This window comes from Hyperoodon ampullatus (assembly GCF_949752795.1).
Source record: "Hyperoodon ampullatus genome assembly, chromosome: 19".
NCBI classification, from domain to species: Eukaryota; Metazoa; Chordata; class Mammalia; order Artiodactyla; family Ziphiidae; genus Hyperoodon; species Hyperoodon ampullatus.
The window spans coordinates 606,889-1,175,763 of NC_136932.1; the positions used below are offsets into that span (position 1 = coordinate 606,889).

The window sequence follows — 568,875 nt, forward strand, 5'->3', positions numbered from 1 at the left end:
CCCGGAACGGAAACCCACGGGCAGCCCCACACCTTAGCCTCCGCCGTACCCTCATCCTAATCCGTACGCGGACACTGACCCGCGCGTCCGCACGTGCCCCGACCCTAGCACGTGTCCGCACCCTCACCTGTGCCCTCAGCCTTGCAATTCCCTAACCCTAACCCGAGCCTGGAACGGAAACCCACCGGCAGCCTCACACCTTAGCCTCCGACGTACCCTGATCCTAATCCGTACGCGGACACTGACCCGCGCTTCCGCACGTGCCCCGACCCTAGCACGTGTCCGCACCCTCACCTGTGCCCTCAGCCTTGCCGTTCCCTAACCCTAACCCTAGCCCGGAACGGAAACCCACCGGCAGCCCCACACCTTAGCCTCCGCCGTACCCTCATCCTAATCCGTACGCGGACACTGACCCGCGCGTCCGCACGTGCCCCGACCCTAGCACGTGTCCGCACCCTCACCTGTGCCCTCAGCCTTGCCGTTCCCTAACCCTAACCCTAGCCCGGAAGGGAAACCCACCGGCAGCCCCACACCTTAGCCTCCGCCGTACCTTCATCCTAATCCGTACGCGGACACTGACCCGCGCGTCCGCACGTGCCCCGACCCTAGCACGTGTCCGCACCCTCACCTGTGCCCTCAGCCTTGCCGTTCCCTAACCCTAACCCTAGCCCGGAACGGAAACCCACCGGCAGACCCACACCTTAGCCTCCGCCGTACCCTCATCCTCATCCGTACGCGGACACTGACCCGCGCGTCCGCACGTGCCCCGACTCTAGCACGTGTCCGCACCCTCACCTGTGCCCTCAGCCTTGCCGTTCCCTAACCCTAACCCTAGCCCGGAACGGAAACCCACCGGCAGCCCCACACCTTACCCTCCGCCGTACCCTCATCCTCATCTGTACGCGGACACTGACCCGCACGTACGCACGTGCCCCGACCCTAGCACGTGTCCGCACCCTCACCTGTGCCCTCAGCCTTGCCGTTCCCTAACCCTAACCCTAGCCCGGATTGGAAACCCACCGGCAGCCCCACACCTTAGCCTCCGCCGTACCCTCATCCTAATCCGTACGCGGACACTGACCCGCGCGTCCGCACGTGCCCCGACCCTAGCACGTGTCCGCACCCTCACCTGTGCCCTCAGCCTTGCCGTTCCCTAACCCTAACCCTAGCCCGGAACGGAAACCCACCGGCAGCCCCACACCTTAGCCTCCGCCGTACCCTCATCCTAATCCGTACGCGGACACTGACCCGCGCGTCCGCACGTGCCCCGACCCTAGCACGTGTCCGCACCCTCCCCTGTGCCCTCAGCCTTGCCGTTCCCTAACCCTAACCCTAGCCCGGAAGGGAAACCCACCGGCAGCCCCACACCTTAGCCTCCGCCGTACCCTCATCTTAATCCGTACGCGGACACTGACCCGCGCGTCCGCACGTGCCCCGACCCTAGCACGTGTCCGCACCCTCACCTGTTCCCTCAGCCTTGCCGTTCCCTAACCCTAACCCTAGCCCGGAACGGAAACCCACCGGCAGCCCCACACCTTAGCCTCCGCCATACCCTCATCCTAATCCGTACGCGGACACTGACCCGCGCGTTCGCACGTGCCCCGACCCTAGCACGTGTCCGCAACCTCACCTGTGCCCTCAGCCTTGCCGTTCCCTAACCCTAACCCTAGCCCGGAACGGAAACCCACCGGCAGCCCCACACCTTAGCCTCCGCCGTACCTTCATCCTAATCCGTACGCGGACACTGACCCGCGCGTCCGCACCTGCCCCGACCCTAGCACGTGTCCCCACCCTCACCTGTGCCCTCAGCCTTGCCGTTCCCTAACCCTAACCCTAGCCCGGAACGGAAACCCACCGGCAGCCCCATACCTTAGCCTCCGCCGTACCCTCATCCTAATCCGTACGCGGACACTGACCCGCGCGTCCGCACGTGCCCCGACCCTAGCACGTGTCCGCACCCTCACCTGTGCCCTCAGCCTTGCCGTTCCCTAACCCTAACCCTAGCCCGGAACGGAAACCCACCGGCAGCCCCACACCTTAGCCTCCGCCGTACCCTCATCCTAATCCGTACGCGGACACTGACCCGCGCGTCCGCACGTGCCCCGACCCTAGCACGTGTCCGCACCCTCACCTGTGCCCTCAGCCTTGCCGTTCCCTAACCCTAAACCTAGCCCGGACGGGAAACCCACCGGCAGCCCCACACCTTAGCCTCCGCCGTACCCTCATCCTAATCCGTACGCGGACACTGACCCACGCGTCCGCACGTGCCCCGACCCTAGCACATGTCCACACCCTCACCTGTGCCCTCAGCCTTGCCGTTCCCTAACCCTAACCCTAGCCCGGAACGGAAACCCACGGGCAGCCCCACACCTTAGCCTCCGCCGTACCCTCATCCTAATCCGTACGCGGACACTGACCCGCGCGTCCGCACGTGCCCCGACCCTAGCACGTGTCCGCACCCTCACCTGTGCCCTCAGCCTTGCAATTCCCTAACCCTAACCCGAGCCCGGAACGGAAACCCACCGGCAGCCTCACACCTTAGCATCCGACGTACCCTGATCCTAATCCGTACGCGGACACTGACCCGCGCTTCCGCACGTGCCCCGACCCTAGCACGTGTCCGCACCCTCACCTGTGCCCTCAGCCTTGCCGTTCCCTAACCCTAACCCTAGCCCGGAACGGAAACCCACCGGCAGCCCCACACCTTAGCCTCCGCCGTACCCTCATCCTAATCCGTACGCGGACACTGACCCGCGCGTCCGCACGTGCCCCGACCCTAGCACGTGTCCGCACCCTCACCTGTGCCCTCAGCCTTGCCGTTCCCTAACCCTAACCCTAGCCCGGAAGGGAAACCCACCGGCAGCCCCACACCTTAGCCTCCGCCGTACCTTCATCCTAATCCATACGCGGACACTGACCCGCGCGTCCGCACGTGCCCCGACCCTAGCACGTGTCCGCACCCTCACCTGTGCCCTCAGCCTTGCCGTTCCCTAACCCTAACCCTAGCCCGGAACGGAAACCCACCGGCAGACCCACACCTTAGACTCCGCCGTACCCTCATCCTCATCCGTACGCGGACACTGACCCGCGCGTCCGCACGTGCCCCGACTCTAGCACGTGTCCGCACCCTCACCTGTGCCCTCAGCCTTGCCGTTCCCTAACCCTAACCCTAGCCCGGAACGGAAACCCACCGGCAGCCCCACACCTTACCCTCCGCCGTACCCTCATCCTCATCTGTACGCGGACACTGACCCGCACGTACGCACGTGCCCCGACCCTAGCACGTGTCCGCACCCTCACCTGTGCCCTCAGCCTTGCCGTTCCCTAACCCTAACCCTAGCCCGGATTGGAAACCCACCGGCAGCCCCACACCTTAGCCTCCGCCGTACCCTCATCCTAATCCGTACGCGGACACTGACCCGCGCGTCCGCACGTGCCCCGACCCTAGCACGTGTCCGCACCCTCACCTGTGCCCTCAGCCTTGCCGTTCCCTAACCCTAACCCTAGCCCGGAACGGAAACCCACCGGCAGCCCCACACCTTAGCCTCCGCCGTACCCTCATCCTAATCCGTACGCGGACACTGACCCGCGCGTCCGCACGTGCCCCGACCCTAGCACGTATCTGCACCCTCCCCTGTGCCCTCAGCCTTGCCGTTCCCTAACCCTAACCCTAGCCCGGAAGGGAAACCCACCGGCAGCCCCACACCTTAGCCTCCGCCGTACCCTCATCCTAATCCGTACGCGGACACTGACCCGCGCTTCCGCACGTGCCCCGACCCTAGCACGTGTCCGCACCCTCACCTGTGCCCTCAGCCTTGCCGTTCCCTAACCCTAACCCTAGCCCGGAACGGAAACCCACCGGCAGCCCCACACCTTAGCCTCCGCCGTACCCTCATCCTAATCCGTACGCGGACACTGACCCGCGCGTCCGCACGTGCCCCGACCCTAGCACGTGTCCGCACCCTCACCTGTGCCCTCAGCCTTGCCGTTCCCTAACCCTAACCCTAGCCCGGAACGGAAACCCACCGGCAGCCCCACACCTTAGCCTCCGCCGTACCCTCATCTTAATCCGTACGCGGACACTGACCCGCGCGTCCGCACGTGCCCCGACCCTAGCACGTGTCCGCACCCTCACCTGTTCCCTCAGCCTTGCCGTTCCCTAACCCTAACCCTAGCCCGGAACGGAAACCCACCGGCAGCCCCACACCTTAGCCTCCGCCATACCCTCATCCTAATCCGTACGCGGACACTGACCCGCGCGTTCGCACGTGCCCCGACCCTAGCACGTGTCCGCAACCTCACCTGTGCCCTCAGCCTTGCCGTTCCCTAACCCTAACCCTAGCCCGGAACGGAAACCCACCGGCAGCCCCACACCTTAGCCTCCGCCGTACCTTCATCCTAATCCGTACGCGGACACTGACCCGCGAGTCTGCACGTGCCCCGAACCTAGCACGTGTCCGCACCCTCACCTGTGCCCTCAGCCTTGCCGTTCCCTAACCCTAACCCTAGCCCGGAAGGGAAACCCACCGGCAGCCCCACACCTTAGCCTCCGCCGTACGCTCATCCTAATCCGTACGCGGACACTGACCCGCGCGTCCGCACGTGCCCCGACCCTAGCACGTGTCCGCACCCTCACCTGTGCCCTCAGCCTTGCCGTTCCCTAACCCTAACCCTAGCCCGGAACGGAAACCCACCGGCAGCCCCACACCTTAGCCTCCGCCGTACCCTCATCCTAATCCGTACGCGGACACTGACCCGCGCGTCCGCACGTGCCCCGACCCTAGCACGTGTCCGCACCCTCACCTGTGCCCTCAGCCTTGCCGTTCCCTAACCCTAACCCTAGCCCGGAACGGAAACCCACCGGCAGCCCCACACCTTAGCCTCCGCCGTACCCTCATCCTAATCCGTACGCGGACACTGACCCGCGCGTCCGCACGTGCCCCGACCCTAGCACGTGTCCGCACCCTCACCTGTGCCCTCAGCCTTGCCGTTCCCTAACCCTAACCCTAGCCCGGAACAGAAACCCACCGGCAGCCCCACACCTTAGCCTCCGCCGTACCCTCATCCTAATCCGTACGCGGACACTGACCCGCGCGTCCGCACGTGCCCCGACCCTAGCACGTGTCCGCACCCTCACCTGTGCCCTCAGCTTTGCCGTTCCCTAACCCTAACCCTAGCCCGGAACGGAAACCCACCGGCAGCCCCACACCTTAGTCTCCGCCGTACCCTCATCCTAATCCGTACGCGGACACTGACCCGCGCGTCCGCACGTGCCACGACCCTAGCACGTGTCCGCACCCTCACCTGTGCCCTTAGCATTGCAATTCCCTAACCCTAACCCTAGCCCGGAACGGAAACCCACCGGCAGCCTCACACCTTAGCCTCCGACGTACCCTGATCCTACTCCGTACGCGGACACTGACCCGCGCTTCCGCACTTGCCCCGACCCTAGCACGTGTCCGCACCCTCACCTGTGCCCTCAGCCTTGCCGTTCCCTAACCCTAACCCTAGCCCGGAACGGAAACCCACCGGCAGCCCCACACCTTAGCCTCCGCCGTACCCTCATCCTAATCCGTACGCGGACACTGACCCGCGCGTCCGCACGTGCCACGACCCTAGCACGTGTCCGCACCCTCACCCGTGCCCTCAGCCTTGCCGTTCCCTAACCCTAACCCTAGCCCGGAACGGAAACCCACCGGCAGCCCCACACCTTAGCCTCCGCCGTACCTTCATCCTAATCCGTACGCGGACACTGACCCGCGCGTCCGCACGTGCCCCGACCCTAGCACGTGTCCGCACCCTCACCTGTGCCCTCAGCCTTGCCGTTCCCTAACCCTAACCCTAGCCCGGAAGGGAAACCCACCGGCAGCCCCACACCTTAGCCTCCGCCGTACCCTCATCCTAATCCGTACGCGGACACTGACCCGCGTGTCCGCACGTGCCCCGACCCTAGCACGTGTCCGCACCCTCACCTGTGCCCTCAGCCTTGCCGTTCCCTAACCCTAACCCTAGCCCGGAACGGAAACCCACCGGCAGCCCCACACCTTAGCCTCCGCCGTACCCTCATCCTAATCCGTACGCGGACACTGACCCGCGCGTCCGCACGTGCCCCGACCCTAGCACGTGTCCGCACCCTCACCTGTGCCCTTAGCCTTGCCGTTCCCTAACCCTAACCCTAGCCCGGAACGGAAACCCACCGGCAGCCCCACACCTTAGCCTCCGCCGTACCCTCATCCTAATCCGTACGCGGACACTGACCCGCGAGTCCGCACGTGCCCCGAACCTAGCACGTGTCCGCACCCTCACCTGTGCCCTCAGCCTTGTCGTTCCCTAACCCTAACCCTAGCCCGGAACGGAAACCCACCGGCAGCCCCACACCTTAGCCTCCGCCGTACCCTCATCCTAATCCGTACGCGGACACTGACCCGCGCGTCCGCACGTGCCCCGACCCTAGCACGTGTCCCCACCCTCACCTGTGCCCTCAGCCTTGCCGTTCCCTAACCCTAACCCTAGCCCGGAACGGAAACCCACCGGCAGCCCCACACCTTAGCCTCCACCGTACCCTCATCCTAATCCGTACGCGGACACTGACCCGCGCGTCCGCACGTGCCCCGACCCTAGCACGTGTCCGCACCCTCACCTGTGCCCTCAGCCTTGCCGTTCCCTAACCCTAACCCTAGCCCGGAACGGAAACCCACCGGCAGCCCCACACCTTAGCCTCCGCCGTACCCTCATCCTAATCCGTACGCGGACACTGACCCACGCGTCCGCACGTGCCCCGACCCTAGCACGTGTCCGCACCCTCACCTGTGCCCTCAGCCTTGCCGTTCCCTAACCCTAAACCTAGCCCGGACGGGAAACCCACCGGCAGCCCCACGCCTTAGCCTCCGCCGTACGCTCATCCTAATCCGTACGCGGACACTGACCCGCGCGTCCGCACGTGCCCCGACCCTAGCACGTGTCCGCACCCTCACCTGTGCCCTCAGCCTTGCCGTTCCCTAACCCTAACCCTAGCCCGGAACGGAAACCCACCGGCAGCCCCACACCTTAGCCTCTGCCGTACCCTCATCCTAATCCGTACGCGGACACTGACCCGCGCGTCCGCACATGCCCCGACCCTAGCACGTGTCCGCACCCTCACCTGTGCCCTCAGCCTTGCCGTTCCCTAACCCTAAACCTAGCCCGGAAGGGAAACCCACCGGCAGCCCCACACCTTAGCCTCCGCCGTACCCTCATCCTAATCCGTACGCGGACACTGACCCGCGCGTCCGCACGTGCCCCGACCCTAGCACGTGTCCGCACCCTCACCTGTGCCCTCAGCCTTGCCGTTCCCTAACCCTAACCCTAGCCCGGAACGGAAACCCACCGGCAGCCCCACACCTTAGCCTCCGCCGTACCCTCATCCTAATCCGTACGCGGACACTGACCCACGCGTCCGCACGTGCCCCGACCCTAGCACGTGTCCGCACCCTCACCTGTGCCCTCAGCCTTGCCGTTCCCTAACCCTAACCCTAGCCCGGAACGGAAACCCACCGGCAGCCCCACACCTTAGCCTCCGCCGTACCCTCATCCTAATCCGTACGCGGACACTGACCCGCGCGTCCGCACGTGCCCCGACCCTAGCACGTGTCCGCACCCTCACCTGTGCCCTCAGCCTTGCCGTTCCCTAACCCTAACCCTAGCCCGGAACGGAAACCCACCGGCAGCCCCACACCTTAGCCTCCGCCGTACCCTCATCCTAATCCGTACGCGGACACTGACCCGCGCGTCCGCACGTGCCCCGACCCTAGCACGTGTCCGCACCCTCACCTGTGCCCTCAGCCTTGCCGTTCCCTAACCCTAACCCTAGCCCGGAACGGAAACCCACCGGCAGCCCCTCACCTTAGCCTCCGCCGTACCCTCATCCTAATCCGTACGCGGACACTGACCCGCGCGTCCGCACGTGCCCCGACCCTAGCACGTGTCCGCACCCTCACCTGTGCCCTCAGCCTTGCCGTTCCCTAACCCTAACCCTAGCCCGGACGGGAAACCCACCGGCAGCCCCACACCTTAGCCTCCGCCGTACCCTGATCCTAATCCGTACGCAGACACTGACCCGCGCGTCCGCACGTGCCCCGACCCTAGCACGTGTCCGCACCCTCACCTGTGCCCTCAGCCTTGCCGTTCCCTAACCCTAACCCTAGCCCGGAACGGAAACCCACCGGCAGCCCCACAACTTAGCCTCCGCCGTACCCTCATCCTAATCCGTACGCGGACACTGACCCGCGCGTCCGCACGTGCCCCGACCCTAGCACGTGTCCGCACCCTCACCTGTGCCCTTAGCCTTGCAATTCCCTAACCCTAACCCTAGCCCGGAACGGAAACCCACCGGCAGCCTCACACCTTAGCCTCCGACGTACCCTGATCCTAATCCGTACGCAGACACTGACCCGCGCTTCCGCACTTGCCCCGACCCTAGCACGTGTCCGCACCCTCACCTGTGCCCTCAGCCTTGCCGTTCCCTAACCCTAACCCTAACCGGAACGGAAACACACCGGCAGCCCCACACCTTAGCCTCCGCCGTACCCTCATCCTAATCCGTACGCGGACACTGACCCGCGCGTCCGCACGTGCCAAAACCCTAGCACGTGTCCGCACCCTCACCTGTGCCCTCAGCCTTGCCGTTCCCTAACCCTAACCCTAGCCCGGAACGGAAACCCACCGGCAGCCCCACACCTTAGCCTCCGCCGTACCCTCATCCTAATCCGTACGCGGACACTGACCCGCGCGTCCGCACGTGCCCCGACCCTAGCACGTGTCCGCACCCTCACCTGTGCCCTCAGCCTTGCCGTTCCCTAACCCTAACCCTAGCCCGGAACAGAAACCCACCGGCAGCCCCACACCTTAGCCTCCGCCGTACCCTCATCCTAATCCGTACGCGGACACTGACCCGCGCGTCCGCACGTGCCCCGAACCTAGCACGTGTCCGCACCCTCACCTGTGCCCTCAGCCTTGTCGTTCCCTAACCCTAACCCTAGCCCGGAACGGAAACCCACCGGCAGCCCCACACCTTAGCCTCCGCCGTACCCTCATCCTAATCCGTACGCGGACACTGACCCGCGCGTCCGCACGTGCCCCGACCCTAGCACGTGTCCGCACCCTCACCTGTGCCCTCAGCCTTGCCGTTCCCTAACCCTAAACCTAGCCCGGACGGGAAACCCACCGGCAGCCCCACACCTTAGCCTCCGCCGTACCCGCATCCTAATCCGTACGCGGACACTGACCCGCGCGTCCGCACGTGCCCCGACCCTAGCACGTGTCCGCACCCTCACCTGTGCCCTCAGCCTTGCCGTTCCCTAACCCTAACCCTAGCCCGGAACGGAAACCCACGGGCATCCCCACACCTTAGCCTCCGCCGTACCCTCATCCTAATCCGTACGCGGACACTGACCCGCGCGTCCGCACGTGCCCCGACCCTAGCACGTGTCCGCACCCTCACCTGTGCCCTCAGCCTTGCAATTCCCTAACCCTAACCCTAGCCCGGAACGGAAACCCACCGGCAGCCTCAAACCTTAGCCTCCGACGTACCCTGATCCTAATCCGTACGCGGACACTGACCCGCGCTTCCGCACGTGCCCCGACCCTAGCACGTGTCCGCACCCTCACCTGTGCCCTCAGCCTTGCCGTTCCCTAACCCTAACCCTAGCCCGGAACGGAAACCCACCGGCAGCCCCACACCTTAGCCTCTGCCGTACCCTCATCCTAATCCGTACGCGGACACTGACCCGCGCGTCCGCACATGCCCCGACCCTAGCACGTGTCCGCACCCTCACCTGTGCCCTCAGCCTTGCCGTTTCCTAACCCTAACCCTAGCCCGGAACGGAAACCCACCGGCAGCCCCACACCTTAGCCTCCGCCGTACCTTCATCCTAATCCGTACGCGGACACTGACCCGCGCGTCCGCACGTGCCCCGACCCTAGCACGTGTCCGCACCCTCTCCTGTGCCCTCAGCCTTGCCGTTCCCTAACCCTAACCCTAGACCGGATCGGAAACCCACCGGCAGCCCCACACCTTACCCTCCGCCGTACCCTCATCCTAATCCGTACGCGGACACTGACCCGCGCGTCCGCACGTGCCCCGACCCTAGCACGTGTCCGCACCCTCACCTGTGCCCTCAGCCTTGCCGTTCCCTAACCCTAAACCTAGCCCGGAACGGAAACCCACCGGCAGCCCCACACCTTAGCCTCCGCCGTACCCTCATCCTAATCCGTACGCGGACACTGACCCGCGCGTCCGCACGTGCCCCGACCCTAGCACGTGTCCGCACCCTCACCTGTGCCCTCAGCCTTGCCGTTCCCTAACCCTAACCCTAGCCCGGAACGGAAACCAACCGGCAGCCTCACACCTTAGCCTCTGACGTACCCTCATCCTAATCCGTACGCGCACACTGACCCGCGCGTCCGCACGTGCCCCGACCCTAGCACGTGTCCGCACCCTCACCTGTGCCCTCAGCCTTGCCGTTCCCTAACCCTAACCCTAGCCCGGAACGGAAACCCACCGGCAGCCCCACACCTTAGCCTCCGCCGTACCCTCATCCTAATCCGTACGCGGACACTGACCCGCGCGTCCGCACGTGCCCCGACCCTAGCACGTGTCCGCACCCTCACCTGTGCCCTCAGCCTTGCAATTCCCTAACCCTAACCCTAGCCCGGAACGGAAACCCACCGGCAGCCTCACACCTTAGCTTCCGACGTACCCTGATCCTAATCCGTACGCGGACACTGACCCGCGCTTCCGCACGTGCCCCGACCCTAGCACGTGTCCGCACCCTCACCTGTGCCCTCAGCCTTGCCGTTCCCTAACCCTAACCCTAGCCCGGAACGGAAACCCACCGGCAGCCCCACACCTTAGCCTCCGCCGTACCCTCATCCTAATCCGTACGCGGACACTGACCCGCGCGTCCGCACGTGCCCCGAACCTAGCACGTGTCCGCACCCTCACCTGTGCCCTCAGCCTTGCCGTTCCCTAACCCTAACCCTAGCCCGGAACGGAAACCCACCGGCAGCCCCACACCTTAGCCTCCGCCGTACCTTCATCCTAATCCGTACGCGGACACTGACCCACGCGTCCGCACGTGCCCCGACCCTAGCACGTGTCCGCACCCTCACCTGTGCCCTCAGCCTTGCCGTTCCCTAACCCTAACCCTAGCCCGGAACGGAAACCCACCGGCAGCCCCACACCTTAGCCTCCGCTGTACCCTCATCCTCATCCGTACGCGGACACTGACCCTCGCGTCCACACGTGCCCCGACCCTAGCACGTGTCCGCACCCTCACCTGTGCCCTCAGCCTTGCCGTTCCCTAACCCTAACCCTAGCCCGGAACGGAAACCCACCGGCAGCCCCACACCTTACCCTCCGCCGCTCCCTCATCCTCATCCATACGCGGACACTGACCCGCGCGTCCGCACGTGCCCCGACCCTAGCACGTGTCCGCACCCTCTCCTGTGCCCTCAGCCTTGCCGTTCCCTAACCCTAACCCTAGACCGGAACGGAAACCCACCGGCAACCCCACACCTTACCCTCCGCCGTACCCTCATCCTAATCCGTACGCGGACACTGACCCGCGCGTCCGCACGTGCCCCGACCCTAGCACGTGTCCGCACCCTCACCTGTGCCCTCAGCCTTGCCGTTCCCTAACCCTAAACCTAGCCCGGAACGGAAACCCACCGGCAGCCCCACACCTTAGCCTCCGCCGTACCTTCATCCTAATCCGTACGCGGACACTGACCCGCGCGTCCGCACGTGCCCCGACCCTAGCACGTGTCCGCACCCTCTCCTGTGCCCTCAGCCTTGCCGTTCCCTAACCCTAACCCTAGACCGGATCGGAAACCCACCGGCAGCCCCACACCTTACCCTCCGCCGTACCCTCATCCTAATCCGTACGCGGACACTGACCCGCGCGTCCGCACGTGCCCCGACCCTAGCACGTGTCCGCACCCTCACCTGTGCCCTCAGCCTTGCCGTTCCCTAACCCTAAACCTAGCCCGGAACGGAAACCCACCGGCAGCCCCACACCTTAGCCTCCGCCGTACCCTCATCCTAATCCGTACGCGGACACTGACCCGCGCGTCCGCACGTGCCCCGACCCTAGCACGTGTCCGCACCCTCACCTGTGCCCTCAGCCTTGCCGTTCCCTAACCCTAACCCTAGCCCGGAACGGAAACCAACCGGCAGCCTCACACCTTAGCCTCTGACGTACCCTCATCCTAATCCGTACGCGGACACTGACCCGCGCGTCCGCACGTGCCCCGACCCTAGCACGTGTCCGCACCCTCACCTGTGCCCTCAGCCTTGCCGTTCCCTAACCCTAACCCTAGCCCGGAACGGAAACCCACCGGCAGCCCCACACCTTAGCCTCCGCCGTACCCTCATCCTAATCCGTACGCGGACACTGACCCGCGCGTCCGCACGTGCCCCGACCCTAGCACGTGTCCGCACCCTCACCTGTGCCCTCAGCCTTGCAATTCCCTAACCCTAACCCTAGCCCGGAACGGAAACCCACCGGCAGCCTCACACCTTAGCTTCCGACGTACCCTGATCCTAATCCGTACGCGGACACTGACCCGCGCTTCCGCACGTGCCCCGACCCTAGCACGTGTCCGCAACCTCACCTGTGCCCTCAGCCTTGCCGTTCCCTAACCCTAACCCTAGCCCGGAACGGAAACCCACCGGCAGCCCCACACCTTAGCCTCCGCCGTACCCTCATCCTAATCCGTACGCGGACACTGACCCGCGCGTCCGCACGTGCCCCGACCCTAGCACGTGTCCGCACCCTCACCTGTGCCCTCAGCCTTGCCGTTCCCTAACCCTAACCCTAGCCCGGAACGGAAACCCACCGGCAGCCCCACACCTTAGCCTCCGCCGTACCTTCATCCTAATCCGTACGCGGACACTGACCCACGCGTCCGCACGTGCCCCGACCCTAGCACGTGTCCGCACCCTCACCTGTGCCCTCAGCCTTGCCGTTCCCTAACCCTAACCCTAGCCCGGAACGGAAACCCACCGGCAGCCCCACACCTTAGCCTCCGCTGTACCCTCATCCTCATCCGTACGCGGACACTGACCCTCGCGTCCACACGTGCCCCGACCCTAGCACGTGTCCGCACCCTCACCTGTGCCCTCAGCCTTGCCGTTCCCTAACCCTAACCCTAGCCCGGAACGGAAACCCACCGGCAGCCCCACACCTTACCCTCCGCCGCTCCCTCATCCTCATCCATACGCGGACACTGACCCGCGCGTCCGCACGTGCCCCGACCCTAGCACGTGTCCGCACCCTCTCCTGTGCCCTCAGCCTTGCCGTTCCCTAACCCTAACCCTAGACCGGAACGGAAACCCACCGGCAGCCCCACACCTTACCCTCCGCCGTACCCTCATCCTAATCCGTACGCGGACACTGACCCGCGCGTCCGCACGTGCCCCGACCCTAGCACGTGTCCGCACCCTCACCTGTGCCCTCAGCCTTGCCGTTCCCTAACCCTAAACCTAGCCCGGAACGGAAACCCACCGGCAGCCCCACACCTTAGCCTCCGCCGTACCCTCATCCTAATCCGTATGCGGACACTGACCCGCGTGTCCGCACGTGCCCAGACCCTAGCACGTGTCCGCACCCTCACCTGTGCCCTCAGCCTTGCCGTTCCCTAACCCTAACCCTAGCCGGGAACGGAAACCCACCGGCAGCCTCACACCTTAGCCTCTGACGTACCCTCATCCTAATCCGTACGCGGACACTGACCCGCGCGTCCGCACGTGCCCCGACCCTAGCACGTGTCCGCACCCTCACCTGTGCCCTCAGCCTTGCCGTTCCCTAACCCTAACCCTAGCCCGGAACGGAAACCCACCGGCAGCCCCACACCTTAGCCTCCGCCGTACCCTCATCCTCATCCGTACGCGGACACTGACCCGCGCGTCCGCACGTGCCCCGACCCTAGCACGTGTCCGCACCCTCTCCTGTGCCCTCAGCCTTGCCGTTCCCTAACCCTAACCCTAGCCCGGAACGGAAACCCACTGGCAGCCCCACACCTTAGCCTCCACCGTACCCTCATCCTAATCCGTACTCGGACACTGACCCGCGCGTCCGCACGTGCCCCGACCCTAGCACGTGTCCGCACCCTCACCTGTGCCCTCAGCCTTGCCGTTCCCTAACCCTAGCCCTAGCCCAGAACGGAAACCCACCGGCAGCCCCACACCTTAGCCTCCGCCGTACCCTCATCCTAATCCGTACGCGGACACTGACCCGCGCGTCCGCACGTGCCCCGACCCTAGCACGTGTCCGCAACATCGCCTGTGCCCTCAGCCTTGCCGTTCCCTAACCCTAACCCTAGCCCGGAACGGAAACCCCCCGGCAGCCCCACACCTTAGCCTCCGCCGTACCCTCATCCTAATCCGTACGCGGACACTGACCCGCGCGTCCGCACGTGCCCTGACCCTAGCACGTGTCCGCACCCTCACCTGTGCCCTCATCCTTGCCGTTCCCTAACCCTAACCCTACCCCGGAAGGGAAACCCACTGGCAGCCCCACACCTTAGCCCCCGCCGTACCCTCATCCTTATCCGTACGCGGACACTGACCCGCGCATCCGCACGTGCCCCGACCCTAGCACGTGTCCGCCCCCTCACCTGTGCCCTCAGCCTTGCCGTTCCCTAACCCTAACCCTAGCCCGGAACGGAAACCCACCAGCAGCCCCACACCTTAGCCTCCGCCGTACGCTAATCCTAATCCGTACGCGGACACTGACCCACACGTCCGCACGTGCCCCGACCCTAGCACGTGTCCGCACCCTCACCTGTGCCCTCAGCCTTGCCGTTCCCTAACCCTAACCCTAGCCCGGAACGGAAACCCACCGGCAGCCCCACACCTTAGCCCCCGCCGTACCCTCATCCTAATCCGTACGCGGACACTGACCCGCGCGTCCGCACGTGCCCCGACCCTAGCACGTGTCCGCACCCTCACCTGTGCCCTCAGCCTTGCCGTTCCCTAACCCTAACCCTAGCCCGGAAGGGAAACCCACTGGCAGCCCCACACCTTAGCCCCCGCCGTACCCTCATCCTAATCCGTACGCGGACACTGACCCGCGCGTCCGCACGTGCACCAACCCTAGCACGTGTCCGCACCCTCACCTGTGCCCTCAGCCTTGCCGTTCCCTAACCCTAACCCTAGCCCGGAACGGAAACCCACCGGCAGCCCCACACCTTAGCCTCCGCCGTACCTTCATCCTAATCCGTACGCGGACACTGACCCGCGAGTCTGCACGTGCCCCGAACCTAGCACGTGTCCGCACCCTCACCTGTGCCCTCAGCCTTGCCGTTCCCTAACCCTAACCCTAGCCCGGAAGGGAAACCCACCGGTAGCCCCACACCTTAGCCTCCGCCGTACCCTCATCCTAATCCGTACGCGGACACTGACCCGCGCGTCCGCACGTGCCCCGACCCTAGCACGTGTCCGCACCCTCACCTGTGCCCTCAGCCTTGCCGTTCCCTAACCCTAACCCTAGCCCGGAACGGAAACCCACCGGCAGCCCCACACCTTAGCCTCCGCCGTACCCTCATCCTAATCCGTACGCGGACACTGACCCGCGCGTCCGCACGTGCCCCGACCCTAGCACGTGTCCGCACCCTCACCTGTGCCCTCAGCCTTGCCGTTCCCTAACCCTAACCCTAGCCCGGAACGGAAACCCACCGGCAGCCCCACACCTTAGCCTCCGCCGTACCCTCATCCTAATCCGTACGCGGACACTGACCCGCGCGTCCGCACGTGCCCCGACCCTAGCACGTGTCCGCACCCTCACCTGTGCCCTCAGCCTTGCCGTTCCCTAACCCTAACCCTAGCGCGGAACAGAAACCCACCGGCAGCCCCACACCTTAGCCTCCGCCGTACCCTCATCCTAATCCGTACGCGGACACTGACCCGCGCGTCCGCACGTGCCCCGACCCTAGCACGTGTCCGCACCCTCACCTGTGCCCTCAGCTTTGCCGTTCCCTAACCCTAACCCTAGCCCGGAACGGAAACCCACCGGCAGCCCCACACCTTAGTCTCCGCCGTACCCTCATCCTAATCCGTACGCGGACACTGACCCGCGCGTCCGCACGTGCCCCGACCCTAGCACGTGTCCGCACCCTCACCTGTGCCCTTAGCATTGCAATTCCCTAACCCTAACCCTAGCCCGGAACGGAAACCCACCGGCAGCCTCACACCTTAGCCTCCGACGTACCCTGATCCTACTCCGTACGCGGACACTGACCCGCGCTTCCGCACTTGCCCCGACCCTAGCACGTGTTCGCACCCTCACCTGTGCCCTCAGCCTTGCCGTTCCCTAACCCTAACCCTAGCCCGGAACGGAAACCCACCGGCAGCCCCACACCTTAGCCTCCGCCGTACCCTCATCCTAATCCGTACGCGGACACTGACCCGCGCGTCCGCACGTGCCACGACCCTAGCACGTGTCCGCACCCTCACCCGTGCCCTCAGCCTTGCCGTTCCCTAACCCTAACCCTAGCCCGGAACGGAAACCCACCGGCAGCCCCACACCTTAGCCTCCGCCGTACCTTCATCCTAATCCGTACGCGGACACTGACCCGCGCGTCCGCACGTGCCCCGACCCTAGCACGTGTCCGCACCCTCACCTGTGCCCTCAGCCTTGCCGTTCCCTAACCCTAACCCTAGCCCGGAAGGGAAACCCACCGGCAGCCCCACACCTTAGCCTCCGCCGTACCCTCATCCTAATCCGTACGCGGACACTGACCCGCGTGTCCGCACGTGCCCCGACCCTAGCACGTGTCCGCACCCTCACCTGTGCCCTCAGCCTTGCCGTTCCCTAACCCTAATCCTAGCCCGGAACGGAAACCCACCGGCAGCCCCACACCTTAGCCTCCGCCGTACCCTCATCCTAATCCGTACGCGGACACTGACCCACGCGTCCGCACGTGCCCCGAACCTAGCACGTGTCCGCACCCTCACCTGTGCCCTCAGCCTTGCCGTTCCCTAACCCTAACCCTAGCCCGGAACGGAAACCCACCGGCAGCCCCACACCTTAGCCTCCGCCGTACCCTCATCCTAATCCGTACGCGGACACTGACCCGCGTGTCCGCACGTGCCCCGACCCTAGCACGTGTCCGCACCCTCACCTGTGCCCTCAGCCTTGCCGTTCCCTAACCCTAACCCTAGCCCGGAACGGAAACCCACCGGCAGCCCCACACCTTAGCCTCCGCCGTACCCTCATCCTAATCCGTACGCGGACACTGACCCGCGAGTCCGCACGTGCCCCGAACCTAGCACGTGTCCGCACCCTCACCTGTGCCCTCAGCCTTGTCGTTCCCTAACCCTAACCCTAGCCCGGAACGGAAACCCACCGGCAGCCCCACACCTTAGCCTCCGCCGTACCCTCATCCTAATCCGTACGCGGACACTGACCCACGCGTCCGCACGTGCCCCGACCCTAGCACGTGTCCCCACCCTCACCTGTGCCCTCAGCCTTGCCGTTCCCTAACCCTAACCCTAGCCCGGAACGGAAACCCACCGGCAGCCCCACACCTTAGCCTCCACCGTACCCTCATCCTAATCCGTACGCGGACACTGACCCGCGCGTCCGCACGTGCCCCGACCCTAGCACGTGTCCGCACCCTCACCTGTGCCCTCAGCCTTGCTGTTCCCTAACCCTAACCCTAGCCCGGAACGGAAACCCACCGGCAGCCCCACACCTTAGCCTCCGCCGTACCCTCATCCTAATCCGTACGCGGACACTGACCCACGCGTCCGCACGTGCCCCGACCCTAGCACGTGTCCGCACCCTCACCTGTGCCCTCAGCCTTGCCGTTCCCTAACCCTAAACCTAGCCCGGACGGGAAACCCACCGGCAGCCCCACACCTTAGCCTCCGCCGTACGCTCATCCTAATCCGTACGCGGACACTGACCCGCGCGTCCGGACGTGCCCCGACCCTAGCACGTGTCCGCACCCTCACCTGTGCCCTCAGCCTTGCCGTTCCCTAACCCTAACCCTAGCCCGGAACGGAAACCCACCGGCAGCCCCACACCTTAGCCTCTGCCGTACCCTCATCCTAATCCGTACGCGGACACTGACCCGCGCGTCCGCACATGCCCCGACCCTAGCACGTGTCCGCACCCTCACCTGTGCCCTCAGCCTTGCCGTTCCCTAACCCTAAACCTAGCCCGGAAGGGAAACCCACCGGCAGCCCCACACCTTAGCCTCCGCCGTACCCTCATCCTAATCCGTACGCGGACACTGACCCGCGCGTCCGCACGTGCCCCGACCCTAGCACGTGTCCGCACCCTCACCTGTGCCCTCAGCCTTGCCGTTCCCTAACCCTAACCCTAGCCCGGAACGGAAACCCACCGGCAGCCCCACACCTTAGCCTCCGCCGTACCCTCATCCTAATCCGTACGCGGACACTGACCCGCGCGTCCGCACGTGCCACGACCCTAGCACGTGTCCGCACCCTCACCCGTGCCCTCAGCCTTGCCGTTCCCTAACCCTAACCCTAGCCCGGAACGGAAACCCACCGGCAGCCCCACACCTTAGCCTCCGCCGTACCTTCATCCTAATCCGTACGCGGACACTGAACCGCGCGTCCGCACGTGCCCCGACCCTAGCACGTGTCCGCACCCTCACCTGTGCCCTCAGCCTTGCCGTTCCCTAACCCTAACCCTAGCCCGGAAGGGAAACCCACCGGCAGCCCCACACCTTAGCCTCCGCCGTACCCTCATCCTAATCCGTACGCGGACACTGACCCGCGTGTCCGCACGTGCCCCGAACCTAGCACGTGTCCGCACCCTCACCTGTGCCCTCAGCCTTGCCGTTCCCTAACCCTAACCCTAGCCCGGAACGGAAACCCACCGGCAGCCCCACACCTTAGCCTCCGCCGTACCCTCATCCTAATCCGTACGCGGACACTGACCCGCGCGTCCGCACGTGCCCCGACCCTAGCACGTGTCCGCACCCTCACCTGTGCCCTTAGCCTTGCCGTTCCCTAACCCTAACCCTAGCCCGGAACGGAAACCCACCGGCAGCCCCACACCTTAGCCTCCGCCGTACCCTCATCCTAATCCGTACGCGGACACTGACCCGCGAGTCCGCACGTGCCCCGAACCTAGCACGTGTCCGCACCCTCACCTGTGCCCTCAGCCTTGTCGTTCCCTAACCCTAACCCTAGCCCGGAACGGAAACCCACCGGCAGCCCCACACCTTAGCCTCCGCCGTACCCTCATCCTAATCCGTACGCGGACACTGACCCGCGCGTCCGCACGTGCCCCGACCCTAGCACGTGTCCCCACCCTCACCTGTGCCCTCAGCCTTGCCGTTCCCTAACCCTAACCCTAGCCCGGAACGGAAACCCACCGGCAGCCCCACACCTTAGCCTCCACCGTACCCTCATCCTAATCCGTACGCGGACACTGACCCGCGCGTCCGCACGTGCCCCGACCCTAGCACGTGTCCGCACCCTCACCTGTGCCCTCAGCCTTGCCGTTCCCTAACCCTAACCCTAGCCCGGAACGGAAACCCACCGGCAGCCCCACACCTTAGCCTCCGCCGTACCCTCATCCTAATCCGTACGCGGACACTGACCCACGCGTCCGCACGTGCCCCGACCCTAGCACGTGTCCGCACCCTCACCTGTGCCCTCAGCCTTGCCGTTCCCTAACCCTAAACCTAGCCCGGACGGGAAACCCACCGGCAGCCCCACGCCTTAGCCTCCGCCGTACGCTCATCCTAATCCGTACGCGGACACTGACCCGCGCGTCCGCACGTGCCCCGACCCTAGCACGTGTCCGCACCCTCACCTGTGCCCTCAGCCTTGCCGTTCCCTAACCCTAACCCTAGCCCGGAACGGAAACCCACCGGCAGCCCCACACCTTAGCCTCTGCCGTACCCTCATCCTAATCCGTACGCGGACACTGACCCGCGCGTCCGCACATGCCCCGACCCTAGCACGTGTCCGCACCCTCACCTGTGCCCTCAGCCTTGCCGTTCCCTAACCCTAAACCTAGCCCGGAAGGGAAACCCACCGGCAGCCCCACACCTTAGCCTCCGCCGTACCCTCATCCTAATCCGTACGCGGACACTGACCCGCGCGTCCGCACGTGCCCCGACCCTAGCACGTGTCCGCACCCTCACCTGTGCCCTCAGCCTTGCCGTTCCCTAACCCTAACCCTAGCCCGGAACGGAAACCCACCGGCAGCCCCACACCTTAGCCTCCGCCGTACCCTCATCCTAATCCGTACGCGGACACTGACCCACGCGTCCGCACGTGCCCCGACCCTAGCACGTGTCCGCACCCTCACCTGTGCCCTCAGCCTTGCCGTTCCCTAACCCTAACCCTAGCCCGGAACGGAAACCCACCGGCAGCCCCACACCTTAGCCTCCGCCGTACCCTCATCCTAATCCGTACGCGGACACTGACCCGCGCGTCCGCACGTGCCCCGACCCTAGCACGTGTCCGCACCCTCACCTGTGCCCTCAGCCTTGCCGTTCCCTAACCCTAACCCTAGCCCGGAACGGAAACCCACCGGCAGCCCCACACCTTAGCCTCCGCCGTACCCTCATCCTAATCCGTACGCGGACACTGACCCGCGCGTCCGCACGTGCCCCGACCCTAGCACGTGTCCGCACCCTCACCTGTGCCCTCAGCCTTGCCGTTCCCTAACCCTAACCCTAGCCCGGAACGGAAACCCACCGGCAGCCCCTCACCTTAGCCTCCGCCGTACCCTCATCCTAATCCGTACGCGGACACTGACCCGCGCGTCCGCACGTGCCCCGACCCTAGCACGTGTCCGCACCCTCACCTGTGCCCTCAGCCTTGCCGTTCCCTAACCCTAACCCTAGCCCGGACGGGAAACCCACCGGCAGCCCCACACCTTAGCCTCCGCCGTACCCTGATCCTAATCCGTACGCAGACACTGACCAGCGCGTCCGCACGTGCCCCGACCCTAGCACGTGTCCGCACCCTCACCTGTGCCCTCAGCCTTGCCGTTCCCTAACCCTAACCCTAGCCCGGAACGGAAACCCACCGGCAGCCCCACACCTTAGCCTCCGCCGTACCCTCATCCTAATCCGTACGCGGACACTGACCCGCGCGTCAGCACGTGCCCCGACCCTAGCACGTGTCCGCACCCTCACCTGTGCCCTTAGCCTTGCAATTCCCTAACCCTAACCCTAGCCCGGAACGGAAACCCACCGGCAGCCTCACACCTTAGCCTCCGACGTACCCTGATCCTAATCCGTACGCAGACACTGACCCGCGCTTCCGCACTTGCCCCGACCCTAGCACGTGTCCGCACCCTCACCTGTGCCCTCAGCCTTGCCGTTCCCTAACCCTAACCCTAACCGGAACGGAAACACACCGGCAGCCCCACACCTTAGCCTCCGCCGTACCCTCATCCTAATCCGTACGCGGACACTGACCCGCGCGTCCGCACGTGCCACAACCCTAGCACGTGTCCGCACCCTCACCTGTGCCCTCAGCCTTGCCGTTCCCTAACCCTAACCCTAGCCCGGAACGGAAACCCACCGGCAGCCCCACACCTTAGCCTCCGCCGTACCCTCATCCTAATCCGTACGCGAACACTGACCCGCGCGTCCGCACGTGCCCCGACCCTAGCACGTGTCCGCACCCTCACCTGTGCCCTCAGCCTTGCCGTTCCCTAACCCTAACCCTAGCCCGGAAGGGAAAGCCACCGGCAGCCCCACACCTTAGCCTCCGCCGTACCCTCATCCTAATCCGTACGCGGACACTGACACGCGTGTCCGCACGTGCCCCGACCCTAGCACGTGTCCGCACCCTCACCTGTGCCCTCAGCCTTGCCGTTCCCTAACCCTAACCCTAGCCCGGAACGGAAACCCACCGGCAGCCCCACACCTTAGCCTCCGCCGTACCCTCATCCTAATCCGTACGCGGACACTGACCCGCGCGTCCGCACGTGCCCCGACCCTAGCACGTGTCCGCACCCTCACCTGTGCCCTCAGCCTTGCCGTTCCCTAACCCTAACCCTAGCCCGGAACAGAAACCCACCGGCAGCCCCACACCTTAGCCTCCGCCGTACCCTCATCCTAATCCGTACGCGGACACTGACCCGCGCGTCCGCACGTGCCCCGAACCTAGCACGTGTCCGCACCCTCACCTGTGCCCTCAGCCTTGTCGTTCCCTAACCCTAACCCTAGCCCGGAACGGAAACCCACCGGCAGCCCCACACCTTAGCCTCCGCCGTACCCTCATCCTAATCCGTACGCGGACACTGACCCGCGCGTCCGCACGTGCCCCGACCCTAGCACGTGTCCGCACCCTCACCTGTGCCCTCAGCCTTGCCGTTCCCTAACCCTAAACCTAGCCCGGACGGGAAACCCACCGGCAGCCCCACACCTTAGCCTCCGCCGTACCCGCATCCTAATCCGTACGCGGACACTGACCCGCGCGTCCGCACGTGCCCCGACCCTAGCACGTGTCCGCACCCTCACCTGTGCCCTCAGCCTTGCCGTTCCCTAACCCTAACCCTAGCCCGGAACGGAAACCCACGGGCATCCCCACACCTTAGCCTCCGCTGTACCCTCATCCTAATCCGTACGCGGACACTGACCCGCGCGTCCGCACGTGCCCCGACCCTAGCACGTGTCCGCACCCTCACCTGTGCCCTCAGCCTTGCAATTCCCTAACCCTAACCCTAGCCCGGAACGGAAACCCACCGGCAGCCTCAAACCTTAGCCTCCGACGTACCCTGATCCTAATCCGTACGCGGACACTGACCCGCGCTTCCGCACGTGCCCCGACCCTAGCACGTGTCCGCACCCTCACCTGTGCCCTCAGCCTTGCCGTTCCCTAACCCTAACCCTAGCCCGGAACGGAAACCCACCGGCAGCCCCACACCTTAGCCTCTGCCGTACCCTCATCCTAATCCGTACGCGGACACTGACCCGCGCGTCCGCACATGCCCCGACCCTAGCACGTGTCCGCACCCTCACCTGTGCCCTCAGCCTTGCCGTTTCCTAACCCTAACCCTAGCCCGGAACGGAAACCCACCGGCAGCCCCACACCTTAGCCTCCGCCGTACCTTCATCCTAATCCGTACGCGGACACTGACCCGCGCGTCCGCACGTGCCCCGACCCTAGCACGTGTCCGCACCCTCTCCTGTGCCCTCAGCCTTGCCGTTCCCTAACCCTAACCCTAGACCGGATCGGAAACCCACCGGCAGCCCCACACCTTACCCTCCGCCGTACCCTCATCCTAAACCGTACGCGGACACTGACCCGCGCGTCCGCACGTGCCCCGACCCTAGCACGTGTCCGCACCCTCACCTGTGCCCTCAGCCTTGCCGTTCCCTAACCCTAAACCTAGCCCGGAACGGAAACCCACCGGCAGCCCCACACCTTAGCCTCCGCCGTACCCTCATCCTAATCCGTACGCGGACACTGACCCGCGCGTCCGCACGTGCCCCGACCCTAGCACGTGTCCGCACCCTCACCTGTGCCCTCAGCCTTGCCGTTCCCTAACCCTAACCCTAGCCCGGAACGGAAACCAACCGGCAGCCTCACACCTTAGCCTCTGACGTACCCTCATCCTAATCCGTACGCGCACACTGACCCGCGCGTCCGCACGTGCCCCGACCCTAGCACGTGTCCGCACCCTCACCTGTGCCCTCAGCCTTGCCGTTCCCTAACCCTAACCCTAGCCCGGAACGGAAACCCACCGGCAGCCCCACACCTTAGCCTCCGCCGTACCCTCATCCTAATCCGTACGCGGACACTGACCCGCGCGTCCGCACGTGCCCCGACCCTAGCACGTGTCCGCACCCTCACCTGTGCCCTCAGCCTTGCAATTCCCTAACCCTAACCCTAGCCCGGAACGGAAACCCACCGGCAGCCTCACACCTTAGCTTCCGACGTACCCTGATCCTAATCCGTACGCGGACACTGACCCGCGCTTCCGCACGTGCCCCGACCCTAGCACGTGTCCGCACCCTCACCTGTGCCCTCAGCCTTGCCGTTCCCTAACCCTAACCCTAGCCCGGAACGGAAACCCACCGGCAGCCCCACACCTTAGCCTCCGCCGTACCCTCATCCTAATCCGTACGCGGACACTGACCCGCGCGTCCGCACGTGCCCCGAACCTAGCACGTGTCCGCACCCTCACCTGTGCCCTCAGCCTTGCCGTTCCCTAACCCTAACCCTAGCCCGGAACGGAAACCCACCGGCAGCCCCACACCTTAGCCTCCGCCGTACCTTCATCCTAATCCGTACGCGGACACTGACCCACGCGTCCGCACGTGCCCCGACCCTAGCACGTGTCCGCACCCTCACCTGTGCCCTCAGCCTTGCCGTTCCCTAACCCTAACCCTAGCCCGGAACGGAAACCCACCGGCAGCCCCACACCTTAGCCTCCGCTGTACCCTCATCCTCATCCGTACGCGGACACTGACCCTCGCGTCCACACGTGCCCCGACCCTAGCACGTGTCCGCACCCTCACCTGTGCCCTCAGCCTTGCCGTTCCCTAACCCTAACCCTAGCCCGGAACGGAAACCCACCGGCAGCCCCACACCTTACCCTCCGCCGCTCCCTCATCCTCATCCATACGCGGACACTGACCCGCGCGTCCGCACGTGCCCCGACCCTAGCACGTGTCCGCACCCTCTCCTGTGCCCTCAGCCTTGCCGTTCCCTAACCCTAACCCTAGACCGGAACGGAAACCCACCGGCAACCCCACACCTTACCCTCCGCCGTACCCTCATCCTAATCCGTACGCGGACACTGACCCGCGCGTCCGCACGTGCCCCGACCCTAGCACGTGTCCGCACCCTCACCTGTGCCCTCAGCCTTGCCGTTCCCTAACCCTAAACCTAGCCCGGAACGGAAACCCACCGGCAGCCCCACACCTTAGCCTCCGCCGTACCTTCATCCTAATCCGTACGCGGACACTGACCCGCGCGTCCGCACGTGCCCCGACCCTAGCACGTGTCCGCACCCTCTCCTGTGCCCTCAGCCTTGCCGTTCCCTAACCCTAACCCTAGACCGGATCGGAAACCCACCGGCAGCCCCACACCTTACCCTCCGCCGTACCCTCATCCTAATCCGTACGCGGACACTGACCCGCGCGTCCGCACGTGCCCCGACCCTAGCACGTGTCCGCACCCTCACCTGTGCCCTCAGCCTTGCCGTTCCCTAACCCTAAACCTAGCCCGGAACGGAAACCCACCGGCAGCCCCACACCTTAGCCTCCGCCGTACCCTCATCCTAATCCGTACGCGGACACTGACCCGCGCGTCCGCACGTGCCCCGACCCTAGCACGTGTCCGCACCCTCACCTGTGCCCTCAGCCTTGCCGTTCCCTAACCCTAACCCTAGCCCGGAACGGAAACCAACCGGCAGCCTCACACCTTAGCCTCTGACGTACCCTCATCCTAATCCGTACGCGGACACTGACCCGCGCGTCCGCACGTGCCCCGACCCTAGCACGTGTCCGCACCCTCACCTGTGCCCTCAGCCTTGCCGTTCCCTAACCCTAACCCTAGCCCGGAACGGAAACCCACCGGCAGCCCCACACCTTAGCCTCCGCCGTACCCTCATCCTAATCCGTACGCGGACACTGACCCGCGCGTCCGCACGTGCCCCGACCCTAGCACGTGTCCGCACCCTCACCTGTGCCCTCAGCCTTGCAATTCCCTAACCCTAACCCTAGCCCGGAACGGAAACCCACCGGCAGCCTCACACCTTAGCTTCCGACGTACCCTGATCCTAATCCGTACGCGGACACTGACCCGCGCTTCCGCACGTGCCCCGACCCTAGCACGTGTCCGCAACCTCACCTGTGCCCTCAGCCTTGCCGTTCCCTAACCCTAACCCTAGCCCGGAACGGAAACCCACCGGCAGCCCCACACCTTAGCCTCCGCCGTACCCTCATCCTAATCCGTACGCGGACACTGACCCGCGCGTCCGCACGTGCCCCGACCCTAGCACGTGTCCGCACCCTCACCTGTGCCCTCAGCCTTGCCATTCCCTAACCCTAACCCTAGCCCGGAACGGAAACCCACCGGCAGCCCCACACCTTAGCCTCCGCCGGACCTTCATCCTAATCCGTACGCGGACACTGACCCACGCGTCCGCACGTGCCCCGACCCTAGCACGTGTCCGCACCCTCACCTGTGCCCTCAGCCTTGCCGTTCCCTAACCCTAACCCTAGCCCGGAACGGAAACCCACCGGCAGCCCCACACCTTAGCCTCCGCTGTACCCTCATCCTCATCCGTACGCGGACACTGACCCTCGCGTCCACACGTGCCCCGACCCTAGCACGTGTCCGCACCCTCACCTGTGCCCTCAGCCTTGCCGTTCCCTAACCCTAACCCTAGCCCGGAACGGAAACCCACCGGCAGCCCCACACCTTACCCTCCGCCGCTCCCTCATCCTCATCCATACGCGGACACTGACCCGCGCGTCCGCACGTGCCCCGACCCTAGCACGTGTCCGCACCCTCTCCTGTGCCCTCAGCCTTGCCGTTCCCTAACCCTAACCCTAGACCGGAACGGAAACCCACCGGCAGCCCCACACCTTACCCTCCGCCGTACCCTCATCCTAATCCGTACGCGGACACTGACCCGCGCGTCCGCACGTGCCCCGACCCTAGCACGTGTCCGCACCCTCACCTGTGCCCTCAGCCTTGCCGTTCCCTAACCCTAAACCTAGCCCGGAACGGAAACCCACCGGCAGCCCCACACCTTAGCCTCCGCCGTACCCTCATCCTAATCCGTACGCGGACACTGACCCGCGTGTCCGCACGTGCCCCGACCCTAGCACGTGTCCGCACCCTCACCTGTGCCCTCAGCCTTGCCGTTCCCTAACCCTAACCCTAGCCGGGAACGGAAACCCACCGGCAGCCTCACACCTTAGCCTCTGACGTACCCTCATCCTAATCCGTACGCGGACACTGACCCGCGCGTCCGCACGTGCCCCGACCCTAGCACGTGTCCGCACCCTCACCTGTGCCCTCAGCCTTGCCGTTCCCTAACCCTAACCCTAGCCCGGAACGGAAACCCACCGGCAGCCCCACACCTTAGCCTCCGCCGTACCCTCATCCTCATCCGTACGCGGACACTGACCCGCGCGTCCGCACGTGCCCCGACCCTAGCACGTGTCCGCACCCTCTCCTGTGCCCTCAGCCTTGCCGTTCCCTAACCCTAACCCTAGCCCGGAACGGAAACCCACTGGCAGCCCCACACCTTAGCCTCCACCGTACCCTCATCCTAATCCGTACTCGGACACTGACCCGCGCGTCCGCACGTGCCCCGACCCTAGCACGTGTCCGCACCCTCACCTGTGCCCTCAGCCTTGCCGTTCCCTAACCCTAGCCCTAGCCCAGAACGGAAACCCACCGGCAGCCCCACACCTTAGCCTCCGCCGTACCCTCATCCTAATCCGTACGCGGACACTGACCCGCGCGTCCGCACGTGCCCCGACCCTAGCACGTGTCCGCAACATCGCCTGTGCCCTCAGCCTTGCCGTTCCCTAACCCTAACCCTAGCCCGGAACGGAAACCCCCCGGCAGCCCCACACCTTAGCCTCCGCCGTACCCTCATCCTAATCCGTACGCGGACACTGACCCGCGCGTCCGCACGTGCCCTGACCCTAGCACGTGTCCGCACCCTCACCTGTGCCCTCATCCTTGCCGTTCCCTAACCCTAACCCTACCCCGGAAGGGAAACCCACTGGCAGCCCCACACCTTAGCCCCCGCCGTACCCTCATCCTTATCCGTACGCGGACACTGACCCGCGCATCCGCACGTGCCCCGACCCTAGCACGTGTCCGCCCCCTCACCTGTGCCCTCAGCCTTGCCGTTCCCTAACCCTAACCCTAGCCCGGAACGGAAACCCACCAGCAGCCCCACACCTTAGCCTCCGCCGTACGCTAATCCTAATCCGTACGCGGACACTGACCCACACGTCCGCACGTGCCCCGACCCTAGCACGTGTCCGCACCCTCACCTGTGCCCTCAGCCTTGTCGTTCCCTAACCCTAACCCTAGCCCGGAACGGAAACCCACCGGCAGCCCCACACCTTAGCCCCCGCCGTACCCTCATCCTAATCCGTACGCGGACACTGACCCGCGCGTCCGCACGTGCCCCGACCCTAGCACGTGTCCGCACCCTCACCTGTGCCCTCAGCCTTGCCGTTCCCTAACCCTAACCCTAGCCCGGAAGGGAAACCCACTGGCAGCCCCACACCTTAGCCCCCGCCGTACCCTCATCCTAATCCGTACGCGGACACTGACCCGCGCGTCCGCACGTGCACCGACCCTAGCACGTGTCCGCACCCTCACCTGTGCCCTCAGCCTTGCCGTTCCCTAACCCTAACCCTAGCCCGGAACGGAAACCCACCGGCAGCCCCACACCTTAGCCTCCGCCGTACCTTCATCCTAATCCGTACGCGGACACTGACCCGCGAGTCTGCACGTGCCCCGAACCTAGCACGTGTCCGCACCCTCACCTGTGCCCTCAGCCTTGCCGTTCCCTAACCCTAACCCTAGCCCGGAAGGGAAACCCACCGGTAGCCCCACACCTTAGCCTCCGCCGTACCCTCATCCTAATCCGTACGCGGACACTGACCCGCGCGTCCGCACGTGCCCCGACCCTAGCACGTGTCCGCACCCTCACCTGTGCCCTCAGCCTTGCCGTTCCCTAACCCTAACCCTAGCCCGGAACGGAAACCCACCGGCAGCCCCACACCTTAGCCTCCGCCGTACCCTCATCCTAATCCGTACGCGGACACTGACCCGCGCGTCCGCACGTGCCCCGACCCTAGCACGTGTCCGCACCCTCACCTGTGCCCTCAGCCTTGCCGTTCCCTAACCCTAACCCTAGCCCGGAACGGAAACCCACCGGCAGCCCCACACCTTAGCCTCCGCCGTACCCTCATCCTAATCCGTACGCGGACACTGACCCGCGCGTCCGCACGTGCCCCGACCCTAGCACGTGTCCGCACCCTCACCTGTGCCCTCAGCCTTGCCGTTCCCTAACCCTAACCCTAGCGCGGAACAGAAACCCACCGGCAGCCCCACACCTTAGCCTCCGCCGTACCCTCATCCTAATCCGTACGCGGACACTGACCCGCGCGTCCGCACGTGCCCCGACCCTAGCACGTGTCCGCACCCTCACCTGTGCCCTCAGCTTTGCCGTTCCCTAACCCTAACCCTAGCCCGGAATGGAAACCCACCGGCAGCCCCACACCTTAGTCTCCGCCGTACCCTCATCCTAATCCGTACGCGGACACTGACCCGCGCGTCCGCACGTGCCCCGACCCTAGCACGTGTCCGCACCCTCACCTGTGCCCTTAGCATTGCAATTCCCTAACCCTAACCCTAGCCCGGAACGGAAACCCACCGGCAGCCTCACACCTTAGCCTCCGACGTACCCTGATCCTACTCCGTACGCGGACACTGACCCGCGCTTCCGCACTTGCCCCGACCCTAGCACGTGTTCGCACCCTCACCTGTGCCCTCAGCCTTGCCGTTCCCTAACCCTAACCCTAGCCCGGAACGGAAACCCACCGGCAGCCCCACACCTTAGCCTCCGCCGTACCCTCATCCTAATCCGTACGCGGACACTGACCCGCGCGTCCGCACGTGCCACGACCCTAGCACGTGTCCGCACCCTCACCCGTGCCCTCAGCCTTGCCGTTCCCTAACCCTAACCCTAGCCCGGAACGGAAACCCACCGGCAGCCCCACACCTTAGCCTCCGCCGTACCTTCATCCTAATCCGTACGCGGACACTGACCCGCGCGTCCGCACGTGCCCCGACCCTAGCACGTGTCCGCACCCTCACCTGTGCCCTCAGCCTTGCCGTTCCCTAACCCTAACCCTAGCCCGGAAGGGAAACCCACCGGCAGCCCCACACCTTAGCCTCCGCCGTACCCTCATCCTAATCCGTACGCGGACACTGACCCGCGTGTCCGCACGTGCCCCGACCCTAGCACGTGTCCGCACCCTCACCTGTGCCCTCAGCCTTGCCGTTCCCTAACCCTAATCCTAGCCCGGAACGGAAACCCACCGGCAGCCCCACACCTTAGCCTCCGCCGTACCCTCATCCTAATCCGTACGCGGACACTGACCCACGCGTCCGCACGTGCCCCGAACCTAGCACGTGTCCGCACCCTCACCTGTGCCCTCAGCCTTGCCGTTCCCTAACCCTAACCCTAGCCCGGAACGGAAACCCACCGGCAGCCCCACACCTTAGCCTCCGCCGTACCCTCATCCTAATCCGTACGCGGACACTGACCCGCGCGTCCGCACGTGCCCCGACCCTAGCACGTGTCCGCACCCTCACCTGTGCCCTCAGCCTTGCCGTTCCCTAACCCTAACCCTAGCCCGGAACGGAAACCCACCGGCAGCCCCACACCTTAGCCTCCGCCGTACCCTCATCCTAATCCGTACGCGGACACTGACCCGCGAGTCCGCACGTGCCCCGAACCTAGCACGTGTCCGCACCCTCACCTGTGCCCTCAGCCTTGTCGTTCCCTAACCCTAACCCTAGCCCGGAACGGAAACCCACCGGCAGCCCCACACCTTAGCCTCCGCCGTACCCTCATCCTAATCCGTACGCGGACACTGACCCACGCGTCCGCACGTGCCCCGACCCTAGCACGTGTCCCCACCCTCACCTGTGCCCTCAGCCTTGCCGTTCCCTAACCCTAACCCTAGCCCGGAACGGAAACCCACCGGCAGCCCCACACCTTAGCCTCCACCGTACCCTCATCCTAATCCGTACGCGGACACTGACCCGCGCGTCCGCACGTGCCCCGACCCTAGCACGTGTCCGCACCCTCACCTGTGCCCTCAGCCTTGCCGTTCCCTAACCCTAACCCTAGCCCGGAACGGAAACCCACCGGCAGCCCCACACCTTAGCCTCCGCCGTACCCTCATCCTAATCCGTACGCGGACACTGACCCACGCGTCCGCACGTGCCCCGACCCTAGCACGTGTCCGCACCCTCACCTGTGCCCTCAGCCTTGCCGTTCCCTAACCCTAAACCTAGCCCGGACGGGAAACCCACCGGCAGCCCCACACCTTAGCCTCCGCCGTACGCTCATCCTAATCCGTACGCGGACACTGACCCGCGCGTCCGGACGTGCCCCGACCCTAGCACGTGTCCGCACCCTCACCTGTGCCCTCAGCCTTGCCGTTCCCTAACCCTAACCCTAGCCCGGAACGGAAACCCACCGGCAGCCCCACACCTTAGCCTCTGCCGTACCCTCATCCTAATCCGTACGCGGACACTGACCCGCGCGTCCGCACATGCCCCGACCCTAGCACGTGTCCGCACCCTCACCTGTGCCCTCAGCCTTGCCGTTCCCTAACCCTAAACCTAGCCCGGAAGGGAAACCCACCGGCAGCCCCACACCTTAGCCTCCGCCGTACCCTCATCCTAATCCGTACGCGGACACTGACCCGCGCGTCCGCACGTGCCCCGACCCTAGCACGTGTCCGCACCCTCACCTGTGCCCTCAGCCTTGCCGTTCCCTAACCCTAACCCTAGCCCGGAACGGAAACCCACCGGCAGCCCCACACCTTAGCCTCCGCCGTACCCTCATCCTAATCCGTACGCGGACACTGACCCACGCGTCCGCACGTGCCCCGACCCTAGCACGTGTCCGCACCCTCACCTGTGCCCTCAGCCTTGCCGTTCCCTAACCCTAACCCTAGCCCGGAACGGAAACCCACCGGCAGCCCCACACCTTAGCCTCCGCCGTACCCTCATCCTAATCCGTACGCGGACACTGACCCGCGCGTCCGCACGTGCCCCGACCCTAGCACGTGTCCGCACCCTCACCTGTGCCCTCAGCCTTGCCGTTCCCTAACCCTAACCCTAGCCCGGAACGGAAACCCACCGGGAGCCCCACACCTTAGCCTCCGCCGTACCCTCATCCTAATCCGTACGCGGACACTGACCCGCGCGTCCGCACGTGCCCCGACCCTAGCACGTGTCCGCACCCTCACCTGTGCCCTCAGCCTTGCCGTTCCCTAACCCTAACCCTAGCCCGGAACGGAAACCCACCGGCAGCCCCTCACCTTAGCCTCCGCCGTACCCTCATCCTAATCCGTACGCGGACACTGACCCGCGCGTCCGCACGTGCCCCGACCCTAGCACGTGTCCGCACCCTCACCTGTGCCCTCAGCCTTGCCGTTCCCTAACCCTAACCCTAGCCCGGACGGGAAACCCACCGGCAGCCCCACACCTTAGCCTCCGCCGTACCCTGATCCTAATCCGTACGCAGACACTGACCCGCGCGTCCGCACGTGCCCCGACCCTAGCACGTGTCCGCACCCTCACCTGTGCCCTCAGCCTTGCCGTTCCCTAACCCTAACCCTAGCCCGGAACGGAAACCCACCGGCAGCCCCACACCTTAGCCTCCGCCGTACCCTCATCCTAATCCGTACGCGGACACTGACCCGCGCGTCCGCACGTGCCCCGACCCTAGCACGTGTCCGCACCCTCACCTGTGCCCTTAGCCTTGCAATTCCCTAACCCTAACCCTAGCCCGGAACGGAAACCCACCGGCAGCCTCACACCTTAGCCTCCGACGTACCCTGATCCTAATCCGTACGCAGACACTGACCCGCGCTTCCGCAGTTGCCCCGACCCTAGCACGTGTCCGCACCCTCACCTGTGCCCTCAGCCTTGCCGTTCCCTAACCCTAACCCTAACCGGAACGGAAACACACCGGCAGCCCCACACCTTAGCCTCCGCCGTACCCTCATCCTAATCCGTACGCGGACACTGACCCGCGCGTCCGCACGTGCCACAACCCTAGCACGTGTCCGCACCCTCACCTGTGCCCTCAGCCTTGCCGTTCCCTAACCCTAACCCTAGCCCGGAACGGAAACCCACCGGCAGCCCCACACCTTAGCCTCCGCCGTACCCTCATCCTAATCCGTACGCGGACACTGACCCGCGCGTCCGCACGTGCCCCGACCCTAGCACGTGTCCGCACCCTCACCTGTGCCCTCAGCCTTGCCGTTCCCTAACCCTAACCCTAGCCCGGAAGGGAAAGCCACCGGCAGCCCCACACCTTAGCCTCCGCCGTACCCTCATCCTAATCCGTACGCGGACACTGACCCGCGTGTCCGCACGTGCCCCGACCCTAGCACGTGTTCGCACCCTCACCTGTGCCCTCAGCCTTGCCGTTCCCTAACCCTAACCCTAGCCCGGAACGGAAACCCACCGGCAGCCCCACACCTTAGCCTCCGCCGTACCCTCATCCTAATCCGTACGCGGACACTGACCCGCGCGTCCGCACGTGCCCCGACCCTAGCACGTGTCCGCACCCTCACCTGTGCCCTCAGCCTTGCCGTTCCCTAACCCTAACCCTAGCCCGGAACAGAAACCCACCGGCAGCCCCACACCTTAGCCTCCGCCGTACCCTCATCCTAATCCGCACGCGGACACTGACCCGCGCGTCCGCACGTGCCCCGAACCTAGCACGTGTCCGCACCCTCACCTGTGCCCTCAGCCTTGTCGTTCCCTAACCCTAACCCTAGCCCGGAACGGAAACCCACCGGCAGCCCCACACCTTAGCCTCCGCCGTACCCTCATCCTAATCCGTACGCGGACACTGACCCGCGCGTCCGCACGTGCCCCGACCCTAGCACGTGTCCGCACCCTCACCTGTGCCCTCAGCCTTGCCGTTCCCTAACCCTAAACCTAGCCCGGACGGGAAACCCACCGGCAGCCCCACACCTTAGCCTCCGCCGTACCCTCATCCTAATCCGTACGCGGACACTGACCCGCGCGTCCGCACGTGCCCCGACCCTAGCACGTGTCCGCACCCTCACCTGTGCCCTCAGCCTTGCCGTTCCCTAACCCTAACCCTAGCCCGGAACGGAAACCCACGGGCATCCCCACACCTTAGCCTCCGCCATACCCTCATCCTAATCCGTACGCGGACACTGACCCGCGCGTTCGCACGTGCCCCGACCCTAGCACGTGTCCGCACCCTCACCTGTGCCCTCAGCCTTGCAATTCCCTAACCCTAACCCTAGCCCGGAACGGAAACCCACCGGCAGCCTCACACCTTAGCCTCCGACGTACCCTGATCCTAATCCGTACGCGGACACTGACCCGCGCTTCCGCACGTGCCCCGACCCTAGCACGTGTCCGCACCCTCACCTGTGCCCTCAGCCTTGCCGTTCCCTAACCCTAACCCTAGCCCGGAACGGAAACCCACCGGCAGCCCCACACCTTAGCCTCTGCCGTACCCTCATCCTAATCCGTACGCGGACACTGACCCGCGCGTCCGCACATGCCCCGACCCTAGCACGTGTCCGCACCCTCACCTGTGCCCTCAGCCTTGCCGTTTCCTAACCCTAACCCTAGCCCGGAACGGAAACCCACCGGCAGCCCCACACCTTAGCCTCCGCCGTACCTTCATCCTAATCCGTACGCGGACACTGACCCGCGCGTCCGCACGTGCCCCGACCCTAGCACGTGTCCGCACCCTCTCCTGTGCCCTCAGCCTTGCCGTTCCCTAACCCTAACCCTAGACCGGATCGGAAACCCACCGGCAGCCCCACACCTTACCCTCCGCCGTACCCTCATCCTAATCCGTACGCGGACACTGACCCGCGCGTCCGCACGTGCCCCGACCCTAGCACGTGTCCGCACCCTCACCTGTGCCCTCAGCCTTGCCGTTCCCTAACCCTAAACCTAGCCCGGAACGGAAACCCACCGGCAGCCCCACACCTTAGCCTCCGCCGTACCCTCATCCTAATCCGTACGCGGACACTGACCCGCGCGTCCGCACGTGCCCCGACCCTAGCACGTGTCCGCACCCTCACCTGTGCCCTCAGCCTTGCCGTTCCCTAACCCTAACCCTAGCCCGGAACGGAAACCAACCGGCAGCCTCACACCTTAGCCTCTGACGTACCCTCATCCTAATCCGTACGCGGACACTGACCCGCGCGTCCGCACGTGCCCCGACCCTAGCACGTGTCCGCACCCTCACCTGTGCCCTCAGCCTTGCCGTTCCCTAACCCTAACCCTAGCCCGGAACGGAAACCCACCGGCAGCCCCACACCTTAGCCTCCGCCGTACCCTCATCCTAATCCGTACGCGGACACTGACCCGCGCGTCCGCATGTGCCCCGACCCTAGCACGTGTCCGCACCCTCACCTGTGCCCTCAGCCTTGCAATTCCCTAACCCTAACCCTAGCCCGGAACGGAAACCCACCGGCAGCCTCACACCTTAGCTTCCGACGTACCCTGATCCTAATCCGTACGCGGACACTGACCCGCGCTTCCGCACGTGCCCCGACCCTAGCACGTGTCCGCACCCTCACCTGTGCCCTCAGCCTTGCCGTTCCCTAACCCTAACCCTAGCCCGGAATGGAAACCCACCGGCAGCCCCACACCTTAGCCTCCGCCGTACCCTCATCCTAATCCGTACGCGGACACTGACCCGCGCGTCCGCACGTGCCCCGACCCTAGCACGTGTCCGCACCCTCACCTGTGCCCTCAGCCTTGCCGTTCCCTAACCCTAACCCTAGCCCGGAACGGAAACCCACCGGCAGCCCCACACCTTAGCCTCCGCCGTACCTTCATCCTAATCCGTACGCGGACACTGACCCACGCGTCCGCACGTGCCCCGACCCTAGCACGTGTCCGCACCCTCACCTGTGCCCTCAGCCTTGCCGTTCCCTAACCCTAACCCTAGCCCGGAACGGAAACCCACCGGCAGCCCCACACCTTAGCCTCCGCTGTACCCTCATCCTCATCCGTACGCGGACACTGACCCTCGCGTCCACACGTGCCCCGACCCTAGCACGTGTCCGCACCCTCACCTGTGCCCTCAGCCTTGCCGTTCCCTAACCCTAACCCTAGCCCGGAACGGAAACCCACCGGCAGCCCCACACCTTACCCTCCGCCGCTCCCTCATCCTCATCCATACGCGGACACTGACCCGCGCGTCCGCACGTGCCCCGACCCTAGCACGTGTCCGCACCCTCTCCTGTGCCCTCAGCCTTGCCGTTCCCTAACCCTAACCCTAGACCGGAACGGAAACCCACCGGCAGCCCCACACCTTACCCTCCGCCGTACCCTCATCCTAATCCGTACGCGGACACTGACCCGCGCGTCCGCACGTGCCCCGACCCTAGCACGTGTCCGCACCCTCACCTGTGCCCTCAGCCTTGCCGTTCCCTAACCCTAAACCTAGCCCGGAACGGAAACCCACCGGCAGCCCCACACCTTAGCCTCCGCCGTACCCTCATCCTAATCCGTACGCGGACACTGACCCGCGTGTCCGCACGTGCCCCGACCCTAGCACGTGTCCGCACCCTCACCTGTGCCCTCAGCCTTGCCGTTCCCTAACCCTAACCCTAGCCGGGAACGGAAACCCACCGGCAGCCTCACACCTTAGCCTCTGACGTACCCTCATCCTAATCCGTACGCGGACACTGACCCGCGCGTCCGCACGTGCCCCGACCCTAGCACGTGTCCGCACCCTCATCTGTGCCCTCAGCCTTGCCGTTCCCTAACCCTAACCCTAGCCCGGAACGGAAACCCACCGGCAGCCCCACACCTTAGCCTCCGCCGTACCCTCATCCTCATCCGTACGCGGACACTGACCCGCGCGTCCGCACGTGCCCCGACCCTAGCACGTGTCCGCACCCTCTCCTGTGCCCTCAGCCTTGCCGTTCCCTAACCCTAACCCTAGCCCGGAACGGAAACCCACTGGCAGCCCCACACCTTAGCCTCCACCGTACCCTCATCCTAATCCGTACTCGGACACTGACCCGCGCGTCCGCACGTGCCCCGACCCTAGCACGTGTCCGCACCCTCACCTGTGCCCTCAGCCTTGCCGTTCCCTAACCCTAGCCCTAGCCCAGAACGGAAACCCACCGGCAGCCCCACACCTTAGCCTCCGCCGTACCCTCATCCTAATCCGTACGCGGACACTGACCCGCGCGTCCGCACGTGCCCCGACCCTAGCACGTGTCCGCAACATCGCCTGTGCCCTCAGCCTTGCCGTTCCCTAACCCTAACCCTAGCCCGGAACGGAAACCCCCCGGCAGCCCCACACCTTAGCCTCCGCCGTACCCTCATCCTAATCCGTACGCGGACACTGACCCGCGCGTCCGCACGTGCCCTGACCCTAGCACGTGTCCGCACCCTCACCTGTGCCCTCATCCTTGCCGTTCCCTAACCCTAACCCTACCCCGGAAGGGAAACCCACTGGCAGCCCCACACCTTAGCCCCCGCCGTACCCTCATCCTTATCCGTACGCGGACACTGACCCGCGCATCCGCACGTGCCCCGACCCTAGCACGTGTCCGCCCCCTCACCTGTGCCCTCAGCCTTGCCGTTCCCTAACCCTAACCCTAGCCCGGAACGGAAACCCACCGGCAGCCCCACACCTTAGCCTCCGCCGTACGCTCATCCTAATCCGTACGCGGACACTGACCCACACGTCCGCACGTGCCCCGACCCTAGCACGTGTCCGCACCCTCACCTGTGCCCTCAGCCTTGCCGTTCCCTAACCCTAACCCTAGCCCGGAATGGAAACCCACCGGCAGCCCCACACCTTAGCCCCCGCCGTACCCTCATCCTAATCCGTACGCGGACACTGACCCGCGCGTCCGCACGTGCCCCGACCCTAGCACGTGTCCGCACCCTCACCTGTGCCCTCAGCCTTGCCGTTCCCTAACCCTAACCCTAGCCCGGAAGGGAAACCCACCGGCAGCCCCACACCTTAGCCCCCGCCGTACCCTCATCCTAATCCGTACGCGGACACTGACCCGCGCGTCCGCACGTGCACCGACCCTAGCACGTGTCCGCACCCTCACCTGTGCCCTCAGCCTTGCCGTTCCCTAACCCTAACCCTAGCCCGGAACGGAAACCCACTGGCAGCCCCACACCTTAGCCTCCGCCGTACCCTCATCCTAATCTGTACGCGGACACTGACCCGCGCGTCCGCACGTGCCCCGACCCTAGCACGTGTCCGCACCCTCACCTGTGCCCTCAGCCTTGCCGTTCCCTAACCCTAACCCTAGCCCGGAACGGAAACCCACCGGCAGCCCCACACCTTAGCCTCCGCCGTACCCTCATCCTCATCCGTACGCGGACACTGACCCGCGCGTCCGCACGTGCCGCGACCCTAGCACGTGTCCGCACCCTCACCAGTGCCCTCAGCCTTGCCGTTCCCTAACCCTAACCCTAGCACGGAAGGGAAACCCACCGGCAGCCCCACACCTTAGCCTCCGCCGTACCCTCATCCTAATCCGTACGCGGACACTGACCCGCGCGTCCGCACGTGCCCCGACCGTAGCACGTGTCCGCACCCTCACCTGTGCCCTCAGCCTTGCCGTTCCCTAACCCTAACCCTAGCCCGGAACGGAAACCCACCGGCAGCCCCACACCTTAGCCTCCGCCGTACCCTCATCCTAATCCGTACGCGGACACTGACCCGCGCGTCCGCACGTGCCCCAACCCTAGCACATGTCCGCACCCTCACCTGTGCCCTCAGCCTTGCCGTTCCCTAACCCTAACCCTAGCCCGGAAAGGAAACCCACCGGCAGCCCCACACCTTAGCCTCCGCCGTACCCTCATCCTAATCCGTACGCGGACACTGACCCGCGCGTCCGCACGTGCCCCGACCCTAGCACGTGTCCGCACCCTCACCTGTGCCCTCAGCCTTGCCGTTCCCTAACCCTAACCCTAGCCCGGAACGGAAACCCACCGGCAGCCCCACACCTTAGCCTCCGCCGTACCCTCATCCTAATCTGTACGCGGACACTGACCCGCGCGTCCGCACGTGCCCCGACCCTAGCACGTGTCCGCACCCTCACCTGTGCCCTCAGCCTTGCCGTTCCCTAACCCTAACCCTAGCCCGGAACGGAAACCCACCGGAAGCCCCACACCTTAGCCTCCGCCGTACCCTCATCCTAATCCGTACGCGGACACTGACCCGCACATCCGCACGTGCCCCGACCCTAGCACGTGTCCGCACCCTCACCTGTGCCCTCAGCCTTGCCGTTCCCTAACCCTAACCCTAGCCCGGAACGGAAACCCACCGGCAGCCCCACACCTTAGCCCCCGCCGTACCCTCATCTTAATCCGTACGCGGACACTGACCCGCGCGTCCGCACGTGCCCCGACCCTAGCACGTGTCCGCCCCCTCACCTGTGCCCTCAGCCTTGCCGTTCCCTAACCCTAACCCTAGCCCGGAACGGAAACCCACCGGCAGCCCCACACCTTAGCCTCCGCCGTACCCTCATCCTAATCCGTACGCGGACACTGACCCGCGCGTCCGCACGTGCCCCGACCCTAGCACGTGTCCGCACCCTCACCTGTGCCCTCAGCCTTGCCGTTCCCTAACCCTAACCCTAGCCCGGAACGGAAACCCACCGGCAGCCCCACAGCTTAGCCTCCGCCGTACCCTCATCCTAATCCGTACGCGGACACTGACCCGCGCGTCCGCACGTGCCCCGACCCTAGCACGTGTCCGCACCCTCACCTGTGCCCTCAGCCTTGCCGTTCCCTAACCCTAACCCTAGCCCGGAACGGAAACCCACCGGCAGCCCCACACCTTAGCCTCCGCCGTACCCTCATCCTAATCCGTACGCGGACACTGACCCGCGCGTCCGCACGTGCCCCGACCCTAGCACGTGTCCGCACCCTCACCCGTGCCCTCAGCCTTGCCGTTCCCTAACCCTAACCCTAGCCCGGAACGGAAACCCACCGGCAGCCCCACAGCTTAGCCTCCACCGTACCCTCATCCTAATCCGTACGCGGACACTGACCCGCGCGTCCGCACGTGCCCCGACCCTAGCACGTGTCCGCACCCTCGCCTGTGCCCTCAGCCTTGCCGTTCCCTAACCCTAACCCTAGCCCGGAACGGAAACCCACCAGCAGCCCCACACCTTAGCCTCCGCCGTACCCTCATCCTAATCCGTACGCGGACACTGACCCACGCGTCCGCACGTGCCCCGACCCTAGCACGTGTCCGCACCCTCACCTGTGCCCTCAGCCTTGCCGTTCCCTAACCCTAACCCTAGCCCGGAACGGAAACCCACCGGCAGCCCCACACCTTAGCCTCCGCCGTACCCTCATCCTAATCTGTACACGGACACTGACCCGCGCGTCCGCACGTGCCCCGACTCTAGCACGTGTCCGCACCCTCGCCTGTGCCCTCAGCCTTGCCGTTCCCTAACCCTAACCCTAGCCCGGACGGGAAACCCACCGGCAGCCCCACACCTTAGCCTCCGCCGTACCCTCATCCTAATCCGTAAGCGGACACTGACCCGCGTGTCCGCACGTGCCCCGACCCTAGAACGTGTCCGCACCCTCGCCTGTGCCCTCAGCCTTCCCGGTCCCTAACCCTAACCCTAGCCCGGAACGGAAACACACCGGCAGCCCCACACCTTAGCCTCCGCCGTACCCTCATCCTAATCCGTACGCGGACACTAACCCGCGCGTCCGCACGTGCCCGGAACCTAGCACGTGTCTGCACCCTCGCCTGTGCCCTCAGCCTTGCCGTTCCCTAACCCTAACCCTAGCCCGGAAGGGAAACCCACCGGCAGCCCCACACCTTAGCCTCCGCCGTACCCTCATCCTAATCCGTACGTGGACACTGACCCGTGCGTCCGCACGTGCCCCGACCCTAGCACGTGTCCGCACCGTCACCTGTGCCATCAGCCTTGCCGTTCCCTAACCCTAACCCTAGCCCGGAAGGGAAACCCACCGGGAGCCCCACACCTTAGCCTCCGCCGTACCCTCATCCTAATCCATACGCGGACACTGACCCGCGCGTCCGCACGTGCCCCGACCCTAGCACGTGTCCACACCCGCACCTGTGCCCTCAGCCTTGCCGTTCCCTAACCCTAACCCTAGCCCGGAAGGGAAACCCACCGGCAGCCCCACACCTTAGCCTCCGCCGTACCCTCATCCTAATCCGTACGCGGACACTGACCCACGCGTCCGCACGTGCCCCGACCCTAGCACGTGTCCGCACCCTCACCTGTGCCCTCAGCCTTGCCTTTCCCTAACCCTAACCCTAGCCCGGAAGGGAAACCCACCGGCAGCCCCACACCTTAGCCTCCGCCGTACCCTCATCCTAATCCGTACGCGGACACTGACTCGCGCGTCCGCACGTGCCCCGACCGTAGCACGTGTCCGCACCCTCACCTGTGCCCTCAGCCTTGCCGTTCCCTAACCCTAACCCTAGCCCGGAACGGAAACCCACCGGCAGCCCCACACCTTAGCCTCCGCCGTACGCTCATCCTAATCCGTACGCGGACACTGACCCGCGCGTCCGCACGTGCCCCGACCCTAGCACGTCTCCGCACCCTCACCTGTGCCCTCAGCCTTGCCGTTCCCTAACCCTAACCCTAGCCCGGAACGGAAACCCACCGGCAGCCCCACACCTTAGCCTCCGCCGTACCCTCATCCTAATCCATTCGTCAACACATACCCTGACACTAACACGTTTCTGTACCCTCACCTGTACCCTAAACTTTACCGCTCCCTAACCCTGACCCTAGCACGGAATGTCAACCTACCACCAACCCTACACCTTACCCTAAGCCCTACCCTAATCCTAAACCGTACGCTAACAGTGCTTCATACATTAACATGTACCCTGACACTAACACGTTTCTGCATCCTCACCTGTACCCTAAACCTTACCGTTCCGTTAACCTAGCCTTAGCCCTAGACCTAGCCCTAATGCTAACCCTAAACCCTAGCCCTAACCCTAAGCGTAAACCCTAAAGCCTAACCCTAAGCCCTAAACTCTAATCCTAACCCGATCCCTAACCGTAACCCATACCCAATCCAAAACCTAACCTTAAACTCTGACCCTAACACTAACCCTACCCTAACCCCTAACCCTAAGCCTAGCCCTAACCCTTAACCCTAACCCTAACCCTAAACCCTAACCCTAACCCTAACCCTAACACCTAACCCTAAGCGCCAACGCCAATGCTAACCCCAACCCCCAACCCGAACCCCAACCCCTAACCCCAACCCCTAACCCTAACCCGTAACCTAACCCCTAACCCCTAACCCCAGCCCCGATCCCCAACCCCCGACCCCTGACCCTGACCTGTAAAAGCAAAGTCATCTGACTATAATTCATTCCAGGAACACAACCCTATTGAGCGAGAGAGGAAATAGCTACTCTAAGCTCTGGATAGACCAGAAACCTGATTTAAAGAAAACTATGTCATTGCTGTTTTCCACTCCAACAGACAGGTATAATGAAGCAAGGAATCCCCCTGGCCCTCCAGGATCTGCCTAATCTGAGAAATTCTTGATGTAAGGCCAACTGGCCCGAGACAGGGGAACGCAATCAGATTCACAGGTTGCATCGGATCGAAACTCTCCGGACCACCCAGTTCCAGGAACTGACCTGGGGGCTTTCCACCCAGCCCAGCCTTCCTGCCTTTCGAGGGACGGGACTAGCGGTTCCAAGACTGATGTAACCGGCACCAGACAGTGCCACGACACCCGAAGAGACCACCAGATAAGGAATACCCTGCGCCCTCCCAGATTCACCACACTCCTTTCCCTTCTTCCCCTATAAAATTTTGCCCAACCCTCGCCCCGGTGCGAATTTTCTGGCCCCTTTCTCTCGGACCAGTGAACGTCGCCCGGGAGCGCCCCCTAATAAAGCTCACTTGAAGCTTTCCTCTGTTTTGCGATGCCATTTGTTAAGATCCGACTTTACATTTGGTGCCGAAACCCGGGAGGGGTACCAAGCCCCGCGAGTTACCACACGGGCCGCTCCTCCCCTCCCCCAGGAGACAACTAGGGAACCTCTACTCATCCACCCGATCCGGCAGAAAACGGGGTAAGTCCCCCTAACTTGTTCCCTCCGAACCACAGAGTCCCTACCCGCCGGACTCCCTGTCCCTAATAGCGGCCACGCCACGGACTCCTCCGTCCACTCTCCGGGCCTCGGGCAACTGTGGAGACGTCCCAATTGCCTCACCGCCCTATGATCTGCCGGGCCTCAGGTGACTGTGGAGACGTCCCAATTGCCTGACCGCCCTCCGACGTGCCGTGAATTGGAGACTGAGACCAGGGACGCCTCTCTCCCTCTCCATTCACTCAAGAACCGACTGGGGGTCATGGGAAACTCGCAATCGAAACCAGATTCTCAGATGCCCCTGGGGTGTCTCCTAGCCAATTTTACAGCCCTCGGATTCTCCCAAGATCTCCGTCACTGACGGCTTATTTTCTATTCCACTGTGGCCAGGCCACAATATCCTCTAGACAATCAATCCAAAATGGCCTCCTGAAGGGACTTTCGATTTTAACATCCTCCGTGATCTAGATAATTACTGCCGCAGGACAGACAAATGGTCCGAGGTCCCCTAGGTTCAGGCCTTCTGGTATTTACGCTCCCGCCCCTCCCTCTGCATTGATGGTTCCACTTCCCAGATCCTTCTTGCCCCTAATTTCCTTTGACGATGACCCCTCTCCACTAGCCGACCCACCCAAATCTCTCGCCTCTCCCCCCTCCAGAGCTCCTCTCCAGCCTCCACCCTACCCTGAAGCGGTCCGTCCTCCTGAACCCGCTCCGGCCCATCCAACAGCTCCCCCGCCTCCCTCAACGGTTTCTCCTCCCACGGCCCTTGCTTCGCCAATTAGTGCACATACACACTCTCACGACTCCCAAGATCCAAATCTCCTCTGCCCTCTGAGGGAGGTAGCAGGAGCGGAAGGATTAGTTAGAGTTCATGGTCCCTTTTCCCTCCAAGATCTCTCTCAAATAGAAAAGGGATTAGGCTCCTTTTCTGCCGACTCTTCCCGCTACATCAAAGAATTTTGCTACCTCTCTCAAGCTTATGATCTAACCTGGCAGGTTATCTTTGTGATCCTATCTTCTACTCTGACACCTGAGGAGAGGGAAAGAATTCAAACTGCTGCCCGAAACCATGCAGATCAGGTTCACCTTACTGACAACTCCATGGCTGTAGGAGCGACTGCCGTACCTGGCACCGATCCAGGCTGGACTTCTTCAGGATAGCCAAGATGGCCATCGTAAACGCGACCTCATGATCCAATGCCTCCTGGCTGGCATGCAGGCTGCCGCTCATAAGGTAGTCAATTTTGAAAAACTAAGAGATAACCCAAGAACCTAACGAAAATCCAGCTATCTTTCTCAATCGACTTACAGAGGCCTTAACTCTCTACACCCGGCTGGATCCCAACACCCCGGCAGGGGCAGCGATCCTAGCCACCCATTTTATCACCCAATCAGCCCCGGACATCCGAAAGAAATTAAAACGGGCAGAAGACGGCCCTCAAACCCCTATTCGAGATCTGGTAAAGATGGCCTTTAAAGTCTACAATGGCCGTGAGGATTTGGCAGAATATGGCCGACAGGCTCGGATGCACCAGAAGGTGGCCCTCCAAACCCAAGCTCTTGTAGCCGCACTAAGGCCGGCCATCTCCCATGGATCACAGCATCCACGGGGTCTGCAAAAGGCAACCCCACCAGGGGCCTGCTACAAATGCGGAAAAGAAGGCCACTGGGCTCACCAATGTCCCAATCCCCGACCTCCTTCTAAGCCCTGTCCCAGCTGTGGGCTAACGGGCCACTGGAAGAGTGACTGCCTTACGACTGGCCCTCCCTCAGCGTCTCCACGCAGGGGGTGGGCCGACCCAACGGCATTACCACTCGAACTGCTGGGATTGGCTGACTGACGGCACCCAGACTCGAAGGCCCCCATCACCATCGCCAAGCCCAGGGTAACACTACAGGTAGCGGGTAAGTCCATCTCATTTCTGGTGGACACGGGGGCTACCTATTCGGTCCTGCCTACTTATTCCGAGCCAGTTTCTCCTTCCCAGATCTCGGTCATGCATATTGATGACAAACCACCCTTCCCACTCCAGACCGGTCCACTCCCATGTCATATCGAAGGACTCCCTTTTACTCATTCCTTCTTAGTCATACCAACCTGCCCAGTTCCCTTGCTAGGCCGAGATGTCCTTTTCCACTTAGGGGCCTCCCTCCAGCTGGTTAGACTTGACCCTAAGGTCCCCTCTTCCCAACTCCTGCTTCCTCTTCTCGGCCTGTCTCTAGAACCCTCCCTTTCTTATCCCCCTCTTCCAACCACACCGAACCCAATGAATCCCCAAGTCTGGGATACTTCTAAGCCCATAACAGCAACACACCATTCCCCCGTCCTCATCCGCCTAAAGGACCCCTCCAAATTTCCATCAAGGCCCCAATTTCCCATCTCTGAGACTCACCTTAGGGGCCTACTACCTATTATCACCAGACTCCTAAACCAGGGATTCCTTATCCCCACTGACTCTCACTGCAACACCCCCATCCTGCCTGTCCGCAAGGCCTCTGAGGATTATCGCCTGGTCCAGGACCTCCGACTAATCAGTGAGGCCATAATTCCTCTCCACCCACTAGTACCAAACCCATACACCTTGCTCTCCCATATCCCCCCATCCACAACCCACTTTACGGTTCTGGATCTCAAAGATGCCTTTTTCACTATCCACCTACATCCCGACTCCTATTTCCTCTTCGCCTTTACCTGAACGGATCCGGATACTCATACTCCCAGTCAGCTCACCTGGACAGTTCTTCCCCAGGGCTTCCACGACAGTCCTCACCTCTTTGGTCAGGCGCTGGAACGGGACCTCACTTCCTGCTCCCGAACCCCCAGCACACTCCTTCAATATGTAGATGACCTCATCCTTTGTAGCCCATCTCTCAGCCTCTCAAAACAACATACTGCAAATCTCCTCAATTACCTTGGCTCTCGCGGTTATCGGGTCTCCCAAGGCAAGGCTCAGTTATCTGTATCTTCTGGAACCTACCTGGGGCTCCACCTTACCCCTACCACAAAAGATCTAACAGCCGATCACACCCGGATTATCCGTGAACTCCAGCCTCCGGAAACAGCGGAACAAATTCTCTCCTTTTTGGGCCTTATAGGATTTTTCCGACACTGGATCCCCAACTTTGCTCTCCTTGCTAAACCCTTGTATCTAGCCGCTAAAGAAACCCCTCAAGGACCCCTCACCTCTCCTTCCGCCGTTCAACAGGCCTTTGTCACCCTCTGTAATGCTCTGATATCTTTTCCTCCCCTTTCTCTGCCCAACCCAAACCGACCTTTTCACCTTTTTGTGGATGAATGGGCCGGAATAGCCACTGGACTCCTTGCCCAGCCTGTAGGGCCTTCCTACCACCCCGTGGCTTACCTCTCCAAACAGCTAGACCCAACCATTTGGGGATGGCAACAATGCCTTTGAGCCCTAGCAGCAGCAGCCAAACTGACCAAACAAACACTACAGATACTAAACCACACAGGAATAGGTAACATCTCTGACTGCTTTCTATGTGCCTCGCTTGGCCGGCCACCCTTGGCTGCTGTCCCACTCGACCAGCCCTTCAATTCTACTTCCTACACATCCCCAAATCCACCTTTTTCCCCGTTAAAAGTCCCCATATTCCCTGATTCAAAAAAATCTCACCATCTGTTACAGCAGCCGCCCAAATCTAGCTGATACTGGGTTTCTTTGCAACATATCCCTCATGGTAAACACACCAATTGAAGCACCACCAGGCATGTTTTTGTGGTGCCATGGTTCCTTCACAAAAGAGATCAATTCTTCCTCCCCCTTCCCATGTATCCCCATTACTCTCGTCCCACAACTCACACTGTATACCCAAGCCGAATTTTCCTCTCTAATCACGCCGCCCTTTACCCGACAGAAAAGAGCTATCTTTCTTCCTCTGGTCGCAGGCATCTCTCTCGCCTCCTCCCTGGTCGCTGCAGGCCTCGGGAGGAGGGGGGAGCTCTAACACATAGTGTTTCAACATCCCCCGACTTAGAACATAAACTCCAGCTAGCCATTGAAGGCTCCGCCGCCTCCATCTCCTCTCTCCAGCGCCAAATCACCTCCATAGCCTGAGTCGCTCTCCAGAATCGATGAGCCGTGGATCTCCTGACAGCCAACAAAGGAGGTACTTGCCTCTTCCTATGGGAGAAATGCTGCTGTAAACGCCCTCCATCGCTTAAGAGAAGAACTCCAACGCAAACACCAACAGTCCGCCTCCCCAATTCCCGATTGGTGGCGATCTACCCTCTATACCTGGCTAACACCAATCTTAGGCCCCTTAATCCTCATCTGTATCTTGCTCATGTTTACCCCGTTTTCTTACGTTCCTTTGACGGCGCATGGAAGAAGTCTCTCAGGTGGCCACAAACCAAATGTTCCTCGGTCCTTACACCTTGCTTCCTACAGAACCTCCCACTGGTCTCCCCTAAGCCTCGGACCTCTGGTCGCCCGACTCCCCTTTCGACGCCCCCATTCAGCATGAAGTAGCCAGAGATCAGAACGCCGCCCCATTACACCAAAGATGTCGGCCCAACCAACTGGCCCGAGGCAGGGGAACGCAATCAGATTCACAGGTTGCATCGGACCGAAACTCTCCGGACCACCCAGTTCCAGGAACTGACCTGGGGGCTTTCCACCCAGCCCAGCCTTCCTGCCTTTCGAGGGACAGGACTAGCAGTCCCAAGACTGGTGTAACCGGCACCAGATAGTGCCACGACACCCGAAGAGACCACCAGATAAGGAATACCCTGCACCCTCCCAGATTCACCACACTCCTTTCCCTTCTTCCCCTATAAAATTTTGCCCAACCCTCGCCTGGGTGCGACTTCTCTGGCCCCTTTCTCTCGGACCAGTGAACGTCACCCAGGAGCGCACCCTAATAAAGCTCACTTGAAGCTTTCCTCTGTTTCGCGACGCCGTTTGTTAAGATCCGACCTTACACTTACACATCAAGGATGGCTCTGAGCTGAATTTCTGCAAAACAAGACTATCCTGTGTGAAGAACCCAGTAGAGCTTTGTATCCCATCAGCTACAGGAAGAGAATGGCTGCAGGCTACTGAAAGCCAGCAGCATTTACAACTTAACTCCCATGGCCTCTGCAGTGCTACGTCTGAGTTTTCTGTTTCTGCCCCTGTACCAAACAGCTCTGGTGTAATTCCTCGTTCCTTCCTCCACCCACCCCCACCAACCCGTCCCCTTACCTGTGGTCCGTAGCCCTCTGCTCCGCGCTCGGATGCTGCTGGGGTGCCAAGGACCCACGGGATGGGTCGTTCCCAGCCGCCGGGCGCTGGCTTCCTAGAACCCCGCCAGCTCACGTGGCGCTAACAGCTAGGAGCCCCAAGGATGCCCCGCACCAGGTGTGCTCTGGCTGGGACGCCCACTTCCGGGACACGCTCCTCCGGGAGAGGCACGCAGACCACTGCCACGCTCAGGTGACCTGCAGCCAATGCCGAGCAAGACCCACACAGGCGGTGCCGCGTCCGCACGGTGCAGCACAATCTCGGCGCTCCAGGCACGGGCGCCAGGGGTCGGGCGTCTCCTCTCCTGAGAGGCCGCTAACGATGCCCCGGGGCATGGGCCCCTGTGGCACGGAGACCACTCCAGGCTGGACTCACCGCCAACGCCACCAGGAGGAGCGTTTGGTGGGACTCAGCAAACAACCCAATGTTTTAAATGGAAAAAGGACTTGAAAGATCCTTCTCCAGATAAGACATATAAATGGTCAGCAAGCACATGAAGAGATGTTAATCATCATCAGTCGTGATGAAATGCAAGTTAACACCACAACGCCGACCCCTCCACACACTAGAAGGCCTACAATCAAGAAAGCTAAAAATAACAAATGTTGGCAAAAATTTAGAGAAACTGATACAAAATTTCCCACAGGGAAAATGAGTAAGTTCCGGAAGTGGATGCTGAGAATATTTGTACAACATGAATGTAGTTAATGCCATAGAACTGTATGCTCAAAATGATTTAAATGGTAAATGTTATGTTATGTGGGGGGGTTTAACATAATTTAGCCCCTGCTTTATACCAGACCCCAGAGTCAAAGCTTCTCATCCATTTTCTCACTTTTACTTAACCTCCTAGGATCTTCACACTCCCATTTAACAGACGAAGCTGAACCTGAGAGGTTAAACTAAGTGACTTGCCCAAGGCTCACTCGGCGAAGTCTACACTATTCAATGTTACTGTATTTACTGAACACCTGCTAGAGCACCTACTGAGCAATACCTCCAGCACCTGCCAGAGACATTGTGGGAAGACCAGGATGAACGGGGGCTGAAAGCAGATTACAAAACATGGGTAGATCCTGGGGCCCTGCTCTCAAACACTGAAGTTTCTTGGAGTGGAGGGGATGGCCTGTGCCACCCTTGTGGAGCCTTTTATTCCACGCCACCGCACCCCCACAGAGGAGGGAAGCAGCTGGCCTGATACTGAATATTAGCTCAGCTGGGAGGAGTCCTGGGGCTTTGAAGAAGGCATCTCCTGCCCCACTCCCCACATTGCCCCCTAGAGTCCAGTATGTGGGCACAAGCATCCCTATGGCGGGGCAGGAGGCACATCTCATGGCACCCCTCTCCTCCCGCCCTGCAGTAATGACACTGTACCCATACACCCGCCAGAAGGACAATGAACTCTCCTTCTCTGAGGGCACCATTATCTGCATCACCCGCCACTACTCCGATGGCTGCTGTGAGGGCATCGGCTCAGAGGGGTTTGGATTCTTCCCCGGGAACTATGTGCAGCCCAGCTGCTGACAGCCTGGGACCTCTGGGATGCTGACCCAAGCACCGCCTTGAGTGAGCCTCTTGAGTCCCACACCAAAGCCTGCTCCAGTCAACACTGGACCAGTCCGGCACGCCTCCTGGGCTGTGAGCTGTGTCTGTTCCTTCCCCCCATTGCAGTGGGATGGCGTCCTGGTAAAGACAGAGGAGGTACCCAGAGGCCTGCTGGAGACAGGAAAAAACTGGAAGCCAAGGAGTTTCGTGACCTTACCCACAGGGAACCCTTACGCCATGCAAGACAGGGTCTCAGCTGCAAGTGCCAACTTTGAATAAAATTCTGATGACCCCCTGATGAGGGCCCTGCAGGGCTAGCGGGCCGAGGGACTGAAACGCAACCCACTTGTAAGGCTCCCACTCATTGAGCCTCCTCTGCCTGCCCTAAGCAGCAGTATCTCCCATCTCCTCGGTGCTCACTGAGCCCTCCACACTAGACCCGTGCCCCTCTGCGAAGGTGGGCCGCACCCTGCTCTTTTGCCTGTTGCCTGCTTTGTTATGTATTCAGTCTTGGTTCCCCAGGCTGGGCACTCCTCCAAGAGTGGGGACCAGCTCCCTCACTTAGGTGGGGCTCTCTGAGAGCAGAGATCACCTCGCCCTCATCCCCCCAGACGGCAGCGTGAGACACCTCGCTCACCTCCGCCCCTTCACCTCCTTCACAGCTCTGAAACCACAAGAGGGAGGTGGGCCTTGGGTTTCCACTGGCTCTGCTTTAAAGCATCATGGCTTTCTGTTCCATACGGGAGGAGAGGGACTCAAAAGGCCCAGTCAGTGGGGCGACTTTGGTTAAGTCCCTGGTTTCTTGCTGCATAGACGAGGCTGGGGTGCAAGGAGACATTTTCGGGCTCTGTGAGGTCCCTGGCTGGCCAGAACCGAGCCCCGGAACAGTGTGCTACCTCTTTCCACCAACATGAGGTGACTATTCCCTCTAGCTTTTTATCCTGTGGGGATGCTAACAGGGTGGGGGGGCGGGGGGCAAGGAGTGTAGTGTAGAGTCACAGTAGGTAAAGCAAGATCTAGGCCTGGGACCGTCGGCAAGGAGCGCCACCTCTCTTTGCGAGGAGTCCGGTGCGGGGGAGGTCGGGGTGGTGCATTTCGGGGCCTGGGTCCCCTGGACAGAAAACTGGAGGAGGGAGGCCATGCAGCCCAAGGCAACAGTTAACTGCACCGCGGCGGGACATGTTCCTTCTTGACCCTGACAGGGAACCCTGTCCTCCCAGCTGGGAGGACAAGGTTTGTGGAAACACTGCTGCCTGCTCAGATATGCGCGCCACCCTGGTGCGGCCAGACTCTGGAATTCGCTTGCAGTGGGAATGGGGGAGGCAGCCAAGCTGGGTTAACTGCACAGATGGGGACAGCTCCCAACTCCCTCCTCCAGTCCCCAAATGGACCAACCTGGGATTCCGGGAAATCCCGGAGGGATATACCAAAACGAAAGGGAAAGGGAGTAATAAAACTAGCTTTCTCTTTCCCGACCCCCACCGCCCCACCCCCTCCCCGCCCAGGTGGCCCCTGCAGGCCACGTCCTCAGCACCTGATGCAGGTGTAGGCGCACTTCAGTGGAGATTTCCCAGGGCACCACCCTGGCGAGGAAGGAGCTGGGCTCGGCCTTCTGCGCCTCCTGCATAAGGCGGTGCATGGGGTAGTGGTGGCGCAGGAAGGCCACTTCACTGCCTGCCAGCAGCCCCGTGGGGCAGAAGTCGTTGGCGCCGTCGCTCACGTACAAAAGGCACTCGAAGGGCACGCCGTCGTGGGCCTGCTCGTGCAGATAGTCGCTGAGCACCTTGTGCTGGCACATGTTGGCGGGGCAGCGAGCGCAGCTGTGCGTGTGGAAGGGCTGCAGCGCCAGCAGCCCCCAAGGGTCGGGCCCCAACGGGTTGCTGAAGATGTGGCGGAACAGGCTGTGGTGACCGGCGGCGCACAGCACACTCTCCACGCCAAAGGTGTTGGCGTCTGAGATGAGAATAACCTCAAAGCAGGCGCCCTGCTTGGCCACAAACTGCAGCAGCTCGCCCGTGCCGGGCGACAGGGGGATGGCCTCGTAGATGGCGCGCAAGTCCCGCGGCCGCACGCCCTGCTCGCCCAGGTACTGGAAGACGCGCTGCATGTACTCGTTGTAGAAGCCCTCGCGCTAGGTGGCACACAGGCTCTCAGGCAGCTGCTGGCCCGCCACGGCACGCGCACGATGGAGCCGTCGCTGGTTTCGTCCACGATAGTCTCCTCCAAATCGAAGGTCAGGAGGAAGCGTGGCGCGCCGGGCGCAGCCATCCCGCTCTCCTCTACCAGCTTTGTCCTGAGCGACCAAATCCTTTTGTGGTCACCAAAGAGTCCCTCAGAGGAAAGCGGGACAGGACCTCTGAGCTCCTCCTGCAGGGCGGGGAGCGGCGGCTGCGGAGGTCTGTCCCGGCTGAGTCTGGAGTGTCGAGAGTGGGGAGAGGGCCGAGCTGAGGTATTTGGGCGCAGGATGGAGCAAGGGGTGCTCACGGGAATTGGAGGGGACGCTGCGTCTTATCCATCCCCGGATTTCTGGGCTCCGGCTCTCACGAGTCCTTCCAGTCCAGAGGGTCCGTGAATGCTGTGCATCTGGGCCGTTCCCTCCACTTGCCCCCCATCCCCATGTTATGTATTTTTAACCACAATAAAAAAATGAATGAAACACTGATAATACGTTACAACATGGATAAACATTGAAAACATTCTAAGTCAAAGAAGTCATACTGAAAAGGCCACTCATATCACAACCATCTTGTGTGCTTTAAATCCATAGCAGTTTTGAAAGTGAGGGGAAGGGACTTTCCTGGTGGTCCAGTGGTTAAGACTCTGTGCTCCCAATGTAGGGGGCACAGGTTCGATCCTTGGTCAGGGAACTAAAATCCTGCGTGCACAGCATGGCCAAAAATTAAAATAAAATAAACGTCATTGGCCTGGTTTTGGGTCATAGCATCATCCTTGAACCCATCAGAGCACCCACAGGATGGAACATGGGATTGGCTAGATGTGGATCATATGCCCATCTTCAAGGTGGGTAGCATCAGCCCTCTGGAACTGTTTGGACTGGAAACAGATAAGAAGTTCCCAAAGGAAAGCTGAGGTTCTGGACTTTGGCATGAGAACAGATGCTGGCTTGGGGAAAGCGGCAGATTCCACACCACTGACGGCCCACTGCACAGCTGTGGGATCTGAAGGCCAAGGAAGGAAGGGGCTGATTTAGGGTCAGGGGCTGCAGCCACCCATCCAGTGCTCTTGCTGTCCGCCCACAACAGCAAGAACCTCTTCCTCTTGCAAAAGGCACAGCCCTCCTTGATGTCTCTGGTGGCGGGAGCCCAGGAGTCACACCTGCCCCATGGCCACATGACTCAACCATCCCCCAAGAACAATACTGCTCATTTATCCAGTCTCCTCCCTCCTTTACAAAGAGCAGAGACTAAATGCTATGGTGGTTAGGAAATTCTTGCTCAATGAAGCAGTGAGAGGCTCAAGGATTATGCCGTATCATGGAATCCATCATTGGCAGCTTTCAGAGACCACATGGGTGCACGTGGCTCTCCAAGATCATGCAGCCTCAGTGTGAAACTGTCCATTGGGTGGCCCAGTTGCTCCCGTATCTTTGACTCTTAATGAGTATGAATATGAAAAGTTTGTTACAGCTGGAAGCCCAAAGGACTGCAAGGCCATGGTCTGCTGTATGGTTGTTGTGTCAGGGACACACTCAAATGTTTAGACGGTTATCACCTCGCTTGGCAGGCTATAAGCCTGTGAGGGGGGAGGCCCTTTTCTCAACCACAAGGATGTTAGTAACTGAAACATCCCAAAGGGCTGTCTGTGCTGCCCAGGTAGCTGTTCAATTGCCCAGCAGCAAGGTCAGCTCAGTAACTGGCCACAGGGGCTTGACAGGGACCAGACTGGCCTGAGCTGGAGGACCACAGATGACTGCCTGGATGGTCAGAGGTCAAGGGCTGTCCTGAGACTTGATGTCTATTGATGCCCACTCAGATGGGACAAAGGATGCCTGCAGTCCCAGGAGGGCCCCACCAGCCCTCAGGAGGCAGCACCTGGGGGCTGGTAGGTCACTGCACCAAGTTCTGTATAAATTCATAACATGACCATGGAGTGAGCTCAGTCAGGCCTGTGCTGGACCCAGGCTGCCCAGGCCAAGTGGGGCCAGCACTACTCTCTCCAGTTCAGATGGTAGGAGGAAACCCTGTGGGCTTCTGAGGCCCTAACAGCCGTTGACTGAGGTTGAGTTGGATTTGAAACAGTCAGTGACCAGAGCAGACATTTCATTCTTCTGCCATCAGGTTCCAGGACGGGGGTAGATAACCAGCGGTCCAGGTGAGCCCCACACTCGTGAGTGACCCCAGGCAAGTCCTGTCCACCCTACAGGACTCAGAGGTGTGGGGTTAGGGGGGCCGTGAGCCAGCTGTGCTTAACACTAACCCACTAACCCTAACACCCAAATCTCTACTGTTCACTCCCCAACCCTAACCTCCTCATCTCTAATCCTAAACCCTAAGGCTCCTAACCCCTAGCCCCTAGATACTCGACCTTGACCTGTAAACCTCCCAACCCTTACCCTGACCCTGACTCAGACCGTCTGACCTGACCCTCTAACCCTGACCCTCTAGCCTGCATCCTTTAACTCTAATCCCTCAAAACCTGGGCTCAGCTGAGTGGCTCCATCCAGAGGTGAAGCAGGACCTGTCTTTGGGCCCCCACTGCCTCTGCCCTCTCCTCCCCCCAGGAACCAGAAAGCCCTGGGTTGTTGGACTCTCCTGACCAGATGGGCAGCTGCTCCTGGTCTACCTGCGCCCACACCCCCCTCCTCTGGGGCCCTTGGCCTCTGGACTGTCTGACCTTCAGTCCACCTTCAGGAGCCCGGAGACAAATCCAGGTGAGACGCCTGCTTCATTGGCACAGGTGGGACCTGGTCCCCATCCTCACAGCCCGGCCAGAAAGCTTTGTGCACACTGTCTCAGGAGGCTGCCTGTCCCCAACTAGCTGGAGGGGTCAGGAGTCAGATGTGGAACTGAAGTGTCCTTGAGATTGGAGTGCAGGCAGGAGACGGCAGGAGGGGTGAGAGGTGAGGTGTCATCATTCCCAAATCAGGCAGGGAGTGTGTGCTGTGTTTGCATTTCAGGCAGGGAAGAGTATGTCAGATGGAAGCTCTGAAGTAGCACACCTTGCAGGCCAACCTACTAGGGCAGTTCTTCCCTAAGTCAACGGGTGGTGCAAGACAATGCAAGAAACTGTAAATATATCCTTACAATGAATCTGGCAACTGGAAAGGAAACGTTACAGGTCATGGCAACCAAGGCACGAGGAGCCCGTCCCGCCTGCCCAGGCTTGCGCAGTCTGGAGGTGGAGCCAGGGTAGGCTGGACAGGCAGCTCCTGGCTAGGGCCTGGGCCGGAGAGCCCCAGAAGGCGTGGCAACCCGCAGACAATTTCCAGAGCCCACTGCAGCCGGGAGACGTTCCCTACAGAACAGCCTCGGGCCCTGTGTGTCCACCCTGTACACAGCACGACCCCGTCGACCCCTGGGCCTCATTCACGGCTGTCTGGCCACCCCTCCCCTCACTTCCTGAGTGTCTGAGCCCCCAGGGCCCCCTTGGCCGAGCCTTCTCTGCACACCTGGCTTTCCTGACTATCCCTGCCTCTCTGAGCACACTGTGTCCTTCCCCAGGGTCTGCGGGTCTGGCTAAGGGTCCCCCTTGTCTCCGGGTGGGCACCCCAGCCAACGCTGATGCTTGCCTTTCCTGAAAGATGGCCCCCTCAGTCTCACCAACTCCAAACTGTGTTGTGTTTACTTCTGGCAAAGAGGGAATGAAGAGGAAGCCCCATTCCGGCCTCACGCAAGGTGCGTGCTAACCTTGTGGACCCAAGGGACCACAAAAAAGAGGCTGGAAGCCTGGTGGAGGCACAGCCCCTACCGTCACCCCTGTTCCTCGGCCCAGCTTCTCTCTTCTACCATCAAACCCCTCAGCCGCCACCAGAGGAAATGTGTGGGCCTGATCCTGTCACTCTGGTTCCAAAACTGTTCTGTCTATAAAACGAAGTCAAAGCTAGCTGTCTGGCCACCCTTGCAGCCCCTCTGCGATGCGTCCTCCCCACGAGCCAGGCACCCAGCCCCTTCCCCTGCCCCCTGCCCCCACCCTCCTCTAGAGCGAGCTCTGTCCACCCCGCTCCTTCGGTTCAGCTCAGCTGCCACCTCCGCTGACCCACCAGCCAGAGGTAACCTCTCCCTCCACAGACACACCTGGCCTGCAGCTCCTCTGTCCCACGCCCGGCTGGGCTGAGCACAGCTGAGAGCATGCGCCTGCTTCACTGTGGACCCCAGGCCCCAGCACATGGCACAGGCTCAGGGGTGTTTACTGGACAGATGGATGACCGTGAGGATGAGCAGGCATATCACTCACGGTAGCGGGTAGTGGTCCTCCTTTTGAGTCTCTACACTTCACCACAAAGTGCTGAGGCAACAGCAAAAGGGAGGGTGGGGGAAGGCGGCACCAGAAAGCAACAACTCCATGCCTTCCTCATCCCCCCACAGCACGCACGTGTACACACATATGTGCACGTACACGCCCGAGCATACCTGCATTCACACACATGTACACACACACATGAAAAGATGGACTGCAGTCACACACATGCACACAATCACATGTGCTGCACATGCAAAAACACGTGCATACACACATATGTGCCTGCCTGCACATAAACACACTCACATGCACTCGGGTGTACACAGACCTGTGCACAGACAGCACACACATGCACGTGCTTGTGCACACTCACGTAATACACACACATACATACAAAAGCTCAGGAAATTTCATAAAGTTTGTTTTTGTTTCACCCTCCCCAAGAACGAGGAGACAGCAGATGGTCCCTGGGAAATAAAGATGGTCACGGCCCTGCATCTGTCACAGAGGCTAGTTGAAGGCTCAAGCACGCTCTGCCCTGCCCAGTCGTGGGGTACAGACCCAGCCTGCTCAGCTTCCTCAGCTGAGCCTTCCGCTGCCCCAGCCCCTCGTGGGAGAAGCAAGTCTGAGTGTCAGTTGCAGGTCATGTCTGTGCTACTTCTGGACTGGGGGTCTTGTGTTATCTTGCATGGTATCTTGCTGTGGGCTGAGGCTTACATTTTGCTAACTACTCTTCCATAAGCACTTCACCATATTCCTGAATGCCTATGCCTTCCAGAGGCTCCAGTTCTAGAACCCTGGAGTTGGGAAACAGTCAGCCGTCTCTGTGCACAATCACAAAGCTGCAGTCTGACCCAAGTCCACTTCTTGTATGTCTTAATGCTGCTCCACCTGGGGCTGATTGGGGAGGTGCTGGGTCTACAGTCCATGAAGATCAGGGAGACATGATCCCCTCTCGCAGGCCTGCACAGACTTACCTTTGTCTGTTAGTCCAAGTCATGCTCTATACAACATCTCTGTTTTTCTCCTCTAGAAAAAAATATTCCCAAAAGCAGCAGCATCTCTTTAGACCACAGTCAGGATGACCCTCCTGGAATGAGCCTCAATCCTGCCTCAACTGGACTCTCTCCTGCCCTCTGCCTGACAAGGACCAGGCCTTGGGTGTGGTCAGTCTCCCCTCAGTCTGACTGGGCCTTCCTGACCAGAGAGCCCAGGATACCCCCTGAGCCTGGGGACTCAAGCATGTGTTGTGGGCAAATGTGCTGATGCATCAAAAAATGATAGGACTCTCCAAGACCATGAAAAATCACATACAACACGAACCATAAATAACAGCCAGGCTTGTTCTACACTGTGTGAAAACTGTCAATTTTTCACTGCACTGGAACACACACACAGATGCTCTGGGCCTGGAAGAGCCCCAGGGCCCTGGTGCTGCCCAGACTGGAAAGGGCCTCACACAGCACCTTCTGGATCCTCACTGTGATGGGATGGGGGATCCAGAAAGAATGCATAAGAAGTGGATACAGGAGCCCAGCCAAGCTCCCAGGCTTTTGGGGCCTGGAGGGTCAGAAAGCTCCAGAGTATTCCCCTTGCTGAACTTGGATTCAGAGTCCCAGATGCTCTGTGGGCAGCAGGATCCTCCCATGAGGACACTGACCATCTCCTCCAGGCCTCTACCACACAAAGGGTGACCAATCACAGAGCTGCGCCACAGGGATGAGGGCAGGCCAGGGAGCCTGAGGGAGAGGAGGCGGGAAGCGGCAGCACCCCAGTTCCATGGTCTTCTCGTCCCCCTGGAGCCCCCGCCCTGGTGCACAGTTCACTCCCGGGCTCACCGTGAGTGATGCGCTGAGCAGGCCTGAGTCTTACCGACGGCCAGATCTCTTGGGCCCTCTGCGTCCTGTGTTTTGCTGCAGACAGTACACCCTTAGTAACTGCTCAAGTCGCGGATCGAGAGGGTCAATGAACGAATGAGCAAGGGAATGAGTGAGCGATGAAGGAACAGAGAAATGGGCAGATGGTGGATCCGCGCTGCCATGCTGACCCCGAGAACGAAATGTCACAGGCGTGCAAGACTCTCCCACGAAACAGTCTACACTGCCTCCTGACCCCAAGCCACTCCCTTCAGGACACCCTTGCTCCACACCATAAAATGTACCCTAACCCTAGCCCGTACCCTAACCCATACCCTAACCTGTACCCTAACCCCTACCCTAACCCTAACCTGTAGCCATACCCTAACCCCTAACCCTAAACTTAACCCTAACCCAACACTAACCCTAACCCTAACCCTAACTCAGGCCCTGATCATGTTTTTAACTAAGACCCTAATACTGATCCTACAAAGGCCCTGATGCTCCTCCGAAGTCATGACCTGACAGTGTCCTCAGCTAAGGGCATGACACTAGGCCTCACTCGGGCCCTGTCACTCTCCCTAAGTCAGGCTATCACGCTGTCCCTACCTGAAGCCCTGACATTGGTTCTAAAAATGGCCCTGGTACTCTCAGTAACTAACGTCGTGACACGATCCCTAGATGTTAACCTGACCCTGTCACTAGCTAATGTCCTCCCTCTGATGATAACTAAAGCCCTGATGCTGCGCCTAACTCAGGCCCTGAATTTAGTCCCAAGTCCGTGACACTGTCCTTAATTAAGGCCTAGATGCTTCTCCTAGGTCAGGGCTTGATACTGTTCCTAACTAAGGCCCTAACACTATTCCTAACTCAGGTTCTGACACTGTACGTAACAGAAGGCCCTGGCGCTAGTCCTAAGGCCCTGACACTACTCCTAACTCAGGCTCTGACGCTAGTCCTAACTAAGGCCCTGACACTGTCCCTAACTAAGGCCCTGACACTACACCTAACTCAGGCCCTGACACTGGCCCAAACTAAAGCACTGACACTACTCCTAACACAGGCCCTCACACGATTCCTTTGAAGGCTCTGATGCTAGTCGCAAGGCCCTGACACTGACCCTAAGGCCCTGCTGCCGTCAATATCTAAAGTCCTGACACTATCCTGACAATATATTCTAACGAATGTCTTAATAACGTCCTAGAACTCTCCTGATGTAAGCCTTGACGCTGTCCCTAAGTGAGGCCCCGAGGCTGTCCCTAACATAGGCCCTGAGAATGTCTTTAACAAAGACCCTGATGCTCATCCTACAGAGGCAATTGTGCTGCTCCTAAGCCTGGCCTGACACTTTCCCTAGATAAGGCCCTGACGCTGGTCCTAAATAAGGCCCTGATGCTCTGAATAACTAAGGCCTTCAAACTATCCCTCGCTCATTTCCTAACATTTTCCCTAGCCCATAACCTGACTCGATCTGTAGATAATGTCCTGCCTCTTATCCTACCTGAAGCCCTAATGCTTTCCCTAACTAAGTCACTGACTACTCCTAACTCAGGCCCTGACACTGGCCCTAACCAAAGCCTTCAAACTACTCCTAACTCAGGTCCTGACACTGTCCCTTACAAAGACCCTGACACTACACATAACACAGGCCCTGACATGATGCCTAACAAAGGCTCTGATGCTAGTCTTAACTAAGGCCCTGACACTCTCCCTACCTAAGGCCCTGAACGTACTCCTAACTCAGGCCCTGATCATGTCTTTAACTAAGACCCTACTGCTCATCCTACAAAGGCCCTAATGCTGCTCCTAAGTCATGCCCTGAGAGTGTCCCTAGCTAAGGGCCTGATGCTAGGCCTCACTCAGGCCGTCGCTCTCCTTACGTCAGGCTCTGACGCTGTCCCTACCTGAAGCCCTAACACTGTTTCTAAACAAGGCCCCTGGTACTCTCAGTAACTATGGTATTGACACTATCTCCAGGTCATTTCCTGACACTATACCTAGATATTGACCTAACTCTATCTTTAGCTAAAGTTGAGCCTCTTATGGCAACTAAAGCCCTGATGCTGTGCCTGAATCAGGCCGTGAATTTAGCCCCAAGGCCATGACACTGTCCCTAACTAAGGCCTAGATGCTGGTCCAACGTCAGGGCCTGATACTGTCCCTAACAAAGGCCCTAACACTATTCCTAACTCAGGCCCTGACACTGTACCTAACAGAAGGCTCTGATGCTACTCCTAACCAAGGCCCTGACACTGTCCCAAACTAAGGCCTAGATGCTGGTCCAAAGTCAGGACCTCATACTGTCCCCATCTAAGGACCTAGCACTATGGCTAACTCAGTCCCTGACAGTACCTAACAGAAGGCCCTGACCCCAGTCCTAACTAAGACCCTGACACTGTCCCTAACAAAGGCTCTGATGCTAGTCCTAACCAAGGCAATGACACTGTCCCTAAGTAAGGCCTGAGATTACTAATAACTCAGGCCATGACACGATACCTAAAAAAGGCTCTGATGCTGTTCCTAACTAAGGCACTGACACTGTCCCTAACTAAGGCCCTGACACTACTCCTAACTCAGGCCCTCAAACGATTCCTAACAAAGGCTCTGATGCTAGTCCTAAGGCCCTGACACTGTTCCTAACAAAGGCACTGATGCCACTCCTAACTCAGGCCCTAACACTGTCCCCAATGAAGGGCCTTGTGTGACTCCTAATTCAGGCCCTAACACGATACCTAACAAAGGCTCTGATGCTAATCGTACCTAAGGCTCTGACACTGTCCTTAACTAAGGCCTGGACACTACCACTAACTCAGGCCCTGATACTGTCTCTACCTAAGGCCCTGACACTACACCTACCTCAGGCCATGACAGTGTCCCTAACTAAGGCCCTGACACTACACCTACCTCAGGCCATGACAGTGTCCCTAACTAAGGCCCTGACACTACTCCTAAATCTGCCCTGACATTATAACTAACAAAGGCTCTGACGCTAGTTCTAACCAAGGCCCTGACACTGTCCGAAACAAAGGCACTGACACTACTCCTAACTCAGGCCCTGACACGGTACCTAACGAAGGCTCTGATGCTAATCCTAACTAAGGCCCTGACACTGACCCTAACTAAGCCCTTGACACTACTCCTAACTAAGGCCCTGATGCTACACATAGCTCAGGCCCTGACACTGTCCTTAACGAAGGCCTTGACACTACTAATGACTCAGGCCCTGACACTGTCCCTGAGGCCCTGACACTACTACTAACTCAGGCCCTGACACGATACCTAACGAAGGCACTGATGGTAACCCTAACTAAGGCCTTGACACTATTCCTAACTAAGGCCCTGATGCTACACTTAACTCAGGCCCTGACACTGTCCCTAAATAAGGCCTTGATACTACACCTACAACAGGCCCTGACACTGTTCCTAACAGAGGCACTGATGCTAGTCCTAAATCAGGCCCTGACACTGTCCCTAATAAAGGCCCTGCTGCTGTCAATATCTAAAGTCCTGACACTATCCTAAGCTTATATCCTGACCAATCTCTTACTAAGTTCCTGAAACTGTCCCTAAGAGAGGCCCTGAGGCTGTCCCTAACAGAGGTCCTGATAATGTCTTTAACAAAGACCCTGATGCTGATCTTACAGAAGTACTGGTGCTACTCCTAAGCCTTGCGTGGACACTGCCCCTAGATAAGACCCTGACGCAGGTCCTAAATAAGGCCCTGATGATCTGAATAACTAAGGCATTGAAACTATCCCTCGCTCATTTCCTGACGTTATGCCTAGCCTGTAACCTGACTCAGTCCGCAGCTAATGTCCTGCCTCTTATCCTACCTGAAGCCCTAATGCTGTCCCTAACTAAGGCCCTGACTACTGCTAAATCAGGCCCTGAAACTAGCCCTAACTAAAGCCTTCACACTACTCCTATCTCAGGTCCTGACACTGTCCCTAACTAAGGCCCTGACACTACTCATAACTCAGGCCCTGAGACGATACCTAACAAAGGCTCTGATGCTAGTCTTAACTAAGGCCCTGACACTCTCCCTACCTAAGGCCCTGAACGTACTCCTAACTCAGGCCCTGATCATGTCTTTAACTAAGACCCTACTGCTCATCCTACAAAGGCCTTAATGCTGCTCCTAAGTCATGCCCTGAGAGTGTCCCTAGCTAAGGGCCTGATGCTAGGCCTCACTCAGGCCCTGTCGCTCTCCCTAAGACAGGCTCCCAGGCGATCCCTACCTGAACCCCTGAAACTGGTTCTAAACAAGGACCTGATACTCTCAGTAACTGTGGTATTCACACTATCCCCAGGTCATTTCCTGACACTATACCTATACCTTAATGTAACCCTGTCTTTATCTAAAGTCGAGCCTCTTATGCCAACTAAAGGCCTGATGCTGTGCATAACTCAGGCCCTGACTTAGTCCCAAGGCCTTGACACTGTCCCTAACTAAGGCCTAGATGCTGGTCGAATGTCAGGGCCTGATACTGTCCCTAACAAAGGCCCTAACACTAATCCTAACTCAGGCCCTGACAGTGTACCTAACAGAAGGTCCTGACGTTAGTCCTAAGACCCTGACACTGTCCCTAACAAAGGCTCAGATGCTAGTCCTAACCAAGGCCCTCACACTGTCCCTAACTAAGACCCTGACAGTACTCCTAACTTAGGCCCTGACCCGATACCTAACAAGGCTTACTTATTAAGTAATAATTAGCCTACCTGAAGCCCTAACTCTGTCCCTAACTAAGGACCTGAATAGTCCTAACTAAGGCCCTGACACTGTCCTCACCAAGGCCTTCACCGTACTCCTAACTCAGCCCCTGACACTGTACCTAACTAAGGCCCTGACAGTACTCCTAACTTAGGCCCTGACACGATACCTAACAAAGGTTCTGATGCTATTCCTAACTAAGGTGCTGAAACAGGACCTAACTAAGGCCCTTGACTTAGGAGTAGTGTCAAGGCTTTAGTTAGGGACACTGTTGGGCCTTAGTTCGGACTAGCATCACAGCCTTTGTTAGGTATCATGTCAAGGCCTGACTTAGGAGTAGTGTCAGGGCCTTAGTTGGGGACAGTGTCAGGTCCTTAGTTAGGACTAGCAACAGAGCCTTTGTTAGTAATCGTGTGAGGGCCTGAGTTAGGAGCAATGTCGAGGCCTTAGATAGGGACAGTGTGTGTCAGGGCCTTGGTTAGGACTAGCATCAGAGTCTTTGTTAGGTATCATATCAGGGCCTGAGTTAAGAGTAGTATCAGAGCCTTAGTTAGGAACAATGTCATGGCCTGAGTTAGGAGTAGTATCAGGGCGTTATTTAGGGACACTGTCAGGGCCTGAGTTAGCAGTAGTGTCAAGGACTTTGTTAGGGATTGTGTCAGGGCCTCAGTTAGGAATAGTGTCAGTGCCCTAGGTAGGGACAGTATGAGGCCCTGACTTAGGATGAGCATCTAGGCCTTAGTTAGGGACAGTGTCACGGCCTTGGGACTAAATTCAGGGCCTCAGTTAGGCACAGCATCAGGGCTTTAGTTGGCATAAGAAGCTCAACTTTAGCTAAAGAAACGGTTAGGTTAAGGTCTAGGTATAGTATCAGGAAATAACCTAGGGATAGTGTCAAACTTTAGTTACTGAGAGTATCAGGGCCTTGTTCAGAACGAGTGTCAGGGATTCAGGTAGGGACAGCATCAGAGCCTGACAGAGACACGGTCAGAGCATGACTGAGGCCTAGCGTCAGGCCCTTAGCTAGGGACACTGTCAGGGCATGACTCAGGAGCAGCATCAGGGCCTCTGTAGAATCAGCATTACGGTCTTAAGACATGATCAGAGACTGAGTTAGGGAGAGCGTCAGGGCCTCAGTTACGGGTAGCTTCAGGGCCTATGTTAGCGACAACCTCACGGCTTTATTTGGGGACAGCGTCAGGGCTGACTTAGGAATAGTGTCAGGCCTTTAGTTATTACTATCAGCAGGGCCTACATTAGGGACAGCTTCCGGGCCTTACTTTAAGACAGTGTCAGGGCCTTAACAGGACTATTCAGGGCCTTAGTTAGGGACAGCATTAGGGCTTTATGTAGGATGAGAGGCAGGATATTAACTATGGACTGAGTCAGGTTACGGGCTAGGGATAAGGTCAGGAAAGGACAGAGGGACAGTTTGAAGGCCTTAGTTACTGAGAGAACCTGGGCCTTCTTTACGACCAGCGTCATGGCCTTCGGTAGGGACAGTGCCAGGGCAAGGCCTCGGAGGAGCATAAGGGCCTCTGTAGGATCAGCATCAGGGTCTTGGTTAAAGACATTCTCAGGGTCTCACTCAGGGACAAGCTCAGGGCCTCACTTAGGGACAGCGTCAAGGCTCACGTAGGGACAGTTTCACGACCTTAGTAAGAGATGTGACAGGATATATGCTCAGGATAGTGTCAAAACTTTAGATATTGATGGCAGCAGGGCCTTTGATAGGGACAGTGTCAGGGCCTGAGTTAGGGACAGTGTCAGGGACTGAGCTAGGGTCAATGTCAGGGCCTTAGTTAGGATTAGCATCAGAGCCTTCATTAGGTATCGTGTCTGGGCCTGAGTTAGTAGTGTCAGGTCCTTAGTTATGGACAGTGTCAGGGCCTGAGGTAGGTGTAGTGTCAGGGCCTTAGTTCAGACAGTGTCAGGACCTTAGTTAGGACTAGCATCAGAGCCTTTGTTAGGTATCGTGGCAGGGCCTATATTAGGAGTACAAGGGCCTTAGTTGGGGACACATTCACGGGTTGAGCTAGGAGTAATGTCAGGGCGTTATTTAGGGAGAGTGTCAGGGCGTGAGTTAGGAGTAGTCTCAGGGCCTTAGTTAGGAGTAGCACCAGAGCCTTTCTTAGGAATAGTGTGAGGGCCTGAGTTAGGACCAGCATCAGAACCTCTGTTCGGTATCGTGTCACGGCCTGAGTTAGCCGTAATCTCAGGCTCTACTTAGGGACAGTGTCCGGGCATTGGTTAGGAGCAACAGAGCCTTTGTTACGGACACTGTCAGGACCTTGGTTGGGACTAGTGTCAGAGCCTTCTGTTAGGTACACTGTCAGGGCTTGAGTTAGGAATAGTATTATGGCCTTAGTTAAGGACAGTATCAGGAGCTGACTTAGAGCATCAAGGCCTTAGTTAGGGACAGTGTCACAGCCTTGGGGCTGAATTCAGAGCCTGAGTTAGGGACAGCATCAGTGCTTTAGTTGCCATAAGAGGCCTGACTTTACCTAAAGACAGGGTTAAATTATGATCTAGGTATAGTGTCAGGAAATGACCCAGGTATAGTGTCAACACCTTAGTTACTGAGAGTATCAGGGCCTTGGTTAGAACCAGTGTCAGGGCTTCAGGTAGGGACAGCATCAGAGCCTGACGTAGGGAGAGTGACAGGGCCTGAGTGAGGCCTAGCATCAGTCCCTTAGCTCGGGACACTGTCAGGTCATGACTCAGGAGAAGCATCAGGGCCTCTGTAGGATCAGCATTATGGTCTTAGTTAAAGACATGGGGGCTTCCCTGGTGGTGCAGTGGTTTAGAGGCCGCCTGCCGATGCAGGGGACACGGGTTCGTGCCCTGGTCCGGGAAGATCCCACATGCCATGGAGCTGCTGGGCCCGTGAGCCATGGCTGCTGAGCCTGTGCGTCCGGAGCCTGTGCTCCACAACGGAAGAGGCCACAACAGTGAGAGGCTGGTGTATCGCAAAAAAAAAAAAAAAAAAAGACATGGTCAGGGCCTGAGTTAGGCGGAGCGTCAAGGCCTCAGTTAGGGATAGCTTCAGGGCCTGTCTTAGGGACAGCCTCAGGGATTTAGGGCCAGCAACAGGGCTGACTTATGGATAGTGTCAGGACCTTGGTTAGAGATGGGTCAGTATATTAGCTCAGGATAGTGTCAGGCCTTTAGTTATTGCCGGCAGCAGGGCCTGCATTAGGGACAGCTTCCGGGCCTTACTTACAAACAGTGTCAGGGCCTTACTGATGACTAGTCAGGAACTTAGTTAGGGACAGCATTAGGGCTTCAGGTAGGGTAAGAGGCAGGACATTAACTACGGACTGAGTCAGGTTACGGGCTAGGGATTAAGACAGGAACGTAGCGAGGGACAGTTTGAAGGCCTTAGTTACTGAGAGCACCTGGGCCTTCTTTAGGACCAGCATCACAGCCTTCGGTAGGGACAGTGTCAGGGCAAGGCCTAGGAGGAGTAAGAGGGCCTCTGTAGGATCAGCATCACGGTCTTGGTTAAAGACATTCTCAGGGCCTCACTTAGGGACAGGCTCAGGGTCTTACTTAGGGACAGTGTCAAGGCTCACTTAGGGAAAGTTTCAGGACCTTAGTAAGAGATGGGACAGGATATATGCTAAGGGAACTGTCAAAACTTTAGATATTGACAGGAGCAGGGCGTTTGTTACGGACACTCTCAGGGCCTGAGTTAGGACTAGCATCAGTGCCTCTGTTAGGAACAGGGTCAGGGCCTGTTGTAGGTGTAGTATCAGGGCCTTATTTAGGGACAGTGTCAGGGCCTGAGTTAAGTGTAGCTTCAGGGCCTAGTTAGGAATAGTGTCAAGGCCTTACTCAGGGTCACTGTCACGGCCTTAGTTAGGGTTAGCATCAGAGCCTTCGTTAGGTATAATGTCAGGGCCTGAGGTAGAAGTCATTTCAGGGCCTTGGTTAGGAAGAGTGTCACAGCCTTTGTTATGTATAATGGCAGGGCCAGAGTTAGGAGAAGAGTCAGGTCCTTAGTTAGGGACACTGTCAGGGCCTTATTTAGGGACAGTATCACGGCCTGAGTTGGTAGTAGTGTCAAGGCCTTAGTTAAGGACACTGTCAGGGCAAGGCCTAGGAGGAGCATATGGGCCTATGTAGGATCAGCATCAGGGGCTGGGGCTGGGGCTGGGGCTGGCGCTGGGGCGAGGGCTAGGGCCTTAGTTAGGAATAGTGTCATGGCCTTAGTTAGTGTCACTGTCAGGGCCTCTGTTAGGGTTAGCGTCAGAGCCTTCATTAGGTATGATGTCAGGGCCTGAGTTAGAAGTAGTGTCAGGGCCTTAGTGAGGGACAGTGTAAGGTATTTGGTAGGATGAGTGTCAGAGCCTTTCTTATGTATAATGGCAGGGCCAGAGTTAGGAGAAGAGTCAGGCCCTTAGTTAGGGACACTGTCAGGGCCTTAGTTAGGGATACTATCACAGCCTGAGTTAGTAGTAGTGTCAAGCCTTAGTTAAGGACAGTGTCAGGGCCTTACTTACAACTAGTATCAGAGCCTTTGTTCGGTATCTTGTCAGGGTCTGATTTAGGAGTAGTGTCAGGGCCTTAGTTAGGGACAGTGTCAGGGCCTGAGTTATGAGTGGAATCAGTGCCTCTCTTAGGAACACTGTCAGAGTCTGTGTTAGGTGTAGTGTCAGGGCATAAGTTGGGACAGTGTCCGGGCCTTGGTTAGGACTACCATCACAGCCTTTTTTAGGGATAGTGTCAGTGCCTTGGTTAGGACGAGCGTCAGAGACTTTGTTATGTATAATGGCAGGGCCAGAGGTAGGAGGAGAGGCAGGCCCTTAGTTAGGGACACTGTCAGGGCCTTAGTTAGGGACAGTATCATGGCCTGAGTTAGTAGTAGTGTCAAGCCCTCAGTTAAAAACAGTGTCACGGCCTTACTTACAACTAGCATCAAGCCTTTGTTCGGTATCGTGTCATGGCCTGAGTTAGCTGTAGTCTCAGGCCCTACTTAGGGACAGTGTCAGTGCCTTGGTTAGGACTACCATCAGAGCCTTTGTTAGGGCCAGTGGCAGGGTCTTGGTTAGGACTGGCGTCAGGGCCTTCTGTTAGGTACACTGTCAGGGCTTGAGTCAGGCATAGTGTCAGGGACTTTGTTAGGGACAGTATCAGGCCCTGACGTTGGACCAGCATCTAGGCCTTAGTTAGGGACAGTGGCATGGCCTTGGGGCTGAATTCAGGGCCTGAGTTAAGCACAGCATCAGGGCTTCAGTTGCCATAAGAGGCTCGACTTTAGCTAAAGACAGGGATAAGTTATGATCTAGGTATACTGTCAGGACATGACCCAGGTATAGTGTCAACACGTTAGTTACTGAGAATATCGGGGCCTTGTTTAGAACAAGTGTCAGGGCTTCAGGTAGGGACAGCGTCACAGCCTGATGTAGGGAGAGCGACAGGGCCCGAGTGAGGCCTAGCATCAGGCCCTTAGCTGGGGACACTGTCAGGGCATGACTCAGGAGCAGCATCAGGGCCTCTGTAGGATCACAATTACGGTCTTAGTTAAAGACATGATCAGGGCCTAAGTTAGGCAGACCGTCAAGGCCTCAGTTAGGGATAGCTTCAGGGCCTGTGTTAGGGACAGTCTCAGGGCTTGATTTAGGGCCAGCATCAGGGCTGACTTAGGGATAGTGTCAGGACCTTGGTTAGAGGTGGGTCAGTATATTAGCTCAGGATAGTGTCAGGCCTTTAGTTATTGCCGGCAGCAGGGCCCTGCATTAGAGACAGCTTCCGGGCCTTACTTACAAACAGTGTCAGGGCCTTAGTGATGACTAGTCAGGGCCTTAGTTAGGGACAGCATTAGGGCTTCAGGTAGGGTAAGAGGCAGGACATTAACTACGGACTAGGGATAAAGTCAGGAACGGAGCGAGGGACACTTTGAAGGCCTTAGTTATCGAGAGCACCTGGTCCTTCTTTAGGACCAGTATCATGGCCTTCGGTAGGGACACTGTCAGGGCAAGGCCTAGGAGGAGCATAAGGGGCTCTGTACAATCAGGGGCAGGGGATGGGGCTGGGGATGGGGATGGGGCTAGGAGAGGGCTGGGGCTAGGGTTAGGGATAGGGCCTTAGGAATAGTGTCAAGGCCTTAGTTAGGGTCACTGTCAGGGCCTTAGTTAGGGTTAGCATCAGAGCCTTCATTAGGTATAATGTCAGGGCCTTAGTTAGAAGTAGTGTCAGGGCCTTAGTGAGGGACAGTGTCATGTCCTTGGTAAGGACGAGCGTTAGAGCCTTTGTTATGTATAATGGCAGAGCCAGAGTTACGAGGAGAGTCAGGCCCTTAGTCAGGGACACTGTCAGGGCCTTAGTTAGGGACAGTATCACAGCCTGAGTTAGTAGTAGTGTCAAGGCCTTAGTTAAGGACAGTGCCAGGGACTTACTTACAACTAGCATCAGAGTCTTTGTTTGGTATTGTGTCAGGGCCTGATTTAGGAGTAGTGTGAGGGCCTTATTTACGGACAGTGTCAGGGCCTGAGTTAGGAGTGGAATCAGTGCCTCTCTTAGGAACAGTGTCAGAGTCTGTGTTAGGGGTAGTGTCAGGGCATTAAGTTAGGACAGTCTCAGGGCCTTGGTTAGGAATACCATCAGAGCCTTTGTTAGGCAGAGTGTCAGGGCCTTGGTTACGAGGAGCGTCAGAGACTTTGTTATGTATAATGGCAGGGCCAGAGTTAGGAGGAGAGTCAGGCCGCTAGTTAGGGACACTGTCAAGGCCTTAGTTAGGGACAGTATCATGGCCTGAGTTAGTAGTAGTGTCAAGTCCTTAGTTAAGGACAGTGTCACGGCAAGGCCTAGGAGGAGCATAAGGGCCTCTGTAGGATCAGGGGCTGGGGCTGGGGCTAGTGTCAAGGACTTAGTTAGGGTCACTGTCAAGGCCTAAGTTAGGGACAGTATCACGGCCTGAGTTAGTAGTAGTGTCAAGGCCTTAGTTAAGGACTGTGTCACTGCAAGGGCTAAGTGTAGCATACTGGCCTCTGTAGGATCAGGGGCTGGTGCTGGGGCTGGGGATAAGGCTGGGGCAAGGGCTAGGGCTAGGGATACGGCTAGGGCTAGGGCCTTAGTTAGGAAGAGTGTCAAGGCCTTAGTTAGGGTCACTGTCAGGGCCTTAGTTACGGTTAGCATCAGAGCCTTCCTTAGGTATAATGTCAGGGCCTGAGGTAGAAGTCATGTCAGAGCCTTGGTTAGGACGAGCGTCACAGTCTTTGTTCTGTAAAATGGCAGGGCCAGAGTTAGGAGATTCAGGCCCTTAATCAAGGACACTGTCAGGGCCTTAGTTAGGGACAGTATCACGGCCTGAGTTAGTAGTAGTGTCAAGGCCTTAGTTAAAAACAGTGTCAGGGCCTTACTTACAACTAGCATCAGAGCCTTCATTCAGTATCGTGTCAGGGCCTGATTTAGGAGTAGTGTCAAGGCCTTAGTTAGGGTCAGTGTCAGGGGATTAGTTAGGAGTACTGTCAAGGCCTTACTTAGGATTAGTGTCAGAGACTTAGGATTAGCATCAGAGCCTTCATTAGGTATCGTGTCAGGGCCTGAGCTAGGAGTAGTGTCAGGGCCCTAGTTAGGGACAGTGACAGGGCCTGAGTTAGGAGTGGAATCAGTGCCTATCTTAGGAACAGTGTCAAGGGCCTGTGTTAGGTGTAGTGTCAGGACAGTGTCAGGGCCTTAGTTAGGACTAGCATCAGAGCCTTGCTTAGGTATCGTATCACGGCCTGAGTTAGCCGTAGTCTCAGGCCCTACTTAGGGACAGTGTCAGTGCCTTGGTTAGGACTACCATCAGAGCCTTTGTTAGGGCTAGCGGCAGGGTCTTGGTTAGGACTGGCGTCAGGGCCTTCTGTTAGGTACACTGTCAGGGCTTGAGTCAGGCATAGTGTCAGGGACTTTGTTAGGGACAGTATCAGGCCCTGACGTTGGGCCAGCATCTAGGCCTTAGTTAGGGACAGTGGCACGGCCTTCGGGCTAAATTCAGGGCGTGAGTTAAGCACAGCATCAGAGCTTTACTTGCCATAAGAGGCTCGACTTTAGCTAAAGACAGGGATAAGTTATGATCTAGGTATACTGTCAGGACACGACCCAGGTATAGTGTCAACACCTTAGTTACTGAGAATATCGGGGCCTTATTTAGAACAAGTGTCAGGGCTTCAGGTAGGGACAGCGTCACAGCCTGATGTAGGGAGAGCGACAGGGCCCGAGTGAGGCCTAGCATCAGGCCCTTAGCTGGGGACACTGTCAGGGCATGACTCAGGAGCAGCATCAGGGCCTCTGTAGGATCACAATTACGGTCTTAGTTAAAGACATGATCAGGACCTGAGTTAGGCGCACCATCAAGGCCTCAGTTAGGGATAGCTTCAGGGCCTGTGTTAGGGACAGCATCAGGGCTTGATTTAGGGCCAGCATCAGGGCTGACTTAGGGATAGTGTCAGGATCTTGGTTCGAGGTGGGTCAGTATATTAGCTCAGGATAGTGTCAGGCCTTTAGTTATTGCTGGCAGCAGGGCCTGCATTAGGGACAGCTTCTGGGCCTTACTTACAAACAGTGTCAGGGTCTTAGTGATGACTACTCAGGGCCTTAGTTAGGGACATCATTAGGGCATCAGGTAGGATAAGAGGCAGGACATTAACTACGGACTAGGGATAAAGTCAGGAACGGAGCGAGGGACACTTTGAAGGCCTTAGTTATCGAGAGCACCTGGTCCTTCTTTAGGACAAGTATCACGGCCTTCGGTAGGGACAGTGTCAGGGCAAGGCCTAGGAGGAGCATAAGGGCCTCTGTAGTATCAGCATCAGGGGATGGGGATGGGGATGGGGATGGAGATGGGGCTAGGGGAGGGCTAGGGCTAGGTTTAGGGCTGGGCCTTAGTTTGGAATAGTGTCAAGGCCTTAGTTAGGGTCACTGTCAGGGCCTTAGTTAGGGTTAGCATCAGAGCCTTTGTTAGATATAATGTCACGGCCTGAGTTAGAAGTAGTGTCAGGGCCTTGGTGACGGACAGTGTCAAGGCCTTGGTTAGGATGAGTGTCAGAGCCTTTGTTATTATAATGGCAGGGCCAGAGTTAGGAGGAGAGTCAGGCAATTAGTCAGGGTCACTGTCAGGGCCTTAGTTAGGGTTGGCATCATAGCCTTCGTTAGGTATAATGTCAGGGCTTGAGTTAGAAGTAGTGTCAGGGCCTTAGTTAAGGACAGTGTCAGGGCCTTACTTACAACTAGCATCAGAGTCTTTGTTCGGTATTGTGTCAGGGCCTGATTTAGGAGTAGTGTGAGGGCCTTATTTACGAACATTCTCAGGGCCTGAGTTAGGAGTGGAATCAGTGCCTCTCTTAGGGACAATGTCAGAGCCTGTTTTAGGAATAGTGTCAGGGCGTAAGTTAGGACAGTGTCAGGGCTTTGGTTTGGACTACCTTCAGAGCCTTTGTTAGGGAGAGCGTCAGGGCCTTGGTTAGGACGAGTGTTAGAGACTTTCTTATGATAATGGCAGGGCCAGAGTTAGGAGAAGAGTCAGACGGTTAGTTAGGGACACTGTCAGGGCCTTAGTTAGGAACAGTATGACGGACAGAGCTAGTAGTAATGTACAGTCTTTAGTTAAGGACAGTGTCAGGGCATGGCCTAGGAGGACCATAAAGTCCTCTGTAGGATCAGGGGCTGGGGCTGGGGCTGGGGCTGGGTGTGGAGCTGGGGATGGGGCTGGGGTTGGGGATGGGGCTGGTGCTAGGACTAGGGCTAGGACTAGGCCCTTAGTTAAGAATAGTCTCAAGGCCTTAGTTAGGGTCACTTTCAGGGCGTTAATTAGGGTAAGCATCAGACCCTTCGTTAGGTATAATGTCAGGGCCTGAGTTCGAAGTAGTGTCATGGCCTTGGTGACGGACAGTGTGAGGGCCTTGTTAGGAGGAGCGTCAGAGCCTTTTTTATGTAAAATGGCAGAGCCACAGTTAGGAGGAGAGTCAGGCCCTTAGTTAGGGACACTGTCAGGTCCTTAGTTAGGGACAGTATCACAGCCTGAGTTAGTAGTAATGTCAAGGCCTTACTTAAGGACAGTGTCAGGGCGAGGCCTAGGAGGAGCATAAGGGCCTCTGTAGGATCAGGGGCTGGGGCTGGGTATAGGGCTAGGGCTACGGCTACGGCCTTAGTTAGGAATAGTGACAAGGCCTTAGTTAAGGACAGTGTCAGGGCAAGACCTAGGAGGAACATAAAGGCCTCTGTAGGATCAGCATCAGGGCCTGGGGCTGGGGATGGGGCAGGGGCTGTGGTTAGGGCTGGGGCTACGGCTGAGGCTGGGGCTGAGGCTGGGGCTGGGGCTAAGGCTAAGCCCTTAGTTAGGAATAGAGTCAAGGCCTTACTTAGGGTCACTGTCAGGGCGTTAGTTAGGCTTAGCATCAGAGCCTTCGTTAGGTATAATGTCAGGCCTGAGTTAGAAGTAGTGTCAGGGCCTTAGTGAGGGACAGTGTCTGGGCCTTGGTTAGGACGAGCGTCAGAGCCTTTGTTATGTATAATGGCAGGTCCAGAGTTAGGAGGAGAGACAGGCCCTTAGTTAGGGACACTGTCAGGGCCTTAGTTACGGACAGGATCACAGTCTGAGTTAGTAGTAGTGTCAAGGCCTTAGTTAAGGACATTGTCAGGGCAAGGCCTAGGAGGAGCATAAGGGCCTCTGTAGGATCAAGGGCTGGGGCTGGGGCTCGGGCTCGGGCTAGGGCTGTGGCGGGACTGGGCCTGGGGCTAAGGCTAGGCCCTTAGTTAGGAATAGTGTCAAGGCCTTAGTTAGGGTCACTGTCACGGCCTTAATTAGGGTTAGCATCACAGCCTTCGTTTGGTATAATGTCAGGGCCTGAGTTAGAAGTAGTGTGAGGGCCTTAGTGAGGGACAGTGTCTGGGCCTTGGTTAGGATGAGGGTCAGAGCCTTTTTTATGTAAAATGGCAGAGCCAGAGATAGGAGGAGAGTCAGGCCCTTAGCCAGGGACACTGTTAGCGCCTTAGTTAGGGACAATATTACGGCCTGAGTTAGTAGTTGTGTCAAGGCCTTAGTTAAGCACACTGACAGGGAAAGGCCTAGGAGGAGCAAACAGGCCTCTGTAAGATCAGCATCAGGGGCTGGGGCTGTGGATGGGTCTGGGTCTGGGTTTCGGGCTGGGGCTGACGCTGGGGCTGGGGCTGGCGTTAGGGCTAGGACTAGGACTAGGGCTAGGACTAGGCCCTTAGTTAGGAATAGTGGAAAGGCCTTACTTAGGGTCACTGTCAGGGCCTTAGTTAGGGTTCTCATCAGAGCTTTCATTAGGTATAATGTCAGGGCCTGAGTTAGAAGTAGTGAAAGGCACTTAGTGAGGGACAGTGTCAGGGCCTTTTTTAGGACTAGTGTCAGAGCTTTCTTTTGTATAATGGCAGGGCCAGAGTTAGGAAAAGAGTGGGGACCTTAGTTAAGGACACTGCCTGAGCCTTAGTTAGGGACAGTATCACAGCCTGAGTTAGTAGTAGTGTCAAGGCCATAGTTAAGGACAGAGTCAGGGCAAGGCCTAGGAGGAGCATAAGGGCCTCTGTTGGATTAGCACCTGGGGTACGGGCAGGGCCTGCCTCTGGGGCTGCGGCTGGGGCTGGGGATAGGGCAGGGGCAGGGGCTAGGGATGGGGCTAGGGCTGGGGCTGGGGCTGGGGCTAGGGATGGGGCTGGGGCTGCGGCTGGTGCTAGGGATGGGGATGGAGCTGGGGCTGGGGCTAGGGCTAGGGCTAGGGCTAGGGCCATATTTAGGAATAGTGTCAAGGCCTTAGTTAGGGTCACTGTCAGGGCCTTAGTTAGGGTTGGCATCATAGCCTTCGTTAGGTATAATGTCAGGGCTTGAGTTAGAAGTAGTGTCAGGGCCTTAGTGAGGGACAGTGTCAGGGCCTTGGTTAGGACGAGCGTCACAGCCTTTTTTATGTATAATGGCAGGGAAAGTGTTAGGAGGAGAGTCAGGCCCTTAGTTAAGGACACTTTCAGGGTCTTAGTTAGGGACAGTATCACAGCCTGAGTTAGTAGTAGTGTCAAGGCCTTAGTTAAGGACAGGGTCAGGGCAAGGCCTAGGAGGACCATATAGGCCTCTGTAGGATCAGCATCAGTGGCTGGGGCTAGGGCTGGGGCTGGGGCAGGGGCTGGAGCTTGGGCTAGGGCTAGAGCCATAGTTACAAATAGTGTCAAGGCCTTAGTTAGTGTCACTGTCAGGGCCTTAGTTAGTGTTGGCATCAGTGCCTTCGTTACGCATAATGTCAGGGCCTGAGTTAGATGTAGTGTCGGGGCCTTGGTGATGGACAGTGTGAGGGCCTTGTTAGGAGGAGCGTCAGAGCCTTTTTTATGTAAAATTGCAGAGCCACAGTTAGGAGGAGAGTCAGGCCCTTAGTTAGGGACACTGTCAGGGCCTTAGTTAGGAACAGTATCACGGCCTGAGTTAGTAGTAGTGTCAGGGCCTTAGTTAAGGACAGTGTCACGGCAAGACCTAGGAGGAGCATAAGGGCCTCTGTAGGATTAGCATCAGTGGCAGGGGCTGGCTCTGGGGCTGCGGCTCGGGCTGGGGCTACGGCTGAGGCTGGGGATAGTGATGCGGTTATGCCTGGGGCTGGGCCTGGGGCTGGGGCTGGAGCTGGGGCTGGGGCTGGAGCTGGGGCTGGGGCTGAAGCTGGGGCCGGGGCTGGAGCTGGGGCTGGGGCTAGGGCTAGGGCTAGGACTAGGCCCTTAGTTTGGAATAGTGTCAAGGCCTTATTTAAGAACAGCGTCAGGGCAAGACCTAGGAGGAGCATAAAGGCCTCTGTAGGATGAGCATCAGGGCCTGGGGCTGGGGATGGGGCATGGGCTGAGGCTAGGGATGGGGATAGGGCTGAGGCTGGGGCTGAGGCTGGGGCCGGGGCTGGGGCTGGGGATATAGATGGGGCTAAGGCTGGGGCTGGGGCTGGGGCTGGGGCTGGGGCTGGGGCTAGGGCGGGGGCTGGGGCTGGGGCAGGGGCTGGGGCTAGGGCCTTAGTTAGGAATAGTGTCAAGGCCTTAGTTAGAGTCACTGTCACAGCCTTACTTAGGGTAAGCATCAGACCCTTCGTTAGGTATAATGTCAGGGCCTGAGTTAGAAGTAGTGTCAGGGCCTTAGTGAGGGACAGTGTCAGGGCCTTGGTTAGGAGGAGCGTCAGAGCCTTTTTTATGTATAATGGCAGGGCCAGAGTTAGGAGGACAGTCAGGCCCTTAGTTAGGGACACTCTCAGGGCCTTAGTTACGGACAGTATCACAGCCTGACTTAGTAGTAATGTCAAGGCCTTACTCAAGGGCAGTGTCAGGGCGAGGCCTAGAGGAGCATAAGGGCCTCTATAGGATCAGGGTCTGGGGCTGGGGATAGGGCTAGGGCTAGGGCTACGGCCTTCGTTAGGAATAGTGACAAGGCCTTATTTAAGAACAGTGTCAGGGCAAGACCTAGGAGGAGCATAAAGGCCTCTGTAGGATGAGCATCAGGGCCTGGGGCTGGGGATGGGGCATGGGCTGAGGTTGGGGATGGGGATAGGGCTGAGGCTGGGGCTGAGGCTGGAGCCGGGGCTGGGGCTGGGGATATTGATGGGGCTAAGGCTGGGGCTGGGGCTGGGGCTAGGGCTGGGGCTGGGGCTGGGGCTGGGGCTAGGGCGGGGGCTGGGGCTGGGCCTTGGGCTAGGGCTAGGGCTAGGGCTGGGGCTAGGGCCATACTTAGGAATAGTGTCAAGGACTTATTAGCGTCACTGTCAGGGCCTTAGTTAGGGTTGGCATCACAGCCTTCGTTAGGTATAATGTCAGGGCTTGATTTAGAAGTAGTGTCAGGGCCTTAGTGAGGGACAGTGTCAGGGCATTGGTTAGGATGAGCGTCAGAGCCTTTTTTATGTATAATGGCAGGGAAAGTGTTAGGAGGAGAGTCAGGCCCTTAGTTAGGGACACTTTCAGGTTCTTAGTTAGGGACAGTATGACACCCTGAGTTAGTAGTGTCAAGGCCTTAGTTAAAGACACTGTCAGGGCAAGTCCTAGGACGAACATAAGGGCCTCTTTAGGATCAGCATCAGGGGCTGGGGCTGTGGCGGGGTCTGGGGCTGCGTCTGGGTCTGGGGCTGGGTCTGGGTCTGGGACTGAGGCTAGGACTAGGGCTAGGACTAGGCCCTTAGTTAGGAATAGTCTCAAGGCCTTGGTTAGGGTCACTTTCAGGGCATTAATTAGGGTTAGCATCAGAGCCTTCGTTAGGTATAATGTCAGGGCCTGAGTTAGAAGTACTGTGATGCCCTTGGTGACGGACAGTGTGAGGGCCTTGTTAGGAGGAGCGTCAGAGCCTTTTTTATGTATAATGGCAGGCCCAGAGTTAGGAGGACAGTCAGGCCCTTAGTTAGGGACACTGTCAGGGCCTTAGTTAGGGACAGTATCACAGCCTGAGATAGTAGTAATGTCAAGGCCTTACTTAAGGACAGTGTCAGGGCGAGGCCTAGGAGGAGCATAAGGGCCTCTGTAGGATCAGGGGCCGGGACTGGGGCTAGGGCTAGGGCTAGGGCTACGGCCTTAGTTAGGAATAGTAACAAGGCCTTAGTTAAGTACAGTGTCAGGGCAAGACCTAGGAGGAGCATAAAGGCCTCTGTAGGATCAGGGGCTGGGGCTGGGGCTGGGACTGGGGCAGGGGCTGAGGTTAGGGCTGGGGCTACGGCTGAGGCTGGGGCTGAGGCTGGGGCTGGGGCTAAGGCTAGGCCCTTAGTTAGGAATAGTGTCAAGGCCTTACTTAGGGTCACTGTCAGAGCCCTAGTTAGGGTTAGCATCAGACCCTTCGTTAGGTATAATGTCAGGGCCTGAGTTAGAAGTAGTGTCAGGGCCTTAGTGAGGGACAGTGTCAGGGCCTTAGTTAGAACGAGTGCCAGAGCCTTTTTCATGTATAATGGCAGGGCCAGAGTTAGGAGACAGTCAGGTCCTTAGTTAGGGACACTGTCAGGGCCTTAGTTACGGACAGTATCACAGCCTGACTTAGCAATAATGTCATAGCCTTACTTAAGGACAGTGTCAGGGCGAGGCCTATGAGGAGCATAAGGGCCTCTGTAGGATCAGGGGCTAGGGCTGGGGCTAGGGCTGGGGCTGGGGATAGTGATGGGGCTAGGGCTGGGGCTGGGGCTGGGGCTGGGGCTAGGGCTAGGGCTGAGCCTGAGGCTAGGGCTCGGGGTGGGGCTGGGGCTAGGGCTGGGGCTCGGCCCTTAGTTAGGAATAGTGTCAAGGCCTTAGTTAGGGTCACTGTCAGAGCCATAGTTAGGGTTAGCATCAGAGCCTTCGTTAGGTATAAGGTGGCCCTGAGTTAGAAGTAGTGTCAGGGCCTTACTGAGGGACAGTCTCAGGGCCTCGGTTAGGACGAGCGTCAGAGCTATTTTTATGTATAATGGCAGGGCCACAGTTAGGAGGACATTCATTCCCTTATACAGGGACACTGTCAGGGCCTTAGTTAGGGACAGTATCACGGCCTGAGTTAGAAGTAGTGTCAAGGCCTGAGTTGAGGACAGTGTCAGGGCAAGGCCTAGGAGGAGCATAAGGGCCTCTGTAGGATCAGCATCAGGTGCTGGGGTTGGGCCTTGGGCTGAGGCTAGGACTGGGGCTGTGGCTGGGGCTAGGGGTTGGGCTACGGCTGGGGCCTTAGTTAGGAATAGTGTCAAGGCCTTAGTTAGTGTCACTGTCAGGGCCTTAGTTAGGGTTAGCATCAGAGCTTTCCTTAGGTATAATAACAGGGCCTGAGTTAGAAGTAGTGTCAGGGCCTTAGTGAGGGACAGTCTCAGGGCCTCAGTTAGGACGAGCATCAGAGCTTTTTATATGTATAATGGCAGGGCCAGAGTTAGGAGGACATTCAGTCCCTTATTCAGGGACACTGTCAGGGCCTTAGGGACAGTATCACGGCCTGAGTTAGTAGTAGTGTCAAGGCCTGAGTTAAGGACAGTGTCAGGGCAAGGCCTAGGAGGAGCATAAGGGTCTCTGTAGGATCAGCATCAGGGGCTGGGGTTGGGCCTGGGGCTGGGGCTAGGGCTGGGGCTGGGGCTGGGGCCAGGGCTAGGGCTGTGGCTGTGGCTGGGGCTAGGGCTGGGGCTGGGGCTGGAGCTGAGGCTGAGGCTAAGGCTAGGGCTGTGTCTGGGGCTAGGGCTAGGGCTGGGGCTCGGCCCTTAGTTAGGAATAGTGTCAAGGCCTTAGTTAGGGTCACTGTCAGAGCCATAGTTAGGGTTAGCATCAGAGCCTTCGTTAGGTATAATGTGGCCCTGAGTTAGAAGTAGTGTCAGGGCCTTAGTGAGGGACAGTGTCAGGCCCTCGATTAGGACGAGCGTCAGAGCCTTTTTTATGTATAATGGCAGGGCCACAGTTAGGAGGAGAGTCAGGCCCTTAGTTAGGGACACTGTCAGGGCCGTAGTGAGGGACAGTATCACGGCCTGAGTTAGTAGTAGTGTCAAGGCCTGAGTTAAGGACAGTGTCACGGAAAGGCATAGGAGTAGCATAAGGGCCTTTGTAGGATAAGCAACAGAGGCTGGGGCTGGGGCGGGGGCTGGGGCTAGGGCTGGGGCTGGGACTGAGGCTAGGGCTGGGGCTAGGGCTGGGCCTGGGCCTGGGCCTGGGACTGGGGCTGCGTGGGGCTGGCGCTGGGGCTGGGGCCTTAGTTAGAAATAGTGACAATGCCTTAGTTAAGGACAGTGTCAGGGAAAGGCCTAGGAGGAGCATAAGGGCCTCTGTAGGATTAGGGGTGGGGGCTGGGGCTGGGGTTGGGGCTGGGGCTGGGGCTAGGGCTGGGGCTGGGACTGGGGCTAGGGCTGGGGCTGGGACTGGAGCTAGGGCTGGGGCTAGGGCTAGGGCTAGGCCCTTAGTTAGGAAGAGTGTCAAGGCCTTAGTTAGTGTCACTGTCACGGCCTTAGTGAGGGTTACCATAAGAGCTTTCGTTAGGTATAATGACAGGGCCTGAGTTACAAGTAGTGTTAGGGCCTTAGAGAAGGACAGTCTCAGGGCCTCGCGAAGGACGGGCGTCAGAACTTTTTTTCTGTATAATGGCAGGGCCAGAGTTAGGAGGACATTCAGTCCCTTAGACAGGGACACTGTCAGGGCCTTAGTTAGGGACAGTATCACAGCCTGAGTTAGTAGTAGTGTCAAGGCCTGAGTTAAGGACAGTGTCAGGGCAAGGCCTAGGAGGAGCATAAGGGCCTCTGTAGGATCAGCATCAGGACCTGGGGTTGGGCCTGGGGCTGGGGCTAGGGCAGGGGCTGGGGCTGGGGCTAGGGCTAGGCCTGGGGCTGGGGCTGGGGCTAGGGCTGGAGCTGGGGCTGGAGCTGGGACTGAGGCTGAGGCTAGGGATGGGGCTGGGGCTGGGGCTGGGGCTGGGGCTGGGGCTGCGGCTGGGACTGGGGCTAGGGCTGGGGCTAGGGCTGGGGCTAGGGCTGGGGCTAGGTTTAGGTCTAGGCCCTTATTTAGGAATAGTGTCAAGGCCTTAGTTAGGGACACTGTCAGGGCCATAGTTAGGGTTAGCATCACAGCCTTCGTTAGGTATAATGTGGCCCTGAGTTAGAAGTAGTGTCAGGGCCTTAGTGAGGGACAGTGTCAGGCCCTCGATTAGGACGAGCGTCAGAGCCTTTTTTATGTATAATGGCAGGGCCAGAGTTAGGTGGAGAGTCAAACCCTTAGTTAGGGACACTGACAGGGCCAGAGTTAGGAGGAGAGTCAGACCCTTAGTTAGGGACACTGTCAGGGCCTTAGTTAGGGACAGTATCACGGCCTGAGTTAGTAGTAGTGTCAAGACCTGAGTTAAGGACAGTGTCAGGGCAAGGCCTAGGAGGACCATAAGGGCCTCTGTAGGATCAGCGTCAGGGGTTGGGTTTGGGCCTGGGGCTGGGGCTAGGACTGGGGCTGTGCCTGGAGCTAGGGCTAGGGCTGGGCCTGGGGCTTGGGCTGGAGCTGGGGCTGGGGCTAGGCCCTTAGTTAGGAATAGTGTCAAGGCCTTACTTAGGGTCACTGTCAGGGCCATAGTTAGGGTTACAATCAGAGCCTTCGTTAGGTATAATGTGTCCCTGAGTTAGAAGTAGTGTCAGGGCCTTAGTGAGGGACAGTGTCAGGCCCTCGATTAGGATGAGCGTCAGAGCCATTTTTATGTATAATGGCAGGGACACAGTTAGGAGGGGAGTCAGGCCCTTAGTTAGGGACACTGTCTGGGCCGTATTTAGGGACAGTATCACGGCCTGAGTTAGTAGTAGTGTCAAGGCCTGAGTTAAGGACAGTGTCACGGAAAGGCCTAAGAGTAGCATAAGGGCCTTTAGAGGATAAGCATAAGAGGCTGGGGCTGGGGCTGGCTTTGGGGCTGGGGCTGGGACTAGGGCTAGGGCTAGGCCCTTAGTTAGGAATAGTGTCAAGGCCTTAGTTAGTGTCACTGTCAGGGCCTTAGTTACGGTTAGCATCAGAGCTTTCGTTAGGTATAATGACAGGGCCTGAGTTAGAAGTAGTGTTAGGGCCTTAGTGAAGGACAGTCTCAGGGCCTCGGTTAGGACGAGCATCAGAGCTTTTTTTATGTATAATGGCAGGGCCAGAGTTAGGAGGACATTCAGTCCCTTAGACAGGGACACTGTCAGGGCCTTAGTTAGGGTCAGTATCACGGCCTGAGTTAGTAGTAGTGTCAAGGCCTGAGTTAAGGACAGTGTCAGGGCAAGGCCTAGGCGGAGCATAAGGGCCTCTGTAGGATCAGCATCAGGGGCTGGGGTTGGGCCTGGGGCTGGGGCTAGGGCTGGGGCTAAGTCTGGGGCTAGGGCTAGGGCTAGGGTTGTGGCTGGGGCTGGGGCTGGAGCTGGGGCTGAGGCTAAGGCTAGGGCTGGGTCTGGGGCTAGGGCTAGGGCTGGGGCTGGGGCTGGGACTGGGGCTATGGCTTGGGCTAGGGCTGGGGCTGGGCCTGGGGCTAGGTTTAGGGCTAGGCCCTTAGTTAGGAATAGGGTCAAGGCCTTCCTTAAGGACAGTGTCAGGGCAAGGCCTAGGAGGAGCATAAAGGGCTCTATAGGATCAGCATCAGGGGCTGGGGCTGCGGCTGGGGCTGGACCTGGGGCCTTAGTTAGAAATAGTGTCAAGGCCTTAGTTACCACATTGTCAGGGGAAGGCCTAGGAGGATCATAAGGGCCTCTATAGGATCAGCATCAGGGGCTAGGGCTAGGGCTGGGGCTGGGGCTTGGGTTGGGTTTGGGGCTAGGGCTGGGGCTGCGGCTGAGGCTAGGGCTGGGGCTGGGGCTTGGGCTAGGGCTGGAGCTGGGGCTAGGGCTGGAGCTTGGGCTAGGGGTCGGGCTAGGGCTGGGGCCTTAGTTACCAATAGTGTCAAGGCCTTACTTAGTGTCACTGTCAGGGCCTTAGTTAGGTTTAGCATCAGAGCTTTCCTTAGGTATAATCACAGGGCCTGAGTTAGTAGTAGTGTCAAGGCCTGAGTTAAAGACAGTGTCAGGGCAAGGCCTAGGCGGAGCATAAGGGCCTCTGTAGGATCAGCATCAGGGGCTGCGGTTGGGCCTGGGGCTGTGGGTGGGGCTAGGGCTGGGCCTGGGGCTAGGGCTGAGGATGGGGTTTGGGCTGGGGCTAGGGCTAGGGCTCAGCCCTCAGTTAGGAATAGGGTCAAGGCCTTAGTTAGGGTCACTGTCAGGGCCATAGTTAGGGTTAGCATCAGAGCCTTCGTTAGGTATAAGGTGGCCCTGAGTTAGAAGTAGGGTCAGGGCCTTAGTGAGGGACAGTGTCAGGCCCTCGATTAGAACGAGCGTCAGAGCCCTTTTTATGTATAATCGCAGGGACACAGTTAGGAGGAGAGTCACACCCTTAGTTAGGGACACTGTCAGGGCCGTAGTGAGGGACAGTATCACAGCCTGAGTTAGTAGTAGTGTCAAGGCCTGAGTTAAGGACAGTGTCACGGCAAGGCCTAGGAGGAGCATAAGGGTCTCTGTAGGATCAGCATCAGGGGCTGGGGTTGGGCCTGGGGCTGGGGCTGGGGCTGGGGCTGGGGCCGGGGCTAGGGCTGGGGCTGGGGCTGGGGCTAGGGCTGGGGCTGGGGCTGGAGCTGAGGCTGAGGCTAAGGCTAGGGCTGTGTCTGGGGCTGGGGCTAGGGCTGGGGCTGGGACTGGGGCTAGGGCTGGGGCTGGGACTGGGGCTAGGGCTGGGGCTAGGGCTGGGGCTGGGCCTGGGGCTAGGTTTAGGGCTAGGCCCTTAGTTAGGAATAGGGTCAAGGCCTTAATTAAGGACAGTGTCAGGGCAAGGCCTAGGAGGAGCATAAAGGCCTCTATAGGATCAGCATCAGGGGCTGGGGCTCGGGCTAGGGGTGGGGTTGGGGCTAGGGCTGGGACTGTGGCTGCCACTGGGGCTAGGGCTGGGGCTAGGGCTGGGGCTGGGGCTGGGGCTTGGGCTAGGGCTGGAGCTGGGGCTAGGGGTCGGGCTAGGGCTGGGGCCTTAGTTAGCAATAGTATCAAGGCCTTAGTTAGTGTCACTGTCAGGGCCTTAGTTAGGTTTAGCATCAGAGCTTTCGTTAGGTATAATGACAGGGCCTAAGTTAGTAGTAGTGTCAAGGCCTGAGTTAAGGACAGTGTGAGGGCAAGGCCTAGGAGGAGCATAAGGGCCTCTGTAGGATCAGCATCAGGGGCTGGGGTTGGCCCTGCGGCTGGGGCTAGTACTGGGGCTGAGGCTGGGGCTACGGCTAGGGCTGAACCTGAGGATAGGGCTCGGGCTGGGGCTGGGGCTAGGGCTAGGGCTAGGGCTCAGCCCTTAGTTAGGAATAGTGTCAAGGCCTTAGTTAGGGTCACTGTCAGGGCCATAGTTAGGGTTAGCATCAGAGCCTTCGTTAGGTATAATGTGGCCCTGAGTTACAATTAGTGTCAGGGCCTTAGTGAGGGACAGTGTCAGGCCCTCGATTAGGACGAGCGTCAGAGCCTTTTTTATGTATAATGGCAGGGACACAGTTAGGAGGAGAGTCAGACCCTTAGTTAGGGACACTGTCAGGGCCGTAGTTAGGGACAGTATCACGGCCTCAGTTAGTCGTAGTGTCAAGGCCTGAGTTAAGGACAGTGTCAGGGCAAGGCCTAGGAGTAGCATAAGGGCCTTTGTAGGATAAGCACCAAAGGCTGGGGCTCGGGCTGGGGATGGGGCTGGGGCTGGGGCTGGGACTGGGCCTAGGGCTGGGGCTGGGGCTGGGGCTGGGGCTAGTGCTAGGGCTAGGCCCTTAGTTAGGAATACTGTCAAGGCCTTAGTTAGTATCACTGTCAGGGCCTTATTTCGGGTTAGCATCAGAGCTTTCGTCAGGTATAATGACAGGGCCTGAGTTAGAAATAGTGTTAGGGCCTTAGTGAGGGACAGTCTCAGGGCCTCGGTTAGGACGAGCTTCAGAGCTTTTTTTATGTATAATGGCAGGGCCAGAGTTAGGAGGACATGCAGTCCCTTATACAGGGACACTGTCAGGGCCTTAGTTAGGGACAGTATCACGGCCTGAGTTAGTAGTAGTGTCAAGGCCTGAGTTGAGGACAGTGTCAGGGCAAGGCCTAGGAGGAGCATAAGGGCCTCTGTAGGATCAGCATCAGGGGCTGGGGTTGGGCCTTGGGCTGGGGCTAGGACTGGGGCTGTGGCTGGGGTTAGGGCTAGGGCTCGGCCCTTAGTTAGGAATAGTGTCAAGGCCTTAGTTAGGGTCACTGTCAGGGCCATAGTTAGGGTTGGCATCAGAGCCTTCGTTAGGTATAATGTGGCCCTGAGTTAGAAGTAGTGTCAGGGCATTAGTGAGGGACAGTGTCAGGCCCTCGATTAGGACGAGCGTCAGAGCCTTTTTTATGTATAATGGCAGGGTCACAGTTAGGAGGAGAGTCAGGCCCTTAGTTAGGGACACTGTCAGGGCCGTAGTGAGGGACAGTATCACGGCCTGAGTTAGTAGTAGTGTCAAGGCCTGAGTTAAGGACAGTGTCAGGGCAAGGCCTAGGAGTAGCATAAGGGCCTTTGTAGGATAAGCATCAGAGGCTGGGGCTCGGGCTGGGATTGGGGCTGGGGCTGCGGCTGGGGCTGGGCCTGGGCCTGGAGCTAGGGCTGGGGCTCGGGCTAGGCCCTTAGTTAGGAATACTGTCAAGGCTTTAGTTAGTATCACTGTCAGGGCCTTATTTCGGGTTAGCATCAGAGCTTTCGTCAGGTATAATGACAGGGCCTGAGTTAGAAGTAGTGTCATGGCCTTAGTGAGGGAGTCTCAGGGCCTCAGTTAGGACGAGCTTCAGAGCTTTTTTTATGTATAATGGCAGGGCCACAGTTAGGAGGACATTCATTCCCTTATACAGGGACAATGTCAGGGCCTTAGGGACAGTATCACGGCCTGATTTAGTAGTAGTGTCAAGGCCTGAGTTGAGGACAGTGTCAGGGCAAGGCCTAGGAGGAGCATAAGGGCCTCTGTAGGATCAGCATCAGGTGCTGGGGTTGGGCCTTGGGCTGGGGCTAGGACTGGGGCTGTGGCTGGGGCTAGGGGTTGGGCTACGGCTGGGGCCTTAGTTAGGAATAGTGTCAAGGCCTTAGTGTCACTGTCAGGGCCTTAGTTAGGGTTAGCATCAGAGCTTTCGTTAGGTATAATAACAGGGCCTGAGTTAGAAGTAGTGTCAGGGCCTTAGTGAGGGACAGTCTCAGGGCCTCAGTTAGGACGACCGTCAGAGCTTTTTATATGTATAATGGCAGGGCCAGAGTTAGGAGGACATTCAGTCCCTTATTCAGGGACACTGTCAGGGCCTTAGGGACAGTATCACGGCCTGAGTTAGTAGTAGTGTCAAGGCCTGAGTTAAGGACAGTGTCAGGGCAAGGCCTAGGAGGAGCATAAGGGTCTCTGTGGGATCAGCATCAGGGGCTGGGGTTGGGCCTGGGGCTGGGGCTGGGGCTGGGGCTGGGGCTGGGGCCAGGGCTAGGGCTGGGGCTGGGGCTGGGGCTAGGGCTGGGGCTGGGGCTGGAGCTGAGGCTGAGGCTAAGGCTAGGGCTGTGTCTGGGGCTAGGGCTAGGGCTGGGGCTGGGACTGGGGCTAGGGCTGGGGCTGGGACTAGGGATAGGGCTGGGGCTAGGGTTGGGGCTGGGCCTGGGGCTAGGTTTAGGGCTAGGCCCTTAGTTAGGAATAGGGTCAAGGCCTTACTTAAGGACAGTGTCAGGGCAAGGCCTAGGAGGAGCATAAAGGGCTCTATAGGATCAGCATCAGGGGCTGGGGCTGCGGCTGGGGCTGGACCTGGGGCCTTAGTTAGAAATAGTGTCAAGGCCTTAGTTACCACATTGTCAGGCGAACGCCTAGAAGGATCATAAGGGCCTCTATAGGATCAGCATCAGGGGCTGGGGCTTGGGCTGGGGGTGGGGTTGGGGCTAGGGCTGGGACTGCGGCTGCCGCTGGGGCTAGGGCTGGGGCTGGGGCTGGGGCTTGGGCTAGGGCTGGAGCTGGGGCTAGGGGTCGGGCTAGGGCTGGGGCCTTAGTTAGCAATAGTATCAAGGCCTTAGTTAGTGTCACTGTCAGGGCCTTAGTTAGGTTTAGCATCAGAGCTTTCGTTAGGTATAATGACAGGGCCTAAGTTAGTAGTAGTGTCAAGGACTGAGTTAAGGACAGTGTGAGGGCAAGGCCTAGGAGGAGCATAAGGGCCTCTGTAGGATCAGCATCAGGGGCTGGGGTTGGGCCTGTGGCTGGGGCTAGTACGGGGGCTGAGGCTGGGGCTAGGGCTAGGGCTGAGCCTGAGGCTAGGGCTCGGGGTGGGGCTGGGGCTAGGGCTAGGGCTAGGGCTCAGCCCTTAGTTAGAAATAGTGTCAAGGCCTTAGTTAGGGTCACTGTCAGGGCCATAGTTAGGGTTAGCATCAGAGCCTTCGTTAGGTATAATGTGGCCCTGAGTTAGAAGTAGTGTCAGGGCCTTAGTGAGGGACAGTGTCAGGCCCTCGATTAGGACGAGCGTCAGAGCCTTTTTTATGTATAATGGCAGGGAAAGTGTTACGAGGAGAGTCAGGCCCTTAGTTAGGGACACTTTCAGGGTCTTAGTTAGGGACAGTATCACACCCTGAGTTAGTATTAGTGTCAAGGCCTTAGTTAAAGACACTGTCAGGGCAAGTTCTAGGAGGAACATAAGGGCCTCTTTAGGATCAGCATCAGGGGCTAGGGCTGTGACTAGGTCTGGGGCTGGGGCTGGGGCTGGGGCTGGGGCTAGGACTAGGGCTAGGACTAGGCCCTTAGTTAGGAATAGTCTCAAGGCCTTGGTTAGGGTCACTTTCAGGGCGTTAATTAGGGTTAGCATCACAGCCTTCGTTAGGTATAATGTCAGGGCTTGAGTTAGAAGTAGTGTCAGGGACTTAGTGAGGGACAGTGTGAGGGCCTTCTTAGGACGAGCGTCAGAGCCTTTTTTATGTAAAATGGCAGAGCCAGAGTTAGGAGGAGAGTCAGGCCCTTAGTTAGGGACACTGTCAGGGCCTTAGTTAGGGACAATATTACATCCTCAGTTTGTAGTAGTGTCAAGGCCTTAGTTAAGGACAGTGTCAGGGCAAGGCCTAGGAGGAGCATAAGGGTCTCTGTAGGATCAGCATCAGGGGCTGGGGCTGGGGCCGGGGCTGGGGCCGGGGCTTGGGCTGGGGCTGCGGCTGGGGCTCGGGTTGGGTCAGGGGCTGGGCCTCGGGTTGGGGCTAGGGCTAGGGCTGGGGCTGGGGCTAGGGCCTTAGTTAGGAATAGTGTCAAGGCCTTAGTTAAAGTCACTGTCACAGCCTTACTTAGGGTTAGCATCAGACCTTTCGTTAGGTATAACGTCAGGGCCTGAGTTAGAAGTAGTGTCAGGGCCTTAGTGAGGGACAGTGTCAGGGCTTTGGCTAGGACGAGCGCCAGAGCCTTGTTTATGTATAATGGCAGGGCCAGAGTTAGGAGGACAGTCAGGCCCTTAGTTAGGGACACTCTCAGGGCCTTAGTTACGGACAGTATCACAGCCTGACTTAGTAGTAATGTCAAGGCCTTACTCAAGGACAGTGTCAGGGCGAGGCCTAGAGGAGCATAAGGGCCTCTATAGGATCAGGGTCTGGGGCTGGGGATAGGGCTAGGGCTAGGGCTACGGCCTTCGTTAGGAATAGTGACAAGGCCTTATTTAAGAACAGTGTCAGGGAAAGACCTAGGAGGAGCATAAAGTCCTCTGTAGGATCAGCATCAGGGCCTGGGGCTAGGGCTGAGGCTGGGCCTGAGGCTGGGGCCGGGGCTAAGGCTAGGCCCTTAGTTAGGAATAGTGTCAAGGCCTTATTTAGGGTCACTGTCAGGGCGTTCGTTAGGGTTAGCATCAGAGCCTTCGTTAGGTATAATGTCAGGCCTGAGTTAGAAGTAGTGTCAGGGCCTTAGTGAGGGACAGTGTCTGGGCCTTGGTTAGGACGAGCGTCAGAGCCTTTGTTATGTATAACGGCAGGTCCAGAGTTAGGAGGAGAATCAGGCCCTTAGTTAGGGACACTGTCAGGGCCTTAGTTACAGAGAGTATCATGGCCTGAGTTAGTAGTAGTCTCAAGGCCTTAGTTAAGGACAGTGTCATGGCAAGACCTAGGAGGAGCATAAGGGCCTCGGTAGGATCAGCATCTGGGGTAGGGGCAGGGGCTGGCTCTGGGGCTGCGGCTGGGGCTAGGGCTGGGGCTGGGGATATTGATGGGGCTAAGGCTGGGGCTGGGGCTGGGGCTGGGGCTGGGGCTAGGGCTAGGACTAGGGCTAGGGCCATACTTAGGAATAGTGTCAAGGACTTAGTTAGCATCACTGTCAGGGCCTTAGTTAGGGTTGGCATCACAGCCTTCGTTACGTATAATGTCAGGGCTTGATTTAGAAGTAGTGTCAGGGCCTTAGTGAGGGACAGTGTCAGGGCCTTGGTTAGGATGAGCGTCACAGCCTTTTTTATGTATAATGGCAGGGAAAGTGTTAGGAGGAGAGTCAGGCCCTTAGTTAAGGACACTTTCAGGGTCTTAGTTAGGGACAGTATCACAGCCTGAGTTAGTAGTAGTGTCAAGGCCTTAGTTAAGGACAGGGTCAGGGCAAGGCCTAGGAGGACCATACGGGCCTCTGTAGGATCAGCATCAGTGGCTGGGGCTAGGGCTGGGGCTGGCGCAGGGGCTGGAGATTGGGCTAGGGCTAGAGCCATAGTTAGGAATGGTGTCAAGGCCTTAGTTAGTGTCACTGTCAGGGCCTTAGTTAGTGTTGGCATCAGACCCTTCGTTACGTATAATGTCAGGGCCTGAGTTAGAAGTAGTGTCAGGGCCTTAGTGAGGGACAGTGTCAGGGCCTTGGTTAGGAGGAGCGTCAGAGCCTTTTTTATGTATAATGGCAGGGCCAGAGTTAGGGGGACAGTCAGGCCCTTAGTTAGGGACACTCTCAGGGCCTTAGTTACGGACAGTATCACAGCCTGACTTAGTAGTAATGTCAAGGCCTTACTCAAGGACAGTGTCAGGGCGAGGCCTAGAGGAGCATAAGGGCCTCTATAGGATCAGGGTCTGGGGCTGGGGATAGGGCTAGGGCTAGGGCTACGGCCTTCGTTAGGAATAGTGACAAGGCCTTATTTAAGAACAGTGTCAGGGAAAGACCTAGGAGGAGCATAAAGTCCTCTGTAGGATCAGCATCAGGGCCTGGGGCTAGGGCTGAGGCTGGGCCTGAGGCTGGGGCCGGGGCTAAGGCTAGGCCCTTAGTTAGGAATAGTGTCAAGGCCTTATTTAGGGTCACTGTCAGGGCGTTCGTTAGGGTTAGCATCAGAGCCTTCGTTAGGTATAATGTCAGGCCTGAGTTAGAAGTAGTGTCAGGGCCTTAGTGAGGGACAGTGTCTGGGCCTTGGTTAGGACGAGCATCAGAGCCTTTGTTATGTATAACGGCAGGTCCAGAGTTAGGAGGAGAATCAGGCCCTTAGTTAGGGACACTGTCAGGGCCTTAGTTACAGAGAGTATCATGGCCTGAGTTAGTAGTAGTGTCAAGGCCTTAGTTAAGGACAGTGTCACGGCAAGACCTAGGAGGAGCATAAGGGCCTCGGTAGGATCAGCATCTGGGGTAGGGGCAGGGGCTGGCTCTGGGGCTGCGGCTGGGGCTAGGGCTGGGGCTGGGGATATTGATGGGGCTAAGGCTGGGGCTGGGGCTGGGGCTGGGGCTGGGGCTGGGGCTAGGGCTAGGGCTAGGGCTAGGGCCATACTTAGGAATAGTGTCAAGGACTTAGTTAGCATCACTGTCAGGGCCTTAGTTAGGGTTGGCATCACAGCCTTCGTTACGTATAATGTCAGGGCTTGATTTAGAAGTAGTGTCAGGGCCTTAGTGAGGGACAGTGTCAGGGCCTTGGTTAGGATGAGCGTCAGAGCCTTTTTTATGTATAATGGCAGGGAAAGTGTTACGAGGAGAGTCAGGCCCTTAGTTAGGGACACTTTCAGGGTCTTAGTTAGGGACAGTATCACACCCTGAGTTAGTATTAGCGTCAAGGCCTTAGTTAAAGACACTGTCAGGGCAAGTTCTAGGAGGAACATAAGGGCCTCTTTAGGATCAGCATCAGGGGCTAGGGCTGTGACTAGGTCTGGGGCTGGAGCTGGGGCTAGGGCTAGGCCCTTAGTTAGGAATAGTGTCAAGGCCTTACTTAGGGTCACTGTCAGAGCCTTAGTTAGGGTTAGCATCAGACCCTTCGTTAGGTATAATGTCAGGGCCTGAGTTAGAAGTAGTGTCAGGGCCTTAGTGAGGGACAGTGTCAGGGCCTTAGTTAGGACGAGTGCCAGAGCCTTTTTCATGTATAATGGCAGGGCCAGAGTTAGGAGACAGTCAGGCCCTTACTTAGGGACACTGTCAGGTCCTTAGTTACGGACAGTATCACAGCCTGACTTAGTAATAATGTCATAGCCTTACTTAAGGACAGTGTCAGGACGAGGCCTAGGAGGAGCATAAGGGCCTCTGTAGGATCAGGGGCTGGGGCTGGGGCTAGGGCTGGGGCTGGGGATAGTGATGGGGCTAGGGCTGGGGTTGAGGCTGGGGCTGGGGCTACAGATGGGGCTAGGGCTGGGGCTGGGGCTGGGGCTGGGGCTAGGGCTAGGGCTGAGCCTGAGGCTAGGGCTCGGGGTGGGGCTGGGGCTAGGGCTGGGGCTCGGCCCTTAGTTAGGAATAGTGTCAAGGCCTTAGTTAGGGTCACTGTCAGAGCCATAGTTAGGGTTAGCATCAGAGCCTTCGTTAGGTATAATGTGGCCCTGAGTTAGAAGTAGTGTCAGGGCCTTACTGAGGGACAGTCTCAGGGCCTCGGTTAGGACGAGCGTCAGAGCTATTTTTATGTATAATGGCAGGGCCACAGTTAGGAGGACATTCATTCCCTTATACAGGGACACTGTCAGGGCCTTAGTTAGGGACAGTATCACGGCCTGAGTTAGAAGTAGTGTCAAGGCCTGAGTTGAGGACAGTGTCAGGGCAAGGCCTAGGAGGAGCATAAGGGCCTCTGTAGGATCAGCATCAGGTGCTGGGGTTGGGCCTTGGGCTGGGGCTAGGACTGGGGCTGTGGCTGGGGCTAGGGGTTGGGCTACGGCTGGGGCCTTAGTTAGGAATAGTGTCAAGGCCTTAGTTAGTGTCACTGTCAGGGCCTTAGTTAGGGTTAGCATCAGAGCTTTCCTTAGGTATAATAACAGGGCCTGAGTTAGAAGTAGTGTCAGGGCCTTAGTGAGGGACAGTCTCAGGGCCTCAGTTAGGACGAGCATCAGAGCTTTTTATATGTATAATGGCAGGGCCAGAGTTAGGAGGACATTCAGTCCCTTATTCAGGGACACTGTCAGGGCCTTAGGGACAGTATCACGGCCTGAGTTAGTAGTAGTGTCAAGGCCTGAGTTAAGGACAGTGTCAGGGCAAGGCCTAGGAGGAGCATAAGGGTCTCTGTAGGATCAGCATCAGGGGCTGGGGTTGGGCCTGGGGCTGGGGCTAGGGCTGGGGCTGGGGCTGGGGCCAGGGCTAGGGCTGTGGCTGTGGCTGGGGCTAGGGCTGGGGCTGGGGCTGGAGCTGAGGCTGAGGCTAAGGCTAGGGCTGTGTCTGGGGCTAGGGCTAGGGCTGGGGCTCGGCCCTTAGTTAGGAATAGTGTCAAGGCCTTAGTTAGGGTCACTGTCAGAGCCATAGTTAGGGTTAGCATCAGAGCCTTCGTTAGGTATAATGTGGCCCTGAGTTAGAAGTAGTGTCAGGGCCTTAGTGAGGGACACTCTCTGGGCCTCGATTAGGACGAGCGTCAGAGCCTTTTTTATGTATAATGGCAGGGCCACAGTTAGGAGGACATTCATTCCCTTATACAGGGACACTGTCAGGGCCTTAGTTAGGGACAGTATCACGGCCTGAGTTAGTAGTAGTGTCAAGGCCTGAGTTGAGGACAGTGTCAGGGCAAGGCCTAGGAGGAGCATAAGGGCCTCTGTAGGATCAGCATCAGGTGCTGGGGTTGGGCCTTGGGCTGGGGCTAGGACTGGGGCTGGGGCTGGGGCTAGGGCTAGGGCTGGGCCTTGGGCTAGGGCTGGAGCTGGGGCTAGGGGTCGGGCTACGGCTGGGGCCTTAGTTAGGAATAGTGTGAAGGCCTTAGTTAGGGTCACTGTCAGGGCCATAGTTAGGGTTGGCATCAGAGCCTTCGTTAGGTATAATGTGGCCCTGAGTTAGAAGTAGTGTCAGGGCCTTAGTGAGGGACAGTGTCAGGCCCTCGATTAGGACGAGCGTCAGAGCCTTTTTTATGTATAATGGCAGGGCCAGAGTTAGGAGGAGAGTCAGGCCCTTAGTTAGGGACACTGTCAGGGCCGTAGTGAGGGACAGTATCACGGCCTGAGTTAGTAGTAGTGTCAAGGCCTGAGTTAAGGACAGTGTCATGGAAAGGCATAGGAGTAGCATAAGGGCCTTTGTAGGATAAGCAACAGAGGCTGGGGCTGGGGCGGGGGCTGGGGCTAGGGCTGGGGCTGGGACTGAGGCTAGGGCTGGGGCTAGGGCTGGGCCTGGGCCTGGGCCTGGGACTGGGGCTGCGTGGGGCTGGCGCTGGGGTTGGGGCCTTAGTTAGAAATAGTGACAATGCCTTAGTTAAGGACAGTGTCAGGGAAAGGCCTAGGAGGAGCATAAGGGCCTCTGTAGGATTAGGGGTGGGGGCTGGGGCTGGGGTTGGGGCTGGGGCTGGGGCTAGGGCTGGGGATGGGGCTGGGACTGGGGCTAGGGCTGGGGCTGGGACTGGAGCTAGGGCTGGGGCTAGGGCTAGGGCTAGGCCCTTAGTTAGGAAGAGTGTCAAGGCCTTAGTTAGTGTCACTGTCACGGCCTTAGTGAGGGTTACCATAAGAGCTTTCGTTAGGTATAATGACAGGGCCTGAGTTACAAGTAGTGTTAGGGCCTTAGAGAAGGACAGTCTCAGGGCCTCGCGTAGGACGAGCGTCAGAGCTTTTTTTGTGTATAATGGCAGGGCCAGAGTTAGGAGGACATTCAGTCCCTTAGACAGGGACACTGTCAGGGCCTTAGTTAGGGACAGTATCACGGCCTGAGTTAGTAGTAGTGTCAAGGCCTGAGTTAAGGACAGTGTCAGGGCAAGGCCTAGGAGGAGCATAAGGGCCTCTGTAGGATCAGCATCAGGACCTGGGGTTGGGCCTGGGGCTGGGGCTAGGGCAGGGGCTGGGGCTGGGGCTAGGGCTAGGCCTGGGGCTGGGGCTGGGGCTAGGGCTGGAGCTGGGGCTGGAGCTGGGGCTGAGGCTGAGGCTAGGGCTGGGGCTGGGGCTGGGGCTGGGGCTGGGGCTGGGACTGGGACTGGGGCTAGGACTGGGGCTAGGGCTGGGGCTAGGGCTGGGGCTGGGGCTGGAGCTGGGGCTGAGGCTGAGGCTAAGGATGGGGCTGGGGCTGGGGCTGGGGCTCGGGCTCGGGCTGGGGCTGGGACTGGGGCTAGGGCTGGGGCTAGGGCTGGGGCTAGGGCTGGGGCTAGGTTTAGGTCTAGGCCCTTATTTAGGAATAGTGTCAAGGCCTTAGTTAGGGACACTGTCAGGGCCATAGTTAGGGTTAGCATCACAGCCTTCGTTAGGTATAATGTGGCCCTGAGTTAGAAGTAGTGTCAGGGCCTTAGTGAGGGACAGTGTCAGGCCCTCGATTAGGACGAGCGTCAGAGCCTTTTTTATGTATAATGGCAGGGCCAGAGTTAGGTGGAGAGTCAAACCCTTAGTTAGGGACACTGACAGGGCCAGAGTTAGGAGGAGAGTCAGACCCTTAGTTAGGGACACTGTCAGGGCCTTAGTTAGGGACAGTATCACGGCCTGAGTTAGTAGTAGTGTCAAGACCTGAGTTAAGGACAGTGTCAGGGCAAGGCCTAGGAGGACCATAAGGGCCTCTGTAGGATCAGCGTCAGGGGTTGGGTTTGGGCCTGGGGCTGGGGCTAGGACTGGGGCTGTGCCTGGAGCTAGGGCTAGGGCTGGGCCTGGGGCTTGGGCTGGAGCTGGGGCTGGGGCTAGGCCCTTAGTTAGGAATAGTGTCAAGGCCTTACTTAGGGTCACTGTCAGGGCCATAGTTAGGGTTACAATCAGAGCCTTCGTTAGGTATAATGTGTCCCTGAGTTAGAAGTAGTGTCAGGGCCTTAGTGAGGGACAGTGTCAGGCCCTCGATTAGGATGAGCGTCAGAGCCATTTTTATGTATAATGGCAGGGACACAGTTAGGAGGGGAGTCAGGCCCTTAGTTAGGGACACTGTCTGGGCCGTATTTAGGGACAGTATCACGGCCTGAGTTAGTAGTAGTGTCAAGGCCTGAGTTAAGGACAGTGTCACGGAAAGGCCTAAGAGTAGCATAAGGGCCTTTAGAGGATAAGCATAAGAGGCTGGGGCTGGGGCTGGCTTTGGGGCTGGGGCTGGGACTAGGGCTAGGGCTAGGCCCTTAGTTAGGAATAGTGTCAAGGCCTTAGTTAGTGTCACTGTCAGGGCCTTAGTTACGGTTAGCATCAGAGCTTTCGTTAGGTATAATGACAGGGCCTGAGTTAGAAGTAGTGTTAGGGCCTTAGTGAAGGACAGTCTCAGGGCCTCGGTTAGGACGAGCATCAGAGCTTTTTTTATGTATAATGGCAGGGCCAGAGTTAGGAGGACATTCAGTCCCTTAGACAGGGACACTGTCAGGGCCTTAGTTAGGGTCAGTATCACGGCCTGAGTTAGTAGTAGTGTCAAGGCCTGAGTTAAGGACAGTGTCAGGGCAAGGCCTAGGCGGAGCATAAGGGCCTCTGTAGGATCAGCATCAGGGGCTGGGGTTGGGCCTGGGGCTGGGGCTAGGGCTGGGGCTAAGTCTGGGGCTAGGGCTAGGGCTAGGGTTGTGGCTGGGGCTGGGGCTGGAGCTGGGGCTGAGGCTAAGGCTAGGGCTGGGTCTGGGGCTAGGGCTAGGGCTGGGGCTGGGGCTGGGACTGGGGCTATGGCTTGGGCTAGGGCTGGGGCTGGGCCTGGGGCTAGGTTTAGGGCTAGGCCCTTAGTTAGGAATAGGGTCAAGGCCTTCCTTAAGGACAGTGTCAGGGCAAGGCCTAGGAGGAGCATAAAGGGCTCTATAGGATCAGCATCAGGGGCTGGGGCTGCGGCTGGGGCTGGACCTGGGGCCTTAGTTAGAAATAGTGTCAAGGCCTTAGTTACCACATTGTCAGGGGAAGGCCTAGGAGGATCATAAGGGCCTCTATAGGATCAGCATCAGGGGCTAGGGCTAGGGCTGGGGCTGGGGCTTGGGTTGGGTTTGGGGCTAGGGCTGGGGCTGCGGCTGAGGCTAGGGCTGGGGCTGGGGCTTGGGCTAGGGCTGGAGCTGGGGCTAGGGCTGGAGCTTGGGCTAGGGGTCGGGCTAGGGCTGGGGCCTTAGTTACCAATAGTGTCAAGGCCTTACTTAGTGTCACTGTCAGGGCCTTAGTTAGGTTTAGCATCAGAGCTTTCCTTAGGTATAATCACAGGGCCTGAGTTAGTAGTAGTGTCAAGGCCTGAGTTAAAGACAGTGTCAGGGCAAGGCCTAGGCGGAGCATAAGGGCCTCTGTAGGATCAGCATCAGGGGCTGCGGTTGGGCCTGGGGCTGTGGGTGGGGCTAGGGCTGGGCCTGGGGCTAGGGCTGAGGATGGGGTTTGGGCTGGGGCTAGGGCTAGGGCTCGGCCCTCAGTTAGGAATAGGGTCAAGGCCTTAGTTAGGGTCACTGTCAGGGCCATAGTTAGGGTTAGCATCAGAGCCTTCGTTAGGTATAAGGTGGCCCTGAGTTAGAAGTAGGGTCAGGGCCTTAGTGAGGGACAGTGTCAGGCCCTCGATTAGAACGAGCGTCAGAGCCCTTTTTATGTATAATCGCAGGGACACAGTTAGGAGGAGAGTCACACCCTTAGTTAGGGACACTGTCAGGGCCGTAGTGAGGGACAGTATCACAGCCTGAGTTAGTAGAAGTGTCAAGGCCTGAGTTAAGGACAGTGTCAGGGCAAGGCCTAGGAGTAGCATAAGGGCCTTTGTAGGATAAGCATAAGAGGCTGGGGCTCGGACTGGGGTTGGGGCTGGGGCTAGGTTTAGGGCTAGGCCCTTAGTTAGGAATAGGGTCAAGGCCTTACTTAATGACACTGTCAGGGCAAGGCCTAGGAGGAGGATAAGGGCCTCTATAGGATCAGCATCAGGGGCTGGGGCTGCGGCTGCGGCTGGACCTGGGGCCTTAGTTAGAAATAGTGTCAAGGCCTTAGTTACCACATTGTCAGGGGAAGCCCTAGGAGGATCATAAGGGCCTCTATAGGATCAGCATCAGGGGCTAGGGCTGAAGCTGGGGCTGGGCCTGGGGCTGGGGCTAGGGCTGGGACTGCGGCTGCGGCTGGGGCTAGGGGTCGGGCTAGGGCTGGGCCTTAGTTACGAATAGTGTCAAGGCCTTAGTTAGCGTCACTGTCAGGGCCTTAGTTAGGTTTAGCAACAGAGCTTTCGTTAGGTATAATGACAGGGCCTGAGTTAGTAGTAGTGTCAGGGCCTTAGTGAGGGACACTCTCTGGGCCTCGGTTAGGACGAGCGTCAGAGCTTTTTTTATGTATAATGGCAGGGCCAGAGTTAGGAGGACATTCAGTCCCTTATTCAGGGACACTATCAGGGCCTTAGGGACAGTATCACGGCCTGAGTTAGTAGTAGTGTCAAGGCCTGAGTTAAGGACAGTGTCACGGCAAGGCCTAGGAGGAGCATAAGGGTCTCTGTAGGATCAGCATCAGGGGCTGGGGTTGGGCCTGGGGCTGGGGCTGGGGCTGGGGCTGGGGCCGGGGCTAGGGCTGGGGCTGGGGCCGGGGCTAGGGCTGGGGCTGGGGCTGGGGCTAGGGCTGGGGCTGGGGCTGGGGCTGGAGCTGAGGCTGAGGCTAAGGCTAGGGCTGTGTCTGGGGCTGGGGCTAGGGCTGGGGCTGGGACTGGGGCTAGGGCTGGGGCTAGGGCTGGGGCTGGGCCTGGGGCTAGGTTTAGGGCTAGGCCCTTAGTTAGGAATAGGGTCAAGGCCTTAATTAAGGACAGTGTCAGGGCAAGGCCTAGGAGGAGCATAAAGGCCTCTATAGGATCAGCATCAGGGGCTGGGGCTCGGGCTAGGGGTGGGGTTGGGGCTAGGGCTGGGACTGTGGCTGCCACTGGGGCTAGGGCTGGGGCTAGGGCTGGGGCTGGGGCTGGGGCTTGGGCTAGGGCTGGAGCTGGGGCTAGGGGTCGGGCTAGGGCTGGGGCCTTAGTTAGCAATAGTATCAAGGCCTTAGTTAGTGTCACTGTCAGGGCCTTAGTTAGGTTTAGCATCAGAGCTTTCGTTAGGTATAATGACAGGGCCTAAGTTAGTAGTAGTGTCAAGGCCTGAGTTAAGGACAGTGTGAGGGCAAGGCCTAGGAGGAGCATAAGGGCCTCTGTAGGATCAGCATCAGGGGCTGGGGTTGGCCCTGCGGCTGGGGCTAGTACTGGGGCTGAGGCTGGGGCTACGGCTAGGGCTGAACCTGAGGATAGGGCTCGGGCTGGGGCTGGGGCTAGGGCTAGGGCTAGGGCTCAGCCCTTAGTTAGGAATAGTGTCAAGGCCTTAGTTAGGGTCACTGTCAGGGCCATAGTTAGGGTTAGCATCAGAGCCTTCGTTAGGTATAATGTGGCCCTGAGTTACAATTAGTGTCAGGGCCTTAGTGAGGGACAGTGTCAGGCCCTCGATTAGGACGAGCGTCAGAGCCTTTTTTATGTATAATGGCAGGGACACAGTTAGGAGGAGAGTCAGACCCTTAGTTAGGGACACTGTCAGGGCCGTAGTTAGGGACAGTATCACGGCCTCAGTTAGTCGTAGTGTCAAGGCCTGAGTTAAGGACAGTGTCAGGGCAAGGCCTAGGAGTAGCATAAGGGCCTTTGTAGGATAAGCACCAAAGGCTGGGGCTCGGGCTGGGGATGGGGCTGGGGCTGGGGCTGGGACTGGGCCTAGGGCTGGGGCTGGGGCTGGGGCTGGGGCTAGTGCTAGGGCTAGGCCCTTAGTTAGGAATACTGTCAAGGCCTTAGTTAGTATCACTGTCAGGGCCTTATTTCGGGTTAGCATCAGAGCTTTCGTCAGGTATAATGACAGGGCCTGAGTTAGAAATAGTGTTAGGGCCTTAGTGAGGGACAGTCTCAGGGCCTCGGTTAGGACGAGCTTCAGAGCTTTTTTTATGTATAATGGCAGGGCCAGAGTTAGGAGGACATGCAGTCCCTTATACAGGGACACTGTCAGGGCCTTAGTTAGGGACAGTATCACGGCCTGAGTTAGTAGTAGTGTCAAGGCCTGAGTTGAGGACAGTGTCAGGGCAAGGCCTAGGAGGAGCATAAGGGCCTCTGTAGGATCAGCATCAGGGGCTGGGGTTGGGCCTTGGGCTGGGGCTAGGACTGGGGCTGTGGCTGGGGTTAGGGCTAGGGCTCGGCCCTTAGTTAGGAATAGTGTCAAGGCCTTAGTTAGGGTCACTGTCAGGGCCATAGTTAGGGTTGGCATCAGAGCCTTCGTTAGGTATAATGTGGCCCTGAGTTAGAAGTAGTGTCAGGGCATTAGTGAGGGACAGTGTCAGGCCCTCGATTAGGACGAGCGTCAGAGCCTTTTTTATGTATAATGGCAGGGCCACAGTTAGGAGGAGAGTCAGGCCCTTAGTTAGGGACACTGTCAGGGCCGTAGTGAGGGACAGTATCACGGCCTGAGTTAGTAGTAGTGTCAAGGCCTGAGTTAAGGACAGTGTCAGGGCAAGGCCTAGGAGTAGCATAAGGGCCTTTGTAGGATAAGCATCAGAGGCTGGGGCTCGGGCTGGGATTGGGGCTGGGGCTGCGGCTGGGGCTGGGCCTGGGCCTGGAGCTAGGGCTGGGGCTCGGGCTAGGCCCTTAGTTAGGAATACTGTCAAGGCTTTAGTTAGTATCACTGTCAGGGCCTTATTTCGGGTTAGCATCAGAGCTTTCGTCAGGTATAATGACAGGGCCTGAGTTAGAAGTAGTGTCATGGCCTTAGTGAGGGAGTCTCAGGGCCTCAGTTAGGACGAGCTTCAGAGCTTTTTTTATGTATAATGGCAGGGCCACAGTTAGGAGGACATTCATTCCCTTATACAGGGACAATGTCAGGGCCTTAGGGACAGTATCACGGCCTGATTTAGTAGTAGTGTCAAGGCCTGAGTTGAGGACAGTGTCAGGGCAAGGCCTAGGAGGAGCATAAGGGCCTCTGTAGGATCAGCATCAGGTGCTGGGGTTGGGCCTTGGGCTGGGGCTAGGACTGGGGCTGTGGCTGGGGCTAGGGGTTGGGCTACGGCTGGGGCCTTAGTTAGGAATAGTGTCAAGGCCTTAGTGTCACTGTCAGGGCCTTAGTTAGGGTTAGCATCAGAGCTTTCGTTAGGTATAATAACAGGGCCTGAGTTAGAAGTAGTGTCAGGGCCTTAGTGAGGGACAGTCTCAGGGCCTCAGTTAGGACGACCGTCAGAGCTTTTTATATGTATAATGGCAGGGCCAGAGTTAGGAGGACATTCAGTCCCTTATTCAGGGACACTGTCAGGGCCTTAGGGACAGTATCATGGCCTGAGTTAGTAGTAGTGTCAAGGCCTGAGTTAAGGACAGTGTCAGGGCAAGGCCTAGGAGGAGCATAAGGGTCTCTGTGGGATCAGCATCAGGGGCTGGGGTTGGGCCTGGGGCTGGGGCTGGGGCTGGGGCTGGGGCTGGGGCCAGGGCTAGGGCTGGGGCTGGGGCTGGGGCTAGGGCTGGGGCTGGGGCTGGAGCTGAGGCTGAGGCTAAGGCTAGGGCTGTGTCTGGGGCTAGGGCTAGGGCTGGGGCTGGGACTGGGGCTAGGGCTGGGGCTGGGACTAGGGATAGGGCTGGGGCTAGGGCTGGGGCTGGGCCTGGGGCTAGGTTTAGGGCTAGGCCCTTAGTTAGGAATAGGGTCAAGGCCTTACTTAAGGACAGTGTCAGGGCAAGGCCTAGGAGGAGCATAAAGGCCTCTATAGGATCAGCATCAGGGGCTGGGGCTGAGGCTGGGGCTGGACCTGGGGCCTTAGTTAGAAATAGTGTCAAGGCCTTAGTTACCACATTGTCAGGCGAACGCCTAGAAGGATCATAAGGGCCTCTATAGGATCAGCATCAGGGGCTGGGGCTTGGGCTGGGGGTGGGGTTGGGGCTAGGGCTGGGACTGCGGCTGCCGCTGGGGCTAGGGCTGGGGCTGGGGCTGGGGTTTGGGCTAGGGCTGGAGCTGGGGCTAGGGGTCGGGCTAGGGCTGGGGCCTTAGTTAGCAATAGTATCAAGGCCTTAGTTAGTGTCACTGTCAGGGCCTTAGTTAGGTTTAGCATCAGAGCTTTCGTTAGGTATAATGACAGGGCCTAAGTTAGTAGTAGTGTCAAGGACTGAGTTAAGGACAGTGTGAGGGCAAGGCCTAGGAGGAGCATAAGGGCCTCTGTAGGATCAGCATCAGGGGCTGGGGTTGGGCCTGTGGCTGGGGCTAGTACGGGGGCTGAGGCTGGGGCTAGGGCTAGGGCTGAGCCTGAGGCTAGGGCTCGGGGTGGGGCTGGGGCTAGGGCTGGGGCTCGGCCCTTAGTTAGGAATAGTGTCAAGGCCTTAGTTAGGGTCACTGTCAGAGCCATAGTTAGGGTTAGCATCAGAGCCTTCGTTAGGTATAATGTGGCCCTGAGTTAGAAGTAGTGTCAGGGCCTTACTGAGGGACAGTCTCAGGGCCTCAGTTAGGACGAGCGTCACAGCTATTTTTATGTATAATGGCAGGGCCACAGTTAGGAGGACATTCATTCCCTTATACAGGGACACTGTCAGGGCCTTAGTTAGGGACAGTATCACGGCCTGAGTTAGAAGTAGTGTCAAGGCCTGAGTTGAGGACAGTGTCAGGGCAAGGCCTAGGAGGAGCATAAGGGCCTCTGTAGGATCAGCATCAGGTGCTGGGGTTGGGCCTTGGGCTGGGGCTAGGACTGGGGCTGTGGCTGGGGCTAGGGGTTGGGCTACGGCTGGGGCCTTAGTTAGGAATAGTGTCAAGGCCTTAGTTAGTGTCACTGTCAGGGCCTTAGTTAGGGTTAGCATCAGAGCTTTCCTTAGGTATAATAACAGGGCCTGAGTTAGAAGTAGTGTCAGGGCCTTAGTGAGGGACAGTCTCAGGGCCTCAGTTAGGACGAGCATCAGAGATTTTTATATGTATAATGGCAGGGCCAGAGTTAGGAGGACATTCAGTCCCTTATTCAGGCACACTGTCAGGGCCTTAAGGACAGTATCACGGCCTGAGTTAGTAGTAGTGTCAAGGCCTGAGTTAAGGACAGTGTCATGGAAAGGCATAGGAGTAGCATAAGGGCCTTTGTAGGATAAGCAACAGAGGCTGGGGCTAGGGCGGGGGCTGGGGCTAGGGCTGGGGCTAGGACTGAGGCTAGGGCTGGGGCTAGGGCTGGGCCTGGGCCTGGGCCTGGGACTGGGGCTGCGTGGGGCTGGCGCTGGGGCTGGGGCCTTAGTTAGAAATAGTGACAATGCCTTAGTTAAGGACAGTGTCAGGGAAAGGCCTAGGAGGAGCATAAGGGCCTCTGTAGGATTAGGGGTGGGGGCTGGGGCTGGGGTTGGGGCTGGGGCTGGGACTGGGGCTAGGGCTGGGGCTGGGACTGGAGCTAGGGCTGGGGCTAGGGCTAGGGCTAGGCCCTTAGTTAGGAAGAGTGTCAAGGCCTTAGTTAGTGTCACTGTCACAGCCTTAGTGAGGGTTACCATAAGAGCTTTCGTTAGGTATAATGACAGGGCCTGAGTTACAAGTAGTGTTAGGGCCTTAGAGGACAGTCTCAGGGCCTCGCGAAGGACGGGCGTCAGAGCTTTTTTTGTGTATAATGGCAGGGCCAGAGTTAGGAGGACATTCAGTTCCTTAGACAGGGACACTGTCAGGGCCTTAGTTAGGGACAGTATCACGGCCTGAGTTAGTAGTAGTGTCAAGGCCTGAGTTAAGGACAGTGTCAGGGCAAGGCCTAGGAGGAGCATAAGGGCCTCTGTAGGATCAGCATCAGGACCTGGGGTTGGGCCTGGGGCTGGGGCTAGGGCAGGGGCTGGGGCTGGGGCTAGGGCTAGGCTTGGGGCTGGGGCTGGGGCTAGGGCTGGAGCTGGGGCTGGAGCTGGGGCTGAGGCTGAGGCTAGGGATGGGGCTGGGGCTGGGGCTGGGCCTGGGGCTGGGGCTGGGGCTGGGGCTGGGGCTGGGCCTGGAGCTGCGGCTGGGACTGGGGCTAGGGCTGGGGCTAGGGCTGGGGCTAGGGCTGGGGCTAGGTTTAGGTCTAGGCCCTTATTTAGGAATAGTGTCAAGGCCTTAGTTAGGGACACTGTCAGGGCCATAGTTAGGGTTAGCATCACAGCCTTCGTTAGGTATAATGTGGCCCTGAGTTAGAAGTAGTGTCAGGGCCTTAGTGAGGGACAGTGTCAGGCCCTCGATTAGGACGAGCGTCAGAGCCTTTTTTATGTATAATGGCAGGGCCAGAGTTAGGTGGAGAGTCAAACCCTTAGTTAGGGACACTGACAGGGCCAGAGTTAGGAGGAGAGTCAGACCCTTAGTTAGGGACACTGTCAGGGCCTTAGTTAGGGACAGTATCACGGCCTGAGTTAGTAGTAGTGTCAAGACCTGAGTTAAGGACAGTGTCAGGGCAAGGCCTAGGAGGACCATAAGGGCCTCTGTAGGATCAGCGTCAGGGGTTGGGTTTGGGCCTGGGGCTGGGGCTAGGACTGGGGCTGTGCCTGGAGCTAGGGCTAGGGCTGGGCCTGGGGCTTGGGCTGGAGCTGGGGCTGGGGCTAGGCCCTTAGTTAGGAATAGTGTCAAGGCCTTACTTAGGGTCACTGTCAGGGCCATAGTTAGGGTTACAATCAGAGCCTTCGTTAGGTATAATGTGTCCCTGAGTTAGAAGTAGTGTCAGGGCCTTAGTGAGGGACAGTGTCAGGCCCTCGATTAGGATGAGCGTCAGAGCCATTTTTATGTATAATGGCAGGGACACAGTTAGGAGGGGAGTCAGGCCCTTAGTTAGGGACACTGTCTGGGCCGTATTTAGGGACAGTATCACGGCCTGAGTTAGTAGTAGTGTCAAGGCCTGAGTTAAGGACAGTGTCACGGAAAGGCCTAAGAGTAGCATAAGGGCCTTTAGAGGATAAGCATAAGAGGCTGGGGCTGGGGCTGGCTTTGGGGCTGGGGCTGGGACTAGGGCTAGGGCTAGGCCCTTAGTTAGGAATAGTGTCAAGGCCTTAGTTAGTGTCACTGTCAGGGCCTTAGTTACGGTTAGCATCAGAGCTTTCGTTAGGTATAATGACAGGGCCTGAGTTAGAAGTAGTGTTAGGGCCTTAGTGAAGGACAGTCTCAGGGCCTCGGTTAGGACGAGCATCAGAGCTTTTTTTATGTATAATGGCAGGGCCAGAGTTAGGAGGACATTCAGTCCCTTAGACAGGGACACTGTCAGGGCCTTAGTTAGGGTCAGTATCACGGCCTGAGTTAGTAGTAGTGTCAAGGCCTGAGTTAAGGACAGTGTCAGGGCAAGGCCTAGGCGGAGCATAAGGGCCTCTGTAGGATCAGCATCAGGGGCTGGGGTTGGGCCTGGGGCTGGGGCTAGGGCTGGGGCTAAGTCTGGGGCTAGGGCTAGGGCTAGGGTTGTGGCTGGGGCTGGGGCTGGAGCTGGGGCTGAGGCTAAGGCTAGGGCTGGGACTGGGGCTAGGGCTAGGGCTGGGGCTGGGGCTGGGACTGGGGCTATGGCTTGGGCTAGGGCTGGGGCTGGGCCTGGGGCTAGGTTTAGGGCTAGGCCCTTAGTTAGGAATAGGGTCAAGGCCTTCCTTAAGGACAGTGTCAGGGCAAGGCCTAGGAGGAGCATAAAGGGCTCTATAGGATCAGCATCAGGGGCTGGGGCTGCGGCTGGGGCTGGACCTGGGGCCTTAGTTAGAAATAGTGTCAAGGCCTTAGTTACCACATTGTCAGGGGAAGGCCTAGGAGGATCATAAGGGCCTCTATAGGATCAGCATCAGGGGCTAGGGCTAGGGCTGGGGCTGGGGCTTGGGTTGGGTTTGGGGCTAGGGCTGGGGCTGCGGCTGAGGCTAGGGCTGGGGCTGGGGCTTGGGCTAGGGCTGGAGCTGGGGCTAGGGCTGGAGCTTGGGCTAGGGGTCGGGCTAGGGCTGGGGCCTTAGTTACCAATAGTGTCAAGGCCTTACTTAGTGTCACTGTCAGGGCCTTAGTTAGGTTTAGCATCAGAGCTTTCCTTAGGTATAATCACAGGGCCTGAGTTAGTAGTAGTGTCAAGGCCTGAGTTAAAGACAGTGTCAGGGCAAGGCCTAGGCGGAGCATAAGGGCCTCTGTAGGATCAGCATCAGGGGCTGCGGTTGGGCCTGGGGCTGTGGGTGGGGCTAGGGCTGGGCCTGGGGCTAGGGCTGAGGATGGGGTTTGGGCTGGGGCTAGGGCTAGGGCTCGGCCCTCAGTTAGGAATAGGGTCAAGGCCTTAGTTAGGGTCACTGTCAGGGCCATAGTTAGGGTTAGCATCAGAGCCTTCGTTAGGTATAAGGTGGCCCTGAGTTAGAAGTAGGGTCAGGGCCTTAGTGAGGGACAGTGTCAGGCCCTCGATTAGAACGAGCGTCAGAGCCCTTTTTATGTATAATCGCAGGGACACAGTTAGGAGGAGAGTCACACCCTTAGTTAGGGACACTGTCAGGGCCGTAGTGAGGGACAGTATCACAGCCTGAGTTAGTAGAAGTGTCAAGGCCTGAGTTAAGGACAGTGTCAGGGCAAGGCCTAGGAGTAGCATAAGGGCCTTTGTAGGATAAGCATAAGAGGCTGGGGCTCGGACTGGGGTTGGGGCTGGGGCTAGGTTTAGGGCTAGGCCCTTAGTTAGGAATAGGGTCAAGGCCTTACTTAATGACACTGTCAGGGCAAGGCCTAGGAGGAGGATAAGGGCCTCTATAGGATCAGCATCAGGGGCTGGGGCTGCGGCTGCGGCTGGACCTGGGGCCTTAGTTAGAAATAGTGTCAAGGCCTTAGTTACCACATTGTCAGGGGAAGCCCTAGGAGGATCATAAGGGCCTCTATAGGATCAGCATCAGGGGCTAGGGCTGAAGCTGGGGCTGGGCCTGGGGCTGGGGCTAGGGCTGGGACTGCGGCTGCGGCTGGGGCTAGGGGTCGGGCTAGGGCTGGGCCTTAGTTAGGAATAGTGTCAAGGCCTTAGTTAGCGTCACTGTCAGGGCCTTAGTTAGGTTTAGCAACAGAGCTTTCGTTAGGTATAATGACAGGGCCTGAGTTAGTAGTAGTGTCAGGGCCTTAGTGAGGGACACTCTCTGGGCCTCGGTTAGGACGAGCGTCAGAGCTTTTTTTATGTATAATGGCAGGGCCAGAGTTAGGAGGACATTCAGTCCCTTATTCAGGGACACTATCAGGGCCTTAGGGACAGTATCACGGCCTGAGTTAGTAGTAGTGTCAAGGCCTGAGTTAAGGACAGTGTCACGGCAAGGCCTAGGAGGAGCATAAGGGTCTCTGTAGGATCAGCATCAGGGGCTGGGGTTGGGCCTGGGGCTGGGGCTGGGGCTGGGGCTGGGGCCGGGGCTAGGGCTGGGGCTGGGGCTGGGGCTAGGGCTGGGGCTGGGGCTGGAGCTGAGGCTGAGGCTAAGGCTAGGGCTGTGTCTGGGGCTGGGGCTAGGGCTGGGGCTGGGACTGGGGCTAGGGCTGGGGCTAGGGCTGGGGCTGGGCCTGGGGCTAGGTTTAGGGCTAGGCCCTTAGTTAGGAATAGGGTCAAGGCCTTAATTAAGGACAGTGTCAGGGCAAGGCCTAGGAGGAGCATAAAGGCCTCTATAGGATCAGCATCAGGGGCTGGGGCTCGGGCTAGGGGTGGGGTTGGGGCTAGGGCTGGGACTGTGGCTGCCACTGGGGCTAGGGCTGGGGCTAGGGCTGGGGCTGGGGCTGGGGCTGGGGCTTGGGCTAGGGCTGGAGCTGGGGCTAGGGGTCGGGCTAGGGCTGGGGCCTTAGTTAGCAATAGTATCAAGGCCTTAGTTAGTGTCACTGTCAGGGCCTTAGTTAGGTTTAGCATCAGAGCTTTCGTTAGGTATAATGACAGGGCCTAAGTTAGTAGTAGTGTCAAGGCCTGAGTTAAGGACAGTGTGAGGGCAAGGCCTAGGAGGAGCATAAGGGCCTCTGTAGGATCAGCATCAGGGGCTGGGGTTGGCCCTGCGGCTGGGGCTAGTACTGGGGCTGAGGCTGGGGCTACGGCTAGGGCTGAACCTGAGGATAGGGCTCGGGCTGGGGCTGGGGCTAGGGCTAGGGCTACGGCTCAGCCCTTAGTTAGGAATAGTGTCAAGGCCTTAGTTAGGGTCACTGTCAGGGCCATAGTTAGGGTTAGCATCAGAGCCTTCGTTAGGTATAATGTGGCCCTGAGTTACAATTAGTGTCAGGGCCTTAGTGAGGGACAGTGTCAGGCCCTCGATTAGGACGAGCGTCAGAGCCTTTTTTATGTATAATGGCAGGGACACAGTTAGGAGGAGAGTCAGACCCTTAGTTAGGGACACTGTCAGGGCCGTAGTTAGGGACAGTATCACGGCCTCAGTTAGTCGTAGTGTCAAGGCCTGAGTTAAGGACAGTGTCAGGGCAAGGCCTAGGAGTAGCATAAGGGCCTTTGTAGGATAAGCACCAAAGGCTGGGGCTCGGGCTGGGGATGGGGCTGGGGCTGGGGCTGGGACTGGGCCTAGGGCTGGGGCTGGGGCTGGGGCTGGGGCTAGTGCTAGGGCTAGGCCCTTAGTTAGGAATACTGTCAAGGCCTTAGTTAGTATCACTGTCAGGGCCTTATTTCGGGTTAGCATCAGAGCTTTCGTCAGGTATAATGACAGGGCCTGAGTTAGAAATAGTGTTAGGGCCTTAGTGAGGGACAGTCTCAGGGCCTCGGTTAGGACGAGCTTCAGAGCTTTTTTTATGTATAATGGCAGGGCCAGAGTTAGGAGGACATGCAGTCCCTTATACAGGGACACTGTCAGGGCCTTAGTTAGGGACAGTATCACGGCCTGAGTTAGTAGTAGTGTCAAGGCCTGAGTTGAGGACAGTGTCAGGGCAAGGCCTAGGAGGAGCATAAGGGCCTCTGTAGGATCAGCATCAGGGGCTGGGGTTGGGCCTTGGGCTGGGGCTAGGACTGGGGCTGTGGCTGGGGTTAGGGCTAGGGCTCGGCCCTTAGTTAGGAATAGTGTCAAGGCCTTAGTTAGGGTCACTGTCAGGGCCATAGTTAGGGTTGGCATCAGAGCCTTCGTTAGGTATAATGTGGCCCTGAGTTAGAAGTAGTGTCAGGGCATTAGTGAGGGACAGTGTCAGGCCCTCGATTAGGACGAGCGTCAGAGCCTTTTTTATGTATAATGGCAGGGTCACAGTTAGGAGGAGAGTCAGGCCCTTAGTTAGGGACACTGTCAGGGCCGTAGTGAGGGACAGTATCACGGCCTGAGTTAGTAGTAGTGTCAAGGCCTGAGTTAAGGACAGTGTCAGGGCAAGGCCTAGGAGTAGCATAAGGGCCTTTGTAGGATAAGCATCAGAGGCTGGGGCTCGGGCTGGGATTGGGGCTGGGGCTGCGGCTGGGGCTGGGCCTGGGCCTGGAGCTAGGGCTGGGGCTCGGGCTAGGCCCTTAGTTAGGAATACTGTCAAGGCTTTAGTTAGTATCACTGTCAGGGCCTTATTTCGGGTTAGCATCAGAGCTTTCGTCAGGTATAATGACAGGGCCTGAGTTAGAAGTAGTGTCATGGCCTTAGTGAGGGAGTCTCAGGGCCTCAGTTAGGACGAGCTTCAGAGCTTTTTTTATGTATAATGGCAGGGCCACAGTTAGAAGGACATTCATTCCCTTATACAGGGACAATGTCAGGGCCTTAGGGACAGTATCACGGCCTGATTTAGTAGTAGTGTCAAGGCCTGAGTTGAGGACAGTGTCAGGGCAAGGCCTAGGAGGAGCATAAGGGCCTCTGTAGGATCAATATCAGGTGCTGGGGTTGGGCCTTGGGCTGGGGCTAGGACTGGGGCTGTGGCTGGGGCTAGGGGTTGGGCTACGGCTGGGGCCTTAGTTAGGAATAGTGTCAAGGCCTTAGTGTCACTGTCAGGGCCTTAGTTAGGGTTAGCATCAGAGCTTTCGTTAGGTATAATAACAGGGCCTGAGTTAGAAGTAGTATCAGGGCCTTAGTGAGGGACAGTCTCAGGGCCTCAGTTAGGACGACCGTCAGAGCTTTTTATATGTATAATGGCAGGGCCAGAGTTAGGAGGACATTCAGTCCCTTATTCAGGGACACTGTCAGGGCCTTAGGGACAGTATCACGGCCTGAGTTAGTAGTAGTGTCAAGGCCTGAGTTAAGGACAGTGTCAGGGCAAGGCCTAGGAGGAGCATAAGGGTCTCTGTGGGATCAGCATCAGGGGCTGGGGTTGGGCCTGGGGCTGGGGCTGGGGCTGGGGCTGGGGCTGGGGCCAGGGCTAGGGCTGGGGCTGGGGCTGGGGCTAGGGCTGGGGCTGGGGCTGGAGCTGAGGCTGAGGCTAAGGCTAGGGCTGTGTCTGGGACTAGGGCTAGGGCTGGGGCTGGGGCTGGGGCCGGGGCTGGGGCCGGGGCCAGGGCTAGGGCTGGGGCCGGGGCTGGGGCTAGGGCTGGGGCTGGGGCTGGAGCTGAGGCTGAGGCTAAGGCTAGGGCTGTGTCTGGGGCTAGGGCTAGGGCTGGGGCTGGGACTGGGGCTAGGGCTGGGGCTGGGACTAGGGCTAGGGCTGGGGCTAGGGCTGGGGCTGGGCCTGGGGCTAGGTTTAGGGCTAGGCCCTTAGTTAGGAATAGGGTCAAGGCCTTACTTAAGGACAGTGTCAGGGCAAGGCCTAGGAGGAGCATAAAGGCCTCTATAGGATCAGCATCAGGGGCTGGGGCTGAGGCTGGGGCTGGACCTGGGGCCTTAGTTAGAAATAGTGTCAAGGCCTTAGTTACCACATTGTCAGGGGAAGGCCTAGGAGGATCGTAAGGGCCTCTATAGGATCAGCATCAGGGGCTGGGGCTGGGGCTGGGGTTCGGGCTAGGGCTGGGACTGCGGCTGCGGCTGGGGCTAGGGCTGGGGCCTTAGTTACGAATAGTGTCAAGGCCTTAGTTAGTGTCACTGTCAGGGCCTTAGTTAGGTTTAGCATCAGAGCTTTCGTTAGGTATAATGACAGGGCCTGAGTTAGAAGTAGTGTCAGGGCCTGAGTTAAGGACAGTGTCAGGGCAAGGCCTAGGAGGAGCATAAAGGCCTCTATAGGATCAGCATCAGGGGCTGGGGCTGCGGCTGGGGCTGGACCTGGGGCCTTAGTTAGAAATAGTGTCAAGGCCTTAGTTACCACATTGTCAGGCGAACGCCTAGAAGGATCATAAGGGCCTCTATAGGATCAGCATCAGGGGCTGGGGCTTGGGCTGGGGGTGGGGTTGGGGCTAGGGCTGGGACTGCGGCTGCCGCTGGGGCTAGGGCTGGGGCTGGGGCTGGGGCTTGGGCTAGGGCTGGAGCTGGGGCTAGGGGTCGGGCTAGGGCTGGGGCCTTAGTTAGCAATAGTATCAAGGCCTTAGTTAGTGTCACTGTCAGGGCCTTAGTTAGGTTTAGCATCAGAGCTTTCGTTAGGTATAATGACAGGGCCTAAGTTAGTAGTAGTGTCAAGGACTGAGTTAAGGACAGTGTGAGGGCAAGGCCTAGGAGGAGCATAAGGGCCTCTGTAGGATCAGCATCAGGGGCTGGGGTTGGGCCTGTGGCTGGGGCTAGTACGGGGGCTGAGGCTGTGGCTAGGGCTAGGGCTGAGCCTGAGGCTAGGGCTCGGGGTGGGGCTGGGGCTAGGGCTGGGGCTCGGCCCTTAGTTAGGAATAGTGTCAAGGCCTTAGTTAGGGTCACTGTCAGAGCCATAGTTAGGGTTAGCATCAGAGCCTTCGTTAGGTATAATGTGGCCCTGAGTTAGAAGTAGTGTCAGGGCCTTAGTGAGGGACACTCTCTGGGCCTCGATTAGGACGAGCGTCAGAGCCTTTTTTATGTATAATGGCAGGGCCACAGTTAGGAGGACATTCATTCCCTTATACAGGGACACTGTCAGGGCCTTAGTTAGGGACAGTATTACGGCCTCAGTTAGTAGTAGTGTCAAGGCCTGAGTTGAGGACAGTGTCAGGGCAAGGCCTAGGAGGAGCATAAGGGCCTCTGTAGGATCAGCATCAGGTGCTGGGGTTGGGCCTTGGGCTGGGGCTAGGACTGGGGCTGGGGCTGGGGCTAGGGCTAGGGCTGGGCCTTGGGCTAGGGCTGGAGCTGGGGCTAGGGGTCGGGCTACGGCTGGGGCCTTAGTTAGGAATAGTGTGAAGGCCTTAGTTAGGGTCACTGTCAGGGCCATAGTTAGGGTTGGCATCAGAGCCTTCGTTAGGTATAATGTGGCCCTGAGTTAGAAGTAGTGTCAGGGCCTTAGTGAGGGACAGTGTCAGGCCCTCGATTAGGACGAGCGTCAGAGCCTTTTTTATGTATAATGGCAGGGCCAGAGTTAGGAGGAGAGTCAGGCCCTTAGTTAGGGACACTGTCAGGGCCGTAGTGAGGGACAGTATCACGGCCTGAGTTAGTAGTAGTGTCAAGGCCTGAGTTAAGGACAGTGTCACGGAAAGGCATAGGAGTAGCATAAGGGCCTTTGTAGGATAAGCAACAGAGGCTGGGGCTGGGGCGGGGGCTGGGGCTAGGGCTGGGGCTGGGACTGAGGCTAGGGCTGGGGCTAGGGCTGGGCCTGGGCCTGGGCCTGGGACTGGGGCTGCGTGGGGCTGGCGCTGGGGCTGGGGCCTTAGTTAGAAATAGTGACAATGCCTTAGTTAAGGACAGTGTCAGGGAAAGGCCTAGGAGGAGCATAAGGGCCTCTGTAGGATTAGGGGTGGGGGCTGGGGCTGGGGTTGGGGCTGGGGCTGGGGCTAGGGCTGGGGATGGGGCTGGGACTGGGGCTAGGGCTGGGGCTGGGACTGGAGCTAGGGCTGGGGCTAGGGCTAGGGCTAGGCCCTTAGTTAGGAAGAGTGTCAAGGCCTTAGTTAGTGTCACTGTCACGGCCTTAGTGAGGGTTACCATAAGAGCTTTCGTTAGGTATAATGACAGGGCCTGAGTTACAAGTAGTGTTAGGGCCTTAGAGAAGGACAGTCTCAGGGCCTCGCGTAGGACGAGCGTCAGAGCTTTTTTTGTGTATAATGGCAGGGCCAGAGTTAGGAGGACATTCAGTCCCTTATTCAGGGACACTGTCAGGGCCTTAGGGACAGTATCACAGCCTGAGTTAGTAGTAGTGTCAAGGCCTGAGTTAAGGACAGTGTCAGGGCAAGGCCTAGGAGGAGCATAAGGGTCTCTGTGGGATCAGCATCAGGGGCTGGGGTTGGGCCTGGGGCTGGGGCTGGGGCTGGGGCTGGGGCCAGGGTTAGGGCTGGGGCTGGGGCTGGGGCTAGGGCTGGGGCTGGGGCTGGAGCTGAGGCTGAGGCTAAGGCTAGGGCTGTGTCTGGGACTAGGGCTAGGGCTGGGGCTGGGGCTGGGGCCGGGGCTGGGGCTAGGGCCAGGGCTAGGGCTGGGGCCGGGGCTGGGGCTAGGGCTGGGGCTGGGGCTGGAGCTGAGGCTGAGGCTAAGGCTAGGGCTGTGTCTGGGGCTAGGGCTAGGGCTGGGGCTGGGACTGGGGCTAGGGCTGGGGCTGGGACTAGGGATAGGGCTGGGGCTAGGGCTGGGGCTGGGCCTGGGGCTAGGTTTAGGGCTAGGCCCTTAGTTAGGAATAGGGTCAAGGCCTTACTTAAGGACAGTGTCAGGGCAAGGCCTAGGAGGAGCATAAAGGCCTCTATAGGATCAGCATCAGGGGCTGGGGCTGAGGCTGGGGCTGGACCTGGGGCCTTAGTTAGAAATAGTGTCAAGGCCTTAGTTACCACATTGTCAGGGGAAGGCCTAGGAGGATCGTAAGGGCCTCTATAGGATCAGCATCAGGGGCTGGGGCTGGGGCTGGGGTTCGGGCTAGGGCTGGGACTGCGGCTGCGGCTGGGGCTGGGGCCTTAGTTACGAATAGTGTCAAGGCCTTAGTTAGTGTCACTGTCAGGGCCTTAGTTAGGTTTAGCATCAGAGCTTTCGTTAGGTATAATGACAGGGCCTGAGTTAGAAGTAGTGTCAGGGCCTGAGTTAAGGACAGTGTCAGGGCAAGGCCTAGGAGGAGCATAAAGGCCTCTATAGGATCAGCATCAGGGGCTGGGGCTGCGGCTGGGGCTGGACCTGGGGCCTTAGTTAGAAATAGTGTCAAGGCCTTAGTTACCACATTGTCAGGCGAACGCCTAGAAGGATCATAAGGGCCTCTATAGGATCAGCATCAGGGGCTGGGGCTTGGGCTGGGGGTGGGGTTGGGGCTAGGGCTGGGACTGCGGCTGCCGCTGGGGCTAGGGCTGGGGCTGGGGCTGGGGCTTGGGCTAGGGCTGGAGCTGGGGCTAGGGGTCGGGCTAGGGCTGGGGCCTTAGTTAGCAATAGTATCAAGGCCTTAGTTAGTGTCACTGTCAGGGCCTTAGTTAGGTTTAGCATCAGAGCTTTCGTTAGGTATAATGACAGGGCCTAAGTTAGTAGTAGTGTCAAGGACTGAGTTAAGGACAGTGTGAGGGCAAGGCCTAGGAGGAGCATAAGGGCCTCTGTAGGATCAGCATCAGGGGCTGGGGTTGGGCCTGTGGCTGGGGCTAGTACGGGGGCTGAGGCTGTGGCTAGGGCTAGGGCTGAGCCTGAGGCTAGGGCTCGGGGTGGGGCTGGGGCTAGGGCTGGGGCTCGGCCCTTAGTTAGGAATAGTGTCAAGGCCTTAGTTAGGGTCACTGTCAGAGCCATAGTTAGGGTTAGCATCAGAGCCTTCGTTAGGTATAATGTGGCCCTGAGTTAGAAGTAGTGTCAGGGCCTTAGTGAGGGACACTCTCTGGGCCTCGATTAGGACGAGCGTCAGAGCCTTTTTTATGTATAATGGCAGGGCCACAGTTAGGAGGACATTCATTCCCTTATACAGGGACACTGTCAGGGCCTTAGTTAGGGACAGTATCACGGCCTGAGTTAGTAGTAGTGTCAAGGCCTGAGTTGAGGACAGTGTCAGGGCAAGGCCTAGGAGGAGCATAAGGGCCTCTGTAGGATCAGCATCAGGTGCTGGGGTTGGGCCTTGGGCTGGGGCTAGGACTGGGGCTGGGGCTGGGGCTAGGGCTAGGGCTGGGCCTTGGGCTAGGGCTGGAGCTGGGGCTAGGGGTCGGGCTACGGCTGGGGTCTTAGTTAGGAATAGTGTGAAGGCCTTAGTTAGGGTCACTGTCAGGGCCATAGTTAGGGTTGGCATCAGAGCCTTCGTTAGGTATAATGTGGCCCTGAGTTAGAAGTAGTGTCAGGGCCTTAGTGAGGGACAGTGTCAGGCCCTCGATTAGGACGAGCGTCAGAGCCTTTTTTATGTATAATGGCAGGGCCAGAGTTAGGAGGAGAGTCAGGCCCTTAGTTAGGGACACTGTCAGGGCCGTAGTGAGGGACAGTATCACGGCCTGAGTTAATAGTAGTGTCAAGGCCTGAGTTAAGGACAGTGTCACGGAAAGGCATAGGAGTAGCATAAGGGCCTTTGTAGGATAAGCAACAGAGGCTGGGGCTGGGGCGGGGGCTGGGGCTAGGGCTGGGGCTGGGACTGAGGCTAGGGCTGGGGCTAGGGCTGGGCCTGGGCCTGGGCCTGGGACTGGGGCTGCGTGGGGCTGGCGCTGGGGTTGGGGCCTTAGTTAGAAATAGTGACAATGCCTTAGTTAAGGACAGTGTCAGGGAAAGGCCTAGGAGGAGCATAAGGGCCTCTGTAGGATTAGGGGTGGGGGCTGGGGCTGGGGTTGGGGCTGGGGCTGGGGCTAGGGCTGGGGATGGGGCTGGGACTGGGGCTAGGGCTGGGGCTGGGACTGGAGCTAGGGCTGGGGCTAGGGCTAGGGCTAGGCCCTTAGTTAGGAAGAGTGTCAAGGCCTTAGTTAGTGTCACTGTCACGGCCTTAGTGAGGGTTACCATAAGAGCTTTCGTTAGGTATAATGACAGGGCCTGAGTTACAAGTAGTGTTAGGGCCTTAGAGAAGGACAGTCTCAGGGCCTCGCGTAGGACGAGCGTCAGAGCTTTTTTTGTGTATAATGGCAGGGCCAGAGTTAGGAGGACATTCAGTCCCTTAGACAGGGACACTGTCAGGGCCTTAGTTAGGGACAGTATCACGGCCTGAGTTAGTAGTAGTGTCAAGGCCTGAGTTAAGGACAGTGTCAGGGCAAGGCCTAGGAGGAGCATAAGGGCCTCTGTAGGATCAGCATCAGGACCTGGGGTTGGGCCTGGGGCTGGGGCTAGGGCAGGGGCTGGGGCTGGGGCTAGGGCTAGGCCTGGGGCTGGGGCTGGGGCTAGGGCTGGAGCTGGGGCTGGAGCTGGGGCTGAGGCTGAGGCTAGGGCTGGGGCTGGGGCTGGGGCTGGGGCTGGGGCTGGGACTGGGACTGGGGCTAGGACTGGGGCTAGGGCTGGGGCTAGGGCTGGGGCTGGGGCTGGAGCTGGGGCTGAGGCTGAGGCTAAGGATGGGGCTGGGGCTGGGGCTGGGGCTCGGGCTCGGGCTGGGGCTGGGACTGGGGCTAGGGCTGGGGCTAGGGCTGGGGCTAGGGCTGGGGCTAGGTTTAGGTCTAGGCCCTTATTTAGGAATAGTGTCAAGGCCTTAGTTAGGGACACTGTCAGGGCCATAGTTAGGGTTAGCATCACAGCCTTCGTTAGGTATAATGTGGCCCTGAGTTAGAAGTAGTGTCAGGGCCTTAGTGAGGGACAGTGTCAGGCCCTCGATTAGGACGAGCGTCAGAGCCTTTTTTATGTATAATGGCAGGGCCAGAGTTAGGTGGAGAGTCAAACCCTTAGTTAGGGACACTGACAGGGCCAGAGTTAGGAGGAGAGTCAGACCCTTAGTTAGGGACACTGTCAGGGCCTTAGTTAGGGACAGTATCACGGCCTGAGTTAGTAGTAGTGTCAAGACCTGAGTTAAGGACAGTGTCAGGGCAAGGCCTAGGAGGACCATAAGGGCCTCTGTAGGATCAGCGTCAGGGGTTGGGTTTGGGCCTGGGGCTGGGGCTAGGACTGGGGCTGTGCCTGGAGCTAGGGCTAGGGCTGGGCCTGGGGCTTGGGCTGGAGCTGGGGCTGGGGCTAGGCCCTTAGTTAGGAATAGTGTCAAGGCCTTACTTAGGGTCACTGTCAGGGCCATAGTTAGGGTTACAATCAGAGCCTTCGTTAGGTATAATGTGTCCCTGAGTTAGAAGTAGTGTCAGGGCCTTAGTGAGGGACAGTGTCAGGCCCTCGATTAGGATGAGCGTCAGAGCCATTTTTATGTATAATGGCAGGGACACAGTTAGGAGGGGAGTCAGGCCCTTAGTTAGGGACACTGTCTGGGCCGTATTTAGGGACAGTATCACGGCCTGAGTTAGTAGTAGTGTCAAGGCCTGAGTTAAGGACAGTGTCACGGAAAGGCCTAAGAGTAGCATAAGGGCCTTTAGAGGATAAGCATAAGAGGCTGGGGCTGGGGCTGGCTTTGGGGCTGGGGCTGGGACTAGGGCTAGGGCTAGGCCCTTAGTTAGGAATAGTGTCAAGGCCTTAGTTAGTGTCACTGTCAGGGCCTTAGTTACGGTTAGCATCAGAGCTTTCGTTAGGTATAATGACAGGGCCTGAGTTAGAAGTAGTGTTAGGGCCTTAGTGAAGGACAGTCTCAGGGCCTCGGTTAGGACGAGCATCAGAGCTTTTTTTATGTATAATGGCAGGGCCAGAGTTAGGAGGACATTCAGTCCCTTAGACAGGGACACTGTCAGGGCCTTAGTTAGGGTCAGTATCACGGCCTGAGTTAGTAGTAGTGTCAAGGCCTGAGTTAAGGACAGTGTCAGGGCAAGGCCTAGGCGGAGCATAAGGGCCTCTGTAGGATCAGCATCAGGGGCTGGGGTTGGGCCTGGGGCTGGGGCTAGGGCTGGGGCTAAGTCTGGGGCTAGGGCTAGGGCTAGGGTTGTGGCTGGGGCTGGGGCTGGAGCTGGGGCTGAGGCTAAGGCTAGGGCTGGGTCTGGGGCTAGGGCTAGGGCTGGGGCTGGGGCTGGGACTGGGGCTATGGCTTGGGCTAGGGCTGGGGCTGGGCCTGGGGCTAGGTTTAGGGCTAGGCCCTTAGTTAGGAATAGGGTCAAGGCCTTCCTTAAGGACAGTGTCAGGGCAAGGCCTAGGAGGAGCATAAAGGGCTCTATAGGATCAGCATCAGGGGCTGGGGCTGCGGCTGGGGCTGGACCTGGGGCCTTAGTTAGAAATAGTGTCAAGGCCTTAGTTACCACATTGTCAGGGGAAGGCCTAGGAGGATCATAAGGGCCTCTATAGGATCAGCATCAGGGGCTAGGGCTAGGGCTGGGGCTGGGGCTTGGGTTGGGTTTGGGGCTAGGGCTGGGGCTGCGGCTGAGGCTAGGGCTGGGGCTGGGGCTTGGGCTAGGGCTGGAGCTGGGGCTAGGGCTGGAGCTTGGGCTAGGGGTCGGGCTAGGGCTGGGGCCTTAGTTACCAATAGTGTCAAGGCCTTACTTAGTGTCACTGTCAGGGCCTTAGTTAGGTTTAGCATCAGAGCTTTCCTTAGGTATAATCACAGGGCCTGAGTTAGTAGTAGTGTCAAGGCCTGAGTTAAAGACAGTGTCAGGGCAAGGCCTAGGCGGAGCATAAGGGCCTCTGTAGGATCAGCATCAGGGGCTGCGGTTGGGCCTGGGGCTGTGGGTGGGGCTAGGGCTGGGCCTGGGGCTAGGGCTGAGGATGGGGTTTGGGCTGGGGCTAGGGCTAGGGCTCGGCCCTCAGTTAGGAATAGGGTCAAGGCCTTAGTTAGGGTCACTGTCAGGGCCATAGTTAGGGTTAGCATCAGAGCCTTCGTTAGGTATAAGGTGGCCCTGAGTTAGAAGTAGGGTCAGGGCCTTAGTGAGGGACAGTGTCAGGCCCTCGATTAGAACGAGCGTCAGAGCCCTTTTTATGTATAATCGCAGGGACACAGTTAGGAGGAGAGTCACACCCTTAGTTAGGGACACTGTCAGGGCCGTAGTGAGGGACAGTATCACAGCCTGAGTTAGTAGAAGTGTCAAGGCCTGAGTTAAGGACAGTGTCAGGGCAAGGCCTAGGAGTAGCATAAGGGCCTTTGTAGGATAAGCATAAGAGGCTGGGGCTCGGACTGGGGTTGGGGCTGGGGCTAGGTTTAGGGCTAGGCCCTTAGTTAGGAATAGGGTCAAGGCCTTACTTAATGACACTGTCAGGGCAAGGCCTAGGAGGAGGATAAGGGCCTCTATAGGATCAGCATCAGGGGCTGGGGCTGCGGCTGCGGCTGGACCTGGGGCCTTAGTTAGAAATAGTGTCAAGGCCTTAGTTACCACATTGTCAGGGGAAGCCCTAGGAGGATCATAAGGGCCTCTATAGGATCAGCATCAGGGGCTAGGGCTGAAGCTGGGGCTGGGCCTGGGGCTGGGGCTAGGGCTGGGACTGCGGCTGCGGCTGGGGCTAGGGGTCGGGCTAGGGCTGGGCCTTAGTTACGAATAGTGTCAAGGCCTTAGTTAGCGTCACTGTCAGGGCCTTAGTTAGGTTTAGCAACAGAGCTTTCGTTAGGTATAATGACAGGGCCTGAGTTAGTAGTAGTGTCAGGGCCTTAGTGAGGGACACTCTCTGGGCCTCGGTTAGGACGAGCGTCAGAGCTTTTTTTATGTATAATGGCAGGGCCAGAGTTAGGAGGACATTCAGTCCCTTATTCAGGGACACTATCAGGGCCTTAGGGACAGTATCACGGCCTGAGTTAGTAGTAGTGTCAAGGCCTGAGTTAAGGACAGTGTCACGGCAAGGCCTAGGAGGAGCATAAGGGTCTCTGTAGGATCAGCATCAGGGGCTGGGGTTGGGCCTGGGGCTGGGGCTGGGGCTGGGGCTGGGGCCGGGGCTAGGGCTGGGGCTGGGGCTGGGGCTAGGGCTGGGGCTGGGGCTGGAGCTGAGGCTGAGGCTAAGGCTAGGGCTGTGTCTGGGGCTGGGGCTAGGGCTGGGGCTGGGACTGGGGCTAGGGCTGGGGCTAGGGCTGGGGCTGGGCCTGGGGCTAGGTTTAGGGCTAGGCCCTTAGTTAGGAATAGGGTCAAGGCCTTAATTAAGGACAGTGTCAGGGCAAGGCCTAGGAGGAGCATAAAGGCCTCTATAGGATCAGCATCAGGGGCTGGGGCTCGGGCTAGGGGTGGGGTTGGGGCTAGGGCTGGGACTGTGGCTGCCACTGGGGCTAGGGCTGGGGCTAGGGCTGGGGCTGGGGCTGGGGCTGGGGCTTGGGCTAGGGCTGGAGCTGGGGCTAGGGGTCGGGCTAGGGCTGGGGCCTTAGTTAGCAATAGTATCAAGGCCTTAGTTAGTGTCACTGTCAGGGCCTTAGTTAGGTTTAGCATCAGAGCTTTCGTTAGGTATAATGACAGGGCCTAAGTTAGTAGTAGTGTCAAGGCCTGAGTTAAGGACAGTGTGAGGGCAAGGCCTAGGAGGAGCATAAGGGCCTCTGTAGGATCAGCATCAGGGGCTGGGGTTGGCCCTGCGGCTGGGGCTAGTACTGGGGCTGAGGCTGGGGCTACGGCTAGGGCTGAACCTGAGGATAGGGCTCGGGCTGGGGCTGGGGCTAGGGCTAGGGCTACGGCTCAGCCCTTAGTTAGGAATAGTGTCAAGGCCTTAGTTAGGGTCACTGTCAGGGCCATAGTTAGGGTTAGCATCAGAGCCTTCGTTAGGTATAATGTGGCCCTGAGTTACAATTAGTGTCAGGGCCTTAGTGAGGGACAGTGTCAGGCCCTCGATTAGGACGAGCGTCAGAGCCTTTTTTATGTATAATGGCAGGGACACAGTTAGGAGGAGAGTCAGACCCTTAGTTAGGGACACTGTCAGGGCCGTAGTTAGGGACAGTATCACGGCCTCAGTTAGTCGTAGTGTCAAGGCCTGAGTTAAGGACAGTGTCAGGGCAAGGCCTAGGAGTAGCATAAGGGCCTTTGTAGGATAAGCACCAAAGGCTGGGGCTCGGGCTGGGGATGGGGCTGGGGCTGGGGCTGGGACTGGGCCTAGGGCTGGGGCTGGGGCTGGGGCTGGGGCTAGTGCTAGGGCTAGGCCCTTAGTTAGGAATACTGTCAAGGCCTTAGTTAGTATCACTGTCAGGGCCTTATTTCGGGTTAGCATCAGAGCTTTCGTCAGGTATAATGACAGGGCCTGAGTTAGAAATAGTGTTAGGGCCTTAGTGAGGGACAGTCTCAGGGCCTCGGTTAGGACAAGCTTCAGAGCTTTTTTTATGTATAATGGCAGGGCCAGAGTTAGGAGGACATGCAGTCCCTTATACAGGGACACTGTCAGGGCCTTAGTTAGGGACAGTATCACGGCCTGAGTTAGTAGTAGTGTCAAGGCCTGAGTTGAGGACAGTGTCAGGGCAAGGCCTAGGAGGAGCATAAGGGCCTCTGTAGGATCAGCATCAGGGGCTGGGGTTGGGCCTTGGGCTGGGGCTAGGACTGGGGCTGTGGCTGGGGTTAGGGCTAGGGCTCGGCCCTTAGTTAGGAATAGTGTCAAGGCCTTAGTTAGGGTCACTGTCAGGGCCATAGTTAGGGTTGGCATCAGAGCCTTCGTTAGGTATAATGTGGCCCTGAGTTAGAAGTAGTGTCAGGGCATTAGTGAGGGACAGTGTCAGGCCCTCGATTAGGACGAGCGTCAGAGCCTTTTTTATGTATAATGGCAGGGTCACAGTTAGGAGGAGAGTCAGGCCCTTAGTTAGGGACACTGTCAGGGCCGTAGTGAGGGACAGTATCACGGCCTGAGTTAGTAGTAGTGTCAAGGCCTGAGTTAAGGACAGTGTCAGGGCAAGGCCTAGGAGTAGCATAAGGGCCTTTGTAGGATAAGCATCAGAGGCTGGGGCTCGGGCTGGGATTGGGGCTGGGGCTGCGGCTGGGGCTGGGCCTGGGCCTGGAGCTAGGGCTGGGGCTCGGGCTAGGCCCTTAGTTAGGAATACTGTCAAGGCTTTAGTTAGTATCACTGTCAGGGCCTTATTTCGGGTTAGCATCAGAGCTTTCGTCAGGTATAATGACAGGGCCTGAGTTAGAAGTAGTGTCATGGCCTTAGTGAGGGAGTCTCAGGGCCTCAGTTAGGACGAGCTTCAGAGCTTTTTTTATGTATAATGGCAGGGCCACAGTTAGAAGGACATTCATTCCCTTATACAGGGACAATGTCAGGGCCTTAGGGACAGTATCACGGCCTGATTTAGTAGTAGTGTCAAGGCCTGAGTTGAGGACAGTGTCAGGGCAAGGCCTAGGAGGAGCATAAGGGCCTCTGTAGGATCAATATCAGGTGCTGGGGTTGGGCCTTGGGCTGGGGCTAGGACTGGGGCTGTGGCTGGGGCTAGGGGTTGGGCTACGGCTGGGGCCTTAGTTAGGAATAGTGTCAAGGCCTTAGTGTCACTGTCAGGGCCTTAGTTAGGGTTAGCATCAGAGCTTTCGTTAGGTATAATAACAGGGCCTGAGTTAGAAGTAGTATCAGGGCCTTAGTGAGGGACAGTCTCAGGGCCTCAGTTAGGACGACCGTCAGAGCTTTTTATATGTATAATGGCAGGGCCAGAGTTAGGAGGACATTCAGTCCCTTATTCAGGGACACTGTCAGGGCCTTAGGGACAGTATCACGGCCTGAGTTAGTAGTAGTGTCAAGGCCTGAGTTAAGGACAGTGTCAGGGCAAGGCCTAGGAGGAGCATAAGGGTCTCTGTGGGATCAGCATCAGGGGCTGGGGTTGGGCCTGGGGCTGGGGCTGGGGCTGGGGCTGGGGCTGGGGCTAGGGCTGGGGCTGGGGCTGGAGCTGAGGCTGAGGCTAAGGCTAGGGCTGTGTCTGGGACTAGGGCTAGGGCTGGGGCTGGGGCTGGGGCCGGGGCTGGGGCCGGGGCCAGGGCTAGGGCTGGGGCCGGGGCTGGGGCTAGGGCTGGGGCTGGGGCTGGAGCTGAGGCTGAGGCTAAGGCTAGGGCTGTGTCTGGGGCTAGGGCTAGGGCTGGGGCTGGGACTGGGGCTAGGGCTGGGGCTGGGACTAGGGCTAGGGCTGGGGCTAGGGCTGGGGCTGGGCCTGGGGCTAGGTTTAGGGCTAGGCCCTTAGTTAGGAATAGGGTCAAGGCCTTACTTAAGGACAGTGTCAGGGCAAGGCCTAGGAGGAGCATAAAGGCCTCTATAGGATCAGCATCAGGGGCTGGGGCTGAGGCTGGGGCTGGACCTGGGGCCTTAGTTAGAAATAGTGTCAAGGCCTTAGTTACCACATTGTCAGGGGAAGGCCTAGGAGGATCGTAAGGGCCTCTATAGGATCAGCATCAGGGGCTGGGGCTGGGGCTGGGGTTCGGGCTAGGGCTGGGACTGCGGCTGCGGCTGGGGCTAGGGCTGGGGCCTTAGTTACGAATAGTGTCAAGGCCTTAGTTAGTGTCACTGTCAGGGCCTTAGTTAGGTTTAGCATCAGAGCTTTCGTTAGGTATAATGACAGGGCCTGAGTTAGAAGTAGTGTCAGGGCCTGAGTTAAGGACAGTGTCAGGGCAAGGCCTAGGAGGAGCATAAAGGCCTCTATAGGATCAGCATCAGGGGCTGGGGCTGCGGCTGGGGCTGGACCTGGGGCCTTAGTTAGAAATAGTGTCAAGGCCTTAGTTACCACATTGTCAGGCGAACGCCTAGAAGGATCATAAGGGCCTCTATAGGATCAGCATCAGGGGCTGGGGCTTGGGCTGGGGGTGGGGTTGGGGCTAGGGCTGGGACTGCGGCTGCCGCTGGGGCTAGGGCTGGGGCTGGGGCTGGGGCTTGGGCTAGGGCTGGAGCTGGGGCTAGGGGTCGGGCTAGGGCTGGGGCCTTAGTTAGCAATAGTATCAAGGCCTTAGTTAGTGTCACTGTCAGGGCCTTAGTTAGGTTTAGCATCAGAGCTTTCGTTAGGTATAATGACAGGGCCTAAGTTAGTAGTAGTGTCAAGGACTGAGTTAAGGACAGTGTGAGGGCAAGGCCTAGGAGGAGCATAAGGGCCTCTGTAGGATCAGCATCAGGGGCTGGGGTTGGGCCTGTGGCTGGGGCTAGTACGGGGGCTGAGGCTGTGGCTAGGGCTAGGGCTGAGCCTGAGGCTAGGGCTCGGGGTGGGGCTGGGGCTAGGGCTGGGGCTCGGCCCTTAGTTAGGAATAGTGTCAAGGCCTTAGTTAGGGTCACTGTCAGAGCCATAGTTAGGGTTAGCATCAGAGCCTTCGTTAGGTATAATGTGGCCCTGAGTTAGAAGTAGTGTCAGGGCCTTAGTGAGGGACACTCTCTGGGCCTCGATTAGGACGAGCGTCAGAGCCTTTTTTATGTATAATGGCAGGGCCACAGTTAGGAGGACATTCATTCCCTTATACAGGGACACTGTCAGGGCCTTAGTTAGGGACAGTATTACGGCCTCAGTTAGTAGTAGTGTCAAGGCCTGAGTTGAGGACAGTGTCAGGGCAAGGCCTAGGAGGAGCATAAGGGCCTCTGTAGGATCAGCATCAGATGCTGGGGTTGGGCCTTGGGCTGGGGCTAGCACTGGGGCTGGGGCTGGGGCTAGGGCTAGGGCTGGGCCTTGGGCTAGGGCTGGAGCTGGGGCTAGGGGTCGGGCTACGGCTGGGGCCTTAGTTAGGAATAGTGTGAAGGCCTTAGTTAGGGTCACTGTCAGGGCCATAGTTAGGGTTGGCATCAGAGCCTTCGTTAGGTATAATGTGGCCCTGAGTTAGAAGTAGTGTCAGGGCCTTAGTGAGGGACAGTGTCAGGCCCTCGATTAGGACGAGCGTCAGAGCCTTTTTTATGTATAATGGCAGGGCCAGAGTTAGGAGGAGAGTCAGGCCCTTAGTTAGGGACACTGTCAGGGCCGTAGTGAGGGACAGTATCACGGCCTGAGTTAGTAGTAGTGTCAAGGCCTGAGTTAAGGACAGTGTCACGGAAAGGCATAGGAGTAGCATAAGGGCCTTTGTAGGATAAGCAACAGAGGCTGGGGCTGGGGCGGGGGCTGGGGCTAGGGCTGGGGCTGGGACTGAGGCTAGGGCTGGGGCTAGGGCTGGGCCTGGGCCTGGGCCTGGGACTGGGGCTGCGTGGGGCTGGCGCTGGGGCTGGGGCCTTAGTTAGAAATAGTGACAATGCCTTAGTTAAGGACAGTGTCAGGGAAAGGCCTAGGAGGAGCATAAGGGCCTCTGTAGGATTAGGGGTGGGGGCTGGGGCTGGGGTTGGGGCTGGGGCTGGGGCTAGGGCTGGGGATGGGGCTGGGACTGGGGCTAGGGCTGGGGCTGGGACTGGAGCTAGGGCTGGGGCTAGGGCTAGGGCTAGGCCCTTAGTTAGGAAGAGTGTCAAGGCCTTAGTTAGTGTCACTGTCACGGCCTTAGTGAGGGTTACCATAAGAGCTTTCGTTAGGTATAATGACAGGGCCTGAGTTACAAGTAGTGTTAGGGCCTTAGAGAAGGACAGTCTCAGGGCCTCGCGTAGGACGAGCGTCAGAGCTTTTTTTGTGTATAATGGCAGGGCCAGAGTTAGGAGGACATTCAGTCCCTTATTCAGGGACACTGTCAGGGCCTTAGGGACAGTATCACAGCCTGAGTTAGTAGTAGTGTCAAGGCCTGAGTTAAGGACAGTGTCAGGGCAAGGCCTAGGAGGAGCATAAGGGTCTCTGTGGGATCAGCATCAGGGGCTGGGGTTGGGCCTGGGGCTGGGGCTGGGGCTGGGGCTGGGGCCAGGGTTAGGGCTGGGGCTGGGGCTGGGGCTAGGGCTGGGGCTGGGGCTGGAGCTGAGGCTGAGGCTAAGGCTAGGGCTGTGTCTGGGACTAGGGCTAGGGCTGGGGCTGGGGCTGGGGCCGGGGCTGGGGCTAGGGCCAGGGCTAGGGCTGGGGCCGGGGCTGGGGCTAGGGCTGGGGCTGGGGCTGGAGCTGAGGCTGAGGCTAAGGCTAGGGCTGTGTCTGGGGCTAGGGCTAGGGCTGGGGCTGGGACTGGGGCTAGGGCTGGGGCTGGGACTAGGGATAGGGCTGGGGCTAGGGCTGGGGCTGGGCCTGGGGCTAGGTTTAGGGCTAGGCCCTTAGTTAGGAATAGGGTCAAGGCCTTACTTAAGGACAGTGTCAGGGCAAGGCCTAGGAGGAGCATAAAGGCCTCTATAGGATCAGCATCAGGGGCTGGGGCTGAGGCTGGGGCTGGACCTGGGGCCTTAGTTAGAAATAGTGTCAAGGCCTTAGTTACCACATTGTCAGGGGAAGGCCTAGGAGGATCGTAAGGGCCTCTATAGGATCAGCATCAGGGGCTGGGGCTGGGGCTGGGGTTCGGGCTAGGGCTGGGACTGCGGCTGCGGCTGGGGCTGGGGCCTTAGTTACGAATAGTGTCAAGGCCTTAGTTAGTGTCACTGTCAGGGCCTTAGTTAGGTTTAGCATCAGAGCTTTCGTTAGGTATAATGACAGGGCCTGAGTTAGAAGTAGTGTCAGGGCCTGAGTTAAGGACAGTGTCAGGGCAAGGCCTAGGAGGAGCATAAAGGCCTCTATAGGATCAGCATCAGGGGCTGGGGCTGCGGCTGGGGCTGGACCTGGGGCCTTAGTTAGAAATAGTGTCAAGGCCTTAGTTACCACATTGTCAGGCGAACGCCTAGAAGGATCATAAGGGCCTCTATAGGATCAGCATCAGGGGCTGGGGCTTGGGCTGGGGGTGGGGTTGGGGCTAGGGCTGGGACTGCGGCTGCCGCTGGGGCTAGGGCTGGGGCTGGGGCTGGGGCTTGGGCTAGGGCTGGAGCTGGGGCTAGGGGTCGGGCTAGGGCTGGGGCCTTAGTTAGCAATAGTATCAAGGCCTTAGTTAGTGTCACTGTCAGGGCCTTAGTTAGGTTTAGCATCAGAGCTTTCGTTAGGTATAATGACAGGGCCTAAGTTAGTAGTAGTGTCAAGGACTGAGTTAAGGACAGTGTGAGGGCAAGGCCTAGGAGGAGCATAAGGGCCTCTGTAGGATCAGCATCAGGGGCTGGGGTTGGGCCTGTGGCTGGGGCTAGTACGGGGGCTGAGGCTGTGGCTAGGGCTAGGGCTGAGCCTGAGGCTAGGGCTCGGGGTGGGGCTGGGGCTAGGGCTGGGGCTCGGCCCTTAGTTAGGAATAGTGTCAAGGCCTTAGTTAGGGTCACTGTCAGAGCCATAGTTAGGGTTAGCATCAGAGCCTTCGTTAGGTATAATGTGGCCCTGAGTTAGAAGTAGTGTCAGGGCCTTAGTGAGGGACACTCTCTGGGCCTCGATTAGGACGAGCGTCAGAGCCTTTTTTATGTATAATGGCAGGGCCACAGTTAGGAGGACATTCATTCCCTTATACAGGGACACTGTCAGGGCCTTAGTTAGGGACAGTATCACGGCCTGAGTTAGTAGTAGTGTCAAGGCCTGAGTTGAGGACAGTGTCAGGGCAAGGCCTAGGAGGAGCATAAGGGCCTCTGTAGGATCAGCATCAGGTGCTGGGGTTGGGCCTTGGGCTGGGGCTAGGACTGGGGCTGGGGCTGGGGCTAGGGCTAGGGCTGGGCCTTGGGCTAGGGCTGGAGCTGGGGCTAGGGGTCGGGCTACGGCTGGGGTCTTAGTTAGGAATAGTGTGAAGGCCTTAGTTAGGGTCACTGTCAGGGCCATAGTTAGGGTTGGCATCAGAGCCTTCGTTAGGTATAATGTGGCCCTGAGTTAGAAGTAGTGTCAGGGCCTTAGTGAGGGACAGTGTCAGGCCCTCGATTAGGGACGAGCGTCAGAGCCTTTTTTATGTATAATGGCAGGGCCAGAGTTAGGAGGAGAGTCAGGCCCTTAGTTAGGGACACTGTCAGGGCCGTAGTGAGGGACAGTATCACGGCCTGAGTTAATAGTAGTGTCAAGGCCTGAGTTAAGGACAGTGTCACGGAAAGGCATAGGAGTAGCATAAGGGCCTTTGTAGGATAAGCAACAGAGGCTGGGGCTGGGGCGGGGGCTGGGGCTAGGGCTGGGGCTGGGACTGAGGCTAGGGCTGGGGCTAGGGCTGGGCCTGGGCCTGGGCCTGGGACTGGGGCTGCGTGGGGCTGGCGCTGGGGTTGGGGCCTTAGTTAGAAATAGTGACAATGCCTTAGTTAAGGACAGTGTCAGGGAAAGGCCTAGGAGGAGCATAAGGGCCTCTGTAGGATTAGGGGTGGGGGCTGGGGCTGGGGTTGGGGCTGGGGCTGGGGCTAGGGCTGGGGATGGGGCTGGGACTGGGGCTAGGGCTGGGGCTGGGACTGGAGCTAGGGCTGGGGCTAGGGCTAGGGCTAGGCCCTTAGTTAGGAAGAGTGTCAAGGCCTTAGTTAGTGTCACTGTCACGGCCTTAGTGAGGGTTACCATAAGAGCTTTCGTTAGGTATAATGACAGGGCCTGAGTTACAAGTAGTGTTAGGGCCTTAGAGAAGGACAGTCTCAGGGCCTCGCGTAGGACGAGCGTCAGAGCTTTTTTTGTGTATAATGGCAGGGCCAGAGTTAGGAGGACATTCAGTCCCTTAGACAGGGACACTGTCAGGGCCTTAGTTAGGGACAGTATCACGGCCTGAGTTAGTAGTAGTGTCAAGGCCTGAGTTAAGGACAGTGTCAGGGCAAGGCCTAGGAGGAGCATAAGGGCCTCTGTAGGATCAGCATCAGGACCTGGGGTTGGGCCTGGGGCTGGGGCTAGGGCAGGGGCTGGGGCTGGGGCTAGGGCTAGGCCTGGGGCTGGGGCTGGGGCTAGGGCTGGAGCTGGGGCTGGAGCTGGGGCTGAGGCTGAGGCTAGGGCTGGGGCTGGGGCTGGGGCTGGGGCTGGGGCTGGGACTGGGACTGGGGCTAGGACTGGGGCTAGGGCTGGGGCTAGGGCTGGGGCTGGGGCTGGAGCTGGGGCTGAGGCTGAGGCTAAGGATGGGGCTGGGGCTGGGGCTGGGGCTCGGGCTCGGGCTGGGGCTGGGACTGGGGCTAGGGCTGGGGCTAGGGCTGGGGCTAGGGCTGGGGCTAGGTTTAGGTCTAGGCCCTTATTTAGGAATAGTGTCAAGGCCTTAGTTAGGGACACTGTCAGGGCCATAGTTAGGGTTAGCATCACAGCCTTCGTTAGGTATAATGTGGCCCTGAGTTAGAAGTAGTGTCAGGGCCTTAGTGAGGGACAGTGTCAGGCCCTCGATTAGGACGAGCGTCAGAGCCTTTTTTATGTATAATGGCAGGGCCAGAGTTAGGTGGAGAGTCAAACCCTTAGTTAGGGACACTGACAGGGCCAGAGTTAGGAGGAGAGTCAGACCCTTAGTTAGGGACACTGTCAGGGCCTTAGTTAGGGACAGTATCACGGCCTGAGTTAGTAGTAGTGTCAAGACCTGAGTTAAGGACAGTGTCAGGGCAAGGCCTAGGAGGACCATAAGGGCCTCTGTAGGATCAGCGTCAGGGGTTGGGTTTGGGCCTGGGGCTGGGGCTAGGACTGGGGCTGTGCCTGGAGCTAGGGCTAGGGCTGGGCCTGGGGCTTGGGCTGGAGCTGGGGCTGGGGCTAGGCCCTTAGTTAGGAATAGTGTCAAGGCCTTACTTAGGGTCACTGTCAGGGCCATAGTTAGGGTTACAATCAGAGCCTTCGTTAGGTATAATGTGTCCCTGAGTTAGAAGTAGTGTCAGGGCCTTAGTGAGGGACAGTGTCAGGCCCTCGATTAGGATGAGCGTCAGAGCCATTTTTATGTATAATGGCAGGGACACAGTTAGGAGGGGAGTCAGGCCCTTAGTTAGGGACACTGTCTGGGCCGTATTTAGGGACAGTATCACGGCCTGAGTTAGTAGTAGTGTCAAGGCCTGAGTTAAGGACAGTGTCACGGAAAGGCCTAAGAGTAGCATAAGGGCCTTTAGAGGATAAGCATAAGAGGCTGGGGCTGGGGCTGGCTTTGGGGCTGGGGCTGGGACTAGGGCTAGGGCTAGGCCCTTAGTTAGGAATAGTGTCAAGGCCTTAGTTAGTGTCACTGTCAGGGCCTTAGTTACGGTTAGCATCAGAGCTTTCGTTAGGTATAATGACAGGGCCTGAGTTAGAAGTAGTGTTAGGGCCTTAGTGAAGGACAGTCTCAGGGCCTCGGTTAGGACGAGCATCAGAGCTTTTTTTATGTATAATGGCAGGGCCAGAGTTAGGAGGACATTCAGTCCCTTAGACAGGGACACTGTCAGGGCCTTAGTTAGGGTCAGTATCACGGCCTGAGTTAGTAGTAGTGTCAAGGCCTGAGTTAAGGACAGTGTCAGGGCAAGGCCTAGGCGGAGCATAAGGGCCTCTGTAGGATCAGCATCAGGGGCTGGGGTTGGGCCTGGGGCTGGGGCTAGGGCTGGGGCTAAGTCTGGGGCTAGGGCTAGGGCTAGGGTTGTGGCTGGGGCTGGGGCTGGAGCTGGGGCTGAGGCTAAGGCTAGGGCTGGGTCTGGGGCTAGGGCTAGGGCTGGGGCTGGGGCTGGGACTGGGGCTATGGCTTGGGCTAGGGCTGGGGCTGGGCCTGGGGCTAGGTTTAGGGCTAGGCCCTTAGTTAGGAATAGGGTCAAGGCCTTCCTTAAGGACAGTGTCAGGGCAAGGCCTAGGAGGAGCATAAAGGGCTCTATAGGATCAGCATCAGGGGCTGGGGCTGCGGCTGGGGCTGGACCTGGGGCCTTAGTTAGAAATAGTGTCAAGGCCTTAGTTACCACATTGTCAGGGGAAGGCCTAGGAGGATCATAAGGGCCTCTATAGGATCAGCATCAGGGGCTAGGGCTAGGGCTGGGGCTGGGGCTTGGGTTGGGTTTGGGGCTAGGGCTGGGGCTGCGGCTGAGGCTAGGGCTGGGGCTGGGGCTTGGGCTAGGGCTGGAGCTGGGGCTAGGGCTGGAGCTTGGGCTAGGGGTCGGGCTAGGGCTGGGGCCTTAGTTACCAATAGTGTCAAGGCCTTACTTAGTGTCACTGTCAGGGCCTTAGTTAGGTTTAGCATCAGAGCTTTCCTTAGGTATAATCACAGGGCCTGAGTTAGTAGTAGTGTCAAGGCCTGAGTTAAAGACAGTGTCAGGGCAAGGCCTAGGCGGAGCATAAGGGCCTCTGTAGGATCAGCATCAGGGGCTGCGGTTGGGCCTGGGGCTGTGGGTGGGGCTAGGGCTGGGCCTGGGGCTAGGGCTGAGGATGGGGTTTGGGCTGGGGCTAGGGCTAGGGCTCGGCCCTCAGTTAGGAATAGGGTCAAGGCCTTAGTTAGGGTCACTGTCAGGGCCATAGTTAGGGTTAGCATCAGAGCCTTCGTTAGGTATAAGGTGGCCCTGAGTTAGAAGTAGGGTCAGGGCCTTAGTGAGGGACACTCTCTGGGCCTCGATTAGGACGAGCGTCAGAGCCTTTTTTATGTATAATGGCAGGGCCACAGTTAGGAGGACATTCATTCCCTTATACAGGGACACTGTCAGGGCCTTAGTTAGGGACAGTATCACGGCCTGAGTTAGTAGTAGTGTCAAGGCCTGAGTTGAGGACAGTGTCAGGGCAAGGCCTAGGAGGAGCATAAGGGCCTCTGTAGGATCAGCATCAGGTGCTGGGGTTGGGCCTTGGGCTGGGGCTAGGACTGGGGCTGGGGCTGGGGCTAGGGCTAGGGCTGGGCCTTGGGCTAGGGCTGGAGCTGGGGCTAGGGGTCGGGCTACGGCTGGGGTCTTAGTTAGGAATAGTGTGAAGGCCTTAGTTAGGGTCACTGTCAGGGCCATAGTTAGGGTTGGCATCAGAGCCTTCGTTAGGTATAATGTGGCCCTGAGTTAGAAGTAGTGTCAGGGCCTTAGTGAGGGACAGTGTCAGGCCCTCGATTAGGACGAGCGTCAGAGCCTTTTTTATGTATAATGGCAGGGCCAGAGTTAGGAGGAGAGTCAGGCCCTTAGTTAGGGACACTGTCAGGGCCGTAGTGAGGGACAGTATCACGGCCTGAGTTAATAGTAGTGTCAAGGCCTGAGTTAAGGACAGTGTCACGGAAAGGCATAGGAGTAGCATAAGGGCCTTTGTAGGATAAGCAACAGAGGCTGGGGCTGGGGCGGGGGCTGGGGCTAGGGCTGGGGCTGGGACTGAGGCTAGGGCTGGGGCTAGGGCTGGGCCTGGGCCTGGGCCTGGGACTGGGGCTGCGTGGGGCTGGCGCTGGGGTTGGGGCCTTAGTTAGAAATAGTGACAATGCCTTAGTTAAGGACAGTGTCAGGGAAAGGCCTAGGAGGAGCATAAGGGCCTCTGTAGGATTAGGGGTGGGGGCTGGGGCTGGGGTTGGGGCTGGGGCTGGGGCTAGGGCTGGGGATGGGGCTGGGACTGGGGCTAGGGCTGGGGCTGGGACTGGAGCTAGGGCTGGGGCTAGGGCTAGGGCTAGGCCCTTAGTTAGGAAGAGTGTCAAGGCCTTAGTTAGTGTCACTGTCACGGCCTTAGTGAGGGTTACCATAAGAGCTTTCGTTAGGTATAATGACAGGGCCTGAGTTACAAGTAGTGTTAGGGCCTTAGAGAAGGACAGTCTCAGGGCCTCGCGTAGGACGAGCGTCAGAGCTTTTTTTGTGTATAATGGCAGGGCCAGAGTTAGGAGGACATTCAGTCCCTTAGACAGGGACACTGTCAGGGCCTTAGTTAGGGACAGTATCACGGCCTGAGTTAGTAGTAGTGTCAAGGCCTGAGTTAAGGACAGTGTCAGGGCAAGGCCTAGGAGGAGCATAAGGGCCTCTGTAGGATCAGCATCAGGACCTGGGGTTGGGCCTGGGGCTGGGGCTAGGGCAGGGGCTGGGGCTGGGGCTAGGGCTAGGCCTGGGGCTGGGGCTGGGGCTAGGGCTGGAGCTGGGGCTGGAGCTGGGGCTGAGGCTGAGGCTAGGGCTGGGGCTGGGGCTGGGGCTGGGGCTGGGGCTGGGACTGGGACTGGGGCTAGGACTGGGGCTAGGGCTGGGGCTAGGGCTGGGGCTGGGGCTGGAGCTGGGGCTGAGGCTGAGGCTAAGGATGGGGCTGGGGCTGGGGCTGGGGCTCGGGCTCGGGCTGGGGCTGGGACTGGGGCTAGGGCTGGGGCTAGGGCTGGGGCTAGGGCTGGGGCTAGGTTTAGGTCTAGGCCCTTATTTAGGAATAGTGTCAAGGCCTTAGTTAGGGACACTGTCAGGGCCATAGTTAGGGTTAGCATCACAGCCTTCGTTAGGTATAATGTGGCCCTGAGTTAGAAGTAGTGTCAGGGCCTTAGTGAGGGACAGTGTCAGGCCCTCGATTAGGACGAGCGTCAGAGCCTTTTTTATGTATAATGGCAGGGCCAGAGTTAGGTGGAGAGTCAAACCCTTAGTTAGGGACACTGACAGGGCCAGAGTTAGGAGGAGAGTCAGACCCTTAGTTAGGGACACTGTCAGGGCCTTAGTTAGGGACAGTATCACGGCCTGAGTTAGTAGTAGTGTCAAGACCTGAGTTAAGGACAGTGTCAGGGCAAGGCCTAGGAGGACCATAAGGGCCTCTGTAGGATCAGCGTCAGGGGTTGGGTTTGGGCCTGGGGCTGGGGCTAGGACTGGGGCTGTGCCTGGAGCTAGGGCTAGGGCTGGGCCTGGGGCTTGGGCTGGAGCTGGGGCTGGGGCTAGGCCCTTAGTTAGGAATAGTGTCAAGGCCTTACTTAGGGTCACTGTCAGGGCCATAGTTAGGGTTACAATCAGAGCCTTCGTTAGGTATAATGTGTCCCTGAGTTAGAAGTAGTGTCAGGGCCTTAGTGAGGGACAGTGTCAGGCCCTCGATTAGGATGAGCGTCAGAGCCATTTTTATGTATAATGGCAGGGACACAGTTAGGAGGGGAGTCAGGCCCTTAGTTAGGGACACTGTCTGGGCCGTATTTAGGGACAGTATCACGGCCTGAGTTAGTAGTAGTGTCAAGGCCTGAGTTAAGGACAGTGTCACGGAAAGGCCTAAGAGTAGCATAAGGGCCTTTAGAGGATAAGCATAAGAGGCTGGGGCTGGGGCTGGCTTTGGGGCTGGGGCTGGGACTAGGGCTAGGGCTAGGCCCTTAGTTAGGAATAGTGTCAAGGCCTTAGTTAGTGTCACTGTCAGGGCCTTAGTTACGGTTAGCATCAGAGCTTTCGTTAGGTATAATGACAGGGCCTGAGTTAGAAGTAGTGTTAGGGCCTTAGTGAAGGACAGTCTCAGGGCCTCGGTTAGGACGAGCATCAGAGCTTTTTTTATGTATAATGGCAGGGCCAGAGTTAGGAGGACATTCAGTCCCTTAGACAGGGACACTGTCAGGGCCTTAGTTAGGGTCAGTATCACGGCCTGAGTTAGTAGTAGTGTCAAGGCCTGAGTTAAGGACAGTGTCAGGGCAAGGCCTAGGCGGAGCATAAGGGCCTCTGTAGGATCAGCATCAGGGGCTGGGGTTGGGCCTGGGGCTGGGGCTAGGGCTGGGGCTAAGTCTGGGGCTAGGGCTAGGGCTAGGGTTGTGGCTGGGGCTGGGGCTGGAGCTGGGGCTGAGGCTAAGGCTAGGGCTGGGTCTGGGGCTAGGGCTAGGGCTGGGGCTGGGGCTGGGACTGGGGCTATGGCTTGGGCTAGGGCTGGGGCTGGGCCTGGGGCTAGGTTTAGGGCTAGGCCCTTAGTTAGGAATAGGGTCAAGGCCTTCCTTAAGGACAGTGTCAGGGCAAGGCCTAGGAGGAGCATAAAGGGCTCTATAGGATCAGCATCAGGGGCTGGGGCTGCGGCTGGGGCTGGACCTGGGGCCTTAGTTAGAAATAGTGTCAAGGCCTTAGTTACCACATTGTCAGGGGAAGGCCTAGGAGGATCATAAGGGCCTCTATAGGATCAGCATCAGGGGCTAGGGCTAGGGCTGGGGCTGGGGCTTGGGTTGGGTTTGGGGCTAGGGCTGGGGCTGCGGCTGAGGCTAGGGCTGGGGCTGGGGCTTGGGCTAGGGCTGGAGCTGGGGCTAGGGCTGGAGCTTGGGCTAGGGGTCGGGCTAGGGCTGGGGCCTTAGTTACCAATAGTGTCAAGGCCTTACTTAGTGTCACTGTCAGGGCCTTAGTTAGGTTTAGCATCAGAGCTTTCCTTAGGTATAATCACAGGGCCTGAGTTAGTAGTAGTGTCAAGGCCTGAGTTAAAGACAGTGTCAGGGCAAGGCCTAGGCGGAGCATAAGGGCCTCTGTAGGATCAGCATCAGGGGCTGCGGTTGGGCCTGGGGCTGTGGGTGGGGCTAGGGCTGGGCCTGGGGCTAGGGCTGAGGATGGGGTTTGGGCTGGGGCTAGGGCTAGGGCTCGGCCCTCAGTTAGGAATAGGGTCAAGGCCTTAGTTAGGGTCACTGTCAGGGCCATAGTTAGGGTTAGCATCAGAGCCTTCGTTAGGTATAAGGTGGCCCTGAGTTAGAAGTAGGGTCAGGGCCTTAGTGAGGGACAGTGTCAGGCCCTCGATTAGAACGAGCGTCAGAGCCCTTTTTATGTATAATCGCAGGGACACAGTTAGGAGGAGAGTCACACCCTTAGTTAGGGACACTGTCAGGGCCGTAGTGAGGGACAGTATCACAGCCTGAGTTAGTAGAAGTGTCAAGGCCTGAGTTAAGGACAGTGTCAGGGCAAGGCCTAGGAGTAGCATAAGGGCCTTTGTAGGATAAGCATAAGAGGCTGGGGCTCGGACTGGGGTTGGGGCTGGGGCTAGGTTTAGGGCTAGGCCCTTAGTTAGGAATAGGGTCAAGGCCTTACTTAATGACACTGTCAGGGCAAGGCCTAGGAGGAGGATAAGGGCCTCTATAGGATCAGCATCAGGGGCTGGGGCTGCGGCTGCGGCTGGACCTGGGGCCTTAGTTAGAAATAGTGTCAAGGCCTTAGTTACCACATTGTCAGGGGAAGCCCTAGGAGGATCATAAGGGCCTCTATAGGATCAGCATCAGGGGCTAGGGCTGAAGCTGGGGCTGGGCCTGGGGCTGGGGCTAGGGCTGGGACTGCGGCTGCGGCTGGGGCTAGGGGTCGGGCTAGGGCTGGGCCTTAGTTAGGAATAGTGTCAAGGCCTTAGTTAGCGTCACTGTCAGGGCCTTAGTTAGGTTTAGCAACAGAGCTTTCGTTAGGTATAATGACAGGGCCTGAGTTAGTAGTAGTGTCAGGGCCTTAGTGAGGGACACTCTCTGGGCCTCGGTTAGGACGAGCGTCAGAGCTTTTTTTATGTATAATGGCAGGGCCAGAGTTAGGAGGACATTCAGTCCCTTATTCAGGGACACTATCAGGGCCTTAGGGACAGTATCACGGCCTGAGTTAGTAGTAGTGTCAAGGCCTGAGTTAAGGACAGTGTCACGGCAAGGCCTAGGAGGAGCATAAGGGTCTCTGTAGGATCAGCATCAGGGGCTGGGGTTGGGCCTGGGGCTGGGGCTGGGGCTGGGGCTGGGGCCGGGGCTAGGGCTGGGGCTGGGGCTGGGGCTAGGGCTGGGGCTGGGGCTGGAGCTGAGGCTGAGGCTAAGGCTAGGGCTGTGTCTGGGGCTGGGGCTAGGGCTGGGGCTGGGACTGGGGCTAGGGCTGGGGCTGGGACTGGGGCTAGGGCTGGGGCTAGGGCTGGGGCTGGGCCTGGGGCTAGGTTTAGGGCTAGGCCCTTAGTTAGGAATAGGGTCAAGGCCTTAATTAAGGACAGTGTCAGGGCAAGGCCTAGGAGGAGCATAAAGGCCTCTATAGGATCAGCATCAGGGGCTGGGGCTCGGGCTAGGGGTGGGGTTGGGGCTAGGGCTGGGACTGTGGCTGCCACTGGGGCTAGGGCTGGGGCTAGGGCTGGGGCTGGGGCTGGGGCTTGGGCTAGGGCTGGAGCTGGGGCTAGGGGTCGGGCTAGGGCTGGGGCCTTAGTTAGCAATAGTATCAAGGCCTTAGTTAGTGTCACTGTCAGGGCCTTAGTTAGGTTTAGCATCAGAGCTTTCGTTAGGTATAATGACAGGGCCTAAGTTAGTAGTAGTGTCAAGGCCTGAGTTAAGGACAGTGTGAGGGCAAGGCCTAGGAGGAGCATAAGGGCCTCTGTAGGATCAGCATCAGGGGCTGGGGTTGGCCCTGCGGCTGGGGCTAGTACTGGGGCTGAGGCTGGGGCTACGGCTAGGGCTGAACCTGAGGATAGGGCTCGGGCTGGGGCTGGGGCTAGGGCTAGGGCTAGGGCTCAGCCCTTAGTTAGGAATAGTGTCAAGGCCTTAGTTAGGGTCACTGTCAGGGCCATAGTTAGGGTTAGCATCAGAGCCTTCGTTAGGTATAATGTGGCCCTGAGTTACAATTAGTGTCAGGGCCTTAGTGAGGGACAGTGTCAGGCCCTCGATTAGGACGAGCGTCAGAGCCTTTTTTATGTATAATGGCAGGGACACAGTTAGGAGGAGAGTCAGACCCTTAGTTAGGGACACTGTCAGGGCCGTAGTTAGGGACAGTATCACGGCCTCAGTTAGTCGTAGTGTCAAGGCCTGAGTTAAGGACAGTGTCAGGGCAAGGCCTAGGAGTAGCATAAGGGCCTTTGTAGGATAAGCACCAAAGGCTGGGGCTCGGGCTGGGGATGGGGCTGGGGCTGGGACTGGGCCTAGGGCTGGGGCTGGGGCTGGGGCTGGGGCTAGTGCTAGGGCTAGGCCCTTAGTTAGGAATACTGTCAAGGCCTTAGTTAGTATCACTGTCAGGGCCTTATTTCGGGTTAGCATCAGAGCTTTCGTCAGGTATAATGACAGGGCCTGAGTTAGAAATAGTGTTAGGGCCTTAGTGAGGGACAGTCTCAGGGCCTCGGTTAGGACGAGCTTCAGAGCTTTTTTTATGTATAATGGCAGGGCCAGAGTTAGGAGGACATGCAGTCCCTTATACAGGGACACTGTCAGGGCCTTAGTTAGGGACAGTATCACGGCCTGAGTTAGTAGTAGTGTCAAGGCCTGAGTTGAGGACAGTGTCAGGGCAAGGCCTAGGAGGAGCATAAGGGCCTCTGTAGGATCAGCATCAGGGGCTGGGGTTGGGCCTTGGGCTGGGGCTAGGACTGGGGCTGTGGCTGGGGTTAGGGCTAGGGCTCGGCCCTTAGTTAGGAATAGTGTCAAGGCCTTAGTTAGGGTCACTGTCAGGGCCATAGTTAGGGTTGGCATCAGAGCCTTCGTTAGGTATAATGTGGCCCTGAGTTACAATTAGTGTCAGGGCCTTAGTGAGGGACAGTGTCAGGCCCTCGATTAGGACGAGCGTCAGAGCCTTTTTTATGTATAATGGCAGGGTCACAGTTAGGAGGAGAGTCAGGCCCTTAGTTAGGGACACTGTCAGGGCCGTAGTGAGGGACAGTATCACGGCCTGAGTTAGTAGTAGTGTCAAGGCCTGAGTTAAGGACAGTGTCAGGGCAAGGCCTAGGAGTAGCATAAGGGCCTTTGTAGGATAAGCATCAGAGGCTGGGGCTCGGGCTGGGATTGGGGCTGGGGCTGCGGCTGGGGCTGGGCCTGGGCCTGGAGCTAGGGCTGGGGCTCGGGCTAGGCCCTTAGTTAGGAATACTGTCAAGGCTTTAGTTAGTATCACTGTCAGGGCCTTATTTCGGGTTAGCATCAGAGCTTTCGTCAGGTATAATGACAGGGCCTGAGTTAGAAGTAGTGTCATGGCCTTAGTGAGGGAGTCTCAGGGCCTCAGTTAGGACGAGCTTCAGAGCTTTTTTTATGTATAATGGCAGGGCCACAGTTAGGAGGACATTCATTCCCTTATACAGGGACAATGTCAGGGCCTTAGGGACAGTATCACGGCCTGATTTAGTAGTAGTGTCAAGGCCTGAGTTGAGGACAGTGTCAGGGCAAGGCCTAGGAGGAGCATAAGGGCCTCTGTAGGATCAGCATCAGGTGCTGGGGTTGGGCCTTGGGCTGGGGCTAGGACTGGGGCTGTGGCTGGGGCTAGGGGTTGGGCTACGGCTGGGGCCTTAGTTAGGAATAGTGTCAAGGCCTTAGTGTCACTGTCAGGGCCTTAGTTAGGGTTAGCATCAGAGCTTTCGTTAGGTATAATAACAGGGCCTGAGTTAGAAGTAGTGTCAGGGCCTTAGTGAGGGACAGTCTCAGGGCCTCAGTTAGGACGACCGTCAGAGCTTTTTATATGTATAATGGCAGGGCCAGAGTTAGGAGGACATTCAGTCCCTTATTCAGGGACACTGTCAGGGCCTTAGGGACAGTATCACGGCCTGAGTTAGTAGTAGTGTCAAGGCCTGAGTTAAGGACAGTGTCAGGGCAAGGCCTAGGAGGAGCATAAGGGTCTCTGTAGGATCAGCATCAGGGGCTGGGGTTGGGCCTGGGGCTGGGGCTGGGGCTGGGGCTGGGGCTGGGGCCAGGGCTAGGGCTGGGGCTGGGGCTGGGGCTAGGGCTGGGGCTGGGGCTGGAGCTGAGGCTGAGGCTAAGGCTAGGGCTGTGTCTGGGGCTAGGGCTAGGGCTGGGGCTGGGGCTGGGGCTAGGGCTGGGGCTGGGACTAGGGATAGGGCTGGGGCTAGGGCTGGGGCTGGGCCTGGGGCTAGGTTTAGGGCTAGGCCCTTAGTTAGGAATAGGGTCAAGGCCTTACTTAAGGACAGTGTCAGGGCAAGGCCTAGGAGGAGCATAAAGGCCTCTATAGGATCAGCATCAGGGGCTGGGGCTGAGGCTGGGGCTGGACCTGGGGCCTTAGTTAGAAATAGTGTCAAGGCCTTAGTTACCACATTGTCAGGGGAAGGCCTAGGAGGATCGTAAGGGCCTCTATAGGATCAGCATCAGGGGCTGGGGCTGGGGCTGGGGTTCGGGCTAGGGCTGGGACTGCGGCTGCGGCTGGGGCTAGGGCTGGGGCCTTAGTTACGAATAGTGTCAAGGCCTTAGTTAGAGTCACTGTCAGGGCCTTAGTTAGGTTTAGCATCAGAGCTTTCGTTAGGTATAATGACAGGGCCTGAGTTAGAAGTAGTGTCAGGGCCTGAGTTAAGGACAGTGTCAGGGCAAGGCCTAGGAGGAGCATAAAGGCCTCTATAGGATCAGCATCAGGGGCTGGGGCTGCGGCTGGGGCTGGACCTGGGGCCTTAGTTAGAAATAGTGTCAAGGCCTTAGTTACCACATTGTCAGGCGAACGCCTAGAAGGATCATAAGGGCCTCTATAGGATCAGCATCAGGGGCTGGGGCTTGGGCTGGGGGTGGGGTTGGGGCTAGGGCTGGGACTGCGGCTGCCGCTGGGGCTAGGGCTGGGGCTGGGGCTGGGGCTTGGGCTAGGGCTGGAGCTGGGGCTAGGGGTCGGGCTAGGGCTGGGGCCTTAGTTAGCAATAGTATCAAGGCCTTAGTTAGTGTCACTGTCAGGGCCTTAGTTAGGTTTAGCATCAGAGCTTTCGTTAGGTATAATGACAGGGCCTAAGTTAGTAGTAGTGTCAAGGACTGAGTTAAGGACAGTGTGAGGGCAAGGCCTAGGAGGAGCATAAGGGCCTCTGTAGGATCAGCATCAGGGGCTGGGGTTGGGCCTGTGGCTGGGGCTAGTACGGGGGCTGAGGCTGTGGCTAGGGCTAGGGCTGAGCCTGAGGCTAGGGCTCGGGGTGGGGCTGGGGCTAGGGCTGGGGCTCGGCCCTTAGTTAGGAATAGTGTCAAGGCCTTAGTTAGGGTCACTGTCAGAGCCATAGTTAGGGTTAGCATCAGAGCCTTCGTTAGGTATAATGTGGCCCTGAGTTAGAAGTAGTGTCAGGGCCTTAGTGAGGGACACTCTCTGGGCCTCGATTAGGACGAGCGTCAGAGCCTTTTTTATGTATAATGGCAGGGCCACAGTTAGGAGGACATTCATTCCCTTATACAGGGACACTGTCAGGGCCTTAGTTAGGGACAGTATCACGGCCTCAGTTAGTAGTAGTGTCAAGGCCTGAGTTGAGGACAGTGTCAGGGCAAGGCCTAGGAGGAGCATAAGGGCCTCTGTAGGATCAGCATCAGGTGCTGGGGTTGGGCCTTGGGCTGGGGCTAGGACTGGGGCTGGGGCTGGGGCTAGGGCTAGGGCTGGGCCTTGGGCTAGGGCTGGAGCTGGGGCTAGGGGTCGGGCTACGGCTGGGGCCTTAGTTAGGAATAGTGTGAAGGCCTTAGTTAGGGTCACTGTCAGGGCCATAGTTAGGGTTGGCATCAGAGCCTTCGTTAGGTATAATGTGGCCCTGAGTTAGAAGTAGTGTCAGGGCCTTAGTGAGGGACAGTGTCAGGCCCTCGATTAGGACGAGCGTCAGAGCCTTTTTTATGTATAATGGCAGGGCCAGAGTTAGGAGGAGAGTCAGGCCCTTAGTTAGGGACACTGTCAGGGCCGTAGTGAGGGACAGTATCACGGCCTGAGTTAGTAGTAGTGTCAAGGCCTGAGTTAAGGACAGTGTCACGGAAAGGCATAGGAGTAGCATAAGGGCCTTTGTAGGATAAGCAACAGAGGCTGGGGCTGGGGCGGGGGCTGGGGCTAGGGCTGGGGCTGGGACTGAGGCTAGGGCTGGGGCTAGGGCTGGGCCTGGGCCTGGGCCTGGGACTGGGGCTGCGTGGGGCTGGCGCTGGGGCTGGGGCCTTAGTTAGAAATAGTGACAATGCCTTAGTTAAGGACAGTGTCAGGGAAAGGCCTAGGAGGAGCATAAGGGCCTCTGTAGGATTAGGGGTGGGGGCTGGGGCTGGGGTTGGGGATGGGGCTGGGGCTAGGGCTGGGGATGGGGCTGGGACTGGGGCTAGGGCTGGGGCTGGGACTGGAGCTAGGGCTGGGGCTAGGGCTAGGGCTAGGCCCTTAGTTAGGAAGAGTGTCAAGGCCTTAGTTAGTGTCACTGTCACGGCCTTAGTGAGGGTTACCATAAGAGCTTTCGTTAGGTATAATGAGAGGGCCTGAGTTACAAGTAGTGTTAGGGCCTTAGAGAAGGACAGTCTCAGGGCCTCGCGTAGGACGAGCGTCAGAGCTTTTTTTGTGTATAATGGCAGGGCCAGAGTTAGGAGGACATTCAGTCCCTTAGACAGGGACACTGTCAGGGCCTTAGTTAGGGACAGTATCACGGCCTGAGTTAGTAGTAGTGTCAAGGCCTGAGTTAAGGACAGTGTCAGGGCAAGGCCTAGGAGGAGCATAAGGGCCTCTGTAGGATCAGCATCAGGACCTGGGGTTGGGCCTGGGGCTGGGGCTAGGGCAGGGGCTGGGGCTGGGGCTAGGGCTAGGCCTGGGGCTGGGGCTGGGGCTAGGGCTGGAGCTGGGGCTGGAGCTGGGGCTGAGGCTGAGGCTAGGGCTGGGGCTGGGGCTGGGGCTGGGGCTGGGGCTGGGGCTGGGGCTGGGGCTGGGACTGGGGCTAGGGCTGGGGCTAGGCCTGGGGCTGGGGCTGGAGCTGGGGCTGAGGCTGAGGCTAAGGATGGGGCTGGGGCTGGGGCTGGGGCTGGGGCTGGGGCTGGGGCTCGGGCTGGGGCTGGGACTGGGGCTAGGGCTGGGGCTAGGGCTGGGCTAGGGCTGGGGCTAGGTTTAGGTCTAGGCCCTTATTTAGGAATAGTGTCAAGGCCTTAGTTAGGGACACTGTCAGGGCCATAGTTAGGGTTAGCATCACAGCCTTCGTTAGGTATAATGTGGCCCTGAGTTAGAAGTAGTGTCAGGGCCTTAGTGAGGGACAGTGTCAGGCCCTCGATTAGGACGAGCGTCAGAGCCTTTTTTATGTATAATGGCAGGGCCAGAGTTAGGTGGAGAGTCAAACCCTTAGTTAGGGACACTGACAGGGCCAGAGTTAGGAGGAGAGTCAGACCCTTAGTTAGGGACACTGTCAGGGCCTTAGTTAGGGACAGTATCACGGCCTGAGTTAGTAGTAGTGTCAAGACCTGAGTTAAGGACAGTGTCAGGGCAAGGCCTAGGAGGACCATAAGGGCCTCTGTAGGATCAGCGTCAGGGGTTGGGTTTGGGCCTGGGGCTGGGGCTAGGACTGGGGCTGTGCCTGGAGCTAGGGCTAGGGCTGGGCCTGGGGCTTGGGCTGGAGCTGGGGCTGGGGCTAGGCCCTTAGTTAGGAATAGTGTCAAGGCCTTACTTAGGGTCACTGTCAGGGCCATAGTTAGGGTTACAATCAGAGCCTTCGTTAGGTATAATGTGTCCCTGAGTTAGAAGTAGTGTCAGGGCCTTAGTGAGGGACAGTGTCAGGCCCTCGATTAGGATGAGCGTCAGAGCCATTTTTATGTATAATGGCAGGGACACAGTTAGGAGGGGAGTCAGGCCCTTAGTTAGGGACACTGTCTGGGCCGTATTTAGGGACAGTATCACGGCCTGAGTTAGTAGTAGTGTCAAGGCCTGAGTTAAGGACAGTGTCACGGAAAGGCCTAAGAGTAGCATAAGGGCCTTTAGAGGATAAGCATAAGAGGCTGGGGCTGGGGCTGGCTTTGGGGCTGGGGCTGGGACTAGGGCTAGGGCTAGGCCCTTAGTTAGGAATAGTGTCAAGGCCTTAGTTAGTGTCACTGTCAGGGCCTTAGTTACGGTTAGCATCAGAGCTTTTGTTAGGTATAATGACAGGGCCTGAGTTAGAAGTAGTGTTAGGGCCTTAGTGAAGGACAGTCTCAGGGCCTCGGTTAGGACGAGCATCAGAGCTTTTTTTATGTATAATGGCAGGGCCAGAGTTAGGAGGACATTCAGTCCCTTAGACAGGGACACTGTCAGGGCCTTAGTTAGGGTCAGTATCACGGCCTGAGTTAGTAGTAGTGTCAAGGCCTGAGTTAAGGACAGTGTCAGGGCAAGGCCTAGGCGGAGCATAAGGGCCTCTGTAGGATCAGCATCAGGGGCTGGGGTTGGGCCTGGGGCTGGGGCTAGGGCTGGGGCTAAGTCTGGGGCTAGGGCTAGGGCTAGGGTTGTGGCTGGGGCTGGGGCTGGAGCTGGGGCTGAGGCTAAGGCTAGGGCTGGGTCTGGGGCTAGGGCTAGGGCTGGGGCTGGGGCTGGGACTGGGGCTATGGCTTGGGCTAGGGCTGGGGCTGGGCCTGGGGCTAGGTTTAGGGCTAGGCCCTTAGTTAGGAATAGGGTCAAGGCCTTCCTTAAGGACAGTGTCAGGGCAAGGCCTAGGAGGAGCATAAAGGGCTCTATAGGATCAGCATCAGGGGCTGGGGCTGCGGCTGGGGCTGGACCTGGGGCCTTAGTTAGAAATAGTGTCAAGGCCTTAGTTACCACATTGTCAGGGGAAGGCCTAGGAGGATCATAAGGGCCTCTATAGGATCAGCATCAGGGGCTAGGGCTAGGGCTGGGGCTGGGGCTTGGGTTGGGTTTGGGGCTAGGGCTGGGGCTGCGGCTGAGGCTAGGGCTGGGGCTGGGGCTTGGGCTAGGGCTGGAGCTGGGGCTAGGGCTGGAGCTTGGGCTAGGGGTCGGGCTAGGGCTGGGGCCTTAGTTACCAATAGTGTCAAGGCCTTACTTAGTGTCACTGTCAGGGCCTTAGTTAGGTTTAGCATCAGAGCTTTCCTTAGGTATAATCACAGGGCCTGAGTTAGTAGTAGTGTCAAGGCCTGAGTTAAAGACAGTGTCAGGGCAAGGCCTAGGCGGAGCATAAGGGCCTCTGTAGGATCAGCATCAGGGGCTGCGGTTGGGCCTGGGGCTGTGGGTGGGGCTAGGGCTGGGCCTGGGGCTAGGGCTGAGGATGGGGTTTGGGCTGGGGCTAGGGCTAGGGCTCGGCCCTCAGTTAGGAATAGGGTCAAGGCCTTAGTTAGGGTCACTGTCAGGGCCATAGTTAGGGTTAGCATCAGAGCCTTCGTTAGGTATAAGGTGGCCCTGAGTTAGAAGTAGGGTCAGGGCCTTAGTGAGGGACAGTGTCAGGCCCTCGATTAGAACGAGCGTCAGAGCCCTTTTTATGTATAATCGCAGGGACACAGTTAGGAGGAGAGTCACACCCTTAGTTAGGGACACTGTCAGGGCCGTAGTGAGGGACAGTATCACAGCCTGAGTTAGTAGAAGTGTCAAGGCCTGAGTTAAGGACAGTGTCAGGGCAAGGCCTAGGAGTAGCATAAGGGCCTTTGTAGGATAAGCATAAGAGGCTGGGGCTCGGACTGGGGTTGGGGCTGGGGCTAGGTTTAGGGCTAGGCCCTTAGTTAGGAATAGGGTCAAGGCCTTACTTAATGACACTGTCAGGGCAAGGCCTAGGAGGAGGATAAGGGCCTCTATAGGATCAGCATCAGGGGCTGGGGCTGCGGCTGCGGCTGGACCTGGGGCCTTAGTTAGAAATAGTGTCAAGGCCTTAGTTACCACATTGTCAGGGGAAGCCCTAGGAGGATCATAAGGGCCTCTATAGGATCAGCATCAGGGGCTAGGGCTGAAGCTGGGGCTGGGCCTGGGGCTGGGGCTAGGGCTGGGACTGCGGCTGCGGCTGGGGCTAGGGGTCGGGCTAGGGCTGGGCCTTAGTTAGGAATAGTGTCAAGGCCTTAGTTAGCGTCACTGTCAGGGCCTTAGTTAGGTTTAGCAACAGAGCTTTCGTTAGGTATAATGACAGGGCCTGAGTTAGTAGTAGTGTCAGGGCCTTAGTGAGGGACAGTGTCAGGCCCTCGATTAGAACGAGCGTCAGAGCCCTTTTTATGTATAATCGCAGGGACACAGTTAGGAGGAGAGTCACACCCTTAGTTAGGGACACTGTCAGGGCCGTAGTGAGGGACAGTATCACAGCCTGAGTTAGTAGTAGTGTCAAGGCCTGAGTTAAGGACAGTGTCACGGCAAGGCCTAGGAGGAGCATAAGGGTCTCTGTAGGATCAGCATCAGGGGCTGGGGTTGGGCCTGGGGCTGGGGCTGGGGCTGGGGCTGGGGCCGGGGCTAGGGCTGGGGCTGGGGCTGGGGCTAGGGCTGGGGCTGGGGCTGGAGCTGAGGCTGAGGCTAAGGCTAGGGCTGTGTCTGGGGCTGGGGCTAGGGCTGGGGCTGGGACTGGGGCTAGGGCTGGGGCTGGGACTGGGGCTAGGGCTGGGGCTAGGGCTGGGGCTGGGCCTGGGGCTAGGTTTAGGGCTAGGCCCTTAGTTAGGAATAGGGTCAAGGCCTTAATTAAGGACAGTGTCAGGGCAAGGCCTAGGAGGAGCATAAAGGCCTCTATAGGATCAGCATCAGGGGCTGGGGCTCGGGCTAGGGGTGGGGTTGGGGCTAGGGCTGGGACTGTGGCTGCCACTGGGGCTAGGGCTGGGGCTAGGGCTGGGGCTGGGGCTGGGGCTTGGGCTAGGGCTGGAGCTGGGGCTAGGGGTCGGGCTAGGGCTGGGGCCTTAGTTAGCAATAGTATCAAGGCCTTAGTTAGTGTCACTGTCAGGGCCTTAGTTAGGTTTAGCATCAGAGCTTTCGTTAGGTATAATGACAGGGCCTAAGTTAGTAGTAGTGTCAAGGCCTGAGTTAAGGACAGTGTGAGGGCAAGGCCTAGGAGGAGCATAAGGGCCTCTGTAGGATCAGCATCAGGGGCTGGGGTTGGCCCTGCGGCTGGGGCTAGTACTGGGGCTGAGGCTGGGGCTACGGCTAGGGCTGAACCTGAGGATAGGGCTCGGGCTGGGGCTGGGGCTAGGGCTAGGGCTAGGGCTCAGCCCTTAGTTAGGAATAGTGTCAAGGCCTTAGTTAGGGTCACTGTCAGGGCCATAGTTAGGGTTAGCATCAGAGCCTTCGTTAGGTATAATGTGGCCCTGAGTTACAATTAGTGTCAGGGCCTTAGTGAGGGACAGTGTCAGGCCCTCGATTAGGACGAGCGTCAGAGCCTTTTTTATGTATAATGGCAGGGACACAGTTAGGAGGAGAGTCAGACCCTTAGTTAGGGACACTGTCAGGGCCGTAGTTAGGGACAGTATCACGGCCTCAGTTAGTCGTAGTGTCAAGGCCTGAGTTAAGGACAGTGTCAGGGCAAGGCCTAGGAGTAGCATAAGGGCCTTTGTAGGATAAGCACCAAAGGCTGGGGCTCGGGCTGGGGATGGGGCTGGGGCTGGGACTGGGCCTAGGGCTGGGGCTGGGGCTGGGGCTGGGGCTAGTGCTAGGGCTAGGCCCTTAGTTAGGAATACTGTCAAGGCCTTAGTTAGTATCACTGTCAGGGCCTTATTTCGGGTTAGCATCAGAGCTTTCGTCAGGTATAATGACAGGGCCTGAGTTAGAAATAGTGTTAGGGCCTTAGTGAGGGACAGTCTCAGGGCCTCGGTTAGGACGAGCTTCAGAGCTTTTTTTATGTATAATGGCAGGGCCAGAGTTAGGAGGACATGCAGTCCCTTATACAGGGACACTGTCAGGGCCTTAGTTAGGGACAGTATCACGGCCTGAGTTAGTAGTAGTGTCAAGGCCTGAGTTGAGGACAGTGTCAGGGCAAGGCCTAGGAGGAGCATAAGGGCCTCTGTAGGATCAGCATCAGGGGCTGGGGTTGGGCCTTGGGCTGGGGCTAGGACTGGGGCTGTGGCTGGGGTTAGGGCTAGGGCTCGGCCCTTAGTTAGGAATAGTGTCAAGGCCTTAGTTAGGGTCACTGTCAGGGCCATAGTTAGGGTTGGCATCAGAGCCTTCGTTAGGTATAATGTGGCCCTGAGTTAGAAGTAGTGTCAGGGCATTAGTGAGGGACAGTGTCAGGCCCTCGATTAGGACGAGCGTCAGAGCCTTTTTTATGTATAATGGCAGGGCCACAGTTAGGAGGAGAGTCAGGCCCTTAGTTAGGGACACTGTCAGGGCCGTAGTGAGGGACAGTATCACGGCCTGAGTTAGTAGTAGTGTCAAGGCCTGAGTTAAGGACAGTGTCAGGGCAAGGCCTAGGAGTAGCATAAGGGCCTTTGTAGGATAAGCATCAGAGGCTGGGGCTCGGGCTGGGATTGGGGCTGGGGCTGCGGCTGGGGCTGGGCCTGGGCCTGGAGCTAGGGCTGGGGCTCGGGCTAGGCCCTTAGTTAGGAATACTGTCAAGGCTTTAGTTAGTATCACTGTCAGGGCCTTATTTCGGGTTAGCATCAGAGCTTTCGTCAGGTATAATGACAGGGCCTGAGTTAGAAGTAGTGTCATGGCCTTAGTGAGGGAGTCTCAGGGCCTCAGTTAGGACGAGCTTCAGAGCTTTTTTTATGTATAATGGCAGGGCCACAGTTAGGAGGACATTCATTCCCTTATACAGGGACAATGTCAGGGCCTTAGGGACAGTATCACGGCCTGATTTAGTAGTAGTGTCAAGGCCTGAGTTGAGGACAGTGTCAGGGCAAGGCCTAGGAGGAGCATAAGGGCCTCTGTAGGATCAGCATCAGGTGCTGGGGTTGGGCCTTGGGCTGGGGCTAGGACTGGGGCTGTGGCTGGGGCTAGGGGTTGGGCTACGGCTGGGGCCTTAGTTAGGAATAGTGTCAAGGCCTTAGTGTCACTGTCAGGGCCTTAGTTAGGGTTAGCATCAGAGCTTTCGTTAGGTATAATAACAGGGCCTGAGTTAGAAGTAGTGTCAGGGCCTTAGTGAGGGACAGTCTCAGGGCCTCAGTTAGGACGAGCGTCAGAGCTTTTTATATGTATAATGGCAGGGCCAGAGTTAGGAGGACATTCAGTCCCTTATTCAGGGACACTGTCAGGGCCTTAGGGACAGTATCACGGCCTGAGTTAGTAGTAGTGTCAAGGCCTGAGTTAAGGACAGTGTCAGGGCAAGGCCTAGGAGGAGCATAAGGGTCTCTGTAGGATCAGCATCAGGGGCTGGGGTTGGGCCTGGGGCTGGGGCTGGGGCTGGGGCTGGGGCTGGGGCTGGGGCTGGGGCCAGGGCTAGGGCTGTGGCTGGGGCTGGGGCTAGGGCTGGGGCTGGAGCTGAGGCTGAGGCTAAGGCTAGGGCTGTGTCTGGGGCTAGGGCTAGGGCTGGGGCTGGGACTGGGGCTAGGCCTGGGGCTGGGACTGGGGCTAGGGCTGGGGCTAGGGCTGGGGCTGGGCCTGGGGCTAGGTTTAGGGCTAGGCCCTTAGTTAGGAATAGGGTCAAGGCCTTACTTAAGGACAGTGTCAGGGCAAGGCCTAGGAGGAGCATAAAGGCCTCTATAGGATCAGCATCAGGGGCTGGGGCTGCGGCTGGGGCTGGACCTGGGGCCTTAGTTAGAAATAGTGTCAAGGCCTTAGTTACCACATTGTCAGGGGAAGGCCTAGGAGGATCGTAAGGGCCTCTATAGGATCAGCATCAGGGGCTGGGGCTGGGGCTGGGGTTCGGGCTAGGGCTGGGACTGCGGCTGCGGCTGGGGCTAGGGCTGGGGCCTTAGTTACGAATAGTGTCAAGGCCTTAGTTAGAGTCACTGTCAGGGCCTTAGTTAGGTTTAGCATCAGAGCTTTCGTTAGGTATAATGACAGGGCCTGAGTTAGAAGTAGTGTCAGGGCCTGAGTTAAGGACAGTGTCAGGGCAAGGCCTAGGAGGAGCATAAAGGCCTCTATAGGATCAGCATCAGGGGCTGGGGCTGCGGCTGGGGCTGGACCTGGGGCCTTAGTTAGAAATAGTGTCAAGGCCTTAGTTACCACATTGTCAGGCGAACGCCTAGAAGGATCATAAGGGCCTCTATAGGATCAGCATCAGGGGCTGGGGCTTGGGCTGGGGGTGGGGTTGGGGCTAGGGCTGGGACTGCGGCTGCCGCTGGGGCTAGGGCTGGGGCTGGGGCTGGGGCTTGGGCTAGGGCTGGAGCTGGGGCTAGGGGTCGGGCTAGGGCTGGGGCCTTAGTTAGCAATAGTATCAAGGCCTTAGTTAGTGTCACTGTCAGGGCCTTAGTTAGGTTTAGCATCAGAGCTTTCGTTAGGTATAATGACAGGGCCTAAGTTAGTAGTAGTGTCAAGGACTGAGTTAAGGACAGTGTGAGGGCAAGGCCTAGGAGGAGCATAAGGGCCTCTGTAGGATCAGCATCAGGGGCTGGGGTTGGGCCTGTGGCTGGGGCTAGTACGGGGGCTGAGGCTGGGGCTAGGGCTAGGGCTGAGCCTGAGGCTAGGGCTCGGGGTGGGGCTGGGGCTAGGGCTAGGGCTAGGGCTCAGCCCTTAGTTAGAAATAGTGTCAAGGCCTTAGTTAGGGTCACTGTCAGGGCCATAGTTAGGGTTAGCATCAGAGCCTTCATTAGGTATAATGTGGCCCTGAGTTAGAATTAGTGTCAGGGCCTTAGTGAGGGACAGTGTCAGGCCCTCGATTAGGACGAGCGTCAGAGCCTTTTTTATGTATAATGGCAGGGACACAGTTAGGAGGAGAGTCAGACCCTTAGTTAGGGACACTGTCAGGGCCGTAGTTAGGGACAGTATCACGGCCTCAGTTAGTCGTAGTGTCAAGGCCTGAGTTAAGGACAGTGTCAGGGCAAGGCCTAGGAGTAGCATAAGGGCCTTTGTAGGATAAGCACCAAAGGCTGGGGCTCGGGCTGGGGATGGGGCTGGGGCTGGGACTGGGCCTAGGGCTGGGGCTGGGGCTGGGGCTGGGGCTGGGGCTAGTGCTAGGGCTAGGCCCTTAGTTAGGAATACTGTCAAGGCCTTAGTTAGTATCACTGTCAGGGCCTTATTTCGGGTTAGCATCAGAGCTTTCGTCAGGTATAATGACAGGGCCTGAGTTAGAAGTAGTGTCAGGGCCTTACTGAGGGACAGTCTCAGGGCCTCGGTTAGGACGAGCGTCAGAGCTATTTTTATCTATAATGGCAGGGCCACAGTTAGGAGGACATTCATTCCCTTATACAGGGACACTGTCAGGGCCTTAGTTAGGGACAGTATCACGGCCTGAGTTAGTAGTAGTGTCAAGGCCTGAGTTGAGGACAGTGTCAGGGCAAGGCCTAGGAGGAGCATAAGGGCCTCTGTAGGATCAGCATCAGGTGCTGGGGTTGGGCCTTGGGCTGGGGCTAGGACTGGGGCTGTGGCTGGGGCTAGGGGTTGGGCTACGGCTGGGGCCTTAGTTAGGAATAGTGTCAAGGCCTTAGTTAGTGTCACTGTCAGGGCCTTAGTTAGGGTTAGCATCAGAGCTTTCCTTAGGTATAATAACAGGGCCTGAGTTAGAAGTAGTGTCAGGGCCTTAGTGAGGGACAGTCTCAGGGCCTCAGTTAGGACGAGCGTCAGAGCTTTTTATATGTATAATGGCAGGGCCAGAGTTAGGAGGACATTCAGTCCCTTATTCAGGGACACTGTCAGGGCCTTAGGGACAGTATCACGGCCTGAGTTAGTAGTAGTGTCAAGGCCTGAGTTAAGGACAGTGTCAGGGCAAGGCCTAGGAGGAGCATAAGGGTCTCTGTAGGATCAGCATCAGGGGCTGGGGTTGGGCCTGGGGCTGGGGCTGGGGCTGGGGCTGGGGCCAGGGCTAGGGCTGGGGCTGGGGCTGGGGCTAGGGCTGGGGCTGGGGCTGGAGCTGAGGCTGAGGCTAAGGCTAGGGCTGTGTCTGGGGCTAGGGCTAGGGCTGGGGCTGGGACTGGGGCTAGGCCTGGGGCTGGGACTGGGGCTAGGGCTGGGGCTAGGGCTGGGGCTGGGCCTGGGGCTAGGTTTAGGGCTAGGCCCTTAGTTAGGAATAGGGTCAAGGCCTTACTTAAGGACAGTGTCAGGGCAAGGCCTAGGAGGAGCATAAAGGCCTCTATAGGATCAGCATCAGGGGCTGGGGCTGCGGCTGGGGCTGGACCTGGGGCCTTAGTTAGAAATAGTGTCAAGGCCTTAGTTACCACATTGTCAGGGGAAGGCCTAGGAGGATCGTAAGGGCCTCTATAGGATCAGCATCAGGGGCTGGGGCTGGGGCTGGGGTTCGGGCTAGGGCTGGGACTGCGGCTGCGGCTGGGGCTAGGGCTGGGGCCTTAGTTACGAATAGTGTCAAGGCCTTAGTTAGAGTCACTGTCAGGGCCTTAGTTAGGTTTAGCATCAGAGCTTTCGTTAGGTATAATGACAGGGCCTGAGTTAGAAGTAGTGTCAGGGCCTGAGTTAAGGACAGTGTCAGGGCAAGGCCTAGGAGGAGCATAAAGGCCTCTATAGGATCAGCATCAGGGGCTGGGGCTGCGGCTGGGGCTGGACCTGGGGCCTTAGTTAGAAATAGTGTCAAGGCCTTAGTTACCACATTGTCAGGCGAACGCCTAGAAGGATCATAAGGGCCTCTATAGGATCAGCATCAGGGGCTGGGGCTTGGGCTGGGGGTGGGGTTGGGGCTAGGGCTGGGACTGCGGCTGCCGCTGGGGCTAGGGCTGGGGCTGGGGCTGGGGCTTGGGCTAGGGCTGGAGCTGGGGCTAGGGGTCGGGCTAGGGCTGGGGCCTTAGTTAGCAATAGTATCAAGGCCTTAGTTAGTGTCACTGTCAGGGCCTTAGTTAGGTTTAGCATCAGAGCTTTCGTTAGGTATAATGACAGGGCCTAAGTTAGTAGTAGTGTCAAGGACTGAGTTAAGGACAGTGTGAGGGCAAGGCCTAGGAGGAGCATAAGGGCCTCTGTAGGATCAGCATCAGGGGCTGGGGTTGGGCCTGTGGCTGGGGCTAGTACGGGGGCTGAGGCTGGGGCTAGGGCTAGGGCTGAGCCTGAGGCTAGGGCTCGGGGTGGGGCTGGGGCTAGGGCTAGGGCTAGGGCTCAGCCCTTAGTTAGAAATAGTGTCAAGGCCTTAGTTAGGGTCACTGTCAGGGCCATAGTTAGGGTTAGCATCAGAGCCTTCATTAGGTATAATGTGGCCCTGAGTTAGAATTAGTGTCAGGGCCTTAGTGAGGGACAGTGTCAGGCCCTCGATTAGGACGAGCGTCAGAGCCTTTTTTATGTATAATGGCAGGGACACAGTTAGGAGGAGAGTCAGACCCTTAGTTAGGGACACTGTCAGGGCCGTAGTTAGGGACAGTATCACGGCCTCAGTTAGTCGTAGTGTCAAGGCCTGAGTTAAGGACAGTGTCAGGGCAAGGCCTAGGAGTAGCATAAGGGCCTTTGTAGGATAAGCACCAAAGGCTGGGGCTCGGGCTGGGGATGGGGCTGGGGCTGGGACTGGGCCTAGGGCTGGGGCTGGGGCTGGGGCTGGGGCTGGGGCTAGTGCTAGGGCTAGGCCCTTAGTTAGGAATACTGTCAAGGCCTTAGTTAGTATCACTGTCAGGGCCTTATTTCGGGTTAGCATCAGAGCTTTCGTCAGGTATAATGACAGGGCCTGAGTTAGAAGTAGTGTCAGGGCCTTACTGAGGGACAGTCTCAGGGCCTCGGTTAGGACGAGCGTCAGAGCTATTTTTATCTATAATGGCAGGGCCACAGTTAGGAGGACATTCATTCCCTTATACAGGGACACTGTCAGGGCCTTAGTTAGGGACAGTATCACGGCCTGAGTTAGTAGTAGTGTCAAGGCCTGAGTTGAGGACAGTGTCAGGGCAAGGCCTAGGAGGAGCATAAGGGCCTCTGTAGGATCAGCATCAGGTGCTGGGGTTGGGCCTTGGGCTGGGGCTAGGACTGGGGCTGTGGCTGGGGCTAGGGGTTGGGCTACGGCTGGGGCCTTAGTTAGGAATAGTGTCAAGGCCTTAGTTAGTGTCACTGTCAGGGCCTTAGTTAGGGTTAGCATCAGAGCTTTCCTTAGGTATAATAACAGGGCCTGAGTTAGAAGTAGTGTCAGGGCCTTAGTGAGGGACAGTCTCAGGGCCTCAGTTAGGACGAGCGTCAGAGCTTTTTATATGTATAATGGCAGGGCCAGAGTTAGGAGGACATTCAGTCCCTTATTCAGGGACACTGTCAGGGCCTTAGGGACAGTATCACGGCCTGAGTTAGTAGTAGTGTCAAGGCCTGAGTTAAGGACAGTGTCAGGGCAAGGCCTAGGAGGAGCATAAGGGTCTCTGTAGGATCAGCATCAGGGGCTGGGGTTGGGCCTGGGGCTGGGGCTGGGGCTGGGGCTGGGGCCAGGGCTAGGGCTGTGGCTGGGGCTGGGGCTAGGGCTGGGGCTGGGGCTGGAGCTGAGGCTGAGGCTAAGGCTAGGGCTGTGTCTGGGGCTAGGGCTAGGGCTGGGGCTGGGACTGGGGCTAGGCCTGGGGCTGGGACTGGGGCTAGGGCTGGGGCTAGGGCTGGGGCTGGGCCTGGGGCTAGGTTTAGGGCTAGGCCCTTAGTTAGGAATAGGGTCAAGGCCTTACTTAAGGACAGTGTCAGGGCAAGGCCTAGGAGGAGCATAAAGGCCTCTATAGGATCAGCATCAGGGGCTGGGGCTGCGGCTGGGGCTGGACCTGGGGCCTTAGTTAGAAATAGTGTCAAGGCCTTAGTTACCACATTGTCAGGGGAAGGCCTAGGAGGATCGTAAGGGCCTCTATAGGATCAGCATCAGGGGCTGGGGCTGGGGCTGGGGTTCGGGCTAGGGCTGGGACTGCGGCTGCGGCTGGGGCTAGGGCTGGGGCCTTAGTTACGAATAGTGTCAAGGCCTTAGTTAGAGTCACTGTCAGGGCCTTAGTTAGGTTTAGCATCAGAGCTTTCGTTAGGTATAATGACAGGGCCTGAGTTAGAAGTAGTGTCAGGGCCTGAGTTAAGGACAGTGTCAGGGCAAGGCCTAGGAGGAGCATAAAGGCCTCTATAGGATCAGCATCAGGGGCTGGGGCTGCGGCTGGGGCTGGACCTGGGGCCTTAGTTAGAAATAGTGTCAAGGCCTTAGTTACCACATTGTCAGGCGAACGCCTAGAAGGATCATAAGGGCCTCTATAGGATCAGCATCAGGGGCTGGGGCTTGGGCTGGGGGTGGGGTTGGGGCTAGGGCTGGGACTGCGGCTGCCGCTGGGGCTAGGGCTGGGGCTGGGGCTGGGGCTTGGGCTAGGGCTGGAGCTGGGGCTAGGGGTCGGGCTAGGGCTGGGGCCTTAGTTAGCAATAGTATCAAGGCCTTAGTTAGTGTCACTGTCAGGGCCTTAGTTAGGTTTAGCATCAGAGCTTTCGTTAGGTATAATGACAGGGCCTAAGTTAGTAGTAGTGTCAAGGACTGAGTTAAGGACAGTGTGAGGGCAAGGCCTAGGAGGAGCATAAGGGCCTCTGTAGGATCAGCATCAGGGGCTGGGGTTGGGCCTGTGGCTGGGGCTAGTACGGGGGCTGAGGCTGGGGCTAGGGCTAGGGCTGAGCCTGAGGCTAGGGCTCGGGGTGGGGCTGGGGCTAGGGCTAGGGCTAGGGCTCAGCCCTTAGTTAGAAATAGTGTCAAGGCCTTAGTTAGGGTCACTGTCAGGGCCATAGTTAGGGTTAGCATCAGAGCCTTCATTAGGTATAATGTGGCCCTGAGTTAGAATTAGTGTCAGGGCCTTAGTGAGGGACAGTGTCAGGCCCTCGATTAGGACGAGCGTCAGAGCCTTTTTTATGTATAATGGCAGGGACACAGTTAGGAGGAGAGTCAGACCCTTAGTTAGGGACACTGTCAGGGCCGTAGTTAGGGACAGTATCACGGCCTCAGTTAGTCGTAGTGTCAAGGCCTGAGTTAAGGACAGTGTCAGGGCAAGGCCTAGGAGTAGCATAAGGGCCTTTGTAGGATAAGCACCAAAGGCTGGGGCTCGGGCTGGGGATGGGGCTGGGGCTGGGACTGGGCCTAGGCCTGGGGCTGGGGCTGGGGCTGGGGCTAGTGCTAGGGCTAGGCCCTTAGTTAGGAATACTGTCAAGGCCTTAGTTAGTATCACTGTCAGGGCCTTATTTCGGGTTAGCATCAGAGCTTTCGTCAGGTATAATGACAGGGCCTGAGTTAGAAGTAGTGTCAGGGCCTTAGTGAGGGACAGTCTCAGGGCCTCGGTTAGGACGAGCGTCAGAGCTTTTTTTATGTATAATGGCAGGGCCACAGTTAGGAGGACATTCATTCCCTTATACAGGGACACTGTCAGGGCCTTAGTTAGGGACAGTATCACGGCCTGAGTTAGTAGTAGTGTCAAGGCCTGAGTTGAGGACAGTGTCAGGGCAAGGCCTAGGAGGAGCATAAGGGCCTCTGTAGGATCAGCATCAGGTGCTGGGGTTGGGCCTTGGGCTGGGGCTAGGACTGGGGCTGTGGCTGGGGCTAGGGGTTGGGCTACGGCTGGGGCCTTAGTTAGGAATAGTGTCAAGGCCTTAGTTAGTGTCACTGTCAGGGCCTTAGTTAGGGTTAGCATCAGAGCTTTCCTTAGGTATAATAACAGGGCCTGAGTTAGAAGTAGTGTCAGGGCCTTAGTGAGGGACAGTCTCAGGGCCTCAGTTAGGACGAGCGTCAGAGCTTTTTATATGTATAATGGCAGGGCCAGAGTTAGGAGGACATTCAGTCCCTTATTCAGGGACACTGTCAGGGCCTTAGGGACAGTATCACGGCCTGAGTTAGTAGTAGTGTCAAGGCCTGAGTTAAGGACAGTGTCAGGGCAAGGCCTAGGAGGAGCATAAGGGTCTCTGTAGGATCAGCATCAGGGGCTGGGGTTGGGCCTGGGGCTGGGGCTGGGGCTGGGGCTGGGGCCAGGGCTAGGGCTGTGGCTGGGGCTGGGGCTAGGGCTGGGGCTGGGGCTGGAGCTGAGGCTGAGGCTAAGGCTAGGGCTGTGTCTGGGGCTAGGGCTAGGGCTGGGGCTGGGACTGGGGCTAGGCCTGGGGCTGGGACTGGGGCTAGGGCTGGGGCTAGGGCTGGGGCTGGGCCTGGGGCTAGGTTTAGGGCTAGGCCCTTAGTTAGGAATAGGGTCAAGGCCTTACTTAAGGACAGTGTCAGGGCAAGGCCTAGGAGGAGCATAAAGGCCTCTATAGGATCAGCATCAGGGGCTGGGGCTGCGGCTGGGGCTGGACCTGGGGCCTTAGTTAGAAATAGTGTCAAGGCCTTAGTTACCACATTGTCAGGGGAAGGCCTAGGAGGATCGTAAGGGCCTCTATAGGATCAGCATCAGGGGCTGGGGCTGGGGCTGGGGTTCGGGCTAGGGCTGGGACTGCGGCTGCGGCTGGGGCTAGGGCTGGGGCCTTAGTTACGAATAGTGTCAAGGCCTTAGTTAGTGTCACTGTCAGGGCCTTAGTTAGGTTTAGCATCAGAGCTTTCGTTAGGTATAATGACAGGGCCTGAGTTAGAAGTAGTGTCAGGGCCTGAGTTAAGGACAGTGTCAGGGCAAGGCCTAGGAGGAGCATAAAGGCCTCTATAGGATCAGCATCAGGGGCTGGGGCTGCGGCTGGGGCTGGACCTGGGGCCTTAGTTAGAAATAGTGTCAAGGCCTTAGTTACCACATTGTCAGGCGAACGCCTAGAAGGATCATAAGGGCCTCTATAGGATCAGCATCAGGGGCTGGGGCTTGGGCTGGGGGTGGGGTTGGGGCTAGGGCTGGGACTGCGGCTGCCGCTGGGGCTAGGGCTGGGGCTGGGGCTGGGGCTTGGGCTAGGGCTGGAGCTGGGGCTAGGGGTCGGGCTAGGGCTGGGGCCTTAGTTAGCAATAGTATCAAGGCCTTAGTTAGTGTCACTGTCAGGGCCTTAGTTAGGTTTAGCATCAGAGCTTTCGTTAGGTATAATGACAGGGCCTAAGTTAGTAGTAGTGTCAAGGACTGAGTTAAGGACAGTGTGAGGGCAAGGCCTAGGAGGAGCATAAGGGCCTCTGTAGGATCAGCATCAGGGGCTGGGGTTGGGCCTGTGGCTGGGGCTAGTACGGGGGCTGAGGCTGGGGCTAGGGCTAGGGCTGAGCCTGAGGCTAGGGCTCGGGGTGGGGCTGGGGCTAGGGCTAGGGCTACGGCTCAGCCCTTAGTTAGGAATAGTGTCAAGGCCTTAGTTAGGGTCACTGTCAGGGCCATAGTTAGGGTTAGCATCAGAGCCTTCGTTAGGTATAATGTGGCCCTGAGTTACAATTAGTGTCAGGGCCTTAGTGAGGGACAGTGTCAGGCCCTCGATTAGGACGAGCGTCAGAGCCTTTTTTATGTATAATGGCAGGGACACAGTTAGGAGGAGAGTCAGACCCTTAGTTAGGGACACTGTCAGGGCCGTAGTTAGGGACAGTATCACGGCCTCAGTTAGTCGTAGTGTCAAGGCCTGAGTTAAGGACAGTGTCAGGGCAAGGCCTAGGAGTAGCATAAGGGCCTTTGTAGGATAAGCACCAAAGGCTGGGGCTCAGGCTGGGGATGGGGCTGGGGCTGGGACTGGGCCTAGGCCTGGGGCTGGGGCTGGGGCTGGGGCTAGTGCTAGGGCTAGGCCCTTAGTTAGGAATACTGTCAAGGCCTTAGTTAGTATCACTGTCAGGGCCTTATTTCGGGTTAGCATCAGAGCTTTCGTCAGGTATAATGACAGGGCCTGAGTTAGAAGTAGTGTCAGGGCCTTACTGAGGGACAGTCTCAGGGCCTCGGTTAGGACGAGCGTCAGAGCTTTTTTTATGTATAATGGCAGGGCCACAGTTAGGAGGACATTCATTCCCTTATACAGGGACACTGTCAGGGCCTTAGTTAGGGACAGTATCACGGCCTGAGTTAGTAGTAGTGTCAAGGCCTGAGTTGAGGACAGTGTCAGGGCAAGGCCTAGGAGGAGCATAAGGGCCTCTGTAGGATCAGCATCAGGTGCTGGGGTTGGGCCTTGGGCTGGGGCTAGGACTGGGGCTGTGGCTGGGGCTAGGGGTTGGGCTACGGCTGGGGCCTTAGTTAGGAATAGTGTCAAGGCCTTAGTTAGTGTCACTGTCAGGGCCTTAGTTAGGGTTAGCATCAGAGCTTTCCTTAGGTATAATAACAGGGCCTGAGTTAGAAGTAGTGTCAGGGCCTTAGTGAGGGACAGTCTCAGGGCCTCAGTTAGGACGAGCGTCAGAGCTTTTTATATGTATAATGGCAGGGCCAGAGTTAGGAGGACATTCAGTCCCTTATTCAGGGACACTGTCAGGGCCTTAGGGACAGTATCACGGCCTGAGTTAGTAGTAGTGTCAAGGCCTGAGTTAAGGACAGTGTCAGGGCAAGGCCTAGGAGGAGCATAAGGGTCTCTGTAGGATCAGCATCAGGGGCTGGGGTTGGGCCTGGGGCTGGGGCTGGGGCTGGGGCTGGGGCCAGGGCTAGGGCTGTGGCTGGGGCTGGGGCTAGGGCTGGGGCTGGGGCTGGAGCTGAGGCTGAGGCTAAGGCTAGGGCTGTGTCTGGGGCTAGGGCTAGGGCTGGGGCTGGGACTGGGGCTAGGCCTGGGGCTGGGACTGGGGCTAGGGCTGGGGCTAGGGCTGGGGCTGGGCCTGGGGCTAGGTTTAGGGCTAGGCCCTTAGTTAGGAATAGGGTCAAGGCCTTACTTAAGGACAGTGTCAGGGCAAGGCCTAGGAGGAGCATAAAGGCCTCTATAGGATCAGCATCAGGGGCTGGGGCTGCGGCTGGGGCTGGACCTGGGGCCTTAGTTAGAAATAGTGTCAAGGCCTTAGTTACCACATTGTCAGGGGAAGGCCTAGGAGGATCGTAAGGGCCTCTATAGGATCAGCATCAGGGGCTGGGGCTGGGGCTGGGGTTCGGGCTAGGGCTGGGACTGCGGCTGCGGCTGGGGCTAGGGCTGGGGCCTTAGTTACGAATAGTGTCAAGGCCTTAGTTAGAGTCACTGTCAGGGCCTTAGTTAGGTTTAGCATCAGAGCTTTCGTTAGGTATAATGACAGGGCCTGAGTTAGAAGTAGTGTCAGGGCCTGAGTTAAGGACAGTGTCAGGGCAAGGCCTAGGAGGAGCATAAAGGCCTCTATAGGATCAGCATCAGGGGCTGGGGCTGCGGCTGGGGCTGGACCTGGGGCCTTAGTTAGAAATAGTGTCAAGGCCTTAGTTACCACATTGTCAGGCGAACGCCTAGAAGGATCATAAGGGCCTCTATAGGATCAGCATCAGGGGCTGGGGCTTGGGCTGGGGGTGGGGTTGGGGCTAGGGCTGGGACTGCGGCTGCCGCTGGGGCTAGGGCTGGGGCTGGGGCTGGGGCTTGGGCTAGGGCTGGAGCTGGGGCTAGGGGTCGGGCTAGGGCTGGGGCCTTAGTTAGCAATAGTATCAAGGCCTTAGTTAGTGTCACTGTCAGGGCCTTAGTTAGGTTTAGCATCAGAGCTTTCGTTAGGTATAATGACAGGGCCTAAGTTAGTAGTAGTGTCAAGGACTGAGTTAAGGACAGTGTGAGGGCAAGGCCTAGGAGGAGCATAAGGGCCTCTGTAGGATCAGCATCAGGGGCTGGGGTTGGGCCTGTGGCTGGGGCTAGTACGGGGGCTGAGGCTGGGGCTAGGGCTAGGGCTGAGCCTGAGGCTAGGGCTCGGGGTGGGGCTGGGGCTAGGGCTGGGGCTCGGCCCTTAGTTAGGAATAGTGTCAAGGCCTTAGTTAGGGTCACTGTCAGAGCCATAGTTAGGGTTAGCATCAGAGCCTTCGTTAGGTATAATGTGGCCCTGAGTTAGAAGTAGTGTCAGGGCCTTACTGAGGGACAGTCTCAGGGCCTCAGTTAGGACAAGCGTCACAGCTATTTTTATGTATAATGGCAGGGCCACAGTTAGGAGGACATTCATTCCCTTATACAGGGACACTGTCAGGGCCTTAGTTAGGGACAGTATCACGGCCTCAGTTAGTCGTAGTGTCAAGGCCTGAGTTAAGGACAGTGTCAGGGCAAGGCCTAGGAGTAGCATAAGGGCCTTTGTAGGATAAGCACCAAAGCCTGGGGCTCAGGCTGGGGATGGGGCTGGGGCTGGGACTGGGCCTAGGCCTGGGGCTGGGGCTGGGGCTGGGGCTAGTGCTAGGGCTAGGCCCTTAGTTAGGAATACTGTCAAGGCCTTAGTTAGTATCACTGTCAGGGCCTTATTTCGGGTTAGCATCAGAGCTTTCGTCAGGTATAATGACAGGGCCTGAGTTAGAAGTAGTGTCAGGGCCTTAGTGAGGGACAGTCTCAGGGCCTCGGTTAGGACGAGCGTCAGAGCTTTTTTTATGTATAATGGCAGGGCCACAGTTAGGAGGACATTCATTCCCTTATACAGGGACACTGTCAGGGCCTTAGTTAGGGACAGTATCACGGCCTCAGTTAGTAGTAGTGTCAAGGCCTGAGTTGAGGACAGTGTCAGGGCAAGGCCTAGGAGGAGCATAAGGGCCTCTGTAGGATCAGCATCAGGTGCTGGGGTTGGGCCTTGGGCTGGGGCTAAGACTGGGGCTGTGGCTGGGGCTAGGGCTAGGGCTGGGCCTTGGGCTAGGGCTGGAGCTGGGGCTAGGGGTCGGGCTATGGCTGGGGCCTTAGGTAGGAATAGTGTGAAAGCCTTAGTTAGGGTCACTGTCAGGGCCATAGTTAGGGTTGGCATCAGAGCCTTCGTTAGGTATAATATGGCCCTGAGATAAAAGTAGTGTCAGGGCCTTAGTGAGGGACAGTGTCAGGCCCTCGATTAGGACGAGCGTCAGAGCCTTTTTTATGTATAATGGCAGGGACACAGTTAGGAGGAGAGTCAGGCCCTTAGTTAGGGACACTGTCAGGGCCGTAGTGAGGGACAGTATCACGGCCTGAGTTAGTAGTAGTGTCAAGGCCTGAGTTAAGGACAGTGTCACGGAAAGGCATAGGAGTAGCATAAGGGCCTTTGTAGGATAAGCAACAGAGGCTGGGGCTGGGGCGGGGGTTGGGGCTGGGGCTGGGGCTAGGGCTGGGGCTGGGACTGGGGCTAGGGCTGGGGCTGGGGCTAGGGCTGGGTCTAGGGCTGGGGCTGGGCATGGGACTGGGGCTGCGTGGGGCTGGCGCTGGGGCTGGGGCCTTAGTTAGATATAGTGACAATGCCTTAGTTAAGGACAGTGTCAGGGAAAGGCCTAGGAGGAGCATAAGGGCCTCTGTAGGATTAGGGGTGGGGGCTGGGGTTGGGGTGGGGGCTGGGGCTGGGGTTGGGGCTGGGGCTGGGGCTAGGGCTGGGGCTGGGACTGGAGCTAGGGCTGGGGCTAGGGCTAGGGCTAGACCCTTAGTTAGGAAGAGTGTCAAGGCCTTAGTTAGTGTCACTGTCACGGCCTTAGTTAGGGTTACCATAAGAGCTTTCGTTAGGTATAATGACAGGGCCTGAGTTACAAGTAGTGTTAGGGCCTTAGAGAAGGACACTCTCAGGGCCTCGGGTAGGATGAGCGTCAGAGCTTTTTTTATGTATAATGGCAGGGCCACAGTTAGGAGGACATTCAGTCCCTTAGACAGGGACACTGTCAGGGCTTTAGTTAGGGACAGTATCACGGCCTGAGTTAGTAGTAGTGTCAAGGCCTGAGTTAAGGACAGTGTCAGGGCAAGGCCTAGGAGGAGCATAAGGGCCTCTGTAGGATCAGCATCAGGGGCTGGGGTTGGGCCTGCGGCTGGGGCTAGGGCAGGGGCTGGGGCTGGGGCTGGGGCTAGGGCTAGGCCTGGGGCTGGGGCTGGGGCTAGGGCTGGAGCTGGGGCTGGAGCTGAGGCTGAGGCTGAGTCTAGGGATGGGGCTGGGGCTGGGGCTGGGGCTCGGGCTGGGGCTGCGGCTGGGACTGGGGCTAGGGCTGGGGCTAGGTTTACGGCTAGGCCCTTAATTAGGATTAGTGTCATGGCCTTAGTTAGGGTCACTGTCAGGGGCATAGTTAGGGTTAGCATCAGAGCCTTCGTTATGTATAATGTGGCCCTGAGTTAGAATTAGTGTCAGGGCCTTAGTGAGGGACAGTGTCAGGCCCTCGATTAGGATGAGCGTCAGAGCCTTTTTTATGTATAATGGCAGGGCCAGAGTTAGGTGGAGAGTCAAACCCTTAGTTAGGGACACTGACAGGGCCACAGTTAGTTGGAGAGTCAGACCCTTAGTTAGGGACACTGTCAGGGCCTTAGTTAGGGACAGTATCATTTCCTGAGTTAGTAGTAGTGTCAAGACCTGAGTTAAGGACAGTGTCAGGGCAAGGCCTAGGAGGACCATAAGGGCCTCTGTAGGATCAGCATCAGGGGCTGGGTTTGGGCCTGGGGCTTGGGCTGGAGCTGGGGCTGGGGCTAGGCCCTTAGTTAGGAATAGTGTCAAGGCTTTACTTAGGTTCACTGTCAGGGCCATAGTTAGGGTTAGCATCAGAGCCTTCGTTAGGTATAATGTGTCCCTGAGTTAGAAGTAGTGTCAGGGCCTTAGTGAGGGACAGTGTCAGGCCCTCGATTAGGACGAGCGTCAGAGCCATTTTTACGTATAATGGCAGGGACACAGTTAGGAGGAGAGTCAGGCCCTTACTTAGGGACACTGTCTGGGCCGTATTTAGGGACAGTATCATGGCCTGAGTTAGTAGTAGTGTCAAGGCCTGAGTTAAGGACAGTGTCACGGAAAGGCCTAAGAGTAGCATAAGGGCCTTTAGAGGATAAGCATAAGAGGCTGGGGCTGGGGCTGGCTTTGGGGCTGGGGCTGGGGCTAGGGCTAGGGCTAGGCCCTTAGTTAGGAATACTGTCAAGGCCTTAGTTAGTGTCACTGTCAGGGCCTTAGTTACGGTTAGCATCAGAGCTTTCGATAGGTATAATGACAGGGCCTGAGTTACAAGTAGTGTTAGGGCCTTAGTGAAGGACAGTCTCAGGGCCTCGGTTAGGACGAGCGTCAGAGCTTTTTTTATGTATAATGGCAGGGCCACAGTTAGGAGGACATTCATTCCCCTAGACAGGGACACTGTCACGGCCTTAGTTAGGGTCAGTATCACAGCCTGAGTTAGTAGTAGTGTCAAGGCCTGAGTTGAGGACAGTGTCAGGGCAAGGCCTAGGCGGAGCGTAAGGGCCTCTGTAGGATCAGCATCAGGGGCTGGGGTTGGGCCTGGGGCTGGGGCTAGGGCTGGGGCTAGGGCTAGGGCTAGGGTTGTGGCTGGGGCTGGGGCTCGGGCTAGGGCTGGGGCTAGGGCTGGGGCTAGGGCTGGGGCTGGGGCTGGGGCTAGGTTTAGGGCTAGGCACTTAGTTAGGAATAGTATCAAGGCCTTAGTTAGTGTCACTGTCAGGGCCTTAGTTAGGTTTAGCATCAGAGCTTTCGTAAGGTATAATGACAGGGCCTAAGTTAGTAGTAGTGTCAAGGCCTGAGTTAAGGACAGTGTGAGGGCAAGGCCTAGGAGGAGCATAAGGACCTCTGTAGGATCAGCATCAGGGGCTGGGGTTGGGCCTGCGGCTGGGGCTAGTACTGGGGCTGGGGCTGGGGCTAGGGCTAGGGGTACGGCTCAGCCCTTAGTTAGGAATAGTGTCAAGGCCTTAGTTAGGGTCACTGTCAGGGCCGTAGTTAGGGTTAGCATCAGAGCCTTCGTTAGGTATAATGTGGCCCTGAGTTACAATTAGTGTCAGGGCCTTAGTGAGGGACAGTGTCAGGCCCTCGATTAGGACGAGCGTCAGAGCCTTTTTTACGTATAATGGCAGGGACACAGTTAGGAGGAGAGTCAGACCCTTAGTTAGGGACAGTGTCAGGGCCGTAGTTAGGGACAGTATCACGGCCTCAGTTAGTCGTAGTGTCAAGGCCTGAGTTAAGGACAGTGTCAGGGCAAGGCCTAGGAGTAGCATAAGGGCCTTTGTAGGATAAGCACCAAAGGCTGGGGCTCGGGCTGGGGATGGGGCTGCGGCTGGGACTGGGCCTAGGCCTGGGGCTGGGGCTGGGGCTGGGGCTAGTGCTAGGGCTAGGCCCTTAGTTAGGAATACTGTCAAGGCCTTAGTTAGTATCACTGTCAGGGCCTTATTTCGGGTTAGCATCAGAGCTTTCGTCAGGTATAATGACAGGGCCTGAGTTAGAAGTAGTGTCAGGGCCTTAGTGAGGGACAGTCTCAGGGCCTCGGTTAGGACGAGCGTCAGAGCTTTTTTTATGTATAATGGCAGGGCCACAGTTAGGAGGACATTCATTCCCTTATACAGGGACACTGTCAGGGCCTTAGTTAGGGACAGTATCACGGCCTCAGTTAGTAGTAGTGTCAAGGCCTGAGTTGAGGACAGTGTCAGGGCAAGGCCTAGGAGGAGCATAAGGGCCTCTGTAGGATCAGCATCAGGTGCTGGGGTTGGGCCTTGGGCTGGGGCTAGGACTGGGGCTGTGGCTGGGGCTAGGGCTAGGGCTGGGCCTTGGGCTAGGGCTGGAGCTGGGGCTAGGGGTCGGGCTACGGCTGGGGCCTTAGGTAGGAATAGTGTGAAAGCCTTAGTTAGGGTCACTGTCAGGGCCATAGTTAGGGTTGGCATCAGAGCCTTCGTTAGGTATAATATGGCCCTGAGTTAAAAGTAGTGTCAGGGCCTTAGTGAGGGACAGTGTCAGGCCCTCGATTAGGACGAGCGTCAGAGCCTTTTTTATGTATAATGGCAGGGACACAGTTAGGAGGAGAGTCAGGCCCTTAGTTAGGGACACTGTCAGGGCCGTAGTGAGGGACAGTATCACGGCCTGAGTTAGTAGTAGTGTCAAGGCCTGAGTTAAGGACAGTGTCACGGAAAGGCATAGGAGTAGCATGAGGGCCTTTGTAGGATAAGCAACAGAGGCTGGGGCTGGGGCGGGGGTTGGGGCTGGGGCTGGGGCTAGGGCTGGGGCTGGGACTGGGGCTAGGGCTGGGGCTGGGGCTAGGGCTGGGTCTAGGGCTGGGGCTGGGCATGGGACTGGGGCTGCGTGGGGCTGGCGCTGGGGCTGGGGCCTTAGTTAGATATAGTGACAATGCCTTAGTTAAGGACAGTGTCAGGGAAAGGCCTAGGAGGAGCATAAGGGCCTCTGTAGGATTAGGGGTGGGGGCTGGGGTTGGGGTGGGGGCTGGGGCTGGGGTTGGGGCTGGGGCTGGGGTTGGGGCTGGGGCTGGGCCTAGGGCTGGGGCTGGGACTGGAGCTAGGGCTGGGGCTAGGGCTAGGGCTAGGCCCTTAGTTAGGAAGAGTGTCAAGGCCTTAGTTAGTGTCACTGTCACGGCCTTAGTTAGGGTTACCATAAGAGCTTTCGTTAGGTATAATGACAGGGCCTGAGTTACAAGTAGTGTTAGGGCCTTAGAGAAGGACAGTCTCAGGGCCTCGCGTAGGACGAGCGTCAGAGCTTTTTTTGTGTATAATGGCAGGGCCAGAGTTAGGAGGACATTCAGTTCCTTAGACAGGGACACTGTCAGGGCCTTAGTTAGGGACAGTATCACGGCCTGAGTTAGTAGTAGTGTCAAGGCCTGAGTTAAGGACAGTGTCAGGGCAAGGCCTAGGAGGAGCATAAGGGCCTCTGTAGGATCAGCATCAGGAGCTGGGGTTGGGCGTGGGGCTGGGGCTAGGGCTAGGCCTGGGGCTGGGGCTGGGGCTAGGGCTGGAGCTGGGGCTGGAGCTGGGGCTGAGGCTGAGGCTAGGGATGGGGCTGGGGCTGGGGCTGGGGCTCGGGCTGGGGCTGGGGCTGGGACTGGGGCTAGGGCTTGGGTAGGTTTAGGGCTAGGCCCTTAATTAGGAATAGTGTCAAGGCCTTAGTTAGGGACACTGTCAGGGCCATAGTTAGGGTTAGCATCACAGCCTTCGTTAGGTATAATGTGGCCCTGAGTTAGAATTAGTGTCAGGGCCTTAGTGAGGGACAGTGTCAGGCCCTCGATTAGAATGAGCATCAGAGCCTTTTTTATGTATAATGGCAGGGCCAGAGTTAGGTGGAGAGTCAAACCCTTAGTTAGGGACACTGACAGGGCCAGAGTTAGGAGGAGAGTCAGACCCTTAGTTAGGGACACTGTCAGGGCCTTAGTTAGGGACAGTATCACGGCCTGAGTTAGTAGTAGTGTCAAGGCCTGAGTTAAGGACAGTGTCAGGGCAAGGCCTAGGAGGACCATAAGGGCCTCTGTAGGATCAGCATCAGGGGCTGAGTTTGGGCCTGCGGCTGGGGCTAGGACTGGGGCTGTGTCTGGGGCTAGGGCTAGGGCTGGGCCTGGGGCTTGGGCTGGAGCTGGGGCTGGGGCTAGGCCCTTAGTTAGGAATAGTGTCAAGGCCTTACTTAGGGTCACTGTCAGGGCCATAGTTAGGGTTAGCATCAGAGCCTTCGTTAGGTATAATGTGTCCCTGAGTTAGAAGTAGTGTCAGGGCCTTAGTGAGGGACAGTGTCAGGCCCTCGATTAGGACGAGCGTCAGAGCCATTTTTATGTATAATGGCAGGGACACAGTTAGGAGGAGAGTCAGGCCCTTAGTTAGGGACACTGTCTGGGCCGTATTTAGGGACAGTATCACGGCCTGAGTTAGTAGTAGTGTCAAGGCCTGAGTTAAGGACAGTGTCACGGAAAGGCCTAAGAGTAGCATAAGGGCCTTTAGAGGATAAGCATAAGAGGCTGGGGCTGGGGCTGGCTTTGGGGCTGGGGCTGGGACTAGGGCTAGGGCTAGGCCCTTAGTTAGGAATAGTGTCAAGGCCTTAGTTAGTGTCACTGTCAGGGCCTTAGTTACGGTTAGCATCAGAGCTTTCGTTAGGTATAATGACAGGGCCTGAGTTAGAAGTAGTGTCAGGGCCTTATTGAGGGACAGTCTCAGGGCCTCAGTTAGGACGAGCGTCAGAGCTTTTTATATGTATAATGGCAGGGCCAGAGTTAGGAGGACATTCAGTCCCTTATTCAGGGACACTGTCAGGGCCTTAGTTAGGGACAGTATCACGGCCTGAGTTAGTAGTAGTGTCAAGGCCTGAGTTAAGGACAGTGTCAGGGCAAGGCCTAGGAGGAGCATAAGGGTCTCTGTAGGATCAGCATCAGGGGCTGGGGTTGGGCCTGGGGCTGGGGCTACGGCTGGGGCTGGTGCTGGGGCTAGGGCTGGGGCTGGGGCTGGGGCCAGGGCTAGGGCTGGGGCTGGGGCTGGGGCTAGGGCTGTGGCTGGGACTGGGACTAGGTTTAGGGCTAGGCCCTTAGTTAGGAATAGGGTCAAGGCCTTACTTAAGGACAGTGTCAGGGCAAGGCCTAGGAGGAGCATAAATGCCTCTATAGGATCAGCATCAGGGGCTGGGGCTGCGGCTGCGGCTGGACCTGGGGCCTTAGTTAGAAATAGTGTCAAGGCCTTAGTTACCACATTGTCAGGGGAAGGCCTAAGAGGAGCATAAGGGCCTCTGTAGGATCAGCATCAGGGGCTGGGGTTGGGCCTGGGGCTGGGGCTAGGGCTAGGGTTGTGTCTGGAGCTGGGGCTAAGGCTGGGGCTGGGGCTGGGGCTAGGGCTAGGGCTGGGTCTGGGGCTGTGGCTAGGGCTGGGGCTGGGGCTGGGGCTAGGGCGGGGCCTGGAGCTGGAGCTGGGGCTGAGGCTAAGGCTAGGGCTGTGTCTGGTGCTAGAGCTAGGGCTTTGGCTTGGGCTGGGGCTGGGGCTGGGGCTGGGGCTGGGGCTAGGCCTGAGCTAGGGCTGTGTCTGGGGCTAGGGCTGGGGCTGGGACTGGGGCTAGGGCTGGGGCTAGGGCTGGGGCTGGGCCTGGGGCTAGGTTTAGGGCTAGGCCCTTAGTTAGGAATAGGGTCAAGGCCTTACTTAAGGACAGTGTCAGGGCAAGGCCTAGGAGGAGCATAAAGGCCTCTATAGGATCAGCATCAGGGGCTGGGGCTGCGGCTGGGGCTGGACCTGGGGCCTTAGTTAGAAATAGTGTCAAGGCCTTAGTTACCACATTGTCAGGGGAAGGCCTAGGAGGATCATAAGGGCCTCTATAGGATCAGCATCTGGGGCTGGGGCTGGGGCTGCGGTTCGGGCTAGGGCTGGGACTGCGGCTGCGGCTGGGGCTAGGGCTGGGGCCTTAGTTACGAATAGTGTCAAGGCCTTAGTTAGTGTCACTGTCAGGGCCTTAGTTAGGGTTAGCATCAGAGCTTTCGTTAGGTATAATGACAGGGCCTGAGTTAGAAGTAGTGTCAGGGTCTGAGTTAAGGACAGTGTGAGGGCAAGGCCTAGGAGGAGCATAAGGGCCTCTGTAGGATCAGCATCAGGGGCTGGAGCTGGGTCTGGGGCAGTGTCTGGGGCTGGGGCTGGGGCTAGGCGTGGGGCTGCGGCTGGGGCTAGGCCTGGGGCTGCGGCTGAGGGTAGGGCTAGGGCTGCGTTTGGGGCTAGGGCTGGGACTCGGGTTAGGGCTAGGGCTGGGGCTGTGGCTAGGGCTGGGTCTGGGGCTGGGGTTAGGGCTAGGGCTATGGCCTTAGTTAGGAATACTATCAAGGTCTTAGTTAGGGTCACTGTCAGGGCCTTAGTTTCGGTTAGCATCAGAGCCTTTATTACGTAAAATGTCAGGGCCTGAGCTAGAAGTAGTGTCAGGGCCTTAGTGAGGGACAGTGTCAGGGCCTTGGTTAGGATGAGCTTCAGAGCCTTTGTTATGTATAATGGCAGGGACAGAGTTATGAGGAGAGTCAGGCCCTTAGTTACAGACAGTATCACAGCCTGAATTAGTAGTAGTGTCAACGCCTTAGTTAGTACGAGAGTCAGAGCCTTTCTTATGTATAATTGCAGGGCCAGAGTTGGGACGAGAGCCAGGCCCTTAGATAGGGACACTGTCAGAGACTTAGTTAGGGACAGTATCACAGCCTGAGTTAGTAGTAGTGTCAAGGCCTTAGTTACGGACAGTGTCAGGACCTTACTTTCAAAGAGCATCAGAGCCTTTCTTCGTTATCGTGTCAGGGCCTGATTTAGGAGTAGTGTCAAGGCCTTAGTTAGGGTCAGTGTCAGGGGCTTAGTTAGGAGTACTGTCAAGGCCTTATTTAGGATTAATGTCAGAGACTTAGCTAGGATTAGCATCAGAGCCTTCATTAGGTATCGTGTCAGGGCCTGAGCTTGGAGTAGTGTCAGGGACTGAGTTAGGAATAGAATCATTGCCACTCTTAGGAACAGTGTCAGGTTCTGTGTTCAGTGTAATATCAGGGCATAAATTAGGACAGTGTCACGGCCTTAGTTAGGACTAGCATCAGAGCCTTGGTTAGGATTAGGATCAGAGCCTTCATTAGGTATCGTGTCAGGGCCTGAGCTTGGAGTAGTGTCACGGCCTTAGTTAGGGACAGTGTCAGGGCCTGAGTTAGGACTAGCATCAGAGCCTTGGTTAGGTATCGTGTCATGGCCTGAGTTAGCCGTAGTCTCAGGCCCTACTTAGGGACTGTGTCAGGGCCTTGGTTAGCACTACCATCAGAGCCTTTTTTAGGCACAGTGTCAGGGTCTTGGTTAGGACTGGCGTCCGGGCCTTCTGTTAGGTACACTGTCACGGGCGGAGTCACGCTTAGGGACTTTCTTAGGGACAGTATCAGGCCCTGATGGTGTCCCCTATAGTCTCAGCTGTCACTAAATAATGCCCTGATCCTGTCCATAACCAAGGCCCTGAATATGTCCCTAAGTGCATCTCTGACGATGTCCTTAACAGCCTGAACTCTCTTCAGGTTATCTCTGAGGCTCTGACACTGGCCCTTCCTAAGGCCTCACCCCGGGGTTGTCCCAGGCTGCTGGGCAGTTTTCTCTTGTCCGCATCTCTGGCCAGCTGCCTGCCATTGGCCACTCGAAGATTCTGCGATGCAGTGGTCCCACGTGGGATGTGCCTGTGTAGGCTCACCTGTGGGAGGAGAGTCATGGCCACTCCGCCCTCCAGGGGACTGCGGCTCAGGGTAGGAATCTCTCAGCCAGTGTCTGGAGAACGGGTTCTGTGTCCTTGTTTGTTGTAAATCCCTTGGAGTTACCTCTAACATTTTTTAAATGGATCTCCCCCTCAGGATAATTTGATCATAATTTGATTATATCAATAATCAAATTACTGATAAATAATATAAATTACTTACCACATAAAAATTCAGGAATGACATTACTAGAATGAGCAGGAAAACACTGGATGCCCCCCACCCCCAATGATCTATTACTTGCAGGATTTAAAATTCTAACGAGAAAACACTCACTCTCCTCACCCTCTTGGGCGTCAGCACAAGGCGGGAAGCAGCTGCATCCTTTATTTATCCCTCTGATTTTCCAGAACCTTTCCTTCAAGGAGAAATCTCTGGGCTCTGCGGGAGCTGTGAGTGGTGACCATCAGGTAAATCTGAGACTGACAAGCAAGAGGAAAAGAGATAGAGGAGGAGATGAGAATCGGTGATGGGGAGAAGCAGGGGCATCCCCGTTCAATCGCAGGCCGAGAGTCTGGGTTCATCTCCAACGAAGCTAAGGACCACCAGGATCTGGCCCCACTGGCCTTGTCACCTGGTGTGGGGACTGGGGACAGCCAAACCACCATGGCCACTCTCAGAGAAATAAAGAAGGTGGGAGGGCACCCCGAGAGCCAGATTGAAAATGGTCATGCTGTGAGATAGTAAGATGCCCTTTTCAGAAAAGTGAAGACTGTTCTCTTGGCTCTCAAAGACTTGCAAATACTCTGTGTCCTTCTGGAGGCATGCTGAAGGCTTCAGCCTTTGAGGGCAGTAATGGGAGTGCATCGGGGCTCAAAACCATCCAGCACTCACTCACTCCTTGAGGGTGCCGAGGATGACCAGTGACCACCCCTCGGGTGCCGTGGGGCCTGAAATTCCCTGATCACCGAGGACGGGAGGGGCCGCACAGACACTCCACTGGACCACCGGGGGCTTGGCCGGTGGGCTACATACATACATGGCTTGCAAACATCCTGTGCCATTTTGGATGGTGGATTATCTTATTCCTTGCTCCTTTTATACACAACTCTTTCTCATTTTGAGGAAGTCTAATTCATCTATTTTGTCTTTTGTTGCTTGTGCTTTTGGTAGATCTAAGATATCATGACCAAATCCAAGGTCATGAAGATTTACTCGCATGTTTTCTTCTACGAGTTTTATAATTTTGGCTCTTGCACCTAGGCCTTTGGTCCATTTTGTGTTGATTTTGTATATGGGGTGGGGGGAGGTAAGGGTCCAACTTTACTCTTCTGCCTGTGGGTATCCAGTTGTTCCACCACCTGTGCTAACTGTTTGGGAGAAAATACCTGCAAATGATGCGACCAACAAGGTCTTAATTCTAAAATATACAAACGGCTCATACAGCTCAAAAAAGAAAAAAAAATAAAAAAATAAGCAGAAGGTCTAAACAGACATTTCTCCAAAGACATACAGATAGCCAATAGGCACATGAAAAGATGCTCCACATCGCTAATTATTAGAGAACGCAAATCAAAACTACAGTGAGTTATCACCTCATAGTGGTCAGAATGGCCATCATTAAAATGTCTAGAAAGAAATGCTGGAAGGGGTGTGGAGAAAAGGGAACCCTACTACACTACTGGTGGGAATGTAAATTGATGCAGCCACTATGGAAAACAGTATGGAGGTTCCTCAAAAACTAAAACTAGAATTACCATATGACCCAGCAATCCCACTCCTGGGCACATATCCAGACAAAACTATAATTCGAAAAGATACATGCACCCCAGCATTCACAGCAGCACTATTCACAATAGCCAAGACATGGAAGCAACCTGAATGTCCCCCAGCAGATGAATGGATATAGAAGATGTGGTACATATATACAACGGAATATTACTCAGCCATAAAACAGAATGAAATAATGCCATTTGCAGCTACATGGATGGACCTAGAGATTATCATACAAAGTGAAGTCAGTCAGACAGAGAACAACAAATACCATATGATATCACTTATATGTGGATTATAAAATGAGACCCAAATGAACCTATCTACAGAACAAAAACAGACTCACAAATAGAGAAAACAGACTTGTGGTTGTCAAGGGGAAGACAGGGGAGAGGGATGGATTGGGAGTTTGGTATTAGTAGATGCAAATTATTAGATATAGGATGGATACATAAGGTCTTCCTGTACAGCACAGGGAACTGTATTCAATACCCTGTAATGAACCATAATGGAAAAGAATATGAAAAATATGTATATACGTATGTACCTATATATGAATCACTTTGCTGTGCAGCAGAAATTAACACAACATTGTAGGTTAACTATACTTCAGTATCAATTAGTTTGAAGGCACTTTTATAAATTAGGTCTTAGTTCTCTTGTCCTTTCATCCTGGGACAAATGTATAACAGAAACTAACCTGGATTACTCCAGGATGAACTCATATCACACAGAACTTTAATTGTTGAACAAACCGTGAATACCAGTTACACCATGGCATGGCCTGACCCAATATGAAGTTTGTAAACCTTATAACAAGCCTGCAGAATCCACTAAATTTGGAAATTCAAACTGAAATGAAGCCACCTATCCCATGACTTCTCCACAACTAGTTATACAACATCAATTGGAAACCATATACGATCAAATGAATGTAGACAGAAACAACTATAGCCTTCCTTTTTTTCCCTTTTAGATGAATACGGTATTTAAGGTGATGTCTTGGGCCGTTTCAGGGTGTTACTCAACTTCCTGGGTATCTGCCATGCACACAGGAGGTACACATGTTAGTTAACTTGTTTGTGCAACTAAATGAAGGTAGTTAATACCACAACACTGTATACATAAAATGAATTAAATGCGAAAGTCGTGTTTTGTATTTTTAATGACAATGAAAAAAAAAGTGTAGCGCTGGTATTTGTTACAAAAAATGAACGTTAAAAACATTCTTAGTGAAAAAAGCCATACAGAAAAGGCCCCCTAGATCCCATACTCATCTTGTCTGCTTCAAATCCATCAAGGTTGTCCAAATGAGGGAGAAACTCAGTCATGGTTCCAGAAAAAGAAAACTGGATCAGGATGGAAAAAGACATTTTCATACCGTTCGGACAGTAGGTGAAGGTTGAAGTGGGGCTGAGTATTAAATTATAATGTGGACATCAGGATTTCTTCATTTAGGGGTTATGTGCTGGTGTCTTGGGCAAAACACACTGAGCATTTTGTGTCAAGTGGCAAATGTGAGTACTTTTTGACATTATTGCAACTTTTCTGTACATTTTAAATTACTGGAAAGTAAATTACTTTTCTAGACAACCATGTCAGGATCATGCCAGAAAATCAGGTAAGACAGACATCAAATTTTTCTTACAGAGGCCAAGACTTACCCAGACCACGTTCAACCAAAGTTGTGATACTTATTTCCCTTGTAGGAGTCCGCATGGTATTAAGAGGCACCGTGGGAAGAGTATAGTAGTAGCTACCATGTCGTGGGTCCTGTGGATCACCTGGGGGGCAGTAGAAACGGTGAGATTTTAGTATTGCAATTTTTCACATTACTTCAAAAAATATGTTAAAAAATAAATTCAGTAAAGTTGCAAAATATGCAGTCAATATACACAAATCAGTTTCGTTTCTATACACTAATAATGAACCACCAGCAAGAAACATTCAGAAAACAATCCCATTTACAATTCCATCCAAAAGAACGAACTATTTAGCAATAAAGTTAACCAAGGACACGAAAGACCTATACTCAGAAAACTATAAAGCACTGGTAAAGAAACTGAAGACACAATAGAAAACAGTATTCCACGCTCATGCGTCAGAAAAATTACTATTATTAAAATGTCTGGGAGAGCGGGAAGATGGCGGAAGAGTAAGACACGCACATCACCTTCCTCTCCACAGATACATCCGAAATACAGCTACACGGGGAACCACCCCTACAGAACACCTACTGAACGCTGGCACAAGACCTCAGACCTCCCAAAAGGAAAGAAACTCCCCACGGGGCTTCCCTGGTGGCGCAGTGGTTGAGAGTCCGCCTGCTGATGCAGGGGACACGGGTTCGTGCCCCGGTCCAGGAAGATCCCACATGCCGCGGAACGGCTAGGCCCGTGAGCCATGGCCGCCGAGCCTGCGCGTCCGGAGCCTGTGCTCCGCAACGGGAGAGGCCACAACAGTGAGAGGCCCGTGTACCGACAAAAAAAAAAAAAGAAAGAAAGAAAGAAACTCCCCACGTACCTGGGTAGGGCAAAAGAAAACAGAATAAACAGAGACAAAAGGATAGGGCCGGGACCTGCACCAGTGGGAGGGAGCCGTGAAGGAGAAACGGTTTCCACACACTAGGAGCCCCTTCGCGGGCGGAGACTGCGGGTGGCGGAGGGGGAAAGCTTCGGAGCCGCGGAGGAGACCGCAGCCACAGGGGTGCGGAGGGCAAAGCAGAGAGATTCCCGCACAGAGGACCGGTGCCGACCGCCACTCACCAGCCCGAGAGGCTTGTCTCCTCAGCCGACGGGGCGGGCGGGGCTGGGAGCTGAGGCTCGGGCTTCAGTCAGAGCGCGTTGGCGGCGTGAACACAGCCTGAAGGGAGTTAGTGCGCCACGGCTGGCCGGGAGGGAGTCCGGGGAAAAGTCTGGAGCTGCCGAAGAGGCAAGAGGCTTTTCCTTCCCTCTTTGTTTCCTGGTGCGTGAGGAGAGGGGATTCGGAGCGCTGCTGAAAGGAGGCTCCAGAGACGGGCGCGAGGCGCGGCTGAAAGCACGGACCCCAGAGACGGGCGTGGGACGCTGGGGCTGCTGCTGCCGCTGCCGCCACCAAGAAGCCCGTGTGCGAGCGCAGGTCACTCTCCACACCTCCCCTCCCGGGAGCCTGTGCTGCCCGCCACTGCCACGGTCCCGGGCTCCACAGACAACATCCCCGGGAGAACGCACGGGCGCGCCTCGTGCGGACGCAACGTCACGCCGGCCTCCGACGACGCACGCTCGCCCCGCCTCCGTGCCCCTCCCTCCCCCGCGGCCTGAGGGAGCCAGAGCCCCCGAATCAGCGGCTCCTTTAACCCCGTCCTGTCTGAGCGAAGAACACACGTCCTCCGGCGACCTACACGCAGAGGCGGGGCCGAGTCCAAAGCTGAGCCCCGGGAGCTGTGCGAACAAAGAAGAGAAAGGGGAATCTCTCCCAGCAGCCTCAGAAGCAGCAGATTAAAGCTCCGCAATCAACTTGATGTACCCTGCGTCTGTGGAATACCTGAAGAGACGACGAATCATCCCAAATTGAGGAGGTGGACTTTGAGAGCAAGATTTATGATGTTTTTCCCCTTTTCCTCTTTTTGTGAGTGTGTACGTGTATGCTTCTGTGTGAGATTTTGTCTGTATACCTTTGCTTTCACCATTTGTCCTAGGGTTCCATCCGTCCGTTTTTTTTTTGTTTTTTTTTTACTTAAAAAAATTTTTTTTTTAGTAATTCTTTATTTTAATAACTTTATTTTATTTGACCTTACTTTATTTTCTTTTATCCTCTTTCTTTCTTTCTTTCTTTCTACTTTTTCTCCCTTTTATTCTGAGCCGTGTGGATGAAAGGCTCTTGGTGCTGCAGCCAGGAGTCAGTGCTGTGCCTCTGAGGTGGGAGAGCCAACTTCAGGACACTGGTCCAAAAGAGACCTCCGAGCTCCACGTAATATCCAACGGCGAAAATCTCCCAGAGATCTCCATCTCAACACCAGCACCCAGCTTATCTCAATGACCAGCAAGCTACAGTGCTGGACTCCCTATGCCAAACAACTAGCAAGACAGGAACACAACCCCACCCATTAGCAGAGAGGCTGCCTAAAATCATAATAAGTCCACAGACACCCCAAAACACACCACCAGACGTGGACCTGCCCACCAGAAAGACAAGATCCAGCCTCATCCACCAGAACACAGGCACCCTCCACCAGGAAGCCTACACAACCCACTGAACCAACTTTAGCCACTGGGGACGGACACCAAAAACGACGGGAACTACGAACCTGCAGCCTGCAAAAAGGAGACCCCCAAACACAGTAAGATAAGCAAAATGAGAAGACAGAAAAACACACAGCAGATGAAGGAGCAAGATGAAAACCCACCAGACCTAACAAATGAAGAGGAAATAGGCAGTGTCCCTGAAAAAGAATTCAGAATAATGATAGTAAAGATGATCCAAAATCTTGGAAATAGAATAGAGAAAATGCAAGAAACATTTAACAAGGACCTAGAAGAACTAAAGATGAAACAAGCAACGATGAACACCACAATAAATGAAATTAAAAATACTCTAGAAGGGATCAATAGCAGAATAACTGAGGCAGAAGAACGGATAAGTGACCTGGAAGATAAAATAGTGGAAATAACTACTGCAGAGCAGAATAGAGAAAGAAGAATGAAAAGAACTGAGGACAGTCTCACGAGACCTCTGGGACAACATTAAACGCACCAACATTCGAATTATAGGGGTTCCAGAAGAAGAAGAGAAAAAGAAAGGGACTGAGAAAATATTTGAAGAGATTATAGATGAAAACTTCCCTAATATGGGAAAGGAAATAGTTAATCAAGTCCAGGAAGCACAGAGAGTCCCATACAGGATAAATCCAAGGAGAAACATGCCAAGACACATATTAATCAAACTGTCAAAAATTAAATGCAAAGAAAACATATTAAAAACAGCAAGGGAAAAACAACAAATAACACACAAGGGAATCCCCATAAGGTTAACAGCTGATCTTTCAGCAGAAACTCTGCAAGCCAGAAGGGACTGGCAGGACATATTTAAAGTGATGAAGGAGAAAAACCTACAACCAAGATTACTCTACCCAGCAAGGATCTCATTCAGATTGGATGGAGAAATTAAAACCTTCACAGACAAGCAAAAGCTGAGAGAGTTCAGCACCACCAAACCAGCTTTACAACAAATGCTAAAGGATCTTCTCTAGGCAAGAAACACGAGAGAAGGGAAAGACCTATAATAACAAACCCACGCACATATGGTCACCTTATCTTTGATAAAGTGGCAGGAATGTACAGTGGAGAAAGGACAGCCTCTTCAATAAGTGGTGCTGGGAAAACTGGACAGGTACATGTAAAAGTAGGAGATTAGATCACTCCCTAACACCATACACAAAAATAAGCTCAAAATGGACTAAAGGGGCTTCCCTGGTGGTGCAGTGGTTGAGAATCTGCCTACCAATGCAGGGGACAGGGGTTCGAGCCCTGGTCTGGGAAGATCCCACATGCCGCAGAGCAGCTGGGCCCGTGAGCCACAACTACTGAGCCTGCGCATCTGGAGCCTGTGCTCCGCAACAGGAGAGGCCGCAACAGTGAGAGGCCCGCGCACCGCGATGAAGAGTGGCCCCTGCTCGCCGCAACCAGAGAAAGCCCTCGCACAGAAACGAAGACCCAATGCAGCCAAATAAATAAATAAAATGAATTTATTTTTATTTTAAAAAAAAAATGGACTAAAGACCTAAATGTAAGGCCAGAAACTATCAAACTCTTAGGGGAAAAACATAGGCAGAACACTTTCTGACCCACCGCCTAGAGAAATGGAAATAAAAACAAAAACAAACAAATGGGACCTAATGAAACTTCAAAGCTTTTGCACGCACAGCAAAGGAAACCATAAACAAGATGACAAGACAACCCTCAGAATGGGAGAAAATATTTGCAAATGAAGCAACTGACAAAGGATTAATCTCCAAAATTTACAAGCAGCTCATGCAGCTCAATAACAAAAAAACAAACAACCCAATCCAAAAATGGGCAGAAGACCTAAATAGACATTTCTCCCAAGAAGATATACAGACTGCCAACAAACACATGAAAGAATGCTCAACATCATTAATCATTAGAGAAATGCAAATCAAAACGACAATGAGATATCACCTCACACCAGTCAGAATGGCCATCATCAAAAAGTCTACAAACAGTAAATGCTGCAGAGGACGTGGAGAAAAGGGAACACTCTTGCACTGCTGGTGGGAATGTGAATTGGCACAGCCACTATGGCGAACAGTATGGAGGTTCCTTAAAAAACTACAAATAGAACTACCATATGACCCAGCAATCCAACTACTGGGCATATACCCTGAGAAAACCATAATTCAAAAAGAGTCATGTACCAAAATGTTCACTGCAGCTCTATTTACAATAGCCAGGAGATGGAAACAACCTAAGTGTCCATCATCGGATGAATGGATAAAGAAGATGTGGCACATATATACAATGGAATATTACTCAGCCACAAAAAGAAACGAAATTGAGCTATTTGTAAGGAGGTGGATGGAGCTAGAGTCTGTCATACAGAGTGAAGTAAGTCAGAAAGAGAAAGACAAATACCGTATGCTGACACATACATATGGAATTTAAGAAAAAAAAATGTCATGAAGAACCTAGGGTTAAGACAGGAATAAAGACACAGACCTACTAGAGAATGGACTTGAGGATATGGGGAGGGGGAAGGGTAAGCTGTGACAAAGTGAGAGAGTGGCTTGGACATATATATACTACCAAACGTAAACTAGATAGCTAGTGGGAAGCAGCCGCATAGCACAGGGAGATCAGCTTGGTGCTTTGTGACCACCTAGAGGGGTGGGATAGGGAGGGTGGGAGGGAGGGAGACGCAAGAGGGAAGAGATATGGGGACATATGTATATGTATATGTATAACTGATTCACTTTGTTATAAAGCAGAAACTAACACACCATTGTAAAGCAATTACACTCCAATAAAGATGTTAACAAAAATGATTCTTTGGCAAAATCCTGCACCTTGTTGTTCATTCCTCATTGCTTTCAAATCCTAGAAAGCACCTTTGCAAGGCAACATGGACATTCACACCTGTATGACGCTGTTTCTACAGAAGGCCCTGACACTGCCCCTAAATAACGGCCTGACACTGGTCCCAAGTATGGACCTGATCCTGTCCGTAACTAAGGCCCTGAAGATGTCCCTCATGAAGTCTCTGACACTGCCCTTAATAAGCCCCTGACACTGTCCCTAGCTAATGGCCTAAGCTATAACTTACAAAGTCCCTAACACTATCCCCAGGACGCTGACACCCTCCCTGAGGCTTTGATGCTGTCCCTTAGTGCCTAAGCGGTGACAAAATAACACCCTGATTCTATTACTAAGGCCCTGAATATATCCCCAAGAAAGTCTCTGAAGTGTCCCTAACTAACGGCCTGGACTGTCTCTTACGAAGGCCCTCAAGTGATCTCTGAGGGCCTGACAACACTGTCCCTAACTAAGGCCCCGTTGCTGGCCCTAACTAACGTCCTGATGCTGAACCTAACTGAGGCCCTGATGCTCTTCCTAACTAAGGCCTTGATGCCCATTCTACCTGAGGCCCTAAAACTGTCTGTAACTAATGACCTGACTCTTTTCCTAACTAACACCCTAATTTTGTCCCTCATTAATGCCCTGACACTGGTCGACACCACAGCCCTGAGGCTGGCCCAATCTAAGGCCTTGACGATGTCCCTAATAGTCTTAGATGTCCCTCACCGTTGTCCTGACCCTGTCCCTCACCAAGGCCCTGACCCTCTTCCTAACTAAGGCCCGGATGCTGTCTCTACGTCAGAATCTGAAATTCTAATGTCCCGACTCTCCCTAACATCCTGACGCTGCCCCTAAGTGAGGCCCTGACACTCTTCTTAACTAAGGACTTGCCGCTGTCCCTACCTAAAACCCTGACACTGTCTGTAACTAATGACCTCTTTCCCTAACTAACACCACAGTTTTGGCCCTACCTAACGCCCTCACACTGGTTCTAATTATGGCCACGATGCTGGCTCTAAAGCCCTGAAGAGATCCCTAAGTAACAGCCCGAACTGTGTCTAGCTAAGGCTCTCACGTTCTCTCTAACTGAAGCACTGACACTGTCCCTAACTTAGGCCCTGATGCTGTCCCCTATAGTCTAAGCTGTCACTAAATAATGCCCTGATCCTGTCCATAACCAAGGCCCTGAATATGTCCCTAAGTGCATCTCTGACGATGTCCTTAACAGCCTGAACTCTCTTCAAGTTATCTCTGAGGCTCTGACACTGGCCCTTCCTAAGGCCTCACCCCGGGGTTGTCCCAGGCTGCTGGGCAGTTTTCTCTTGTCCGCATCTCTGGCCAGCTGCCTGCCATTGGCCACTCGAAGATTCTGCGATGCAGTGGTCCCACGTGGGATGTGCCTGTGTAGGCTCACCTGTGGGAGGAGAGTCATGGCCACTCCGCCCTCCAGGGGACTGCGGCTCAGGGTAGGAATCTCTCAGCCAGTGTCTGGAGAACGGGTTCTGTGTCCTTGTTTGTTGTAAATCCCTTGGAGTTACCTCTAACATTTTTTAAATGGATCTCCCCCTCAGGATAATTTGATCATAATTTGATTATATCAATAATCAAATTACTGATAAATAATATAAATTACTTACCACATAAAAATTCAGGAATGACATTACTAGAATGAGCAGGAAAACACTGGATGCCCCCCACCCCCAATGATCTATTACTTGCAGGATTTAAAATTCTAACGAGAAAACACTCACTCTCCTCACCCTCTTGGGCGTCAGCACAAGGCGGGAAGCAGCTGCATCCTTTATTTATCCCTCTGATTTTCCAGAACCTTTCCTTCAAGGAGAAATCTCTGGGCTCTGCGGGAGCTGTGAGTGGTGACCATCAGGTAAATCTGAGACTGGCAAGCAAGAGGAAAAGAGATAGAGGAGGAGATGAGAATCGGTGATGGGGAGAAGCAGGGGCATCCCCGTTCAATCGCAGGCCGAGAGTCTGGGTTCATCTCCAACGAAGCTAAGGACCACCAGGATCTGGCCCCACTGGCCTTGTCACCTGGTGTGGGGACTGGGGACAGCCAAACCACCATGGCCACTCTCAGAGAAATAAAGAAGGTGGGAGGGCACCCCGAGAGCCAGATTGAAAATGGTCATGCTGTGAGATAGTAAGATGCCCTTTTCAGAAAAGTGAAGACTGTTCTCTTGGCTCTCAAAGACTTGCAAATACTCTGTGTCCTTCTGGAGGCATGCTGAAGGCTTCAGCCTTTGAGGGCAGTAATGGGAGTGCATCGGGGCTCAAAACCATCCAGCACTCACTCACTCCTTGAGGGTGCCGAGGATGACCAGTGACCACCCCTCAGGTGCCGTGGGGCCTGAAATTCCCTGATCACCGAGGACGGGAGGGGCCGCACAGACACTCCACTGGACCACCGGGGGCTTGGCCGGTGGGCTACATACATACATGGCTTGCAAACATCCTGTGCCATTTTGGATGGTGGATTATCTTATTCCTTGCTCCTTTTATACACAACTCTTTCTCATTTTGAGGAAGTCTAATTCATCTATTTTGTCTTTTGTTGCTTGTGCTTTTGGTAGATCTAAGATATCATGACCAAATCCAAGGTCATGAAGATTTACTCGCATGTTTTCTTCTACGAGTTTTATAATTTTGGCTCTTGCACCTAGGCCTTTGGTCCATTTTGTGTTGATTTTGTATGTGGGGTGGGGGGAGGTAAGGGTCCAACTTTACTCTTCTGCATGTGGGTATCCAGTTGTTCCACTACCTGTGCTAACTGTTTGGGAGAAAATACCTGCAAATGATGCGACCAACAAGGTCTTAACTCTAAAATATACAAACGGCTCATACAGCTCAAAAAAGAAAAAAAAATCAAAAAATAAGCAGAAGGTCTAAACAGACGTTTCTCCAAAGACATACAGATAGCCAATAGGCACATGAAAAGATGCTCCACATCGCTAATTATTAGAGAACGCAAATCAAAACTACAGTGAGTTATCACCTCATAGTGGTCAGAATGGCCATCATTAAAATGTCTAGAAAGAAATGCTGGAAGGGGTGTGGAGAAAAGGGAACCCTACTACACTACTGGTGGGAATGTAAATTGATGCAGCCACTATGGAAAACAGTATGGAGGTTCCTCAAAAACTAAAACGAGAATTACCATATGACCCAGCAATCCCACTCCTGGGCACATATCCAGACAGAACTATAATTCGAAAAGATACATGCACCCCAGCATTCACAGCAGCACTATTCACAATAGCCAAGACATGGAAGCAACCTGAATGTCCCTCAGCAGATGAATGGATATAGAAGATGTGGTACATATATATACAACGGAATATTACTCAGCCATAAAACAGAATGAAATAATGCCATTTGCAGCTACATGGATGGACCTAGAGATTATCATACAAAGTGAAGTCAGTCAGACAGAGAACAACAAATACCATATGATATCACTTATATGTGGATTATAAAATGAGACCCAAATGAACCTATCTACAGAACAAAAACAGACTCACAAATAGAGAAAACAGACTTGTGGTTGTCAAGGGGAAGACAGGGGAGTTGGATGGACTGGGAGTTTGGAATTAGTAGATGCAAATTATTATATATAGGATGGATACATAAGGTCTTCCTGTACAGCACAGGGAACTGTATTCAATACCCTGTAATGAACCATAATGGGAAAGAATATGAAAAATATGTATATATGTATGTACATATGTATAAATCACTTTGCTGTGCAGCAAAAATTAACACAACATTGTAGGTTAACTATACTTCAGTATCAATTAGTTTGAAGGCACTTTTATAAATTAGGTCTTAGTTCGCTTGTCCTTTCATCCTGGGACAAATGTATAACAGAAACTAACCTGGATTACTCCAGGATGAACTCATATCACACAGAACTTTAACTGTTGAACAAACCGTGAATACCAGTTACACCAGGGGATGTCCTGATCCAATATGAAGTTTGTAAACCTTATAACAAGCCTGCAGAATCCACTAAATTTGGAAATTCAAACTGAAATGAAGCCACCTATCCCATGACTTCTCCACAACTAGTTATACAACATCAATTGGAAACCATATACGATCAAATGAATGTAGACAGAAACAACTATAGCCTTCCTTTTTTTCCCTTTTAGATGAATACGGTATTTAAGGTGATGTCTTGGGCCGTTTCAGGGTGTTACTCAATTTCCTGGGTATGTGCCATGCACACAGGAGGTACACATGTTAGTTAACTTGTTTGTGCAACTAAATGAAGGTAGTTAATACCACAACACTGTATACATAAAGTGAATTAAATGCTAAAGTCGTGTTTTGTATTTTTAATGACAATGAAAACAAAAGTGTAGCACTGATATTTGTTACAAAAATGAACGTTAAAAACATTCTTAGTGAAAAAACCCATACAGAAAAGGCCCCCTAGATCCCATACTCATCTCAACTGCTTCAAATCCATCAAGGTTGTCCAAATGAGGGAGAAACTCAGTCATGGTTCCAGAAAAAAACTGGATCAGGATGGAAAAAGACATTTTCATACCGTTCGGACAGTAGGTGAAGGTTGAAGTGGGGCTGAGTATTAAATTATAATGTGGACATCAGGATTTCTTCATTTAGGGGTTATGTGCTGGTGCCTTGGGCAAAACACACTGAGCATTTTGTGTCAAGTGGCAAATGTGAGTACTTTTTGACACTATTGCAACTTTTCTGTACATTGTAAATTACTGGAAAGTAAATTACTTTTCTAGACAACCATGTCAGTATCATGCCAGAAAATCAGAGAAGACAGACATCAAATTTTTCTTATAGAGGCCAAGACTTACCCAGACCACATTCAACCAAAGTTGTGATACTTATTTCCCTTGTAGGAGTCCGCACGGTATTAAGAGGCACCGTGGGAAGAGTATATTAGTAGCTACCATGTCGTGGGTCCTGTGGATCACCTGGGGGGCAGTAGAAACGGTGAGATTTTAGTATTGCAATTTTTCACATTACTTCAAAAAATATGTTAAAAAATAAATTCAGTAAAGTTGCAAAATATGCAGTCAATATACACAAATCAGTTTCGTTTCTATACACTAATAATGAACCACCAGCAAGAAACACTAAGAAAACAATCCCATTTACAATTCCATCCAAAAGAACGAACTATTTAGCAATAAATTTAACCAAGGACACGAAAGACCTATACTCAGAAAACTATAAAGCACTGGTAAAGAAACTGAAGACACAACAGAAAACAATATGCCACGCTCACGCGTCAGAAAAATTACTATTATTAAAACGTTTGGGAGAGCGGGAAGATGGCGGAAGAGTACGACACGCACATCACCTTCCCCTCCACAGATACATCCGAAATACAGCTACACGGGGAACCACCCCCACAGAACACCTACTGAACGCTGGCACAAGACCTCAGACCTCCCAAAAGGCAAGAAACCCCCCACGGGGCTTCCCTGGTGGCGCAGTGGCTGAGAGTCCGCCTGCCGATGCAGGGAACACGGGTTCGTGCCCCGGTCCGGGAGGATCCCACATGCCGCGGAGCGGCTGGGCCCGTGAGCCATGGCCGCTGAGCCTGCGCGTCCGGAGCCTGTGCTCCGCAACGGGAGAGGCCATAACAGTGAGAGGCCCGTGTACCGAACAAGAAAAAAAAAAGAAAAGAAACTCCCCACGTACCTGGGTAGGGCAAAAGAAAACAGAATAAACAGAGACAAAAGGATAGGGCCGGGACCTGCACCAGTGGGAGGGAGCCGTGAAGGAGAAACGGTTTCCACACACTAGGAGCCCCTTCGCGGGCGGAGACTGCGGGTGGCGGAGGGGGAAAGCTTCGGAGCCGCGGAGGAGACCGCAGCCACAGGGGTACGGAGGGCAAAGCAGAGAGATTCCCGCACAGAGGACCGGTGCCGAACGCCACTCACCAGCCCGAGAGGCTTGTCTCCTCAGCCGACGGGGCGGGCGGGGCTGGGAGCTGAGGCTCGGGCTTCAGTCAGAGCGCGCTGGCGGCGTGAACACAGCCTGAAGGGAGTTAGTGCGCCACGGCTGGCCGGGAGGGAGTCCGGGGAAAAGTCTGGAGCTGCCGAAGAGGCAAGAGACTTTTCCTCCCCTCTTTGTTTCCTGGTGCGTGAGGAGAGGGGATTCAGAGCGCCGCTTCAAGGAGCTCCAGAGACGGGCGCGAGGCGCGGCTGAAAGCGCGGACCCCAGAGACGGGCGTGGGACGCTGGGGCTGCTGCTGCTGCCACCAAGAAGCCTGGGTGCGAGCGCAGGTCACTCTCCACACCTCCCCTCCCGGGAGCCTGTGCTGCCCGCCACTGCCACGGTCCCGGGCTCCACAGACAACATCCCCGGGAGAACGCACGGGCGCGCCTCGTGCGGACGCAACGTCACGCCGGCCTCCGACGACGCACGCTCGCCCCGCCTCTGTGCCCCTCCCTCCCCTGCGGCATGAGGGAGCCAGAGCCCCCGAATCAGCGGCTCCTTTAACCCCGTCCTGTCTGAGCGAAGAACACACGTCCTCCGGCGACCTACACGCAGAGGCGGGGCCGAGTCCAAAGCTGAGCCCCGGGAGCTGTGCGAACAAAGAAGAGAAAGGGGAATCTCTCCCAGCAGCCTCAGAAGCAGCAGATTAAAGCTCCGCAATCAACTTGATGTACCCTGCATCTGAATAGGAATACCTGAAGAGACGACGAATCATCCCAAATTGAGGAGGTGGACTTTGAGAGCAAGATTTATGATGTTTTTCCCCTTTTCCTCTTTTTGTGAGTGTGTACGTGTATGCTTCTGTGTGAGATTTTGTCTGTATACCTTTGCTTTCACCATTTGTCCTAGGGTTCTATCCGTCCGTTTTTTTTTTTTTTTTTTTTTTTTTTTGGTTTTTGTTTTTTTACTGAAAAAATCTTTTTCTTAATAATTCTTTATTTTAATAACTTTATTTTATTTGACCTTACTTTATTTTCTTTTATCCTCTTTCTTTCTTTCTTTCTTTCTTTCTACTTTTTCTCCCTTTTATTCTGAGCCGTGTACATGAAAGGCTCTTGGTGCTGCAGCCAGGAGTCAGTGCTGTGCCTCTGAGATGGGAGAGCCAACTTCAGGACACTGGTCCAAAAGAGACCTCCCAGCTCCACGTAATATCCAACGGCGAAAATCTCCCAGAGATCTCCATCTCAACACCAACACTCAGCTTATCTCAATGACCAGCAAGCTACAGTGCTGGACTCCCTATGCCAAACAACCAGCAAGACAGGAACACAACCCCACCCATTAGCAGAGAGGCTGCCTAAAATCGTAATAAGTCCACAGACACCCCCAAAACACACCACCAGACGTGGACCTGCCCACCAGAAAGACAAGATCCAGCCTCATCCACCAGAACACAGGCACCCTCCACCAAGAAGCCTACACAACCCACTGAACCAACTTTAGCCACTGGGGACGGAGACCAAAAACGACGGGAACTACGAACCTGCAGCCTGCAAAAAGTAGACCCCCAAACACAATAAGGTAAGCAAAATGAGAAGACAGAGAAACAGACAGCAGATGAAGGAGCAAGATGAAAACCCACCAGACCTAACAAATGAAGAGGAAATAGGCAGTGTCCCTGAAAAAGAATTCAGAATAATGATAGTAAAGATGATCCAAAATCTTGGAAATAGAATAGAGAAAATGCAAGAAACATTTAACAAGGACCTAGAAGAACTAAAGATGAAACAAACAACGATGAACAACACAATAAATGAAATTAAAAATACTCTAGAAGGGATCAATAGCAGAATAACTGAGGCAGAAGAACAGATAAGTGACCTGGAAGATAAAATAGTGGAAATAACTACTGCAGAGCAGAATAGAGAAAAAAGAATGAAAAGAACTGAGGACAGTCTCAAAGACCTCTGGGACAACATTAAACGCACCAACATTCGAATTATAGGGGTTCCAGAAGAAGAAGAGAAAAAGAAAGGGACTGAGAAAATATTTGAAGAGATTATAGTTGAAAACTTCCCTAATATGGGAAAGGAAATAGTTAATCAAGTCCAGGAAGCACAGAGAGTCCCATACAGGATAAATCCAAGGAGAAACATGCCAAGACACATATTAATCAAACTGTCAAAAATTAAATGCAAAGAAAACATATTAAAAGCAGCAAGGGAAAAACAACAAATAACACACGAGGGAATCTCCATAAGGTTAACAGCTGATCTTTCAGCAGAAACTCTGCAAGCCAGAAGGGACTGGCAGGACATATTTAAAGTGATGAAGGAGAACAACGTACAACCAAGATTACTCTACCCCGCAAGGATCTCATTCAGATTGGATGGAGAAATTAAAACCTTCACAGACAAGCAAAAGCTGAGAGAGTTCAGCACCACCAAACCAGCTTTACAACAAATGCTAAAGGATCTTCTCTAGGCAAGAAACACGAGAGAAGGAAAAGACCTATAAGAACAAACCCACGCACTTATGGTTACCTTATCTTTGATAAAGTGGCAGGAATGTACAGTGGAGAAAGGACAGCCTCTTCAATAAGTGGTGCTGGGAAAACTGGACAGGTACATGTAAAAGTAGGAGATTAGATCACTCCCTAACACCATACACAAAAATAAGCTCAAAATGGACTAAAGACCTAAATGTAAGGCCAGAAACTATCAAACTCTTAGGGGAAAAACATAGGCAGAACACGCTATGACATAAATCACATCAAGATCCTTTCTGACCCACCGCCTAGAGAAATGGAAATAAAAACAAAAACAAACAAATGGGACCTAATTAAACTTCAAAGCTTTTGCACAGCAAAGGAAACCATAAACAAGATGAAAAGACAACCCTCAGAATGGGAGAAAATATTTGCAAATGAAGCAACTGGCAAAGGATTAATCTCCAAAATTTACAAGTAGCTCATGCAGCTGAATAACAAAAAAAGAAACAACCCAATCCAAAAATGGGCAGAAGACCTAGACATTTCACCAAAGAAGATATACAGACTGCCAGCAAACACATGAAAAAATGCTCAGTATCATTAATCATTAGAGAAATGCAAATCAAAACTACAATGAGATATCACCTCACACCAGTCAGAATGGCCATCATCAAAAAATCTAGAAACAATAAATGCTGGAGAGGATGTGGAGAAAAATGATCACTCTTGCACTGCTGATGGGAAGGTGAATTGGTACAGCCACTAAGGCGAGCAGTGGAGGTTCCTTAAAAAACTACAAATAGAACTACCATATGACCCAGCAATCCAACTACTGGCATATACCCTGAGAAAACCGTAATTCAAAAAGAGTCATGTACCAAAATGTTCGTTGCAGCTCTATTTACAATAGCCAGGAGATGGAATCAACCTAAGTGTCCATCATCAGATGAATGCATAAAGAAGATGTGGCTCATATATACAATGGAATATTACTCAGCCCCCAAATGAAACGAAATTGAGCTATTCGTAATGAGGTGGATGGACCTAGAGTCTGTCATACAGAGTGAAGTAAGTCAGAAAGGGAAAGACAAATACCATATGCTGACACATATATATGGAATTTAAGGGAAAAAATGTAATGAAGAGCCTAGGGTTAAGACGGGAATAAAGACACAGACCTACTAGAGAATGGACTTGAGGATATGGGGAGGGGGAAGGGTAAGCTGTGACAAAGTGAGAGAGTGGCTTGGACATATATACACTACCAAACGTAAACTAGATAGCTAGTGGGAAGCAGCCGCGTAGCACAGGGAGATCAGCTTGGTGCTTTGTGACCACCTAGAGGGGTGGGATAGGGAGAGTGGGAGGGAGGGAGACGCAAGAGGGAAGAGATATTGGAACATATGTATATGTTTTACCGATTCACTTTGTTATAAAGCAGAAACTAACACACCATTGTAAAGCAATTATACTCCAATAAAGTTGTAAAAAAATGTTTATTCTACCTAAAACATCAACAACCAGTGCCTGGAAAACTAGACACCGGACTCCAAAGAACGACAGTGGTCACCATCTACGCTGCATATAAAGCTAACTAAAAGCACACAGTATTCCACATTAAACTCTTTCTCTCCTGAGTCCCCTGAAGATGCACCCACCCAGCCAACAGTCAGTTGCACAGGAAGATTCTCCACACTTGCTCATTTTTTCCTCTTGCGGAGTCTCCTCACCAGTGGCTCCTGAGAAAACCCGGCTCCTGAGAAACCCCAGCTCCTGTCAGTGTGGACAATGCCCCATGTTCCAGAAACCTAAGCCCTGACAGGAGACAAAGCTCCCGTCTGCTTGTCACAGAGCAAAGTCTGTGGGCAGGGTGCACCTGTGCCCCCAGGGTCAGACAGGTGGGTTTGGCGCCCCCTGTGGGACGTGAGAAAAGTGCCGGGAGTGCCGCACTCACAAACCCAGAGGCCTCATCCGGAAGGCAGTTCTGCTATATATACTAAGTTTGGAAATCCAAACTGAAATGGAGCCAAGTGTCTCACTGTATCTTCTCCAAAATTGGTTAAGGAGCAATTAATTACAAACCATATGTAATGAAATGAATGTAGACACAAACATTACAACTTAAACCAAAATTCACTCAAAATTGCCAATAGACAAATTTAAATTACCAAACTATAAAAATCCTAGACAAAAAAAGATAATCTACATGACTTTGGGTCTGGTGACCTTATTCAGAAAACAGGAAGACAAACCACAAACTGCAAGAAACTATTTCCAAAACACATATCTGATAAAGGATTTGTACTCAAATTATGCCAACAACGCCATTAAAATTTAGTAAAGATTGAAACACACACCTAGCCCAGGAAGATAAACAGGCAGTAAATAAGCATACAAGAATATACTCAAGATGCTGGTGGAATGCATGTACAACCAACTTTGGAAGACAGTTTGGCAGTTTTTTCCAAATCTAAAAAGTCTCACCTTATGATCCAAGAAGTGTACCTCTTGTATTTAGACAACTGCTTTGAAAAACTGTGTTCAAACCAAAACTAGCATCAAGTAATGCACAGCAGCTCTATTCATAATGGCTAAAAACTTAAGATATCAGGATGTCCTTCTGTAGATGAACTCATAAGCAAATTAGGGCACATACATGTCAAGGGGAGCAGAATACACCACCCCAAAATATGCCCATTTGACAAAAGGATTATTTTGGACTGATTAATTTAAGAAACAGCAGACCCAGGAGAATCTTTCAAAACCAAGTAGATGGCTTCCCTGGTGGCACAGTGGTTGAGAGTCTGCCTGCCGATGCAGGGGACACGGGTTCGTGCCCTGGTGTGGGAAGATCCCACATGCCGCGGAGTGGTTGGGCCCATGAGCCATGGCCGCTGAGCCTGCGCATCCAGAGCCTGTGCTCCGCAACGGGAGACGCCACAACAGTGAGAGGCCCGAATACCGCAAAAAAAAAATAAATAAATAAAGTAGAAAATGCCCTTTTAGGAGGTAAATTTCCATTTATTAAGGATATCTCGGAGGTGATAGAAGATGGCGGAAGAGTAAGACGCGGAGATCACCTTCCTCCCCACAGATACATCAGAAATTCATCTACACGTGGAACAACTCCAACAGAACACCTACTGAACGCTGACAGAAGACCTCAGACCCCCCAAAAGGCAAGAAACTCCCCACATACCTGGGTAGGTCAAAAGAAAAAAAGAATAAACAGAGACAATAGGATATGGACGGGACCTGCACCAGTGGGAGGGAGCCGTGAAGGAGGGAAGGTTTCTACACACTACAAGCCCCTTCACGGGCGGAGACTGCAGGTGGCGGAGGGGGAAAGCTTCGGAGTAGCGGAGGAGAGCACAGCAACAGGGGTGCGGAGGGCAAAGCGGAGAGATTTTGGCACAGAGGATCGGTGCCCTTAGGCACACACCAGCCCGAGAGGCTTGTCTGCTCGGCCCACGGGGCGGGCGGGGCTGGGAGCTGAGGCTCGGGTATCGGCTTTCAGTCGGAGCGCAGGGAGAGGACTGGGGCTGGCGGCAGGAAGAGAGCCTGAAGGGGTTAGTGCTAGCCCGGAGGGAGTCCGGGGAAAGGGTCTGGAGCTACCGGAGAGGCAAGAGACTTTTTTCCCTTTTGTTGCCTGGTGCGCGAGGAGAGGGCATTCCCCTCCCTCCCCTCTGCCTGAGTGAGCCAGAGCCCCCAAATCAGCAGCTCCTTTAAACCCGTCCTGTCTGAGCGAAGAACGGACGCCCTCCGGCGACCTACGCGCAGAGGCGGGGCCAGGTCCAAGGCTGAGACGGGAGTTGTGAGAGCAGAGACAGGGAAATCTCTCTGTGCAGCCTCGGAGGCAGTGGATTAAAGCTCCACGGTCCATTTGGTGTGCCCTGCGTCTGTGGAGTGTATGAATGGACAGCGAATCATCCCAAATTGAGGAAGTGGACTTTGAGGACAAGATTTAAGACTTTCCCCCCTTTTTACAACGAATTATCCCAAATTAAGGAGGTGGACTTAGCAAGATTTCAGACTTCTCGCCCTTTTCCTCTTTTTACAACGAATTATCCCAAATCGAGGAGGTGGACTTGGAGAGCAAGATTTTTTATTTTTCCCCCTGCTCTCTTTTTGTGAATGTGTATGTGTAATCTTCTGTGTAAGATTCTCTCTGTATAGCTTTGTTTCCACCATATGTCCCAGGGTTCTATCGGTCCGTGTTTTTTTTTTCAATAATTACTTTTTAATTTTAATAACGCTACTATATTTCATACTTTATTCTATTTTACTTTACCTGCTCTTTCTTTTTTTCCTACCTTCCCTTCCTCCCTCCCTCCCTCCGCTCCTCCTTTCCTTCTTTCTTTTTCTTTCCTCCCTCCCTCCCTCCCACCCTTCTTCTTTCCACTTTCTTTTTCTTTCCTTCCTCCCTCCCTCCCTCCTGTCTTTCTTTCTTTCTTCCCTTCCTCCCTCCCTCCCTCCCTTCTTCCATTCACTCTTCCTTTTGCTTTCATTCCTCCCTCCCTCCCTCCTTTCTTTCCTTCTTTCCATCCTCCCTCCCTCCCTCCCTCCTTTCTTTCTTTCTTCCTTCCTTCCTTCCTTTCTTCCCTTCTTCCTTTCTTTCCCTCTCTCTTTCTTTCTTCTACTAATTCTTTCTTTCTACTTTTTCTCACTGTTATTCTGAGCCGGGTGGATGAAAGGCTCGTGGTGCTGCAGCCAGGAGTCAGTGCTGTGCCTCTGAAGTGGGAGAGCCAACCTCAGGACACGGGTCCACAAGAGACCTCCCAGCTCCACATAATATCAAGCAGCGAAAATCTCCCAGGGATCTCCATCTCAACACCAGCACCCAGCTTCAGTCAACGACCAGCAAGCTACAGTGCTGGTCACCCTATGCCAAGCAACTAGCAAGGCAGGAACACAACCCTACCCATTAGCAGAGAGGCTACCTAAAAACATAATAAGGCCACAGGCACCCCAAAACACACCACCAGACGTGGACCTGTCCACCAGAAAGACAAGATCGAGCCTCAACCACCAGAACACAGGCATTAGTGCCCCCCACCAGGAAGCCTACACAACCTACTGAAACAACCTTAGCCACGGGGGACAGATACCAAAAACAACGGGAACTACGAATCTGCAGCCTGCAAAAAGGAGACCCCAAACACAGTAACATAAGCAAAATGAGAAAGCAGAAAAACACACAGCAGGTGAAGGAGCAAGATAAAAACCTACCAGACCTAACAAATGAAGAGGTAATAGGCAGTCTACCTGAAAAAGAATTCAGAATAATGATAGTAAAGATGATCCAAAATCTTGGAAATAGGATAGACAAAATGCAAGAAACAGTTAAAAAGGACCTAGAAGAACTAAAGATGAATCAAGCATCGATTAAAAACACAATAAATGAAATGAAAAATACTCTAGTTGGGATCAATAGCAGAATAACTGAGGCAGAAGAACGGATAAGTGAGGTGGAAGATAAAATAGTGGAAATAACTGATGCAGAGCAAAATAAAGAAAAAAGAATGAAAAGAATAGAGGACAGTCTCAGAGACCTCTGGGACAACATTAAACGCACCAACATTAGAATTATAGGGGTTCCAGAAGAAGAAGAGAAAAAGAAAGGGACTGAGAAAATATTTGAAGAGATTATAGTTGAAAACTTCCCTAATATGGGAAAGGAAATAGTTAATCAAGTCCAGGAGGCACAGAGATTCCCATACAGAATAAATCCAAGGAGAAATATGCCAAGACACATATTAATCAAACTGTCAAAAATTAAACACAAAGAAATCATATTAAAAGCAGCAAGGGAAAAACAACAAATAACACACAAGGGAATCCCCATCAGGTTAACAGCTGATCTCTCAGCAGAAACTCTACAAGCCAGAAGGGAGTGGCAGGACGTAATTAAAGTGATGAAGGAGAGAAAACTGCAACCAAGGTTACTCTACCCAGCAAGGATCTCATTCAGATTTGATGGAGAAATTAAAACGTTTACAGACAAGCAAAAGCTGAGAGAGTTCAGCACCACCAAACCAGCTTTACAACAAATGCTAAAGGAACTTCTCTAGGCAAGAAACACAACAGAAGGAATATACCTACAATAACGAACCCAAAGCAATTAAGAAAATGGGAATAGAAACATACATATCAATAATTACCTTAAATGTAAATGGACTAAATGCTCCCACCAAAAGACACAGAGTGGCTGAATGGATACAAAAACAAGACCCATATATATGCTGTCTACAAGAGACCCACTTCAGACCTAGAGACACATACAGATTGAAAGTAAGGGGATGGAAAAAGATATTCCATGCAAATGGAAATCAAAAGAAAGCTGGAGTAGCAATTCTTATATCAGACAAAATAGACTTTAAAATAAAGACTATTAGAAGAGACAAAGAAGGACACTACATAACGATAAAGGGATCGATCCAAGAAGAAGATATAACAATTGTAAATATTTATGCACCCAACATAGGAGCACCTCAATACATAAGGCAAATACTAACAGCCATAAAAGGGGAAATCGACAGTAACACAATCATAGTAGGGGACTTTAACACCCCACTTTCACCAATGGACAGATCATCCAAAATGAAAATAAATAAGGAAACACAAGCTTTAAATGATACATTAAACAAGATGGACTTAGTTGATATTTATAGGACATTCCATCCAAAAACAACAGAATACACATTTTTCTCAAGTGCTCATGGAACATTCTCCAGGATAGATCATATCTTGGGTCACAAATCAAGCCTTGGTAAATTTAAGAAAATTGAAATTGTATCAAGTATCTATTCCGACCACAATGCTATGAGACTAGACATCAATTACAGGAAAAGATCTGTAAAAAATACAAACACATGGAGGCTAAACAATACACTACTCAATAACGAAGTGATCACTGAAGAAATCAAAGAGGAAATTAAAAAATACCTAGAAACAAATGACAATGGAGACACGACGACCCAAAACCTATGGGACGCAGCAAAAGCAGTTCTAAGGGGGAAGTTTATAGCAATACAATCCCACCTTAAGAAACAGGAAACATTTCGAGTAAACAACCTGACCCTGCACCTAAAGCAATTAGAGAAAGAAGAACAAAAAACCCCCAAAGTTAGCAGAAGGAAAGAAATCATAAAGATCAGATCAGAAATAAATGAAAAAGAAATGAAGGAAACGATAGCAAAGATCAACCAAACTAAAAGCTGGTTCTTTGAGAAGATAAACAAAATTGACAAACCATTAGCCAGACTCATCAAGAAAAGAAGGGAGAAGACTCAAATCAATAGAATTAGAAATGAAAAAGGAGAAGTAACAACTGACACTGCAGAAATACAAAAGATCATGAGAGATTACTATAAGCAACTCTATGCCAATAAAATGGACAACCTGGAAGAAATGGACAAATTCTTAGAAATGCACAACCTACCAAGACTGACTCAGGAAGAAATAGAAAATATGAATAGACCAATCACAAGCACTGAAATTGAAACTGTGATTAAAAATCTTCCATCAAACAAAAGCCCAGGACCAGATGGCTTCACAGGCGAATTCTATCAAACATTTAGAGAAGAGCTAACACCCATCCTTCTCAAACTCTTCCAAACAATATCAGAGGAAGGAACACTCCCAAACTAATTCTAGGAGGCCACCATCACCTTGATACCAAAACCAGGCAAGGATGTCACAAAGAAAGAAAACTACAGGCCAATATCACTGATGAACATAGATGCAAAAATCCTCAACAAAATACTAGCAAACAGAATCCAACAGCATATTAAAAGGATCATACACCATGATCAAGTGGGGTTTATTCCAGGAATGCAAGGATTCTTCAATATACGCAAATCAATCAATGTGATACACCATATTAACAAGTTGAAGGAGAAAAACCATATGATCATCTCAATAGATGCAGAGAAAGCTTTCGACAAAATTCAACACCCATTTATGATAAAAACCCTGCAGAAAGTAGGCATAGAGGGAACTTTCCTCAACATAATAAAGGCCATATATGACAAACCCACAGCCAACATTGTCCTCAATGGTGAAAAACTGAAACCATTTCCACTAAGATCAGGAACAAGACAAGGCTGCCCACTCTCACCACTCTTATTCAACATAGTTTTGGAAGTTTTAGCCACAGCAATCAGAGAAGAAAAGGAAATAAAAGGAATCCAAATTGGAAAAGAAGAAGTAAAGCTGTCACTGTTTGCAGATGACATGATACTATACATAGAGAATCCTAAAGATGCTACCGAAAAACTACTAGAGCTAATCAATGAATTTGGTAAAGTAGCAGGATACAAAATTAATGCACAGAAATCTCTGGCATTCCTGTACACTAATGATGAAAAATCTGAAAATGAAATCAAGAAAACACTCCCATTTACCATTGCAACAAAAAGAATAAAATATCTAGGAATAAACCTACCTAAGGAGACAAAAGACCTGTATGCAGAAAATTATAAGACACTGATGAAAGAAATTAAAGAGGATACAAATAGATGGAGAGATATACCATGCTCCTGGATTGGAAGAATCAATATTGTGAAAATGACTCTACTACCCAAAGCAATCTACAGATTCAATGCAATCCCTATCAAACTACCACTGGCATTTTTCACAGAACTAGAACAAAAAATTTCAAAATTTGTTTGGAAAAACAAAAGACCCCGAATAGCCAAAGCAATCTTGAGAACGAAAAACGGAGCTGGAGGAATCAGGCTCCCTGACTTCAGACTATACTACAAAGCTACAGTAATTAAGACAGTGTGATACTGGCATAAAAACAGAAAGATAGATCAGTGGATCAGGATAGAAAGCCCAGAGATAAACCCACGCACATATGGCCAACTTATCTTTGATAAAGGAGGCAGGAATGTACAGTGGAGAAAGGACAGCCTCTTCAATAAGTGGTGCTGGGAAAACTGGACAGGGACATGTAAAAGTATGAGATTAGATCATTCCCTAACACCATACACAAAAATAAGCTCAAAATGGATTAAAGACCTAAATGTAAGGCCAGAAACTATCAAACTCTTAGAGGAAAACATAGGTAGAACACTCTATGACATAAATCACAGCAAGATCCTTTTGGACCCACCTCCTAGAGAAATGGAATTAAAAACAAAGATAAACAAATGGGACCTAATGAAACTTCGAAGCTTTTGCACAGCAAAGGAAACCACATACAAGATGAAAAGACAACCCTCAGAATGAGAGAAAATATTTGCAAATGAAGCAACTGACAAAGGATTAATCTCCAAAATTTATAAACAGCTCATGCAGCTCAATAGCAAAAAAACAAACAACCCAATCCAAAAATGGGCAGAAGACTTAAATAGGCATTTCTCCAAAGAAGATATACCGACTGCCAACAAACACATGAAAGAATGCTCAACATCATTAATCATTAGAGAAATGCAAATCAAAACTACAATGAGATATCATCTCACACCAGTCAGAATGGCCATCATCAAGAAATCTAGAAACAATAAATGCTGGAGAGGGTGTGGAGAAAAGGGAACACTTGCACTGCTGGTGGGAATGTGAATTGGTACAGCCACTATGGAGAACAATATGGAGGTTCCTTAAAAAACTAAAAATAGAACTACCATATGACCCAGCAATCCCACTACTAGGCATATACCCTGAGAAAACCATAATTCAAAAAGAGACATGTACCAAAATGTTCATTGCAGCTCTATTCACAATAGCCCGGAGCTGGAAACAACCTAAGTGTCCATCATCGGATGAATGGATAAAGAAGATGTGGCACATATATACAATGGAATATTACTCAGCCATAAAAAGGAACGAAACTGAGCTATTTGTAATGAGGTGGATAGACCTAGAGTCTGTCCTACAGAGTGAAGTAAGTCAGAAAGAGAAAGACAAATACCGTATGCTAACACATATATATGGAATTAAAAAAAAAATGTCATGAAGAACCTAGGGGTAAAACGGGAATAAAGACACAGACCTACTTGAGAACGGACTTGAGGATATGGGGAGGGTGAAGGGTAAGCTGTGACAAAGCGAAAGAGAGGCATGGACATATATACACTACCAAACGTAAGGTAGATAGATAGTGGGAAGCAGCCGCAGAGCACAGGGAGATCAGCTCGGTGCTTTGTGACCGCCTGGAGGGGTGGGATGGGGAGGGTGGGAGGGAGGGAGACGCAATAGGGAAGGGATGTGGGAACAGATGTGTATGTATGACTGATTCACTTTGTTATAAAGCAGAAACTAATAAAAAATAAAAAAAAATAAAAAAATAAAAATAATAAATAAAAAAAATAAAAAGGATATCTCCATTTGTAAGGGTATGTCCCTTTTTGGACCAGGAATTGAAAGATGACTAAATATCAAGAAAAGTTTGTTGGGACTTCCCTGCTGGTCCAGTGGTTAAGACTCCACACTCCCAATGCAGGGGACCAGGGTTCAATCCCTGGTCAGGGAACTAGATCCCACATGCTGCAATTAAGGGCCTGCATACCGCCACTAAAGATTACACAAGCTGCAACTAAGACCCAGTGCAGCCAAATAAATAAATGTTTAAAAAAAAAAAAAAAAACAAAGCTTGTCAATGAAATAGGCCTGGATGTAAATCTGTGTAACAACCATACCCTTGTTTACTGGGCTTTGACTAATAACATCCCTTAAATGGCTTCCTCCATTCCCTAACATCTTTCTTTTGTTCTCAGCAGAAGATAGCATTTAAGGTAATGGCTTGGGCCATTTCAGGGAGTGACTCAGTTTTCCTGGGTATCTTTCAAGTATACAGGAGGTACGCATGGTATATATTAAACTTCTGATTGTTTTCTCCAGTTCGTCTCTTTTTCATTACAAGGGAGATCTCAATAAAGAACATAGAAGTGTAGAGGGAAAATTATTTTTCCTCTCATATACATGCAGTGCAATAGTATTCAGAGATATAAAGGAATGGATCATCAACCCATGCCAATATATATAGATAGATATAGATGCAACTAACACTTACATTGCTAAGTAAAAGAATCCAGTCTGAAGTGCTACACACTGTATGACCTCATTTATATGACATTCTAGAAAAGGTAAAACTGACACTGGTAAACAGTTTAAGGAATATGTGGTTGAAATAGTCCATATGATACTTTAGTGATGAATACCTGTCCCTATGCATTTGTCTACACCCACAGATTTTTACAACACAACAAGTAATTTACAATCTATTCAAACTTAGCTACTTAGGATATGGGAGTGTCAAAGACTGGAATACAGAATGTAACAAAGAATCTAACTGTTTCAGAAATGTATGGAAAAACTCACTGTTGGTAGTGGGACAAATGGGCTGACCTAAGTTAACTTTGGAAATGTACAGAATCTGTAGGCCAAAGACAAAATGTGCCATACACACACAGTGGACTCTAAGTTCTTTCCCATGAGGGGTAGTAGCTAACAGTACTGAAACTACTATATCAGTAATCGAATGGAACAAGCACTGAATTTAATAAATGACAAATGGTGGAAGCCAGGTTTCTTACCACTGGAGTGGGATGTTACAGTCAAACAAAGGGAAAAGGTTACGATATCCATGTCATAACAGATCCGGTTGGAGACATCGGTATAAACTATCTTTAGCCTACACATAGTTCCACATGGAAATCTTTATAATTATGTGTATATGCATAGGCTGGGATACATGCATGTATTTCTATGTACTGTCAGCTGAGCATATTTAGCTCCCACATGTAAGTTTTTAATACTATTCTTTAATAAAAGGAACAAGGGCTCTTTGAAGAAAGGGCTGATGCTAGGACTGAGACAGTAAATATATGAAGCAGCATAATCTTAAAATATCAGAAAGTAAAGAAGTACCCAAAATTTTAAAAACCCGCAAAAGAAAAATTATGTAAAATGAAAAGAGGAGCAAATGGAAAAAGCTCTCAACAGCCAAAGCAAGAATGAACTAAGCAGTCTAATAATGTAGTGCTGGATTATAACCAAAAGTTTACAATAATCATTCACGTGTCCAAACTGGTAAAAATAAATTACATAGTTTTCGATGAATGGTGTTAAATAGAAATCTCCTATGCACAAAGCTTCTAAACAATTCATATAGACACTCAGCTGTCCATCAAGGATGCGAAGCTAACCCCTCTCTCCTCAAGTGTGGCTTCTGCATTATGACTTCCTCCTAAATAAGACACACAGGATGGACATGGGAAAAAAATTAACCTGTGGGAAAACTTGACAAACACTACTTCAGCTAGGTGACCAAAGTTAAGAATATAAGTGAGAAGTTTCCTTAAGAGCCTGTCCTCTTGATATGTAGTGAAGAGGAAGCACTTCACCTCTGTGATCTGCTTTTTCAAAGCCAAGTCTAACCACGACAAAAACACCAAGCAAATCCCAGTGCCCAGCAGTCTATAAAATACCTGACCAGTCCTCCTCCACACTGTCAAGGTCATGGAAACAAAGAGAGTCTGAGCAACTGTCAGAGCCCAGAAGAGACTAAACAGACATGATGACCCCATGTCCTTTGAGACCCTGGAACAAAGAAAGGTATAACAAAGGAACGTGAATAAGGACTTCAGTTAATAGTAAAGTATCAGTATTTGTTCATTATTTGTCATGATTCTGTAGCAAATTAGACAGGAAAAAGTAAACATCAAATAAGAGAAACCTACTGTAACAAACTGGAAACCTAGAGGAAAAGGGGGATTTCTTTGTAAAACACATTACCAAAATGGTCCCTAAATTAAGGAAAACACAAAAAGGCCAATTAATCACTGAGGAACCTCTTCCTCTACTGGTTATCCTATCACTCTTCCAGGGTTTCCCTCTCCTGGGACAGGGAAGGAGCAGGGACAGAGATGTCTGGCAGCTCCCCTAGTACATGACCCCACCCAGTGTCTTCACCTCCCAAAGCCACGCCTACCCAGTGAGGACACCTGAGGAAGGATCAGGGATTATTGACTCAGATGTATCAACCAGGACTTTTTCTTTTCCCAGCGACTGGACACACTTACGGAAGTAAAATAAATTACTAGTTATTGTAAGGGTAGAAATACGTTAATACTTGCAAGTGACAAGTTGAAGAATGGGTTTGGACCTGGCAGGTCCAGCGGCTCACACTGTCTCAGTGTGATGTTTCTTCTCTCCAAATCTTTGTCCCGCTCAGTGCCTTTGGGGGACCCCATTCACAGGCACAGGCTCTCTCACTGCCCTTGGGCCAACAGCAGTTCTAGGCTGACAACAACTCACCATCCATTTTCCGAGAGTTTCTCCTTTTCTTGGATTCCCAAAAGTCATGGTTTTAAATGCCTTTGATCTGGCTTGGGTTGCAGTCTCATCCTTGACCCAACAACAGAAGATGGAAAATGGGACTGGCTAGATGTGGGTTGTAAACCCTTCTTCGAGCTGGGTGGACCATGGGGTCATCCTTCTGCAACTGTTTGGACTGGAAGCAGGTGAGATGTAATTCCCAAAGGAAAACTGAGGCACTCGGGCCTGAGAACAGATGTTGGCTGGGAGAAAGCAACAGATTCTAAGTCAATGACAGCTCACTGCACAGCACAGAGTCTGACACAAAAGGAAGAAAGGGGTTCACTTAGGGGCAGGGGCTGCAGCTACTCATCCAGTGCTCTTACTCTCCCTCCCAAGACTGCAAGAAGTTCTTTCACTTGCTGAAAAGTCAGGATCATTGGTGGTGGTAAACTCAAGTCTCTCTCCTTGGGCATCAGGCCCTCACATCTCAGAGGCTGGCCCAGAACAGCCCATGTGCCCTCAGAACACACACAGACCTCATTCCTGCCCCTGAGAGGTGGGAGCCCGTGAGTTATGCCACCTCCCTGGCCATATTAACTACCCATCCCTGAAAAACAATACTGCTCCTTTTCCAGTTTCTTCTCTCTCCTTTTCTAAGGGAAGAAACCAAATGCTAGGGTGGTAAGGAAACTCTTGTGCAATGAAGTAACCGGAGGCTCAAGAGTTATTCCATGCCATGGAACCCATAATTGGCAGGCTTCCAGAGGCCACATGGATGCATATGGCTCTCCAAGACAATGGCAGTGTCAGTGTAAACCTCCCACTGGGAGGTCCAGGTGCTCCCATATCTTTGATTCTTAATGAATATGCATGTCAAAAGTTTCTAACGACTGAAAGGACAAAGGATTGCAGGGCCATGGTCTGCTGTATGGGTGTTGTGTCAGGGACACACTCCAATGTTTAGAGGATTATTACTTCTCTTGGCAGCCTATGAGGCTGTGAGCGGGAGGCCTTATTCTCAGCCACATGCATGTTGGTAGTTGAAACTTCTCAAAGGAATGTCTACACTGCCCAGGTAGCTCTTGAATTTCCCAGCATCATAGTCAGCTCCGTAACTGTACATGGGGGCCTGACAATGCCCAGGCTGGACTGAGCTAGAGGACCACAGATGCCTGCCTGGATAGTCAGAGGTCAAAGGCTGTCCTGCCTGAGACTTGATCATCTATTCATGCCCACTCAGATGGAACAAAGGATGCCTCCAGGGCCAGGAGGGCCCCACCAGCCCTTAAGAAGGCGGCATCTGGGGGCTGGCAGGTCACTGCACCCAGTCCTGTATAAATCCACACGTGTCCGCTGAGTGCCCTCCTGTCTTGGCTGTGCTGGAACCTGGGGCTGCCCAGACAGCGTAGGGCCAGCATCACCCTTCCCAGGTAGGAGGGCAGAAGGAAACCATGCATGACTTCTGACACCCTCCCCAATCCTTGACAGAGGTTGAGTTGGATAAGAAACAGTCCGAGACAAGAACAGACATTTCATTCTTCTCTCAGAGCCCAGGACTGGGGGAAGGGAGGCCAGAAAAACAGTTATTGACCTCAGCTCCCTGACTCCTGTTTGACCCTGGGCAAGTCCTATCCATTCTGGAAGCTTCAGGGAGAAGGAGAGGGGAGGGCAATGAGGGCCAATTGTGCTTAAACCTAACTCTAACCTTTACCCTAAGAACCCTAACCTCTAACCATAACCCCCTAACAACCCTAGCCCCAGACCCCTAGACCCTTGCCCCTGACCCCTAAACTCTAACCCCCGACCCTTTAGCCACAGCCCTCTACCAGGACGCTCCAACAATGACCCCTAACCCTAAACCGTGACCCCTGAACCCTCACACTGACTCAAACCTAGGCCTAAAGCCTGGCCTAGTGGGTACCAAGGGATGACTGTATGAACTCTCAAATAAACCAAGGAATTAAATCTTCCTGACCATGAATTTAGCAATGGTTTCTTAGATTTGACAGTAAAGCATAAGAAATGAAAGAAAAAAATAGATAAATTGGATTTCCTCAAAATTACAAACCTTTGTGCATCAAAAGAGGCTATCCAGAAAGGAAGAAGACAGCCCACAGAATGGAAGACAATATTGTCACATTCTATATCTGATAAGACTCTTAACCTGGAATATACCCAGGACTTTTCCAACTCATCAACAAAAAGACAATAACATTTTTGAAACAGACAAATGGCTGCATGGACTGCTCTCCAGGCAAGACATACAAATGGTCAACAAGGACATGGAAAGATGTCAAACGTCAGTAGTCATGATGAAAATGCAAATGAAAACCACAGTGTGATGCCCCTTCACACACACTAGAATAAAAATAAACTTTAAAATCAATATTAAAATATATAAATAAAAATAACAAATGTTGGCAGCAATGCAGAGAAATTGGAACCCTTAAAAGTTACTTGTGGAGATGCACAATGGTGCAGTCTATGCGTACAAACCTTTACCATTTACTTAAAAATATAAAATATAATTACCATGTGGTTCAACAACTCCACTCCTAGATATATACCAAAAAAAATGGAAAACAGGCATTCAAACAAAAACTTGTACACCAATTATTCATAGCAGCACTGTTCACAATAGCCCAGGGTAGAAAAGATTTAAATGTCCATCAGCAGGTAAACGGATAAGCAAAATAAGGTAGATTCATAAGCTACATTATTCTGTCATATAAAGGAATAAAGTAAAATTATACAGCCGCTGTGGAAAACTGTATGGTGGCTCCTAAAAAACATGGATGTGATCCCTTGATTCCACTCCAGGGTGTACACCCAGAATATTAGAAAGCAAGGGCTGGAACAGACATTTGTAGCCCATATTCATAGCAACATTATTCACAATAGCCAAAAGGTGGAAGCAACACAACACATCCTTCAACAGATGAATGGATAAGTACAGTGTAGTATATACACAATGGAATATGATTCAACCTTTAAAACTAAGGTAATTCTCACACATGCTACAATGTGGATGAACCTTGAAGTCATTATGCTAAGTGAAACCAGCCAGACACAAAAAGGACAAACGTTCTATGATTCCACTAGTATGAGGTATCCAGATAAGTCAAACTCAAAGACAAAGTAGAATAAGGTTGCCAGGGGTTGAGATGAGTTCGTGTTTAATGGTTACGGTTTCACATGGGGAAAATAAAGCTCTGGAGATGGATGGTGAGGATATTTTTACAACAATGTGAAGGTAGTTAATGCCACAGAACTGTGTACTTACAAATGGTTTAAATGGGGCTTTCCCCATGGCACAGTGGTTAAGAATCTGCCTGCCAATGCAGGGGACACGAGTTCAAGCGCTGGTCCTGGAAGATCCCACATGCCGCAGAGCAACTAAGCCCGTGAGCCACAGCTACTGAGCCCTCGTGCCACAACTACTGAAACCTGTGCGCCTAGAGCCCGTGCTCCGTAACAAGAGAAGCCACCGCAATGAGAAGCCTGCACACAGCAACGAAGAGTAGCCCCGCTCGCCGCAGCTAGAGGAAGCCTACGTGCAGCAACAAAGACCCAACACAGCCAAAAAATAGAAAATAAAATAAAATAATTTTTTAAAAAGCTTTTAAAAAATGATTTAAATGGTAAATGTTATGTGTTTTTACTCACAATGGAAAAAATGAATGAAATAATGATCAATGTTACAATGTGGATAAACACTGAAAACATCCTAAGTGAAAGAAGCCATACAGAAAAACCACCCAGATCATGCTCATGTTGTACACTTTAAACCCAGCACGGTTTTTTAAGTGAGGAAAAGCCCCAGTGATGGTTCCAAGAAAAGAAAACTGGATTCGAATAGAAAAATACATTTCCACAAAGCTGGGGCAGCTGGTGAAAGTTGAAGCAGGTCTGTAGATAGGATTATAATGTGGAAACCATAATTATTCCTCATTTTGGGGTTATGTGCTCGTTCCCTGGGAGAGTGGCCCTCCCACTCTCACAGGGTAAACAAACTGGAGTATTTTGTGAATGTGGAAAACTTTATACTGCTATTTAAAGTTTTTTATACACTTGAAATTTACTAGAAAATAAAGTACTTATCAAAACAGCCATGTCATACCATGCCAGAAATAGAGACAGAGCTATAGGGACTTGCCTGGTGGCGTGGTGGTTAAGAATCCAACTGCCAATGCAGAGGACATGGGTTCGAGCCCTGGTCCAGAAAGATAACACATGCTGCGGAGCAGCTAAGCCTGTGCACCACAACTACTGAGCCTGTGTTCTAGAGCCCATGAGCCACAACTACTGAAGCCCGAAGCCTAGAGCCCATGCTCTGCAAGAAGAGAAGCCACTGAAATGAGAAGCGCATGCACTTCAACAAAGAGTAGCCCCAACTTGCTGCAGCTACAGAAAGCCCACGTGCAATAACAAAGACCCAACACAGGCCAAAAAAATTAATTAATTAAAAAAATAGAGCTACAGAACATACAGCACTTCCACTCCTGGGTGTATATCTCGGGATAACCATAAATCCATAAGACACAGGCACTTCAACTATTAGTGCAGCCCTTTTGCAGGAGCCTCGACTTAGAAACAATCTAAATGTTCTTGGAAGGAAAAAATGGATAAAGAAGATATGGTACTTATGTACAATGGAATATTACTCAGCCTTGAGATCAATGAAATAAGGCCAGTTGCAGCAACTCAGGTGAACTTAGGTACAATCATTCTAAGTGACATAAGTCAGACACAAAAAGACACTTAGCATAAGATATCACTTATAGGTGGAATCTAAAAATGGCTACACATGAACTAAATTACAAAAGAGAGTCACACATTTAGAAAACAAACTTAAGGCTGCTAAAGGGGAAAGGTGGGGGTGGGGTGAGGCATAAACCAGAGGGTTGAAATTAGCACAGATAGGGTTCCAAAGACCAAATAGGTAATTGACAAGACCTACTCTATAGCTCAAAAAACTAGACTGGGCACACTCTAGTCACCATAAAAGAATATATACGACTGGTAAGAATCTGAAAAAGAATTTATGGATGTCTCTCTGTAAGTGAATCAAGTGGATGTGCAGCAGCAAGAAAGACAGCATTGAAAATCAGCTATACCTCATTATAAAAATAAATTACAAAAAAAAAAAAACCAAGGAGAAACTGTTACAAAATTCGTTCAGGGGCTGTGATGAACCCTACATTGACCCCATCTAGATCCACAGTGAAACGGGACAAGAGCAGAGGGCTCAATCTCTGTCTTTATGTTTACAGTCTAATGCGAGCTCAAGTCATTTTACCTCTGGTCATACACTGCTGATTATTTTCAACAAATCACAAAGATATCGGTGTTTTATATTTACTATTTGGTGCTTGAGTTGGAGTAGCAGGCAGCGCCTTGAGTCTATTAATCCTGGCTGAGCTATGCTAACCTGGAGCGCTACTTGGAGATGCCCAAATCTGTAAGGTAGTCATAACAGTCCCTGCACTTGTAATAATTTTCTTTATAGTTGTACCCATTATACTGCAGGGTTCAGAAACTGACTTGGGCCACTAATAACTGGGACACCTGAGGTGGCATTTCCCCAAATAAATCATGTAAACTTTTGACTACTTCCCCCATCATTCTTACTCCTACTCATATTACCAATAGTAGAAGCTGGTTCTGGTAAAAGTGGAACTGTATATTCAGCTCTAGCCTGCAATCTGGCCCACGCAGGAGCCTCTGTCGACCTAACCATTTCCTCCTTACCTTTAGCAGGTGTCTCTTCAATTCTTCGTGCTATTTCTTGTATTACTATAGTCTTTAATCCAAAACCAGCAGTCAAATCCCATTACCAAACACCATTATTTGTTTACTCTTCCCTAACTATAGCCATATTACTATAATTACTACTCTCAGTCCAAGCAGCCAGAATTGCCACACTGTTAAGAGATAGAAATCTCAACACTACATTCTTTGACCCTGCAGGAGGAAACCGAATCCTATAGCAACACCTAGTTTGATTCTTTGGTCACCCTGAAGTGTGTATTCATGGCCTACCAGGGTTTGTTATAATTTCACATATCATTACGTATGATTTAGGACAAAAACTGCCTTTCAGCTATTTGGGAATATTATGAGTCATGTCCACTGGCCTTTTAGGATTTCTCTTGTGGGCCCATCTTATATTTACCATAAGGATAGCTGTCGACTCAGTAGCATACTTTGCATCAGCTACCATAATTACTTCTATCCCTACAGGAGTAAAAGTATCTAGCCGATTAGAAACTCTTTATTTATTATTATTATTATTTTTTTATTTTTGGCTGCGTTGGGTCTTCGTTGCTGCGCACCGGCTTTCTCTCGTTGTGGTGAGCGGGAGCTACTCTTCGTCGCCATGAGCAGGCTTCTCATGGCGGTGGCTTCTCTTGTAGCAGAGCACAGGCTCTAGGCATGTGGCCTTCAGTAGTTGTGGCTCACGGGCTCTAGAGGGCAGGCTCAGTAGTTGTGGCGCACGGGCTTTTTGCTCCGCGGCATGTGGGATCTTCCTGGACCGGGGATCAAACCCGTTTCACCTATATTGGCAGGCCAATTCTTTACCACTGCATCACCAGGGAAGTCCCTGATTAGCAACTCTTCATGGAGGTAATATTTTATGAGATCCCACTCTATTATGAGTTTTAGGCTTTATTTTCCTTTTTACAGTAGGTGGTTTGACAGGAATCATCTTAGCCAACTCATCCCCAGACATTGTCCTCCAGGATACATACTATGTAGTAGCACACTTCCATGATGTAATGTCCATGGGAGCAGTCTTCACTATTATAGGAGGCTTCCTACACTGATTCCCACTATTCTCAGGTTACACAGTTAACTCAGCAGTAGCAAAACTCACTTCACAGGTATATTTGTAGTAGTAAATATGACTTCCTGAAGCACTTTCTTGGCCTCTCAGGGAGGTTACTACATTCCTCTGAGGCACACACAACATGAAATATTTTGTCTTTAGGCTCATTCGTCTCAGTAGCAGCAGTAATGCTAATAATCTTCATACTGTGAAAACCATTTGTGTCCAAACGAGAAGTCTCAGCAGTGGAAACTGCTGCTCCTAACCTAGAATGGTTGCACGGATGCCCTCCACCATATCCGATATTTGAAGTCTTACCTATGTAAATGTAAAATAAGGTAGGACTCAAGTCCTTTTCAAGCAGTTTGAAGCCAACAACATAACAATTATGCCTTTCTCAATAAATGAGATAAAAGTAAAAAGTGATGTAAAATTTTCAAAGTTAAATCATAGGCTAAAATAGTGTATATCACGAAGGCATATCAATTTCATCTAGGCTCTCAAGATACAACATCACCGATTATGGAAGAACTTTTACATTTTCATCACATACATTAATAGTGATTTTTAAAAGAAGTTCTCTAGTCCTCTATAGTATTTCACTAATATTGACAATTAAACTAACTCATATATGTACGATAGATGCACAGGTAGAGAAAATTTGAACATTTTACCAGCCATAATTGTAATCTTAGTTGCTCTATCATCATTGTGAATCCTTTACATGATACATGAAATCAATTACTCTTCCCAAAGCATAAAAACTATGGGTCAGTAATGATACTGATGCTACAAATACACAGATTATGAAGATTTAAATGTTGACTGCTCTGTAATCCCCACATCAGAGCTAAAACCAGGAGAATAGTGATTAATAGGAGTCAACAACCTAGCACTATAGAGATAGTCATTGAATATTAGTTTCATCTGAAATTGTTGTACACTCCTGAGCTGTTCCTTCTCAGGCCTAAAAAAGAGCTGCTATCCCAGGACGCCTAAATTAAAATCCTAATACTGACAGGACCAGGCCTATGTTGTGGACAATGATCAGTAGAGGTCGTTTTCCTGAGGTCAAAGACAGGACAGAGGGACATGGCTGAGATATGGGGTGAATCTGGAGCCCATGGGGATGCACCCTCCAAGCTCCAGGATAGGAATGGGGCCTCTGGGGTCCCAGGCCACCCACCACACCCTCCCGAGCAGGATCTTGGCAACATTCCCTGTCAGTGATGAGGCAGCCCTAGCACTTGTCACGCCCCAATGCTGTGTCCTATGTGGGTCCCATGCTCTTGGGGCCACACCCACACTCTGCAGGTCCACGCTGCAGGGTTCTTCCTGCCTCAGGAGTAGAGACCCCACAGCAAGCAGTTTCCTCCCCAACCAGCAGGAGGAGGGGAGGAGAGCAGGGGCACCAGTGGAATCTCACTCAGACAACACCCCAGGGGTGCCAGCGGGAACAGTGATGATGCAGATGAGGCACAGACCAAGAGATGGATCCAGAGGACCCAAAAGGCAGCTGGTCAGGTCCTGGCTCATCTGTACCCCAGACACCTTTGTCCCTCATACAGCCCCTTCCTCATACACCCTCTCCTTAAATGCAGATTCTTCAGATGCAAGCAGGCAGAGCTTCAGACTGAAAGTCAGCTCTTCCAAAGTGACCCCTCAGCAAACACTGCAGGATTCCACTCCAGTGGGTGCCCTGGAGTCCACAACTCAGGGACTGAAGTGGATATCGGTGCCAGGGGCAGTGGGAGAGAATGGGGAGTGAGACGTTCGTGGTTGTGGAATTTTGGTTTTGCAAGATGAAAAGTTCTAGGAATGGTGGTGATGGCTCCACAAGAAAGTGAATAGATCTGATGCCTCAGAAACGTGCACTTAAAATGGTGAAGATGGTAAAGGGTATGTGACATGTGTTTTATTACACTTAAAATAAATTCTTAAAATAATGTCTTGTTCACTGTGATTCCATTTCGACTCCCCTTCATCACAGATGTCGGAGGCCCAGACACAGTCCCCTACCTTAGGGGCCATCATGGTACCCACACATGTCACATGGGAGACTATTCTTAGGGGGGGCTAGTCTGTGCTCACCTGACCTCTGTCCAGGGGGACTCAGGCAGTGGTGACCCCCATAGATTAGACATATGATATGATATGTTATTAATATGATACCACCAAGCATTGTCACTCACCAGAACACAGAGCAGCAACCCACTCAAACATGCCTGACCTCACATGAATGTGAGAAGACTAAGAGAAGAAAAGGTACCACAGGTTAATCAGGTCAACACCCTTAATGCAGAGGTTGGAAATCTCAAAGGGGAAAAGACACACTGCAGGCAAAGAGCACATATGGGCTCTCCCCGTACTAGTGATCCTGACCCATGCAGATGTGGTGAGAGCCACAGTCCCCACACCTTTTTCCTGGGGTCACACGTCCACACTCACCACGGTGACCCCACCTCCCTAGACCCTGCACCTAAAGTCACACGTTCTCTCTCAACAGGTGACCCCTCCTACCCAGACCTCTCCACCTGAGTCACATGTCCACAGTCCCAGGGTGAACCGCCCTCCCCAGACTCCCCCAACTGGGGTCACACATGCACAGTCTCCAGGGTGACCTCACCTCCCCAGACCCTGCACCTGGGGTGACATGTCCCCTTGGTCAGGACACCATGGCTCTGCTGGTGGATCCCCTCATGTGGAAACAAGCTGTGTTCCTGGGGCCTCCTGGGATGGGAAAATGTGGCAGGTGGGTCTCCTCTCCCCACACTTGTACCAGAGAAGTCCTTCTCTTTTCAGTTTGATTCTGTTGATTTTACTTGTTTTTAAAGCTTTCATGCTGAAGTTGAACACACTACTTGGTTCTGGCAGGCTCAGTCCTTTCTTGTCTCACATGCTTGTTGAGATAACTCACAGGACAGCAGGGCTGAAAGCAGAGGGGTAGCTCTGGACGCTTCTGAGTAGGGACGGTAGAATGGAAGGAGAGCTCAGCAGCAGCCTCAGCTGTTACCCATCGGGCTTTTGCCCGATCTGCGTGCCCTGCAATCAATTCACCAGCTAAACCTGCCTCCCTACGCACCACGCACGTGCTGGTGAATTGGAATTATTGCCAGGTAGCCCTCCTGTGGATTCTCCACGAGCCCCAGGGAAGGTGAACCTTACAGGGATTAAGACTAAGGCCCCGACCACAGCACTGACCCTTGGGAGGACCAAGTAACCACACTCAGAAGAGAGGCTGTTACTTAGAGAAGCCCACCTCAGTTCCAGATCCCAGACATTTAAGCACTCACCTTCAGATGCAGGCACGGAGCTTCCCAGTCCTGAGGCCAGGCCGGGTTTCTACCCAGGTTCCCATAGTCCTAGCGTACACGGAACATGGTCAGGCCTAAATCTTCTTCTTATAGACAACACATGGTCAGCTCTGAACATAATCAGTAGAAAGGACATGCAGAGGTCTAAATCTACCGTGTAGACAGAACTTGACCATGTTTAAACCAGCTTAGGGCTGATCTCATAGGAGGTACAGATCACACACATGGGTCTCTCATCTTTGGACACCCACATCAGGAAACTGAACAAAATCTTTGTCATTAAACATTTCAACAGGCAAAACCGAAATGTTACCAATATCTCTGGCCACCTGATGGTCAGGATCCACGGGTGAGCCACGAACTTCTGAGAGTGCAGCCCCGTCTGCTGCCAGGACAGACAAGAAGTGGCCTGATTCCACCTCCCAGGCTTCCAGAAGGAGGTGGCCGCACTGGAAGCCCAGGCAGGACAGTCCTGCATGGTCCAGGCCGGGAGATCCGGTCTGTCCATTCCACTGGCCTATTCCGGGCGGGGCGCTCAGGGCCGCTGAGAGCCCTGCACTCAGGTCCTGCTTCCCTGCAGCGTGTGCATGTGCATGTGCGTGTGCGTGTGTGTGTGCGTGTGCGTGTGGGTGTGTGTAGAGGGGGCGGTGGCTGACGGCTCCCATGGCTCCCGTCCCGGGCACCGCACTGTCTTTGAGGGGAGTCACGGGGAGAGGTAGGGGCACAGAAGCTGTTGGAGAGGAGAACCCACCGCGGAGCTCCTTGCACACTGGCTCGCCCCACCTGGTGACCCGCCTGCCCATCGTGGGCCGCATGTCACCCCCCCCCCGCCCCCACCCCCGAGGGCAGGGCGCCTGCTCTTTCAAAAGGACAAGGTCTCACATGAAGGAGACCCAGTGGGGACTGTCACGCCCCCACTCCTGATGCTGACTTTGGGAGAATGAACCCCCTTGGCTGGGCAATGGGACACTATGAGGAAAGAGATGGCAGCCCCATCCAAGTCGGAGCCTGGCTGAGAGATGGGAACACAGGAGCCAAGTGCAGGGCCTGGAGGCCAGGCCAACAGTAGGGGCATCCCCAGCCTTGGCCGGGCTCTCCAACTGTGACATTGTAGCTTTAGGGGACCTGGGGCAGGTGACTGAATGTAATGGGGGTCTAAACTGCACCCTGAATGGGGCTTAAAGAAGATGTGAAGGATGTTACTGAGACCGTGACAGTCATTAGAAGACAGACTCTGTGTCAGGACATCCTGCTCCATCCATTTAAATCCCTGAGATCTGTGACATTTACGTGGCTACGCAGGATTGTTAGAGCAGCTGCGTGTGGATATATCTGCAAGTGGTTCCAGCAAACACACAGTTGTGCACACAGGCGGGCACAGCACACACACAAACATATGTAGGTGCACAGCACAAATATATTCACACACTAGCATATGAACACACATGCACACATATGCCCATGCACACACTAACGTGAGCAAGTGCACACTAACTAACGTGTGCAAGTGCACATACCTATGCACATGCACAGCATAGGTATGCAAACAGGCACATGCACACGCGTGTACATAGCACACACACAGGGAATAAACTGAATCCATAAAGTGAGTCCGTAAAGCATTAAGTCCTGAACACAAGTGAAGCTGACATGTATTTTTCCCTTTTCTTAGCTTTGATGTTTTTCACAATAAAAAGTTTAAGGAAAAAGTTAATGGCAAATGACTTTTGATTCATAGGACTTTCTGACGTTATTCCACAAATATTATGACAGGAGAAATGAATGTAGATAGTACATGTGTCCACTAATGGATGAATGGAGAAGAAAAACATGGTCCATCAATACAAGGGAATGTTATTCAGCCTAAAAGGGAAGGCAATTCTGACACAGGCTGCAGCAGGGATGAACCTTGAGGGCATTAATGCTCAGTGATGTAAGCTAGACACAAACAAACAAACAGTGCTTGATCCATTCATACAAGGCCCCTAGAGCAGTCGGAAACATAGAGACAGAAAGTAGGATGGTGAGTGCCAGGGGCTGAGGGAGGGACAATGGTGACTGAGTGTTTAATGGGGACTGTTTCAATTTTGCAGGATGAAAAAATTCTGGAGGACGATGGCGGTCAGGTTTGCACAACAGTGCGAATTACTTCTGGACCCTGAAATGTGCACTTAAAAACGGTTAAGATAATAAAGTTTATGTTTTGTGTATTGGACCACAATTTTTAAAACTTAAAAAAAAAAAACAACAGGAAGTAGTCCGTGAATAACACAAGATGCACAACTTCACTAACAACCGAGGGATTAAAACCGTAAGAAAACTACTGTGCACACACCTACCAGAATGGCAGATATGAAGACACAGTATCAAATATCAGCAGGATGTGGAGCAATGGAAAGCCTGGTGCGCAGCGGGGGGTGCAACCACTTCTGAAACAATCGGGCCTCAGAGAGCGAAGTCCGTGCACACAGGCCCACAGTGTTCCTCCCAGCTGAACACAATCCCCCCAGCCCTGCACCAGGACACACGGACATGGACTCTGCAGCCACAGGAGCCAAACCTGAAAGAACCTGAAGACCATCACAAGCAGATGCAGAAATGAACCATGCACGCTCCTATGAAGGAATATTCCACAGCAATGGAGTACATTTTGTTTAAAGGCAGTAAAACTATAAAAAATTATTTTTTAAAAAAAACTATATTCACAAGATGAAAGAATCTATAATTCCGGCACCTAAGGATTGTCGAATGCTCCTAAAAATAGATTGTTGTGGAAACGTTTATTATAAGGAAATTAACATATTCTCTAGGAAGGACGGGGTGAATGGGCCTGCTACATTTTCTACATTGAAGACATATACAGGTTTTGATTCTACTTCTGTTAAATCAAGTGGGGCTTCATTGGATTTCTGCTACCGCGGAGATAATCAAATTCTGGGTAGGGGTCAGGAGAAAACTAGTCATAGGCGTTCTCGTGTAATAATTACTGTTGAAAGTGTAAATGATCCATTTATCAGTAAGACTGATAATAGAATAACTGCTACATTACTTCATATGAGATTGTGTGTGCTACTGTCCCTAGGGCTCCAGTGAGTGAGTATTTTGAATGTGAAGCTCATCCAGATCTGAGAATGGAATAAATGGCTAGGTGTGATATGGCTAATATAAATAATATGCCAACATTTATATTAATTGGTGGGTAAGATATGGGAAGAGGAATTCATGTTTTGAGAGCCAGGGTTAAGGTTAGCATTGGGGCAATAATATATAAATTGATGATGTTGATGGACATAGTGGTTCTTTAATAAGTAATTTGTATGCCTCAGCAATGGTTTGTAATCATCCATGGGGGCTGAGGATTGTTGGCCCTTTCTGGATTTTTATATAGCCTAGGATTTTCCATTTAATTAATATGAGGAATGCTATGGTGAATTAAATTGGGTAATTTGTGAAATAATGTTGATTATAAACATATTCTTAGGAAGAGGACTTGAACTAGTGCAGATAAAGGTTTCAGTTTTACATAATTACCGGGCTCTGCCACCTTAACAAACATGGCTCTACAGTAGGGTATGTATAAATTAATTGAATGTAGATTATATCATCATTTAGTTTCCAGACATTTTGTAAAGTAAGCCGTAATGCTCTTGTCCTTTCCTACTGGAAGGAATCTGCAATAGACAGAAAGCAACCAGGATGACTCCAGCCTGAACTCAGATCACGTGAGACTTTAATCGTTGAACAATTAAAAGCAGTTATACCATTGAAATGTCGTGATCCAGTATCAAGGTCATAAACCATATTGCTGCTATGAACTCCAGAATACAATTACACTGTTATCCCTAGTAAAACTTGTTCTGTTGATCAGTGTTTTAGAACAGGTGATAAAGCATTTTGACTAGTTGGTCTAAATTTTGATCACTCAGAGGTGGTTGCTTCTCCAAAAAATAAATGGCACACGGGCCCAAGGCGCACCAGCTTCAGTAGTTGTGGCACACAGGCTCAGTAGTTGTAGCCCACTGGCTTAGTTGCTCTGTGGCAAGTGGGATCTTCCCAGACCAGGGATCGAACCCGTGTCCCCTGCACTGGCAGGCGAATTCTTAACCACTTCATCACCAGGGAAGTCCCAGAATCGCAGTCTCCCTTTTAGTATACCTTAAGCCCAAAGAATCCATGGAGAATTGTTACAGAAAATAAGACAATAAAATATTGTAAGGACTGTAACAGAAACATATAGTACACAGTTCATATAGACACAGCCCAAGCAGTTACAAAGTATATTAAAAGGGAGGCTGCAATTTTATTTTATTATTTTTATTATTTTTTAACATCTTTATTGGAGTATAATTCCTTTACAATGATGTGTTATTTTCTGCTTTATAACAAAGTGGGTCAGTTATACATAAGCATATGTTCCCATATTTCTTCCCTCTTGCATCTCCCTCCCTCCCACCCTCCCTATCCCACCCCTCTAGGTGGTCACAAAGCACTGAGCTGGTCTCCCTGTGCTATGCGGCTGAGGGAGGCTGTAATGTTAAAAGAATAAGATAAATTATACCCACAAACTCCCAATCTTTCCTGAAACGTTGCAATCTGGAACCCTATTGTAGGAAGCAGAAGATTCCAGGAGACATTCTACAAATGAAGGACTCTAAACCCTGTGGTTGGATAAGGAATTCTGGAAGGAAGGTATCCTCACCCGAGGAGAGCAGGTTCCTATACTTGTCTAACATCACATACCTGGACAGTTCCCACTGATCTTGGTCCAGGCATTGCCTGTCCTCTTGAGAGAAAACTATGGCCATATCCTGGAATGTCAGCAGTCCCTGAAATTAAAAGTACACATACCGTGTGGCCACGGGAAGAGTTCATAATGTGACCCAAGAAGAAAAGAACAAGTTAAGAGAACTGGTTTTAATTTAGAAGAGTGTCTTCAATTACCCACTAATATAAATATATATATATATATATATATATATTTTTTACAAAGTAAGTTTCTCTATCTTATTTCTAACTACAAGAAAAGAGTGTGGCATGTGATCCACAAAACCAGTATAGAGACTATACTTATCTGGAAAAGAAATGATAAAATGATGGTTTCAACACAGGCATATGCATTTTTGAGTGTTTTATTTATATCAAATTGGATAAAATGTGTGTATTTCTCAGACAGAAAAGACGTGTCGAGGTAGAAATGTACCTTTCAACTATTCATGTGTACACAAGTACACTGGGGAGATTGTAAAAGTTCAGATTGTGATTCAGTAGGTCCGGTGGGCCTGAGTTCTATTTTTTTTAACAAGCTCACTTTTAACTAGTGATGCCACAGTCTCTGATTCATTAACGACAATTGTGAATAGCAGAGACATAATTAGAAAGGTAAAAATTCATATTTAATTTTGAACTTAAAGTGTTTTATGGATTTTACACCTTTAATAGGATAGTAAGCACAGCAGCAACAATCATTTGTGAATATTTACTATAGACCGTGTATCTTTCTAACTTTGTAGTGTAGGACTCCAGGAAAAATGCCTGGGCTGCGGTCACAGTGGGCGGGGCCCTCAGGCCGGGCCGCCCCTCCAGGACCCCCGACGGGGCCCTGCGCTCCTGGCGGCTCCCTCCCCCGGCGTCTCCGTCCCTCCCAGAAGGCCTCGGGGCAGAGCGGTCCCACCCGCTGCGCCCAGAACGGAGCTCGCGTTTCCGCAGAGCTGGAGCTCCCGGCTCGGGGTCTCTTCCCTCCGCCTTCACGGAACTGCCCCGGAGCCCGCGGCGTGGGCGGCCTCACTGACGCTGCCGGCTCTGGAGGGGCCCCGGAGGCCGAAGCCGCGACAGTCGTGCGGACGGCGGGCCGGGTAAGTGGGCGCCGACCCTCCGCCTGGTACGGTGCCCTGGCGGCAGGGCAAGACCAGCTTCTGAGGGGCAGGGGTTCGCTGCCACCCGCCGCTGCTGTGCAGAAAGGGCGGCCCCCAGCGTCTGGTCCCGGGAACTTCGGTCCCTCCTCTCGGCCCTGCCCTCGGCCTGGCTCGCGGGGCCTGGGGGACGTGGGGAGGGGGTCGGCCTGAGTGTCCTGAGGGGAAACGGGGCAAGGGAGGCGCAGGGCCCGGCTGCAGCGTCAGCGCGCCTCCCCCCGACTGCGGGGAAAGCGTCTAAAAACTCCTCCCGAGGCTCGCAGGCCCCTTATTCAGCGGAGTCCCTCTGCCCTCCTTCCTCCCTGAGCTAAAGTACCGGGGGAGGGGATAGGGCAGGGCACTGGCGCAGGTAATGTGGACCATCAGCAGGTGATTGTTAACTAAGGAAAAACGGCTCTCCCAACGTGAGGAATGCAGCGCTTTTCTTTGTTTGCGGAGATGCCAGAGTCTGGGCTCCCTGAATTCCTTCCTTTCATATGCACCTCAGCGCTCTGGGGCCTGCATTCTGTATTTGCATATCCTGAGATCCTCAGGGCTCGCGGCTCACACTGGAGGGCTGCAAGGGCTGATGACTGTGATACCCTTTGTTTACTGAGATGGCAAGAAATATTCCGTTTCTCACAGGCTTGAGGGGCACAGAGTGAAAAGGGTAGGAGACTCTCACTCGGCATGTACTTTGGTTTACATATAGATAATATTTACACTTAACTGTGCTACTAGAGGTTCTCAAGTGTGATCAACTTGTACTACTGCCCTCTATGTATTAATTTCATGAATATCATAAGATAAATGCCTATAGAATTGACTTAATCCATTTAAATAGGATAATGGTTTTTAAAGGAAACATAATAGAAATATAACAACAAATCCCTTACCACTAAAGGCAGGATCTGGAGCAACCTAAATAAATGTTCCATTGTTAAAATATTGAAAGATGTATTCAATAGAAATATCAACAAAAATGACAAATAATGATGGCAGCAGAATGTTGAAATGTTCTATCTTTATCGTTAAAGTGGCAGAACATCATGTATTAGTAGGCACTGGGGGCAGAAGATGCCTGATTTTATACCTTTGTCATATTTGTACAGTTGTTTCAACAAGTAACTTAAAGACCAAATGGAAAAAAAGGAGGTTTGTGCCTGAGATCATGTTGACGTGAAACCAGGGATGGCCACCTTGTCCCAGGTGAGTTAAGTTTACCTGGCAGGTAGACCACAGAGCTCCTGAGAAGCAAGGGTTGGAATTTTTCTGCTGGGTGCCCCTTAGGTTCTGTGACCTGACTGATTGTGAGTCATGTTTCGGGAAAGACGTGATCACAGGAAAAGGGTGGGGAAGAGTGATTTGGGGAGCAGCTAACAACATGCATCACGGCTCATGGCTTGAATGAATTTTAAAGAAACAAGAAAACAAATGCTTCTTATGGAATCAGAGAATGTCCAGCCGGACAATCCCAGAAAATGAGGAACACCCATCCCATTTTCCAGATGAGAAAACAGGCCCAGCAAGGTGAAATCCCTCACCCAAGTTGCACCCGTCTCTCCTCCCCACTACATGGTTCATGAAAGCACGACTTTTCCTGTCGTGATCACTGCTGAACCCCAAAAAGGACCAGGCATCTAGCCGCTGCTCCAAAAATTTTGGTTGACTGTAGGAACAATGCTATTTCTTTCTTTCTCACTCTTATTCAGGATTGTGCCAAGAACTCCCCAGGCTGCAATGTAATTCGATAAATGTAAATATTAATTGAGTTTTGTTGTGATGAGGACTTAGGCTTTGGAGGTAACAGACTTGGTTCAGATCTTGGTTCTGCCACTCAATAGCTGTTTGGCTTTGGGAAAATTACTAAACCTCTCTGAGCTTATTTCCTCCTTTGTAAAGTGGGGATAAATGTATCTGAGCCAGCAGAGCACCTGCATGAGAGATGTGCACTAAATATTGGTCTTTCTCACTCTCCCACGCCATCTCTGTTCTTCCCAGAGAAGTTGTACAGAAGGATATAGTCCTTTTTAAAAATAATTAATTAATTAATTAATTTTTGGCTGTGTTGGGTCTTCGTTGCTGTGCGCGGGCTTTCTCCAGTTGCGGCGAGCGGGGGCTACTCTTTGTTGTGGTGCGCGGGCTTCTCATTGCAGTGGCTTCTCTTGCTGCGCTTGTTGTGGAACACCGGCTCTAGGCACACGGGCTTCAGTAGTTGTGGCCTGCAGGTTCACTAGTTGTGGCGCATGGGCATAGCTGCTCCGCAGCATGTGAGATCTTCCCTGACCAGGGCTCGAACCCATGTCCCCTGCGTTGGCAGGCATATTCTTAACCACTGCGCCACCAGGGAAGTCCAATATAGTACTTTATAAAGAGGGGTTTTAATTGATTTCAGATAGTGTACATGTTTCTTGTAGAAAAGATTTTTCCACTATAGAAACATTAACATGCAATACCACTACAAATGCAGTATTCTATGGGTTAGATATTATCAGTAAATTTTATAAGTAATTGGGCAATGGCCAAAGCACTAGGTACTGGGGAGTAAGAAGTCTCAAGTCTGGGGTGCCCCCCACCCCAATTTCAAGAGCAGGGTGTGTTTTTCAAGCCCATATTTCATCTGGTCTTTGTTTCTCATCCATCCTCTGTGTCTGCCTTTCACAAAAGGCTCAGATCCTCCACTTTCACACCCTCCTGGCTGGCTGTGCCCCAGCTCCCGTCCTGGAACCTCTGCACGCATGGGTGTGCCTGCTCTTCCTGGGCCTCACCAGCTTTGCCAGGGAGCTGCTGTATCGTGCACTGCTAGCTGTACCCCAGAGTGCCTAGACCCTTCTGGTACATGAAGTACACCCTCATCACCATGAGTGCACGCCCATCCCCTTACCTTATATCCTGCCTCTAAGCCAGGCTTGGGGGTGACTAGTGTGCATTCAGCTGTGTGAGGTGCTGGGATCAAAGTGAAGTTCCCAACTTTTGAAGTTGCAGGCTTGAGGGGCACACAGTGATTTAAAGTCGGGTCACCTGACCTGAAGGGGGGGCTGATTGCTTTAAAACCAGGGCAGCTGACTTAAACCCTGCGTCCCTCCGCTGCAGGACGAGACTAACTTTGGCGGTGCTCGAGTTTGCTCCAAGCCAGCACTGCTGTGCAGGTAGAGCTTCCAGTAGTGCCTTAGTGCGGGGGGACTTGGTCCGTTGTCTTGCCGCTGCCCTCAGAGCGGGACCACCTGCTCTTCTGGAGGAGAATCAGGGAGGGGGAAGTGCAGAGTCCCGGCTGGAGTTGCGGCACCCCTTGTCTGATGGCAGGGAAGGGGGGGCGGGGCTGTGTGGTGTCCTGGGGCTGGACTCACCAGGTCGACTCAGCCTCTCAGCCTCCTGACCTCACCCCACACACCCCACAAGAGTCTCCAATAATATGTAATTGCGCCTTAGGTTCTCGGTCTTCAAACTCATACCCAGGCTCCCAGGTCCCTTGATTTAGCCAATTCCTCTGTGCTCTTTCTTCTATTAGATACAGTCCCAGAGGGAGGGGCTGGGGGATGGGACTGGAGGGACCCCGGCAGCACTGGCCTAGGCTGACTATAGAGATCCAGGGCCTGCGCTGTCACACATGTGCGAGGACCCTTAAGGCGCAATCGAGGGGACCAGTTAGAGGCAGTCCTTGTTGCCTCAAGTGAGTATGGATCACCGTCGGGTGGGGAGCATGCTGACCCCTGAGAAGTACTGTTAGAAGGATGTGTTCCTCCCTCGGCTTCAAGGACGTGGGTGGGCTTCAGGGCTCCATTTCCCCTCCAGACCTCCAGGGCTGACTGCACCCCAGCGGCCTTGCAGACCTGGCTTCCTGTCCCAGAACTTGCCAGGCTCCAGGAAGAATCCAGACTGCAGAGATGGTGCTTGAGCGCTCCAGCTTAAGAAGTGCTGTCCCTGGGGACCCAACAGTGGAGGGAGGAAGGGTGAAGGGAGTAGGGGGGTGGGGTTGGGAGGGGTGGCTGCCCTGGGAGACGTTGAGAGAGAAATATCGCCCCCCACACCCCCTGCCCCCTGCAACTGACTGACCCACTGATGCCACAGGATCTCAGGCCCTTTTAGTCAGAGATGCCTCGGTTTCTTTACTCCTGCGTTCAAAACTATGCAAAACCAACCCTTCATCCTCTTGCTGCCTGGCCAGGACTTGTAAAGCACTGTTCTTTTGGAGCACTCGTTCCCTAAACTGCAGTTTGGAGCTGTCCCAGCTATTTAAAGGTGTTCTCCTTAAACTGAGACTAAATCCTACTCTTTTGGAAAAACACCCTGCATTTCCGAGGAGATCATGTTTTCTGCCCATTCCTTCCTTCTACTTCCCTCTTAAGAAGCCCTGTGCTCAAAGGGCTTGGTGACTTATTTTTTGCTTGATGTCAAAAAGAAACCTTCCCCATGCACCGCAAAAATCTTTCCTGGAGCATAGGTGTTTCAAAACCATGACCGTGTTTTGCAGTCAGTATACACTGGGTAGACTTCCTAGCAGTCCCTCCAAGAGCCAGAGGTGAGCGTAATCAACTTATCTGATTGGATGCCCTTCAAGTTTAGGAAGGTCCCATTCTTATGCCCCAGCAGATAAGACAGGGCCCTGGATGGCTGTGGCTGTGATTAGATAACTTCTGATGATTTTATTTCCCTTACTGAGCTGCTGCTTCTAGGTTAAATTCATTTTATTACCTGTCCTTTTTTTTTTTTTTTTTTTTTGCAGTACTTGGGCCGCTCACTGTTGTGGTTTCTCCCGTCGTGGAGCACAGGCTCCGGACGCACAGGCTCAGCGGCCATGGCTTCTGGGCCTAGCCGCTCCGCGGCATGTGGGATCCTCCCGTACTGGGGCATGAACCTGTGTCCCCCGCATTGCAGGCGGACTCTCAACCACTGCGCCACCAGAGAAGCCCTACCTGTACATTTTTAAAGAAAGACTGAAAAAGTCACTGTAATAGGTCAGGAGTCTGAGCTCAGGGTTAGTCAAAGGTACTCACAGGGAGGAAGGTGGATAAACATAGGTGCGTAAAATAGGAGGGTTGGCAAGTACAGCCAGGACGACCGGGTTCACCGTGCGCACTAATAAAGGCCAGAATCTCCTCATTTATCTCTGGTGGGAAGTTCTGATGGTTTCTCAGGATCAAACTCAAATCATATTCAAACTAGGGGGCTTCCCAGAAGGTGCTGAAGCACCGGCAGAACCCACCTGCGCTCCCACCTTGGCACTCCAGGATCAGAGTTGGGTTTGGAGATGGGGTTGCTGTAACCCCAAGGAGGTGAGCAGAGAGGAGGAGTTGATTACCGGTCTCCTCTGACTCTCTGGCCCAAATTGCCTGGCTTCACGGGGGGGCAGAGTTTTGCTTTGAGCAACTTATGGGGCACTTCCAGACTGGTGGGGTTGCCCAGTGGCCCGACAGTCTGACAGGCTGGCTGCTGTGTGACCGCCCTTTGTTTCTTCAGAATCTGTTCATCAGGAGGTGCATGGTTGCGGAAGCCCGTTCACCGCCCCCCGCGAGGGTGATGGCACCTTCCCTGGCTGTACCCTATGATCACCAGGTACTTGAAATGAATGCAAGGTTTTTGACTTCAAGGAAGAGCTCACATAACCCCTTCTGCCTCATAATGTGTGGGATTTACTGTAATGGAAGGACATTATAAAGAACAGGTAGAAAACTCACCTGTTGGTCTCCATGTAGGGGCTTATTTTGCATGAATCTCTCCTACACGAGTAGATAGCAGAGGTTTATTTTTGTTCCCCTGTGTGTAGTTGTGGCAGAGGACATAGGTATGGTGGTTTGAAGCCCTCAAAGAAATATTCTCAGAATTCTCAAGACTTCTCTTGATTGGAACCGAAAGAGACCTGGAAAAGGAGGAAAAGCAAAGGAGGAGGGAGAACGAATGGCTGTTTCTCAGTAAATTCACCTTCCTGGTTGATTTTTCTGTCTTCTCATTTCTTTTAACTTCTATGTATGTCTAATGGAATGATGTAGAAAGGCTGATTTTTATGCTTTAAAAGATTTTACATCACAAAGAAACTAGAAGTGGCTAACAGAACTTATTCACATCGATGTTACATAGAGACTTTGATATTCAATTTGTATACTAAAATGGGTTAATCCAAATTTTCTCTTTCTTTTTGAGTGAATATTTGTAACATATTTTTGTAGATAATAATTTATCCTAGATATACAAAATTGTGAGAATGGGTACCATTTTTCACCACTTAAATGATTTCTTTTAAATGAATAGATCGTACACTTTAAAGGCCAATGTTGTCTTACATGTTGTTTTTTAATTCCTTGATTTCCAAAACTTGTGTTTATTTAATTGATTTCTATCTAATAATCTGTCTCTCCTTTATTGTTTCTTACTTTATATTTTATTGATCTATAGTTAATTTACATTATTATATTAGTTTCAGAGGTACAACATAGTGACTCATAAATGTTTAGGTTCTTCTCCATTTATACTTATTATAAAAGAGTGGCTCTATTCCCCATGCTATACAGAACGTCACTGTAGATTATTGATTTTATACATAGTGGATTCTTCCTCAGAATCTCCTACCACTATTTTGCTCCTCCACCCTGTCTCTCCCTGCTGGTAACCACTAGTCTGTTCTTTAATCTGTGAGTCTGTTTCATTGTTGTTGTTGTTGTATTCAATGTTTTAGATGCCACGTGTAAGTGATAACCTACCAGGCTTGTTTTCTCTGCGGCTTATTTTACTAAGCATAATACCCTCCAAGTCCATCCATGTTCTTGCAAATAGCAAAATTTCATTTTTTGCTGAAGTCATCATAAATATCATTTTTTATCCCCTAACCTATTGATGAACACTTAGTTTGACTCTATATCTTGGCTATGGCAAATAACACTGTTATGAACATTGGTGTGCAGTTAATTTTTTTTTTAAATAGTGTTTTTGTTTTCTTCTGATATACCCAAGAGGGAAATTGCTGGATATTATGGTAGTTCTATTTTTAGTTTTTTGTGGAACCTCCATTCTTCTTTCCACAGTAGCTGCACTACTTCACATTCACATCAAGAGTTTACAAGAGTTTCCCTTTCTCCACATCCTCACTAACCTTTGTTATTTGTGACCTTTTTGATGACAGCCATTCTGACAAGACTGAGGTGATATATCTCATAGTTTTGATTTGCATTTTATTGCCGATTAGCTATGTTTAGCATCTTTGTGCATTCTGGCTGTCTATCTGTATTTTTTCCTTGGAAAAATGTCTATTTAGGTCTTCTCATTTTTTAAAAAAATATTTTGGGTGCAGTTCTGATATTGAGTTGTATGTGCTGTTTCTGTAGTTTAGATATGAACCCTTGGTTGGTCATCTTTTTGGTGTTAACCTCTTATCATGTGCAAATATTGTCTCTCCTTCAGCAGGTTGTCTTTTCATTTTGTCTTTGGTTTCCTTTGCTGTGCAAAATCTTTTAAGTTTAGTGAAGTCCCATTTGTTTATTTTTGCTTTTGTTTCATTTGCCTTAGTAGACTGAACGCAAAACTGTTGCTATCATTTATGTTGAAGAATGTTCTGTATTTTCCTCTCGGGGTTTTATGGTCCTACATTTAGGTCTTTATTCAGTTTTGTGTTAATTTTATATACAGTGTGCTAAAATACTCTAATTTTATTCTTTTCCATGTAGCTGACCAGTTTTCCTAGTACCACTTATTGAAGAGACAGTTCTTTCTCCATATTGCCTGCTTTGTCATAAATCAATTAAATATACGTGTTTGGGCTTATTTCTGGGATCTCTATTCTATTCCAGTGATCTTTTTGTCTGTTTTTGCTCCGGTCCGATGCTCTTTGATTACTGTCGCTTTGCAGTATAATCTGAAGTAAAGGTGCCTGATGCCTCCAGCTCTGTTCTTTCTCAAGATTGTTTGGCTATTTGGGGTCTTTGTGTTTCTATACAAATTTTAAAATTACTTTTTCAAGTTCCATGAAAATGCTTTGGTATTCTGATAGGGATTGCATTAAATCTGTAGATTGTCTTTGGCAGTATGGTTATTTTAACAGTATTCATTCTTCCAGTCCATGCACCTGCTATATTTTCTCATCTTTTTCTGTTGCCTTCAACTTCTTTCACCAATGGCTGATACATTTCTGAGTACATGTCTTTTACCTGCTTAGGTGTGTTTGTTCTTAGGTATCTTATTCTTTTTGGTGTGATTGCATATGGTATTGTTTTCCTAATGTTTTTCTTTCTGACAGCTTTGAGTTTTGTTTTTTTCTTCTTTTTCTAATTCCTTCAGGTGTAATGTTAGGTTGTTTATTTGATATTTTTCTTGTTTCCTAAGAATAAGCTGGTATCACTATAACTTCCCCCTGTGAACTGCGTTGGCTGTGTCCCATAGATTTTGGATCACTGTGTGTTCATTTTCATTTCTCTTGGGTATTTTTAGAATCCCTCTTTAATTTCTTCACTGTTCCTTTCTTCCCCTTTTATTCATCTGTGATGTGAGGACTATCTTTAATGTTATGTTTGGATTTCTTTCAGTTGTGTGTGCGTGTGTGTGTGTGTGTGTGATTATTTAAGTGGCTGAGCTCTGAATTTCACGTGGACACTAACAACCCTGCATTGTTACTCTGCTCCCCCACAGTTACTGAATTTGACCTTATATTTTACATCTACTTGTTTTGTGTGTCCCTTAACTTCTTATTGTGAATATAGATGATTTTATTACAGTTTTCTTTCATCCTTCCTATTAGCTGTGTACATGGTTGATTTACTGCCTTTGTTGAATATTTGCCTTATCCAATGAGGTTTTTCCGTTAGTAAGTTTCCTCTTCTAATTTTTATGTTTCAGTCATGGCCTTTTCTTTTTCACTGAGAAAAGCCCCTTTAAGATTTCTCATAAAGCTGGTTTGGTGATGCTGTGCTCTTTTAGTTTTGCTTCTCTGTAAAACTTTAGATCTCACCATCAAATCTGAAGGAGAGCCTTGCTGGGTAGAGTATTTTTGGTTATAGGCTTTTCCCTTTCATGACTTTAAATATACCATGCCACTCCCTTCTGGCATGCAGAGGTTATCCTGAAAAGTCAGTTGATAACTTAATGCAAGTTTGCATGTTTGTAACTTGTTGCTTTTCCTTTGCTCCTTTTAATGGTGTCTTTTTATGTTTATTTTTTTGCCATTTTAATTACAATGAGTCTTGGTGTGGTCCTCTTTGGGTTGATCCTGTTTTGGCCTTACTGTGTTTACTGGACTTGGATGTCTGTTTTCTTTCCCAGGTTATGGAAGTTTTCAGCTCTTATGTCTTCAGGTATGCTCTACACTGCTTTCTCTTTCCTTTTTGCTTCTGGGACCAGTATAATGCAAATATTAGTACACCCAATGTTTCACATGTCTGTTCAACTTTCTTCATTTCATTTTAATCTATTGTTTTACAGTTCATCTTCAGTGATTGCCAGTACTCTGTCCTTCAGTTTTCTGATTCATTCCTCTGTGTCATTTAGTCTACAGTAGTTTCCTTTTAGTGTATTTTTCATTTCAGTTATTGTATGCCTCATCTCTGTTTTGTTGTTCTTTAATGCTCTAACTCTTTTTTAAAAAATTCTACCTTCTTGCTCTGGTCGTCCATTCTTCTTCTGAGTTCTTTGATCATCTTTATAGTCATTACCTTAAACTATTTTTTGAGGAGATTGGCTACCTCCACTTCACTTAGATCTTCTTCTGAGTTCTTATCTTGTTCCTTCATTTGGATCATGTTTCAGTGTCACCTCATTTTTCTTAACTTGCTGTTTTTATTGCTATGTATGTAGTAGGTTCGTTACATTTCCTGACCTTCTAGAAGTGGCCTTTTGTAGGAGAGGTCCTATGTGTCCCAGAAGCCCACTGTCCCCTGGTCACTAGAACTATATGTTCTAGGTGTACCCCCTATGTTGGCTACTTGGGCTCTTCTATTGTGGTGGGCTGACTACTGTGGGTGGTCTGGTAGGCTTGGCTGCCCCCAGACTGCTTGTTTGACAGACTCTGCCTTGTATGGAGGCTGTCTGTGCTGCTTGGTGAGGCTAAATCATAAGGCAGTTGGCTGCACGACTCTGTGGGACACCAAATCTAGTGCTGGTTCACTTATGGGTAGAATTGCAGTCCAGGTGATATCAAGGCTAGTGCCCAGTCACTGGGGTGATGCTGGCTACTGGGAGGAAGACACAGGTCCTGAGTTCTGGCTGCAGGGCCCAGGAGTCTCAGAGTTGGTGTTGGATCACTGTTCCTGACACAGCTATCTGCAGGGTCTGGGGTATCCCTAATCTTGTGCTGTCATTCTGATGGGCAGGGTCAAGACCCAAGTGAGTCCATGGCTGCTTCTGGCCTGCAAGTGAGTGTTCTGGTCACACAGGCTGCTGGGCTGTGGTAGTCCTGGAGCTGGTGTGTGCCTGTTGGTGTATGAGGCTGATCCCACTGCTAGAGCAGATTTGCTGTTGGGTAGGTCCAAGCTCCATCCAGTCCCTGTGCAGTAATCACCTGCCGACGGTGAGACTGATTCCAAGGCCAGAGCAGGCTCACTTGTCAGAGGGGCCAAGGACTCTGGGGCTGGTGCCTCTCCACTTAGGTGTGGAGGCTGGTCCTGGGGCTTTTGGTTGCTGGGCCCATGTCCAGCGGCAGCTGTGCATTGAGAGGGTCTGAAAGCAGCCTGTTTGCTGGTGGATGGGGCTATGCCCCTGCTCAGTTAGTTGCTTGGCCTGCAGCATCCTAGTACTTGTGTCTATAGTCTGGTGGAAATGGGTAGGGCTAGACCCTGAGGCTAAAAAGATAGAGGGAGGACTCTGAAATTATGCTTGCTGGTACCAGTGGCCACGAGGTAGAAGGAGCTCCCCCAAGTGGCTGCTGCCAGTGTCTATGTCCCTGAGGCTGTGCTGTAGTTGCCTCTGGACTCTCTGGGAGACTCTCCAAGATCAGGAGGTAGGTGTGACCCAGGATCCGTTCAAATGAGTCATACCTGAGGTTTCTAAGGAGTTATATACACAGTTGCTATTTGGATTGCTTGTTGATGAAGATCAGTGGAAAAACTAGAGTCGTTTCCAAGTGTAGGTAAGATATAATGAGAGGATGGAGGTGGGAAGTAGGGAGGCCCAGAGAAAAGTGGGAAGGTCATACTGGGCCAAGATGGTGGTAATATCCAGCAGAATGGATGGTAGGGCAGACTGTGGTTTCATCTTTTTTATTTTAGCTCCCCACCTCATCCTTAATAATTCTTTGGGAATATTTCATTGCTCTGTGATGCAGGTACAGAATTCGAGTGAGGAGACTACACCCTCAGCGTCCAGCTGTCTGAGTCCTCAGTGTGCTTCAAATGATGGAGAACTATTGCTTCTTTATGAGAAGAGTTAGTACCTCGTAGCTAAGCTTTAGCTGGAGCTTATGCAGGATTGATTCCAATTTGTATATACTGTTGGCATGGAGGTTCCTCCTCCTCTTTTCTTGACCATTATGAAATGAATCTATATTTCTCAATATTTGTGTGCATCAGATAAATACATTAAGTAAAGGAATCTTATATATTGCTCCCTGCATAGTTTGCTCTTTCTTGTTTCTCTTTTACCTTTACTAAATTAGCACAGGGAGAGACCGTGCAATGTTCTAATCAGGAGAGATTAGAACATCATATTTCTAGAGAGGTTGGTGGGACAGAGCAGGGGTCCCAGTGAGAATCAAAGCTTCTGTTTCTACTTGGAAGTGTACCTGTATAGAGTAGAGGGCTCCAGGCAATATCCTAGAATATTGCAATGTCCCTGCGGGAGATCGTTAAGAGAGGCAGGATCTGGTCCCAGATCAGTGTACTATGACATGTTTGTCAGTCATCTGGTGTGAGATTCTCAGAGCCAATCCCATATGGTAAGGCTGAGTGCAGAGTATGAAGCACCTGTGAAAGCCTTTGATTGAATGTTAAAGATGAAGCTCTGATTTTGGGGAGAATTTTCTTACCTGACTGAATGTCACCCTTCTGTGGGGATGAGATTCTGTGCTTTTCTTCTCTTGATGACCACTGACTGAAAGTCATTAGAGGATCATGTCTAGACAGCATTCTTTATTTAATTTCTTAAAGAAGAAAACATAGAAAACATTTTTATCCACTTTCAAATTTAGGATCAAGGGGAATGACATCAGTGAAAATGTCAGAGTAGGGAGCTCTAGCTTGTGTCCATCACCAGAAACACTGACATACGTGGTAAAACCTGTCAGAATGATCTTATCAACACATGTAAGTTTTCTTTTCTTTTCGCCCTGTAGATTTATCTTTCACTGAAACTTAACTTACTACAGAATGTGGAGAATAAACAGGGAAGTAGAAACTGCATTTCCTGATGAGAGAATCACTAAGTCACATTAGTTGTTCTGAGCTATGTCTTACTCACCGTGACTGTAATTAAAACAAACAAACAAACAAAACACTTTTTTTTGGTAAGTCAGTTCTGACATTTCCTCGTTAAAGACAAGGTAACAGATACAGATTTAGATCTACCAGAATTGAGCAAAATGTTGATTGTACCTGTGCTGCATATATGAGCATGACCTGCTACAAATCTTCATTATACTTATTGCCACAACTGACAAATTCACTTTGGCCACTCCTGATATGTTGCATGTAAGGAATGCATAGGGCACTAACCCCAGCTGGTCACAGGTAAACTCTGCCACGTGGATTACCGCATGTTTTCCTGCTGGAAGACCACACATTCTCGAGTATCATGACTGCAGAGTATGTGGGCTCTTCTTTTTTCTGGATAAAGGTTAGATAATCACCTAATTTTATGAGAAATATATAAATTGTATTTGCATATTCTTCAGGTTTTTATTTATCCATTCTCTTTCAAGTCCTAAGTGCAAATATTAAAGTGATTTCCAAGAGGGTGGTAAATAAGACAGCTACGTTTATGCTCCAAAATTAGAAATAAAGCATAATACAATTGTAAATGCATTAATGTGTGATTAATATGTAGATACTATGTAAATGCAATTTTAGTAATGCTTTGTGGAGAGCTTCAGAATCTAGGTATTTAAAAAAAAAAGAAGAAGGAGTTTTTGAAACTCACAGGGAATTATATAGAAGTTTTTGTGTCTATAATTATCAATCTGGAATAATGCATTTTCTCAGAAATAAACTAGGCATAAAATTGTAGGAAAAAACTTCATGAAATGAAAGAGCATGTGAGATGGGCATACAAGAAAAAGAATATTCTCAGAGAATAATGAACAGTGTGAAGTTCAGCAGAAGTGTAATACAGATTCAAAGAGTAAAACTTTGGAGAGCCTACTTATGAGTTCCTCATATTGCATCTTTGGAGAGACAGTAGTCATTTGAAATATGATGTTATAAGATGACGTTAACATACTTAAATACTTTCGTTTAGAAATGACCACTTAGAACCAGAATAAATGAAAGAGAGCACAAAATTATGTTTTTGTTGATTTTTGAAGATCTCAGTTGAGTGCTGATAATTTAAATATATACGGTGTCGGGCTTCCCTGGTGGTGCAGTGGTTGAGAGTCCACCTGCCGATGCAGGGGACACAGGTTCGTGCCCCGGTCCAGGAAGATCCCACATTCCACGAAGCGGCTAGACCCATGAGCCATGGCTGCTGAGCCTGCACGTCCGGAGCCTATGCTTCACAATGGGAGAGCCCACAACACTGATAGGCCCGCGTACTGCAAAAAAAACCAAAAAAACCAAAAAAAAACATGGTGTCTTTCACTGCAAAATAAAGGAGCTTTGGAGGATTCCTGGAATGAATGTCAATATTATGACAATAGTATGAGTGTGTTTCATGTTTGGTAATTACAATCATTGTTGCTTTTGCTGTGGTCATCCATTTACAATGTTTGGTGTCAGTTGATTTTTCTCTTGTAAAAATAAAATGCAGTCTGTGTGTGTAGAAAAAAAACATACGTGATGTCGTGATAAAGTTGTATGTAATTTGAGATCTGGCAAAAAGCATTTCTTTTCTGTAATGCTAGGATGCTAATTGGACATTTTTGCAAGAAAGAGATTTCAGGATGCAAATCTCGTGTCTCTAAGGTGGGAAGCCAGTTCATGGTGGAACATTCTATTAAACTTGTGTGAGTGCAGAAATATTTCTTTGGAAGAAAGAGGTCATGAATCCCTTTTTAACAGTTAGTGGTTTATAGTATACCGAATGAGCAAAATAGGTATTTCTGAACTTTAGAAAAAAATAATATAGTTTTTCTGCATTTATATTATGCAGCTGATGTAGAATATCAAAAATTCTTTATTTTGAAAAACAATGTAATCAATTTGACATAATTCATATATATTGAACCTGTGGTACACCCACACAATAAAACATACATTCAAAAAATCTTTTTCACTTAAGAAATATTTTCTAGTGTAGTTGATTTACAACGTTGTGGTATTTTAAAATACATGTTTATTAGAGTATAATTGCTTTATAACACTGTATTAGTTTCTGCTTTACAACAAAGTGAATCACCTATATGTATACATATATCCCCATATCCCCCCGTCTTGAGGCTCCCTCCCAGACTCCCTATCCCACCCCTGTGGGGGACATAAAGCACCGAGCTGATCTCCCTGTGCTATGCGGCAGCTTACCACTAGCTCTTTTACATTTGGTAGTGTATATATGTCAGTGCTACTCTCTCACTACGCCCCTGTGTCCCCTTCAGCCCTGTGTCCTGAAGTCCGTTCTCTACATCTGTGTCTTTATTCCTGCCCTGTCACTAGGTTCGTCAGTACCATTTTTCTGAATTCCATATATATGTGTTCACATACAGTATTTGTTTTTCTCTTTCTGACGTACTTCACTCTGTATGACAGACTCTAGGTCCAACCACCTCACTACAAATAACTCAATTTTATTCCTTTTTATGGCTGAGTAATACTCCATTATATATATAGGCCATATCTTCTTTCTATATTCATCTGTCAATGGACATTTAGGTTGGTTCTATGTCCTGGCTCTTGTAAATAGTGCTACAGTGAATATTGTGATACATGTATCTTTTTGAATTATGGTTTTCTCCGGGTATATGCTCAGTAGGGGGATTGCTGGGTCATGTGGTAGTTCTATTTTTAGCTTTTAAGGAACCTCCATATTGTTCTCCATAGTGGCTGTATCAGTTTACATTCCCACCAACAGTGCAGGAGGGTTCCCTTTTCTCCACACCTTCTGCAGCCTTTATACATTATTGTATTAATTTCTGCTGTGCAGCAAAGTGATTCAGTCATATATATATATATATATATATATTCTTTTCCATTATGGTTTATCACAGGATACTGAATATAGTTTCCTCTGCTGTACAGTAGGTCTTTGTGGCTTGTCCATCCTATGTAGAATAGTTTGCTTCTGCTATTCCAAAACTCCCAATCTTTCCATCACTCTCTCCTTGGCAACCACAACTCTGTTTTCTATATCTGTGTGTTTGTTTCTGTTTTGCTGACATGTTCATTTGTGTCCTGTTTTCGATTCCACATGTAGGTGATATTATATGGTATTTGTCTTTCTCTTTATGACTTACCTCAGTATCATTATCTCTTTATCCATCCATGTTGCTGCAAATGGCATTATTTCATTCTTTTTTATGTCTGAGTAATATCTATTGTATACGTATACCACACTTTCTTTATACATTCATTTTTTAATGAACATTTAGGTTGTTTCCATGTCTTGGCTATTATAAATAGTGCTTCTATGAACATAGGGTTTTATATATTTTTTGGAATTATAATTTTGTCTAGATATATGTCCAGAAGTGGGATTGCTAGATCATATGGCAACTCTCTTTATAGTTTTTTTGCGGAACCTCCATACTGTTTTCCATAGTGGCTGCACCAACTTACATGGCCACCAACAGTGCTGAAGGGTTCCCTTTTCTCCATACCCCATCCAGCATTTGTTAATTGTAGATTTTTTTTAATGATGGCCATTCTGATCAGTGTGAAGTGATACCTCATTGTAATTTGGATGTGCATTTCTCTAATAATTAGTGATGATTAGCATCTTTTCATGTGCCTATTGGCTATCTGTATGTCTTCTTTAGAGAAATGTTTATTTAGGTCTTCTACCCATTTTTCCATTGAGTTATTTGTTATGTTGTTATTGAGTTGTAGGAGCTGTTTGTATAGTTTGTAAATTAAGCCGTTGTCAGTCTCATCATTTGCTAATATTTTCTCCCAGCCCATAGGTTGTATTTTCATTTTGATTATGGTTTCCTTTGCTGTGCAAAAGCTTATAAGTTTGATTAGTTCCTGTTTCTTTTTTGCTTTTACTGTAAGTCCGCTACGTATGAACAAGTTCTGTTCCAAGAGTGCGTTTGTAAGTCCAATTTGTTTGTAAGTCAAACAAAGTTAGCCGAGGTACCCAGGTTACACAGTCGGCTATGTGGTATTGTACCATAATAGGTTTATAATACTTTTCACACAAACAGTATATAAGAAACAAACACAAAAACAAAGAAGACATTTTTAGTCTTACAGTACAGTAACTTGAAAAGTACAGTAATACAGCACAACAGCTGGGATACTGGGGCTGGCATCGAGGGAACAGGCGAGAAGAGTTACTGATTGGAGGAGGGAGAGGAGGCGGGAGATGGTAGAGGTGAAGGATTCTCAGCAGTGGGAGACAGGGGGCACGCTCCAATTTCACTCGTACCTGACATTGATGACGCAGGTTCTGGTTCCTTGCTGGATTTAATTCTATCTACCCTCTTGAAAAAATGATCCATTGATGTCTGGGTTGTAGCTCGTTTTTTCTCATCATAGATGATGACATGGTAGCACTGGTTTGCATTCTGAATGGCTGCTGCCACCTTTGGGTACCATTGTAGGTTCGAGCCCTGTGCCTCAAAAACTAACAGTGCCTCCTCAAATTTAGAAGATTCCCTTGCCATTTTCTGTGTCATGAATCTCTTCAGTTCTTCAGTTACTTCTTCCTCCTGTCCCTCTTCATCCTTTCTCTGCGCCTCCAATTCCATCAGTAAGCTGCTCATGTTGCACAGCAAGGAGTTCAATGAAATCGTCCTCTTGCAGATCTAGCTCCAGCTTCTCGTTGAGGGTCACTACGTTGCTGAAGACCTCTTCAGACTTCTGATCTGCCTTCTCAAATCCACAAACACCATGAACAAACTGTGGGCAAAGGTTCTTCCAAACCCCATTCATGGTGACCAACATACACTCACACCATGCAAAGTCAATGTTTTTTATGGCCTTGTAGATGTTATAGTCGTTCCAAAATTGTCCCTAGGTTCTTCCTGATTTCTCACTTACCTTTACTGCCTGACAAAAAGTGTGACATAAATAATATTTCTTGAAAGTCGCTATAACTTCCTGGTCCATAGGATGGATGAGCAATGCAGTATTCGGTGACAGATGCACTACTTTGACGTTGGGAAAAGTCATCCATGAAAGGGGGGTGGCCCAGAGCATTGTCAAGCAGCAAAAGAATGTTTTTCTGGGACGTCCTTCTCCGAGCAATATTTCTCTACATCTGGGATAAAGTGTTGGCAAAATCAGTCCTGGAACGTGGCCTGTGTAATCCAGGATTTGGGGTTACACTTCCACACAATAGGAAGAGAGTCATTGGCTATGTTTTTAAGGGTTCTTGGGTTCTCTGAATGATGAACTAAGAGAGGCTTCAGCTTCATATCACTGGAAGAATTGCCACCAAACAACAGTTAGCCTATCTGTTTCTGCTTTACAGCCCGGCATCAACTTTTCCTTCTTACTGATGTAACTTCGGTCTGGCATCCTCTTCCAGTACAGTTGTGTCTCATCCACATTAAACACCTGGTTGGGTAAATGCACACCATTATCAATAATTTCTCAAAGTGTTTCAGGAAGTTCCTGGACAGCTACCCTATCTGCACCTGCTGCCTCTCCACTTACTTTTACCTTGTTGAGGTTGGCTCTACTCTTGAACCTATGAAAACAGCCATGGCTGGCATTAAAAAATATGCCCTCTGATTCTTTCCCGTGTTTCTTCAAGTCTTCATAAAGGCTTTTAGCTTTCTCTTGAATCACCATAAGCTGAGAAGGATTTAGCGCTGATGTTGATCCTACACCTGCACACTGAGAAGTTTCTCCATCTCCTCCATCACTTTTCCATGCTTCTTTGATATTTTGTCATGAGCATTGAATATTATATTGGCTGTGGGTTTGTCATAAATAGCTTTTATTATGTTGAGATGTTTCCTTTATACCCATTTTAGTAAGCGTTTTTTTTTTTGTTTTTTTTTTTTGCGTTACGCGGGCTTCTCACCGCTGTGGCCTCCCGTCGCGGAGCACAGGCTCCGGATGCGCAGGCTCAGCGGCCATGGCGCACGGACCCAGCCGCTCCGCGGCATGTGGGATCCTCCCAGACCAGGGCACGAACCCGCGTCCCCCGCATCGGCAGGCGGACTCCCAACCACTGCGCCACCAGGGAAGCCCTAGTAAGCGTTTTTATCATGAATGGATGTTGAAGTTTCTCAAATGCTTTTTCGGCATCTATTGAGATGATCATTTGTCTTGTGTTTTTCCTTTGTTGATGGAGTGTATCATGTTGATTGATTTGCATATGTTGAAACAACTTTGTGACACGGGGGTGAATCAAATTCGATCATGGTGTATGATCCTCTTATGTGCTGTCAGATTCGGTTTTCTAATATTCAGTTGAGAATTTTTGCATCCATATTTATCAGAGATATTGGCCTGCAATTTTCTTTTTTGCTAGTGTCTTTCTCTGTGTTGTTTTTTTTTTAAGTCTTTATTGAATTTGTTACAGTATTGCTTCTGTTTTATGTTTTGGTTTCTTATTTGTGAGGCATGTGGGATCTTAGCTCCACCACTAGGCATTGAACCCACACCCCCTGCACTGGAAGGCAAAATCTTAACTGCAGGACCACCAGAAAAGTCCTCATCTGTGTTTTTTTATTTTTCAGTAAGTTTCTTTATTTAGTTATTTTTGGATGCATTGGGTGTTTGTTGCTGTGAACGGGCTCTCTCTAGTTGTGGCGAGTATGGGTTACTCTTTGTTGTGGTGTGCGGGCTGTTCACTGCACTGGCTTCTTTTTTGCAGAGCATGGGCTCTAGGTGCGTGGGCTTCAGTAGTTGTGGCTATCAGGCTCAGTAGTTATGGCTCGTGGGCTGTAGAGCACAGGCTCAGTAGTTGTGGCACACAGGCTTAGTTGCTTCACGGCATGTGAGATCTTCCCGGACCAGGGCTTGAAACTATGTCCCCTGCATTGGCAGATGGATTCTTAACCACTGTGCCACCAGGGAAGTCCCCCCACCATCTGGTTTTGATATCAGGGTGATGGTGGCTTCATAGAATGTCATTGGATGTATTCCTTAATCTTCAATCTTTTCGAAGAGTTTGAGAAGAATCAGTGTAAGTTTTGCTTTGTATATTTGGTAGAATTTGCCTGTGAAACCATCTGATCCTGGATTTTTGTTGGTAGGGAGTTTTTGTAAATTACAGTTTCTATTTTGCTTGTAGTGATCAGTCTGTTCAAGTTATCTATTTCTTCTTGTCAGTTTTGTTTGGCTGTAAAAAACAACATATATTTTTAAGTTATGTTAGCAGCTAAATACTTACCATGTATTAGACCACAAAAGAGCAAAGAAAAAAATATTAAAGTATTTTTTCAAATAGAAAAAGTATTGAAATATTTTTAAGAAATTGGGATAATAGTACTAGTTACAATAATGACAAATTGTTCTGAAATTAAACACTACTTTATCTAAGATGCATATCATATGCTTATCGTTTTACTGTTTTTAAATACATGGAATGTTTTCACCTTTCTAAAGTAATTATTTTATTTTACCTGTATATTGGGAAAAAATTTTAGTTGCACATAATATAAAAAATTACACTTTAATAGGAGACATTAATCCATTTACCTTTGCTGTAGTATTGAAAATACTTAGGTTTAGAGTTACAATGTTATTGAGTACCCTTGTTATTTATTTGTTTATTTGTTTGTTTGTTTGTTTATTTTTTGCGGTACGCGGGCTTCTCAATGTTGTGGCCTCTCCCGTTGCGGAGCACAGGCTCCAGACGTGCAGGCTCAGCAGCCATGGCTCACGGGCCTAGCCGCTCCGTGGCATGTGGGATCTTCCCAGGCCGGGGCACGAACCCGCGTCCCCTGCATCGGCAGGCGGACTCTCAACCACTGCGCCACCAGGGAAGCCCTATTTATTTATTTTTAAAAAAACTTAATTTGGGGGAGGTATAAATTATTTATTTATTTATTTATTTATTTTTAGCATCTTTATTGGACTATAATTGCTTTACAATGGTGTGTTAGTTTCTGCTGTATAACAAAGTGAATCAGCTATACATATAAATATATCCCGATTTCTCCTCCCTCTTGCATCTCCCTCCCACCCTCCGTTTCCCACCCCTCTAAGTGGTCACAAAGCACTGAGCTGATCTCCCCATGCTATGCAGCTGTTTCCTACTAGCTATCTATTTTACATTTGGTAGTATATATAAGTTAATGCCACTCTCTCACTTCGTCCCGGCTTACCCTTCCCCCTCCCCATGTCCTCAAGTCCATTCTCTACGTCTGTGTCTGTATTCCTGTCCTCCCCGTAGTTTCTTCCCAACCATTTTTTTTTCTTTTTTTAGATTCCATATATATGTGTTAGCATACAGTATTTGTTTTTGTCTTTCTGACTTACTTCACTCTGTATGACAGACTCTAGGTCCATCCGCCTCACTATAAATAACTCAATTTCATTTATTTTTATGGCTGATAATATTCCATTTTATATTGAAGATGTGCAAAATCTTTTTTATCCATTCATCAGTTGATGGACACTTAGGTTGCTTCCATGTCCTGGCTATTGCAAATAGAGTTGCAATGAACATTGTGGAGCATGATTCTTTTTGAATTATGGTTTTCTCCAGGTATATGCCCAGTAGTGGGATTGCTGTGTCATATGGTAGCTCTATTTTTAGTTTTTTAAGGAACCTCCATACTGTTCTCCATAGTGTCTGTGTATCAATTTACATTCCCACCAACGGTGCAAGAGGGTTCCCTTTTCTCCACACCTCTGCAGCATTTATTGTTTGTAGATTTTTTGAATGATGGCCATTCTTACCTGTGTGGGATGATACCTCATTGTAATTTTGATTTGCAATTCTCTAATAATCAGTGATGTTGAGCATTCTTTCATGTGTTTCCTGGCAATCTGTATATCTTCTTTGGAGAAATGTCTAATAGGTCTTCTGCCCACTTTGGATTGGCTTGTTTGTTTCTTTGATATTGAGCTGCAGGGGGTGCTTGTAAAGTTTGGAGATTAATCCTTTGTCAGTTGCTTCATTGGCAAATATTTTCTCCCATTCTGGGGGTTGTCTTTTCATCTTGTTTACATTTTCCTTTGCTGTGCAAAAGCTTTTAAGTCTCATTAGGTCCCATGTTTTTATTTTTATTTTTATTTCCATTTCTCTAGGAGGTGGGTCAAAAAGGATCTTGCTGTGATTGATGTCATAGAGTGTTCTGCCTATGTTTTCCTCTAAGAATTTTATAGTGTCTGGCTTTACATTAAGTCTTTTATCCATTTTGAGTTTATTTTTGTGTATGGTGTTAGGGAGTCTTTTAATTTAATTCTTTTACCTGTAGCTGTCCAGTTTTCCCAGCACCACTTATTGAAGAGGCCGTGATTTCTCCATTCTATATTCTTGCCTCCTTTATCAAAAATAAGGTGACCATATGTGTCTGGGTTTATCTCTGGGCTTTCTCTCCTGTTCCATTGATATATATTTCTGTTTTTGTGCCAGTACCATACTGTGTTGATTACTGTAGCTTTGTAGTATAGTCCGAAGTCAGGGATTCTGATTACTCCAGCTCTGTTTTTCTTCTCAAGATTGCTTTGGCTGTTCGGGGTCTTTTGTGTTTCCATACAAATTGGGAAATATTTTGTGGTAGTTTTCTGAAAAATGCCATTGGTATTTTGATAGGGGTTGCATTGGATCTGTAGATTGCTTTGTGTAGTATAGTCATTTCACAGTGTTGATTCTTCCAATCCAAGAACATGGTATATCTCTCCACCTGTTTGTGTCATCTTTGATTTATTTCATCAGTGTCTTATAGTTTTCTGAGTAAAAGTCTTTTGTCTCCTTAGGTAGGTTTATTCCTAGGTATTTTATTCCTTTTGTTGCATGGGTAAATGGGAGTGTTTCCTTAATTTCTCTTTCAGACTTTTCATCTTTAGTGTATGGGAATGAAAGGGATATCTGTACATTAATTTTGTATCCTGCAGCCTTACAAACTTCATTGATTAACTCTAGTAGGTTTCTGGTAGCACCTTTAGGATTCTCTATATATAGTATCATGTCATCTAGTGGCAAACAGTGACAGCTTAACTTCTTCTTTTCCGAGTTGGATTCCTTTTATTTCTTTTTCTTATCTGATTGTTGTAGTTAAAAATTCCAAAAGTGTGTTGAATAATAGTGGTGAGAGTGGGCAACGTTGTCTTGTTCCTGATCTTAGTGGAAATGGTTTCACTTTTTCACCATTGAGAACAATGATGACTGTGGGTTTGTCATATATGGCCTTTACTATGTTGAGGAAAGTTCCCTCTATGCCTACTTTCTAGAGGTTTATCATAAATGGCTGTTTAATATTGTCGAAAGCATTTTCTGCATGTATTGAGATGATCATATGGTTTTTATCCTTCAGGATTTTTAATATGGTGTATCACATTGATTTGCATGTATTGAAGAATCCTTGCATCACTGGGATAAACCCAGCTTGATTATGGTGTATGATCCTTTTAATGTGCTGTTGGATTCTTTTTGCTAGTATTTTGCTGAGAATTTTTGCATGTATGTTCATCAGTAATATTGGCCTGTAGTTTTCATTATTTGTGACATCTTTGTCTGGTTTTGGTATCAGGGAGATGGTGGTCTCATAGAATAAGTTTGGGAGTGTTCCTCCCTCTGCTATATTTTGGAAGAGTTTGAGAAGGTTAGGTGTTAACTCTTCTCTAAATATTTGATAGAATTTGCCTTTGAAGCCATCTGGTCCTGGGCTTTTGTTTGTTGGAAGATTTTAATGACAGTCTCAATTTCAGTGCTTCGTTCCTGGTTCAGTCTTGGAAGTTTGTGCTTTTCTAAGAATTTGTCCATTTCTTCCAGGTTGTCCATTTTACTGGCATATAGTTGCTTGCAGTAACCTCTCATAATCCTTTGTATTTCTGCAGTGTCAGTTGTTACTTCTCCTTTTTCATTTGTAATTTTATTGATTTGAGTCTTCTCCCTTTTTTTCTTGATGACTCTGGCTAATGGTTTTATCACTTTTGTTTATCTTCTCAAAGAATCAGCTTTTAGTTTTTTTGATCTTTGCTGTTTCCTTCATTTCTTTTTCATTTATTTCTGATCTGAACGTTATGATTTCTTTCCTCTGCTGACTTTGGGGTTTTTTTTTCTTTCTTTCTCTAATTGCTTTAGGTGTAAGTTTAGCTTGTTTATTTGAGATGTTTCTTGTTTTGTGAGGCAGGATTGTATTGCTATAAACTTCCCTCTTAGAACTGCTTTTGCTGCATCCCATAGGTTTGGGGTCGTCATGTTTTCATTGCCATTTGTTTCTAGGTATTTTTTAATTTCATCTTTGATTTCTTCAGTGATCTCGGTAATAAAGTAGTGTATTGTTTAGCGTCCATGTGGTTGTATTCTTTTACAGATTTTTTTCCTGTAATTGATATCTATTCTGATAGCGTTGTCGGAAAAGATACATGATACAATTTCAATTTTCTTAAATTTACCAATGCTTGATTTGTGACCCAAGATATGATCTATCCTGAAGAATGTTCCTCAAACACTTGAGAAAGAGTGTATTCTGTTGTTTTTGGATGGAATGTCCTATAAATATCAATTAAGTCCATCTTGTTTAATGTATCATTTAAAGCTTGTGTTTCCTTATTTATTTTCATTTTGGATGATCTGTTCATTGGTGAAAGAGGGGTGTTAAAGTCCCCTACTACGATTGTGTTACCTTCGATTTCCCCTTTTATGGCTGTTAGCCTTTTCCTTATGTATGGAGGTGCTCCTATATTGGGTGCATAAATATGTACAATTGTTATGTCTTCTTCTTAGGTTGATCCCTTGATGATTATGTAGTGTCCTTCTTTGTCTCCTGTAATAGTCTTTATTTTAAAGTCTCTTTTTTCTGATATGAAAATTGCTACTCTAGCTTTCTTCTGATTTCCATTTGCATGGAATATTTTATTCCATCCCCTCACTTTCAGTCTGTATGTGTCCCTAGGTCTGAAGTGGGTCTCTTGTAGACCGCATATATACCGGTCGTGTTTTCAGATCCATTCAGCCAGTCTATGTCTTTTGGTTGGAGCATTTAATCCATTTACATTTAAGGTAATTATTGATATGTATGTTCTTATTACCATTTTCTTAATTGTTTTGGGTTTGTTATTGTATGTCTTTTCCTTCTCTTGTGTTTCCTGCCTAGAGAAGTTCCTTTAGCATTTGTTGTAAAGCTGGTTTGGTGGTGCTGCATTCTCTTAGATTTTGCTTGTCTGTAAAGGTTTTAATTTCTCTGTCGAATCTGAATGAGATCCTTGCTGGGTAGAGTAATCTTGGTTGTAGCTTTTCCCCTTTCTTCACTTTAAATATGTCCTGCCTGTCCCTTCTGGCTTGCAGAGTTTCTGCTGAAAGATCAGCTGTTAACCTTAGGGGATTCCCTTGTATGTTTTTTGTTGTTTTTCCCTTGCTGCTTTTAATATTATTTCTTTGCATTTAATTTTTGATTAATATGTGTTTTGGCATGTTTCTCCTTGGGTGTATCTTGTATGATACTCTCTGTGCTTCCTGGACTTGATTAACGATTTCCTTTCACATATTAGCGAAGTTTTCAGCTATAATCTCTTCAAATATTTTCTCTGTCTCTTTCTTTTTCTCTTCTACTTCTGTGACCCCTATATTCGAATGTTGGTGTGTTTAACATTGTCCCAGAAGTGTCTCAGATTGTCCTCAATTCTTTTCATTCTTTTTTCTTTATTCTGCTCTGTGGTAGTTATTTCCACTATTTTATCTTCCAGGTCATTTATCCATTCTTCTGCCTCAGTTATTCTGCTATTGTTTCCTTCTAGAAAATTTTCAATTCCATTTACTGTGTTGTTCATCATTGTTTGTTTGCTCTTTAGTTCTTCTAGGTCCTTGTTAAACATGTCTTGTATATTCTCCATTCCAGTTCCAAGATTTGGGATCATATTTAGTATCATTACTCTGAATTCTTTTTCAGGTAGACTGCCTATTTCCTCTACATTTGTTTGGTCTGGTGGGTTTTTACCTTGTTCCTTCATCTGCTCTGTGTTTCTCTGTCTTCTCATTTGGCTTTGTGGACGGTGTTTGGGGTCTCCTTTACGCAGGCTGAAGATTCGTAGTTCCCGTTGTTTTTGGTGTCTGCCCCCAGTGGCTAAGGTTGGTTCAGTGGGTTGTGTATGCTTTCTGGTGGAGAGGACTGGTGCCTGTGTTCTGGTGGGTTTGTCTGGATCTTGTCTTTCTGTTGGGCCGGTCCGCATCCGGTGTTGTGTTTTGGGGTGTCTGTGACCTATTATGATTTTAGGCAGCCTCTCTGATAATTGGTGGGCCTGCATTCCTGTCTTGCTAGTTGTTTGGCATTGGATGTCCAGCACGGGATCTTACTGGTCTTTGAGTGGAGCTGGGTCTTAGCATTGAGACGGATATCTCTGGGAGGCTTTCGCCGTTTTGATATTACAAGGTGCCCAAGGTCTCTGGTAGACCAATATTCTGAACTCTGCTCTCCCAACTCAGAGGCATAGGCCTGACACCCGGCTGGAGCACCAAGACCCTCTCAGCCACACAGCTGAGGGTGAGAGCAAGAGCTAGCTTTGGTACATCTCAAAGAACACCAATGAGATTCACTCACCATTTTCTCTCCATCAGTGAAGAAAACAAAATTCAGTGTTCGGTGAGTCAGCCACCTTGGTAGCCAGCCTCCAAGAAGGCCCTAATCATACCCTAATTATCTCCCAGTCATCATGCACCTGTGTGCCTCCTCACAGTTGAAAAGGGCTGATGTTTTAACTAATAAGACATTGCAGAAATGACAAAGTGCAGCTTCCAAAGGTATAAAAGATATTGGAGCTTCTGCTTTGGTTTCTGCTAGATCACTCATCCTGCGGTAAGCCAGCTGCCATGTCATGAGGACACTCAAGCAGCCCTAAGGAGAGATTCATGTGGCAAGGAGCTGAGGCCTCTTACTTACAGCCACATGAGTGAGTCATCTCACAAGTCACAATACTTAATTTTATTTATTTATGGTTGTGTTAGGTCTTTGATGCTGCACAGGGTTTCTCTAGTTGTGTCGAGCAGGGGCTACTCATCATTGTGGTGCATGGGTTTCTCCTTGCTGTGGTTTCTCTTCTTGTTGAGTATGGGCTCTAGGTGCATGGACTTCAGTAGTTGTGTCACGCAGGCTCAGTAGTTGTTGCTTGCAGGCTCTAGAACGCAGGCCAAGTAGTCGTGGCACACGGGCTTAGTTGCTCTACAGCCTGTGGGATCTTCCCAGACCAGGGATTGAACTCCTGTCCCCTGCATTGGCAGGCAAATTCTTACCCACTGAGCTACCAGGGAAGTCCAGTGTGCTCTTTTTTAAACCTAGTCTGTTTTCATTCTTTTCTATCTTAACTGTTCTATATTAAATTAAAAAAATAATACTCCTTTCTACCCCTCCTCTTTGAGGATGATGTATGAAGAAGTATGTCTTATTTATTCATCTGAAATTTTCACCTTACTTTTAAGAAGTAATCACAATGTCAAGTATTTAATACCTTTCACTTCCACCTTGAAAAGCATGGATATTAAAGTGCTAATATAATTACCTTCCCTAGTCTATCAGTTTTACTTTTTGTTATGTATAAAAAACAACTAAAAATATGCATGGTTTGTAAGGAAATGACAAATTTCAGAAAATTCAGAATCTGCATACACTCTATACATAGCTTCTAGATACAGACACAGAAAATTGCCAGATACTCAGAGCCCCCCCTTGTCCAATTCTAGTGACTCCCCTTAAGGTTTAATATTGTTCTGGTATCTAACAAAAAGATCACTTTACCTGTATTTTGTATTTTATATAAATGTAATGGCACAGTAAAATCACTTTTGGATTGGGCTTTTTGATTTTATGTTGTTTATGAATACGCCTATATGGTTGCCTGTTGTTGTTGTCATGCAGTGACACTGTTGCATAGGATTCCATAGTGTAAATATTTAACTATTAATTAATTTTTTCCAAAATGTATTACAATATGAGTGATTTTCAGTTTGGGTCTATTGAGAATTGCACTGGTATACACATACTAGAACTTGAGCTTTGGTGGTATGTGTATAAATTATTGTTCAATATACATGTAGTAGTAAAATTTTTGACTCATAGCTTTCATCTGTTTATCTTTTTAGATATTTCTAAATATTTTCAAAACATTTGTATGATTTTTCATCCTCAGCAGCAGTGAATGAGATTCAAGGATTACACACATTCTTGTCAAACTTGATAATACCTGTCATTTTCATTTGAACTTTCTGGTTGGTGAGTGATAATTCTAGGTATGACTCTTTTGCATTTAATTGACTACTAAGAAGCCAAGCATCTTTTGATATGTTTACTTAACGTTCTGTACTCTCTTTCTTGAAATATCTTTTGGTATATTTTTCCCATCTTTGCTATTACATTATCTTCTTATTGAAGACTTTTTTTTTTTTTAACATCTGAAGACTTCTTATTTAGGAGTTTTAAATATATACTTGATATAAGTTCTTCTGTCTTTCTGTCTCTCCTCTTTCTTTAGATGAGTGTCAGTTTTTAATGTTAATAACATCTAATTTGTTATTTTCTTCTATTTAGTCTTATTTCTATTTATTTATGTAATCTTCTTATCTGTTGCAGAACACATTATATATTCTAAACCACAAATATGTTTTCGTTTCTTCAATAAATCTAACTGTTAAGCTTTAAATTTAAGTTAACTTTCTGAACTAAATATGTTGTATCATAGTGAGCATTAATTTGTCTATGACAGCTGAAAGGTTACATTTATTCAGAAAATGTTGTATTCAGCTTTCTTTTCATTTGCTCCTACTTCTCATTGATTCACAGAGGCAAACATCACTTCACCCATGGATCTGACTTTTCTTGATTTCTCATGGTCATTCTCATTAATTCTTCTTGCCTCATGAAATCTTTAGGCATTGCATTATTCCACAAAAGCAAAAAGCTTCCTTGGGCCTTTTTCCTCAGGAGATTGATTATTCCCACATTTTAAATGGGAGATTGCAATAAGTTAGGAGAAAATGCCACAGGGGTCTCTCTCTTTTTTTTTTTTCTTTCACATCTTGTATCAGCCTCTGCTTGCACTCTGTGTTCAAAGATTTTTGTACAACACATTGATAGAAGTGCCAGGTGTTTCTCTCCTTGGGGCAAAAGACAGATTAATTACCTGACAAATAAAATAAAGACAGTGTCCTTCTCTGTTCACATGTTGGAAAGGATTGCTTGCATCCTAATTTAAAAGTTTCAGGTGAGTGAAGCTTAAGATTCCAAAGCTTTAATCCATATTTGCACCATGCACAACATCCAACAGGACTGCTTTACATAACCCCATGAGACTTTTGTGTGCAAGTGAAATAGATAAAAATATAAAACTATTGCTGTCTTTTTGGGTCATAAAAAAGATTTTTTGTCTCATTTAAAATATTTTTTTTTCTAAAATCCAAAAACGTATCAGGCTAAAATATTGGAATTTCAAACATGGTAAAACCCCTTTTGAACGATGCGAAGTGAGACTTCTTTGTAGTGCTGATTTGCATTGCCCACTTCCTTGGCTGGCCAAAAAGGGCCTACGCGTTTTTTCCTTAATATATTCAGGAAAAAAAAACGTACGCCCATTTTGGCCAACTGCATCATTGTCAAAGTTCTGCCGCTTTTCGTGTGCTTTAAAGGCGACTCCGATCTACCTCTTGAAAACGGTTTCCTGCAATTCTGCCTTGTTTTCAAATCCTCTTCGTTGCCTTACCTCATCAATAAGGTACGAAAGTTATCATTTATTATCCTGCAGGTTTGTGAATTTTAGTGCCTCTGAGATTCATTTTTCAACTCGCCTTTTTGGGAGCTGGCCTCCAAACCGCAGGATTGCTTCAGGCCCTATTCTGGTTCCGGGGGGCAGGCAGAGCCTTTGGTTAATTCTTCTTCCTGATTGGAAATTAGAGTGACATGTGTCTGTCCAAACACCTAGAGCTGATCTCTCATTGGTTCCCCCTCTACCCGTTCAACCTCTGGACAAATTGCAAACTGTACGAAACAGGAGGTTAAAGGTGCTGATTCTCCAAGTGGGGAGATTGTTGGTAAAGCAGCTGGAATGGCGAACCCGAGCACCACGAGATGAAAAATGAGGTGCGTTTTAGAAACGTTTCCCGATCATATGGTGTACCATCCTCTGGGTTTCCCATGCATGTTTTAGCTGTAGGAAGATTCCCTTGAACCCGGAGATTTCTGACCCATGGAATGGGTAGCACGCAGTATTACTTTAAAGGGTCTGCATTTGCTCACGCAACCTCACCAATCCAGTCGCCCCCAAGAGTGTCCAGCCTTATGTCTCTTCCAGCTGTGGGTCTAGATGTGGTCAATCCAGGTTGCATCACAGCCACTGAACGAATTTTGTAAGAATTTCTCTCTCTTTCACTATCTTTGCTTTTTTTTTGTAATTTGTATTTATAATGGGATTTAGCTGATTTTCAATGCTGTGTTTGTGCCCCTTTACACCCACTATATTCACTTACCGAGAAATATCAATAAATACTTTTTAAGATTCTTACTACGTGGATATATTCTTCTGTGGTGCATAAGGTGTGTTGAGTCCAGTTCACTGAGCAATGAGTATGTCTTCTCTATTACATATTTGGTTGATTGAACGGTATCTGTGCTAATTTCAAACTGTTGTTTTATGCATCACCCCACCTCACCTTTCCCCTTAAGCAGCCATAAGTGTGTTTTCTAAATGTGTGACTCTGTTCTGTTTTGTAATTTAGTTCATATAGCGATTTTTACATTCCGTCTATAACTGATATCTTATGATAAGTTTCTTTATCTGTGTGACATATTTCTCTTAGAATCATCGTACCTAAATCCACTCATTATGCTGCTACTAGCCTTAGGACATTGATTTCATGGCTGAGTGATATTCCATTGTACATAAGTACTACAACTTGTTTATCCATTTTTCTCTTTCATGAGATACTTAAGGTGTACCCGAGTCGAGGATTTTGTGAACACAGCAGCCCTAAAATTTGGGGTGCCTGTGTCCTGTCGATTTTTGGTTTTCTCAAGATATAAGCCCATGAGTGGAAGTGCCCTGTGCTCTGTAGCTCTGTTTTTTAGATGTTTTAGGAAACACCATACAATTTTCGAGAGTGGCCGTTGGCAATTTATATCACGCCCATCAGCGTAAAAAAGCTCCCTTTTCTCCTTGACTTGTCCTGCATTTCTGGTTTTTACACTTTTTCAGCATGGCCCTTTTGACCAATGCCTAGTGAGACTTCTTTGCAGTGTTGATTTGCATTGCCCGCTTGTTTGGTTGGCCAAAAGGGGCGAATGCGTTTTTTCCTGAATATATTCAGGTGCTCACCAGGGCATGTAGCAGGTGTGGGTGAGTGTCACGTAGCGCACACCCAGCGCATAGAAGGTACACAAGATGGAGAGGCTACTGTCCAGTGAGTGGCCGCCCTCCACACCAGTAAGGCAAGCCAACTTCCGGGTATTGTTGAGAGCTGGGGGCACGTAGGTCAGATGATCATTTTTAGAGGCAGGGGTAGCTTACTGAAGTCCCTAACACCCACTACCACCAGTCTGTTTACCTTTTTTTTTGGCCGTGCCACGCAGCATGAGGGCTCTTAGTTCCCCCACCGGGAATCAAACCCGACCCCCCTGCAGTGGAAGCGTGGAGTCTTAACCTCTAGACTACCAGGGAAGTCCCCCGTCTACCTTTAACTGAGGTCACAAGCTCCAGCTCAGAATAGGAGGCACACATGAGGCGGATGAGGTCAATTTGTTCCAGGATGAGGCGCACAGCATCCCGTTCGTGGGTCTGGCATGGGACTAGGCTGACCAGAACTGAGGGAAGGCCAGGGCTTAGTTTGGGCTTTGGAACTCCTTGGGCTTCTCATAGCCTCCTCAGCTGGCACAGCACTTACTGTGCCCAGAAGTCACATGTAACGCGTTGCTTTTTCTGTGGTACTTGGAAGCCCGTCAGGTGGGCTCACTGTGACCCCTGTAGCCCCCAGCATCCATGGCATGGCACTTTCTAGGTCACTATGGTAACTTCGTTCCAATGTGACTAACCTGTGGTCTCTGTGGCCCCCAAACTGCCCCACATTCCCCAGCAGCCATGGTGGCACCTTGTGTGTCCCTTTGGTACCTGGCCACCCACGAGACCATCTTTCAGCCTGTCCAAGCTGGTCTAGCCATGGCTGAAATTGCGCAGATTACCATGCTATAGCCCATTTTGGTAAAACTGCCTCAGGACCAGGGGCATGTTGTTGTGGCTGGAGGGAGGTCAAGGCAAATGGGTGGGCTCCTTAGGTCTTGGGATCGGGCAGGACACATTGCCTGGCCTGGGCCAGCCTGGGGGTCCCCCACCTCACACTGTCACACAGACTATACTAGGAGCAGCTGAGGCCTGGGCTGAGGGTTTCCCACCAGGGAGGGGATGACAGAGAAGGGGAAGGGCATCCATAGATGATGGAGAGGACATCCAGGGGTGGTGTGAGGGAGCCTCCCCACTAGCGCTACATGCTCCGGACCTCCTCCCCTGCCCAGGGCCAGGTTAGGCCCCCACAGGCCCCCAGCAGCCCGCACACACTGCAGCCACCCTTCCACAAGCGGGAAGTCCCGCATCAGGGCCCGCGTGCGCTCCCGCGGACTTGGGGTGCTGGAGGTGCCCAGCGTGGTCTGCAGGAGGGTTACTGATCACAGCAGCAGACCCAGCAGGAGCAGCAGGCACAGCAGAGGCCGCTGGCTGCGTGCACGGGGACCTTCGAGGCCCCTGGGCCGCAAGCTGCGCAGGGCAAGGCAGGCGGGCAGAGGCGGGTCTGAGAGGGGCGGGCGATGGGGTTCTGCCCGTCGACACAGGCCACCCAGCGGCGCGGCCTCGCGAGGGGGGCGGGGTGAGGGAGGGGATACAGAGTCACAGGACCCTGCGACCCGTGTGCGGAGAGCCGCGATCCGGGAAGCCCTGCAGCCACAGGGCGGCACTGCCCTCCCGCCCCCTGCTCAGAGGCAGCTCCCGCGGGCTAAGCTGGCCTCTGCTGAGAGCCCACTCGCCTCCCATCGCGGGTTCCCTCCGCCCCCGCCCCTCTTCCCACACCCACTGCTCCGAGGGGGCGCCCTAGGGTGCTCTCCCCCGCCTCTAACCTTCCTGTCCAAAATGGGGTGCTTCTCTCAGAGGGCCACCTGCAGCCCGTGGCCTCCCGGGAGCACACCTCGTCCCCATCTGCCTGCAGCCGGCCCCGCCCACCCCGAGGGCTGCGTGCGAGGGTCTCTGTGGCCACAAGTGCTCTGGGCTCCCGGTTTCCCGGTACTGGGCCATGGGGGCTGGTGTGGGGGAAGAGATAATTTCTGGAAATGGGGGGGTAACCTCGTGAGCTCTGGATTCAGGAGGGGGCCCTCTGCCCCCAACCTTCTCTCTCCTCCTACTTGACTCCCCAACCTGCATGACCATTCTCTGGGGACTTAAACCAGCACCTGGGAACTATCAGGAACCTCCCCCACTTCTGTCAGCCAGCCTCAGGAGAGCGCCCTCAGGAGCTGCTACACCTCCCCAGGGCCTGAATAGAGGGACTTTTGGGATGTGAACTGAACAACCTTCTGGGGAGAGTCAACACCCTTTTACTCAACAGAGCAGGAACTCAGTCAGTAGGCTATTTGTGTGGAAGGAAATGAAGTCGCTTCCATGGCAGAAGAGCCCCCACCGCAGCAACCTTCGTCCCAGAGCTGCTGGCTGACCTTCTGGCCAGGATCCCTCCTACCTCAGTGTGGAAGGCCCAGCCTCGTGGAGAAGTGTAGGTTCTGAAGAAAGACCTGGCACCTGGGTTCTGCTGCTACACTTGCCTTATCTCGTGGCCCTTGTGGCTCTAGCTTTCCCAGAAACCTCAAGGGCTAAGTGCCTGTGCTTGCTCAGAGGCCGCACGCCATTCCCCATTTCCAGCCTCAGGCCCTCCCTCTAGCTGCCTCCTCTAGGGACCCCCTCCCCCCAACACACACACACACACACACACACACACACACACACACACACACACACACGCACACTGGGGATGTGCCTTCTCACAGCAGCTCAACCACTGAGATGATTTAGGGGCTGTGCCCAAACTCCTGCATCCCCAGCCTCTCAAGTTTTTGCTCTGATCCCTGGCACCCCCTGGAGCTGTTCCACCTTTGGAACCTTTCCCAGGTGGCAGGAGTGCCTAGCACAGGGGTAGTGACCTAAGTCTGAGCACTGGCGACCCTACAAATCTGTTACAGAGAAACATTTTATTGAGCAGTAAGGGACCCCACTGGGGACAGAAAGGGCTGGCAATAAAGGAGCATGTGAACCTCGGGGCGGGGTGCGTGCTGCTTGACTCTCCATCCTGTTCTTGCTTCAGGGAGCAGGGCTTCCTGGGCCTCTCTACCCTGCCTCCTGAGACCCCAGGCAGGAGGCTCTTTGGGAAGCCACAGATTGCTGCTTTCAGTTTCAAAAAGCCCAGCTCCCCCCTGGTTTGTGGTGGTGGCCGCTGACGATGGCTCAGGGCAGGAGCCCATGTGGTAGACTGCTAAGGCTTCTCTGCACCCTGTCTCTGCTCCTGCATCCTCCTCGGCTCGCAGAGTGCAGACTTCACTTTCTCCAGCTCACAAAGGGGCCCGTGAGGATTGAGCAGAGGAATGCCAGGTTTTCTTCCAGGCCAGCTTCCGCCCTGGGATGTTCAGGGCGGACTCTCATTTCAAACCTCACTTTCTGAGGCTCCTGGCTTATGGCCATTTAGTGTGCAGGGAGGCTCCTGGCTGAGGAAGGCTCGGACAGAACGACGCAGGTTCTAATCTGTGGTAGTGGGCAGTGGGGGCGGGCGGGAGGGGTCACTGCAGGAAGAGGCATTCGCTGTCTCAGGCAGTTAAACCATTGCCCTGTCTTCAGAATGGTTCAGCCAGCAAGATTCTGTGGAGTCCGCCTCCTGGCACCATGCTACAATCGCCGGATTTTGGGTCTGGAGCGACCGAGATCTTCGTCCGACTCTTCCGGAGTGTGCTTTCTCTCGGGAGCACGTCTGGGGACTGGCTTCTCGGCTTCCGCCTTTGCTGGCGTGGCCAAAGGAGCATCCCCGTAGGCCCGGTAGCCACCAACCAGGGAGTATGTCTCCCCATGCCGGCCCAACTGCGTTTCTCCACACCCTCGGTTGAGGACATGGTAGTGACCAGGTTTAGGAGGAGAAATGGGAGCCACAGCTGCTGCAAAGAAAAGCAGAACTGATCAGTCACTTCTGCTGTACACAGTCTCCTGCCAGAATTTCCCTCTCTCATGTCTCTCCCAGTTTCTGGCTGAAGACCTTTAATCTACTTGACATCCAAAACACAGACTTGGCCCATCACCTCTATGAGTCCCTAGAAAAGGGACACTGGCTGCAAAAGCAATTCCTAGAGCCTACGGCTGCATCAGGTGAGGTAGTCTCTTCACTGTTGCCAGGGAAAACAGTAGAACCCGAAAGAAATTGCAATCATGATCCTCTCCATCTCTCCCTTCCACAACAGAGAAAACATTTCTTGCAGTGTGTCACTTCTGAGGCTTTAATGGAAACATCTTTCAAGTTTTGGAAAAAGATAATCTAATATAAATAGGTTAAGGACCCCCTCCCACTTTGGCAACCCCTCTTGGGCCCCATTTATAATGCCTGTTACAACCACACTGAACTCTAGCCGTCTGATACTTTTATCTAGATTAGAACAAGGCCAAATACTGAGGCAGAGTGATCAGGAGACTCAGAACCGGGTTCTGGGTACCAAGTGTAGGCTCACATCCACCCAGCCTCCTGGGACACCATCTGCTCAGCCCTCCAGTCTCACTAGCACTTCATCACCCCCCTTGGTTCTTCCGGTATTCCCATGAATATGGCACCACCCTCTCCCCTAGTACTCAGCAGCTCAGTATGGGATGTGTCTGAGGGGACCGATATAGATGTGTACATGACAGCACAGAGGTACCTGGGTTTGAAGGTGTGGTTCAAGAGTGGCCCTCTTCCTCAAACTGCTCCGTTTACCATCTGCCAACAAAAATGCACTTGCCTTTTGCTAAGAGGCCAATCAGGAAAGGGTCTGAATGGAAGCATCCTGTAGCCCAAAGCGGAAGGCAACATTTATAAAGATCAGAAGCTTCCTGAACACTAGTTCAGCGATGACCTTTCACTTGTCCTCAGCAGTGAGCACTGTGGGACCCTGAAGGTGTCCCAGGTCACTGGTATTACTTACAGCTGGGAAAGTGCTGAGGTTTACGTAGTGGGCACGCCCCACAGGAACATGTGGCAGCCAGGTGAGGTTGTGTGTACACCATGCCTCTTCTACAGATGCCCGGTCTCGGTGTACCTGCTGCACTGCCCAGCCAGGGAACAGAGCACAGGTTTGAGTAAATATAGACGATCCGGTCAGACATTCTCTCTCAGACAACCAAAGAGATTGGTATCTGGTGGAGAACTGGTAGGGAAGTTTCTCTGAGGGCAGCATGTTTCCATAGTTACGCTGCCATGGAAACTGTGAGAAGGCCTGTGAGGTCATCACCACCCAGTGAGGTCATAATAAGGAACCTGTGACTTGCTGTCAGGCTTCAGGAGGAGGGGCAGTTTTGTGGAGGAGCGCAGGGTGGAGGCAGAGGTGCTCTGCCTGGCCCCTCACACCTGGGCCTCCCCGCCCATGCTCTAGTCTAGTAGACACCCCACGTGGGGCATGCAGGTGGGCTGGTACAGCCCCAGGGGCCCCAGGAGGGCAAGAGAGACCCACATTCTGAAATTGGCTTGAGAGGCAAGATTAACGTTAAGAGACAGCTAGGTTGTATGGCACTGACCCTAAGAGGAAGAGAATTGTGTGGACTGGGGAATCAGGGAAGGCTCCTTGGCAGTGGGCCTGAAGGACAAGTGAGATTTGGACCCATGGGGAAGAGAGGGAAGACATTCCAGTTTGGAAGAATACAAGCAAAGACACACTCTTCTCGACCTTGTCCTGCCCCAAATATAAATTCATAGAACCCTCATATTTTTACACCTGAGGGCTTAGAAAAACCAAGATGTTAAGGAGCCTGCCCAGTGTTACACAGCTAGTGGAGAGGGGTTCTGCTCAATGGTTACGTTCATGTCGGGGTCCCGGATTTACAGCTGATAGGAATGTGAGGACAAGCTCATGCCGTTTCAAACATTTCCAAGTGATACTGAGAGAAGTGTTAAAGGTGCAAAATGAGGGTGCTGAATGACCTCACAAAGTGGGAATGGTGGGCCCATTTTAATATGAAATTCAAAACAAATTCATGACAAAAGGACACAATACAAAATGACAACGTAATCATTCCACTCCCCTCTCCCCTAGAAGTAAAAATCATTACAATCCTCTCTCTCTCCACCATGAAAGGATGAGAGAAAGGCTCAGCAGCAGCCCCCGTGAAAATCACGGTCAACACTGTGAAGAGGGGTTAGTAAGACAACTTGGTCCGACTCAGAGAAGGAAAGAGACAACTCTGCCCTTAGCCTGATCAGGCCCACAGGAAGGAACCACATTTGGGGCAGCTTTTGATAGTGTGGCAATGAGAGAGAACCTTCTTTTGGAGGGGACTCCCTGTTGCCGACCTTGAAAAAGCAAAGATGGGACCTTCGTTTACTGGGGCTGTTGCAGAGGGGATGTGCCCAGGAGGTAGAGACTGCTTGGACTACCCTTTTAGAGGTTGGGCCACCCTGGTTGAGAACCACAGCACCTTCTATCCCTAAACTGCTTGAATCAGTGGGTGCCCGTTAGGACAGACGAAGTCAGGCCTCATTGGAGCAGACTGCCTTTGGGAGTGGTAGAAGGTAAATGTGAAGGGGAATGCTCGCTCTGGCGGAGGTTTGTCACGGCAGGTGGGCCAGCATGAGACCATTCAGAATCTCCAAGGCTCCGGAGATTACTTGGCTGGGAGCATCCCTCTGATGTGGTGTGGGGACTCCTACCTTAACAGGACCTGGCTAGGCATCTGGGGGAGGCAGAATAAACGGTTTATGAACTTAAGAGAGCGAGAGAATCACCTGGGGGGTTCCCCCAAACCACTTAAAAGGCCTTGCACCCGGAGTCTTGAGCCAACCCTCAGAAAACTTATCTAGATCTGGAGTAGGGCTCAGGAAGCTGCACTTTTAATAAGCTTCCTGGGCAGTCCCACCACAGCGGTCCATGGATAGAGAGACCAAATTATTGTGTATTCTCGGTTGCTTTTGGGAGTCAAAGTGGGCAATATTAAAAACTGCAGCAGGCATATGTATAAACAGGGAATATTGAAGGCAAGCAGAGGTGTATAGTTATTCTATGCATGAATCAGATTTGAGAAAAGCTAGCCTGGTGGTTAAAGAACACAACCCTGAGGACAGACAAACCAGATTCTTTCCTACTGACTTGTGTGATTTTGACCAAGTTCTTTTATCCTTCTGACTGTTTCTTCATATGGAAAAGAGCTATGACTGTACATTTAGCACAATATTCTCTTTCGGCAAAGGTTGCTCTGGGTCCATCTGTGTTCTCTGCAACTTAACCCTTTCCAGTGCGCAAGCATTTTTAAGTTGTTTGGTGAAGTATTACATTTGACTTTCAACAGTTCATTACTTTGGGCAAAGCTTATATAATGCTGCAGAGACTAGAACCTATGCAGAGATAGTGGCAGGATGTTATAAGCTTATTCTGCTGGTTTATAAAAAAGTTTAACCTTTTCTTCTCTTCCTCCACCTGCCACCAAGAGATGAGAAAGAAGGCAGAGCCTGGAAATGCACACCAAGCAATATTTCTGTGTCAGTTTGCCTTTTATTCCTCTGCCAGTACTTCCCAGAGAGATTTCACCAAAAGTGCCTAAGCTTGCCATGGCCATTGTTGTGAAGAAAATTTCTCTTTATTGCTAGTCACATCCCCTTTTCCTTCTCCTGGAGGCTTAATGGATGTTTGGGGGCAGGAAACAAAATTTAAACTAAAACATCAATTGAAAGAGCCTTCGTCCTAAGTGTGGTAGTTTGGAGTGTGAATCTTCTCAGGGTCTACTGAATTCTGCCCCAGTGGAAACTGTTATTAAGGGGCACCCATAGAAACATCGCTTATTGTTAGAAACCATGACATAATACAGAGCCAAGATCGACATTATTCTTCACGTGAAAGACTACAGAGAGCCAAGCTCAGTAGTTCACCCTCAAGTGTTGGCCAGCAACTTACCTTTTGAAGCCAGACAGCAGCCCGGGTCTTCAGAAGGTGACTAGGCAGCCCAGAGCACCCTACTGACAAGTGTGCTCACCCATCCAGCACAGAGGGAAAGGTCCCTGTTATGGCATCATATATAAGCCTGCTGCAATAAGGTTTGCTGGTGCAAAGGCTGTCTCACTGAGGACCCCAGTCCTGGAAGCCTTCTCCTCTGGCGAGCTGCCAGTTCAATCTTCTGAGCCAGGCTCACGTACCAGGGATGGGTCACAAAGCTGATGACAGTGACTGGCACCTCGATCCCCACCCGGCCCACCCTCCCTGCTCTGTGGATGTAGTCTTGCAGGGTGAGAGGGAAATCATAATTGATGACTAGCTCCACCTGGGTGCTGTCCAGGCCCTGAGAGGCAATGTCTGTGCAGAGAAGAATGTCTTGGGAGCCCTTCTGGAAGGACTGGAAGATGCCTGCTCTCATTGAGGCGGGCATTTGTCCCTGCAGTCTTAAGTGTTGGATTTTGTGGTCATCCAGAATATATACCCCAGCCAGTTCACAGTGCTGTAGCAATTACAGAACACCAGAACAGTTCCTGCGGCGCCAGTCCGATATGCTCTGTCATGCTGCCTAAGGATCTGCACCAACCCAGTCGCCTTCTCTGTTCCCTTCGGCCTCATGAATGTCTGTCTGACATGAGGCATGATGCAGTGGAGCTTGTCACTGGTAACGGGGGTTAGAGAGTCTAAGCTGGCAACTTTACTCAGCAGCTGGCCTACACCTTCGGGAAATGTGGCACCCACCAACACTAACTGAGCTTTGGGATTGAAGGGGTCTTTTATGTCAGCTGAGCCTTCTGCTATATGGCTCCCCTCCAAGATGTAATCCACCAGTTCCAGGAAGATTTCATCCAACAGCATGTCTGCATCATCCAACACCAAGAAGGAGAGCTGCTCCAGGCTGATCAGTTGAGTTTTCAGGGCCTTCCACAGAGCCCCCGGAGTGGCCACCAGAATATCTGCTGGAGGTTGTTTGGACAGTTGCAGCCTGATCCTCCTCATGCCATGGCCTCCCCCTAACTCCCGCACCTGGAGGTCCAAGGAGCTGCCCAAGGCCTGGGCCACGGCACGCACCAGTTCGGCTAATTCTCGAGAAGGCACAAGAACCAGGCCTCGAGGAGCAGGGATACGACAGGGGTCCAGGCTTGGCTGGCCCAACAGCCGTTGAAGGAGAGGTAGCATGTAGCTGAGAGTTCTGCCACTGCCGGTTTCTGCGGCGCAGAGAATGTGGCGGCCGCAAAGAAGTGGGGGAATGGTACTCGACTGCACGTTTGTGGGCCGAACAACTTCGGGAGCAGCCTCCTGTAGCGCGCTCAGAACGGGGAGCTCCAGACACACTTCAGTGCAGCTGCCCTTGGGCGAAAGGTTCGGCAGCGCTGGAGCCTCATGTTGCGCGCACTCGATGGAGAAATGGTCCCCGTGGGTGCACCGATTCCTCCAGCCGCACGAAGAGAGTGGCGCGGGTTCCAAGAGCCCAGCGTGAGGTGAGCCGGCTGGTTCAAGTCGGGTCGCCCCACTGACATCAGCGGCAGCCCAGGACGCGCCAGCACCGGCCGCGGGGGGCTCCGCTGCCCACTCTGCCGCTCTTCCTGCCGCCGCTGTAGAGCCCGCAGGATGCGCACCACGGGCAGGGGCTCGATGGGACCGCAGACCGTCAGGTCCCGGCGAGGCGCCAGAAGCAACCGGGCCGCGAGCGACAACAGCCGCAGCCGCCGCGCGAGAGCCACACACCCCTTGTTGCGGGAGAGGCGCACGACAGTGACGTCACAGGCGCGCCAAGGCCTCGCGGCCGGCGGCCGGCGCGGCTTAGTAAGGCCCGCGGACTCGGCGAACTGTGTGGAAGGAGCGGGATCTGTAGAGCTCAGCAGCGGCGAGGTCTGTAGGTCCGAACCGGGGATGGGGACTCCAGACCCCCGCCAACCTTGGGGAAGGGTGCGCGACGGAGGCAGGACCGGGGTCCGGCGATACGCGGCGATGGGGCCCTGGCATTACGAACCAGGAGGGCGGAGGGCTTCTGGCGATCCGATGTCCGATCCCTGCCGTGCTCTTTTGTCGCCCTCACAGCTCCTGTCATGGCTTGGCCAGTTCGGGTCTCCCCCTGTGACTTATGATGAGGGTGCGGCGATGTTTTCCCAGATGTGGTCCCCGTGTAAGGTCTTTGAATACAAGTATTTATTGAGAGTCTGAGTGAATGGTCAGGCCTGGGGGCCGAGACCAGGAGTCCGGAGCCGTAGGTCCAGGCTCACCCTTCCCTTAGAGCTCCCCAGAGAGCTGAGGGCCCCGAGGGCAAGCTGATGGCTTTCAGCGTATCTTCTCTTCAGTCAAGAGAACTCATCTCTTGGTACTTTTCCCCTTTCTTTTCAGCTGAGGTTCATTCTCCCCTCCCTTGTCACCCTTTCCAAATTCTCATCCTGAACCCACTGCTTTCTTGGGTAGTTCACCTCCAACGGCTTTCCAGTCAAATACCTCAATTCCGTAAATAGCAGAGAGGAGGGTCCTGCTACAGGTTTGTGTCTTGTCTCACAAAGCCACGGTCAGGCAGAATATTTTACTTTAATTCAGTTGTTCAGGTTGCCCAAAAGCCTTAGACAACAGGTACTTCCTGAACGGATACCGAAAATGGGTGTCCGATCATTTCTGTAATTTCCAGTGTCTTGGGTAGGAGATAAGGAAAACGTGGATTAGTCATCTGGGAGGTTATTAACATCTGGCGAAAGAGTTTTACTTTCATCAGATACCGTTATAGAGATAAATACTATCAAATTTCAAATAGCATTTTGATACACGATAGACGTTCTGGAGAGTTGAATGCTAAGCCAGCAGAGGAGAGGGTTTTGAGTCCTCATGGGTGAACAGAGTCATTGGAAAGAGCAGTGGCTCTTGAGTGAGGGTGATTTTGCCATCACCCGTCCTCCAGAACGTTTGACAATGGCTGGAGACATTTTTCTTGGTCACATCCGGGGTGTGGGGGGTGGGGGTGGGGGGCGGTGCTGCAGACATCTAGTGGGTAGTGGCCAGGATGCTACTACATTATCGTACAAGGCATAGGACAGCCCTCCCCACCACCCCCAAAGAATTATCTGGCCCAAAGTGTCAATAGTGTGCTATGGAGAAACCTTGGATAGAGGCTGAGAACTGAAGAGAGGCTGAGGTTCTCACATGTACTCTCACCTCAGGTTGTCAGTCACATTTGCCAGACCCTCGTGTGGCCCTGCCCCTTTCCCAGAATCTGTAGCAGGCACACTGATGCCATTGCTTGTCATGGCCTTGGGATGAGAAAACCTTGGGGGCTCCTCAAAGTCATAAACACAGGAAGGAAGGAGTGATTTAGGAGGGTGACGTGGGAGAAGAGAGCTTTAGGAAGAACAAAATTGTCCTCGTGTGTTTGGGAAATGTGCCAGATGGAAAAGAGATGAGGTGTGCCATGGGGTGTACCATTGCAGAAGGCAGACTGGGACTGATGCGTGACAGGGAGTCAGATTCTGAATTTGTTATAGACTGCCGTAGCAACTAGAAGTGCCTAGACCTGTCTAGAGAGTGCCGGGTTTTCTGTCACTGCAAAGTTCATGTATGGGCTGATGACCAGTGACTGGTGATATGAAAGAGGGGATTTCATATAAAGGAGGCTCTAAGATGTTGTGATTCTACACCACGTTTACGATTCTTTCCCAGAACTCGGAGCTCCTCGTTCGTTAGCTGAAGTGCTCGTTGGATGTCTGCTCTGACATGTTTCATCCATTTACATGTGCCACTCATTTTTCAGGTACAAAATGAAGAATCGCTTTGCACAAAGCCAGAAGGGCTACACTGAAAGAATGATCAGAAAAGAATAATACATAGGTAAGCATTTACATTGACTTTCTCCACATACTTGAGACAGGGTAGCTGGTTAGTGGCTGCTTTCTCGTGCTCGAGCACTTACAAAGTGAATCTCCTCAGAATGTCATAGGGATAGGAGCCTGTCTGAGCCTGTCTGTCTCTGCCCATGGCCCCTAGTTTCTTGTTGTCATTCCTTAAGGTACTGTGCAAGGCCCTATTGTTTTCCTCCCAGTCACAGCAGACACTGAGTAACCTCTAGTTGTGAATGAGATGCATATTTCACAGTATAGTACTTTAGAAATGAGAAATGATTACTTATTGTGGAAACAAATGTAGGCTCCTGGGAGTGTTAGTGTCACTTGGTAATGTTTTTCCCAGGGCTGCCATGGTAACTGACCTTGCCTGGTTACTCCCTACGTTTTCCATTCGACGCAGCAGGCCCACCGCTAGGCCTCTCACCTGAGAAGTCCAGAATTGGGAAAACACAGGCTCTGTCAGTTGCACTGCGGCCTTATTCACAATAGCCAAGATGGTGAAGCAACCAAAATGTCCATCAACAGGTGAATGGATAAAGAAGAGGTCCATGTACACAATGGAATATTCACCATGGAGAACAATGAAACACTGCTCTTTGAGGCACCACAGATGAGCCTAGAGATAATCATGGAACATGAGGTAAGTTGGAAATCAAAAGACCTATATTCTATGATATTACTTATAGGCGTTATCTAATAACTGACCCACAGGAAAATATTTCCACAGAGAAAGACACTCACAGATGTAGGAAAAAACTATACTTATCTAAAAGGAAAGGTGGGAGGAATGGATAAATTAAGATCAGTGTTACATATACCAATACATATTATATACATGTGTCACAAAGACCGACCCTATAGCAAGGGAGGTCTACGGAACACTGTGTAATATTTTGCATGGGCAGAGGATCTGTATATGAATAGACATATAAAATGTACAAATGAACCAGATTGTGTACACCTAGGACAAACAATATTCTAATCATTACCCCGATTACAAAAATTAAGACAACCAACAAGAAGTAATGAGACATAAACTTATGTGGGTTTCTCCTGGCACATTCCACTGTAATTTACAACTTAGGAATAGGACTTCCAGAAAGGCTCTGCTGCCCTACTACCCAGATTGGGGAATGGAGAAATGCTGCCTCCTTGTGACCGTTTCACACAACAGCAGCTTTAAACCCACTGCTAATGGTCACTAACTATTCTCCAAACGTGCAGTTCTGTAATGGCACCTGTCCACCAAAAAATTCCTGGGGTCGAAAACCGAATAAGAAATTCAAAAGAGGGCAACCTTCCAAGAAGACAATTTCAAGAGGTATATTGTATGCACAGTTTGTTCTCCTTTTTTTTTTAAACAGAAACAAAAACGGCTTGGAAAAATGATGAATTTTAGGTGTTTGTAAAGACACGCAAACCCAAATTACAAAAACCTGTTAGCTCACAGCAGTCAGAATGGCCATTAGCAAAAATGCTGCAAGCAATAAATGCTGAAGCGATTGTGGAGAAGTGCGTACCCTCCGTTCTAAGGGGGACGTGGTAAGAGCCACTAATGAAAACACAATGGAGGTGCTTTGAAAAGGGAAACATTGCGCTACCAGGCAATCAATCATACCCACTGCTGGACCTGTCACCTGAGAAAATGAGAATCAAAACCTCACAGACTGGCAATTCTGCACTCCAGCAATACTTACCATAGCCAACACTTGGAAGCAACGAAAATGTCCATCAACAGAGGAGTGCACCAAGAAGCAGTGGTCCATGTACACAATGGAATATTACTCCAATAAAAAGTATAATTTAAATTTAAAATGAAATATAAGTAAGGAGACAGAAGCAATTGGGGGTTTATCCGGGCACATTCCTCTCTAATTTATAACCGAGGAATACCAGTGGCAAGAAGGTCTGTTTTCCTAGTACCAGCGTGGGGAACGTAGAAAGGCTGCCACCCTCTGGCCGTTACCTGCAAAAGCAGCTTAAAACCTGTGCTAATGGTCACTTCATGTGAACAAGTACTGCATGGCTGTAAATGAAACCTGCCCTCAAAATGTCTTGAGGGAGGTAATGGCCAAAAAATTTCAAAATCTGACTCATACTTTAAGAAAACACTTTAAAGAGCTAAGCTGTAATCACAGTGTGAAAAATAAGAAGGACATGCCTTAAAGCTTAATGTCAAGGGATTATGAGACACACGGAAATTCAACCACAAAGAGGTATCAGTTCACACCCCTCAGAATCAGCTTCAGCACGAAACCCATAATCAGTAAGTGCTGGGGCTTCCCTGGTGGCGCAGTGGTTGAGAGTCCACCTGCAATGGAGGGGACGCGGGTTCGTACTCCGTTTTGGGAAGATCCCACATGCCGTGGGTGCCTGTGCTCCGCAACGGGAGAGGCCACAACAGTGAGAGGCCCGCGTACCGCAAAACAAACAAAAATAAATAAATAAATAAATAAATAAATAAATGCTGAAGGTGTTGTGGAGAAATGCATACTCTCAACTTTCAGTGGGATGTACCCTGGAAAGAGCCACTAATGAGAACAGAATGGAGATGATGCCTTTAAAAGGTAAACATTGAGCTACAATATAAACCAGCAGGCCCATTCCTGGACCTGTAACCAAAGAAGACAGAATTGGAAAGGCACAGGAAGGCAAATGTGCACTGCACATATTACAATAGCCAAGATATGGAAGTACCCAAAAAGTCCGGCAACAAATGGGTGGACAAAGAAGAACTGCTACATGTAGAGATGGAATATTAGCTGGGGAAAAAATGAAACAATGCCATTTGCAGCACCATCGATGAGTCTAGAAGTAATCACCCAAGTTGTTGTAAGTGAGAAAGTGAAAGACACATATCCTATCATATCACTTATAGGTGTGAGCTAAAAGTTGATACCAATGAAGATATTTCCACAGAGAAGGGCAATTACAGATTCATTAAACCAACGTAGGGTCCACCATAAGGAAAGGTGTGACGATTGGATACATTACATTATTGGGGTTTACAGAGATATACAAACGCATGTGAAATATATAATCACCAAAGACCTACGGCATACCAAGAGAAAACTACTCAACATTGTGTCATAACCTACATGGGAAAAGGATCTGAAGAAGACTAGATATATGTATATGTGTAAAACATCCCCATCTTGCACACCTAGAACAAAGAAAACATTGTAATCAAATTGGCTGTGATCAAAAATAGTAGTTAAATTAAAAAACGAACAGGACAGAATGAGACATAATCTTAAAGGGATTTTCCTGGCACTTTCCGTTCCAATTTACAACCTACAGCACAACTTCCATTTTGGCTGTCTTGCCCTAGAAACCAGATTTGGTAAGGAGAAATGCTTCTGTCTTCTGGCCGTTTCACACAACAGCAGCTTTGAACCCAGTGCTAGTGGTCATTTAATATTCAAAATAATTGCAGGCCTGTAATAGACACCTACCATCAAAGAAAAAAATCCTGGGGTCGTAAATCAATCAGAAAATTCAAAAGACGTCAACGTTTCAAAAACACAGTCAAGAGGCATATTTTACGCACATTTTGTCTTTTCTTGCTTTTTTTTCTTTAAGAAAAAGGGAATGGGAATGCTCAACGTCAGCAATTAATAAAGATTGCAAATCCAATCTACAGAAACCTTTACCACACAGCTATCAGAATGATCACCAGGAGAATAGTGTACAAAGGTATAAATGCTGAAAAGGTTTTAGAGAACTATGTACCCTCTAGCTGCTGCGGGTAGATAAACTGGTAAGAGACAGTAGGGAGAAGAGAGTGGCGGTGCATTTAAAGGTAAAAATTGAGCTGCCATGTGATCTGGTAGGTCCTTTCATGCGCCTATCACCTGAGCAGACCAGAATGAAAAAGGTATCGGCTGGCAATCCTGCACTGCAGGAACATTAACCATAGCCAAGACTTGGAAGAACCCAAAATGTCCATCAACAGAAAAATGTACAAGGAAGAAGTGGTCCATGTACACAATGGAATATTAGCCATGGAATAGAATAAAAGTGTGGCGTTTGCACCACCATAGAAGGACCTAAAGATCATCACCCAACTTGAAGTATGAAAAAAATTGAAAGACAGACATCCTATGACATCACTTATAGGTGTTAGCTAAAAATTGATACCCACAAACTTATTTCCAAGAGAAGGAAAAGCATGGATTAAGAAAATAAAAGTACATTTAACCTGATGGAAAGTTGTAAGGAATGGATGAATTAGGATATGGGGGTTAAGAGACATGTACTAATACATATGAAATATTTAATCACAAAATACCTATGGAATACCAAGAAAGGTCTACTCGACACTCTGTAATAACCTACACGGGAAGGGCTCCAAAGATGAGTAGACAGATACATTGATATAATGAACCAGATTCTGTAAACCTAGGAGAAACAAAATATTTTTTTTATCGAATTTGCTCTGATAATTAATAAAAACTAAATTTAAAAACAATCAAGAAGAAAGGAGATATAAGCTCTTGGGGGTTTTCCCTGGCACATTCTACTCTAATTTGCAGCCTACTAACACGATTTCCTGGAAGGCTGTACTGCCCAAAAATGGAGTGGGAAATGTACAAATGCTGTTGGCTTGTGGACGTTTCCCACAAGTGCAGCTTTAAGCCCACAGCTAATGGTCACTTAACATTCACAAGGACTCAGCGCTGTAAAGGACACCTGCCCTAAAAAAATTGTGCTGCGGAAGGGAATGGACAAAAAATTTCAGAACAGGCTAATGTTTCAAGAAGAGAGTATGAAGAGGTACGTTTGACTCACTCTCTTTAAAAAAATGGAAAATGAATAAAAACTTAACCTTAGGAATTATTAGATTCATGCAACTCTAATTTACAGAAAGTTTACAACACACCTGTCAACTGATGATCAGCAAAAATTCTACAAACAATAAATACTGAAGGATATTTAGAGGACTGTGTACCCTCTAGCTGCTGGTGAGATGTAAAGTGGTAAGAGTGAATCATGAGAACAGAAAGGAGCTGCGTTAGAAAAACAAAATTGAACTACCATTCGATGCAGCAGACCCACCAGCAGGCCTCTCACCTGAGAAGTGCCGAATCGGGAAGACAGAGGCTGCAACAGCTGCACTGCAGCCTTATTCACAATAGCCAAGATGGTGAAGCAACCAAAATGTCCATCAACAGGTGAATGGATAATGCAGTTGGTCCATGTACACAGTGGAACGTTCCCCATTTAAAACAATGAAACACTGCTCTTTGAGGCACCACAAATGAGCTTAGAGATAATCATGGAACATGAGGTAATTTGCAAAGCAAAAGACCTATATCCTATGATATTACTTATAGGCGTTATCTAATAGCTGACCCAAATTTACATATTTCCACAGAGAAAGACAATAACAAATGTAGGAAAAAAATATACTTATCTAAAAGGAAAGGTGGGTGGAATGGATAAATGAAGATCAGTGTTATGCACACCAATACATATTATATACATGTGTCAAAAAGACCGACCATATAGCAAGGGAGGTCTACGGAACACTGTGTAATATTTTGTGTGGGAAGAGGATCTGTATATGAATAGACATATAAAATGTACAAATGAACCAGATTGTGTACACCTAGGACAAACAATATTCTAAATCATTACACCGATTACAAAAATTAAGACAACCAACAAGAAGTAATGAGACATAAACTTATGGGGGTTTCTCCTGGCACATTCCATTCTAATTTACAACCTAGGAACACGACTTCCAGAAAGGCTCTGCTGCCCTACTACCCAGATTGGGCAATGGAGAAATGCTGCCTCCTAGTGGCCGTTTCACACAACAGCAGCTTTAAACCCACTGCTAATGGTCACTTAACTATTCACCAATCTTGCAGTTCTGTAATGACACCTGTCCACCAAAATAATCCTGGGGTCGAAAATTGAATAAGAAATTGAAAAGAGGGCAACCTTCTTAGAGGACAATTTGAAAAGGTTTATTGTATGCATACTTTTTTCTCCTTTTTTAAAAAACACAAACAAAAAAAGCTTGGAAAAATGATGAGTTTTAGGAATTTATAAAGACATGCAAACCCAAATTACAAAAACCTGTCAGCTCACAGCAGTCAGAATGGCCATTAACAAAATGCTGCAAACAATAAATGCTGAAGCAATTGTGGAGAAGTGCGTACCCTCCGTTCTAAGGGGGACGTGGTAAGAGCCACTAATGAAAACACAATGGAGGTGCTTTGAAAAGGGAAACATTGCGCTACCAGGCAATCAATCATACCCACTGCTGGACCTGTCACCTGAGAAAATGAGAATCAAAACCTCACAGACTGGCAATTCTGCACTCCAGCAATACTTACCATAGCCAACACTTGGAAGCAACGAAAATGTCCATCAACAGAGGAGTGCACCAAGAAGCAGTGGTCCATGTACACAATGGAATATTACTCCAATAAAAAGTATAATTTAAATTTAAAATGAAATATAAGTAAGGAGACAGAAGCAATTGGGGGTTTATCCGGGCACATTCCTCTCTAATTTATAACCGAGGAACACCAGTGGCAGGAAGGTCTGTTTCCCTAGTACCAGCATGGGGAACGTAGAAAGGCTGCCACCCTCTGGCCGTTACCTGCAAAAGCAGCTTAAAACCTGTGCTAATGGTCACTTCATGTGAACAAGTACTGCATGGCTGTAAATGAGACCTGCCCACAAAATGCCTTGAGGGAGGTAATGGCCAATAAATTTCAAAATGTGACACATACTTTAAGAAAACACTTTGAAGAGCTAAGCTGTAATCACAGTTTGAAAAATAAAATGGACATGCCTTAAAGCTTAATTTCAACAGATTATGAGACACACGCAAATTCAGCTACAAAGAGGTTTCAGCTGGTACACCTCAGAATAACCATCAGCAAGAAACCTATAAACAATAAATGCTGAAGTGTTTGTGGAGAAATGCATAACCTCAGCTTTCAGTTGGACGTACCCTTGAAAGATCCACTAATGAGAACAGAATGGAGATGCCTTTAAAAGGTACACATTGAGCTACAATATCATTCAGCAGGCCCATTCCTGGACCTATAACCAAAGAAGACAGAATTGGAAAGGCACAGGAAGGCAAATGTGCACTGCACAGTATTACAATAGCCAAGATATGGAAGTAACCAAAAAGTCCAGCAACAGATGAGTGGACAAAGAAGAACTGGTACAAGTACAGACAAAATATTAGCCAAGGAACAAAAAAGGACACATTGCCCTGTGCAGCACCGTAGATGATTCTACATGTAATCACATAACCTGGAGTAAGTCAGAAAGAGAAAGACACATATCGTATGATATCACTTATAGGTGTTACCTAAAAATTGATACCAGTGAAGATATTCCCACAGAGAAGGGCTATCAGAGATTCATTAAACAAATTTATGGTTCACCAATGGAAAGGTGTGAGGATTGGATACATTAGGATATTGGGGTTAACAGACGTATACAAACACAGGTGAAATATATAATCACCAAAGACCTACAGAATACCAAGAGAAGACTACTCAACATTCTGTCATAATGTACATGGGAAAAGGATCCCAGCAAGAACAGATATATGTATATGTGTAAAAAAACCACATCTTCCACACCTACAACAAGCCAAACATTGTAATCAAACTTGCTGTAATAAAAAATAAAAAATTAAATTAAAAACACGAACAAGAAGTAGTGAGACAAACTTGAGGGGCTTTCTCCTGGCACATTCCATTCTAAATTCCAATCTAGAACACGACTTCCATTGAGGCTCTGTTGCCCTAGTAACCAGATTTGGTAAGGGAGACCTGCTGCCACCTTGTGGCCGTTTCACACAACAGCAGCTTTAATCCCAGCGCTAATGGTCAGTTGATATTCAAAATCATTGCAGGCCTGTAAATGACACCTGCCCTGAAAACAAATCCTGGGGTCATATATCGACCAAAAAATTCAAAAGACGTCCATATTTCAAACCGACAGTTTCAAGAGGCATAATTTATGCACATTTGGCTTCTGTTTCTTTTCCTGTCTTTTTTTGTTAAAAAAATGGGAATGGAAAAAGGCTGAACATCAGGAATTAATAAAGCCATGCAAGTCCAGTGTACGAAAATGTTCACCTCACAGCCGTCAGAATGATGATCAGCAAAAAAAGTCTAAAAGAATAAATGCTGAAGGGGTTTTAGAGAACTGTGTACCCTTTAGCTGCTGGTGGGATGAAACCTGGTAACAGCCAGTAGTGAGAACAGATTGGAGGTGCGTTTAGGGGTAAAAATGGAGCTACCATGTGATCCTGTAGGCCCACTCATGGGGTTATCACCTGATTAGACCAGAATCAAAAAGACACAGGCTGGCAATCCTGCACTGCAGCAACATGTACCATAGCCAAGACCTGGAAGAAACCAAAATATCCATCAACAGAAAAATGCACCAAGAAGAAGTCGTCCATGTACACAATGGAATATTAGCCATGAAAAAGCATGGAACAGTGCCGTTGGCACCACCATAGAAGGATCTACAGATAATCACCCAACATGAAGTAAGAAAGAAACCGAAAGACAAAAAACATCCTATGACATCACTTATAGGTGTTACCTAAAAATTGATACCCATGAAATAATTTCCAAGAGAAGGACACACATAGATTCAGAAAACCAAATTATGTTTAACCAAATGGAAAGGTGTAAGGAATGTATGAATTAGGATATGGGGGTTAACAGACATGTGCTAATTACATATGAAATATATAATCACACAATACCTATGGAATACGAAGAGAGGTCTACTCAACAGTCTATAATAACATACACAGGAAAGGATCCAAAGAGGAATAGACAGATACATTGATAGGATGAACCAGAGACTGTACACCTAGGAGAATCTACATTTTTATCAAATTTGCCCTGATAATTAATAAAAATTAAATTTAAAAAACAAACAATAATTTAGGAGATATAAACTCTTCGGGCTTTTCGCTGGCACATTCCACTCTAATTTGCAGCTTACTAACACGATTTCCAGGAAAGCTCTGTTGCCCAAAAACCCAGAGTTGGAAATGTAGAAATGCTGCCGCCTTGTGGCCGTTTCCCACAAGAGCACTTTAAACCCACAGCTAATGGTCACTTAACATTCACAAGGACTCAGGGCTGTAAAGGACACCTGCCCTAAACAATTGTGCCGAGGTAGGGAATGGCCATAATAATTCAAAACTGGCAAATTTTCAAGGAGATAGTATGGAGGGGTAAGTTTTACTCATTTTCAAAAAAGAGGAAAATGGATAAAAGCTCAACATCAGGAATTATTAGACTCATGCAAGTCTAACCTCCAAAAATTTTCAACTCACACATGTCAACTACCATCAGCAAAAAGTCTACAAGCAGTAAATGCTGAAGGGGTTTTAGAGAACTCTGTACCCTCTAGCTTCTGGTGAGATGTAAAGTGGTAACAGCAAATAATGAGAACAGAAAGGAGCTGCGTTTAAACGTAAAAATTGAGCCACCATTCCATTCAGCAGGCCCACTGCTGAGCCTCTCACCTGAGAAGCCCAGAGTCGAGAAGGCACAGGCTTCAACAGCTGCACTACAGGAATTTTCACAATAACCAAGACATGGGGGTAACCAAAATGTCCGTCACCAGATGAGTGGAAAAAGAAGGAGTGGTCCATGTACAAAATGGAATATTCGCCATGGAAAACAATGAAACACTGCTCTTTGAGGCACCATAGTTGATCCTGGAGATAATCACAGAACATGAGGTAAGTCGGAAAGCAAAAGACATATCCTATGATACCACTTATAGGCGTTATCTAACAACTGACACAAATGAACGTATTTCCACAGAGAAAGACACTCACAGACTTAGAAAACAAACTATGCTTATCTAAAAGGAATGGTGGGGTGAATGGAAAAATTAAGATTAGGGTTCCCATACGTGTACAAATACCTATTAAATACATATATTAAAAAGACCGACCATATAGCAAGGGAGGTCTATGGAACACTCTGCAATAATTTACATGGGAATTGGCTCTGTACAGGAAAAAAAAAAAAATATATATATATATATATATATATATAATGCACAAATGAACCAGATTGTGTACACCTAGGACAAACAATATTCTAATCATTACCCTGATTAAAAAACTAAAACAACGAACAAGAATTAACGTAAGATAAACTTATGGGGGTTTCTCCTGGCACATTCCATTTTAATTTACAACCTAGGCACAGGACTTCCAGAAAGGCTCTGCTGCCCTAGTAACCAGATTTGGGAATGGAAAAATGCTGCCGCCTTGTGGCCGTTTCCCATAACAGCAGCTTTAAACCCAGTGCTAATGGTCACTAAATATTCACACTCATTACAGGCCTGTGAATGACACCTGCCCTAAAAAACAATCCTGGGGTCGAAAATTGACCAAAAAATTCAATTTTGACGGCAACCTTTCAAGAAGACAATTTCAGGTGGTTGATTGTACTCTCCGTTTTTTTTTCACTTTTTAACAGAAATTTTAAAAGGTGTGGACATATGGTAGTATATATAAGTCCATGCCACTCTCTCACTTTGTCCCAGCTCACCCTTCCCCCTACCCGTGTCCTTAACCATATGTAAAACAGATAGCTAGTGGGAAGCATCCACGTAGCACAGAGAGATCAGCTCGGTGCTTTGTGACCACCTAGAGTGTTGGGATAGGGAGGGTGGGAGGGAGGGAGATGCAAGAGGGAGGAGATATGGGGATATATGTATATGTACAGCTGATTCACTTTGTTATAAAGCAGAAACTAACACACCATTGTAAAGCAATTATACTGCAATAAAGATGTTAAAAAAAAGGTGTGGACAAATGCTAAACATTAGGAATAATTAAAGACATGCAAATCCAAATTAAAAAAATCCTATCAGCTCACACCAGTCAGAATGGCCATCAGCAAAAATTCTGCAAACAATAAATGCCGAAGGGGTTGTCAAGAAATGCCTACCCCTGGTTCAACGTGGGACATGGTAAGAGCCAGTAAGGAAAACACAAAGGAGGTGCCTTGAAAAGGTAAATACTGAGCTACCATTCAATCAAGCAAACCCACTGCTGGGCCTATCGCCTGAGAGGATGAGAATCAAAAAGACACAGGCTGGGCTTCACTGGAGGCACAGTGGTTGACAGTCCACCGGCGATGCAGGAGACACGGGTTCATGCCCCGTTTCAGGAAAATCCCACATGCCGCGGAGTGGCTGGTCCCGTGAGCTATGGCTGCTGGGCCTGTGTGTCCGGAGCCTGTGCTCTGCAATGGGAGCGGCCACGGCAGAGAGATGCCCACGTACCGCAAAAAAAAAAAAAAAAAAAATAAGACACAGGCTGGCAATGTTGCACTCCAACAATATTTACCATAGCCAACACTTGCAAGCTACAAAAATGTCCATCAACAGAGGAATGCAGAAAGAAGTGGTCCATGTACACAATGGAATATGACTCCAATAAAAAAATATAAATTCAATTTAGAAAACAAACATAAGTAAGGAGACATCAGCTTTTGGGGGTTTATCCGGGCACATTCCACTCTAATTTATAACCGAGGAACACCACTGCCAGGAAGATTTTTCCCTAGTTACCAGATTAGCAAAAGCAGAAATGCTGCTGCCCTCTGGCCTTGACCTGGAACAGCATCTTTAAAACCTGTGCTAAGGGTCACTTCATCTGCACCAGTACTGGAGGGCTGTAAATGAAACCTGCCCTCAAAATGTCTTGAGGGAGGTAATGGCCAAAATATTTCTAAATATCACACATACTTCACGAAAACAATTTGAAGAGGTAAGCTGTACTCACAGTTTGAAGAATAAAAGGACATGCCAGAAAGCTCAATTTCAAGGGATTATGAGACGCATGCAAATCCAACCACAAACAGGTATCAAAACACACTAGTCAGAATAAACATCAGCAAAAATCTACAAACAAATGCTGAAGGTGTTGTGGAGAAGTGCATACCCTCAACTTTAAGTGGGACGTAACCTGGTAAGAGCCACTAATGAGAACAGAATGGAGGTGCCTTTACAAGGTAAACATTTTGCTACCATATGATTCAGCAGGCCCACCCCTGGGCCTATAACCTAAGAAGACAGAATTGGAAAGACACAGGCAGGCATATGTGCATTGCCGCAGCATTACAATAGCCAAGGCATGGAAGCAACCAAAAAGTCCATCAACAGATGAGTGGAAAAAGACTAACTGGAACATGTACAGACGGAATATTAGCCAAGGAAAAAAAGGACACAATGCCATTTGCAACACCGTAGATGAGTCTAGAGGTAATCACACAACATGTAGTAAATCAGAAAGGGAAATACACATATCGTATGATATCACTTATAGGTGTTACCTATAAATTGATACCAGTGAAGATATCTCCACAGAGAAGGGCAATCACAGATTCATTAAACAAACTTACGTTTCACCAATGGAAATTTGTGTGGATTGGATACATTAGGATATTGGGGTTAACAGACATATACAAACACAGGTGAAATATATAATCACCAAAGACCTACAGAATACCAAGAGAAGACTACTCAACATTCTGTCATAATGTACATGGGAAACGATCCCAGGAAGAATACACATATGTTTATGTGTACAAGAACGACATCTTGCACACCTAGAACAAGCCAAATATTGAAATCAAACTTGCTGTGATAAAAAATAAAAATTATATTAAAAAAACGAACAAGAAGTTGTGAGACAAACTTAAGGAGCTTTCTCCTGGGATATTCCATTCTAAATTACAACCTAGAACACGACTTCCATTGAGGCTCTGTTGCCCTAGTAACCAGATTTTGTAAAGGAGAACTGCTGCCACCTTGGGGCCGTTTCACACAACAGCAGCTTTAATCCCAGCGCTAATGGTCAGTTGATATTCAAAATAATTGCAGGCCTGTAAATCACACCTGCCCTGAAAACAAATCCTGGGGTCGTATATCGAACAAAAAATTCAAAAGACGTCCACATTTCAAAACGACAGTTTCAAGAGGCATATTTTACGCACATTTGTGTTGTTTCTTTTTCTTTTTTTGTTGAAAAAACAGGAATGGAAAAAGGCTGAACATCAGGAATTAATAAAGCCATGCAAATCCAGTGTACAAAAACTTTCACCTCACAGCCTTCAGGATGATCATCAGCAAAAAAAAGTCTACAAAGAATAAATGCTGAAGGGGTTTTAGAGAACTGTGTACCCTTTAGCTGCTGGTGTGATGTAACCTGGTAACAGCCAGTAGTGAGAACAGAATGGAGGTGCGTTTAAGGGTAAAAATGGAGCTACCATGTGATCCTGTAGGCCCACTAATGGGCCTATCACATGAGTAGACCAGAATCAAAAAGACACAGGCTGGCAATCCTGCACTGCAGCAACATGTACCATAGCCAAGACCTGGAAGAAACCAAAATGTCCATCAACAGAAAAATGCACCAAGAAGAAGTCGCCCATGTACACAATGGAATATTAGCCATGAAAAAGCATGGAACAGTGCCGTTGGCACCAGTATAGAAGGATCTACAGATAATCACCCAACTTGAAGTAAGAAAGAAACCGAAAGACAGACATCCTATGACATCACTTATAGGTGTTACCTAAAAATTGATACCCATGAAATAATTTCCAAGAGAAGAACACACATAGATTCAGAAAACCAAATTATGTTTAACCAAATGGAAAGGTGTAAGGGATGTATGAATTAGGATATGGGGGTTAACAGACATGTACTAATACATATGAAATATATAATCACACAATACCTATGGAATACGAAGAGAGATCTACTCAACACTCTATAATATACACGGGAAAGGATCCAAAGAGGAATAGACAGATACATTGATAGGATGAATCAGAAACTGTACACCTAGGAGAATCTACATTTTTATCAAATTTGCTCTGATAATTAATAAAAATTAAATTTAAAAAACAAACAATAATTTAGGAGATATAAACTCTTCGGGCTTTTCGCTGGCACATTCCACTCTAATTTGCAGCTTACTAACACGATTTCCAGGAAAGCTCTGTTGCCCAAAAACCCAGAGTTGGAAATGTAGAAATGCTGCCGCCTTGTGGCCGTTTCCCACAAGAGCGGCTTTAAACCCACCGCTAATGGTCACTTAACATTCAGAAGGACTCAGGGCTGTAAAGGACACCTGCCCTAAACAACTGTGCGGAGGTAGGGAATGGCCAAAAAAATTCAAATCTGCAAATTTTTCAAGAAAATAATATGAAGAGGTTAATTTGGCTCACTCTCTTTTAAAAAAAGGAAAATGGATAAAAGCTCAACCTCAGTAATTATTAGACTCATGCAAATCTACTCTACAAAAAGGTTTCAACTCACCAGTCAACTGGCCATCAGCGAAAAGACTACAAACAATAAATATTGAAGGGGTTTTAGAGAACACTGTACCCTCTAGCTTCTGGTGAGATGTAAAGTGGTAACAGCCAATAATGAGAACAGAAGGGAGCTGCAATTAAAATAAAAATTGAGGTACCATTCAATCCAGCAGTCACACCACTGGGCCTCTCACCTGAGACCTGAATCGAGAAGACCCGGGCTGCAAAATCTGCACTGCAGCCTTATTCACAATAGCCAAGACAGTGAAGCAACCAAAATGTCCATCAACAGATGAACAGATAAAGAAGTGGTCTATTTATACAACAGAATATTTGCCATGGAAAACAATGAAACACTGCTATTTGAGGCACCATAGATGAGCTTGGAGATAATCACAGAACATGAGGTAAGTCAGAAAGCAAAAACCTATATCCTATGATATCACTTATAGGTGTTAACTAATAACTAACACAAATGAACATATTTCCACAGAGAAAGACACTCACAGACTTAGAAGTATGCTTACCTAAAAGGATAGGTGGGGTGAATGGAAAAATTAAGATTAGGGTTACCATACGTGTACAAATACCTATTAAATACATACATCAAAAGACCGACCATATAGCAAGTGAGGTCTATGGAACTGTGGAGACGTCCCAATCACCTGACTGCCCTCCGACCTGCCGTGAATTGGAGACTGAGACCAGGCACGCCTCTCTCCTTCTCCATTCACTCAGGGACAGACTGGGGGTCATGGGAACCTCAGAATCGAAACCAGATTCTAAGACACCCCTGGGGTGTCTCCTAGCCAATTTTACAGCCCTCGGTTTCTCCCAAGTTCTCCGTTGCCGACGGCTTATTTTCTATTCCACTGTGGCCAGGCCACAATATTCTCTAGACAATCAATCCAAATGGCCTCCTGAAGGGACTTTCAATTTTAACATCCTCCGTGATCTAGATAATTACTGCCGCAGGATGGGCAAATGATCCGAGGTCCCCTATGTTCAGGCCTTCTGGTATTTATGCTCCCGCCCCTCCCTCTACGTCGATTGTTCCACTTCCCAGATCTTTCCTGCCAAACAGGCGTCTCCTACATCCAAGCCCCTAATTTCCTTTGATGATGATGACTCTCCACTAGGCGACCCACCCGAATCTCTCACCTCTCCCCCCTCCAGAGCTCCTCTCCAGCCTCCACCCAACCCTGAAGCGGTCCCTCCTCATCCCGCAGCCGCTCCGGCCCATCCAACCGCTCCCCCGCCTCCCTCAACGGTTTCTCCTCCCTCGCCCCTTGCTTCGCCAATTAGTGCACATACACGCTCTCACGACTCCCAAGATCCAAATCTCCTCTGCCCTCTGAGGGAGGTAGAAGGAGCGGAAGGATTAGAGTTCATGTTCCCTTTTCCTTCCAAGTTCTCTCTCAAATAGAAACGCGATTAGGCTCCTTTTCGGCGGACTCTTCCCGCTACATCAAATAATTTCGCTACCTCTCTCAAGCTTACGATCTAACCTGGTATGATATCTCTGTGATCCTATCTTCTACTCTGACCCCTGATGAGAGGGAAAGAGAATTCAAACAGCTGCCCGAAACCATGCAGATCAGGTTCACCTTACCGACAACTCCATGCCTGTCGGAGTGACTGCTGTACCTGGTACCAATCCAGGCTGGACTTATCAGGATGGCCAAGATGGCCATCATAAACACGACCTCATGATCCAGTGCCTCCTGGCTGGCATGCAGGCTGCTGCTCATAAGGTAGTCAATTTTGAAAAACTAAAGAGATAATCCAAGAACCTAATGAAAATCCAGCTATCTTTCTCTATCACCTTACAGCAGCCTTAACTTTCTACACCCAGCTGGATCCCGACACCCTGGCAGGGGCAGCGGTCCTAGCCACCCATTTTATCACCCAGTCAGCCCCAGACATCCGAAAGAAATTAAAACGGGCAGAAGATGGCCCTCAAACCCCTATTCGAGATCTGGTAAAGATGGCCTTTAAAGTCTACACTGGCCGTGAGGATTTGGCAGGATCCAGCTGACAGGCTCGGATGCACCAGAAGGTGGCCCTTCAAACCCAACCTCTTGTAGCCGCCCTAAGGCTGGCCATCTCCCATGGATCACAGCATCCATGGGGTCCGCAAAAGGCAACCCCGCCGGGGGCCTGCTTCAAATGCGGAAAAGGCCACTGGGCTTGCCAATGTCCCCATCCCCGACCTCCTTCTAAGCCCTGTCCCAGCTGCGGGTTAACGGGCCGCTGGAAGAGTGACTGCCTTACGACTGGCCCTCCCTCAGCGTCTCCACGTGGGGGGCGGGGCGACCCAACGGCATTACCACTTGAACTGCTGGGATTGGCTGATGACTGACGGCGCCCGGACTCGAAGACGCCCATCACCCTCGCCGAGCCCAGGGTAACGCTACAGGTAGCGGGTAAGTCCATCTCATTTCTGGTGGACACGGGGCCTACCTATACGGTCCTGCCTACTTATTCCGGGCCAGTTTCTCCTTCCCAGATCTCGGTCATGGGTATTGATGGCAAACCATCCTTCCCACTCCAGACCGGTCCACTCCCATGTCATATCGAAGGACTCCCTTTTACTCATTCCTTCTTACTGATACCATCCTGCCCAGTTCCCTTGCTAGGCCGAGATGTCCTTTTCCACTTAGGGGCCTCCCTCCAGCTGGATAGACTTGACCCTAAGGTCCCCTCCTCCCAACTCCTGCTTCCTCTTCTCGGCCTGTCTCTAGAACCCTCCCCCTCCTATCCCCCTCTTCCAGTCACACGGAACCCAATCAATCCCCATGTCTAGGATGCTTCTATGCCCATAATAGCAACACACCATTCCCCCGTCCTCATCCGCCTAAAGGACCTCTCCAAATTTCCATCAAGGCCCCAATTTCCCATCTCTGAGACTCACCTTAGGGGCCTACAACCTATTATCGCCAGACTCCTAAACCAGGGACTCCTTAACCCCACTGACTCCCTGAAACACCCCCATCCTGCCTGTCCGCAAGGCCTCTGGGGATTATCGCTTAGTCCAGGACCTCCTCCTAATCAATGAAGCCATAATCCCTCTCCACCCAGTAGTACCAAACCCATACACCTTGCTCTCCCATATCACGCCATCCACAACCCACTTTACGGTTCTGGATCTCAAAGATGCCTTTTTCACTATCCCCCTACATCCCGACTCGTATTTCCTCTTCACCTTTACCTGGACGGATCCGGATACTCATACTTCCAGTCAGCTCACCTGGACAGTTCTTCCCCAGGGCTTCCGCGAGAGTCCTCACCTCTTCGGTCAGGCGCTGGCACGGGACCTCACTTCCTGCTCCGGTACCCCCAGCACACTCCTTCAATATGTAGATGACCTCCTCCTTTGTAGCCCATCTCTCAGCCTCTCAAGACAACATACTGCAGATCTCCTCAATTACCTTGGCTCTCGCGGTTATCGGGTCTCCCCAGCCAAGGCTCAGTTATCTGTATCTTCTGGAACCTACCTGGGGCTCCACCTTACCCCCACCATCAAAGGTCTAACAGCCGATCGCACCCGGATTATCCGTGAACTCCAGCCTCCGGAAACAGCGGAACAAATTCTTTTTTGGGCCTTATAGGATTTTTCCGACACTGGATCCCTAACTTTGCTCTCCTCGCTAAACCCTTATATCTAGCCGCTAAAGAAACCCCTCAAGGACCCCTCACCTCTCCTTCCGCCGTTCGACAGGCCTTTGTCACCCTCCGTAACGCTCTGATATCTTTTCCTCCCCTTTCTCTGCCCAACCCAAACCGACCTTTTCACCTTTTTGTGGATGAACGGGCCGGAATAGCCACTGGACTCCTTGCCCAGCCTGTAGAGCCTTCCTACCGCCCCGTGGCTTACCTCTCCAAACAGCTAGACCCAACCATTCGGGGATGGCAACCATGCCTTCAGGCCCTAGCAGCAGCAGCCGAACTGACCAAACAAACACTACAGATACTCAACCACACAGGAACAGGTAACATCTCCGACTTTCTATGTGCCTCGCTTGGCTGTCCACCCTTGGCTGCTGTCCCACTCAACCAGCCCTTCAATTCTACTTCCTACACATCCCAAAACCCACCTTTTTCCCCGTTAAAAGTCCCCATATTCCTTGATTCAAAAAAATCTCAGTATCTGTTACGGCAGCCGCCCAAATCTACCTGATACTGGGTTTCTTTGCAACACATCCCTCACGGTAAACACATCAATTGAAGCACCACCAGGCATGTTTTTGTGGTGCAATGGTTCCCTCACAAAAGAGATCAATTCTTCCTCCCCCTTCCCATGTATCCCCGTTAGTCTTGTCCCACAACTCACACTGTATAGCCAAGACGAATTTTCCGCGCTAATCACGTCGCCCTTTACCCGACAAAAAAGAGCTATCTTCCTTCCTCTGGTCGCAGGCATCTCTCTCGCCTCCTCCCTGGTCGCTGCAGGCCTCGGGGGGGCGGGGGGGAGCTCTAATACATAGTGTCTCAACATCCCGCGACTTAGAACATAAACTCCAGCTAGCCATTGAAGGCTCCGCCGCCTCCATCTCCTCTCTCCAGTGCCCAATCACCTCCATAGCCCGAGTCGCTCTCCAGAATCGACGAGCCCTGGATCTCTTGACGGCCGACAAAGGAGGTACCTGCCTCTTCCTACAGGAGGAATGCTGCTGTAAACACCCTCCATCGCTTAAGAGAAGAACTCCAACGCAAACACCAACAGTCCGCCTCCCCAATTCCTGATTGGTGGCGATCCACCCTCTATACCTGGCTAACACCAATCTGAGGCCCCTTAATTCTCATCTGTATCTTGCTCATGTTTGCCCCGTTTTCTTAGGTTCCTTCGCTGGCGCATGGAGGAAGTCTCTCGGGTGGCCACAAACCAAATGTTCCTTGGTCCTTACACCTTGCTTCCTACAGAACCCCCCACTGGTCTCCCCTAAGCCTCGGACCTCTGGTCGCCCGACTCCCCTTTTGACACCCCCATTCAGCATGAAGTAGCCAGAGATCAGAACACCGCCCCATTACACCAAAGATGTCGGGATGTAAGGCCAACTGGCCCGAGGCAGGGGAACGCAATCAGATTCACAGGTTGCATCAGACCGAAACTCTCCGGACCACCCAGTTCCGGAAACTGACCTGGAGACATTCCGGACCACCCAGTTCCAGGAAGTGACCTGGGGGCTTTCCATCCGGCCCAGCCTTCCCGTCTTTCGAGGGACGGGACTAGCGGTCCCAAGACTGATGTAACCGGCACCAGATAGTGCCACGACACCCGAAGAGACCACCAGATAAGGAATTCCCTGCGCCCTCCCAGATTCACCACACCCCTTTCCCTTCTTCCCCTATAAAATCTTGCCCAGCGCTCGCCCGGGGGCGACTTCTCTGGCCCCTTTCTCTCGGACCAGTGAACCTCTCCCGGGAGCGCCCCCTAATAAAGCTCACTTGAAGCTTTCCTCTGTTTTGTGATGCCGTTTGTTAAGATCCGACCTTACACTTACACATCAAGGATGGCTCTGAGCTGAGTTTCTGCAAAACAAGACTATCCCATGCAAAGAACAACTCAGTAGAGCTTTGTATCCCATCAGCTACAGAAGAGAATGGCTGCAGGCTACTGAAAGCCAGCAGCACTTACAACTTAACTCCCATGGCCTCTGCAGTGGTACGTCTGAGTTTTCTGTTTCTGCCCCTGTACCAAACAGCTCTGGTGTAATTCCTCGTTCCTTCCTCCACCCACCCCCACCAACCACTGTCCCCTTACCTGCGGTCTGCAGCCCTCCCCTCCGCGCTCGGATGCCGCTGGGGTGCCAGGGACCCACGGGACAGGTCATTCCCAGCCGCCGGGCGCTGGCTCCCTAGACCCCCGCCAGTTCGCGTGGCGCCGACGGCGAGGAGCCCCGAGGACGCCCCGCGCCAGGTGCACTCTGGCCGGGACGCCCACCTCCAGGACACTCTCTTCCGGGAGAGGCGCGCAGACCGCCGCCGCGCTCAGGTGACCCGCAGCCAATGCCGAGCAAGACCCGCCCCGTTAGGCGCAGCACGATCTCGGCGCTCCAGGCACGGGCGCCGGGGGGCGGGCGTCTCCTCTCCTGAGAGGCAGCTAGCGATGCGCCGGGACGCGGGCCCCTGCGGCGCGGAGACCGCTCCAGGCTGGACTCACCGACACCAACGCCGCCAGGAGGAGCGCTTGGCGGGACTCAGCAAACAACCCAATGTTTTAAATGGAAAAAGGACTCCAAAAGACCCTTCTCCAGATAAGACATACAAATGGTCAGCAAGCACATGAAGAGATGTTAATCGTCATTAGTCGTGATGAAATGCAAGTTAACACCACAACGCCGACCCCTCCACACACTAGAAGGCCTACAATCAAGAAAGCTAAAAATAACAAATGTTGGCAAAAATTTAGAGAAACTGATACAGAATTTTCCATAGGGAAAATGAATAACTTCCGGAGGTGGATGCTGAGAATATTTGTACAACAACGTGAATGTAGTTAATGCCATAGAACTGTATGCTCAAAATGATTTAAATGATAAATGTTATGTGGGGGGTTTAACATAATTTAGCCCCTGCTTTATACCAGACCCCAGAGTTGAAGCTTCTCATCCATTTTCTCACTTTTACTTAACCTCCTAGGATCTTCACACTCCCATTTAACAGACGAAGCTGAGCCTGACAGATTAAACTAAGTGACTTGCCCAAGGCTCACTTGGCCAAGTCTACACTGTTCAATGTTGCTGTATTTACTGAGCACCTACTAGAGCACCTACTGAGCAATACCTCCAGCACCTGCCAGACACATTGTGGGAAGACCAGGATGAACGGGGGCTGAAAGCAGATGACAAAACATGAGTAGATCCTGGGGCCCTGCTCTCAAACACTGAAGTTTCTTGGAGTGGAGGGGATGGCCTTTGTCACACTTGTGGGGCCTTTTATTCCACCCCACCGCACCTCCACAGAGGAGGGAAGCAGCTGGCCTGATACTGAATATTAGCTCAGCTGGGGGGAGTCCTGGGGCTTTGAAGAAGGCATCTACTGCCCCACTCCCCACATTGCCCCCTAGAGTCCAGTATGTGGGCACAAGCATCCCTGTGGCGGGGCAGGAGGCACGTCTCATGGCACCCCTCTCCTCCCGCCCTGCAGTAATGACACTGTACCCATACACCCGCCAGAAGGACAATGAACTCTCCTTCTCTGAGGGCACCATTATCTGCATCACCCGCCACTACTCCGATGGCTGCTGTGAGGGCATCGGCTCAGAGGGGTCTGGATTCTTTTCCGGGAACTATGTGCAGCCCAGCTGCTGACAGCCTGGGATCTCTGGGATGCTGACCCAAGCACCGCCTTGAGTGAGCCTCTTGAGTCCCACACCAAAGCCTGCTCCAGTCAAGATTGGACCAGCCCGGCACGCCTCCTGGGCTGTGAGCTGTGTCTGTTCCTTCCCCCCATTGCAGTGGGATGGCGTCCTGGTAAAGACAGAGGACGTACCCAGAGGCCTGCTGGAGACAGGAAAAAACTGGAAACCAAGCAGTTTGGTGACCTTACCCACAGGGGACCCTTACGCCATGCAAGACAGGGTCTCCAGCTGCAAGTGCCAACTTTGAATAAACTTCTGATGACTTCCTGATGATTGCCCTGCAGGGCTACCGGGCCGAGGGACTGAAAGGCAACCCACTTGTAAGGCTCCCGCTCATTGAGCCTCCTCTGCCTGCCCTAAGCAGCAGTATCTCCCATCTCCTCGGTGCTCACTGAGCCCTCCACACTAGACCCCTGTGCCCCTCTGCGAAGGTGGGCCGCACCCTGCTCTTTTGCCTGTTGCCTGCTTTGTTATGTATTCAGTCTTGGTTCCCCAGGCTGGGCACTCCTCCAAGAGTGGGGACCAGCTCCCTCACTTAGGTGGGGCTCTCTCAGAGCAGAGCTCACCTCGCCCTCATCCCCCAGACGGCAGCGTGAGACACCTCGCTCACCTCCGCCCCTTCACCTCCTTCACAGCCCTGAAACTCCAAAAGAAGGAGGTGGGCCTTGGGTTTCCACTGGCTCTGCTTTAAAGCACCATGGCTTTCTCTTCCATACGGGAGGAGGGGGGCTCAAAAGGGCCCAGTCAGTGGGGCGACTTTGGTTAAGTCCCTGCTTTCTTGCTGCATAGACGAGGCTGGGGTGAAAGGAGACATTTTCGGGCTCTGTGAGGTCCCTGGCTGGCCAGACCCGAGCCCCGGGACAGTGTGCTACCTCTTTCCACCAACAGGAGGTGACTGTTCCCTCTAGCTTTTTATCCTGTGGGGATGCTAACAGGGTGGGGGGGCGGGGGTCAAGGAGTGTAGTGTAGAGTCACAGTAGGTAAAGCAAGATCTAGGCCTGGGACCGTCGGCAAGGAGCGCCACCTCTCTCTGCGAGGAGTCCGGTGCGGGGAGGTGGGGGGGAACATTTCGGGGCCTGGGTCCTCTGGACAGAAAACTGGAGGAGGGAGGCCACGCAGCCCAAGGCAACAGTTAACCGCAACGCGGCGGGACATGTTCCTTCTCTACCCTGACAGGGAACCCCGTCCTCCCAACTGAGAGGACAACGTTTGTGGAAACACTGCTGCCTGCTCAGATATGCGTGCCACGCTGCTGCGGCCAGACTCCAGAATTCGCTTGCAGTGGGACTGGGGGAGGCAGCTGAGCTCGGTTAACTGCACAGATGGGGACAGCTCCCAACTCCCTCCTCCAGTCCCCAAATGGACCAACCTGGGATTCCGGGAAATCCCGGAGGGATATACCAAAATGAAAGGGAAAGGGAGTAATAAAACTAGCTTTCTCTTTCCCGACCCCCACCGCCCCACCCCCTCCCCGCCCAGGTGGCCCCTGCAGGCCACGTCCTCAGCACCTGATGCAGGTGTAGGCGCACTTCGGTGGAGGTTTCCCAGGGCACCACCCTGGCGCGGAAGGAGCTGCGCTCGGTCTTCTGCGCCTCCTGCATAAGGCTGTGCATGGGGTAGTGGCTGCACGGGAAGGCCATGTCGCCGCCTGCCAGCAGCCCCATGAGGCAGAAGTCGTTGTCGCCGTCGCTCACGTAGAAAAGGTGCTCGAAGGGCACGCCGTCATCGGCCTGCTCGCGCAGATAGTCGCTGAGCACCTTGTGCTGGCACATCTTGGCGGGGCAGCGAGCACAGCTGTGCACATGGAAGGGCCACAGCGCCAGCAGCCCCAAAGGGTCGGGCCCCGACGGGTTGCTGAAGATGCGGCAGAACAGGCCGTGGTGGCCGGTGGCACTCAGCGCACTCTCCACGCCAAAGGTGTTGGCGTCTGAGATGAGAATAACCTCAAAGCCGGCGCCCTGCTTGGCCACAAACTGCAGCAGCTCACCCGTGCCGGGCGACAGGGGAATGGCCTCGTAGATGGCGCGCAAGTCCCGTGGCCGCACGCCCTGCTCGCCCAGGTACTGGAAGACGCGCTGCATGTACTCGTTGTAGAAGCCCTCGCGGTAGGTGGCACGCAGGCTCTCAAGCAGCCGCTGGCCCGCCGCGGCACGCGCACGACGGAGTCGTCGCTGTTTTCATCCACGATAGTCTCGTCCAAGTCGAAGGTCAGGAGGAAGCGCGGCGCGCCGGGTGCAGCCATCCCGCTGTCCTCTACCAGCTTTGTCCTGAGCGACCAGATCCTTTTGTGGTCACCAAAGAGTCCCTCAGAGGAAAGGGGGACAGGACCTCTGACCTTCTCCTGCAGGGTGGGGAGCGGCGGCTGCGGAGGTCTGTCCCGGCTGAGTCTGGAGTGTCAAGTGGCGAGAGGGCCTAGCTGAGGTATTTGGGCGCAGGATGGAGCAAGGGGTGCTCACGGGAATTGGAGGGGACGCTGCGTCTTATCCATCCAGGGATTTCTGGGCTCCGGCTCTGAGTCCCTCCAGTCCAGAGGGTCCGTGAATGCTGTGCATCTGGGCCGTTCCCTCCACTTGCCCCCCATCCCCATGTTATGTATTTTTAACCACAATTAAAAAAATGAATGAAGCACTGATAATCCATGTTACAACATGGATAAACATTGAAAACATTCTAAGTCAAAGAAGTCATACTGAAAAGGCCACTCATATCACAACCATCTTGTGTGCTTTAAATCCATAGCAGTTTTGAAAATGAGGGGATGGGACTTCCCTGGTGGTCCAGTGGTTAAGACTCTGAGCTCCCAATGTAAGGGGCACAGGTTCAATCCTTGGTCAGGGAACTAAAATCCCGCGTGCACAGTATGGCCAAAAAATAAAATAAACGTCATTGGCCTGGTTTGGGTCATAGCATCGTCCTTGAACCCATCAGAGCACCCATAGGGTGGAACATGGGATTGGCTAAATGTGGATCATATGCCCATCTTCAAGGTGGGTGGAACGTAGCATCAGCCCTCTGGAACTGTTTGGACTGGAAACAGGTAAGAAGTTCCCAAAGGAAAGCTGAGGTTCTGGACTTTGGCATTAGAACAGATGCTGGATTGGGGAAAGCGGCAGATTCCACATCACTGACGGCCCACTGCACAGCTGTGGGATCTGAAGGCCAAGGAGGGAAGGGGCTGATTTAGGGTCAGGGGCTGCAGCCACCCATCCAGTGCTCTTGCTGTCTGTCCACAACAGCAAGAACCTCTTCCTCTTGCAAAAGGCACAGCCCTCCTTGATGTCTCTGGTGGCGGGAGCCCAGGAGTCACACCTGCCCCCTGGCCACGTGACTCACCCATCCCCCAAGAACAATACTGCTCATTTATCCAGTCTCCTCCCTCCTTTACAAAGAGCAGAGACTAAATGCTATGGTGGTTAGGAAATTCTTGCTCAATGAAGCAGTGGGAGGCTCAATGATTATGCCGTATCATGGAATCCATCATTGGCAGCTTTCAGAGACCACATGGGTGCACATGGCTCTCCAAGACCATGCGGCCTCAGTGTCAAACTGTCCATTGGGTGGCCCAGTTGCTCCCGTATCTCTGACTCTTAATGAGTATGAATATCAAAAGTTTGTTACAGCTGGAAGCCCAAAGGATTGCAAGGCCATCCAAGGCCATTGCAAGGCCAACAACTGCTGTATGGTTGTTGTGTCAGGGACACACTCAAATGTTTAGACGGTTATTACCTCGCTTGGCAGGCTATGGGCCTGTGAGGGGGAGGCCCTTTTCTCAACCACAAGGATGTTAGTAACTGAAACATCCCAAAGGGCTGTCTGTGCTGCCCAGGTAGCTGTTCAATTGCCCAGCAGCAAGGTCAGCTCAGTAATTGGCCACAGAGACTTGACAGGGACCGGACTGGCTTGAGCTGGAGGACCACAGATGACTGCCTGGATGGTCAGAGGTCAAGGGCTGTCCTGAGACTTGATGTCTATTGATGCCCACTCAGATGGGACAAAGGATGCCTGCAGTCCCAGGAGGGCCCCACCAGCCCTCAGGAGGCAGCACCTGGGGGCTGGTAGGTCACTGCACCAAATTCTGTATAAATTCATAACATGACCGTGGAGTGAGCTCAGTCAGGCCTGTGCTGGACCCGGGCTGCCCAGGCCAAGTGGGGCCAGCACTACTCTTTCCAGTTCTGATGGTAGGAGGAAGCCCTGTGGGCTTCTGACGCCCTAACAGCCATTGACTGAGGTTGAGGTGGATTTGAAACAGTCAGTGACCAGAGCAGACGTTTCGTTCTTCTGCTCTCAGGTTCCAGGATGGGGGTAGATAACCAGCGGCCCAGGTGAACCCCACACTCGTGAGTGACCCCGGGCAAGTCCTGTCCATCCTACAGGACTCAGAGGTGTGGGGTTAGGGGGGCCGTGAGCCAGTTGTGCTTAACACTAACCCACTAACCCTAACGCCCAAATCTCTACTGTTCACTCCCTAACCCTAACCTCCTCATCTCTAATCCTAAACCCTAAGGCTCCTAACCCCTAGCCCCTAGATACTCGACCTTGACCTGTAAACTCCTAACCCTTACCCTGACCCTGACTCAGACCATCTAACCTGACCCTCTAACCCTGACCCTCTAGCCTGCATCCTTTAACTCTAATCCCTCAAAACCTGGGCTCACCTGAGTGGCTCCATCCAGAGGTGAAGCAGGACCTGTCTTTGGGCTCCCACTGCCTCTGCCCTCTCCTCCCCCCAGGAACCAGAAAGCCCTGGGTTGTTGGACTCTCCTGACCAGAGGGGCAGCTGCTCCTGGTCTACCTGCGCCCACACCCCCCTCCTCTGGGGCCCTTGGCCTCTGGACTGTCTGACCTTCAGTCCACCTTCAAGAGCCCGGAGACAAATCCAGGTGAGACACCTACTTCATTGGCACAGGTGGGACCTGGTCCCCATCCTCACAGCCCGGCCAGAAAGCTTTGTGCACACTGTCTCATGAGGCTGCCTGTCCCGCCAGCTGGAGGGGTAGGGAGTCAGATGGGGAACCGAAGTGTCCTTGAGGTTGGAGTGTGGGCAGGACAGGGTAGGAGGGGCGAGAGGTGAGGTGTCATCATTCCCAAACCAGGCAGGGAGTGTGTGCTGTGTTTGCATTTCGGACAGGGAAGAGTATGTCAGATGGAGGCTCTGAAGTAGCACACCTTGCAGGACAACCTACTAGGGCAGTTCTTCCCTAAGGCAACGGGTGGCGCAAAACAACGCAAAAAACTGTACATATATCCTTATAATGAATCTGGCAACTGGAAAGGAAACGTCACAGGTCATGGCAACTGAGACACGAGGAGCCCATCCCGCCCGCCCAGCCTTGTGCAGTCTGGAGGTGGAGCCGGGATAGGCTGGACAGGCAGCTCCTGGCTAAGGCCTGGGCCGGAGAGCCCCAGGAGGCATGGCAACCCGCAGACAATTTCCAGAGCCCACGGCAGGCGGGAGACGTTCCCTACAGAACAGCCTCTGGCCCTGTGTGTCCACCCTGCACACAGCACGACCCCGTTGACCCCTGGGCCTCATTCACGGCTGTCTGGCCACCCCTCCCCTCACTCCCTGAGTGCCTGAGCCCCCAGGGCCCCCTTGGCCGAGCCTTCTCTGCACACCTGGCTCTCCTGACTATCCCTGCCTCTCTGAGCACACCGTGTCCTTCCCTGGGGTCTGCGGGTCTGGCTAAGGGTTCCCCCTTGACCCCGGGTAGGCACCCCAGCCAACGCTGATGCTTGCCTTTCCTGAAAGATGGCCCCCTCAGTCTCACCAACTCCAAACTGTGTTGCGTTTACTTCTGGGAAAGAGGGAATGAAGAGGAAGCCCCATTCCGGCCTCACACAAGGTGCGTGCTAACCTTGTGGACCCAAGGGACCACCACAAAGAGGCTGGAAGCCTGGCAGAGGCACAGCCCCTACCGCCACCCCTGTTCCTCGGCCCAGCTTCTTCTACCATCAAACCCCTCAGCCGCCACCAGAGGAAAAATGTGGGCCTAATCCTGTCACTCTGGTTCCAAAACTGTTCTCTTTGTCTATAAAACGAAGTCAAAGCTAGCTGTCTGGCCACCCTTGCAGCCCCTCTGCGATGCGTCCTCCCCGCAAGCCAGGCACCCAGCCCCTTCCCCTTCCCCCACCCTCCTCTAGAGCGAGCTCCGTCCATCCCGCTCCTTCAGTTCAGCTCAGCTGCCACCTCCGCTGACCCACCAGCCAGGGGTAACCTCTCCCTCCGCAGACACACCTGGCCTGCAGCTTCTCTGCCCCGCGCCCGGTAGGGCTGAGCAGAGCTGAGAGCATGTGCCTGCTTCACTGTGGACCCCAGGCCCCAGCACATGGCACAGGCTCAGGGATGTTTACTGGACAGATGGATGACCATGAGGATGAGCAGGCATATCACTCATGGTAGCGGGTAGTGGTCCTCCTTTTGAGTCTCTACACTTCACCACAAAGTGCTGAGGCAACAGCAAAAGGGAGGGTGGGGGAAGGTGGCACCAGAAAGCAACAACTCCATGCCTTCCTCATCCCCCCACAGCACGCATGTGTACACACACATGTGCACGTACATGCCCAAGCATACTGGCATTCACACACCTGTACACACACGCATGCAAAGATGGACTGTAGTCACACACAGGCACACAATCACACGTGCTGCGCATGCAAAAACACGTGCATACACACATGTGCCTGCCTACACATAAACACACTCACATGCACTCGGATGTACACAGACCTGTGCACAGACAGCACACACATGCACATGCTTGCGCACACTCACGTAATACACACACATATACACAAAAGCTCAGGAAATTTCACAAAGTTTGTTTTTGTTTCACCCTCCCCAAGAACAAGGAGACAGCAGATGGTCCCTGGGAAATAAAGATGGTTACGGCCCTGCATCTGTCATAGAGGCTAGTTGAAGGCTCAAGCACGCTCTGCCCTGCCCAGTCGTGGGGTACAGACCCAGCCTGCTCAGCTGCCTCAGCCGAGCCTTCCGCTGCCCCAGCCGCTCGTGGGAGAAGCAAGTCTGAGTGTCACTTGCAGGTCATGTCTGTGCTACTTCTGGACTGGGGGTCTTGTGTTATCTTGCATGGTATCTTGCTGTGGGCTGAGGCTTACATTTTGCTAACTACTCTTCCATAAGCACTTCACCATATTCCTGAATGCCTATGCCCTCCAGAGGCCCCAGTTCTAGAACCCTGGAGTTGGGAAACAGTCAGCCGTCTCTGTGCACAATCACAAAGCTGCAGTCTGACCCAAGTCCACTTCTTCTATGTCTTAATGCTGCTCCACCTGGGGCTGATTGCAGAGGTGCTGGGTCTACAGTCCATGAAGATCTGGGAGACATGATCCCCCTCTCGCAGGCCTGCACGGACTTGCCTTTGCCTGTTAGTCCAAGTCATGCTCTATACAACATCTCTGTTTTTCTCCTCTAAAAAAAATATTCGCAGAAGCAGCAGCATCTCTTTAGACCACAGTCAGGATGACCCTCCTGGAATGAGCCTCAATCCTGCCTCAACTGGACTATCTCCTGCCCTCTGCCTGACAAGGACCAGGCCTTGGATGTGGTCAGTCTCCCTTCCAGTCTGACTGGGCCTTCCTGACCAGAGAACCCAGGAATACCCCCCTGAGCCTGTGGACTCAAGCACGTGCTGTGGGAAAATGTGCTGATGCATAAAAAAAATGATAGGACTCTCCAAGACCATAAAAAATCACACACAACACGAACCATAAATAACCGCCAGGCTTGTTCTACACTGTGTGAAAACTGTCAATTTTTCACTACACTGGAACATACTCAGAGATGCTCTGCGCCTGGAAGAGCCCCAGGGCCCTGGTGCTGCCCAGACTGGAAAGGGTCTCACAAAGCACCTTCTGAATACTCACTGTGGTGGGATGGGGGATCCAGGGAGACTGCATAAGAAGTGGGTACGGGAGCCCAGCCAAGCTCCCAGGCTTCTGGTGCCTGGAGGGTCAGAAAGTTCCAGAGTATTCCCCTTGCTGAACTTGGATTCAGAGTCCCAGGTGCTCTGTGGGCAGCAGGATCCTCCCATGAGGACACTGACCATCTCCTCCAGGCCTCTACCACACAAAGGGTGACCCAACACAGAGCTGTGCCACAGGGACGCGGGAAGGCCAGGGAGCCTGAGGGAGAGGAGGCGGGAAGCGGCAGCACCCCAACTGCATGGTCTTCTCGTCCCCGTGGAGCCCCTGCCCTGGTGCACAGTTCACTCCCGGGCTCACCGTGAGTGACGCACTGAGCAGGCCTTAGTCTTACCGACGGCCAGATCTCCCGGGCCCTCTGCGTCCTGTGTTTTGCTGCAGACAGTACACCCTTAGTAACTGCTCAAGTCACGGATCGAGAGGGTCAATGAACGAATGAGCAAGGGAATGAGTGAGCGATGAAGGAACAGAAAAATGAGCAGATGGTGGATCCGCACTGCAGTGCTGACCCCGAGAACGAAATGTCACAGGTGTGCAAGACTCTCCCACGAAACACAGTCTCCACCACCTCCAGACTCCAAGCCACTCCCTTCAGGACACCCTTGCTCCACACCCTAAACTGTACCCTAGACCTAGCCCGTACCCTAACCCATACCCTAACCTGTACCCTAACCCATACCCTAACCCTAAACCGTAGCCATACCCTAACCCATACCCGAATCCTAAAACTAAGGCATACCAAACACGAACACATACCCTAACCCTAACCCGTACGCTAACACTAAACCATAAGCTAACCCATACCCTAAACCACACCCTAACCCTAACCCTAACCTAACCCTAACCCTGAACCTGACCCTGACCCTAACCACTACACCTAAACCTAACCCTAACCCAACACTAACACTAATCCTAACACTAACCTTAACCCTCACCCGTGACCCTAACCCTAACCCTTACCCTAACCCTAAACCTAACCTTAACGCTACACTAACACTCACCTTTACCATAAACCTTACCCGTTCGCTAACCCTAACCCTAAACACAAAACCCTAACCCCAACCCGACCCTGACCCTGACCCTAACCCATACCCCAACCCTAACCCATGCCCTAAACTTAAACTGTACCCTAACCCTAATCCATACCCTAAGCCTAACCTGTACCCTAACACATAACATAAGCCTAAGGCGTAGCCATACCCTAACCTGTACCGTAACCCGTATGCTAACCCTAAGGCTACCCTCTTACCCTAACCCTCACTGTAACCCTTAAACCCTAACCCCAAAACCCTAGCCTTGACCCTGACACTGACCCTAACCCTAAACCCTAACCCTGAAAGCCTAAAACCCTAAAACCCTAAACCTAACCCTAAACCCTAAACCTTAATCCCTGACCCTAACCCTAAAAATAACCCTACCCCAACCCTAATCCTAACTAACCCTACCCATAACTAACACTAATGCTAACCCTAACACCTAACCCTAACCCTAAACCTCTAACCCAAAACCTCTATCCATAACCCTAACCCTAACCCTAACCTAACAAAAGCACCGATGCTACTCCTATCTCAGGCCCTGACACTGTCCCTATATAAAGATTTGCTGCTGTCAATATCTATATCCTGACACAATCCTAAGCTTATATCCTGACTCATCTCTTACTGAAGTCCTGAAACCCTCCCTAAGTGAACCTTGATGCTGTCCCTAAGTGAGGCCCCGAGGCTGTCCATAACAGACACCCCGATAATATCTTTAACCAACACCCTGATGCTGATCCTACAGAGGCACTTGTGGTGCTACTAAGCCTTTCCCAGACACTGTCCCTAGATAAGGCCCTGACGCTGCTTCTAAATAAGGCCCTGATGCTCTGAGTAACTAAAGCCCTCAAACTATCCCTTGCTCATTTACTGACATAATCCCTAGCCCTTAACCTGACTCGATCCATAGCTAATGTCCTGCCTCTGATCCTACCTGAAGCCCTAATGCTGTCCCTAACTAAGGCCCTGACTAATCCTAACTCAGGCCCTGACACGATACCTAACAAAGGCTCTGATGCTACTCCTAACTAAGGCCCTGACACTCTCCGTAACTAAGGCCCTGAACCTACTCCTAACTCAGGACCTGAACATGTCTTTAACTAAGACCCTAATACTGATCCTACAAAGGCCCTGATGCTGCTCCGAAGTCATGACCTGACAGTGTCCCCAGCTAAGGGCCTGACGCTAGGCCTCACTCGGGCCCTGTCACTCTCCCTAAGTCAGGCTCTCACGCTGTCCCTACCTGAAGCCCTGACATTGGTTCTAAAAATGGCCCTGGTACTCTCAGTAACTAACGTCGTGACACGATCCCTAGATGTTAACCTGACCCTGTCACTAGCTAATGTCCTCCCTCTGATGATAACTAAAGCCCTGATGCTGCGCCTAACTCAGGCCCTGAATTTAGTCCCAAGTCCGTGACACTGTCCTTAATTAAGGCCTAGATGCTTCTCCTAGGTCAGGGCTTGATACTGTTCCTAACTAAGGCCCTAACACTATTCCTAACTCAGGTTCTGACACTGTACGTAACAGAAGGCCTTGGCGCTAGTCCTAAGGCCCTGACACTGCTCCTAACTCAGGCTCTGACGCTAGTCCTAACTAAGGCCCTGACACTGTCCCTAACTAAGGCCCTGACACTACACCTAACTCAGGCCCTGACACTGGCCCTAACTAAAGCACTGACACTACTCCTAACACAGGCCCTCACACGATTCCTTTGAAGGCTCTGATGCTAGTCCTAAGGCCCTGACACTGACCCTAAGGCCCTGCTGCCGTCAATATCTAAAGTCCTGACACTATCCTGACAATATATTCTAACGAATATCTTAATAACGTCCTAGAACTCTCCTGATGTAAGCCTTGACGCTGTCCCTAAGTGAGGCCCTGAGGCTGTCCCTAACACAGGCCCTGAGAATGTCTTTAACAAAGACCCTGATGCTCATCCTACAGAGGCAATTGTGCTGCTCCTAAGCCTGGCCTGACACTTTCCCTAGATAAGGCCCTGACGCTGGTCCTAAATAAGGCCCTGATGCTCTGAATAACTAAGGCCTTCAAACTATCCCTCGCTCATTTCCTAACATTTTCCCTAGCCCATAACCTGACTCGATCTGTAGATAATGTCCTGCCTCTTATCCTAACTGAAGCCCTAATGCTGTCCCTAACTAAGTCACTGACTACTCCTAACTCAGGCCCTGACACTGGCCCTAACTAAAGCCTTCAAACTACTCCTAACTTAGGTCAGACACTGTCCCTAACAAAGACCCTGACACTACACATAACACAGGCCCTGACATGATGCCTAACAAAGGCTCTCATGCTAGTCTTAACTAAGGCCCTGACACTCTCCCTACCTAAGGCCCTGAACCTACTACTAACTCGGGCCCTGATCATGTCTTTAACAAAGACCCTAATGCTCATCCTACAAAGGCCCTAATGCTGCTCCTAAGTCATGCCCTGAGAATGTCCCTAGCTAAGGGCCTGATGCTAGGCCTCACTCAGGCCGTCGCTCTCCTTACGTCAGGCTCTGATGCTGTCCCTACCTGAAGCCCTGACACTGCTTCTAAACAAGGCCCCTGGTACTCTCAGTAACTATGGTATTGACACTATCCCCAGATCATTTCCTGACACTATACCTAGATATTAACCTAACTCTATCTTTAGCTGAAGTCGAGCCTCTTATGCCGACTAAAGCCCTGATGCTGTGCCTAAATCAGGCCGTGAATTTAGCCCCAAGGCCATGACACTGTCCCTAACTAAGGCCTAGATGCTGGTCCAACGTCAGGGCCTGATACTGTCCCTAACAAAGGCCCTAACACTATTCCTAACTCAGGCCCTGACACTGTACCTAACAGAAGGCTCTGATGCTACTCCTAACCAAGGCCCTGACACTGTCCCAAACTAAGGCCTAGATGCTGGTCCAAAGTCAGGACCTGATACTGTCCCTATCTAAGGACCTAGCACTATGGCTAACTCAGTCCCTGACACTACCTAACAGAAGGCCCTGACCCCAGTCCTAATTAAGACCCTGACACTGTCCCTAACAAAGGCTCTGATGCTAGTCCTAACGAAGGCAATGACAATGTCCCTAAGTAAGGCCTGAGATTACTAATAACTCAGGCCATGACACGTTACCTAAAAAAGGCTGTGATGCTGTTCCTAACTAAGGCACTGACACTGTCCCTAACTAAGGCCCTGACACTACTCCTAACTCAGGCCCTCAAACGATTCCTAACAAAGGCTCTGATGCTAGTCCTAACTAAGGCCCTGACACTGTTCCTAACAAAGGCTCTGATGCTAGTCCTAACTAAGGCAATGACAATGTCCCTAAGTAAGGCCTGAGATTACTAATAACTCAGGCCATGACACGTTACCTAAAAAAGGCTGTGATGCTGTTCCTAACTAAGGCACTGACACTGTCCCTAACTAAGGCCCTGACACCACTCCTAACTCAGGCCCTCAAACGATTCCTAACAAAGGCTCTGATGCTAGTCCTAACTAAGGCCCTGACACTGTTCCTAACAAAGGCACTGATGCCACTCCTAACTCAGGCCCTAACACTGTCCCCAATGAAGGGCCTTGTGCGACTCCTAATTCAGGCCCTAACATGATACCTAACAAAGGCTCTGATGCTAATCGTACCTAAGGCTCTGACACTGTCCTTAACTAAGGCCTGGACACTACCACTAACTCAGGCCCTGATACTGTCTCTACCTAAGGCCCTGACACTACACCTACCTCAGGCCATGACAGTGTCCCTAACTAAGGCCCTGACACTACTACTAACTCTGCCCTGACATTATAACTAACAAAGGCTCTGACGCTAGTTCTAACCAAGGCCCTGTCACTGTCCGAAACAAAGGCGCTGACACGGTACCTAACGAAGGCTCTGATGCTAATCCTAACTAAGGCCCTGACACTGACCCTAACTAAGCCCTTGACACTACTCCTAAATAAGGCCCTGATGCTACACCTAACTCAGGCCCTGACACTGTCCTTAACGAAGGCCTTGACACTACTAATGACTCAGGCCCTGACACTGTCCCTCACCGAGGCCCTGACAATACTACTAACTCAGGCCCTGACACGATACCTAACGAAGGCACTGATGGTAACCCTAACTTAGGCCTTGACACTATTCCTAACTAAGGCCCTGATGCTACACTTAACTCAGGCCCTGGCACTGTCCCTAAATAAGGCCCTGATACTACACCTAAAACAGGCCCTGACACTGTTCCTAACAGAGGCACTGATGCTAGTCCTAAATCAGGCCCTGACACTGTCCCTAATAAAGGCCCTGCTGCTGTCAATATCACAAGTCCTGACACTATCCTAAGCTTATATCCTGACCAATCTCTTACTAAGTTCCTGAAACTGTCCCTAAGTGAGGCCTTGATACTGTCCCTAAGAGAGGCCCTGAGGCTGTCCCTAACAGAGGTCCTGAGAATGTCTTTAACAAAGACCCTGATGCTGATCTTACAGAACTACTGGTGCTACTCCTAAGCCTTGCGTGGACACTGTCCCTAAATAAGGCCCTGAAGCAGGTCCTAAATAAGGTCCTGATGATCTGAATAACTAAGGCCTTCAAACTATCCCTTGCTCATTTCCTGACGTCATGCCTAGACTGTAACCTGACTCAGTCCGTAGCTAATGTCCTGCCTCTTATCCTACCTGAAGTCCTAATGCTGTCCCCAACTAAGGCCCTGACTACTGCTAAATCAGGCCCTGACACTGGCCCTAACTAAAACCTTCACACTACTCCTATCTCAGGTCCTGACACTGTCCCTAACTAAGGCCCTGACACTACTCATAACTCAGGCCCTGAGACGATACCTAACAAAGGCTCTGATGCTAGTCTTAACTAAGGCCCTGACACTCTCCCTACCTAAGGCCCTGAACGTACTCCTAACTCAGGCCCTGATCATGTCTTTAACTAAGACCCTACTGCTCATCCTACAAAGGCCCCATTGCTGCTCCTAAGTCATGCCCTGAGAGTGTCCCTAGCTAAGGGCCTGATGCTAGGCCTCACTCAGGCCCTGTCGCTCTCCCTAAGACAGGCTCCCAGGCGATCCCTACCTGAACCCCTGACACTGATTCTAAACAAGGACCTGATACTCTCAGTAACTGTGGTATTCACACTATCCCCAGGTCATTTCCTGACACTATACCTATACCTTAACGTAACCCTGTCTTTAGCTAAAGTCGAGCCTCTTATGCCAACTAAAGGCCTGATGCTGTGCATAACTCAGGCCCTGACTTAGTCCCAAGGCCTTGACACTGTCCCTAACTAAGGCCTAGATGCTGGTCGAACATCAGGGCCTGATACTGTCCCTAACAAAGGCCCTAACACTAATCCTAACGCAGGCCCTGACACTGTACCTAACAGAAGGTCCTGACGTTAGTCCTAACTAAGACCCTGACACTGTCCCTAACAAAGGCTCAGATGCTAGTCCTAACCAAGGCCCTCACACTGTCCCTAACTAAGACCCTGACAGTACTCCTAACTTAGGCCCTGACCCGATACCTAACAAGGCTTACTTATTAAGTAATAATTAGCCTACCTGAAGCCCTAACTCTGTCCCTACCTAAGGACCTGAATAGTCCTAACTAAGGCCCTGACACTGTCCTCACCAAGGCCTTCACCGTACTCCTAACTCAGCCCCTGACACTGTACCTAACTAAGGCCCTGACAGTACTCCTAACTTAGGCCCTGACACGATACCTAACAAAGGTTCTGACGCTATTCCTAACTAAGGCGCTGAAACAGGACCTAACTAAAGCCTTTGACTTAGTAGGAGTGTCAAGGCTTTAGTCAGGGACAGTGTTGGGCCTTAGTTCGGACTAGCATCACAGCCTTTGTTAGGTATCATGTCAAGGCCTGACTTAGGAGTAGTGTCAGGGCCTTAGTTGGGGACAGTGTCAGGTCCTTAGTTAGGACTAGCAACAGAGCCTTTGTTAGTAATCGTGTGAGGGCCTGAGTTAGGAGCAATGTCAAGGCCTTAGATAGGGACAGTGTGTGTCAGGGCCTTGGTTAGGACTATCATCAGAGTCTTTGTTAGGTATCATGTCAGGGCCTGAGTTAAGAGTAGTATCAGAGCCTTAGTTAGGAACAATGTCATGGCCTGAGTTAGGAGTAGTATCAGGGCGTTATTTAGGGACACTGTCAGGGCCTGAGTTAGCAGTAGTGTCAAGGACTTTGTTAGGGATTGTGTCAGGGCCTCAGTTAGGAATAGTGTCAGGGCCCTAGGTAGGGACAGTATGAGGCCCTGACTTAGGATGAGCATCTAGGCCTTAGTTAGGGACAGTGTCACGGCCTTGGGACTAAAGTCAGGGCCTCAGTTAGGCACAGCATCAGGGCTTTACTTGGCATAAGAAGCTCAACTCTAGCTAAAGAAACGGTTAGGTTAAGGTCTAGGTATAGTATCAGGAAATAACCTAGGGATAGTGTCAAACTTTAGTTACTGAGAGTATCAGGGCCTTGTTCAGAATGAGTGTCAGGGCTTCAGGTAGGGACAGCATCAGAGCCTGACAGAGAGACGGTCAGAGCATGACTGAGGCCTAGCGTCAGGCCCTTAGCTAGGGACACTGTCAGGGCATGACTCAGGAGCATCAGGGCCTCTGTAGAATCAGCATTACGGTCTTAAGACATGATCAGAGCCTGAGTTAGGGAGAGCGTCAGGGCCTCAGTTAGGGACAGTATCACGGCCTGAGTTAGTAGTAGTGTCAAGGCCTTAGTTAAGGACACTGTCAGGGCAAGGCTTAGGAGGAGCATAAGGGCCTCTGTAGGATCAGGGGCTGGGGCTGGGGCTGGGGTTGGGGCTAAGGCTAGGGCTATGGCCTTAGTTAGGAATACTGTCAAGGCCTTAGATATGGTCACTGTCAGGACCTTAGTTAGGGTTACCATCAGAGCCTTCATTAGCTATAAAGTCAGGGCCTAAGAAGTAGTGTCAAGCCTTAGTGAGGGACAGTGTCAGGGCCTTGCTTAGGACGAGCGTCAGAGCCTTTGTTATATATAATTGGACGGCCAGAGTTAGGAAGAGAGTACCGACCTTTCTTAGGGACAATATCAGTGCCTAAGTTAGGGACAGTATCACGGCCTGAGTCAGTAGAGTGTCAAGGCCTTAGTTAAGGACAGTGTCAGGGCAAGACCTAGGAGGACCATAAGGGCCTCTGTAGGATCAAGAGCTGGGGCTGGGCCAGGGGTTGGGGTTCGGCCTGGGGCTATGGCTGGGGCTACGGCTATGGCTAGAGCTAGGGCCTTAGTTAGGAGTACTGTCAAGGCCTTAGTTAGGCTTAGCATCAGAGCCTTCTTTAGGTATACTGTCAGGGCCTGATTTAGTAGTCGTTTCAGGGTCATAGTGAGGGACAGTGTCAGGGCCTTGGTTAGAACGAGCGTCAGAGCCTTTGTTATGTATAACGGCAGTGCCAGAATTAGGAGGAGAGTCAGGCCATTAATTAGGGACACTGTCAGGGCCTTCCTTGGGGACAGTATCACGGCCTGCGTTAGTAGTAGCGTCAAGGCCTTAGTTAACGACAGTGTCAGGGCAAGGCCTACGAGGAGCATAAGGGCCTTGGTAGGATCAGCATCAGGCGCTAGGGCTGGGGCTGGGGCTGGGGCTAGGGCTAGAGCTAGGGCTTTAGTAAGGAATACTGTGAAGGCCGTAGTTAGGGTCACTGTCAGGGGCTAAGCTGGGGTTTGCAACAGAACCTTCGTTAGGTATAATGTCAGGGCCTGAGTTAGAAGTGGTGTCAGGGCCTTAGTGACGGACAGTGTCAGGGCCTTGGTTAGGATGAGCGTCACAGCCTTTGTTATGTATAATGGCAGGGCCAGAGTTAGGAGGAGAGTCAGGCAATTAGTCAGGGACACTGTCAGGGACTTAGCTAGGGACAGTATCACGGCCTCAGTTAGTAGCAGTGTCAAGGCCTTAGTTAAGGACAGTGTCAGGGCAAGCACTAGCAGGAGCATAAAGGCCTCTGTAGGAGCTGGGGCAGGAGCTGGGACTGGGGCTGGGGCTGGGCCTGGGGTTAGGGCTAGGGCTAGGGCCTTACTTACGAATAGTCTCAAGGCCTTACTTAGGGTCACTGTCAGGACCTTAGTTAGGGTTAGCATCAGAGCCTTCGTTAGGTATAATATCAGGGCCTGAGTTAGAAGTAGTGTCAAGCCTTAGTGATGAACAGTGCCAGTGCCTTGGTTAGGACGAGCGTCATAGCCCTTGATCTGTATAATGGCAGGGCCAGAGTTAGGACGACAGTCAGGCCCTTAGTTAGGGACACTCTCAGGGCCTTAGTTAGGGACAGTATCACAGCCTGAGTTAGGTGGAGTGTCAAGGCGTTAGTTAAGAACAGTGTCAGAGCCTGTGTTAGGGACAGCCTCAGGGCTTTATTTAGGGCCAGCATCAGGGCTGACTTAGGGATAGTGTCAGGACCTTGGTTCGAGATGGGTCAGTATATTGGCTCAGGATAGTGTTAGGCCTTTAGTTATTGCTGGCAGCAGGGCCTGCATTAGGGACAGCTTCCTGGCCTTACTTACAAACAGAGTCAGGGCCTTAGTGATGACTAGTCAGGGCCTTAGTTAGGGACAGTATTAGGGCTTCAGGTAGGGTAAGAGGCAGGACATTAACAACGGACTAGGGATAAAGTCAGGAATGGAATGAGGGACACTTTGAACGCCTTAGTTATCGAGAGCACCTGGGCCTTCTTTAGGACCAGTATCACGGCCTTCGGTAGGGACAGTGTCAGGGCAAGGCCTAGGAGGAGCATGAGGGCCTCTGTAGGATCAGCATCAGGGCCTAGGGCTGGGGCTGCGGCTGGGGATGGGGATGGGGATCGGGTAGGAGAGGGCTAGGGCTGGGTTAGGGCTGGGGCCTTAGTTAGGTATAGTGTCAAGGCCTTAGTTAGGGTTAGCATCAGAGCCTTTATTAGGTATAAGGTGAGACCTTGAGTTAGAAGTAGTGTCAGGGCCTTAGTGAGGGACAGTATCAGGTCCCTGGTAAGGATGAGCGTTAGAGCCTTTGTTATGTATAATGCCAGGGCCAGAGTTAGGAGGAGAGTCAGGCAGTGAGTCAGGGACACTGTCCAGGACTTAGAAAGGGACAGTATCACGGCCTGAGTTAGTACTAGTGTCAAGGCCTTAGTTAAGGACAGTGTCAGAGCAAGGCCTACGAGGAGCATAAAGGCCTCTGTAGGAGCTGTGGCAGGAGCTGGGGCTGGGGATGGGGCTAGGGCTAGGGCTAAGGCCTTACTTAGGAATAGTGTCAAGGCCTTAGTTAGGGTCACTGTCAGGGCCTTAGTTAGGGTTAGCATCAGAGCCTTCGTTAGGTATAATGTCAGGGCCTGAGTTAGAAGTAGTGTCAGGGCCTTAGTGAGGACAGTGTCAGGGCCTTGCTTAGGACGAGCGTCAGAGCCTTTGTTATATATAATTGCAGGGCCAGAGTTAGAAAGAGAGTACCGCCCTTACTTAGGAACAATAACAGTGCCTTAGTTAGGGACAGTATCACGGCCTTGGGGATAAATTCAGGGCCTGAGTTAAGCATAGCATCAGGGCTTTAGTTGCCATAAGAGGCTCGACTTTAGCTAAAGACAGGGATAAGTTATGATCTAGGTATACTGTCAGGACATGACACACGTATAGTGTCAACACATTAGTTATTGAGAATATCGCGGCCTTGTTTAGAACCAGCGTCAGGGGTTCAGTTAGGGACAGCGTCAGAGCGTGATGTACGGAGAGCGACAGGGCCCGAGTGAGAACTAGCATCAGGTCCTTAGCTGCGGACACGGTCAGGACATGACTCAGGAGCAGCATCAGGGCCTCTGTAGGATCAGCATCAGGGGCTAAGGCTGGGGATGGGGAGGGGGAGGGGGATGGGGATGGGGACGGGGATCGGGTAGGGGAGGGCTAGGGCTAGGGTTAGGGCTAGGGCCTTAGTTAGGTATAGTGTCAAGGCCTTATTTAGGGTCACTCTCAGGGCCTTAGTTAGGGTTAGCATCAAAGCCTTTGTTAGGTATAATGTCACAGCTTGAGTTAGAAGTAGTGTCAGGGCCTTAGTGAGGGACAGTGTCAGGTCCTTGGTAAGGATGAGCGTTAGAGCCTTTGTTTTGTATAATGGCAGGGCCAGAGTTAGGAGGAGAGTCAGGCAATTAGTCAGGGACACTGTCAGGGACTTAGATAGGGACAGTATCACGGCCTGAGTTAGTAGTAGTGTCAAGGCCTTAGTTAAGGACAGTGTCAGGGCAAGGCCTACGAGGAGCATAAAGGCCTCTGTAGGAGCTGAGGCAGGAGCTGGGACTGGGGATGGGGTTGGGGATGGGGCTAGGGCTAGGGCTAAGGCCTTACTTAGGAATAGTGTCAAGGCCTTAGTTAGGGTCACTGTCAGGGCCTTAGTTAGGGTTAGCATCAGAGCCTTCGTTAGGTATAATGTCAGGGCCTGAGTTAGAAGTAGTGTCAGGGCCTTAGTGAGGACAGTGTCAGGGCCTTGCTTAGGACGAGCGTCAGAGCCTTTGTTATATATAATTGCAGGGCCAGAGTTAGGAAGAGAGTACTGCCCTTACTTAGGAACAATAACAGTGCCTTAGTTAGGGACAGTATCACGGCCTTGGGGATAAATTCAGGGCCTGAGTTAAGCATGGTATCAGGGCTTTAGTTGCCATAAGAGGCTCGACTTTAGCTAAAGACAGGGATAAGTTATGATCTAGGTATACTGTCAGGACATGACCCAGTTATAGTGTCAACACCTTAGTTACTGAGAATATCGGGGCCTTCTTTAGAACCAGTGTCAGGGCTTCAGGTAGAGACAGCGTTAGAGCATGATGCACGGAGAGCGACAGGGCCCGAGTGAGGCCTAGCATCAGGTCCTTAGCTGGGGATACTGTCAGGGCATGACTCAGGAGCAGCATCAGGGCCTCTGTAGGATCAGCATCAGGGCCTAGGGCTGGGGCTAGGGATGGGGCTGGGGCTGGAGATGGGGATGGGGATGGGGATGGGGATGGGGATCGGGTAGGGGAGGGCTAGGTCTAGGGTTAGGGCTTGGGCCTTATTTAGGAATACTGTCAAGGCCTTAGTTAGGGTCACTGTCGGGGCTTTAGTTAGGGTTAGTATCATAGCCTTTGTTAGGTATAATGTCAGAGCTTGAGTTAGAGGTAGTGTCAGGGCCTTAGTGAGGGACAGTGTCAGGTCCTTGGTAAGGACGATTGTTAAACCCATTGTTATGTATAATGGCAGGGCCAGAGTTAGGAGGAGAGTCAGGCAATTAGTCAGGGACACTGTCAGGGACTTAGTTAGGGACAGTATCACGGCCTCAGTTAGTAGTAGTGTCAAGGCCTTAGTTAAGGACAGTGTCAGGGCAAGGCCTAAGAGGAGCATAAAGGCCTCTGTAGGAGCTGGGGCAGGAGCTGGGACTTGGGATGGGGCTGGGGCTGGGGCTAGGGCTAGGGCTAGGGCCTTACTTAGGAATAGTGTCAAGGCCTTAGTTAGGGTCACTGTCACGGCCTTAGTTAGGGTTAGCATCAGAGCCTTTGTTAGGTATAAAATAATGTCACGGCCTGAGTTAGAAGTAGTGTCAGGGCCTTAGTGAGGGACAGTGTCAGGGCCTTGGTTAGGACAAGCGTCAGAGCCTTTGTTATATATAATTCAAGGGCGAGAGTTAGGAAGAGAGTACCGCCCTTACTTAGCCACAGTATCAGTGCCTTAGTTAGGGACAGTATCATGGCCTTGGGGCTAAATTCAGGGCCTGAGTTAAGCACAGCATCAGGGCTTCAGTTGCCATAAGAGGCTCGACTTTAGCTAAAGACAGGGATAAGTTATGATCTAGGTATACTGTCAGGACATGACCCAGTTATACTGTCAACACCTTAGTTACTGAGAATATCGGGGCCTTGTTTAGAACCAGCGTCAGGGCTTCAGGTAGGGACAGCGTCAGAGCCTGACGTAGGGAGAGCGACAGGGCCCAAGTGAGGCCTAGCATCAGGTCCTTAGCTGGGGACACTGTCAGGGCATGACTCAGGAGCAGCATCAGGGCCTCTGTAGGATCAGCATTACGGTCTTAGTTAAAGACATGATCAGGGCCTGAGTTAGGTGGAGTGTCAAGGCCTCAGTTATGGATAGCTTCAGGGCCTGTGTTAGGGACAGCCTCAGGGCTTTATTTAGGGCCAGCATCAGGGCTGACTTAGGGATAGTGTCAGGACCTTGGTTCGAGATGGGTCAGTATATTCGCTCAGGATAGTGTTAGGCCTTTAGTTATTGCCGGCAGCAGGGCCTGCATTAGGGACAGCTTCCTGGCCTTACTTACAAACAGTGTCAGGGCCTTAGTGATGACTAGTCAGGGCCTCAGTTAGGGACAGCATTAGGGCTTCAGGTAGGGTAAGAGGCAGGACATTAACTACGGACTAGGGATAAAGTCCGGAATGGAGGGAGGGACACTTTGAAGGCCTTAGTTATCGAGAGCACCTGGGCCTTCTTTAGGACCAGTATCACGGCCTTCGGTAGGGACAGTGTCAGGGCAAGGCCTAGGAGGAGCATAAGGGCCTCTGTAGGATCAGCATCAGGGGCTAGGGCTAGGGAAGGGGATGGGGATGGGGATGGGGATGGGGATCAGGTAGGGGAGGGCTAGGGCTAGGGTTAGGGCTAGGGCCTTAGTTAGGAATAGTGTCAAAGCCTTAGTTAGGGTCACTGTCCGGGCCTTAGTTAGGGTTAGCATCAGAGCCTTTGTTAGGTATAAGGTCAGAGCTTGAGTTAGAAGTAGTGTCAGGGCCTTAGTGAGGGACAGTGTCAGGGCCTTGCTTAGGACGAGCGTCAGAGCCTTTGTTATATATAATTGCAGGGCCAGAGGTAGGAAGAGAGTACCGCACTTACTTAGGGACAATATCAGTGCCTTAGTTAGGGACAGTATCACGGCCTTGGGGCTAAATTCAGGGCCTGAGTTAAGCATGGCATCGGGGCTTTAGTTGCCATAAGAGGCTCGACTTTAGCTAAAGACAGGGATAAGTTATGATCTAGGTATACTGTCAGGACATGACCCAGTTATAGTGTCAACACCTTAGTTACTGAGAATATCGGGGCCTTCTTTAGAACCAGTGTCAGGGCTTCAGGTAGGGACAGCGTCAGAGCGTGATGTACGGAGAGCGACAGGGCCCGAGTGAGGCCTAGCATCAGGTCCTTAGCTGGGGATACTGTCAGGGCATGACTCAGGAGCAGCATCAGGGCCTCTGTAGGATCAGCATCAGGGGCTAGGGCTGGGGCTGGGGCTGGGGCTGGGGATGGGGATGGGGATGGGGATCGAGTAGGGGAGGGCTAGGTCTAGGGTTAGGGCTTGGGCCTTATTTAGGAATACTGTCAAGGCCTTAGTTAGGGTCACTGTCGGGGCTTTAGTTAGGGTTAGTATCATAGCCTTTGTTAGGTATAATGTCAGAGCTTGAGTTAGAGGTAGTGTCAGGGCCTTAGTGAGGGACAGTGTCAGGTCCTTGGTAAGGACGATTGTTAAAGCCATTTTTATGTATAATGGCAGGGCCAGAGTTAGGAGGAGAGTCAGGCAATTAGTCAGGGACACTGTCAGGGACTTAGTTAGGGACAGTATCACGGCCTCAGTTAGTAGTAGTGTCAAGGCCTTAGTTAAGGACAGTGTCAGGGCAAGGCCTAAGAGGAGCATAAAGGCCTCTGTAGGAGCTGGGGCAGGAGCTGGGACTTGGGATGGGGCTGGGGCTGGGGCTAGGGCTAGGGCTAGGGCCTTACTTAGGAATAGTGTCAAGGCCTTAGTTAGGGTCACTGTCACGGCCTTAGTTAGGGTTAGCATCAGAGCCTTTGTTAGGTATAAAATAATGTCACGGCCTGAGTTAGAAGTAGTGTCAGGGCCTTAGTGAGGGACAGTGTCAGGGCCTTGGTTAGGACAAGCGTCACAGCCTTTGTTATATATAATTCAAGGGCCAGAGTTAGGAAGAGAGTACCGCCCTTACTTAGGGACAGTATCAGTGCCTTAGTTAGGGACAGTATCACGGCCTTGGGGCTAAATTCAGGGCCTGAGTTAAGCACAGCATCAGGGCTTCAGTTGCCATAAGAGGCTCGACTTTAGCTAAAGACAGGGATAAGTTATGATCTAGGTATACTGTCAGGACATGACCCAGTTATACTGTCAACACCTTAGTTACTGAGAATATCGGGGCCTTGTTTAGAACCAGCGTCAGGGCTTCAGGTAGGGACAGCGTCAGAGCCTGACGTAGGGAGAGCGACAGGGCCCGAGTGAGGCCTAGCATCAGGTCCTTAGCTGGGGACACTGTCAGGGCATGACTCAGGAGCAGCATCAGGGCCTCTGTAGGATCAGCATTACGGTCTTAGTTAAAGACATGATCAGGGCCTGAGTTAGGTGGAGTGTCAAGGCCTCAGTTACGGATAGCTTCAGGGCCTGTGTTAGGGACAGCCTCAGGGCTTTATTTAGGGCCAGCATCAGGGCTGACTTAGGGATAGTGTCAGGACCTTGGTTCGAGATGGGTCAGTATATTCGCTCAGGATAGTGTTAGGCCTTTAGTTATTGCCGGCAGCAGGGCCTGCATTAGGGACAGCTTCCTGGCCTTACTTACAAACAGTGTCAGGGCCTTAGTGATGACTAGTCAGGGCCTCAGTTAGGGACAGCATTAGGGCTTCAGGTAGGGTAAGAGGCAGGACATTAACTATGGACTAGGGATAAAGTCCGGAATGGAGGGAGGGACACTTTGAAGGCCTTAGTTATCGAGAGCACCTGGGCCTTCTTTAGGACCAGTATCATGGCCTTCGGTAGGGACAGTGTCAGGGCAAGGCCTAGGAGGAGCATAAGGGCCTCTGTAGGATCAGCATCAGGGGCTAGGGCTGGGGCTGGGGATGGGGATGGTGATGGGGATCGGGTAGGGGAGGGCTAGGGCTAGGGCCTTAGTTAGGTATAGTGTCAAGGCCTTATTTAGGGTCACTCTCAGGGCCTTAGTTAGGGTTAGCATCAAAGCCTTTGTTAGGTATAATGTCAGAGCTTGAGTTAGAAGTAGTGTCAGGGCCTTAGTGAGGGACAGTGTCAGGTCCTTGGTAAGGATGAGCGTTAGAGCCTTTGTTTTGTATAATGGCAGGGCCAGAGTTAGGAGGAGAGTCAGGCAATTAGTCAGGGACACTGTCAGGGACTTAGATAGGGACAGTATCACGGCCTGAGTTAGTAGTAGTGTCAAGGCCTTAGTTAAGGACAGTGTCAGGGCAAGGCCTACGAGGAACATAAAGGCCTCTGTAGGAGCTGTGGCAGGAGCTGGGACTGGGGATGGGGCTGGGGCTGGGGCTAGGGCTAGGGCTAAGGCCTTACTTAGGAATAGTGTCAAGGCCTTAGTTAGGGTTACTGTCAGGGCCTTAGTTAGGGTTAGCATCAGAGCCTTCGTTAGGTATAATGTCAGGGCCTGAGTTAGAAGTAGTGTCAGGGCCTTAGTGAGGACAGTGTCAGGGCCTTGCTTAGGACGAGCGTCAGAGCCTTTTTTATATATAATTGCAGGGCCAGAGTTAGGAAGAGAGTACCGCCCTTACTTAGGAACAATAACAGTGCCTTAGTTAGGGACAGTATCACGGCCTTGGGGATAAATTCAGGGCCTGAGTTAAGCACAGCATCAGGGCTTTAGTTGCCATAAGAGGCTCGACTTTAGCTAAAGACAGGGATAAGTTATGATCTAGGTATACTGTCAGGACATGACCCACGTATAGTGTCAACACATTAGTTACTGAGAATATCGGGGCCTTGTTTAGAACCAGCGTCAGGGCTTCAGGTAGGGACAGCGTCAGAGCCTGACGTAGGGAGAGTGACAGGGCCCGAGTGAGGCCTAGCATCAGGTCCTTAGCTGGGGACACTGTCAGGGCATGACTCAGGAGCAGCATCAGGGCCTCTGTAGGATCAGCATTACGGTCTTAGTTAAAGACATGATCAGGGCCTGAGTTAGGTGGAGTGTCAAGGCCTCAGTTATGGATAGCTTCAGGGCCTGTGTTAGGGACAGCCTCAGGGCTTTATTTAGGGCCAGCATCAGGGCTGACTTAGGGATAGTGTCAGGACCTTGGTTCGAGATGGGTCAGTATATTCGCTCAGGATAGTGTTAGGCCTTTAGTTATTGCCGGCAGCAGGGCCTGCATTAGGGACAGCTTCCTGGCCTTACTTACAAACAGTGTCAGGGCCTTAGTGATGACTAGTCAGGGCCTCAGTTAGGGACAGCATTAGGGCTTCAGGTAGGGTAAGAGGCAGGACATTAACTATGGACTAGGGATAAAGTCCGGAATGGAGGGAGGGACACTTTGAAGGCCTTAGTTATCGAGAGCACCTGGGCCTTCTTTAGGACCAGTATCATGGCCTTCGGTAGGGACAGTGTCAGGGCAAGGCCTAGGAGGAGCATAAGGGCCTCTGTAGGATCAGCATCAGGGGCTAGGGCTGGGGCTGGGGATGGGGATGGTGATGGGGATCGGGTAGGGGAGGGCTAGGGCTAGGGCCTTAGTTAGGTATAGTGTCAAGGCCTTATTTAGGGTCACTCTCAGGGCCTTAGTTAGGGTTAGCATCAAAGCCTTTGTTAGGTATAATGTCAGAGCTTGAGTTAGAAGTAGTGTCAGGGCCTTAGTGAGGGACAGTGTCAGGTCCTTGGTAAGGATGAGCGTTAGAGCCTTTGTTTTGTATAATGGCAGGGCCAGAGTTAGGAGGAGAGTCAGGCAATTAGTCAGGGACACTGTCAGGGACTTAGATAGGGACAGTATCACGGCCTGAGTTAGTAGTAGTGTCAAGGCCTTAGTTAAGGACAGTGTCAGGGCAAGGCCTACGAGGAACATAAAGGCCTCTGTAGGAGCTGTGGCAGGAGCTGGGACTGGGGATGGGGCTGGGGCTGGGGCTAGGGCTAGGGCTAAGGCCTTACTTAGGAATAGTGTCAAGGCCTTAGTTAGGGTTACTGTCAGGGCCTTAGTTAGGGTTAGCATCAGAGCCTTCGTTAGGTATAATGTCAGGGCCTGAGTTAGAAGTAGTGTCAGGGCCTTAGTGAGGACAGTGTCAGGGCCTTGCTTAGGACGAGCGTCAGAGCCTTTTTTATATATAATTGCAGGGCCAGAGTTAGGAAGAGAGTACCGCCCTTACTTAGGAACAATAACAGTGCCTTAGTTAGGGACAGTATCACGGCCTTGGGGATAAATTCAGGGCCTGAGTTAAGCACAGCATCAGGGCTTTAGTTGCCATAAGAGGCTCGACTTTAGCTAAAGACAGGGATAAGTTATGATCTAGGTATACTGTCAGGACATGACCCACGTATAGTGTCAACACATTAGTTACTGAGAATATCGGGGCCTTGTTTAGAACCAGCGTCAGGGCTTCAGGTAGGGACAGCGTCAGAGCCTGACGTAGGGAGAGTGACAGGGCCCGAGTGAGGCCTAGCATCAGGTCCTTAGCTGGGGACACTGTCAGGGCATGACTCAGGAGCAGCATCAGGGCCTCTGTAGGATCAGCATTACGGTCTTAGTTAAAGACATGATCAGGGCCTGAGTTAGGTGGAGTGTCAAGGCCTCAGTTATGGATAGCTTCAGGGCCTGTGTTAGGGACAGCCTCAGGGCTTTATTTAGGGCCAGCATCAGGGCTGACTTAGGGATAGTGTCAGGACCTTGGTTCGAGATGGGTCAGTATATTCGCTCAGGATAGTGTTAGGCCTTTAGTTATTGCCGGCAGCAGGGCCTGCATTAGGGACAGCTTCCTGGCCTTACTTACAAACAGTGTCAGGGCCTTAGTGATGACTAGTCAGGGCCTCAGTTAGGGACAGAATTAGGGCTTCAGGTAGGGTAAGAGGCAGGACATTAACTATGGACTAGGGATAAAGTCCGGAATGGAGGGAGGGACACTTTGAAGGCCTTAGTTATAGAGACCAACTGGGCCTTCTTTAGGACCAGTATCACAGCCTTCGGTAGGGACAGTGTCAGGGGAAGGCCTAGGAGGAGCATAAGGGCCTCTGTAGGATCAGCATCAGGGGCTAGGCCTAGGGAGGGGGAGGGGGATGGGGATGGGGATCGGGTAGGGGAGGGCTAGGTCTAGGGTTAGGGCTTGGGCCTTATTTAGGAATACTGTCAAGGCCTTAGTTAGGGTCACTGTCGGGGCTTTAGTTAGGGTTAGTATCATAGCCTTTGTTAGGTATAATGTCAGAGCTTGAGTTAGAGGTAGTGTCAGGGCCTTAGTGAGGGACAGTATCAGGTCCTTGGTAAGGACGATTGTTAAACCCATTGTTATGTATAATGGCAGGGCCAGAGTTAGGAGGAGAGTCAGGCAATTAGTCAGGGACACTGTCAGGGACTTAGTTAGGGACAGTATCACGGCCTCAGTTAGTAGTAGTGTCAAGGCCTTAGTTAAGGACAGTGTCAGGGCAAGGCCTAAGAGGAGCATAAAGGCCTCTGTAGGAGCTGGGGCAGGAGCTGGGACTTGGGATGGGGCTGGGGCTGGGGCTAGGGCTAGGGCTATGGCCTTACTTAGGAATAGTGTCAAGGCCTTAGTTAGGGTCACTGTCACGGCCTTAGTTAGGGTTAGCATCAGAGCCTTTGTTAGGTATAAAATAATGTCACGGCCTGAGTTAGAAGTAGTGTCAGGGCCTTAGTGAGGGACAGTGTCAGGGCCTTGGTTAGGACAAGCGTCAGAGCCTTTGTTATATATAATTCAAGGGCCAGAGTTAGGAAGAGAGTACCGCCCTTACTTAGCGACAGTATCAGTGCCTTAGTTAGGGACAGTATCACGGCCTTGGGGCTAAATTCAGGGCCTGAGTTAAGCACAGCATCAGGGCTTCAGTTGCCATAAGAGGCTCGACTTTAGCTAAAGACAGGGATAAGTTATGATCTAGGTATACTGTCAGGACATGACCCAGTTATACTGTCAACACCTTAGTTACTGAGAATATCGGGGCCTTGTTTAGAACCAGCGTCAGGGCTTCAGGTAGGGACAGCGTCAGAGCCTGACGTAGGGAGAGCGACAGGGCCCGAGTGAGGTCTAGCATCAGGTCCTTAGCTGGGGACACTGTCAGGGCATGACTCAGGAGCAGCATCAGGGCCTCTGTAGGATCAGCATTACGGTCTTAGTTAAAGACATGATCAGGGCCTGAGTTAGGTGGAGTGTCAAGGCCTCAGTTACGGATAGCTTCAGGGCCTGTGTTACGGACAGCCTCAGGGCTTTATTTAGGGCCAGCATCAGGGCTCACTTAGGGATAGTGTCAGGACCTTGGTTCGAGATGGGTGAGTATATTCGCTCAGGATAGTGTTAGGCCTTTAGTTATTGCCGGCAGCAGGGCCTGCATTAGGCACAGCTTCCTGGCCTTACTTACAAACAGTGTCAGGGCCTTAGTGATGACTAGTCAGGGCCTCAGTTAGGGACAGCATTAGGGCTTCAGGTAGGGTAAGAGGCAGGACATTAACTATGGACTAGGGATAAAGTCCGGAATGGAGGGAGGGACACTTTGAAGGCCTTAGTTATCGAGAGCACCTGGGCCTCCTTTAGGACCAGTATCACGGCCTTCGGTAGGGACAGTGTCAGGGCAAGGCCTAGGAGGAGCATAAGGGCCTCTGTAGGATCAGCATCAGGGGCTAGGGCTGGGGCTGGGGCTGGGGATGATGATGGGGATCGGGTAGGGGAGGGCTAGGGCTAGGGTTAGGGCTAGGGCCTTAGTTAGGTATAGTGTCAAGGCCTTATTTAGGGTCACTCTCAGGGCCTTAGTTAGGGTTAGCATCAAAGCCTTTGTTAGGTATAATGTCAGAGCTTGAGTTAGAAGTAGTGTCAGGGCCTTAGTGAGGGACAGTGTCAGGTCCTTGGTAAGGATGAGCGTTAGAGCCTTTGTTTTGTATAATGGCAGGGCCAGAGTTAGGAGGAGAGTCAGGCAATTAGTCAGGGACACTGTCAGGGACTTAGATAGGGACAGTATCACGGCCTGAGTTAGTAGTAGTGTCAAGGCCTTAGTTAAGGACAGTGTCAGGGCAAGGCCTACGAGGAACATAAAGGCCTCTGTAGGAGCTGTGGCAGGAGCTGGGACTGGGGATGGGGCTGGGGCTGGGGCTAGGGCTAGGGCTAAGGCCTTACTTAGGAATAGTGTCAAGGCCTTAGTTAGGGTTACTGTCAGGGCCTTAGTTAGGGTTAGCATCAGAGCCTTCATTAGGTATAATGTCAGGGCCTGAGTTAGAAGTAGTGTCAGGGCCTTAGTGAGGACAGTGTCAGGGCCTTGCTTAGGACGAGCGTCAGAGCCTTTTTTATATGTAATTGCAGGGCCAGAGTTAGGAAGAGAGTACCGCCCTTACTTAGGAACAATAACAGTGCCTTAGTTAGGGACAGTATCACGGCCTTGGGGATAAATTCAGGGCCTGAGTTAAGCACAGCATCAGGGCTTTAGTTGCCATAAGAGGCTCGACTTTAGCTAAAGACAGGGATAAGTTATGATCTAGGTATACTGTCAGGACATGACACACATATAGTGTCAACACATTAGTTACTGAGAATATCGGGGCCTTGTTTAGAACCAGCGTCAGGGCTTCAGGTAGGGACAGCGTCAGAGCCTGACGTAGGGAGAGCGACAGGGCCCGAGTGAGGCCTAGTATCAGGTCCTTAGCTGGGGACACTGTCAGGGCATGACTCAGGAGCAGCATCAGGGCCTCTGTAGGATCAGCATTACGGTCTTAGTTAAAGACATGATCAGGGCCTGAGTTAGGTGGAGTGTCAAGGCCTCAGTTATGGAGAGCTTCAGGGCCTGTGTTAGGGACAGCCTCAGGGCTTTATTTAGGGCCAGCATCAGGGCTGACTTAGGGATAGTGTCAGGACCTTGGTTAGAGATGGGTCAGTATATTCGCTCAGGATAGTGTTAGGCCTTTACTTATTGCCCGCAGCAGGGCCTGCATTAGGGACAGCTTCCTGGCCTTACTTACAAACAGTGTCAGGGCCTTAGTGATGACTAGTCAGGGCCTCAGTTAGGGACAGCATTAGGGCTTCAGGTAGGGTAAGAGGCAGGACATTAACTATGGACTAGGGATAAAGTCCGGAATGGAGGGAGGGACACTTTGAAGGCCTTAGTTATCGAGAGCACCTGGGCCTCCTTTAGGACCAGTATCACAGCCTTCGGTAGGGACAGTGTCAGGGCAAGGCCTAGGAGGAGCATAAGGGCCTCTGTAGGATCAGCATCAGGGGCTAGGCCTAGGGAGGGGGAGGGGGATGGGGATGGGGATGGGGATCGGGTAGGGGAGGGCTAGGGCTAGGGTTAGGGCTAGGGCCTTAGTTAGGAATACTGTCAAGGCCTTAGTTAGGGTCACTGTCAGGGCCTTAGTTAGGGTTAGCATCAGAGCCTTTGTTAGGTATAAGGTCAGAGCTTGAGTTAGAAGTAGTGTCAGGGCCTTAGTGAGGGACAGTGTCAGGTCCTTGGTAAGGACGAGCGTTAGAGCCTTTGTTATGTATAATGGCAGGGCCAGAGTTAGGAGGAGAGTCAGGCAATTAGTCAGGGACACTGTCAGGGACTTAGATAGGGACAGTATCACGGCCTGAGTTAGTAGTAGTGTCAAGGCCTTAGTTAAGGACAGTGTCAGGGCAAGGCCTACGAGGAGCATAAAGGCCTCTGTAGGAGCTGTGGCATGAGCTGGGACTGGGGATGGGGCTGGGGATGGGGCTAGGGCTAGGGCTAAGGCCTTACTTAGGAATAGTGTCAAGGCCTTAGTTAGGGTCACTGTCAGGGCCTTAGTTAGGGTTAGCATCAGAGCCTTCGTTAGGTATAATGTCAGGGCCTGAGTTAGAAGTAGTGTCAGGGCCTTAGTGAGGACAGTGTCAGGGCCTTGCTTAGGACGAGCGTCAGAGCCTTTTTTATATATAATTGCTGGGCCAGAGTTAGGAAGAGCGTACTGCCCTTACTTAGGAACAATAACAGTGCCTTAGTTAGGGACAGTATCACGGCCTTGGGGATAAATTCAGGGCCTGAGTTAAGCACAGCCTCAGGGCTTTAGTTGCCATAAGAGGCTCGACTTTAGCTAAAGACAGGGATAAGTTATGATCTAGGTATACTGTCAGGACATGACACACGTATAGTGTCAACACATTAGATACTGAGAATATCGGGGCCATGTTTAGAACCAGCGTCAGGGGTTCAGGTAGGGACAGCGTCAGAGCCTGACGTAGGGAGAGTGACAGGGCCCGAGTGAGGCCTAGCATCAGGTCCTTAGCTTGGGACACTGTCAGGGCATGACTCAGGAGCAGCATCAGGGCCTCTGTAGGATCAGCATTACGGTCTTAGTTAAAGACATGATCAGGGCCTGAGTTAGGTGGAGTGTCAAGGCCTCAGTTATGGATAGCTTCAGGGCCTGTGTTAGGGACAGCCTCAGGGCTTTATTTAGGGCCAGCATCAGGGCTCACTTAGGGATAGTGTCAGGACCTTGGTTCGAGATGGGTCAGTATATTCGCTCAGGATAGTGTTAGGCCTTTAGTTATTGCCGGCAGCAGGGCCTGCATTAGGGACAGCTTCCTGGCCTTACTTACAAACAGTGTCAGGGCCTTAGTGATGACTAGTCAGGGCCTCAGTTAGGGACAGCATTAGGGCTTCAGGTAGGGTAAGAGGCAGGACATTAACTATGGACTAGGGATAAAGTCCGGAATGGAGGGAGGGACACTTTGAAGGCCTTAGTTATCGAGAGCACCTGGGCCTTCTTTAGGACCAGTATCACAGCCTTCGGTAGGGACAGTGTCAGGGCAAGGCCTAGGAGGAGCATAAGGGCCTCTGTAGGATCAGCATCAGGGGCTAGGCCTAGGGAGGGGGAGGGGGATGGGAATGGGGATGGGGATCGGGTAGGGGAGGGCTAGGGCTAGGGTTAAGGCTAGGGCCTTAGTTAGGAATAGTGTCAAGGCCTTAGTTAGGGTCACTGTCAGGGACTTAGTTAGGGTTAGCATCAGAGCCTTTGTTAGGTATAAGGTCAGAGCTTCAGTTAGAAGTAGTGTCAGGGCCTTAGTGAGGGACAGTGTCAGGTCCTTGGTAAGGACGAGCGTTAGAGCCTTTGTTATGTATAATGGCAGGGCCAGAGTTAGGAGGAGAGTCAGGCAATTAGTCAGGGACACTGTCAGGGACTTAGATAGGGACAGTATCACGGCCTGAGTTAGTAGTAGGGTCAAGGCCTTAGTTAAGGACAGTGTCAGGGCAAGGCCTACGAGGAGCATAAAGGCCTCTGTAGGAGCTGTGGCATGAGCTGGGACTGGGGATGGGGCTGGGGATGGGGCTAGGGCTAGGGCTAAGGCCTTACTTAGGAATAGTGTCAAGGCCTTAGTTAGGGTCACTGTCAGGGCCTCAGTTAGGGTTAGCATCAGAGCCTTCGTTAGGTATAATGTCAGGGCCTGAGTTAGAAGTAGTGTCAGGGCCTTAGTGAGGGACAGTGTCAGGGCCTTGCTTAGGACGAGCGTCAGAGCCTTTGTTATATATAATTGCAGGGCCAGAGGTAGGAAGAGAGTACCGCACTTACTTAGGGACAATATCAGTGCCTTAGTTAGGGACAGTATCACGGCCTTGGGGCTAAATTCAGGGCCTGAGTTAAGCATGGCATCAGGGCTTTAGTTGCCATAAGAGGCTCGACTTTAGCTAAAGACAGGGATAAGTTATGATCTAGGTATACTGTCAGGACATGACCCAGTTATAGTGTCAACACCTTAGTTACTGAGAATATCGGGGCCTTCTTTAGAACCAGTGTCAGGGCTTCAGGTAGGGACAGCGTCAGAGCGTGATGTACGCAGAGCGACAGGGCCCGAGTGAGGCCTAGCATCAGGTCCTTAGCTGGGGATACTGTCAGGGCATGACTCAGGAGCAGCATCAGGGCCTCTGTAGGATCAGCATCAGGGGCTAGGGCTGGGGCTGGGGCTGGGGCTGGGGCTGGGGATGGGGATGGGGATGGGGATGGGGATGGGGATCGGGTAGGGGAGGGCTAGGTCTAGGGTTAGGGCTTGGGCCTTATTTAGGAATACTGTCAAGGCCTTAGTTAGGGTCACTGTCGGGGCTTTAGTTAGGGTTAGTATCATAGCCTTTGTTAGGTATAATGTCAGAGCTTGAGTTAGAGGTAGTGTCAGGGCCTTAGTGAGGGACAGTGTCAGGTCCTTGGTAAGGACGATTGTTAAAGCCATTGTTATGTATAATGGCAGGGCCAGAGTTAGGAGGAGAGTCAGGCAATTAGTCAGGGACACTGTCAGGGACTTAGTTAGGGACAGTATCACGGCCTCAGTTAGTAGTAGTGTCAAGGCCTTAGTTAAGGACAGTGTCAGGGCAAGGCCTAAGAGGAGCATAAAGGCCTCTGTAGGAGCTGGGGCAGGAGCTGGGACTTGGGATGGGGCTGGGGCTGGGGCTAGGGCTAGGGCTAGGGCCTTATTTAGGAATAGTGTCAAGGCCTTAGTTAGGGTCACTGTCACGGCCTTAGTTAGGGTTAGCATCAGAGCCTTTGTTAGGTATAAAATAATGTCACGGCCTGAGTTAGAAGTAGTGTCAAGGCCTTAGTTAGGGTTACTGTCAGGGCCTTAGTTAGGGTTAGCATCAGAGCCTTCGTTAGGTATAATGTCAGGGCCTGAGTTAGAAGTAGTGTCAGGGCCTTAGTGAGGACAGTGTCAGGGCCTTGCTTAGGATGAGCGTCAGAGCCTTTGTTATATATAATTGCAGGGCCAGAGTTAGGAAGAGAGTACCGCCCTTACTTAGGAACAATAACAGTGCCTTAGTTAGGGACAGTATCACGGCCTTGGGGATAAATTCAGGGCCTGAGTTAAGCATAGCATCAGGGCTTTAGTTGCCATAAGAGGCTCGACTTTAGCTAAAGACAGGGATAAGTTATGATCTAGGTATACTGTCAGGACATGACACACGTATAGTGTCAACACATTAGTTACTGAGAATATCGGGGCCTTGTTTAGAACCAGCGTCAGGGGTTCAGGTAGGGACAGCGTCAGAGCCTGACGTAGGGAGAGCGACAGGGCCCGAGTGAGGCCTAGCATCAGGTCCTTAGCTGGGGACACTGTCAGGGCATGACTCAGGAGCAGCATCAGGGCCTCTGTAGGATCAGCATTACGGTCTTAGTTAAAGACATGATCAGGGCCTGAGTTAGGTGGAGTGTCAAGGCCTCAGTTATGGATAGCTTCAGGGCCTGTGTTAGGGACAGCCTCAGGGCTTTATTTAGGGCCAGCATCAGGGCTCACTTAGGGATAGTGTCAGGACCTTGGTTCAAGATGGGTCAGTATATTCGCTCAGGATAGTGTTAGGCCTTTAGTTATTGCCGGCAGCAGGGCCTGCATTAGGGACAGCTTCCTGGCCTTACTAACAAACAGGGTCAGGGCCTTAGTGATGACTAGTCAGGGCCTCAGTTATGGACAGCATTAGGGCTTCAGGTAGGGTAAGAGGCAGGACATTAACTATGGACTAGGGATAAAGTCCGGAATGGAGGGAGGGACACTTTGAAGGCCTTAGTTATCGAGAGCACCTGGGCCTTCTTTAGGACCAGTATCACGGCCTTCGGCAGGGACAGTGTCAGGGCAAGGCCTAGGAGGAGCATAAGGGCCTCTGTAGGATCAGCATCAGGGGCTAGGGCTAGGGAGAGGGAGGGGGAGGGGGATGGAGATGGGGATGGGGATCGGGTAGGGGAGGGCTAGGGCTAGGGTTAGGGCTAGGGCCTTAGTTAGGAATAGTGTCAAGGCCTTAGTTAGGGTCACTGTCAGGGCCTTAGTTAGGGTTAGCATCAGAGCCTTCGTTAGGTATAATGTCAGGGCCTGAGTTAGAAGTAGTGTCAGGGCCTTACTGAGGGACAGTGTCAGGGCCTTGCTTAGGACGAGCGTCAGAGCCTTTGTTATATATAATTGCAGAGCCAGAGGTAGGAAGAGAGTACCGCACTTAGTTAGGGACAATATCAGTGCCTTAGTTAGGGACAGTATCACGGCCTTGGGGCTAAATGCAGGGCGTGAGTTAAGCATGGCATCAGGGGTTTAGTTGCCATAAGAGGCTCGACTTTAGCTAAAGACAGGGATAAGTTATGATCTAGGTATACTGTCAGGACATGACACACGTATAGTGTCAACACATTAGTTACTGAGAATATCGGGGCCTTCTTTAGAACCAGTGTCAGGGCTTCAGGTAGGGACAGCGTCAGAGCGTGATGTACGGAGAGCGACAGGGCCCGAGTGAGGCCTAGCATCAGGTCCTTAGCTGGGGATACTGTCAGGGCATGACTCAGGAGCAGCATCAGGGGCTAGGGCTGGGGATGGGGATGGGGATGGGGATGGGGATGGGGATGGGGATGGGGATGGGGATGGGAATGGGGATCGGGTAGGGGAGGACTAGGTCTAGGGTTAGGGCTTGGGCCTTATTTAGGAATACTGTCAAGGCCTTAGTTAGGGTCACTGTCGGGGCTTTAGTTAGGGTTAGTATCATAGCCTTTGTTAGGTATAATGTCAGAGCTTGAGTTAGAGGTAGGGTCAGGGCCTTAGTGAGGGACAGTGTCAGGTCCTTGGTAAGGACGATTGTTAAAGCCATTGTTATGTATAATGGCAGGGCCAGAGTTAGGAGGAGAGTCAGGCAATTAGTCAGGGACACTGTCAGGGACTTAGTTAGGGACAGTATCACGGCCTCAGTTAGTAGTAGTGTCAAGGCCTTAGTTAAGGACAGTGTCAGGGCAAGGCCTAAGAGGAGCATAAAGGCCTCTGTAGGAGCTGGGGAAGGAGTTGGGACTTGGGATGGGGCTGGGGCTTGGACTGGGTCTAGGGCTAGGGCTAGGGCCTTACTTAGGAATAGTGTCAAGGCCTTAGTTAGGGTCACTGTCACGGCCTTAGTTAGGGTTAGCATCAGAGCCTTTGTTAGGTATAAAATAATGTCACGGCCTGAGTTAGAAGTAGTGTCAAGGCCTTAGTTAGGGTTACTGTCAGGGCCTTAGTTAGGGTTAGCATCAGAGCCTTCGTTAGGTATAATGTCAGGGCCTGAGTTAGAAGTAGTGTCAGGGCCTTAGTGAGGACAGTGTCAGGGCCTTGCTTAGGACGAGCGTCAGAGCCTTTTTTATATATAATTGCTGGGCCAGAGATAGGAAGAGAGTACTGCCCTTACTTAGGAACAATAACAGTGCCTTAGTTAGGGACAGTATCATGGCCTTGGGGATAAATTCAGGGCCTGAGTTAAGCACAGCATCAGGGCTTTAGTTGCCATAAGAGGCTCGACTTTAGCTAAAGACAGGGATAAGTTATGATCTAGGTATACTGTCAGGACATGACACACGTATAGTGTCAACACATTAGTTACTGAGAATATCGGGGCCTTGTTTAGAACCAGCGTCAGGGGTTCAGGTAGGGACAGCGTCAGAGCCTGACGTAGGGAGAGCGACAGGGCCCGAGTGAGGCCTAGCATCAGGTCCTTAGCTGGGGACACTGTCAGGGCATGAGTCAGGAGCAGCATCAGGGCCTCTGTAGGATCAGCATTACGGTCTTAGTTAAAGACATGATCAGGGCCTGAGTTAGGTGGAGTGTCAAGGCCTCAGTTATGGATAGCTTCAAGGCCTGTGTTAGGGACAGCCTCAGGGCTTTATTTAGGGCCAGCATCAGGGCTGACTTAGGGATAGTGTCAGGACCTTTGTTAGAGATGGGTCAGTATATTCGCTCAGGATAGTGTTAGGCCTTTAGTTATTGCCGGCAGCAGGGCCTGCATTAGGGACAGCTTCCTGGCCTTACTTACAGTGTCAGGGCCTTAGTGATGACTAGTCAGGGCCTCAGTTAGGGACAGCATTAGGGCTTCAGGTAGGGTAAGAGGCAGGACATTAACTATGGACTAGGGATAAAGTCCGGAATGGAGGGAGGGACACTTTGAAGGCCTTAGTTATCGAGAGCACCTGGGCCTTCTTTAGGACCAGTATCACGGCCTTCGGTAGGGACAGTGTCAGGGCAAGGCCTAGGAGGAGCATAAGGGCCTCTGTAGGATCAGCATCAGGGGCTAGGCCTAGGGAGGGGGAGGGGGATGGGGATGGGGATCGGGTAGGGGAGGGCTAGGGCTAGGGTTAGGGCTAGGGCCTTAGTTAGGAATAGTGTCAAGGCCTTAGTTAGGGTCACTGTCAGGGCCTTAGTTAGGGTTAGCATCAGAGCCTTTGTTAGGTATAAGGTCAGAGCTTGAGTTAGAAGTAGTGTCAGGGCCTTAGTGAGGGACAGTGTCAGGTCCTTGGTAAGGACGAGCGTTAGAGCCTTTGTTATGTATAATGGCAGGGCCAGAGTTAGGAGGAGAGTCAGGCAATTAGTCAGGGACACTGTCAGGGACTTAGATAGGGACAGTATCACGGCCTGAGTTAGTAGTAGTGTCAAGGCCTTAGTTAAGGACAGTGTCAGGGCAAGGCCTACGAGGAGCATAAAGGCCTCTGTAGGAGCTGTGGCAGGAGCTGGGACTGGGGATGGGGCTGGGGATGGGGCTAGGGTTAGGGCTAAGGCCTTACTTAGGAATAGTGTCAAGGCCTTAGTTAGGGTCACTGTCAGGGCCTTAGTTAGGGTTAGCATCAGAGCCTTCGTTAGGTATAATGTCAGGGCCTGAGTTAGAAGTAGTGTCAGGGCCTTAGTGAGGACAGTGTCAGGGCCTTGCTTAGGACGAGCGTCAGAGCCTTTGTTATATATAATTGCAGGGCCAGAGTTAGGAAGAGAGTACCGCCCTTACTTAGGAACAATAACAGTGCCTTAGTTAGGGACAGTATCACGGCCTTGGGGATAAATTCAGGGCCTGAGTTAAGCATAGCATCAGGGCTTTAGTTGCCATAAGAGGCTCGACTTTAGCTAAAGACAGGGATAAGTTATGATCTAGGTATACTGTCAGGACATGACACACGTATAGTGTCAACACATTAGTTACTGAGAATATCGGGGCCTTGTTTAGAACCAGCGTCAGGGCTTCAGGTAGGGACAGCGTCAGAGCCTGACGTAGGGAGAGCGACAGGGCCCGAGTGAGGCCTAGCATCAGGTCCTTAGCTGGGGACACTGTCAGGGCATGACTCAGGAGCAGCATCAGGGCCTCTGTAGGATCAGCATTACGGTCTTAGTTAAAGACATGATCAGGGCCTCAGTTAGGTGGAGTGTCAAGGCCTCAGTTATGGATAGCTTCAGGGCCTGTCTTAGGGACAGCCTCAGGGCTTTATTTAGGGCCAGCATCAGGGCTGACTTAGGGGTAGTGTCAGGACCTTGGTTCGACATGGGTCAGTATATTCGCTCAGGATAGTGTTAGGCCTTTAGTTATTGCCGGCAGCAGGGCCTGCATTAGGGACAGCTTCCTGGCCTTACTTACAAACAGTGTCAGGGCCTTAGTGATGAGTAGTCAGGGTCTAAGTTAGGGACAGCATTAGGGCTTCAGGTAGGGTAAGAGGCAGGACATTAACTATGGACTAGGGATAAAGTCCGGAATGGAGCAAGGGACACTTTGAAGGCCTTAGTTATCGAGAGCACCTGGGCCTTCTTTAGGACCAGTATCACGGCCTTCGGTAGGGACAGTGTCAGGGCAAGGCCTAGAAGGAGCATAAGGGCCTCTGTAGGATCAGCATCAGGGGCTAGGGCTAGGGATGGGGATGGGGATGGGGATGGGGATGGGGATCGGGTAGGGGAGGGGAGGGCTAGGGCTAGGGTTAGGGCTAGGGCCTTAGTTAGGAATAGTGTCAAGCCTTAGTTAGGGTCACTGTCAGGGCCTTAGTTAGGGTTAGCATCAGAGCCTTCGTTAGGTATAATGTCAGGGCCTGAGTTAGAAGTAGTGTCAGGGCCTTAGTGAGGACAGTGTCAGGGCCTTGCTTAGGACGAGCGTGAGAGCCTTTTTTATATATAATTGCTGGGCCAGAGATAGGAAGAGAGTACTGCCCTTACTTAGGAACAATAACAGTGCCTTAGTTAGGGACAGTATCATGGCCTTGGGGATAAATTCAGGGCCTGAGTTAAGCACAGCATCAGGGCTTTAGTTGCCATAAGAGACTCGACTTTAGCTAAAGACAGGGATAAGTTATGATCTAGGTATACTGTCAGGACATGACACACGTATAGTGTCAACACATTAGTTACTGAGAATATCGGGGCCTTGTTTAGAACCAGCGTCAGGGGTTCAGGTAGGGACAGCGTCAGAGCCTGACATAGGGAGAGCGACAGGGCCCGAGTGAGGCCTAGCATCAGGTCCTTAGCTGGGGACACTGTCAGGGCATGACTCAGGAGCAGCATCAGGGCCTCTGTAGGATCAGCATTACGGTCTTAGTTAAAGACATGATCAGGGCCTGAGTTAGGTGGAGTGTCAAGGCCTCAGTTATGGATAGCTTCAAGGCCTGTGTTAGGGACAGCCTCAGGGCTTTATTTAGGGCCAGCATCAGGGCTGACTTAGGGATAGTGTCAGGACCTTGGTTCGACATGGGTCAGTATATTCGCTCAGGATAGTGTTAGGCCTTTAGTTATTGCCAGCAGCAGGGCCTGCATTAGGGACAGCTTCCTGGCCTTACTTACAAACAGTGTCAGGGCCTTAGTGATGACTAGTCAGGGCCTCAGTTAGGGACAGCATTAGGGCTTCAGGTAGGGTAAGAGGCAGGACATTAACTATGGACTAGGGATAAAGTCCGGAATGGAGGGAGGGACACTTTGAAGGCCTTAGTTATCGAGAGCACCTGGGCCTTCTTTAGGACCAGTATCACGGCCTTCGGTAGGGACAGTGTCAGGGCAAGGCCTAGGAGGAGCATAAGGGCCTCTGTAGGATCAGCATCAGGGGCTAGGCCTAGGGAGGGGGAGGGGGATGGGGATGGGGATCGGGTAGGGGAGGGCTAGGGCTAGGGTTAGTGCTAGGGCCTTAGTTAGGAATAGTGTCAAGGCCTTAGTTAGGGTCACTGTCAGGGCCTTAGTTAGGGTTAGCATCAGAGCTTTCGTTAGGTATAATGTCAGGGCCTGAGTTAGAAGTAGTGTCAGGGCCTGAGTGAGGGACAGTGTCAGGGCCTTGCTTAGGACGAGCGTCAGAGCCTTTGTTATATATAATTGCAGGGCCAGAGGTAGGAAGAGAGTACCGCACTTACTTAGGGACAATATCACTGCCTGAGTTAGGGACAGTATCACGGCCTTGGGGCTAAATTCAGGGCCTGAGTTAAGCATGGCATCAGGCTTTTAGTTGCCATAAGAGGCTCTACTTTAGCTAAAGACAGGCATAAGTTATGATCTAGGTATACCGTCAGGACATGACCCAGTTATAGTGTCAACACCTTAGTTACTGAGAATATTGGGGCCTTCTTTAGAACCAGTGTCAGGGCTTCAGGTAGGGACAGCGTCAGAGCGTGATGTACGCAGAGCGACAGGGCCCGAGTGAGGCCTAGCATCAGGTCCTTAGCTAGGGATACTGTCAGGGCATGACTCAGGAGCAGCATCAGGGCCTCTGTAGGATCAGCATCAGTGGCTAGGGCTGGGGATGGGGATGGGGATCGGGATGTTGATGGGGATCGGGTAGGGGAGGGCTAGGGTTAGGGTTAGGTCCTTAGTTAGGTATAGTGTCAAGGCCTTAGTTAGGGTCACTCTCAGGGCCTTAGTTAGGGTTAGCATCAAAGCCTTTGTTAGGTATAATGTCAGAGCTTGAGTTACAAGTAGTGTCAGGGCCTTAGTGAGGGACAGTGTCAGGTCCTTGGTAAGGATGAGCGTTAGAGCCTTTGTTTTGTATAATGGCAGGGCCAGAGTTAGGAGGAGAGTCAGGCAATTAGCCAGGGACACTGTCAGGGACTTAGATACGGACAGTATCACGGCCTGAGTTAGTAGTAGTGTCAAGGCCTTAGTTAAGGACAGTGTCAGGGCAAGGCCTACGAGGAACATAAAGGCCTCTGTAGGAGCTGTGGCAGGAGCTGGGACTGGGGATGGGGCTGGGGCTGGGGCTAGGGTTAGGGCTAAGTCCTTACTTAGGAATAGTGTCAAGGCCTTAGTTAGGGTTAGCATCAGAGCCTTCGTTAGGTATAATGTCAGGGCCTGAGTTAGAAGTAGTGTCAGGGCCTTAGTGAGGACAGTGTCAGGGCCTTGCTTAGGATGAGCGTCAGAGCCTTTGTTATATATAATTGCAGGGCCAGAGTTAGGAAGAGAGTACCGCCCTTACTTAGGAACAATAACAGTGCCTTAGTTAGGGACAGTATCACGGCCTTGGGGATAAATTCAGGTCCTGAGTTAAGCATAGCATCAGGGCTTTAGTTGCCATAAGAGGCTCGACTTTAGCTAAAGACAGGGATAAGTTATGATCTAGGTATACTGTCAGGACATGACACACGTATAGTGTCAACACATTAGTTACTGAGAATATCGGGGCCTTGTTTAGAACCAGCGTCAGGGGTTCAGGTAGGGACAGCGTCAGAGCCTGACGTAGGGAGAGCGACAGGGCCCGAGTGAGGCCTAGCATCAGGTCCTTAGCTGGGGACACTGTCAGGGCATGACTCAGGAGCAGCATCAGGGCCTCTGTAGGATCAGCATTACGGTCTTAGTTAAAGACATGATCAGGGCCTGAGTTAGGTGGAGTGTCAAGGCCTCAGTTATGGATAGCTTCAGGGCCTGTGTTAGGGACAGCCTCAGGGCTTTATTTAGGGCCAGCATCAGGGCTCACTTAGGGATAGTGTCAGGACCTTGGTTCAAGACGGGTCAGTATATTCGCTCAGGATAGTGTTAGGCCTTTAGTTATTGCCGGCAGCAGGGCCTGCATTAGGGACAGCTTCCTGGCCTTACTAACAAACAGGGTCAGGGCCTTAGTGATGACTAGTCAGGGCCTCAGTTAGGGACAGCATTAGGGCTTCAGGTAGGGTAAGAGGCAGGACATTAACTATGGACTAGGGATAAAGTCCGGAATGGAGGGAGGGACACTTTGAAGGCCTTAGTTATCGAGAGCACCTGGGCCTTCTTTAGGACCAGTATCACAGCCTTCGGCAGGGACAGTGTCAGGGCAAGGCCTAGGAGGAGCATAAGGGCCTCTGTAGGATCAGCATCAGGGGCTAGGGCTAGGGAGAGGGAGGGGGAGGGGGATGGAGATGGGGATGGGGATCGGGTAGGGGAGGGCTAGGGCTAGGGTTAGGGCTAGGGCCTTAGTTAGGAATAGTGTCAAGGCCTTAGTTAGGGTCACTGTCAGGGCCTTAGTTAGGGTTAGCATCAGAGCCTTCGTTAGGTATAATGTCAGGGCCTGAGTTAGAAGTAGTGTCAGGGCCTTAGTGAGGGACAGTGTCAGGGCCTTGCTTAGGACGAGCGTCAGAGCCTTTGTTATATATAATTGTAGGGCCAGAGGTAGGAAGAGAGTACCGCACTTACTTAGGGACAATATCAGTGCCTTAATTAGGGACAGTATCACGGCCTTGGGGATAAATTCAGGGCCTGAGTTAAGCATGGCATCAGGGCTTTAGTTGCCATAAGAGGCTCGACTTTAGCTAAAGACAGGGATAAGTTATGATCTAGGTATACTGTCAGGACATGACCCAGTTATAGTGTCAACACCTTAGTTACTGAGAATATCGGGGCCTTCTTTAGAACCAGTGTCAGGGCTTCAGGTAGGGACAGCGTCAGAGCGTGATGTACGGAGAGCGACAGGGCCCGAGTGAGGCCTAGCATCAGGTCCTTAGCTGGGGATACTGTCAGGGCATGACTCAGGAGCAGCATCAGGGCCTCTGTAGGATCAGCATCAGGGGCTAGGGCTGGGGCTGGGGCTGGGGCTGGGGCTGGGGCTGGGGATGGGGAAGGGGATGGGGATGGGGATCGGGTAGGGGAGGGCTAGGTCTAGGGTTAGGGCTTGGGCCTTATTTAGGAATACTGTCAAGGCCTTAGTTAGGGTCACTGTCGGGGCTTTAGTTAGGGTTAGTATCATAGCCTTTGTTAGGTATAATGTCAGAGCTTGAGTTAGAGGTAGTGTCAGGGCCTTAGTGAGGGACAGTGTCAGGTCCTTGGTAAGGACGATTGTTAAAGCCATTGTTATGTATAATGGCAGGGCCAGAGTTAGGAGGAGAGTCAGGCAATTAGTCAGGGACACTGTCAGGGACTTAGTTAGGGACAGTATCACGGCCTCAGTTAGTAGTAGTGTCAAGGCCTTAGTTAAGGACAGTGTCAGGGCAAGGCCTAAGAGGAGCATAAAGGCCTCTGTAGGAGCTGGGGCAGGAGCTGGGACTTGGGATGGGGCTGGGGCTGGGGCTAGGGCTAGGGCTAGGGCCTTATTTAGGAATAGTGTCAAGGCCTTAGTTAGGGTCACTGTCACGGCCTTAGTTAGGGTTAGCATCAGAGCCTTTGTTAGGTATAAAATAATGTCACGGCCTGAGTTATAAGTAGTGTCAAGGCCTTAGTTAGGTTTACTGTCAGGGCCTTAGTTAGGGTTAGCATCAGAGCCTTCGTTAGGTATAATGTCAGGGCCTGAGTTAGAAGTAGTGTCAGGGCCTTAGTGAGGACAGTGTCAGGGCCTTGCTTAGGACGAGCGTCAGAGCCTTTTTTATATATAATTGCTGGGCCAGAGTTAGGAAGAGCGTACTGCCCTTACTTAGGAACAATAACAGTGCCTTAGTTAGGGACAGTATCACGGCCTTGGGGATAAATTCAGGGCCTGAGTTAAGCACAGCATCAGGGCTTTAGTTGCCATAAGAGGCTCGACTTTAGCTAAAGACAGGGATAAGTTATGATCTAGGTATACTGTCAGGACATGACACACGTATAGTGTCAACACATTAGTTACTGAGAATATCGGGGCCTTGTTTAGAACCAGCGTCAGGGCTTCAGGTAGGGACAGCGTCAGAGCCTGACGTAGGGAGAGCGACAGGGCCCGAGTGAGGCCTAGCATCAGGTCCTTAGCTGGGGACACTGTCAGGGCATGACTCAGGAGCAGCATCAGGGCCTCTGTAGGATCAGCATTACGGTCTTAGTTAAAGACATGATCAGGGCCTCAGTTAGGTGGAGTGTCAAGGCCTCAGTTATGGAGAGCTTCAGGGCCTGTCTTAGGGACAGCCTCAGGGCTTTATTTAGGGCCAGCATCAGGGCTGACTTAGGGATAGTGTCAGGACCTTGGTTCGAGATGGGTCAGTATATTCGCTCAGGATAGTGTTAGGCCTTTACTTATTGCCGGCAGCAGGGCCTGCATTAGGGACAGCTTCCTGGCCTTACTTACAAACAGTGTCAGGGCCTTAGTGATGACTAGTCAGGGCCTCAGTTAGGGACAGCATTAGGGCTTCAGGTAGGGTAAGAGGCAGGACATTAACTATGGACTAGGGATAAAGTCCGGAATGGAGGGAGGGACACTTTGAAGGCCTTAGTTATCGAGAGCACCTGGGCCTTCTTTAGGACCAGTATCACAGCCTTCGGTAGGGACAGTGTCAGGGCAAGGCCTAGGAGGAGCATAAGGGCCTCTGTAGGATCAGCATCAGGGGCTAGGCCTAGGGAGGGGGAGGGGGATGGGGATGGGGATAGGGATCGGGTAGGGGAGGGCTAGGGCTAGGGTTAGGGCTAGGGCCTTAGTTAGGAATACTGTCAAGACCTTAGTTAGGGTCACTGTCAGGGCCTTAGTTAGGGTTAGCATCAGAGCCTTTGTTAGGTATAAGGTCAGAGCTTGAGTTAGAAGTAGTGTCAGGGCCTTAGTGAGGGACAGTGTCAGGTCCTTGGTAAGGACGAGCGTTAGAGCCTTTGTTATGTATAATGGCAGGGCCAGAGTTAGGAGGAGAGTCAGGCAATTAGTCAGGGACACTGTCAGGGACTTAGATAGGGACAGTATCACGGCCTGAGTTAGTAGTAGTGTCAAGGCCTTAGTTAAGGACAGTGTCAGGGCAAGGCCTACGAGGAGCATAAAGACCTCTGTAGGAGCTGTGGCATGAGCTGGGACTGGGGATGGGGCTGGGGATGGGGCTAGGGCTAGGGCTAAGGCCTTACTTAGGAATAGTGTCAAGGCCTTAGTTAGGGTCACTGTCAGGGCCTTAGTTAGGGTTAGCATCAGAGCCTTCGTTAGGTATAATGTCAGGGCCTGAGTTAGAAGTAGTGTCAGGGCCTTAGTGAGGGACAGTGTCAGGGCCTTGCTTAGGACGAGCGTCAGCGCCTTTGTTATATATAATTGTAGGGCCAGAGGTAGGAAGAGAGTACCGCACTTACTTAGGGACAATATCAGTGCCTTAGTTAGGGACAGTATCACGGCCTTGGGGATAAATTCAGGGCCTGAGTTAAGCATGGCATCAGGGCTTTAGTTGCCATAAGAGGCTCGACTTTAGCTAAAGACAGGGATAAGTTATGATCTAGGTATACTGTCAGGACATGACCCAGTTATAGTGTCAACACCTTAGTTACTGAGAATATCGGGGCCTTCTTTAGAACCAGTGTCAGGGCTTCAGGTAGGGACAGCGTCAGAGCGTGATGTACGGAGAGCGACAGGGCCCGAGTGAGGCCTAGCATCAGGTCCTTAGCTGGGGATACTGTCAGGGCATGACTCAGGAGCAGCATCAGGGCCTCTGTAGGACCAGCATCAGGGGCTAGGACTGGGGATGGGGCTGGGGCTGGGGATGGGGCTGGGGATGGGGATGGGGATGGGGATGGGGATGGGGATCGGGTAGGGGAGGGCTAGGTCTAGGGTTAGGGCTTGGGCCTTATTTAGGAATACTGTCAAGGCCTTAGTTAGGGTCACTGTCGGGGCTTTAGTTAGGGTTAGTATCATAGCCTTTGTTAGGTATAATGTCAGAGCTTGAGTTAGAGGTAGTGTCAGGGCCTTAGTGAGGGACAGTGTCAGGTCCTTGGTAAGGACGATTGTTAAAGCCATTGTTATGTATAATGGCAGGGCCAGAGTTAGGAGGAGAGTCAGGCAATTAGTCAGGGACACTGTCAGGGACTTAGTTAGGGACAGTATCACGGCCTCAGTTAGTAGTAGTGTCAAGGCCTTAGTTAAGGACAGTGTCAGGGCAAGGCCTAAGAGGAGCATAAAGGCCTCTGTAGGAGCTGGGGCAGGAGCTGGGACTTGGGATGGGGCTGGGGCTGGGGCTAGGGCTAGGGCTAGGGCCTTATTTAGGAATAGTGTCAAGGCCTTAGTTAGGGTCACTGTCACGGCCTTAGTTAGGGTTAGCATCAGAGCCTTTGTTAGGTATAAAATAATGTCACGGCCTGAGTTATAAGTAGTGTCAAGGCCTTAGTTAGGTTTACTGTCAGGGCCTTAGTTAGGGTTAGCATCAGAGCCTTCGTTAGGTATAATGTCAGGGCCTGAGTTAGAAGTAGTGTCAGGGCCTTAGTGAGGACAGTGTCAGGGCCTTGCTTAGGACGAGCGTCAGAGCCTTTTTTATATATAATTGCTGGGCCAGAGTTAGGAAGAGCGTACTGCCCTTACTTAGGAACAATAACAGTGCCTTAGTTAGGGACAGTATCACGGCCTTGGGGATAAATTCAGGGCCTGAGTTAAGCACAGCCTCAGGGCTTTAGTTGCCATAAGAGGCTCGACTTTAGCTAAAGACAGGGATAAGTTATGATCTAGGTATACTGTCAGGACATGACACACGTATAGTGTCAACACATTAGTTACTGAGAATATCGGGGCCTTCTTTAGAACCAGTGTCAGGGCTTCAGGTAGGGACAGCGTCAGAGCGTGATGTACGGAGAGCGACAGGGCCCGAGTGAGGCCTAGCATCAGGTCCTTAGCTGGGGATACTGTCAGGGCATGACTCAGGAGCAGCATCAGGGGCTAGGGCTGGGGATGGGGATGGGGATGGGGATGGGGATGGGGATGGGGATGGGGATGGGGATGGGGATGGGAATGGGGATCGGGTAGGGGAGGACTAGGTCTAGGGTTAGGGCTTGGGCCTTATTTAGGAATACTGTCAAGGCCTTAGTTAGGGTCACTGTCGGGGCTTTAGTTAGGGTTAGTATCATAGCCTTTGTTAGGTATAATGTCAGAGCTTGAGTTAGAGGTAGGGTCAGGGCCTTAGTGAGGGACAGTGTCAGGTCCTTGGTAAGGACGATTGTTAAAGCCATTGTTATGTATAATGGCAGGGCCAGAGTTAGGAGGAGAGTCAGGCAATTAGTCAGGGACACTGTCAGGGACTTAGTTAGGGACAGTATCACGGCCTCAGTTAGTAGTAGTGTCAAGGCCTTAGTTAAGGACAGTGTCAGGGCAAGGCCTAAGAGGAGCATAAAGGCCTCTGTAGGAGCTGGGGAAGGAGTTGGGACTTGGGATGGGGCTGGGGCTTGGACTGGGTCTAGGGCTAGGGCTAGGGCCTTACTTAGGAATAGTGTCAAGGCCTTAGTTAGGGTCACTGTCACGGCCTTAGTTAGGGTTAGCATCAGAGCCTTTGTTAGGTATAAAATAATGTCACGGCCTGAGTTAGAAGTAGTGTCAAGGCCTTAGTTAGGGTTACTGTCAGGGCCTTAGTTAGGGTTAGCATCAGAGCCTTCGTTAGGTATAATGTCAGGGCCTGAGTTAGAAGTAGTGTCAGGGCCTTAGTGAGGACAGTGTCAGGGCCTTGCTTAGGACGAGCGTCAGAGCCTTTTTTATATATAATTGCTGGGCCAGAGATAGGAAGAGAGTACTGCCCTTACTTAGGAACAATAACAGTGCCTTAGTTAGGGACAGTATCATGGCCTTGGGGATAAATTCAGGGCCTGAGTTAAGCACAGCATCAGGGCTTTAGTTGCCATAAGAGGCTCGACTTTAGCTAAAGACAGGGATAAGTTATGATCTAGGTATACTGTCAGGACATGACACACGTATAGTGTCAACACATTAGTTACTGAGAATATCGGGGCCTTGTTTAGAACCAGCGTCAGGGGTTCAGGTAGGGACAGCGTCAGAGCCTGACGTAGGGAGAGCGACAGGGCCCGAGTGAGGCCTAGCATCAGGTCCTTAGCTGGGGACACTGTCAGGGCATGAGTCAGGAGCAGCATCAGGGCCTCTGTAGGATCAGCATTACGGTCTTAGTTAAAGACATGATCAGGGCCTGAGTTAGGTGGAGTGTCAAGGCCTCAGTTATGGATAGCTTCAAGGCCTGTGTTAGGGACAGCCTCAGGGCTTTATTTAGGGCCAGCATCAGGGCTGACTTAGGGATAGTGTCAGGACCTTTGTTAGAGATGGGTCAGTATATTCGCTCAGGATAGTGTTAGGCCTTTAGTTATTGCCGGCAGCAGGGCCTGCATTAGGGACAGCTTCCTGGCCTTACTTACAGTGTCAGGGCCTTAGTGATGACTAGTCAGGGCCTCAGTTAGGGACAGCATTAGGGCTTCAGGTAGGGTAAGAGGCAGGACATTAACTATGGACTAGGGATAAAGTCCGGAATGGAGGGAGGGACACTTTGAAGGCCTTAGTTATCGAGAGCACCTGGGCCTTCTTTAGGACCAGTATCATGGCCTTCGGTAGGGACAGTGTCAGGGCAAGGCCTAGGAGGAGCATAAGGGCCTCTGTAGGATCAGCATCAGGGGCTAGGCCTAGGGAGGGGGAGGGGGATGGGGATGGGGATCGGGTAGGGGAGGGCTAGGGCTAGGGTTAGGGCTAGGGCCTTAGTTAGGAATAGTGTCAAGGCCTTAGTTAGGGTCACTGTCAGGGCCTTAGTTAGGGTTAGCATCAGAGCCTTTGTTAGGTATAAGGTCAGAGCTTGAGTTAGAAGTAGTGTCAGGGCCTTAGTGAGGGACAGTGTCAGGTCCTTGGTAAGGACGAGCGTTAGAGCCTTTGTTATGTATAATGGCAGGGCCAGAGTTAGGAGGAGAGTCAGGCAATTAGTCAGGGACACTGTCAGGGACTTAGATAGGGACAGTATCACGGCCTGAGTTAGTAGTAGTGTCAAGGCCTTAGTTAAGGACAGTGTCAGGGCAAGGCCTACGAGGAGCATAAAGGCCTCTGTAGGAGCTGTGGCAGGAGCTGGGACTGGGGATGGGGCTGGGGATGGGGCTAGGGTTAGGGCTAAGGCCTTACTTAGGAATAGTGTCAAGGCCTTAGTTAGGGTCACTGTCAGGGCCTTAGTTAGGGTTAGCATCAGAGCCTTCGTTAGGTATAATGTCAGGGCCTGAGTTAGAAGTAGTGTCAGGGCCTTAGTGAGGACAGTGTCAGGGCCTTGCTTAGGACGAGCGTCAGAGCCTTTGTTATATATAATTGCAGGGCCAGAGTTAGGAAGAGAGTACCGCCCTTACTTAGGAACAATAACAGTGCCTTAGTTAGGGACAGTATCACGGCCTTGGGGATAAATTCAGGGCCTGAGTTAAGCATAGCATCAGGGCTTTAGTTGCCATAAGAGGCTCGACTTTAGCTAAAGACAGGGATAAGTTATGATCTAGGTATACTGTCAGGACATGACACACGTATAGTGTCAACACATTAGTTACTGAGAATATCGGGGCCTTGTTTAGAACCAGCGTCAGGGCTTCAGGTAGGGACAGCGTCAGAGCCTGACGTAGGGAGAGCGACAGGGCCCGAGTGAGGCCTAGCATCAGGTCCTTAGCTGGGGACACTGTCAGGGCATGACTCAGGAGCAGCATCAGGGCCTCTGTAGGATCAGCATTACGGTCTTAGTTAAAGACATGATCAGGGCCTCAGTTAGGTGGAGTGTCAAGGCCTCAGTTATGGATAGCTTCAGGGCCTGTCTTAGGGACAGCCTCAGGGCTTTATTTAGGGCCAGCATCAGGGCTGACTTAGGGGTAGTGTCAGGACCTTGGTTCGACATGGGTCAGTATATTCGCTCAGGATAGTGTTAGGCCTTTAGTTATTGCCGGCAGCAGGGCCTGCATTAGGGACAGCTTCCTGGCCTTACTTACAAACAGTGTCAGGGCCTTAGTGATGAGTAGTCAGGGTCTAAGTTAGGGACAGCATTAGGGCTTCAGGTAGGGTAAGAGGCAGGACATTAACTATGGACTAGGGATAAAGTCCGGAATGGAGCAAGGGACACTTTGAAGGCCTTAGTTATCGAGAGCACCTGGGCCTTCTTTAGGACCAGTATCACGGCCTTCGGTAGGGACAGTGTCAGGGCAAGGCCTAGAAGGAGCATAAGGGCCTCTGTAGGATCAGCATCAGGGGCTAGGGCTAGGGATGGGGATGGGGATGGGGATGGGGATGGGGATCGGGTAGGGGAGGGGAGGGCTAGGGCTAGGGTTAGGGCTAGGGCCTTAGTTAGGAATAGTGTCAAGCCTTAGTTAGGGTCACTGTCAGGGCCTTAGTTAGGGTTAGCATCAGAGCCTTCGTTAGGTATAATGTCAGGGCCTGAGTTAGAAGTAGTGTCAGGGCCTTAGTGAGGACAGTGTCAGGGCCTTGCTTAGGACGAGCGTGAGAGCCTTTTTTATATATAATTGCTGGGCCAGAGATAGGAAGAGAGTACTGCCCTTACTTAGGAACAATAACAGTGCCTTAGTTAGGGACAGTATCATGGCCTTGGGGATAAATTCAGGGCCTGAGTTAAGCACAGCATCAGGGCTTTAGTTGCCATAAGAGACTCGACTTTAGCTAAAGACAGGGATAAGTTATGATCTAGGTATACTGTCAGGACATGACACACGTATAGTGTCAACACATTAGTTACTGAGAATATCGGGGCCTTGTTTAGAACCAGCGTCAGGGGTTCAGGTAGGGACAGCGTCAGAGCCTGACATAGGGAGAGCGACAGGGCCCGAGTGAGGCCTAGCATCAGGTCCTTAGCTGGGGACACTGTCAGGGCATGACTCAGGAGCAGCATCAGGGCCTCTGTAGGATCAGCATTACGGTCTTAGTTAAAGACATGATCAGGGCCTGAGTTAGGTGGAGTGTCAAGGCCTCAGTTATGGATAGCTTCAAGGCCTGTGTTAGGGACAGCCTCAGGGCTTTATTTAGGGCCAGCATCAGGGCTGACTTAGGGATAGTGTCAGGACCTTGGTTCGACATGGGTCAGTATATTCGCTCAGGATAGTGTTAGGCCTTTAGTTATTGCCAGCAGCAGGGCCTGCATTAGGGACAGCTTCCTGGCCTTACTTACAAACAGTGTCAGGGCCTTAGTGATGACTAGTCAGGGCCTCAGTTAGGGACAGCATTAGGGCTTCAGGTAGGGTAAGAGGCAGGACATTAACTATGGACTAGGGATAAAGTCCGGAATGGAGGGAGGGACACTTTGAAGGCCTTAGTTATCGAGAGCACCTGGGCCTTCTTTAGGACCAGTATCACGGCCTTCGGTAGGGACAGTGTCAGGGCAAGGCCTAGGAGGAGCATAAGGGCCTCTGTAGGATCAGCATCAGGGGCTAGGCCTAGGGAGGGGGAGGGGGATGGGGATGGGGATCGGGTAGGGGAGGGCTAGGGCTAGGGTTAGTGCTAGGGCCTTAGTTAGGAATAGTGTCAAGGCCTTAGTTAGGGTCACTGTCAGGGCCTTAGTTAGGGTTAGCATCAGAGCTTTCGTTAGGTATAATGTCAGGGCCTGAGTTAGAAGTAGTGTCAGGGCCTGAGTGAGGGACAGTGTCAGGGCCTTGCTTAGGACGAGCGTCAGAGCCTTTGTTATATATAATTGCAGGGCCAGAGGTAGGAAGAGAGTACCGCACTTACTTAGGGACAATATCACTGCCTGAGTTAGGGACAGTATCACGGCCTTGGGGCTAAATTCAGGGCCTGAGTTAAGCATGGCATCAGGCTTTTAGTTGCCATAAGAGGCTCTACTTTAGCTAAAGACAGGCATAAGTTATGATCTAGGTATACCGTCAGGACATGACCCAGTTATAGTGTCAACACCTTAGTTACTGAGAATATTGGGGCCTTCTTTAGAACCAGTGTCAGGGCTTCAGGTAGGGACAGCGTCAGAGCGTGATGTACGCAGAGCGACAGGGCCCGAGTGAGGCCTAGCATCAGGTCCTTAGCTAGGGATACTGTCAGGGCATGACTCAGGAGCAGCATCAGGGCCTCTGTAGGATCAGCATCAGTGGCTAGGGCTGGGGATGGGGATGGGGATCGGGATGTTGATGGGGATCGGGTAGGGGAGGGCTAGGGTTAGGGTTAGGTCCTTAGTTAGGTATAGTGTCAAGGCCTTAGTTAGGGTCACTCTCAGGGCCTTAGTTAGGGTTAGCATCAAAGCCTTTGTTAGGTATAATGTCAGAGCTTGAGTTACAAGTAGTGTCAGGGCCTTAGTGAGGGACAGTGTCAGGTCCTTGGTAAGGATGAGCGTTAGAGCCTTTGTTTTGTATAATGGCAGGGCCAGAGTTAGGAGGAGAGTCAGGCAATTAGCCAGGGACACTGTCAGGGACTTAGATACGGACAGTATCACGGCCTGAGTTAGTAGTAGTGTCAAGGCCTTAGTTAAGGACAGTGTCAGGGCAAGGCCTACGAGGAACATAAAGGCCTCTGTAGGAGCTGTGGCAGGAGCTGGGACTGGGGATGGGGCTGGGGCTGGGGCTAGGGTTAGGGCTAAGTCCTTACTTAGGAATAGTGTCAAGGCCTTAGTTAGGGTTAGCATCAGAGCCTTCGTTAGGTATAATGTCAGGGCCTGAGTTAGAAGTAGTGTCAGGGCCTTAGTGAGGACAGTGTCAGGGCCTTGCTTAGGATGAGCGTCAGAGCCTTTGTTATATATAATTGCAGGGCCAGAGTTAGGAAGAGAGTACCGCCCTTACTTAGGAACAATAACAGTGCCTTAGTTAGGGACAGTATCACGGCCTTGGGGATAAATTCAGGTCCTGAGTTAAGCATAGCATCAGGGCTTTAGTTGCCATAAGAGGCTCCACTTTAGCTAAAGACAGGGATAAGTTATGATCTAGGTATACTGTCAGGACATGACACACGTATAGTGTCAACACATTAGTTACTGAGAATATCGGGGCCTTGTTTAGAACCAGCGTCAGGGGTTCAGGTAGGGACAGCGTCAGAGCCTGACGTAGGGAGAGCGACAGGGCCCGAGTGAGGCCTAGCATCAGGTCCTTAGCTGGGGACACTGTCAGGGCATGACTCAGGAGCAGCATCAGGGCCTCTGTAGGATCAGCATTACGGTCTTAGTTAAAGACATGATCAGGGCCTGAGTTAGGTGGAGTGTCAAGGCCTCAGTTATGGATAGCTTCAGGGCCTGTGTTAGGGACAGCCTCAGGGCTTTATTTAGGGCCAGCATCAGGGCTCACTTAGGGATAGTGTCAGGACCTTGGTTCAAGACGGGTCAGTATATTCGCTCAGGATAGTGTTAGGCCTTTAGTTATTGCCGGCAGCAGGGCCTGCATTAGGGACAGCTTCCTGGCCTTACTAACAAACAGGGTCAGGGCCTTAGTGATGACTAGTCAGGGCCTCAGTTAGGGACAGCATTAGGGCTTCAGGTAGGGTAAGAGGCAGGACATTAACTATGGACTAGGGATAAAGTCCGGAATGGAGGGAGGGACACTTTGAAGGCCTTAGTTATCGAGAGCACCTGGGCCTTCTTTAGGACCAGTATCACAGCCTTCGGCAGGGACAGTGTCAGGGCAAGGCCTAGGAGGAGCATAAGGGCCTCTGTAGGATCAGCATCAGGGGCTAGGGCTAGGGAGAGGGAGGGGGAGGGGGATGGAGATGGGGATGGGGATCGGGTAGGGGAGGGCTAGGGCTAGGGTTAGGGCTAGGGCCTTAGTTAGGAATAGTGTCAAGGCCTTAGTTAGGGTCACTGTCAGGGCCTTAGTTAGGGTTAGCATCAGAGCCTTCGTTAGGTATAATGTCAGGGCCTGAGTTAGAAGTAGTGTCAGGGCCTTAGTGAGGGACAGTGTCAGGGCCTTGCTTAGGACGAGCGTCAGAGCCTTTGTTATATATAATTGTAGGGCCAGAGGTAGGAAGAGAGTACCGCACTTACTTAGGGACAATATCAGTGCCTTAATTAGGGACAGTATCACGGCCTTGGGGATAAATTCAGGGCCTGAGTTAAGCATGGCATCAGGGCTTTAGTTGCCATAAGAGGCTCGACTTTAGCTAAAGACAGGGATAAGTTATGATCTAGGTATACTGTCAGGACATGACCCAGTTATAGTGTCAACACCTTAGTTACTGAGAATATCGGGGCCTTCTTTAGAACCAGTGTCAGGGCTTCAGGTAGGGACAGCGTCAGAGCGTGATGTACGGAGAGCGACAGGGCCCGAGTGAGGCCTAGCATCAGGTCCTTAGCTGGGGATACTGTCAGGGCATGACTCAGGAGCAGCATCAGGGCCTCTGTAGGATCAGCATCAGGGGCTAGGGCTGGGGCTGGGGCTGGGGCTGGGGCTGGGGCTGGGGATGGGGAAGGGGATGGGGATGGGGATCGGGTAGGGGAGGGCTAGGTCTAGGGTTAGGGCTTGGGCCTTATTTAGGAATACTGTCAAGGCCTTAGTTAGGGTCACTGTCGGGGCTTTAGTTAGGGTTAGTATCATAGCCTTTGTTAGGTATAATGTCAGAGCTTGAGTTAGAGGTAGTGTCAGGGCCTTAGTGAGGGACAGTGTCAGGTCCTTGGTAAGGACGATTGTTAAAGCCATTGTTATGTATAATGGCAGGGCCAGAGTTAGGAGGAGAGTCAGGCAATTAGTCAGGGACACTGTCAGGGACTTAGTTAGGGACAGTATCACGGCCTCAGTTAGTAGTAGTGTCAAGGCCTTAGTTAAGGACAGTGTCAGGGCAAGGCCTAAGAGGAGCATAAAGGCCTCTGTAGGAGCTGGGGCAGGAGCTGGGACTTGGGATGGGGCTGGGGCTGGGGCTAGGGCTAGGGCTAGGGCCTTATTTAGGAATAGTGTCAAGGCCTTAGTTAGGGTCACTGTCACGGCCTTAGTTAGGGTTAGCATCAGAGCCTTTGTTAGGTATAAAATAATGTCACGGCCTGAGTTATAAGTAGTGTCAAGGCCTTAGTTAGGTTTACTGTCAGGGCCTTAGTTAGGGTTAGCATCAGAGCCTTCGTTAGGTATAATGTCAGGGCCTGAGTTAGAAGTAGTGTCAGGGCCTTAGTGAGGACAGTGTCAGGGCCTTGCTTAGGACGAGCGTCAGAGCCTTTTTTATATATAATTGCTGGGCCAGAGTTAGGAAGAGCGTACTGCCCTTACTTAGGAACAATAACAGTGCCTTAGTTAGGGACAGTATCACGGCCTTGGGGATAAATTCAGGGCCTGAGTTAAGCACAGCATCAGGGCTTTAGTTGCCATAAGAGGCTCGACTTTAGCTAAAGACAGGGATAAGTTATGATCTAGGTATACTGTCAGGACATGACACACGTATAGTGTCAACACATTAGTTACTGAGAATATCGGGGCCTTGTTTAGAACCAGCGTCAGGGCTTCAGGTAGGGACAGCGTCAGAGCCTGACGTAGGGAGAGCGACAGGGCCCGAGTGAGGCCTAGCATCAGGTCCTTAGCTGGGGACACTGTCAGGGCATGACTCAGGAGCAGCATCAGGGCCTCTGTAGGATCAGCATTACGGTCTTAGTTAAAGACATGATCAGGGCCTCAGTTAGGTGGAGTGTCAAGGCCTCAGTTATGGAGAGCTTCAGGGCCTGTCTTAGGGACAGCCTCAGGGCTTTATTTAGGGCCAGCATCAGGGCTGACTTAGGGATAGTGTCAGGACCTTGGTTCGAGATGGGTCAGTATATTCGCTCAGGATAGTGTTAGGCCTTTAGTTATTGCCGGCAGCAGGGCCTGCATTAGGGACAGCTTCCTGGCCTTACTTACAAACAGTGTCAGGGCCTTAGTGATGACTAGTCAGGGCCTCAGTTAGGGACAGCATTAGGGCTTCAGGTAGGGTAAGAGGCAGGACATTAACTATGGACTAGGGATAAAGTCCGGAATGGAGGGAGGGACACTTTGAAGGCCTTAGTTATCGAGAGCACCTGGGCCTTCTTTAGGACCAGTATCACAGCCTTCGGTAGGGACAGTGTCAGGGCAAGGCCTAGGAGGAGCATAAGGGCCTCTGTAGGATCAGCATCAGGGGCTAGGCCTAGGGAGGGGGAGGGGGATGGGGATGGGGATAGGGATCGGGTAGGGGAGGGCTAGGGCTAGGGTTAGGGCTAGGGCCTTAGTTAGGAATACTGTCAAGACCTTAGTTAGGGTCACTGTCAGGGCCTTAGTTAGGGTTAGCATCAGAGCCTTTGTTAGGTATAAGGTCAGAGCTTGAGTTAGAAGTAGTGTCAGGGCCTTAGTGAGGGACAGTGTCAGGTCCTTGGTAAGGACGAGCGTTAGAGCCTTTGTTATGTATAATGGCAGGGCCAGAGTTAGGAGGAGAGTCAGGCAATTAGTCAGGGACACTGTCAGGGACTTAGATAGGGACAGTATCACGGCCTGAGTTAGTAGTAGTGTCAAGGCCTTAGTTAAGGACAGTGTCAGGGCAAGGCCTACGAGGAGCATAAAGGCCTCTGTAGGAGCTGTGGCATGAGCTGGGACTGGGGATGGGGCTGGGGATGGGGCTAGGGCTAGGGCTAAGGCCTTACTTAGGAATAGTGTCAAGGCCTTAGTTAGGGTCACTGTCAGGGCCTTAGTTAGGGTTAGCATCAGAGCCTTCGTTAGGTATAATGTCAGGGCCTGAGTTAGAAGTAGTGTCAGGGCCTTAGTGAGGGACAGTGTCAGGGCCTTGCTTAGGACGAGCGTCAGCGCCTTTGTTATATATAATTGTAGGGCCAGAGGTAGGAAGAGAGTACCGCACTTACTTAGGGACAATATCAGTGCCTTAGTTAGGGACAGTATCACGGCCTTGGGGATAAATTCAGGGCCTGAGTTAAGCATGGCATCAGGGCTTTAGTTGCCATAAGAGGCTCGACTTTAGCTAAAGACAGGGATAAGTTATGATCTAGGTATACTGTCAGGACATGACCCAGTTATAGTGTCAACACCTTAGTTACTGAGAATATCGGGGCCTTCTTTAGAACCAGTGTCAGGGCTTCAGGTAGGGACAGCGTCAGAGCGTGATGTACGGAGAGCGACAGGGCCCGAGTGAGGCCTAGCATCAGGTCCTTAGCTGGGGATACTGTCAGGGCATGACTCAGGAGCAGCATCAGGGCCTCTGTAGGACCAGCATCAGGGGCTAGGACTGGGGATGGGGCTGGGGATGGGGATGGGGCTGGGGATGGGGATGGGGATGGGGATGGGGATGGGGATCGGGTAGGGGAGGGCTAGGTCTAGGGTTAGGGCTTGGGCCTTATTTAGGAATACTGTCAAGGCCTTAGTTAGGGTCACTGTCGGGGCTTTAGTTAGGGTTAGTATCATAGCCTTTGTTAGGTATAATGTCAGAGCTTGAGTTAGAGGTAGTGTCAGGGCCTTAGTGAGGGACAGTGTCAGGTCCTTGGTAAGGACGATTGTTAAAGCCATTGTTATGTATAATGGCAGGGCCAGAGTTAGGAGGAGAGTCAGGCAATTAGTCAGGGACACTGTCAGGGACTTAGTTAGGGACAGTATCACGGCCTCAGTTAGTAGTAGTGTCAAGGCCTTAGTTAAGGACAGTGTCAGGGCAAGGCCTAAGAGGAGCATAAAGGCCTCTGTAGGAGCTGGGGCAGGAGCTGGGACTTGGGATGGGGCTGGGGCTGGGGCTAGGGCTAGGGCTAGGGCCTTATTTAGGAATAGTGTCAAGGCCTTAGTTAGGGTCACTGTCACGGCCTTAGTTAGGGTTAGCATCAGAGCCTTTGTTAGGTATAAAATAATGTCACGGCCTGAGTTATAAGTAGTGTCAAGGCCTTAGTTAGGTTTACTGTCAGGGCCTTAGTTAGGGTTAGCATCAGAGCCTTCGTTAGGTATAATGTCAGGGCCTGAGTTAGAAGTAGTGTCAGGGCCTTAGTGAGGACAGTGTCAGGGCCTTGCTTAGGACGAGCGTCAGAGCCTTTTTTATATATAATTGCTGGGCCAGAGTTAGGAAGAGCGTACTGCCCTTACTTAGGAACAATAACAGTGCCTTAGTTAGGGACAGTATCACGGCCTTGGGGATAAATTCAGGGCCTGAGTTAAGCACAGCCTCAGGGCTTTAGTTGCCATAAGAGGCTCGACTTTAGCTAAAGACAGGGATAAGTTATGATCTAGGTATACTGTCAGGACATGACACACGTATAGTGTCAACACATTAGTTACTGAGAATATCGGGGCCATGTTTAGAACCAGCGTCAGGGGTTCAGGTAGGGACAGCGTCAGAGCCTGACGTAGGGAGAGTGACAGGGCCCGAGTGAGGCCTAGCATCAGGTCCTTAGCTTGGGACACTGTCAGGGCATGACTCAGGAGCAGCATCAGGGCCTCTGTAGGATCAGCATTACGGTCTTAGTTAAAGACATGATCAGGGCCTGAGTTAGGTGGAGTGTCAAGGCCTCAGTTATGGATAGCTTCAGGGCCTGTGTTAGGGACAGCCTCAGGGCTTTATTTAGGGCCAGCATCAGGGCTCACTTAGGGATAGTGTCAGGACCTTGGTTCGAGATGGGTCAGTATATTCGCTCAGGATAGTGTTAGGCCTTTACTTATTGCCGGCAGCAGGGCCTGCATTAGGGACAGCTTCCTGGCCTTACTTACAAACAGTGTCAGGGCCTTAGTGATGACTAGTCAGGGCCTCAGTTAGGGACAGCATTAGGGCTTCAGGTAGGGTAAGAGGCAGGACATTAACTATGGACTAGGGATAAAGTCCAGAATGGAGGGAGGGACACTTTGAAGGCCTTAGTTATCGAGAGCACCTGGGCCTTCTTTAGGACCAGTATCACAGCCTTCGGTAGGGACAGTGTCAGGGCAAGGCCTAGGAGGAGCATAAGGGCCTCTGTAGGATCAGCATCAGGGGCTAGGCCTAGGGAGGGGGAGGGGGATGGGAATGGGGATGGGGATCGGGTCGGGGAGGGCTAGGGCTAGGGTTAAGGCTAGGGCCTTAGTTAGGAATAGTGTCAAGGCCTTAGTTAGGGTCACTGTCAGGGCCTTAGTTAGGGTTAGCATCAGAGCCTTTGTTAGGTATAAGGTCAGAGCTTGAGTTAGAAGTAGTGTCAGGGCCTTAGTGAGGGACAGTGTCAGGTCCTTGGTAAGGACGAGCGTTAGAGCCTTTGTTATGTATAATGGCAGGGCCAGAGTTAGGAGGAGAGTCAGGCAATTAGTCAGGGACACTGTCAGGGACTTAGATAGGGACAGTATCACGGCCTGAGTTAGTAGTAGTGTCAAGGCCTTAGTTAAGGACAGTGTCAGGGCAAGGCCTACGAGGAGCATAAAGGCCTCTGTAGGAGCTGTGGCAGGAGCTGGGACTGGGGATGGGGCTGGGGATGGGGCTAGGGCTAGGGCTAAGGCCTTACTTAGGAATAGTGTCAAGGCCTTAGTTAGGGTCACTGTCAGGGCCTTAGTTAGGGTTAGCATCAGAGCCTTCGTTAGGTATAATGTCAGGGCCTGAGTTAGAAATAGTGTCAGGGCCTTAGTGAGGACAGTGTCAGGGCCTTGCTTAGGACAAGCGTCAGAGCCTTTGTTATATATAATTGCAGGGCCAGAGTTAGGAAGAGAGTACCGCCCTTACTTAGGAAGAATAACAGTGCCTTAGTTAGGGACAGTATCACGGCCTTGGGGATAAATTCAGGGCCTGAGTTAAGCATAGCATCAGGGCTTTAGTTGCCATAAGAGGCTCGACTTTAGCTAAAGACAGGGCTAAGTTATGATCTAGGTATACTGTCAGGACATGACACACGTATAGTGTCAACACATTAGTTACTGAGAATATCGGGGCCTTGTTTAGAACCAGCGTCAGGGCTTCAGGTAGGGACAGCGTCAGAGCCTGACGTAGGGAGAGCGACAGGGCCCGAGTGAGGCCTAGCATCAGGTCCTTAGCTGGGGACACTGTCAGGGCATGTCTCAGGAGCAGCATCAGGGTCTCTGTAGGATCAGCATTACGGTCTTAGTTAAAGACATGATCAGGGCCTGAGTTAGGTGGAGTGTCAAGGCCTCAGTTATGGATAGCTTCAGGGCCTGTGTTAGGGACAGCCTCAGGGCTTTATTTAGGGCCAGCATCAGGGCTGACTTAGGGATAGTGTCAGGACCTTGGTTCGAGATGGGTCAGTATATTCGCTCAGGATAGTGTTAGGCCTTTAGTTATTGCCGGCAGCAGGGCCTGCATTAGGGACAGCTTCCTGGCCTTACTTACAAACAGTGTCAGGGCCTTAGTGATGACTAGTCAGGGCCTCAGTTAGGGACAGCATTAGGGCTTCAGGTAGGGTAAGAGGCAGGACATTAACTATGGACTAGGGATAAAGTCCGGAATGGAGGGAGGGACACTTTGAAGGCCTTAGTTATCGAGAGCACCTGGGCCTTCTTTAGGACCAGTATCACGGCCTTCGGTAGGGACAGTGTCAGGGCAAGGCCTAGGAGGAGCATAAGGGCCTCTGTAGGATCAGCATCAGGGGCTAGGCCTAGGGAGGGGGAGGGGGATGGGGATGGGGATCGGGTAGGGGAGGGCTAGGGCTAGGGTTAGGGCTAGGGCCTTAGTTAGGAATAGTGTCAAGGCCTTAGTTAGGGTCACTGTCAGGGCCTTAGTTAGGGTTAGCATCAGAGCTTTCGTTAGGTATAATGTCAGGGCCTGAGTTAGAAGTAGTGTCAGGGCCTGAGTGAGGGACAGTGTCAGGGCCTTGCTTAGGACGAGCGTCAGAGCCTTTGTTATATATAATTGCAGGGCCAGAGGTAGGAAGAGAGTACCGCACTTACTTAGGGACAATATCACTGCCTGAGTTAGGGACAGTATCACGGCCTTGGGGCTAAATTCAGGGCCTGAGTTAAGCATGGCATCAGGCTTTTAGTTGCCATAAGAGGCTCTACTTTAGCTAAAGACAGGGATAAGTTATGATCTAGGTATACTGTCAGGACATGACCCAGTTATAGTGTCAACACCTTAGTTACTGAGAATATTGGGGCCTTCTTTAGAACCAGTGTCAGGGCTTCAGGTAGGGACAGCGTCAGAGCGTGATGTACGCAGAGCGACAGGGCCCGAGTGAGGCCTAGCATCAGGTCCTTAGCTAGGGATACTGTCAGGGCATGACTCAGGAGCAGCATCAGGGCCTCTGTAGGATCAGCATCAGTGGCTAGGGCTGGGGATGGGGATGGGGATCGGGATGTTGATGGGGATCGGGTAGGGGAGGGCTAGGGTTAGGGTTAGGGCCTTAGTTAGGTATAGTGTCAAGGCCTTAGTTAGGGTCACTCTCAGGGCCTTAGTTAGGGTTAGCATCAAAGCCTTTGTTAGGTATAATGTCAGAGCTTGAGTTACAAGTAGTGTCAGGGCCTTAGTGAGGGACAGTGTCAGGTCCTTGGTAAGGATGAGCGTTAGAGCCTTTGTTTTGTATAATGGCAGGGCCAGAGTTAGGAGGAGAGTCAGGCAATTAGCCAGGGACACTGTCAGGGACTTAGATACGGACAGTATCACGGCCTGAGTTAGTAGTAGTGTCAAGGCCTTAGTTAAGGACAGTGTCAGGGCAAGGCCTACGAGGAACATAAAGGCCTCTGTAGGAGCTGTGGCAGGAGCTGGGACTGGGGATGGGGCTGGGGCTGGGGCTAGGGTTAGGGCTAAGGCCTTACTTAGGAATAGTGTCAAGGCCTTAGTTAGGGTTACTGTCAGGGCCTTAGTTAGGGTTAGCATCAGAGCCTTCGTTAGGTATAATGTCAGGGCCTGAGTTAGAAGTAGTGTCAGGGCCTTAGTGAGGACAGTGTCAGGGCCTTGCTTAGGATGAGCGTCAGAGCCTTTGTTATATATAATTGCAGGGCCAGAGTTAGGAAGAGAGTACCGCCCTTACTTAGGAACAATAACAGTGCCTTAGTTAGGGACAGTATCACGGCCTTGGGGATAAATTCAGGTCCTGAGTTAAGCATAGCATCAGGGCTTTAGTTGCCATAAGAGGCTCGACTTTAGCTAAAGACAGGGATAAGTTATGATCTAGGTATACTGTCAGGACATGACACACGTATAGTGTCAACACATTAGTTACTGAGAATATCGGGGCCTTGTTTAGAACCAGCGTCAGGGGTTCAGGTAGGGACAGCGTCAGAGCCTGACGTAGGGAGAGCGACAGGGCCCGAGTGAGGCCTAGCATCAGGTCCTTAGCTGGGGACACTGTCAGGGCATGACTCAGGAGCAGCATCAGGGCCTCTGTAGGATCAGCATTACGGTCTTAGTTAAAGACATGATCAGGGCCTGAGTTAGGTGGAGTGTCAAGGCCTCAGTTATGGATAGCTTCAGGGCCTGTCTTAGGGACAGCCTCAGGGCTTTATTTAGGGCCAGCATCAGGGCTCACTTAGGGATAGTGTCAGGACCTTGGTTCAAGACGGGTCAGTATATTCGCTCAGGATAGTGTTAGGCCTTTAGTTATTGCCGGCAGCAGGGCCTGCATTAGGGACAGCTTCCTGGCCTTACTAACAAACAGGGTCAGGGCCTTAGTGATGACTAGTCAGGGCCTCAGTTAGGGACAGCATTAGGGCTTCAGGTAGGGTAAGAGGCAGGACATTAACTATGGACTAGGGATAAAGTCCGGAATGGAGGGAGGGACACTTTGAAGGCCTTAGTTATCGAGAGCACCTGGGCCTTCTTTAGGACCAGTATCACAGCCTTCGGCAGGGACAGTGTCAGGGCAAGGCCTAGGAGGAGCATAAGGGCCTCTGTAGGATCAGCATCAGGGGCTAGGGCTAGGGAGAGGGAGGGGGAGGGGGATGGAGATGGGGATGGGGATCGGGTAGGGGAGGGCTAGGGCTAGGGTTAGGGCTAGGGCCTTAGTTAGGAATAGTGTCAAGGCCTTAGTTAAGGTCACTGTCAGGGCCTTAGTTAGGGTTAGCATCAGAGCCTTCGTTAGGTATAATGTCAGGGCCTGAGTTAGAAGTAGTGTCAGGGCCTTACTGAGGGACAGTGTCAGGGCCTTGCTTAGGACGAGCGTCAGAGCCTTTGTTATATATAATTGCAGAGCCAGAGGTAGGAAGAGAGTACCGCACTTAGTTAGGGACAATATCAGTGCCTTAGTTAGGGACAGTATCACTGCCTTGGGGGTAAATTCAGGGCGTGAGTTAAGCATGGCATCAGGGCTTTAGTTGCCATAAGAGGCTCGACTTTAGCTAAAGACACGGATAAGTTATGATCTAGGTATACTGTCAGGACATGACCCAGTTATAGTGTCAACACCTTAGTTACTGAGAATATCGGGGCCTTCTTTAGAACCAGTGTCAGGGCTTCAGGTAGGGACCGCGTCAGAGCGTGATGTACGGAGAGCGACAGGGCCCGAGTGAGGCCTAGCATCAGGTCCTTAGCTGGGGATATTGTCAGGGCATGACTCAGGAGCAGCATCAGGACCTCTGTAGGATCAGCATCAGGGGCTAGGGCTGGGGATGGGGATGGGGATGGGGATGGGGATGGGGATGGGGATGGGGATGGGGATGGGAATGGGGATCGGGTAGGGGAGGGCTAGGTCTAGGGTTAGGGCTTGGGCCTTATTTAGGAATACTGTCAAGGCCTTAGTTAGGGTCACTGTCGGGGCTTTAGTTAGGGTTAGTATCATAGCCTTTGTTAGGTATAATGTCAGAGCTTGAGTTAGAGGTAGGGTCAGGGCCTTAGTGAGGGACAGTGTCAGGTCCTTGGTAAGGACGATTGTTAAAGCCATTGTTATGTATAATGGCAGGGCCAGAGTTAGGAGGAGAGTCAGGAAATTAGTCAGGGACACTGTCAGGGACTTAGTTAGGGACAGTATCACGGCCTCAGTTAGTAGTAGTGTCAAGGCCTTAGTTAAGGACAGTGTCAGGGCAAGGCCTAAGAGGAGCATAAAGGCCTCTGTAGGAGCTGGGGCAGGAGTTGGGACTTGGGATGGGGCTGGGGCTTGGGCTGGGTCTAGGGCTAGGGCTAGGGCCTTACTTAGGAATAGTGTCAAGGCCTTAGTTAGGGTCACTGTCACGGCCTTAGTTAGGGTTAGCATCAGAGCCTTTGTTAGGTATAAAATAATGTCACGGCCTGAGTTAGAAGTAGTGTCAAGGCCTTAGTTAGGGTTACTGTCAGGGCCTTAGTTAGGGTTAGCATCAGAGCCTTCGTTAGGTATAATGTCAGGGCCTGAGTTAGAAGTAGTGTCAGGGCCTTAGTGAGGACAGTGTCAGGGCCTTGCTTAGGACGAGCGTCAGAGCCTTTTTTATATATAATTGCTGGGCCAGAGTTAGGAAGAGCGTACTGCCCTTACTTAGGAACAATAACAGTGCCTTAGTTAGGGACAGTATCACGGCCTTGGGGATAAATTCAGGGCCTGAGTTAAGCACAGCATCAGGGCTTTAGTTGCCATAAGAGGCTCGACTTTAGCTAAAGACAGGGATAAGTTATGATCTAGGTATACTGTCAGGACATGACACACGTATAGTGTCAACACATTAGTTACTGAGAATATCGGGGCCTTGTTTAGAACCAGCGTCAGGGCTTCAGGTAGGGACAGCGTCAGAGCCTGACGTAGGGAGAGCGACAGGGCCCGAGTGAGGCCTAGCATCAGGTCCTTAGCTGGGGACACTGTCAGGGCATGACTCAGGAGCAGCATCAGGGCCTCTGTAGGATCAGCATTACGGTCTTAGTTAAAGACATGATCAGGGCCTCAGTTAGGTGGAGTGTCAAGGCCTCAGTTATGGATAGCTTCAAGGCCTGTGTTAGGGACAGCCTCAGGGCTTTATTTAGGGCCAGCATCAGGGCTGACTTAGGGATAGTGTCAGGACCTTGGTTCGAGATGGGTCAGTATATTCGCTCAGGATAGTGTTAGGCCTTTAGTTATTGCCGGCAGCAGGGCCTGCATTAGGGACAGCTTCCTGGCCTTACTTACAGTGTCAGGGCCTTAGTGATGACTAGTCAGGGCCTCAGTTAGGGACAGCATTAGGGCTTCAGGTAGGGTAAGAGGCAGGACATTAACTATGGACTAGGGATAAAGTCCGGAATGGAGGGAGGGACACTTTGAAGGCCTTAGTTATCGAGAGCACCTGGGCCTTCTTTAGGACCAGTATCACGGCCTTCGGTAGGGACAGTGTCAGGGCAAGGCCTAGGAGGAGCATAAGGGCCTCTGTAGGATCAGCATCAGGGGCTAGGCCTAGGGAGGGGGAGGGGGATGGGGATGGGGATCGGGTAGGGGAGGGCTAGGGCTAGGGTTAGGGCTAGGGCCTTAGTTAGGAATAGTGTCAAGGCCTTAGTTAGGGTCACTGTCAGGGCCTTAGTTAGGGTTAGCATCAGAGCCTTTGTTAGGTATAAGGTCAGAGCTTGAGTTAGAAGTAGTGTCAGGGCCTTAGTGAGGGACAGTGTCAGGTCCTTGGTAAGGACGAGCGTTAGAGCCTTTGTTATGTATAATGGCAGGGCCAGAGTTAGGAGGAGAGTCAGGCAATTAGTCAGGGACACTGTCAGGGACTTAGATAGGGACAGTATCACGGCCTGAGTTAGTAGTAGTGTCAAGGCCTTAGTTAAGGACAGTGTCAGGGCAAGGCCTACGAGGAGCATAAAGGCCTCTGTAGGAGCTGTGGCAGGAGCTGGGACTGGGGATGGGGCTGGGGATGGGGCTAGGGTTAGGGCTAAGGCCTTACTTAGGAATAGTGTCAAGGCCTTAGTTAGGGTCACTGTCAGGGCCTTAGTTAGGGTTAGCATCAGAGCCTTCGTTAGGTATAATGTCAGGGCCTGAGTTAGAAGTAGTGTCAGGGCCTTAGTGAGGACAGTGTCAGGGTCTTGCTTAGGACGAGCGTCAGAGCCTTTGTTATATATAATTGCAGGGCCAGAGTTAGGAAGAGAGTACCGCCCTTACTTAGGAACAATAACAGTGCCTTAGTTAGGGACAGTATCACGGCCTTGGGGATAAATTCAGGTCCTGAGTTAAGCATAGCATCAGGGCTTTAGTTGCCATAAGAGGCTCGACTTTAGCTAAAGACAGGGATAAGTTATTATCTAGGTATACTGTCAGGACATGACACACGTATAGTGTCAACACATTAGTTACTGAGAATATCGGGGCCTTGTTTAGAACCAGCGTCAGGGCTTCAGGTAGGGACAGCGTCAGAGCCTGACGTAGGGAGAGCGACAGGGCCCGAGTGAGGCCTAGCATCAGGTCCTTAGCTGGGGACACTGTCAGGGCATGACTCAGGAGCAGCATCAGGGCCTCTGTAGGATCAGCATTACGGTCTTAGTTAAAGACATGATCAGGGCCTCAGTTAGGTGGAGTGTCAAGGCCTCAGTTATGGATAGCTTCAGGGCCTGTCTTAGGGACAGCCTCAGGGCTTTATTTAGGGCCAGCATCAGGGCTGACTTAGGGATAGTGTCAGGACCTTGGTTCGACATGGGTCAGTATATTCGCTCAGGATAGTGTTAGGTCTTTAGTTATTGCCGGCAGCAGGGCCTGCATTAGGGACAGCTTCCTGGCCTTACTTACAAACAGTGTCAGGGCCTTAGTGATGACTAGTCAGGGCCTAAGTTAGGGACAGCATTAGGGCTTCAGGTAGGGTAAGAGGCAGGACATTAACTATGGACTAGGGATAAAGTCCGGAATGGAGCAAGGGACACTTTGAAGGCCTTAGTTATCGAGAGCACCTGGGCCTTCTTTAGGACCAGTATCACGGCCTTCGGTAGGGACAGTGTCAGGGCAAGGCCTAGGAGGAGCATAAGGGCCTCTGTAGGATCAGCATCAGGGGCTAGGGCTAGGGATGGGGATGGGGATGGGGATGGGGATGGGGATCGGGTAGGGGAGGGCTAGGTCTAGGGTTAGGGCTTGGGCCTTATTTAGGAATACTGTCAAGGCCTTAGTTAGGGTCACTGTCGGGGCTTTAGTTAGGGTTAGTATCATAGCCTTTGTTAGGTATAATGTCAGAGCTTGAGTTAGAGGTAGGGTCAGGGCCTTAGTGAGGGACAGTGTCAGGTCCTTGGTAAGGACGATTGTTAAAGCCATTGTTATGTATAATGGCAGGGCCAGAGTTAGGAGGAGAGTCAGGCAATTAGTCAGGGACACTGTCAGGGACTTAGTTAGGGACAGTATCACGGCCTCAGTTAGTAGTAGTGTCAAGGCCTTAGTTAAGGACAGTGTCAGGGCAAGGCCTAAGAGGAGCATAAAGGCCTCTGTAGGAACTGGGGCAGGAGCTGGGACTTGGGATGGGGCTGGGGCTGGGGCTAGGGCTAGGGCTAGGGCCTTACTTAGGAATAGTGTCAAGGCCTTAGTTAGGGTCACTGTCACGGCCTTATTTAGGGTTAGCATCAGAGCCTTTGTTAGGTATAAAATAATGTCACGGCCTGAGTTAGAAGTAGTGTCAGGGCCTTAGTGAGGACAGTGTCAGGGCCTTGGTTAGGACAAGCGTCAGAGCCTTTGTTATATATAATTCAAGGGCCAGAGATAGGAAGAGACTACTGCCCTTACTTAGGAACAATAACAGTGCCTTAGTTAGGGACAGTATCATGGCCTTGGGGATAAATTCAGGGCCTGAGTTAAGCACAGCATCAGGGCTTTAGTTGCCATAAGAGGCTCGACTTTAGCTAAAGACAGGGATAAGTTATGATCTAGGTATACTGTCAGGACATGACACACGTATAGTGTCAACACATTAGTTACTGAGAATATCGGGGCCTTGTTTAGAACCAGCGTCAGGGCTTCAGGTAGGGACAGCGTCAGAGCCTGACGTAGGGAGAGCGACAGGGCCCGAGTGAGGCCTAGCATCAGGTCCTTAGCTGGGGACACTGTCAGGGCATGACTCAGGAGCAGCATCAGGGCCTCTGTAGGATCAGCATTACGGTCTTAGTTAAAGACATGATCAGGGCCTCAGTTAGGTGGAGTGTCAAGGCCTCAGTTATGGATAGCTTCAAGGCCTGTGTTAGGGACAGCCTCAGGGCTTTATTTAGGGCCAGCATCAGGGCTGACTTAGGGATAGTGTCAGGACCTTGGTTCGAGATGGGTCAGTATATTCGCTCAGGATAGTGTTAGGCCTTTAGTTATTGCCGGCAGCAGGGCCTGCATTAGGGACAGCTTCCTGGCCTTACTTACAGTGTCAGGGCCTTAGTGATGACTAGTCAGGGCCTCAGTTAGGGACAGCATTAGGGCTTCAGGTAGGGTAAGAGGCAGGACATTAACTATGGACTAGGGATAAAGTCCGGAATGGAGGGAGGGACACTTTGAAGGCCTTAGTTATCGAGAGCACCTGGGCCTTCTTTAGGACCAGTATCACAGCCTTCGGTAGGGACAGTGTCAGGGCAAGGCCTAGGAGGAGCATAAGGGCCTCTGTAGGATCAGCATCAGGGGCTAGGCCTAGGGAGGGGGAGGGGGATGGTGATGGGGATCGGGTAGGGGAGGGCTAGGGCTAGGGTTAGGGCTAGGGCCTTAGTTAGGAATAGTGTCAAGGCCTTAGTTAGGGTCACTGTCAGGGCCTTAGTTAGGGTTAGCATCAGAGCCTTTGTTAGGTATAAGGTCAGAGCTTGAGTTAGAAGTAGTGTCAGGGCCTTAGTGAGGGACAGTGTCAGGTCCTTGGTAAGGACGAGTGTTAGAGCCTTTGTTATGTATAATGGCAGGGCCAGAGTTAGGAGGAGAGTCAGGCAATTAGTCAGGGACACTGTCAGGGACTTAGATAGGGACAGTATCACGGCCTGAGTTAGTAGTAGTGTCAAGGCCTTAGTTAAGGACAGTGTCAGGGCAAGGCCTACGAGGAGCATAAAGGCCTCTGTAGGAGCTGTGGCAGGAGCTGGGACTGGGGATGGGGCTGGGGATGGAGCTAGGGTTAGGGCTAAGGCCTTACTTAGGAATAGTGTCAAGGCCTTAGTTAGGGTCACTGTCAGGGCCTTAGTTAGGGTTAGCATCAGAGCCTTCGTTAGGTATAATGTCAGGGCCTGAGTTAGAAGTAGTGTCAGGGCCTTAGTGAGGACAGTGTCAGGGCCTTGCTTAGGACGAGCGTCAGAGCCTTTGTTATATATAATTGCAGGGCCAGAGTTAGGAAGAGAGTACCGCCCTTACTTAGGAACAATAACAGTGCCTTAGTTAGGGACAGTATCACGGCCTTGGGGATAAATTCAGGTCCTGAGTTAAGCATAGCATCAGGGCTTTAGTTGCCATAAGAGGCTCGACTTTAGCTAAAGACAGGGATAAGTTATGATCTAGGTATACTGTCAGGACATGACACACGTATAGTGTCAACACATTAGTTACTGAGAATATCGGGGCCTTGTTTAGAACCAGCGTCAGGGCTTCAGGTAGGGACAGCGTCAGAGCCTGACGTAGGGAGAGCGACAGGGCCCGAGTGAGGCCTAGCATCAGGTCCTTAGCTGGGGACACTGTCAGGGCATGACTCAGGAGCAGCATCAGGGCCTCTGTAGGATCAGCATTACGGTCTTAGTTAAAGACATGATCAGGGCCTGAGTTAGGTGGAGTGTCAAGGCCTCAGTTACGGATAGCTTCTGGGCCTATGTTAGGGACAGACTCAGGGCTTTATTTAGGGCCAGCATCAGGGCTGACTTAGGGATAGTGTCAGGACCTTGGTTCGAGATGGGTCAGTATATTCGCTCAGGATAGTGTTAGGCCTTTAGTTATTGCCGGCAGCAGGGCCTGCATTAGGGACAGCTTCCTGGCCTTACTTACAAACAGTGTCAGGGCCTTAGTGATGACTAGTCAGAGCCTCAGTTAGGGACAGCATTAGGGCTTCAGGTAGGGTAAGAGGCAGGACATTAACTATGGACTAGGGATAAAGTCCGGAATGGAGGGAGGGACACTTTGAAGGCCTTAGTTATCGAGAGCACCTGGGCCTTCTTTAGGACCAGTATCACGGCCTTCGGTAGGGACAGTGTCAGGGCAAGGACTAGGAGGAGCATAAGGGCCTCTGTAGGATCAGCATCAGGGGCTAGGGCTGGTGCTGGGGATGGGGATGGTGATGGGGATCGGGTAGGGGAGGGCTAGGGCTAGGGTTAGGGCTAGGGCCTTAGTTAGGTATAGTGTCAAGGCCTTAGTTAGGGTCACTCTCAGGGCCTTAGTTAGGGTTAGCATCAAAGCCTTTGTTAGGTATAATGTCAGAGCTTGAGTTAGAAGTAGTGTCAGGGCCTTAGTGAGGGACAGTGTCAGGTCCTTGGTAAGGATGAGCGTTAGAGCCTTTGTTTTGTATAATGGCAGGGCCAGAGTTAGGAGGAGAGTCAGGCAATTAGTCAGGGACACTGTCAGGGACTTAGATAGGGACAGTATCACGGCCTGAGTTAGTAGTAGTGTCAAGGCCTTAGTTAAGGACAGTGTCAGGGCAAGGCCTACGAGGAACATAAAGGCCTCTGTAGGAGCTGTGGCAGGAGCTGGGACTGGGGATGGGGCTGGGGCTGGGGCGAGGGCTAGGGCTAAGGCCTTACTTAGGAATAGTGTCAAGGCCTTAGTTAGGGTTACTGTCAGGGCCTTAGTTAGGGTTAGCATCAGAGCCTTCGTTAGGTATAATGTCAGGGCCTGAGTTAGAAGTAGTGTCAGGGCCTTAGTGAGGACAGAGTCAGGGCCTTGCTTAGGACGAGCGTCAGAGCCTTTTTTATATATAATTGCTGGGCCAGAGATAGGAAGAGAGTACTGCCCTTACTTAGGAACAATAACAGTGCCTTAGTTAGGGACAGTATCACGGCCTTGGGGATAAATTCAGGGCCTGAGTTAAGCACAGCATCAGGGCTTTAGTTGCCATAAGAGGCTCGACTTTAGCTAAAGACAGGGATAAGTTATGATCTAGGTATACTGTCAGGACATGACACACGTATAGTGTCAACACATTAGTTACTGAGAATATCGGGGCCTTGTTTAGAACCAGCGTCAGGGGTTCAGGTAGGGACAGCGTCAGAGCCTGACGTAGGGAGAGCGACAGGGCCCGAGTGAGGCCTAGCATCAGGTCCTTAGCTGGGGACACTGTCAGGGCATGAGTCAGGAGCAGCATCAGGGCCTCTGTAGGATCAGCATTACGGTCTTAGTTAAAGACATGATCAGGGCCTGAGTTAGGTGGAGTGTCAAGGCCTCAGTTATGGATAGCTTCAAGGCCTGTGTTAGGGACAGCCTCAGGGCTTTATTTAGGGCCAGCATCAGGGCTGACTTAGGGATAGTGTCAGGACCTTGGTTAGAGATGGGTCAGTATATTCGCTCAGGATAGTGTTAGGCCTTTAGTTATTGCCGGCAGCAGGGCCTGCATTAGGGACAGCTTCCTGGCCTTACTTACAGTGTCAGGGCCTTAGTGATGACTAGTCAGGGCCTCAGTTAGGGACAGCATTAGGGCTTCAGGTAGGGTAAGAGGCAGGACATTAACTATGGACTAGGGATAAAGTCCGGAATGGAGGGAGGGACACTTTGAAGGCCTTAGTTATCGAGAGCACCTGGGCCTTCTTTAGGACCAGTATCACGGCCTTCGGTAGGGACAGTGTCAGGGCAAGGCCTAGGAGGAGCATAAGGGCCTCTGTAGGATCAGCATCAGGGGCTAGGCCTAGGGAGGGGGAGGGGGATGGGGATGGGGATCGGGTAGGGGAGGGCTAGGGCTAGGGTTAGGGCTAGGGCCTTAGTTAGGAATAGTGTCAAGGCCTTAGTTAGGGTCACTGTCAGGGCCTTAGTTAGGGTTAGCATCAGAGCCTTTGTTAGGTATAAGGTCAGAGCTTGAGTTAGAAGTAGTGTCAGGGCCTTAGTGAGGGACAGTGTCAGGTCCTTGGTAAGGACGAGCGTTAGAGCCTTTGTTATGTATAATGGCAGGGCCAGAGTTAGGAGGAGAGTCAGGCAATTAGTCAGGGACACTGTCAGGGACTTAGATAGGGACAGTATCATGGCCTGAGTTAGTAGTAGTGTCAAGGCCTTAGTTAAGGACAGTGTCAGGGCAAGGCCTACGAGGAGCATAAAGGCCTCTGTAGGAGCTGTGGCAGGAGCTGGGACTGGGGATGGGGCTGGGGATGGGGCTAGGGTTAGGGCTAAGGCCTTACTTAGGAATAGTGTCAAGGCCTTAGTTAGGGTCACTGTCAGGGCCTTAGTTAGGGTTAGCATCAGAGCCTTCGTTAGGTATAATGTCAGGGCCTGAGTTAGAAGTAGTGTCAGGGCCTTAGTGAGGACAGTGTCAGGGCCTTGCTTAGGACGAGCGTCAGAGCCTTTGTTATATATAATTGCAGGGCCAGAGTTAGGAAGAGAGTACCGCCCTTACTTAGGAACAATAACAGTGCCTTAGTTAGGGACAGTATCACGGCCTTGGGGATAAATTCAGGTCCTGAGTTAAGCATAGCATCAGGGCTTTAGTTGCCATAAGAGGCTCGACTTTAGCTAAAGACAGGGATAAGTTATGATCTAGGTATACTGTCAGGACATGACCCAGTTATAGTGTCAACACCTTAGTTACTGAGAATATCGGGGCCTTCTTTAGAACCAGTGTCAGGGCTTCAGGTAGGGACCGCGTCAGAGCGTGATGTACGGAGAGCGACAGGGCCCGAGTGAGGCCTAGCATCAGGTCCTTAGCTGGGGATACTGTCAGGGCATGACTCAGGAGCAGCATCAGGGGCTAGGGCTGGGGATGGGGATGGGGATGGGGATGGGGATGGGGATGGGGATCGGGTAGGGGAGGGCTAGGTCTAGGGTTAGGGCTTGGGCCTTATTTAGGAATACTGTCAAGGCCTTAGTTAGGGTCACTGTCGGGGCTTTAGTTAGGGTTAGTATCATAGCCTTTGTTAGGTATAATGTCAGAGCTTGAGTTAGAAGTAGTGTCAGGGCCTTAGTGAGGGACAGTGTCAGGTCCTTGTTAAGGACGATTGTTAAAGCCATTGTTATGTATAATGGCAGGGCCAGAGTTAGGAGGAGAGTCAGGCAATTAGTCAGGGACACTGTCAGGGACTTAGTTAGGGACAGTATCACGGCCTCAGTTAGTAGTAGTGTCAAGGCCTTAGTTAAGGACAGTGTCAGGGCAAGGCCTAAGAGGAGCATAAAGGCCTCTGTAGGAGCTGGGGCAGGAGCTGGGACTTGGGATGGGGCTGGGGCTTGGGCTGGGTCTAGGGCTAGGGCTAGGGCCTTACTTAGGAATAGTGTCAAGGCCTTAGTTAGGGTCACTGTCACGGCCTTAGTTAGGGTTAGCATCAGAGCCTTTGTTAGGTATAAAATAATGTCACGGCCTGAGTTAGAAGTAGTGTCAAGGCCTTAGTTAGGGTTACTGTCAGGGCCTTAGTTAGGGTTAGCATCAGAGCCTTCGTTAGGTATAATGTCAGGGCCTGAGTTAGAAGTAGTGTCAGGGCCTTAGTGAGGACAGTGTCAGGGCCTTGCTTAGGACGAGCGTCAGAGACTTTTTTATATATAATTGCTGGGCCAGAATTAGGAAGAGAGTACTGCCCTTACTTAGGAACAATAACAGTGCCTTAGTTAGGGACAGTATCACGGCCTTGGGGATAAATTCAGGGCCTGAGTTAAGCACAGCATCAGGGCTTTAGTTGCCATAAGAGGCTCGACTTTAGCTAAAGACAGGGATAAGTTATGATCTAGGTATACTGTCAGGACATGACACACGTATAGTGTCAACACATTAGTTACTGAGAATATCGGGGCCTTGTTTAGAACCAGCGTCAGGGCTTCAGGTAGGGACAGCGTCAGAGCCTGACGTAGGGAGAGCGACAGGGCCCGAGTGAGGCCTAGCATCAGGTCCTTAGCTGGGGACACTGTCAGGGCATGACTCAGGAGCAGCATCAGGGCCTCTGTAGGATCAGCATTACGGTCTTAGTTAAAGACATGATCAGGGCCTGAGTTAGGTGGAGTGTCAAGGCCTCACTTACGGATAGCTTCAGGGCCTATGTTAGGGACAGCCTCAGGGCTTTATTTAGGGCCAGCATCAGGGCTCACTTAGGGATAGTGTCAGGACCTTGGTTCGAGATGGGTCAGTATATTCGCTCAGGATAGTGTTAGGCCTTTAGTTATTGCCGGCAGCAGGGCCTGCATTAGGGACAGCTTCCTGGCCTTACTTACAAACAGTGTCAGGGCCTTAGTGATGACTAGTCAGGGCCTCAGTTAGGGACAGCATTAGGGCTTCAGGTAGGGTAAGAGGCAGGACATTAACTATGGACTAGGGATAAAGTCCGGAATGGAGGGAGGGACACTTTGAAGGCCTTAGTTATCGAGAGCACCTGGGCCTTCTTTAGGACCAGTATCACGGCCTTCGGTAGGGACAGTGTCAGGGCAAGGCCTAGGAGGAGCATAAGGGCCTCTGTAGGATCAGCATCAGGGGCTAGGGCTGGTGCTGGGGATGGGGATGGTGATGGGGATCGGGTAGGGGAGGGCTAGGGCTAGGGTTAGGGCTAGGGCCTTAGTTAGGTATAGTGTCAAGGCCTTAGTTAGGGTCACTCTCAGGGCCTTAGTTAGGGTTAGCATCAAAGCCTTTGTTAGGTATAATGCCAGAGCTTGAGTTAGAAGTAGTGTCAGGGCCTTAGTGAGGGACAGTGTCAGGTCCTTGGTAAGGATGAGCGTTAGAGCCTTTGTTTTGTATAATGGCAGGGCCAGAGTTAGGAGGAGAGTCAGGCAATTAGTCAGGGACACTGTCAGGGACTTAGATAGGGACAGTATCACGGCCTGAGTTAGTAGTAGTGTCAAGGCCTTAGTTAAGGACAGTGTCAGGGCAAGGCCTACGAGGAACATAAAGGCCTCTGTAGGAGCTGTGGCAGGAGCTGGGACTGGGGATGGGGCTGGGGCTGGGGCTAGGGCTAGGGCTAAGGCCTTACTTAGGAATAGTGTCAAGGCCTTAGTTAGGGTTACTGTCAGGGCCTTAGTTAGGGTTAGCATCAGAGCCTTCGTTAGGTATAATGTCAGGGCCTGAGTTAGAAGTAGTGTCAGGGCCTTAGTGAGGACAGTGTCAGGGCCTTGCTTAGGACGAGCGTCAGAGACTTTTTTATATATAATTGCTGGGCCAGAATTAGGAAGAGAGTACTGCCCTTACTTAGGAACAATAACAGTGCCTTAGTTAGGGACAGTATCACGGCCTTGGGGATAAATTCAGGGCCTGAGTTAAGCACAGCATCAGGGCTTTAGTTGCCATAAGAGGCTCGACTTTAGCTAAAGACAGGGATAAGTTATGATCTAGGTATACTGTCAGGACATGACACACGTATAGTGTCAACACATTAGTTACTGAGAATATCGGGGCCTTGTTTAGAACCAGCGTCAGGGCTTCAGGTAGGGACAGCGTCAGAGCCTGACGTAGGGAGAGCGACAGGGCCCGAGTGAGGCCTAGCATCAGGTCCTTAGCTGGGGACACTGTCAGGGCATGACTCAGGAGCAGCATCAGGGCCTCTGTAGGATCAGCATTACGGTCTTAGTTAAAGACATGATCAGGGCCTGAGTTAGGTGGAGTGTCAAGGCCTCACTTACGGATAGCTTCAGGGCCTATGTTAGGGACAGCCTCAGGGCTTTATTTAGGGCCAGCATCAGGGCTCACTTAGGGATAGTGTCAGGACCTTGGTTCGAGATGGGTCAGTATATTCGCTCAGGATAGTGTTAGGCCTTTAGTTATTGCCGGCAGCAGGGCCTGCATTAGGGACAGCTTCCTGGCCTTACTTACAAACAGTGTCAGGGCCTTAGTGATGACTAGTCAGGGCCTCAGTTAGGGACAGCATTAGGGCTTCAGGTAGGGTAAGAGGCAGGACATTAACTATGGACTAGGGATAAAGTCCGGAATGGAGGGAGGGACACTTTGAAGGCCTTAGTTATCGAGAGCACCTGGGCCTTCTTTAGGACCAGTATCACGGCCTTCGGTAGGGACAGTGTCAGGGCAAGGCCTAGGAGGAGCATAAGGGCCTCTGTAGGATCAGCATCAGGGGCTAGGGCTGGTGCTGGGGATGGGGATGGTGATGGGGATCGGGTAGGGGAGGGCTAGGGCTAGGGTTAGGGCTAGGGCCTTAGTTAGGTATAGTGTCAAGGCCTTAGTTAGGGTCACTCTCAGGGCCTTAGTTAGGGTTAGCATCAAAGCCTTTGTTAGGTATAATGTCAGAGCTTGAGTTAGAAGTAGTGTCAGGGCCTTAGTGAGGGACAGTGTCAGGTCCTTGGTAAGGATGAGCGTTAGAGCCTTTGTTTTGTATAATGGCAGGGCCAGAGTTAGGAGGAGAGTCAGGCAATTAGTCAGGGACACTGTCAGGGACTTAGATAGGGACAGTATCACGGCCTGAGTTAGTAGTAGTGTCAAGGCCTTAGTTAAGGACAGTGTCAGGGCAAGGCCTACGAGGAACATAAAGGCCTCTGTAGGAGCTGTGGCAGGAGCTGGGACTGGGGATGGGGCTGGGGCTGGGGCTAGGGCTAGGGCTAAGGCCTTACTTAGGAATAGTGTCAAGGCCTTAGTTAGGGTTACTGTCAGGGCCTTAGTTAGGGTTAGCATCAGAGCCTTCGTTAGGTATAATGTCAGGGCCTGAGTTAGAAGTAGTGTCAGGGCCTTAGTGAGGACAGTGTCAGGACCTTGCTTAGGACGAGCGTCAGAGCCTTTGTTATATATAATTGCAGGGCCAGAGTTAGGAAGAGAGTACCGCCCTTACTTAGGAACAATAACAGTGCCTTAGTTAGGGACAGTATCACGGCCTTGGGGATAAATTCAGGTCCTGAGTTAAGCATAGCATCAGGGCTTTAGTTGCCATAAGAGGCTCGACTTTAGCTAAAGACAGGGATAAGTTATGATCTAGGTATACTGTCAGGACATGACACACGTATAGTGTCAACACATTAGTTACTGAGAATATCGGGGCCTTGTTTAGAACCAGCGTCAGGGGTTCAGGTAGGGACAGCGTCAGAGCCTGACGTAGGGAGAGCGACAGGGCCCGAGTGAGGCCTAGCATCAGGTCCTTAGCTGGGGACACTGTCAGGGCATGACTCAGGAGCAGCATCAGGGCCTCTGTAGGATCAGCATTACGGTCTTAGTTAAAGACATGATCAGGGCCTGAGTTAGGTGGAGTGTCAAGGCCTCAGTTATGGATAGCTTCAGGGCCTGTGTTAGGGACAGCCTCAGGGCTTTATTTAGGGCCAGCATCAGGGCTCACTTAGGGATAGTGTCAGGACCTTGGTTCAAGATGGGTCAGTATATTCGCTCAGGATAGTGTTAGGCCTTTAGTTATTGCCGGCAGCAGGGCCTGCATTAGGGACAGCTTCCTGGCCTTACTAACAAACAGGGTCAGGGCCTTAGTGATGACTAGTCAGGGCCTCAGTTAGGGACAGCATTAGGGCTTCAGGTAGGGTAAGAGGCAGGACATTAACTATGGACTAGGGATAAAGTCCGGAATGGAGGGAGGGACACTTTGAAGGCCTTAGTTATCGAGAGCACCTGGGCCTTCTTTAGGACCAGTATCACAGCCTTCGGCAGGGACAGTGTCAGGGCAAGGCCTAGGAGGAGCATAAGGGCCTCTGTAGGATCAGCATCAGGGGCTAGGGCTAGGGAGAGGGAGGGGGAGGGGGATGGAGATGGGGATGGGGATCGGGTAGGGGAGGGCTAGGGCTAGGGTTAGGGCTAGGGCCTTAGTTAGGAATAGTGTCAAGGCCTTAGTTAGGGTCACTGTCAGGGCCTTAGTTAGGGTTAGCATCAGAGCCTTCGTTAGGTATAATGTCAGGGCCTGAGTTAGAAGTAGTGTCAGGGCCTTACTGAGGGACAGTGTCAGGGCCTTGCTTAGGACGAGCGTCAGAGCCTTTGTTATATATAATTGCAGAGCCAGAGGTAGGAAGAGAGTACCGCACTTACTTAGGGACAATATCAGTGCCTTAGTTAGGGACAGTATCACGGCCTTGGGGCTAAATTCAGGGCCTGAGTTAAGCATGGCATCAGGGCTTTAGTTGCCATAAGAGGCTCGACTTTAGCTAAAGACAGGGATAAGTTATGATCTAGGTATACTGTCAGGACATGACCCAGTTATAGTGTCAACACCTTAGTTACTGAGAATATCGGGGCCTTCTTTAGAACCAGTGTCAGGGCTTCAGGTAGGGACCGCGTCAGAGCGTGATGTACGGAGAGCGACAGGGCCCGAGTGAGGCCTAGCATCAGGTCCTTAGCTGGGGATACTGTCAGGGCATGACTCAGGAGCAGCATCAGGGCCTCTGTAGGATCAGCATCAGGGGCTAGGGCTGGGGATGGGGATGGGGATGGGGATGGGGATGGGGATGGGGATCGGGTAGGGGAGGGCTAGGTCTAGGGTTAGGGCTTGGGCCTTATTTAGGAATACTGTCAAGGCCTTAGTTAGGGTCACTGTTGGGGGTTTAGTTAGGGTTAGTACCATAGCCTTTGTTAGGTATAATGTCAGAGCTTGAGTTAGAGGTAGGGTCAGGGCCTTAGTGAGGGACAGTGTCAGGTCCTTGGTAAGGACGATTGTTAAAGCCATTGTTATGTATAATGGCAGGGCCAGAGTTAGGAGGAGAGTCAGGCAATTAGTCAGGGACACTGTCAGGGACTTAGTTAGGGACAGTATCACGGCCTCAGTTAGTAGTAGTGTCAAGGCCTTAGTTAAGGACAGTGTCAGGGCAAGGCCTAAGAGGAGCATAAAGGCCTCTGTAGGAGCTGGGGCAGGAGCTGGGACTTGGGATGGGGCTGGGGCTGGGGCTAGGGCTAGGGCTAGGGCCTTACTTAGGAATAGTGTCAAGGCCTTAGTTAGGGTCACTGTCACGGCCTTAGTTAGGGTTAGCATCAGAGCCTTTGTTAGGTATAAAATAATGTCACGGCCTGAGTTAGAAGTAGTGTCAGGGCCTTAGTGAGGGACAGTGTCAGGGCCTTGGTTAGGACAAGCGTCACAGCCTTTGTTATATATAATTCAAGGGCCAGAGTTAGGAAGAGAGTACCGCCCTTACTTAGCGACAGTATCAGTGCCTTAGTTAGGGACAGTATCACGGCCTTGGGGCTAAATTCAGGGCCTGAGTTAAGCACAGCATCAGGGCTTCAGTTGCCATAAGAGGCTCGACTTTAGCTAAAGACAGGGATAAGTTATGATCTAGGTATACTGTCAGGACATGACCCAGTTATACTGTCAACACCTTAGTTACTGAGAATATCGGGGCCTTGTTTAGAACCAGCGTCAGGGCTTCAGGTAGGGACAGCGTCAGAGCCTGACGTAGGGAGAGCGACAGGGCCCGAGTGAGGCCTAGCATCAGGTCCTTAGCTGGGGACACTGTCAGGGCATGACTCAGGAGCAGCATCAGGGCCTCTGTAGGATCAGCATTACGGTCTTAGTTAAAGACATGATCAGGGCCTGAGTTAGGTGGAGTGTCAAGGCCTCAGTTACGGATAGCTTCAGGGCCTGTGTTAGGGACAGCCTCAGGGCTTTATTTAGGGCCAGCATCAGGGCTGACTTAGGGATAGTGTCAGGACCTTGGTTCGAGATGGGTCAGTATATTCGCTCAGGATAGTGTTAGGCCTTTAGTTATTGCCGGCAGCAGGGCCTGCATTAGGGACAGCTTCCTGGCCTTACTTACAAACAGTGTCAGGGCCTTAGTGATGACTAGTCAGGGCCTCAGTTAGGGACAGCATTAGGGCTTCAGGTAGGGTAAGAGGCAGGACATTAACTATGGACTAGGGATAAAGTCCGGAATGGAGGGAGGGACACTTTGAAGGCCTTAGTTATCGAGAGCACCTGGGCCTTCTTTAGGACCAGTATCATGGCCTTCGGTAGGGACAGTGTCAGGGCAAGGCCTAGGAGGAGCATAAGGGCCTCTGTAGGATCAGCATCAGGGGCTAGGGCTGGGGCTGGGGATGGGGATGGTGATGGGGATCGGGTAGGGGAGGGCTAGGGCTAGGGCCTTAGTTAGGTATAGTGTCAAGGCCTTATTTAGGGTCACTCTCAGGGCCTTAGTTAGGGTTAGCATCAAAGCCTTTGTTAGGTATAATGTCAGAGCTTGAGTTAGAAGTAGTGTCAGGGCCTTAGTGAGGGACAGTGTCAGGTCCTTGGTAAGGATGAGCGTTAGAGCCTTTGTTTTGTATAATGGCAGGGCCAGAGTTAGGAGGAGAGTCAGGCAATTAGTCAGGGACACTGTCAGGGACTTAGATAGGGACAGTATCACGGCCTGAGTTAGTAGTAGTGTCAAGGCCTTAGTTAAGGACAGTGTCAGGGCAAGGCCTACGAGGAACATAAAGGCCTCTGTAGGAGCTGTGGCAGGAGCTGGGACTGGGGATGGGGCTGGGGCTGGGGCTAGGGCTAGGGCTAAGGCCTTACTTAGGAATAGTGTCAAGGCCTTAGTTAGGGTTACTGTCAGGGCCTTAGTTAGGGTTAGCATCAGAGCCTTCGTTAGGTATAATGTCAGGGCCTGAGTTAGAAGTAGTGTCAGGGCCTTAGTGAGGACAGTGTCAGGGCCTTGCTTAGGACGAGCGTCAGAGCCTTTTTTATATATAATTGCAGGGCCAGAGTTAGGAAGAGAGTACCGCCCTTACTTAGGAACAATAACAGTGCCTTAGTTAGGGACAGTATCACGGCCTTGGGGATAAATTCAGGGCCTGAGTTAAGCACAGCATCAGGGCTTTAGTTGCCATAAGAGGCTCGACTTTAGCTAAAGACAGGGATAAGTTATGATCTAGGTATACTGTCAGGACATGACCCACGTATAGTGTCAACACATTAGTTACTGAGAATATCGGGGCCTTGTTTAGAACCAGCGTCAGGGCTTCAGGTAGGGACAGCGTCAGAGCCTGACGTAGGGAGAGTGACAGGGCCCGAGTGAGGCCTAGCATCAGGTCCTTAGCTGGGGACACTGTCAGGGCATGACTCAGGAGCAGCATCAGGGCCTCTGTAGGATCAGCATTACGGTCTTAGTTAAAGACATGATCAGGGCCTGAGTTAGGTGGAGTGTCAAGGCCTCAGTTATGGATAGCTTCAGGGCCTGTGTTAGGGACAGCCTCAGGGCTTTATTTAGGGCCAGCATCAGGGCTGACTTAGGGATAGTGTCAGGACCTTGGTTCGAGATGGGTCAGTATATTCGCTCAGGATAGTGTTAGGCCTTTAGTTATTGCCGGCAGCAGGGCCTGCATTAGGGACAGCTTCCTGGCCTTACTTACAAACAGTGTCAGGGCCTTAGTGATGACTAGTCAGGGCCTCAGTTAGGGACAGCATTAGGGCTTCAGGTAGGGTAAGAGGCAGGACATTAACTATGGACTAGGGATAAAGTCCGGAATGGAGGGAGGGACACTTTGAAGGCCTTAGTTATCGAGAGCACCTGGGCCTTCTTTAGGACCAGTATCATGGCCTTCGGTAGGGACAGTGTCAGGGCAAGGCCTAGGAGGAGCATAAGGGCCTCTGTAGGATCAGCATCAGGGGCTAGGGCTGGGGCTGGGGATGGGGATGGTGATGGGGATCGGGTAGGGGAGGGCTAGGGCTAGGGCCTTAGTTAGGTATAGTGTCAAGGCCTTATTTAGGGTCACTCTCAGGGCCTTAGTTAGGGTTAGCATCAAAGCCTTTGTTAGGTATAATGTCAGAGCTTGAGTTAGAAGTAGTGTCAGGGCCTTAATGAGGGACAGTGTCAGGTCCTTGGTAAGGATGAGCGTTAGAGCCTTTGTTTTGTATAATGGCAGGGCCAGAGTTAGGAGGAGAGTCAGGCAATTAGTCAGGGACACTGTCAGGGACTTAGATAGGGACAGTATCACGGCCTGAGTTAGTAGTAGTGTCAAGGCCTTAGTTAAGGACAGTGTCAGGGCAAGGCCTACGAGGAACATAAAGGCCTCTGTAGGAGCTGTGGCAGGAGCTGGGACTGGGGATGGGGCTGGGGCTGGGGCTAGGGCTAGGGCTAAGGCCTTACTTAGGAATAGTGTCAAGGCCTTAGTTAGGGTTACTGTCAGGGCCTTAGTTAGGGTTAGCATCAGAGCCTTCGTTAGGTATAATGTCAGGGCCTGAGTTAGAAGTAGTGTCAGGGCCTTAGTGAGGACAGTGTCAGGGCCTTGCTTAGGACGAGCGTCAGAGCCTTTTTTATATATAATTGCAGGGCCAGAGTTAGGAAGAGAGTACCGCCCTTACTTAGGAACAATAACAGTGCCTTAGTTAGGGACAGTATCACGGCCTTGGGGATAAATTCAGGGCCTGAGTTAAGCACAGCATCAGGGCTTTAGTTGCCATAAGAGGCTCGACTTTAGCTAAAGACAGGGATAAGTTATGATCTAGGTATACTGTCAGGACATGACACACGTATAGTGTCAACACATTAGTTACTGAGAATATCGGGGCCTTGTTTAGAACCAGCGTCAGGGCTTCAGGTAGGGACAGCGTCAGAGCCTGACGTAGGGAGAGTGACAGGGCCCGAGTGAGGCCTAGCATCAGGTCCTTAGCTGGGGACACTGTCAGGGCATGACTCAGGAGCAGCATCAGGGCCTCTGTAGGATCAGCATTACGGTCTTAGTTAAAGACATGATCAGGGCCTGAGTTAGGTGGAGTGTCAAGGCCTCAGTTATGGATAGCTTCAGGGCCTGTGTTAGGGACAGCCTCAGGGCTTTATTTAGGGCCAGCATCAGGGCTGACTTAGGGATAGTGTCAGGACCTTGGTTCGAGATGGGTCAGTATATTCGCTCAGGATAGTGTTAGGCCTTTAGTTATTGCCGGCAGCAGGGCCTGCATTAGGGACAGCTTCCTGGCCTTACTTACAAACAGTGTCAGGGCCTTAGTGATGACTAGTCAGGGCCTCAGTTAGGGACAGAATTAGGGCTTCAGGTAGGGTAAGAGGCAGGACATTAACTATGGACTAGGGATAAAGTCCGGAATGGAGGGAGGGACACTTTGAAGGCCTTAGTTATAGAGACCAACTGGGCCTTCTTTAGGACCAGTATCACAGCCTTCGGTAGGGACAGTGTCAGGGCAAGGCCTAGGAGGAGCATAAGGGCCTCTGTAGGATCAGCATCAGGGGCTAGGCCTAGGGAGGGGGAGGGGGATGGGGATGGGGATCGGGTAGGGGAGGGCTAGGTCTAGGGTTAGGGCTTGGGCCTTATTTAGGAATACTGTCAAGGCCTTAGTTAGGGTCACTGTCGGGGCTTTAGTTAGGGCTAGTATCATAGCCTTTGTTAGGTATAATGTCAGAGCTTGAGTTAGAGGTAGTGTCAGGGCCTTAGTGAGGGACAGTATCAGGTCCTTGGTAAGGACGATTGTTAAACCCATTGTTATGTATAATGGCAGGGCCAGAGTTAGGAGGAGAGTCAGGCAATTAGTCAGGGACACTGTCAGGGACTTAGTTAGGGACAGTATCACGGCCTCAGTTAGTAGTAGTGTCAAGGCCTTAGTTAAGGACAGTGTCAGGGCAAGGCCTAAGAGGAGCATAAAGGCCTCTGTAGGAGCTGGGGCAGGAGCTGGGACTTGGGATGGGGCTGGGGCTGGGGCTAGGGCTAGGGCTATGGCCTTACTTAGGAATAGTGTCAAGGCCTTAGTTAGGGTCACTGTCACGGCCTTAGTTAGGGTTAGCATCAGAGCCTTTGTTAGGTATAAAATAATGTCACGGCCTGAGTTAGAAGTAGTGTCAGGGCCTTAGTGAGGGACAGTGTCAGGGCCTTGGTTAGGACAAGCGTCAGAGCCTTTGTTATATATAATTCAAGGGCCAGAGTTAGGAAGAGAGTACCGCCCTTACTTAGCGACAGTATCAGTGCCTTAGTTAGGGACAGTATCACGGCCTTGGGGCTAAGTTCAGGGCCTGAGTTAAGCACAGCATCAGGGCTTCAGTTGCCATAAGAGGCTCGACTTTAGCTAAAGACAGGGATAAGTTATGATCTAGGTATACTGTCAGGACATGACCCAGTTATACTGTCAACACCTTAGTTACTGAGAATATCGGGGCCTTGTTTAGAACCAGCGTCAGGGCTTCAGGTAGGGACAGCGTCAGAGCCTGACGTAGGGAGAGCGACAGGGCCCGAGTGAGGTCTAGCATCAGGTCCTTAGCTGGGGACACTGTCAGGGCATGACTCAGGAGCAGCATCAGGGCCTCTGTAGGATCAGCATTACGGTCTTAGTTAAAGACATGATCAGGGCCTGAGTTAGGTGGAGTGTCAAGGCCTCAGTTACGGATAGCTTCAGGGCCTGTGTTACGGACAGCCTCAGGGCTTTATTTAGGGCCAGCATCAGGGCTCACTTAGGGATAGTGTCAGGACCTTGGTTCGAGATGGGTCAGTATATTCGCTCAGGATAGTGTTAGGCCTTTAGTTATTGCCGGCAGCAGGGCCTGCATTAGGCACAGCTTCCTGGCCTTACTTACAAACAGTGTCAGGGCCTTAGTGATGACTAGTCAGGGCCTCAGTTAGGGACAGCATTAGGGCTTCAGGTAGGGTAAGAGGCAGGACATTAACTATGGACTAGGGATAAAGTCCGGAATGGAGGGAGGGACACTTTGAAGGCCTTAGTTATCGAGAGCACCTGGGCCTCCTTTAGGACCAGTATCACGGCCTTCGGTAGGGACAGTGTCAGGGCAAGGCCTAGGAGGAGCATAAGGGCCTCTGTAGGATCAGCATCAGGGGCTAGGGCTGGGGCTGGGGCTGGGGATGATGATGGGGATCGGGTAGGGGAGGGCTAGGGCTAGGGTTAGGGCTAGGGCCTTAGTTAGGTATAGTGTCAAGGCCTTATTTAGGGTCACTCTCAGGGCCTTAGTTAGGGTTAGCATCAAAGCCTTTGTTAGGTATAATGTCAGAGCTTGAGTTAGAAGTAGTGTCAGGGCCTTAGTGAGGGACAGTGTCAGGTCCTTGGTAAGGATGAGCGTTAGAGCCTTTGTTTTGTATAATGGCAGGGCCAGAGTTAGGAGGAGAGTCAGGCAATTAGTCAGGGACACTGTCAGGGACTTAGATAGGGACAGTATCACGGCCTGAGTTAGTAGTAGTGTCAAGGCCTTAGTTAAGGACAGTGTCAGGGCAAGGCCTACGAGGAACATAAAGGCCTCTGTAGGAGCTGTGGCAGGAGCTGGGACTGGGGATGGGGCTGGGGCTGGGGCTAGGGCTAGGGCTAAGGCCTTACTTAGGAATAGTGTCAAGGCCTTAGTTAGGGTTACTGTCAGGGCCTTAGTTAGGGTTAGCATCAGAGCCTTCATTAGGTATAATGTCAGGGCCTGAGTTAGAAGTAGTGTCAGGGCCTTAGTGAGGACAGTGTCAGGGCCTTGCTTAGGACGAGCGTCAGAGCCTTTTTTATATGTAATTGCAGGGCCAGAGTTAGGAAGAGAGTACCGCCCTTACTTAGGAACAATAACAGTGCCTTAGTTAGGGACAGTATCACGGCCTTGGGGATAAATTCAGGGCCTGAGTTAAGCACAGCATCAGGGCTTTAGTTGCCATAAGAGGCTCGACTTTAGCTAAAGACAGGGATAAGTTATGATCTAGGTATACTGTCAGGACATGACACACATATAGTGTCAACACATTAGTTACTGAGAATATCGGGGCCTTGTTTAGAACCAGCGTCAGGGCTTCAGGTAGGGACAGCGTCAGAGCCTGACGTAGGGAGAGCGACAGGGCCCGAGTGAGGCCTAGTATCAGGTCCTTAGCTGGGGACACGGTCAGGGCATGACTCAGGAGCAGCATCAGGGCCTCTGTAGGATCAGCATTACGGTCTTAGTTAAAGACATGATCAGGGCCTGAGTTAGGTGGAGTGTCAAGGCCTCAGTTATGGAGAGCTTCAGGGCCTGTGTTAGGGACAGCCTCAGGGCTTTATTTAGGGCCAGCATCAGGGCTGACTTAGGGATAGTGTCAGGACCTTGGTTCGAGATGGGTCAGTATATTCGCTCAGGATAGTGTTAGGCCTTTACTTATTGCCCGCAGCAGGGCCTGCATTAGGGACAGCTTCCTGGCCTTACTTACAAACAGTGTCAGGGCCTTAGTGATGACTAGTCAGGGCCTCAGTTAGGGACAGCATTAGGGCTTCAGGTAGGGTAAGAGGCAGGACATTAACTATGGACTAGGGATAAAGTCCGGAATGGAGGGAGGGACACTTTGAAGGCCTTAGTTATCGAGAGCACCTGGGCCTCCTTTAGGACCAGTATCACAGCCTTCGGTAGGGACAGTGTCAGGGCAAGGCCTAGGAGGAGCATAAGGGCCTCTGTAGGATCAGCATCAGGGGCTAGGCCTAGGGAGGGGGAGGGGGATGGGGATGGGGATGGGGATCGGGTAGGGGAGGGCTAGGGCTAGGGTTAGGGCTAGGGCCTTAGTTAGGAATACTGTCAAGGCCTTAGTTAGGGTCACTGTCAGGGCCTTAGTTAGGGTTAGCATCAGAGCCTTTGTTAGGTATAAGGTCAGAGCTTGAGTTAGAAGTAGTGTCAGGGCCTTAGTGAGGGACAGTGTCAGGTCCTTGGTAAGGACGAGCGTTAGAGCCTTTGTTATGTATAATGGCAGGGCCAGAGTTAGGAGGAGAGTCAGGCAATTAGTCAGGGACACTGTCAGGGACTTAGATAGGGACAGTATCACGGCCTGAGTTAGTAGTAGTGTCAAGGCCTTAGTTAAGGACAGTGTCAGGGCAAGGCCTACGAGGAGCATAAAGGCCTCTGTAGGAGCTGTGGCATGAGCTGGGACTGGGGATGGGGCTGGGGATGGGGCTAGGGCTAGGGCTAAGGCCTTACTTAGGAATAGTGTCAAGGCCTTAGTTAGGGTCACTGTCAGGGCCTAAGTTAGGGTTAGCATCAGAGCCTTCGTTAGGTATAATGTCAGGGCCTGAGTTAGAAGTAGTGTCAGGGCCTTAGTGAGGACAGTGTCAGGGCCTTGCTTAGGACGAGCGTCAGAGCCTTTGTTATATATAATTGCAGGGCCAGAGTTAGGAAGAGATTACCGCCCTTACTTAGGAACAATAACAGTGCCTTAGTTAGGGACAGTATCACGGCCTTGGGGATAAATTCAGGTCCTGAGTTAAGCATAGCATCAGGGCTTTAGTTGCCATAAGAGGCTCGACTTTAGCTAAAGACAGGGATAAGTTATGATCTAGGTATACTGTCAGGACATGACACACGTATAGTGTCAACACATTAGTTACTGAGAATATCGGGGCCTTGTTTAGAACCAGCGTCAGGGGTTCAGGTAGGGACAGCGTCAGAGCCTGACGTAAGGAGAGCGACAGGGCCCGAGTGAGGCCTAGCATCAGGTCCTTAGCTGGGGACACTGTCAGGGCATGACTCAGGAGCAGCATCAGGGCCTCTGTAGGATCAGCATTACGGTCTTAGTTAAAGACATGATCAGGGCCTGAGTTAGGTGGAGTGTCAAGGCCTCAGTTATGGATAGCTTCAGGGCCTGTCTTAGGGACAGCCTCAGGGCTTTATTTAGGGCCAGCATCAGGGCTGACTTAGGGATAGTGTCAGGACCTTGGTTCGACATGGGTCAGTATATTCGCTCAGGATAGTGTTAGGCCTTTAGTTATTGCCGGCAGCAGGGCCTGCATTAGGGACAGCTTCCTGGCCTTACTTACAAACAGTGTCAGGGCCTTAGTGATGACTAGTCAGGGCCTCAGTTAGGGACAGCATTAGGGCTTCAGGTAGGGTAAGAGGCAGGACATTAACTATGGACTAGGGATAAAGTCCGGAATGGAGCGAGGGACACTTTGAAGGCCTTAGTTATCGAGAGCACCTGGGCCTTCTTTAGGACCAGTATCACGGCCTTCGGTAGGGACAGTGTCAGGGCAAGGCCTAGGAGGAGCATAAGGGCCTCTGTAGGATCAGCATCAGGGGCTAGGGCTAGGGAGGGGGATGGGGATGGGGATGGGGATGGGGATCGGGTAGGGGAGGGGAGGGCTAGGGCTAGGGTTAGGGCTAGGGCCTTAGTTAGGAATAGTGTCAAGGCCTTAGTTAGGGTCACTGTCAGGGCCTTAGTTAGGGTTAGCATCAGAGCCTTCGTTAGGTATAATGTCAGGGCCTGAGTTAGAAGTAGTGTCAGGGCCTTAGTGAGGACAGTGTCAGGGCCTTGCTTAGGACGAGCGTCAGAGCCTTTTTTATATATAATTGCTGGGCCAGAGATAGGAAGAGAGTACTGCCCTTACTTAGGAACAATAACAGTGCCTTAGTTAGGGACAGTATCATGGCCTTGGGGATAAATTCAGGGCCTGAGTTAAGCACAGCATCAGGGCTTTAGTTGCCATAAGAGGCTCGACTTTAGCTAAAGACAGGGATAAGTTATGATCTAGGTATACTGTCAGGACATGACACACGTATAGTGTCAACACATTAGTTACTGAGAATATCGGGGCCTTGTTTAGAACCAGCGTCAGGGGTTCAGGTAGGGACAGCGTCAGAGCCTGACGTAGGGAAAGCGACAGGGCCCGAGTGAGGCCTAGCATCAGGTCCTTAGCTGGGGACACTGTCAGGGCATGAGTCAGGAGCAGCATCAGGGCCTCTGTAGGATCAGCATTACGGTCTTAGTTAAAGACATGATCAGGGCCTGAGTTAGGTGGAGTGTCAAGGCCTCAGTTATGGATAGCTTCAAGGCCTGTGTTAGGGACAGCCTCAGGGCTTTATTTAGGGCCAGCATCAGGGCTGACTTAGGGATAGTGTCAGGACCTTGGTTAGAGATGGGTCAGTATATTCGCTCAGGATAGTGTTAGGCCTTTACTTATTGCCGGCAGCAGGGCCTGCATTAGGGACAGCTTCCTGGCCTTACTTACAAACAGTGTCAGGGCCTTAGTGATGACTAGTCAGGGCCTCAGTTAGGGACAGCATTAGGGCTTCAGGTAGGGTAAGAGGCAGGACATTAACTATGGACTAGGGATAAAGTCCGGAATGGAGGGAGGGACACTTTGAAGGCCTTAGTTATCGAGAGCACCTGGGCCTTCTTTAGGACCAGTATCACGGCCTTCGGTAGGGACAGTGTCAGGGCAAGGCCTAGGAGGAGCATAAGGGCCTCTGTAGGATCAGCATCAGGGGCTAGGCCTAGGGAGGGGGAGGGGCATGGGGATGGGGATCGGGTAGGGGAGGGCTAGGGCTAGGGTTAGGGCTAGGGCCTTAGTTAGGAATAGTGTCAAGGCCTTAGTTAGGGTCACTGTCAGGGCCTTAGTTAGGGTTAGCATCAGAGCCTTTGTTAGGTATAAGGTCAGAGCTTGAGTTAGAAGTAGTGTCAGGGCCTTAGTGAGGGACAGTGTCAGGTCCTTGGTAAGGACGAGCGTTAGAGCCTTTGTTATGTATAATGGCAGGGCCAGAGTTAGGAGGAGAGTCAGGCAATTAGTCAGGGACACTGTCAGGGACTTAGATAGGGACAGTATCACGGCCTGAGTTAGTAGTAGTGTCAAGGCCTTAGTTAAGGACAGTGTCAGGGCAAGGCCTACGAGGAGCATAAAGGCCTCTGTAGGAGCTGTGGCAGGAGCTGGGACTGGGGATGGGGCTGGGGATGGGGCTAGGGTTAGGGCTAAGGCCTTACTTAGGAATAGTGTCAAGGCCTTAGTTAGGGTCACTGTCAGGGCCTTAGTTAGGGTTAGCATCAGAGCCTTCGTTAGGTATAATGTCAGGGCCTGAGTTAGAAGTAGTGTCAGGGCCTTAGTGAGGACAGTGTCAGGGCCTTGCTTAGGACGAGCGTCAGAGCCTTTTTTATATATAATTGCAGGGCCAGAGTTAGGAAGAGAGTACCGCCCTTACTTAGGAACAATAACAGTGCCTTAGTTAGGGACAGTATCACGGCCTTGGGGATAAATTCAGGGCCTGAGTTAAGCATAGCATCAGGGCTTTAGTTGCCATAAGAGGCTCGACTTTAGCTAAAGACAGGGATAAGTTATGATCTAGGTATACTGTCAGGACATGACACACGTATAGTGTCAACACCTTAGTTACTGAGAATATCGCGGCCTTGTTTAGAACCAGCGTCAGGGCTTCAGGTAGGGACAGCGTCAGAGCCTGACGTAGGGAGAGCGACAGGGCCCGAGTGAGGCCTAGCATCAGGTCCTTAGCTGGGGACACTGTCAGGGCATGACTCAGGAGCAGCATCAGGGCCTCTGTAGGATCAGCATTACGGTCTTAGTTAAAGACATGATCAGGGCCTGAGTTAGGTGGAGTGTCAAGGCCTCAGTTATGGAGAGCTTCAGGGCCTGTCTTAGGGACAGCCTCAGGGCTTTATTTAGGGCCAGCATCAGGGCTGACTTAGGGATAGTGTCAGGACCTTGGTTCGAGATGGGTCAGTATATTCGCTCAGGATAGTGTTAGGCCTTTACTTATTGCCGGCAGCAGGGCCTGCATTAGGGACAGCTTCCTGGCCTTACTTACAAACAGTGTCAGGGCCTTAGTGATGACTAGTCAGGGCCTCAGTTAGGGACAGCATTAGGGCTTCAGGTAGGGTAAGAGGCAGGACATTAACTATGGACTAGGGATAAAGTCCGGAATGGAGGGAGGGACACTTTGAAGGCCTTAGTTATCGAGAGCACCTGGGCCTTCTTTAGGACCAGTATCACAGCCTTCGGTAGGGACAGTGTCAGGGCAAGGCCTAGGAGGAGCATAAGGGCCTCTGTAGGATCAGCATCAGGGGCTAGGCCTAGGGAGGGGGAGGGGGATGGGGATGGGGATGGGGATCGGGTAGGGGAGGGCTAGGGCTAGGGTTAGGGCTAGGGCCTTAGTTAGGAATAGTGTCAAGGCCTTAGTTAGGGTCACTGTCAGGGCCTTAGTTAGGGTTAGCATCAGAGCCTTTGTTAGGTATAAGGTCAGAGCTTGAGTTAGAAGTAGTGTCAGGGCCTTAGTGAGGGACAGTGTCAGGTCCTTGGTAAGGACGAGCGTTAGAGCCTTTGTTATGTATAATGGCAGGGCCAGAGTTAGGAGGAGAGTCAGGCAATTAGTCAGGGACACTGTCAGGGACTTAGATAGGGACAGTATCACGGCCTGAGTTAGTAGTAGTGTCAAGGCCTTAGTTAAGGACAGTGTCAGGGCAAGGCCTACGAGGAGCATAAAGGCCTCTGTAGGAGCTGTGGCATGAGCTGCGACTGGGGATGGGGCTGGGGATGGGGCTAGGGCTAGGGCTAAGGCCTTACTTAGGAATAGTGTCAAGGCCTTAGTTAGGGTCACTGTCAGGGCCTTATTAAGGGTTAGCATCAGAGCCTTCGTTAGGTATAATGTCAGGGCCTGAGTTAGAAGTAGTGTCAGGGCCTTAGTGAGGACAGTGTCAGGGCCTTGCTTAGGACGAGCGTCAGAGCCTTTTTTATATATAATTGCTGGGCCAGAGATAGGAAGAGAGTACTGCCCTTACTTAGGAACAATAACAGTGCCTTAGTTAGGGACAGTATCATGGCCTTGGGGATAAATTCAGGGCCTGAGTTAAGCACAGCATCAGGGCTTTAGTTGCCATAAGAGGCTCGACTTTAGCTAAAGACAGGGATAAGTTATGATCTAGGTATACTGTCAGGACATGACACACGTATAGTGTCAACACATTAGTTACTGAGAATATCGGGGCCTTGTTTAGAACCAGCGTCAGGGGTTCAGGTAGGGACAGCGTCAGAGCCTGACGTAGGGAGAGCGACAGGGCCCGAGTGAGGCCTAGCATCAGGTCCTTAGCTGGGGACACTGTCAGGGCATGAGTCAGGAGCAGCATCAGGGCCTCTGTAGGATCAGCATTACGGTCTTAGTTAAAGACATGATCAGGGCCTGAGTTAGGTGGAGTGTCAAGGCCTCAGTTATGGATAGCTTCAAGGCCTGTGTTAGGGACAGCCTCAGGGCTTTATTTAGGGCCAGCATCAGGGCTGACTTAGGGATAGTGTCAGGACCTTGGTTCGAGATGGGTCAGTATATTCGCTCAGGATAGTGTTAGGCCTTTACTTATTGCCGGCAGCAGGGCCTGCATTAGGGACAGCTTCCTGGCCTTACTTACAAACAGTGTCAGGGCCTTAGTGATGACTAGTCAGGGCCTCAGTTAGGGACAGCATTAGGGCTTCAGGTAGGGTAAGAGGCAGGACATTAACTATGGACTAGGGATAAAGTCCGGAATGGAGGGAGGGACACTTTGAAGGCCTTAGTTATCGAGAGCACCTGGGCCTTCTTTAGGACCAGTATCACGGCCTTCGGTAGGGACAGTGTCAGGGCAAGGCCTAGGAGGAGCATAAGGGCCTCTGTAGGATCAGCATCAGGGGCTAGGCCTAGGGAGGGGGAGGGGCATGGGGATGGGGATCGGGTAGGGGAGGGCTAGGGCTAGGGTTAGGGCTAGGGCCTTAGTTAGGAATAGTGTCAAGGCCTTAGTTAGGGTCACTGTCAGGGCCTTAGTTAGGGTTAGCATCAGAGCCTTTGTTAGGTATAAGGTCAGAGCTTGAGTTAGAAGTAGTGTCAGGGCCTTAGTGAGGGACAGTGTCAGGTCCTTGGTAAGGACGAGCGTTAGAGCCTTTGTTATGTATAATGGCAGGGCCAGAGTTAGGAGGACAGTCAGGCAATTAGTCAGGGACACTGTCAGGGACTTAGATAGGGACAGTATCACGGCCTGAGTTAGTAGTAGTGTCAAGGCCTTAGTTAAGGACAGTGTCAGGGCAAGGCCTACGAGGAGCATAAAGGCCTCTGTAGGAGCTGTGGCAGGAGCTGGGACTGGGGATGGGGCTGGGGATGGGGCTAGGGTTAGGGCTAAGGCCTTACTTAGGAATAGTGTCAAGGCCTTAGTTAGGGTCACTGTCAGGGCCTTAGTTAGGGTTAGCATCAGAGCCTTCGTTAGGTATAATGTCAGGGCCTGAGTTAGAAGTAGTGTCAGGGCCTTAGTGAGGACAGTGTCAGGGCCTTGCTTAGGACGAGCGTCAGAGCCTTTGTTATATATAATTGCAGGGCCAGAGTTAGGAAGAGAGTACCGCCCTTACTTAGGAACAATAACAGTGCCTTAGTTAGGGACAGTATCACGGCCTTGGGGATAAATTCAGGGCCTTAGTTAAGCACAGCATCAGGGCTTTAGTTGCCATAAGAGGCTCGACTTTAGCTAAAGACAGGGATAAGTTATGATCTAGGTATACTGTCAGGACATGACACACGTATAGTGTCAACACATTAGTTACTGAGAATATCGGAGCCTTGTTTAGAACCAGCGTCAGGGGTTCAGGTAGGGACAGCATCAGAGCCTGACGTAGGGAGAGCGACAGGGCCCGAGTGAGGCCTAGCATCAGGTCCTTAGCTGGGGACACTGTCAGGGCATGACTCAGGAGCAGCATCAGGGCCTCTGTAGGATCAGCATTACGGTCTTAGTTAAAGACATGATCAGGGCCTGAGTTAGGTGGAGTGTCAAGGCCTCAGTTATGGAGAGCTTCAGGGCCTGTCTTAGGGACAGCCTCAGGGCTTTATTTAGGGCCAGCATCAGGGCTGACTTAGGGATAGTGTCAGGACCTTGGTTCGAGATGGGTCAGTATATTCGCTCAGGATAGTGTTAGGCCTTTACTTATTGCCGGCAGCAGGGCCTGCATTAGGGACAGCTTCCTGGCCTTACTTACAAACAGTGTCAGGGCCTTAGTGATGACTAGTCAGGGCCTCAGTTAGGGACAGCATTAGGGCTTCAGGTAGGGTAAGAGGCAGGACATTAACTATGGACTAGGGATAAAGTCCGGAATGGAGGGAGGGACACTTTGAAGGCCTTAGTTATCGAGAGCACCTGGGCCTTCTTTAGGACCAGTATCACAGCCTTCGGTAGGGACAGTGTCAGGGCAAGGCCTAGGAGGAGCATAAGGGCCTCTGTAGGATCAGCATCAGGGGCTAGGCCTAGGGAGGGGGAGGGGGATGGGGATGGGGATCGGGTAGGGGAGGGCTAGGGCTAGGGTTAGGGCTAGGGCCTTAGTTAGGAATAGTGTCAAGGCCTTAGTTAGGGTCACTGTCAGGGCCTTAGTTAGGGTTAGCATCAGAGCCTTTGTTAGGTATAAGGTCAGAGCTTGAGTTAGAAGTAGTGTCAGGGCCTTAGTGAGGGACAGTGTCAGGTCCTTGGTAAGGACGAGCGTTAGAGCCTTTGTTATGTATAATGGCAGGGCCAGAGTTAGGAGGAGAGTCAGGCAATTAGTCAGGGACACTGTCAGGGACTTAGATAGGGACAGTATCACGGCCTGAGTTAGTAGTAGTGTCAAGGCCTTAGTTAAGGACAGTGTCAGGGCAAGGCCTACGAGGAGCATAAAGGCCTCTGTAGGAGCTGTGGCATGAGCTGGGACTGGGGATGGGGCTGGGGATGGGGCTAGGGCTAGGGCTAAGGCCTTACTTAGGAATAGTGTCAAGGCCTTAGTTAGGGTCACTGTCAGGGCCTTAGTTAGGGTTAGCATCAGAGCCTTCGTTAGGTATAATGTCAGGGCCTGAGTTAGAAGTAGTGTCAGGGCCTTAGTGAGGGACAGTGTCAGGGCCTTGCTTAGGACGAGCGTCAGAGCCTTTGTTATATATAATTGTAGGGCCAGAGGTAGGAAGAGAGTACCGCACTTACTTAGGGACAATATCAGTGCCTTAGTTAGGGACAGTATCACGGCCTTGGGGATAAATTCAGGGCCTGAGTTAAGCATGGCATCAGGGCTTTAGTTGCCATAAGAGGCTCGACTTTAGCTAAAGACAGGGATAAGTTATGATCTAGGTATACTGTCAGGACATGACCCAGTTATAGTGTCAACACCTTAGTTACTGAGAATATCGGGGCCTTCTTTAGAACCAGTGTCAGGGCTTCAGGTAGGGACAGCGTCAGAGCGTGATGTACGGAGAGCGACAGGGCCCGAGTGAGGCCTAGCATCAGGTCCTTAGCTGGGGATACTGTCAGGGCATGACTCAGGAGCAGCATCAGGGCCTCTGTAGGATCAGCATCAGGGGCTAGGGCTGGGGATGGGGCTGGGGCTGGGGCTGGGGCTGGGGATGGGGATGGGGATGGGGATGGGGATGGGGATCGGGTAGGGGAGGGCTAGGTCTAGGGTTAGGGCTTGGGCCTTATTTAGGAATACTGTCAAGGCCTTAGTTAGGGTCACTGTCGGGGCTTTAGTTAGGGTTAGTATCATAGCCTTTGTTAGGTATAATGTCAGAGCTTGAGTTAGAGGTAGTGTCAGGGCCTTAGTGAGGGACAGTGTCAGGTCCTTGGTAAGGACGATTGTTAAAGCCATTGTTATGTATAATGGCAGGGCCAGAGTTAGGAGGAGAGTCAGGCAATTAGTCAGGGACACTGTCAGGGACTTAGTTAGGGACAGTATCACGGCCTCAGTTAGTAGTAGTGTCAAGGCCTTAGTTAAGGACAGTGTCAGGGCAAGGCCTAAGAGGAGCATAAAGGCCTCTGTAGGAGCTGGGGCAGGAGCTGGGACTTGGGATGGGGCTGGGGCTGGGGCTAGGGCTAGGGCTAGGGCCTTATTTAGGAATAGTGTCAAGGCCTTAGTTAGGGTCACTGTCACGGCCTTAGTTAGGGTTAGCATCAGAGCCTTTGTTAGGTATAAAATAATGTCACGGCCTGAGTTATAAGTAGTGTCAAGGCCTTAGTTAGGTTTACTGTCAGGGCCTTAGTTAGGGTTAGCATCAGAGCCTTCGTTAGGTATAATGTCAGGGCCTGAGTTAGAAGTAGTGTCAGGGCCTTAGTGAGGACAGTGTCAGGGCCTTGCTTAGGACGAGCGTCAGAGCCTTTTTTATATATAATTGCTGGGCCAGAGTTAGGAAGAGCGTACTGCCCTTACTTAGGAACAATAACAGTGCCTTAGTTAGGGACAGTATCACGGCCTTGGGGATAAATTCAGGGCCTGAGTTAAGCACAGCCTCAGGGCTTTAGTTGCCATAAGAGGCTCGACTTTAGCTAAAGACAGGGATAAGTTATGATCTAGGTATACTGTCAGGACATGACACACGTATAGTGTCAACACATTAGATACTGAGAATATCGGGGCCATGTTTAGAACCAGCGTCAGGGGTTCAGGTAGGGACAGCGTCAGAGCCTGACGTAGGGAGAGTGACAGGGCCCGAGTGAGGCCTAGCATCAGGTCCTTAGCTTGGGACACTGTCAGGGCATGACTCAGGAGCAGCATCAGGGCCTCTGTAGGATCAGCATTACGGTCTTAGTTAAAGACATGATCAGGGCCTGAGTTAGGTGGAGTGTCAAGGCCTCAGTTATGGATAGCTTCAGGGCCTGTGTTAGGGACAGCCTCAGGGCTTTATTTAGGGCCAGCATCAGGGCTCACTTAGGGATAGTGTCAGGACCTTGGTTCGAGATGGGTCAGTATATTCGCTCAGGATAGTGTTAGGCCTTTAGTTATTGCCGGCAGCAGGGCCTGCATTAGGGACAGCTTCCTGGCCTTACTTACAAACAGTGTCAGGGCCTTAGTGATGACTAGTCAGGGCCTCAGTTAGGGACAGCATTAGGGCTTCAGGTAGGGTAAGAGGCAGGACATTAACTATGGACTAGGGATAAAGTCCGGAATGGAGGGAGGGACACTTTGAAGGCCTTAGTTATCGAGAGCACCTGGGCCTTCTTTAGGACCAGTATCACAGCCTTCGGTAGGGACAGTGTCAGGGCAAGGCCTAGGAGGAGCATAAGGGCCTCTGTAGGATCAGCATCAGGGGCTAGGCCTAGGGAGGGGGAGGGGGATGGGAATGGGGATGGGGATCGGGTAGGGGAGGGCTAGGGCTAGGGTTAAGGCTAGGGCCTTAGTTAGGAATAGTGTCAAGGCCTTAGTTAGGGTCACTGTCAGGGACTTAGTTAGGGTTAGCATCAGAGCCTTTGTTAGGTATAAGGTCAGAGCTTCAGTTAGAAGTAGTGTCAGGGCCTTAGTGAGGGACAGTGTCAGGTCCTTGGTAAGGACGAGCGTTAGAGCCTTTGTTATGTATAATGGCAGGGCCAGAGTTAGGAGGAGAGTCAGGCAATTAGTCAGGGACACTGTCAGGGACTTAGATAGGGACAGTATCACGGCCTGAGTTAGTAGTAGGGTCAAGGCCTTAGTTAAGGACAGTGTCAGGGCAAGGCCTACGAGGAGCATAAAGGCCTCTGTAGGAGCTGTGGCATGAGCTGGGACTGGGGATGGGGCTGGGGATGGGGCTAGGGCTAGGGCTAAGGCCTTACTTAGGAATAGTGTCAAGGCCTTAGTTAGGGTCACTGTCAGGGCCTCAGTTAGGGTTAGCATCAGAGCCTTCGTTAGGTATAATGTCAGGGCCTGAGTTAGAAGTAGTGTCAGGGCCTTAGTGAGGGACAGTGTCAGGGCCTTGCTTAGGACGAGCGTCAGAGCCTTTGTTATATATAATTGCAGGGCCAGAGGTAGGAAGAGAGTACCGCACTTACTTAGGGACAATATCAGTGCCTTAGTTAGGGACAGTATCACGGCCTTGGGGCTAAATTCAGGGCCTGAGTTAAGCATGGCATCAGGGCTTTAGTTGCCATAAGAGGCTCGACTTTAGCTAAAGACAGGGATAAGTTATGATCTAGGTATACTGTCAGGACATGACCCAGTTATAGTGTCAACACCTTAGTTACTGAGAATATCGGGGCCTTCTTTAGAACCAGTGTCAGGGCTTCAGGTAGGGACAGCGTCAGAGCGTGATGTACGCAGAGCGACAGGGCCCGAGTGAGGCCTAGCATCAGGTCCTTAGCTGGGGATACTGTCAGGGCATGACTCAGGAGCAGCATCAGGGCCTCTGTAGGATCAGCATCAGGGGCTAGGGCTGGGGCTGGGGCTGGGGCTGGGGCTGGGGCTGGGGATGGGGATGGGGATGGGGATGGGGATCGGGTAGGGGAGGGCTAGGTCTAGGGTTAGGGCTTGGGCCTTATTTAGGAATACTGTCAAGGCCTTAGTTAGGGTCACTGTCGGGGCTTTAGTTAGGGTTAGTATCATAGCCTTTGTTAGGTATAATGTCAGAGCTTGAGTTAGAGGTAGTGTCAGGGCCTTAGTGAGGGACAGTGTCAGGTCCTTGGTAAGGACGATTGTTAAAGCCATTGTTATGTATAATGGCAGGGCCAGAGTTAGGAGGAGAGTCAGGCAATTAGTCAGGGACACTGTCAGGGACTTAGTTAGGGACAGTATCACGGCCTCAGTTAGTAGTAGTGTCAAGGCCTTAGTTAAGGACAGTGTCAGGGCAAGGCCTAAGAGGAGCATAAAGGCCTCTGTAGGAGCTGGGGCAGGAGCTGGGACTTGGGATGGGGCTGGGGCTGGGGCTAGGGCTAGGGCTAGGGCCTTATTTAGGAATAGTGTCAAGGCCTTAGTTAGGGTCACTGTCACGGCCTTAGTTAGGGTTAGCATCAGAGCCTTTGTTAGGTATAAAATAATGTCACGGCCTGAGTTAGAAGTAGTGTCAAGGCCTTAGTTAGGGTTACTGTCAGGGCCTTAGTTAGGGTTAGCATCAGAGCCTTCGTTAGGTATAATGTCAGGGCCTGAGTTAGAAGTAGTGTCAGGGCCTTAGTGAGGACAGTGTCAGGGCCTTGCTTAGGATGAGCGTCAGAGCCTTTGTTATATATAATTGCAGGGCCAGAGTTAGGAAGAGAGTACCGCCCTTACTTAGGAACAATAACAGTGCCTTAGTTAGGGACAGTATCACGGCCTTGGGGATAAATTCAGGGCCTGAGTTAAGCATAGCATCAGGGCTTTAGTTGCCATAAGAGGCTCGACTTTAGCTAAAGACAGGGATAAGTTATGATCTAGGTATACTGTCAGGACATGACACACGTATAGTGTCAACACATTAGTTACTGAGAATATCGGGGCCTTGTTTAGAACCAGCGTCAGGGGTTCAGGTAGGGACAGCGTCAGAGCCTGACGTAGGGAGAGCGACAGGGCCCGAGTGAGGCCTAGCATCAGGTCCTTAGCTGGGGACACTGTCAGGGCATGACTCAGGAGCAGCATCAGGGCCTCTGTAGGATCAGCATTACGGTCTTAGTTAAAGACATGATCAGGGCCTGAGTTAGGTGGAGTGTCAAGGCCTCAGTTATGGATAGCTTCAGGGCCTGTGTTAGGGACAGCCTCAGGGCTTTATTTAGGGCCAGCATCAGGGCTGACTTAGGGATAGTGTCAGGACCTTGGTTCAAGATGGGTCAGTATATTCGCTCAGGATAGTGTTAGGCCTTTAGTTATTGCCGGCAGCAGGGCCTGCATTAGGGACAGCTTCCTGGCCTTACTAACAAACAGGGTCAGGGCCTTAGTGATGACTAGTCAGGGCCTCAGTTATGGACAGCATTAGGGCTTCAGGTAGGGTAAGAGGCAGGACATTAACTATGGACTAGGGATAAAGTCCGGAATGGAGGGAGGGACACTTTGAAGGCCTTAGTTATCGAGAGCACCTGGGCCTTCTTTAGGACCAGTATCACGGCCTTCGGCAGGGACAGTGTCAGGGCAAGGCCTAGGAGGAGCATAAGGGCCTCTGTAGGATCAGCATCAGGGGCTAGGGCTAGGGAGAGGGAGGGGGAGGGGGATGGAGATGGGGATGGGGATCGGGTAGGGGAGGGCTAGGGCTAGGGTTAGGGCTAGGGCCTTAGTTAGGAATAGTGTCAAGGCCTTAGTTAGGGTCACTGTCAGGGCCTTAGTTAGGGTTAGCATCAGAGCCTTCGTTAGGTATAATGTCAGGGCCTGAGTTAGAAGTAGTGTCAGGGCCTTACTGAGGGACAGTGTCAGGGCCTTGCTTAGGACGAGCGTCAGAGCCTTTGTTATATATAATTGCAGAGCCAGAGGTAGGAAGAGAGTACCGCACTTAGTTAGGGACAATATCAGTGCCTTAGTTAGGGACAGTATCACGGCCTTGGGGCTAAATGCAGGGCGTGAGTTAAGCATGGCATCAGGGGTTTAGTTGCCATAAGAGGCTCGACTTTAGCTAAAGACAGGGATAAGTTATGATCTAGGTATACTGTCAGGACATGACCCAGTTATAGTGTCAACACCTTAGTTACTGAGAATATCGGGGCCTTCTTTAGAACCAGTGTCAGGGCTTCAGGTAGGGACAGCGTCAGAGCGTGATGTACGGAGAGCGACAGGGCCCGAGTGAGGCCTAGCATCAGGTCCTTAGCTGGGGATACTGTCAGGGCATGACTCAGGAGCAGCATCAGGGGCTAGGGCTGGGGATGGGGATGGGGATGGGGATGGGGATGGGGATGGGGATGGGGATGGGGATGGGAATGGGGATCGGGTAGGGGAGGACTAGGTCTAGGGTTAGGGCTTGGGCCTTATTTAGGAATACTGTCAAGGCCTTAGTTAGGGTCACTGTCGGGGCTTTAGTTAGGGTTAGTATCATAGCCTTTGTTAGGTATAATGTCAGAGCTTGAGTTAGAGGTAGGGTCAGGGCCTTAGTGAGGGACAGTGTCAGGTCCTTGGTAAGGACGATTGTTAAAGCCATTGTTATGTATAATGGCAGGGCCAGAGTTAGGAGGAGAGTCAGGCAATTAGTCAGGGACACTGTCAGGGACTTAGTTAGGGACAGTATCACGGCCTCAGTTAGTAGTAGTGTCAAGGCCTTAGTTAAGGACAGTGTCAGGGCAAGGCCTAAGAGGAGCATAAAGGCCTCTGTAGGAGCTGGGGAAGGAGTTGGGACTTGGGATGGGGCTGGGGCTTGGACTGGGTCTAGGGCTAGGGCTAGGGCCTTACTTAGGAATAGTGTCAAGGCCTTAGTTAGGGTCACTGTCACGGCCTTAGTTAGGGTTAGCATCAGAGCCTTTGTTAGGTATAAAATAATGTCACGGCCTGAGTTAGAAGTAGTGTCAAGGCCTTAGTTAGGGTTACTGTCAGGGCCTTAGTTAGGGTTAGCATCAGAGCCTTCGTTAGGTATAATGTCAGGGCCTGAGTTAGAAGTAGTGTCAGGGCCTTAGTGAGGACAGTGTCAGGGCCTTGCTTAGGACGAGCGTCAGAGCCTTTTTTATATATAATTGCTGGGCCAGAGATAGGAAGAGAGTACTGCCCTTACTTAGGAACAATAACAGTGCCTTAGTTAGGGACAGTATCATGGCCTTGGGGATAAATTCAGGGCCTGAGTTAAGCACAGCATCAGGGCTTTAGTTGCCATAAGAGGCTCGACTTTAGCTAAAGACAGGGATAAGTTATGATCTAGGTATACTGTCAGGACATGACACACGTATAGTGTCAACACATTAGTTACTGAGAATATCGGGGCCTTGTTTAGAACCAGCGTCAGGGCTTCAGGTAGGGACAGCGTCAGAGCCTGACGTAGGGAGAGCGACAGGGCCCGAGTGAGGCCTAGCATCAGGTCCTTAGCTGGGGACACTGTCAGGGCATGAGTCAGGAGCAGCATCAGGGCCTCTGTAGGATCAGCATTACGGTCTTAGTTAAAGACATGATCAGGGCCTGAGTTAGGTGGAGTGTCAAGGCCTCAGTTATGGATAGCTTCAAGGCCTGTGTTAGGGACAGCCTCAGGGCTTTATTTAGGGCCAGCATCAGGGCTGACTTAGGGATAGTGTCAGGACCTTGGTTAGAGATGGGTCAGTATATTCGCTCAGGATAGTGTTAGGCCTTTAGTTATTGCCGGCAGCAGGGCCTGCATTAGGGACAGCTTCCTGGCCTTACTTACAGTGTCAGGGCCTTAGTGATGACTAGTCAGGGCCTCAGTTAGGGACAGCATTAGGGCTTCAGGTAGGGTAAGAGGCAGGACATTAACTATGGACTAGGGATAAAGTCCGGAATGGAGGGAGGGACACTTTGAAGGCCTTAGTTATCGAGAGCACCTGGGCCTTCTTTAGGACCAGTATCACGGCCTTCGGTAGGGACAGTGTCAGGGCAAGGCCTAGGAGGAGCATAAGGGCCTCTGTAGGATCAGCATCAGGGGCTAGGCCTAGGGAGGGGGAGGGGGATGGGGATGGGGATCGGGTAGGGGAGGGCTAGGGCTAGGGTTAGGGCTAGGGCCTTAGTTAGGAATAGTGTCAAGGCCTTAGTTAGGGTCACTGTCAGGGCCTTAGTTAGGGTTAGCATCAGAGCCTTTGTTAGGTATAAGGTCAGAGCTTGAGTTAGAAGTAGTGTCAGGGCCTTAGTGAGGGACAGTGTCAGGTCCTTGGTAAGGACGAGCGTTAGAGCCTTTGTTATGTATAATGGCAGGGCCAGAGTTAGGAGGAGAGTCAGGCAATTAGTCAGGGACACTGTCAGGGACTTAGATAGGGACAGTATCACGGCCTGAGTTAGTAGTAGTGTCAAGGCCTTAGTTAAGGACAGTGTCAGGGCAAGGCCTACGAGGAGCATAAAGGCCTCTGTAGGAGCTGTGGCAGGAGCTGGGACTGGGGATGGGGCTGGGGATGGGGCTAGGGTTAGGGCTAAGGCCTTACTTAGGAATAGTGTCAAGGCCTTAGTTAGGGTCACTGTCAGGGCCTTAGTTAGGGTTAGCATCAGAGCCTTCGTTAGGTATAATGTCAGGGCCTGAGTTAGAAGTAGTGTCAGGGCCTTAGTGAGGACAGTGTCAGGGCCTTGCTTAGGACGAGCGTCAGAGCCTTTGTTATATATAATTGCAGGGCCAGAGTTAGGAAGAGAGTACCGCCCTTACTTAGGAACAATAACAGTGCCTTAGTTAGGGACAGTATCACGGCCTTGGGGATAAATTCAGGGCCTGAGTTAAGCATAGCATCAGGGCTTTAGTTGCCATAAGAGGCTCGACTTTAGCTAAAGACAGGGATAAGTTATGATCTAGGTATACTGTCAGGACATGACACACGTATAGTGTCAACACATTAGTTACTGAGAATATCGGGGCCTTGTTTAGAACCAGCGTCAGGGGTTCAGGTAGGGACAGCGTCAGAGCCTGACGTAGGGAGAGCGACAGGGCCCGAGTGAGGCCTAGCATCAGGTCCTTAGCTGGGGACACTGTCAGGGCATGACTCAGGAGCAGCATCAGGGCCTCTGTAGGATCAGCATTACGGTCTTAGTTAAAGACATGATCAGGGCCTGAGTTAGGTGGAGTGTCAAGGCCTCAGTTATGGATAGCTTCAGGGCCTGTCTTAGGGACAGCCTCAGGGCTTTATTTAGGGCCAGCATCAGGGCTGACTTAGGGGTAGTGTCAGGACCTTGGTTCGACATGGGTCAGTATATTCGCTCAGGATAGTGTTAGGCCTTTAGTTATTGCCGGCAGCAGGGCCTGCATTAGGGACAGCTTCCTGGCCTTACTTACAAACAGTGTCAGGGCCTTAGTGATGAGTAGTCAGGGTCTAAGTTAGGGACAGCATTAGGGCTTCAGGTAGGGTAAGAGGCAGGACATTAACTATGGACTAGGGATAAAGTCCGGAATGGAGCAAGGGACACTTTGAAGGCCTTAGTTATCGAGAGCACCTGGGCCTTCTTTAGGACCAGTATCACGGCCTTCGGTAGGGACAGTGTCAGGGCAAGGCCTAGAAGGAGCATAAGGGCCTCTGTAGGATCAGCATCAGGGGCTAGGGCTAGGGATGGGGATGGGGATGGGGATGGGGATGGGGATCGGGTAGGGGAGGGGAGGGCTAGGGCTAGGGTTAGGGCTAGGGCCTTAGTTAGGAATAGTGTCAAGGCCTTAGTTAGGGTCACTGTCAGGGCCTTAGTTAGGGTTAGCATCAGAGCCTTCGTTAGGTATAATGTCAGGGCCTGAGTTAGAAGTAGTGTCAGGGCCTTAGTGAGGACAGTGTCAGGGCCTTGCTTAGGACGAGCGTGAGAGCCTTTTTTATATATAATTGCTGGGCCAGAGATAGGAAGAGAGTACTGCCCTTACTTAGGAACAATAACAGTGCCTTAGTTAGGGACAGTATCATGGCCTTGGGGATAAATTCAGGGCCTGAGTTAAGCACAGCATCAGGGCTTTAGTTGCCATAAGAGACTCGACTTTAGCTAAAGACAGGGATAAGTTATGATCTAGGTATACTGTCAGGACATGACACACGTATAGTGTCAACACATTAGTTACTGAGAATATCGGGGCCTTGTTTAGAACCAGCGTCAGGGGTTCAGGTAGGGACAGCGTCAGAGCCTGACATAGGGAGAGCGACAGGGCCCGAGTGAGGCCTAGCATCAGGTCCTTAGCTGGGGACACTGTCAGGGCATGACTCAGGAGCAGCATCAGGGCCTCTGTAGGATCAGCATTACGGTCTTAGTTAAAGACATGATCAGGGCCTGAGTTAGGTGGAGTGTCAAGGCCTCAGTTATGGATAGCTTCAAGGCCTGTGTTAGGGACAGCCTCAGGGCTTTATTTAGGGCCAGCATCAGGGCTGACTTAGGGATAGTGTCAGGACCTTGGTTCGACATGGGTCAGTATATTCGCTCAGGATAGTGTTAGGCCTTTAGTTATTGCCAGCAGCAGGGCCTGCATTAGGGACAGCTTCCTGGCCTTACTTACAAACAGTGTCAGGGCCTTAGTGATGACTAGTCAGGGCCTCAGTTAGGGACAGCATTAGGGCTTCAGGTAGGGTAAGAGGCAGGACATTAACTATGGACTAGGGATAAAGTCCGGAATGGAGGGAGGGACACTTTGAAGGCCTTAGTTATCGAGAGCACCTGGGCCTTCTTTAGGACCAGTATCACGGCCTTCGGTAGGGACAGTGTCAGGGCAAGGCCTAGGAGGAGCATAAGGGCCTCTGTAGGATCAGCATCAGGGGCTAGGCCTAGGGAGGGGGAGGGGGATGGGGATGGGGATCGGGTAGGGGAGGGCTAGGGCTAGGGTTAGTGCTAGGGCCTTAGTTAGGAATAGTGTCAAGGCCTTAGTTAGGGTCACTGTCAGGGCCTTAGTTAGGGTTAGCATCAGAGCTTTCGTTAGGTATAATGTCAGGGCCTGAGTTAGAAGTAGTGTCAGGGCCTGAGTGAGGGACAGTGTCAGGGCCTTGCTTAGGACGAGCGTCAGAGCCTTTGTTATATATAATTGCAGGGCCAGAGGTAGGAAGAGAGTACCGCACTTACTTAGGGACAATATCACTGCCTGAGTTAGGGACAGTATCACGGCCTTGGGGCTAAATTCAGGGCCTGAGTTAAGCATGGCATCAGGCTTTTAGTTGCCATAAGAGGCTCTACTTTAGCTAAAGACAGGGATAAGTTATGATCTAGGTATACCGTCAGGACATGACCCAGTTATAGTGTCAACACCTTAGTTACTGAGAATATTGGGGCCTTCTTTAGAACCAGTGTCAGGGCTTCAGGTAGGGACAGCGTCAGAGCGTGATGTACGCAGAGCGACAGGGCCCGAGTGAGGCCTAGCATCAGGTCCTTAGCTAGGGATACTGTCAGGGCATGACTCAGGAGCAGCATCAGGGCCTCTGTAGGATCAGCATCAGTGGCTAGGGCTGGGGATGGGGATGGGGATCGGGATGTTGATGGGGATCGGGTAGGGGAGGGCTAGGGTTAGGGTTAGGTCCTTAGTTAGGTATAGTGTCAAGGCCTTAGTTAGGGTCACTCTCAGGGCCTTAGTTAGGGTTAGCATCAAAGCCTTTGTTAGGTATAATGTCAGAGCTTGAGTTACAAGTAGTGTCAGGGCCTTAGTGAGGGACAGTGTCAGGTCCTTGGTAAGGATGAGCGTTAGAGCCTTTGTTTTGTATAATGGCAGGGCCAGAGTTAGGAGGAGAGTCAGGCAATTAGCCAGGGACACTGTCAGGGACTTAGATACGGACAGTATCACGGCCTGAGTTAGTAGTAGTGTCAAGGCCTTAGTTAAGGACAGTGTCAGGGCAAGGCCTACGAGGAACATAAAGGCCTCTGTAGGAGCTGTGGCAGGAGCTGGGACTGGGGATGGGGCTGGGGCTGGGGCTAGGGTTAGGGCTAAGGCCTTACTTAGGAATAGTGTCAAGGCCTTAGTTAGGGTTACTGTCAGGGCCTTAGTTAGGGTTAGCATCAGAGCCTTCGTTAGGTATAATGTCAGGGCCTGAGTTAGAAGTAGTGTCAGGGCCTTAGTGAGGACAGTGTCAGGGCCTTGCTTAGGATGAGCGTCAGAGCCTTTGTTATATATAATTGCAGGGCCAGAGTTAGGAAGAGAGTACCGCCCTTACTTAGGAACAATAACAGTGCCTTAGTTAGGGACAGTATCACGGCCTTGGGGATAAATTCAGGTCCTGAGTTAAGCATAGCATCAGGGCTTTAGTTGCCATAAGAGGCTCGACTTTAGCTAAAGACAGGGATAAGTTATGATCTAGGTATACTGTCAGGACATGACACACGTATAGTGTCAACACATTAGTTACTGAGAATATCGGGGCCTTGTTTAGAACCAGCGTCAGGGGTTCAGGTAGGGACAGCGTCAGAGCCTGACGTAGGGAGAGCGACAGGGCCCGAGTGAGGCCTAGCATCAGGTCCTTAGCTGGGGACACTGTCAGGGCATGACTCAGGAGCAGCATCAGGGCCTCTGTAGGATCAGCATTACGGTCTTAGTTAAAGACATGATCAGGGCCTGAGTTAGGTGGAGTGTCAAGGCCTCAGTTATGGATAGCTTCAGGGCCTGTGTTAGGGACAGCCTCAGGGCTTTATTTAGGGCCAGCATCAGGGCTCACTTAGGGATAGTGTCAGGACCTTGGTTCAAGACGGGTCAGTATATTCGCTCAGGATAGTGTTAGGCCTTTAGTTATTGCCGGCAGCAGGGCCTGCATTAGGGACAGCTTCCTGGCCTTACTAACAAACAGGGTCAGGGCCTTAGTGATGACTAGTCAGGGCCTCAGTTAGGGACAGCATTAGGGCTTCAGGTAGGGTAAGAGGCAGGACATTAACTATGGACTAGGGATAAAGTCCGGAATGGAGGGAGGGACACTTTGAAGGCCTTAGTTATCGAGAGCACCTGGGCCTTCTTTAGGACCAGTATCACAGCCTTCGGCAGGGACAGTGTCAGGGCAAGGCCTAGGAGGAGCATAAGGGCCTCTGTAGGATCAGCATCAGGGGCTAGGGCTAGGGAGAGGGAGGGGGAGGGGGATGGAGATGGGGATGGGGATCGGGTAGGGGAGGGCTAGGGCTAGGGTTAGGGCTAGGGCCTTAGTTAGGAATAGTGTCAAGGCCTTAGTTAGGGTCACTGTCAGGGCCTTAGTTAGGGTTAGCATCAGAGCCTTCGTTAGGTATAATGTCAGGGCCTGAGTTAGAAGTAGTGTCAGGGCCTTAGTGAGGGACAGTGTCAGGGCCTTGCTTAGGACGAGCGTCAGAGCCTTTGTTATATATAATTGTAGGGCCAGAGGTAGGAAGAGAGTACCGCACTTACTTAGGGACAATATCAGTGCCTTAGTTAGGGACAGTATCACGGCCTTGGGGCTAAATTCAGGGCCTGAGTTAAGCATGGCATCAGGGCTTTAGTTGCCATAAGAGGCTCGACTTTAGCTAAAGACAGGGATAAGTTATGATCTAGGTATACTGTCAGGACATGACCCAGTTATAGTGTCAACACCTTAGTTACTGAGAATATCGGGGCCTTCTTTAGAACCAGTGTCAGGGCTTCAGGTAGGGACAGCGTCAGAGCGTGATGTACGCAGAGCGACAGGGCCCGAGTGAGGCCTAGCATCAGGTCCTTAGCTGGGGATACTGTCAGGGCATGACTCAGGAGCAGCATCAGGGCCTCTGTAGGATCAGCATCAGGGGCTAGGGCTGGGGCTGGGGCTGGGGCTGGGGCTGGGGATGGGGATGGGGATGGGGATGGGGATGGGGATCGGGTAGGGGAGGGCTAGGTCTAGGGTTAGGGCTTGGGCCTTATTTAGGAATACTGTCAAGGCCTTAGTTAGGGTCACTGTCGGGGCTTTAGTTAGGGTTAGTATCATAGCCTTTGTTAGGTATAATGTCAGAGCTTGAGTTAGAGGTAGGGTCAGGGCCTTAGTGAGGGACAGTGTCAGGTCCTTGGTAAGGACGATTGTTAAAGCCATTGTTATGTATAATGGCAGGGCCAGAGTTAGGAGGAGAGTCAGGAAATTAGTCAGGGACACTGTCAGGGACTTAGTTAGGGACAGTATCACGGCCTCAGTTAGTAGTAGTGTCAAGGCCTTAGTTAAGGACAGTGTCAGGGCAAGGCCTAAGAGGAGCATAAAGGCCTCTGTAGGAGCTGGGGCAGGAGTTGGGACTTGGGATGGGGCTGGGGCTTGGGCTGGGTCTAGGGCTAGGGCTAGGGCCTTACTTAGGAATAGTGTCAAGGCCTTAGTTAGGGTCACTGTCACGGCCTTAGTTAGGGTTAGCATCAGAGCCTTTGTTAGGTATAAAATAATGTCACGGCCTGAGTTAGAAGTAGTGTCAGGGCCTTAGTGAGGACAGTGTCAGGGCCTTGGTTAGGACAAGCGTCAGAGCCTTTGTTATATATAATTCAAGGGCCAGAGATAGGAAGAGACTACTGCCCTTACTTAGGAACAATAACAGTGCCTTAGTTAGGGACAGTATCATGGCCTTGGGGATAAATTCAGGGCCTGAGTTAAGCACAGCATCAGGGCTTTAGTTGCCATAAGAGGCTCGACTTTAGCTAAAGACAGGGATAAGTTATGATCTAGGTATACTGTCAGGACATGACACACGTATAGTGTCAACACATTAGTTACTGAGAATATCGGGGCCTTGTTTAGAACCAGCGTCAGGGCTTCAGGTAGGGACAGCGTCAGAGCCTGACGTAGGGAGAGCGACAGGGCCCGAGTGAGGCCTAGCATCAGGTCCTTAGCTGGGGACACTGTCAGGGCATGACTCAGGAGCAGCATCAGGGCCTCTGTAGGATCAGCATTACGGTCTTAGTTAAAGACATGATCAGGGCCTGAGTTAGGTGGAGTGTCAAGGCCTCAGTTATGGATAGCTTCAAGGCCTGTGTTAGGGACAGCCTCAGGGCTTTATTTAGGGCCAGCATCAGGGCTGACTTAGGGATAGTGTCAGGACCTTGGTTCGAGATGGGTCAGTATATTCGCTCAGGATAGTGTTAGGCCTTTAGTTATTGCCGGCAGCAGGGCCTGTATTAGGGACAGCTTCCTGGCCTTACTTACAGTGTCAGGGCCTTAGTGATGACTAGTCAGGGCCTCAGTTAGGGACAGCATTAGGGCTTCAGGTAGGGTAAGAGGCAGGACATTAACTATGGACTAGGGATAAAGTCCGGAATGGAGGGAGGGACACTTTGAAGGCCTTAGTTATCGAGAGCACCTGGGCCTTCTTTAGGACCAGTATCACAGCCTTCGGTAGGGACAGTGTCAGGGCAAGGCCTAGGAGGAGCATAAGGGCCTCTGTAGGATCAGCATCAGGGGCTAGGCCTAGGGAGGGGGAGGGGGATGGGGATGGGGATCGGGTAGGGGAGGGCTAGGGCTAGGGTTAGGGCTAGGGCCTTAGTTAGGAATAGTGTCAAGGCCTTAGTTAGGGTCACTGTCAGGGCCTTAGTTAGGGTTAGCATCAGAGCCTTTGTTAGGTATAAGGTCAGAGCTTGAGTTAGAAGTAGTGTCAGGGCCTTAGTGAGGGACAGTGTCAGGTCCTTGGTAAGGACGAGTGTTAGAGCCTTTGTTATGTATAATGGCAGGGCCAGAGTTAGGAGGAGAGTCAGGCAATTAGTCAGGGACACTGTCAGGGACTTAGATAGGGACAGTATCACGGCCTGAGTTAGTAGTAGTGTCAAGGCCTTAGTTAAGGACAGTGTCAGGGCAAGGCCTACGAGGAGCATAAAGGCCTCTGTAGGAGCTGTGGCAGGAGCTGGGACTGGGGATGGGGCTGGGGATGGGGCTAGGGTTAGGGCTAAGGCCTTACTTAGGAATAGTGTCAAGGCCTTAGTTAGGGTCACTGTCAGGGCCTTAGTTAGGGTTAGCATCAGAGCCTTCGTTAGGTATAATGTCAGGGCCTGAGTTAGAAGTAGTGTCAGGGCCTTAGTGAGGACAGTGTCAGGGCCTTGCTTAGGACGAGCGTCAGAGCCTTTGTTATATATAATTGCAGGGCCAGAGTTAGGAAGAGAGTACCGCCCTTACTTAGGAACAATAACAGTGCCTTAGTTAGGGACAGTATCACGGCCTTGGGGATAAATTCAGGTCCTGAGTTAAGCATAGCATCAGGGCTTTAGTTGCCATAAGAGGCTCGACTTTAGCTAAAGACAGGGATAAGTTATGATCTAGGTATACTGTCAGGACATGACACACGTATAGTGTCAACACATTAGTTACTGAGAATATCGGGGCCTTGTTTAGAACCAGCGTCAGGGCTTCAGGTAGGGACAGCGTCAGAGCCTGACGTAGGGAGAGCGACAGGGCCCGAGTGAGGCCTAGCATCAGGTCCTTAGCTGGGGACACTGTCAGGGCATGACTCAGGAGCAGCATCAGGGCCTCTGTAGGATCAGCATTACGGTCTTAGTTAAAGACATGATCAGGGCCTGAGTTAGGTGGAGTGTCAAGGCCTCAGTTACGGATAGCTTCTGGGCCTATGTTAGGGACAGCCTCAGGGCTTTATTTAGGGCCAGCATCAGGGCTGACTTAGGGATAGTGTCAGGACCTTGGTTCGAGATGGGTCAGTATATTCGCTCAGGATAGTGTTAGGCCTTTAGTTATTGCCGGCAGCAGGGCCTGCATTAGGGACAGCTTCCTGGCCTTACTTACAAACAGTGTCAGGGCCTTAGTGATGACTAGTCAGAGCCTCAGTTAGGGACAGCATTAGGGCTTCAGGTAGGGTAAGAGGCAGGACATTAACTATGGACTAGGGATAAAGTCCGGAATGGAGGGAGGGACACTTTGAAGGCCTTAGTTATCGAGAGCACCTGGGCCTTCTTTAGGACCAGTATCACGGCCTTCGGTAGGGACAGTGTCAGGGCAAGGACTAGGAGGAGCATAAGGGCCTCTGTAGGATCAGCATCAGGGGCTAGGGCTGGTGCTGGGGATGGGGATGGTGATGGGGATCGGGTAGGGGAGGGCTAGGGCTAGGGTTAGGGCTAGGGCCTTAGTTAGGTATAGTGTCAAGGCCTTAGTTAGGGTCACTCTCAGGGCCTTAGTTAGGGTTAGCATCAAAGCCTTTGTTAGGTATAATGTCAGAGCTTGAGTTAGAAGTAGTGTCAGGGCCTTAGTGAGGGACAGTGTCAGGTCCTTGGTAAGGATGAGCGTTAGAGCCTTTGTTTTGTATAATGGCAGGGCCAGAGTTAGGAGGAGAGTCAGGCAATTAGTCAGGGACACTGTCAGGGACTTAGATAGGGACAGTATCACGGCCTGAGTTAGTAGTAGTGTCAAGGCCTTAGTTAAGGACAGTGTCAGGGCAAGGCCTACGAGGAACATAAAGGCCTCTGTAGGAGCTGTGGCAGGAGCTGGGACTGGGGATGGGGCTGGGGCTGGGGCGAGGGCTAGGGCTAAGGCCTTACTTAGGAATAGTGTCAAGGCCTTAGTTAGGGTTACTGTCAGGGCCTTAGTTAGGGTTAGCATCAGAGCCTTCGTTAGGTATAATGTCAGGGCCTGAGTTAGAAGTAGTGTCAGGGCCTTAGTGAGGACAGAGTCAGGGCCTTGCTTAGGACGAGCGTCAGAGCCTTTTTTATATATAATTGCTGGGCCAGAGATAGGAAGAGAGTACTGCCCTTACTTAGGAACAATAACAGTGCCTTAGTTAGGGACAGTATCACGGCCTTGGGGATAAATTCAGGGCCTGAGTTAAGCACAGCATCAGGGCTTTAGTTGCCATAAGAGGCTCGACTTTAGCTAAAGACAGGGATAAGTTATGATCTAGGTATACTGTCAGGACATGACACACGTATAGTGTCAACACATTAGTTACTGAGAATATCGGGGCCTTGTTTAGAACCAGCGTCAGGGGTTCAGGTAGGGACAGCGTCAGAGCCTGACGTAGGGAGAGCGACAGGGCCCGAGTGAGGCCTAGCATCAGGTCCTTAGCTGGGGACACTGTCAGGGCATGACTCAGGAGCAGCATCAGGGCCTCTGTAGGATCAGCATTACGGTCTTAGTTAAAGACATGATCAGGGCCTGAGTTAGGTGGAGTGTCAAGGCCTCAGTTATGGATAGCTTCAGGGCCTGTGTTAGGGACAGCCTCAGGGCTTTATTTAGGGCCAGCATCAGGGCTGACTTAGGGATAGTGTCAGGACCTTGGTTCAAGATGGGTCAGTATATTCGCTCAGGATAGTGTTAGGCCTTTAGTTATTGCCGGCAGCAGGGCCTGCATTAGGGACAGCTTCCTGGCCTTACTAACAAACAGGGTCAGGGCCTTAGTGATGACTAGTCAGGGCCTCAGTTATGGACAGCATTAGGGCTTCAGGTAGGGTAAGAGGCAGGACATTAACTATGGACTAGGGATAAAGTCCGGAATGGAGGGAGGGACACTTTGAAGGCCTTAGTTATCGAGAGCACCTGGGCCTTCTTTAGGACCAGTATCACGGCCTTCGGCAGGGACAGTGTCAGGGCAAGGCCTAGGAGGAGCATAAGGGCCTCTGTAGGATCAGCATCAGGGGCTAGGGCTAGGGAGAGGGAGGGGGAGGGGGATGGAGATGGGGATGGGGATCGGGTAGGGGAGGGCTAGGGCTAGGGTTAGGGCTAGGGCCTTAGTTAGGAATAGTGTCAAGGCCTTAGTTAGGGTCACTGTCAGGGCCTTAGTTAGGGTTAGCATCAGAGCCTTCGTTAGGTATAATGTCAGGGCCTGAGTTAGAAGTAGTGTCAGGGCCTTACTGAGGGACAGTGTCAGGGCCTTGCTTAGGACGAGCGTCAGAGCCTTTGTTATATATAATTGCAGAGCCAGAGGTAGGAAGAGAGTACCGCACTTAGTTAGGGACAATATCAGTGCCTTAGTTAGGGACAGTATCACGGCCTTGGGGCTAAATGCAGGGCGTGAGTTAAGCATGGCATCAGGGGTTTAGTTGCCATAAGAGGCTCGACTTTAGCTAAAGACAGGGATAAGTTATGATCTAGGTATACTGTCAGGACATGACCCAGTTATAGTGTCAACACCTTAGTTACTGAGAATATCGGGGCCTTCTTTAGAACCAGTGTCAGGGCTTCAGGTAGGGACAGCGTCAGAGCGTGATGTACGGAGAGCGACAGGGCCCGAGTGAGGCCTAGCATCAGGTCCTTAGCTGGGGATACTGTCAGGGCATGACTCAGGAGCAGCATCAGGGGCTAGGGCTGGGGATGGGGATGGGGATGGGGATGGGGATGGGGATGGGGATGGGGATGGGGATGGGAATGGGGATCGGGTAGGGGAGGACTAGGTCTAGGGTTAGGGCTTGGGCCTTATTTAGGAATACTGTCAAGGCCTTAGTTAGGGTCACTGTCGGGGCTTTAGTTAGGGTTAGTATCATAGCCTTTGTTAGGTATAATGTCAGAGCTTGAGTTAGAGGTAGGGTCAGGGCCTTAGTGAGGGACAGTGTCAGGTCCTTGGTAAGGACGATTGTTAAAGCCATTGTTATGTATAATGGCAGGGCCAGAGTTAGGAGGAGAGTCAGGCAATTAGTCAGGGACACTGTCAGGGACTTAGTTAGGGACAGTATCACGGCCTCAGTTAGTAGTAGTGTCAAGGCCTTAGTTAAGGACAGTGTCAGGGCAAGGCCTAAGAGGAGCATAAAGGCCTCTGTAGGAGCTGGGGAAGGAGTTGGGACTTGGGATGGGGCTGGGGCTTGGACTGGGTCTAGGGCTAGGGCTAGGGCCTTACTTAGGAATAGTGTCAAGGCCTTAGTTAGGGTCACTGTCACGGCCTTAGTTAGGGTTAGCATCAGAGCCTTTGTTAGGTATAAAATAATGTCACGGCCTGAGTTAGAAGTAGTGTCAAGGCCTTAGTTAGGGTTACTGTCAGGGCCTTAGTTAGGGTTAGCATCAGAGCCTTCGTTAGGTATAATGTCAGGGCCTGAGTTAGAAGTAGTGTCAGGGCCTTAGTGAGGACAGTGTCAGGGCCTTGCTTAGGACGAGCGTCAGAGCCTTTTTTATATATAATTGCTGGGCCAGAGATAGGAAGAGAGTACTGCCCTTACTTAGGAACAATAACAGTGCCTTAGTTAGGGACAGTATCATGGCCTTGGGGATAAATTCAGGGCCTGAGTTAAGCACAGCATCAGGGCTTTAGTTGCCATAAGAGGCTCGACTTTAGCTAAAGACAGGGATAAGTTATGATCTAGGTATACTGTCAGGACATGACACACGTATAGTGTCAACACATTAGTTACTGAGAATATCGGGGCCTTGTTTAGAACCAGCGTCAGGGCTTCAGGTAGGGACAGCGTCAGAGCCTGACGTAGGGAGAGCGACAGGGCCCGAGTGAGGCCTAGCATCAGGTCCTTAGCTGGGGACACTGTCAGGGCATGAGTCAGGAGCAGCATCAGGGCCTCTGTAGGATCAGCATTACGGTCTTAGTTAAAGACATGATCAGGGCCTGAGTTAGGTGGAGTGTCAAGGCCTCAGTTATGGATAGCTTCAAGGCCTGTGTTAGGGACAGCCTCAGGGCTTTATTTAGGGCCAGCATCAGGGCTGACTTAGGGATAGTGTCAGGACCTTGGTTAGAGATGGGTCAGTATATTCGCTCAGGATAGTGTTAGGCCTTTAGTTATTGCCGGCAGCAGGGCCTGCATTAGGGACAGCTTCCTGGCCTTACTTACAGTGTCAGGGCCTTAGTGATGACTAGTCAGGGCCTCAGTTAGGGACAGCATTAGGGCTTCAGGTAGGGTAAGAGGCAGGACATTAACTATGGACTAGGGATAAAGTCCGGAATGGAGGGAGGGACACTTTGAAGGCCTTAGTTATCGAGAGCACCTGGGCCTTCTTTAGGACCAGTATCACGGCCTTCGGTAGGGACAGTGTCAGGGCAAGGCCTAGGAGGAGCATAAGGGCCTCTGTAGGATCAGCATCAGGGGCTAGGCCTAGGGAGGGGGAGGGGGATGGGGATGGGGATCGGGTAGGGGAGGGCTAGGGCTAGGGTTAGGGCTAGGGCCTTAGTTAGGAATAGTGTCAAGGCCTTAGTTAGGGTCACTGTCAGGGCCTTAGTTAGGGTTAGCATCAGAGCCTTTGTTAGGTATAAGGTCAGAGCTTGAGTTAGAAGTAGTGTCAGGGCCTTAGTGAGGGACAGTGTCAGGTCCTTGGTAAGGACGAGCGTTAGAGCCTTTGTTATGTATAATGGCAGGGCCAGAGTTAGGAGGAGAGTCAGGCAATTAGTCAGGGACACTGTCAGGGACTTAGATAGGGACAGTATCACGGCCTGAGTTAGTAGTAGTGTCAAGGCCTTAGTTAAGGACAGTGTCAGGGCAAGGCCTACGAGGAGCATAAAGGCCTCTGTAGGAGCTGTGGCAGGAGCTGGGACTGGGGATGGGGCTGGGGATGGGGCTAGGGTTAGGGCTAAGGCCTTACTTAGGAATAGTGTCAAGGCCTTAGTTAGGGTCACTGTCAGGGCCTTAGTTAGGGTTAGCATCAGAGCCTTCGTTAGGTATAATGTCAGGGCCTGAGTTAGAAGTAGTGTCAGGGCCTTAGTGAGGACAGTGTCAGGGCCTTGCTTAGGACGAGCGTCAGAGCCTTTGTTATATATAATTGCAGGGCCAGAGTTAGGAAGAGAGTACCGCCCTTACTTAGGAACAATAACAGTGCCTTAGTTAGGGACAGTATCACGGCCTTGGGGATAAATTCAGGGCCTGAGTTAAGCATAGCATCAGGGCTTTAGTTGCCATAAGAGGCTCGACTTTAGCTAAAGACAGGGATAAGTTATGATCTAGGTATACTGTCAGGACATGACACACGTATAGTGTCAACACATTAGTTACTGAGAATATCGGGGCCTTGTTTAGAACCAGCGTCAGGGGTTCAGGTAGGGACAGCGTCAGAGCCTGACGTAGGGAGAGCGACAGGGCCCGAGTGAGGCCTAGCATCAGGTCCTTAGCTGGGGACACTGTCAGGGCATGACTCAGGAGCAGCATCAGGGCCTCTGTAGGATCAGCATTACGGTCTTAGTTAAAGACATGATCAGGGCCTGAGTTAGGTGGAGTGTCAAGGCCTCAGTTATGGATAGCTTCAGGGCCTGTCTTAGGGACAGCCTCAGGGCTTTATTTAGGGCCAGCATCAGGGCTGACTTAGGGGTAGTGTCAGGACCTTGGTTCGACATGGGTCAGTATATTCGCTCAGGATAGTGTTAGGCCTTTAGTTATTGCCGGCAGCAGGGCCTGCATTAGGGACAGCTTCCTGGCCTTACTTACAAACAGTGTCAGGGCCTTAGTGATGAGTAGTCAGGGTCTAAGTTAGGGACAGCATTAGGGCTTCAGGTAGGGTAAGAGGCAGGACATTAACTATGGACTAGGGATAAAGTCCGGAATGGAGCAAGGGACACTTTGAAGGCCTTAGTTATCGAGAGCACCTGGGCCTTCTTTAGGACCAGTATCACGGCCTTCGGTAGGGACAGTGTCAGGGCAAGGCCTAGAAGGAGCATAAGGGCCTCTGTAGGATCAGCATCAGGGGCTAGGGCTAGGGATGGGGATGGGGATGGGGATGGGGATGGGGATCGGGTAGGGGAGGGGAGGGCTAGGGCTAGGGTTAGGGCTAGGGCCTTAGTTAGGAATAGTGTCAAGGCCTTAGTTAGGGTCACTGTCAGGGCCTTAGTTAGGGTTAGCATCAGAGCCTTCGTTAGGTATAATGTCAGGGCCTGAGTTAGAAGTAGTGTCAGGGCCTTAGTGAGGACAGTGTCAGGGCCTTGCTTAGGACGAGCGTGAGAGCCTTTTTTATATATAATTGCTGGGCCAGAGATAGGAAGAGAGTACTGCCCTTACTTAGGAACAATAACAGTGCCTTAGTTAGGGACAGTATCATGGCCTTGGGGATAAATTCAGGGCCTGAGTTAAGCACAGCATCAGGGCTTTAGTTGCCATAAGAGACTCGACTTTAGCTAAAGACAGGGATAAGTTATGATCTAGGTATACTGTCAGGACATGACACACGTATAGTGTCAACACATTAGTTACTGAGAATATCGGGGCCTTGTTTAGAACCAGCGTCAGGGGTTCAGGTAGGGACAGCGTCAGAGCCTGACATAGGGAGAGCGACAGGGCCCGAGTGAGGCCTAGCATCAGGTCCTTAGCTGGGGACACTGTCAGGGCATGACTCAGGAGCAGCATCAGGGCCTCTGTAGGATCAGCATTACGGTCTTAGTTAAAGACATGATCAGGGCCTGAGTTAGGTGGAGTGTCAAGGCCTCAGTTATGGATAGCTTCAAGGCCTGTGTTAGGGACAGCCTCAGGGCTTTATTTAGGGCCAGCATCAGGGCTGACTTAGGGATAGTGTCAGGACCTTGGTTCGACATGGGTCAGTATATTCGCTCAGGATAGTGTTAGGCCTTTAGTTATTGCCAGCAGCAGGGCCTGCATTAGGGACAGCTTCCTGGCCTTACTTACAAACAGTGTCAGGGCCTTAGTGATGACTAGTCAGGGCCTCAGTTAGGGACAGCATTAGGGCTTCAGGTAGGGTAAGAGGCAGGACATTAACTATGGACTAGGGATAAAGTCCGGAATGGAGGGAGGGACACTTTGAAGGCCTTAGTTATCGAGAGCACCTGGGCCTTCTTTAGGACCAGTATCACGGCCTTCGGTAGGGACAGTGTCAGGGCAAGGCCTAGGAGGAGCATAAGGGCCTCTGTAGGATCAGCATCAGGGGCTAGGCCTAGGGAGGGGGAGGGGGATGGGGATGGGGATCGGGTAGGGGAGGGCTAGGGCTAGGGTTAGTGCTAGGGCCTTAGTTAGGAATAGTGTCAAGGCCTTAGTTAGGGTCACTGTCAGGGCCTTAGTTAGGGTTAGCATCAGAGCTTTCGTTAGGTATAATGTCAGGGCCTGAGTTAGAAGTAGTGTCAGGGCCTGAGTGAGGGACAGTGTCAGGGCCTTGCTTAGGACGAGCGTCAGAGCCTTTGTTATATATAATTGCAGGGCCAGAGGTAGGAAGAGAGTACCGCACTTACTTAGGGACAATATCACTGCCTGAGTTAGGGACAGTATCACGGCCTTGGGGCTAAATTCAGGGCCTGAGTTAAGCATGGCATCAGGCTTTTAGTTGCCATAAGAGGCTCTACTTTAGCTAAAGACAGGGATAAGTTATGATCTAGGTATACCGTCAGGACATGACCCAGTTATAGTGTCAACACCTTAGTTACTGAGAATATTGGGGCCTTCTTTAGAACCAGTGTCAGGGCTTCAGGTAGGGACAGCGTCAGAGCGTGATGTACGCAGAGCGACAGGGCCCGAGTGAGGCCTAGCATCAGGTCCTTAGCTAGGGATACTGTCAGGGCATGACTCAGGAGCAGCATCAGGGCCTCTGTAGGATCAGCATCAGTGGCTAGGGCTGGGGATGGGGATGGGGATCGGGATGTTGATGGGGATCGGGTAGGGGAGGGCTAGGGTTAGGGTTAGGTCCTTAGTTAGGTATAGTGTCAAGGCCTTAGTTAGGGTCACTCTCAGGGCCTTAGTTAGGGTTAGCATCAAAGCCTTTGTTAGGTATAATGTCAGAGCTTGAGTTACAAGTAGTGTCAGGGCCTTAGTGAGGGACAGTGTCAGGTCCTTGGTAAGGATGAGCGTTAGAGCCTTTGTTTTGTATAATGGCAGGGCCAGAGTTAGGAGGAGAGTCAGGCAATTAGCCAGGGACACTGTCAGGGACTTAGATACGGACAGTATCACGGCCTGAGTTAGTAGTAGTGTCAAGGCCTTAGTTAAGGACAGTGTCAGGGCAAGGCCTACGAGGAACATAAAGGCCTCTGTAGGAGCTGTGGCAGGAGCTGGGACTGGGGATGGGGCTGGGGCTGGGGCTAGGGTTAGGGCTAAGGCCTTACTTAGGAATAGTGTCAAGGCCTTAGTTAGGGTTACTGTCAGGGCCTTAGTTAGGGTTAGCATCAGAGCCTTCGTTAGGTATAATGTCAGGGCCTGAGTTAGAAGTAGTGTCAGGGCCTTAGTGAGGACAGTGTCAGGGCCTTGCTTAGGATGAGCGTCAGAGCCTTTGTTATATATAATTGCAGGGCCAGAGTTAGGAAGAGAGTACCGCCCTTACTTAGGAACAATAACAGTGCCTTAGTTAGGGACAGTATCACGGCCTTGGGGATAAATTCAGGTCCTGAGTTAAGCATAGCATCAGGGCTTTAGTTGCCATAAGAGGCTCGACTTTAGCTAAAGACAGGGATAAGTTATGATCTAGGTATACTGTCAGGACATGACACACGTATAGTGTCAACACATTAGTTACTGAGAATATCGGGGCCTTGTTTAGAACCAGCGTCAGGGGTTCAGGTAGGGACAGCGTCAGAGCCTGACGTAGGGAGAGCGACAGGGCCCGAGTGAGGCCTAGCATCAGGTCCTTAGCTGGGGACACTGTCAGGGCATGACTCAGGAGCAGCATCAGGGCCTCTGTAGGATCAGCATTACGGTCTTAGTTAAAGACATGATCAGGGCCTGAGTTAGGTGGAGTGTCAAGGCCTCAGTTATGGATAGCTTCAGGGCCTGTGTTAGGGACAGCCTCAGGGCTTTATTTAGGGCCAGCATCAGGGCTCACTTAGGGATAGTGTCAGGACCTTGGTTCAAGACGGGTCAGTATATTCGCTCAGGATAGTGTTAGGCCTTTAGTTATTGCCGGCAGCAGGGCCTGCATTAGGGACAGCTTCCTGGCCTTACTAACAAACAGGGTCAGGGCCTTAGTGATGACTAGTCAGGGCCTCAGTTAGGGACAGCATTAGGGCTTCAGGTAGGGTAAGAGGCAGGACATTAACTATGGACTAGGGATAAAGTCCGGAATGGAGGGAGGGACACTTTGAAGGCCTTAGTTATCGAGAGCACCTGGGCCTTCTTTAGGACCAGTATCACAGCCTTCGGCAGGGACAGTGTCAGGGCAAGGCCTAGGAGGAGCATAAGGGCCTCTGTAGGATCAGCATCAGGGGCTAGGGCTAGGGAGAGGGAGGGGGAGGGGGATGGAGATGGGGATGGGGATCGGGTAGGGGAGGGCTAGGGCTAGGGTTAGGGCTAGGGCCTTAGTTAGGAATAGTGTCAAGGCCTTAGTTAGGGTCACTGTCAGGGCCTTAGTTAGGGTTAGCATCAGAGCCTTCGTTAGGTATAATGTCAGGGCCTGAGTTAGAAGTAGTGTCAGGGCCTTAGTGAGGGACAGTGTCAGGGCCTTGCTTAGGACGAGCGTCAGAGCCTTTGTTATATATAATTGTAGGGCCAGAGGTAGGAAGAGAGTACCGCACTTACTTAGGGACAATATCAGTGCCTTAGTTAGGGACAGTATCACGGCCTTGGGGCTAAATTCAGGGCCTGAGTTAAGCATGGCATCAGGGCTTTAGTTGCCATAAGAGGCTCGACTTTAGCTAAAGACAGGGATAAGTTATGATCTAGGTATACTGTCAGGACATGACCCAGTTATAGTGTCAACACCTTAGTTACTGAGAATATCGGGGCCTTCTTTAGAACCAGTGTCAGGGCTTCAGGTAGGGACAGCGTCAGAGCGTGATGTACGCAGAGCGACAGGGCCCGAGTGAGGCCTAGCATCAGGTCCTTAGCTGGGGATACTGTCAGGGCATGACTCAGGAGCAGCATCAGGGCCTCTGTAGGATCAGCATCAGGGGCTAGGGCTGGGGCTGGGGCTGGGGCTGGGGCTGGGGATGGGGATGGGGATGGGGATGGGGATGGGGATCGGGTAGGGGAGGGCTAGGTCTAGGGTTAGGGCTTGGGCCTTATTTAGGAATACTGTCAAGGCCTTAGTTAGGGTCACTGTCGGGGCTTTAGTTAGGGTTAGTATCATAGCCTTTGTTAGGTATAATGTCAGAGCTTGAGTTAGAGGTAGGGTCAGGGCCTTAGTGAGGGACAGTGTCAGGTCCTTGGTAAGGACGATTGTTAAAGCCATTGTTATGTATAATGGCAGGGCCAGAGTTAGGAGGAGAGTCAGGAAATTAGTCAGGGACACTGTCAGGGACTTAGTTAGGGACAGTATCACGGCCTCAGTTAGTAGTAGTGTCAAGGCCTTAGTTAAGGACAGTGTCAGGGCAAGGCCTAAGAGGAGCATAAAGGCCTCTGTAGGAGCTGGGGCAGGAGTTGGGACTTGGGATGGGGCTGGGGCTTGGGCTGGGTCTAGGGCTAGGGCTAGGGCCTTACTTAGGAATAGTGTCAAGGCCTTAGTTAGGGTCACTGTCACGGCCTTAGTTAGGGTTAGCATCAGAGCCTTTGTTAGGTATAAAATAATGTCACGGCCTGAGTTAGAAGTAGTGTCAGGGCCTTAGTGAGGACAGTGTCAGGGCCTTGGTTAGGACAAGCGTCAGAGCCTTTGTTATATATAATTCAAGGGCCAGAGATAGGAAGAGACTACTGCCCTTACTTAGGAACAATAACAGTGCCTTAGTTAGGGACAGTATCATGGCCTTGGGGATAAATTCAGGGCCTGAGTTAAGCACAGCATCAGGGCTTTAGTTGCCATAAGAGGCTCGACTTTAGCTAAAGACAGGGATAAGTTATGATCTAGGTATACTGTCAGGACATGACACACGTATAGTGTCAACACATTAGTTACTGAGAATATCGGGGCCTTGTTTAGAACCAGCGTCAGGGCTTCAGGTAGGGACAGCGTCAGAGCCTGACGTAGGGAGAGCGACAGGGCCCGAGTGAGGCCTAGCATCAGGTCCTTAGCTGGGGACACTGTCAGGGCATGACTCAGGAGCAGCATCAGGGCCTCTGTAGGATCAGCATTACGGTCTTAGTTAAAGACATGATCAGGGCCTGAGTTAGGTGGAGTGTCAAGGCCTCAGTTATGGATAGCTTCAAGGCCTGTGTTAGGGACAGCCTCAGGGCTTTATTTAGGGCCAGCATCAGGGCTGACTTAGGGATAGTGTCAGGACCTTGGTTCGAGATGGGTCAGTATATTCGCTCAGGATAGTGTTAGGCCTTTAGTTATTGCCGGCAGCAGGGCCTGTATTAGGGACAGCTTCCTGGCCTTACTTACAGTGTCAGGGCCTTAGTGATGACTAGTCAGGGCCTCAGTTAGGGACAGCATTAGGGCTTCAGGTAGGGTAAGAGGCAGGACATTAACTATGGACTAGGGATAAAGTCCGGAATGGAGGGAGGGACACTTTGAAGGCCTTAGTTATCGAGAGCACCTGGGCCTTCTTTAGGACCAGTATCACAGCCTTCGGTAGGGACAGTGTCAGGGCAAGGCCTAGGAGGAGCATAAGGGCCTCTGTAGGATCAGCATCAGGGGCTAGGCCTAGGGAGGGGGAGGGGGATGGGGATGGGGATCGGGTAGGGGAGGGCTAGGGCTAGGGTTAGGGCTAGGGCCTTAGTTAGGAATAGTGTCAAGGCCTTAGTTAGGGTCACTGTCAGGGCCTTAGTTAGGGTTAGCATCAGAGCCTTTGTTAGGTATAAGGTCAGAGCTTGAGTTAGAAGTAGTGTCAGGGCCTTAGTGAGGGACAGTGTCAGGTCCTTGGTAAGGACGAGTGTTAGAGCCTTTGTTATGTATAATGGCAGGGCCAGAGTTAGGAGGAGAGTCAGGCAATTAGTCAGGGACACTGTCAGGGACTTAGATAGGGACAGTATCACGGCCTGAGTTAGTAGTAGTGTCAAGGCCTTAGTTAAGGACAGTGTCAGGGCAAGGCCTACGAGGAGCATAAAGGCCTCTGTAGGAGCTGTGGCAGGAGCTGGGACTGGGGATGGGGCTGGGGATGGGGCTAGGGTTAGGGCTAAGGCCTTACTTAGGAATAGTGTCAAGGCCTTAGTTAGGGTCACTGTCAGGGCCTTAGTTAGGGTTAGCATCAGAGCCTTCGTTAGGTATAATGTCAGGGCCTGAGTTAGAAGTAGTGTCAGGGCCTTAGTGAGGACAGTGTCAGGGCCTTGCTTAGGACGAGCGTCAGAGCCTTTGTTATATATAATTGCAGGGCCAGAGTTAGGAAGAGAGTACCGCCCTTACTTAGGAACAATAACAGTGCCTTAGTTAGGGACAGTATCACGGCCTTGGGGATAAATTCAGGTCCTGAGTTAAGCATAGCATCAGGGCTTTAGTTGCCATAAGAGGCTCGACTTTAGCTAAAGACAGGGATAAGTTATGATCTAGGTATACTGTCAGGACATGACACACGTATAGTGTCAACACATTAGTTACTGAGAATATCGGGGCCTTGTTTAGAACCAGCGTCAGGGCTTCAGGTAGGGACAGCGTCAGAGCCTGACGTAGGGAGAGCGACAGGGCCCGAGTGAGGCCTAGCATCAGGTCCTTAGCTGGGGACACTGTCAGGGCATGACTCAGGAGCAGCATCAGGGCCTCTGTAGGATCAGCATTACGGTCTTAGTTAAAGACATGATCAGGGCCTGAGTTAGGTGGAGTGTCAAGGCCTCAGTTACGGATAGCTTCTGGGCCTATGTTAGGGACAGCCTCAGGGCTTTATTTAGGGCCAGCATCAGGGCTGACTTAGGGATAGTGTCAGGACCTTGGTTCGAGATGGGTCAGTATATTCGCTCAGGATAGTGTTAGGCCTTTAGTTATTGCCGGCAGCAGGGCCTGCATTAGGGACAGCTTCCTGGCCTTACTTACAAACAGTGTCAGGGCCTTAGTGATGACTAGTCAGAGCCTCAGTTAGGGACAGCATTAGGGCTTCAGGTAGGGTAAGAGGCAGGACATTAACTATGGACTAGGGATAAAGTCCGGAATGGAGGGAGGGACACTTTGAAGGCCTTAGTTATCGAGAGCACCTGGGCCTTCTTTAGGACCAGTATCACGGCCTTCGGTAGGGACAGTGTCAGGGCAAGGACTAGGAGGAGCATAAGGGCCTCTGTAGGATCAGCATCAGGGGCTAGGGCTGGTGCTGGGGATGGGGATGGTGATGGGGATCGGGTAGGGGAGGGCTAGGGCTAGGGTTAGGGCTAGGGCCTTAGTTAGGTATAGTGTCAAGGCCTTAGTTAGGGTCACTCTCAGGGCCTTAGTTAGGGTTAGCATCAAAGCCTTTGTTAGGTATAATGTCAGAGCTTGAGTTAGAAGTAGTGTCAGGGCCTTAGTGAGGGACAGTGTCAGGTCCTTGGTAAGGATGAGCGTTAGAGCCTTTGTTTTGTATAATGGCAGGGCCAGAGTTAGGAGGAGAGTCAGGCAATTAGTCAGGGACACTGTCAGGGACTTAGATAGGGACAGTATCACGGCCTGAGTTAGTAGTAGTGTCAAGGCCTTAGTTAAGGACAGTGTCAGGGCAAGGCCTACGAGGAACATAAAGGCCTCTGTAGGAGCTGTGGCAGGAGCTGGGACTGGGGATGGGGCTGGGGCTGGGGCGAGGGCTAGGGCTAAGGCCTTACTTAGGAATAGTGTCAAGGCCTTAGTTAGGGTTACTGTCAGGGCCTTAGTTAGGGTTAGCATCAGAGCCTTCGTTAGGTATAATGTCAGGGCCTGAGTTAGAAGTAGTGTCAGGGCCTTAGTGAGGACAGAGTCAGGGCCTTGCTTAGGACGAGCGTCAGAGCCTTTTTTATATATAATTGCTGGGCCAGAGATAGGAAGAGAGTACTGCCCTTACTTAGGAACAATAACAGTGCCTTAGTTAGGGACAGTATCACGGCCTTGGGGATAAATTCAGGGCCTGAGTTAAGCACAGCATCAGGGCTTTAGTTGCCATAAGAGGCTCGACTTTAGCTAAAGACAGGGATAAGTTATGATCTAGGTATACTGTCAGGACATGACACACGTATAGTGTCAACACATTAGTTACTGAGAATATCGGGGCCTTGTTTAGAACCAGCGTCAGGGGTTCAGGTAGGGACAGCGTCAGAGCCTGACGTAGGGAGAGCGACAGGGCCCGAGTGAGGCCTAGCATCAGGTCCTTAGCTGGGGACACTGTCAGGGCATGAGTCAGGAGCAGCATCAGGGCCTCTGTAGGATCAGCATTACGGTCTTAGTTAAAGACATGATCAGGGCCTGAGTTAGGTGGAGTGTCAAGGCCTCAGTTATGGATAGCTTCAAGGCCTGTGTTAGGGACAGCCTCAGGGCTTTATTTAGGGCCAGCATCAGGGCTGACTTAGGGATAGTGTCAGGACCTTGGTTAGAGATGGGTCAGTATATTCGCTCAGGATAGTGTTAGGCCTTTAGTTATTGCCGGCAGCAGGGCCTGCATTAGGGACAGCTTCCTGGCCTTACTTACAGTGTCAGGGCCTTAGTGATGACTAGTCAGGGCCTCAGTTAGGGACAGCATTAGGGCTTCAGGTAGGGTAAGAGGCAGGACATTAACTATGGACTAGGGATAAAGTCCGGAATGGAGGGAGGGACACTTTGAAGGCCTTAGTTATCGAGAGCACCTGGGCCTTCTTTAGGACCAGTATCACGGCCTTCGGTAGGGACAGTGTCAGGGCAAGGCCTAGGAGGAGCATAAGGGCCTCTGTAGGATCAGCATCAGGGGCTAGGCCTAGGGAGGGGGAGGGGGATGGGGATGGGGATCGGGTAGGGGAGGGCTAGGGCTAGGGTTAGGGCTAGGGCCTTAGTTAGGAATAGTGTCAAGGCCTTAGTTAGGGTCACTGTCAGGGCCTTAGTTAGGGTTAGCATCAGAGCCTTTGTTAGGTATAAGGTCAGAGCTTGAGTTAGAAGTAGTGTCAGGGCCTTAGTGAGGGACAGTGTCAGGTCCTTGGTAAGGACGAGCGTTAGAGCCTTTGTTATGTATAATGGCAGGGCCAGAGTTAGGAGGAGAGTCAGGCAATTAGTCAGGGACACTGTCAGGGACTTAGATAGGGACAGTATCACGGCCTGAGTTAGTAGTAGTGTCAAGGCCTTAGTTAAGGACAGTGTCAGGGCAAGGCCTACGAGGAGCATAAAGGCCTCTGTAGGAGCTGTGGCAGGAGCTGGGACTGGGGATGGGGCTGGGGATGGGGCTAGGGTTAGGGCTAAGGCCTTACTTAGGAATAGTGTCAAGGCCTTAGTTAGGGTCACTGTCAGGGCCTTAGTTAGGGTTAGCATCAGAGCCTTCGTTAGGTATAATGTCAGGGCCTGAGTTAGAAGTAGTGTCAGGGCCTTAGTGAGGACAGTGTCAGGGCCTTGCTTAGGACGAGCGTCAGAGCCTTTGTTATATATAATTGCAGGGCCAGAGTTAGGAAGAGAGTACCGCCCTTACTTAGGAACAATAACAGTGCCTTAGTTAGGGACAGTATCACGGCCTTGGGGATAAATTCAGGTCCTGAGTTAAGCATAGCATCAGGGCTTTAGTTGCCATAAGAGGCTCGACTTTAGCTAAAGACAGGGATAAGTTATGATCTAGGTATACTGTCAGGACATGACACACGTATAGTGTCAACACATTAGTTACTGAGAATATCGGGGCCTTGTTTAGAACCAGCGTCAGGGCTTCAGGTAGGGACAGCGTCAGAGCCTGACGTAGGGAGAGCGACAGGGCCCGAGTGAGGCCTAGCATCAGGTCCTTAGCTGGGGACACTGTCAGGGCATGACTCAGGAGCAGCATCAGGGCCTCTGTAGGATCAGCATTACGGTCTTAGTTAAAGACATGATCAGGGCCTGAGTTAGGTGGAGTGTCAAGGCCTCACTTACGGATAGCTTCAGGGCCTATGTTAGGGACAGCCTCAGGGCTTTATTTAGGGCCAGCATCAGGGCTCACTTAGGGATAGTGTCAGGACCTTGGTTCGAGATGGGTCAGTATATTCGCTCAGGATAGTGTTAGGCCTTTAGTTATTGCCGGCAGCAGGGCCTGCATTAGGGACAGCTTCCTGGCCTTACTTACAAACAGTGTCAGGGCCTTAGTGATGACTAGTCAGGGCCTCAGTTAGGGACAGCATTAGGGCTTCAGGTAGGGTAAGAGGCAGGATATTAACTATGGACTAGGGATAAAGTCCGGAATGGAGGGAGGGACACTTTGAAGGCCTTAGTTATCGAGAGCACCTGGGCCTTCTTTAGGACCAGTATCACGGCCTTCGGTAGGGACAGTGTCAGGGCAAGGCCTAGGAGGAGCATAAGGGCCTCTGTAGGATCAGCATCAGGGGCTAGGGCTGGTGCTGGGGATGGGGATGGTGACGGGGATCGGGTAGGGGAGGGCTAGGGCTAGGGTTAGGGCTAGGTCCTTAGTTAGGAATAGTGTCAAGGCCTTAGTTAGGGTCACTGTCAGGGCCTTAGTTAGGGTTAGCATCAGAGCCTTCGTTAGGTATAATGTCAGGGCCTGAGTTAGAAGTAGTGTCAGGGCCTTACTGAGGGACAGTGTCAGGGCCTTGCTTAGGACGAGCGTCAGAGCCTTTGTTATATATAATTGCAGAGCCAGAGGTAGGAAGAGAGTACCGCACTTACTTAGGGACAATATCAGTGCCTTAGTTAGGGACAGTATCACGGCCTTGGGGCTAAATTCAGGGCCTGAGTTAAGCATGGCATCAGGTCTTTATTTGCCATAAGAGGCTCGACTATAGCTGAAGACAGGGATAAGTTATGATCTAGGTATACTGTCAGGACATGACCCAGTTATAGTGTCAACACCTTAGTTACTGAGAATATCGGGGCCTTCTTTAAAACCAGTGTCAGGGCTTCAGGTAGGGACAGCGTCAGAGCGTGATGTACGGAGAGCGACAGGGCCCGAGTGAGGCCTAGCATCAGGTCCTTAGCTGGGGATACTGTCAGGGCATGACTCAGGAGCAGCATCAGGGCCTCTGTAGGATCAGCATCAGGGGCTAGGGCTGGGGATGGGGATGGGGATGGGGATGGGGATGGGGATCGGGTAGGGGAGGGCTAGGTCTAGGGTTAGGGCTTGGGCCTTATTTAGGAATACTGTCAAGGCCTTAGTTAGGGTCACTGTCGGGGCTTTAGTTAGGGTTAGTATCATAGCCTTTGTTAGGTATAATGTCAGAGCTTGAGTTAGAAGTAGTGTCAGGGCCTTAGTGAGGGACAGTGTCAGGTCCTTGTTAAGGACGATTGTTAAAGCCATTGTTATGTATAATGGCAGGGCCAGAGTTAGGAGGAGAGTCAGGCAATTAGTCAGGGACACTGTCAGGGACTTAGTTAGGGACAGTATCACGGCCTCAGTTAGTAGTAGTGTCAAGGCCTTAGTTAAGGACAGTGTCAGGGCAAGGCCTAAGAGGAGCATAAAGGCCTCTGTAGGAGCTGGGGCAGGAGCTCGGACTTGGGATGGGGCTGGGGCTTGGGCTGGGTCTAGGGCTAGGGCTAGGGCCTTACTTAGGAATAGTGTCAAGGCCTTAGTTAGGGTCACTGTCACGGCCTTAGTTAGGGTTAGCATCAGAGCCTTTGTTAGGTATAAAATAATGTCACGGCCTGAGTTAGAAGTAGTGTCAAGGCCTTAGTTAGGGTTACTGTCAGGGCCTTAGTTAGGGTTAGCATCAGAGCCTTCGTTAGGTATAATGTCAGGGCCTGAGTTAGAAGTAGTGTCAGGGCCTTAGTGAGGACAGTGTCAGGGCCTTGCTTAGGACGAGCGTCAGAGACTTTTTTATATATAATTGCTGGGCCAGAATTAGGAAGAGAGTACTGCCCTTACTTAGGAACAATAACAGTGCCTTAGTTAGGGACAGTATCACGGCCTTGGGGATAAATTCAGGGCCTGAGTTAAGCACAGCATCAGGGCTTTAGTTGCCATAAGAGGCTCGACTTTAGCTAAAGACAGGGATAAGTTATGATCTAGGTATACTGTCAGGACATGACACACGTATAGTGTCAACACATTAGTTACTGAGAATATCGGGGCCTTGTTTAGAACCAGCGTCAGGGCTTCAGGTAGGGACAGCGTCAGAGCCTGACGTAGGGAGAGCGACAGGGCCCGAGTGAGGCCTAGCATCAGGTCCTTAGCTGGGGACACTGTCAGGGCATGACTCAGGAGCAGCATCAGGGCCTCTGTAGGATCAGCATTACGGTCTTAGTTAAAGACATGATCAGGGCCTGAGTTAGGTGGAGTGTCAAGGCCTCACTTACGGATAGCTTCAGGGCCTATGTTAGGGACAGCCTCAGGGCTTTATTTAGGGCCAGCATCAGGGCTCACTTAGGGATAGTGTCAGGACCTTGGTTCGAGATGGGTCAGTATATTCGCTCAGGATAGTGTTAGGCCTTTAGTTATTGCCGGCAGCAGGGCCTGCATTAGGGACAGCTTCCTGGCCTTACTTACAAACAGTGTCAGGGCCTTAGTGATGACTAGTCAGGGCCTCAGTTAGGGACAGCATTAGGGCTTCAGGTAGGGTAAGAGGCAGGACATTAACTATGGACTAGGGATAAAGTCCGGAATGGAGGGAGGGACACTTTGAAGGCCTTAGTTATCGAGAGCACCTGGGCCTTCTTTAGGACCAGTATCACGGCCTTCGGTAGGGACAGTGTCAGGGCAAGGCCTAGGAGGAGCATAAGGGCCTCTGTAGGATCAGCATCAGGGGCTAGGGCTGGTGCTGGGGATGGGGATGGTGATGGGGATCGGGTAGGGGAGGGCTAGGGCTAGGGTTAGGGCTAGGGCCTTAGTTAGGTATAGTGTCAAGGCCTTAGTTAGGGTCACTCTCAGGGCCTTAGTTAGGGTTAGCATCAAAGCCTTTGTTAGGTATAATGCCAGAGCTTGAGTTAGAAGTAGTGTCAGGGCCTTAGTGAGGGACAGTGTCAGGTCCTTGGTAAGGATGAGCGTTAGAGCCTTTGTTTTGTATAATGGCAGGGCCAGAGTTAGGAGGAGAGTCAGGCAATTAGTCAGGGACACTGTCAGGGACTTAGATAGGGACAGTATCACGGCCTGAGTTAGTAGTAGTGTCAAGGCCTTAGTTAAGGACAGTGTCAGGGCAAGGCCTACGAGGAACATAAAGGCCTCTGTAGGAGCTGTGGCAGGAGCTGGGACTGGGGATGGGGCTGGGGCTGGGGCTAGGGCTAGGGCTAAGGCCTTACTTAGGAATAGTGTCAAGGCCTTAGTTAGGGTTACTGTCAGGGCCTTAGTTAGGGTTAGCATCAGAGCCTTCGTTAGGTATAATGTCAGGGCCTGAGTTAGAAGTAGTGTCAGGGCCTTAGTGAGGACAGTGTCAGGGCCTTGCTTAGGACGAGCGTCAGAGACTTTTTTATATATAATTGCTGGGCCAGAATTAGGAAGAGAGTACTGCCCTTACTTAGGAACAATAACAGTGCCTTAGTTAGGGACAGTATCACGGCCTTGGGGATAAATTCAGGGCCTGAGTTAAGCACAGCATCAGGGCTTTAGTTGCCATAAGAGGCTCGACTTTAGCTAAAGACAGGGATAAGTTATGATCTAGGTATACTGTCAGGACATGACACACGTATAGTGTCAACACATTAGTTACTGAGAATATCGGGGCCTTGTTTAGAACCAGCGTCAGGGCTTCAGGTAGGGACAGCGTCAGAGCCTGACGTAGGGAGAGCGACAGGGCCCGAGTGAGGCCTAGCATCAGGTCCTTAGCTGGGGACACTGTCAGGGCATGACTCAGGAGCAGCATCAGGGCCTCTGTAGGATCAGCATTACGGTCTTAGTTAAAGACATGATCAGGGCCTGAGTTAGGTGGAGTGTCAAGGCCTCACTTACGGATAGCTTCAGGGCCTATGTTAGGGACAGCCTCAGGGCTTTATTTAGGGCCAGCATCAGGGCTCACTTAGGGATAGTGTCAGGACCTTGGTTCGAGATGGGTCAGTATATTCGCTCAGGATAGTGTTAGGCCTTTAGTTATTGCCGGCAGCAGGGCCTGCATTAGGGACAGCTTCCTGGCCTTACTTACAAACAGTGTCAGGGCCTTAGTGATGACTAGTCAGGGCCTCAGTTAGGGACAGCATTAGGGCTTCAGGTAGGGTAAGAGGCAGGACATTAACTATGGACTAGGGATAAAGTCCGGAATGGAGGGAGGGACACTTTGAAGGCCTTAGTTATCGAGAGCACCTGGGCCTTCTTTAGGACCAGTATCACGGCCTTCGGTAGGGACAGTGTCAGGGCAAGGCCTAGGAGGAGCATAAGGGCCTCTGTAGGATCAGCATCAGGGGCTAGGGCTGGTGCTGGGGATGGGGATGGTGATGGGGATCGGGTAGGGGAGGGCTAGGGCTAGGGTTAGGGCTAGGGCCTTAGTTAGGTATAGTGTCAAGGCCTTAGTTAGGGTCACTCTCAGGGCCTTAGTTAGGGTTAGCATCAAAGCCTTTGTTAGGTATAATGTCAGAGCTTGAGTTACAAGTAGTGTCAGGGCCTTAGTGAGGGACAGTGTCAGGTCCTTGGTAAGGATGAGCGTTAGAGCCTTTGTTTTGTATAATGGCAGGGCCAGAGTTAGGAGGAGAGTCAGGCAATTAGTCAGGGACACTGTCAGGGACTTAGATAGGGACAGTATCACGGCCTGAGTTAGTAGTAGTGTCAAGGCCTTAGTTAAGGACAGTGTCAGGGCAAGGCCTACGAGGAACATAAAGGCCTCTGTAGGAGCTGTGGCAGGAGCTGGGACTGGGGATGGGGCTGGGGATGGGGCTAGGGCTAGGGCTAAGGCCTTACTTAGGAATAGTGTCAAGGCCTTAGTTAGGGTTACTGTCAGGGCCTTAGTTAGGGTTAGCATCAGAGCCTTCGTTAGGTATAATGTCAGGGCCTGAGTTAGAAGTAGTGTCAGGGCCTTAGTGAGGACAGTGTCAGGACCTTGCTTAGGACGAGCGTCAGAGCCTTTGTTATATATAATTGCAGGGCCAGAGTTAGGAAGAGAGTACCGCCCTTACTTAGGAACAATAACAGTGCCTTAGTTAGGGACAGTATCACGGCCTTGGGGATAAATTCAGGTCCTGAGTTAAGCATAGCATCAGGGCTTTAGTTGCCATAAGAGGCTCGACTTTAGCTAAAGACAGGGATAAGTTATGATCTAGGTATACTGTCAGGACATGACACACGTATAGTGTCAACACATTAGTTACTGAGAATATCGGGGCCTTGTTTAGAACCAGCGTCAGGGGTTCAGGTAGGGACAGCGTCAGAGCCTGACGTAGGGAGAGCGACAGGGCCCGAGTGAGGCCTAGCATCAGGTCCTTAGCTGGGGACACTGTCAGGGCATGACTCAGGAGCAGCATCAGGGCCTCTGTAGGATCAGCATTACGGTCTTAGTTAAAGACATGATCAGGGCCTGAGTTAGGTGGAGTGTCAAGGCCTCAGTTATGGATAGCTTCAGGGCCTGTGTTAGGGACAGCCTCAGGGCTTTATTTAGGGCCAGCATCAGGGCTCACTTAGGGATAGTGTCAGGACCTTGGTTCAAGATGGGTCAGTATATTCGCTCAGGATAGTGTTAGGCCTTTAGTTATTGCCGGCAGCAGGGCCTGCATTAGGGACAGCTTCCTGGCCTTACTAACAAACAGGGTCAGGGCCTTAGTGATGACTAGTCAGGGCCTCAGTTAGGGACAGCATTAGGGCTTCAGGTAGGGTAAGAGGCAGGACATTAACTATGGACTAGGGATAAAGTCCGGAATGGAGGGAGGGACACTTTGAAGGCCTTAGTTATCGAGAGCACCTGGGCCTTCTTTAGGACCAGTATCACAGCCTTCGGCAGGGACAGTGTCAGGGCAAGGCCTAGGAGGAGCATAAGGGCCTCTGTAGGATCAGCATCAGGGGCTAGGGCTAGGGAGAGGGAGGGGGAGGGGGATGGAGATGGGGATGGGGATCGGGTAGGGGAGGGCTAGGGCTAGGGTTAGGGCTAGGGCCTTAGTTAGGAATAGTGTCAAGGCCTTAGTTAGGGTCACTGTCAGGGCCTTAGTTAGGGTTAGCATCAGAGCCTTCGTTAGGTATAATGTCAGGGCCTGAGTTAGAAGTAGTGTCAGGGCCTTACTGAGGGACAGTGTCAGGGCCTTGCTTAGGACGAGCGTCAGAGCCTTTGTTATATATAATTGCAGAGCCAGAGGTAGGAAGAGAGTACCGCACTTACTTAGGGACAATATCAGTGCCTTAGTTAGGGACAGTATCACGGCCTTGGGGCTAAATTCAGGGCCTGAGTTAAGCATGGCATCAGGGCTTTAGTTGCCATAAGAGGCTCGACTTTAGCTAAAGACAGGGATAAGTTATGATCTAGGTATACTGTCAGGACATGACCCAGTTATAGTGTCAACACCTTAGTTACTGAGAATATCGGGGCCTTCTTTAGAACCAGTGTCAGGGCTTCAGGTAGGGACCGCGTCAGAGCGTGATGTACGGAGAGCGACAGGGCCCGAGTGAGGCCTAGCATCAGGTCCTTAGCTGGGGATACTGTCAGGGCATGACTCAGGAGCAGCATCAGGGCCTCTGTAGGATCAGCATCAGGGGCTAGGGCTGGGGATGGGGATGGGGATGGGGATGGGGATGGGGATGGGGATCGGGTAGGGGAGGGCTAGGTCTAGGGTTAGGGCTTGGGCCTTATTTAGGAATACTGTCAAGGCCTTAGTTAGGGTCACTGTCGGGGCTTTAGTTAGGGTTAGTACCATAGCCTTTGTTAGGTATAATGTCAGAGCTTGAGTTAGAGGTAGGGTCAGGGCCTTAGTGAGGGACAGTGTCAGGTCCTTGGTAAGGACGATTGTTAAAGCCATTGTTATGTATAATGGCAGGGCCAGAGTTAGGAGGAGAGTCAGGCAATTAGTCAGGGACACTGTCAGGGACTTAGTTAGGGACAGTATCACGGCCTCAGTTAGTAGTAGTGTCAAGGCCTTAGTTAAGGACAGTGACAGGGCAAGGCCTAAGAGGAGCATAAAGGCCTCTGTAGGAGCTGGGGCAGGAGCTGGGACTTGGGATGGGGCTGGGGCTTGGGCTGGGTCTAGGGCTAGGGCTAGGGCCTTACTTAGGAATAGTGTCAAGGCCTTAGTTAGGGTCACTGTCACGGCCTTAGTTAGGGTTAGCATCAGAGCCTTTGTTAGGTATAAAATAATGTCACGGCCTGAGTTAGAAGTAGTGTCAAGGCCTTAGTTAGGGTTACTGTCAGGGCCTTAGTTAGGGTTAGCATCAGAGCCTTCGTTAGGTATAATGTCAGGGCCTGAGTTAGAAGTAGTGTCAGGGCCTTAGTGAGGACAGTGTCAGGGCCTTGCTTAGGACGAGCGTCAGAGACTTTTTTATATATAATTGCTGGGCCAGAATTAGGAAGAGAGTACTGCCCTTACTTAGGAACAATAACAGTGCCTTAGTTAGGGACAGTATCACGGCCTTGGGGATAAATTCAGGGCCTGAGTTAAGCACAGCATCAGGGCTTTAGTTGCCATAAGAGGCTCGACTTTAGCTAAAGACAGGGATAAGTTATGATCTAGGTATACTGTCAGGACATGACACACGTATAGTGTCAACACATTAGTTACTGAGAATATCGGGGCCTTGTTTAGAACCAGCGTCAGGGCTTCAGGTAGGGACAGCGTCAGAGCCTGACGTAGGGAGAGCGACAGGGCCCGAGTGAGGCCTAGCATCAGGTCCTTAGCTGGGGACACTGTCAGGGCATGACTCAGGAGCAGCATCAGGGCCTCTGTAGGATCAGCATTACGGTCTTAGTTAAAGACATGATCAGGGCCTGAGTTAGGTGGAGTGTCAAGGCCTCACTTACGGATAGCTTCAGGGCCTATGTTAGGGACAGCCTCAGGGCTTTATTTAGGGCCAGCATCAGGGCTCACTTAGGGATAGTGTCAGGACCTTGGTTCGAGATGGGTCAGTATATTCGCTCAGGATAGTGTTAGGCCTTTAGTTATTGCCGGCAGCAGGGCCTGCATTAGGGACAGCTTCCTGGCCTTACTTACAAACAGTGTCAGGGCCTTAGTGATGACTAGTCAGGGCCTCAGTTAGGGACAGCATTAGGGCTTCAGGTAGGGTAAGAGGCAGGACATTAACTATGGACTAGGGATAAAGTCCGGAATGGAGGGAGGGACACTTTGAAGGCCTTAGTTATCGAGAGCACCTGGGCCTTCTTTAGGACCAGTATCACGGCCTTCGGTAGGGACAGTGTCAGGGCAAGGCCTAGGAGGAGCATAAGGGCCTCTGTAGGATCAGCATCAGGGGCTAGGGCTGGTGCTGGGGATGGGGATGGTGATGGGGATCGGGTAGGGGAGGGCTAGGGCTAGGGTTAGGGCTAGGGCCTTAGTTAGGTATAGTGTCAAGGCCTTAGTTAGGGTCACTCTCAGGGCCTTAGTTAGGGTTAGCATCAAAGCCTTTGTTAGGTATAATGCCAGAGCTTGAGTTAGAAGTAGTGTCAGGGCCTTAGTGAGGGACAGTGTCAGGTCCTTGGTAAGGATGAGCGTTAGAGCCTTTGTTTTGTATAATGGCAGGGCCAGAGTTAGGAGGAGAGTCAGGCAATTAGTCAGGGACACTGTCAGGGACTTAGATAGGGACAGTATCACGGCCTGAGTTAGTAGTAGTGTCAAGGCCTTAGTTAAGGACACTGTCAGGGCAAGGCCTACGAGGAACATAAAGGCCTCTGTAGGAGCTGTGGCAGGAGCTGGGACTGGGGATGGGGCTGGGGCTGGGGCTAGGGCTAGGGCTAAGGCCTTACTTAGGAATAGTGTCAAGGCCTTAGTTAGGGTTACTGTCAGGGCCTTAGTTAGGGTTAGCATCAGAGCCTTCGTTAGGTATAATGTCAGGGCCTGAGTTAGAAGTAGTGTCAGGGCCTTAGTGAGGACAGTGTCAGGGCCTTGCTTAGGACGAGCGTCAGAGCCTTTTTTATATATAATTGCTGGGCCAGAGATAGGAAGAGACTACTGCCCTTACTTAGGAACAATAACAGTGCCTTAGTTAGGGACAGTATCACGGCCTTGGGGATAAATTCAGGGCCTGAGTTAAGCACAGCATCAGGGCTTTAGTTGCCATAAGAGGCTCGACTTTAGCTAAAGACAGGGATAAGTTATGATCTAGGTATACTGTCAGGACATGACACACGTATAGTGTCAACACATTAGTTACTGAGAATATCGGGGCCTTGTTTAGAACCAGCGTCAGGGCTTCAGGTAGGGACAGCGTCAGAGCCTGACGTAGGGAGAGCGACAGGGCCCGAGTGAGGCCTAGCATCAGGTCCTTAGCTGGGGACACTGTCAGGGCATGACTCAGGAGCAGCATCAGGGCCTCTGTAGGATCAGCATTACGGTCTTAGTTAAAGACATGATCAGGGCCTGAGTTAGGTGGAGTGTCAAGGCCTCAGTTATGGATAGCTTCAAGGCCTGTGTTAGGGACAGCCTCAGGGCTTTATTTAGGGCCAGCATCAGGGCTGACTTAGGGATAGTGTCAGGACCTTGGTTAGAGATGGGTCAGTATATTCGCTCAGGATAGTGTTAGGTCTTTAGTTATTGCCGGCAGCAGGGCCTGCATTAGGGACAGCTTCCTGGCCTTACTAACAAACAGGGTCAGGGCCTTAGTGATGACTAGTCAGGGCCTCAGTTAGGGACAGCATTAGGGCTTCAGGTAGGGTAAGAGGCAGGACATTAACTATGGACTAGGGATAAAGTCCGGAATGGAGGGAGGGACACTTTGAAGGCCTTAGTTATCGAGAGCACCTGGGCCTTCTTTAGGACCAGTATCACGGCCTTCGGTAGGGACAGTGTCAGGGCAAGGCCTAGGAGGAGCATAAGGGCCTCTGTAGGATCAGCATCAGGGGCTAGGCCTAGGGAGGGGGAGGGGGATGGGGATGGGGATCGGGTAGGGGAGGGCTAGGGCTAGGGTTAGGGCTAGGGCCTTAGTTAGGAATAGTGTCAAGGCCTTAGTTAGGGTCACTGTCAGGGCCTTAGTTAGGGTTAGCATCAGAGCCTTTGTTAGGTATAAGGTCAGAGCTTGAGTTAGAAGTAGTGTCAGGGCCTTAGTGAGGGACAGTGTCAGGTCCTTGGTAAGGACGAGCGTTAGAGCCTTTGTTATGTATAATGGCAGGGCCAGAGTTAGGAGGAGAGTCAGGCAATTAGTCAGGGACACTGTCAGGGACTTAGATAGGGACAGTATCACGGCCTGAGTTAGTAGTAGTGTCAAGGCCTTAGTTAAGGACAGTGTCAGGGCAAGGCCTACGAGGAGCATAAAGGCCTCTGTAGGAGCTGTGGCAGGAGCTGGGACTGGGGATGGGGCTGGGGATGGGGCTAGGGTTAGGGCTAAGGCCTTACTTAGGAATAGTGTCAAGGCCTTAGTTAGGGTCACTGTCAGGGCCTTAGTTAGGGTTAGCATCAGAGCCTTCGTTAGGTATAATGTCAGGGCCTGAGTTAGAAGTAGTGTCAGGGCCTTAGTGAGGACAGTGTCAGGGCCTTGCTTAGGACGAGCGTCAGAGCCTTTGTTATATATAATTGCAGGGCCAGAGTTAGGAAGAGAGTACCGCCCTTACTTAGGAACAATAACAGTGCCTTAGTTAGGGACAGTATCACGGCCTTGGGGATAAATTCAGGGCCTGAGTTAAGCATAGCATCAGGGCTTTAGTTGCCATAAGAGGTTCCACTTTAGCTAAAGACAGGGATAAGTTATGATCTAGGTATACTGTCAGGACATGACACACGTATAGTGTCAACACATTAGTTACTGAGAATATCGGGGCCTTGTTTAGAACCAGCGTCAGGGGTTCAGGTAGGGACAGCGTCAGAGCCTGACGTAGGGAGAGCGACAGGGCCCGAGTGAGGCCTAGCATCAGGTCCTTAGCTGGGGACACTGTCAGGGCATGACTCAGGAGCAGCATCAGGGCCTCTGTAGGATCAGCATTACGGTCTTAGTTAAAGACATGATCAGGGCCTGAGTTAGGTGGAGTGTCAAGGCCTCACTTACGGATAGCTTCAGGGCCTATGTTAGGGACAGCCTCAGGGCTTTATTTAGGGCCAGCATCAGGGCTCACTTAGGGATAGTGTCAGGACCTTGGTTCGAGATGGGTCAGTATATTCGCTCAGGATAGTGTTAGGCCTTTAGTTATTGCCGGCAGCAGGGCCTGCATTAGGGACAGCTTCCTGGCCTTACTTACAAACAGGGTCAGGGCCTTAGTGATGACTAGTCAGGGCCTCAGTTAGGGACAGCATTAGGGCTTCAGGTAGGGTAAGAGGCAGGACATTAACTATGGACTAGGGATAAAGTCCGGAATGGAGGGAGGGACACTTTGAAGGCCTTAGTTATCGAGAGCACCTGGGCCTTCTTTAGGACCAGTATCACGGCCTTCGGTAGGGACAGTGTCAGGGCAAGACCTAGGAGGAGCATAAGGGCCTCTGTAGGATCAGCATCAGGGGCTAGGCCTAGGGAGGGGGAGGGGGATGGGGATGGGGATCGGGTAGGGGAGGGCTAGGGCTAGGGTTAGGGCTAGGGCCTTAGTTAGGAATAGTGTCAAGGCCTTAGTTAGGGTCACTGTCAGGGCCTTAGTTAGGGTTAGCATCAGAGCCTTTGTTAGGTATAAGGTCAGAGCTTGAGTTAGAAGTAGTGTCAGGGCCTTAGTGAGGGACAGTGTCAGGTCCTTGGTAAGGACGAGCGTTAGAGCCTTTGTTATGTATAATGGCAGGGCCAGAGTTAGGAGGAGAGTCAGGCAATTAGTCAGGGACACTGTCAGGGACTTAGATAGGGACAGTATCACGGCCTGAGTTAGTAGTAGTGTCAAGGCCTTAGTTAAGGACAGTGTCAGAGCAAGGCCTACGAGGAGCATAAAGGCCTCTGTAGGAGCTGTGGCAGGAGCTGGGACTGGGGATGGGGCTGGGGATGGGGCTAGGGTTAGGGCTAAGGCCTTACTTAGGAATAGTGTCAAGGCCTTAGTTAGGGTCAGTGTCAGGGCCTTAGTTAGGGTTAGCATCAGAGCCTTCGTTAGGTATAATGTCAGGGCCTGAGTTAGAAGTAGTGTCAGGGCCTTAGTGAGGACAGTGTCAGGGCCTTGCTTAGGAAGAGCGTCAGAGCCTTTGTTATATATAATTGCAGGGCCAGAGTTAGGAAGAGAGTACCGCCCTTACTTAGGAACAATAACAGTGCCTTAGTTAGGGACAGTATCACGGCCTTGGGGATAAATTCAGGGCCTGAGTTAAGCACAGCATCAGGGCTTTAGTTGCCATAAGAAGCTCGACTTTAGCTAAAGACAGGGATAAGTTATGATCTAGGTATACTGTCAGGACATGACACACGTATAGTGTCAACACATTAGTTACTGAGAATATCGGGGCCTTGTTTAGAACCAGCGTCAGGGGTTCAGGTAGGGACAGCGTCAGAGCCTGACGTAGGGAGAGCGACAGGGCCCGAGTGAGGCCTAGCATCAGGTCCTTAGCTGGGGACACTGTCAGGGCATGACTCAGGAGCAGCATCAGGGCCTCTGTAGGATCAGCATTACGGTCTTAGTTAAAGACATGATCAGGGCCTGAGTTAGGTGGAGTGTCAAGGCCTCAGTTATGGATAGCTTCAGGGCCTGTGTTACGGACAGCCTCAGGGCTTTATTTAGGGCCAGCATCAGGGCTCACTTAGGGATAGTGTCAGGACCTTGGTTCAAGATGGGTCATTATATTCGCTCAGGATAGTGTTAGGCCTTTAGTTATTGCCGGCAGCAGGGCCTGCATTAGGGACAGCTTCCTGGCCTTACTAACAAACAGGGTCAGGGCCTTAGTGATGACTAGTCAGGGCCTCAGTTAGGGACAGCATTAGGGCTTCAGGTAGGGTAAGAGGCAGGACATTAACTATGGACTAGGGATAAAGTCCGGAATGGAGGGAGGGACACTTTGAAGGCCTTAGTTATCGAGAGCACCTGGGCCTTCTTTAGGACCAGTATCACAGCCTTCGGCAGGGACAGTGTCAGGGCAAGGCCTAGGAGGAGCATAACGGCCTCTGTAGGATCAGCATCAGGGGCTAGGGCTAGGGAGAGGGAGGGGGAGGGGGATGGAGATGGGGATGGGGATCGGGTAGGGGAGGGCTAGGGCTAGGGCCTTAGTTAGGAATAGTGTCAAGGCCTTAGTTAGGGTCACTGTCAGGGCCTTAGTTAGGGTTAGCATCAGAGCCTTCGTTAGGTATAATGTCAGGGCCTGAGTTAGAAGTAGTGTCAGGGCCTTACTGAGGGACAGTGTCAGGGCCTTGCTTAGGACGAGCGTCAGAGCCTTTGTTATATATAATTGCAGAGCCAGAGGTAGGAAGAGAGTACCGCACTTACTTAGGGACAATATCAGTGCCTTAGTTAGGGACAGTATCACGGCCTTGGGGCTAAATTCAGGGCCTGAGTTAAGCATGGCATCAGGGCTTTAGTTGCCATAAGAGGCTCGACTTTAGCTAAAGACAGGGATAAGTTATGATCTAGGTATACTGTCAGGACATGACCCAGTTATAGTGTCAACACCTTAGTTACTGAGAATATCGGGGCCTTCTTTAGAACCAGTGTCAGGGCTTCAGGTAGGGACCGCGTCAGAGCGTGATGTACGGAGAGCGACAGGGCCCGAGTGAGGCCTAGCATCAGGTCCTTAGCTGGGGATACTGTCAGGGCATGACTCAGGAGCAGCATCAGGGCCTCTGTAGGATCAGCATCAGGGGCTAGGGCTGGGGCTGGGGATGGGGATGGGGATGGGGATGGGGATGGGGATGGGGATGGGGATCGGGTAGGGGAGGGCTAGGTCTAGGGTTAGGGCTTGGGCCTTATTTAGGAATACTGTCAAGGCCTTAGTTAGGGTCACTGTCGGGGCTTTAGTTAGGGTTAGTATCATAGCCTTTGTTAGGTATAATGTCAGAGCTTGAGTTAGAGGTAGGGTCAGGGCCTTAGTGAGGGACAGTGTCAGGTCCTTGGTAAGGACGATTGTTAAAGCCATTGTTATGTATAATGGCAGGGCCAGAGTTAGGAGGAGAGTCAGGCAATTAGTCAGGGACACTGTCAGGGACTTAGTTAGGGACAGTATCACGGCCTCAGTTAGTAGTAGTGTCAAGGCCTTAGTTAAGGACAGTGACAGGGCAAGGCCTAAGAGGAGCATAAAGGCCTCTGTAGGAGCTGGGGCAGGAGCTGGGACTTGGGATGGGGCTGGGGCTTGGGCTGGGTCTAGGGCTAGGGCTAGGGCCTTACTTAGGAATAGTGTCAAGGCCTTAGTTAGGGTCACTGTCACGGCCTTAGTTAGGGTTAGCATCAGAGCCTTTGTTAGGTATAAAATAATGTCACGGCCTGAGTTAGAAGTAGTGTCAAGGCCTTAGTTAGGGTTACTGTCAGGGCCTTAGTTAGGGTTAGCATCAGAGCCTTCGTTAGGTATAATGTCAGGGCCTGAGTTAGAAGTAGTGTCAGGGCCTTAGTGAGGACAGTGTCAGGGCCTTGCTTAGGACGAGCGTCAGAGACTTTTTTATATATAATTGCTGGGCCAGAATTAGGAAGAGAGTACTGCCCTTACTTAGGAACAATAACAGTGCCTTAGTTAGGGACAGTATCACGGCCTTGGGGATAAATTCAGGGCCTGAGTTAAGCACAGCATCAGGGCTTTAGTTGCCATAAGAGGCTCGACTTTAGCTAAAGACAGGGATAAGTTATGATCTAGGTATACTGTCAGGACATGACACACGTATAGTGTCAACACATTAGTTACTGAGAATATCGGGGCCTTGTTTAGAACCAGCGTCAGGGGTTCAGGTAGGGACAGCGTCAGAGCCTGACGTAGGGAGAGCGACAGGGCCCGAGTGAGGCCTAGCATCAGGTCCTTAGCTGGGGACACTGTCAGGGCATGACTCAGGAGCAGCATCAGGGCCTCTGTAGGATCAGCATTACGGTCTTAGTTAAAGACATGATCAGGGCCTGAGTTAGGTGGAGTGTCAAGGCCTCACTTACGGATAGCTTCAGGGCCTATGTTAGGGACAGCCTCAGGGCTTTATTTAGGGCCAGCATCAGGGCTCACTTAGGGATAGTGTCAGGACCTTGGTTCGAGATGGGTCAGTATATTCGCTCAGGATAGTGTTAGGCCTTTAGTTATTGCCGGCAGCAGGGCCTGCATTAGGGACAGCTTCCTGGCCTTACTTACAAACAGTGTCAGGGCCTTAGTGATGACTAGTCAGGGCCTCAGTTAGGGACAGCATTAGGGCTTCAGGTAGGGTAAGAGGCAGGACATTAACTATGGACTAGGGATAAAGTCCGGAATGGAGGGAGGGACACTTTGAAGGCCTTAGTTATCGAGAGCACCTGGGCCTTCTTTAGGACCAGTATCACGGCCTTCGGTAGGGACAGTGTCAGGGCAAGGCCTAGGAGGAGCATAAGGGCCTCTGTAGGATCAGCATCAGGGGCTAGGGCTGGTGCTGGGGATGGGGATGGTGATGGGGATCGGGTAGGGGAGGGCTAGGGCTAGGGTTAGGGCTAGGGCCTTAGTTAGGTATAGTGTCAAGGCCTTAGTTAGGGTCACTCTCAGGGCCTTAGTTAGGGTTAGCATCAAAGCCTTTGTTAGGTATAATGCCAGAGCTTGAGTTAGAAGTAGTGTCAGGGCCTTAGTGAGGGACAGTGTCAGGTCCTTGGTAAGGATGAGCGTTAGAGCCTTTGTTTTGTATAATGGCAGGGCCAGAGTTAGGAGGAGAGTCAGGCAATTAGTCAGGGACACTGTCAGGGACTTAGATAGGGACAGTATCACGGCCTGAGTTAGTAGTAGTGTCAAGGCCTTAGTTAAGGACAGTGTCAGGGCAAGGCCTACGAGGAACATAAAGGCCTCTGTAGGAGCTGTGGCAGGAGCTGGGACTGGGGATGGGGCTGGGGCTGGGGCTAGGGCTAGGGCTAAGGCCTTACTTAGGAATAGTGTCAAGGCCTTAGTTAGGGTTACTGTCAGGGCCTTAGTTAGGGTTAGCATCAGAGCCTTCGTTAGGTATAATGTCAGGGCCTGAGTTAGAAGTAGTGTCAGGGCCTTAGTGAGGACAGTGTCAGGGCCTTGCTTAGGACGAGCGTCAGAGCCTTTTTTATATATAATTGCTGGGCCAGAGATAGGAAGAGAGTACTGCCCTTACTTAGGAACAATAACAGTGCCTTAGTTAGGGACAGTATCACGGCCTTGGGGATAAATTCAGGGCCTGAGTTAAGCACAGCATCAGGGCTTTAGTTGCCATAAGAGGCTCGACTTTAGCTAAAGACGGGGATAAGTTATGATCTAGGTATACTGTCAGGACATGACACACGTATAGTGTCAACACATTAGTTACTGAGAATATCGGGGCCTTGTTTAGAACCAGCGTCAGGGCTTCAGGTAGGGACAGCGTCAGAGCCTGACGTAGGGAGAGCGACAGGGCCCGAGTGAGGCCTAGCATCAGGTCCTTAGCTGGGGACACTGTCAGGGCATGACTCAGGAGCAGCATCAGGGCCTCTGTAGGATCAGCATTACGGTCTTAGTTAAAGACATGATCAGGGCCTGAGTTAGGTGGAGTGTCAAGGCCTCAGTTATGGATAGCTTCAAGGCCTGTGTTAGGGACAGCCTCAGGGCTTTATTTAGGGCCAGCATCAGGGCTGACTTAGGGATAGTGTCAGGACCTTGGTTCGAGATGGGTCAGTATATTCGCTCAGGATAGTGTTAGGCCTTTAGTTATTGCCGGCAGCAGGGCCTGCATTAGGGACAGCTTCCTGGCCTTACTTACAAACAGTGTCAGGGCCTTAGTGATGACTAGTCAGGGCCTCAGTTAGGGACAGCATTAGGGCTTCAGGTAGGGTAAGAGGCAGGACATTAACTATGGACTAGGGATAAAGTCCGGAATGGAGGGAGGGACACTTTGAAGGCCTTAGTTATCGAGAGCACCTGGGCCTTCTTTAGGACCAGTATCACGGCCTTCGGTAGGGACAGTGTCAGGGCAAGGCCTAGGAGGAGCATAAGGGCCTCTGTAGGATCAGCATCAGGGGCTAGGCCTAGGGAGGGGGAGGGGGATGGGGATGGGGATCGGGTAGGGGAGGGCTAGGGCTAGGGTTAGGGCTAGGGCCTTAGTTAGGAATAGTGTCAAGGCCTTAGTTAGGGTCACTGTCAGGGCCTTAGTTAGGGTTAGCATCAGAGCCTTTGTTAGGTATAAGGTCAGAGCTTGAGTTAGAAGTAGTGTCAGGGCCTTAGTGAGGGACAGTGTCAGGTCCTTGGTAAGGACGAGCGTTAGAGCCTTTGTTATGTATAATGGCAGGGCCAGAGTTAGGAGGAGAGTCAGGCAATTAGTCAGGGACACTGTCAGGGACTTAGATAGGGACAGTATCACGGCCTGAGTTAGTAGTAGTGTCAAGGCCTTAGTTAAGGACAGTGTCAGAGCAAGGCCTACGAGGAGCATAAAGGCCTCTGTAGGAGCTGTGGCAGGAGCTGGGACTGGGGATGGGGCTGGGGATGGGGCTAGGGTTAGGGCTAAGGCCTTACTTAGGAATAGTGTCAAGGCCTTAGTTAGGGTCAGTGTCAGGGCCTTAGTTAGGGTTAGCATCAGAGCCTTCGTTAGGTATAATGTCAGGGCCTGAGTTAGAAGTAGTGTCAGGGCCTTAGTGAGGACAGTGTCAGGGCCTTGCTTAGGAAGAGCGTCAGAGCCTTTGTTATATATAATTGCAGGGCCAGAGTTAGGAAGAGAGTACCGCCCTTACTTAGGAACAATAACAGTGCCTTAGTTAGGGACAGTATCACGGCCTTGGGGATAAATTCAGGGCCTGAGTTAAGCACAGCATCAGGGCTTTAGTTGCCATAAGAAGCTCGACTTTAGCTAAAGACAGGGATAAGTTATGATCTAGGTATACTGTCAGGACATGACACACGTATAGTGTCAACACATTAGTTACTGAGAATATCGGGGCCTTGTTTAGAACCAGCGTCAGGGGTTCAGGTAGGGACAGCGTCAGAGCCTGACGTAGGGAGAGCGACAGGGCCCGAGTGAGGCCTAGCATCAGGTCCTTAGCTGGGGACACTGTCAGGGCATGACTCAGGAGCAGCATCAGGGCCTCTGTAGGATCAGCATTACGGTCTTAGTTAAAGACATGATCAGGGCCTGAGTTAGGTGGAGTGTCAAGGCCTCAGTTATGGATAGCTTCAGGGCCTGTGTTACGGACAGCCTCAGGGCTTTATTTAGGGCCAGCATCAGGGCTCACTTAGGGATAGTGTCAGGACCTTGGTTCAAGATGGGTCATTATATTCGCTCAGGATAGTGTTAGGCCTTTAGTTATTGCCGGCAGCAGGGCCTGCATTAGGGACAGCTTCCTGGCCTTACTAACAAACAGGGTCAGGGCCTTAGTGATGACTAGTCAGGGCCTCAGTTAGGGACAGCATTAGGGCTTCAGGTAGGGTAAGAGGCAGGACATTAACTATGGACTAGGGATAAAGTCCGGAATGGAGGGAGGGACACTTTGAAGGCCTTAGTTATCGAGAGCACCTGGGCCTTCTTTAGGACCAGTATCACAGCCTTCGGCAGGGACAGTGTCAGGGCAAGGCCTAGGAGGAGCATAACGGCCTCTGTAGGATCAGCATCAGGGGCTAGGGCTAGGGAGAGGGAGGGGGAGGGGGATGGAGATGGGGATGGGGATCGGGTAGGGGAGGGCTAGGGCTAGGGCCTTAGTTAGGAATAGTGTCAAGGCCTTAGTTAGGGTCACTGTCAGGGCCTTAGTTAGGGTTAGCATCAGAGCCTTCGTTAGGTATAATGTCAGGGCCTGAGTTAGAAGTAGTGTCAGGGCCTTACTGAGGGACAGTGTCAGGGCCTTGCTTAGGACGAGCGTCAGAGCCTTTGTTATATATAATTGCAGAGCCAGAGGTAGGAAGAGAGTACCGCACTTACTTAGGGACAATATCAGTGCCTTAGTTAGGGACAGTATCACGGCCTTGGGGCTAAATTCAGGGCCTGAGTTAAGCATGGCATCAGGGCTTTAGTTGCCATAAGAGGCTCGACTTTAGCTAAAGACAGGGATAAGTTATGATCTAGGTATACTGTCAGGACATGACCCAGTTATAGTGTCAACACCTTAGTTACTGAGAATATCGGGGCCTTCTTTAGAACCAGTGTCAGGGCTTCAGGTAGGGACCGCGTCAGAGCGTGATGTACGGAGAGCGACAGGGCCCGAGTGAGGCCTAGCATCAGGTCCTTAGCTGGGGATACTGTCAGGGCATGACTCAGGAGCAGCATCAGGGCCTCTGTAGGATCAGCATCAGGGGCTAGGGCTGGGGCTGGGGATGGGGATGGGGATGGGGATGGGGATGGGGATGGGGATGGGGATCGGGTAGGGGAGGGCTAGGTCTAGGGTTAGGGCTTGGGCCTTATTTAGGAATACTGTCAAGGCCTTAGTTAGGGTCACTGTCGGGGCTTTAGTTAGGGTTAGTATCATAGCCTTTGTTAGGTATAATGTCAGAGCTTGAGTTAGAGGTAGGGTCAGGGCCTTAGTGAGGGACAGTGTCAGGTCCTTGGTAAGGACGATTGTTAAAGCCATTGTTATGTATAATGGCAGGGCCAGAGTTAGGAGGAGAGTCAGGCAATTAGTCAGGGACACTGTCAGGGACTTAGTTAGGGACAGTATCACGGCCTCAGTTAGTAGTAGTGTCAAGGCCTTAGTTAAGGACAGTGACAGGGCAAGGCCTAAGAGGAGCATAAAGGCCTCTGTAGGAGCTGGGGCAGGAGCTGGGACTTGGGATGGGGCTGGGGCTTGGGCTGGGTCTAGGGCTAGGGCTAGGGCCTTACTTAGGAATAGTGTCAAGGCCTTAGTTAGGGTCACTGTCACGGCCTTAGTTAGGGTTAGCATCAGAGCCTTTGTTAGGTATAAAATAATGTCACGGCCTGAGTTAGAAGTAGTGTCAAGGCCTTAGTTAGGGTTACTGTCAGGGCCTTAGTTAGGGTTAGCATCAGAGCCTTCGTTAGGTATAATGTCAGGGCCTGAGTTAGAAGTAGTGTCAGGGCCTTAGTGAGGACAGTGTCAGGGCCTTGCTTAGGACGAGCGTCAGAGACTTTTTTATATATAATTGCTGGGCCAGAATTAGGAAGAGAGTACTGCCCTTACTTAGGAACAATAACAGTGCCTTAGTTAGGGACAGTATCACGGCCTTGGGGATAAATTCAGGGCCTGAGTTAAGCACAGCATCAGGGCTTTAGTTGCCATAAGAGGCTCGACTTTAGCTAAAGACAGGGATAAGTTATGATCTAGGTATACTGTCAGGACATGACACACGTATAGTGTCAACACATTAGTTACTGAGAATATCGGGGCCTTGTTTAGAACCAGCGTCAGGGGTTCAGGTAGGGACAGCGTCAGAGCCTGACGTAGGGAGAGCGACAGGGCCCGAGTGAGGCCTAGCATCAGGTCCTTAGCTGGGGACACTGTCAGGGCATGACTCAGGAGCAGCATCAGGGCCTCTGTAGGATCAGCATTACGGTCTTAGTTAAAGACATGATCAGGGCCTGAGTTAGGTGGAGTGTCAAGGCCTCACTTACGGATAGCTTCAGGGCCTATGTTAGGGACAGCCTCAGGGCTTTATTTAGGGCCAGCATCAGGGCTCACTTAGGGATAGTGTCAGGACCTTGGTTCGAGATGGGTCAGTATATTCGCTCAGGATAGTGTTAGGCCTTTAGTTATTGCCGGCAGCAGGGCCTGCATTAGGGACAGCTTCCTGGCCTTACTTACAAACAGTGTCAGGGCCTTAGTGATGACTAGTCAGGGCCTCAGTTAGGGACAGCATTAGGGCTTCAGGTAGGGTAAGAGGCAGGACATTAACTATGGACTAGGGATAAAGTCCGGAATGGAGGGAGGGACACTTTGAAGGCCTTAGTTATCGAGAGCACCTGGGCCTTCTTTAGGACCAGTATCACGGCCTTCGGTAGGGACAGTGTCAGGGCAAGGCCTAGGAGGAGCATAAGGGCCTCTGTAGGATCAGCATCAGGGGCTAGGGCTGGTGCTGGGGATGGGGATGGTGATGGGGATCGGGTAGGGGAGGGCTAGGGCTAGGGTTAGGGCTAGGGCCTTAGTTAGGTATAGTGTCAAGGCCTTAGTTAGGGTCACTCTCAGGGCCTTAGTTAGGGTTAGCATCAAAGCCTTTGTTAGGTATAATGCCAGAGCTTGAGTTAGAAGTAGTGTCAGGGCCTTAGTGAGGGACAGTGTCAGGTCCTTGGTAAGGATGAGCGTTAGAGCCTTTGTTTTGTATAATGGCAGGGCCAGAGTTAGGAGGAGAGTCAGGCAATTAGTCAGGGACACTGTCAGGGACTTAGATAGGGACAGTATCACGGCCTGAGTTAGTAGTAGTGTCAAGGCCTTAGTTAAGGACAGTGTCAGGGCAAGGCCTACGAGGAACATAAAGGCCTCTGTAGGAGCTGTGGCAGGAGCTGGGACTGGGGATGGGGCTGGGGCTGGGGCTAGGGCTAGGGCTAAGGCCTTACTTAGGAATAGTGTCAAGGCCTTAGTTAGGGTTACTGTCAGGGCCTTAGTTAGGGTTAGCATCAGAGCCTTCGTTAGGTATAATGTCAGGGCCTGAGTTAGAAGTAGTGTCAGGGCCTTAGTGAGGACAGTGTCAGGGCCTTGCTTAGGACGAGCGTCAGAGCCTTTTTTATATATAATTGCTGGGCCAGAGATAGGAAGAGAGTACTGCCCTTACTTAGGAACAATAACAGTGCCTTAGTTAGGGACAGTATCACGGCCTTGGGGATAAATTCAGGGCCTGAGTTAAGCACAGCATCAGGGCTTTAGTTGCCATAAGAGGCTCGACTTTAGCTAAAGACGGGGATAAGTTATGATCTAGGTATACTGTCAGGACATGACACACGTATAGTGTCAACACATTAGTTACTGAGAATATCGGGGCCTTGTTTAGAACCAGCGTCAGGGCTTCAGGTAGGGACAGCGTCAGAGCCTGACGTAGGGAGAGCGACAGGGCCCGAGTGAGGCCTAGCATCAGGTCCTTAGCTGGGGACACTGTCAGGGCATGACTCAGGAGCAGCATCAGGGCCTCTGTAGGATCAGCATTACGGTCTTAGTTAAAGACATGATCAGGGCCTGAGTTAGGTGGAGTGTCAAGGCCTCAGTTATGGATAGCTTCAAGGCCTGTGTTAGGGACAGCCTCAGGGCTTTATTTAGGGCCAGCATCAGGGCTGACTTAGGGATAGTGTCAGGACCTTGGTTAGAGATGGGTCAGTATATTCGCTCAGGATAGTGTTAGGCCTTTAGTTATTGCCGGCAGCAGGGCCTGCATTAGGGACAGCTTCCTGGCCTTACTAACAAACAGGGTCAGGGCCTTAGTGATGACTAGTCAGGGCCTCAGTTAGGGACAGCATTAGGGCTTCAGGTAGGGTAAGAGGCAGGACATTAACTATGGACTAGGGATAAAGTCCGGAATGGAGGGAGGGACACTTTGAAGGCCTTAGTTATCGAGAGCACCTGGGCCTTCTTTAGGACCAGTATCACGGCCTTCGGTAGGGACAGTGTCAGGGCAAGGCCTAGGAGGAGCATAAGGGCCTCTGTAGGATCAGCATCAGGGGCTAGGCCTAGGGAGGGGGAGGGGGATGGGGATCGGGTAGGGGAGGGCTAGGGCTAGGGTTAGGGCTAGGGCCTTAGTTAGGAATAGTGTCAAGGCCTTAGTTAGGGTCACTGTCAGGGCCTTAGTTAGGGTTAGCATCAGAGCCTTTGTTAGGTATAAGGTCAGAGCTTGAGTTAGAAGTAGTGTCAGGGCCTTAGTGAGGGACAGTGTCAGGTCCTTGGTAAGGACGAGCGTTAGAGCCTTTGTTATGTATAATGGCAGGGCCAGAGTTAGGAGGAGAGTCAGGCAATTAGTCAGGGACACTGTCAGGGACTTAGATAGGGACAGTATCACGGCCTGAGTTAGTAGTAGTGTCAAGGCCTTAGTTAAGGACAGTGTCAGGGCAAGGCCTACGAGGAGCATAAAGGCCTCTGTAGGAGCTGTGGCAGGAGCTGGGACTGGGGATGGGGCTGGGGATGGGGCTAGGGTTAGGGCTAAGGCCTTACTTAGGAATAGTGTCAAGGCCTTAGTTAGGGTCACTGTCAGGGCCTTAGTTAGGGTTAGCATCAGAGCCTTCGTTAGGTATAATGTCAGGGCCTGAGTTAGAAGTAGTGTCAGGGCCTTAGTGAGGACAGTGTCAGGGCCTTGCTTAGGACGAGCGTCAGAGCCTTTGTTATATATAATTGCAGGGCCAGAGTTAGGAAGAGAGTACCGCCCTTACTTAGGAACAATAACAGTGCCTTAGTTAGGGACAGTATCACGGCCTTGGGGATAAATTCAGGGCCTGAGTTAAGCATAGCATCAGGGCTTTAGTTGCCATAAGAGGCTCCACTTTAGCTAAAGACAGGGATAAGTTATGATCTAGGTATACTGTCAGGACATGACACACGTATAGTGTCAACACATTAGTTACTGAGAATATCGGGGCCTTGTTTAGAACCAGCGTCAGGGGTTCAGGTAGGGACAGCGTCAGAGCCTGACGTAGGGAGAGCGACAGGGCCCGAGTGAGGCCTAGCATCAGGTCCTTAGCTGGGGACACTGTCAGGGCATGACTCAGGAGCAGCATCAGGGCCTCTGTAGGATCAGCATTACGGTCTTAGTTAAAGACATGATCAGGGCCTGAGTTAGGTGGAGTGTCAAGGCCTCACTTACGGATAGCTTCAGGGCCTATGTTAGGGACAGCCTCAGGGCTTTATTTAGGGCCAGCATCAGGGCTCACTTAGGGATAGTGTCAGGACCTTGGTTCGAGATGGGTCAGTATATTCGCTCAGGATAGTGTTAGGCCTTTAGTTATTGCTGGCAGCAGGGCCTGCATTAGGGACAGCTTCCTGGCCTTACTTACAAACAGTGTCAGGGCCTTAGTGATGACTAGTCAGGGCCTCAGTTAGGGACAGCATTAGGGCTTCAGGTAGGGTAAGAGGCAGGACATTAACTATGGACTAGGGATAAAGTCCGGAATGGAGGGAGGGACACTTTGAAGGCCTTAGTTATCGAGAGCACCTGGGCCTTCTTTAGGACCAGTATCACGGCCTTCGGTAGGGACAGTGTCAGGGCAAGACCTAGGAGGAGCATAAGGGCCTCTGTAGGATCAGCATCAGGGGCTAGGCCTAGGGAGGGGGAGGGGGATGGGGATGGGGATCGGGTAGGGGAGGGCTAGGGCTAGGGTTAGGGCTAGGGCCTTAGTTAGGAATAGTGTCAAGGCCTTAGTTAGGGTCACTGTCAGGGCCTTAGTTAGGGTTAGCATCAGAGCCTTTGTTAGGTATAAGGTCAGAGCTTGAGTTAGAAGTAGTGTCAGGGCCTTAGTGAGGGACAGTGTCAGGTCCTTGGTAAGGACGAGCGTTAGAGCCTTTGTTATGTATAATGGCAGGGCCAGAGTTAGGAGGAGAGTCAGGCAATTAGTCAGGGACACTGTCAGGGACTTAGATAGGGACAGTATCACGGCCTGAGTTAGTAGTAGTGTCAAGGCCTTAGTTAAGGACAGTGTCAGAGCAAGGCCTACGAGGAGCATAAAGGCCTCTGTAGGAGCTGTGGCAGGAGCTGGGACTGGGGATGGGGCTGGGGATGGGGCTAGGGTTAGGGCTAAGGCCTTACTTAGGAATAGTGTCAAGGCCTTAGTTAGGGTCACTGTCAGGGCCTTAGTTAGGGTTAGCATCAGAGCCTTCGTTAGGTATAATGTCAGGGCCTGAGTTAGAAGTAGTGTCAGGGCCTTAGTGAGGACAGTGTCAGGGCCTTGCTTAGGACGAGCGTCAGAGCCTTTGTTATATATAATTGCAGGGCCAGAGTTAGGAAGAGAGTACCGCCCTTACTTAGGAACAATAACAGTGCCTTAGTTAGGGACAGTATCACGGCCTTGGGGATAAATTCAGGGCCTGAGTTAAGCACAGCATCAGGGCTTTAGTTGCCATAAGAAGCTCGACTTTAGCTAAAGACAGGGATAAGTTATGATCTAGGTATACTGTCAGGACATGACACACGTATAGTGTCAACACATTAGTTACTGAGAATATCGGGGCCTTGTTTAGAACCAGCGTCAGGGGTTCAGGTAGGGACAGCGTCAGAGCCTGACGTAGGGAGAGCGACAGGGCCCGAGTGAGGCCTAGCATCAGGTCCTTAGCTGGGGACACTGTCAGGGCATGACTCAGGAGCAGCATCAGGGCCTCTGTAGGATCAGCATTACGGTCTTAGTTAAAGACATGATCAGGGCCTGAGTTAGGTGGAGTGTCAAGGCCTCAGTTATGGATAGCTTCAGGGCCTGTGTTAGGGACAGCCTCAGGGCTTTATTTAGGGCCAGCATCAGGGCTCACTTAGGGATAGTGTCAGGACCTTGGTTCAAGATGGGTCAGTATATTCGCTCAGGATAGTGTTAGGCCTTTAGTTATTGCCGGCAGCAGGGCCTGCATTAGGGACAGCTTCCTGGCCTTACTAACAAACAGTGTCAGGGCCTTAGTGATGACTAGTCAGGGCCTCAGTTAGGGACAGCATTAGGGCTTCAGGTAGGGTAAGAGGCAGGACATTAACTATGGACTAGGGATAAAGTCCGGAATGGAGGGAGGGACACTTTGAAGGCCTTAGTTATCGAGAGCACCTGGGCCTTCTTTAGGACCAGTATCACAGCCTTCGGCAGGGACAGTGTCAGGGCAAGGCCTAGGAGGAGCATAACGGCCTCTGTAGGATCAGCATCAGGGGCTAGGGCTAGGGAGAGGGAGGGGGAGGGGTATGGAGATGGGGATGGGGATCGGGTAGGGGAGGGCTAGGGCTAGGGTTAGGGCTAGGGCCTTAGTTAGGAATAGTGTCAAGGCCTTAGTTAGGGTCACTGTCAGGGCCTTAGTTAGGGTTAGCATCAGAGCCTTCGTTAGGTATAATGTCAGGGCCTGAGTTAGAAGTAGTGTCAGGGCCTTACTGAGGGACAGTGTCAGGGCCTTGCTTAGGACGAGCGTCAGAGCCTTTGTTATATATAATTGCAGAGCCAGAGGTAGGAAGAGAGTACCGCACTTACTTAGGGACAATATCAGTGCCTTAGTTAGGGACAGTATCACGGCCTTGGGGCTAAATTCAGGGCCTGAGTTAAGCATGGCATCAGGGCTTTAGTTGCCATAAGAGGCTCGACTTTAGCTAAAGACAGGGATAAGTTATGATCTAGGTATACTGTCAGGACATGACCCAGTTATAGTGTCAACACCTTAGTTACTGAGAATATCGGGGCCTTCTTTAGAACCAGTGTCAGGGCTTCAGGTAGGGACCGCGTCAGAGCGTGATGTACGGAGAGCGACAGGGCCCGAGTGAGGCCTAGCATCAGGTCCTTAGATGGGGATACTGTCAGGGCATGACTCAGGAGCAGCATCAGGGCCTCTGTAGGATCAGCATCAGGGGCTAGGGCTGGGGATGGGGATGGGGATGGGGATGGGGATGGGGATGGGGATGGGGATGGGGATGGGGATCGGGTAGGGGAGGGCTAGGTCTAGGGTTAGGGCTTGGGCCTTATTTAGGAATACTGTCAAGGCCTTAGTTAGGGTCACTGTCGGGGCTTTAGTTAGGGTTAGTATCATAGCCTTTGTTAGGTATAATGTCAGAGCTTGAGTTAGAGGTAGGGTCAGGGCCTTAGTGAGGGACAGTGTCAGGTCCTTGGTAAGGACGATTGTTAAAGCCATTGTTATGTATAATGGCAGGGCCAGAGTTAGGAGGAGAGTCAGGCAATTAGTCAGGGACACTGTCAGGGACTTAGTTAGGGACAGTATCACGGCCTCAGTTAGTAGTAGTGTCAAGGCCTTAGTTAAGGACAGTGTCAGGGCAAGGCCTAATAGGAGCATAAAGGCCTCTGTAGGAGCTGAGGCAGGAGCTGGGACTTGGGATGGGGCTGGGGCTTGGGCTGGGTCTAGGGCTAGGGCTAGGGCCTTACTTAGGAATAGTGTCAAGGCCTTAGTTAGGGTCACTGTCACGGCCTTAGTTAGGGTTAGCATCAGAGCCTTTGTTAGGTATAAAATAATGTCACGGCCTGAGTTAGAAGTAGTGTGAAGGCCTTAGTTAGGGTTACTGTCAGGGCCTTAGTTAGGGTTAGCATCAGAGCCTTCGTTAGGTATAATGTCAGGGCCTGAGTTAGAAGTAGTGTCAGGGCCTTAGTGAGGACAGTGTCAGGGCCTTGCTTAGGACGAGCGTCAGAGACTTTTTTATATATAATTGCTGGGCCAGAATTAGGAAGAGAGTACCGCCCTTACTTAGGAACAATAACAGTGCCTTAGTTAGGGACAGTATCACGGCCTTGGGGATAAATTCAGGGCCTGAGTTAAGCACAGCATCAGGGCTTTAGTTGCCATAAGAGGCTCGACTTTAGCTAAAGACAGGGATAAGTTATGATCTAGGTATACTGTCAGGACATGACACACGTATAGTGTCAACACATTAGTTACTGAGAATATCGGGGCCTTGTTTAGAACCAGCGTCAGGGCTTCAGGTAGGGACAGCGTCAGAGCCTGACGTAGGGAGAGCGACAGGGCCCGAGTGAGGCCTAGCATCAGGTCCTTAGCTGGGGACACTGTCAGGGCATGACTCAGGAGCAGCATCAGGGCCTCTGTAGGATCAGCATTACGGTCTTAGTTAAAGACATGATCAGGGCCTGAGTTAGGTGGAGTGTCAAGGCCTCAGTTACGGATAGCTTCAGGGCCTATGTTAGGGACAGCCTCAGGGCTTTATTTAGGGCCAGCATCAGGGCTCACTTAGGGATAGTGTCAGGACCTTGGTTAGAGATGGGTCAGTATATTCGCTCAGGATAGTGTTAGGCCTTTAGTTATTGCCGGCAGCAGGGCCTGCATTAGGGACAGCTTCCTGGCCTTACTTACAAACAGTGTCAGGGCCTTAGTGATGACTAGTCAGGGCCTCAGTTAGGGACAGCATTAGGGCTTCAGGTAGGGTAAGAGGCAGGACATTAACTATGGACTAGGGATAAAGTCCGGAATGGAGGGAGGGACACTTTGAAGGCCTTAGTTATCGAGAGCACCTGGGCCTTCTTTAGGACCAGTATCACGGCCTTCGGTAGGGACAGTGTCAGGGCAAGGCCTAGGAGGAGCATAAGGGCCTCTGTAGGATCAGCATCAGGGGCTAGGCCTAGGGAGGGGGAGGGGGATGGGGATGGGGATCGGGTAGGGGAGGGCTAGGGCTAGGGTTAGGGCTAGGGCCTTAGTTAGGAATAGTGTCAAGGCCTTAGTTAGGGTCACTGTCAGGGCCTTAGTTAGGGTTAGCATCAGAGCCTTTGTTAGGTATAAGGTCAGAGCTTGAGTTAGAAGTAGTGTCAGGGCCTTAGTGAGGGACAGTGTCAGGTCCTTGGTAAGGACGAGTGTTAGAGCCTTTGTTATGTATAATGGCAGGGCCAGAGTTAGGAGGAGAGTCAGGCAATTAGTCAGGGACACTGTCAGGGACTTAGATAGGGACAGTATCACGGCCTGAGTTAGTAGTAGTGTCAAGGCCTTAGTTAAGGACAGTGTCAGGGCAAGGCCTACGAGGAGCATAAAGGCCTCTGTAGGAGCTGTGGCAGGAGCTGGGACTGGGGATGGGGCTGGGGATGGGGCTAGGGTTAGGGCTAAGGCCTTACTTAGGAATAGTGTCAAGGCCTTAGTTAGGGTCACTGTCAGGGCCTTAGTTAGGGTTAGCATCAGAGCCTTCGTTAGGTATAATGTCAGGGCCTGAGTTAGAAGTAGTGTCAGGGCCTTAGTGAGGACAGTGTCAGGGCCTTGCTTAGGACGAGCGTCAGAGCCTTTGTTATATATAATTGCAGGGCCAGAGTTAGGAAGAGAGTACCGCCCTTAGGAACAATAACAGTGCCTTAGTTACGGACAGTATCACGGCCTTGGGGATAAATTCAGGGCCTGAGTTAAGCATAGCATCAGGGCTTTAGTTGCCATAAGAGGCTCGACTTTAGCTAAAGACAGGGATAAGTTATGATCTAGGTATACTGTCAGGACATGACACACGTATAGTGTCAACACATTAGTTACTGAGAATATCGGGGCCTTGTTTAGAACCAGCGTCAGGGGTTCAGGTAGGGACAGCGTCAGAGCCTGACGTAGGGAGAGCGACAGGGCCCGAGTGAGGCCTAGCATCAGGTCCTTAGCTGGGGACACTGTCAGGGCATGACTCAGGAGCAGCATCAGGGCCTCTGTAGGATCAGCATTACGGTCTTAGTTAAAGACATGATCAGGGCCTGAGTTAGGTGGAGTGTCAAGGCCTCAGTTATGGATAGCTTCAGGGCCTGTGTTAGGGACAGCCTCAGGGCTTTATTTAGGGCCAGCATCAGGGCTGACTTAGGGATAGTGTCAGGACCTTGGTTCGAGATGGGTCAGTATATTCGCTCAGGATAGTGTTAGGCCTTTACTTATTGCCGGCAGCAGGGCCTGCATTAGGGACAGCTTCCTGGCCTTACTTACAAACAGTGTCAGGGCCTTAGTGATGACTAGTCAGGGCCTCAGTTAGGGACAGCATTAGGGCTTCAAGTAGGGTAAGAGGCAGGACATTAACTATGGACTAGGGATAAAGTCCGGAATGGAGCGAGGGACACTTTGAAGGCCTTAGTTATCGAGAGCACCTGGGCCTTCTTTAGGACCAGTATCACAGCCTTCGGTAGGGACAGTGTCAGGGCAAGGCCTAGGAGGAGCATAAGTGCCTCTGTAGGATCAGCATCAGGGGCTAGGGCTAGGGATGGGGATGTGGATGGGGATGGGGATGGGGATCGGGTAGGGGAGGGCTAGGGCTAGGGCCTTAGTTAGGAATAGTGTCAAGGCCTTAGTTAGGGTCACTGTCAGGGCCTTAGTTAGGGTTAGCATCAGAGCCTTCGTTAGGTATAATGTCAGGGCCTGAGTTAGAAGTAGTGTCAGGGCCTTACTGAGGGACAGTGTCAGGGCCTTGCTTAGGACGAGCGTCAGAGCCTTTGTTATATATAATTGCAGAGCCAGAGGTAGGGAGAGAGTACCGCACTTACTTAGGGACAATATCAGTGCCTTAGTTAGGGACAGTATCACGGCCTTGGGGCTAAATTCAGGGCCTGAGTTAAGCATGGCATCAGGGCTTTAGTTGCCATAAGAGGCTCGACTTTAGCTAAAGACAGGGATAAGTTATGATCTAGGTATACTGTCAGGACATGACCCAGTTATAGTGTCAACACCTTAGTTACTGAGAATATCGGGGCCTTCTTTAGAACCAGTGTCAGGGCTTCAGGTAGGGACCGCGTCAGAGCGTGATGTACGGAGAGCGACAGGGCCCGAGTGAGGCCTAGCATCAGGTCCTTAGATGGGGATACTGTCAGGGCATGACTCAGGAGCAGCATCAGGGCCTCTGTAGGATCAGCATCAGGGGCTAGGGCTGGGGATGGGGATGGGGATGGGGATGGGGATGGGGATCGGGTAGGGGAGGGCTAGGTCTAGGGTTAGGGCTTGGGCCTTATTTAGGAATACTGTCAAGGCCTTAGTTAGGGTCACTGTCGGGGCTTTAGTTAGGGTTAGTATCATAGCCTTTGTTAGGTATAATGTCAGAGCTTGAGTTAGAGGTAGGGTCAGGGCCTTAGTGAGGGACAGTGTCAGGTCCTTGGTAAGGACGATTGTTAAAGCCATTGTTATGTATAATGGCAGGGCCAGAGTTAGGAGGAGAGTCAGGCAATTAGTCAGGGACACTGTCAGGGACTTAGTTAGGGACAGTATCACGGCCTCAGTTAGTAGTAGTGTCAAGGCCTTAGTTAAGGACAGTGTCAGGGCAAGGCCTAAGAGGAGCATAAAGGCCTCTGTAGGAGCTGGGGCAGGAGCTGGGACTTGGGATGGGGCTGGGGCTTGGGCTGGGTCTAGGGCTAGGGCTAGGGCCTTACTTAGGAATAGTGTCAAGGCCTTAGTTAGGGTCACTGTCACGGCCTTAGTTAGGGTTAGCATCAGAGTCTTTGTTAGGTATAAAATAATGTCACGACCTGAGTTAGAAGTAGTGTCAAGGCCTTAGTTAGGGTTACTGTCAGGGCCTTAGTTAGGGTTAGCATCAGAGCCTTCGTTAGGTATAATGTCAGGGCCTGAGTTAGAAGTAGTGTCAGGGCCTTAGTGAGGACAGTGTCAGGGCCTTGCTTAGGACGAGCGTCAGAGACTTTTTTTTTTTTTTTTTTTTTTTTTTTTTTTTTTTTTTTTTTTTTTTTTTTTTTGCGATACGCGGGCCTCTCACTGTTGTGGCCTCTCCCGTTGCAGAGCACAGGCTCTGGACGCGCAGGCCCAGCAGCCATGGCTCACGGGCCCAGCCGCTCCGCGGTATGTGGGATCTTCCCAGACCAGGGCACGAACCCGTGTCCCCTGCATCGGCAGGCGGACTCTCAACCACTGCGCCACCAGGGAAGCCCTGGAGACTTTTTTATATATAATTGCTGGGCCAGAATTAGGAAGAGAGTACTGCCCTTACTTAGGAACAATAACAGTGCCTTAGTTAGGGACAGTATCACGGCCTTGGGGATAAATTCAGGGCCTGAGTTAAGCACAGCATCAGGGCTTTAGTTGCCATAAGAGGCTCGACTTTAGCTAAAGACAGGGATAAGTTATGATCTAGGTATACTGTCAGGACATGACACACGTATAGTGTCAACACATTAGTTACTGAGAATATCGGGGCCTTGTTTAGAACCAGCGTCAGGGCTTCAGGTAGGGACAGCGTCAGAGCCTGACGTAGGGAGAGCGACAGGGCCCGAGTGAGGCCTAGCATCAGGTCCTTAGCTGGGGACACTGTCAGGGCATGACTCAGGAGCAGCATCAGGGCCTCTGTAGGATCAGCATTACGGTCTTAGTTAAAGACATGATCAGGGCCTGAGTTAGGTGGAGTGTCAAGGCCTCAGTTACGGATAGCTTCAGGGCCTATGTTAGGGACAGCCTCAGGGCTTTATTTAGGGCCAGCATCAGGGCTGACTTAGGGATAGTGTCAGGACCTTGGTTCGAGATGGGTCAGTATATTCGCTCAGGATAGTGTTAGGCCTTTAGTTATTGCCGGCAGCAGGGCCTGCATTAGGGACAGCTTCCTGGCCTTACTTACAAACAGTGTCAGGGCCTTAGTGATGACTAGTCAGGGCCTCAGTTAGGGACAGCATTAGGGCTTCAGGTAGGGTAAGAGGCAGGACATTAACTATGGACTAGGGATAAAGTCCGGAATGGAGGGAGGGACACTTTGAAGGCCTTAGTTATCGAGAGCACCTGGGCCTTCTTTAGGACCAGTATCACGGCCTTCGGTAGGGACAGTGTCAGGGCAAGGCCTAGGAGGAGCATAAGGGCCTCTGTAGGATCAGCATCAGGGGCTAGGGCTGGTGCTGGGGATGGGGATGGTGATGGGGATCGGGTAGGGGAGGGCTAGGGCTAGGGTTAGGGCTAGGGCCTTAGTTAGGAATAGTGTCAAGGCCTTAGTTAGGGTCACTGTCAGGGCCTTAGTTAGGGTTAGCATCAGAGCCTTTGTTAGGTATAAGGTCAGAGCTTGAGTTAGAAGTAGTGTCAGGGCCTTAGTGAGGGACAGTGTCAGGTCCTTGGTAAGGACGAGCGTTAGAGCCTTTGTTATGTATAATGGCAGGGCCAGAGTTAGGAGGAGAGTCAGGCAATTAGTCAGGGACACTGTCAGGGACTTAGATAGGGACAGTATCACGGCCTGAGTTAGTAGTAGTGTCAAGGCCTTAGTTAAGGACAGTGTCAGGGCAAGGCCTACGAGGAGCATAAAGGCCTCTGTAGGAGCTGTGGCAGGAGCTGGGACTGGGGATGGGGCTGGGGATGGGGCTAGGGTTAGGGCTAAGGCCTTACTTAGGAATAGTGTCAAGGCCTTAGTTAGGGTCACTGTCAGGGCCTTAGTTAGGGTTAGCATCAGAGCCTTCGTTAGGTATAATGTCAGGGCCTGAGTTAGAAGTAGTGTCAGGGCCTTAGTGAGGACAGTGTCAGGGCCTTGCTTAGGACGAGCGTCAGAGCCTTTGTTATATATAATTGCAGGGCCAGAGTTAGGAAGAGAGTACCGCCCTTACTTAGGAACAATAACAGTGCCTTAGTTAGGGACAGTATCACGGCCTTGGGGATAAATTCAGGGCCTGAGTTAAGCACAGCATCAGGGCTTTAGTTGCCATAAGAGGCTCGACTTTAGCTAAAGACAGGGATAAGTTATGATCTAGGTATACTGTCAGGACATGACACACGTATAGTGTCAACACATTAGTTACTGAGAATATCGGGGCCTTGTTTAGAACCAGCGTCAGGGGTTCAGGTAGGGACAGCGTCAGAGCCTGACGTAGGGAGAGCGACAGGGCCCGAGTGAGGCCTAGCATCAGGTCCTTAGCTGGGGACACTGTCAGGGCATGAGTCAGGAGCAGCATCAGGGCCTCTGTAGGATCAGCATTACGGTCTTAGTTAAAGACATGATCAGGGCCTGAGTTAGGTGGAGTGTCAAGGCCTCAGTTATGGATAGCTTCAAGGCCTGTGTTAGGGACAGCCTCAGGGCTTTATTTAGGGCCAGCATCAGGGCTGACTTAGGGATAGTGTCAGGACCTTGGTTAGAGATGGGTCAGTATATTCGCTCAGGATAGTGTTAGGCCTTTAGTTATTGCCGGCAGCAGGGCCTGCATTAGGGACAGCTTCCTGGCCTTACTAACAAACAGGGTCAGGGCCTTAGTGATGACTAGTCAGGGCCTCAGTTAGGGACAGCATTAGGGCTTCAGGTAGGGTAAGAGGCAGGACATTAACTATGGACTAGGGATAAAGTCCGGAATGGAGGGAGGGACACTTTGAAGGCCTTAGTTATCGAGAGCACCTGGGCCTTCTTTAGGACCAGTATCACGGCCTTCGGTAGGGACAGTGTCAGGGCAAGGCCTAGGAGGAGCATAAGGGCCTCTGTAGGATCAGCATCAGGGGCTAGGCCTAGGGAGGGGGAGGGGGATGGGGATGGGGATCGGGTAGGGGAGGGCTAGGGCTAGGGTTAGGGCTAGGGCCTTAGTTAGGAATAGTGTCAAGGCCTTAGTTAGGGTCACTGTCAGGGCCTTAGTTAGGGTTAGCATCAGAGCCTTTGTTAGGTATAAGGTCAGAGCTTGAGTTAGAAGTAGTGTCAGGGCCTTAGTGAGGGACAGTGTCAGGTCCTTGGTAAGGACGAGCGTTAGAGCCTTTGTTATGTATAATGGCAGGGCCAGAGTTGGGAGGAGAGTCAGGCAATTAGTCAGGGACACTGTCAGGGACTTAGATAGGGACAGTATCACGGCCTGAGTTAGTAGTAGTGTCAAGGCCTTAGTTAAGGACAGTGTCAGGGCAAGGCCTACGAGGAGCATAAAGGCCTCTGTAGGAGCTGTGGCAGGAGCTGGGACTGGGGATGGGGCTGGGGATGGGGCTAGGGTTAGGGCTAAGGCCTTACTTAGGAATAGTGTCAAGGCCTTAGTTAGGGTCACTGTCAGGGCCTTAGTTAGGGTTAGCATCAGAGCCTTCGTTAGGTATAATGTCAGGGCCTGAGTTAGAAGTAGTGTCAGGGCCTTAGTGAGGACAGTGTCAGGGCCTTGCTTAGGACGAGCGTCAGAGCCTTTGTTATATATAATTGCAGGGCCAGAGTTAGGAAGAGAGTACCGCCCTTACTTAGGAACAATAACAGTGCCTTAGTTAGGGACAGTATCACGGCCTTGGGGATAAATTCAGGGCCTGAGTTAAGCATAGCATCAGGGCTTTAGTTGCCATAAGAGGCTCGACTTTAGCTAAAGACAGGGATAAGTTATGATCTAGGTATACTGTCAGGACATGACACACGTATAGTGTCAACACATTAGTTACTGAGAATATCGGGGCCTTGTTTAGAACCAGCGTCAGGGCTTCAGGTAGGGACAGCGTCAGAGCCTGACGTAGGGAGAGCGACAGGGCCCGAGTGAGGCCTAGCATCAGGTCCTTAGCTGGGGACACTGTCAGGGCATGACTCAGGAGCAGCATCAGGGCCTCTGTAGGATCAGCATTACGGTCTTAGTTAAAGACATGATCAGGGCCTGAGTTAGGTGGAGTGTCAAGGCCTCACTTACGGATAGCTTCAGGGCCTATGTTAGGGACAGCCTCAGGGCTTTATTTAGGGCCAGCATCAGGGCTCACTTAGGGATAGTGTCAGGACCTTGGTTCGAGATGGGTCAGTATATTCGCTCAGGATAGTGTTAGGCCTTTAGTTATTGCTGGCAGCAGGGCCTGCATTAGGGACAGCTTCCTGGCCTTACTTACAAACAGGGTCAGGGCCTTAGTGATGACTAGTCAGGGCCTCAGTTAGGGACAGCATTAGGGCTTCAGGTAGGGTAAGAGGCAGGACATTAACTATGGACTAGGGATAAAGTCCGGAATGGAGGGAGGGACACTTTGAAGGCCTTAGTTATCGAGAGCACCTGGGCCTTCTTTAGGACCAGTATCACGGCCTTCGGTAGGGACAGTGTCAGGGCAAGGCCTAGGAGGAGCATAAGGGCCTCTGTAGGATCAGCATCAGGGGCTAGGCCTAGGGAGGGGGAGGGGGATGGGGATGGGGATCGGGTAGGGGAGGGCTAGGGCTAGGGTTAGGGCTAGGGCCTTAGTTAGGAATAGTGTCAAGGCCTTAGTTAGGGTCACTGTCAGGGCCTTAGTTAGGGTTAGCATCAGAGCCTTTGTTAGGTATAAGGTCAGAGCTTGAGTTAGAAGTAGTGTCAGGGCCTTAGTGAGGGACAGTGTCAGGTCCTTGGTAAGGACGAGTGTTAGAGCCTTTGTTATGTATAATGGCAGGGCCAGAGTTAGGAGGAGAGTCAGGCAATTAGTCAGGGACACTGTCAGGGACTTAGATAGGGACAGTATCACGGCCTGAGTTAGTAGTAGTGTCAAGGCCTTAGTTAAGGACAGTGTCAGGGCAAGGCCTACGAGGAGCATAAAGGCCTCTGTAGGAGCTGTAGCAGGAGCTGGGACTGGGGATGGGGCTGGGGATGGGGCTAGGGTTAGGGCTAAGGCCTTACTTAGGAATAGTGTCAAGGCCTTAGTTAGGGTCACTGTCAGGGCCTTAGTTAGGGTTAGCATCAGAGCCTTCGTTAGGTATAATGTCAGGGCCTGAGTTAGAAGTAGTGTCAGGGCCTTAGTGAGGACAGTGTCAGGGCCTTGCTTAGGACGAGCGTCAGAGCCTTTGTTATATATAATTGCAGGGCCAGAGTTAGGAAGAGAGTACCGCCCTTACTTAGGAACAATAACAGTGCCTTAGTTAGGGACAGTATCACGGCCTTGGGGATAAATTCAGGGCCTGAGTTAAGCACAGCATCAGGGCTTTAGTTGCCATAAGAAGCTCGACTTTAGCTAAAGACAGGGATAAGTTATGATCTAGGTATACTGTCAGGACATGACACACGTATAGTGTCAACACATTAGTTACTGAGAATATCGGGGCCTTGTTTAGAACCAGCGTCAGGGGTTCAGGTAGGGACAGCGTCAGAGCCTGACGTAGGGAGAGCGACAGGGCCCGAGTGAGGCCTAGCATCAGGTCCTTAGCTGGGGACACTGTCAGGGCATGACTCAGGAGCAGCATCAGGGCCTCTGTAGGATCAGCATTACGGTCTTAGTTAAAGACATGATCAGGGCCTGAGTTAGGTGGAGTGTCAAGGCCTCAGTTATGGATAGCTTCAGGGCCTGTGTTAGGGACAGCCTCAGGGCTTTATTTAGGGCCAGCATCAGGGCTCACTTAGGGATAGTGTCAGGACCTTGGTTCAAGATGGGTCAGTATATTCGCTCAGGATAGTGTTAGGCCTTTAGTTATTGCCGGCAGCAGGGCCTGCATTAGGGACAGCTTCCTGGCCTTACTAACAAACAGGGTCAGGGCCTTAGTGATGACTAGTCAGGGCCTCAGTTAGGGACAGCATTAGGGCTTCAGGTAGGGTAAGAGGCAGGACATTAACTATGGACTAGGGATAAAGTCCGGAATGGAGGGAGGGACACTTTGAAGGCCTTAGTTATCGAGAGCACCTGGGCCTTCTTTAGGACCAGTATCACAGCCTTCGGCAGGGACAGTGTCAGGGCAAGGCCTAGGAGGAGCATAAGGGCCTCTGTAGGATCAGCATCAGGGGCTAGGGCTAGGGAGAGGGAGGGGGAGGGGGATGGAGATGGGGATGGGGATCGGGTAGGGGAGGGCTAGGGCTAGGGTTAGGGCTAGGGCCTTAGTTAGGAATAGTGTCAAGGCCTTAGTTAGGGTCACTGTCAGGGCCTTAGTTAGGGTTAGCATCAGAGCCTTCGTTAGGTATAATGTCAGGGCCTGAGTTAGAAGTAGTGTCAGGGCCTTACTGAGGGACAGTGTCAGGGCCTTGCTTAGGACGAGCGTCAGAGCCTTTGTTATATATAATTGCAGAGCCAGAGGTAGGAAGAGAGTACCGCACTTAGTTAGGGACAATATCAGTGCCTTAGTTAGGGACAGTATCACGGCCTTGGGGCTAAATTCAGGGCCTGAGTTAAGCATGGCATCAGGGCTTTAGTTGCCATAAGAGGCTCGACTTTAGCTAAAGACAGGGATAAGTTATGATCTAGGTATACTGTCAGGACATGACCCAGTTATAGTGTCAACACCTTAGTTACTGAGAATATCGGGGCCTTCTTTAGAACCAGTGTCAGGGCTTCAGGTAGGGACCGCGTCAGAGCGTGATGTACGGAGAGCGACAGGGCCCGAGTGAGGCCTAGCATCAGGTCCTTAGCTGGGGATACTGTCAGGGCATGACTCAAGAGCAGCATCAGGGCCTCTGTAGGATCAGCATCAGGGGCTAGGGCTGGGGATGGGGATGGGGATGGGGATGGGGATGGGGATGGGGATGGGGATGGGGATGGGGATGGGGATGGGGATCGGGTAGGGGAGGGCTAGGTCTAGGGTTAGGGCTTGGGCCTTATTTAGGAATACTGTCAAGGCCTTAGTTAGGGTCACTGTCGGGGCTTTAGTTAGGGTTAGTATCATAGCCTTTGTTAGGTATAATGTCAGAGCTTGAGTTAGAGGTAGGGTCAGGGCCTTAGTGAGGGACAGTGTCAGGTCCTTGGTAAGGACGATTGTTAAAGCCATTGTTATGTATAATGGCAGGGCCAGAGTTAGGAGGAGAGTCAGGCAATTAGTCAGGGACACTGTCAGGGACTTAGTTAGGGACAGTATCACGGCCTCAGTTAGTAGTAGTGTCAAGGCCTTAGTTAAGGACAGTGTCAGGGCAAGGCCTAATAGGAGCATAAAGGCCTCTGTAGGAGCTGAGGCAGGAGCTGGGACTTGGGATGGGGCTGGGGCTTGGGCTGGGTCTAGGGCTAGGGCTAGGGCCTTACTTAGGAATAGTGTCAAGGCCTTAGTTAGGGTCACTGTCACGGCCTTAGTTAGGGTTAGCATCAGAGCCTTTGTTAGGTATAAAATAATGTCACGGCCTGAGTTAGAAGTAGTGTCAAGGCCTTAGTTAGGGTTACTGTCAGGGCCTTAGTTAGGGTTAGCATCAGAGCCTTCGTTAGGTATAATGTCAGGGCCTGAGTTAGAAGTAGTGTCAGGGCCTTAGTGAGGACAGTGTCAGGACCTTGCTTAGGACGAGCGTCAGAGACTTTTTTATATATAATTGCTGGGCCAGAATTAGGAAGAGAGTACTGCCCTTACTTAGGAACAATAACAGTGCCTTAGTTAGGGACAGTATCACGGCCTTGGGGATAAATTCAGGGCCTGGGTTAAGCACAGCATCAGGGCTTTAGTTGCCATAAGAGGCTCGACTTTAGCTAAAGACAGGGATAAGTTATGATCTAGGTATACTGTCAGGACATGACACACGTATAGTGTCAACACATTAGTTACTGAGAATATCGGGGCCTTGTTTAGAACCAGCGTCAGGGCTTCAGGTAGGGACAGCGTCAGAGCCTGACGTAGGGAGAGCGACAGGGCCCGAGTGAGGCCTAGCATCAGGTCCTTAGCTGGGGACACTGTCAGGGCATGACTCAGGAGCAGCATCAGGGCCTCTGTAGGATCAGCATTACGGTCTTAGTTAAAGACATGATCAGGGCCTGAGTTAGGTGGAGTGTCAAGGCCTCAGTTACGGATAGCTTCAGGGCCTATGTTAGGGACAGCCTCAGGGCTTTATTTAGGGCCAGCATCAGGGCTGACTTAGGGATAGTGTCAGGACCTTGGTTCGAGATGGGTCAGTATATTCGCTCAGGATAGTGTTAGGCCTTTAGTTATTGCCGGCAGCAGGGCCTGCATTAGGGACAGCTTCCTGGCCTTACTTACAAACAGTGTCAGGGCCTTAGTGATGACTAGTCAGGGCCTCAGTTAGGGACAGCATTAGGGCTTCAGGTAGGGTAAGAGGCAGGACATTAACTATGGACTAGGGATAAAGTCCGGAATGGAGGGAGGGACACTTTGAAGGCCTTAGTTATCGAGAGCACCTGGGCCTTCTTTAGGACCAGTATCACGGCCTTCGGTAGGGACAGTGTCAGGGCAAGGCCTAGGAGGAGCATAAGGGCCTCTGTAGGATCAGCATCAGGGGCTAGGCCTAGGGAGGGGGAGGGGGATGGGGATGGGGATCGGGTAGGGGAGGGCTAGGGCTAGGGTTAGGGCTAGGGCCTTAGTTAGGAATAGTGTCAAGGCCTTAGTTAGGGTCACTGTCAGGGCCTTAGTTAGGGTTAGCATCAGAGCCTTTGTTAGGTATAAGGTCAGAGCTTGAGTTAGAAGTAGTGTCAGGGCCTTAGTGAGGGACAGTGTCAGGTCCTTGGTAAGGACGAGCGTTAGAGCCTTTGTTATGTATAATGGCAGGGCCAGAGTTGGGAGGAGAGTCAGGCAATTAGTCAGGGACACTGTCAGGGACTTAGATAGGGACAGTATCACGGCCTGAGTTAGTAGTAGTGTCAAGGCCTTAGTTAAGGACAGTGTCAGGGCAAGGCCTACGAGGAGCATAAAGGCCTCTGTAGGAGCTGTGGCAGGAGCTGGGACTGGGGATGGGGCTGGGGATGGGGCTAGGGTTAGGGCTAAGGCCTTACTTAGGAATAGTGTCAAGGCCTTAGTTAGGGTCACTGTCAGGGCCTTAGTTAGGGTTAGCATCAGAGCCTTCGTTAGGTATAATGTCAGGGCCTGAGTTAGAAGTAGTGTCAGGGCCTTAGTGAGGACAGTGTCAGGGCCTTGCTTAGGACGAGCGTCAGAGCCTTTGTTATATATAATTGCAGGGCCAGAGTTAGGAAGAGAGTACCGCCCTTACTTAGGAACAATAACAGTGCCTTAGTTAGGGACAGTATCACGGCCTTGGGGATAAATTCAGGGCCTGAGTTAAGCATAGCATCAGGGCTTTAGTTGCCATAAGAGGCTCCACTTTAGCTAAAGACAGGGATAAGTTATGATCTAGGTATACTGTCAGGACATGACACACGTATAGTGTCAACACATTAGTTACTGAGAATATCGGGGCCTTGTTTAGAACCAGCGTCAGGGCTTCAGGTAGGGACAGCGTCAGAGCCTGACGTAGAGAGAGCGACAGGGCCCGAGTGAGGCCTAGCATCAGGTCCTTAGCTGGGGACACTGTCAGGGCATGACTCAGGAGCAGCATCAGGGCCTCTGTAGGATCAGCATTACGGTCTTAGTTAAAGACATGATCAGGGCCTGAGTTAGGTGGAGTGTCAAGGCCTCACTTACGGATAGCTTCAGGGCCTATGTTAGGGACAGCCTCAGGGCTTTATTTAGGGCCAGCATCAGGGCTCACTTAGGGATAGTGTCAGGACCTTGGTTCGAGATGGGTCAGTATATTCGCTCAGGATAGTGTTAGGCCTTTAGTTATTGCCGGCAGCAGGGCCTGCATTAGGGACAGCTTCCTGGCCTTACTTACAAACAGTGTCAGGGCCTTAGTGATGACTAGTCAGGGCCTCAGTTAGGGACAGCATTAGGGCTTCAGGTAGGGTAAGAGGCAGGACATTAACTATGGACTAGGGATAAAGTCCGGAATGGAGGGAGGGACACTTTGAAGGCCTTAGTTATCGAGAGCACCTGGGCCTTCTTTAGGACCAGTATCACGGCCTTCGGTAGGGACAGTGTCAGGGCAAGGCCTAGGAGGAGCATAAGGGCCTCTGTAGGATCAGCATCAGGGGCTAGGCCTAGGGAGGGGGAGGGGGATGGGGATGGGGATCGGGTAGGGGAGGGCTAGGGCTAGGGTTAGGGCTAGGGCCTTAGTTAGGAATAGTGTCAAGGCCTTAGTTAGGGTCACTGTCAGGGCCTTCGTTAGGGTTAGCATCAGAGCCTTTGTTAGGTATAAGGTCAGAGCTTGAGTTAGAAGTAGTGTCAGGGCCTTAGTGAGGGACAGTGTCAGGTCCTTGGTAAGGACGAGCGTTAGAGCCTTTGTTATGTATAATGGCAGGGCCAGAGTTAGGAGGAGAGTCAGGCAATTAGTCAGGGACACTGTCAGGGACTTAGATAGGGACAGTATCACGGCCTGAGTTAGTAGTAGTGTCAAGGCCTTAGTTAAGGACAGTGTCAGGGCAAGGCCTACGAGGAGCATAAAGGCCTCTGTAGGAGCTGTGGCAGGAGCTGGGACTGGGGATGGGGCTGGGGATGGGGCTAGGGTTAGGGCTAAGGCCTTACTTAGGAATAGTGTCAAGGCCTTAGTTAGGGTCACTGTCAGGGCCTTAGTTAGGGTTAGCATCAGAGCCTTCGTTAGGTATAATGTCAGGACCTGAGTTAGAAGTAGTGTCAGGGCCTTAGTGAGGACGGTGTCAGGGCCTTGCTTAGGACGAGCGTCAGAGCCTTTGTTATATATAATTGCAGGGCCAGAGTTAGGAAGAGAGTACCGCCCTTAGGAACAATAACAGTGCCTTAGTTACGGACAGTATCACGGCCTTGGGGATAAATTCAGGGCCTGAGTTAAGCACAGCATCAGGGCTTTAGTTGCCATAAGAGGCTCGACTTTAGCTAAAGACAGGGATAAGTTATGATCTAGGTATACTGTCAGGACATGACACACGTATAGTGTCAACACATTAGTTACTGAGAATATCGGGGCCTTGTTTAGAACCAGCGTCAGGGCTTCAGGTAGGGACAGCGTCAGAGCCTGACGTAGGGAGAGCGACAGGGCCCGAGTGAGGCCTAGCATCAGGTCCTTAGCTGGGGACACTGTCAGGGCATGACTCAGGAGCAGCATCAGGGCCTCTGTAGGATCAGCATTACGGTCTTAGTTAAAGACATGATCAGGGCCTGAGTTAGGTGGAGTGTCAAGGCCTCAGTTACGGATAGCTTCAGGGCCTATGTTAGGGACAGCCTCAGGGCTTTATTTAGGGCCAGCATCAGGGCTGACTTAGGGATAGTGTCAGGACCTTGGTTCGAGATGGGTCAGTATATTCGCTCAGGATAGTGTTAGGCCTTTAGTTATTGCCGGCAGCAGGGCCTGCATTAGGGACAGCTTCCTGGCCTTACTTACAAACAGTGTCAGGGCCTTAGTGATGACTAGTCAGGGCCTCAGTTAGGGACAGCATTAGGGCTTCAGGTAGGGTAAGAGGCAGGACATTAACTATGGACTAGGGATAAAGTCCGGAATGGAGGGAGGGACACTTTGAAGGCCTTAGTTATCGAGAGCACCTGGGCCTTCTTTAGGACCAGTATCACGGCCTTCGGTAGGGACAGTGTCAGGGCAAGGCCTAGGAGGAGCATAAGGGCCTCTGTAGGATCAGCATCAGGGGCTAGGCCTAGGGAGGGGGAGGGGGATGGGGATGGGGATCGGGTAGGGGAGGGCTAGGGCTAGGGTTAGGGCTAGGGCCTTAGTTAGGAATAGTGTCAAGGCCTTAGTTAGGGTCACTGTCAGGGCCTTAGTTAGGGTTAGCATCAGAGCCTTTGTTAGGTATAAGGTCAGAGCTTGAGTTAGAAGTAGTGTCAGGGCCTTAGTGAGGGACAGTGTCAGGTCCTTGGTAAGGACGAGCGTTAGAGCCTTTGTTATGTATAATGGCAGGGCCAGAGTTAGGAGGAGAGTCAGGCAATTAGTCAGGGACACTGTCAGGGACTTAGATAGGGACAGTATCACGGCCTGAGTTAGTAGTAGTGTCAAGGCCTTAGTTAAGGACAGTGTCAGGGCAAGGCCTACGAGGAGCATAAAGGCCTCTGTAGGAGCTGTGGCAGGAGCTGGGACTGGGGATGGGGCTGGGGATGGGGCTAGGGTTAGGGCTAAGGCCTTACTTAGGAATAGTGTCAAGGCCTTAGTTAGGGTCACTGTCAGGGCCTTAGTTAGGGTTAGCATCAGAGCCTTCGTTAGGTATAATGTCAGGGCCTGAGTTAGAAGTAGTGTCAGGGCCTTAGTGAGGACAGTGTCAGGGCCTTGCTTAGGACGAGCGTCAGAGCCTTTGTTATATATAATTGCAGGGCCAGAGTTAGGAAGAGAGTACCGCCCTTACTTAGGAACAATAACAGTGCCTTAGTTAGGGACAGTATCACGGCCTTGGGGATAAATTCAGGGCCTGAGTTAAGCACAGCATCAGGGCTTTAGTTGCCATAAGAGGCTCGACTTTAGCTAAAGACAGGGATAAGTTATGATCTAGGTATACTGTCAGGACATGACACACGTATAGTGTCAACACATTAGTTACTGAGAATATCGGGGCCTTGTTTAGAACCAGCGTCAGGGCTTCAGGTAGGGACAGCGTCAGAGCCTGACGTAGGGAGAGCGACAGGGCCCGAGTGAGGCCTAGCATCAGGTCCTTAGCTGGGGACACTGTCAGGGCATGACTCAGGAGCAGCATCAGGGCCTCTGTAGGATCAGCATTACGGTCTTAGTTAAAGACATGATCAGGGCCTGAGTTAGGTGGAGTGTCAAGGCCTCAGTTACGGATAGCTTCAGCGCCTATGTTAGGGACAGACTCAGGGCTTTATTTAGGGCCAGCATCAGGGCTGACTTAGGGATAGTGTCAGGACCTTGGTTCGAGATGGGTCAGTATATTCGCTCAGGATAGTGTTAGGCCTTTAGTTATTGCCGGCAGCAGGGCCTGCATTAGGGACAGCTTCCTGGCCTTACTTACAAACAGTGTCAGGGCCTTAGTGATGACTAGTCAGGGCCTCAGTTAGGGACAGCATTAGGGCTTCAGGTAGGGTAAGAGGCAGGACATTAACTATGGACTAGGGATAAAGTCCGGAATGGAGGGAGGGACACTTTGAAGGCCTTAGTTATCGAGAGCACCTGGGCCTTCTTTAGGACCAGTATCACGGCCTTCGGTAGGGACAGTGTCAGGGCAAGGCCTAGGAGGAGCATAAGGGCCTCTGTAGGATCAGCATCAGGGGCTAGGGCTGGTGCTGGGGATGGGGATGGTGATGGGGATCGGGTAGGGGAGGGCTAGGGCTAGGGTTAGGGCTAGGGCCTTAGTTAGGTATAGTGTCAAGGCCTTAGTTAGGGTCACTCTCAGGGCCTTAGTTAGGGTTAGCATCAAAGCCTTTGTTAGGTATAATGTCAGAGCTTGAGTTAGAAGTAGTGTCAGGGCCTTAGTGAGGGACAGTGTCAGGTCCTTGCTAAGGATGAGCGTTAGAGCCTTTGTTTTGTATAATGGCAGGGCCAGAGTTAGGAGGAGAGTCAGGCAATTAGTCAGGGACACTGTCAGAGACTTAGATAGGGACAGTATCACGGCCTGAGTTAGTAGTAGTGTCAAGGCCTTAGTTAAGGACACTGTCAGGGCAAGGCCTCCGAGGAACATAAAGGCCTCTGTAGGAGCTGTGGCAGGAGCTGGGACTGGGGATGGGGCTGGGGCTGGGGCTAGGGCTAGGGCTAAGGCCTTACTTAGGAATAGTGTCAAGGCCTTAGTTAGGGTTACTGTCAGGGCCTTAGTTAGGGTTAGCATCAGAGCCTTCGTTAGGTATAATGTCAGGGCCTGAGTTAGAAGTAGTGTCAGGGCCTTAGTGAGGACAGAGTCAGGGCCTTGCTTAGGACGAGCGTCAGAGCCTTTTTTATATATAATTGCTGGGCCAGAGATAGGAAGAGAGTACTGCCCTTACTTAGGAACAATAACAGTGCCTTAGTTAGGGACAGTATCACGGCCTTGGGGACAAATTCAGGGCCTGAGTTAAGCACAGCATCAGGGCTTTAGTTGCCATAAGAGGCTCGACTTTAGCTAAAGACAGGGATAAGTTATGATCTAGGTATACTGTCAGGACATGACACACGTATAGTGTCAACACATTAGTTACTGAGAATATCGGGGCCTTGTTTAGAACCAGCGTCAGGGCTTCAGGTAGGGACAGCGTCAGAGCCTGACGTAGGGAGAGCGACAGGGCCCGAGTGAGGCCTAGCATCAGGTCCTTAGCTGGGGACACTGTCAGGGCATGACTCAGGAGCAGCATCAGGGCCTCTGTAGGATCAGCATTACGGTCTTAGTTAAAGACATGATCAGGGCCTGAGTTAGGTGGAGTGTCAAGGCCTCAGTTATGGATAGCTTCAGGGCCTGTGTTAGGGACAGCCTCAGGGCTTTATTTAGGGCCAGCATCAGGGCTGACTTAGGGATAGTGTCAGGACCTTGGTTCGACATGGGTCAGTATATTCGCTCAGGATAGTGTTAGGTCTTTAGTTATTGCCGGCAGCAGGGCCTGCATTAGGGACAGCTTCCTGGCCTTACTTACAAACAGTGTCAGGGCCTTAGTGATGACTAGTCAGGGCCTAAGTTAGGGACAGCATTAGGGCTTCAGGTAGGGTAAGAGGCAGCACATTAACTATGGACTAGGGATAAAGTCCGGAATGGAGGGAGGGACACTTTGAAGGCCTTAGTTATCGAGAGCACCTGGGCCTTCTTTAGGACCAGTATCACGGCCTTCGGTAGGGACAGTGTCAGGGCAAGGCCTAGGAGGAGCATAAGGGCCTCTGTAGGATCAGCATCAGGGGCTAGGCCTAGGGAGGGGGAGGGGGATGGGGATGGGGATCGGGTAGGGGAGGGCTAGGTCTAGGGTTAGGGCTTGGGCCTTATTTAGGAATACTGTCAAGGCCTTAGTTAGGGTCACTGTCGGGGCTTTAGTTAGGGTTAGTATCATAGCCTTTGTTAGGTATAATGTCAGAGCTTGAGTTAGAGGTAGGGTCAGGGCCTTAGTGAGGGACAGTGTCAGGTCCTTGGTAAGGACGATTGTTAAAGCCATTGTTATGTATAATGGCAGGGCCAGAGTTAGGAGGAGAGTCAGGCAATTAGTCAGGGACACTGTCAGGGACTTAGTTAGGGACAGTATCACGGCCTCAGTTAGTAGTAGTGTCAAGGCCTTAGTTAAGGACAGTGTCAGGGCAAGGCCTAAGAGGAGCATAAAGGCCTCTGTAGGAACTGGGGCAGGAGCTGGGACTTGGGATGGGGCTGGGGCTGGGGCTAGGGCTAGGGCTAGGGCCTTACTTAGGAATAGTGTCAAGGCCTTAGTTAGGGTCACTGTCACGGCCTTATTTAGGGTTAGCATCAGAGCCTTTGTTAGGTATAAAATAATGTCACGGCCTGAGTTAGAAGTAGTGTCAGGGCCTTAGTGAGGACAGTGTCAGGGCCTTGGTTAGGACAAGCGTCAGAGCCTTTGTTATATATAATTCAAGGGCCAGAGATAGGAAGAGACTACTGCCCTTACTTAGGAACAATAACAGTGCCTTAGTTAGGGACAGTATCATGGCCTTGGGGATAAATTCAGGGCCTGAGTTAAGCACAGCATCAGGGCTTTAGTTGCCATAAGAGGCTCGACTTTAGCTAAAGACAGGGATAAGTTATGATCTAGGTATACTGTCAGGACATGACACACGTATAGTGTCAACACATTAGTTACTGAGAATATCGGGGCCTTGTTTAGAACCAGCGTCAGGGCTTCAGGTAGGGACAGCGTCAGAGCCTGACGTAGGGAGAGCGACAGGGCCCGAGTGAGGCCTAGCATCAGGTCCTTAGCTGGGGACACTGTCAGGGCATGACTCAGGAGCAGCATCAGGGCCTCTGTAGGATCAGCATTACGGTCTTAGTTAAAGACATGATCAGGGCCTGAGTTAGGTGGAGTGTCAAGGCCTCAGTTATGGATAGCTTCAAGGCCTGTGTTAGGGACAGCCTCAGGGCTTTATTTAGGGCCAGCATCAGGGCTGACTTAGGGATAGTGTCAGGACCTTGGTTCGAGATGGGTCAGTATATTCGCTCAGGATAGTGTTAGGCCTTTAGTTATTGCCGGCAGCAGGGCCTGCATTAGGGACAGCTTCCTGGCCTTACTTACAGTGTCAGGGCCTTAGTGATGACTAGTCAGGGCCTCAGTTAGGGACAGCATTAGGGCTTCAGGTAGGGTAAGAGGCAGGACATTAACTATGGACTAGGGATAAAGTCCGGAATGGAGGGAGGGACACTTTGAAGGCCTTAGTTATCGAGAGCACCTGGGCCTTCTTTAGGACCAGTATCACAGCCTTCGGTAGGGACAGTGTCAGGGCAAGGCCTAGGAGGAGCATAAGGGCCTCTGTAGGATCAGCATCAGGGGCTAGGCCTAGGGAGGGGGAGGGGGATGGGGATGGGGATCGGGTAGGGGAGGGCTAGGGCTAGGGTTAGGGCTAGGGCCTTAGTTAGGAATAGTGTCAAGGCCTTAGTTAGGGTCACTGTCAGGGCCTTAGTTAGGGTTAGCATCAGAGCCTTTGTTAGGTATAAGGTCAGAGCTTGAGTTAGAAGTAGTGTCAGGGCCTTAGTGAGGGACAGTGTCAGGTCCTTGGTAAGGACGAGTGTTAGAGCCTTTGTTATGTATAATGGCAGGGCCAGAGTTAGGAGGAGAGTCAGGCAATTAGTCAGGGACACTGTCAGGGACTTAGATAGGGACAGTATCACGGCCTGAGTTAGTAGTAGTGTCAAGGCCTTAGTTAAGGACAGTGTCAGGGCAAGGCCTACGAGGAGCATAAAGGCCTCTGTAGGAGCTGTGGCAGGAGCTGGGACTGGGGATGGGGCTGGGGATGGGGCTAGGGTTAGGGCTAAGGCCTTACTTAGGAATAGTGTCAAGGCCTTAGTTAGGGTCACTGTCAGGGCCTTAGTTAGGGTTAGCATCAGAGCCTTCGTTAGGTATAATGTCAGGGCCTGAGTTAGAAGTAGTGTCAGGGCCTTAGTGAGGACAGTGTCAGGGCCTTGCTTAGGACGAGCGTCAGAGCCTTTGTTATATATAATTGCAGGGCCAGAGTTAGGAAGAGAGTACCGCCCTTACTTAGGAACAATAACAGTGCCTTAGTTAGGGACAGTATCACGGCCTTGGGGATAAATTCAGGTCCTGAGTTAAGCATAGCATCAGGGCTTTAGTTGCCATAAGAGGCTCGACTTTAGCTAAAGACAGGGATAAGTTATGATCTAGGTATACTGTCAGGACATGACACACGTATAGTGTCAACACATTAGTTACTGAGAATATCGGGGCCTTGTTTAGAACCAGCGTCAGGGCTTCAGGTAGGGACAGCGTCAGAGCCTGACGTAGGGAGAGCGACAGGGCCCGAGTGAGGCCTAGCATCAGGTCCTTAGCTGGGGACACTGTCAGGGCATGACTCAGGAGCAGCATCAGGGCCTCTGTAGGATCAGCATTACGGTCTTAGTTAAAGACATGATCAGGGCCTGAGTTAGGTGGAGTGTCAAGGCCTCAGTTACGGATAGCTTCTGGGCCTATGTTAGGGACAGCCTCAGGGCTTTATTTAGGGCCAGCATCAGGGCTGACTTAGGGATAGTGTCAGGACCTTGGTTCGAGATGGGTCAGTATATTCGCTCAGGATAGTGTTAGGCCTTTAGTTATTGCCGGCAGCAGGGCCTGCATTAGGGACAGCTTCCTGGCCTTACTTACAAACAGTGTCAGGGCCTTAGTGATGACTAGTCAGAGCCTCAGTTAGGGACAGCATTAGGGCTTCAGGTAGGGTAAGAGGCAGGACATTAACTATGGACTAGGGATAAAGTCCGGAATGGAGGGAGGGACACTTTGAAGGCCTTAGTTATCGAGAGCACCTGGGCCTTCTTTAGGACCAGTATCACGGCCTTCGGTAGGGACAGTGTCAGGGCAAGGACTAGGAGGAGCATAAGGGCCTCTGTAGGATCAGCATCAGGGGCTAGGGCTGGTGCTGGGGATGGGGATGGTGATGGGGATCGGGTAGGGGAGGGCTAGGGCTAGGGTTAGGGCTAGGGCCTTAGTTAGGTATAGTGTCAAGGCCTTAGTTAGGGTCACTCTCAGGGCCTTAGTTAGGGTTAGCATCAAAGCCTTTGTTAGGTATAATGTCAGAGCTTGAGTTAGAAGTAGTGTCAGGGCCTTAGTGAGGGACAGTGTCAGGTCCTTGGTAAGGATGAGCGTTAGAGCCTTTGTTTTGTATAATGGCAGGGCCAGAGTTAGGAGGAGAGTCAGGCAATTAGTCAGGGACACTGTCAGGGACTTAGATAGGGACAGTATCACGGCCTGAGTTAGTAGTAGTGTCAAGGCCTTAGTTAAGGACAGTGTCAGGGCAAGGCCTACGAGGAACATAAAGGCCTCTGTAGGAGCTGTGGCAGGAGCTGGGACTGGGGATGGGGCTGGGGCTGGGGCGAGGGCTAGGGCTAAGGCCTTACTTAGGAATAGTGTCAAGGCCTTAGTTAGGGTTACTGTCAGGGCCTTAGTTAGGGTTAGCATCAGAGCCTTCGTTAGGTATAATGTCAGGGCCTGAGTTAGAAGTAGTGTCAGGGCCTTAGTGAGGACAGAGTCAGGGCCTTGCTTAGGACGAGCGTCAGAGCCTTTTTTATATATAATTGCTGGGCCAGAGATAGGAAGAGAGTACTGCCCTTACTTAGGAACAATAACAGTGCCTTAGTTAGGGACAGTATCACGGCCTTGGGGATAAATTCAGGGCCTGAGTTAAGCACAGCATCAGGGCTTTAGTTGCCATAAGAGGCTCGACTTTAGCTAAAGACAGGGATAAGTTATGATCTAGGTATACTGTCAGGACATGACACACGTATAGTGTCAACACATTAGTTACTGAGAATATCGGGGCCTTGTTTAGAACCAGCGTCAGGGCTTCAGGTAGGGACAGCGTCAGAGCCTGACGTAGGGAGAGCGACAGGGCCCGAGTGAGGCCTAGCATCAGGTCCTTAGCTGGGGACACTGTCAGGGCATGAGTCAGGAGCAGCATCAGGGCCTCTGTAGGATCAGCATTACGGTCTTAGTTAAAGACATGATCAGGGCCTGAGTTAGGTGGAGTGTCAAGGCCTCAGTTATGGATAGCTTCAAGGCCTGTGTTAGGGACAGCCTCAGGGCTTTATTTAGGGCCAGCATCAGGGCTGACTTAGGGATAGTGTCAGGACCTTGGTTAGAGATGGGTCAGTATATTCGCTCAGGATAGTGTTAGGCCTTTAGTTATTGCCGGCAGCAGGGCCTGCATTAGGGACAGCTTCCTGGCCTTACTTACAGTGTCAGGGCCTTAGTGATGACTAGTCAGGGCCTCAGTTAGGGACAGCATTAGGGCTTCAGGTAGGGTAAGAGGCAGGACATTAACTATGGACTAGGGATAAAGTCCGGAATGGAGGGAGGGACACTTTGAAGGCCTTAGTTATCGAGAGCACCTGGGCCTTCTTTAGGACCAGTATCACGGCCTTCGGTAGGGACAGTGTCAGGGCAAGGCCTAGGAGGAGCATAAGGGCCTCTGTAGGATCAGCATCAGGGGCTAGGCCTAGGGAGGGGGAGGGGGATGGGGATGGGGATCGGGTAGGGGAGGGCTAGGGCTAGGGTTAGGGCTAGGGCCTTAGTTAGGAATAGTGTCAAGGCCTTAGTTAGGGTCACTGTCAGGGCCTTAGTTAGGGTTAGCATCAGAGCCTTTGTTAGGTATAAGGTCAGAGCTTGAGTTAGAAGTAGTGTCAGGGCCTTAGTGAGGGACAGTGTCAGGTCCTTGGTAAGGACGAGCGTTAGAGCCTTTGTTATGTATAATGGCAGGGCCAGAGTTAGGAGGAGAGTCAGGCAATTAGTCAGGGACACTGTCAGGGACTTAGATAGGGACAGTATCACGGCCTGAGTTAGTAGTAGTGTCAAGGCCTTAGTTAAGGACAGTGTCAGGGCAAGGCCTACGAGGAGCATAAAGGCCTCTGTAGGAGCTGTGGCAGGAGCTGGGACTGGGGATGGGGCTGGGGATGGGGCTAGGGTTAGGGCTAAGGCCTTACTTAGGAATAGTGTCAAGGCCTTAGTTAGGGTCACTGTCAGGGCCTTAGTTAGGGTTAGCATCAGAGCCTTCGTTAGGTATAATGTCAGGGCCTGAGTTAGAAGTAGTGTCAGGGCCTTAGTGAGGACAGTGTCAGGGCCTTGCTTAGGACGAGCGTCAGAGCCTTTGTTATATATAATTGCAGGGCCAGAGTTAGGAAGAGAGTACCGCCCTTACTTAGGAACAATAACAGTGCCTTAGTTAGGGACAGTATCACGGCCTTGGGGATAAATTCAGGTCCTGAGTTAAGCATAGCATCAGGGCTTTAGTTGCCATAAGAGGCTCGACTTTAGCTAAAGACAGGGATAAGTTATGATCTAGGTATACTGTCAGGACATGACACACGTATAGTGTCAACACATTAGTTACTGAGAATATCGGGGCCTTGTTTAGAACCAGCGTCAGGGCTTCAGGTAGGGACAGCGTCAGAGCCTGACGTAGGGAGAGCGACAGGGCCCGAGTGAGGCCTAGCATCAGGTCCTTAGCTGGGGACACTGTCAGGGCATGACTCAGGAGCAGCATCAGGGCCTCTGTAGGATCAGCATTACGGTCTTAGTTAAAGACATGATCAGGGCCTGAGTTAGGTGGAGTGTCAAGGCCTCACTTACGGATAGCTTCAGGGCCTATGTTAGGGACAGCCTCAGGGCTTTATTTAGGGCCAGCATCAGGGCTCACTTAGGGATAGTGTCAGGACCTTGGTTCGAGATGGGTCAGTATATTCGCTCAGGATAGTGTTAGGCCTTTAGTTATTGCCGGCAGCAGGGCCTGCATTAGGGACAGCTTCCTGGCCTTACTTACAAACAGTGTCAGGGCCTTAGTGATGACTAGTCAGGGCCTCAGTTAGGGACAGCATTAGGGCTTCAGGTAGGGTAAGAGGCAGGATATTAACTATGGACTAGGGATAAAGTCCGGAATGGAGGGAGGGACACTTTGAAGGCCTTAGTTATCGAGAGCACCTGGGCCTTCTTTAGGACCAGTATCACGGCCTTCGGTAGGGACAGTGTCAGGGCAAGGCCTAGGAGGAGCATAAGGGCCTCTGTAGGATCAGCATCAGGGGCTAGGGCTGGTGCTGGGGATGGGGATGGTGACGGGGATCGGGTAGGGGAGGGCTAGGGCTAGGGTTAGGGCTAGGTCCTTAGTTAGGAATAGTGTCAAGGCCTTAGTTAGGGTCACTGTCAGGGCCTTAGTTAGGGTTAGCATCAGAGCCTTCGTTAGGTATAATGTCAGGGCCTGAGTTAGAAGTAGTGTCAGGGCCTTACTGAGGGACAGTGTCAGGGCCTTGCTTAGGACGAGCGTCAGAGCCTTTGTTATATATAATTGCAGAGCCAGAGGTAGGAAGAGAGTACCGCACTTACTTAGGGACAATATCAGTGCCTTAGTTAGGGACAGTATCACGGCCTTGGGGCTAAATTCAGGGCCTGAGTTAAGCATGGCATCAGGTCTTTATTTGCCATAAGAGGCTCGACTATAGCTGAAGACAGGGATAAGTTATGATCTAGGTATACTGTCAGGACATGACCCAGTTATAGTGTCAACACCTTAGTTACTGAGAATATCGGGGCCTTCTTTAAAACCAGTGTCAGGGCTTCAGGTAGGGACAGCGTCAGAGCGTGATGTACGGAGAGCGACAGGGCCCGAGTGAGGCCTAGCATCAGGTCCTTAGCTGGGGATACTGTCAGGGCATGACTCAGGAGCAGCATCAGGGCCTCTGTAGGATCAGCATCAGGGGCTAGGGCTGGGGATGGGGATGGGGATGGGGATGGGGATGGGGATGGGGATCGGGTAGGGGAGGGCTAGGTCTAGGGTTAGGGCTTGGGCCTTATTTAGGAATACTGTCAAGGCCTTAGTTAGGGTCACTGTCGGGGCTTTAGTTAGGGTTAGTATCATAGCCTTTGTTAGGTATAATGTCAGAGCTTGAGTTAGAAGTAGTGTCAGGGCCTTAGTGAGGGACAGTGTCAGGTCCTTGTTAAGGACGATTGTTAAAGCCATTGTTATGTATAATGGCAGGGCCAGAGTTAGGAGGAGAGTCAGGCAATTAGTCAGGGACACTGTCAGGGACTTAGTTAGGGACAGTATCACGGCCTCAGTTAGTAGTAGTGTCAAGGCCTTAGTTAAGGACAGTGTCAGGGCAAGGCCTAAGAGGAGCATAAAGGCCTCTGTAGGAGCTGGGGCAGGAGCTGGGACTTGGGATGGGGCTGGGGCTTGGGCTGGGTCTAGGGCTAGGGCTAGGGCCTTACTTAGGAATAGTGTCAAGGCCTTAGTTAGGGTCACTGTCACGGCCTTAGTTAGGGTTAGCATCAGAGCCTTTGTTAGGTATAAAATAATGTCACGGCCTGAGTTAGAAGTAGTGTCAAGGCCTTAGTTAGGGTTACTGTCAGGGCCTTAGTTAGGGTTAGCATCAGAGCCTTCGTTAGGTATAATGTCAGGGCCTGAGTTAGAAGTAGTGTCAGGGCCTTAGTGAGGACAGTGTCAGGGCCTTGCTTAGGACGAGCGTCAGAGACTTTTTTATATATAATTGCTGGGCCAGAATTAGGAAGAGAGTACTGCCCTTACTTAGGAACAATAACAGTGCCTTAGTTAGGGACAGTATCACGGCCTTGGGGATAAATTCAGGGCCTGAGTTAAGCACAGCATCAGGGCTTTAGTTGCCATAAGAGGCTCGACTTTAGCTAAAGACAGGGATAAGTTATGATCTAGGTATACTGTCAGGACATGACACACGTATAGTGTCAACACATTAGTTACTGAGAATATCGGGGCCTTGTTTAGAACCAGCGTCAGGGCTTCAGGTAGGGACAGCGTCAGAGCCTGACGTAGGGAGAGCGACAGGGCCCGAGTGAGGCCTAGCATCAGGTCCTTAGCTGGGGACACTGTCAGGGCATGACTCAGGAGCAGCATCAGGGCCTCTGTAGGATCAGCATTACGGTCTTAGTTAAAGACATGATCAGGGCCTGAGTTAGGTGGAGTGTCAAGGCCTCACTTACGGATAGCTTCAGGGCCTATGTTAGGGACAGCCTCAGGGCTTTATTTAGGGCCAGCATCAGGGCTCACTTAGGGATAGTGTCAGGACCTTGGTTCGAGATGGGTCAGTATATTCGCTCAGGATAGTGTTAGGCCTTTAGTTATTGCCGGCAGCAGGGCCTGCATTAGGGACAGCTTCCTGGCCTTACTTACAAACAGTGTCAGGGCCTTAGTGATGACTAGTCAGGGCCTCAGTTAGGGACAGCATTAGGGCTTCAGGTAGGGTAAGAGGCAGGACATTAACTATGGACTAGGGATAAAGTCCGGAATGGAGGGAGGGACACTTTGAAGGCCTTAGTTATCGAGAGCACCTGGGCCTTCTTTAGGACCAGTATCACGGCCTTCGGTAGGGACAGTGTCAGGGCAAGGCCTAGGAGGAGCATAAGGGCCTCTGTAGGATCAGCATCAGGGGCTAGGGCTGGTGCTGGGGATGGGGATGGTGATGGGGATCGGGTAGGGGAGGGCTAGGGCTAGGGTTAGGGCTAGGGCCTTAGTTAGGTATAGTGTCAAGGCCTTAGTTAGGGTCACTCTCAGGGCCTTAGTTAGGGTTAGCATCAAAGCCTTTGTTAGGTATAATGCCAGAGCTTGAGTTAGAAGTAGTGTCAGGGCCTTAGTGAGGGACAGTGTCAGGTCCTTGGTAAGGATGAGCGTTAGAGCCTTTGTTTTGTATAATGGCAGGGCCAGAGTTAGGAGGAGAGTCAGGCAATTAGTCAGGGACACTGTCAGGGACTTAGATAGGGACAGTATCACGGCCTGAGTTAGTAGTAGTGTCAAGGCCTTAGTTAAGGACAGTGTCAGGGCAAGGCCTACGAGGAACATAAAGGCCTCTGTAGGAGCTGTGGCAGGAGCTGGGACTGGGGATGGGGCTGGGGCTGGGGCTAGGGCTAGGGCTAAGGCCTTACTTAGGAATAGTGTCAAGGCCTTAGTTAGGGTTACTGTCAGGGCCTTAGTTAGGGTTAGCATCAGAGCCTTCGTTAGGTATAATGTCAGGGCCTGAGTTAGAAGTAGTGTCAGGGCCTTAGTGAGGACAGTGTCAGGGCCTTGCTTAGGACGAGCGTCAGAGACTTTTTTATATATAATTGCTGGGCCAGAATTAGGAAGAGAGTACTGCCCTTACTTAGGAACAATAACAGTGCCTTAGTTAGGGACAGTATCACGGCCTTGGGGATAAATTCAGGGCCTGAGTTAAGCACAGCATCAGGGCTTTAGTTGCCATAAGAGGCTCGACTTTAGCTAAAGACAGGGATAAGTTATGATCTAGGTATACTGTCAGGACATGACACACGTATAGTGTCAACACATTAGTTACTGAGAATATCGGGGCCTTGTTTAGAACCAGCGTCAGGGGTTCAGGTAGGGACAGCGTCAGAGCCTGACGTAGGGAGAGCGACAGGGCCCGAGTGAGGCCTAGCATCAGGTCCTTAGCTGGGGACACTGTCAGGGCATGACTCAGGAGCAGCATCAGGGCCTCTGTAGGATCAGCATTACGGTCTTAGTTAAAGACATGATCAGGGCCTGAGTTAGGTGGAGTGTCAAGGCCTCACTTACGGATAGCTTCAGGGCCTATGTTAGGGACAGCCTCAGGGCTTTATTTAGGGCCAGCATCAGGGCTCACTTAGGGATAGTGTCAGGACCTTGGTTCGAGATGGGTCAGTATATTCGCTCAGGATAGTGTTAGGCCTTTAGTTATTGCCGGCAGCAGGGCCTGCATTAGGGACAGCTTCCTGGCCTTACTTACAAACAGTGTCAGGGCCTTAGTGATGACTAGTCAGGGCCTCAGTTAGGGACAGCATTAGGGCTTCAGGTAGGGTAAGAGGCAGGACATTAACTATGGACTAGGGATAAAGTCCGGAATGGAGGGAGGGACACTTTGAAGGCCTTAGTTATCGAGAGCACCTGGGCCTTCTTTAGGACCAGTATCACGGCCTTCGGTAGGGACAGTGTCAGGGCAAGGCCTAGGAGGAGCATAAGGGCCTCTGTAGGATCAGCATCAGGGGCTAGGGCTGGTGCTGGGGATGGGGATGGTGATGGGGATCGGGTAGGGGAGGGCTAGGGCTAGGGTTAGGGCTAGGGCCTTAGTTAGGTATAGTGTCAAGGCCTTAGTTAGGGTCACTCTCAGGGCCTTAGTTAGGGTTAGCATCAAAGCCTTTGTTAGGTATAATGTCAGAGCTTGAGTTACAAGTAGTGTCAGGGCCTTAGTGAGGGACAGTGTCAGGTCCTTGGTAAGGATGAGCGTTAGAGCCTTTGTTTTGTATAATGGCAGGGCCAGAGTTAGGAGGAGAGTCAGGCAATTAGTCAGGGACACTGTCAGGGACTTAGATAGGGACAGTATCACGGCCTGAGTTAGTAGTAGTGTCAAGGCCTTAGTTAAGGACAGTGTCAGGGCAAGGCCTACGAGGAACATAAAGGCCTCTGTAGGAGCTGTGGCAGGAGCTGGGACTGGGGATGGGGCTGGGGCTGGGGCTAGGGCTAGGGCTAAGGCCTTACTTAGGAATAGTGTCAAGGCCTTAGTTAGGGTTACTGTCAGGGCCTTAGTTAGGGTTAGCATCAGAGCCTTCGTTAGGTATAATGTCAGGGCCTGAGTTAGAAGTAGTGTCAGGGCCTTAGTGAGGACAGTGTCAGGACCTTGCTTAGGACGAGCGTCAGAGCCTTTGTTATATATAATTGCAGGGCCAGAGTTAGGAAGAGAGTACCGCCCTTACTTAGGAACAATAACAGTGCCTTAGTTAGGGACAGTATCACGGCCTTGGGGATAAATTCAGGTCCTGAGTTAAGCATAGCATCAGGGCTTTAGTTGCCATAAGAGGCTCGACTTTAGCTAAAGACAGGGATAAGTTATGATCTAGGTATACTGTCAGGACATGACACACGTATAGTGTCAACACATTAGTTACTGAGAATATCGGGGCCTTGTTTAGAACCAGCGTCAGGGGTTCAGGTAGGGACAGCGTCAGAGCCTGACGTAGGGAGAGCGACAGGGCCCGAGTGAGGCCTAGCATCAGGTCCTTAGCTGGGGACACTGTCAGGGCATGACTCAGGAGCAGCATCAGGGCCTCTGTAGGATCAGCATTACGGTCTTAGTTAAAGACATGATCAGGGCCTGAGTTAGGTGGAGTGTCAAGGCCTCAGTTATGGATAGCTTCAGGGCCTGTGTTAGGGACAGCCTCAGGGCTTTATTTAGGGCCAGCATCAGGGCTCACTTAGGGATAGTGTCAGGACCTTGGTTCAAGATGGGTCAGTATATTCGCTCAGGATAGTGTTAGGCCTTTAGTTATTGCCGGCAGCAGGGCCTGCATTAGGGACAGCTTCCTGGCCTTACTAACAAACAGGGTCAGGGCCTTAGTGATGACTAGTCAGGGCCTCAGTTAGGGACAGCATTAGGGCTTCAGGTAGGGTAAGAGGCAGGACATTAACTATGGACTAGGGATAAAGTCCGGAATGGAGGGAGGGACACTTTGAAGGCCTTAGTTATCGAGAGCACCTGGGCCTTCTTTAGGACCAGTATCACAGCCTTCGGCAGGGACAGTGTCAGGGCAAGGCCTAGGAGGAGCATAAGGGCCTCTGTAGGATCAGCATCAGGGGCTAGGGCTAGGGAGAGGGAGGGGGAGGGGGATGGAGATGGGGATGGGGATCGGGTAGGGGAGGGCTAGGGCTAGGGTTAGGGCTAGGGCCTTAGTTAGGAATAGTGTCAAGGCCTTAGTTAGGGTCACTGTCAGGGCCTTAGTTAGGGTTAGCATCAGAGCCTTCGTTAGGTATAATGTCAGGGCCTGAGTTAGAAGTAGTGTCAGGGCCTTACTGAGGGACAGTGTCAGGGCCTTGCTTAGGACGAGCGTCAGAGCCTTTGTTATATATAATTGCAGAGCCAGAGGTAGGAAGAGAGTACCGCACTTACTTAGGGACAATATCAGTGCCTTAGTTAGGGACAGTATCACGGCCTTGGGGCTAAATTCAGGGCCTGAGTTAAGCATGGCATCAGGGCTTTAGTTGCCATAAGAGGCTCGACTTTAGCTAAAGACAGGGATAAGTTATGATCTAGGTATACTGTCAGGACATGACCCAGTTATAGTGTCAACACCTTAGTTACTGAGAATATCGGGGCCTTCTTTAGAACCAGTGTCAGGGCTTCAGGTAGGGACCGCGTCAGAGCGTGATGTACGGAGAGCGACAGGGCCCGAGTGAGGCCTAGCATCAGGTCCTTAGCTGGGGATACTGTCAGGGCATGACTCAGGAGCAGCATCAGGGCCTCTGTAGGATCAGCATCAGGGGCTAGGGCTGGGGATGGGGATGGGGATGGGGATGGGGATGGGGATGGGGATCGGGTAGGGGAGGGCTAGGTCTAGGGTTAGGGCTTGGGCCTTATTTAGGAATACTGTCAAGGCCTTAGTTAGGGTCACTGTCGGGGCTTTAGTTAGGGTTAGTACCATAGCCTTTGTTAGGTATAATGTCAGAGCTTGAGTTAGAGGTAGGGTCAGGGCCTTAGTGAGGGACAGTGTCAGGTCCTTGGTAAGGACGATTGTTAAAGCCATTGTTATGTATAATGGCAGGGCCAGAGTTAGGAGGAGAGTCAGGCAATTAGTCAGGGACACTGTCAGGGACTTAGTTAGGGACAGTATCACGGCCTCAGTTAGTAGTAGTGTCAAGGCCTTAGTTAAGGACAGTGACAGGGCAAGGCCTAAGAGGAGCATAAAGGCCTCTGTAGGAGCTGGGGCAGGAGCTGGGACTTGGGATGGGGCTGGGGCTTGGGCTGGGTCTAGGGCTAGGGCTAGGGCCTTACTTAGGAATAGTGTCAAGGCCTTAGTTAGGGTCACTGTCACGGCCTTAGTTAGGGTTAGCATCAGAGCCTTTGTTAGGTATAAAATAATGTCACGGCCTGAGTTAGAAGTAGTGTCAAGGCCTTAGTTAGGGTTACTGTCAGGGCCTTAGTTAGGGTTAGCATCAGAGCCTTCGTTAGGTATAATGTCAGGGCCTGAGTTAGAAGTAGTGTCAGGGCCTTAGTGAGGACAGTGTCAGGGCCTTGCTTAGGACGAGCGTCAGAGACTTTTTTATATATAATTGCTGGGCCAGAATTAGGAAGAGAGTACCGCCCTTACTTAGGAACAATAACAGTGCCTTAGTTAGGGACAGTATCACGGCCTTGGGGATAAATTCAGGGCCTGAGTTAAGCACAGCATCAGGGCTTTAGTTGCCATAAGAGGCTCGACTTTAGCTAAAGACAGGGATAAGTTATGATCTAGGTATACTGTCAGGACATGACACACGTATAGTGTCAACACATTAGTTACTGAGAATATCGGGGCCTTGTTTAGAACCAGCGTCAGGGCTTCAGGTAGGGACAGCGTCAGAGCCTGACGTAGGGAGAGCGACAGGGCCCGAGTGAGGCCTAGCATCAGGTCCTTAGCTGGGGACACTGTCAGGGCATGACTCAGGAGCAGCATCAGGGCCTCTGTAGGATCAGCATTACGGTCTTAGTTAAAGACATGATCAGGGCCTGAGTTAGGTGGAGTGTCAAGGCCTCACTTACGGATAGCTTCAGGGCCTATGTTAGGGACAGCCTCAGGGCTTTATTTAGGGCCAGCATCAGGGCTCACTTAGGGATAGTGTCAGGACCTTGGTTCGAGATGGGTCAGTATATTCGCTCAGGATAGTGTTAGGCCTTTAGTTATTGCCGGCAGCAGGGCCTGCATTAGGGACAGCTTCCTGGCCTTACTTACAAACAGTGTCAGGGCCTTAGTGATGACTAGTCAGGGCCTCAGTTAGGGACAGCATTAGGGCTTCAGGTAGGGTAAGAGGCAGGACATTAACTATGGACTAGGGATAAAGTCCGGAATGGAGGGAGGGACACTTTGAAGGCCTTAGTTATCGAGAGCACCTGGGCCTTCTTTAGGACCAGTATCACGGCCTTCGGTAGGGACAGTGTCAGGGCAAGGCCTAGGAGGAGCATAAGGGCCTCTGTAGGATCAGCATCAGGGGCTAGGGCTGGTGCTGGGGATGGGGATGGTGATGGGGATCGGGTAGGGGAGGGCTAGGGCTAGGGTTAGGGCTAGGGCCTTAGTTAGGTATAGTGTCAAGGCCTTAGTTAGGGTCACTCTCAGGGCCTTAGTTAGGGTTAGCATCAAAGCCTTTGTTAGGTATAATGTCAGAGCTTGAGTTACAAGTAGTGTCAGGGCCTTAGTGAGGGACAGTGTCAGGTCCTTGGTAAGGATGAGCGTTAGAGCCTTTGTTTTGTATAATGGCAGGGCCAGAGTTAGGAGGAGAGTCAGGCAATTAGTCAGGGACACTGTCAGGGACTTAGATAGGGACAGTATCACGGCCTGAGTTAGTAGTAGTGTCAAGGCCTTAGTTAAGGACAGTGTCAGGGCAAGGCCTACGAGGAACATAAAGGCCTCTGTAGGAGCTGTGGCAGGAGCTGGGACTGGGGATGGGGCTGGGGCTGGGGCTAGGGCTAGGGCTAAGGCCTTACTTAGGAATAGTGTCAAGGCCTTAGTTAGGGTTACTGTCAGGGCCTTAGTTAGGGTTAGCATCAGAGCCTTCGTTAGGTATAATGTCAGGGCCTGAGTTAGAAGTAGTGTCAGGGCCTTAGTGAGGACAGTGTCAGGACCTTGCTTAGGACGAGCGTCAGAGCCTTTGTTATATATAATTGCAGGGCCAGAGTTAGGAAGAGAGTACCGCCCTTACTTAGGAACAATAACAGTGCCTTAGTTAGGGACAGTATCACGGCCTTGGGGATAAATTCAGGTCCTGAGTTAAGCATAGCATCAGGGCTTTAGTTGCCATAAGAGGCTCGACTTTAGCTAAAGACAGGGATAAGTTATGATCTAGGTATACTGTCAGGACATGACACACGTATAGTGTCAACACATTAGTTACTGAGAATATCGGGGCCTTGTTTAGAACCAGCGTCAGGGGTTCAGGTAGGGACAGCGTCAGAGCCTGACGTAGGGAGAGCGACAGGGCCCGAGTGAGGCCTAGCATCAGGTCCTTAGCTGGGGACACTGTCAGGGCATGACTCAGGAGCAGCATCAGGGCCTCTGTAGGATCAGCATTACGGTCTTAGTTAAAGACATGATCAGGGCCTGAGTTAGGTGGAGTGTCAAGGCCTCAGTTATGGATAGCTTCAGGGCCTGTGTTAGGGACAGCCTCAGGGCTTTATTTAGGGCCAGCATCAGGGCTCACTTAGGGATAGTGTCAGGACCTTGGTTAGAGATGGGTCAGTATATTCGCTCAGGATAGTGTTAGGCCTTTAGTTATTGCCGGCAGCAGGGCCTGCATTAGGGACAGCTTCCTGGCCTTACTAACAAACAGGGTCAGGGCCTTAGTGATGACTAGTCAGGGCCTCAGTTAGGGACAGCATTAGGGCTTCAGGTAGGGTAAGAGGCAGGACATTAACTATGGACTAGGGATAAAGTCCGGAATGGAGGGAGGGACACTTTGAAGGCCTTAGTTATCGAGAGCACCTGGGCCTTCTTTAGGACCAGTATCACGGCCTTCGGTAGGGACAGTGTCAGGGCAAGGCCTAGGAGGAGCATAAGGGCCTCTGTAGGATCAGCATCAGGGGCTAGGCCTAGGGAGGGGGAGGGGGATGGGGATGGGGATCGGGTAGGGGAGGGCTAGGGCTAGGGTTAGGGCTAGGGCCTTAGTTAGGAATAGTGTCAAGGCCTTAGTTAGGGTCACTGTCAGGGCCTTAGTTAGGGTTAGCATCAGAGCCTTTGTTAGGTATAAGGTCAGAGCTTGAGTTAGAAGTAGTGTCAGGGCCTTAGTGAGGGACAGTGTCAGGTCCTTGGTAAGGACGAGCGTTAGAGCCTTTGTTATGTATAATGGCAGGGCCAGAGTTAGGAGGAGAGTCAGGCAATTAGTCAGGGACACTGTCAGGGACTTAGATAGGGACAGTATCACGGCCTGAGTTAGTAGTAGTGTCAAGGCCTTAGTTAAGGACAGTGTCAGGGCAAGGCCTACGAGGAGCATAAAGGCCTCTGTAGGAGCTGTGGCAGGAGCTGGGACTGGGGATGGGGCTGGGGATGGGGCTAGGGTTAGGGCTAAGGCCTTACTTAGGAATAGTGTCAAGGCCTTAGTTAGGGTCACTGTCAGGGCCTTAGTTAGGGTTAGCATCAGAGCCTTCGTTAGGTATAATGTCAGGGCCTGAGTTAGAAGTAGTGTCAGGGCCTTAGTGAGGACAGTGTCAGGGCCTTGCTTAGGACGAGCGTCAGAGCCTTTGTTATATATAATTGCAGGGCCAGAGTTAGGAAGAGAGTACCGCCCTTACTTAGGAACAATAACAGTGCCTTAGTTAGGGACAGTATCACGGCCTTGGGGATAAATTCAGGGCCTGAGTTAAGCATAGCATCAGGGCTTTAGTTGCCATAAGAGGCTCCACTTTAGCTAAAGACAGGGATAAGTTATGATCTAGGTATACTGTCAGGACATGACACACGTATAGTGTCAACACATTAGTTACTGAGAATATCGGGGCCTTGTTTAGAACCAGCGTCAGGGGTTCAGGTAGGGACAGCGTCAGAGCCTGACGTAGGGAGAGCGACAGGGCCCGAGTGAGGCCTAGCATCAGGTCCTTAGCTGGGGACACTGTCAGGGCATGACTCAGGAGCAGCATCAGGGCCTCTGTAGGATCAGCATTACGGTCTTAGTTAAAGACATGATCAGGGCCTGAGTTAGGTGGAGTGTCAAGGCCTCACTTACGGATAGCTTCAGGGCCTATGTTAGGGACAGCCTCAGGGCTTTATTTAGGGCCAGCATCAGGGCTCACTTAGGGATAGTGTCAGGACCTTGGTTCGAGATGGGTCAGTATATTCGCTCAGGATAGTGTTAGGCCTTTAGTTATTGCCGGCAGCAGGGCCTGCATTAGGGACAGCTTCCTGGCCTTACTTACAAACAGTGTCAGGGCCTTAGTGATGACTAGTCAGGGCCTCAGTTAGGGACAGCATTAGGGCTTCAGGTAGGGTAAGAGGCAGGACATTAACTATGGACTAGGGATAAAGTCCGGAATGGAGGGAGGGACACTTTGAAGGCCTTAGTTATCGAGAGCACCTGGGCCTTCTTTAGGACCAGTATCACGGCCTTCGGTAGGGACAGTGTCAGGGCAAGGCCTAGGAGGAGCATAAGGGCCTCTGTAGGATCAGCATCAGGGGCTAGGGCTGGTGCTGGGGATGGGGATGGTGATGGGGATCGGGTAGGGGAGGGCTAGGGCTAGGGTTAGGGCTAGGGCCTTAGTTAGGTATAGTGTCAAGGCCTTAGTTAGGGTCACTCTCAGGGCCTTAGTTAGGGTTAGCATCAAAGCCTTTGTTAGGTATAATGTCAGAGCTTGAGTTACAAGTAGTGTCAGGGCCTTAGTGAGGGACAGTGTCAGGTCCTTGGTAAGGATGAGCGTTAGAGCCTTTGTTTTGTATAATGGCAGGGCCAGAGTTAGGAGGAGAGTCAGGCAATTAGTCAGGGACACTGTCAGGGACTTAGATAGGGACAGTATCACGGCCTGAGTTAGTAGTAGTGTCAAGGCCTTAGTTAAGGACAGTGTCAGGGCAAGGCCTACGAGGAACATAAAGGCCTCTGTAGGAGCTGTGGCAGGAGCTGGGACTGGGGATGGGGCTGGGGCTGGGGCTAGGGCTAGGGCTAAGGCCTTACTTAGGAATAGTGTCAAGGCCTTAGTTAGGGTTACTGTCAGGGCCTTAGTTAGGGTTAGCATCAGAGCCTTCGTTAGGTATAATGTCAGGGCCTGAGTTAGAAGTAGTGTCAGGGCCTTAGTGAGGACAGTGTCAGGACCTTGCTTAGGACGAGCGTCAGAGCCTTTGTTATATATAATTGCAGGGCCAGAGTTAGGAAGAGAGTACCGCCCTTACTTAGGAACAATAACAGTGCCTTAGTTAGGGACAGTATCACGGCCTTGGGGATAAATTCAGGTCCTGAGTTAAGCATAGCATCAGGGCTTTAGTTGCCATAAGAGGCTCGACTTTAGCTAAAGACAGGGATAAGTTATGATCTAGGTATACTGTCAGGACATGACACACGTATAGTGTCAACACATTAGTTACTGAGAATATCGGGGCCTTGTTTAGAACCAGCGTCAGGGGTTCAGGTAGGGACAGCGTCAGAGCCTGACGTAGGGAGAGCGACAGGGCCCGAGTGAGGCCTAGCATCAGGTCCTTAGCTGGGGACACTGTCAGGGCATGACTCAGGAGCAGCATCAGGGCCTCTGTAGGATCAGCATTACGGTCTTAGTTAAAGACATGATCAGGGCCTGAGTTAGGTGGAGTGTCAAGGCCTCAGTTATGGATAGCTTCAGGGCCTGTGTTAGGGACAGCCTCAGGGCTTTATTTAGGGCCAGCATCAGGGCTCACTTAGGGATAGTGTCAGGACCTTGGTTCAAGATGGGTCAGTATATTCGCTCAGGATAGTGTTAGGCCTTTAGTTATTGCCGGCAGCAGGGCCTGCATTAGGGACAGCTTCCTGGCCTTACTAACAAACAGGGTCAGGGCCTTAGTGATGACTAGTCAGGGCCTCAGTTAGGGACAGCATTAGGGCTTCAGGTAGGGTAAGAGGCAGGACATTAACTATGGACTAGGGATAAAGTCCGGAATGGAGGGAGGGACACTTTGAAGGCCTTAGTTATCGAGAGCACCTGGGCCTTCTTTAGGACCAGTATCACAGCCTTCGGCAGGGACAGTGTCAGGGCAAGGCCTAGGAGGAGCATAAGGGCCTCTGTAGGATCAGCATCAGGGGCTAGGGCTAGGGAGAGGGAGGGGGAGGGGGATGGAGATGGGGATGGGGATCGGGTAGGGGAGGGCTAGGGCTAGGGTTAGGGCTAGGGCCTTAGTTAGGAATAGTGTCAAGGCCTTAGTTAGGGTCACTGTCAGGGCCTTAGTTAGGGTTAGCATCAGAGCCTTCGTTAGGTATAATGTCAGGGCCTGAGTTAGAAGTAGTGTCAGGGCCTTACTGAGGGACAGTGTCAGGGCCTTGCTTAGGACGAGCGTCAGAGCCTTTGTTATATATAATTGCAGAGCCAGAGGTAGGAAGAGAGTACCGCACTTACTTAGGGACAATATCAGTGCCTTAGTTAGGGACAGTATCACGGCCTTGGGGCTAAATTCAGGGCCTGAGTTAAGCATGGCATCAGGGCTTTAGTTGCCATAAGAGGCTCGACTTTAGCTAAAGACAGGGATAAGTTATGATCTAGGTATACTGTCAGGACATGACCCAGTTATAGTGTCAACACCTTAGTTACTGAGAATATCGGGGCCTTCTTTAGAACCAGTGTCAGGGCTTCAGGTAGGGACCGCGTCAGAGCGTGATGTACGGAGAGCGACAGGGCCCGAGTGAGGCCTAGCATCAGGTCCTTAGCTGGGGATACTGTCAGGGCATGACTCAGGAGCAGCATCAGGGCCTCTGTAGGATCAGCATCAGGGGCTAGGGCTGGGGATGGGGATGGGGATGGGGATGGGGATGGGGATGGGGATCGGGTAGGGGAGGGCTAGGTCTAGGGTTAGGGCTTGGGCCTTATTTAGGAATACTGTCAAGGCCTTAGTTAGGGTCACTGTCGGGGCTTTAGTTAGGGTTAGTACCATAGCCTTTGTTAGGTATAATGTCAGAGCTTGAGTTAGAGGTAGGGTCAGGGCCTTAGTGAGGGACAGTGTCAGGTCCTTGGTAAGGACGATTGTTAAAGCCATTGTTATGTATAATGGCAGGGCCAGAGTTAGGAGGAGAGTCAGGCAATTAGTCAGGGACACTGTCAGGGACTTAGTTAGGGACAGTATCACGGCCTCAGTTAGTAGTAGTGTCAAGGCCTTAGTTAAGGACAGTGACAGGGCAAGGCCTAAGAGGAGCATAAAGGCCTCTGTAGGAGCTGGGGCAGGAGCTGGGACTTGGGATGGGGCTGGGGCTTGGGCTGGGTCTAGGGCTAGGGCTAGGGCCTTACTTAGGAATAGTGTCAAGGCCTTAGTTAGGGTCACTGTCACGGCCTTAGTTAGGGTTAGCATCAGAGCCTTTGTTAGGTATAAAATAATGTCACGGCCTGAGTTAGAAGTAGTGTCAAGGCCTTAGTTAGGGTTACTGTCAGGGCCTTAGTTAGGGTTAGCATCAGAGCCTTCGTTAGGTATAATGTCAGGGCCTGAGTTAGAAGTAGTGTCAGGGCCTTAGTGAGGACAGTGTCAGGGCCTTGCTTAGGACGAGCGTCAGAGACTTTTTTATATATAATTGCTGGGCCAGAATTAGGAAGAGAGTACTGCCCTTACTTAGGAACAATAACAGTGCCTTAGTTAGGGACAGTATCACGGCCTTGGGGATAAATTCAGGGCCTGAGTTAAGCACAGCATCAGGGCTTTAGTTGCCATAAGAGGCTCGACTTTAGCTAAAGACAGGGATAAGTTATGATCTAGGTATACTGTCAGGACATGACACACGTATAGTGTCAACACATTAGTTACTGAGAATATCGGGGCCTTGTTTAGAACCAGCGTCAGGGGTTCAGGTAGGGACAGCGTCAGAGCCTGACGTAGGGAGAGCGACAGGGCCCGAGTGAGGCCTAGCATCAGGTCCTTAGCTGGGGACACTGTCAGGGCATGACTCAGGAGCAGCATCAGGGCCTCTGTAGGATCAGCATTACGGTCTTAGTTAAAGACATGATCAGGGCCTGAGTTAGGTGGAGTGTCAAGGCCTCACTTACGGATAGCTTCAGGGCCTATGTTAGGGACAGCCTCAGGGCTTTATTTAGGGCCAGCATCAGGGCTCACTTAGGGATAGTGTCAGGACCTTGGTTCGAGATGGGTCAGTATATTCGCTCAGGATAGTGTTAGGCCTTTAGTTATTGCCGGCAGCAGGGCCTGCATTAGGGACAGCTTCCTGGCCTTACTTACAAACAGTGTCAGGGCCTTAGTGATGACTAGTCAGGGCCTCAGTTAGGGACAGCATTAGGGCTTCAGGTAGGGTAAGAGGCAGGACATTAACTATGGACTAGGGATAAAGTCCGGAATGGAGGGAGGGACACTTTGAAGGCCTTAGTTATCGAGAGCACCTGGGCCTTCTTTAGGACCAGTATCACGGCCTTCGGTAGGGACAGTGTCAGGGCAAGGCCTAGGAGGAGCATAAGGGCCTCTGTAGGATCAGCATCAGGGGCTAGGGCTGGTGCTGGGGATGGGGATGGTGATGGGGATCGGGTAGGGGAGGGCTAGGGCTAGGGTTAGGGCTAGGGCCTTAGTTAGGTATAGTGTCAAGGCCTTAGTTAGGGTCACTCTCAGGGCCTTAGTTAGGGTTAGCATCAAAGCCTTTGTTAGGTATAATGCCAGAGCTTGAGTTAGAAGTAGTGTCAGGGCCTTAGTGAGGGACAGTGTCAGGTCCTTGGTAAGGATGAGCGTTAGAGCCTTTGTTTTGTATAATGGCAGGGCCAGAGTTAGGAGGAGAGTCAGGCAATTAGTCAGGGACACTGTCAGGGACTTAGATAGGGACAGTATCACGGCCTGAGTTAGTAGTAGTGTCAAGGCCTTAGTTAAGGACACTGTCAGGGCAAGGCCTACGAGGAACATAAAGGCCTCTGTAGGAGCTGTGGCAGGAGCTGGGACTGGGGATGGGGCTGGGGCTGGGGCTAGGGCTAGGGCTAAGGCCTTACTTAGGAATAGTGTCAAGGCCTTAGTTAGGGTTACTGTCAGGGCCTTAGTTAGGGTTAGCATCAGAGCCTTCGTTAGGTATAATGTCAGGGCCTGAGTTAGAAGTAGTGTCAGGGCCTTAGTGAGGACAGTGTCAGGGCCTTGCTTAGGACGAGCGTCAGAGCCTTTTTTATATATAATTGCTGGGCCAGAGATAGGAAGAGAGTACTGCCCTTACTTAGGAACAATAACAGTGCCTTAGTTAGGGACAGTATCACGGCCTTGGGGATAAATTCAGGGCCTGAGTTAAGCACAGCATCAGGGCTTTAGTTGCCATAAGAGGCTCGACTTTAGCTAAAGACAGGGATAAGTTATGATCTAGGTATACTGTCAGGACATGACACACGTATAGTGTCAACACATTAGTTACTGAGAATATCGGGGCCTTGTTTAGAACCAGCGTCAGGGCTTCAGGTAGGGACAGCGTCAGAGCCTGACGTAGGGAGAGCGACAGGGCCCGAGTGAGGCCTAGCATCAGGTCCTTAGCTGGGGACACTGTCAGGGCATGACTCAGGAGCAGCATCAGGGCCTCTGTAGGATCAGCATTACGGTCTTAGTTAAAGACATGATCAGGGCCTGAGTTAGGTGGAGTGTCAAGGCCTCAGTTATGGATAGCTTCAAGGCCTGTGTTAGGGACAGCCTCAGGGCTTTATTTAGGGCCAGCATCAGGGCTGACTTAGGGATAGTGTCAGGACCTTGGTTCGAGATGGGTCAGTATATTCGCTCAGGATAGTGTTAGGCCTTTAGTTATTGCCGGCAGCAGGGCCTGCATTAGGGACAGCTTCCTGGCCTTACTAACAAACAGGGTCAGGGCCTTAGTGATGACTAGTCAGGGCCTCAGTTAGGGACAGCATTAGGGCTTCAGGTAGGGTAAGAGGCAGGACATTAACTATGGACTAGGGATAAAGTCCGGAATGGAGGGAGGGACACTTTGAAGGCCTTAGTTATCGAGAGCACCTGGGCCTTCTTTAGGACCAGTATCACGGCCTTCGGTAGGGACAGTGTCAGGGCAAGGCCTAGGAGGAGCATAAGGGCCTCTGTAGGATCAGCATCAGGGGCTAGGCCTAGGGAGGGGGAGGGGGATGGGGATGGGGATCGGGTAGGGGAGGGCTAGGGCTAGGGTTAGGGCTAGGGCCTTAGTTAGGAATAGTGTCAAGGCCTTAGTTAGGGTCACTGTCAGGGCCTTAGTTAGGGTTAGCATCAGAGCCTTTGTTAGGTATAAGGTCAGAGCTTGAGTTAGAAGTAGTGTCAGGGCCTTAGTGAGGGACAGTGTCAGGTCCTTGGTAAGGACGAGCGTTAGAGCCTTTGTTATGTATAATGGCAGGGCCAGAGTTAGGAGGAGAGTCAGGCAATTAGTCAGGGACACTGTCAGGGACTTAGATAGGGACAGTATCACGGCCTGAGTTAGTAGTAGTGTCAAGGCCTTAGTTAAGGACAGTGTCAGGGCAAGGCCTACGAGGAGCATAAAGGCCTCTGTAGGAGCTGTGGCAGGAGCTGGGACTGGGGATGGGGCTGGGGATGGGGCTAGGGTTAGGGCTAAGGCCTTACTTAGGAATAGTGTCAAGGCCTTAGTTAGGGTCACTGTCAGGGCCTTAGTTAGGGTTAGCATCAGAGCCTTCGTTAGGTATAATGTCAGGGCCTGAGTTAGAAGTAGTGTCAGGGCCTTAGTGAGGACAGTGTCAGGGCCTTGCTTAGGACGAGCGTCAGAGCCTTTGTTATATATAATTGCAGGGCCAGAGTTAGGAAGAGAGTACCGCCCTTACTTAGGAACAATAACAGTGCCTTAGTTAGGGACAGTATCACGGCCTTGGGGATAAATTCAGGGCCTGAGTTAAGCATAGCATCAGGGCTTTAGTTGCCATAAGAGGCTCCACTTTAGCTAAAGACAGGGATAAGTTATGATCTAGGTATACTGTCAGGACATGACACACGTATAGTGTCAACACATTAGTTACTGAGAATATCGGGGCCTTGTTTAGAACCAGCGTCAGGGGTTCAGGTAGGGACAGCGTCAGAGCCTGACGTAGGGAGAGCGACAGGGCCCGAGTGAGGCCTAGCATCAGGTCCTTAGCTGGGGACACTGTCAGGGCATGACTCAGGAGCAGCATCAGGGCCTCTGTAGGATCAGCATTACGGTCTTAGTTAAAGACATGATCAGGGCCTGAGTTAGGTGGAGTGTCAAGGCCTCACTTACGGATAGCTTCAGGGCCTATGTTAGGGACAGCCTCAGGGCTTTATTTAGGGCCAGCATCAGGGCTCACTTAGGGATAGTGTCAGGACCTTGGTTCGAGATGGGTCAGTATATTCGCTCAGGATAGTGTTAGGCCTTTAGTTATTGCCGGCAGCAGGGCCTGCATTAGGGACAGCTTCCTGGCCTTACTTACAAACAGGGTCAGGGCCTTAGTGATGACTAGTCAGGGCCTCAGTTAGGGACAGCATTAGGGCTTCAGGTAGGGTAAGAGGCAGGACATTAACTATGGACTAGGGATAAAGTCCGGAATGGAGGGAGGGACACTTTGAAGGCCTTAGTTATCGAGAGCACCTGGGCCTTCTTTAGGACCAGTATCACGGCCTTCGGTAGGGACAGTGTCAGGGCAAGACCTAGGAGGAGCATAAGGGCCTCTGTAGGATCAGCATCAGGGGCTAGGCCTAGGGAGGGGGAGGGGGATGGGGATGGGGATCGGGTAGGGGAGGGCTAGGGCTAGGGTTAGGGCTAGGGCCTTAGTTAGGAATAGTGTCAAGGCCTTAGTTAGGGTCACTGTCAGGGCCTTAGTTAGGGTTAGCATCAGAGCCTTTGTTAGGTATAAGGTCAGAGCTTGAGTTAGAAGTAGTGTCAGGGCCTTAGTGAGGGACAGTGTCAGGTCCTTGGTAAGGACGAGCGTTAGAGCCTTTGTTATGTATAATGGCAGGGCCAGAGTTAGGAGGAGAGTCAGGCAATTAGTCAGGGACACTGTCAGGGACTTAGATAGGGACAGTATCACGGCCTGAGTTAGTAGTAGTGTCAAGGCCTTAGTTAAGGACAGTGTCAGAGCAAGGCCTACGAGGAGCATAAAGGCCTCTGTAGGAGCTGTGGCAGGAGCTGGGACTGGGGATGGGGCTGGGGATGGGGCTAGGGTTAGGGCTAAGGCCTTACTTAGGAATAGTGTCAAGGCCTTAGTTAGGGTCACTGTCAGGGCCTTAGTTAGGGTTAGCATCAGAGCCTTCGTTAGGTATAATGTCAGGGCCTGAGTTAGAAGTAGTGTCAGGGCCTTAGTGAGGACAGTGTCAGGGCCTTGCTTAGGAAGAGCGTCAGAGCCTTTGTTATATATAATTGCAGGGCCAGAGTTAGGAAGAGAGTACCGCCCTTACTTAGGAACAATAACAGTGCCTTAGTTAGGGACAGTATCACGGCCTTGGGGATAAATTCAGGGCCTGAGTTAAGCACAGCATCAGGGCTTTAGTTGCCATAAGAAGCTCGACTTTAGCTAAAGACAGGGATAAGTTATGATCTAGGTATACTGTCAGGACATGACACACGTATAGTGTCAACACATTAGTTACTGAGAATATCGGGGCCTTGTTTAGAACCAGCGTCAGGGGTTCAGGTAGGGACAGCGTCAGAGCCTGACGTAGGGAGAGCGACAGGGCCCGAGTGAGGCCTAGCATCAGGTCCTTAGCTGGGGACACTGTCAGGGCATGACTCAGGAGCAGCATCAGGGCCTCTGTAGGATCAGCATTACGGTCTTAGTTAAAGACATGATCAGGGCCTGAGTTAGGTGGAGTGTCAAGGCCTCAGTTATGGATAGCTTCAGGGCCTGTGTTACGGACAGCCTCAGGGCTTTATTTAGGGCCAGCATCAGGGCTCACTTAGGGATAGTGTCAGGACCTTGGTTCAAGATGGGTCATTATATTCGCTCAGGATAGTGTTAGGCCTTTAGTTATTGCCGGCAGCAGGGCCTGCATTAGGGACAGCTTCCTGGCCTTACTAACAAACAGGGTCAGGGCCTTAGTGATGACTAGTCAGGGCCTCAGTTAGGGACAGCATTAGGGCTTCAGGTAGGGTAAGAGGCAGGACATTAACTATGGACTAGGGATAAAGTCCGGAATGGAGGGAGGGACACTTTGAAGGCCTTAGTTATCGAGAGCACCTGGGCCTTCTTTAGGACCAGTATCACAGCCTTCGGCAGGGACAGTGTCAGGGCAAGGCCTAGGAGGAGCATAACGGCCTCTGTAGGATCAGCATCAGGGGCTAGGGCTAGGGAGAGGGAGGGGGAGGGGGATGGAGATGGGGATGGGGATCGGGTAGGGGAGGGCTAGGGCTAGGGCCTTAGTTAGGAATAGTGTCAAGGCCTTAGTTAGGGTCACTGTCAGGGCCTTAGTTAGGGTTAGCATCAGAGCCTTCGTTAGGTATAATGTCAGGGCCTGAGTTAGAAGTAGTGTCAGGGCCTTACTGAGGGACAGTGTCAGGGCCTTGCTTAGGACGAGCGTCAGAGCCTTTGTTATATATAATTGCAGAGCCAGAGGTAGGAAGAGAGTACCGCACTTACTTAGGGACAATATCAGTGCCTTAGTTAGGGACAGTATCACGGCCTTGGGGCTAAATTCAGGGCCTGAGTTAAGCATGGCATCAGGGCTTTAGTTGCCATAAGAGGCTCGACTTTAGCTAAAGACAGGGATAAGTTATGATCTAGGTATACTGTCAGGACATGACCCAGTTATAGTGTCAACACCTTAGTTACTGAGAATATCGGGGCCTTCTTTAGAACCAGTGTCAGGGCTTCAGGTAGGGACCGCGTCAGAGCGTGATGTACGGAGAGCGACAGGGCCCGAGTGAGGCCTAGCATCAGGTCCTTAGCTGGGGATACTGTCAGGGCATGACTCAGGAGCAGCATCAGGGCCTCTGTAGGATCAGCATCAGGGGCTAGGGCTGGGGCTGGGGATGGGGATGGGGATGGGGATGGGGATGGGGATGGGGATCGGGTAGGGGAGGGCTAGGTCTAGGGTTAGGGCTTGGGCCTTATTTAGGAATACTGTCAAGGCCTTAGTTAGGGTCACTGTCGGGGCTTTAGTTAGGGTTAGTATCATAGCCTTTGTTAGGTATAATGTCAGAGCTTGAGTTAGAGGTAGGGTCAGGGCCTTAGTGAGGGACAGTGTCAGGTCCTTGGTAAGGACGATTGTTAAAGCCATTGTTATGTATAATGGCAGGGCCAGAGTTAGGAGGAGAGTCAGGCAATTAGTCAGGGACACTGTCAGGGACTTAGTTAGGGACAGTATCACGGCCTCAGTTAGTAGTAGTGTCAAGGCCTTAGTTAAGGACAGTGACAGGGCAAGGCCTAAGAGGAGCATAAAGGCCTCTGTAGGAGCTGGGGCAGGAGCTGGGACTTGGGATGGGGCTGGGGCTTGGGCTGGGTCTAGGGCTAGGGCTAGGGCCTTACTTAGGAATAGTGTCAAGGCCTTAGTTAGGGTCACTGTCACGGCCTTAGTTAGGGTTAGCATCAGAGCCTTTGTTAGGTATAAAATAATGTCACGGCCTGAGTTAGAAGTAGTGTCAAGGCCTTAGTTAGGGTTACTGTCAGGGCCTTAGTTAGGGTTAGCATCAGAGCCTTCGTTAGGTATAATGTCAGGGCCTGAGTTAGAAGTAGTGTCAGGGCCTTAGTGAGGACAGTGTCAGGGCCTTGCTTAGGACGAGCGTCAGAGACTTTTTTATATATAATTGCTGGGCCAGAATTAGGAAGAGAGTACTGCCCTTACTTAGGAACAATAACAGTGCCTTAGTTAGGGACAGTATCACGGCCTTGGGGATAAATTCAGGGCCTGAGTTAAGCACAGCATCAGGGCTTTAGTTGCCATAAGAGGCTCGACTTTAGCTAAAGACAGGGATAAGTTATGATCTAGGTATACTGTCAGGACATGACACACGTATAGTGTCAACACATTAGTTACTGAGAATATCGGGGCCTTGTTTAGAACCAGCGTCAGGGCTTCAGGTAGGGACAGCGTCAGAGCCTGACGTAGGGAGAGCGACAGGGCCCGAGTGAGGCCTAGCATCAGGTCCTTAGCTGGGGACACTGTCAGGGCATGACTCAGGAGCAGCATCAGGGCCTCTGTAGGATCAGCATTACGGTCTTAGTTAAAGACATGATCAGGGCCTGAGTTAGGTGGAGTGTCAAGGCCTCACTTACGGATAGCTTCAGGGCCTATGTTAGGGACAGCCTCAGGGCTTTATTTAGGGCCAGCATCAGGGCTCACTTAGGGATAGTGTCAGGACCTTGGTTCGAGATGGGTCAGTATATTCGCTCAGGATAGTGTTAGGCCTTTAGTTATTGCCGGCAGCAGGGCCTGCATTAGGGACAGCTTCCTGGCCTTACTTACAAACAGTGTCAGGGCCTTAGTGATGACTAGTCAGGGCCTCAGTTAGGGACAGCATTAGGGCTTCAGGTAGGGTAAGAGGCAGGACATTAACTATGGACTAGGGATAAAGTCCGGAATGGAGGGAGGGACACTTTGAAGGCCTTAGTTATCGAGAGCACCTGGGCCTTCTTTAGGACCAGTATCACGGCCTTCGGTAGGGACAGTGTCAGGGCAAGGCCTAGGAGGAGCATAAGGGCCTCTGTAGGATCAGCATCAGGGGCTAGGGCTGGTGCTGGGGATGGGGATGGTGATGGGGATCGGGTAGGGGAGGGCTAGGGCTAGGGTTAGGGCTAGGGCCTTAGTTAGGTATAGTGTCAAGGCCTTAGTTAGGGTCACTCTCAGGGCCTTAGTTAGGGTTAGCATCAAAGCCTTTGTTAGGTATAATGTCAGAGCTTGAGTTAGAAGTAGTGTCAGGGCCTTAGTGAGGGACAGTGTCAGGTCCTTGGTAAGGATGAGCGTTAGAGCCTTTGTTTTGTATAATGGCAGGGCCAGAGTTAGGAGGAGAGTCAGGCAATTAGTCAGGGACACTGTCAGGGACTTAGATAGGGACAGTATCACGGCCTGAGTTAGTAGTAGTGTCAAGGCCTTAGTTAAGGACAGTGTCAGGGCAAGGCCTACGAGGAGCATAAAGGCCTCTGTAGGAGCTGTGGCAGGAGCTGGGACTGGGGATGGGGCTGGGGCTGGGGCTAGGGCTAGGGCTAAGGCCTTACTTAGGAATAGTGTCAAGGCCTTAGTTAGGGTTACTGTCAGGGCCTTAGTTAGGGTTAGCATCAGAGCCTTCGTTAGGTATAATGTCAGGGCCTGAGTTAGAAGTAGTGTCAGGGCCTTAGTGAGGACAGTGTCAGGGCCTTGCTTAGGACGAGCGTCAGAGCCTTTTTTATATATAATTGCTGGGCCAGAGATAGGAAGAGAGTACTGCCCTTACTTAGGAACAATAACAGTGCCTTAGTTAGGGACAGTATCACGGCCTTGGGGATAAATTCAGGGCCTGAGTTAAGCACAGCATCAGGGCTTTAGTTGCCATAAGAGGCTCGACTTTAGCTAAAGACAGGGATAAGTTATGATCTAGGTATACTGTCAGGACATGACACACGTATAGTGTCAACACATTAGTTACTGAGAATATCGGGGCCTTGTTTAGAACCAGCGTCAGGGCTTCAGGTAGGGACAGCGTCAGAGCCTGACGTAGGGAGAGCGACAGGGCCCGAGTGAGGCCTAGCATCAGGTCCTTAGCTGGGGACACTGTCAGGGCATGACTCAGGAGCAGCATCAGGGCCTCTGTAGGATCAGCATTACGGTCTTAGTTAAAGACATGATCAGGGCCTGAGTTAGGTGGAGTGTCAAGGCCTCAGTTATGGATAGCTTCAAGGCCTGTGTTAGGGACAGCCTCAGGGCTTTATTTAGGGCCAGCATCAGGGCTGACTTAGGGATAGTGTCAGGACCTTGGTTAGAGATGGGTCAGTATATTCGCTCAGGATAGTGTTAGGCCTTTAGTTATTGCCGGCAGCAGGGCCTGCATTAGGGACAGCTTCCTGGCCTTACTAACAAACAGGGTCAGGGCCTTAGTGATGACTAGTCAGGGCCTCAGTTAGGGACAGCATTAGGGCTTCAGGTAGGGTAAGAGGCAGGACATTAACTATGGACTAGGGATAAAGTCCGGAATGGAGGGAGGGACACTTTGAAGGCCTTAGTTATCGAGAGCACCTGGGCCTTCTTTAGGACCAGTATCACGGCCTTCGGTAGGGACAGTGTCAGGGCAAGGCCTAGGAGGAGCATAAGGGCCTCTGTAGGATCAGCATCAGGGGCTAGGCCTAGGGAGGGGGAGGGGGATGGGGATGGGGATCGGGTAGGGGAGGGCTAGGGCTAGGGTTAGGGCTAGGGCCTTAGTTAGGAATAGTGTCAAGGCCTTAGTTAGGGTCACTGTCAGGGCCTTAGTTAGGGTTAGCATCAGAGCCTTTGTTAGGTATAAGGTCAGAGCTTGAGTTAGAAGTAGTGTCAGGGCCTTAGTGAGGGACAGTGTCAGGTCCTTGGTAAGGACGAGCGTTAGAGCCTTTGTTATGTATAATGGCAGGGCCAGAGTTAGGAGGAGAGTCAGGCAATTAGTCAGGGACACTGTCAGGGACTTAGATAGGGACAGTATCACGGCCTGAGTTAGTAGTAGTGTCAAGGCCTTAGTTAAGGACAGTGTCAGGGCAAGGCCTACGAGGAGCATAAAGGCCTCTGTAGGAGCTGTGGCAGGAGCTGGGACTGGGGATGGGGCTGGGGATGGGGCTAGGGTTAGGGCTAAGGCCTTACTTAGGAATAGTGTCAAGGCCTTAGTTAGGGTCACTGTCAGGGCCTTAGTTAGGGTTAGCATCAGAGCCTTCGTTAGGTATAATGTCAGGGCCTGAGTTAGAAGTAGTGTCAGGGCCTTAGTGAGGACAGTGTCAGGGCCTTGCTTAGGACGAGCGTCAGAGCCTTTGTTATATATAATTGCTGGGCCAGAGATAGGAAGAGAGTACTGCCCTTACTTAGGAACAATAACAGTGCCTTAGTTAGGGACAGTATCACGGCCTTGGGGATAAATTCAGGGCCTGAGTTAAGCACAGCATCAGGGCTTTAGTTGCCATAAGAAGCTCGACTTTAGCTAAAGACAGGGATAAGTTATGATCTAGGTATACTGTCAGGACATGACACACGTATAGTGTCAACACATTAGTTACTGAGAATATCGGGGCCTTGTTTAGAACCAGCGTCAGGGGTTCAGGTAGGGACAGCGTCAGAGCCTGACGTAGGGAGAGCGACAGGGCCCGAGTGAGGCCTAGCATCAGGTCCTTAGCTGGGGACACTGTCAGGGCATGACTCAGGAGCAGCATCAGGGCCTCTGTAGGATCAGCATTACGGTCTTAGTTAAAGACATGATCAGGGCCTGAGTTAGGTGGAGTGTCAAGGCCTCAGTTATGGATAGCTTCAGGGCCTGTGTTAGGGACAGCCTCAGGGCTTTATTTAGGGCCAGCATCAGGGCTCACTTAGGGATAGTGTCAGGACCTTGGTTCAAGATGGGTCAGTATATTCGCTCAGGATAGTGTTAGGCCTTTAGTTATTGCCGGCAGCAGGGCCTGCATTAGGGACAGCTTCCTGGCCTTACTAACAAACAGTGTCAGGGCCTTAGTGATGACTAGTCAGGGCCTCAGTTAGGGACAGCATTAGGGCTTCAGGTAGGGTAAGAGGCAGGACATTAACTATGGACTAGGGATAAAGTCCGGAATGGAGGGAGGGACACTTTGAAGGCCTTAGTTATCGAGAGCACCTGGGCCTTCTTTAGGACCAGTATCACAGCCTTCGGCAGGGACAGTGTCAGGGCAAGGCCTAGGAGGAGCATAACGGCCTCTGTAGGATCAGCATCAGGGGCTAGGGCTAGGGAGAGGGAGGGGGAGGGGGATGGAGATGGGGATGGGGATCGGGTAGGGGAGGGCTAGGGCTAGGGTTAGGGCTAGGGCCTTAGTTAGGAATAGTGTCAAGGCCTTAGTTAGGGTCACTGTCAGGGCCTTAGTTAGGGTTAGCATCAGAGCCTTCGTTAGGTATAATGTCAGGGCCTGAGTTAGAAGTAGTGTCAGGGCCTTACTGAGGGACAGTGTCAGGGCCTTGCTTAGGACGAGCGTCAGAGCCTTTGTTATATATAATTGCAGAGCCAGAGGTAGGAAGAGAGTACCGCACTTACTTAGGGACAATATCAGTGCCTTAGTTAGGGACAGTATCACGGCCTTGGGGCTAAATTCAGGGCCTGAGTTAAGCATGGCATCAGGGCTTTAGTTGCCATAAGAGGCTCGACTTTAGCTAAAGACAGGGATAAGTTATGATCTAGGTATACTGTCAGGACATGACCCAGTTATAGTGTCAACACCTTAGTTACTGAGAATATCGGGGCCTTCTTTAGAACCAGTGTCAGGGCTTCAGGTAGGGACCGCGTCAGAGCGTGATGTACGGAGAGCGACAGGGCCCGAGTGAGGCCTAGCATCAGGTCCTTAGATGGGGATACTGTCAGGGCATGACTCAGGAGCAGCATCAGGGCCTCTGTAGGATCAGCATCAGGGGCTAGGGCTGGGGATGGGGATGGGGATGGGGATGGGGATGGGGATGGGGATCGGGTAGGGGAGGGCTAGGTCTAGGGTTAGGGCTTGGGCCTTATTTAGGAATACTGTCAAGGCCTTAGTTAGGGTCACTGTCGGGGCTTTAGTTAGGGTTAGTATCATAGCCTTTGTTAGGTATAATGTCAGAGCTTGAGTTAGAGGTAGGGTCAGGGCCTTAGTGAGGGACAGTGTCAGGTCCTTGGTAAGGACGATTGTTAAAGCCATTGTTATGTATAATGGCAGGGCCAGAGTTAGGAGGAGAGTCAGGCAATTAGTCAGGGACACTGTCAGGGACTTAGTTAGGGACAGTATCACGGCCTCAGTTAGTAGTAGTGTCAAGGCCTTAGTTAAGGACAGTGTCAGGGCAAGGCCTAATAGGAGCATAAAGGCCTCTGTAGGAGCTGAGGCAGGAGCTGGGACTTGGGATGGGGCTGGGGCTTGGGCTGGGTCTAGGGCTAGGGCTAGGGCCTTACTTAGGAATAGTGTCAAGGCCTTAGTTAGGGTCACTGTCACGGCCTTAGTTAGGGTTAGCATCAGAGCCTTTGTTAGGTATAAAATAATGTCACGGCCTGAGTTAGAAGTAGTGTCAAGGCCTTAGTTAGGGTTACTGTCAGGGCCTTAGTTAGGGTTAGCATCAGAGCCTTCGTTAGGTATAATGTCAGGGCCTGAGTTAGAAGTAGTGTCAGGGCCTTAGTGAGGACAGTGTCAGGGCCTTGCTTAGGACGAGCGTCAGAGACTTTTTTATATATAATTGCTGGGCCAGAATTAGGAAGAGAGTACCGCCCTTACTTAGGAACAATAACAGTGCCTTAGTTAGGGACAGTATCACGGCCTTGGGGATAAATTCAGGGCCTGAGTTAAGCACAGCATCAGGGCTTTAGTTGCCATAAGAGGCTCGACTTTAGCTAAAGACAGGGATAAGTTATGATCTAGGTATACTGTCAGGACATGACACACGTATAGTGTCAACACATTAGTTACTGAGAATATCGGGGCCTTGTTTAGAACCAGCGTCAGGGCTTCAGGTAGGGACAGCGTCAGAGCCTGACGTAGGGAGAGCGACAGGGCCCGAGTGAGGCCTAGCATCAGGTCCTTAGCTGGGGACACTGTCAGGGCATGACTCAGGAGCAGCATCAGGGCCTCTGTAGGATCAGCATTACGGTCTTAGTTAAAGACATGATCAGGGCCTGAGTTAGGTGGAGTGTCAAGGCCTCAGTTACGGATAGCTTCAGGGCCTATGTTAGGGACAGCCTCAGGGCTTTATTTAGGGCCAGCATCAGGGCTCACTTAGGGATAGTGTCAGGACCTTGGTTAGAGATGGGTCAGTATATTCGCTCAGGATAGTGTTAGGCCTTTAGTTATTGCCGGCAGCAGGGCCTGCATTAGGGACAGCTTCCTGGCCTTACTTACAAACAGTGTCAGGGCCTTAGTGATGACTAGTCAGGGCCTCAGTTAGGGACAGCATTAGGGCTTCAGGTAGGGTAAGAGGCAGGACATTAACTATGGACTAGGGATAAAGTCCGGAATGGAGGGAGGGACACTTTGAAGGCCTTAGTTATCGAGAGCACCTGGGCCTTCTTTAGGACCAGTATCACGGCCTTCGGTAGGGACAGTGTCAGGGCAAGGCCTAGGAGGAGCATAAGGGCCTCTGTAGGATCAGCATCAGGGGCTAGGCCTAGGGAGGGGGAGGGGGATGGGGATGGGGATCGGGTAGGGGAGGGCTAGGGCTAGGGTTAGGGCTAGGGCCTTAGTTAGGAATAGTGTCAAGGCCTTAGTTAGGGTCACTGTCAGGGCCTTAGTTAGGGTTAGCATCAGAGCCTTTGTTAGGTATAAGGTCAGAGCTTGAGTTAGAAGTAGTGTCAGGGCCTTAGTGAGGGACAGTGTCAGGTCCTTGGTAAGGACGAGCGTTAGAGCCTTTGTTATGTATAATGGCAGGGCCAGAGTTAGGAGGAGAGTCAGGCAATTAGTCAGGGACACTGTCAGGGACTTAGATAGGGACAGTATCACGGCCTGAGTTAGTAGTAGTGTCAAGGCCTTAGTTAAGGACAGTGTCAGGGCAAGGCCTACGAGGAGCATAAAGGCCTCTGTAGGAGCTGTGGCAGGAGCTGGGACTGGGGATGGGGCTGGGGATGGGGCTAGGGTTAGGGCTAAGGCCTTACTTAGGAATAGTGTCAAGGCCTTAGTTAGGGTCACTGTCAGGGCCTTAGTTAGGGTTAGCATCAGAGCCTTCGTTAGGTATAATGTCAGGGCCTGAGTTAGAAGTAGTGTCAGGGCCTTAGTGAGGACAGTGTCAGGGCCTTGCTTAGGACGAGCGTCAGAGCCTTTGTTATATATAATTGCAGGGCCAGAGTTAGGAAGAGAGTACCGCCCTTAGGAACAATAACAGTGCCTTAGTTAGGGACAGTATCACGGCCTTGGGGATAAATTCAGGGCCTGAGTTAAGCATAGCATCAGGGCTTTAGTTGCCATAAGAGGCTCGACTTTAGCTAAAGACAGGGATAAGTTATGATCTAGGTATACTGTCAGGACATGACACACGTATAGTGTCAACACATTAGTTACTGAGAATATCGGGGCCTTGTTTAGAACCAGCGTCAGGGGTTCAGGTAGGGACAGCGTCAGAGCCTGACGTAGGGAGAGCGACAGGGCCCGAGTGAGGCCTAGCATCAGGTCCTTAGCTGGGGACACTGTCAGGGCATGACTCAGGAGCAGCATCAGGGCCTCTGTAGGATCAGCATTACGGTCTTAGTTAAAGACATGATCAGGGCCTGAGTTAGGTGGAGTGTCAAGGCCTCAGTTATGGATAGCTTCAGGGCCTGTGTTAGGGACAGCCTCAGGGCTTTATTTAGGGCCAGCATCAGGGCTGACTTAGGGATAGTGTCAGGACCTTGGTTCGAGATGGGTCAGTATATTCGCTCAGGATAGTGTTAGGCCTTTACTTATTGCCGGCAGCAGGGCCTGCATTAGGGACAGCTTCCTGGCCTTACTTACAAACAGTGTCAGGGCCTTAGTGATGACTAGTCAGGGCCTCAGTTAGGGACAGCATTAGGGCTTCAAGTAGGGTAAGAGGCAGGACATTAACTATGGACTAGGGATAAAGTCCGGAATGGAGCGAGGGACACTTTGAAGGCCTTAGTTATCGAGAGCACCTGGGCCTTCTTTAGGACCAGTATCACAGCCTTCGGTAGGGACAGTGTCAGGGCAAGGCCTAGGAGGAGCATAAGGGCCTCTGTAGGATCAGCATCAGGGGCTAGGGCTAGGGATGGGGATGTGGATGGGGATGGGGATGGGGATCGGGTAGGGGAGGGCTAGGGCTAGGGCCTTAGTTAGGAATAGTGTCAAGGCCTTAGTTAGGGTCACTGTCAGGGCCTTAGTTAGGGTTAGCATCAGAGCCTTCGTTAGGTATAATGTCAGGGCCTGAGTTAGAAGTAGTGTCAGGGCCTTACTGAGGGACAGTGTCAGGGCCTTGCTTAGGACGAGCGTCAGAGCCTTTGTTATATATAATTGCAGAGCCAGAGGTAGGGAGAGAGTACCGCACTTACTTAGGGACAATATCAGTGCCTTAGTTAGGGACAGTATCACGGCCTTGGGGCTAAATTCAGGGCCTGAGTTAAGCATGGCATCAGGGCTTTAGTTGCCATAAGAGGCTCGACTTTAGCTAAAGACAGGGATAAGTTATGATCTAGGTATACTGTCAGGACATGACCCAGTTATAGTGTCAACACCTTAGTTACTGAGAATATCGGGGCCTTCTTTAGAACCAGTGTCAGGGCTTCAGGTAGGGACCGCGTCAGAGCGTGATGTACGGAGAGCGACAGGGCCCGAGTGAGGCCTAGCATCAGGTCCTTAGCTGGGGATACTGTCAGGGCATGACTCAGGAGCAGCATCAGGGCCTCTGTAGGATCAGCATCAGGGGCTAGGGCTGGGGATGGGGATGGGGATGGGGATGGGGATGGGGATCGGGTAGGGGAGGGCTAGGTCTAGGGTTAGGGCTTGGGCCTTATTTAGGAATACTGTCAAGGCCTTAGTTAGGGTCACTGTCGGGGCTTTAGTTAGGGTTAGTATCATAGCCTTTGTTAGGTATAATGTCAGAGCTTGAGTTAGAGGTAGGGTCAGGGCCTTAGTGAGGGACAGTGTCAGGTCCTTGGTAAGGACGATTGTTAAAGCCATTGTTATGTATAATGGCAGGGCCAGAGTTAGGAGGAGAGTCAGGCAATTAGTCAGGGACACTGTCAGGGACTTAGTTAGGGACAGTATCACGGCCTCAGTTAGTAGTAGTGTCAAGGCCTTAGTTAAGGACAGTGTCAGGGCAAGGCCTAAGAGGAGCATAAAGGCCTCTGTAGGAGCTGGGGCAGGAGCTGGGACTTGGGATGGGGCTGGGGCTTGGGCTGGGTCTAGGGCTAGGGCTAGGGCCTTACTTAGGAATAGTGTCAAGGCCTTAGTTAGGGTCACTGTCACGGCCTTAGTTAGGGTTAGCATCAGAGTCTTTGTTAGGTATAAAATAATGTCACGACCTGAGTTAGAAGTAGTGTCAAGGCCTTAGTTAGGGTTACTGTCAGGGCCTTAGTTAGGGTTAGCATCAGAGCCTTCGTTAGGTATAATGTCAGGGCCTGAGTTAGAAGTAGTGTCAGGGCCTTAGTGAGGACAGTGTCAGGGCCTTGCTTAGGACGAGCGTCAGAGACTTTTTTATATATAATTGCTGGGCCAGAATTAGGAAGAGAGTACTGCCCTTACTTAGGAACAATAACAGTGCCTTAGTTAGGGACAGTATCACGGCCTTGGGGATAAATTCAGGGCCTGAGTTAAGCACAGCATCAGGGCTTTAGTTGCCATAAGAGGCTCGACTTTAGCTAAAGACAGGGATAAGTTATGATCTAGGTATACTGTCAGGACATGACACACGTATAGTGTCAACACATTAGTTACTGAGAATATCGGGGCCTTGTTTAGAACCAGCGTCAGGGGTTCAGGTAGGGACAGCGTCAGAGCCTGACGTAGGGAGAGCGACAGGGCCCGAGTGAGGCCTAGCATCAGGTCCTTAGCTGGGGACACTGTCAGGGCATGACTCAGGAGCAGCATCAGGGCCTCTGTAGGATCAGCATTACGGTCTTAGTTAAAGACATGATCAGGGCCTGAGTTAGGTGGAGTGTCAAGGCCTCAGTTACGGATAGCTTCAGGGCCTATGTTAGGGACAGCCTCAGGGCTTTATTTAGGGCCAGCATCAGGGCTGACTTAGGGATAGTGTCAGGACCTTGGTTCGAGATGGGTCAGTATATTCGCTCAGGATAGTGTTAGGCCTTTAGTTATTGCCGGCAGCAGGGCCTGCATTAGGGACAGCTTCCTGGCCTTACTTACAAACAGTGTCAGGGCCTTAGTGATGACTAGTCAGGGCCTCAGTTAGGGACAGCATTAGGGCTTCAGGTAGGGTAAGAGGCAGGACATTAACTATGGACTAGGGATAAAGTCCGGAATGGAGGGAGGGACACTTTGAAGGCCTTAGTTATCGAGAGCACCTGGGCCTTCTTTAGGACCAGTATCACGGCCTTCGGTAGGGACAGTGTCAGGGCAAGGCCTAGGAGGAGCATAAGGGCCTCTGTAGGATCAGCATCAGGGGCTAGGGCTGGTGCTGGGGATGGGGATGGTGATGGGGATCGGGTAGGGGAGGGCTAGGGCTAGGGTTAGGGCTAGGGCCTTAGTTAGGAATAGTGTCAAGGCCTTAGTTAGGGTCACTGTCAGGGCCTTAGTTAGGGTTAGCATCAGAGCCTTTGTTAGGTATAAGGTCAGAGCTTGAGTTAGAAGTAGTGTCAGGGCCTTAGTGAGGGACAGTGTCAGGTCCTTGGTAAGGACGAGCGTTAGAGCCTTTGTTATGTATAATGGCAGGGCCAGAGTTAGGAGGAGAGTCAGGCAATTAGTCAGGGACACTGTCAGGGACTTAGATAGGGACAGTATCACGGCCTGAGTTAGTAGTAGTGTCAAGGCCTTAGTTAAGGACAGTGTCAGGGCAAGGCCTACGAGGAGCATAAAGGCCTCTGTAGGAGCTGTGGCAGGAGCTGGGACTGGGGATGGGGCTGGGGATGGGGCTAGGGTTAGGGCTAAGGCCTTACTTAGGAATAGTGTCAAGGCCTTAGTTAGGGTCACTGTCAGGGCCTTAGTTAGGGTTAGCATCAGAGCCTTCGTTAGGTATAATGTCAGGGCCTGAGTTAGAAGTAGTGTCAGGGCCTTAGTGAGGACAGTGTCAGGGCCTTGCTTAGGACGAGCGTCAGAGCCTTTGTTATATATAATTGCAGGGCCAGAGTTAGGAAGAGAGTACCGCCCTTACTTAGGAACAATAACAGTGCCTTAGTTAGGGACAGTATCACGGCCTTGGGGATAAATTCAGGGCCTGAGTTAAGCACAGCATCAGGGCTTTAGTTGCCATAAGAGGCTCGACTTTAGCTAAAGACAGGGATAAGTTATGATCTAGGTATACTGTCAGGACATGACACACGTATAGTGTCAACACATTAGTTACTGAGAATATCGGGGCCTTGTTTAGAACCAGCGTCAGGGGTTCAGGTAGGGACAGCGTCAGAGCCTGACGTAGGGAGAGCGACAGGGCCCGAGTGAGGCCTAGCATCAGGTCCTTAGCTGGGGACACTGTCAGGGCATGAGTCAGGAGCAGCATCAGGGCCTCTGTAGGATCAGCATTACGGTCTTAGTTAAAGACATGATCAGGGCCTGAGTTAGGTGGAGTGTCAAGGCCTCAGTTATGGATAGCTTCAAGGCCTGTGTTAGGGACAGCCTCAGGGCTTTATTTAGGGCCAGCATCAGGGCTGACTTAGGGATAGTGTCAGGACCTTGGTTAGAGATGGGTCAGTATATTCGCTCAGGATAGTGTTAGGCCTTTAGTTATTGCCGGCAGCAGGGCCTGCATTAGGGACAGCTTCCTGGCCTTACTAACAAACAGGGTCAGGGCCTTAGTGATGACTAGTCAGGGCCTCAGTTAGGGACAGCATTAGGGCTTCAGGTAGGGTAAGAGGCAGGACATTAACTATGGACTAGGGATAAAGTCCGGAATGGAGGGAGGGACACTTTGAAGGCCTTAGTTATCGAGAGCACCTGGGCCTTCTTTAGGACCAGTATCACGGCCTTCGGTAGGGACAGTGTCAGGGCAAGACCTAGGAGGAGCATAAGGGCCTCTGTAGGATCAGCATCAGGGGCTAGGCCTAGGGAGGGGGAGGGGGATGGGGATGGGGATCGGGTAGGGGAGGGCTAGGGCTAGGGTTAGGGCTAGGGCCTTAGTTAGGAATAGTGTCAAGGCCTTAGTTAGGGTCACTGTCAGGGCCTTAGTTAGGGTTAGCATCAGAGCCTTTGTTAGGTATAAGGTCAGAGCTTGAGTTAGAAGTAGTGTCAGGGCCTTAGTGAGGGACAGTGTCAGGTCCTTGGTAAGGACGAGCGTTAGAGCCTTTGTTATGTATAATGGCAGGGCCAGAGTTGGGAGGAGAGTCAGGCAATTAGTCAGGGACACTGTCAGGGACTTAGATAGGGACAGTATCACGGCCTGAGTTAGTAGTAGTGTCAAGGCCTTAGTTAAGGACAGTGTCAGGGCAAGGCCTACGAGGAGCATAAAGGCCTCTGTAGGAGCTGTAGCAGGAGCTGGGACTGGGGATGGGGCTGGGGATGGGGCTAGGGTTAGGGCTAAGGCCTTACTTAGGAATAGTGTCAAGGCCTTAGTTAGGGTCACTGTCAGGGCCTTAGTTAGGGTTAGCATCAGAGCCTTCGTTAGGTATAATGTCAGGGCCTGAGTTAGAAGTAGTGTCAGGGCCTTAGTGAGGACAGTGTCAGGGCCTTGCTTAGGACGAGCGTCAGAGCCTTTGTTATATATAATTGCAGGGCCAGAGTTAGGAAGAGAGTACCGCCCTTACTTAGGAACAATAACAGTGCCTTAGTTAGGGACAGTATCACGGCCTTGGGGATAAATTCAGGGCCTGAGTTAAGCATAGCATCAGGGCTTTAGTTGCCATAAGAGGCTCCACTTTAGCTAAAGACAGGGATAAGTTATGATCTAGGTATACTGTCAGGACATGACACACGTATAGTGTCAACACATTAGTTACTGAGAATATCGGGGCCTTGTTTAGAACCAGCGTCAGGGCTTCAGGTAGGGACAGCGTCAGAGCCTGACGTAGGGAGAGCGACAGGGCCCGAGTGAGGCCTAGCATCAGGTCCTTAGCTGGGGACACTGTCAGGGCATGACTCAGGAGCAGCATCAGGGCCTCTGTAGGATCAGCATTACGGTCTTAGTTAAAGACATGATCAGGGCCTGAGTTAGGTGGAGTGTCAAGGCCTCACTTACGGATAGCTTCAGGGCCTATGTTAGGGACAGCCTCAGGGCTTTATTTAGGGCCAGCATCAGGGCTCACTTAGGGATAGTGTCAGGACCTTGGTTCGAGATGGGTCAGTATATTCGCTCAGGATAGTGTTAGGCCTTTAGATATTGCTGGCAGCAGGGCCTGCATTAGGGACAGCTTCCTGGCCTTACTTACAAACAGGGTCAGGGCCTTAGTGATGACTAGTCAGGGCCTCAGTTAGGGACAGCATTAGGGCTTCAGGTAGGGTAAGAGGCAGGACATTAACTATGGACTAGGGATAAAGTCCGGAATGGAGGGAGGGACACTTTGAAGGCCTTAGTTATCGAGAGCACCTGGGCCTTCTTTAGGACCAGTATCACGGCCTTCGGTAGGGACAGTGTCAGGGCAAGGCCTAGGAGGAGCATAAGGGCCTCTGTAGGATCAGCATCAGGGGCTAGGCCTAGGGAGGGGGAGGGGGATGGGGATGGGGATCGGGTAGGGGAGGGCTAGGGCTAGGGTTAGGGCTAGGGCCTTAGTTAGGAATAGTGTCAAGGCCTTAGTTAGGGTCACTGTCAGGGCCTTAGTTAGGGTTAGCATCAGAGCCTTTGTTAGGTATAAGGTCAGAGCTTGAGTTAGAAGTAGTGTCAGGGCCTTAGTGAGGGACAGTGTCAGGTCCTTGGTAAGGACGAGTGTTAGAGCCTTTGTTATGTATAATGGCAGGGCCAGAGTTAGGAGGAGAGTCAGGCAATTAGTCAGGGACACTGTCAGGGACTTAGATAGGGACAGTATCACGGCCTGAGTTAGTAGTAGTGTCAAGGCCTTAGTTAAGGACAGTGTCAGGGCAAGGCCTACGAGGAGCATAAAGGCCTCTGTAGGAGCTGTGGCAGGAGCTGGGACTGGGGATGGGGCTGGGGATGGGGCTAGGGTTAGGGCTAAGGCCTTACTTAGGAATAGTGTCAAGGCCTTAGTTAGGGTCACTGTCAGGGCCTTAGTTAGGGTTAGCATCAGAGCCTTCGTTAGGTATAATGTCAGGGCCTGAGTTAGAAGTAGTGTCAGGGCCTTAGTGAGGACAGTGTCAGGGCCTTGCTTAGGACGAGCGTCAGAGCCTTTGTTATATATAATTGCAGGGCCAGAGTTAGGAAGAGAGTACCGCCCTTACTTAGGAACAATAACAGTGCCTTAGTTAGGGACAGTATCACGGCCTTGGGGATAAATTCAGGGCCTGAGTTAAGCACAGCATCAGGGCTTTAGTTGCCATAAGAAGCTCGACTTTAGCTAAAGACAGGGATAAGTTATGATCTAGGTATACTGTCAGGACATGACACACGTATAGTGTCAACACATTAGTTACTGAGAATATCGGGGCCTTGTTTAGAACCAGCGTCAGGGGTTCAGGTAGGGACAGCGTCAGAGCCTGACGTAGGGAGAGCGACAGGGCCCGAGTGAGGCCTAGCATCAGGTCCTTAGCTGGGGACACTGTCAGGGCATGACTCAGGAGCAGCATCAGGGCCTCTGTAGGATCAGCATTACGGTCTTAGTTAAAGACATGATCAGGGCCTGAGTTAGGTGGAGTGTCAAGGCCTCAGTTATGGATAGCTTCAGGGCCTGTGTTAGGGACAGCCTCAGGGCTTTATTTAGGGCCAGCATCAGGGCTCACTTAGGGATAGTGTCAGGACCTTGGTTCAAGATGGGTCAGTATATTCGCTCAGGATAGTGTTAGGCCTTTAGTTATTGCCGGCAGCAGGGCCTGCATTAGGGACAGCTTCCTGGCCTTACTAACAAACAGGGTCAGGGCCTTAGTGATGACTAGTCAGGGCCTCAGTTAGGGACAGCATTAGGGCTTCAGGTAGGGTAAGAGGCAGGACATTAACTATGGACTAGGGATAAAGTCCGGAATGGAGGGAGGGACACTTTGAAGGCCTTAGTTATCGAGAGCACCTGGGCCTTCTTTAGGACCAGTATCACAGCCTTCGGCAGGGACAGTGTCAGGGCAAGGCCTAGGAGGAGCATAAGGGCCTCTGTAGGATCAGCATCAGGGGCTAGGGCTAGGGAGAGGGAGGGGGAGGGGGATGGAGATGGGGATGGGGATCGGGTAGGGGAGGGCTAGGGCTAGGGTTAGGGCTAGGGCCTTAGTTAGGAATAGTGTCAAGGCCTTAGTTAGGGTCACTGTCAGGGCCTTAGTTAGGGTTAGCATCAGAGCCTTCGTTAGGTATAATGTCAGGGCCTGAGTTAGAAGTAGTGTCAGGGCCTTACTGAGGGACAGTGTCAGGGCCTTGCTTAGGACGAGCGTCAGAGCCTTTGTTATATATAATTGCAGAGCCAGAGGTAGGAAGAGAGTACCGCACTTACTTAGGGACAATATCAGTGCCTTAGTTAGGGACAGTATCACGGCCTTGGGGCTAAATTCAGGGCCTGAGTTAAGCATGGCATCAGGGCTTTAGTTGCCATAAGAGGGTCGACTTTAGCTAAAGACAGGGATAAGTTATGATCTAGGTATACTGTCAGGACATGACCCAGTTATAGTGTCAACACCTTAGTTACTGAGAATATCGGGGCCTTCTTTAGAACCAGTGTCAGGGCTTCAGGTAGGGACCGCGTCAGAGCGTGATGTACGGAGAGCGACAGGGCCCGAGTGAGGCCTAGCATCAGGTCCTTAGCTGGGGATACTGTCAGGGCATGACTCAGGAGCAGCATCAGGGCCTCTGTAGGATCAGCATCAGGGGCTAGGGCTGGGGCTGGGGATGGGGATGGGGATGGGGATGGGGATGGGGATGGGGATGGGGATGGGGATCGGGTAGGGGAGGGCTAGGTCTAGGGTTAGGGCTTGGGCCTTATTTAGGAATACTGTCAAGGCCTTAGTTAGGGTCACTGTCGGGGCTTTAGTTAGGGTTAGTATCATAGCCTTTGTTAGGTATAATGTCAGAGCTTGAGTTAGAGGTAGGGTCAGGGCCTTAGTGAGGGACAGTGTCAGGTCCTTGGTAAGGACGATTGTTAAAGCCATTGTTATGTATAATGGCAGGGCCAGAGTTAGGAGGAGAGTCAGGCAATTAGTCAGGGACACTGTCAGGGACTTAGTTAGGGACAGTATCACGGCCTCAGTTAGTAGTAGTGTCAAGGCCTTAGTTAAGGACAGTGTCAGGGCAAGGCCTAATAGGAGCATAAAGGCCTCTGTAGGAGCTGAGGCAGGAGCTGGGACTTGGGATGGGGCTGGGGCTTGGGCTGGGTCTAGGGCTAGGGCTAGGGCCTTACTTAGGAATAGTGTCAAGGCCTTAGTTAGGGTCACTGTCACGGCCTTAGTTAGGGTTAGCATCAGAGCCTTTGTTAGGTATAAAATAATGTCACGGCCTGAGTTAGAAGTAGTGTCAAGGCCTTAGTTAGGGTTACTGTCAGGGCCTTAGTTAGGGTTAGCATCAGAGCCTTCGTTAGGTATAATGTCAGGGCCTGAGTTAGAAGTAGTGTCAGGGCCTTAGTGAGGACAGTGTCAGGACCTTGCTTAGGACGAGCGTCAGAGACTTTTTTATATATAATTGCTGGGCCAGAATTAGGAAGAGAGTACTGCCCTTACTTAGGAACAATAACAGTGCCTTAGTTAGGGACAGTATCACGGCCTTGGGGATAAATTCAGGGCCTGGGTTAAGCACAGCATCAGGGCTTTAGTTGCCATAAGAGGCTCGACTTTAGCTAAAGACAGGGATAAGTTATGATCTAGGTATACTGTCAGGACATGACACACGTATAGTGTCAACACATTAGTTACTGAGAATATCGGGGCCTTGTTTAGAACCAGCGTCAGGGCTTCAGGTAGGGACAGCGTCAGAGCCTGACGTAGGGAGAGCGACAGGGCCCGAGTGAGGCCTAGCATCAGGTCCTTAGCTGGGGACACTGTCAGGGCATGACTCAGGAGCAGCATCAGGGCCTCTGTAGGATCAGCATTACGGTCTTAGTTAAAGACATGATCAGGGCCTGAGTTAGGTGGAGTGTCAAGGCCTCAGTTATGGATAGCTTCAGGGCCTGTGTTAGGGACAGCCTCAGGGCTTTATTTAGGGCCAGCATCAGGGCTCACTTAGGGATAGTGTCAGGACCTTGGTTCGAGATGGGTCAGTATATTCGCTCAGGATAGTGTTAGGCCTTTAGTTATTGCCGGCAGCAGGGCCTGCATTAGGGACAGCTTCCTGGCCTTACTTACAAACAGTGTCAGGGCCTTAGTGATGACTAGTCAGGGCCTCAGTTAGGGACAGCATTAGGGCTTCAGGTAGGGTAAGAGGCAGGACATTAACTATGGACTAGGGATAAAGTCCGGAATGGAGGGAGGGACACTTTGAAGGCCTTAGTTATCGAGAGCACCTGGGCCTTCTTTAGGACCAGTATCACGGCCTTCGGTAGGGACAGTGTCAGGGCAAGGCCTAGGAGGAGCATAAGGGCCTCTGTAGGATCAGCATCAGGGGCTAGGCCTAGGGAGGGGGAGGGGGATGGGGATGGGGATCGGGTAGGGGAGGGCTAGGGCTAGGGTTAGGGCTAGGGCCTTAGTTAGGAATAGTGTCAAGGCCTTAGTTAGGGTCACTGTCAGGGCCTTCGTTAGGGTTAGCATCAGAGCCTTTGTTAGGTATAAGGTCAGAGCTTGAGTTAGAAGTAGTGTCAGGGCCTTAGTGAGGGACAGTGTCAGGTCCTTGGTAAGGACGAGCGTTAGAGCCTTTGTTATGTATAATGGCAGGGCCAGAGTTAGGAGGAGAGTCAGGCAATTAGTCAGGGACACTGTCAGGGACTTAGATAGGGACAGTATCACGGCCTGAGTTAGTAGTAGTGTCAAGGCCTTAGTTAAGGACAGTGTCAGGGCAAGGCCTACGAGGAGCATAAAGGCCTCTGTAGGAGCTGTGGCAGGAGCTGGGACTGGGGATGGGGCTGGGGATGGGGCTAGGGTTAGGGCTAAGGCCTTACTTAGGAATAGTGTCAAGGCCTTAGTTAGGGTCACTGTCAGGGCCTTAGTTAGGGTTAGCATCAGAGCCTTCGTTAGGTATAATGTCAGGACCTGAGTTAGAAGTAGTGTCAGGGCCTTAGTGAGGACGGTGTCAGGGCCTTGCTTAGGACGAGCGTCAGAGCCTTTGTTATATATAATTGCAGGGCCAGAGTTAGGAAGAGAGTACCGCCCTTAGGAACAATAACAGTGCCTTAGTTACGGACAGTATCACGGCCTTGGGGATAAATTCAGGGCCTGAGTTAAGCACAGCATCAGGGCTTTAGTTGCCATAAGAGGCTCGACTTTAGCTAAAGACAGGGATAAGTTATGATCTAGGTATACTGTCAGGACATGACACACGTATAGTGTCAACACATTAGTTACTGAGAATATCGGGGCCTTGTTTAGAACCAGCGTCAGGGCTTCAGGTAGGGACAGCGTCAGAGCCTGACGTAGGGAGAGCGACAGGGCCCGAGTGAGGCCTAGCATCAGGTCCTTAGCTGGGGACACTGTCAGGGCATGACTCAGGAGCAGCATCAGGGCCTCTGTAGGATCAGCATTACGGTCTTAGTTAAAGACATGATCAGGGCCTGAGTTAGGTGGAGTGTCAAGGCCTCAGTTACGGATAGCTTCAGGGCCTATGTTAGGGACAGCCTCAGGGCTTTATTTAGGGCCAGCATCAGGGCTGACTTAGGGATAGTGTCAGGACCTTGGTTCGAGATGGGTCAGTATATTCGCTCAGGATAGTGTTAGGCCTTTAGTTATTGCCGGCAGCAGGGCCTGCATTAGGGACAGCTTCCTGGCCTTACTTACAAACAGTGTCAGGGCCTTAGTGATGACTAGTCAGGGCCTCAGTTAGGGACAGCATTAGGGCTTCAGGTAGGGTAAGAGGCAGGACATTAACTATGGACTAGGGATAAAGTCCGGAATGGAGGGAGGGACACTTTGAAGGCCTTAGTTATCGAGAGCACCTGGGCCTTCTTTAGGACCAGTATCACGGCCTTCGGTAGGGACAGTGTCAGGGCAAGGCCTAGGAGGAGCATAAGGGCCTCTGTAGGATCAGCATCAGGGGCTAGGGCTGGTGCTGGGGATGGGGATGGTGATGGGGATCGGGTAGGGGAGGGCTAGGGCTAGGGTTAGGGCTAGGGCCTTAGTTAGGAATAGTGTCAAGGCCTTAGTTAGGGTCACTGTCAGGGCCTTAGTTAGGGTTAGCATCAGAGCCTTTGTTAGGTATAAGGTCAGAGCTTGAGTTAGAAGTAGTGTCAGGGCCTTAGTGAGGGACAGTGTCAGGTCCTTGGTAAGGACGAGCGTTAGAGCCTTTGTTATGTATAATGGCAGGGCCAGAGTTAGGAGGAGAGTCAGGCAATTAGTCAGGGACACTGTCAGGGACTTAGATAGGGACAGTATCACGGCCTGAGTTAGTAGTAGTGTCAAGGCCTTAGTTAAGGACAGTGTCAGGGCAAGGCCTACGAGGAGCATAAAGGCCTCTGTAGGAGCTGTGGCAGGAGCTGGGACTGGGGATGGGGCTGGGGATGGGGCTAGGGTTAGGGCTAAGGCCTTACTTAGGAATAGTGTCAAGGCCTTAGTTAGGGTCACTGTCAGGGCCTTAGTTAGGGTTAGCATCAGAGCCTTCGTTAGGTATAATGTCAGGGCCTGAGTTAGAAGTAGTGTCAGGGCCTTAGTGAGGACAGTGTCAGGGCCTTGCTTAGGACGAGCGTCAGAGCCTTTGTTATATATAATTGCAGGGCCAGAGTTAGGAAGAGAGTACCGCCCTTACTTAGGAACAATAACAGTGCCTTAGTTAGGGACAGTATCACGGCCTTGGGGATAAATTCAGGGCCTGAGTTAAGCACAGCATCAGGGCTTTAGTTGCCATAAGAGGCTCGACTTTAGCTAAAGACAGGGATAAGTTATGATCTAGGTATACTGTCAGGACATGACACACGTATAGTGTCAACACATTAGTTACTGAGAATATCGGGGCCTTGTTTAGAACCAGCGTCAGGGCTTCAGGTAGGGACAGCGTCAGAGCCTGACGTAGGGAGAGCGACAGGGCCCGAGTGAGGCCTAGCATCAGGTCCTTAGCTGGGGACACTGTCAGGGCATGACTCAGGAGCAGCATCAGGGCCTCTGTAGGATCAGCATTACGGTCTTAGTTAAAGACATGATCAGGGCCTGAGTTAGGTGGAGTGTCAAGGCCTCAGTTACGGATAGCTTCAGCGCCTATGTTAGGGACAGACTCAGGGCTTTATTTAGGGCCAGCATCAGGGCTGACTTAGGGATAGTGTCAGGACCTTGGTTCGAGATGGGTCAGTATATTCGCTCAGGATAGTGTTAGGCCTTTAGTTATTGCCGGCAGCAGGGCCTGCATTAGGGACAGCTTCCTGGCCTTACTTACAAACAGTGTCAGGGCCTTAGTGATGACTAGTCAGGGCCTCAGTTAGGGACAGCATTAGGGCTTCAGGTAGGGTAAGAGGCAGGACATTAACTATGGACTAGGGATAAAGTCCGGAATGGAGGGAGGGACACTTTGAAGGCCTTAGTTATCGAGAGCACCTGGGCCTTCTTTAGGACCAGTATCACGGCCTTCGGTAGGGACAGTGTCAGGGCAAGGCCTAGGAGGAGCATAAGGGCCTCTGTAGGATCAGCATCAGGGGCTAGGGCTGGTGCTGGGGATGGGGATGGTGATGGGGATCGGGTAGGGGAGGGCTAGGTCTAGGGTTAGGGCTAGGGCCTTAGTTAGGTATAGTGTCAAGGCCTTAGTTAGGGTCACTCTCAGGGCCTTAGTTAGGGTTAGCATCAAAGCCTTTGTTAGGTATAATGTCAGAGCTTGAGTTAGAAGTAGTGTCAGGGCCTTAGTGAGGGACAGTGTCAGGTCCTTGCTAAGGATGAGCGTTAGAGCCTTTGTTTTGTATAATGGCAGGGCCAGAGTTAGGAGGAGAGTCAGGCAATTAGTCAGGGACACTGTCAGAGACTTAGATAGGGACAGTATCACGGCCTGAGTTAGTAGTAGTGTCAAGGCCTTAGTTAAGGACACTGTCAGGGCAAGGCCTCCGAGGAACATAAAGGCCTCTGTAGGAGCTGTGGCAGGAGCTGGGACTGGGGATGGGGCTGGGGCTGGGGCTAGGGCTAGGGCTAAGGCCTTACTTAGGAATAGTGTCAAGGCCTTAGTTAGGGTTACTGTCAGGGCCTTAGTTAGGGTTAGCATCAGAGCCTTCGTTAGGTATAATGTCAGGGCCTGAGTTAGAAGTAGTGTCAGGGCCTTAGTGAGGACAGAGTCAGGGCCTTGCTTAGGACGAGCGTCAGAGCCTTTTTTATATATAATTGCTGGGCCAGAGATAGGAAGAGAGTACTGCCCTTACTTAGGAACAATAACAGTGCCTTAGTTAGGGACAGTATCACGGCCTTGGGGATAAATTCAGGGCCTGAGTTAAGCACAGCATCAGGGCTTTAGTTGCCATAAGAGGCTCGACTTTAGCTAAAGACAGGGATAAGTTATGATCTAGGTATACTGTCAGGACATGACACACGTATAGTGTCAACACATTAGTTACTGAGAATATCGGGGCCTTGTTTAGAACCAGCGTCAGGGCTTCAGGTAGGGACAGCGTCAGAGCCTGACGTAGGGAGAGCGACAGGGCCCGAGTGAGGCCTAGCATCAGGTCCTTAGCTGGGGACACTGTCAGGGCATGACTCAGGAGCAGCATCAGGGCCTCTGTAGGATCAGCATTACGGTCTTAGTTAAAGACATGATCAGGGCCTGAGTTAGGTGGAGTGTCAAGGCCTCAGTTATGGATAGCTTCAGGGCCTGTGTTAGGGACAGCCTCAGGGCTTTATTTAGGGCCAGCATCAGGGCTGACTTAGGGATAGTGTCAGGACCTTGGTTCGACATGGGTCAGTATATTCGCTCAGGATAGTGTTAGGTCTTTAGTTATTGCCGGCAGCAGGGCCTGCATTAGGGACAGCTTCCTGGCCTTACTTACAAACAGTGTCAGGGCCTTAGTGATGACTAGTCAGGGCCTAAGTTAGGGACAGCATTAGGGCTTCAGGTAGGGTAAGAGGCAGCACATTAACTATGGACTAGGGATAAAGTCCGGAATGGAGGGAGGGACACTTTGAAGGCCTTAGTTATCGAGAGCACCTGGGCCTTCTTTAGGACCAGTATCACGGCCTTCGGTAGGGACAGTGTCAGGGCAAGGCCTAGGAGGAGCATAAGGGCCTCTGTAGGATCAGCATCAGGGGCTAGGCCTAGGGAGGGGGAGGGGGAGGGGGATGGGGATGGGGATGGGGATCGGGTAGGGGAGGGCTGGGGCTAGGGTTAGGGCTAGGGCCTTAGTTAGGAATAGTGTCAAGGCCTTAGTTAGGGTCACGGTCAGGGCCTTAGTTAGGGTTAGCATCAGAGCCTTCGTTAGGTATAATGTCAGGGCCTGAGTTAGAAGTAGTGTCAGGGCCTGAGTGAGGGACAGTGTCAGGGCCTTGCTTAGGACGAGCGTCAGAGCCTATGTTATATATAATTGCAGGGCCAGAGGTAGGAAGAGAGTACCGCCCTTACTTAGGGACAATATCACTGCCTGAGTTAGGGAAAGTATCACGGCCTTGGGGCTAAATTCAGGGCCTGAGTTAAGCATGGCATCAGGGTTTTAGTTGCCATAAGAGGCTCGACTTTAGCTAAAGACAGGGTTAAGTTATGATCTAGGTATACTGTCAGGACATGACCCAGTTATAGTGTCAACACCTTAGTTACTGAGAATATTGGGGCCTTCTTTAGAACCAGTGTCAGGGCTTCAGGTAGGGACAGCGTCAGAGCGTGATGTACGGAGAGCGACAGGGCCCGAGTGAGGCCTAGCATCAGGTCCTTAGCTGGGGATACTGTCAGGGCATGACTCAAGAGCAGCATCAGGGCCTCTGTAGGATCAGCATCAGGGGCTAGGGCTGGGGATGGGGATGGGGATGGGGATGGGGATGGGGATGGGGATGGGGATGGGGATGGGGATCGGGTAGGGGAGGGCTAGGTCTAGGGTTAGGGCTTGGGCCTTATTTAGGAATACTGTCAAGGCCTTAGTTAGGGTCACTGTCGGGGCTTTAGTTAGGGTTAGTATCATAGCCTTTGTTAGGTATAATGTCAGAGCTTGAGTTAGAGGTAGGGTCAGGGCCTTAGTGAGGGACAGTGTCAGGTCCTTGGTAAGGACGATTGTTAAAGCCATTGTTATGTATAATGGCAGGGCCAGAGTTAGGAGGAGAGTCAGGCAATTCGTCAGGGACACTGTCAGGGACTTAGTTAGGGACAGTATCACGGCCTCAGTTAGTAGTAGTGTCAAGGCCTTAGTTAAGGACAGTGTCAGGGCAAGGCCTAAGAGGAGCATAAAGGCCTCTGTAGGAGCTGGGGCAGGAGCTGGGACTGGGGATGGGGCTGGGGCTGGGGCTAGGGCTAGGGCTAGGGCCTTACTTAGGAACAGTGTCAAGGCCTTAGTTAGGGTCACTGTCATGGCCTTAGTTAGGGTTAGCATCAGAGCCTTTGTTAGGTATAAAATAATGTCACGGCCTGAGTTAGAAGTAGTGTCAGGGCCTTAGTGAGGGACAGTGTCAGGGGCTTGGTTAGGACAAGCGTCAGAGCCTTTGTTATATATAATTCAAGGGCCAGAGTTAGGAAGAGAGTACCGCCCTTACTTAGCGACAGTATCAGTGCCTTAGTTAGGGACAGTATCATGGCCCTGGGGCTAAATTCAGGGCCTGAGTTAAGCACAGCATCAGGGCTTCAGTTGCCATAAGAGGCTCGACTTTAGCTAAAGACAGGGATAAGTTATGATCTAGGTATACTGTCAGGACATGACCCAGTTATACTGTCAACACCTTAGTTACTGAGAATATCGGGGCCTTGTTTAGAACCAGCGTCAGGGCTTCAGGTAGGGACAGCGTCAGAGCCTGACGTAGGGAGAGCGACAGGGCCCGAGTGAGGCCTAGCATCAGGTCCTTAGCTGGGGACACTGTCAGGGCATGACTCAGGAGCAGCATCAGGGCCTCTGTAGGATCAGCATTACGGTCTTAGTTAAAGACATGATCAGGGCCTGAGTTAGGTGGAGTGTCAAGGCCTCACTTACGGATAGCTTCAGGGCCTATGTTAGGGACAGCCTCAGGGCTTTATTTAGGGCCAGCATCAGGGCTCACTTAGGGATAGTGTCAGGACCTTGGTTCGAGATGGGTCAGTATATTCGCTCAGGATAGTGTTAGGCCTTTAGTTATTGCCGGCAGCAGGGCCTGCATTAGGGACAGCTTCCTGGCCTTACTTACAAACAGTGTCAGGGCCTTAGTGATGACTAGTCAGGGCCTCAGTTAGGGACAGCATTAGGGCTTCAGGTAGGGTAAGAGGCAGGACATTAACTATGGACTAGGGATAAAGTCCGGAATGGAGGGAGGGACACTTTGAAGGCCTTAGTTATCGAGAGCACCTGGGCCTTCTTTAGGACCAGTATCACGGCCTTCGGTAGGGACAGTGTCAGGGCAAGGCCTAGGAGGAGCATAAGGGCCTCTGTAGGATCAGCATCAGGGGCTAGGGCTGGTGCTGGGGATGGGGATGGTGATGGGGATCGGGTAGGGGAGGGCTAGGGCTAGGGTTAGGGCTAGGGCCTTAGTTAGGTATAGTGTCAAGGCCTTAGTTAGGGTCACTCTCAGGGCCTTAGTTAGGGTTAGCATCAAAGCCTTTGTTAGGTATAATGTCAGAGCTTGAGTTAGAAGTAGTGTCAGGGCCTTAGTGAGGGACAGTGTCAGGTCCTTGGTAAGGATGAGCGTTAGAGCCTTTGTTTTGTATAATGGCAGGGCCAGAGTTAGGAGGAGAGTCAGGCAATTAGTCAGGGACACTGTCAGGGACTTAGATAGGGACAGTATCACGGCCTGAGTTAGTAGTAGTGTCAAGGCCTTAGTTAAGGACAGTGTCAGGGCAAGGCCTACGAGGAACATAAAGGCCTCTGTAGGAGCTGTGGCAGGAGCTGGGACTGGGGATGGGGCTGGGGCTGGGGCTAGGGCTAGGGCTAAGGCCTTACTTAGGAATAGTGTCAAGGCCTTAGTTAGGGTTACTGTCAGGGCCTTAGTTAGGGTTAGCATCAGAGCCTTCGTTAGGTATAATGTCAGGGCCTGAGTTAGAAGTAGTGTCAGGGCCTTAGTGAGGACAGTGTCAGGGCCTTGCTTAGGACGAGCGTCAGAGACTTTTTTATATATAATTGCTGGGCCAGAATTAGGAAGAGAGTACCACCCTTACTTAGGAACAATAACAGTGCCTTAGTTAGGGACAGTATCACGGCCTTGGGGATAAATTCAGGGCCTGAGTTAAGCACAGCATCAGGGCTTTAGTTGCCATAAGAGGCTCGACTTTAGCTAAAGACAGGGATAAGTTATGATCTAGGTATACTGTCAGGACATGACACACGTATAGTGTCAACACATTAGTTACTGAGAATATCGGGGCCTTGTTTAGAACCAGCGTCAGGGGTTCAGGTAGGGACAGCGTCAGAGCCTGACGTAGGGAGAGCGACAGGGCCCGAGTGAGGCCTAGCATCAGGTCCTTAGCTGGGGACACTGTCAGGGCATGACTCAGGAGCAGCATCAGGGCCTCTGTAGGATCAGCATTACGGTCTTAGTTAAAGACATGATCAGGGCCTGAGTTAGGTGGAGTGTCAAGGCCTCAGTTACGGATAGCTTCAGGGCCTATGTTAGGGACAGCCTCAGGGCTTTATTTAGGGCCAGCATCAGGGCTCACTTAGGGATAGTGTCAGGACCTTGGTTCGAGATGGGTCAGTATATTCGCTCAGGATAGTGTTAGGCCTTTAGTTATTGCCGGCAGCAGGGCCTGCATTAGGGACAGCTTCCTGGCCTTACTTACAAACAGTGTCAGGGCCTTAGTGATGACTAGTCAGGGCCTCAGTTAGGGACAGCATTAGGGCTTCAGGTAGGGTAAGAGGCAGGACATTAACTATGGACTAGGGATAAAGTCCGGAATGGAGGGAGGGACACTTTGAAGGCCTTAGTTATCGAGAGCACCTGGGCCTTCTTTAGGACCAGTATCACGGCCTTCGGTAGGGACAGTGTCAGGGCAAGGCCTAGGAGGAGCATAAGGGCCTCTGTAGGATCAGCATCAGGGGCTAGGGCTGGTGCTGGGGATGGGGATGGTGATGGGGATCGGGTAGGGGAGGGCTAGGGCTAGGGTTAGGGCTAGGGCCTTAGTTAGGTATAGTGTCAAGGCCTTAGTTAGGGTCACTCTCAGGGCCTTAGTTAGGGTTAGCATCAAAGCCTTTGTTAGGTATAATGTCAGAGCTTGAGTTAGAAGTAGTGTCAGGGCCTTAGTGAGGGACAGTGTCAGGTCCTTGGTAAGGATGAGCGTTAGAGCCTTTGTTTTGTATAATGGCAGGGCCAGAGTTAGGAGGAGAGTCAGGCAATTAGTCAGGGACACTGTCAGGGACTTAGATAGGGACAGTATCACGGCCTGAGTTAGTAGTAGTGTCAAGGCCTTAGTTAAGGACACTGTCAGGGCAAGGCCTACGAGGAACATAAAGGCCTCTGTAGGAGCTGTGGCAGGAGCTGGGACTGGGGATGGGGCTGGGGCTGGGGCTAGGGCTAGGGCTAAGGCCTTACTTAGGAATAGTGTCAAGGCCTTAGTTAGGGTTACTGTCAGGGCCTTAGTTAGGGTTAGCATCAGAGCCTTCGTTAGGTATAATGTCAGGGCCTGAGTTAGAAGTAGTGTCAGGGCCTTAGTGAGGACAGTGTCAGGGCCTTGCTTAGGACGAGCGTCAGAGCCTTTGTTATATATAATTGCAGGGCCAGAGTTAGGAAGAGAGTACCGCCCTTACTTAGGAACAATAACAGTGCCTTAGTTAGGGACAGTATCACGGCCTTGGGGATAAATTCAGGTCCTGAGTTAAGCATAGCATCAGGGCTTTAGTTGCCATAAGAGGCTCGACTTTAGCTAAAGACAGGGATAAGTTATGATCTAGGTATACTGTCAGGACATGACACACGTATAGTGTCAACACATTAGTTACTGAGAATATCGGGGCCTTGTTTAGAACCAGCGTCAGGGCTTCAGGTAGCGACAGCGTCAGAGCCTGACGTAGGGAGAGCGACAGGGCCTGAGTGAGGCCTAGCATCAGGTCCTTAGCTGGGGACACTGTCAGGGCATGACTCAGGAGCAGCATCAGGGCCTCTGTAGGATCAGCATTACGGTCTTAGTTAAAGACATGATCAGGGCCTGAGTTAGGTGGAGTGTCAAGGCCTCACTTACGGATAGCTTCAGGGCCTATGTTAGGGACAGCCTCAGGGCTTTATTTAGGGCCAGCATCAGGGCTCACTTAGGGATAGTGTCAGGACCTTGGTTAGAGATGGGTCAGTATATTCGCTCAGGATAGTGTTAGGCCTTTAGTTATTGCCGGCAGCAGGGCCTGCATTAGGGACAGCTTCCTGGCCTTACTTACAGTGTCAGGGCCTTAGTGATGACTAGTCAGGGCCTCAGTTAGGGACAGCATTAGGGCTTCAGGTAGGGTAAGAGGCAGGACATTAACTATGGACTAGGGATAAAGTCCGGAATGGAGGGAGGGACACTTTGAAGGCCTTAGTTATCGAGAGCACCTGGGCCTTCTTTAGGACCAGTATCACGGCCTTCGGTAGGGACAGTGTCAGGGCAAGGCCTAGGAGGAGCATAAGGGCCTCTGTAGGATCAGCATCAGGGGCTAGGCCTAGGGAGGGGGAGGGGGATGGGGATGGGGATCGGGTAGGGGAGGGCTAGGGCTAGGGTTAGGGCTAGGGCCTTAGTTAGGAATAGTGTCAAGGCCTTAGTTAGGGTCACTGTCAGGGCCTTAGTTAGGGTTAGCATCAGAGCCTTTGTTAGGTATAAGGTCAGAGCTTGAGTTAGAAGTAGTGTCAGGGCCTTAGTGAGGGACAGTGTCAGGTCCTTGGTAAGGACGAGCGTTAGAGCCTTTGTTATGTATAATGGCAGGGCCAGAGTTAGGAGGAGAGTCAGGCAATTAGTCAGGGACACTGTCAGGGACTTAGATAGGGACAGTATCACGGCCTGAGTTAGTAGTAGTGTCAAGGCCTTAGTTAAGGACAGTGTCAGGGCAAGGCCTACGAGGAGCATAAAGGCCTCTGTAGGAGCTGTGGCAGGAGCTGGGACTGGGGATGGGGCTGGGGATGGGGCTAGGGTTAGGGCTAAGGCCTTACTTAGGAATAGTGTCAAGGCCTTAGTTAGGGTCACTGTCAGGGCCTTAGTTAGGGTTAGCATCAGAGCCTTCGTTAGGTATAATGTCAGGGCCTGAGTTAGAAGTAGTGTCAGGGCCTTAGTGAGGACAGTGTCAGGGCCTTGCTTAGGACGAGCGTCAGAGCCTTTGTTATATATAATTGCAGGGCCAGAGTTAGGAAGAGAGTACCGCCCTTACTTAGGAACAATAACAGTGCCTTAGTTAGGGACAGTATCACGGCCTTGGGGATAAATTCAGGGCCTGAGTTAAGCATAGCATCAGGGCTTTAGTTGCCATAAGAGGCTCGACTTTAGCTAAAGACAGGGATAAGTTATGATCTAGGTATACTGTCAGGACATGACACACGTATAGTGTCAACACATTAGTTACTGAGAATATCGGGGCCTTGTTTAGAACCAGCGTCAGGGCTTCAGGTAGGGACAGCGTCAGAGCCTGACGTAGGGAGAGCGACAGGGCCCGAGTGAGGCCTAGCATCAGGTCCTTAGCTGGGGACACTGTCAGGGCATGACTCAGGAGCAGCATCAGGGCCTCTGTAGGATCAGCATTACGGTCTTAGTTAAAGACATGATCAGGGCCTGAGTTAGGTGGAGTGTCAAGGCCTCACTTACGGATAGCTTCAGGGCCTATGTTAGGGACAGCCTCAGGGCTTTATTTAGGGCCAGCATCAGGGCTCACTTAGGGATAGTGTCAGGACCTTGGTTCGAGATGGGTCAGTATATTCGCTCAGGATAGTGTTAGGCCTTTAGTTATTGCCGGCAGCAGGGCCTGCATTAGGGACAGCTTCCTGGCCTTACTTACAAACAGTGTCAGGGCCTTAGTGATGACTAGTCAGGGCCTAAGTTAGGGACAGCATTAGGGCTTCAGGTAGGGTAAGAGGCAGGACATTAACTATGGACTAGGGATAAAGTCCGGAATGGAGGGAGGGACACTTTGAAGGCCTTAGTTATCGAGAGCACCTGGGCCTTCTTTAGGACCAGTATCACGGCCTTCGGTAGGGACAGTGTCAGGGCAAGGCCTAGGAGGAGCATAAGGGCCTCTGTAGGATCAGCATCAGGGGCTAGGCCTAGGGAGGGGGAGGGGGATGGGGATGGGGATCGGGTAGGGGAGGGCTAGGGCTAGGGTTAGGGCTAGGGCCTTAGTTAGGAATAGTGTCAAGGCCTTAGTTAGGGTCACTGTCAGGGCCTTAGTTAGGGTTAGCATCAGAGCCTTTGTTAGGTATAAGGTCAGAGCTTGAGTTAGAAGTAGTGTCAGGGCCTTAGTGAGGGACAGTGTCAGGTCCTTGGTAAGGACGAGCGTTAGAGCCTTTGTTATGTATAATGGCAGGGCCAGAGTTGGGAGGAGAGTCAGGCAATTAGTCAGGGACACTGTCAGGGACTTAGATAGGGACAGTATCACGGCCTGAGTTAGTAGTAGTGTCAAGGCCTTAGTTAAGGACAGTGTCAGGGCAAGGCCTATGAGGAGCATAAAGGCCTCTGTAGGAGCTGTGGCAGGAGCTGGGACTGGGGATGGGGCTGGGGATGGGGCTAGGGTTAGGGCTAAGGCCTTACTTAGGAATAGTGTCAAGGCCTTAGTTAGGGTCACTGTCAGGGCCTTAGTTAGGGTTAGCATCAGAGCCTTCGTTAGGTATAATGTCAGGGCCTGAGTTAGAAGTAGTGTCAGGGCCTTAGTGAGGACAGTGTCAGGGCCTTGCTTAGGACGAGCGTCAGAGCCTTTGTTATATATAATTGCAGGGCCAGAGTTAGGAAGAGAGTACCGCCCTTACTTAGGAACAATAACAGTGCCTTAGTTAGGGACAGTATCACGGCCTTGGGGATAAATTCAGGGCCTGAGTTAAGCATAGCATCAGGGCTTTAGTTGCCATAAGAGGCTCCACTTTAGCTAAAGACAGGGATAAGTTATGATCTAGGTATACTGTCAGGACATGACACACGTATAGTGTCAACACATTAGTTACTGAGAATATCGGGGCCTTGTTTAGAACCAGCGTCAGGGCTTCAGGTAGGGACAGCGTCAGAGCCTGACGTAGGGAGAGCGACAGGGCCCGAGTGAGGCCTAGCATCAGGTCCTTAGCTGGGGACACTGTCAGGGCATGACTCAGGAGCAGCATCAGGGCCTCTGTAGGATCAGCATTACGGTCTTAGTTAAAGACATGATCAGGGCCTGAGTTAGGTGGAGTGTCAAGGCCTCACTTACGGATAGCTTCAGGGCCTATGTTAGGGACAGCCTCAGGGCTTTATTTAGGGCCAGCATCAGGGCTCACTTAGGGATAGTGTCAGGACCTTGGTTCGAGATGGGTCAGTATATTCGCTCAGGATAGTGTTAGGCCTTTAGATATTGCTGGCAGCAGGGCCTGCATTAGGGACAGCTTCCTGGCCTTACTTACAAACAGGGTCAGGGCCTTAGTGATGACTAGTCAGGGCCTCAGTTAGGGACAGCATTAGGGCTTCAGGTAGGGTAAGAGGCAGGACATTAACTATGGACTAGGGATAAAGTCCGGAATGGAGGGAGGGACACTTTGAAGGCCTTAGTTATCGAGAGCACCTGGGCCTTCTTTAGGACCAGTATCACGGCCTTCGGTAGGGACAGTGTCAGGGCAAGGCCTAGGAGGAGCATAAGGGCCTCTGTAGGATCAGCATCAGGGGCTAGGCCTAGGGAGGGGGAGGGGGATGGGGATGGGGATCGGGTAGGGGAGGGCTAGGGCTAGGGTTAGGGCTAGGGCCTTAGTTAGGAATAGTGTCAAGGCCTTAGTTAGGGTCACTGTCAGGGCCTTAGTTAGGGTTAGCATCAGAGCCTTTGTTAGGTATAAGGTCAGAGCTTGAGTTAGAAGTAGTGTCAGGGCCTTAGTGAGGGACAGTGTCAGGTCCTTGGTAAGGACGAGTGTTAGAGCCTTTGTTATGTATAATGGCAGGGCCAGAGTTAGGAGGAGAGTCAGGCAATTAGTCAGGGACACTGTCAGGGACTTAGATAGGGACAGTATCACGGCCTGAGTTAGTAGTAGTGTCAAGGCCTTAGTTAAGGACAGTGTCAGGGCAAGGCCTACGAGGAGCATAAAGGCCTCTGTAGGAGCTGTGGCAGGAGCTGGGACTGGGGATGGGGCTGGGGATGGGGCTAGGGTTAGGGCTAAGGCCTTACTTAGGAATAGTGTCAAGGCCTTAGTTAGGGTCACTGTCAGGGCCTTAGTTAGGGTTAGCATCAGAGCCTTCGTTAGGTATAATGTCAGGGCCTGAGTTAGAAGTAGTGTCAGGGCCTTAGTGAGGACAGTGTCAGGGCCTTGCTTAGGACGAGCGTCAGAGCCTTTGTTATATATAATTGCAGGGCCAGAGTTAGGAAGAGAGTACCGCCCTTACTTAGGAACAATAACAGTGCCTTAGTTAGGGACAGTATCACGGCCTTGGGGATAAATTCAGGGCCTGAGTTAAGCACAGCATCAGGGCTTTAGTTGCCATAAGAAGCTCGACTTTAGCTAAAGACAGGGATAAGTTATGATCTAGGTATACTGTCAGGACATGACACACGTATAGTGTCAACACATTAGTTACTGAGAATATCGGGGCCTTGTTTAGAACCAGCGTCAGGGGTTCAGGTAGGGACAGCGTCAGAGCCTGACGTAGGGAGAGCGACAGGGCCCGAGTGAGGCCTAGCATCAGGTCCTTAGCTGGGGACACTGTCAGGGCATGACTCAGGAGCAGCATCAGGGCCTCTGTAGGATCAGCATTACGGTCTTAGTTAAAGACATGATCAGGGCCTGAGTTAGGTGGAGTGTCAAGGCCTCAGTTATGGATAGCTTCAGGGCCTGTGTTAGGGACAGCCTCAGGGCTTTATTTAGGGCCAGCATCAGGGCTCACTTAGGGATAGTGTCAGGACCTTGGTTCAAGATGGGTCAGTATATTCGCTCAGGATAGTGTTAGGCCTTTAGTTATTGCCGGCAGCAGGGCCTGCATTAGGGACAGCTTCCTGGCCTTACTAACAAACAGTGTCAGGGCCTTAGTGATGACTAGTCAGGGCCTCAGTTAGGGACAGCATTAGGGCTTCAGGTAGGGTAAGAGGCAGGACATTAACTATGGACTAGGGATAAAGTCCGGAATGGAGGGAGGGACACTTTGAAGGCCTTAGTTATCGAGAGCACCTGGGCCTTCTTTAGGACCAGTATCACAGCCTTCGGCAGGGACAGTGTCAGGGCAAGGCCTAGGAGGAGCATAACGGCCTCTGTAGGATCAGCATCAGGGGCTAGGGCTAGGGAGAGGGAGGGGGAGGGGGATGGAGATGGGGATGGGGATCGGGTAGGGGAGGGCTAGGGCTAGGGTTAGGGCTAGGGCCTTAGTTAGGAATAGTGTCAAGGCCTTAGTTAGGGTCACTGTCAGGGCCTTAGTTAGGGTTAGCATCAGAGCCTTCGTTAGGTATAATGTCAGGGCCTGAGTTAGAAGTAGTGTCAGGGCCTTACTGAGGGACAGTGTCAGGGCCTTGCTTAGGACGAGCGTCAGAGCCTTTGTTATATATAATTGCAGAGCCAGAGGTAGGAAGAGAGTACCGCACTTACTTAGGGACAATATCAGTGCCTTAGTTAGGGACAGTATCACGGCCTTGGGGCTAAATTCAGGGCCTGAGTTAAGCATGGCATCAGGGCTTTAGTTGCCATAAGAGGCTCGACTTTAGCTAAAGACAGGGATAAGTTATGATCTAGGTATACTGTCAGGACATGACCCAGTTATAGTGTCAACACCTTAGTTACTGAGAATATCGGGGCCTTCTTTAGAACCAGTGTCAGGGCTTCAGGTAGGGACCGCGTCAGAGCGTGATGTACGGAGAGCGACAGGGCCCGAGTGAGGCCTAGCATCAGGTCCTTAGATGGGGATACTGTCAGGGCATGACTCAGGAGCAGCATCAGGGCCTCTGTAGGATCAGCATCAGGGGCTAGGGCTGGGGATGGGGATGGGGATGGGGATGGGGATGGGGATGGGGATGGGGATGGGGATCGGGTAGGGGAGGGCTAGGTCTAGGGTTAGGGCTTGGGCCTTATTTAGGAATACTGTCAAGGCCTTAGTTAGGGTCACTGTCGGGGCTTTAGTTAGGGTTAGTATCATAGCCTTTGTTAGGTATAATGTCAGAGCTTGAGTTAGAGGTAGGGTCAGGGCCTTAGTGAGGGACAGTGTCAGGTCCTTGGTAAGGACGATTGTTAAAGCCATTGTTATGTATAATGGCAGGGCCAGAGTTAGGAGGAGAGTCAGGCAATTAGTCAGGGACACTGTCAGGGACTTAGTTAGGGACAGTATCACGGCCTCAGTTAGTAGTAGTGTCAAGGCCTTAGTTAAGGACAGTGTCAGGGCAAGGCCTAATAGGAGCATAAAGGCCTCTGTAGGAGCTGAGGCAGGAGCTGGGAATTGGGATGGGGCTGGGGCTTGGGCTGGGTCTAGGGCTAGGGCTAGGGCCTTACTTAGGAATAGTGTCAAGGCCTTAGTTAGGGTCACTGTCACGGCCTTAGTTAGGGTTAGCATCAGAGCCTTTGTTAGGTATAAAATAATGTCACGGCCTGAGTTAGAAGTAGTGTCAAGGCCTTAGTTAGGGTTACTGTCAGGGCCTTAGTTAGGGTTAGCATCAGAGCCTTCGTTAGGTATAATGTCAGGGCCTGAGTTAGAAGTAGTGTCAGGGCCTTAGTGAGGACAGTGTCAGGGCCTTGCTTAGGACGAGCGTCAGAGACTTTTTTATATATAATTGCTGGGCCAGAATTAGGAAGAGAGTACCGCCCTTACTTAGGAACAATAACAGTGCCTTAGTTAGGGACAGTATCACGGCCTTGGGGATAAATTCAGGGCCTGAGTTAAGCACAGCATCAGGGCTTTAGTTGCCATAAGAGGCTCGACTTTAGCTAAAGACAGGGATAAGTTATGATCTAGGTATACTGTCAGGACATGACACACGTATAGTGTCAACACATTAGTTACTGAGAATATCGGGGCCTTGTTTAGAACCAGCGTCAGGGCTTCAGGTAGGGACAGCGTCAGAGCCTGACGTAGGGAGAGCGACAGGGCCCGAGTGAGGCCTAGCATCAGGTCCTTAGCTGGGGACACTGTCAGGGCATGACTCAGGAGCAGCATCAGGGCCTCTGTAGGATCAGCATTACGGTCTTAGTTAAAGACATGATCAGGGCCTGAGTTAGGTGGAGTGTCAAGGCCTCAGTTACGGATAGCTTCAGGGCCTATGTTAGGGACAGCCTCAGGGCTTTATTTAGGGCCAGCATCAGGGCTCACTTAGGGATAGTGTCAGGACCTTGGTTAGAGATGGGTCAGTATATTCGCTCAGGATAGTGTTAGGCCTTTAGTTATTGCCGGCAGCAGGGCCTGCATTAGGGACAGCTTCCTGGCCTTACTTACAAACAGTGTCAGGGCCTTAGTGATGACTAGTCAGGGCCTCAGTTAGGGACAGCATTAGGGCTTCAGGTAGGGTAAGAGGCAGGACATTAACTATGGACTAGGGATAAAGTCCGGAATGGAGGGAGGGACACTTTGAAGGCCTTAGTTATCGAGAGCACCTGGGCCTTCTTTAGGACCAGTATCACGGCCTTCGGTAGGGACAGTGTCAGGGCAAGGCCTAGGAGGAGCATAAGGGCCTCTGTAGGATCAGCATCAGGGGCTAGGCCTAGGGAGGGGGAGGGGGATGGGGATGGGGATCGGGTAGGGGAGGGCTAGGGCTAGGGTTAGGGCTAGGGCCTTAGTTAGGAATAGTGTCAAGGCCTTAGTTAGGGTCACTGTCAGGGCCTTAGTTAGGGTTAGCATCAGAGCCTTTGTTAGGTATAAGGTCAGAGCTTGAGTTAGAAGTAGTGTCAGGGCCTTAGTGAGGGACAGTGTCAGGTCCTTGGTAAGGACGAGCGTTAGAGCCTTTGTTATGTATAATGGCAGGGCCAGAGTTAGGAGGAGAGTCAGGCAATTAGTCAGGGACACTGTCAGGGACTTAGATAGGGACAGTATCACGGCCTGAGTTAGTAGTAGTGTCAAGGCCTTAGTTAAGGACAGTGTCAGGGCAAGGCCTACGAGGAGCATAAAGGCCTCTGTAGGAGCTGTGGCAGGAGCTGGGACTGGGGATGGGGCTGGGGATGGGGCTAGGGTTAGGGCTAAGGCCTTACTTAGGAATAGTGTCAAGGCCTTAGTTAGGGTCACTGTCAGGGCCTTAGTTAGGGTTAGCATCAGAGCCTTCGTTAGGTATAATGTCAGGGCCTGAGTTAGAAGTAGTGTCAGGGCCTTAGTGAGGACAGTGTCAGGGCCTTGCTTAGGACGAGCGTCAGAGCCTTTGTTATATATAATTGCAGGGCCAGAGTTAGGAAGAGAGTACCGCCCTTAGGAACAATAACAGTGCCTTAGTTAGGGACAGTATCACGGCCTTGGGGATAAATTCAGGGCCTGAGTTAAGCATAGCATCAGGGCTTTAGTTGCCATAAGAGGCTCGACTTTAGCTAAAGACAGGGATAAGTTATGATCTAGGTATACTGTCAGGACATGACACACGTATAGTGTCAACACATTAGTTACTGAGAATATCGGGGCCTTGTTTAGAACCAGCGTCAGGGGTTCAGGTAGGGACAGCGTCAGAGCCTGACGTAGGGAGAGCGACAGGGCCCGAGTGAGGCCTAGCATCAGGTCCTTAGCTGGGGACACTGTCAGGGCATGACTCAGGAGCAGCATCAGGGCCTCTGTAGGATCAGCATTACGGTCTTAGTTAAAGACATGATCAGGGCCTGAGTTAGGTGGAGTGTCAAGGCCTCAGTTATGGATAGCTTCAGGGCCTGTGTTAGGGACAGCCTCAGGGCTTTATTTAGGGCCAGCATCAGGGCTGACTTAGGGATAGTGTCAGGACCTTGGTTCGAGATGGGTCAGTATATTCGCTCAGGATAGTGTTAGGCCTTTACTTATTGCCGGCAGCAGGGCCTGCATTAGGGACAGCTTCCTGGCCTTACTTACAAACAGTGTCAGGGCCTTAGTGATGACTAGTCAGGGCCTCAGTTAGGGACAGCATTAGGGCTTCAAGTAGGGTAAGAGGCAGGACATTAACTATGGACTAGGGATAAAGTCCGGAATGGAGCGAGGGACACTTTGAAGGCCTTAGTTATCGAGAGCACCTGGGCCTTCTTTAGGACCAGTATCACAGCCTTCGGTAGGGACAGTGTCAGGGCAAGGCCTAGGAGGAGCATAAGGGCCTCTGTAGGATCAGCATCAGGGGCTAGGGCTAGGGATGGGGATGTGGATGGGGATGGGGATGGGGATCGGGTAGGGGAGGGCTAGGGCTAGGGCCTTAGTTAGGAATAGTGTCAAGGCCTTAGTTAGGGTCACTGTCAGGGCCTTAGTTAGGGTTAGCATCAGAGCCTTCGTTAGGTATAATGTCAGGGCCTGAGTTAGAAGTAGTGTCAGGGCCTTACTGAGGGACAGTGTCAGGGCCTTGCTTAGGACGAGCGTCAGAGCCTTTGTTATATATAATTGCAGAGCCAGAGGTAGGGAGAGAGTACCGCACTTACTTAGGGACAATATCAGTGCCTTAGTTAGGGACAGTATCACGGCCTTGGGGCTAAATTCAGGGCCTGAGTTAAGCATGGCATCAGGGCTTTAGTTGCCATAAGAGGCTCGACTTTAGCTAAAGACAGGGATAAGTTATGATCTAGGTATACTGTCAGGACATGACCCAGTTATAGTGTCAACACCTTAGTTACTGAGAATATCGGGGCCTTCTTTAGAACCAGTGTCAGGGCTTCAGGTAGGGACCGCGTCAGAGCGTGATGTACGGAGAGCGACAGGGCCCGAGTGAGGCCTAGCATCAGGTCCTTAGCTGGGGATACTGTCAGGGCATGACTCAGGAGCAGCATCAGGGCCTCTGTAGGATCAGCATCAGGGGCTAGGGCTGGGGATGGGGATGGGGATGGGGATGGGGATGGGGATCGGGTAGGGGAGGGCTAGGTCTAGGGTTAGGGCTTGGGCCTTATTTAGGAATACTGTCAAGGCCTTAGTTAGGGTCACTGTCGGGGCTTTAGTTAGGGTTAGTATCATAGCCTTTGTTAGGTATAATGTCAGAGCTTGAGTTAGAGGTAGGGTCAGGGCCTTAGTGAGGGACAGTGTCAGGTCCTTGGTAAGGACGATTGTTAAAGCCATTGTTATGTATAATGGCAGGGCCAGAGTTAGGAGGAGAGTCAGGCAATTAGTCAGGGACACTGTCAGGGACTTAGTTAGGGACAGTATCACGGCCTCAGTTAGTAGTAGTGTCAAGGCCTTAGTTAAGGACAGTGTCAGGGCAAGGCCTAAGAGGAGCATAAAGGCCTCTGTAGGAGCTGGGGCAGGAGCTGGGACTTGGGATGGGGCTGGGGCTTGGGCTGGGTCTAGGGCTAGGGCTAGGGCCTTACTTAGGAATAGTGTCAAGGCCTTAGTTAGGGTCACTGTCACGGCCTTAGTTAGGGTTAGCATCAGAGTCTTTGTTAGGTATAAAATAATGTCACGACCTGAGTTAGAAGTAGTGTCAAGGCCTTAGTTAGGGTTACTGTCAGGGCCTTAGTTAGGGTTAGCATCAGAGCCTTCGTTAGGTATAATGTCAGGGCCTGAGTTAGAAGTAGTGTCAGGGCCTTAGTGAGGACAGTGTCAGGGCCTTGCTTAGGACGAGCGTCAGAGACTTTTTTATATATAATTGCTGGGCCAGAATTAGGAAGAGAGTACTGCCCTTACTTAGGAACAATAACAGTGCCTTAGTTAGGGACAGTATCACGGCCTTGGGGATAAATTCAGGGCCTGAGTTAAGCACAGCATCAGGGCTTTAGTTGCCATAAGAGGCTCGACTTTAGCTAAAGACAGGGATAAGTTATGATCTAGGTATACTGTCAGGACATGACACACGTATAGTGTCAACACATTAGTTACTGAGAATATCGGGGCCTTGTTTAGAACCAGCGTCAGGGGTTCAGGTAGGGACAGCGTCAGAGCCTGACGTAGGGAGAGCGACAGGGCCCGAGTGAGGCCTAGCATCAGGTCCTTAGCTGGGGACACTGTCAGGGCATGACTCAGGAGCAGCATCAGGGCCTCTGTAGGATCAGCATTACGGTCTTAGTTAAAGACATGATCAGGGCCTGAGTTAGGTGGAGTGTCAAGGCCTCAGTTACGGATAGCTTCAGGGCCTATGTTAGGGACAGCCTCAGGGCTTTATTTAGGGCCAGCATCAGGGCTGACTTAGGGATAGTGTCAGGACCTTGGTTCGAGATGGGTCAGTATATTCGCTCAGGATAGTGTTAGGCCTTTAGTTATTGCCGGCAGCAGGGCCTGCATTAGGGACAGCTTCCTGGCCTTACTTACAAACAGTGTCAGGGCCTTAGTGATGACTAGTCAGGGCCTCAGTTAGGGACAGCATTAGGGCTTCAGGTAGGGTAAGAGGCAGGACATTAACTATGGACTAGGGATAAAGTCCGGAATGGAGGGAGGGACACTTTGAAGGCCTTAGTTATCGAGAGCACCTGGGCCTTCTTTAGGACCAGTATCACGGCCTTCGGTAGGGACAGTGTCAGGGCAAGGCCTAGGAGGAGCATAAGGGCCTCTGTAGGATCAGCATCAGGGGCTAGGGCTGGTGCTGGGGATGGGGATGGTGATGGGGATCGGGTAGGGGAGGGCTAGGGCTAGGGTTAGGGCTAGGGCCTTAGTTAGGAATAGTGTCAAGGCCTTAGTTAGGGTCACTGTCAGGGCCTTAGTTAGGGTTAGCATCAGAGCCTTTGTTAGGTATAAGGTCAGAGCTTGAGTTAGAAGTAGTGTCAGGGCCTTAGTGAGGGACAGTGTCAGGTCCTTGGTAAGGACGAGCGTTAGAGCCTTTGTTATGTATAATGGCAGGGCCAGAGTTAGGAGGAGAGTCAGGCAATTAGTCAGGGACACTGTCAGGGACTTAGATAGGGACAGTATCACGGCCTGAGTTAGTAGTAGTGTCAAGGCCTTAGTTAAGGACAGTGTCAGGGCAAGGCCTACGAGGAGCATAAAGGCCTCTGTAGGAGCTGTGGCAGGAGCTGGGACTGGGGATGGGGCTGGGGATGGGGCTAGGGTTAGGGCTAAGGCCTTACTTAGGAATAGTGTCAAGGCCTTAGTTAGGGTCACTGTCAGGGCCTTAGTTAGGGTTAGCATCAGAGCCTTCGTTAGGTATAATGTCAGGGCCTGAGTTAGAAGTAGTGTCAGGGCCTTAGTGAGGACAGTGTCAGGGCCTTGCTTAGGACGAGCGTCAGAGCCTTTGTTATATATAATTGCAGGGCCAGAGTTAGGAAGAGAGTACCGCCCTTACTTAGGAACAATAACAGTGCCTTAGTTAGGGACAGTATCACGGCCTTGGGGATAAATTCAGGGCCTGAGTTAAGCACAGCATCAGGGCTTTAGTTGCCATAAGAGGCTCGACTTTAGCTAAAGACAGGGATAAGTTATGATCTAGGTATACTGTCAGGACATGACACACGTATAGTGTCAACACATTAGTTACTGAGAATATCGGGGCCTTGTTTAGAACCAGCGTCAGGGGTTCAGGTAGGGACAGCGTCAGAGCCTGACGTAGGGAGAGCGACAGGGCCCGAGTGAGGCCTAGCATCAGGTCCTTAGCTGGGGACACTGTCAGGGCATGAGTCAGGAGCAGCATCAGGGCCTCTGTAGGATCAGCATTACGGTCTTAGTTAAAGACATGATCAGGGCCTGAGTTAGGTGGAGTGTCAAGGCCTCAGTTATGGATAGCTTCAAGGCCTGTGTTAGGGACAGCCTCAGGGCTTTATTTAGGGCCAGCATCAGGGCTGACTTAGGGATAGTGTCAGGACCTTGGTTAGAGATGGGTCAGTATATTCGCTCAGGATAGTGTTAGGCCTTTAGTTATTGCCGGCAGCAGGGCCTGCATTAGGGACAGCTTCCTGGCCTTACTAACAAACAGGGTCAGGGCCTTAGTGATGACTAGTCAGGGCCTCAGTTAGGGACAGCATTAGGGCTTCAGGTAGGGTAAGAGGCAGGACATTAACTATGGACTAGGGATAAAGTCCGGAATGGAGGGAGGGACACTTTGAAGGCCTTAGTTATCGAGAGCACCTGGGCCTTCTTTAGGACCAGTATCACGGCCTTCGGTAGGGACAGTGTCAGGGCAAGACCTAGGAGGAGCATAAGGGCCTCTGTAGGATCAGCATCAGGGGCTAGGCCTAGGGAGGGGGAGGGGGATGGGGATGGGGATCGGGTAGGGGAGGGCTAGGGCTAGGGTTAGGGCTAGGGCCTTAGTTAGGAATAGTGTCAAGGCCTTAGTTAGGGTCACTGTCAGGGCCTTAGTTAGGGTTAGCATCAGAGCCTTTGTTAGGTATAAGGTCAGAGCTTGAGTTAGAAGTAGTGTCAGGGCCTTAGTGAGGGACAGTGTCAGGTCCTTGGTAAGGACGAGCGTTAGAGCCTTTGTTATGTATAATGGCAGGGCCAGAGTTGGGAGGAGAGTCAGGCAATTAGTCAGGGACACTGTCAGGGACTTAGATAGGGACAGTATCACGGCCTGAGTTAGTAGTAGTGTCAAGGCCTTAGTTAAGGACAGTGTCAGGGCAAGGCCTACGAGGAGCATAAAGGCCTCTGTAGGAGCTGTAGCAGGAGCTGGGACTGGGGATGGGGCTGGGGATGGGGCTAGGGTTAGGGCTAAGGCCTTACTTAGGAATAGTGTCAAGGCCTTAGTTAGGGTCACTGTCAGGGCCTTAGTTAGGGTTAGCATCAGAGCCTTCGTTAGGTATAATGTCAGGGCCTGAGTTAGAAGTAGTGTCAGGGCCTTAGTGAGGACAGTGTCAGGGCCTTGCTTAGGACGAGCGTCAGAGCCTTTGTTATATATAATTGCAGGGCCAGAGTTAGGAAGAGAGTACCGCCCTTACTTAGGAACAATAACAGTGCCTTAGTTAGGGACAGTATCACGGCCTTGGGGATAAATTCAGGGCCTGAGTTAAGCATAGCATCAGGGCTTTAGTTGCCATAAGAGGCTCCACTTTAGCTAAAGACAGGGATAAGTTATGATCTAGGTATACTGTCAGGACATGACACACGTATAGTGTCAACACATTAGTTACTGAGAATATCGGGGCCTTGTTTAGAACCAGCGTCAGGGCTTCAGGTAGGGACAGCGTCAGAGCCTGACGTAGGGAGAGCGACAGGGCCCGAGTGAGGCCTAGCATCAGGTCCTTAGCTGGGGACACTGTCAGGGCATGACTCAGGAGCAGCATCAGGGCCTCTGTAGGATCAGCATTACGGTCTTAGTTAAAGACATGATCAGGGCCTGAGTTAGGTGGAGTGTCAAGGCCTCACTTACGGATAGCTTCAGGGCCTATGTTAGGGACAGCCTCAGGGCTTTATTTAGGGCCAGCATCAGGGCTCACTTAGGGATAGTGTCAGGACCTTGGTTCGAGATGGGTCAGTATATTCGCTCAGGATAGTGTTAGGCCTTTAGATATTGCTGGCAGCAGGGCCTGCATTAGGGACAGCTTCCTGGCCTTACTTACAAACAGGGTCAGGGCCTTAGTGATGACTAGTCAGGGCCTCAGTTAGGGACAGCATTAGGGCTTCAGGTAGGGTAAGAGGCAGGACATTAACTATGGACTAGGGATAAAGTCCGGAATGGAGGGAGGGACACTTTGAAGGCCTTAGTTATCGAGAGCACCTGGGCCTTCTTTAGGACCAGTATCACGGCCTTCGGTAGGGACAGTGTCAGGGCAAGGCCTAGGAGGAGCATAAGGGCCTCTGTAGGATCAGCATCAGGGGCTAGGCCTAGGGAGGGGGAGGGGGATGGGGATGGGGATCGGGTAGGGGAGGGCTAGGGCTAGGGTTAGGGCTAGGGCCTTAGTTAGGAATAGTGTCAAGGCCTTAGTTAGGGTCACTGTCAGGGCCTTAGTTAGGGTTAGCATCAGAGCCTTTGTTAGGTATAAGGTCAGAGCTTGAGTTAGAAGTAGTGTCAGGGCCTTAGTGAGGGACAGTGTCAGGTCCTTGGTAAGGACGAGTGTTAGAGCCTTTGTTATGTATAATGGCAGGGCCAGAGTTAGGAGGAGAGTCAGGCAATTAGTCAGGGACACTGTCAGGGACTTAGATAGGGACAGTATCACGGCCTGAGTTAGTAGTAGTGTCAAGGCCTTAGTTAAGGACAGTGTCAGGGCAAGGCCTACGAGGAGCATAAAGGCCTCTGTAGGAGCTGTGGCAGGAGCTGGGACTGGGGATGGGGCTGGGGATGGGGCTAGGGTTAGGGCTAAGGCCTTACTTAGGAATAGTGTCAAGGCCTTAGTTAGGGTCACTGTCAGGGCCTTAGTTAGGGTTAGCATCAGAGCCTTCGTTAGGTATAATGTCAGGGCCTGAGTTAGAAGTAGTGTCAGGGCCTTAGTGAGGACAGTGTCAGGGCCTTGCTTAGGACGAGCGTCAGAGCCTTTGTTATATATAATTGCAGGGCCAGAGTTAGGAAGAGAGTACCGCCCTTACTTAGGAACAATAACAGTGCCTTAGTTAGGGACAGTATCACGGCCTTGGGGATAAATTCAGGGCCTGAGTTAAGCACAGCATCAGGGCTTTAGTTGCCATAAGAAGCTCGACTTTAGCTAAAGACAGGGATAAGTTATGATCTAGGTATACTGTCAGGACATGACACACGTATAGTGTCAACACATTAGTTACTGAGAATATCGGGGCCTTGTTTAGAACCAGCGTCAGGGGTTCAGGTAGGGACAGCGTCAGAGCCTGACGTAGGGAGAGCGACAGGGCCCGAGTGAGGCCTAGCATCAGGTCCTTAGCTGGGGACACTGTCAGGGCATGACTCAGGAGCAGCATCAGGGCCTCTGTAGGATCAGCATTACGGTCTTAGTTAAAGACATGATCAGGGCCTGAGTTAGGTGGAGTGTCAAGGCCTCAGTTATGGATAGCTTCAGGGCCTGTGTTAGGGACAGCCTCAGGGCTTTATTTAGGGCCAGCATCAGGGCTCACTTAGGGATAGTGTCAGGACCTTGGTTCAAGATGGGTCAGTATATTCGCTCAGGATAGTGTTAGGCCTTTAGTTATTGCCGGCAGCAGGGCCTGCATTAGGGACAGCTTCCTGGCCTTACTAACAAACAGGGTCAGGGCCTTAGTGATGACTAGTCAGGGCCTCAGTTAGGGACAGCATTAGGGCTTCAGGTAGGGTAAGAGGCAGGACATTAACTATGGACTAGGGATAAAGTCCGGAATGGAGGGAGGGACACTTTGAAGGCCTTAGTTATCGAGAGCACCTGGGCCTTCTTTAGGACCAGTATCACAGCCTTCGGCAGGGACAGTGTCAGGGCAAGGCCTAGGAGGAGCATAAGGGCCTCTGTAGGATCAGCATCAGGGGCTAGGGCTAGGGAGAGGGAGGGGGAGGGGGATGGAGATGGGGATGGGGATCGGGTAGGGGAGGGCTAGGGCTAGGGTTAGGGCTAGGGCCTTAGTTAGGAATAGTGTCAAGGCCTTAGTTAGGGTCACTGTCAGGGCCTTAGTTAGGGTTAGCATCAGAGCCTTCGTTAGGTATAATGTCAGGGCCTGAGTTAGAAGTAGTGTCAGGGCCTTACTGAGGGACAGTGTCAGGGCCTTGCTTAGGACGAGCGTCAGAGCCTTTGTTATATATAATTGCAGAGCCAGAGGTAGGAAGAGAGTACCGCACTTACTTAGGGACAATATCAGTGCCTTAGTTAGGGACAGTATCACGGCCTTGGGGCTAAATTCAGGGCCTGAGTTAAGCATGGCATCAGGGCTTTAGTTGCCATAAGAGGGTCGACTTTAGCTAAAGACAGGGATAAGTTATGATCTAGGTATACTGTCAGGACATGACCCAGTTATAGTGTCAACACCTTAGTTACTGAGAATATCGGGGCCTTCTTTAGAACCAGTGTCAGGGCTTCAGGTAGGGACCGCGTCAGAGCGTGATGTACGGAGAGCGACAGGGCCCGAGTGAGGCCTAGCATCAGGTCCTTAGCTGGGGATACTGTCAGGGCATGACTCAGGAGCAGCATCAGGGCCTCTGTAGGATCAGCATCAGGGGCTAGGGCTGGGGCTGGGGATGGGGATGGGGATGGGGATGGGGATGGGGATGGGGATGGGGATGGGGATCGGGTAGGGGAGGGCTAGGTCTAGGGTTAGGGCTTGGGCCTTATTTAGGAATACTGTCAAGGCCTTAGTTAGGGTCACTGTCGGGGCTTTAGTTAGGGTTAGTATCATAGCCTTTGTTAGGTATAATGTCAGAGCTTGAGTTAGAGGTAGGGTCAGGGCCTTAGTGAGGGACAGTGTCAGGTCCTTGGTAAGGACGATTGTTAAAGCCATTGTTATGTATAATGGCAGGGCCAGAGTTAGGAGGAGAGTCAGGCAATTAGTCAGGGACACTGTCAGGGACTTAGTTAGGGACAGTATCACGGCCTCAGTTAGTAGTAGTGTCAAGGCCTTAGTTAAGGACAGTGTCAGGGCAAGGCCTAATAGGAGCATAAAGGCCTCTGTAGGAGCTGAGGCAGGAGCTGGGACTTGGGATGGGGCTGGGGCTTGGGCTGGGTCTAGGGCTAGGGCTAGGGCCTTACTTAGGAATAGTGTCAAGGCCTTAGTTAGGGTCACTGTCACGGCCTTAGTTAGGGTTAGCATCAGAGCCTTTGTTAGGTATAAAATAATGTCACGGCCTGAGTTAGAAGTAGTGTCAAGGCCTTAGTTAGGGTTACTGTCAGGGCCTTAGTTAGGGTTAGCATCAGAGCCTTCGTTAGGTATAATGTCAGGGCCTGAGTTAGAAGTAGTGTCAGGGCCTTAGTGAGGACAGTGTCAGGACCTTGCTTAGGACGAGCGTCAGAGACTTTTTTATATATAATTGCTGGGCCAGAATTAGGAAGAGAGTACTGCCCTTACTTAGGAACAATAACAGTGCCTTAGTTAGGGACAGTATCACGGCCTTGGGGATAAATTCAGGGCCTGGGTTAAGCACAGCATCAGGGCTTTAGTTGCCATAAGAGGCTCGACTTTAGCTAAAGACAGGGATAAGTTATGATCTAGGTATACTGTCAGGACATGACACACGTATAGTGTCAACACATTAGTTACTGAGAATATCGGGGCCTTGTTTAGAACCAGCGTCAGGGCTTCAGGTAGGGACAGCGTCAGAGCCTGACGTAGGGAGAGCGACAGGGCCCGAGTGAGGCCTAGCATCAGGTCCTTAGCTGGGGACACTGTCAGGGCATGACTCAGGAGCAGCATCAGGGCCTCTGTAGGATCAGCATTACGGTCTTAGTTAAAGACATGATCAGGGCCTGAGTTAGGTGGAGTGTCAAGGCCTCAGTTATGGATAGCTTCAGGGCCTGTGTTAGGGACAGCCTCAGGGCTTTATTTAGGGCCAGCATCAGGGCTCACTTAGGGATAGTGTCAGGACCTTGGTTCGAGATGGGTCAGTATATTCGCTCAGGATAGTGTTAGGCCTTTAGTTATTGCCGGCAGCAGGGCCTGCATTAGGGACAGCTTCCTGGCCTTACTTACAAACAGTGTCAGGGCCTTAGTGATGACTAGTCAGGGCCTCAGTTAGGGACAGCATTAGGGCTTCAGGTAGGGTAAGAGGCAGGACATTAACTATGGACTAGGGATAAAGTCCGGAATGGAGGGAGGGACACTTTGAAGGCCTTAGTTATCGAGAGCACCTGGGCCTTCTTTAGGACCAGTATCACGGCCTTCGGTAGGGACAGTGTCAGGGCAAGGCCTAGGAGGAGCATAAGGGCCTCTGTAGGATCAGCATCAGGGGCTAGGCCTAGGGAGGGGGAGGGGGATGGGGATGGGGATCGGGTAGGGGAGGGCTAGGGCTAGGGTTAGGGCTAGGGCCTTAGTTAGGAATAGTGTCAAGGCCTTAGTTAGGGTCACTGTCAGGGCCTTCGTTAGGGTTAGCATCAGAGCCTTTGTTAGGTATAAGGTCAGAGCTTGAGTTAGAAGTAGTGTCAGGGCCTTAGTGAGGGACAGTGTCAGGTCCTTGGTAAGGACGAGCGTTAGAGCCTTTGTTATGTATAATGGCAGGGCCAGAGTTAGGAGGAGAGTCAGGCAATTAGTCAGGGACACTGTCAGGGACTTAGATAGGGACAGTATCACGGCCTGAGTTAGTAGTAGTGTCAAGGCCTTAGTTAAGGACAGTGTCAGGGCAAGGCCTACGAGGAGCATAAAGGCCTCTGTAGGAGCTGTGGCAGGAGCTGGGACTGGGGATGGGGCTGGGGATGGGGCTAGGGTTAGGGCTAAGGCCTTACTTAGGAATAGTGTCAAGGCCTTAGTTAGGGTCACTGTCAGGGCCTTAGTTAGGGTTAGCATCAGAGCCTTCGTTAGGTATAATGTCAGGACCTGAGTTAGAAGTAGTGTCAGGGCCTTAGTGAGGACGGTGTCAGGGCCTTGCTTAGGACGAGCGTCAGAGCCTTTGTTATATATAATTGCAGGGCCAGAGTTAGGAAGAGAGTACCGCCCTTAGGAACAATAACAGTGCCTTAGTTACGGACAGTATCACGGCCTTGGGGATAAATTCAGGGCCTGAGTTAAGCACAGCATCAGGGCTTTAGTTGCCATAAGAGGCTCGACTTTAGCTAAAGACAGGGATAAGTTATGATCTAGGTATACTGTCAGGACATGACACACGTATAGTGTCAACACATTAGTTACTGAGAATATCGGGGCCTTGTTTAGAACCAGCGTCAGGGCTTCAGGTAGGGACAGCGTCAGAGCCTGACGTAGGGAGAGCGACAGGGCCCGAGTGAGGCCTAGCATCAGGTCCTTAGCTGGGGACACTGTCAGGGCATGACTCAGGAGCAGCATCAGGGCCTCTGTAGGATCAGCATTACGGTCTTAGTTAAAGACATGATCAGGGCCTGAGTTAGGTGGAGTGTCAAGGCCTCAGTTACGGATAGCTTCAGGGCCTATGTTAGGGACAGCCTCAGGGCTTTATTTAGGGCCAGCATCAGGGCTGACTTAGGGATAGTGTCAGGACCTTGGTTCGAGATGGGTCAGTATATTCGCTCAGGATAGTGTTAGGCCTTTAGTTATTGCCGGCAGCAGGGCCTGCATTAGGGACAGCTTCCTGGCCTTACTTACAAACAGTGTCAGGGCCTTAGTGATGACTAGTCAGGGCCTCAGTTAGGGACAGCATTAGGGCTTCAGGTAGGGTAAGAGGCAGGACATTAACTATGGACTAGGGATAAAGTCCGGAATGGAGGGAGGGACACTTTGAAGGCCTTAGTTATCGAGAGCACCTGGGCCTTCTTTAGGACCAGTATCACGGCCTTCGGTAGGGACAGTGTCAGGGCAAGGCCTAGGAGGAGCATAAGGGCCTCTGTAGGATCAGCATCAGGGGCTAGGGCTGGTGCTGGGGATGGGGATGGTGATGGGGATCGGGTAGGGGAGGGCTAGGGCTAGGGTTAGGGCTAGGGCCTTAGTTAGGAATAGTGTCAAGGCCTTAGTTAGGGTCACTGTCAGGGCCTTAGTTAGGGTTAGCATCAGAGCCTTTGTTAGGTATAAGGTCAGAGCTTGAGTTAGAAGTAGTGTCAGGGCCTTAGTGAGGGACAGTGTCAGGTCCTTGGTAAGGACGAGCGTTAGAGCCTTTGTTATGTATAATGGCAGGGCCAGAGTTAGGAGGAGAGTCAGGCAATTAGTCAGGGACACTGTCAGGGACTTAGATAGGGACAGTATCACGGCCTGAGTTAGTAGTAGTGTCAAGGCCTTAGTTAAGGACAGTGTCAGGGCAAGGCCTACGAGGAGCATAAAGGCCTCTGTAGGAGCTGTGGCAGGAGCTGGGACTGGGGATGGGGCTGGGGATGGGGCTAGGGTTAGGGCTAAGGCCTTACTTAGGAATAGTGTCAAGGCCTTAGTTAGGGTCACTGTCAGGGCCTTAGTTAGGGTTAGCATCAGAGCCTTCGTTAGGTATAATGTCAGGGCCTGAGTTAGAAGTAGTGTCAGGGCCTTAGTGAGGACAGTGTCAGGGCCTTGCTTAGGACGAGCGTCAGAGCCTTTGTTATATATAATTGCAGGGCCAGAGTTAGGAAGAGAGTACCGCCCTTACTTAGGAACAATAACAGTGCCTTAGTTAGGGACAGTATCACGGCCTTGGGGATAAATTCAGGGCCTGAGTTAAGCACAGCATCAGGGCTTTAGTTGCCATAAGAGGCTCGACTTTAGCTAAAGACAGGGATAAGTTATGATCTAGGTATACTGTCAGGACATGACACACGTATAGTGTCAACACATTAGTTACTGAGAATATCGGGGCCTTGTTTAGAACCAGCGTCAGGGCTTCAGGTAGGGACAGCGTCAGAGCCTGACGTAGGGAGAGCGACAGGGCCCGAGTGAGGCCTAGCATCAGGTCCTTAGCTGGGGACACTGTCAGGGCATGACTCAGGAGCAGCATCAGGGCCTCTGTAGGATCAGCATTACGGTCTTAGTTAAAGACATGATCAGGGCCTGAGTTAGGTGGAGTGTCAAGGCCTCAGTTACGGATAGCTTCAGCGCCTATGTTAGGGACAGACTCAGGGCTTTATTTAGGGCCAGCATCAGGGCTGACTTAGGGATAGTGTCAGGACCTTGGTTCGAGATGGGTCAGTATATTCGCTCAGGATAGTGTTAGGCCTTTAGTTATTGCCGGCAGCAGGGCCTGCATTAGGGACAGCTTCCTGGCCTTACTTACAAACAGTGTCAGGGCCTTAGTGATGACTAGTCAGGGCCTCAGTTAGGGACAGCATTAGGGCTTCAGGTAGGGTAAGAGGCAGGACATTAACTATGGACTAGGGATAAAGTCCGGAATGGAGGGAGGGACACTTTGAAGGCCTTAGTTATCGAGAGCACCTGGGCCTTCTTTAGGACCAGTATCACGGCCTTCGGTAGGGACAGTGTCAGGGCAAGGCCTAGGAGGAGCATAAGGGCCTCTGTAGGATCAGCATCAGGGGCTAGGGCTGGTGCTGGGGATGGGGATGGTGATGGGGATCGGGTAGGGGAGGGCTAGGTCTAGGGTTAGGGCTAGGGCCTTAGTTAGGTATAGTGTCAAGGCCTTAGTTAGGGTCACTCTCAGGGCCTTAGTTAGGGTTAGCATCAAAGCCTTTGTTAGGTATAATGTCAGAGCTTGAGTTAGAAGTAGTGTCAGGGCCTTAGTGAGGGACAGTGTCAGGTCCTTGCTAAGGATGAGCGTTAGAGCCTTTGTTTTGTATAATGGCAGGGCCAGAGTTAGGAGGAGAGTCAGGCAATTAGTCAGGGACACTGTCAGAGACTTAGATAGGGACAGTATCACGGCCTGAGTTAGTAGTAGTGTCAAGGCCTTAGTTAAGGACACTGTCAGGGCAAGGCCTCCGAGGAACATAAAGGCCTCTGTAGGAGCTGTGGCAGGAGCTGGGACTGGGGATGGGGCTGGGGCTGGGGCTAGGGCTAGGGCTAAGGCCTTACTTAGGAATAGTGTCAAGGCCTTAGTTAGGGTTACTGTCAGGGCCTTAGTTAGGGTTAGCATCAGAGCCTTCGTTAGGTATAATGTCAGGGCCTGAGTTAGAAGTAGTGTCAGGGCCTTAGTGAGGACAGAGTCAGGGCCTTGCTTAGGACGAGCGTCAGAGCCTTTTTTATATATAATTGCTGGGCCAGAGATAGGAAGAGAGTACTGCCCTTACTTAGGAACAATAACAGTGCCTTAGTTAGGGACAGTATCACGGCCTTGGGGATAAATTCAGGGCCTGAGTTAAGCACAGCATCAGGGCTTTAGTTGCCATAAGAGGCTCGACTTTAGCTAAAGACAGGGATAAGTTATGATCTAGGTATACTGTCAGGACATGACACACGTATAGTGTCAACACATTAGTTACTGAGAATATCGGGGCCTTGTTTAGAACCAGCGTCAGGGCTTCAGGTAGGGACAGCGTCAGAGCCTGACGTAGGGAGAGCGACAGGGCCCGAGTGAGGCCTAGCATCAGGTCCTTAGCTGGGGACACTGTCAGGGCATGACTCAGGAGCAGCATCAGGGCCTCTGTAGGATCAGCATTACGGTCTTAGTTAAAGACATGATCAGGGCCTGAGTTAGGTGGAGTGTCAAGGCCTCAGTTATGGATAGCTTCAGGGCCTGTGTTAGGGACAGCCTCAGGGCTTTATTTAGGGCCAGCATCAGGGCTGACTTAGGGATAGTGTCAGGACCTTGGTTCGACATGGGTCAGTATATTCGCTCAGGATAGTGTTAGGTCTTTAGTTATTGCCGGCAGCAGGGCCTGCATTAGGGACAGCTTCCTGGCCTTACTTACAAACAGTGTCAGGGCCTTAGTGATGACTAGTCAGGGCCTAAGTTAGGGACAGCATTAGGGCTTCAGGTAGGGTAAGAGGCAGCACATTAACTATGGACTAGGGATAAAGTCCGGAATGGAGGGAGGGACACTTTGAAGGCCTTAGTTATCGAGAGCACCTGGGCCTTCTTTAGGACCAGTATCACGGCCTTCGGTAGGGACAGTGTCAGGGCAAGGCCTAGGAGGAGCATAAGGGCCTCTGTAGGATCAGCATCAGGGGCTAGGCCTAGGGAGGGGGAGGGGGAGGGGGATGGGGATGGGGATGGGGATCGGGTAGGGGAGGGCTGGGGCTAGGGTTAGGGCTAGGGCCTTAGTTAGGAATAGTGTCAAGGCCTTAGTTAGGGTCACGGTCAGGGCCTTAGTTAGGGTTAGCATCAGAGCCTTCGTTAGGTATAATGTCAGGGCCTGAGTTAGAAGTAGTGTCAGGGCCTGAGTGAGGGACAGTGTCAGGGCCTTGCTTAGGACGAGCGTCAGAGCCTATGTTATATATAATTGCAGGGCCAGAGGTAGGAAGAGAGTACCGCCCTTACTTAGGGACAATATCACTGCCTGAGTTAGGGAAAGTATCACGGCCTTGGGGCTAAATTCAGGGCCTGAGTTAAGCATGGCATCAGGGTTTTAGTTGCCATAAGAGGCTCGACTTTAGCTAAAGACAGGGTTAAGTTATGATCTAGGTATACTGTCAGGACATGACCCAGTTATAGTGTCAACACCTTAGTTACTGAGAATATTGGGGCCTTCTTTAGAACCAGTGTCAGGGCTTCAGGTAGGGACAGCGTCAGAGCGTGATGTACGGAGAGCGACAGGGCCCGAGTGAGGCCTAGCATCAGGTCCTTAGCTGGGGATACTGTCAGGGCATGACTCAAGAGCAGCATCAGGGCCTCTGTAGGATCAGCATCAGGGGCTAGGGCTGGGGATGGGGATGGGGATGGGGATGGGGATGGGGATGGGGATGGGGATGGGGATGGGGATCGGGTAGGGGAGGGCTAGGTCTAGGGTTAGGGCTTGGGCCTTATTTAGGAATACTGTCAAGGCCTTAGTTAGGGTCACTGTCGGGGCTTTAGTTAGGGTTAGTATCATAGCCTTTGTTAGGTATAATGTCAGAGCTTGAGTTAGAGGTAGGGTCAGGGCCTTAGTGAGGGACAGTGTCAGGTCCTTGGTAAGGACGATTGTTAAAGCCATTGTTATGTATAATGGCAGGGCCAGAGTTAGGAGGAGAGTCAGGCAATTCGTCAGGGACACTGTCAGGGACTTAGTTAGGGACAGTATCACGGCCTCAGTTAGTAGTAGTGTCAAGGCCTTAGTTAAGGACAGTGTCAGGGCAAGGCCTAAGAGGAGCATAAAGGCCTCTGTAGGAGCTGGGGCAGGAGCTGGGACTGGGGATGGGGCTGGGGCTGGGGCTAGGGCTAGGGCTAGGGCCTTACTTAGGAACAGTGTCAAGGCCTTAGTTAGGGTCACTGTCATGGCCTTAGTTAGGGTTAGCATCAGAGCCTTTGTTAGGTATAAAATAATGTCACGGCCTGAGTTAGAAGTAGTGTCAGGGCCTTAGTGAGGGACAGTGTCAGGGGCTTGGTTAGGACAAGCGTCAGAGCCTTTGTTATATATAATTCAAGGGCCAGAGTTAGGAAGAGAGTACCGCCCTTACTTAGCGACAGTATCAGTGCCTTAGTTAGGGACAGTATCATGGCCCTGGGGCTAAATTCAGGGCCTGAGTTAAGCACAGCATCAGGGCTTCAGTTGCCATAAGAGGCTCGACTTTAGCTAAAGACAGGGATAAGTTATGATCTAGGTATACTGTCAGGACATGACCCAGTTATACTGTCAACACCTTAGTTACTGAGAATATCGGGGCCTTGTTTAGAACCAGCGTCAGGGCTTCAGGTAGGGACAGCGTCAGAGCCTGACGTAGGGAGAGCGACAGGGCCCGAGTGAGGCCTAGCATCAGGTCCTTAGCTGGGGACACTGTCAGGGCATGACTCAGGAGCAGCATCAGGGCCTCTGTAGGATCAGCATTACGGTCTTAGTTAAAGACATGATCAGGGCCTGAGTTAGGTGGAGTGTCAAGGCCTCACTTACGGATAGCTTCAGGGCCTATGTTAGGGACAGCCTCAGGGCTTTATTTAGGGCCAGCATCAGGGCTCACTTAGGGATAGTGTCAGGACCTTGGTTCGAGATGGGTCAGTATATTCGCTCAGGATAGTGTTAGGCCTTTAGTTATTGCCGGCAGCAGGGCCTGCATTAGGGACAGCTTCCTGGCCTTACTTACAAACAGTGTCAGGGCCTTAGTGATGACTAGTCAGGGCCTCAGTTAGGGACAGCATTAGGGCTTCAGGTAGGGTAAGAGGCAGGACATTAACTATGGACTAGGGATAAAGTCCGGAATGGAGGGAGGGACACTTTGAAGGCCTTAGTTATCGAGAGCACCTGGGCCTTCTTTAGGACCAGTATCACGGCCTTCGGTAGGGACAGTGTCAGGGCAAGGCCTAGGAGGAGCATAAGGGCCTCTGTAGGATCAGCATCAGGGGCTAGGGCTGGTGCTGGGGATGGGGATGGTGATGGGGATCGGGTAGGGGAGGGCTAGGGCTAGGGTTAGGGCTAGGGCCTTAGTTAGGTATAGTGTCAAGGCCTTAGTTAGGGTCACTCTCAGGGCCTTAGTTAGGGTTAGCATCAAAGCCTTTGTTAGGTATAATGTCAGAGCTTGAGTTAGAAGTAGTGTCAGGGCCTTAGTGAGGGACAGTGTCAGGTCCTTGGTAAGGATGAGCGTTAGAGCCTTTGTTTTGTATAATGGCAGGGCCAGAGTTAGGAGGAGAGTCAGGCAATTAGTCAGGGACACTGTCAGGGACTTAGATAGGGACAGTATCACGGCCTGAGTTAGTAGTAGTGTCAAGGCCTTAGTTAAGGACAGTGTCAGGGCAAGGCCTACGAGGAACATAAAGGCCTCTGTAGGAGCTGTGGCAGGAGCTGGGACTGGGGATGGGGCTGGGGCTGGGGCTAGGGCTAGGGCTAAGGCCTTACTTAGGAATAGTGTCAAGGCCTTAGTTAGGGTTACTGTCAGGGCCTTAGTTAGGGTTAGCATCAGAGCCTTCGTTAGGTATAATGTCAGGGCCTGAGTTAGAAGTAGTGTCAGGGCCTTAGTGAGGACAGTGTCAGGGCCTTGCTTAGGACGAGCGTCAGAGACTTTTTTATATATAATTGCTGGGCCAGAATTAGGAAGAGAGTACCACCCTTACTTAGGAACAATAACAGTGCCTTAGTTAGGGACAGTATCACGGCCTTGGGGATAAATTCAGGGCCTGAGTTAAGCACAGCATCAGGGCTTTAGTTGCCATAAGAGGCTCGACTTTAGCTAAAGACAGGGATAAGTTATGATCTAGGTATACTGTCAGGACATGACACACGTATAGTGTCAACACATTAGTTACTGAGAATATCGGGGCCTTGTTTAGAACCAGCGTCAGGGGTTCAGGTAGGGACAGCGTCAGAGCCTGACGTAGGGAGAGCGACAGGGCCCGAGTGAGGCCTAGCATCAGGTCCTTAGCTGGGGACACTGTCAGGGCATGACTCAGGAGCAGCATCAGGGCCTCTGTAGGATCAGCATTACGGTCTTAGTTAAAGACATGATCAGGGCCTGAGTTAGGTGGAGTGTCAAGGCCTCACTTACGGATAGCTTCAGGGCCTATGTTAGGGACAGCCTCAGGGCTTTATTTAGGGCCAGCATCAGGGCTCACTTAGGGATAGTGTCAGGACCTTGGTTCGAGATGGGTCAGTATATTCGCTCAGGATAGTGTTAGGCCTTTAGTTATTGCCGGCAGCAGGGCCTGCATTAGGGACAGCTTCCTGGCCTTACTTACAAACAGTGTCAGGGCCTTAGTGATGACTAGTCAGGGCCTCAGTTAGGGACAGCATTAGGGCTTCAGGTAGGGTAAGAGGCAGGACATTAACTATGGACTAGGGATAAAGTCCGGAATGGAGGGAGGGACACTTTGAAGGCCTTAGTTATCGAGAGCACCTGGGCCTTCTTTAGGACCAGTATCACGGCCTTCGGTAGGGACAGTGTCAGGGCAAGGCCTAGGAGGAGCATAAGGGCCTCTGTAGGATCAGCATCAGGGGCTAGGGCTGGTGCTGGGGATGGGGATGGTGATGGGGATCGGGTAGGGGAGGGCTAGGGCTAGGGTTAGGGCTAGGGCCTTAGTTAGGTATAGTGTCAAGGCCTTAGTTAGGGTCACTCTCAGGGCCTTAGTTAGGGTTAGCATCAAAGCCTTTGTTAGGTATAATGTCAGAGCTTGAGTTAGAAGTAGTGTCAGGGCCTTAGTGAGGGACAGTGTCAGGTCCTTGGTAAGGATGAGCGTTAGAGCCTTTGTTTTGTATAATGGCAGGGCCAGAGTTAGGAGGAGAGTCAGGCAATTAGTCAGGGACACTGTCAGGGACTTAGATAGGGACAGTATCACGGCCTGAGTTAGTAGTAGTGTCAAGGCCTTAGTTAAGGACACTGTCAGGGCAAGGCCTACGAGGAACATAAAGGCCTCTGTAGGAGCTGTGGCAGGAGCTGGGACTGGGGATGGGGCTGGGGCTGGGGCTAGGGCTAGGGCTAAGGCCTTACTTAGGAATAGTGTCAAGGCCTTAGTTAGGGTTACTGTCAGGGCCTTAGTTAGGGTTAGCATCAGAGCCTTCGTTAGGTATAATGTCAGGGCCTGAGTTAGAAGTAGTGTCAGGGCCTTAGTGAGGACAGTGTCAGGGCCTTGCTTAGGACGAGCGTCAGAGCCTTTGTTATATATAATTGCAGGGCCAGAGTTAGGAAGAGAGTACCGCCCTTACTTAGGAACAATAACAGTGCCTTAGTTAGGGACAGTATCACGGCCTTGGGGATAAATTCAGGTCCTGAGTTAAGCATAGCATCAGGGCTTTAGTTGCCATAAGAGGCTCGACTTTAGCTAAAGACAGGGATAAGTTATGATCTAGGTATACTGTCAGGACATGACACACGTATAGTGTCAACACATTAGTTACTGAGAATATCGGGGCCTTGTTTAGAACCAGCGTCAGGGCTTCAGGTAGCGACAGCGTCAGAGCCTGACGTAGGGAGAGCGACAGGGCCTGAGTGAGGCCTAGCATCAGGTCCTTAGCTGGGGACACTGTCAGGGCATGACTCAGGAGCAGCATCAGGGCCTCTGTAGGATCAGCATTACGGTCTTAGTTAAAGACATGATCAGGGCCTGAGTTAGGTGGAGTGTCAAGGCCTCACTTACGGATAGCTTCAGGGCCTATGTTAGGGACAGCCTCAGGGCTTTATTTAGGGCCAGCATCAGGGCTCACTTAGGGATAGTGTCAGGACCTTGGTTAGAGATGGGTCAGTATATTCGCTCAGGATAGTGTTAGGCCTTTAGTTATTGCCGGCAGCAGGGCCTGCATTAGGGACAGCTTCCTGGCCTTACTTACAGTGTCAGGGCCTTAGTGATGACTAGTCAGGGCCTCAGTTAGGGACAGCATTAGGGCTTCAGGTAGGGTAAGAGGCAGGACATTAACTATGGACTAGGGATAAAGTCCGGAATGGAGGGAGGGACACTTTGAAGGCCTTAGTTATCGAGAGCACCTGGGCCTTCTTTAGGACCAGTATCACGGCCTTCGGTAGGGACAGTGTCAGGGCAAGGCCTAGGAGGAGCATAAGGGCCTCTGTAGGATCAGCATCAGGGGCTAGGCCTAGGGAGGGGGAGGGGGATGGGGATGGGGATCGGGTAGGGGAGGGCTAGGGCTAGGGTTAGGGCTAGGGCCTTAGTTAGGAATAGTGTCAAGGCCTTAGTTAGGGTCACTGTCAGGGCCTTAGTTAGGGTTAGCATCAGAGCCTTTGTTAGGTATAAGGTCAGAGCTTGAGTTAGAAGTAGTGTCAGGGCCTTAGTGAGGGACAGTGTCAGGTCCTTGGTAAGGACGAGCGTTAGAGCCTTTGTTATGTATAATGGCAGGGCCAGAGTTAGGAGGAGAGTCAGGCAATTAGTCAGGGACACTGTCAGGGACTTAGATAGGGACAGTATCACGGCCTGAGTTAGTAGTAGTGTCAAGGCCTTAGTTAAGGACAGTGTCAGGGCAAGGCCTACGAGGAGCATAAAGGCCTCTGTAGGAGCTGTGGCAGGAGCTGGGACTGGGGATGGGGCTGGGGATGGGGCTAGGGTTAGGGCTAAGGCCTTACTTAGGAATAGTGTCAAGGCCTTAGTTAGGGTCACTGTCAGGGCCTTAGTTAGGGTTAGCATCAGAGCCTTCGTTAGGTATAATGTCAGGGCCTGAGTTAGAAGTAGTGTCAGGGCCTTAGTGAGGACAGTGTCAGGGCCTTGCTTAGGACGAGCGTCAGAGCCTTTGTTATATATAATTGCAGGGCCAGAGTTAGGAAGAGAGTACCGCCCTTACTTAGGAACAATAACAGTGCCTTAGTTAGGGACAGTATCACGGCCTTGGGGATAAATTCAGGGCCTGAGTTAAGCATAGCATCAGGGCTTTAGTTGCCATAAGAGGCTCGACTTTAGCTAAAGACAGGGATAAGTTATGATCTAGGTATACTGTCAGGACATGACACACGTATAGTGTCAACACATTAGTTACTGAGAATATCGGGGCCTTGTTTAGAACCAGCGTCAGGGCTTCAGGTAGGGACAGCGTCAGAGCCTGACGTAGGGAGAGCGACAGGGCCCGAGTGAGGCCTAGCATCAGGTCCTTAGCTGGGGACACTGTCAGGGCATGACTCAGGAGCAGCATCAGGGCCTCTGTAGGATCAGCATTACGGTCTTAGTTAAAGACATGATCAGGGCCTGAGTTAGGTGGAGTGTCAAGGCCTCACTTACGGATAGCTTCAGGGCCTATGTTAGGGACAGCCTCAGGGCTTTATTTAGGGCCAGCATCAGGGCTCACTTAGGGATAGTGTCAGGACCTTGGTTCGAGATGGGTCAGTATATTCGCTCAGGATAGTGTTAGGCCTTTAGTTATTGCCGGCAGCAGGGCCTGCATTAGGGACAGCTTCCTGGCCTTACTTACAAACAGTGTCAGGGCCTTAGTGATGACTAGTCAGGGCCTAAGTTAGGGACAGCATTAGGGCTTCAGGTAGGGTAAGAGGCAGGACATTAACTATGGACTAGGGATAAAGTCCGGAATGGAGGGAGGGACACTTTGAAGGCCTTAGTTATCGAGAGCACCTGGGCCTTCTTTAGGACCAGTATCACGGCCTTCGGTAGGGACAGTGTCAGGGCAAGGCCTAGGAGGAGCATAAGGGCCTCTGTAGGATCAGCATCAGGGGCTAGGCCTAGGGAGGGGGAGGGGGATGGGGATGGGGATCGGGTAGGGGAGGGCTAGGGCTAGGGTTAGGGCTAGGGCCTTAGTTAGGAATAGTGTCAAGGCCTTAGTTAGGGTCACTGTCAGGGCCTTAGTTAGGGTTAGCATCAGAGCCTTTGTTAGGTATAAGGTCAGAGCTTGAGTTAGAAGTAGTGTCAGGGCCTTAGTGAGGGACAGTGTCAGGTCCTTGGTAAGGACGAGCGTTAGAGCCTTTGTTATGTATAATGGCAGGGCCAGAGTTGGGAGGAGAGTCAGGCAATTAGTCAGGGACACTGTCAGGGACTTAGATAGGGACAGTATCACGGCCTGAGTTAGTAGTAGTGTCAAGGCCTTAGTTAAGGACAGTGTCAGGGCAAGGCCTACGAGGAGCATAAAGGCCTCTGTAGGAGCTGTGGCAGGAGCTGGGACTGGGGATGGGGCTGGGGATGGGGCTAGGGTTAGGGCTAAGGCCTTACTTAGGAATAGTGTCAAGGCCTTAGTTAGGGTCACTGTCAGGGCCTTAGTTAGGGTTAGCATCAGAGCCTTCGTTAGGTATAATGTCAGGGCCTGAGTTAGAAGTAGTGTCAGGGCCTTAGTGAGGACAGTGTCAGGGCCTTGCTTAGGACGAGCGTCAGAGCCTTTGTTATATATAATTGCAGGGCCAGAGTTAGGAAGAGAGTACCGCCCTTACTTAGGAACAATAACAGTGCCTTAGTTAGGGACAGTATCACGGCCTTGGGGATAAATTCAGGGCCTGAGTTAAGCATAGCATCAGGGCTTTAGTTGCCATAAGAGGCTCCACTTTAGCTAAAGACAGGGATAAGTTATGATCTAGGTATACTGTCAGGACATGACACACGTATAGTGTCAACACATTAGTTACTGAGAATATCGGGGCCTTGTTTAGAACCAGCGTCAGGGCTTCAGGTAGGGACAGCGTCAGAGCCTGACGTAGGGAGAGCGACAGGGCCCGAGTGAGGCCTAGCATCAGGTCCTTAGCTGGGGACACTGTCAGGGCATGACTCAGGAGCAGCATCAGGGCCTCTGTAGGATCAGCATTACGGTCTTAGTTAAAGACATGATCAGGGCCTGAGTTAGGTGGAGTGTCAAGGCCTCACTTACGGATAGCTTCAGGGCCTATGTTAGGGACAGCCTCAGGGCTTTATTTAGGGCCAGCATCAGGGCTCACTTAGGGATAGTGTCAGGACCTTGGTTCGAGATGGGTCAGTATATTCGCTCAGGATAGTGTTAGGCCTTTAGATATTGCTGGCAGCAGGGCCTGCATTAGGGACAGCTTCCTGGCCTTACTTACAAACAGGGTCAGGGCCTTAGTGATGACTAGTCAGGGCCTCAGTTAGGGACAGCATTAGGGCTTCAGGTAGGGTAAGAGGCAGGACATTAACTATGGACTAGGGATAAAGTCCGGAATGGAGGGAGGGACACTTTGAAGGCCTTAGTTATCGAGAGCACCTGGGCCTTCTTTAGGACCAGTATCACGGCCTTCGGTAGGGACAGTGTCAGGGCAAGGCCTAGGAGGAGCATAAGGGCCTCTGTAGGATCAGCATCAGGGGCTAGGCCTAGGGAGGGGGAGGGGGATGGGGATGGGGATCGGGTAGGGGAGGGCTAGGGCTAGGGTTAGGGCTAGGGCCTTAGTTAGGAATAGTGTCAAGGCCTTAGTTAGGGTCACTGTCAGGGCCTTAGTTAGGGTTAGCATCAGAGCCTTTGTTAGGTATAAGGTCAGAGCTTGAGTTAGAAGTAGTGTCAGGGCCTTAGTGAGGGACAGTGTCAGGTCCTTGGTAAGGACGAGTGTTAGAGCCTTTGTTATGTATAATGGCAGGGCCAGAGTTAGGAGGAGAGTCAGGCAATTAGTCAGGGACACTGTCAGGGACTTAGATAGGGACAGTATCACGGCCTGAGTTAGTAGTAGTGTCAAGGCCTTAGTTAAGGACAGTGTCAGGGCAAGGCCTACGAGGAGCATAAAGGCCTCTGTAGGAGCTGTGGCAGGAGCTGGGACTGGGGATGGGGCTGGGGATGGGGCTAGGGTTAGGGCTAAGGCCTTACTTAGGAATAGTGTCAAGGCCTTAGTTAGGGTCACTGTCAGGGCCTTAGTTAGGGTTAGCATCAGAGCCTTCGTTAGGTATAATGTCAGGGCCTGAGTTAGAAGTAGTGTCAGGGCCTTAGTGAGGACAGTGTCAGGGCCTTGCTTAGGACGAGCGTCAGAGCCTTTGTTATATATAATTGCAGGGCCAGAGTTAGGAAGAGAGTACCGCCCTTACTTAGGAACAATAACAGTGCCTTAGTTAGGGACAGTATCACGGCCTTGGGGATAAATTCAGGGCCTGAGTTAAGCACAGCATCAGGGCTTTAGTTGCCATAAGAAGCTCGACTTTAGCTAAAGACAGGGATAAGTTATGATCTAGGTATACTGTCAGGACATGACACACGTATAGTGTCAACACATTAGTTACTGAGAATATCGGGGCCTTGTTTAGAACCAGCGTCAGGGGTTCAGGTAGGGACAGCGTCAGAGCCTGACGTAGGGAGAGCGACAGGGCCCGAGTGAGGCCTAGCATCAGGTCCTTAGCTGGGGACACTGTCAGGGCATGACTCAGGAGCAGCATCAGGGCCTCTGTAGGATCAGCATTACGGTCTTAGTTAAAGACATGATCAGGGCCTGAGTTAGGTGGAGTGTCAAGGCCTCAGTTATGGATAGCTTCAGGGCCTGTGTTAGGGACAGCCTCAGGGCTTTATTTAGGGCCAGCATCAGGGCTCACTTAGGGATAGTGTCAGGACCTTGGTTCAAGATGGGTCAGTATATTCGCTCAGGATAGTGTTAGGCCTTTAGTTATTGCCGGCAGCAGGGCCTGCATTAGGGACAGCTTCCTGGCCTTACTAACAAACAGGGTCAGGGCCTTAGTGATGACTAGTCAGGGCCTCAGTTAGGGACAGCATTAGGGCTTCAGGTAGGGTAAGAGGCAGGACATTAACTATGGACTAGGGATAAAGTCCGGAATGGAGGGAGGGACACTTTGAAGGCCTTAGTTATCGAGAGCACCTGGGCCTTCTTTAGGACCAGTATCACAGCCTTCGGCAGGGACAGTGTCAGGGCAAGGCCTAGGAGGAGCATAAGGGCCTCTGTAGGATCAGCATCAGGGGCTAGGGCTAGGGAGAGGGAGGGGGAGGGGGATGGAGATGGGGATGGGGATCGGGTAGGGGAGGGCTAGGGCTAGGGTTAGGGCTAGGGCCTTAGTTAGGAATAGTGTCAAGGCCTTAGTTAGGGTCACTGTCAGGGCCTTAGTTAGGGTTAGCATCAGAGCCTTCGTTAGGTATAATGTCAGGGCCTGAGTTAGAAGTAGTGTCAGGGCCTTACTGAGGGACAGTGTCAGGGCCTTGCTTAGGACGAGCGTCAGAGCCTTTGTTATATATAATTGCAGAGCCAGAGGTAGGAAGAGAGTACCGCACTTACTTAGGGACAATATCAGTGCCTTAGTTAGGGACAGTATCACGGCCTTGGGGCTAAATTCAGGGCCTGACTTAAGCATGGCATCAGGGCTTTAGTTGCCATAAGAGGCTCGACTTTAGCTAAAGACAGGGATAAGTTATGATCTAGGTATACTGTCAGGACATGACCCAGTTATAGTGTCAACACCTTAGTTACTGAGAATATCGGGGCCTTCTTTAGAACCAGTGTCAGGGCTTCAGGTAGGGACCGCGTCAGAGCGTGATGTACGGAGAGCGACAGGGCCCGAGTGAGGCCTAGCATCAGGTCCTTAGCTGGGGATACTGTCAGGGCATGACTCAGGAGCAGCATCAGGGCCTCTGTAGGATCAGCATCAGGGGCTAGGGCTGGGGCTGGGGATGGGGATGGGGATGGGGATGGGGATGGGGATGGGGATGGGGATGGGGATCGGGTAGGGGAGGGCTAGGTCTAGGGTTAGGGCTTGGGCCTTATTTAGGAATACTGTCAAGGCCTTAGTTAGGGTCACTGTCGGGGCTTTAGTTAGGGTTAGTATCATAGCCTTTGTTAGGTATAATGTCAGAGCTTGAGTTAGAGGTAGGGTCAGGGCCTTAGTGAGGGACAGTGTCAGGTCCTTGGTAAGGACGATTGTTAAAGCCATTGTTATGTATAATGGCAGGGCCAGAGTTAGGAGGAGAGTCAGGCAATTAGTCAGGGACACTGTCAGGGACTTAGTTAGGGACAGTATCACGGCCTCAGTTAGTAGTAGTGTCAAGGCCTTAGTTAAGGACAGTGTCAGGGCAAGGCCTAATAGGAGCATAAAGGCCTCTGTAGGAGCTGAGGCAGGAGCTGGGACTTGGGATGGGGCTGGGGCTTGGGCTGGGTCTAGGGCTAGGGCTAGGGCCTTACTTAGGAATAGTGTCAAGGCCTTAGTTAGGGTCACTGTCAAGGCCTTAGTTAGGGTTAGCATCAGAGCCTTTGTTAGGTATAAAATAATGTCACGGCCTGAGTTAGAAGTAGTGTCAAGGCCTTAGTTAGGGTTACTGTCAGGGCCTTAGTTAGGGTTAGCATCAGAGCCTTCGTTAGGTATAATGTCAGGGCCTGAGTTAGAAGTAGTGTCAGGGCCTTAGTGAGGACAGTGTCAGGACCTTGCTTAGGACGAGCGTCAGAGACTTTTTTATATATAATTGCTGGGCCAGAATTAGGAAGAGAGTACTGCCCTTACTTAGGAACAATAACAGTGCCTTAGTTAGGGACAGTATCACGGCCTTGGGGATAAATTCAGGGCCTGGGTTAAGCACAGCATCAGGGCTTTAGTTGCCATAAGAGGCTCGACTTTAGCTAAAGACAGGGATAAGTTATGATCTAGGTATACTGTCAGGACATGACACACGTATAGTGTCAACACATTAGTTACTGAGAATATCGGGGCCTTGTTTAGAACCAGCGTCAGGGCTTCAGGTAGGGACAGCGTCAGAGCCTGACGTAGGGAGAGCGACAGGGCCCGAGTGAGGCCTAGCATCAGGTCCTTAGCTGGGGACACTGTCAGGGCATGACTCAGGAGCAGCATCAGGGCCTCTGTAGGATCAGCATTACGGTCTTAGTTAAAGACATGATCAGGGCCTGAGTTAGGTGGAGTGTCAAGGCCTCAGTTACGGATAGCTTCAGGGCCTATGTTAGGGACAGCCTCAGGGCTTTATTTAGGGCCAGCATCAGGGCTCACTTAGGGATAGTGTCAGGACCTTGGTTCGAGATGGGTCAGTATATTCGCTCAGGATAGTGTTAGGCCTTTAGTTATTGCCGGCAGCAGGGCCTGCATTAGGGACAGCTTCCTGGCCTTACTTACAAACAGTGTCAGGGCCTTAGTGATGACTAGTCAGGGCCTCAGTTAGGGACAGCATTAGGGCTTCAGGTAGGGTAAGAGGCAGGACATTAACTATGGACTAGGGATAAAGTCCGGAATGGAGGGAGGGACACTTTGAAGGCCTTAGTTATCGAGAGCACCTGGGCCTTCTTTAGGACCAGTATCACGGCCTTCGGTAGGGACAGTGTCAGGGCAAGGCCTAGGAGGAGCATAAGGGCCTCTGTAGGATCAGCATCAGGGGCTAGGCCTAGGGAGGGGGAGGGGGATGGGGATGGGGATCGGGTAGGGGAGGGCTAGGGCTAGGGTTAGGGCTAGGGCCTTAGTTAGGAATAGTGTCAAGGCCTTAGTTAGGGTCACTGTCAGGGCCTTCGTTAGGGTTAGCATCAGAGCCTTTGTTAGGTATAAGGTCAGAGCTTGAGTTAGAAGTAGTGTCAGGGCCTTAGTGAGGGACAGTGTCAGGTCCTTGGTAAGGACGAGCGTTAGAGCCTTTGTTATGTATAATGGCAGGGCCAGAGTTAGGAGGAGAGTCAGGCAATTAGTCAGGGACACTGTCAGGGACTTAGATAGGGACAGTATCACGGCCTGAGTTAGTAGTAGTGTCAAGGCCTTAGTTAAGGACAGTGTCAGGGCAAGGCCTACGAGGAGCATAAAGGCCTCTGTAGGAGCTGTGGCAGGAGCTGGGACTGGGGATGGGGCTGGGGATGGGGCTAGGGTTAGGGCTAAGGCCTTACTTAGGAATAGTGTCAAGGCCTTAGTTAGGGTCACTGTCAGGGCCTTAGTTAGGGTTAGCATCAGAGCCTTCGTTAGGTATAATGTCAGGACCTGAGTTAGAAGTAGTGTCAGGGCCTTAGTGAGGACGGTGTCAGGGCCTTGCTTAGGACGAGCGTCAGAGCCTTTGTTATATATAATTGCAGGGCCAGAGTTAGGAAGAGAGTACCGCCCTTAGGAACAATAACAGTGCCTTAGTTACGGACAGTATCACGGCCTTGGGGATAAATTCAGGGCCTGAGTTAAGCACAGCATCAGGGCTTTAGTTGCCATAAGAGGCTCGACTTTAGCTAAAGACAGGGATAAGTTATGATCTAGGTATACTGTCAGGACATGACACACGTATAGTGTCAACACATTAGTTACTGAGAATATCGGGGCCTTGTTTAGAACCAGCGTCAGGGCTTCAGGTAGGGACAGCGTCAGAGCCTGACGTAGGGAGAGCGACAGGGCCCGAGTGAGGCCTAGCATCAGGTCCTTAGCTGGGGACACTGTCAGGGCATGACTCAGGAGCAGCATCAGGGCCTCTGTAGGATCAGCATTACGGTCTTAGTTAAAGACATGATCAGGGCCTGAGTTAGGTGGAGTGTCAAGGCCTCAGTTACGGATAGCTTCAGGGCCTATGTTAGGGACAGCCTCAGGGCTTTATTTAGGGCCAGCATCAGGGCTGACTTAGGGATAGTGTCAGGACCTTGGTTCGAGATGGGTCAGTATATTCGCTCAGGATAGTGTTAGGCCTTTAGTTATTGCCGGCAGCAGGGCCTGCATTAGGGACAGCTTCCTGGCCTTACTTACAAACAGTGTCAGGGCCTTAGTGATGACTAGTCAGGGCCTCAGTTAGGGACAGCATTAGGGCTTCAGGTAGGGTAAGAGGCAGGACATTAACTATGGACTAGGGATAAAGTCCGGAATGGAGGGAGGGACACTTTGAAGGCCTTAGTTATCGAGAGCACCTGGGCCTTCTTTAGGACCAGTATCACGGCCTTCGGTAGGGACAGTGTCAGGGCAAGGCCTAGGAGGAGCATAAGGGCCTCTGTAGGATCAGCATCAGGGGCTAGGCCTAGGGAGGGGGAGGGGGATGGGGATGGGGATCGGGTAGGGGAGGGCTAGGGCTAGGGTTAGGGCTAGGGCCTTAGTTAGGAATAGTGTCAAGGCCTTAGTTAGGGTCACTGTCAGGGCCTTAGTTAGGGTTAGCATCAGAGCCTTTGTTAGGTATAAGGTCAGAGCTTGAGTTAGAAGTAGTGTCAGGGCCTTAGTGAGGGACAGTGTCAGGTCCTTGGTAAGGACGAGCGTTAGAGCCTTTGTTATGTATAATGGCAGGGCCAGAGTTGGGAGGAGAGTCAGGCAATTAGTCAGGGACACTGTCAGGGACTTAGATAGGGACAGTATCACGGCCTGAGTTAGTAGTAGTGTCAAGGCCTTAGTTAAGGACAGTGTCAGGGCAAGGCCTACGAGGAGCATAAAGGCCTCTGTAGGAGCTGTGGCAGGAGCTGGGACTGGGGATGGGGCTGGGGATGGGGCTAGGGTTAGGGCTAAGGCCTTACTTAGGAATAGTGTCAAGGCCTTAGTTAGGGTCACTGTCAGGGCCTTAGTTAGGGTTAGCATCAGAGCCTTCGTTAGGTATAATGTCAGGGCCTGAGTTAGAAGTAGTGTCAGGGCCTTAGTGAGGACAGTGTCAGGGCCTTGCTTAGGACGAGCGTCAGAGCCTTTGTTATATATAATTGCAGGGCCAGAGTTAGGAAGAGAGTACCGCCCTTACTTAGGAACAATAACAGTGCCTTAGTTAGGGACAGTATCACGGCCTTGGGGATAAATTCAGGGCCTGAGTTAAGCATAGCATCAGGGCTTTAGTTGCCATAAGAGGCTCCACTTTAGCTAAAGACAGGGATAAGTTATGATCTAGGTATACTGTCAGGACATGACACACGTATAGTGTCAACACATTAGTTACTGAGAATATCGGGGCCTTGTTTAGAACCAGCGTCAGGGCTTCAGGTAGGGACAGCGTCAGAGCCTGACGTAGGGAGAGCGACAGGGCCCGAGTGAGGCCTAGCATCAGGTCCTTAGCTGGGGACACTGTCAGGGCATGACTCAGGAGCAGCATCAGGGCCTCTGTAGGATCAGCATTACGGTCTTAGTTAAAGACATGATCAGGGCCTGAGTTAGGTGGAGTGTCAAGGCCTCACTTACGGATAGCTTCAGGGCCTATGTTAGGGACAGCCTCAGGGCTTTATTTAGGGCCAGCATCAGGGCTCACTTAGGGATAGTGTCAGGACCTTGGTTCGAGATGGGTCAGTATATTCGCTCAGGATAGTGTTAGGCCTTTAGATATTGCTGGCAGCAGGGCCTGCATTAGGGACAGCTTCCTGGCCTTACTTACAAACAGGGTCAGGGCCTTAGTGATGACTAGTCAGGGCCTCAGTTAGGGACAGCATTAGGGCTTCAGGTAGGGTAAGAGGCAGGACATTAACTATGGACTAGGGATAAAGTCCGGAATGGAGGGAGGGACACTTTGAAGGCCTTAGTTATCGAGAGCACCTGGGCCTTCTTTAGGACCAGTATCACGGCCTTCGGTAGGGACAGTGTCAGGGCAAGGCCTAGGAGGAGCATAAGGGCCTCTGTAGGATCAGCATCAGGGGCTAGGCCTAGGGAGGGGGAGGGGGATGGGGATGGGGATCGGGTAGGGGAGGGCTAGGGCTAGGGTTAGGGCTAGGGCCTTAGTTAGGAATAGTGTCAAGGCCTTAGTTAGGGTCACTGTCAGGGCCTTAGTTAGGGTTAGCATCAGAGCCTTTGTTAGGTATAAGGTCAGAGCTTGAGTTAGAAGTAGTGTCAGGGCCTTAGTGAGGGACAGTGTCAGGTCCTTGGTAAGGACGAGTGTTAGAGCCTTTGTTATGTATAATGGCAGGGCCAGAGTTAGGAGGAGAGTCAGGCAATTAGTCAGGGACACTGTCAGGGACTTAGATAGGGACAGTATCACGGCCTGAGTTAGTAGTAGTGTCAAGGCCTTAGTTAAGGACAGTGTCAGGGCAAGGCCTACGAGGAGCATAAAGGCCTCTGTAGGAGCTGTGGCAGGAGCTGGGACTGGGGATGGGGCTGGGGATGGGGCTAGGGTTAGGGCTAAGGCCTTACTTAGGAATAGTGTCAAGGCCTTAGTTAGGGTCACTGTCAGGGCCTTAGTTAGGGTTAGCATCAGAGCCTTCGTTAGGTATAATGTCAGGGCCTGAGTTAGAAGTAGTGTCAGGGCCTTAGTGAGGACAGTGTCAGGGCCTTGCTTAGGATGAGCGTCAGAGCCTTTGTTATATATAATTGCAGGGCCAGAGTTAGGAAGAGAGTACCGCCCTTACTTAGGAACAATAACAGTGCCTTAGTTAGGGACAGTATCACGGCCTTGGGGATAAATTCAGGGCCTGAGTTAAGCACAGCATCAGGGCTTTAGTTGCCATAAGAAGCTCGACTTTAGCTAAAGACAGGGATAAGTTATGATCTAGGTATACTGTCAGGACATGACACACGTATAGTGTCAACACATTAGTTACTGAGAATATCGGGGCCTTGTTTAGAACCAGCGTCAGGGGTTCAGGTAGGGACAGCGTCAGAGCCTGACGTAGGGAGAGCGACAGGGCCCGAGTGAGGCCTAGCATCAGGTCCTTAGCTGGGGACACTGTCAGGGCATGACTCAGGAGCAGCATCAGGGCCTCTGTAGGATCAGCATTACGGTCTTAGTTAAAGACATGATCAGGGCCTGAGTTAGGTGGAGTGTCAAGGCCTCAGTTATGGATAGCTTCAGGGCCTGTGTTAGGGACAGCCTCAGGGCTTTATTTAGGGCCAGCATCAGGGCTCACTTAGGGATAGTGTCAGGACCTTGGTTCAAGATGGGTCAGTATATTCGCTCAGGATAGTGTTAGGCCTTTAGTTATTGCCGGCAGCAGGGCCTGCATTAGGGACAGCTTCCTGGCCTTACTAACAAACAGGGTCAGGGCCTTAGTGATGACTAGTCAGGGCCTCAGTTAGGGACAGCATTAGGGCTTCAGGTAGGGTAAGAGGCAGGACATTAACTATGGACTAGGGATAAAGTCCGGAATGGAGGGAGGGACACTTTGAAGGCCTTAGTTATCGAGAGCACCTGGGCCTTCTTTAGGACCAGTATCACAGCCTTCGGCAGGGACAGTGTCAGGGCAAGGCCTAGGAGGAGCATAAGGGCCTCTGTAGGATCAGCATCAGGGGCTAGGGCTAGGGAGAGGGAGGGGGAGGGGGATGGAGATGGGGATGGGGATCGGGTAGGGGAGGGCTAGGGCTAGGGTTAGGGCTAGGGCCTTAGTTAGGAATAGTGTCAAGGCCTTAGTTAGGGTCACTGTCAGGGCCTTAGTTAGGGTTAGCATCAGAGCCTTCGTTAGGTATAATGTCAGGGCCTGAGTTAGAAGTAGTGTCAGGGCCTTACTGAGGGACAGTGTCAGGGCCTTGCTTAGGACGAGCGTCAGAGCCTTTGTTATATATAATTGCAGAGCCAGAGGTAGGAAGAGAGTACCGCACTTACTTAGGGACAATATCAGTGCCTTAGTTAGGGACAGTATCACGGCCTTGGGGCTAAATTCAGGGCCTGACTTAAGCATGGCATCAGGGCTTTAGTTGCCATAAGAGGCTCGACTTTAGCTAAAGACAGGGATAAGTTATGATCTAGGTATACTGTCAGGACATGACCCAGTTATAGTGTCAACACCTTAGTTACTGAGAATATCGGGGCCTTCTTTAGAACCAGTGTCAGGGCTTCAGGTAGGGACCGCGTCAGAGCGTGATGTACGGAGAGCGACAGGGCCCGAGTGAGGCCTAGCATCAGGTCCTTAGCTGGGGATACTGTCAGGGCATGACTCAGGAGCAGCATCAGGGCCTCTGTAGGATCAGCATCAGGGGCTAGGGCTGGGGCTGGGGATGGGGATGGGGATGGGGATGGGGATGGGGATGGGGATGGGGATGGGGATCGGGTAGGGGAGGGCTAGGTCTAGGGTTAGGGCTTGGGCCTTATTTAGGAATACTGTCAAGGCCTTAGTTAGGGTCACTGTCGGGGCTTTAGTTAGGGTTAGTATCATAGCCTTTGTTAGGTATAATGTCAGAGCTTGAGTTAGAGGTAGGGTCAGGGCCTTAGTGAGGGACAGTGTCAGGTCCTTGGTAAGGACGATTGTTAAAGCCATTGTTATGTATAATGGCAGGGCCAGAGTTAGGAGGAGAGTCAGGCAATTAGTCAGGGACACTGTCAGGGACTTAGTTAGGGACAGTATCACGGCCTCAGTTAGTAGTAGTGTCAAGGCCTTAGTTAAGGACAGTGTCAGGGCAAGGCCTAATAGGAGCATAAAGGCCTCTGTAGGAGCTGAGGCAGGAGCTGGGACTTGGGATGGGGCTGGGGCTTGGGCTGGGTCTAGGGCTAGGGCTAGGGCCTTACTTAGGAATAGTGTCAAGGCCTTAGTTAGGGTCACTGTCACGGCCTTAGTTAGGGTTAGCATCAGAGCCTTTGTTAGGTATAAAATAATGTCACGGCCTGAGTTAGAAGTAGTGTCAAGGCCTTAGTTAGGGTTACTGTCAGGGCCTTAGTTAGGGTTAGCATCAGAGCCTTCGTTAGGTATAATGTCAGGGCCTGAGTTAGAAGTAGTGTCAGGGCCTTAGTGAGGACAGTGTCAGGACCTTGCTTAGGACGAGCGTCAGAGACTTTTTTATATATAATTGCTGGGCCAGAATTAGGAAGAGAGTACTGCCCTTACTTAGGAACAATAACAGTGCCTTAGTTAGGGACAGTATCACGGCCTTGGGGATAAATTCAGGGCCTGGGTTAAGCACAGCATCAGGGCTTTAGTTGCCATAAGAGGCTCGACTTTAGCTAAAGACAGGGATAAGTTATGATCTAGGTATACTGTCAGGACATGACACACGTATAGTGTCAACACATTAGTTACTGAGAATATCGGGGCCTTGTTTAGAACCAGCGTCAGGGCTTCAGGTAGGGACAGCGTCAGAGCCTGACGTAGGGAGAGCGACAGGGCCCGAGTGAGGCCTAGCATCAGGTCCTTAGCTGGGGACACTGTCAGGGCATGACTCAGGAGCAGCATCAGGGCCTCTGTAGGATCAGCATTACGGTCTTAGTTAAAGACATGATCAGGGCCTGAGTTAGGTGGAGTGTCAAGGCCTCAGTTACGGATAGCTTCAGGGCCTATGTTAGGGACAGCCTCAGGGCTTTATTTAGGGCCAGCATCAGGGCTCACTTAGGGATAGTGTCAGGACCTTGGTTCGAGATGGGTCAGTATATTCGCTCAGGATAGTGTTAGGCCTTTAGTTATTGCCGGCAGCAGGGCCTGCATTAGGGACAGCTTCCTGGCCTTACTTACAAACAGTGTCAGGGCCTTAGTGATGACTAGTCAGGGCCTCAGTTAGGGACAGCATTAGGGCTTCAGGTAGGGTAAGAGGCAGGACATTAACTATGGACTAGGGATAAAGTCCGGAATGGAGGGAGGGACACTTTGAAGGCCTTAGTTATCGAGAGCACCTGGGCCTTCTTTAGGACCAGTATCACGGCCTTCGGTAGGGACAGTGTCAGGGCAAGGCCTAGGAGGAGCATAAGGGCCTCTGTAGGATCAGCATCAGGGGCTAGGCCTAGGGAGGGGGAGGGGGATGGGGATGGGGATCGGGTAGGGGAGGGCTAGGGCTAGGGTTAGGGCTAGGGCCTTAGTTAGGAATAGTGTCAAGGCCTTAGTTAGGGTCACTGTCAGGGCCTTCGTTAGGGTTAGCATCAGAGCCTTTGTTAGGTATAAGGTCAGAGCTTGAGTTAGAAGTAGTGTCAGGGCCTTAGTGAGGGACAGTGTCAGGTCCTTGGTAAGGACGAGCGTTAGAGCCTTTGTTATGTATAATGGCAGGGCCAGAGTTAGGAGGAGAGTCAGGCAATTAGTCAGGGACACTGTCAGGGACTTAGATAGGGACAGTATCACGGCCTGAGTTAGTAGTAGTGTCAAGGCCTTAGTTAAGGACAGTGTCAGGGCAAGGCCTACGAGGAGCATAAAGGCCTCTGTAGGAGCTGTGGCAGGAGCTGGGACTGGGGATGGGGCTGGGGATGGGGCTAGGGTTAGGGCTAAGGCCTTACTTAGGAATAGTGTAAAGGCCTTAGTTAGGGTCACTGTCAGGGCCTTAGTTAGGGTTAGCATCAGAGCCTTCGTTAGGTATAATGTCAGGACCTGAGTTAGAAGTAGTGTCAGGGCCTTAGTGAGGACGGTGTCAGGGCCTTGCTTAGGACGAGCGTCAGAGCCTTTGTTATATATAATTGCAGGGCCAGAGTTAGGAAGAGAGTACCGCCCTTAGGAACAATAACAGTGCCTTAGTTACGGACAGTATCACGGCCTTGGGGATAAATTCAGGGCCTGAGTTAAGCACAGCATCAGGGCTTTAGTTGCCATAAGAGGCTCGACTTTAGCTAAAGACAGGGATAAGTTATGATCTAGGTATACTGTCAGGACATGACACACGTATAGTGTCAACACATTAGTTACTGAGAATATCGGGGCCTTGTTTAGAACCAGCGTCAGGGCTTCAGGTAGGGACAGCGTCAGAGCCTGACGTAGGGAGAGCGACAGGGCCCGAGTGAGGCCTAGCATCAGGTCCTTAGCTGGGGACACTGTCAGGGCATGACTCAGGAGCAGCATCAGGGCCTCTGTAGGATCAGCATTACGGTCTTAGTTAAAGACATGATCAGGGCCTGAGTTAGGTGGAGTGTCAAGGCCTCAGTTACGGATAGCTTCAGGGCCTATGTTAGGGACAGCCTCAGGGCTTTATTTAGGGCCAGCATCAGGGCTGACTTAGGGATAGTGTCAGGACCTTGGTTCGAGATGGGTCAGTATATTCGCTCAGGATAGTGTTAGGCCTTTAGTTATTGCCGGCAGCAGGGCCTGCATTAGGGACAGCTTCCTGGCCTTACTTACAAACAGTGTCAGGGCCTTAGTGATGACTAGTCAGGGCCTCAGTTAGGGACAGCATTAGGGCTTCAGGTAGGGTAAGAGGCAGGACATTAACTATGGACTAGGGATAAAGTCCGGAATGGAGGGAGGGACACTTTGAAGGCCTTAGTTATCGAGAGCACCTGGGCCTTCTTTAGGACCAGTATCACGGCCTTCGGTAGGGACAGTGTCAGGGCAAGGCCTAGGAGGAGCATAAGGGCCTCTGTAGGATCAGCATCAGGGGCTAGGGCTGGTGCTGGGGATGGGGATGGTGATGGGGATCGGGTAGGGGAGGGCTAGGGCTAGGGTTAGGGCTAGGGCCTTAGTTAGGAATAGTGTCAAGGCCTTAGTTAGGGTCACTGTCAGGGCCTTAGTTAGGGTTAGCATCAGAGCCTTTGTTAGGTATAAGGTCAGAGCTTGAGTTAGAAGTAGTGTCAGGGCCTTAGTGAGGGACAGTGTCAGGTCCTTGGTAAGGACGAGCGTTAGAGCCTTTGTTATGTATAATGGCAGGGCCAGAGTTAGGAGGAGAGTCAGGCAATTAGTCAGGGACACTGTCAGGGACTTAGATAGGGACAGTATCACGGCCTGAGTTAGTAGTAGTGTCAAGGCCTTAGTTAAGGACAGTGTCAGGGCAAGGCCTACGAGGAGCATAAAGGCCTCTGTAGGAGCTGTGGCAGGAGCTGGGACTGGGGATGGGGCTGGGGATGGGGCTAGGGTTAGGGCTAAGGCCTTACTTAGGAATAGTGTCAAGGCCTTAGTTAGGGTCACTGTCAGGGCCTTAGTTAGGGTTAGCATCAGAGCCTTCGTTAGGTATAATGTCAGGGCCTGAGTTAGAAGTAGTGTCAGGGCCTTAGTGAGGACAGTGTCAGGACCTTGCTTAGGACGAGCGTCAGAGCCTTTGTTATATATAATTGCAGGGCCAGAGTTAGGAAGAGAGTACCGCCCTTACTTAGGAACAATAACAGTGCCTTAGTTAGGGACAGTATCACGGCCTTGGGGATAAATTCAGGGCCTGAGTTAAGCACAGCATCAGGGCTTTAGTTGCCATAAGAGGCTCGACTTTAGCTAAAGACAGGGATAAGTTATGATCTAGGTATACTGTCAGGACATGACACACGTATAGTGTCAACACATTAGTTACTGAGAATATCGGGGCCTTGTTTAGAACCAGCGTCAGGGCTTCAGGTAGGGACAGCGTCAGAGCCTGACGTAGGGAGAGCGACAGGGCCCGAGTGAGGCCTAGCATCAGGTCCTTAGCTGGGGACACTGTCAGGGCATGACTCAGGAGCAGCATCAGGGCCTCTGTAGGATCAGCATTACGGTCTTAGTTAAAGACATGATCAGGGCCTGAGTTAGGTGGAGTGTCAAGGCCTCAGTTACGGATAGCTTCAGCGCCTATGTTAGGGACAGACTCAGGGCTTTATTTAGGGCCAGCATCAGGGCTGACTTAGGGATAGTGTCAGGACCTTGGTTCGAGATGGGTCAGTATATTCGCTCAGGATAGTGTTAGGCCTTTAGTTATTGCCGGCAGCAGGGCCTGCATTAGGGACAGCTTCCTGGCCTTACTTACAAACAGTGTCAGGGCCTTAGTGATGACTAGTCAGGGCCTCAGTTAGGGACAGCATTAGGGCTTCAGGTAGGGTAAGAGGCAGGACATTAACTATGGACTAGGGATAAAGTCCGGAATGGAGGGAGGGACACTTTGAAGGCCTTAGTTATCGAGAGCACCTGGGCCTTCTTTAGGACCAGTATCACGGCCTTCGGTAGGGACAGTGTCAGGGCAAGGCCTAGGAGGAGCATAAGGGCCTCTGTAGGATCAGCATCAGGGGCTAGGGCTGGTGCTGGGGATGGGGATGGTGATGGGGATCGGGTAGGGGAGGGCTAGGTCTAGGGTTAGGGCTAGGGCCTTAGTTAGGTATAGTGTCAAGGCCTTAGTTAGGGTCACTCTCAGGGCCTTAGTTAGGGTTAGCATCAAAGCCTTTGTTAGGTATAATGTCAGAGCTTGAGTTAGAAGTAGTGTCAGGGCCTTAGTGAGGGACAGTGTCAGGTCCTTGCTAAGGATGAGCGTTAGAGCCTTTGTTTTGTATAATGGCAGGGCCAGAGTTAGGAGGAGAGTCAGGCAATTAGTCAGGGACACTGTCAGAGACTTAGATAGGGACAGTATCACGGCCTGAGTTAGTAGTAGTGTCAAGGCCTTAGTTAAGGACACTGTCAGGGCAAGGCCTCCGAGGAACATAAAGGCCTCTGTAGGAGCTGTGGCAGGAGCTGGGACTGGGGATGGGGCTGGGGCTGGGGCTAGGGCTAGGGCTAAGGCCTTACTTAGGAATAGTGTCAAGGCCTTAGTTAGGGTTACTGTCAGGGCCTTAGTTAGGGTTAGCATCAGAGCCTTCGTTAGGTATAATGTCAGGGCCTGAGTTAGAAGTAGTGTCAGGGCCTTAGTGAGGACAGAGTCAGGGCCTTGCTTAGGACGAGCGTCAGAGCCTTTTTTATATATAATTGCTGGGCCAGAGATAGGAAGAGAGTACTGCCCTTACTTAGGAACAATAACAGTGCCTTAGTTAGGGACAGTATCACGGCCTTGGGGATAAATTCAGGGCCTGAGTTAAGCACAGCATCAGGGCTTTAGTTGCCATAAGAGGCTCGACTTTAGCTAAAGACAGGGATAAGTTATGATCTAGGTATACTGTCAGGACATGACACACGTATAGTGTCAACACATTAGTTACTGAGAATATCGGGGCCTTGTTTAGAACCAGCGTCAGGGCTTCAGGTAGGGACAGCGTCAGAGCCTGACGTAGGGAGAGCGACAGGGCCCGAGTGAGGCCTAGCATCAGGTCCTTAGCTGGGGACACTGTCAGGGCATGACTCAGGAGCAGCATCAGGGCCTCTGTAGGATCAGCATTACGGTCTTAGTTAAAGACATGATCAGGGCCTGAGTTAGGTGGAGTGTCAAGGCCTCAGTTATGGATAGCTTCAGGGCCTGTGTTAGGGACAGCCTCAGGGCTTTATTTAGGGCCAGCATCAGGGCTGACTTAGGGATAGTGTCAGGACCTTGGTTCGACATGGGTCAGTATATTCGCTCAGGATAGTGTTAGGTCTTTAGTTATTGCCGGCAGCAGGGCCTGCATTAGGGACAGCTTCCTGGCCTTACTTACAAACAGTGTCAGGGCCTTAGTGATGACTAGTCAGGGCCTAAGTTAGGGACAGCATTAGGGCTTCAGGTAGGGTAAGAGGCAGCACATTAACTATGGACTAGGGATAAAGTCCGGAATGGAGGGAGGGACACTTTGAAGGCCTTAGTTATCGAGAGCACCTGGGCCTTCTTTAGGACCAGTATCACGGCCTTCGGTAGGGACAGTGTCAGGGCAAGGCCTAGGAGGAGCATAAGGGCCTCTGTAGGATCAGCATCAGGGGCTAGGCCTAGGGAGGGGGAGGGGGAGGGGGATGGGGATGGGGATGGGGATCGGGTAGGGGAGGGCTGGGGCTAGGGTTAGGGCTAGGGCCTTAGTTAGGAATAGTGTCAAGGCCTTAGTTAGGGTCACGGTCAGGGCCTTAGTTAGGGTTAGCATCAGAGCCTTCGTTAGGTATAATGTCAGGGCCTGAGTTAGAAGTAGTGTCAGGGCCTGAGTGAGGGACAGTGTCAGGGCCTTGCTTAGGACGAGCGTCAGAGCCTATGTTATATATAATTGCAGGGCCAGAGGTAGGAAGAGAGTACCGCCCTTACTTAGGGACAATATCACTGCCTGAGTTAGGGAAAGTATCACGGCCTTGGGGCTAAATTCAGGGCCTGAGTTAAGCATGGCATCAGGGTTTTAGTTGCCATAAGAGGCTCGACTTTAGCTAAAGACAGGGTTAAGTTATGATCTAGGTATACTGTCAGGACATGACCCAGTTATAGTGTCAACACCTTAGTTACTGAGAATATTGGGGCCTTCTTTAGAACCAGTGTCAGGGCTTCAGGTAGGGACAGCGTCAGAGCGTGATGTACGGAGAGCGACAGGGCCCGAGTGAGGCCTAGCATCAGGTCCTTAGCTGGGGATACTGTCAGGGCATGACTCAAGAGCAGCATCAGGGCCTCTGTAGGATCAGCATCAGGGGCTAGGGCTGGGGATGGGGATGGGGATGGGGATGGGGATGGGGATGGGGATGGGGATGGGGATGGGGATCGGGTAGGGGAGGGCTAGGTCTAGGGTTAGGGCTTGGGCCTTATTTAGGAATACTGTCAAGGCCTTAGTTAGGGTCACTGTCGGGGCTTTAGTTAGGGTTAGTATCATAGCCTTTGTTAGGTATAATGTCAGAGCTTGAGTTAGAGGTAGGGTCAGGGCCTTAGTGAGGGACAGTGTCAGGTCCTTGGTAAGGACGATTGTTAAAGCCATTGTTATGTATAATGGCAGGGCCAGAGTTAGGAGGAGAGTCAGGCAATTCGTCAGGGACACTGTCAGGGACTTAGTTAGGGACAGTATCACGGCCTCAGTTAGTAGTAGTGTCAAGGCCTTAGTTAAGGACAGTGTCAGGGCAAGGCCTAAGAGGAGCATAAAGGCCTCTGTAGGAGCTGGGGCAGGAGCTGGGACTGGGGATGGGGCTGGGGCTGGGGCTAGGGCTAGGGCTAGGGCCTTACTTAGGAACAGTGTCAAGGCCTTAGTTAGGGTCACTGTCATGGCCTTAGTTAGGGTTAGCATCAGAGCCTTTGTTAGGTATAAAATAATGTCACGGCCTGAGTTAGAAGTAGTGTCAGGGCCTTAGTGAGGGACAGTGTCAGGGGCTTGGTTAGGACAAGCGTCAGAGCCTTTGTTATATATAATTCAAGGGCCAGAGTTAGGAAGAGAGTACCGCCCTTACTTAGCGACAGTATCAGTGCCTTAGTTAGGGACAGTATCATGGCCTTGGGGCTAAATTCAGGGCCTGAGTTAAGCACAGCATCAGGGCTTCAGTTGCCATAAGAGGCTCGACTTTAGCTAAAGACAGGGATAAGTTATGATCTAGGTATACTGTCAGGACATGACCCAGTTATACTGTCAACACCTTAGTTACTGAGAATATCGGGGCCTTGTTTAGAACCAGCGTCAGGGCTTCAGGTAGGGACAGCGTCAGAGCCTGACGTAGGGAGAGCGACAGGGCCCGAGTGAGGCCTAGCATCAGGTCCTTAGCTGGGGACACTGTCAGGGCATGACTCAGGAGCAGCATCAGGGCCTCTGTAGGATCAGCATTACGGTCTTAGTTAAAGACATGATCAGGGCCTGAGTTAGGTGGAGTGTCAAGGCCTCACTTACGGATAGCTTCAGGGCCTATGTTAGGGACAGCCTCAGGGCTTTATTTAGGGCCAGCATCAGGGCTCACTTAGGGATAGTGTCAGGACCTTGGTTCGAGATGGGTCAGTATATTCGCTCAGGATAGTGTTAGGCCTTTAGTTATTGCCGGCAGCAGGGCCTGCATTAGGGACAGCTTCCTGGCCTTACTTACAAACAGTGTCAGGGCCTTAGTGATGACTAGTCAGGGCCTCAGTTAGGGACAGCATTAGGGCTTCAGGTAGGGTAAGAGGCAGGACATTAACTATGGACTAGGGATAAAGTCCGGAATGGAGGGAGGGACACTTTGAAGGCCTTAGTTATCGAGAGCACCTGGGCCTTCTTTAGGACCAGTATCACGGCCTTCGGTAGGGACAGTGTCAGGGCAAGGCCTAGGAGGAGCATAAGGGCCTCTGTAGGATCAGCATCAGGGGCTAGGGCTGGTGCTGGGGATGGGGATGGTGATGGGGATCGGGTAGGGGAGGGCTAGGGCTAGGGTTAGGGCTAGGGCCTTAGTTAGGTATAGTGTCAAGGCCTTAGTTAGGGTCACTCTCAGGGCCTTAGTTAGGGTTAGCATCAAAGCCTTTGTTAGGTATAATGTCAGAGCTTGAGTTAGAAGTAGTGTCAGGGCCTTAGTGAGGGACAGTGTCAGGTCCTTGGTAAGGATGAGCGTTAGAGCCTTTGTTTTGTATAATGGCAGGGCCAGAGTTAGGAGGAGAGTCAGGCAATTAGTCAGGGACACTGTCAGGGACTTAGATAGGGACAGTATCACGGCCTGAGTTAGTAGTAGTGTCAAGGCCTTAGTTAAGGACAGTGTCAGGGCAAGGCCTACGAGGAACATAAAGGCCTCTGTAGGAGCTGTGGCAGGAGCTGGGACTGGGGATGGGGCTGGGGCTGGGGCTAGGGCTAGGGCTAAGGCCTTACTTAGGAATAGTGTCAAGGCCTTAGTTAGGGTTACTGTCAGGGCCTTAGTTAGGGTTAGCATCAGAGCCTTCGTTAGGTATAATGTCAGGGCCTGAGTTAGAAGTAGTGTCAGGGCCTTAGTGAGGACAGTGTCAGGGCCTTGCTTAGGACGAGCGTCAGAGACTTTTTTATATATAATTGCTGGGCCAGAATTAGGAAGAGAGTACCACCCTTACTTAGGAACAATAACAGTGCCTTAGTTAGGGACAGTATCACGGCCTTGGGGATAAATTCAGGGCCTGAGTTAAGCACAGCATCAGGGCTTTAGTTGCCATAAGAGGCTCGACTTTAGCTAAAGACAGGGATAAGTTATGATCTAGGTATACTGTCAGGACATGACACACGTATAGTGTCAACACATTAGTTACTGAGAATATCGGGGCCTTGTTTAGAACCAGCGTCAGGGGTTCAGGTAGGGACAGCGTCAGAGCCTGACGTAGGGAGAGCGACAGGGCCCGAGTGAGGCCTAGCATCAGGTCCTTAGCTGGGGACACTGTCAGGGCATGACTCAGGAGCAGCATCAGGGCCTCTGTAGGATCAGCATTACGGTCTTAGTTAAAGACATGATCAGGGCCTGAGTTAGGTGGAGTGTCAAGGCCTCACTTACGGATAGCTTCAGGGCCTATGTTAGGGACAGCCTCAGGGCTTTATTTAGGGCCAGCATCAGGGCTCACTTAGGGATAGTGTCAGGACCTTGGTTCGAGATGGGTCAGTATATTCGCTCAGGATAGTGTTAGGCCTTTAGTTATTGCCGGCAGCAGGGCCTGCATTAGGGACAGCTTCCTGGCCTTACTTACAAACAGTGTCAGGGCCTTAGTGATGACTAGTCAGGGCCTCAGTTAGGGACAGCATTAGGGCTTCAGGTAGGGTAAGAGGCAGGACATTAACTATGGACTAGGGATAAAGTCCGGAATGGAGGGAGGGACACTTTGAAGGCCTTAGTTATCGAGAGCACCTGGGCCTTCTTTAGGACCAGTATCACGGCCTTCGGTAGGGACAGTGTCAGGGCAAGGCCTAGGAGGAGCATAAGGGCCTCTGTAGGATCAGCATCAGGGGCTAGGGCTGGTGCTGGGGATGGGGATGGTGATGCGTATCGGGTAGGGGAGGGCTAGGGCTAGGGTTAGGGCTAGGGCCTTAGTTAGGTATAGTGTCAAGGCCTTAGTTAGGGTCACTCTCAGGGCCTTAGTTAGGGTTAGCATCAAAGCCTTTGTTAGGTATAATGTCAGAGCTTGAGTTAGAAGTAGTGTCAGGGCCTTAGTGAGGGACAGTGTCAGGTCCTTGGTAAGGATGAGCGTTAGAGCCTTTGTTTTGTATAATGGCAGGGCCAGAGTTAGGAGGAGAGTCAGGCAATTAGTCAGGGACACTGTCAGGGACTTAGATAGGGACAGTATCACGGCCTGAGTTAGTAGTAGTGTCAAGGCCTTAGTTAAGGACAGTGTCAGGGCAAGGCCTACGAGGAACATAAAGGCCTCTGTAGGAGCTGTGGCAGGAGCTGGGACTGGGGATGGGGCTGGGGATGGGGCTAGGGCTAGGGCTAAGGCCTTACTTAGGAATAGTGTCAAGGCCTTAGTTAGGGTTACTGTCAGGGCCTTAGTTAGGGTTAGCATCAGAGCCTTCGTTAGGTATAATGTCAGGGCCTGAGTTAGAAGTAGTGTCAGGGCCTTAGTGAGGACAGTGTCAGGGCCTTGCTTAGGACGAGCGTCAGAGCCTTTGTTATATATAATTGCAGGGCCAGAGTTAGGAAGAGAGTACCGCCCTTACTTAGGAACAATAACAGTGCCTTAGTTAGGGACAGTATCACGGCCTTGGGGATAAATTCAGGTCCTGAGTTAAGCATAGCATCAGGGCTTTAGTTGCCATAAGAGGCTCGACTTTAGCTAAAGACAGGGATAAGTTATGATCTAGGTATACTGTCAGGACATGACACACGTATAGTGTCAACACATTAGTTACTGAGAATATCGGGGCCTTGTTTAGAACCAGCGTCAGGGCTTCAGGTAGGGACAGCGTCAGAGCCTGACGTAGGGAGAGCGACAGGGCCTGAGTGAGGCCTAGCATCAGGTCCTTAGCTGGGGACACTGTCAGGGCATGACTCAGGAGCAGCATCAGGGCCTCTGTAGGATCAGCATTACGGTCTTAGTTAAAGACATGATCAGGGCCTGAGTTAGGTGGAGTGTCAAGGCCTCACTTACGGATAGCTTCAGGGCCTATGTTAGGGACAGCCTCAGGGCTTTATTTAGGGCCAGCATCAGGGCTCACTTAGGGATAGTGTCAGGACCTTGGTTAGAGATGGGTCAGTATATTCGCTCAGGATAGTGTTAGGCCTTTAGTTATTGCCGGCAGCAGGGCCTGCATTAGGGACAGCTTCCTGGCCTTACTTACAGTGTCAGGGCCTTAGTGATGACTAGTCAGGGCCTCAGTTAGGGACAGCATTAGGGCTTCAGGTAGGGTAAGAGGCAGGACATTAACTATGGACTAGGGATAAAGTCCGGAATGGAGGGAGGGACACTTTGAAGGCCTTAGTTATCGAGAGCACCTGGGCCTTCTTTAGGACCAGTATCACGGCCTTCGGTAGGGACAGTGTCAGGGCAAGGCCTAGGAGGAGCATAAGGGCCTCTGTAGGATCAGCATCAGGGGCTAGGCCTAGGGAGGGGGAGGGGGATGGGGATGGGGATCGGGTAGGGGAGGGCTAGGGCTAGGGTTAGGGCTAGGGCCTTAGTTAGGAATAGTGTCAAGGCCTTAGTTAGGGTCACTGTCAGGGCCTTAGTTAGGGTTAGCATCAGAGCCTTTGTTAGGTATAAGGTCAGAGCTTGAGTTAGAAGTAGTGTCAGGGCCTTAGTGAGGGACAGTGTCAGGTCCTTGGTAAGGACGAGCGTTAGAGCCTTTGTTATGTATAATGGCAGGGCCAGAGTTAGGAGGAGAGTCAGGCAATTAGTCAGGGACACTGTCAGGGACTTAGATAGGGACAGTATCACGGCCTGAGTTAGTAGTAGTGTCAAGGCCTTAGTTAAGGACAGTGTCAGGGCAAGGCCTACGAGGAGCATAAAGGCCTCTGTAGGAGCTGTGGCAGGAGCTGGGACTGGGGATGGGGCTGGGGATGGGGCTAGGGTTAGGGCTAAGGCCTTACTTAGGAATAGTGTCAAGGCCTTAGTTAGGGTCACTGTCAGGGCCTTAGTTAGGGTTAGCATCAGAGCCTTCGTTAGGTATAATGTCAGGGCCTGAGTTAGAAGTAGTGTCAGGGCCTTAGTGAGGACAGTGTCAGGGCCTTGCTTAGGACGAGCGTCAGAGCCTTTGTTATATATAATTGCAGGGCCAGAGTTAGGAAGAGAGTACCGCCCTTACTTAGGAACAATAACAGTGCCTTAGTTAGGGACAGTATCACGGCCTTGGGGATAAATTCAGGTCCTGAGTTAAGCATAGCATCAGGGCTTTAGTTGCCATAAGAGGCTCGACTTTAGCTAAAGACAGGGATAAGTTATGATCTAGGTATACTGTCAGGACATGACACACGTATAGTGTCAACACATTAGTTACTGAGAATATCGGGGCCTTGTTTAGAACCAGCGTCAGGGCTTCAGGTAGGGACAGCGTCAGAGCCTGACGTAGAGAGAGCGACAGGGCCCGAGTGAGGCCTAGCATCAGGTCCTTAGCTGGGGACACTGTCAGGGCATGACTCAGGAGCAGCATCAGGGCCTCTGTAGGATCAGCATTACGGTCTTAGTTAAAGACATGATCAGGGCCTGAGTTAGGTGGAGTGTCAAGGCCTCACTTACGGATAGCTTCAGGGCCTATGTTAGGGACAGCCTCAGGGCTTTATTTAGGGCCAGCATCAGGGCTCACTTAGGGATAGTGTCAGGACCTTGGTTCGAGATGGGTCAGTATATTCGCTCAGGATAGTGTTAGGCCTTTAGTTATTGCCGGCAGCAGGGCCTGCATTAGGGACAGCTTCCTGGCCTTACTTACAAACAGTGTCAGGGCCTTAGTGATGACTAGTCAGGGCCTAAGTTAGGGACAGCATTAGGGCTTCAGGTAGGGTAAGAGGCAGGACATTAACTATGGACTAGGGATAAAGTCCGGAATGGAGGGAGGGACACTTTGAAGGCCTTAGTTATCGAGAGCACCTGGGCCTTCTTTAGGACCAGTATCACGGCCTTCGGTAGGGACAGTGTCAGGGCAAGGCCTAGGAGGAGCATAAGGGCCTCTGTAGGATCAGCATCAGGGGCTAGGCCTAGGGAGGGGGAGGGGGATGGGGATGGGGATCGGGTAGGGGAGGGCTAGGGCTAGGGTTAGGGCTAGGGCCTTAGTTAGGAATAGTGTCAAGGCCTTAGTTAGGGTCACTGTCAGGGCCTTAGTTAGGGTTAGCATCAGAGCCTTTGTTAGGTATAAGGTCAGAGCTTGAGTTAGAAGTAGTGTCAGGGCCTTAGTGAGGGACAGTGTCAGGTCCTTGGTAAGGACGAGCGTTAGAGCCTTTGTTATGTATAATGGCAGGGCCAGAGTTAGGAGGAGAGTCAGGCAATTAGTCAGGGACACTGTCAGGGACTTAGATAGGGACAGTATCACGGCCTGAGTTAGTAGTAGTGTCAAGGCCTTAGTTAAGGACAGTGTCAGGGCAAGGCCTACGAGGAGCATAAAGGCCTCTGTAGGAGCTGTGGCAGGAGCTGGGACTGGGGATGGGGCTGGGGATGGGGCTAGGGTTAGGGCTAAGGCCTTACTTAGGAATAGTGTCAAGGCCTTAGTTAGGGTCACTGTCAGGGCCTTAGTTAGGGTTAGCATCAGAGCCTTCGTTAGGTATAATGTCAGGGCCTGAGTTAGAAGTAGTGTCAGGGCCTTGCTTAGGACGAGCGTCAGAGCCTTTGTTATATATAATTGCAGGGCCAGAGTTAGGAAGAGAGTACCGCCCTTACTTAGGAACAATAACAGTGCCTTAGTTAGGGACAGTATCACGGCCTTGGGGATAAATTCAGGGCCTGAGTTAAGCATAGCATCAGGGCTTTAGTTGCCATAAGAAGCTCGACTTTAGCTAAAGACAGGGATAAGTTATGATCTAGGTATACTGTCAGGACATGACACACGTATAGTGTCAACACATTAGTTACTGAGAATATCGGGGCCTTGTTTAGAACCAGCGTCAGGGGTTCAGGTAGGGACAGCATCAGAGACTGACGTAGGGAGAGCGACAGGGCCCGAGTGAGGCCTAGCATCAGGTCCTTAGCTGGGGACACTGTCAGGGCATGACTCAGGAGCAGCATCAGGGCCTCTGTAGGATCAGCATTACGGTCTTAGTTAAAGACATGATCAGGGCCTGAGTTAGGTGGAGTGTCAAGGCCTCAGTTATGGATAGCTTCAGGGCCTGTGTTAGGGACAGCCTCAGGGCTTTATTTAGGGCCAGCATCAGGGCTCACTTAGGGATAGTGTCAGGACCTTGGTTCAAGATGGGTCAGTATATTCGCTCAGGATAGTGTTAGGCCTTTAGTTATTGCCGGCAGCAGGGCCTGCATTAGGGACAGCTTCCTGGCCTTACTAACAAACAGGGTCAGGGCCTTAGTGATAACTAGTCAGGGCCTCAGTTAGGGACAGCATTAGGGCTTCAGGTAGGGTAAGAGGCAGGACATTAACTATGGACTAGGGATAAAGTCCGGAATGGAGGGAGGGACACTTTGAAGGCCTTAGTTATCGAGAGCACCTGGGCCTTCTTTAGGACCAGTATCACAGCCTTCGGCAGGGACAGTGTCAGGGCAAGGCCTAGGAGGAGCATAACGGCCTCTGTAGGATCAGCATCAGGGGCTAGGGCTGGTGCTGGGGATGGGGATGGTGATGGGGATCGGGTAGGGGAGGGCTAGGGCTAGGGTTAGGGCTAGGGCCTTAGTTAGGAATAGTGTCAAGGCCTTAGTTAGGGTCACTGTCAGGGCCTTAGTTAGGGTTAGCATCAGAGCCTTCGTTAGGTATAATGTCAGGGCCTGAGTTAGAAGTAGTGTCAGGGCCTTACTGAGGGACAGTGTCAGGGCCTTGCTTAGGACGAGCGTCAGAGCCTTTGTTATATATAATTGCAGAGCCAGAGGTAGGAAGAGAGTACCGCACTTACTTAGGGACAATATCAGTGCCTTAGTTAGGGACAGTATCACGGCTTTGGGGCTAAATTCAGGGCCTGAGTTAAGCATGGCATCAGGGCTTTAGTTGCCATAAGAGGCTCGACTTTAGCTGAAGACAGGGATAAGTTATGATCTAGGTATACTGTCAGGACATGACCCATTTATAGTGTCAACACCTTAGTTACTGAGAATATCGGGGCCTTCTTTAGAACCAGTGTCAGGGCTTCAGGTAGGGACCGCGTCAGAGCGTGATGTACGGAGAGCGACAGGGCCCGAGTGAGGCCTAGCATCAGGTCCTTAGCTGGGGATACTGTCAGGGCATGACTCAGGAGCAGCATCAGGGCCTCTGTAGGATCAGCATCAGGGGCTAGGGCTGGGGATGGGGATGGGGATGGGGATGGGGATGGGGATGGGGATGGGGATGGGGATGGGGATGGGGATGGGGATGGGGATCGGGTAGGGGAGGGCTAGGTCTAGGGTTAGGGCTTGGGCCTTATTTAGGAATACTGTCAAGGCCTTAGTTAGGGTCACTGTCGGGGCTTTAGTTAGGGTTAGTACCATAGCCTTTGTTAGGTATAATGTCAGAGCTTGAGTTAGAGGTAGGGTCAGGGCCTTAGTGAGGGACAGTGTCAGGTCCTTGGTAAGGACGATTGTTAAAGCCATTGTTATGTATAATGGCAGGGCCAGAGTTAGGAGGAGAGTCAGGCAATTAGTCAGGGACACTGTCAGGGACTTAGTTAGGGACAGTATCACGGCCTCAGTTAGTAGTAGTGTCAAGGCCTTAGTTAAGGACAGTGTCACGGCAAGGCCTAAGAGGAGCATAAAGGCCTCTGTAGGAGCTGGGGCAGGAGCTGGGACTTGGGATGGGGCTGGGGCTTGGGCTGGGTCTAGGGCTAGGGCTAGGGCCTTACTTAGGAATAGTGTCAAGGCCTTAGTTAGGGTCACTGTCACGGCCTTAGTTAGGGTTAGCATCAGAGTCTTTGTTAGGTATAAAATAATGTCACGGCCTGAGTTAGAAGTAGTGTCAAGGCCTTAGATAGGGTTACTGTCAGGGCCTTAGTTAGGGTTAGCATCAGAGCCTTCGTTAGGTATAATGTCAGGGCCTGAGTTAGAAGTAGTGTCAGGGCCTTAGTGAGGACAGTGTCAGGGCCTTGCTTAGGACGAGCGTCAGAGCCTTTGTTATATATAATTGCAGGGCCAGAGTTAGGAAGAGAGTACCGCCCTTACTTAGGAACAATAACAGTGCCTTAGTTAGGGACAGTATCACGGCCTTGGGGATAAATTCAGGGCCTGAGTTAAGCACAGCATCAGGGCTTTAGTTGCCATAAGAGGCTCGACTTTAGCTAAAGACAGGGATAAGTTATGATCTAGGTATACTGTCAGGACATGACACACGTATAGTGTCAACACATTAGTTACTGAGAATATCGGGGCCTTGTTTAGAACCAGCGTCAGGGCTTCAGGTAGGGACAGCGTCAGAGCCTGACGTAGGGAGAGCGACAGGGCCCGAGTGAGGCCTAGCATCAGGTCCTTAGCTGGGGACACTGTCAGGGCATGACTCAGGAGCAGCATCAGGGCCTCTGTAGGATCAGCATTACGGTCTTAGTTAAAGACATGATCAGGGCCTGAGTTAGGTGGAGTGTCAAGGCCTCACTTACGGATAGCTTCAGGGCCTATGTTAGGGACAGCCTCAGGGCTTTATTTAGGGCCAGCATCAGGGCTCACTTAGGGATAGTGTCAGGACCTTGGTTCGAGATGGGTCAGTATATTCGCTCAGGATAGTGTTAGGCCTTTAGTTATTGCCGGCAGCAGGGCCTGCATTAGGGACAGCTTCCTGGCCTTACTTACAAACAGTGTCAGGGCCTTAGTGATGACTAGTCAGGGCCTCAGTTAGGGACAGCATTAGGGCTTCAGGTACGGTAAGAGGCAGGACATTAACTATGGACTAGGGATAAAGTCCGGAATGGAGGGAGGGACACTTTGAAGGCCTTAGTTATCGAGAGCACCTGGGCCTTCTTTAGGACCAGTATCACGGCCTTCGGTAGGGACAGTGTCAGGGCAAGGCCTAGGAGGAGCATAAGGGCCTCTGTAGGATCAGCATCAGGGGCTAGGGCTGGTGCTGGGGATGGGGATGGTGATGGGGATCGGGTAGGGGAGGGCTAGGGCTAGGGTTAGGGCTAGGGCCTTAGTTAGGTATAGTGTCAAGGCCTTAGTTAGGGTCACTCTCAGGGCCTTAGTTAGGGTTAGCATCAAAGCCTTTGTTAGGTATAAGGTCAGAGCTTGAGTTAGAAGTAGTGTCAGGGCCTTAGTGAGGGACAGTGTCAGGTCCTTGGTAAGGATGAGCGTTAGAGCCTTTGTTTTGTATAATGGCAGGGCCAGAGTTAGGAGGAGAGTCAGACAATTAGTCAGGGACACTGTCAGGGACTTAGATAGGGACAGTATCACGGCCTGAGTTAGTAGTAGTGTCAAGGCCTTAGTTAAGGACAGTGTCAGGGCAAGGCCTACGAGGAACATAAAGGCCTCTGTAGGAGCTGTGGCAGGAGCTGGGACTGGGGATGGGGCTGGGGCTGGGGCTAGGGCTAGGGCTAAGGCCTTACTTAGGAATAGTGTCAAGGCCTTAGTTAGGGTTACTGTCAGGGCCTTAGTTAGGTTTAGCATCAGAGCCTTCGTTAGGTATAATGTCAGGGCCTGAGTTAGAAGTAGTGTCAGGGCCTGAGTGAGGGACAGTGTCAGGGCCTTGCTTAGGACGAGCGTCAGAGCCTATGTTATATATAATTGCAGGGCCAGAGGTAGGAAGAGAGTACCGCCCTTACTTAGGGACAATATCACTGCCTGAGTTAGGGACAGTATCACGGCCTTGGGGCTAAATTCAGGGCCTGAGTTAAGCATGGCATCAGGGTTTTAGTTGCCATAAGAGGCTCGACTTTAGCTAAAGACAGGGTTAAGTTATGATCTAGGTATACTGTCAGGACATGACCCAGTTATAGTGTCAACACCTTAGTTACTGAGAATATTGGGGCCTTCTTTAGAACCAGTGTCAGGGCTTCAGGTAGGGACAGCGTCAGAGCGTGATGTACGGAGAGCGACAGGGCCCGAGTGAGGCCTAGCATCAGGTCCTTAGCTGGGGATACTGTCAGGGCATGACTCAAGAGCAGCATCAGGGCCTCTGTAGGATCAGCATCAGGGGCTAGGGCTGGGGATGGGGATGGGGATGGGGATGGGGATGGGGATGGGGATGGGGATGGGGATCGGGTAGGGGAGGGCTAGGTCTAGGGTTAGGGCTTGGGCCTTATTTAGGAATACTGTCAAGGCCTTAGTTAGGGTCACTGTCGGGGCTTTAGTTAGGGTTAGTATCATAGCCTTTGTTAGGTATAATGTCAGAGCTTTAGTTAGAGGTAGGGTCAGGGCCTTAGTGAGGGACAGTGTCAGGTCCTTGGTAAGGACGATTGTTAAAGCCATTGTTATGTATAATGGCAGGGCCAGAGTTAGGAGGAGAGTCAGGCAATTAGTCAGGGACACTGTCAGGGACTTAGTTAGGGACAGTATCACGGCCTCAGTTAGTAGTAGTGTCAAGGCCTTAGTTAAGGACAGTGTCAGGGCAAGGCCTAAGAGGAGCATAAAGGCCTCTGTAGGAGCTGGGGCAGGAGCTGGGACTGGGGATGGGGCTGGGGCTGGGGCTAGGGCTAGGGCTAGGGCCTTACTTAGGAACAGTGTCAAGGCCTTAGTTAGGGTCACTGTCATGGCCTTAGTTAGGGTTAGCATCAGAGCCTTTGTTAGGTATAAAATAATGTCACGGCCTGAGTTAGAAGTAGTGTCAGGGCCTTAGTGAGGGACAGTGTCAGGGGCTTGGTTAGGACAAGCGTCAGAGCCTTTGTTATATATAATTCAAGGGCCAGAGTTAGGAAGAGAGTACCGCCCTTACTTAGCGACAGTATCAGTGCCTTAGTTAGGGACAGTATCACGGCCTTGGGGATAAATTCAGGGCCTGAGTTAAGCACAGCATCAGGGCTTCAGTTGCCATAAGAGGCTCGACTTTAGCTAAAGACAGGGATAAGTTATGATCTAGGTATACTGTCAGGACATGACCCAGTTATACTGTCAACACCTTAGTTACTGAGAATATCGGGGCCTTGTTTAGAACCAGCGTCAGGGGTTCAGGTAGGGACAGCGTCAGAGCCTGACGTAGGGAGAGCGACAGGGCCCGAGTGAGGCCTAGCATCAGGTCCTTAGCTGGGGACACTGTCAGGGCATGACTCAGGAGCAGCATCAGGGCCTCTGTAGGATCAGCATTACGGTCTTAGTTAAAGACATGATCAGGGCCTGAGTTAGGTGGAGTGTCAAGGCCTCACTTACGGATAGCTTCAGGGCCTATGTTAGGGACAGCCTCAGGGCTTTATTTAGGGCCAGCATCAGGGCTCACTTAGGGATAGTGTCAGGACCTTGGTTCGAGATGGGTCAGTATATTCGCTCAGGATAGTGTTAGGCCTTTAGTTATTGCCGGCAGCAGGGCCTGCATTAGGGACAGCTTCCTGGCCTTACTTACAAACAGTGTCAGGGCCTTAGTGATGACTAGTCAGGGCCTCAGTTAGGGACAGCATTAGGGCTTCAGGTAGGGTAAGAGGCAGGACATTAACTATGGACTAGGGATAAAGTCCGGAATGGAGGGAGGGACACTTTGAAGGCCTTAGTTATCGAGAGCACCTGGGCCTTCTTTAGGACCAGTATCACGGCCTTCGGTAGGGACAGTGTCAGGGCAAGGCCTAGGAGGAGCATAAGGGCCTCTGTAGGATCAGCATCAGGGGCTAGGGCTGGTGCTGGGGATGGGGATGGTGATGGGGATCGGGTAGGGGAGGGCTAGGGCTAGGGTTAGGGCTAGGGCCTTAGTTAGGTATAGTGTCAAGGCCTTAGTTAGGGTCACTCTCAGGGCCTTAGTTAGGGTTAGCATCAAAGCCTTTGTTAGGTATAATGCCAGAGCTTGAGTTAGAAGTAGTGTCAGGGCCTTAGTGAGGGACAGTGTCAGGTCCTTGGTAACGATGAGCGTTAGAGCCTTTGTTTTGTATAATGGCAGGGCCAGAGTTAGGAGGAGAGTCAGGCAATTAGTCAGGGACACTGTCAGGGACTTAGATAGGGACAGTATCACGGCCTGAGTTAGTAGTAGTGTCAAGGCCTTAGTTAAGGACAGTGTCAGGGCAAGGCCTACGAGGAACATAAAGGCCTCTGTAGGAGCTGTGGCAGGAGCTGGGACTGGGGATGGGGCTGGGGCTGGGGCTAGGGCTAGGGCTAAGGCCTTACTTAGGAATAGTGTCAAGGCCTTAGTTAGGGTTACTGTCAGGGCCTTAGTTAGGGTTAGCATCAGAGCCTTCGTTAGGTATAATGTCAGGGCCTGAGTTAGAAGTAGTGTCAGGGCCTTAGTGAGGACAGTGTCAGGGCCTTGCTTAGGACGAGCGTCAGAGACTTTTTTATATATAATTGCTGGGCCAGAATTAGGAAGAGAGTACTGCCCTTACTTAGGAACAATAACAGTGCCTTAGTTAGGGACAGTATCACGGCCTTGGGGATAAATTCAGGGCCTGAGTTAAGCACAGCATCAGGGCTTTAGTTGCCATAAGAGGCTCGACTTTAGCTAAAGACAGGGATAAGTTATGATCTAGGTATACTGTCAGGACATGACACACGTATAGTGTCAACACATTAGTTACTGAGAATATCGGGGCCTTGTTTAGAACCAGCGTCAGGGGTTCAGGTAGGGACAGCGTCAGAGCCTGACGTAGGGAGAGCGACAGGGCCCGAGTGAGGCCTAGCATCAGGTCCTTAGCTGGGGACACTGTCAGGGCATGACTCAGGAGCAGCATCAGGGCCTCTGTAGGATCAGCATTACGGTCTTAGTTAAAGACATGATCAGGGCCTGAGTTAGGTGGAGTGTCAAGGCCTCACTTACGGATAGCTTCAGGGCCTATGTTAGGGACGGCCTCAGGGCTTTATTTAGGGCCAGCATCAGGGCTCACTTAGGGATAGTGTCAGGACCTTGGTTCGAGATGGGTCAGTATATTCGCTCAGGATAGTGTTAGGCCTTTAGTTATTGCCGGCAGCAGGGCCTGCATTAGGGACAGCTTCCTGGCCTTACTTACAAACAGTGTCAGGGCCTTAGTGATGACTAGTCAGGGCCTCAGTTAGGGACAGCATTAGGGCTTCAGGTACGGTAAGAGGCAGGACATTAACTATGGACTAGGGATAAAGTCCGGAATGGAGGGAGGGACACTTTGAAGGCCTTAGTTATCGAGAGCACCTGGGCCTTCTTTAGGACCAGTATCACGGCCTTCGGTAGGGACAGTGTCAGGGCAAGGCCTAGGAGGAGCATAAGGGCCTCTGTAGGATCAGCATCAGGGGCTAGGGCTGGTGCTGGGGATGGGGATGGTGATGGGGATCGGGTAGGGGAGGGCTAGGGCTAGGGTTAGGGCTAGGGCCTTAGTTAGGTATAGTGTCAAGGCCTTAGTTAGGGTCACTCTCAGGGCCTTAGTTAGGGTTAGCATCAAAGCCTTTGTTAGGTATAATGTCAGAGCTTGAGTTAGAAGTAGTGTCAGGGCCTTAGTGAGGGACAGTGTCAGGTCCTTGGTAAGGATGAGCGTTAGAGCCTTTGTTTTGTATAATGGCAGGGCCAGAGTTAGGAGGAGAGTCAGGCAATTAGTCAGGGACACTGTCAGGGACTTAGATAGGGACAGTATCACGGCCTGAGTTAGTAGTAGTGTCAAGGCCTTAGTTAAGGACAGTG

The 568,875-nt window shown here is 52.2% G+C and overlaps 2 protein-coding genes across 2 annotated transcripts; both read right to left on the reverse strand.

Annotated features, from left to right (window-relative positions):
- Nucleotides 1-48,217: 48,217 nt before the first annotated feature.
- On the reverse strand, nt 48,218-281,113 carry LOC307067463 (phosphoethanolamine/phosphocholine phosphatase-like; the record flags this gene model as incomplete). Its single annotated transcript, XM_079724906.1, is given in 7 exon segments — nt 48,218-48,333; nt 48,393-48,477; nt 50,274-50,345; nt 51,216-51,812; nt 280,638-280,685; nt 280,688-280,919; nt 280,989-281,113. Coding segments are annotated over 7 exon segments (1,275 nt in total).
- LOC307068377 (putative ATP-dependent RNA helicase DDX28) lies at nt 245,099-272,793 on the reverse strand (the record flags this gene model as incomplete). The annotated part of the gene is given in 10 exon segments (XM_079726206.1): nt 245,099-245,244; nt 245,459-245,587; nt 246,277-246,424; nt 246,508-246,622; nt 246,926-247,090; nt 251,689-251,711; nt 253,092-253,442; nt 253,445-254,422; nt 254,428-254,940; nt 272,782-272,793. Coding segments are annotated over 10 exon segments (2,580 nt in total).
- Nucleotides 281,114-568,875: the final 287,762 nt, after the last annotated feature.